The sequence below is a fragment of the Gavia stellata genome, chromosome 13 (genome assembly GCF_030936135.1).
Source record: "Gavia stellata isolate bGavSte3 chromosome 13, bGavSte3.hap2, whole genome shotgun sequence".
Lineage (NCBI taxonomy): Eukaryota > Metazoa > Chordata > Aves > Gaviiformes > Gaviidae > Gavia > Gavia stellata.
The window spans coordinates 5,956,872-6,533,587 of NC_082606.1; the positions used below are offsets into that span (position 1 = coordinate 5,956,872).

At 39.3% G+C, this 576,716-nt stretch overlaps 3 protein-coding genes across 3 annotated transcripts; all 3 read left to right on the forward strand.

Annotated features, from left to right (window-relative positions):
* Positions 1–55,288: 55,288 nt before the first annotated feature.
* Positions 55,289–429,334, forward strand: RORA (RAR related orphan receptor A). Its single transcript, XM_059823905.1, has 11 exons — positions 55,289–55,460; positions 317,682–317,711; positions 408,670–408,755; positions 417,115–417,256; positions 418,927–419,322; positions 422,592–422,713; positions 423,957–424,089; positions 424,782–424,889; positions 426,291–426,401; positions 427,743–427,855; positions 429,170–429,334. Exons 1-11 carry the CDS (start codon positions 55,289–55,291, stop codon positions 429,332–429,334), a joined length of 1,578 nt encoding a protein of 525 aa, XP_059679888.1.
* Positions 429,335–445,966: 16,632 nt separating this feature from the next.
* Positions 445,967–469,441, forward strand: ICE2 (interactor of little elongation complex ELL subunit 2). The gene is made up of 13 exons (XM_009818530.2): positions 445,967–446,123; positions 447,265–447,384; positions 449,007–449,141; positions 449,501–449,617; positions 451,160–451,319; positions 453,333–453,517; positions 454,023–454,980; positions 457,092–457,270; positions 458,720–458,849; positions 464,630–464,714; positions 464,815–464,865; positions 465,940–466,198; positions 468,693–469,441. Exons 1-13 carry the CDS (start codon positions 446,049–446,051, stop codon positions 468,882–468,884), a joined length of 2,646 nt encoding a protein of 881 aa, XP_009816832.2. The 5' UTR covers positions 445,967–446,048; the 3' UTR covers positions 468,885–469,441.
* A 15,940-nt stretch (positions 469,442–485,381) lies between these two features.
* ANXA2 (annexin A2) lies at positions 485,382–514,783 on the forward strand. Its single transcript, XM_059823864.1, has 13 exons — positions 485,382–485,417; positions 490,196–490,255; positions 494,404–494,503; positions 501,760–501,854; positions 505,029–505,142; positions 508,138–508,228; positions 509,587–509,666; positions 509,999–510,058; positions 510,696–510,789; positions 511,539–511,634; positions 512,622–512,680; positions 513,358–513,480; positions 514,403–514,783. Exons 2-13 carry the CDS (start codon positions 490,208–490,210, stop codon positions 514,460–514,462), a joined length of 1,020 nt encoding a protein of 339 aa, XP_059679847.1. The 5' UTR covers positions 485,382–485,417; positions 490,196–490,207; the 3' UTR covers positions 514,463–514,783.
* The last annotated feature ends 61,933 nt before the right edge of the window (positions 514,784–576,716 follow it).

Below are 576,716 nucleotides of genomic sequence, written 5' to 3' on the forward strand. Positions count from 1 at the left end.
GCACTGCTGAGCTATTGTGGCAGGACTATATCGTAGAAAATCCCTACATCCTGCAAAATTTTGTCTGCAGGAAAACCTGACGGTCTACTACATTAGCACACACTACAAGTATGTGGTGTTTGTTGTCATCTCTGGTCTGCCACCACAGTGCAGCAGTGTTGGGTTCTGTATTCCAGTGCAACAAGTTTAAGTGAGGAGCGACTCAAATCCTGCTTGTGTGTATGGTGGTAAGCTTGCCTCTTGGTAATGGTAAAAAGCACTGTATGTTTGTTTGTGGTGACAGGTCATATTTAGGATGGATGAACAATCTTGCAAGGATCTTTTCCAGAATTTGACAATATGCAGATATATGAATCTGCAGGCTCATGAATAAGTGAGGCGTGTTCATCAGCCAGGTTAGTTAGCTCTGCAGCAAGCCAAGGAAATTCCCATTTCCCTGGGCTTCCTCCTAGGAGAATGTAAACGATACGGAAGGAATTACTTTTAGATCTTTATTTCTAAACTTGCTGCTTTCTGTCCTTTTGCATGTGAGCAGCAATGGCAAGATTTAGAAGCTAGAGTCACGAGGAGCACTTGGAGGACTTCTGTTGAGTGTTGGAGACTGTTTTAATTTGATCTTAGTGGGGACTGCTTAAGATTTCTGTTAATTCTGGCAACTAGAAAGTTTAAACACAAGCTTTTAATTATTTAAATGCAAGCTGATGATTTTTAAGTAGTAATAGTCTGCATAAACAGGTGAATTTCAGTCAGTGCTTACTAGTTGTACTGTACGAGATGATTGATGTATTCTTAATACCAGAAACTAGCCTCGTATTGGGCATGTCAGTGTTAAAGCAGCTGCTAGTTCTACACTTCCATTTTTACCTGTTTAATGAAACATTCTGGCAGTTACAGTATGTGCCCTGCCAGTGGTTCTGTGGTGATTCAGTACTCTGCTTCTAAAAAAGTAAAGTTTTTGAAGTTCCATACTTGTTAAATTTGCTGGCATCTTCTTGACAAGATATTCTTGGTGTTAACTGCGCTTCTCAGGTACTGCAATTCTGGGAGCACGATTACAATGTTTAGTGTGATTCTGCCATCCATTATCACCAACACCACCTACTTTTGCAGAGCTGTAGCAGTGGGCGTGATGCTATCTGGTTCACATTATTGGCCTACAGTTCTGTACACAGGAAGAAAATAAATTTCAGCCTTGCAATAATGTGGATATACATTTTAATTTAGTTTTAGGATCAGTAGCCATATCGCTAACTCAGGAATGTTTTTTGCAAGGGGAATCTGCTTTCAGCTGCAGAAGTGCAACCCTTTCTTCCCAAGGCGTGTGTGGCTGCAGCAGAGTGGCAGCGTTTGGTCAGCAGGTAATGCTGTTCAGTGTGCCAAAACCTCCTTGCCTGGTCAAGGTACTGTAGAAGGTGGTGCTGTGTAGACATCTGGTTGTGTCACAGCCAGCTTAATTGCTGTGACCCTAATGAATCCTCTTTTCAGTTCAAGGCAAGGTGAACCAAATAGAATACGTGTGTCTTTCAGAATGACATAAGGGGGAAAAGCAGATGCTGTCCAAGTGCAAGAGCTTACCTTGTAATCTGGTTGGGATATGGTATAGAAAAATTATTGGCAGATCTTCTCGGGCGTAAAGCAATATTCATCAGTCCAATCATGCTACCATACAATGTTACCGTACACACCAGAGACGATGGCAAATTCTCTGTAACTGCTGCTAAAAGATGCAAATATTTGCTGTATTTTGTACACAGTGATGAAAAGTTGTGACAGCGACCAAAGACTCCTTTTATGATAGCAGCCATCTGGTAAAATAGAAAGACATAATATTTGTGCAGGATGGCTTACAACTTTAAGGTAGGCTAAAATGCTGCCAGACTTGCTCTTGTTGCTCCTTTCTGGTCAAGCAGGGTCCTGCACAGTTTTATCTACATACCAGAATGACTGATAACCAGCCTCGGGTCACATTTGATCTCATATTCATCAGCCAATGTTTATTTTCAATTAAACTATGAGCAGACTTTGTTGAAGCCATGTAAGGTACCGGAGTGTCTGCGTTGCAGGGTTTCATTTTGCTCGAACTAATACATATGTACTTGGTTTCTTCACCTCTTTATGACCTTTGGTGCTTTTAGAAGGGAGGAGGAGGAAGTTCCTGTCTCTCAGCTACTTCTTGTTCCCGAATTCTTCACAGCCCATTCAGCTTTCATCGTTCTTCCTCTGGAATCCCTGTGTGAGCCTTCCAGCCCCTCTGTCTCCGTTCACTATCGCTCCTCAATAGCACTTTGCAGCCTTCCTCTTCCATAGCCAGCCCAGCTTCCCTTGGTGGCACAGGTCCTTTGCTTGGCCCACAGGCAGGAGGCCACATGTGCACTGTCCTGGCTGGACTAAGTTTCTCTTAATGAGAGCATTTTTTCTGTGACAGGTGCATATATAATAGTTATTGCAGAGAAGAATTTAAATTACCAAACAACTTGAATTCCCTTACAGCTAACCTCGAAGGAGCATGAGCTTAAATAACCTTGGCTAGATTTTGAGCTGCATAATGTATAAATAACCTGCATAGCAATACATAAACACATGAAGCTTATATTCAAGTTCAAATAGCCTTATTTCTTGCACTGTGATTGAGGAGTGGTAAAAAGAACAGGATCTTCTAATTAGGCAATTAGTCCCTCTGGGGCGAGGGACTGTTTCTCCATGCAGGGACTAATGTGTTTACTGACTTTATGTTATATTCTGTCCATACTACCATAATACAAAGTAAGTGGTAGTTTCCTTTGACCTAGTAAAAGATGAGAATAAGATGCCCATGATGACTTAATTAGATCTGTCAGCTGTCCTTAATTCTATTAGGCATGGAACTTGGGATGGCTGGGTGGAAACAACAATTTTGGGCAAACTCTCTTATACTATGAGGTTGGGTATGGCACAGGAATCTTTCTACCTTTATTTCTATGAAGCACATCTGTGAAATTACTTGAAGTTGCTTTGAGATTCTGTGCTACTGATAGCTGATATTCAGCCATACAGAAACAAGATACCAGTGTCTTTTGAAAATTAGATTGGATATAAGATTGGACATGCTCAATTCTCAGCTAGGGCAGATAAAGTGCAGTAAAAATGGAGGAAAATGGAAGACAATGTTTGCGATAGTAGTCGTGTGTTGCCAATATCAACTGCTGCAGGGAGATTATTTCCTTAATTTTTGTCCTGTGAGTGTCTTTAAGCCAGGCTGGCTGTAGGACAATGACAGACCAGCTGTTACTTGAGAAGGGAAATCTTACAAAGCTTGGCTGGAGGCATGTGACCTTTTATTCTCAAATGTTAACATCATTTTGTGTTTTGTTACTTCATACTTTGATTGCAAAGACAGGTTTGACATGAGCTTACAGGCTGATACTCTTCTCAACTCTACCTTGGGAGTTCAGGGGCCATCTGATGGCCTGTTAGGAGAGGTCTCTGCACGATAGCTATAGCTCCAGAATTTCAAACTAGGCTAAACCAAAAAATCATGGGTAGGGTTAGCTTTGCCTGCGGAACATAGGATGACTCAAGATGACCAGCTCTGTCTTGAAAACGTTTTTCTTCAAGTACTTGCAGCCTGAGGAAAATGATTCCCACTGGAACTCCCATGGGGCCCCTGGAAGGGTTGTCAACAGGTTGTCCAGCTTAATACCTCCTCCAGACCCCATGTCACACCCTGCGCTTCACCCCCCAAAACCCAAACAGTGCCACTAAGGTTCTCTTGTCTTCCACTCCTTTATTCAACCTGCACAGAAACCTTGGAGTGAGTCAGCTCCCCCAGGCACGCACATACCGCAGCCTGTTCAGACAGTTGCCTCTCTGCAGCTGAGAGGACACGCAGTCCTGTTTATGGGGCTGGCACAGCACCTGCCCTCCCCTTCAGGCGGGGTTCAGCTTGCCTTTGCAAAAAGGATGAGGAGGCTGTCAAGACACTCGCCTAACACCTTGCCCTAGCCTGTAGGTTTTGGCCAATCTTGTCTCTTATCTCCGTTATCTCAAATTGTATGGTATGTTCTCAGTGTAGCAGCCAGATGTAGGGAACTTCTGGAGAGAAGAGGAAGGAGGGAAGGAGACTGGCGGTGGTAATGAGAGCTTCTAGTGTGCTGCCTTTCTTCCTCCTCTATCCCAGGTTTGTCTGAAAGCACAGGGAGAGGTGCTGTTTTCATAACTTTATGATCTGACTGGGTTTAGTATCGTCTGGCTTGTGTTTCACTTGAATGTGCAAATGTAAGGGCTGAAAATATGGCCATGAATGATGTTAAGTATTTAATGGTATATTAAAGTTTTGGGGAGATGCTGCAATAAATGGGTGAGTGCTGAGGAAGTCAGAATCAATGTACAGAACAGATGGGAAAAGCTGAAGGATGATTTCTAGTTATACAAGATACTGCATGGAAATTAATGGGATTGTGTGCGACGCATCAAATGCGTTCATTTTGTAAACAAATGTTGATTGGGAGATCTATTTCTGGTGGTCATTTGATATGTTATTGGTGTTCACAGTGGGAAGACTGGGAGATGTTTCTACTGTATCAGCCTTGTAGTCAGACTAGATAACAGAAGCTTCTGGTGCTGTTTGTATGGTCTTGATTATACTGACATAACCTGGCACATCGAAGCAAGCTTAAAAAGCCAGATACATTCAAAAGCTTTTTATAAATGTGAAGATCCTGGGCAAAGCTGCAAGGTGTTCAGATTTCATTGCATAGTTAATTTTCTAAACTAGAGTGAGAAAGGTGCTTTCCAGACGTCTTTATTTTCACTTTGGCTACTTGAACTGCAAAGACCAGCAGTAAAGAATATTTTGTAAGTCGCTTTCTTTACTTGGCTTTTACAAGAGAGAAAAGTGTCCATCTGTTGTGCTGTTTGTATCACCAATTTTTTTTACACTTAAAATTTTTTCAATAAAGTTTACTTCAGATACAAGACTTGCGTTAGTTAACATCAAAATGCAAGTCAAGTATTTGGAATCCCAAAAATAAGAGTAGTGTCATAACATAGGGCATTAACTAGGTAACTCTTGGGAGAAACCATATACTGTTTCAGTAGATATTTAGTGTCCTTGAAACTAGTTACAAGAAACAAAGAGATATGTTTAGTCCTAATTGCAAAATTAGCATGTGCTATGTGAAGTATTCATAATAAAATTCTAGTCAGAATTCAAAAAGGTTTTCAAATTAATTCACAAATGGACCTATGTTAACGGACACCTTTGCAGCAGTGCTGGTACATGAACTTTCTAGGAAAAGAATGAAATTAATGTCTTGTGAAATAGCCGGTTGTGGGTCTCAAAACAGTTCTATTTTCAAGTGCAAGTCTCTCATACCAGCCACAGAAGGAAAGCTAATGTATTTTGTAAATTCAAATTGCAATATGAGGTGTTTATTTTCAAGTAATGGCAAATAAGCAAAATAGGACCACTGCAAAAGCATGTGAAATGAATTGGTGTGTATTGCAGCAGTATCTCAAACAAAACTGAATTTTGCAGAGCTTTAATTACTAGTTAACTAGATTCAAGATGGATCTGTATATAAGCTAAACAATAGATACAAAAGAGCATTATGTGGAACATAACATGCCTCTAACCATTGTTTGTTCCACTTGATTTGAAGTTCCACATAACAAGATGCCATTTGGAGTGGAGATTTACTGCATGCCTTACCTTTAGCAGTTATGCAGAAATTTTTTAATCATTTATAGTCATTACTCCAATTAGAACATAACTACTCCTAAGCTTGATTTTTTTTTTCCTAGAAATCTTTTTGATATATATTTCATTATAGTAGACTGGAGCATAAACTTGCTGCTTTTGGTAGCTGGAACTGAATAACTGAAGTCACTTACTTTGAACACCTACATGCATTATTTACCTCTAATGATTTCAGACATAGCTGAAGCTATATCTGATTTATGTATATGCACACACATACATGTTTTGTAAGTATCTTACCTTCTATATGATCTTTGAGTTAGGCTGGCAGTGACTGGGTAGTAGGTGCATCTAAATCAATTGTAACTTCTTCGGGATGAGGACTTGAGTTGATTTTCAGTGTGACTTCTGCAGTGCTCAGGTAGAGGACTGTGCTTGAACACGTGGAAAGGAATACCCCTTTCAAGTTTTCCTCTTTGATATATGGCTTGGTAGGGTAAGGGGTGTGGAACAGCCTGGATGTTGGTATGCCGCATGTGGGAGGGAAGGTAAATCCCACTGGTCTGTCTTTCTGTCACCCCGTCAGTAAGAGGTTCCCAACTTCGGCACTGCAAAGACACTTTTTCTTCTAGCTTCTAGAGTATTTTGCCTGTTGTAGCAGTCAGGAGCACACCTAGGTTGGCAGTGGAGATATTGGTTTCATGTGTGATCTGTTGCTTACAAATAGGTAATCCAGGGCTGTTTCAGGGTGAGACATACTGCACAAATTCTCGCACCTGGGGAGAGCACTGTTGTCACTCTACTCAACAAGCTCACAACATGTGACTCTGGCAGGGTCCAAGTCATATGTAGGAAACATATTACTTGTAGGGATGTGAGTGAGAAACAGCAGTTCTCTGCAGCTGATGGGATCTTGGGGCAGCATCATGCAAGCTATTGCTGACAATTCCCAGATGTAGTGCGTTAATAAAGTGGAAACTTAAATAAGTCACAGCCTAGGCACCTTGTCCTTTCTTCAGAGTGTCCAGAACAAAGTAGATCTCGCAGTGTAGGTGTTGCGCAGACCACAATATGCTATCCAGTATTTTTCTGCTATTAAATAGTCTACTGAATTAATTCCATACTAAGATCCAGAGGATGCATTATTTTTATAATTAAGTAACTTCGGAGAAATGTGAGTTGTGTTTTTATCACTGTGCAAGCAATTGTAGCAATATAATAGAAGGTATGAAAGAGCCCTATTGCTTTCTGCAATCAGTGGGTGTTTATTTGTGGAACAAATGGCACTTACAGTTCATCAGAACATAAATTTGCAATCCACATTTGATATTCAGTAATGTTTTTCATCTGTACTTGCAAATATAAATTGCCCTCTTCAGAATGGCTCACATGAATTTCTGAAAACTGCCAAAGAAAATAGGTGCTAAGGCACATTTTTCAAGAAAGAAGGAAAAATGCTTCAAAAGAATCTGTCCCGTAATGCTACAGAGGAGCTGGAGCATTGCTGCTTCGATTCATTGTCCCAACTTCTTCCAGCTTTTCTCTCTTCTTTCCTCACTACCTCAACTTGCAGAGAAACAGCAGCAGCAGAGGTGAATGAGCAAGAAGGGACACAACAGGGAAGACAAAACAATCAGAGTGAGGGACTAGAAAAATTCGGTAGTGAGGCTTTCAGCCCTAGATAGGGATGCAAGAGACCTGCTAGGGAACTGTAAAGCTCCCATGGCTGCAGAGCAGGCTAGAAAGGACACTTGTACAATAATAAGGAAACAAGTAAGCTACTGGAGTACGTTAAAGGTGTAAGCTGCCACAAACCACTGCAGTAGCTGATTCTCTTCCTTGCTCCCCACATTTGTGTGTATCCTGTGATATTTCATCTCAGGTCTATGGTCAGTAACAGCAGCATGGAATAAATTTTCTTTCCTTGCTGAAATTTGTGGAATAGTGCAAGTTAGCAAGTTGTCTGTTGCTTTTTGTTCTGATACTGCTAGTGGGGCAGAATGAGCAGAGAAATGGCAAAATGCTTGCAGTTTTGTGCTTGTTTTAGCTTTTGTGCCCTGGTCCTTTGTCCAGTCCTAATGAGGATGGTTTGCTGGGTTTGGGACAGTCATTCAGCAACAGTAGCGCAAACCAGGGATCAGGAGCGTAAACTTCCACCTGCTCAAGTAGGAGTGCTGAGCCATGCGTTATTTCATTGTAACCTAAAAGGGGTTTACTTTCATAACAGAATAGAAAGTAAAACAGGTTGTTTAATTGAAAGTAATCCATAAACACTTACTATGTATAAATCCAGGAACAGCTGGGCTGTTACAAGAAAGATCAAAGAGTGATTTCTACATTCAGCATTGGATTCATTATAAAAATGCATGATTCATTACACTTTGAGTGTCATGTATCTACTGAATTTGCAAATTAAGCCGACATCAATACAAAAAAGATGTATTTTATTGACATCAAGTAGCAAGTTGTACCAAATTTAGAATACGAACTAAAAAAAAATCTCACACTTGGATCTGATGAAACTATAAATGTTAGGTGCATGTAAAATTACTTGGACAAATGGGTAAATAAGGGTCCCTGCTTTAAGTGCCTTGCTTTCTCAGATTCTAGTACAAGGAGAGGCAGCTCTTGTTCAGCAGGTGGGACTTGCATGGATGGTAAACCAGGTTGGTTCTATCGTCTCAATACTTGTTATGTGTTGGTACCTATATTGCATAAAAAGCTAGTTGTTTCAAGCCAGGTTGCAACCACTACACAGAGAGAGACTACACATCCGTGTAACTTTGAAGTCCTGACTACAATTTATTGGCCTAGAATAGGGAACAGACGTGATCATTTTCACTATCATAACAGTCTGGGAAAAAGTGATTAAAAAAAAATCTGCCATTTGCTTCATTCTTTATTGCCTGGCAAATGCTGTAAAGGGAAGGTTGGTGGATGCCCACCCATCAATACAAGAAGGTGATAATATGTCAGATCATGTTTTGTGCATATTTCCTTTGTAAACACTTTCTGTTGATGTTTGGTTTAAATTAGATGTACTGAAACACACAATTCCTCTCCCTCAGCTGCTTTCTGTGTGTCTTGAGAAATAAAAGCATAGAGTTTTATGATGAGATGTCTCTGTGGATGTACAACCCGAAGTGTATCAGCATGAAGGAAGGGAATGTTGTCCTGCTTGTAATCAGAGCAATTTTGGCAGGCTCTAAAGGCATAGCTGTGTACAGTTGCATTGACTTGAAGGAAAAAATGCGCTCTTAAGGGGTTTGGGAGAATTTCAGAGCGGCAATGGCTTGGTTTGGGGAAATGCAGTTTGAGGCAGATGTACCCCCTCCTCTAGGGCACTGTTGTGGGTGTTGGGGCTCCAGGCCCAGATCCCGGGCTTCAGCCCAGGGCAGCCTTCTGTGCCGCTTTGAGCTGCTGCTCGGTACTTGCTCTGTCACTGGCTTCAGGCTTCCTGGTGGACTGTGTGCCAGTACTGGATTTATTTAGCACAGATGTATCACCAACCACGTCATGTTCTTAATGCAGTCCTTATGCTGTGTACCTGGTGCTCCCGAGATAACCACGGTGTCTACTTGCCAACATAAATCCGTGGCAGTTTAATGCTGGACTGCAGTCCTGTCGTTCGACCTGAGGAGGGCAAAGGCAGCACCAGATGGAGCTTTCTGGCTGGTACAGCCAGATTTTTGGTGAGGTGGAAAGTAATACCCTTACTAGCAGCTGTTGATAAGAGGTCTGGAAGGAAATGTTAACTCTGGGTATAGCTCAATCCAGGAGGGAGAGAAGATGATTTTGGGAGCACCTTATGCAAGTAGCCTCCTGCATCTACAAATAGGTAGGGTAAGGTAACTTATCCTTTAATGGGTATGTTAACATGGTTGTGGGAAACTTTTTTAAACGGCACAGTGGGAAAGAGGAGTGTCACAAGTGACTCGAGACAAGACACCACAGACTGGGTTTCAAAGATAGGCAGTATTTAATTACTGTGCTGATATCAACATAATGACAGTATCCATCCAGTGCCCATGGAAAACAGTTCCATTTTTAAGTGTATTCAGGGAGGTCTGGATCAGGATACAGTCCACACCTGTGTTCAAGTTTGCTTAACTATTATTTTTGAGGTGTGACTAGATAACACTAAATATTTGCATAATGTCTCTTACCTGGAAAATTCATGTAACTACTGAAAATTAATTTAAGCTGATAACTGCTTTGACTGATCAAAAGCCCAGAAATGTCAAAAGCTGTGTGTGTTTCATTGTAAGTTGTTGTAAGGCATTCAGTTTCGGTGATGAATTTTTACCTTGAAAGGAAGCTCAGGCTGGTTGTTTAGGGTATCTCATTGCACTAGGTGACAGGGTGCTATAATGGACACGGGCACATAAAACATTGAGAGAGAGAGCAGGGTGTGTGTTACAGTGCATCAGCTACTCTGCAGTACTTGCCTGAGTGCATATTCTTACTCTGCAGAAACACTGATGTAGCAGGTTTCCTGCTGGGGGAGAGCCTGCACAAGTTACCTTCTCCAGTTACGCTGGGGAGGCCCATGTGCTCTAAGGTTAGCACCTCAGTTTACTTTGCAGTAGTTCATTTACATACTGCATCCCAATTTCTCGTATTTGCAACAGAAATACTCTGTGAATTTCAGAGGAAATAAATTTTGAAGGTATCCAGTTACTCTGGGGCAATGCTTTAAAAAAAATTATTTTTCAAAAGAATTAAGTGCTATATGAATTTGGGGACTGATCAGTCTGATAAATGTGCTGAAAAGTGTCCATAATATTATGGCATAGGCATGCTAATATACTTTGTCTTTATTTTTAATCTATTATCACTTTCCTTGCTGCTGTTAGACCCTTCCCTCCCCTCTCCACAGATAGGAGCTTTGGCGTGATTGCAATCAACGAAACTCAGAATCACAGAATCACTAAGGTTGGAAAAGACCTGTAAGATCATCAAGTCCAACCTTAAAAAAAAAAAAAACACCACAAAAACCAAACCACAACACACCAAAAACCAACCCACCCAACACCACACAGCACCATGCCCATCAAGCCACACCCCACAATGCCACATCCACACGCTCCTTGAATACCTCCAGGGAGGGTGACTCTACCACCTCCCTGGGCAGCCTATTCATTCTTGGAGAGAGGAAAACATATTTTCCTCTTGGGAAGGATAATCTCTTTTTATGCTGACCTTTCCGCTTGGGCCCTGAGAGATTACTGGAGGGTCCTGGAAGTGTAATGTCTCCAGCAGAGAACAAACTTTCAGACTCATAGCTACGGTCACTTACTAACTTCAATTGAGAAACCTACCTATTGAGGCAACATGTTGTCACGGTGCAGGTACAGTTATATGCCAAAGTTAGTAAAAATTTTTTTACATATTAGCAAATTGTTTTTAAACTTTATTCCAAGGCCGTTCTGCTATTTTAGTTTTGTGATGGAAATAAGCTGTCTAGTCCAGTCAGCATGAATTTCAAGGAACGCATTACGCTTTGCTCTTTACTATCATGAAGCCTGCAAGAACCTGCAGGACTTCTAGGGCATGTATTATGTCTAGAAAAGGCTTATTTGATGTAGATAAACTCATTGATGAGTTTGTTCATGCTTTCTCTTCTACTGGTAATCTGCTTCAATCACATAATGTGAACAAAAATTGTAAGACTGTTTCTTTCAGTTGAGGAAATTGCCAACCACTTTCTTTGAGCAGTTTTTAAGTTAAGGTTAGATGTAACAAAGAGGAACAGTTCTACTATCCAAATGGGACTTTATGCACAGCACATTCAGACACAAAACCAGTATTTTTCTGATCCCGTTCGGGGAAAAATGCTGGTCCTGGCTGACCTTACAACATAGCCATTGGCAGTCAAGTTGTAACTGATATGATGGTCCACGACTCTATTTGTTTTCTTTTTCTGCACGCTCTAATACTTCCCTTTCTATATTAGATATCTTCCCCCCCCAATTGTCAAAGTGTTTGTGCCTCTGAAGTAAACAGGTGACATAAACAACAGCACACAATTTAAAGGTATTATTAGGAAGAGGAAAAAGATAAACAGAAGTGTAGACAATTCCAAAGCAGCGAAACCAATATGTGCTGACCTTTGAGCAGAGAAGGTGCTGTTGATACAAATAACTGGTGGGATAACTGAACACTTGACGGACACCACCGATATTCTGCAGCCTTCCATGTTAGTTATGTTGGAAAGTAGAGTCATTGCTGTGGCTCCTCTGGCTGGCAGGATGACAGCTGCAACAGACTGTCGATATGATGTGCTCAGCTTTACTTTTTCCCCTTAGGGTACTGCATGTTTAGCTCAGCTGGTAAAACCCAGCACATCTGTACTTGATCTCCATTTGTCCTGATAACTACATGTGCTCAGTAGTATGCTTTTGGACTAGTGCTCTCTAGGTGTGTTACTCCTTTTAGTGCAAATACTGCTGCAGCCAGGAATGAATGTTTCATTCCAGTAGTTAGAAATAGTTTGGGAGAACACAGATTTTACTTAATTTTTCATCTTGGCTGCTTGCCAGCACCATGCCAATAGACATCATTGGGCTGTGATTCTCTCCGATTGCTCATATTTAATTTTGGGCTCTACCTGAGGGGAAAGGATTACTCTGTACTTACCAGACAGGGCCGCAGTGCTTGCTCTTCCCTAGTTATACTCACCATGTGTCCAGCTTGAATTATTTTAATCGTACTTTGTTTCTAATTCATAGGTGCATGCCAAGTTGAATCTTCATCTTTCGGTCCCTTTTTGTTGGTACCCTCATTTCTCCTAATGTTTCCCATGCCACATGATGTATTTTTGAGTTTTAGTGCTCTCTATTTCATATCACCACACTGCATCATTCTGTGTTATCCCGACTTCCTGTCCTGGCAACCTGCTCCTTGCATTACAGTGTGTGTGTTTGTATCTGCCGTTACTGTACATTGACCAACTGATTCTAGACTGTTTTTTCTTTATTCTTTTCAGTCCAGGTATGACCCTTTGATAAGGTTTAATAGGTAGTCCAGTGTTTTATTGTAATCCATAACTGATGGCCACCTTAAGTCAATGATACTACGTGAGAACATGCAGAATATTTAATTGTTGCTTGTCTTTCAAAGAAACTGTTGGTTTTTCCTCCGCTTCTTCCTATAACTATTGTTAGGTCTGCTCTGGATTTTGACCTGTGTAGCTAAAATAGCGTGCCTACTTTTTCAACCATGGGACAAAATATCTTAGCTTAAAATTGCATCAGATTTGTCCCTCTTATGTGGATAAGGCACTTGAAGGGTCAAAGACTCCTACACTTACTGCATGGATTGCGAATGCTCATGAGAACGTGTTTTCATTAATATTCATGGAACATTCTCATTCTGCAAACATTTGTGTGAACAGTATTTGTCAGAATGTACTTATTATACCTAAGCCTCCATAGAAGTTTAACATCCTAGGCCAGCATTTCTTTCAAGGCTGTAACAGGTTATTCATTTCATCAAGCAGGCTGTTTGCAACTTTGTGTTCAACTGCATGTCAGCCATAGGAAATCATGGATAAGCTACAAGATAGGGTTCTCTATGTGAATTTGTATCGGCTTGCACACAACTTCTTTAGCTAACTGTATTACTGTACAGTTATTATCAAGTAGATATACGTGTTGCTGACAGCTCCTGACAGGAGAATGTTTTATTACATAGAAGTTTGCAAAGAAAAAAACCTGAACGTTACAACATGACAATCTTTTATGCCCAGAAAGCTACATATTGGACAAAAATCCACATAATTAATATTAATTGTAATAAAGTGTGACAAGAAAGAGTAACAGGAGATTCTGCTTACAAGTCAAGACCTCAATAGAATGGAAGAAACAGAGCCAGCCAGAGATGGATGATGGAAGAACACTGGCACTGAATAATTCATGAAACAACACAGTATATTGCATGTGAGGTCTGGAGCCTTTTAAAGGCCTATGAATAGATGAAAATGTTCACTCAATTCAGGTAAGTAAGAGACGAGGAGGAGGATGTACATGTGATGTAGCATAAACTATTAATAAGAGTTAAAAGGTCATATACTTCCCATGTCAAACATGAATGATCAGGAACAAAAAAATGCCAAGATATATGTAGTATGTAACTTATAAGGAAACAAAAGCCAATATGACCTTTGTAACAGCTTTGATAATTTAAAGGCTTGTTAGCGGTATGTTTTTGCCATTTAAAAAAAAAAATAAACTACTCCATTTTGTGAACAATACGTGCAGAGGGTATTAAAACCAAGTATGGAGCATAAAATATGTGGAAGCAGTAGGTAATATACAGTATAATGAACAACAGTCTTGTATAGTTTGGGTTATAATAGGAGGTGAGTGTGAGAAGAGAAATTCTACTTGGTGTGTGAACATTATGATCTCATTTAATATTGCTTAAGTAAATTATGATCATGCTTTTCAAACAGATCTTAAAACTAGGAAGTAAGGTTATGGGGGATTGACTAGAAAAGATGTCTTGTGCTGAATGAGGATTCAGCCTCGGACATGAATGAGTATATTTCTGGGGGAAACATATTTCTGTTGAGAGATCATTTGACTTGAAAGAAAAATAAGATTGAGTTTTAAGGCCTGCCAACAGGATTTAATAATGAACCTTGAATTCTGCTAGCTTCCCGGAAGTCAATTAACTTTGACCATCAGCCTTGTCAGTGATCAGCCAGGCCCGTGCTCCCTTCTGGGGTTGTGAAGAGGCATAACTGGCATTTACAAGGGTCTGATGGATGTTTCTGGGCAGTCTCTTTTAATTTGCTCAAGCAGAAGAAATCAGATAATTACTGCAATATGTAAGTGGGAAACAAGATAGGTTTTGGTTATTGTTTTATCTATGCAGTTATCAGTCTGCGAATTTTCTTCTGGCCAGTGAATCTGTTGACTTTCTTCTTACCAAGAAGGTAGAAAGTAAGAAAAATCTTAGGTTAAATGTGAGAAAGGTTAAGCAAGTAAACTCTGGGCTGAAGTGCATGTCCCTGCAGTGGTGTGGAATAGCAGCCTTTGGGTTTGTAATCCACCCAGAGACGGTAGCTCACCTCGGATGGTGGGAGTGGGGCTGCAGTGGGTAAGCAGCTCTGAGGCTGGCAGCACTACCACTGCTTCCGGCTCTGCAGCATGGGGGCCTGTGCGAGTAACAGGCCTTTGGAGCCCTGTTTCTTTGAGATCATTGCAGGACAGTTACTTTCCAATGCAATTATTCAAGAGTGTCTGCCTCGGTGACGAAAGCCAAAAGTGTTTGAACCCATTCTAAGAAATAGTAAGCGCATGCAGTCTATGGTGACAGGTACAGCTCAGGCTTGGTGAGTGAGGTAATGTTGTACTGACAAAATTGGGGTTTTTTGGTACTGACTTGGTATTCTGCTGCAACTTTTCCTAGTATAATCATCAAGAGTTTTCATGAAGTCTGAAATTTACTGATGCGGTTATGATACGTCCTCTGTCAGATATTTGGATAGTAAACTGAGTTTATTTTACACTGTCCTCCCTTTCTTGTTTTTGATGTGACAGATTTGTGTTAATGTATATAGTTGCACAGTAGAGGTTGTCACAGGGAAGTGAGAAGTTCTGGCAGCTGAGTAAAGGGCATTTAGGAACAATCAGTGTTGGGAGTTGTGTGGGAAATAACTTGGAAGCTGGGTACGAGCATGTTTCTGCTTTCAACACTGAAGGAGAACAATATAGTTTCAACTTGCAATTCAACTGAAATGCATGGATAGTTCACACTCTGTATTACTATTGTTTTGACTTTCAACAAATCCAAGAAAGTTGTGTTGAATGGGTTCTCATATAATTAGTGTTTTCTTGATTATTTCTAACTACAAGAATTAAGGATAAAACTTTCTATTCTCTCATCTGGGGTTGTAGCTGAGTGGGAGCACTTGCCTGTTGGTCTGCCTGCTATAACACCTAGAAACAATACAGCAACAGGTTCCTTTTAGCAGGAGAGCTTATTTTTGCTGAAAGAGTGAAAATAAACATTGCCATTAACAACATGGAGTTACTTTACCTGTGTGCTGCACTATCTTGGATATATGGGCAGGGTGTTTAGAAGCTGGTTTGTTTTTTCAGCAAGCATTTCTATTTGAAAAGAGTTTAGGACAGGTAGTACATTCCTTTACTGCATTATAGTCAGCATTTTGCCGTGGTCATTTCTACTAAGGAGCTGAAACTTTGAAGTATACAGAAATAGCACATGTAAAAAACAGGGAATCAGTCCCTGTCTAGGGAGTTGGGAAGGCATCCATAATTACGGCAAGGTGATCACTGAAGACACTTACTTGCAGATGTGATTGTAAGAGCAGATGGGAAAAGGCACGTAGCTGAAGAAAATCTGTTACTGTAACTGAAGTCTGTTTCAGGAGCGTACATTAATCCTAGCTTTAGGTGGAGTTAAGCTTTTGAATAACCAATAAGAGTTCCTGGCAAGATGGTCTTTTACACGTGTATATGCTAATGTAAATGTCATAATGCAAATTTAAGCACTCAAGAACATTATGTGGAAATTTTAATTCCATAAGCAAAATATTATTTTGGCAGCACATGGCAGAAGTAATCCTGCTCCCAGATGTTTCAAACTATTGCAGTTGAGACTAGTTGCATGGTCTTCTTCAAGACAGCTCTAAAACAGCACAAAAGCTTCTTGGAGTATGAAGCTACTCAATCATACAATGAAGCAAAGAACCATATCTGGACTCTTAACATTGCACAGTCTTCTGGGGAAATAGCATGGGGAACAGAGTCTTCACCAAGTTTTTAAGTACGTCAGAGGGCAGAGTGGAAGAAAACTCTTGAAAGTGAAGAAGGGAGAGGTAGTCTTCTGTAGCATTTATATTGATGCCATGACATACTGTATGCATGCGTTCTCAGGCTGGGTGTTGACAACTGACTTGGCCACTCTGTAGCTGACATGGAGAAGTCTAGAGTATTCAGACTGTTTCTTGAGCACTAAGACTTCTGTATCCTTCTCAAAAGAAGAGAAGTGAAAAATAATCTTACTACACTTGGTTATATGCCTATTTTGTCAGCAAGTTCAAATGCAGTTATATTTTTATACCCCAAAAACTGGGTCTTAATGGAAATCACTAGGTGCTGAACAAAATACACAGAAATACTTGGGAATGTGCTGATGTATGATCGAGAGGGGTGGGCATTATCCATCGCTCTTTCTGTAGAAACTGTGGGGAATCTTCAGGTAGAGAAACACTTTTTAAAAGTAATAATTAAATTTAAATGTTTACTTTTATTGACCTAAGTTTCACTGTCATAAATTGAACCACATGAGAAGTGTTCATTGCTGTTCAAGATGATTCTTTACTGTTGCTTTAGTCATTAGAAACCAAGGTGTGTAGGTTTTATTAATCTAAAGCTGTATGGAGAGAGCCTTATCCTCTTTCCATCTAGAACGTGCAGGAAATGCTTTTCAGACTCATTCTGCTGCCTTTTATCAAGCTGTAGTAAAAGCTGTGATTGTTCCCTCAATGTACTTCAGGGGTGGCTTTGCAAATCCACCGCTGCTGCTGCGGAACACCACTGCCCTCCGGAGCGGGGGCAGAAGACAAAACGGACTTGGTAGGCAAATATGCCTGTCCTACTAAGTAAAGCCAAGCCATGCTGCAGTAGACCATCCCATGCTGCCAGGTCACGCCTGCACACAGCCCGTTTATGTGGAGATGTGCAAAGGACTGAATTTGACTTATTTTCCCAAGTAATTGGTAATTAATTACCAGGTACTTTGCAAACCAAACAGAAAAACGAGGCGCCAGCCAAACTGGGTCTTAAAAGCTCTAACAGTAAATTATCCGGGAATTCAATACCGGATTTTCAGTCCTCTGAAACGGTGTGTCGGTGGCCCTGGCCTGGCGCGGCCCCTCGCAGCCCTCGCGCCGGCCGGCGAGCGGTCGGGCCCGGCGGGAGCCCTCCCCACGGGTGCTCGGGTTGCCCTGAGCCCTCCTGGCCCAGCCCGGGTGCTCAGGACGGCGGCGGGGAGGCAGAGGGGCCGGCGGCCGCGGGGAGGCCCCCGGGGCCCGGCAGCCCCGGCCTCGCCGCCTCAGCGCCACCGGGCTGCGCTGTCGCGTGCCTGACCCGCTTCCCGCCTCCGAGCGGAGGGCGGGAACCCGGGCGGGCAGCCGAGCCCTTCGTCCTGCGCAGGCTGGCGGCTCGCTTCACCCGGGAGGTTGGTATCAGTTCAGTCACTGAGCCTTACGGGGGACCCCCGGGGTCAAGCGTGAACAACCGTGCGTCTTCCAGAGGAAGGCCCCGCGGCCCCCGGGGGGAGGGCGGGCCCGGGCCTGGCCGGTCTCCCCTGAGAGGAGAGGTGCCGCTGGCTCGGCCCTGCCTCTCGCCTGCCGTGAGGCCTGAGCCGGTGAACCCCCGCCGGCGCCAGGGTTTGATCCCTTCTGGGCTGAGGGAACAGCTCAAAACCTGTCCCTCAGCTGAGCCCCTCAGCTGCCTGACAGGACTGGTTTGTGGCTTCCTCCACTTAACAAGCTTCTCTTCTGGCATCTTGACTCTTTAACAGCAGCTCAGTTACTTCCATGATGTCGAAGTCCATCATCACCTTGCAAAGTACTTCTTTTATGATTGTTTTAATTTATGTAAGTGTAGAGGGCGAGTGGCTTCTTGACATGTACTGCTCAGAATTATGTGGCTTTTCATATTTGGTTGTGGCTCCTCTGTGCTTTCAGAAAGGTCCTGTTTAACAGCCTCATGACAATATGGCAGTTGTCCCAGGAAAATGGCAAAGTGTAACAAAGACAAAGGGAGAGATGTGTGCGCACGTGGTGGTGACACCAACTGTCACCTCGACTGTCAGCATCAGTGGCAGTCTTTAATTAGAGTCTTCTTGCTTACAGCTCTCTTAAGCTACTTGCATTCCTATAAACTATATTTTACAGTAAATACACTGTTGTTGTTTTTCCCTGCTGCAGGGTAAATCCTACCTGAAGTCAACTGTGCAAGGGCAAGAGTCTTGTTAAAGATGGAAATTCTCATTGTGGACCAATCTGTCCCACTTCTGTGAGGAGGTTTCTTTTGGAATGCTGAGGACTTCTGTATGGTGAGTACAGTTGTTACAAGCAAGATATAAAAGAGCAGGGTGTGGAAATAAAGCCACAGACTGGAAATAAGGAGATGTAAGAACTTTTTATAAATATTGTCTTATATAGCGTATATTTTCTGGTTTTGCTTTTCAGCAGTGTGTAATTCTAAGTATTGCAAATGCTAAAAATGATTCCATTACCCACTGGGTGGGGGAGAATGACACCTTCTTCACCCTGTAGTTTTATGGTACAAAGCTTAGGAAATTCACTGTCACATGCACCTTTTCTCCTCGTTCCTTCTGACCTGGAGTTACCCTTGTTTGTTCAATGTGTATGTCATACTGTAGTGCCTTGTACAAAAGCTTTGCTTGGCTGCCTACTTGAATGGGGGAGTGAAGGGAAGGAGGAGGATGTATTCCCCCTCCTGCGTCGCAGTGGAGAGTACTTGCTAGGTATGCTTTATTTTCTGGGGGGGTGGATCACAGTTTAGAGTTGTGGGATTAGCAGAGGCTTGAGAAGCACTTAATAAGGGTGTTCTGGCAGTACTGCTGATTTTAATGTCCTTTGCTGTTAGAATATAGAGAATATCCGATATCTAAGACTGAAGAGAACTTCTTATTTAGAATTTTAGAATAATCACTAGTAATAAAATGAAAATACAACTTGAGGGGGTAGATCCTCTATAAATTGATGTTTGGTCATACAGTAGTCACCATAAGGGAGGGCTGTATATAAGGATGTTAGAGTGGGGCTGCATCTATTCCAAACACTTTTTACACTCTTATGAAAAATTCAAGGAAATAGCATGTTGAGCATGTTCGAAATAATTACGAAGAAATATAAAATCAGATTGCCTGGCTGAAATCTCTTGGACTGTATCAATAACATTCCTTTCTGCATGTCTAATGCAGTGTGCAGTTAGATGGGTTTTATTTTAGGCAGAAGCAAGAAATTTCTAGATTTCTTTTTTTGAAACATTCTTAGATAAGAAACCTGGTTTGAGTTAATGACATGCTATAAGGCATTTTCTCCCATGCTGTAATGTTAAATGAAGGAAAAGAGGAAACACTTTATTTTTGTTCTTCTCTGTATGATCCTAGGGTACTCGGTAAACACTTCCCTTACTTCCAAGCTAACATGCCCAAGTTATATAAACAATGCTTTTACTCTGTCGTTAAGCCCCTCTTTAATTATGGTAAGACACTAGTCTGTCCTCAGAAATGGGACACTAACTCAAGATGTAAGCTTCACTTTTGACCTATGACAATACTTCACACTTCTGTAGAACTTTTCATGAGAGGATCTCCACATGCCTCACAATAATTAACAAATTTAACTTACCAGCTGTCTTGAGGTAGGTGAGTACTGTGTTAGTATATGCTGCTTCTGCAAATGGGGGAACTGAGAGACACGATTTCTGCTTTATTGCCTGAAAAAGCACTTTGCAGAACATACAGAAGCCATGCTTGCCTGGAGGAGATTACAGCATAAAGACAGACGTAACATAACAAATGGATACAAGAGAACAAAAGACACTGGAGTGAATGAAAAGAGGAGAAAGGCTGCAAGATCCTGTGGTCACTTTGGGAGTGATATGCAAATCTTAGTGCTATGGCTGTGGATTTTATTTTGTAAAACTTCAGATTTCTCGTGATGTCACATTTGTAGGATTAAAAACTGGGGACAGGTTTGAGAAGCATCATGGACACAGGTAAAATTATACTAAGCAGCATATAGTTCAAATTAGTAGGAAGAAAGCAGATTAAAAGTGGTTCATCTACCATAGACAAAAAAATAAAAAGGCTGGCATGCTAAGACTTCAGTGAGACTTGGCTGACTCAAACAGTGCTTGAGTTAAACTGTGGGAAAAGCCAGAAGTCTTTGCCTTCTGCGAGCATAGTGCTAGCTGCTTTGATCAGGCCAGCCCAGCAGTCTTGCCCCAAAAGCTCTGCCAACAGTTCACTGGAGAGTAGAAGCAACCAGATACAATACCTCTACTTCAAGCTGCCTTTTTCACATTTTCTGAGTAATCAGCCTTGGGTGATAGATATTTACTAGATGATTCTGAGGAAAAGGCAATGTGCTTTCTGTGAGATGATGTTAGAAAGATCTGTGGGTGTTTCTGTAACAATCCCAATTTCCAAACTGGGATTTGGTAATCCCAATCTATTTCCCAGTGTACCAAACTCAATTTGACTTTTGTTGTGAGCCTTCTATTTGTGATTGCATTAAATAGTTAATGAGTAATCTGTAAACATATAGTTATGGTGACTGCAAAGCTGGAAAAGGTTACCAAGGAGGTTCTCAGGAGTTACGAAAACTCCTTAAATTTAAAAAAGCCAAGAGGGATCCATTAAAATTTCCGTGAAAGTTGGAGGCACTGTAACTCGTGCTTTTTGGATGTAAAAGTATACCACTGTTACTTTTTGTTACATAAAGGAGTGTGAAATTTTGGATAACTATCTAAAATACTTGCTTTGCTGCTGCTAATGCTTTTGTAAGATATGTTTGGTCTTGCATTAGCAGTTGTCTCCTGTTTTGGTGCCAGCAGATACAACTGCAACCTATATTCAGCAGCTAAACAGCATTTCTACTCTTAGGCTATAAAAGTGGGCCCTTTCCACTGTGATTTTTGTTCTTACCTAGTTAAATGCACAACATTGTCTATTAGAAGATAGAAAGCTTTCAACACTGGAGAGGGGGCAGTGGCATCAATGTGCATTATTCAGGGCTCTAGAAATTGCTATTACTGTGTTTCATTTTCAACTGTAATATATTTCTGGATATAAAAATAAACAGATTGGTAGGCCTTCATCCGTAGGATCAGTTTTGTTAAAAGTTGCATGCAGAGAAGGGGAAAATACAGCTTGACTACTGTGTGCTAGAAACTATTGGCTATATTTTGATTAATATTTGTCACTAGCACCACTTAATGTCAAATGCTTATTCAGCTTATGATTTAAACTCATACAATGCACTGCATAATTGTAAGTAGGAGACATTTATGCATCTGGTGTTTAAATTGAGTATGGGTACTCTGCATTCCAGAGCATCCCTAAACACTGCTGTTAGAATTGTCATTTTAAAAATATGTTTTGTCCTGCTTTTAGAGCACATTTAATCTTTTCCCCATTAATCTGCTTTCCCTAAACCTTTCCCTAATTCTTCTGAAGGATCCCCCACCTGCTGTGCAGGCTACACAACACAGTGAATCTAATCATGTCTGGAATTATCATTTTTATCAGTTTAATCCATATTTTTCTGTTATTTGCTTTCCAAAGCCTTAGACAACATTTTATGCTCTGTGGTGAGTAATGGAGCAATTCTGGTGGTTAGCATCTTTCAAAAAAGCAGCGACAATACAGTTAAGATAATCAATTTAGATTATTTTCTGGAATGCAGCATTAGTGTTCCATTGAAGTTAAGCTTGATCCTTAGATTTATGGAATATATTTTAAACTCAAATTGTAGATGAGTTGAGAAACGTCCCCGTGTTAGAGCAACCGTTCTGAATTGTCCTGATTGTACACTCAGCATTCTGCTACCTCTCTGAATTTGTTCACGTACTTTTTTCATATGAAGTCTATGTTAGTATTTTCTGGAAAGCTTTTATGAAATGACTTACAACTAAGACAGCAACTATTTTCTTTATGCTACAATTTGCCATCTTGAAGTGCAGGTTCAAACATTTGAAGAGAGCACGAGCTTAATTCAAGAAGGCACTTTTGTGAAGCTCATCTGAATTTACAACGGTCTAAAGATGAGAATTTGGTTTGGTGTTTCATTCTCTTACTCCTATTACCTGTGCTACTTAGGGTCATTTGTCAGATGCTGGTACTGGCGAGGTCTTCATTTAACAGCAAGTAACTGCTAGCAATACCCTGTACTAATTTGGAGGAGGATGTTTTGCCACAGATAGATGAGATGCTTAGGAGCAAACTAGACGACCTCATCTAGATGCCATAAATGAATAGCTATGGAGGTGGCATCCTTTCAGGTTTCATCCTTCATATATATCAGAGCTGCTTCAGTCGGAGCTGCTTTTTCTCTTCTGCTCCTGTCCTTCACTTGTTTGGCTGGGAGGCTCTGGGATGCTTCGTAACAGCTAGCAGCTTATCTATGTAAAGGTCTAATACTGCTACATTGGTAAGGCTGTTCTGTAAAAATGTAATTTAGCAGAATTCTGCATAAACTATCAGACTGCAAAACATTTGCAGAGGGCTTTGGTTTGTACTATTTTCATTCAAAGCAGGACATTAAGGCTCCAGCCACATTTCATTATGCATTTGAATAACTTTTTTTCAATTTAAAGCGCTCTGTCTAACCATGAGCACTAAATTAATACTAGATTCTCTCTCTGCATAGTGGGAACACTAAATAGATAAATAAAAATCATTGCAAGATAATTGTAGGTGCTGTGGGCTGAAAGCCAAACCAGGCCGATTCAGCCTTTGAGCCCTGTCTGTCTGTCTGCTTTTCTTTTTCCTTGCCCATCATAATAGGGTATTCAATTATAATCTTTTCTCTGCGTGCACAGTGGAGGTTTGCATACAGTGGCCCAGAGGCATTATTAATCTCAATGCATTTGGAGAGTGAATGAAAAGACTAAAGGTTGGGGGGGGAATCTCTCCCCCTGTAGCTGTATTCATCACTTAGGGTTTTTGTCAAAAATGTACTTTCCTTTCTCCCTCCCCCCATTCCTTGGAGCATAAGCTGGAAATGACTCCAGAAGTTAAAGGACAATGGAAGCATTAGCACAGGGATTATGGATCTTCATGGGCAAGATGGGGGTTGCGGGAAGAAGGTAGAGGCCTGCTATTGGCAGAATGGAAATGTAAAATATGTGGTGAGACCAGTGCTTACCACTACTTAAGAAAGAAACAATAGTGCAATCTCTATTCACGTGAAGCTTTTCAGGCCACTGAAAAGAGTATACAAGGGCTGTTTCTACAGCTGGCAAATAAATAATTGGGTTGCAAGTTTAGCGTAGGGGTCTAAAGAAAATTTTTTAAGAGTATTGGCATGTATTTGGTTTTTTCCAATGGAAGAGTTGTCTTCCAGTAGCTTGTGACTTTCTGTAATTGATTAAATCAAAGACCTCTGGATAGGTTCTATGAATGATTCTTGACTGTCTTGTCTTTTTTTCCTGAGCACTTCCCTGTAATACTCACATGGGAACTTCAGTGTTTCAAGAAGCTGAATGTCATGGCTGCTATTGAAAGGGTTTTGGTTGAATTTAGCTGGGTATATAGATCCATAAACTTGAATCAGGTGTTTAATACAATAGGTGAAATTCAGCATGATTTTCAAGGCAATTTTCTGCAACATGAGTGGCTTCGATCAGCCATGGAACACGATAGAGCAATTAGCGAAGTCATGCAAGTCATAATCTCTATTTGATGTAGGTTAACCATTCATAAATTTTAGCAGTCCAAATTATCAAACCAGTAAATGTTGTTCCTTCCTGTGAAGACACTAGATTTTGGTGCTTTAACTTTGGCAGTCAAGCTGACTTGAAGCATTGCAAGATAAAGGAGCATTATAGCTTCCTGTGCTTCAATAAAATTGGTTCACCCCATCTGTAATTACACAAAATTACTTACAGAGGTTTTTCTTAGTCTTCCCATGCAGGTCTAGCAGATGCCCTTTGGTAACTGTAGTCTTTAAAACAAAAGTAGTATTCACTTTCTGATGTACTAGATCTTTTCCAAATGCTGAGGCACTAAAATATTGTTTGGAAAGGTTTTCAAACTCCCAGATTTACCTGGGCATATCTAAGTAGAAATTATAGAAACAAATGTATTATGTTGCCCAACTATATTCTCAGTGATGTTTATGAAAGCTGCCTTTCTTATATGCTACTGGCTTAAATAAACAAGATCAGAAATTATTTTAATGACAAATAAACAGTCCTCCCTTCCCCTGCTCACGCTGCCCTTTTGATAGAACTGCTGCGAGGACTACTCAAAAAGGGAAAAAAAAAATTCTAAATAATCTGTTAGGGTGTCTTTAAAAAAAACCCAAAAAACTGCCAAACAAACCAAGCCACTAAACTTGTAGAGTTCCTCAGTGGAAGACTTCACGCCTGCCTACTAGTGAACTGGTATTTTACGGAATCTGACTTAACCTGGATAATGCTTTAACAGTGTCTTCCAGCATAAAAGCTTTAAGATTTCACATCAGGACCTTGATTTACTTACCATCTGCTCAGAGGTCTGTCATCAACAGAGATGATTTCTAGCTCCCTTCAGATAACTGGCGTTTGGCAGAGTTATGCTAAACCATCTATAACCTTGAAGACAAGGAGTATATGATAACTCATGCATATCAGTTAACCTTTAAGTGGCTTAATAGTCTCTTTTCCTAAATGAAACTGCCAAATACTTCAGTGGTTCCTGGTTCTTCCTGACTTTTTTCCTCCTCCTTTAAGTCAGAAAAAGCCAATGAGACCTTGGAGGCAGTGAAAAAATTATCTTCTGTTTTATTTTTGTTCACCATTAACATGCTTAAAATTGCCTTTCCTTTTGTCTGTATTTTTTATGGCTTTTGCAATGGTGTTGCTATCAGAAGAGTTTGTCTGGAGATTAATGTATTTGTGGCAAAATAAAAAAAGCTATTTTTGCTATGTTATTCCATAAAGTCAAGAAAATTATTAGTATCAGTTTGTCAAAAGTCAGGCAGTCAAAACCCAGCTGACCTCAATTTTAGCTTTAATAGTAAGTTTGACATTTCAGGAGGCTAATAATACATTTCTTAGGCTGTCAAGTTAATGACAGAGTTGGTCGTTAAGTCTAAAGAGCAGAAGAATATTTCTGTAGAAGAATCTGCATGCTTAAGAGTTTGCTTAGACTTATGTTTAGATGTTGTTAAGACAAACTTACCAGTATTTGATTCAGACCTCAGCATGTAAGGAGTAGTTAGACCAGAGCTGCTTTTAGACAAAGTGGCCAAAAATTTCTGTAAAGTAAAAGCCTTTCTGTTAATTTAACAGATAGCTATAGAGGCTAGTGTGAAACTATATAATTCAAAATTACGACAGCACTTGAAGCAGTATGGGTTCTACTAACAAATAGTGTCATTTACCAGTGTGCACAGTAGAGTGGCCAGCTACCCGACGATGTCTCTTTCAATATATTGGATGAATTACAGGACACATGGGAGGTTTCTTTCTGTATGTTTTATTTTTACTCTTTCTTCAGAATCTGCTTTTTTCTACATGGCCCTTTTGACTGATTGGAGGAAGGATTTTTAGGATAAGCTGGCTAGTTGTTCTCTTCAGACAACTGGGAAGAGTGAGTGCTTCAGTTGGTCCAAAATCAACTAGAAAGAAGAGCTTGTGCTGTGACCAGAAGACTATATTCTACCTAGTTAAAATCCTTCTCTGGACTTTTGATATCATGGGGCCAATTTTGATTTGCTTACTCTTCCCGTTTGTAGCAATAATAAGAAATGTAAGTCTGGGGGAAGAATTTAATTCAGATGAGTTTGATATTTACTCTCCTACCTGATCTTTTAAACAGATTTCAACCTGTAATGCTCAAACCCCTTGGCCTCTGGAGGAACAGTTGCTAGAACCTTTATGTCTACTTAGAGGAATCCTTTTCAGCAAGACTTCCTCGTAACTTTTTAGCCTCATCTCATTAAAAACTGTCAAAAATAAGTCAACTTTGCTTCCTCCTGTCAAAAGAAGCACCAAGCAGTTATAGAAGACTGGTGTGTGAGCCACACTTATGAACAGGGAGATACATACTAGTAGGCATGCTGCATCCAGAACAAGGCTCAGTGTATTGCTCTATGGTTGCAGGCTTTCATTCAATATAATTTTTTTATTTGGGGAGGTAGGTGTACAGTTTAGGGTGGGGAGAAAAAGAAGTAAATTATTGGAATCCTTGCAAGCTTGCCTCACTTTACTTTTTTTCCAGCATTTTTTTTTAGCCTGGAATGTCTGTGTGGTTAATGGCTTCTTTACTATACTGTTAAGAAACAAATCAGAATGGAGGGTAGCTTTGAGGAAAAGGCAGTGCGCATACCGCTCTTAGGTTTGTATACTATGATGGAAGCAAGCTTCCATGTTTGCTTTGGTGTCCTTTTTTCTATATACATCTGGCAAGTTGGCAAGGAGTTTTCCATGACCCTTTGAATTTAACATCCCACCACGCTGGCTGGTAACTTTGTGCTGAAGTGAGTATCAAGCTGACGCAGTGAAGATCTGGTAGCAGATTACTACTTCCTTTTCTATGCATTTGACCAGTTCTATATTGGTTGTTGACTGTAACTGGACCTGCCAGGCGTGTTCAGTGTTTCAAGCAATTGAGTAAATCCCAGCGCTGTCAAAAGTGGTGATGAATCAGTAGACACCTAGCTGTTTTTGAACTGAGGAAAACGGACTCAAGCTCCTGTTGGACAGGTAACAGAAGAAAAGCATAAATAATTAAAAATCCATCTAGGTTCATGATACATGATTTTCAAAGGGAACATCAGACATCTCTCCTACACGAAGTGCTAGTAGATCCACAGAAGCTCGTCAAAAGGTCTTAACCATGTTTGCTTTATGGCTTTTACGTGGAGAACAGTAATGGAAGAAGGTGGCTGTGAGACTTGCTAATGTGATGCTGTATATGCACATGGAAAAGTAGGTGAAAGGATTAAGAACAAATTTGCTGAAGACACAAACTAGCTTTGCGTGTTAGCAGTTTCCAATAAACATATGTCAAAAGAAAGAGCTTAGTCTAAATAGGACTGCCATTACTGTTTTTCACATACAAAACACAGAGGTAGAGTAATTAGCTTAGTTATATAACAATGCCAATCTGCTTTTACGTCTTGGGAGGCCAGTCGGGAATTGAACCACGAACTATCCTTCAGTCTTTATTTCTAAAGCAGCTGAGTTGCAAAAGGAGACTTTTAATGCTTAATTCATCAAAACATTCTGCAATAATCTCTTGGATGACTTGGATATCAATTTTAATGGCATTATGCCTGATGTGCTTTGTTTTCTCTATTTAAGATGAAAAACTGAATTGCATAACTCTGAATGGTGTCCAGGTGCAGCAACACCTTCCTGTATTGCTTTTCGAATTCCTGACTATGCACTAGGACTGCAATTAATTTATAATAAGGTTTGGCACAAACCACCATAATTTGGCTCTGAAAGAGCCAAAATTAGCTTAGCCATGATTAGCCTATGAATGTTTCTGTACTGCTAGTGATTGACAGGAGTCCCATGGACTTTATACTACAAATAGGTATGTTTTATCTATTAATGAAAGTCACTTTGTTTACTGCTAGGCATGTTAAAATAAGAAAAGCCGCTCTGCAAATGCATTGTTCTTGAAACCTTTAAGCTTGTTGATTACTGCCCAGGCAGTATTTGCAAGCATCTGTTTGTATTGTGAACCACTGTCATCTCTGCCTATACACGTTCTTTTTCATTTGTGGATACGTATGAGAGCAGGTTATGAACACCTTTTATGTGCACAAGAAGTGGCCATTCGCTATGCATGAGATGAGTTTCTGTGCCCCAAAATGTCTTGTGACAGAGGTTAAACACAATGTGATTTTTCTGCCTGTAAGGTATTCCATCTAAATATTTATCAAAGAGCTAGAAAGATTATATACTTCTGCAGAAATTGTAGTTTTCTGTTCTGGCTCTATTGTAGAATGCATCAAGAATGTATTTTGACAAAGTCTGGTGTGTTCTTGGTGGGATTTTCAGAGGATTAAACATCTGTGTGGCACTGACCTACAATGGGTGAGCTTGAATGCTTAATTCTGAAAATCTATGTAAGCTTGGAGGAAGTTGGAAAGAAAACAGAATATACTGTGATCAAACCTGTTTCTCTTTAAGAGTAGTAGTTCATTGGTACTAGAATCTTGATTTTTATAATGTATTTTCAGCTAAATTTCTATCTTTGTTTCCTTCCACTGTTCAAATTTCTTCCTTTGTATCTACATTCCATACTCATTGCATTATCATGCTGTGAAAATCACAACTGTGTGACTCTTCACGCAATCTCTCTATCTTACTTTGACCTTCTGCAAGGTACCTTTTCTGTGTTTCAAAGCATCACATACACTAATACTTTAAATTGCTCTGACAGTCTTCAGAGCAAGGAACGTGTTATACTGAAACATCTGTAAATGTAAACCTCTTCAAGTGTTGTATTTAAAATAGAAAATCTCCCTTACGTTAAAGAATGAAGGCTTCTAGATGTAAGGCTGGATTAGTTACCATATTAATCAGCCCCTCTGAGCTGGTGAAGTAGCACCAATGAAGAGATTTTCATCTGCAAATGGCTAAGAGAAAGGAAGAAAGAATTGTGAGTGGACAGAAATCAATTTCTGCTTGCTGATCCTCCTCTGGCCTGTGATTCTTTAAGTCATTCATGGATGGCATAAATTAGAGCAACCTAAAGGAGCCCAGAATAAATTAGGGCAACCTGCCTCAGAAGTAAGGAGCTGTAACCAGGTATGTGACACCACTCCTTTTTCCCATTTCCATGCTGAGTGGAGCTCTGGCATAGGGGGAGGGTCTTCCGTGTTCTCTTATTTTGTTCTAATAATTTTAGGTGCCAGAGATACAACAGCATAATTATTTCTTCAGCACTTAATATTCTTTTGATACACTTTCTGTATTGAATTTTCTAAATAGCTCGTCTTTTTTATCAAATGTCCTGGGTATGTTTCCCTGATTTACTTTCTCATTTAAAACTCTAATGATCTCTGGAGCTGCCAGTAGCATTGGATGATTTTGTTAAACACTTGGAAACTGTCCCAGTTTCTGCCTCACCTTCAGAGGAGGTGATCTTCTGTTTCAAGTCCTCCATTGATCTTCTCTCTTTTAAAACTTCTCTAAAATGCATGAGAGCAGACTGAAAACGTAAATCAGGCTTATGGAAAATGTATTCTGGTATCCTTACTAAAAGTAGGTAAGTAGAAGGTAATGCAGTCTGGTCATGAACTACTGGCTAAATGAAAGGGACTAGATCTTCTGTCATCCTGTCTGTTACTCTGGATCCAAAATTTCACAGCTCTGCTCACAGCATGGTTTCTGTCTGAAGGTTTACTCTTGGAGCAAGCGTATATACTAAATTTGTGTTAATTGAATTTGGTTGGATTCTTTATTAATTAGATAGTCGTCTTTTCAAGTAATCCTTGCAGATCATAATCTTTTGCACTATTTTCAACTTCTGGGAAGCCATTTTCGTCTGACAAATATTTAAAGGTTTTTAATATTACACAAGTTTTGGGAAAACCATCTTCATTCAGGAAGTAGATTAAATTCTGCGAGATACTTTTTTGACTCAGAAGTGGGCCAATCTTCCTATGACTATGAATATTTTGATGGTTTTCCATGTTATTTTATATATTTCCAGTGTGATCAAAATGTAGCCAGAATAGCTGGTACCATCCTACCAAAAATCTACTCTTTAACAACATTTTGCATCAGGTATTTATACTATGGTGGTAAATGCAAGCCATGTCTTTCTCTTCAGAGAAAGATTAGGTAAGGGAATCTCTCCACTGCTGCTGGCTAAGAAACCTCAGTGCAAATCTCTGGGTGCCTTAGGGATGACAGGAGAAAATATTTCAAATAATGTTGGTTCTTGATCAAACGATTTTAATGAAAGTGTCTTTTAAAAAAAGAGTATGTAATTGACCTGTCTTTGTTCAGCCTACTGTGATTGAGAGGAGAATTAAATAATAACCGACAGAGACATCACTTTTTTTAAGCATACAGAAACAGCTACTGTCAAATATGCAAACACAGAAGGGAAGAAAAAGCCTCAAACTGTTCTTTAGTTTCAGCTGAGATGAATTACATCAATAGATCTCCAGCAATTCTGAATCTGTTTCAAAGAATGTTTTCAGTATAATAAAAATGTACTTTCTTACTACAATTCTGAATGTCAGGAGTGGCTGGGAACAACTCTGACTAGAATAACAAATTGTCACTAGTCAACTTTTTAGTGGGTGTCAGTGGGCACCAAGCCCATTATGCTGCAGGAAATTTTCACTGTAAATGTGTTAAGAGGCCCTTTGAGTCCTCCTGGCTTGCGGAGTCTCCCTTGCTACCCACACTACTGTGCTATACTTTACAAAAAGGACCCTGTCACACAGAACTGAAGATCTAAACAAGATGAAATAGAGGCTAAGGATTAAGAAAACAAATTTTCATGTAGATGTCTTGCTGGAATCATCTGTTTGTTGCTTTATCAAATATCGAAAAACATCGAGAACGTGTTATAATTATTTAGAAGGCATGCAGGCAGGAGAGTTCTGTTTGTAAAACAAGGAACCAGACCCAGAAAAAAAAGTTTTGGAGCACCTTGTGGGAAATGGCCTGGCATTCTGGGGACAAGAAGCTGCAAATAGGAACCAGTGCTGGAAAAAGTCTGTGGTGAAGTTGGAAAGGCTAACTGCTAATCACAGGTTCAGGCCTGCTGAAAATGAGGCGCAGTTCTGCTCTGCTAATTCAATGCAATGCTAAATCATTAGTTTTGATGTATATTCTCAATACAGTTAATATATAGGTCTAATATATGCATTTCCTAATTAGCCGTACAAATCTGGAGAAACAATGCCTTGTTGTGTTTAACAGAATGAATAAAAATGCCAAATAACTTGATAGCCAGAAGATGCTAACCACCTGTATAGGACAGCAAATTTTAGCTATAGATTCATTAGATGGAAACTGCTTGAGTTGAGCAATACTTAGTTTATAGCAGTAAATGAAGCATTAGCTGGATTATCAGGGTAAATGTGAAAGATAGTTTAGAACTATACAGGGTTGAATGAGCCTCCTTCTCTATTAAGTGCAATTGAGTATTTATCTTGGTAAACAATAGAGAGGTTAGAAAATAATTAAAATCCCGCAGTCTTAAGTGAATAGAGCAAGCAATCAAAACCATGGCAAATAAAACACAGAAATCAGTACTTCAAGTGAAATAGCCCACCATAAAATCAATTTTAACACCATGGGCTGCAAGATAAACCCTATTCATCCTGGGAAGTGTAGAGCGGTAGGTCTTAAGAGCTTGTAGCTGCCATATTTTGCTTCATGTAGCTTTCGTGCAATGCTGGGAAAAGAAAGGATGTGATCTATACTGCATAGTACAGAATTTCTGTAAGGATTCAACTAGTTAGTTCCAATTAAACATGCCACCTAAAAGGCAGTGACCATGACTTGTGCCATAAGTCAACAGAACAATTTTATAATCAATTTATTGACTTCGTTCCAACTGAGGTAAAGGCTTTACAATCAGCACAATATGTTCAAATTGCCCCTTTCTCTCAAAAAACAGAGCAGCAGGCTGTGCCTGTTGGTGACTGTGCAGAGCCCTGTTGTGCAAGCCAGTCAATAAAGAATTACAGTAATCTAATCCTGAAGAAAGACAAAAGTGTAACTAGCCTTTTAAAAGGGTTCCTGAGATGGAAATGACAACTACCTTTTCAAATGGTCCAGAGATGATGATGTAGTGGAGATGAAATACTTCTCTGTGGTCTAATATGATTCTCAAATGTTTCCATCTCCCAAAAGCACTTGATTGCAAACCGCAAAAATATGTGGTAGAAGAATATTCTCCTTTGAGCTTCACAGTTCAGAGGCAGCGTGACTGCCGTGTTCAAGGCAAGTTTGACACAGGGGATTGAACATCCACCAAAAATGCTACTGCAGATGTTATTTGGTCTGCGTCTGTAGGAATTATGTGAATTCTAGAGATGGACAAGCTTACATATTGCCTGCTCAGAGAATCGTTCCTCTTTGGGCCACAGGGTGACATATATACCCTGTCCCTAATGTGGAACTTTTTTGGCTGCTTTAGGGTGCAGGAGGGACTCGCTGAATCTTTTACAGTGAGCAAGATTAGGTTGCAGTCTTCGCTCCATACAGGGCTTTGAGTTGAACTTTTGGACAACTTAAACTCATCGTTGCTGGTTTTTAAAAGCCTTGAGATAGTTTCTTTTAATGTCGTCTTTGAAAAGATATTTTCCATTTCTTGCTCAATTTCTAGTAATGTAATGCTATCTGATAGAGCAATAAGGTCTTTTGCAAGCATAGGAAGAATTTGATGCTTTTAGTCCTCTGGAAGAGGAAACACACATTTTGAAGTTAAACTTTCTAATTTTTAATTGGTGCTCTCTGGGCTTTGATGAATTGCAGGAGAAAAAAACCTTTCTGTATCTTCCTTGTTGGCTTTTTTGAGAGGAAGTAAAAGGAGAGGAGCGTCTGACTTTAAGAATACACTGCTCCTTTTCAAAGGTTGCAGCAATCAAAATGGTGGGAAAAGGGTGCAGCTCAGATTATGCTAGATCTGTGACACAAACTCTATTGTGAAAATAAGACAACTGTTGAAACTTCAAGTTGAACCAGACATAGGAGATGGGGAATAAAGCTGAGATGGAGAAAATATTTCAGGAGAAATGCATTATATATAAGAAATGCATTAAAGATACAGCTGGAGAAGGAAGAGGACCAGTGAGAAATGGAGAGTGACAGAAGACATGAAAAAAATAGACTAAACCAGAGAGACCAAAAAGGAAGAAAACATGTATAGAGTCAAGTTAGTTTTCTTGAAAATAACTGAAGTAATTAAACTGTATTGAAATGTGGAAGCAGCAGGTTCTTAAGCATAAAGATTATCTAGAAAACAATTTCTAAATCCACAAATGCATTTTGGTGTTTGTTCTTAGTGCACTCTTCTGGTGCCTGTTTGCTTATATAGCTGTATGTGTTTATAGGAACGTGCTTATAAAACTACCATCTTAATTGAAGCAGACACTGAAAAAGAGCGTTGGTAATGTTGTAGAGACAATTGGTAAAACTATTTTAAAAAAATGCAAAAATAATGATTTTTTTAAAAGTTTGAATACTGCCTGGAATGTAAGGCAGGAATTACAGTCATTGCATGAAAAATACATACGTTTTTGTATGAGGGAAGAATGTCATGGAAGAATTAGTATGTTATTGTATAAACAAAGGCTACAATATTATCTCAAGAGAGAGTAAGAGTAAACTGATGTCTTTTTATTCTGATGTTTCTTTTTTTTTTTTTTGCAAACTGATTTTCTTACACTTTGGCTTGCTTGGTTTTTTGCTCAGTTTGGGTTTTGCTGGTGTTACTGCCCTATTTTTGTTACGAAAATATGGTATGGCATTTTGGTACAACTTAACATTCATATTTGACCTCAAGGTAAGCATTTGCTAAAACTGCATTTGACAAAATGAAATTTGGAAACTCCTTTTAAAATTCGTACTAGAGGAGCTGCTCTAAATGAGTTTCTTCGTAGCATTAGCAAACCAAATACTGAACTACTAAGGACTCTGGAAAGAATGCTGACTGTAAATTGTCACTGAAAATTTATTATTTTTCTGAAAACCAGTTCATCTGCCTCAGTTTGCTCAGAGTAGTTTAAGTAACACCAAGCAGTATGATTTCAATTATATAGGTATGCGTACAGTCATGTCATTGTGGCGTAATAAGCAAGTAAACCTAAAAACAACCCAAACCCTTATCTAAGTTTATGTTGATATAAAATCTGTGTCACGAGCATCTCTAAATAGTTAAGGTACATTTAAGAAATTTGATGCTTAAGAAAATCTGAAGAGTTTTAAAACAAAAAGGATGATTACAAGTATTAATGAAAACATTTTTATAGTTCAAGATTTTCTGGGCTTGCTGTGTATAGGCCTGAATTTGGAAGTCTTTATTCATTGGTATGATGACTGAGAAAAAATTCTTAGAAGTCTAATCAGTAAACAGTTCCTTTAGGGATTTTCTTGTCTATATTGTATGAAAATCACATGGAATTTAATTTTGCAACAGGGACTAGAAGATGAGGCTATGGTAACGTGGGGGGTAGGACAAATAAAGTTCTTGCTATGGGTGCTCCTTAAAAACCAGAACTGAGTATATCAGGGCTTGATCTAAAGCCAACTCTTACGTGAAGAGTCTGTTAAGTTTTGCAGTCTGTGAAAGTAATGATTTGGAAATCTTTTTTGCACAAGGAAAAAGAAACATTAATGCCTTGGGGTAAGAATGCAAGAAGTTTTGTCTCTTTCTAAAGTTCTTTGAAGAATGTTTTAGACAAGGTGTTGTGATGTTTGCACTTGAAAATGTTGCACTTCTGGAAAATATGGAAAACCTTAGTCCTTGCAGTGTATCTTTTAACTAGATGCACTCAAATAATTCAGTTTGGGATTACAGTTTTATCTCTTTAGAGTCACAAGCATTTGCATCCCAGTTTTCCCACAAAAGGACAGGATGAGCTGTCCAAATTATGCAATATGTAGAGATTCATCTGTTTGGCTTATTTATCTCTGGTTTCTGAAAGAAAAAGGAATTTAGCTTGCAGTTAAGGATAAATTAGAGGAGAACTGTCATGACCTCTGTTACTGCATATTGCAAGAGTTGCCTTAAAACACACCTGAATTTTGAGTCTGGTGCAGGAAAATGCCTTTTTTGCCATTAAAAAATTGTTCAATTCTGTAAGTACATAGTGCCTTTGTGTCCATTAATTTAATGATGGTTGAGAGTGTTTCCTTCCTTAAAGGCTTGGTCCTAGTCTCTTTTTCTACAACTGGACTGAATGCTTGCAATATATCAATTGAGAATAACACCTATACTATTTCTGCTTTCCTTACACTCTTAATTGTAGTAAGAGAATTGTGTATGAATATAGCAAGAGGTCTGGGAAGTATTTCTTCTGCATTCAGTCAGGATTTAAACAAAAAGACAAATAGGAAAACATTAAGTTGGGACCAGGTAATCTGTATCTTCCCTAGACAGAACATGCTGCGAGTGAATGCTGGAAAATACTGGTTAAAGTCAAATCTAAACAGAGATTTTTCCATATGAAAATGTGTTAAATGAGCTAACAAGCTTTGGAGAGGTAATAGGCTCATATCATAATAATTAACTGAAGAATTACCTACTGCATATGTCTAGCAAATGTTTTTACAGTAGAATATATTAAGGAAATTGAAATCTTCTTGTGAATAACTTGAAGACAAATCATAAATTCTCAGTTCTAATATTGCTGTACCTAGCTATGAAAATCAGGTATCTTTAGACTCCTGTATTTGGTATGTCCTGCAAGTTGCTTGGCAAAACGCAGATTCATTCCACTCATCTGCTAAACCCAGTTGTGGAATGAGCTCAGATGAGAAGATGCCAATATACTGTCACATAAAAATTAAAATGACGCATGTGAAATGACCAGCTCTTCAACGCAAGTGGCTTCCCATAGTGATAGTCTCCATGTAGAATTTCCAGAAACAAAAACAAGGGGAGGGGTGATATATAAGCTTTATGGCACACTGGCTTAAAAGAAGTGACATCTTTTGAAATGAGATTTCTCTTGGAACTTCTGGCTGGATTAATACTTTCTAGAGAGTGCAACTCACTGTTTAGTGATGGTTTTGCAATGTTGTTTGACCACTGTATAGATGATAGTCATCTAGAGCTAAACAAGCCTTTACAAATCTTAATGAACAGAACTGTGAACAAAGTCACATTTTATGTTTTTGGAATAATCAGTCAGACATATTTTCACGATCTGATGGTGTTTGTTAGTTTGTAGGTTGGTAACACAACTATTCCTGGAATAGCATTGCACAAAAATGCCAACAGGGCCATAACAAAAAGGTAAAACTCTCAGGGAAAGTTTAATAAAGGTGAGTTCTTGGTGAAAATATCTAGTCAAGAAGCAGAACTCCAGTATGGAATAAAATAAAGAAGCCTAAGGAATATGGGTGAAGGGGTGGGGAGAGTGAAATCTGTCAGGTGCATGAATGCAGCTAAATAATACGTTGCAACCATGTGTCATGACTGACAGCTCTGTAATTCATCCTGGTTGTGTGTGAAGAGGAGCCAAGTTTGGTTGCCTAGCTCACAGAAACAGACCAACCCTTTTTCACAATTCTGGAGTCAGTGGAAGTCTTAAGTTAGTAAGACAGGAGCTGGGGCAAGGCCTTCATATTTCTCAGTCTTTCCACCTAAAGCTTTAGGTTGAAACAATTGTGAAACACTGCCAAGGCTAATGTATTTCATATGAGAGTCTGGGTGAAAAGAATGAATTGCCTCTCTGCCCCAGGAGAAATACTCATGTGTCAGTGGTTCCTTCCAGAGCTTCAGCTTTGCCTAGGTACCTGTCTTTACAGACATGGTAAACTGCACTTTTGCGCGTGGTTTTCAGGTATATCAATATGCCTAGTTTCTAAGAAGTTAACCCTTTTAATTCTGTATTAGTTCAGAGAAAGGGAAAAGATATGCAGTCTCTGTCTATCACTGTTTCTCTTCTACCTTCCCCAATTTTGATTTGAAGTTTTTTCCAATATTTACAGTACTTGTAAAAATGTCTAGCAGCTGAGCTTTTCTCATCAAGCATCTGTTAGGGCCAGAACTCGATCAGATGAGAAACATCAATGTCGAAATCAGATGCACCAAACTCTTACTACCTTTGTTTCCTCCAGGCCTGAGAAATCTGCTTACATTTGCCTAAATACTGCTATGACACAGCCCACCTTCTTATTTTGACAAGAAACTTAAAACAAGTTTTAATTAAAAGACTACTTGATTTTTTTTAGAGTGCCTGTGATATTAATATTCTTTGTCTGACATTTCAAATACTTTTCTCATTGTAATTTCCTGAACTGGAAGAGGTTTAAAGCAGCAAAGAGTATAAATTATATCTTGTCTTACACTATAAACTTTGAGGTGTGAAAGTTCTCCCAAATGTACCTTTTAAAAAACCTCTTTTGTATGTGAAAAAGTAGCATTGTTACCTATTTTGAGTCAGATAAGTGTTGAATATTATACTCTTCAGCTTAATGGTTTTCATTATCAATGGTAAATGTTTAGACTTTTTAAAGTCACATACCACTTTTTGTGCATTCTCAAAAGAATTATTACAAGGAGTGTTTTCCAGTGCAACTGTATAAGACTAAGGAAACCAGGAAAAACCTGAAGACTTTCTAAGATACTGCTGTGTCTGTAATTCTTGTCTGAGCTTGGAGGTACACTACCTTTACAGCAATGACTGCATGGAGCACAGCCTGTTTCCCTTCTGCATATCTGTGGCAAATCTGTTGTCAAGCGGTGTCACTCAACTCAAAACTAAATGCAACAATTTAAATGCCAATTGCAAGTAAATTACAATCACAGCAACAGACATGGAAATGTTTACTGCACTGAGATTGTATACAACTTATGAGGAAGTAGACTAGAAATTTTGAGCATTTTTAGCAGCCTCATGACAGTTCCCCAAAAAAGAAGAGTAATGAGTTGAAGCTGGCCCATTTAATTTAAAAGTAGAGCTGAGTAATTAAACCAATTTAAGGCCACATCCATTAGATTTAAGCAAAATTTCATCCACTTATCATGGGCCTCTTGAGATAGATTGAGCTATGGTCAAATCAACACTGGTTAGGTGGGTAATGTTGGGAGGATAATTTGCATCTAAACCTGGGAAGTTTCCCTGCTCCATAGAGCTTGCCTCTGAAGGTTCCTAGCTGGGGTCAGTGCACAGTGGGGCTATCATCATGTTCCTCTCTGCACCTCTGCTTCCCCTGTGTATACTGCAGCTGATTTTGTGAAATGCTGTGATAAACAGTGTCTCCTGGCTTCTAGCTCCCACTGAATTTTAACTTCGACAGCAGCTGGGAATACAGAAGGATGTGGAGGCCATTGCCTATCATAAAGAAGCAAGTTGTTAATTTGTTTCTGAAGAGGCACTGGCTTCCTACTCAGTTTCTGCTTATTAAGAGTTCAGCAAGAGCTGGGAGCTCCAGGTACTCAAAGGTGTGATGGTGCCAATCAGCAAACTTGACTCTGGAAGCAATGGCTGCCCCGAGCCATTGTAGGCATGGAAACTGCAGCCTTATGCTGCTACAGGATGGACTTTTTTGGTGTTGGGGGGCTGGGAAGGAAAAGCCAAACTGTGACTGGTTACTGCAGCTCTCTGTATGTTCTGGATGCCTTTTCCCAGAAGGGCAGGTATTGGTGACAGTGATATTTGCACCTTAGTTCCTGCCACTTTAAGCCAGTTCACTACCTAATCAAGTCTGTTCACTGCTTTTATAATGGGAAACAGTTTGTAGGTATGTATCACACCAGTCTCTTTCCCTCTTGTCCTCTGGACAGAAGAGAGAGCTTCAACAACAGAAGTTTAAAGTCTATCTACCTTATGCTCCCCTGTGTAAAAGATATGGACCTCAGGTGGAAGAGGAATTAGAGGTGTCCTAAAACTTTTGAGAGCGCTCTAACTGCTGAACTATTAGATGAAGAAAGCGTTCTTCCTACAGCTATTTATAAAAGAAAGTTCAGAGAGTGGGGGCAGCTATCTCCCTGCAGTAAGGATTGCTCACCTCGTGTCTGCAGCCTTAAGACAGCTCTGTTACTCTGCGTGAACCTCATCTCTGTCTAACCCTCTTTCTGCAGAGAAACCCTGGGCACCTAACTGGGCTCTGGGGGTTGTTTTAAGTCTCATTTGACTGTGAGTTAGACATTATGAAGCTCAGTGTCACTGTACAGAAGCCTTTTTGTGAATTCTGTTCCAAAGCTTCATGAGTGCTTTTGAAAATAGTTAATTTTTTTCTAAGCCTGCTTTTCAAAGGTGATACAAGAGCCTCTACTGAAAAGGCACTTGAACTTCATGATCTACAGACCATCAGTACTATCCAAAAATAATTCTCAGGTTTTGCTCCGGTGTAACCACTCTTAGTATTATTATGTGATATTCTATCTTGATATGACCTCTGCAAGTAGTCTTTATTCTCATGTTCCCATTTCATAGATTGTACCAATGCCTTTGAGAAAAATCCAGATAAGCCAGTAGAAAAACATTTATTCTGAATAAATGAGACATAATTGAAATTTCAGAAAACTAAATGCTCAGAATATTCCCTTAAGAAACAAGAGTTTCAGGACATCTGTTGTTTTTTCTAGACTTGCATAAACTTGGGTGATATTTATGAAGATGTGTAGCTCTCCTTGAGTGAAAACCTGACTGAGAGTATCAAACCTCATTAGTATCTTTATGCAAACTTCGCCACACTGCTATTAAGGTATGACTTTCTAGATGCGTAACATAGCCCTTATTAAGTTGATGTAAGGTCATTGACTATAGTATATTTTCCTAAGTTGTCTTAGTATAGCTGAGATGGATGAAAAATAGATGTTTACAGCTACTTTTCTTTATGAAAAGTTATAAAAGTAAAAACTGAAAAAAGTAGAAAAATGAGTGGTTTATTAGGATTACCAGAATCCAGAAAATGGCATTTAGTTTTTTATCTATTTTTCAGTAAATCCCTTTCTCCTTTTATGAAGACAAAAACCTGCTATTTTTCCCCCTAGAGATCTTCCTAAGGTTCCAGTACAGAATGCAGTTCCATCTGCCTCTTCTGGCTTCTTTAATGGTGCATGGAATCTTTAAACCGGAGGTGATTATTTTTTTTTTCCTTTCTGGGAATACTCAACAGATTAACACCGGAGAAGAAAAGCATCTGAATCCTTTGTATGGAGAAGTAACTTGAGAAAGCTGTATTTTTAGCTTGTGCAGCATAATTAAACCCACTAATGAGTTAAAGCATAAATATAGAATCAAATAACATAGAAGGCTTTATACTCAGTATTGAAGCATCCATCAATCTATATGCCTATAGCCCTGTACTTTGTTAGAACCTCTTAAAGTCCAAGTGTGATTCAAAATTACCCTTGAAAGTCTGCAGCTGGAGCATCCTTCTCAGTGTATAAGAGGTGCTTCCACGATGTAGGAGGTGGTTGTAGCACACCAGTGGGATAATATCCCAGCTCAACAATTTTGCTTTGTCCCTCTAAGCACTTCAGAAGCACAGAACTTGGCAAATAGCGACTCGGACACAACCCAACCTCTTAGTACAAGTCCCCAGTGCAATTTCAGCTGGGCAAGCTGCAGTTCACAAGTTCTAGCTCCTCAACATCTTCAGCTTGATAACTCTGTACACAGCAGAAAAGTAATTCTAGCTGGGCTGTTCTTAAGATCTGAAAGCACTTTCTTAGCTTAATGTGAAAGACACTGGTCTGTGGGCCTGACAACAGCCAGCCTCCGATAAGGTCCTGCTGTTGTTCACAACTTGTTAGACAGCCTAGACTTGCTTCTCAGATGTGCTCTGTAAGTGCAGGTATCCAGATTGAAACTGTTTGCACATGTGAAAAGCCTGGTGTTTGAGAAGTCTCTTCAAGATGAACCCAGGTCTGGATTCCTACTCCTTTTCTCCATTTTCATGGGATCTCAAGTGTACCCAGTTTGGGGAACATTCAGGACATAATGCATATCTCAATTTTATTTCTGTGTTTTGAAAACTGTAAAATTGCAGTGAGTGGAAAAACTATTGGGACAACTTAATGTGCTCACTCCTGGGTTTGTGTTACATCACGTCTTGACTACTGTGTTTTCTGGGCATGAATTTTGCTGTTTGTTAATGAGTATCAGGATCCTTCCTATTTCGTGGATGCCGCTGAGCATCCATGAGTGCAGACACTATCTACAGAAGGAATTTACGAAGTATGGTCATGGAATGACATATGTTGGAATTGCCTCTCTCAGGAGCAAGTGGCCTGCAATTAATTTTGCCAAATGAATTACAGGGGCCAAATTAATTTTGGCTGTACTCAATAAACTACCTGATCACCAAAGCTGTAGTGGATAGAAGCTCTCTTGCAGCTATCCAAGGACTTGTGTGAGAGCCTGTGTTCCAGGGACTGGAGCAGTCAGTTGCTCAGAGCCTGCAGGTTTAAGGCTTGCATGTTGCTGATTCCAAAAGAATCCCACCTCATCCCACTAATCTGCAAGGCAGGGAGAAGATGGGGAAAAAAAATCTGTTCCAAAGGTATGCTGATAGTGGAAATGCGGTAACTCTTCATTTCTGAGGGTGTAGGGGGCAAAACCAAAACTGTCTGACACATGGTTTTGGAGTGGTGTGGTTCCTAGCTTGTTGCTGATTAGGCCTTCTCTGAGTAAAAAGTGGGAAGTCCTGCTTGCAGCACAACTGTGGAATTGCCCTCTCATAAGCAAGCCTGAGGGTGATAGAGGAGCAGTAATCCTTTTCTTCCTAATGAAGCTACAAAGGTGTGCATAAGTTAATTCATCCAAAAAATGATCTTTCTGAAGTTAAAGCAGGAAGGGAGATAATGCAGAGTTTGCAGATATTTCTTTTTGTCCTTTTTAGGAGTCTAGAAGTGTGGCGCTCAGTCCAGAATAAAAGAATTGTGAGAAACACTCTGGTAAATGATCAAATGTAAATGCACATCTTTGAATGGTGCCAGTAGTATTGTGGACCCATTTAGTAATCTACAAGCCTTCTTGGGGGGGAACTGCAGAAATTTACTAATTAGCTTCATCTTTTCAGTGTGTGGAGAACATACTGCTATTAATGGGTTTCATAGCACTCTCCAAACTGTGCTGCAATCTGATATTTTCTTCCTTTTGGAGAGCCAATTGCTTTAACTATTTTCTCCAGTATTTAGAGATTTTGTTTTTCAGAACGTTCGTCAATAGCTGCTACTGTAGTTAGGCACAGGCAGTACAAACACAAAACTCCCTAGTCTTGCTCGGCTGAGCTGGCATAGCAGTATATGAACTGCTTGCATTGGGAACCTGCTGGGATAAAGAAAGTAGCAGTGACCAAGCACTGAAATATCACAGTTTCTCCAGAGGCAGCGGCACTAAAATGGAAAGTATTGAGCACCATCTTGCTTAAATATAAAATAGCTGCATTGTAACCCATTCTATTTCTTGGGAATAATAATAATGCTGTTCCAATTCAGAATGAAATTAAAATCAAACAAAACAATTTCTCTGTAACCAAAAGTGAGTCTGTGGCAGGGATGAGTCAGGACTGAAGTCTTGAAACAATGGAGAGGGTTTCATGCAGGAGCCTCTCTCCCTTTCCCTGTTGCCAGGGAGGGTTCATAGGCAACAGACTTGACGGGTTAGGCAGACAACTTGTTGCTGAGTAAGTCATGAACAGCTGACACCTATTCTGCATCTTGGAAGGCTTGCACACTGTTTGGATGTTACACTAGCAGTAGCATGCTTTAAACTATTTTCCTAAAAATATTTTTTTCCATAGTTTTTACAAATTCGGGGTAAACCACTTGCTTATTTGAGTAACACACTCATTTTCTTCTTTCTGCTTTCTTATAGGTAAAGCACACTATTCTGTCAGCTAAAATTTTAGTTCCCTCCAACCCAAACCTTGGGTCAGATTCATTGAAAGGGATGACAGATGGATTTTGGGTATTGCATACTAATGAGTAGCTGGCTCTTATTCATTATTTATCTACCCCAGAAATTTAATGAATAGCTTGAAAGAAGCTAATTATTGAATTTCTGTATTTGTGGAGAACGGTGCTTCAGAAAGTGCAGATCACTGAATACCGCAGACAAGTTTCTGTGTGTATTCACTTAAACATGAAAATAAATTTACTTCAACCATGCATGTTCTCATTCATTTTTCTGTTTGCCTTTAATGGCTTTCTGCCACCATTTAAGCACTTTTGAAGGTGGGCACAGTGTGAATTCAAGACAGTCACAAACCAAGGAGCTTAAATAAATGTATTTGCAGTATCACACATCACCTTGACACAGCTGGGAAAGAATCAGGATTCTGAAAAAGCTGACTGGTATCATAGTTAAATGGCTCCTGATATGACTGACTCCTCTCCATGCACTGCTACAGCTGCTGGTCTTCAACAGTTCTGAGGTGGTTCTCCAAATTCTCCCAGCTGTAGGTCAAGTCCTACTTTTTGAAATCCTGAGCATGGAGATTTGAATAGCTGGAGCTATTCCCATTGGGAGTTTGTGGCTCAGGTGAATAGGCAGCTCTTTTAACTTGGGATGTTGTTTTTCAAGAGCAGAAATGGAGCAAAGGGAAAGAAGAAAGGGAGAAAAAAAATTGTTAGTGCAGTGGAGGGCTGTGAAGAACAGGTCTGTCATCCCTGAGGCTTGCCATTTCCTTCGTTTAACTTAGAAGCTCAAGCAGGTTGCTGCATCTGTGTCAGTCTGCCTGACAAGAACAGAGGGATATTATTTAACTATTTGTGGTCCTTTTGATCTCTTGCTTCCCTATACTGGTGAAACAAGTACTGTAACTTGGCTTAAGCTTCTTCGCAGCTAATACTGACATCATTAAATGATTCCACGTACATTTCCAGCAAGGGGCTTGTTTTCAACAACTGTGCTGTTTCTTCTGTGTTCCTGATGGTCCAGAAACTAAACCACCAAGCATATGCAGTTAGTGGTCTGATTACACAGTGTATAGAAACATATGTATATGGACATATACCATATCCCAGGATGAACATGCTGATCATGTAGAGGATTGTTTTTGTCGTGGCTTCTTCTAGCTCTCCTCTTGGTAATTCCATAGATGCTGTCAGGGGAACAGAAGTGGTATCATGTGACCAATCAAAAAAGGCAGCTCAGTTTTCCAACAGTGAAATAGTTCTATTGCAAAATAATATTATTTTGGGGAAAAAGAGCAAGGTGAAATGAAGTGCAGCTGACTGTCTTGGTGCTACTGAGTTTCTTGAGTTTGAATGAAAACTTTAAAAATAGGGGGTATTTAAGAAGAAAAAAGTAACAGACCTTATATTTTAATTTAGGCTTTTGTAATTCTCGGACGGAAGTGTCAATAATTTAAAAATATTGTGGTTTAATAGTCCATTTTCAAATACAGAACATTAAAGACCATATTCCTGGCATTTATGAGGTCCTAGTTCAGCAAAGTATTTAAGCATGTATCTTGTAAAGCATGTGATTAGTTTCACTCCTCGTTAGCTGTATGCTTTCCCAAACCTGCCTTCTCCAAAAGCTTACGTGTATTTATACTATTAAAAGATTAACTGCAGTGACACTGAGGTTTTTGCTTTCTGGATGTTTTGGTTGCCCATGAAGTCTGACGTATACGTTGTATTAATTGTGAGTAGCCAAAAGGGGCACACAGATGTCATTACCTGATACAGAAAACATTGAGCAAAAGTATAGTTGTCTTATGTCTGTGTATGCAGTTTAGAGGGTACACAATTTTGCTTATAAAAGAGTTGTAGAAGCATATGCAAGCATGGTCATTTAAACAAATATTCCATCTTTTAGTATTAAAAATAATTATGGGCTTTTAAAAAAAACATTTCTGGAAACATTTTATGACCAGTTTCAGAACTATACTCCCTCCCCCCCCCCAATCCCTTTACTCTTCGGGGGGGAAGCATTTGGAGAGTTGGACTCAAATCTCTCTTCCACAAACCAAAGTTCTGCAGAAAAACCTACTGTGGTAATCAGTACATTCATCTGGGAAAAAAACAGAGCTGAGCTATTTATTTATCTTTAGTTAAGTGGTTAAACAAGGAGAATAGACTTAAAGTTCCTACTGAACTTAAAGACTGTGATTTGTGCCAGCTAAAAATTAATTACTAAGGAATTTTTAATTCTAGCATCCTAGGCCAAGAATCTATTCCGTGATAAAGATGTCCCCATGGAATAGAGTTATGAGAACAGATTAGAAGGAACGTAAACTTTATATTGCATGAAGCTTGTTCTTTGAGCACCAATGCCCAGAGCGTGCCAAAAATAATTTTTTTTTTTGTTGTTGGAACATAAGCTCACAGCTGACCAGACAGGGGCTCAGCATGCTAAATGAAAGAACACAAGATCCCTGAATGTAACTGGAAGATTCTGAGGTAGAAAAGTATTAAGGGCTTTTTAATCCGAAGTAAGACATTGCTCTCCTGGATTTGTTTGTGAACCTGAAATGATAGAATAGCTAATACCATCCATTGTGGAAGATCATTAATGCTGCTTCTTCCCTCTTGTCTACTTGAAGCAGAGGGGCATGAAGCATTTGTGATAAAAGCCATATTAATTGTTTCTTATTATTTAAACCTCTTTCCCTTAATTCCATTAGATTTTGGCATTTTTTGAGGTGTGGATAGAAAGTGGGGAAGAATTAAAATTTCACGGTGAACAACAACGGTGAACAGTAGATATAAAATACTTAAGATATTTTTGTCAGAAATGGAAATCTTTCGGCTCTTAAAATCTAAACTCCGTCAATTTCAAACATTCTCCCCTCAGACAAAATTTGCAACACTAGGGAAAAAAGATAGGAGAATTTAAAGCTAGTATTTGTTATGAGTTCAGTTTTATGTTCAGATAATCGAAAATTCTTAAGTAGAGCTGCTACATTGTTTTTGTATGTTTGTACTGATTTATGAAAAGCCACAAACATTAGTAAAGAACATTAAAGTGAACCACTTCTTGTTACTTGGAGAATTCTTCGCTGAACTTGCTGTTCCTTATGGTAATTGAATGTCACCATAAAGGTCTTATAAAACTGGAAGTCTCAATGGAGGGGAGGCTCAGCAGTAGTTTTCATTGGTATAGATGCCAGGAAAATAGGGTGTTACAAAAATTGTAGATAATTTGAAGAAGAGTAAAATTGTATTAGAGTAAAGCTAGTGCTGTAAATATTAAATTATTTGCTTAATCTATTTAAATTGGAGGCAAATGATTGCCATCATGCTAAGGTGAGAAAAAGCGTACTGTTGCCAGTAAAAATTTGTGTTGATTACTTTGAGTGACTAATGGCAGGCCTGCAGAGATGAAACACGGTGGAAGCTGCAAAAAGAAACTGGGAAAAGTTGTGCAAACACTTCCTTAATGTGTCCATAGGGTAACATATTCATGAAGGATGTGGAAAAAATATATTGTTTTATTTAAGTTGATTTTTGTGTTAGTTATTCACCACCTAGGATTTTACTTTCATAGATTTTTTTTTTAATCTTTAGTAGTTTTGCCTGAGTTGCTGCTTCATGTTATTTTCAAATGGTGGTTACATTTCTACAATAGTAGCAAGGATTGCCGAGGTGATTTATGACAGAATCCCATGCATTATGGAAAGTAGTAAAGATAGAAAAAACCATAACATAAAATTTGCTATAAATGACAAGCTCAAATGGAGGAGTACTCTAAGATTCTATGGAGTTTGGCAGGTTTTATTTTTGCTTTAAATTCAACATAACTGTGTGGGTTATGAAGTCTCCCAGTCACACGATTCAAACCTCAACTAAAACAAACCTCTTGTAGCGAAGAGCTTCCTATTTTGACTATGAAACCTGTGAGGCAGTTATCTTTCTAAATGAGAGAATACAGCGTGTCTAAATACATTTGTGAGGATACTTTACATAGCCTGTTTTTGCTTTTAAATAAATAAGAGTTTTCTTTTAAAGAAAAGTAAAGAAACTTTCAAGAAGAAAAAGAGGAGAAATGCCTTACCTATCTCAGTTGATACTGCATTCATAGGCTTGGAAAGACTCAGAAATAGAGGGCTAGAATCTTGCATTGCTAGGCTTACTTAAGCTGAAATTTGCTATTTTTTGGTGGCGTTTGAATGAGAGGGAAAATACCTGACATTTTGATGTATAATTTGCATAATTCAAGATGTAAATAAAAACCTCTGGCAAAAGAGTTGAAGGTAGTAGCTATTTGGCTAACAACCCTGTCCAATTTATTTAAATTTAAGATGCTTGCAAATAAACAAAATATAAAAAAAATCCACCCTTGAAATACTTTTTCTTTAGACTGGATGCCTATTTTATATTTTCTCTCTTGACTTTACAGAGAGGGACCGAGTGTGTCAATGTGTGTTTCTTCCCCCCAGCATTATCTTTGACTTTTAATGGATAAAAGTTTTGAAAAATATTCTCTAATAGGTTCTTTATTTTGTTGTTTGTAGATTGGTTAGATTGTCTTGGTGGTTTGAGAGACAGAAGTTGCCGGGGTTTTTTTGTAATATATGGTGATGGACATTGCTGTAAGCAGCCGTTGGTCGTTCAGATTCATCCTGTGAGGGGAGTGCGACCATAGCCATGGAACAAGAAGGATGTTCAGCCAAAATGGCATGTGAAAATAGCTTGCCAATGGTCTAAGTCCTTGTCTTGGGAGAGCTTCTTATGGCCTAATACAGACATAGGCCTCACAACACTTGTGCTAGTCACAAACCTGAGTATGAAAGCCATTTTTAACGTTGAAGTAAGACCTAACTTTTTCATGTTGGTATGTAAATGGCTTTGAGGATAGTTGAGTCTCCTACTTTAAAACATACCAAGAGCTATTACTGAGTAGCCTTCTTTACATTATACGTGTACTCCTGTAGCTGAAATTGTGCAAGAACCACCATGTTGATTGTACAAAGAGCTATTAGTAGCTTTACCATATTCAAAATGGAGTGGCTTTTTTGGCTAGAAAAATCCATAGTTGGGTCAATTTAATGAACTCTATTTTGTGACTGATTTATTCAATTGAAGAAGAAACTGGAAAATACGCAAGACTTTGATGTTCCTTTTTAAACATGTTCAAAAGGGGTTTTGATTTTTTTTTTTAAAAGGAAAATATTTTACTTTGACGCATATCTGAACTTCACTTTTAACAAGTTAAAAAATCAAGGTGCAAAATGCATCTTTTAATTTCAGGTCTGATTAAATATTTTGTTTTATTAAAAGGTACTTTTCCCATCTTATTTTTCATCACAGGAAAAGAAGCTGAAAAATTGCAAAGCTTATTCTGGATATTGGTACTTCATAGAACATGAAGACAGCTCTAACAACAACCAAATTTTTTTTTTTACACTGTTAGAACTGTCAGTTGTGAAAGTTCAATAGTTCTGCCCTCTTCCCTCTCATCTCCAAACACAGGGAAAAATGGGTCTTTTCCTTCTTGCTATACCTTTATTCCATTAACACATTGGAATATATTCACTATGAAATCCTTCTTCCAAGGATTCTTTTTTCAGCATAATACTTGAAGCTTCATGTTCATCCTTCTAGTCTATATAAAATACACAAAATTTTGGACTTAACTGTTGTAAAAGACAGAGGCTGTCCTGTTCTACTGTGGAATGTTAGGTTCTCAAAGAGTTAAAGCAGACAGGAGAATACATGTTTTCTGTAATGCTGGGCATGCTAGTTGACCTTTGCATGCAGTAGAAGGCTTTCCATTTTTCCTTGAAATAAAAATATTTTACTAGATATAGTGTTTAAATAAATCAAATGAGGCTTCAAATTATGTAAAACCTGACTAATTATTTTAAATTAAATTGCAACTTCCAGTTCTGCCTTTCTGGCATAATTCAGTTTTAATGCTCATCTGAGCTGTAATGTCTCTGCTGTATATTTGGGCTGCTTGAATGAACTGATGGTTCATGTAATTTTTTGGTACATGTTCAATGAAGGCAATTTTTGTATTTCTAAGCTAGCTAGAAGATAAAGTTCTGTGACCTGGAGAAAAAGGAGCCAAACTGGAAAGTGTATAGGCACGGCTCCTTAGTGTTGCAATGGGGTACCTGAGAAAGCTTCCCACCACCTGTTCAGAATGTTTCCTTAGGTGGCTGGCATTGTGATGGAGTGGGAATGGGCAGATAGTTTCTACCCTATCTTCCCCACCTTTATGAAGGTACTGTGTTGGAAATTGTTGTGAGTTAATGCTGAGGTGAAGTACACTACTATGTAGCGTCAAGGCTGTTCAAAGGAAAGCGTGGTGCTGGTGTGATAGGTTTGTGTGAGCACTTCACTGTGATTAAGTGTCAGTGGGGGTATGCTGTTCACAGACCTCAGATTTACAGGTATTTTTTGGTCATCTTTCTTCCTAGAAAGAAAGAAAAAAAAAAAAAGAAAAGTTAATTGCAAAGAGTATTATTTGCCCATGTTTTAGATTCATGCAGATATGCACCTTTGTGTTTCAGCTTAACTATGTCCTCCTGTGCATGCGTTAAACGGTTTCTAGAAAGTATCTTATTAATTATGTGTCAATGCATAGTAATACAAGCTAACTTGTAGCTTTCCTATTAAGGGTGATTTGGAACTATGAACTTCTAGTCTGATACGCTTTTGCTTGGCTAGTGCAAACTTCCTTAATGATTTTGAGTGAAAGTTAACTTCCCAAATGCATTTGAACTCTAATATTTAGGATCTTGACAGTGAGACAGATAACTTAGAATAGTTCTGTCAGGTAAGGTATTTTGAAAGGGGTTACTGATGGAATCCACCAGGAGAGTGACAGAGATGTATGAAGGCATATGCACAGTGATAATCTAGACAAAAGTAACATTTTTTCTTAAGGAGAAGCTATTTTTTCTCCTTGCTTTAACCTGCTTTTAACCTATTGCCACTTGTAGAGAAAAACATTTTTTGCACAAAAAGTATGAGTTACCAGTTAGATCTCAAGGATGAATTCTATGATAAATGTGGTATTTAAGGGAGCAGCTATTGAGTAAAAACACAGTTAAGAAGGTGGTACTGAAGCATGAGTTAATTAAAAAAAAACAACCACTCCCACTTTGGACCAGGAGTGATCCAAGATTTCAGAAATGGTGTCTTACTTAGTGATCTTCACTAAAAGAGCTTCCATTTCCTTGAGATGAAAAAATGTTTCTTTGGATCAGATTTTTCTCTTCCCTGTTTCCCTTCAACTCTCCAGAGAATATGGGCAGGCTGAATTGTTTCTCTAATTCAATTAGCTTACCTTTGTGGGAGGAAGAGTTTGTCTGCAAGTGTATGGAATGGGAGAAAGGTGTTCATCTTGCTAAAGGAAAATATTCAGTGATTTTTTTTTAATCACCTGCAAGAAAACAGCAGCAAAGACAGCATGCTGGGAAAGACCGGTATCTCTGGGCCTTTTGCCTTATTTCATTCACAAAAAGTATTGAATTATTAAGAACTGGGCTGTGCTATTGCTGCTTACTCTTTATATCAGTAGATGCTGATTGTGGACATAGTGCTGTACGGATAAGCACAAAGGATTCATTACTTCATATGCTGTATGCTTGTCCACTTCAGTTCCTTTCAGAAATAGAAAATCCAGTAAGGAGTGAATCCAAATGGCAGGAGAGGAAAGTGGAAATAGAAGCTTAACAAACAATGAAAAGCAGCTTGTAGTTGACACTGAGTTTGCAGCAGGAAGAAGGAGATTCCACTGAATCTGTGCTGTGCTAACTAATTAACAAATGCTCCTCAGTCTTTAAAATAAACAAAATTGTATCTGAGAGTGTAAATTCCAGGTGAACTGTTTGATGAGCTTTCTACTTTGTTTAGAGATAAAGGCTATGGGAAAGGGTCCACTAAAACCGCATCCAGTCACAGTGCCTCCAGCACAGTTGTCTTATTTCTCTCCTATTAGTTCTTATTTTGTTTTCATCTAGAATAAGACAGAATGCTGTTAAAGTAGTATTTAATTTAATTACTGCCAAATACTCAGCTTCAGTATTTAGTTGAGGTTCTATACATGTAGTTTACCAGTCTGCCTGGTTTTGCTGAAGCTTAATGGGGTGCATAACTTTCTCAATATTGCTTTCAGGTATGAAAGACTGTATGTGTTTCAGATGGAAGCAGTTTCTTGTCCTACTGTAAAATATAATTAACTAAAGTTTTGTAAACTGTTAAAAGATATGCCGCAGAATATGGTCACAAAGAATAGATGCATATGATTTAAATTCTTCTTTCAAGATTGGTCTATAAGCATGAGTACCTCACAATTGTACTAGCTGACTCCACTGAGGACCTAGTGCATGTCCTACTACTTACATGACTCTGAAATTTGCTTTTCTGAATGTCCTCAACCTATGACCTTTTGCTTTCTCTTTTCCTGCAAAGACATCAAAACCACAGACAGGGGAATGGGTCCAATAGAAGCAAATGCGCCTTAGCCCTGGCAACTTGTCCAGGAGGAGCAGCTGTAACTGGAAGGATTTGGGGAAATGCCACAAGGGAACACCTAACACAGAAAATGCCACCAGCACCAAAATATCTCGCTAGTTCTTTTTGTGTGATACTATCCAAGCTTTGCCCTCATGATTATTCAGCTCTGCAGCAATATGTTTGCTACAATTGCTAGACTGAAGCTAACAAAGCTTCCCAGGCAGGTTTGACGGTCCCCTTTGACATGCGCATGGTATGGCCAGAGGTCACTGTAGCACAGAAGGGAACGTGGGCCATTATATACTTCCTGGGTTGGGAATGTGCTTTGGCATTCTTTTTTAGGTGGGGTATTTCAACAGCTGTATTAGTTGTGTACGTAGAAGACCATTATTGACTACCTCAAATTCAAAATATGCTTGCATATTAACGGACCATGAACACTGTGGCAAAATGGTGTTGTACTATTCTCTTGTGAACTATGGTTTTCTTCTGTGTGTGTGCGCTCTGGGTACCTTGCACCTGCCCCACGCGAGAGCGTGCTTTCTGTGGTGTTTGGCTGTGTGCATTATAGCTTCCCTGCCACTTACTCCATCACTGTGGTGGTGCTCTTGAAAAAGTGTCCGTATGATCTTGATATCATGTCTACTCCAGAATCACACAAGATTTGTGGGATTTTTTAAATTAAAATTTTTAAAATTATTAATTTTTGTATCTACATGGAATCAACAAAATTATCAGGAAATGTTTGGTGATACTTGTCCATTTTTCCATTACTGTTACTTCTGGTAGGATCTGTTGCAGGTACGATCTGCAGCAATTTCTAAAGCCCTTTTTAATCTAACCAAACATTTGTCCTCAAGTTTCTCAGCATACCTGTCTTTGCTGCTAATGCCATCTCACTTGTTTAAACAAGCTTAGTGATCAAAATTAATGGACCCTTTTGTATGTGTTGGAAGCTACAAATAAAAGTCCAAAGAACTAGGAAGACCTTTTCTGTGGCCAGGAAACGACTCAGCAGAGCAGCTTCACAGAGAGGGAGCTTGACAGAAGTCGTGATGGTTTTCCTCCATTATGTAAAGCTCAAGTGAACTATCACCCTACTCTTTTTTTCTCACAGTGCTTTCAGGTTTTCCAGGCACCCTCTCTTTTTGCAAAAGCACGAAGCGGCTTTGTCTCTTTGCTTGTGTAGGTGCTACAAAAACTCTTACTGCCTCTACAAACATGCTGCAAGTCTGTCCTGCTTCAGTTGGTTTCTTATTGCTAGTGACTTATGAGAGATGTTGTTAAACAACATAAAATTAGTTTTTCTTCTCTTTTGATTCAGATGTTTTAGGCATTTGGGTTTACTCCTCTGTCATTTCCCTCCCCTATAATTTCTTTTGAAAAACAAAGCTCTACTCTATGTTGTCATATTGTAGCCTTCAGTGTTTCCCTCTTCTTTCTCTTCTAGGAAAGTAAATTGGAAAATAGTTTAGTTTTAGAAAATGGGGGAAAAGATACACTAAATGACAAATGTATAGGTAAGGTAGGTATACTAAATCTCAGCAGCCTTTAACAGCTAAAAGGAGAAGAGGAGAAAAACACCCCATGCTCCCTGATAATTTGAAGTATCTGCAATACTAAAAGCAGTCCTTGAAAACACTCACGTGAATAATCCTTACTGTGGCAAGTAGTCCGATTGTTCCCAGTGGTGGTGAAAGGCAGTGGTTTGGCAGCTTTGAGGAACGAAGCCCTTTTTTTATTAGCTGGGCAAGTTTCCCAACACACACTGCCTGGTCAGCCTGCTTAAACCCTGATCTGAAGAGGGGAGGGATAAGCTTTCTCTCAGGATCACAGGCAGTTCAGTTTCCACAGCTCACATAATTCTTGCTTCTATTTGGAGGCTGCCAATTAGTGAAAAGTGAAGGGAGAGAGTTTGCAGGAAATCGCAGCTGTAATTCACCAAACTCGCATCAGAGAAGGACCACCTCGCTGCCCTCCACATATTCCGGCCGGACCATGCCAAAAGACTGTGAACCAATGTGTGCCAGCATGTGTTATGGTGTAGCAATGGGACACACCCCACAGCCTCAAGATAAGGCACTGTGAGCAAACTGTACTCCTGCCTCTCTCTTCCGTTTTCACTTGCTCCCCTTCCAAGTCTGCTGTCTAGGAACAGCTTCTATCAGGCTTGAAATGGTTTCACTTGTCAGGGTGCAAAACATGGTTGCCTTTTGTGTCCACGCCCCAGGGCTTCCAGGCCTGCCGTAACCAAATACTTAATTGTTAAGAACAAGGACTGGCTACTCAAGGGGCAAGGTCTCCAAGTCCAGCTCTGACCTCCTCAAATTTATTCGCGCTCTGAAAATAAATGCAGTGTCATTCTTAATGCTACTCTGTCTTCTGCAATTTCTGCCATCCCTCTCTGATGCAGGCAGCCAACAGATAATGAGAACTATTGTGGGTTGTTTTTTTCAGACACGGGTGATTGGAACTTCAGGACCTCCAAATCAACTGACCCAAGACTCTACCCTTCGGCTAACAGAACTGTCAGCAGTGCAAGATCTAATCCAATTTGTGGACAAGCTCCTGGGGCAAATAAGACTCATGGTACATTTCACAACTATTTGTGATAGAGCAGTGCACTACTGGTGATTAGACTGTAGAATGTGGATTTGTTCAGGGTTTACTCATGAGTTTCATCAGGTACCGGCACCAGCAGTGTTGAGAGCTGTAGCAGCAGTCCTGGCTGGCAGAAGGTGGCATATCAGCTGCTTGCACATGACCCAGTACCATTTGGAAAAAGCTTGTGCTGCTATCAGTACAAATATCATGCTCTACTCAGTCAGGCCGTGCTTCTAGTCAGAACAGTCAAAGCAGACAGCTTTAGCACCTTCTGGGCAGGAGGCAGGAGGGCAGCGTGTAACATGGCCTCTGTTATACAAGAGGGATGTGTTCTTCAGCACACTGTTCATGGCAGCTGTTACTTTATTTTAAAATTGGGTAATGGGCAAGGAGTTGACCATTACTGAGACGGTGAACTGCAGGCGAGTGCTTGCAGAAGTCAGACCACATCTGGAGGTTTTCCGGCAGCTTGCTAGTCGTCTTTTGTCCTAAGTCAAAGCGTGCTTCATTGAACGAGAGGTATTGTCTGAAATGTTGCCTTCTCCGGCTGCATGGCTGCTGAACGTGTGGGTCTTGAGACACTTAGTACCACGGGCATCTTCTGATGCGGCTTCAGCTGAAACAGTCATGGGGGAAAAGGCAGCCCTGCCGGGAAGCTCTTCCCACCAGCTACAGGAGCTAGAGATGGGAGCTCCCCGTGGGCCCGGTGACCTCCTCGGACGGGCCCCTCAAAGGCGTCGAGCCCTGGGGCCCGGCCCAGCCGGCGGTCGGGCCAGTGGCCCGCCCGCCCGCCCGGGGCGACGGCAGCGCCTTCTCCTCCCCGGCCCCGCTCGGGGGCTGCGGGGGCTCCGCGGCCGTGAGGCGCCTCGCAGGCCGCCCCCGCGGGCGCCCGCCCGCCTCGGCCCGCGGCCGCCCCGCGCCACGGCGGCCGGCCGGGGCCCGCGCGCTGGGGCCGCGCCGGAGGGCGGCGATGCCGGGCGCGGGGCGCGCGGCTGGCGGCGGAGCGCGGGGGGTGCGGGGGCGGGGGGGTGTGCAGCTCTCGCTAGCGCTGCTTGTGGTCACAGCCAGGCAAGCTCACATCCCATCTGGATCACGCTCGCGCTCTCCCTTCTGCTTTCCTACCATAGAGTTGCGCTGGAAACAGAAGATAGAGGGAGTGTAGGAGCTCGCCATCTCCAAGCGATCTACATTGGGAAAAACATGGAGTCCGCTCCGGCAGCCCCCGATCCAGCAGCCAGTGAGCCGGGCAGCAGCGTCTCCGAGGCGGCCGCCGGCGCCAGGGACACCCCGGCGAACCTGGAGCCTGCCCGGAAAAGCGATGCGCCGGCTCCCGTCCGCAGGCAGAGCTACTCCAGCAGCAGCAGCAGCAGAGGTAGGGAGACTTGGGGAAGGGGGAGGGGGCCGGGGGAGTGGGATCGGGGGGTGGGTGGGAATAGGAAGAGGGGGGTAAGAGAGAAGGGGGAAATGCAGCAATTTAATCCTCTGGTTTGTTGCTCGTGCTTGTCGAAGCCGCGCACGCAAACAAGGCACGCTTCTACCCCCCGCAAAACCGTGCAAACTTTTATAGCTTCTTTTAATTGCTGCAGCAGGAGGGGCGAATGCCGTGAAAATACTGAGCGGTCTTTGGTGCTTTCCTCTCTCGCTCGTCTATTGCCTGTGGTATCCGGATGGGTACCGTGCCCCTGAAATTACATAATTTTATAAATATATAAAGCAACAGCAGGAGTATTTGGATTCAAGGGAACAAACTTTTAAAGCTGCAGTGTCCTTCTCCCCCCCCCCCCCCCTTTCTTCTCCCCCTCGTCTGTCTCCTTTTGACAGTTTCTCAACTGGTGTGCTGTGGCTTGTTGTGAATGGGGGATCTGTGATGAAACAGATTTGCGGTTTGCGGGTGACTTATTCACTCTCTTGCGCGCTGTTTTCCCTTAATTCATTTAAGCGTGTCTCAGAAATGATTTCCTCGCGGAGCGGGCGATCTCGCAGCTGCTGTTGTTTCTTGAAGGCGCACAACTTTGCAGAGGGTCTCTCTGCTCCCGTGGGTTCTCCTTCGCTGCCCCCCCCGGCCCCCGGATAAACCGCTGCAAACAAACAAACGAGCCCCCTTTTCTGTCGCTAACCGCCAAGCCCCCTCCCGCCTCGGATTGCGTCTTCTAGTCGTGCGGGTCAGCTCTGAAGGTGCTGAGAGCAGTTGAAGTTTGGCGTCAGCTCGGGGGTGCCCGCGCCGCGCCGGCGGCGGGAGGGCTGCGCGGAGCGGAGCGCAGCGGGCAGGGCGCGCTCGCCCCGGCTCCCGCCGCGGGCATGGCGAGGGGCGCCGGCTTCGAACGCCGCCGGAGTTTGCCGAGACGTGCGAGAGGGAGGAGGCTGCCGCTTTAATTACTTGTAAATAATTTATGAAGCGTTGCTCCTACAAGAGGGGGAGCGCGCTAGAGAGGCTTCGTTCGGTAAAATCACTCGGTGATGGGTAAAAATTAATTAAATAACGCTATGTAATAATACACACGGCTGCTGGAAGAAACGACGGGCGGAGAAAAGTGCGTGCCCGGCGGGAGCGGCAGCCCCCTCGGCGGCCGCCGGCGGGGCTGGGGCGGCGGTGCCCGGCCGCCGGCGGCGCGGAGACCGTCTCTCCTCGGACGGAGGGATTTTTGGTTGTAGGTTGGAATATGGCTGATCATGTGTTGGCTTGTGTTTTACAGTATTTTTCCCCCTTTGGCCACACCCCCCTTCCCAGGCAGCTTCCCACTCGGGGAATCCGCGTACAGTAAAAGCCATCGAGATGACACACGCCGAAACATTTAATTAGAGGCGATTTGCGAGCAGGGAGCGCGCAGTTAGGCGGATGCCGAGGCGAGCAGGAGCGGGCTTGGCCGGAGGAGGCCGGGTGGCCACGGGCGTGTGTGCAGGGAGCTTTTGGCTGCGCGGGGTATATTTAGAGCTTGCGAGAGTGGATTTGGAATGCAAGCGCCTTATGTAACGAGGTTAATCAGAAACACTGGAGAAAATTTCCTTCGTTTGTCGGGGAGTTTTCTGGATGTTTGCGGAGCGGCCGTAGTTCGCGGGTGTTACACAACGCCGCCCCGGCTCTCCGGCCGAGGGCTCCGGCGGCGCGGGCAGATGGTGCCGCCGGGGAGCGGGGCGGGCGGCAGGGAGCCGGCAGCCGGCTCCGGCGGGCTCGGGGAGGGGGGGAACTTCGGGATCCCATAGATTATGTAACGCTGGGCTGTCGTTTCTGTATGGATACGAAAAGGGGGGGGCTGGGAAGACCAGGCAGCTCTGGTGGTTAGGGTGTTTTCTTGGCGGTCCCGAATGGCTTAGGCTTTGGTACTGCTAACCTGCTGACCCATATGTCCCTCCTCCCCCGGGATTAGGTGGGGAAGGGGGAGGGCGCCGGGCCTTCGCCGGCACTCGGGACGCCCGCACAGGCTGTCTCGCTCGCTGCGCGCCGGCAGCGCGGGGTTATGTAACAGGCTGAATGAAGACGCGAAGGTCAGTGATGGAGGAGGCATCCGTGTGCGACACAATAGCCAAAGCTCTTGGAGACTGGGGCTTTGCAGTCCTTAAAGTGAAATAAAGCTTACGGCAGTAACTGGCGTGTCGTTCTGAAGGGCTTGGGAAGGGAGAGGGGAGAAGGAAAAAGGAGAGTGGCAGGGATTTGGGAAAAAAAAAAAAAAGAGATGTTTGGGTTTTTTCGGGTGATGTAATAGAGTTGGCAGAAAATACAAGTCTACTCCTAGAGTGCAAACAGTAGGAGAATTGGAGCTGGCGTTCTGTGCTAATGTTGCATAAATTAGCATATTGGAAATAAATTGACCTACACGCTACGCACCAGCTGATTATGCCTTTCTAATAGTTAAAACCTGAAGATATAGAACTGTGCAGGAAAACAGGACAGTGTCAACATTTGTGGCCTCCTTGAAATCAGGACTTGATGGATTAGGTGTTAGGTGTCCCTCGAGACTTGTAGCTTTTTTTTTTTTAACAGCTGTTGAAATAGAACTTGATTTCTTGCCTTTTTTCATATGGTCCTTTATTTCTTATGGCAACAGTGTGACCTTAATGTGTGACCAGTATAGGTGAAATTATTTTTAGAACAGCTACTTTATAAGCTCGTACGTTCAGCTGTGTATTGAGTTCAAGAATTTATCTGTTTGGGTTGCGATTCTGCAATGTGCTGTACGCTGGCAGATCTGGACTCTTCTGCAATCTGTATGGAGGAGTGATACAGACATATAGATACTTAAGTATACATACACATGCACATACCTCTCCAACTGTAAAAATGCTTATTGTTTGACTTAGCAAACCTTTTAAAACACTAGAAACACGTGTTTCATATCCTTTATTTTCATAGCTGCACCTGCTGCAAAGCTGCTTTGACACTTGAGAGTTTATAATAGCCAGTTTACCTAGAAAATGAAGAAAACAAAATTGAAGAAAGTGCTGTTGATGAAGAAGTGGGTTAAGTTTGCTGTGGAATAAATTCTTAAGTGAAGCTTTTCTATTATAATGCTAGCATTTCAAAACTTCCTATTCCTTGATATACATACATGTTTGGAGCGCCAGATCCTTATATAACTTGATTTTCATTTTGCTGAGGTTATGCGGTTTGTGGTGTTGTATAGAATGCTTACTGAAAACATGAATTCAGGAGTTACCAAAAGCACCTTTCAAACGGAGAATCGTTACCTGAGTTATTTAGTGTACAGGAGCATGCATGCATACCTGCATGTTTTGGAAGATCACCTGCAGTCTGATATCAAAACTGATCATTAGAAAATTGACGCCATACATGGGAAGAGCAGGAAATGGATAAAAAGCCTGGTTTTCCCCCAAAAGGATATTTTTACTGCTGACACTAATTGTTAGGTTTTTTCCAAGAGCAGTCTCTGTCCAGCAGGTTGAATTTCAGTCCGTGTGTGTTCTGCAACAAGGGTTTGTGGTTTGCCATGGTTAGTAGAAGGAATGCTTCGCTCACTAGCTCTGGCCCTGGACCAAGACTGTTAAGTGCCGTTCATTTCACTTCGCAGGCTTTGACATCCGTGGAGTTCTCCCCATGCTGCAGTCTAAGGCTTAATGTTCCACTAGTCCCCTTAGAAACAATCGTAATTGAATAAACTATATTTTAATAGAGAACTATTGTCCCATTAAAAATGAAAAGTATATAAAAAAGCTTTTTAATCTGATAAAAAATGCTCTGTTTCTTTGGAACTGAGCTTTTGGTCTCAGTGGTAAGTCAATCGAGAGAATGTCTTGCCGAAGAAAATTTAAAAGCAGCTCTTACATCACTGGAAGATGCTGCGTGTAAATATTTTTATGATGCCTTGTGTTTAATAATAGAAAGCTGCAGCTATGTAGGTACTTGTTCTTGTTTTCTCACTGTTGAGGTACTGAGAGTATTTGCTATTTTCCAGAAGCCTTTGGAATTTATTATCATGTCATCTCTTCAGCCTGATGCTTTCTCTGCTGATAGACTGGGGGGGGGGGCAGGGCTTGCGTTTTGTGTTTTGTTTTAATTTGGGTGATGCTCCACAAGTAAGGATGTGACATCATTAATAATGACATCAGTAGTGTTCTTTAAAAAAAATCCTTTATTGCTAAATTTTGTCTATTTCTGGATTTAGACTGTTCTGCAGAACATAGCCACAGTACAAAATTTTGTGTTGTTTTCTGGAGGACTCTCTGAATTTTATAAATTTGGATGTTTTCTGCAGACTCTTTGGGTCGCCTTTCTCATCATTGCGGGCTATTCTGCATGCACCATTGATTTGGTTCTATTTTGGTAAATGATATGTGCTATGAATCCTTTAAAGGACAACATTGTTTTAAATGTTTGTGGCATAGGAGCAATAACAACAGCAGTATGCTGTTCTCTTAGGAACAATGCAGTTCTCTTATTTCAATAAACCGTAACCTATTCTCTTATTTTATTTGCTTGAGAAACATCTCAGGAGCTCATAAACCAGTATGTAAATGCTGTTATCGTTCAACCAAATGCTGTAATTTTACTAAATAAAGAACGTGTTTTGTAATGGAGATTAACGGGCTGTGTGACAATTTCAGTTTTGAGTACAGCACTGCATTTGAATGGAAAGGGCAATTTCAGCTTTGGGAGGTTGTCTGATTTTTTTTATTTTTATTTTTTTCCTCTGGTATTTGTTTTCTAAGTTAGAAAAATGTGTGCTGGGGAAAATCTGGAATGACTCAATTGATCTCGGTGGATTTAATCTGAGAGCTATCCCAGTGAAAAAGAGAGGGGGGAAACATCCAACCTGGTTTTAAATTACGGTGATACCTGTATCACTCTTGACATTAATTCATGAACAGGTGACCCATTCTCTGCTGAAATATTTTTTAAGAGCGTGTTTTCAGTGACACACAGTTGTAGGACCAGGTGTAAATAAATAAATAAAAATTCAACTTGGAGGGCTATCTAAATGCGGTGGCAAGTCAGGGTGCTGTGTAACTTAAGGATTGTTTACAGACTGCGTGCTTCCTTGCTTCTAAACATGACGCAAGGGGGCTTTAGTCAGAGGCAGCAGTAGCTGGTGTGCACAGTTGTGTAAGGCAGGGGAAGGGAAAGGGGAGTGCTGGGCCCAGATAGTTTACAGGGAGCTGTCAAAAGAGCACAATATGTTGGACTTCAGGCCTTCAATTTCTGTACTGTGAGGCAACTGTCACCTCCTCAGCCGTCTGTCCATCCTGGACCTTTCAGCTACAGGCAGCTGTGCTATCAAAGGTTTCCTGTCATCTCAGTTCCTTGGGGCAGGACGTTGTGGGAGGGAAGCAGTGGTTGCTTCTCAAGTGGAGCTGAATTTTTTTCTCTGTCACAGTATACTTACACCTGGACCTGAGCTCCCCAAGAAAATTCTGTAGTTCTCTGAATTTCTGTGGCTTTGGTAGAGGAGGAAGTTCCTACAGGTAAGGTGTGGGAGAAACTTTTGGATGTGTGGAGGCTTCCATACTTAAGAGGCAGATTTCTGCTGTCTTGTTTTCTCTTCCTCTCATTCTTTTTTTAAGTATCTTTCACCTATTGCTAACACGGTCTTTGGAGCCTTGATAATCACTTCTGGAAATGTATTTTACGAAGCTCTTAGTTTTAAGATTATATATACCCGTGGCTGGCAGACAATCCATGCCTCCTTACCTGCACAGATTCTTACAGATATGTGGAGAACGGCCCTGCAGAGCAGAGTCTAAGTCCTCTGCTGTCACTAGATCCATGTTACACAATTTGTGTCATAAACAGATCGAACTTCATTTTAAGGGTGGTTAGGTTTTTTGGCCCCAGTGTTCTGATAGGAGGCTTTCCTACAGCTTTGCTGTTCTGATGATTAGAAAGATCTTCTCACTTCTAACTAACTGTGTTTGTGGTCAGTTAGTTCACTTGCTTCTTTGAATGTTGGTTATAAAATCTCCTTGGACTGAGAATGAAGAAGAGGCTGGTACTGTATTTTGTGATAGCTGAACTAACATACTGAGCTTTGTTCTCTGACTCATGGTTTAGCGCTTCACCGTATCTGTTGTAGATGGTCTGTGCTGATAGAAACACGAGAATAGCTTGGGCTGTGTGTCATGAGGAGTTAATTGTCTAATTTCTTGAATGTAAAGGTTTTGAATTATTCTTCATACTCTTATCTGGAGTCTCATCTAGGTATGTTTCATTCTCGGCAGCAGCTGAGCTGTTCAGAGACTAAATGTATTAGGGTGTGTACTTTTATGAAGAAATTGTGGGGCTTATTTTCCAGCAGTTTAATCTTATAGTTTAGCCTCATTGCACTGTTCATTTGGAAGGATCCCCAGGTGTTTTAAACACTATCGGGAACCATTTTGCTTATTACTGAAATCCAGCCACTTCTTGTGTGGAATCTGACAGCTGTTTAATGGTGCTCAGCCATGCTAAGCAGATCAGAACAGAAAGTGAAGAATACCATACCTGATTGAAACACTCAGAGGGATTTTAGGTACAGATAATATAATTATCTGCATTGGAATTGGGTCAAACAGCTCTATTCCTGTAGAAAATTACTAGATATTTTCGGTGGCAGTGTATGGTCAAGAAATTGGTTTGAAATATCTTCCTGAAAATGATACCCCCAGCAGTGAGATAATCTAAGATCCTGCTGCTTACCCTATTGTGTTCACCAGTTGTGGTATGATCAGTGTTTTCTCCAGGTATTTCCAGATGTATTAATTGATTGGTCCCATGCTGGTATGTGAAATCTTACAAACTGGAGGGACAACTGGTATGTTGCAGGCATTGGTTTGTAAAGCAGATTCCTGTACAGTTGTGCTCTTTAAATAGTGAGTTGCGCTGCTGTGTGCGAGATGTGCTTATATTAAGAGAGGTTTTAAAAATGGTTGTAGGGGATCTGTTGACACTAAGCCAGTAGGGGATGGGGGAGGTGGGTGTCACTGTCTTGTCTTTTGAGGATATTGGGGAGTGTGGGGAAAACATATAGCTCTTCCCAGTTATCTTCGATTTCACTTCCCATATAATCTAGCAAAACGGAGTATAAACAGAAGTTCTGTGAAGGATGTAAAGGAACAAAAGTTAAAATTCATGATCTACTGAACATACACAAATGTTTCAGTAATCATGACCAACTGCGGAGTCTTTCATTTGTAATTTAATCTAATAATTTCCATGCACTTCTAAAGGAACACACTATGAAGCTGGCAACTTCTGAGAAATTGCTGTGCAGTTACAAACAGCATTTGAGCTGGCATTATAACAGCATGATAGATAGTGAGGTGGAGAACAAAGTTAGCAGTTGAAACTGAGCTGAGAGAAATCGCTAGCAGAATGTGAGAAAGCGGAGTTGGATTATGATAACCTCCCTTGTAGAATCAAATTAAACCTTTTTAAAGGTTTTATTGATTTTTAGTTTGTAGTTGTACTATGTATTTACCTCACATGGGTACATGAGATTAATGAGGCAGGTGTAGTGATCACAGAGTGAAAAACCGTGGTGTTGCTGTTCTTAAATGTTTCATTTTGTACAGACTGTGGGATATTTACAGCATTAATTGACAATATGTCTGTGTGCTTTGGTTCTGCAACTGTTCAAATGGATTGAAAGTGTTTAATATACAGCAGCGATGGAAATGAAAACTCCTGAACTCTTAGAAGGGGGTTGAACAGAGAGCCCCACATACCTTTTTTTTTTTATTACTTGCATAAAAATCCTTAAAAAGGGCGTGCTCGTCCAAAGATGCGGATTATGTGAAGAATGGTGACTATATGGCCAAGAAGGCTGCAGCTGGCTTTGAAAATATGGCTGAAAGAATATAAAATGAAGAAAAATCAAAAAACAGAGGTAGACCATTTGGCATAAGTGCTATCAAGTGTGCATCCAATAGCATTGCCAACTCATACATGAGAGGAATTTTTTTCCATAGTTATGTAGAAGTGTATGCCATACACTTCTGAAATACATATGCAAAACTGTAGACACCACAGGGAAGACTTAAATTATGTATTGGTAGAGCTTAACTTGACTGTTTGGCACTGAAGCAAGGTCTGTTAGATACAGTCAGGGATAAAACCAAGGCCAAGGCCTGTGAAATACAGGTTATAGATTTTATTTTCTTCCTGTCATGGAAGTGTGAGAATGCTTTAAAGTAGGATTTCCCTTCATAGTTTCTCTTCAAAGGTAGAGGTGGGGAAAAAAAAATGCATTTTTATGAACTGATGGATGACCTTGCCAAAGTCTGTACCAAATGTAAATCAGTTAGAGGGCTGTGCTGCATTACATCTGTTAACTAAGGGCAGAAAGGTAAGGTTTAAACTATTCCTTTGAAAGAAGTCTTGAAATTTGGTAAGACAGCCTAAAATATAGCTTTTGTTAATGCTTTACTTGAAATTGGTTGAGTTTACTTGAAAGTGGTTGAGTCACCATCCCCGGAGGTATTTAAAAGACGTGTGGCTGAGGCGCTTAGGGACGTGGTTTAGTGGTGGACTTGACAGTGTTAGGTTAATGCTTGGCCTTGATGATCTTAATGGTCTTTTCCAACCTAAATGATTCTATGATTCTGTGAAGTCAAAAACTGTCAGCATAAAGCATCTTCTAAATCATTTGTATGTTAAAAAATAAAATAAAATTAAACCAATCTCAAAGGAAACTAGGGCGTATCAAAAACCTCTTCTCTCTCTGTGTCATACTTATTTCTGTAATATTCAAGAGAAGTTTTGTAGTCATTTGTGATGTCATTAGAAGTTAGAAAGGGTCCTTTACTGCCTGGCTTGTTATAGAGAGGCCTTTTAAAAAAACCTAATGAAATATACTCTGAACTATTAACATCTGACGTTGAGTCATAGTGTTTCAGAGATAATACACGTAAAAGAAAGTCTGTTAGCAAAAGCACAAAAGCAACTCTTTCCAGGGTCGATGCTTGGAAGAATAATGGATGAAGAAACGTGTAGTGGCTTTGTACTTTCAGTCTCTAAGCATTTTTGCCTATCTGTCAATGGCCAGTTGGTTTTTACACTTTGAGAGCCTTGAAAAAACGAACTGGAAGACGTTTCTACAGATTTAATTACCATTCAACACTCTTGATGTTAGTAATAGTATATTATTTTCTACTAAAATCAGGTGTATTTTAAAAAGCTCAAGTAATCTGATTTTCATGAACGTGAATCTGCAAGAGATCAGATCAAGGTCAGTCATATGTTAACAGCATGAAAGCCACCCTTGGCTATTAGAAGAGTTCTGCTCTACTGGCAGAAGACTTGATCCTGTGACAGTTTATATGTGTGTTTAGTACTAAGCATTGTGAATGATTCTGTTGATGTCAGTGATACTACTTCACTCTACAGAGCTAGGGGTGTATGCCTAGTAAAGATCAAGGGAGAGTGCTGGTAATCAAGAACTGCACTGTGAAATTGTTTAAGAAAAATCTGAAATGCTAATACGAAGGAAAATTACTTTGGAAAAAAGACGAATTAACTGTTGTTTTCAAGATAGGTAGGGCTGGGTGAGTAGTTGTAATTACTTTTGCAGATACATTGTTACCCTGCAATAATTTTGCTTGCAGGGTCATACTGTGGCTCCGTGGCTGGAGAAGAATTTATATCCTTACTTAAGAACAGCTGTTAGAAGATGAGCAAGAATTTCCTCCTGTATAGAACCTGAGTTGCACTTGTCTGTTGCTGCATATGGAATGTGTTTGCTAAGATTACTAAAAGTTTTATTTTGTAATTGCTGAAATCCTAGCTCTATTCTTATAAAAATCAAAAAGTGTTTCCTGATGGAGAGAAGAAGGGGAGAAAAGGGGAACAAATTGTAGGGACTTACCTGCAGAAAATCTAGAAGGCTGACTGTTCAGGTGACCTGGCCTATTGGTATTTATCTCTCTAGATTTTGGCTAGTTGTCAAAATTTGTTTATGCTGTGTTGGCTGCTTCTAACAGGGTTTGACCATAACTGAATTATCTTCCCCCCCCTTTTTTTTTTTTTGTTTTCTGGGTAAATTACACTATACTACTTCACCTCTGTATAGAAATTCCTGGCTCCAGTTCGTGAGAAGTTGCAGCTGCAGAAGTTGCAATTTTTTTGACCTTAACACCCCACTGAAATGACCGTGCCAGGTCAGCAGTGTCCCAGAGATGCTCTAGTGTGACTAGTAGTGTAACATCCAAGGCTATGCAAAAGAATAAGGGAAGATAATTTTTTTCCAAGGGAAGCAAAATCCTTCTAAAATCCTAGCTAGTCATTAACTTCCCACAGCAGTGCTTGCATCTCTTAGAATTAGGCTCAAGGAGTTCTGTCACTAAAACCTTTGGTTTCAGTTCTCCAAAGAATGCTCCCATACAGCACTCACCTTAGAGGGGATGAGGACAAAAGATTCTGGACGAAGCCAGGATCAGCAGAGCAGCTAGGTTTATGGATAGCCGTGAGCTTCCATTCAGTAGGCTGTACTTGGTCCCAGTGTTGGGCTTCTCCGTTCTAGCCATGTGCTGAAATGGCTGACTGGCGATCCCAAGTCCTTCCTGTTGGTTTCAGCCTGGTTTAGAGACTGTGGAAATGGCTTGTCACAGATCTCTGCAATTGGCAAGTCTCCTCTGAATTTCTTCCACGTATCCTTTCTTTTCTTTGTCACAGCAGAGGTTCAAAGCAGAATGTCGCTAGGGATTTGAGAGCAAATGATCACAAGCGGCTAGGTGGGGGCTCGTGCCAATATACTGAAAATATTTTGTTGCATTGCTTTTCTCTGCACACAGCAGAACGCACACTGGAAGCAAACTCTGCTCTGGAAAGGCAGTAATAGAAAATGTAAAAACAAACCCAGAAAGGAAGTAAATGAAGCCAAGGGGGGAACAGGGTAGTTTTGGGTAATGAGCAGTAAAAGAAAGATGTGGCACTTAAGGAAGAAGTGTAATGAAATGGCACAAAGGAAAGATGACTGATTTGGAGAATGGCCTGGGAAAAAAAAAAAAAAAAAAATTGAAAAGGACTTGGAGTAGTGGGGGAAGCTACGGTGTCTATTGAGGGGAGGGGATTTTACTGCCTTATTGCCTCTGGTCAATTCATATATTAATATTCTGTGATCTTTCTTTACTGTGGAATGTAATGTATTTTAGTGCATGGTAGGGTCTCAAATAGTTGCCTCTCACAGATTTGCTTCACCACCCTATTGTTTCCAATGAGCTCTGACTAAATGCTTTCGCCATAGATGTTGTGCTAATGTGTTATATGAATTATTTGTCTTATCTCAGTGCTGCGAAATTAGAAGCCCTTTCCCACAGTGTGTTAAGCAGATTAAAATGAAAGCCTGTTTTTATGGTCCACGAACAGTGCAAATATAAAAAGAAAAAAAAAAGTTGTGATCTAACAGTAGGGTGCTGTGAGGAGGCTTTATGAAGCAAATGCGTTTTGTAACCTAAACAGTGATATAAGTTCCAAGCTTCCCTTGAAAAGGTTTATATTGTTTTCCCTGATGCCTTAAGTGAAGAGTAAGAGCTTGGGATTGGTAGTTTCTCCTAAGATACCTTTTGTTGTTGTTGTTCTTTGAAATTAACTTCCTAGGCAGCTGTGCAGTTCCTTCTTCAAAACCTTGTCAGTGACTAAAGAGCTACATTGACTTTCTGGTAGCAGTCCTGGGACAGATTTTGAGCTGTTCTGAAAAGCACTGAACATCATATTAGAGGCTACTGCCAGCTATTTTTTTTGTTTGTAATACAGAGAAATTGTTTTAAAAAGTAGTCAAGTGATGGCTTTGCAGAGGTACACATGAAATTCAGGATTCGTGTTACTCTGTCTCTTGAATTCCTGTCTTGTGTATCAGTCACTCCTCCCTTATGGGTAGAACATATTTTGGTTACATCAGTATTTTATTTCTACCGACTTACTCTAATCTTATTGTCATAATGTTCCAAAGACACTTTATATGATAACTACTTCTCTACCTGTGTGGTATTTGTCACATAAAAAGTCCAAAGCTGTCATGAAATTATTGCAGACATGACACATGCTTAAGATAAAAAGAGTGTCTTATTGTGTTTGAGCAATAGCTTAAGACATCCCATTTTATTGTAATATGTATTTGGGAGGGGACAGACTAATGGTATGATGTCAGAGTGAGCATTGTACTTCTTCTGGACTCGGTTCCTATTTCTGTAGCTTTCTCATTCATTTCTCTTATTTCCCTACATGGAAATAAGAAACAAGATTGTGTATTGCTTCATCAGTAATGTTGCGCCTTGGGGCCTCTTCAGATCATGATCAGGGTTGAGAAGTCATGAAATTGTTTATGGACTACACTGTATGGAGGTTTAAGCGGAGATGCATTGTTTCAAATCACAAGAACAGAAAAAGGCAGGAGATGCAAGAGAGTTGACCCATTATTTCCCTGTCCGTGGAGTAAGTTAGCAGCACCAGGCCACTGAAGTGCCATAGAAGGTACCTCAGGGTTTGACTTTTTAGGCATTTACTTCCTACAGAAGGAAGGGGTAGGCAGAAGTCTGGCATTTTCCCCTCTGTCAGTGTCAGAGGAGGAGGCAGCAGCTGTGCCTAAATGGTTTTCCTTCTTATTCTCCAGCATCTGCTCTAGGTGTCCTTTCAGAAGACAAGCTCTGTGCAGCCACGTGTCCCTGGGATACCTGTGTGTTTTGTTGGCACAGGAAATGAGAAATCCGCACTCTGTCATGGATATGCAGTCTAAACTGCTGGTCTGGATGCAGCTATGCCAGCATAAGGGAGCATTTATCAGTTCATCACGTGTTCAGGGGAAGAGTGTAGCAATGCCAGCATAGCTTTTGGTTTTTTGTGGTGTGTTTTTTTTTTTTTTAAGTTGTCCTCTGTCAGGCTATAGCTTGTCACGCTGGAGATAGTGAGGGCCGGGAAGGAGAGTGATGTGTATTTGTCGTAGCTGTGTTAGCAGAGGCTCTGCAGTGTAAAGAGTGCTTATCAATCTTTAGGAGATTGTAGGGATCTCTCTCTGGTTAGCCCTTATCAAGTGGCAATTATACCACTACTGGTCAGTGGAGTTAGATGGTTTAATTTATATGAAAGACTTCAGGTCCCGCTGCAAACTGTACACTACAGTTCTGTGGTGTTCTACAAAAAGATTTTGCAGTATGTTATGTATTAAAACTTCATAAGAAATAGATAAATGGCGGGGGTGGGGAAGCAGTATTCCTTCTTTTGGTATAAATTCTTACCTGTTGTGAGCATTTTTTCAGCATATCTTGGCCAGACCAGCATAGAGAAATTTGGTTTTAGTCTAACGCATGTAGTGTCTGGTTATTGCAACCACATTTAAGTGGAAATGTAAGCAGTTGAAGTTTTTGTGTAATGCTGACATTTCTACGTGATATTTCTCCAGAAAAGTAAATATTTCTACATTACTGTTTTCCAGTGTAATGTTTTCTCTGTAAACACATCACTTCTGATTTGCATTTCTCTTTCATATTTTTCCAATGCATCTTGTTTTAAGCAGAGGGGCCTGTAACTGTGGGACATTACTGAGGAAAAAAAGCTATAGACATAAACCAAGAACATATAGGCAATAATTAAGCTATCTTAATTTTAAGGCATTTGAAATTTTTAATACCTTTAAATAAGTTAATTTAAATTTAAAACATACTTTAGATTTAAGTCATATCATGAAGCCGTTCTGCATGACTTCCACTAGCCTTTATAAGGACTAAGCAGTCTACTTGCCTCCTTTTAGAGGTTGCACTTTTATTTGTAACTTGTCTTCTAACGTGCAGTTAATAGTAATATGGCAATCATTCAGTTTTGCAGAACCAGGTAGGCTTCTAGCACTGTGCAGAGATTTCTAATACAATGTAAAAACACGTTCTTCAAGGCACTGCCATAATAAGTTGCCTCTTCGCATTTTCCTTAAGGACAATTTGGAAGAAAAATAAATTCCTTTCAGTGGCATAGATGTGGTTATAAATTTGTTTTCGGTTGCGGGTGGTATTTGCGCATGAATATTCCAAATGGGAAGGTGTCAGTTCCTTCAAATTTGTTTAAAACTTCACATGGTGAAACTGGAAGGGATGTAGTGCAGATGGGATGTGCTTTCTTGAGTATCACATATGTTTGTCTGGATACAGGTGTCCACAGAGTTACTGTGGTCAAGAGCGGGACAGGGTTCTGAAACATTAATACTGTTATCTTTTTTGTACTGCAAGAAGCTAATTCAGTTCATTGTCTTATGTAGGAGTTCTTACTCTAGCCATTGAGTTATCAAGGGGGAAAAGTCTTGCAGGAGAACATAAAAGAAACAAGCACAAACTCTGCTTGAATTCCTTGGTAGCAGTGTTTCACATGTTTAGTCTACTTCGTCAAATCTGTACTTAGAAATTGAAAGAGATGATTGGGTTTTCAAATTCCCTTTCTCTAGAACTACCTTCTCCTTCGGACACGGGGAAAAACACCTATTTCTCTTCCCCACTCCGCTCGCCAAGTTCAGCTGTAGTATGTGTGAGGTGACTGCAGTCACCGTGTGACTGTGCCTGACATATTATAGCCAGGAGCAGGTATTAGCAAGAGTGAGTATCTCATGGCTTGGCAGCATTAGGGGACAAAAGAGCATTGGGAGGGCTGTGGTTTGGCCGCATCAAACACTACTGCAGGTTCTGAGCTTAAAATGCAAGTGTTTGCGCAACGTAAATCGATGATATCAACCATCAAAGACTGTTTAATGTGAACGGGAGTTTCAGATCCAGGATGTGAAAAGTATTGAAATACAGCATGTTATGTAACTTTAGGTTCCTAATATGTGGCTGTGTTACAGAGAAGGATTAAGGGCAAGTTTTATCCGAAGGCAATTTCAGGAGCTGGAGATATCCAAAATATTGTTAGTCATCCTTTCAGCTTTTTATTAACAGCATCTTGCTGAGGCAGGTAATTGTTAAAGTTGGTAAGGAAGGTTGCTTGGTAGCTAAAGTCCGAAGGTGTATTAAAGTGAACTTTCCAGCAAGGGGGAGATAGGTCACTGCCATTGGTTTTAGTCAGAGAAACATGACTGATAGCTGCTTTTTGGTTCATGTGTTCAGGGAGCACTGGAAAAAACCTGTGACAGACTTCAGAGTAAAAAGGAGTTTGAATACAACCAGTTAAAGTATTCTGACAAATGAAGTAACTAGTAAAACTGAGAAATGTGCTAGCACAGGGAAGAGAGAACCACAGAAGAAATGAGTGGCCCCTTGTGGATCTTCTCTTGTAGTGGGAAAATCTGGCAAATACGTTGTTACCAGTACATTTGGAATGGCATATTCTGGATGCAACAACAGCTTTACACATTTGGTGAGAAGGGAGAAAGTATCTTCCTACAAAAGAAGAGGGGCAGATTTGCTTGCAGCAATTGACGCAGTTGGATTCTCTTTCAGAGACCTAAGGCTGAGATTCTTCTGGGAGAACCAAGCTAGAAGTCTTCCCTCAGAGTGTAAGAGAACTGATAAAAATATTAAACCAAAATAAAACTGTACAGGTTTCTGCTGCCTCCTTCCTGGTTCTGAACTTAGCTAAGGTAAACAAATTTGGAATAGCGATAATGCAAGCGGTCTGCCTTGAGAAGGACAGGAGGTTTGTGTACCCTTCAGAAGCTGGAGAAGAGATGGAATCCCAACCATGAGTAGGCTATGGACTTTTCTCATATCAGAACCCAAAGCAGCAATTAACATAACTGAATATCGCACTGTGCATGGTGCACCACATATTCAAACACAGATCAAATTCAGCAGTAGGTATGAATTAGAGCTTTTCTTCCAGAAACCAGCCCAAATAACAAAAAAATTTAATCTTAGTATGAAGACCTCACATTGAGGTGTTACTCAAATCCTGTTAATAAGTAGTGAGAGTGTTATGTCAATTGATTTTCAGCTACCTGATTCATCATGATTTTGTCAGTTATATTAAAGACCCTTTTTATATTCAGCTATTAAAAAATGGTTTAGGTTTCTGTTGACTAATTTTTGTGTCTTTCCTGAGATCACTAATGTCCTGCAAGAAAATTCCCATTTTAGTAGTAGAAATATCTCTTGAAATTCTGTTTCCTTATCTCCTCAATATATACGTGTTGTCCTTTTGAAGTAGATTGTACTGCTTCCCAAGAGACTGGGGAAGCTTCTGCTCTTCTTTCTGTTTGAATCTTGCTAATGCAAGCGTTACCAAGATATTACGTGTTTGAATCTGCAGTGGAACAACACTGATTTCTTTCATTCTTTTCTGTATGGTGGAAGGAAGTAGAAGAGGTTTTGGTCTTAGCATTTATCACACCTAAGTGGGCATGGGAGTCACTTTTCTAACACAAGAATTTTTTCTAAAAATACTCTTATATTTATTCAGACTAGCAGCTTGTTTAAGCTTTCATTTCTGAGCTAAGCAGGTTTCTGAAGAGCTCTTTTTCCAACATGAAGACAGTGGGATCTGCTGGATATTAAAATTTAAGTGAAATATTTCTATTCCTAGAGGAAAGGTGCATCGTCAGAAAAAAAAAGTATCTGCTTAATTCATAATGACACATGTGCTGTATTTGCTTTCAGTGAACACTTGTGAAGATTCATCTCCCCTTACGGGTCTGCGTGATTTTAAAACTCTGAACCCTTTTGAATATAAGCTTTTTTATAAATGGGGACAGTGAGATTTTCTAAATTTGAGATTGAGTGTCGGTTAAGAAGATGGAGGTGCCAAGTTAGAATTATGATGTAATTAAGCAGCCAGTAAAACAGTCTGAATGTGAAGGTTTCATTCAAAGCATTTAACAAGAAGCTTATCAAGCAATTCTAAAATAGCAAAGGAAGGTTTTAGATAACTGCAAATGCAGGGGATGTGGTGTCCTATTAGCAGAGATCATCTCCCAGGCTGTTTTTTTAATTGACAAAATTATAACAAATGATGGACTGCTAGGATCAACATGTTGTAATGACCAATTAATGGAAACAAGGAGATGATTTTGTTTCAGAAAATTGACGGTGAACAACCAGAGCAGATGCAGGTATGCTCATAAATTGCTAAATGGATGCATTGAAGTACTGCTTCTGAAAGGTAAACAGCTGGGAAGGAGTTTGAGGAAGTGTTGATTTTTGTCTTGGTAAGATAAGTGCTGACAATCACACTAATAAAAATAATGTCCCAGTAGATTATTATTTTACTGGCTTGTATGCTTTGTGTGTTGAAAATGTAACGGAATTGAGGACGCCCTCCACTGAGAATTAATAAGCTGTGTTTCATTTGTGCCTTGTGTTGGAGTAACTTTGTTTTACTATTTTGCTTTTTTTCTTCTCTCTGCTGCTTGTGCTCCAGCCTTCTCAGTCTCTTGCCTGTAGGTATTTCTCACTTATTTATTCCTTATATATCTTATTCCTCATTTATAGCCAAGTGTTTTTCAGGGTGAGTAAACTTTGTGATAGCTTAATAAAATTTAGTTTTGCTCATTGCTGTCCTAACAGCCTTCCTTCTGGCTAGGTGAAATTAAGCTCCAGTCTCTTTGAAGACATTTTTGCATAGAGATTTGACAAGTAACTTTAGCTGATTGCTGAAAACAAGCTAAGATTATGGGCTGGCAGTAGTCACTACTAATTCTGAATATTAAAGAGGCAGTATCTAGTATTTTGCTGGGAAAAGAGCCCCTTTACAACTAGTACTCTGGTAAAGGGAGCTGCTAGCCCAGCCATGCTTTGAGAGGTACCATGACCAGAGTTTATTTTTTTTTTTTTGCCATGAGGCTGATTACTAATGCTTTTGTTTTGTTTTTCTTCTCTTTGTAAGACTCAGCCTGAGGGAAAGGAATGTTTTTTGTGAAATACTCTGAAACTTAATTCCTTAGGTTAGCTGCGAGCAGACCACAGAGCCCCGCAGGTGTAGTCTACATGTATGCCCTTGGCTCACTGGAAGTGGCAATAAACATATGCAGAGGTTTAAGTGGCTCATGGAAAGTTTCCTACATAACCCTTCACTTCTAAATCAATTTATTTAGAGTTTGTAAAAAGTAAAAGTAGTGCCAGCTTTTTTGTTTGCTTTCAACTCGGTGATGCTGGATATGTGATCAGTATTGCGTGGTATGAAATAGTCATGCAATGCAAATAACAGTCTTACCAAACAAGCAAAATCGAATTTGTGGGCTCCTAAAGGCAAGAAGAACAATATTCCTAAAATCAGTTGCTTGAAGAACAGCGTTGCTGCTATTGTCATTGCTATACTACACAATCAAAACTGTGGCATTGTAATGTATGTAAAAGGAATTTTTGGAGGGGGAGTACTTTGGCCATTATTTATTCACTTGCTTTGAATGATATGGTAATAGCTATAACTTAAGAAAAAAAAAAAATTGAACATAAGCTATGTTTCTTTTCCAGACAGACTAATGTACAGAATCCTGAGGAACTTGCACCTTCTATGGCAGATAAGGCTGCCAGTTTCTAACATAAAGAGTTCCTTTCTTTACAGGGATTAGCACTCTTGAATTTAGATTTGACAAGTAAGAGAGGGTATATTCTGATGCCTACATCAGATTTCCCCTTGATCCTTATGTGGAGGTTATGTGTGTGCCAATGACAGTAAAGAGTTCTGGCAGAAATTTGGAAAAATCCCAGTGGTATCCTGAGTAGGTATTGTCTTTGGAAGCATAAATCCTGAAGAGCAAGTGGAAATTGCTGTTTGGGCTGAGGAAAGGAGTATGAAAATACTCTTTGTGTGATAGCTGATTAATGGGCAAATTAAGAAAATGCATAATATGGACTGGGAAAGAGCACAAGATGGGAGAAACCTGTTCTCAGAGGCTTCTGATACCTGGAAACCAAATGAGTAATATACTCTTCAGGTTTTGAGATTGCTTCAAGTATTTAATGTTGATAATAGTTACTTTAAGCCGTGGTGGAATAATACGTGTGCTGACTCTCAACTGCGTTATTTTGTTGTGAGTCCAACAGTGTAAAGCGCCGTGGTGGAAAATGTTTGCCTAGTTTACTCGCAAAGTTGAGCTTGACAGCGGTTCTGATTCTCAGTTATTCTGCAGTGGCCATGAAGCTCCATCCGTTTTCCTTGCAAACAGGTGAGTAAGGTCTGTATTATCTGTTTTCATCTGGTTTCCCTTTCTTAGTTGTCTGAAAAGCATTAGAAGGGAAGGGGCAGGTCTCCAAGGCTGATAAGAAGTGTTATTGTATTTCACTTTCCACAGTGATAGCTACCACAGGGTGTTCTAATACTCCTTGTCTTCAGGTATGCAACATTGATACCTCTTTCTCATTCAAATTACAGAACATGGAGTAGTCATCTCATGTAGGATTCATTTAACAATACGTAGATGTTTGCACAGCAGATATGTACATCTAAGTTAGTTCTTCGAAATGCCCCTGTCTAACATAAAGAAGTGGGCATTTTTAGGGGATAATACAGGAGGGTAACTCTTCTGAAGATTGATGTCCAAGTTAAGTCAGGGAATCACCCTGAGTGTACATGTTTCTCTCCTTTAAACCATAAAAATTCTGTACAGCAAGCCCAGTGTGTTAGAGTACAGCAAATTCACATATCAATACCACGTGTGGTCGAAGCTAGGAATAGGAAAGGAATCCCTCTCACCAGCATGGTTTACAGGTAAGAATTAGAGGTGGGTAAGTTTATTTAGGGTGTACTTCCCCCACTTACAACTGCTAGGGCAAAGATAAATTGAGGCCAAACGATCTCTCTACTTTTTCCTTCTAGCCAAGATTTAAAAAATTAATTGTTGTGAGGTTGAGCATTGGATCTGTGTGTACTTAAATGGCATAATTTTCAAATTGCTGAGCGTGGCTGTCAACACAGTGAAGCTGAACATGATTTTACTGAGAGAGATGCAGCCCTGTGTACTTGTTAATGCAGGAAGAATCCTTCCTTTCTTATGACTGTTGCATTCTTTACAGGCTTAATGCAGCAATCCGAAAAGTCATACTCATAATTCATTATGAGCAAAAAAAAAAAAGTCGAAACTGTATGTTGAGAATAGGTGGCCCACTGCACTGCAGTTAGTCTGTTTCAGATCTAATGCAATTATTGTTATCAACTGAGACCTTTTCAAATTCCTTTTATTCAAGCACTATATAATATTCTTCTTTTTCAAGTAATTTATGTCTGCCACTGACTGGGAAATATTTCAGATTGAATGAAGTGGAAAGACACTTACAGCTCTATATGTGCAATAGCATTTAAATTTTTATGGCTGATTCTAGGGCCTAAATATGCTTCCATGTGCACGTACAAAGCTGCTGTCAGAATCTACACATTGCATAACGGAGGTAGAATTTGGCCCTTTATACCACTCTATTGTACTTAAAAAGAAAAAAAAAAAAACCAACAACAAACACAAACCAAACAGCCCCAAACCCAAAACCAGGAATCCTCATGAAATTGTCATAATACATACTACACTTTAATAGCTGAAAAATCTTTATTTAATTACAGTAATTTGAAATTTCACTTTTTGTTTACACAGATCTCCCCAGACATCCTCATTTTAGCTGCTTCTTTCTCTCTTAAGAATCAATGATTTTACTCCAGAAACATTCACGGATCAATAGACTTTGAAGATTAGCAGGTCATGACCAGGTACAAAATGCATGTTGTAAAACCCAGGCTCTTATATTTGCTTGAATCCTTCCTCAAAAAAATGAGAGAAGGGGTAGCTTTGAACAACAGACCTCTTTGAATGGATTAATTCCTTGTGTATTTCAAAGGGTTGAGAATATACCGAGGAAGCTACAAATGTGGAATTAATTTTCAGTGACTTGAGAATTCAGCTAGCTGACAAATAGTTTTCTTAGATAAGCCAGGATGCTGAGGATCAAAGTAAGACAGTGAAAAAGCCTGAAGAGGAGCACTGTACATTGCATTAAGTTTTTGTTTTTCCTGCCTTCCCACCTTCTACTGTAAATGGAGTTGCACAGAAATAGCTGCCTTACTACTTTGCCTTTTCAGTCATGTTTTCCTGATTTTAGGGCTTTGTTTTCTGTGTGAGACTCGACACTAAAAACTCTAACCACAAATGAAGATAAATAGGGCTAATTTGTGTCTGCTAAGAGTGCTCAATTAATCTTTAACTCTCCAGCAGTCAGCTACAGTCCCTGAAATGGTCTGTCTAGATTTTTTGGAGAAGCTTAACTAGATCCAAGTAGATTTTGAAGGTCTCTCTAATAATTGTATTCCACTGCTATGTTGCTTCACCTGCTTGTACATGAAAATGGTGAGGTTTAAAAAGGGTGGAAAAGGGTTGGAAGGTTTGAAGCGGCAGATGAGTTAACAGTATGAACACAGGTAGAATTTCAAGTTGCGTTCGTTTCTTGTCAATAAACTAATTGTAGCATGGTTTAATCCCTTTTCCTTTCTTACTCTCTTACCCTCAAGCTTGTCATCTTCATATTTCCTTTCATTCCTGTTCTTTCATGGGGATTTCAATTTTAGATACGTTTCCCCTCCCACCGCTATTTTTTAATCCATCAGTTTTGGTCATGTTTGACAGAAGGACAGATGTTTCAAAGATAATGGCACATCCGCAAGTTTTGTGAGAACAGGCATACAGAAGAGGCTTAATTGCATGCAATTAAAGTAAAGTACTTATTAGACACTAGAGAATCCATATAGAGGAGTGAATTTAAAAATGATTCTTCTGCAGAAAAAAATGCCAGTGGAGTTTGTAGTTGATCATGAGCATCAGACCCCTGTGAAATCTTATTTTAATAGTGCCAGGCTCCTTGCTATGAATGAGTCAGGCTACATTTATGATGGAGGCTCAGTAACGTTAGTGGTGAATCTGGTTCTTCATCCACTGGCTTACTGATGTAAAGTAGATTCAATTCTTTTACTGCTGCAGCTAGACCTGCAACAACCATTAGTCCTGTATATGCACTCCAATTAGTAAATTACCTGACCAGGCCTGACCCACAGTACTGTTGGGAATGGAAAGAAAATCTTCCCCGGGGCAATATTATCTGCTTTCTCCTCTTCTGGGATATTGCTGCTTTTTATTTTTACGCTGTGCTATAACATGGAAACCTGTATTTGGATCAGCATATCCATAGAAATTGATATTTCGGGGGCTTGCTCTGTGGATTTAATCTGTCGTGAAAATGTTTTTGTTTCATGGCATTGTTATCAAAGACATTTAGTGGGCTTTCCCTCATGCCTATCTTTAGGGAAAAGAGATTTGTCTCTGTAGTTGCAAGGTGCACGTTGAATTTTTGGGGCCATTGACAGTTTAATTCAGGAATGATCTAATTAAGGATCCAGAGAACTGGATTCAACATATCCTTAAGTATTGGCTGTCCTGAGACATGCTCTGGCAGATGGTTAGTTCAAAGTGAGTTTACCTTGGGCTCAGTTTCTTTAGACTGACAGCTTTTTTTACTCAATTAAATGAGACAACTGTCAAAAGAACAGACTCTGAGTTGATGCAAATAACTCTGTGGCACAGATAAAGCTTAAATGTGTTCCTTGAGTCAGCTGAAACTGTCAGGTGCTTTGAGTAACTAGTTCAGCCAGCCAGAAGGCACACTGGCAAGTAGAAGAAAAGGTTGGGAGGTGCCTAAAAATAAAACAACTTCCAGGTTTTTGTTATCTTTCTTCATTGGTTTTACTTTTTATCACATATCAGTATGGCATGTTGGGAACTGTTCTTTGGTGTCAGTCTTGTATTCATTTAAGTAAGGAATTCTGGTTATGTTTTAATTATCCTCAGAAGTATATTTGTTGTTAATGTGCCCGAAGTCCTTAGGCTATGAAAGCATGAAAATAATGAGCTATTATGGTGGAGCTGTCAGGCAGTCCCCAAACTAACTGTCCTTTGCTCTGAGTTTTCAGCTGTTTGCAAATAAATTAGTATGTTTTTTCCTGGCAATTTAGAAATCCATCTGTGATGCTTATAGCTAAAATCTATAGTGTGCCCTTCACCCTCTCTTGCCCTTCAAGAAGAACTAAAGTAGCTCTTCCTGGTGCTGATCTCACTGAGCAGGCAAGACCCTGCCTCTTTTTTGTTCTCTCTATTCAGTCCCTGCAGCTTCGGTTTTCTCATGAATTACCAGTTTTCATGAACTTCGGGGTAATAAGGAGGTTCTGCTGATGTTACACTGCCGTTTGGATGACGTCTTCTCTGCACCAGGCTTTGTCCAAGGTAAATTGGAATTGAAACTGGTGAGAAGTGGACAAAATATTCTCATGGGTGAAGCAGAAGCCACTTGTCTGCTGCTAACCTGAAAATGAGTTGGAGGCATCTTAAAAACCTGGATGTAACTGTGGAATAAGAACAGCAGACACTGAAGAAAAAAAGCCAAAACATGGGGTGCCTGTGGGGAAGGCTGTGATATGTGGGTACCTGCTGGTGCACTTTGAAATGCAGTGTGCTTGAATGAAAACTTGTTAAGACTAATACATATTTAGTTGAGAAGAGCAGGAGAGAATTTTTACCTTCTCCTTATGCTAGAAATTTCCCTATTCGAGGAGAGTGGGACAGGGCAGGGGAAGAGCAGTGTTCATCTCATGAAGAAGCAGATTAACAGCTCGTATCAAACTACACAGCTTTTATAATAGTTTTTGTATGCCCTCAAATACGGACTCATGGAAGACTCATAACTTCCCATAGTCTAAAATGATTAGAAATGTTAACAAACCTTTGTGATTTTAAATTCTTAAGAAGTGAGCAAAAAGTCTCTTGTGAGAACTAGGTTTGACTCTCAGTATCTAATACAAAGACAGGGCCCTCTGTTAGTATATTACTATAATCATGACCCAAGAAGCATTTTATCAATACGTTAGTAGACTTTGGCAACTTCCGTTGGTTGGCTGATTGAGCGCTTTAATTTTCATTCCTCAAATGTATCAGAAACATGAAGTTTTCAAGTCTTACTGATGAAACTTCTATGTTATTACTTAGGTGTGAACCCGGGAATCAGAAAGTCATGATTCTGTGGGCACGTCCTCCTTGGCAGCTTCATTGCCAGCTTCCTGAGCCGCTGCTTCCAATCATCCCTCCTATAAGTATATATTACCCTGTTTCTCCTAGTGTCATCAGAGTGTAAGTCATAGAGGAGTGTACAATACCAAGCTCACACAAAATAAATGTAACCAGTTCAACAGTAAGGGGGTGCATATTTAAAATTTCTTCCTCTCCCATTAGGATGGGCATTTTCAGGACTTACGGTATTTGCTTGGCATTTCAGCTTGATTCTGAAAGGAACATTGTGGTCTCAAGTAAAAAAAGCCCAGTCCAATGAGTTGCGTAGGGTTTTTGCGTTCAAAAAACATGTATATGTCACTTGTTACATTTTCATGAACTTACTTTAAAGTCTTTTTAAACTAGGAGCATTAAGCTCTAATTTCAGTCTCAATGAAAATGCTGACTATAATGGAAGTTAAAGAGAAGCGATGAGGACATCAAAGGCCTTGTTATGTCTATTAGGAAACAAGATACAGAACTGTCTACAAGCCTAGAGGGAAAAGGCAATGATGAAGCCAGGAGTAATTGGAAAGATGGGTGTGGCTTTTGGGTGTAATCAACAGGCATTGAATGTATGAGGAGTGTCTGGGTTGATATAATCTTGTAGGTGGGCAGAGCTTCTGATGCCAAGCTTGTATACAAAGGCTAACAGCTAGCTACTATCACTTTTTCTGGTTGAAAGATTGTATTTTAGTTCACTTGTTAATGGGAAAACTGCTGATTAATACTACAACTGGGGGATAAGTATTTAAAGCCAGTGCATTTATCTGGCACAGCTACTTGAAAGTAGTGCTGCAAAGGAACGATTCTGATAAAAGTATATAATTCTTCTAGCAGCTGTTGGTGGAAGAGATTCACATGTATCTTCCAGTAAACATAACTTACGGGTTGAAGAAATTGAAGAGTACTTGGTCAAACCTAATTCTGAGCTCTTTCCTCTATTGTTATCACTGAAGATTCACTTTTTCTATGTAGATACAAATTTTTGAACGGGGGAAACAGTGAAAGTGAAAATAAAGAAAGCACTATGTCATTCATTGCCTGTCTTAACCTTTGAATTTTCTTAGTACTCTGCAGTACTGTATAGCCAGGTCTGTGTCAAACAAGTTTTGAACCTGTAGGATTGGTTTGGCCCAAGCTGCGCCATCCACTAACTGCTGAAAAGCACTTTGACTGGCTGCTTTTATCTCTGGGGAAGAGATCTACAGATCTAGAATTCTATAGCGCCTAGATCTTTAGCCACTCATCAGGATGATTATTATGCGAGTTTATTACGTTTTATTTACAGAAGTTATGCCTTTGGGCAATTGATGGGGCTCTCAAATTTCTGGAGTTTCCTGAAGAAGAAGAAAAATTACATTTGTTGTGCAATGCATAAGCAGTGAACCTACTGGCGTGGGAGGGGTTGGACTTGGCCAGCCATGCACTGCATAGGTGATCTGGGCATGCTCAGTGGGATCCCTTTGAACGTTGGGCTGTCCAGCAGTGCAGTCAGAGCTACTTTCTTGGCTGGCTTGCAGTATGTCTAGAAATCCCTGGTAAGTTTTGTGAATCCTGCTTTTCAGCCCCAACAAGATTTGCAGTTGGAAGAAAGCGAACATGTCGTTTTCATAACCCCAATGGTACATGCCTGTTTATAAATGTACCAGATAGCATATGCTTTTTTGTTTGATTTTATAAAACTAGTGATTTTTCTTCACCAATCTCCCTTCTTTTTTCAGTTCTCATTCTATTGCAGTCTGTTGTACTTTGCTTATGAACAGAATTATTTTGGCGAGTTTCAAGAGACGTTCTAATGCGCTTGTCTTTTAAACGTATTAAAAGACCTGCGATGTCGTTTCAGTACACACTTCTGTCATGTCACAATCAGAATTTTAGCTTGCAGGGTTTCAGCATATTTGCTGTAAATGCTTTTCCTTTGGAATAAAATAATCTACAAAAAGCTTTGACACATTCTATCCCTAACCTGTGAACTGGAGGATAAATTGTCATCAGGAGGTAATCCAGTGGAAGTCAATGATATGATTTTCTTTCCCTCTGCAATGTCCTCATTCATTTAAGTTTGAAAACAAGTTTCTGTTTAGAAAAGTGAAACCTGTTCTAGCAATGACAGAAGTCATTTTTTACTCTCAAGTAAGTGCAAGCATTTCCCAGCGAAACCTTGAAGATATTTCCTAGACAGAAGTCAGAGCGACCTCTGGGCTCTGGCCCGGTCAGGAGATGGCACGGCTATGGTGGTAGAACAGGGGAAGAATCTGTGGTGGTAGAAGTGTCTCTTCACCTAAACGAAGCTCTTGAGCTGTGTGAAATACAAACAAAAAAAAGGCAACTTTGTGGTATTTCAAATTTATTAGAATGGTGTATGTAAAGGCCCTAAAATGAGACTATAATCAGGCTCAAGGAGGCTTTTCTAAGAAATACTTCAGTTCTGAGCTGTTCATGTGTTGCTACTCCTTTTCATGTTTGTTTTCAGATGTTAGTTGTTTGAGCTATGTTATTGTTACCTGACACTGTTCTGACATCAGTGCTTATTCACCAGTTTCAGCTAAAGGTAACTCAGTGACTTGCTTGTTGATAAATGGTAAAAGAAGGAAAACAGATTCACAGATTAATGTTAACTGGTAGTCATAGGGAAGCACTAATTGCAAGTGCTAAAACAGTTTCATAACAGTGCTAATAATACACCCTATTCTCATTATAAGGCTCCCTGTTACGATTTCATCACAGCACAAGCACATGCACTTTGGCTCCTTACTGCATTAAACCTTGGAGCTGTCTGTATTGCCAGTGCCTGCTGTCCGAATGCATGTGGAGGAGAAGGGCGCCAGCTTCGTCACTGAGCAGCTGTGCTTTCCTCAGGATTTGTTGTTCTTGAGTTTGCTATTACAGTGGCTGTTACCACCAGGTTTCTGTAACAGGCAGACTGGGGCCTTGAGGTGGGAGTGACCCATCTCATTGTTTCTGTGCAAGAAGAAAATGAAAAAGGGCCCTGTGTCTTTAAATTTCTGTTATTTCACATGGTCTGCCTGGCGATAGACCTCTGTCCTAAACCTGCAGAGTTAAATTTACCCAGAATGACAACTGTATACTCAGGGTTTAGTTACATAACGGCAGTTGCTGCGTTTCACATTGCACTAATCCAAACACAGTGATAAAGCAGGCCATGAAAAAGCTGTCTGTTTTTGGTATGTTACATAGACAGGAGGATAAAGAGCTTTTTAATTTTCTTTTCTACATTGCTGAAACTATTCTCTGACTTGAGTGTTCGGTGCTTTAACTGATGCGTTGGCAGATAATGTTGTTTGTTGCACAACTTTAAGTTATAAAGGTAGGTGAGAAGATGGTTGCATTTGTAAGTAACGTGCATACACCGTGCTGTGAGTTCAGATAATACTATTAAGGCTGGCATGTTGTAAGGTTCTACGGTGATTAAACACTGCTCAGCTTTCATGTACTGTTCTGAAACTGCTCTTACCACAGTTCCCCAGCAGCTCTTTCCAGCAGTACTCGGAGGAGAATCCTTGTGCTAGTGTAAAGCAATTACCTCTGCATGCTCACAAGTCCACAGTGGTCAGATCATCTATCACGTATCCTATCATTACTGTGTTATGGCTCAGCTTTTGAGCCCTGCTGAGAGCGTGCCCAAATGCACTGCTGAGTTTCCCTTTCTGAGTGTAGGCATTCAGTTCCCCATGGGAGTGTTTGCAGAGCTTTGTTAAGTAATGAAGACATTTCTCCAACTTTTCATGTGTTTAATCAAAATATGAACTCTCCCAGGAGGTAAGGAAAGGCAATGGGGAGGAAGGCAGAGGATGTTGAAGATCTGGATTCTTGCAAGGGCTTGGAGTTGGGAGACAGCTTGTCCTAGGCTCTATATTTCTTTGAAACTTCCTCCATGTCGTTGCCAAGCCCCTGTGCTTCTCCCTCATCCTTGTCTGTCTTTGGAGACCTTTGAAGCAGTAGTGGTTTCTGTGTATTCTATGCTAGCATTGTGCTTGCCATTCAGTAAATAAAAAAGACCCTCCATCCCACGTGCAGAGCCTGAAGGTTGGGTGTTTGTACCCCAGATGATCCCTGGAGGGGCTTGTATCTTTTTGCTGGCAAAACGCCTGCGGTCTGCAGTGGAGCCTGGCAAAGAGCCATTAAAATCTCTCATGCTTCACTGGGCAGCACACTGCTGGGCTAACTTCGTAAGGGAAGCTGCAGTGTGCAAAAGAGACCTGACCACAGCAGCGAGAGGGGCCGAGGGCAGAATTGCAGCAATAGTACCAGAGGGGATAACTGTCATGAAACTAGGGTGTAATCGTTAGGGGATTGGTTTTGGGTGTTGAGGAGAAGCCTTAGGAGTCTAAAAGGAAGAGCGTAAATGCAAGTTGTTGGAAGAATGGAGGTTACCATAAATCTTGCAGGGTGCTGCCAGTGGAGGGAGTTGACATGTTCATGTTCAGGCTCTTCAAACTCACTTGTTGTGCATTCAGAAACAGTGAATGTCACTGGTAGTCAGAGATACCAATTAAAAAAACCCCAAAGTTGCGACATGGGACTCAAATGCATGTTCAGAAGAGTTACCTCACTATTGGCAAATGCAGTTTACATACGTTATTCTTAGCCCTATAATTTATTTGGGTTTTCTTAACTGTAGTCTTCCTACTGATTTTTATGCACAGAACTGTTAAAAGATTATTTAAATAGCTATACGCTGGCCTTGGCAAGAGTACACTGAAATTATTTGCATAGATACATTACCGTTGATCTCTTGCACATCTGTCCTGAAATCTAGAGCTTTTACTACTTGGTCAAGAATTCAGAAAAATATAAAAATAATTTTCATAAGCCAAATCAGTGCTGCAGTCTGCAGTGTAAGAAATTAGTGCTTTAATAGGTGTCCAAGAGCAAAATGGTTTGTTTCTTTCTGCCTCAAGCAAAGCTTACAAGAGCTAATAAGGAGCCATAGTTAGATGATATTTGAGTGTTCAGAGATGGGGCTCAGTCTTTTGCTACAGGATGATCTGAAAAACCCCAGCATAATGGATTAAAATTTTTGTTGCGTATTTTTCATTTTGGACAGACAATCCATTTGGGAGTGTTCCCTAATATTTGTCTTTTATTTGAGAGCTAATGGGCTTATTTTTCTTTTCAATGAACACATGTACTGTTCATCCCAATTAGAATGAGGAAATACGAAACACTTTTTTTTAAATTTTTTTTTTCCTTCCTATTCAGCTCTCTTGTGTTTCATAATTTGTGTTCCATTTCTTGGACACTGTTATATGAATAGCCATTTCGGGATGAGAAGACTCAAGAGAGTGTGACAGTGAAAAATAATGACAAAGAAATACATGCTTCCTGTCTCTTTTGAACATGCTAGAAAAATCTCTTTAGTTGTGGTAAACAACGCTGTTTCCTAGCTTCATCTCTGTATAGTTAATTCCAAATTCTTAAAAAGCAGAAATGGATGTGCTAATGAGAGTCACTTCCATTTAAAAATTAAATCGGAGATGGTACAGTTGTAGTTTTGGAGTCCAAACTTGAGCTTTTAAAGCATTAATAACTGTAGAGTTGATGCATTAAGTTTTTGCTTTCAAAAAAAAAAAAAGAGACAAGGGGAAGGGCCGGGTCTTGACCTCTTTCAGTGTTAGATGAAACTGTTCTCGTAATAAAGACGGCACCATTTTCAGACAGGTTTTGTGTCCATCTTTCTACATCAGCAGCTCCAATGTGTGACTTCAGTTTCTTGAGCAGCACTGCCATGTAGTTTAAGTACTTTATGGACATCTGCAAAGTGGCGATGGTCAGTGGCTTTGATAGGTGCCTTATCTTTGGCTTTTTGAAAGCCTGAAAACTCTATTTGTCAGTAGGAATAATCTTCTATGTGTCAGAAGTTCTGGTTTGAGAGTAGTGTCATGAAGTTGCTGTGGGCTTTTTTTTTCCCTAATGGCCGGGGCAAGCAAAGCAATGGAAGGTTTTTGGGTTTTTTTTGCTGCTGCTGGTGACTTTCTTCTTTTAACAAGGTAATTGTTTTCACCTCCTCCTTATGAAAAGACAGAACGTGAAGCTGCTTGTCTTTCAGCTGCAACAACATTCATAAGAGGTTTTAATGCAACAAGGTCTGTCACTGGTGTTCTGAAGTTTTCCTGGAATTTCATGGGTGTCTGAATGCAAATGTACTCTCCCCCCTTTTTTTTCCCTCCTGTTTGAAGGTTAGTTTTCTTTAGGGTATCGCTTCATTCCTGCCAATCTGATAAAGCTAACTTAATTAAAAATATTACCATTAGATCATACAGTTCTCTTTATTAGTTTAGTCCATGGGGCTCCTTTTCCACTGGGAAATTATTTACTTCAGAACTTGCGAGAGTAGCCTTGGCTGCCTTTGTTTAATGCAGCTGCTTTAAAGCTTTCCATCAGATTAATGTTTTTCCAGGTCTTTTCTTGCAGGTACACTGTTATTCAGAGATAACTCTGATTGCTCACATCTGCGGCATTTGCTGCAGAGCAGTGCTCTGATTGGAGGGGTTTATGGCAAAGAAGACACGATGATTTGTTTTGGATGGTTGGTTATTTATCCCTTTTCTCTTTTCCTTTTCTTTCCCACTTCCCTGCCCCCTCCCCTTGTTTTTTCCATCCAAGTGAAAAAGTCACCTTTTGCTGTATGGACTGTTGAAAGTACTTATTTTCTGCTCCAAGGATTTTTTGGCTTTACTTGGTGGGGGAAGGGGGAGACTGCCAGAGAAATTATGTGACTATCTTCTATTTCTCACTAGCAGTTTTAAGCAATAACATTGGCAGCTTGTTAACTTGAGGTCTGGTCGGCAGGCTTTTATTTACACTTCCTATTCCTTGTATTGTGGAGGAGCCATACTGTAGTGGATGCTGGAAGCAACCTTAACGTCATGTGTCATTATGTCATCTACAGGTATAGGACAGAGGAGTAGAGCAGCGTGTAAATTCTGTGCTCTAAAACAAGTTGTGGTGTGACCTCACATAGGTGACTTCACCTCCATTCTCGTATTGCACTTTCCATCCTGTATCTGATGTTCCTTATGAGTATTCTCTTCCCATGTGTTTCTGTAAAGCCTAGCATGAGCCTCGATAGTTGTTTAGACCTCAGTACTCCTCTGGTGCAACTAATAAGTGGCAGTGAAACTACTATTACGCATTTGTTCAATATGCTCAATTCTTTCAGCACAGAGACATTTTTTTCTCTTTGCTTTCTATCAGTGCATCTAATCTAGAATTCAAGTTGTTTTTAACTGAATACTTTTAAAACCCTGATACAGACTGGATAAACTTACTTTAACATACCAGCCTATAGAAGCGAATTGGCAGTTGGCTACTGAATGCTGTGGCAGTATATGGCACTCCCAGCCCGGGTGGCTTCACAGTCTCGGCTAACACAATGGACTCTAGGAACAAGCTTGCAGGACTGAAGGCGTCACTGGACGCAGCTGTGCTTGAGACTTGTTTCTCATCCGTTCACTAGTGATCTTTTGTTTGAGGTGTTTGAGATGGCACTGTTGTTTCCAAACATCAGTCTTCTGAAGTATGTGACCTGATTACCTACGTGCCTGTATTAGTCTGTAGAAGAATTAGTGTGGCTGTGCCCATAACATTTTTTTAGGCTGATCTCTGAATGTTGAATCCATCCTTGAGGCCAAATCCTCTTCTCCTCAGACTAGCAATCCTACTGAAGCGAAAGTGAGTAGGCTTTGTCCCCCTCATCTTGCCTGTTTTGTTTTCATGGGAAGTGACTACTGTAGCTTAGGCCATGCTTAATGCTAACATGCGGGCGGCATTATTTTTCGAAACACTCCCTCCCTCATAATTAAAATTCATGAGCATTCCCCGGAGAGCCACCTGAGGTAACAGAGTCTTTTCAGTACGCCATTAATATACAGGAACACTGAATACAGGCATTTGGCTGTGTTCGCTCTTCCTCACTCTTCCCTGGCTGGTTGCCTGTATGTGTTGTGGAACAACAAAACTGAAATCTGGACAATTTATATTTCAGTAGTGATGGGATATTCTCTTTCCCTGTCACTTCACATTAAGAACCTGCCACTAATAAAACTAATTAATAACTCTTGGCTCCGCACAGAACACTTGGACTCCCTAGCGCTGGCGCCACGCCACTGTAGCTTTTCAAAGAAGTGCTTCATCTTAGTCAGGGACAGGATGAATATTTCTCCACAGTTCTAATTGGACAAAGTGCCTCGGCATTTCAAAGACAGCAGATTAGCAAGCTGTAGATACTCTAGGTAGGATCTCCTTTCTGTAGCCGCTGAGATGGTAAGCTGGGAGGGACTATAGCGTGTCTTGTTTTGGTGCCATGAAAGGAGCAGGATGAGGTTGAGCACTGCACGTAAGAGGTAGTCCATGTTGCGAGGCTTTGCCCTGCACAGAGAGGGCCCTTAGGGAAGATGCATGTAACACCTGCAAAAAGCAGGATGTGTAGGTAGCATAGTTCCATGCTCGAGAGAACAAGGAAGTACTGTCAAAGGCATGCCTTTGGCTGTTCTAACATCATCTGATTAAATGGTAGAAACTGTACTGACCAAATGACAGTCTTGCTGAAATGTTTCATCTCCATGGGAGGCTTTGTTGGCATTGTGATGCCACTTGTGGGTGTATTTGGGGTTTTTTCTTCTCGCTACTGACATAACTGTGCCAGTAAAATTTTGTAGTATAAGCTGGGCTGTGTTACATAAAAATATCTTTTTGCCTTCTACTCTCACCCCTCTCTTTTCCTTTAGAAATACTATTTGCTAGCACACTCTAGCTTCGAGACCCTTTCCACTGATACATTTCTGTTCAAGTCAAGGAAGTGGGCCTTGGTGATCTGGAATGTCATGGTATTTGAGTTTACTCACGAACAGATCATTATAAACAAGAATGTTCTGTCTGATGCCTGTGCAGTGCTCTCTATGTGCCTTAGTTCCTGCTCAGGCAGCTGCAGTTCTTCTTGACACCACCTTTCCTACACGCTTCATTAGAAGGGGTCAGTACAACAAGGAATATGGTTGAATGTGAAATTGGCCTGAGAATTTCTATCAAAGAAAACTTAATGAAAACCATTAATGTGACTGTATGTAAAGAAAACAAATTGCAAACAGCAAGCCCTTTTGGATTTTCTGACCTGGGAGAAGAGTATCTAACCCCTTACCACTATTTTCCTTGACTTTTTGAATGTGCCTCTGTATAATTGGTGATTATTTTTTAGGCTAAGTTATTTTTCAGTGCTTTAGGAAGGGAGAGGCTTCAAGCTTATTAAAACAGTAGCTGAGTAGATTCATAGCTGGAAATATCGAGCATTGATTTTAATATCCCACAGTGTATGAAGCAAATGAGCATCTCTTCTTCATCACACCCACCAGTTTACTGTCAATATAAGACACTAGTCATTTAACTACTCATTTATTGCTATTGCTTTGTTATGGCTGTGGATGTTGCTTTACTGACAAAGGTGGAGTCTCTGGCAGAACTTGCATAACAAGTTGAATGAAGCTGGAGGGGGTGGCAAATGCTGGGTTGGAGGTGGAGAAGGATGGCGCTGGCGAGAGCACCCACAAGCCTGGGTGCCTTGTAAGACTAAGGCTTTTCTAACTTTGTGCGTGTGCATGGTGGGCTAGTATTAAGCACACACTTGACAGATGTTTTTTCTATGTTCCCGCTGGCTCTCAGTGCTTACAGAGCCTTGGCAGTCAAGGCGATGGAGCTGCAGTAATTAATATGCACCAGGTGCTAGAAAAGGAAGGAGTGCTTCTGTTTAACAGTAGTAATGTGTCTGTTACTGGGAGGAATATATTGTCAAATATATATATGGAGTTGTTGCTTTTTCAAGTTCCGTGTCCTGTTCATTGTGGATGTGGTAGAAGATGTGAAGTGAGTCCAACTTGTTTATGATGATGTGAATCTGTAGTGCCACTGACTCCACTGTCGCTGCTTTGGAGTTACACCAGTGAAACTACAGAGGAGAATTTGCCTCCTGGTCTTGTTGCCAAGTAAACTTAAAAGTGTCAGTATTAAATTACTGAAGAGCAGCCCCTTGCTCCGCAGGTCCTGGAGAAGTATTAAAATCCATGTTGTACTGTCAGATGAAAGGAAGAGTCCCTAACTCCCAGCTATATGCTTTTCCTAGTCCCAACCTTCCAACAGTTCTCCTTGACATTACGCTTTAATCCCTTCCAGCAGAACAGCCAGTTGGCAATCTCTTGGTCTTAAAATATAATAGTCGCCTCTTCCCCCCCAGCATTAAAATGGGGGAAGGTTGGCCAGAATTATAACTGGTAACTTCAGTTCCCTCATTACTGAGAAAGCTTTCAACTACTGCCATCTCCTTGGATTTTTGTCTGGATGTCAAGAGTAAGAACGCAGCTGAGCAGAAGTGTGTTTCTCTCCAGCTCTGTTGCACTGAGTTGTTTTCAGTTACTTATTTGTGAAGTCAGAGGTGATCCGCCGGTGTAGGATCTGCGAGGCCTGACCCTCCGTTCTTCCTGGGATTTGCTGTTCCCTCTGTATCTGCTGCCACCCCCCCCGCCTTTGTGTCTCCGTTTGTGGATGATTTTTAGAAATAAAAAGGCTGCATTTTTCCTTTTGAACAACAGTTGCCCTCACAGAAATAGTTAAGCTGGGGCTGTCTTTCCCACCAGTGATTCTTTGTAATCAAATCCATGTTTTCTAGGCAAAAATCCCAAGTAGTTTGCTTCTTAGCTTAAAAGACTTTTTTTTTGAAGTGGTGTTTTATTTTTTTTAAAGGTGTAATCCACAACAGTGTGCTGTTGGAGGAAAGCAGATGCTGGGTTATTAAATTACCGCTATGCTGCAAATCACCATGTAGCAGAGGAAGGCAGGAGAATGCTGCTGGTGATCAGCAGTGTAGGAGAGCTGTCTTGGGGTGATTGTACTTGAGGATTAGGTGAGAGCATCAAAGGAACTATGGGTGACAAAATGAGCTGGGTCTTTAAGCAGCACCCAAGGAAGCTTGGTTACATAGATTACAGGAATGAGAAATTGGACTTTGGTAAGGCACAGGTACTGCTGAAAGCAAAGCTATTGTTGGATTGAGTTCTGCAGAGTTACTCTTGTAATGAGAGGGCTTTGTTGCAGGGTATTGAGCTATCGTGTCCTTTCTACTGCTGTTGAGAATGCTTTATTCCAAGGTTATTCCCTCTGTAACCACATTTTGAGACAATTATTTTCATTTAGAAGTGGTACTTTCAGTCAGAATCTAGGGTGTGGATGGCTGCTTGCTTGGAGTTTTTGTCGCTTTCCCAATATTTGGGCAAATTCTTTCTAAGGGAAGTATGACATGGGTGCAGCTTCAAAAGTGCCTTTAGGTACTCAGCTTTAACACGTAGAAAAAGGAAGTCCAAGTTTCACCACACAGTTAAATTCCTGGGTGCGTAGGGAACACAGTGCTACGTGCTGCTCTGATTCTTGGAGACTGATATAAGGCAATCAGAAGCCTGGAAGTATTTCTGCAGCTGATTTCTTAAGTGGGACTGCTGAGACATGATAATGCAATGCTTGTTTGTGGTTAGTAGTCAAAACGGCAGCACTTGATAGTCTTTGGAAGGTTCTCTAAAAATGTAGTCTCTACACAAAACCAACTGGCACATGTCAAATCAAAATGCAGGATCAAGTCCTGATTGCTGCAGTGTAGTACGCAGATTCTCACAGCTTACCTTTCCCTCCCGCTATGGGCAACGGCAGCTCTCTGCCTCCTTTGTACACAGGGGGTGACGTGGGCTGTTTAGGCAGTGTGCTTTGAGGAATACCTTCCACAGGTTCAAACCCCTTTGCTAGTAAGTGTGCTTAGGGGAATAGGGAAAAGAGAATTGGTTTGTTGATAGCAGCACAGTGAATCCTTTTTTACACAAGGAGTTGTTGAAAAGAAATGTAAAAATTGAGGAGGATGTTTCAATGAGTCGGAAGCTGAAATGGAAAAGAAAATTGAAATACTATGTAGTGCTCCAATTTGGCATACAGGAGATATTCTAAAATATCTTGTTGTGTTTGTTATTGCTGTAGCTTTATTTTGGAAGTTAGGAAAAAACAATAATTTAGATCTTAGTCTCCTCTAGGTATACCTGTTTAAAAGCTTACTTGTTCAGAGGGATGATTTGTTTGACTGGGTTTGGGTGTCTTTAGAGCATTGTTCAATGCTGAGCTTATTTGCCATTTAAACTTATGTTGAATTACAGTGTTTGGAGGGTGAATAGCATTTTGTATCTAACTCGTATTTTTTGCTGTTTACTCTCTAATGAAATAGCAGTGCAGACTTTGATTCCTATACATCTATTACCTATAAGAATCCCTCTCAGCTTTTGCTTCATTGTAAGATTCATTCATCAAAAAATAAAATAGTTCTTGGTTCTGTTAGTTTTGGTGATGATATAAATATACAGTGCTATCTGTATTGTCTAAACAAGTTGTGCCTGAAGAAAAATAACAGAGTTATAAATCAAGATGGGAGGTTTTTGGAAAGTCTTTACCTTGGGGATCATACCTCCTGTGTTGGGTTCATGCCATACACTTTATAGATAAAATACATAGTTTATTGATAACTATGAATACGTGTTGGATATAACTATTTCATTTGAAGTTGGAGGTCCTGATATGTTATGCTTTTAATGATACAGAAATTGAGACAATCACTTTAAAGTTGTGGGGTTTTGTACTTGCCAAAAAGTTCCTGCATTTCCTTTGTATTTTCCATTGACAGCTATTAGCGCTGGAAATTTCCCCTGTATTTTATGATCTGGACAACCTCTCAGTCTCTCTGATTTCTAGGTAATGTTCTACATGGCTATACAGACACAGAAAGTGTAATTTACCTGATGGGGCTGGATAGTTGCAGCACTGATCTGCCATTGGGTTTATCAGAACCTAGGTTTGTAAATGCTAGTACAGTTTGGCTTTGTGTTTTCTTACACAAGTTAATAAAATAAAGATTTATGACTTCTGATTTATTCCCAGAAGTGCTTCATATAAATAAAGTATGGGAATAATCTCTTGATAGCCTCTCTTGGTGGTGATGAAGGTTTTATGTAATATATATTTGCAAACAGAACAAGATCCAGCATGTTCATCTTTATGATGAACAAAACATGGGTAAGGCTGGCAGGTATATAGCTCAATTTGAAAATGGAGGGATTTCAGAAGAGAAGCTATGCAAAAGCAAAACTGCGGTGGTTATGGAAAACAGAGTCAGGCTAATTACAAATACATCAGTGTGGTATCTACCAGGTTATCATTGATGGCGATGGATGTACAGAATTGTTTGTGTGTAATTAGTTATTGCAACACTAAGAACAACGCAAAAAGATACTAGGTAATGTATGATACGTGTATGAACAATATAAAGCCTGCATATAAAACCTGCATAGCGATTTTATCTTAAACTACGTTTCAAGTGTTCATAATAACTCTCCTAATAATAAATAAAAATTGAATTTAAAACTAGCGGCAGATCTCATGTTATTTCCTTGACTAAAAACTGGTAGTCCAAGTATTGCCTGGTTAGGGAAGTCACGCGCCCACCGATGGCCAGATGCTGAGAAAGGACGCAGGGAAAAGGATAACTATATTTACGCCCCATTCTTTACACCCTGTATGTATTTGTGACTGAAAAACTTGCTAAATGGCTTCTTGCTATTCTCTTACATAGAATTGTTTTCAGAAATCCTCTCGCCTCAAATACTCTGGTATTCCAAATACTTTTTACAAAAGAGCACAAGATTCTGCTGCTGCAGCTAGGGAGTAACAAAATACCTTCCTGGTATATTGGTTGCTATAGTTTTTACCATCCTGTGACACACCTATTGTTCAGAGCATGCAGATACTCAGGAAAAGGATGTCTTGTCTTAAGACCCAAATGCTCAGTACTCAGTTTCACTGTCAGAAATTTGGACTTGGTGTCTTTCCTTTTATAGGTTTTTGCTCCTATCCATTTTTTTTGGGGGGGGGGGGGGGGGGAGGGGCGGAATGTTCAAATGTCTGCAGTATGTATTGTTCTTATAAGAGCCTACAGAGGCTAAATAGTCTCTTGTGTAAAGCTTAAAATCCTAATTTGCAGTTTTCCATAATATGCTAATGTGTTCATGCTTCTTTCAGACAGGTTTATATCTAAATACTTTATAGCAGTGCTGTAATCATAGATGAGATTCAGAATGTGTTAGGGAACTTCCTTCTTTTTTTCTCTTTTTTTTTTTTAATTTTTAAAAAAAGACATAAATTGGTTGCAGGGCACCATGCCTGGCTGTAAAAGGTATACGTCAGAGGACCTTGGATACAGCCACTTGTTTTCTTTCTGAAAGGCCCTACATTAAGGTAAAGATACTTCATGCAATTCCAGATAGAAATCTATGACACTAGAAAAGTTTTAGGAAAACAGTGGTGTCTTCAAAAATGCCACATACCCACAAATGACTTTGACCAGTGACTGTGTTATGTCAGTGGCTGATCTTTATTTTTCTTTTTTACTTCCTCATTTGTGCGATCATTTAAAGTAGAACTGGAATTTATTCACCAGTCTCAAAGTCTGACACAATCAGTCTAAGGTGAGGATTTATATTCATCAAAAAGAAGTTTCCAAGCTTTTTAATCAGTATGGAGTAATGTTCAGCTTTGCGTAGACTTTTTAAAGTTATTTCCTTGTGTAAGACTTTTTTTTTAAGTCGAACCTGCAATTACTTTGCAATGGTATTTTTATGCTTAATTTTTTTAAGCATCTGGTATTAAGCACTTGAAGGACTGCCTCGTTTTCCATTTTGCAGGCAAGTTCTTAAAATGCTTTTGCATGTGTTGAGGCTTTTGGCTGATTTGTTGTCTAGATTTTTAGAAATCTTTTCTAGTGAAAATATTGTGTAAGTCTGTTTTACTTTACCTTGAAGCTATCTATGTAGGCAGAGACATTTAGGATAGGACTGAAGCCCATTCTGTAACTCCTCCTTCCGTCCATCTATTATGTAAAAGGGATAAATAATGTAGTTATGTTCTTGTGTCTGCCTTATACATCAGGACATACATTACTGGTTGCTGGAATCCTGGCCGGTCTGCAGTGTAGAATTGCATCAGAATAACCTATTCCGCTGTTAGTGCACGCTGGTCCTGTCTGACAGAGACATTTCGACATCACACCTATTTTCGATGAAGACTTTTTGTCTTCACGGAATACAGACTGTGATGGCCTCTTTTCAACTTGCCAGTTTCCCACGGTGTGGAGGGGATGACTAAGGGACAGCTTAAATGGTGTAAAAGATACTTCTGTTACCATTTGCTGAACAGACAGTGTTTTTCAGGCTCGTATTATAACTGAGAAAAAGCAAAAGAAGGCACTGATGAAGTGTGGAGGGGAGGTAGAGACTGGGGAAGGAAAGGAAGGCTCCTTGCTGGCCATGCAAGCTCTAATCGCAGTGGAAAAAGATATTTAAAAGTTCACCATTTTTCTGTGAATTTTTTTTTTTTTGTCCAAACACTCCCTAACAATAGAGATACTGGGAAGAGAATACAAACGATTGCAATGTGCCATAGCACTAAGGCAGTGGTCTGTGCGGATATCTGGAGTTTCATGTGAGGTAAAGAATGAGAAAAGATCTGTCTTGGGGCCGTTACTAACAAATGCTGTGGGCTGTACGGTAACAGCAGTGTGTGTGTGTCTGCATTAAGCTTGGCAAGAATATTTTTTTCTGCTTTAGATAGAGGCTCTTTGAGCGCAATCCTAGAACTAGTTTTGCAGTGTTTACGTGAGTGATACAACTTGGCTGGAGCAGAGCTTTCATCTACCTCCCCCACCTGCCTACTTGCTTTCTCTAGTATCCTTTTTACCTCTTATCAACCCCTACAAACCTGTCTGTCTTCTAGGGTGCATGCTTTACAGTATATACTGCCTCCTCACCTATGTCAACCTAAGCTCAAAAGATAGCTGATCTTTTTTAGTATCATCTTGGAAACCTTCTTTTTCTGCAGTAAACTTAAGTATGTGTGTAAAAGAATACAGTGAGAAGATGATGCTGCATTATTGTATTGTGTTCTTGGCTTGATAATGGAATCTCTTCTTGACGTAACTGAATGAAATGGGAGGAGGTTCTGTCATTTGACACCAGTCGCTCAGCATTTTGAGGGTAACATCTGTGTACGCACTGTGGGTGCTGTGATTCCTTAATTGCACAGTATAGGGAATCTGAATTTGTTTGACACTTTAACCAGCTTCAGGGGCTCTAGAGCAGCAACGTGTTAGAGCCTGGCTGGAACTACAGTGTTTCTGCTCCCCCAGGACCAGCCGTACGAGGAAGCGGCGCCCTGTGCCTGTATGATGATAATAGCAGGCCCAGTCTCTTGCCTGGTGGTGAGTTCCAAGTACCTTCTTACTGAACAGCTTATTCTGGTGTACTGAGGCTTCATGCTCTGTCCCTTAGGAAGAGTTCCCTCCTTTCCCTAAAGACAACAGGATGAATGTTTCAAGTTGGTATAACTTAAGCTAGATGGGGATTATCTTGCTATGAAGCAAGTTAATTCTTAACTTAAAAGATATGCCAGTGATCATTTTTTGGCCCGAGTTCTTTGCCTTTAGTATCTTAACATTCACTGGAAGAGATTATATGCCTTTTCTAGAAGACACTTTCTGAGCATACAGAGTGATTCTGTCATATATTCAGCAGCTTTAAACATTTGCTTTAAAATTTTTCATATTTAATATATGGCTACGAATGTGAAAACATGGTATTTCAAAGTTTTGGGGGAAGTTTTAAGCACAGGCTTCTACATGTTAGATTTCCCTCTGCAGAGATGATGATTTGTTTTTTAAATTAAAAACAATCCCCATGAACTCTAAACTTTATATAACATCTAAGAACACATTTGTCTTTTCCTGCAGTGTAAGTGAGAACGTATATGCCTATATAAATATATACTGGCACATGTTTTTTTCCTTCAAAATGGCTTGTGGGCCATAACTGAACAGACTGCTCAGTTACTATGCTTAGATTGCTTATTTAATACCTCCAAATTTAAATATTTTGTATGTGTTGGTTTGTGGCAAAAAAATGCAGTCAAAAGTTTATTTTTCTGAAGGAGAATTACTCATTGGATGAAACATACAGTTCTCCAACAAACGGTCGTTTTCTCCTGTACCACAGATGTTCTTTTTCAGTGCTTATAACTTAAGTAGGAGCACTGAGGACATTCAATGGGAAATACCTTTATCTGTAGCATCTTGTTATAAGAAAATGAAATTCTGGTCTAGCAGAAAAATTTGATTATTTTTAAATGCGGAAGTGCAAATTAATGTGCATCATGTAGGCATGAGGTGAGCTGTTGCACTCAGTCAGGTACATTACATAGTCTCTTGCAGTTTCTCCAAGTTGGTACTGAAGTAATGTTTTATTAATGTAAATAAATAACATTCTCCAGTATTCCTGATCATCCCATAAGCTTTTCAGGCAATCAGCGTTCTTGATCTGAAAATACCCTCTCTGATAAGCTTTCATATGTTATATTAAGGTAGACCAGCTTCTGTCACAGGTCACCTCATTTGCTAATTACTCAGAATTCAGGTCAGGTATTTGCAGTGAAATTAGCATGCAGAAAGAGCATTTTTGAAGGTGTCTTCTGGTAGGAAAAAAAAAAAAAGGCAGAATTTAGAGTAACATTTAGAAATGTAAAATCATTCGTATTCCCATGGACTTGGTTGCTATAGGGAATATGGGAAAAGGGTGAATGATAATAATAAATAAAGTGGAAGTAGTATGCTTGGAGGTGGCCTGAAGTTATGGCCTCAGAGTTATGTGGAAGGTCTCTCCTTCCAAAGGCTAATAAAGGGAAGGAGCAGATTACGTCTCTCCATTTGGTGGAAGCAGAAAGATCAAGGATGGTGCAAGGAGTGTACGCATGGAGGTAGAAGAAATTAACAGTAGCTGGAAAAAAAGGAATTAAAAGGGTTATGAGTCTGGTGAGACTTATGGGGAATCTGTTCTTCGGATGATTTAGGCCCTTTAGTTGAGAGCCTGGGAGGGAGAGAGAAGAAACATTCCATGGGGTTTATCTGTTTTCTGCCATCTGGATGATGGCTGTTATCTCTCATGCTATTCCTTTGTGCTGGTTTGTTCGGTGTCGCAGATTGATCAGCTCATAGATAATTTCAAATTACGTCCCCAGCATTCACAACGTGTTTATTCTTATGTGATAATTTCTGGTGCAGAAGAAAAGGTTGTGAATTTTGTTTCTTTCCAGATGGAAGACGTTTCCAGATGTTTGTAGTGAAAATGCAGATGCTATCATCTTCCCATCTCCTCCCCCTACTACCTCAGCAAGGCAAAGTTCTGTTAGGTAAATTTTAAGTGAAGACAGATGAGATGATGTGGTGGGAAGAGGAGTGCACTTCGAAAAGATAACTTCTTACTCCCTTGCAAGTGTTTTGTCTTTCTCTTTCATGGTGCTGGTATGTAATTTGAATCTTGTTAGGACTGCCTGCATCTTGATTACCTACCTGGGCATAGGTGTCATACTATATGTATCAGATGATAGGTCTTACTCTTTGAATATACCTTTGTCCTCAAAGACTCCCACCTCTACCACTAGTAAGTGCGCTTTGGAGGAAAAGGAAGGCATGGATAAACATTCCAGCTGGTTTGCTGGAGTTCTGCTACGTAGTGACAAAGATCCATCATTCTGGTGTTCTTCATGTGATGCTCCTTGTCTTGATAAGATGCCAGTAGTCCCATTTGTCTCAATAGCTCTTTGTATAACAAGAGTTGTGATGTACCTAGTTACTGGCACCTTCAAGATGAAATTTGGGTTGACAAAGGAGCAGCATTGGAGACTGAGCTGTGAAATTGTTTCTGCTACGATGGTAGAATGGTAAGAGCTCTTAGCACTTCCGATTGAAGTAGCGGACAAGAGCTTTTGGAAATGCTAGAAAAGGAGAAACGTTTCAGAAAAAGATAAGGAAGCAAATTATTGTCTCCCTCCAAAATGCAGTGAAAATTTGCTAAACGCTGTGTACAGTTTTATGTCTTGGACTTGGTTTCTTTGGGAATAGGGCTTCAGGTCACCTGTGCAGCTGCTCAGAATCTGAAGGAGGATGGTGGCCCAGCAACAGGAGAGGGAACAAAGTGAGCACTGAAACTGTTCATCACTGTGGTACTTGTTAATGATTCTTCTGGGTAGTAGCAATAATGAGCAGTTGAAAGAAGTACTTTATGTACCCTAAATAAATTGCTTCCAAACCTCGTAATTGCCACAGTTCTGGCTTTCAGTAGACCTGGTAATGAATTTTTGAGTGGTGGCCACACGTTGTGCCTGTTACTGTACTTCCTTCCCATTTTGAGTGATCTCATCAAGGGATGGATGTTATTATCTGAATTGAATATACTTGTCCAATATTGGGAACAGTAATGATGACGAGATTGAAATAGCTCTGCAACTGACTACAAGTGATTGTTTTTTTTTTTCTGTAAGGCCACCTTTTCATGATTCTGCTATATTACTGATAGGTGTGTCATTTTTAGATGGTACTGCCTGCAAAACCCAGTGTATTGATTGCAAGAATGAAAGGATACTGCAGCCTCTTGAAGGGTACTTGTATACATGGGTGAAAATAGATGTCTGCTTGTCTTGGAAATGTAGACACCACTGAGGTGTTCTGAGTGCCAGAAAATGTCTTAGGTTCAGATGGGCATGATGAAGCTAAATGTCCCTTAAAGGCTCGTGGCATGTGCCTGCCGTCAGAATTTAACACAGTTCTCGCCTTCTGCTGACAAAATAAAAAGGAGAAGGAAGTGGCAGATATTTTATTTTTTTTGAAAGAGGAAAGTGGAGAAATCCAGAGAGACTTTACCTCACTTACATGAGCTCTTCCTATATGTATAATTTAACATGGCACCTTATATATAATTTAATGTGTGAAATAAACATAACATTTGAATTTCACAACTGGAACTCTTCTACTTACAGAAGTGGATTTTTTTCTCATATCTTAATTTAAAAATGCGGTTTCTTAAATGAAATGAACATGCATCATGACTTACAAACACTGACACCTAAGAGTAAAGATTGTTTGGCACCTTGCACCCTTCCTAGGACAGTGAGCTGAACCACTGTACAAGGTATATGTTGAATTGATGTCAGTGTTGTGACAGATAAATCACTTTCATCCTGCAACAGAGCCTTATTTATAAATAGCTCTTTAATAGAATGCCCTAAGTTTGCAATGATGCTTTTCAAACCCCTGAGAATACTGGCTCTTGCCTCGAAGAGCTTATAGTCTAAATTAAATAGATAACCAGGAAGAAAGGATCAAAGAAGAGAGGAGAAGTGGTGGCTAGAGGGGGAAGGGAGGTGGGCATAAATCTCAGGAGAGCAGGTCCTGTTTTTATATGCTTGTGTCGGCTTCTTATTTTTAGAAAGGATATTGTTCACTGTCGTTATAATTGAAATCAGATAATGTTTTGGAGCAGGGCTCACTGAACAGACTCGCCAGTCTTGATGAGTTTTCTAGAGGAAGAGAAGGGCGTTCTTTTGTGTGCGAGGAGAAGAAAGGTTGTCTTGGACATTAGGAGTAGCGTGAATATGCTGCTTGCAAGGGGATTTTACCGTAGGTGCACAACTAGTGTCAATAAGCTTTGCTTCATTGATTTTGATTCATTTCAGCTGAGGATATAACCCAGTGGGAGCAGTTAGGAGAAAGTAATAGAACTAGAGGAGAAAAGGACATTTTTTTTTACCTATCTTAAGCCTTTTGCCTTGCAATCTGAGTTGCACCTTTGCTCCAAAGCGAGTGCTTTGGCATGTTATGTGCAACAGAAGCGACTTAACTATGCTGGCCCTCTTGAAGAAGCAGAATAAGGGTTATTCATATGGTCTCTTCCCTGCCTTCTGACATGTAGGTGTTGGACAGACTGTAAAAATGGGATGCTACATTTATTTCAGGCTTGTTAGCAAAGAGGAAGAAATAGCCCAAAACGACACAATTGATTTAGTTTGGTGCACTTGCAATTAAATGGGCGCGCTGTGCTTTTTGTGTTTGGGGTTTTTTCATTCTGCAAAAAGTTTGCTTTTTATGGTGTTTGCTCATCAGAGTCTTTGAAATAAAAAATAAATAAATCTGAGAGTCACTAGGCATTAATCTGTGATATTTATTAGGCATAATAATAACCATAATAACCATTCACGTGCTGTCTGTCTTTTATTTTGACTACAAGGCAGTCTTCGCTTTGGTATTTGCCTAATAGAGCTGATACTATTTTTATTTGTCATCATCCTGAATCTGGTCTTGGCGGAATACCAGCAGTGGTGCAGTAAAATGAATACAGTACCTCGAGAAAGAAAGAGCGTTTAGAAACTGAAAGTTGAGCAGAACTGATGGATCAGCAGAAGGGGTTTAGGCGACCAAACACTAACGAATGTAATAGGTTTGGATAGGACCAGTCCTGATCTCCCTGTTCTCACTCAATTTCCAAATAGACTTAATGGAAAAACAGCAAAGTAGTTGCGTTGTATAGAGCTAAAACTAGTAGTTATGACTCAGTTCATAATTTTGACCCTTCTCCTCTTCCTCTTGTTAGTGTGTGTGGAAGGAAATGTACATATACACATATATAACAAAATTAAGCAAAACTGGGAAGCCGTTATAGAATCATAGAATGGCTTGGGCTGGAAGGGACTTTCAAAGATCATCCAGTCTAACCCTCCTGCCATGGGCAGGGACATCTCTCACTAGACCAGGTTGCTCACAGCCCCTTCTAGCCTGACCTTGAACACTTCCAATGATGGGGCATCCACCGCTTCTCTGGACAACCTGTTCCAGTGTCTTACCACCCTCGTCATAAAAAACAAACAAAACAAAAAAACCCCACCCACAAAAAAAAAAATCTTCCTTATATATACATGAGGAAGGGCATTGCTTCCATCTATTTGTATTATATATATTTCTCAGATATGGCGAAGTACCTGCAAAAGTTGTAACTTACACTTCTATTTGTAAAAGCAGAGTTTCACAGGGCCAGGCCTGACATGCAAAGCTGTGCCTACGTTTCTGGTTTTGTAGCCCTAGCCGCTGTCTTGTATTTGAATTTAAGCAGTTAGCCTTCCTGGGGAGAGAGGGTAAACTAAAACTTCTACTTGTTAGGTTTGACAGTGTGTGCTGCGTTTTAAATGTACACACACAAACACTGAGAGTTAATTCCAGGTTTGAATTTGCTGTCCTTTTCCCAAATTAGATATCATCTGGAAATCTTGAATCACGGTATGACAGAGACAGTAGAAACCAACTTCACAGAAGTTGTAGATGATTTCTTATTTACTATGATTTTATCTTTCATATTTAACATCCTGTCCACAGTGCGCTCTAGGAGATGCTACTGTGCTACTGTAGCTCTGGATATGATAGCTATGGAAGAAGTACAGTAACCAAATTTCTGGTGCAGTATGGTAAACTGGAGTGGGATTTCTTTTTTAAAATTCATTATTTCTATAGATATTCTTCTCTTAAATGTAAATAAATCTGCATGTTAGAAAGTAACTGGATGCACAGAAAATTCCAAGTGGTACTTCTGGCCAGTTCATATGCCCACTTCAGGTAAACAAATACAATATGATTTTACATTAGTTAACTTTGGGAGTAACAATCTAAAGGCTTTGTAATAGTACTTATTTTTATTACACTGCTGTTCTGTTCTGACTAAATTGATCATGCTCTGAAGCTGCACAGCTCAATTAAGAGGTTTGTTCCCCCCCGCCCCCGCTACTGCATTTGTTTCCCAGGTGTCTAGCAGACAAGGTGCTTACAACCTGGTTGAAACATTTCGTGTCCTGTCTCCGCCAGTGACTGTGTGTATCTCTTTAGGTTGGGGAGGATGAGAATGATGTTGTTGAGAAATGAAATCTTGGCAATCAACCTTGAGCATTGGTAGCAGATAACGGGGGGATGATGGAAATTGGGGGAAGTCTGTTACTTTTCAGATGGTCACCTGTGGAGGATGATGAAACAAGCTGCTGCTGCTGAGACTGGGTGGGAGTTTAGGGTCTGAAGGTATGGTGGTGCTGACTTGTTCCATATCCACTGGAAATGGAAAGCAAATGGAAACCCAGAGCTAGAGAATTGGAGCTTTTCAGTTTGTGGCAATTATTTTTAGAGCAGTAATGTCATTGCCATTCAGTTGGTCTCATAAAATGTTCAGAATTTGTTAACAACCTACAGTCTGGTTGTGGAAACTTTATAGACACTGGCGTTGTGGAAAACTTTGCCTTTCAGTCCATGAGCCATCAGTGATGGTTGTAAAATATTTCCAGTGCATGGAAAAGATTGCCAGTCCAAGAGAAGTTATCATATGTCAAACACAGCATCCCAGTACAACTCCTAAGATAAAGCAAACCAATAGAAACTTAAGTATGACCAATGAGTGTGTTTCCTTAAAAACAGTGCTAAACTCACAGCTTAAAAATGTATCTTGTGGAAGTGTGGGACTTGTATGCCATGGTCTGAAGTATAGAAAGTCTCTGTGCCTGTTTTCTTCAGTGCAAGGAATTTCAGTATTATAGAAGTGATGATCAAAATGCCTGATACCGCACCCGCTTGTTATTAGGAAAGATGAGTAAGATCATTTTAATTCATGTCTTATAAGCAGGCAGTTCTATAAGATTGGTAGTGCCCAGGCTGTGGATATGGTGCATATAGGTAAAATATTATGCGTTATTAAAAAGTAGTGAATTTGGAAATACAAAGTGTTGCTATTGCCGCTGTACAGTGGTCAAGTTCTTTACTGTGCCATGATAAAGCCATTCCACTTCTCATTTTCTCTTCAAAATGTGCTGGTTTTATTTTATTGCACAGCCATACCTACATTCTTGTTTCTTAACTTGAAGTTAGTGAAACATCTTGCTGATACTTTTCCATTAACCTTGCTTGGATGAAGGTAACAGTGGTGCAGCATAATTTTTTTTTATTGATTCGCTCCTTTCCTTCCCTGAATTGCTAAGTCAACACAGAGAGGAGTAAATAGCTATTTTAGAAATACCTGTTATGATTAAAAACTGTAGATAAAAGACACTGACAATTTTTCCCTTTTTCTGCTCTCTTGGTTGTCAGCTGTTATTGGAGCAATTTAACCTCCAGCTGGAAGGGTGGACAAGTAGCACCCTCTTGGATCTCTTTGCGGTGCAGGCCGTGAAAATAGCTTTGTGGATGGCTTTGTGCAGTGCCTCGAGTTAGCCAGTTTTCCAAAAGCAAATTGACCTTTGCTGTGTAACATTTTATGCCAAGTAAGAGATCAGACCTGCAGCCGCTTGTGCTGGAATTTCCTCTAAGTGCAGTATCAGATTTTCTGTCGTAATGGTGATACCAGCCATTATGCGAGTTGGTGTTTCCTCTGTTCCTCCTCCCGCTTTTTCCAATTCAGCCAGGGCTGCCTCTGAATCTGTCTGTAGAAATCCTTAGTGCAACTTGTAATGGCAGGGCAAGAAAGGGGAGCCCTGAGCATCTCGGCCTAAAAATACCCTCCCTGTGGAGCTTGCTCTGTGCAGGTGTAGCTAGCGGTAACATCTCCTCTGCCTCTTCTAGCGGCAGCTCCGCGTGCTGGGGCTTTCGCTGCAGGTTGGAGTAGCGGAGACAGGTGGGGTGTGGGCCCCAATCCCGGAGCCCTACAATCAGCAGTTTCTCTAGGGCCTTGAAACCGAACGAGAGAGTGGCTAAAACGTGTGCTGACTTACAAGATTCAAAGTGATACGTTTGTCTTCTGGGCCGCCTTCAAGCTGTGGAGGGAAAAATAGAACAAGCTTAGTTTTTTCCATAATTTTCCCCCCATAGCCCAAAGGAGACTACACAGCAGAGATGTCTTCTCTAATCTTCTCTTCCTACCCTGCATTATTTTCTTTCCCTCCTCCTTCCCTTCTGTCTCACAGCTCCCCTCCCCACACGCACACACGCAGACTTTTGACAGCACACCAGTTTTATTCTCCAGCTCTCTTTTAAGCCCGCATGGGTGTCTAGTCAGTGCCTTAGCCCCGGCTAATACACAAGAGTTTGAATAAATGTATAACAGCAGGTAGCAAGTGACTGTTGACAGCGTGACATATTGACTTAATATCTTGTGTAATGTGATATGAAGGATGTGCCTTTTGGTGTGTATTTTCATTTTAATTTTTTGTGTTTCTTAGGCAGACACTTGTAGGCAGTTTTGAGTAATTGTCTGAAATCATTAACATGTTTATTAAATAAGGAAGCAGAGTGCATTATCTAGCAAATCAATTATGTAAATGCACAAAAAGCATAAGAGATTAGTCTTTAACTGTTGCTGAACTGCATCCACTTACCTAAATTATAGATGAAAGTGGGGTTTTTTGTCACTGTGTGTATGTGTGGTGTTAGGCTCTACTTTGCGCTCTCAGAGCTTAAAGTAACAGCAATTAATTGGTGCTATTGTGCAAGAAGAGGGCACTCGTGATGTACACTAATGAACGCCAGTGTGCATACATCCTTTCTATACAGGGGAACCAGATGGTCTGTAGTGAAGAACAGAAGTAATCTCAAGTGGAGGGTCTGGATGACAAGATAAACTGACAGCAAAGCCCTAGCAATTTATTCTCTCATCTAGACACTGGGAAAAAAATCTCCAGGAAAATCTGTTAATCTCTAGCATTTTTAGCAGTATGTTTTCTTTCTGGTGACTTACGATCAAATGAGACGATGCCTCGACAGTTTTACCAATCCTCAACTTCAAGAGGAGGGGTGAATAGAGCTCATCACTCACTGCATGTGTGGAAAATTCACCCCTTTCAATTACAGCTGTATAAATGGTGTGTGCAGGGGACCATGTGGTAACAGCAGCACAAACTACACTGCTCCGTTTTCACCTGCTGCATTTTCAGTTGTGCTCAACTGGAAAGAGAATACTCTTCTGTGATTCAGGCAACTGTGACTTATCCACTGCTTTGAAGCATATTGCACAGAAGGAAGACTTGCATCTTATGTAAATGGTGGGTACATGTGCAAGAGTCAGAGAAAAGGTTATGGATTGGATACATTTTAAAAGTAAGTGAAGCTCATGGAAGCATTATCATTCTTCTGTATTAACTATGTGTTATGGTCTCAAGCTTCCAGTAGGAGCTGGGGCCTTCCAAGAGGTTATCACTGTGCAGCAGAGGAGGAGAACATCTGTTACACTAACTGGTTTTTTTGCCACACTATTATTTTGCTACCATGTCAGCTTCTGTGTATCTTCCACAGAGGCATACAGAGGTGTGCAGAGATGGGACCACTTTCAAATGCCCAGCACAGGGGATGCAGAATGTTGAAGTGACTAATTTCTGTTGGCTTGACAGATCACATCCTATTACCAAAACCCAAGGTCGCCTCCAAGGAATGGAGGCAAGGAACTTTTTCACCCTCTCCTCTGGTACTCGCTCTTGTCCCCTAGTCCTGGCAGGTAGCTTGATGAAGAAAGGCTTTGCAGTCTTACCTCTCTTTTGACAGACTGTGCACTACAGTGACAGCGTCATTACACGCTGTATTTCAGGAGTTAACTCGTCATAAAATCAGCGACTATGCTACAGAGCTTAATATAAAGAATACACACTGTTTTCCTGTATTCTGACCATGTTAGTTGGAGACAGCTATCAGAATGCAATTCAGTTCACCAGTGCAGTCACATATGTCTGAATTGGCTCTTTGCTGTCAGTTGAAGACTTTCTGGAGTGTGTTATTGCTGTGATGTTAGAAATGTGGAGATGTGTCGATTTAGCTGGAGACAGTAAATTATATTATTGTACCTGAAAGTAGGACTGGTTTAGTTTCTGATGAAATTTTCATTCATGAAAGTCTTGTTTAAAGACAATGCCTTCCCAGGAATTCTCATTGTTCAAGTAACAGGACATTAAGTGTGTCAAATTTATTAATTGTCAAAATTAGATCAATCATAACAGAGCTAACAGTTATGTCTGGTTGAGCTGAAAGATGAAGATGGAAGAGCTAGCGGATATCACCAAGGAGCTAAGAGATGCCAGGAGAGATGACAAAATGTGGCTGGATGAGCTGAAGGAGGATTGGAAAAATGCAGTCCCAGTCATTGCCTCAGGGAAGAAATAGTAAACCTTGTAGACACTGAAAAAATGTCTGAAGTGAGCAGGAATGGAGGGGGCTGTTTTGTGCAGTTGTCTCTGACTCTCACTTGCAGTGTCTGCCTCTTCCTCTTCATGAGAAGTTACTGTAGGGGAGTGAATGCTGCATAGCTGGGATTTGGAATTTTATTCAGATTTAGATTAAAAAGCAAACTGTAAAATAATATTGTGCTTGTGCTGACTCTTTCTGACCTTAGCAGTGTCCACGCTTCAGCACTTGTGGAGACTTGAGAATCTTTAGCCTGCAGTGTTAAAGATCTTTATCCTGCAGAGACTCACTTGGGAACAGATTCCCATACCTGGGCAGAGAGTAGGAATAAACTCAGGTTGAAAGGTCGGTGATCTAAGTCCAGCTCTCTGCTTTCCCAGAGACTTTGGGAAAGCAGATATACTGGTGTGATCTGTGTGATTATTTTTGGTTCTTCTCTGTGAATTGGGAAGAGCACTCTGGGGTAATGTAAGAAGGAATGCATTGGGGTTGGCAAAGTACCCAAGTTCCAGATTTGCAAAGTACTCAGGTGGCTCTGATAATACGGCCGGGGAACTGTTAGATAAAGAATGGAACCTATATCATTAAAGTATGTATTAACAAGAAAACAACATGAAATATGGCCTTTTGAATATATTCAAACGTGAACTATATTCCTTATTAAATACATCCTCTTACTTAAGGGATGTATTTATCTGGAATGTGCAGGTAGCTGTTGCACTGAGTTTAAGTGGCGATCACACAATACCCTTTTTTGTTATTTCCAGTATCTTAAAAGCTCATTAGGCTATAATAAAAAGAATAGTGGGAACACATAAATCATAGAATGGTTTAGGTTGGAAAAGACCTTTAAGATCATCAAGTTCAACCGTTAACCTAACCCTGCCAAGCCCACCACTAAACCATGTCCCTAAGTGCCTCACCCACACTTCTTTTAAATACCTCCAGGGATGGTGACTCAACCGCCTCCCTGGGCAGCCTGTTCCAACGCCTGACAACCCTTTCAGTGAAGAAGTTTTTCCTAATATCGAGTCTAAACCTCCCCTGGCACACCTTGGGGTCGTTTCCTCTTGTCCTATCACTTGTCACTTGGGAGAAGAGACCAACACCCACCTCTCTGCAACCCCCTTTCAGGTAATTGTAGAGAGCAATAAGGTCTCCCCTCAGCCTCCTCTTCTCCAGACTGAACAACCCCAGTTCCCTCAGCCGCTCCTCATCAGACTTGTGCTCCAGACCCCTCACCAGCTGCTTCGTCCTTCTCTGGACACACTCCAGCACCTCAGTGTCCATGAGGGGCCCAAAACTGAACACAGCATTCAAGGTGCGGCCTCACCAGTGCCAAGTACAGGGGCACGATCACCTCCCTGGTCCTGCTGGCCACACTGTTTCTGATACAGGCCAGGATGCTGTTGGCCGCCTTGGCCACCTGGGCACACTGCTGGCTCATCTTCAGCTGGCTGTCGATCACATCATACTGCATTTAGTGAAGTATCCCATCCTTTTACAAATGCTTGTTTTCCAAAACCTAGAATGAGAGCTAAATTCCTGAGTGGTGCCTTTTTAAAAGGAGGGCTCACAGAGCTTTTTCAAATAACGAAGAATGTACTTCATACAATGTTGCTGCATAGGTATGGCACTTCTATAAAAGTTGGTTCAGAAAGTCTGCACAACACCCCCTTGTTCATGCTATAAATACATCTTTGTGATGAAGCTCAAAATGTGATGAAAATATTTGGATATTATGTTTTTAACTTTTGATACATCTCTTGGCTTTAAAGATAAAAGGATTCACTCCTAGAATTTACACTCCTCTGATGTGATTAAAACCCGATAGGTGTACTGTAAATAAAGTATGCTCTGTATGGTGGTAGGTATGGTTAGTGGTTTTGAGCAGGAGGTTTCTTACTGTGGAAAAACAGCTTTTCTTGATGAGTTGCTTGTCACTGTTTTCAGCAGCACCTCCTTTCATCTATTATTCATTTTGGAAGACTTAATAGTATGGTTTGGGTGTGGGCTGGTACCAGACACCAGTGGAGTATAACCCCTGCAAAAATAAGAGATCCACAGAGCTATTGGGGATAGAGTAGAAAACAGTACAAATGCATCTTTGCTTTTGAAAAACAATTCCCCTATCCCAAAAAAGCCACAGTGTTACATGCTGTAAACTCTCTCCTGTAGCCCCCTGTCTAAATGCCTGATTGAGCAGACAAAAAGCCGAGTTTCTCTGCACCTTATGCCCGTGGAAGGTATGATGTGAGCCAAGACCCCTGTCCTCTAGTGAAAGAAGGAGGTCTGCCCCCATTGTCTGATAATGATTGGAACATGGAGCAGTATCTAGGAAGACTGCATCTAATATTTTTCTGTAGCCCATTAACACAAACTGGGGTGTTTGTGGAAGGTCTCCAGTTTCTTCCCCATGGTTTACTGTGAGGTCTGTAGGGCTGCAGTTTGGTGTGCATGTAATGACTGTGAAGTCCTATGTGACCGTGGATTTGTTGCAGTCGCTATGTGCATATAGATGGATGTATTTATAGAAGAATCACTGTGAATGTGAGAAATAAGCCTTTGAAGTGTCAAGCCAAATATTCTGGGGGGAAAAAAGAAGATTTCTTGTCTACATCAGAAGCTTGCATTTCATATAGACTTGTCTCATTTTACCCAAAATATCTCCCCACAGGTTAGGAGAGCTGAAAACAACAATAATAATAATAATGGGGAATGTAGGGAGAGGGAGTGTGTGTGTGTGAGAGAGGGAGAGAGAGAAGAGGGAAATAACAAGCACCTCTGAAATTTTTTTGTTCCTCCTTACTTTTGCCTTGTTTCTTTCCTGTAGCTTTTTCTCTTACTTTTTTTTCCTGTTCTGTCATAGAGCTGCCAGGGAGACAGAGCTGTGCTGCTCTCCCTTTGGTCAGAGCCCTGCAGGTGTCCTGCTGGCAAGGAACAAGTGATGGAGGACAGCTTCCAGTGTTCTTCAAGCAGGCTGGAGCCCCCCCCCAAAGCTCTCTGGTGTGTTGCTAAGTCAGGGTGATGGGAGGTATAAGATGGATGTGTGCCTCTCAGCTCCTAGCATGGCTGCCACCACAGAACTAGCCCAAGCCTGACGGGAAGCTTGTTCTTTTTTCTTTGCTTCCCTTTGGGAAAGAGAAAGCATACAGATACTCTAGAGTCACAAAAGAAGGGGTCCACTAGTCTTTCATTAAGCTGCTATTGTGATATGAAAAGAGTAGTCTGAGTGACTTTTGGATATGGATTAAAGCCAAGGAATGTTACTGAAAGGAGGCTTTTTGCAAAGCAAAATACAATACAGATGTTGTCAAAAATTAACTCTTCAGTTGATGGCAGTGGTTTTGTGCATTACTTGCATTCCCAAAATATGAAAGCAATCATTTTTATTGAGAACTGTTTCAGGTTGCAGTTCCAGGCTGGTAGGCATCTTTGCACATGCTGCCACTGGGACATCTCCAAACCTTCAGTTGGTGCTTTCAGTAAGAAATCCTTGCTCTCTGTTAACAGGTTTGAGAAGAGACTCTCTTCTTCCTTTGCTGTATCTTTATGGTTTGAATACAATATATCATCGTCCCAACTGAAATTTCTAAGTTTTACTCTAAAAGAAAAAAATCTTGAGAGGACCACGTACAGTGCCTGCGTAACCTTCAGAAACATAAGTTGCGAATAGTTTGTGGTGTTAAGAATGAGAATTCTTACTTTCTTGCTTGTAGGTAATCACTTATATAGCGCTCATTATTTCCGATACTATAGGTGATCTTTCCATTCCTTTTTCTTAGTATAATGTGTAGTACTGAAGCTGAAGAAAACGAAAGCGGCAAGAGGGCTGGCTTAGAAGTGGGATGAAAGATACTCTGTTTTTAAAATACCATATACTTTGTAGTATTAAGTCTTTTTCATGCGATGATGAAAGGTTGTGTGCTAACAGCATGCGCTGTTAAGAGGTCATTTCAGTCCTGAGCTACTAAATCCTTCCAAACAGTGTGATTTTTAAACAAGGTTTGTGAAATCTAGCCAAGCTATTCATTGTGCTCTGTGTTTGAAATCTATTATTTCATATTGTACGTTGGTGTGATCTGTGTGGTTGTTTTAGTTTTGTTCTTGGAGAGTGCTAGTAAAATAGCTGTGGCATTAATATTTATCTCAGTGTCCTGGAGACTTAAAAAAAAAAACAAACCACCAAAACAAAAACCCACTTACAGTTAAAGTAGAAATAGGTTGCTAGCTGCCAGCTTTAGTATGCATTTTGAGTAATTTTAGAGAGACCCAAAGTGAGTGAGAGTGTGGAATTAAGACTATGTTAAAATGTAGCTTCAAATATCTGTAAGTGTCAATAATTGCAAATGCTTTATCTTTTCATGGAAATATCTTGGTTGGACTGGGCCTGCACCTTGGCATTTGAATTGACTTGCACTGCTGTAGGTAAATGTTAACATGCAGCAAACACTGCAGGCAGATGAGCTGGCTGCCAAAAGAAGGGCATTTTTCAAATGCATCACTGTAGTGTTGAATAAGCAGCTGCGAATATGTTTTTTTTTGAGAGATGTAAAATATTAAAGAAGCCAGTAGCAATAAATGAAAGAGCACCCATTGGTTAACAGCATTTGGCTATATATCAAGACCATTTCTGGAAGTAAAAATTGTAACATAAATTACTGAATACTGAATTACTGCAATGTGTTAAGGATTCTTTTTAATTACAGGATGTTAAGGCTTCAAAAACAAAATTCTTCAAAGTTAATCATGGAGTAAAATAACTCCATATTTAGCTGAGCTTCAACTTCATTAAAACTGTTCAAACGGCTGATGGAGTCCTAATAAGTTTTGTTCAAAGACACGACATCTTTGAAAATTTTCTGCAAATCCAACTCTATTATCTTTGATACTCTCTAATTGGATATAGTGATCTCTATTCATGTTGTCTAGTGGATTGCATCTGTGATAAGGTGTTATAAATGTATCCTGTTGGCCTGAAATTAGTAAATCCAGGGATTTTTACAGTGCTATTTAAGCCCTTCAGGCAATGTTTTATCATAAGGCAAGTACAAAATACGTATTTTGCCATATATAAATATAAAACCACTTTGGGGAGTGGAAGGTGGGGGGAAAAAAATGGAGTAAGCAACATTCTGACAGTATCAAATCATTAATGAGGGCACGGGTTCCTAAATTATTTACAGTGTATTCCATGTGCTCATCTGTTTTAGAATTGTTAATATTGAATGTGTTGTTTGTTATATACAAATATTTTTCTCTTTCTTTTAGATTTTCTTTTTGGGATATAATTTAATTAGTGATGCTGTTTACTCTCTGGAGCAGTAAAGATTTTTTTTTTTTCTTCTGCAAAGTAAAATCAGTAACTAATTTAGTAGAGAGTATAATCTCACGAGAAGCTGTCGATACTGCGTAGATGATGGAGCAGCATAGGAACATAGTATTTATTTTCCCAAACTGAGGTAGACCAGATATGGACACGAAGGGGAGTGGATGCCGTATGGTGTCATCTCCAGGGGGAAGCCAGCTAGTTCTTCTTCTTTGTGTTCTCCGGTCTTGCCTCCATCCCTGTCGGGGCCGGGGAGCTGGGCGGCGTTCCAGTGCCCTCTCCTCTTTGGGAGCTGTTACTTTCAGGACCATCAGCTGTTCCTCCTCTCTTTGGTGTCCCTTAAAGCAGCTTGAACAGCAGATACAGAAGTAGCATTTTGCCCTCTGCTGGGAAACGGGGTTTGACAAATAAGTGGTGTGAACTGTTGTGACAAACATTCTGTTTAAAGAAACTGTGCAAGTCTGAAGAAATACTTACCAGGCTTGTAGAATTTTTTTTCTGTGCTTCATTTTCTCAGATGTTGTAGCAACAGCATAAGTTTGTGTTCTCTCATAAGTGTGTGATGTTTTTTCTCCTTTATGATACCTATTCCTTTTATGTCAGTGTTGTCATTAGAAATCATCTGTGGCTATTAGTCAGGCCTGGATGAAGTCCTTTGCCCCAGTCCCTTCTAATAATATGAGAGCACTGAGCTACTGTGTCCTACCCTGCCACTGTGTTTATGGATCTGATTTGCAGTGTGAAAAATCAAACACACAAAAAGTGGAAGTGGCCTGGTTTCTAGTTCTGGGTTGGAAGTAGGCAAAATGCTTCTTGCATTTCTAGTGTAATTTCAGCTAAAGTTGTTGGAAGGATAATAAAAGTAATTTTTTACTTTGATGTTCTGAAATTTAGTTAGGAACAAAGTTTTTTTACTGGCGTCTTGAGATGTTCCTCAAATGAGACCCTACTTCTTAAATAGTTGTAATTGTGGATATGACCACTTCTCCTTCATATTTATCTTGTTACCAATGACATAGACTTTTTCACTACAGTTATATGATGATTTCATTAACATGATGCTTTTCGTGACGTTTTGCTGGCCAAATACCTTCCTGCACCACACCAGCAATAACAAAGCCCGGTTTTCTGAAATAATACATATATCATCTTAAAAATATCTTCATAGTAGACAAAATTAATGCCTTTTCAGTGAAAAACATTGTTATGCTCAACTTTGAGCTATGCAAATGAGAAAATATAAAATAAGAGGTATTAGTAAGATGAGAAAATACTGTATAGCTTATTCCCTTGTACTCAGGATTCTCCATTTTACCATCAGTATTGCTATTTTATTGAACTTACTCTGAAGCAGAGAGGCTGACTAACACAAAGCCCTTGTGCTTTGTTCATGGAAATGTAATGTATTACTGTATTTTGGGGGGTGAAATATATTCCTGTCCCTGAAGTGCAAAGCAGCTTCACAAGACTTTTCGGACTCTTTCAGCCTTCTTTGATGTAGGGATATTTTTAACTGTGGTTTGAAACCCCTTCTCTGTTGAGGTGAATTTGATTATTTTACTGTATTTTTCTGAAGGAGCTTCTTTGCATTAGGAAAAATAGCTCAGGAGCAGGAAGCAAAATAAAGAATAGACCCATGTTATTTCCTTGATGGCTTGTGAAAATGCCAAATACGTGTTTTGTTTTTCTGTCCAGCTGAAAAGTTGTTTAGTTTTCAAAACCTGAATTCTCCTGTTATTCATCTTTATAATTTTAATTCATCTTAATTTATGAAGCTTGCTGATTTAAAAAAAACCCCACACACTTAGGAAGGTTGATTTAAATGCTGTATGAAAGCACTTTTCCTTGAGAGCTGTTACCGTGCTCTGTGTTACACACAAGTTGTACTTGTGGGATCAAGTTACATCATCTTTATATAACACTCTCCCACCCATGTACTCAGTCTATTTTTTGTTGTTGTTGTTCGTGTGTGGACACGTTTTCATGTGTATTATTAAATGAAACCTTGTTTAAAATTACCTGTCATCTAAGGCTCACAGTGAAGGGTTTGGGGTTTTTTAGTAACTCTTCTGCATTGTGCTTTTCCAGTTGTTTTTATACAATGTCCCACTTGAATAGAAGCGGCTTGTTTGATAGAGTGTGGAAAGATGTACTGTGCCAGGACGTTTGCAAACGGATGCATACGTATGCATGTGCACAACCCTGCCATAAGATTTGGTGAACACGTCTCTGGAGGTCTTCTCAACTTAGAGAAGAAGCGGGGAGCGAAAGTGAATTGATGGGGTACAGAGGCACTTCCCGAAGCTTTATGGAGCTCTACTGATTTATGAGAAGTATTGTTTTGTGGTTATGGCATGTATGTTGAAGCTGTTGGACGCTTTTCCCAGCTCTGTCGCAGAATTCTGATGCAGTCATGCACAAGTCGTTTGGTGTCTCAGTGCCTCAGTTGTTGGGTTCCTGAAGGTCCTTTGATAGCACCGCAGTACAAATGAAGGCAATGAGCTTATTGCAATAACGGCAGGTTTGTCAGGATTATTATACTAATATGTGTAAGAATATTGCTCTTTCCCATTATTAAGCTCGAAACTAAAGTGGAATAAATATAACCACAGGATTAATCATATTTTAGGGTTTTTATAATTTAAGTGTTTTTGCCATAACTCAGCTGCAAGAATTTTTGTGTTACTCTTTTTTGAATCTTGAAGATAACACTGATAACATTCTTACTTATTATGGGGTACTACGATGCATAATGTGGAGTGTCTTTATTTGTATCATTTTTCTTCACATCAGACAAATCCCATCCCTTGTAATCCTTAGCATTTCTCTGTCTCATCAGTGGTGTGCACTCACTTTCACTTGTTTGATAATTTGAGTGATGAAAATGTAATAATCTTTCTTTGTTGTTTTCTGAAGTAAATTTTCAGGTAATAGTGATACTAAATCTATTCAGTCATGAGATTCAGAGCTGGTTCTTTCTGCACAGAGCTATATTGCAGGCATTGCTGAACATAGATTTGAGACTGGAGAATCACAGTAGCTGTGAAACTAGCTCATAGATTTAAAATTTATTGCTGTTCAAAGACTACCTTTCTTTTTTCCTGAACGGGTGCTTTATGTGTATATTTACTGAATCTCAATAGTGACCTGATTTCTCACTTTTATCAGTGGATGGTGTCAACACAGCAGTGCCATACACAAACGTCTCCTCGTTGCTACATAACTTACCCAAGAATATAGGAAATAGATGGAAGCAGTTAAACGGGGTTAAATACCATCTGCACATACGTAGGGCAGAGGAATCAATTGTGGTAACTGGAAGAGAGCTATTTTTATGTTGCGGGACAGAGGCAGAAAGAGAGAAGGTAGCCAGCCTCCCCAGCTACCTTTTGCAAGTTAGTCAACAACTGTTGTCTTGATGAATAGCTCATGCTGAAACTGTCCTAGCAACAGTTATGTTTAACACTGCCGTCTGGTGCAGATTATGGATAGCAGTGCAGGAAGAGAATTTACAGAATGTCCTTTTACATAAACAAGCTGGAAAAAGGACTATTAAGATCCTACTTGAAAAAAAATTACTTGACTATATCAAGGGAGGGATTGTAAGTAAGGTGCAAATTAGTGTGTGAGCAGGAGATGACTTTACAAAAGTATAGGTAATGTTGAAGAGAAGTGATTGGTGAAAATAGAAATGGAGAGGACATGAGAGATGGGAATAGAGAACAAAGGAAGGTTAGGAGAAATATGAAGTAGAACCAAGATAAACTCTGGCTTTCAGAGTTAAAGATGACAGAAATTACAGTAGCTATTCATCTCTCTAGCTTGGCTGAATGTAGAGGAGTGTAAAAGTTAAGGTCCCGTTAAAGGGGAGGTCAGCAGTGTGACTTCATCATTCTGTGCTCCTACTGCAATACAAGGGCTTGAAAAAGGGAATGAGATGAACTGAAGGTACATTGGAACATAAAATCCTCCTTTTTCTTCTTTTTAGAAAGACATGATGATGATTTAGCATGAAATACAGGCAGTAATGTGCACTGCTTTGAACTGGATTTGTTTTGCTTATGTGTTTAAAACAGTTGCTGCATTAAAGGTGGATATCCCCAAAATTTAGGCTGTCTCCATCCAGACGAAAATTATGTAATTGAATCAGATCTCTGCCCTATTTAGTGTCTTTTTTATCTGACAATGCCCTGTGTTGGCTGCTGTGAAGGGAAGTGTATGAAAACCTGCAACGCCCAATTAGGGAGTCATGTGGCTGTATGTGATGTTTTTTCCATCTCAGCTGAAGACTGACTTCTGCTGTGAAGCATTTGGATTTCTATCCCTTCCACATTTACTGAATTCTGTTCAACGTAATACAGGATATTCTCGTTAGCTACATGAATCTCAAAACCTTTTAAAAAGCTGCAGCACCAATTATCTTGTGTATCTGGTTCTCCATTCTTCGGCTGTCTTCTGATATTAATTCATGTGGTGACAACCATCTTGAGTTGGTCCCTGGCACAACCATACTAAACATGATGAATATAAGCATAAGAGATAAAGGTAAGATTAAAAAAAGCAAAGAACTTTTTTTAATATACAAAGGTTCTAACGTACGTTGTCTTGCAGACTTCTGGCAGATTAGACTAAATTATCATAATAGTTTGTTCCTGTCATAATATCACAAATCTGTTAATTCCAACTTTTTCAGTTCAGAGGAAAAAAAACACCAACCCTTCATTCAAGGATCTGGTTTTAGGTCAGGTGCTTTTGTAACATCATAGGTAATTGGAATTCTCATTTTGCAAATATATTAGAGTCCTCACAGCACCTGCTGTCTTTCTAACATACATAAACACACAACATGTGGCAGTTTCCAACTCTGCTGGGAAGTTGTAGGTTTGCAAGTAAAAATCTTTCCATTAGGCTATCAGAAACCAGACTCTGGACTGAGATAGAGAGAAGCCAGTGTTCACACATACACCTGCGCTGAGACTATTCTCCGTGGAAGTGCCAAATGAAGTCTTGGTTCTTGTATGTGATTTCTCAGTCACACGAGTATTTAGAGGATGCTTTGTTTTCTTCTTGGTACTTGAAAAAATCTCAATATTTTGTCACTGATTTTTAAGCATTAAAAATTTTGCTCCTGCATTATCACTTTGATATTTCTAGTTGATATATTCCAAGGAGATGAACTGTATACCTCCTAGTGCCAGAGGATATCTCTTGATGTTGATATTCCATACTAGTTGGATTCTTTTTTTTAGTGTTGTCCTCCAATTGTTTCCTATTATAGTGCCCAAAGAGATGATATACCAGTATCTTAGCCCCCAGACACCACTGCGATTTGTCTGATAGCTGTCATTGAACTACAGGCAGTTTTAGAATGTCACATTTTTGTGTTAAAAGTTGGGTTTTTTCCTGTCAGAGTGTTTTAGGTACTCTTTTTTTCCTCTATCGCACTGACCTGAGACTGGAGTTCAAATATACCTCAAACATTTGCCTGATAATTAAAATTAGGGGAGGAGCATACAGCTCTTCTCTGTGGAGTGGGAGTTCAAAAGGAAAATAGGAGAAATGATAGTGAGACAAGTCAGACTTCCTCTGATTTACAAATGGTAAAGGGATTTTCTCTGAAATACTTAAGAGTAGAAACTAATTGGTTGAACTTTCATCCAGGTTTCCAGTTGTCTGGGTTACTAAATAAAATGGAAGTGGTGAAGTACAGAATTGTTCTCCAAATATAAGAAACCCTCAGCGTGCCTCAGGAGATCAGTAGTCAAGTAAAGAGGTTAAAACTTTGGTGAGAATCATTAATGGAAATTGAGCAAACAGCTTTTATCGCCAAGAGGGGAAAATTGTTTCATATGAGTGATGATGTGTATCCTAATAAAAGACATCTTTTCACACCCACCAGGAATAAGACATAGTCTGTACTTTTATATCCCATATTGTTTTGAGTAGGAAGAATGTCTCTTTTAAGAAAAATGTTTTGTTAGGAAAGAGAAAAGGAAAGAGGTTTTCCCACACGCAAAAGAAATTCATAAATCATTTCCCTCAGAGTATGTATAAAAGCAGAAGAGCATGCCATAAGAGAAAGAACAACTGGTATTTTTCAGTTGACCTTCAGCACGGACACAATTTGGTCATGCTCTAACTGATTTGTGACAAAGGAGTTGTCTTTAATGAAGGAAAAATAAAAAATTGTAATGAGGGAAAAATAAAAATCAGGGCCCCTTCATTGGCTGGAATACTAAATATATTGAAATATTTTCTGCTGAGTGTTCAAAAGCTGCAGTTAAAACTGCAATCGGAGACAACAGATCCAAGAGAGTTGATAAACAGGTCCCCACATCATACTACCTTGCTCTGTAGTCTTTAGTAGGAGTAATATTGCTGCTGGATGGAGGGTGTGTGTTCAGGTGAGGAAGCTCAGCCGAGAGAGGTACAGCCTGAGGCTGAGTCATACAGGCAAAATCCCATTTTGAAATGGGGGTAAGATGTGTGACACGAAAGGGGAAGAAGATGGAGTGTAGGGTTATTCTGGGAGGAACTTGGGGGATGCAAAATATTTCAAGAGGGTGTTGAAGTAGGTGGCAGGCACCCTTTCGTCTCCTCTCTTTCTTTCCTGGCATACTTTCTTCCTTCCCTGCTCCTGTCCTAGGACCTCTATCCCCACCCCATGAGCAGCAGCCTCCTTTTAGCCGCCTGTTGTCACTTCCCTCTGTTGGGCAGTTGCAAATCGGGAGAGAAGGGCACCACCTCGTATCAGAGGGAGAGACTAAGTGGAGCCGGGATGGGAAGCAAGAAGGCAGCTCCATGGGGAAAGCATTCTTTTGTGGTTCTCAGGGGGCACGTAGTAAGGGCTTTCTGCTCTCCAAACCCCAACCTGTTCACCTACATACAAGCAGGAGGAGAAGCTGTTGCAGCTGGAGTAGCTGCTGGCCGCTGTTCTTGGCAGCCATCTAGTCTTGACTGTGCCTTGAGGCAGTATCTATCTGGGGATAGATACTTGAACACAAGTTTGGGTCTCTTCCCGTGCTGCCAAGCTCTAGGTGGAGTGAAACTGCTGAGAAGAGGACAGTAGGTACCCACACCTTGGAACGGGACAAGAACACCATCTCTTTTGAAATGTAGTGTTTTGTATGAAGTCAGGTTCCAGTTTTACTGCTGGCTTAAGAGCTTCTTGCTTTCTAATTGACTATTATTAGAAGAAATAAATTGCTTGTTGTTTAATCTATTTCACAAAGTTATGTTCATCACTCCTCTTGTCCCTGACTTCAGAAGAGACCCAACTGATTGTACGCAAGGGAGTGTACTAGAGGGAAGGGAACGGAGGGGCGGATCTGCGCTTGTACCTGGCCAAAGAGCTAAGCAGAACTCTTTCCATAGATCTCAGAACAGAAGGACATACAAGTTGAGGGATGTGGGGGTCAGGTTGTGGTGAAGTATACCAGCTCTCCCAGGGGACTAGAATAGGAGCCACTTTATTGTCCTACAGATGGAGATATATTGGCAATACTACCTAACATCTGCACTGCTGGAAATATGAAACCTGGAGAAGGGAGGGTCTCCAGATGCAGCAAATAATTGAATGGGAACAGTTTCTGCAAGGCAAGAAGGCCTGAGAGGAGGCTGTTCCGAGTTATCACCAGCTAGAGACTGGTTTTATGGGCTCATCAGTGAGATTAGGGATTTCCCTAGGTAAATAAATGAAGGCTCAGTCAACAGTTACTGTGCTCTGGAATCTCTGAGGTAAGCAGAAGCTTGGGAACAAAACGGTACACTCTTCTTGTTTCCTGTCTTTGCAAATTGCTTGACAGCTGAGTGGGGGAGACAGCCAGGGATGGCTGAGGGAAAGGAAAAATCTGCGCGTTGTTCTAACCCCTTCGTTCGCTCTGTCTGGAACTTGCCCAGCTACTACCAACTTAGGTACCTTAAAAGAGGTTTCTTTTCCAAGGCCTTTCTGAGCTTAGTTGATACAATGTCGTCTGAACACTCTGCAGGGTAAAATGCTGTTTGCCAAATCTGCAGTTTTTATGAGAAGACTCCTCAACTTTATCCTATTTATGGCATAGTTAAGATAATACACCAATAAACCCCTTAATTTTAGCAGGAACTTTCAGGCAGGATTTTCCCTTGGTTTGACAAGTTCACATTAAGGTTTTGGGGGATGGTTTTTGTTTTAATGGATTACAGGGACTTTAAGAAGTGGTATTTACCCAATATTTTATTGTAAGAAGCAGGTTTACTTAGTCTTTCAGCAAATGGTACAATACACTGTCTTTTTCTTTTTAATGGTGTCCCAAGGAATGCATTAGTCTTTGAAGCTGAAATACTTTGACATCACACTGGTTGATGAGTTGCTATGGTTTCAAGGGCAGTGTTAATGCTGGAAAAAGACCGCATCCTTGAAATGTGCACACATGCAGTCCTGGGCTCCTATATATTTCATGACCAGAGCTTAGGAAGTAGCCTTCCACATCAGTGCCTTCATCACAGGGCATAAGGAGAATTTGAAGGAAGATGTGCAACTAGATTCCTATTCATTAATAGCCGTTTCATTCCATTTGAGTAGAACTTTTGTGTATGTGGCAGTTTTCAGCACTTGGATGGAAAGACAGAAAGCTTACCCCCAGTGCACTCTGCGTACGCAGGGGGAATTTCTGAGGCAGGCAGAAATCAGAGTGGGAGGGAGAGGATTCTTATTTTGATGGGGAAATGACTCTGAATGCAAGCCACTTGTTTAACGTCTTGAAATAAAGTTTTCAACCTGCAAAAAATGGCATCTTTTTATCAGGTGTCAATAACAACCTATACACAAAGTATATGTGTATATATACTTTGAAGAAGCAGCAATACAGCAGGGCTTCTTTAGAATATAAAATAATTTTTAATAATGAAAAAAAGGTATATTAGCCACCTTGCTTTACTTGTCATTTAAGTGTCTTTAACTAAAACTGGAGTCCTAATCAGTTTTCCCTTGAGTCCTTTAGCCTGCAAGTAAGAAATAGATAACTGCTGGATGTTTAAAACAATACATTACTTCTCAACGCACCGTAGAAATGTGAATTCCTCTGGGTTATGTTTAATGCATATATTTCTAGAAAAATATATAGTAGCTTCACTGTCGATATTGAAATGCATCTCTGAAAGAAAGAAAAAATTTCTTAAGACTTAATGATTGCCCTATTGATTTGTATTGAATAAACCCTCTTCTCTACAGACAATCTGTTTCTGGTAAAACAAGTACAGTTACTGTGATTGACTCTGTTATATTGTCCTCTAATATGTCCCTTCTTTCCTCAGTGTAGCCAAGGATGGTTTAGAATAACTGCTAACATTTAGAGCTGTGCTCGATTTCTCCCTATACTACACATATATTTCCCACTTCCCCCAGATAAAACAATGCAACCACTCATTAAGTCCTTTACAACCTTCAGAAATGGGTCCCAGCCAGGTAACCTGTCAGCTCCGGGCCTGGGATTCTCCTGCATATCAGGTGCTTTTGTAGAAGTTGAGAGGTTATTAGGACTTGGGGGGGGTCACAGAAGCAGTGAGGGGTCCCACAGTCCTCTTATCTTCCTTGAATTACTTGATTTGGGGGACGGGGGCTGTGGTGTGGTGTGTTGGGTCTTGATCTTTCTTTCTTCACCTCAGTTTTTCAGTCTAACTGGTAACATCTGACTTTTCTGTGAAAAGCTACCTGTAATTTTGGAAGTAATTATTGGATCCTTAATGAGTTTACTGATGTTTTGAGACCAGCAGGATGAAGGGAAACTGCTTTCAAATGAGCGGTGTTCAGCTAGAAATTCAGCATTCTCGCCAAAGCATTCAAAGGGAGGAAATGGTGCCAGAGGAGTTCCTAAGACTTCGAATTCTAAATCAGGGATTTCCAGCTCGGAACAGCTGTATGTACACTGAAGCTTTTCATTTGTCATCTATCTAACAAGCTTGTGGCACATATGTATATTTGCCTGTGTATTACAAGGAAATGTTTTGGAAGTCTATAGGGAATCCAGTTAATCAATTTGATTCATTGCAGTAGTTATTAGCCACGATGGCTGAGCCTCAAAAGGTTTGCCATTTTCTTTGGGTAAAGTTCACTGTGTTCTAAGCCAAAATTGTTGAAATTAATGTCTTAACTTTTATTACCCTATGAAACTGTCAGACCTCTAATGGTTTCAGATGGAGTAAGACCAACTTTTTTTTTTTTTTTAATCGATTCAGCTGAAATGCATTGTGCAGGCATACACAAATTGCAGGAGGGGGGAATCTGAATTAAGGTCTGGGTCCTGCCCAAATCTTGTGAGGCCATTTAGGTAATCTTTTTTTATTTTGTCTCTTCACCAACTGCTTCTTAACAGCTTGTAAAGATCTTTTGAAACTCTATTACTTTATGCATTAGAGATTTGCCTGCTTCCACCCTCCCCCTTTTAGGTTTCTGTGAGGCTTTTTCCTTGTATGCTGTGCCAACAGCAGATTTTGCCTGAGTATTCTTTTTCTCATTAACATCAGTTGAAGTGAGACATCAGAAATCCAGGACCATTGCAATGACAGGACAGTGCCAATGCTCTTCCTTTTATAACCCATAGGAATAAAACCGTGCAAAGCATCATTTCATTATTCACATTATGATAGCCTGCATAAATTACAAATCATAAGCTAGGGAAAAAATTTTCATGATGTCCTTTGTCAAATATCCAAAGTTTAAATTTTGAGAGGAAATATGAGGAAGAATAAAAAACCAAAAATAATATCACTAGTGGATTTTGGATGCGTCTGTTTTCCTTTGTTAACAATTTTATCATAATACCATGTTAGTCTACTTAGGCAAGTGAGGACGAATGCCAGACCATCTATTTCTTTGCTGGTTTAGAGCAGGTGTGTACTGAAAATGATGGTCATGTTTTTTGGTTGGTGGTTTGGTTTTTTTTGCTTATAATGGTGAAATATTGAAGACATGGAGTTGAAATCAGATCCTTTATACAGCCTTCTTTTGGTAATGGATTAGGTGAAATCCTCCAGCATATCATGCACCTAGGTCCTACTAAATTGAGCAAAATGCCCAGCACGTATTTTGCTGTGTCAGGACCCTTGTGCATGTCATAAAAAGGACATTCTTTTTTCTTGAACTGAGCAAGTCCCCCCTTGTACAATGGATTTTTAAAATCTAATTCTTTGTGGAGAAATAATTTAACACCTGTCTGTGGTTTAGTTTTAAAGCTCATGAAATTTTGGGGCTTTTTTCACTGTGTTTAGTTTTTATGTGAAGATCTCTGAAGAAAGCAAACACAAGCATACAGACTGTGATTATTGTGAACATTGGTCTTGTTTTCATTAGGTAAAATATTTTGGGTTAATTAATGAGGTAAAATGCAATTGAATTCAGTGGAGAGAAAGCCATGTTGTAGCTTACACTTAGAGTAACCATGCCCTTTTTTATTGGATTCTGCAGACTTTGGCCCATGGGAGCAGGATAAACCATTTTTCCTGAGGGGGACACAGCCAGAGCAGCCTCTCTCAGAGCTCAAAGCCATTCAGTTTTTCTGTACCTTCATGTTTCAATCTATTGCTCATGCTGGGATACAGCAGTAGCCGAGGGGTAGGGCAGCAGGCTGTGCTCTCGGATATACCCAGCCTGTAAGAACATGCTGATTAAGCAGGTGATAAATAAATTTCCTGGGTTAACATCTTGAGTCTTGCCACCTTTTCAAGCTACACAAATGGTCAGGTGTTTCTTTGGAGAACAAAATAGTAAGAAAAAAAAAAGGGCTATCAATCTTTAGGTATCCCTTCAGATCAGATGTTGCAGTTTCTTCTGTAAATAAGCATTTTGGTTTAGGGAAGGCTTTTGGAGGTAGAAGGGCACATCTTCATTATAAAGTAAGATATTTAGGAAAGTTAAGGATTTGCTTTAAATTTTGCTTTTAATTAAAGTTTAAAGCTAAAGTTCAACACTTGTTAGAATTTTGTTCAACCGACATTGCTAGAACTTCCTGACTTTGAGACTTGGTAAAAAAACAAAACAAAAAACCCCAACCCCCCAAAAAACCCAAACCTATGTGATTTTGCTAATTTTCCTAGTTGTCTGGATAAGGGATCCATGGAGCATGACAATCTTCAATCTGACTGGGGGAACAAGGGGCTTTTTTTGCTTTGTGGGTCATGAGAAGGGAAATCTGGGTTTTGCAAGGAGATAAACAGGGCAGATAAAAAGCCTCAGAGGCATTCATTCAAAGGTGTGATTTAATATGTATGTGTTTCCTTACTATTCCTAGGAAGAAAGAAGTTTTAAAATATAGCAGGAAACGGGTTAATTGTTGAGTTAATAAAAAGAAAAGGAAAAGTATCAGCATATTGGTTAAGGTGGGAGGGAACTCAGAAAAATAACCCTTTCCATCAAATTTGTTAAGATCTAAGGGAGTTTGACGTTGCTTCTTTTTTAGATTAATCAAACACACCGCATTTGCAAAGTGGCATTTCAGGGTGGTTGCAAGGCCAATTTAGCATGTTTAAGAGAAAAGGATTTCATCCCTTCCCGTGTGCAAATGTTCCAGAGTTGTGCTGTTCATAGATCCGTTTCTTTGTATCCCAGCTTCCTGGGACACAGGTTTCCGATGTGTCTGGAGCCAAGAGTCAATGAATGTGATAGGAATTAGAATGTACTACTTAATATCCTGTACCTATTAGTTTGTGCTTGTGCAGGATCAGCCAAGGTAATTTTTAGGAAGTGTTCAGGTTGTTTGGAGTGTCAACAAATCTCTTCAAGATAGAGGGAAATAAAGGACACTTATAACAGTCCCTTCACATAGTTGTTCTTGGATTGAAGTAAAGTTCAGTATTAAAGATTAAAACAAAGCCAAAACATAACCAGCGGCAGTGTTACTGTAACTCTAAATGTCATACATCCCTTACAGAAAGTATCTCTCAGATTAATTATGGAACTCCTGCATTTCAAGAAATCGGTTATGGAGGCAGGAGGGATGGCCCTCCAGGGAGAAATCTAAAGATGTTTCGTGCCAGCAATAAGAAATTGTTAAGGAAACTAATTGCTATGAAAAGCTTTTAAAAAATAAATAAAATAGAATACAGAGAAGTCATCAGCTTGAAGTTAAGGAGGGAAAATGAAAAGATGATTTGAACGCTATTTAAAGAATTAGTAGAAGAATAGAGAGGGCTTAGTATGGTTGTGTCTGAAATGGATGGCCGATTTCAAAGATCTTTATCAGTGCTCCTTTGGAGTTACTTCTGTAACTGCTTCAGAGGTTTGGTGCCTACAAAGGCAGCCCTTCCGAGCTCGCATCACAGGCATGCTTCAAACAAAACGTGTTGTGTTCTTTGTAATTTATTTGGCTGTAAATCTTTTTTGTGCTGTCAAATGTCATAAACTTCATTATTTATCACCCTGTGTGCCAGAGTGATATTATTATAATTTTTTGTGTGTGTGATTTTGGGTTTTTTGTTTGGGTGGGGCTTTTTTCCCTCTCTAACATAGCAGGAGTACCTTGTTGCTGATGTCTGATCTGCAAATAAGAGCAGGGCTGGATTACATTTTGTCTGCCTCCTGGTTTTTCTGCTGTCCAGCTTGAGCAGCCCAGCTGGCCTTTACCATTTCAGGTACCACAATTTTTTGGGGTCCGTGGAATATAAAACAATTGTCAAACTGTGGTGAGGTACAATCAGCATGGAAGCTAGTGTCTCTGAGATATATTCTGATATAAATGTAAGTTCAAGTTTGCAAAATGCTGCACATTAAAGTTACAAACGTTAGAATAGGTGCACCTCTGTCCTTTGCATTCTTGTTAAGGTACTGTTTTTTACTTGCATGATCATAATTATTTTAAAATACTGTGTCTGATCTTATTCTGTTCCTTTAAAATCCAGGAAAATCATGGACTTACCGTTTTCAAGAATGTACAAGCACATGACAATAGCTTTTTAGACTTGCACTGACTTATGCTTAGGCCCCTAGCAGGGTTCAGGTCTGTGCTATAGCTGGCTGCTGCCTGGGTTATGGAGGACCTTTAGTAGGCTTTTGCTGCCTGGGGACCAGCAATAGCAGGAGAAGGAAACACAGCAAGTTACCTTTTGGTAACAGAAATGTTGATCTACCAGATTTTCTGAAAATCTGGACTTGCTCTCTCATCAGATGCAAGAGGAGGAACGTTCTTTCCAGTCTGTCTGCTTCCACCTTGGACCAGTTCTGCAGTCAGGACATCCCTCCAGCCTTGCCCTGTTTCTAGAACCTCTCTTCTTTACTCCCTACACTCAAGTAGCTATGGGGCTTCCTTCTGCTTCTCCAGGGTACAAGGGTACTTGCTGTGAGAGGGCAAGAAGAGTCACCTCCTTGTTCTCACTTCTGCTGTGCCAGTGTAGTACAGTACTTCTAAGATCAGAGGGGAGGAGGTGTCAATTTTTCTATAGTTTTAGGATGGTGCATTTTAGCTCTGGAGACTGGACCTATTCAATGCTAGGGTGGATGCTAGAACTGTAAAGGCCCATCAAGTGTTAGCTTCTCCTCTGGTTTTGAGGTACTTAAAATCATGGTCAATTCATGTGAACTTCCGTCACGCTGTGAGAGAGGGTTATCTGTACCCCTAACCCTGAGGGTCATCCTTGACCCCATCTCCTTTTTTTTTCAGCAGCAGAGATCTGAGCTGCTGAAATGGGATTACAGACACGGTTTGAGCTATAAATGTAGCTGCCTGCTTCGGCAAGATGATTTTATGCCTGTTACCTTTGGCAGCTCATCAGGGCATCTTCTTTTCTCACTGCTTGTATTGTCAGGCACTTTTCTCTGCCTACACCTGTTTCTTTTTTTTCTTTCTTTTAATGCTAACTAGTTGCCACAAGAACTGCATCTATGTGTGTTACCACCACATGGAGAGAAGTATAGTTGTGTGGTAAGGCAGAAAGAAATAGAAAACAATAGTACTTATACGGGAGATCTTAGCGTTTATTGCCCAGGACTGATGGATGTGAAGATAAAGAGTAAATGACACTGAGGAAAATAGAGGAAGAGATCTGCGGAGCCAGAGCTGTGTAATGGCCTTGGTGTTACAGAAGAGTTGGAATATGCAATGCACAGCTTGAGGCAGGACTTAGTTTATTTTTGAGGAGGGCAGCTGAGGCCTCTGAGAAGTGCAAAACAGAAGGTCTCAGCTTTTGTGCCATTTACAAGAGGTTGCTGTGGCTTGCTGCATCCTCACGGTTGGCCAGGGTTCAGGAGTGTGCTCCATCCTGGATGGAAGGCTGTGGAAGAGGTCTGAAGACCTTGCCAAGTTGTTACAGGAATTGAGACCAAGACTTTTTTCAGTGTCTCTAAGCTGGTAATGGGCAAGGTGGTTCAGCCTGAGACTCAAGTCCTTGTTTTCCCAGGAGTTTTGGGGCAACAGCAGGCTTCACCAAAAATAGTTTGCCGGGAGTCAAGGATATTTGGATTTTACAGACTTGGTTTTTTGTTGTGCCAGGTTTCATGCTGGTGTAGGAATAAGATGTTTTTATTTAGCAAGAAAGCTTTACTGCATACTTCTGCGCTTCTCGTATGTTCTATCTCATCCTCTTAGTTTAAGCCAGTCTATTTTATCTTGAAATTTAATCTACCAGATATGAGAAAAAGCAGAAGAGCAATATTTGGACAACTGTTTACTGAAAGTGTTTCTGATTCCTGCTTCTCGACTGACTGGTGTATGTCACCTCGGTTAGCGTGTTTGCTAAGGAGCAGCCCTTATTTGCAAATTCGTGGCCGTCAACATGTCCTTCCTTTATTCCAGGTTTGAACCACTATCACTGCATGTTTCTTTTAACTAGATGCAGTAGGTTGTCTTGAGTAATCATCAGAAAGTACTGGTTTGTGACGATGCTCAAAGGCCTGAGTGTCATAAGGAAGTGCACTCCAAGAGCATCAGGAGTTAAAATGTACTGCAGTTGAGGGAACGTGATCTCATTCACAGGTTTAAATTTTAAATTGGTCACCAAATGGTGGAGAAAGTTAGAAGTTCAGAGACTCTTGGCCTTGCTTCCCTTGCTGCCCCAGTATAAAACATGGCGTGTCTGGCATGGAGCCTTGGAAGCATAGGATGTATTTCTCTCCCTCACCAGGTGCTGCATATGGATCAAGGCAGTTTACGGAGTTTGTGGAACAGTGGTTTGATACAGTCTGGCAAATTCTGGTTGTACTTTCTATTCCTGTTTACTGCCCTGTTCCTGTGGTCTCTGAGCGTTTGCGAACCCTACCCTACCATAGCAGAATACCTCCTTTCAGAAAAGGGAGGAGAGTTAGAGAGTTCTAAATCTCTAATTTTTGCAAAACATTGCAATGCAAAGCCACAAGTGATGGTTTCAGCAACATTTTGCGCATAACCTGGTTTACGGTTCTCAAATTGGTTTCTACAGGGCTTGGAATAAAAGGCCAGAAGAACTTTTTCAGCAAGTGTTCGTGAGCCTGATGTGCGGGGTTGACTGGAAAAGAAAAAAAAAAAAGATTTTGTATTTGAAATGGATGACAGGAAAAAAAAAAAGAGCAAGGCCTCGCAAGCCTCTCTACTGCAAAGAGAAATAAGGCATGTGGCGATTGACAGATTTATGTATCCTGATAAAATCTTCCACTTTTCCAAAAGCAAAACTTTCTCTTTATGCGGTGTTAGTTTCAAGGCTTCCAGCTCCTGCTGCGCCTAATGGCAGGTATGTTTCCAGCTACTTCCTTTTCTTGCCTGAAAATGGGATCGTTCTCAGGTCTCCTCATTGTCATCTGGTAGCTATTCCCTTTCACTAATTTCCCCAAATGGGTTGTGGCCCACTCTGAAGACTACAGGATTCATTAGAGTGAAGCATAATAAGAATGTCCTTGGTGTTTGAACAGGAAGAAAATATCCCAAAGGCTGCCCGAGATAAAGATCACCCACTGAAAGGATAAAAATGAACAATGCTTCTTGCAGGGAACCTAAAAATACAATGCTTGGTTCTCTCACACAGGGTTTAGTTATTGAAATAACTGGATCGTACAGTGCCAGGACTATTTTGGTCTCAAGAAAATATGAAGTCTTGCAAGTTTAAACCAAATGCATATCAGGGAAAACATGGTTTCAAGTCTAAACTGTACCCAGTGTTCTGGGGTGAGCAGGGGTTTATGTGCATGAAGGGTATGAGGCTGGAACTTGCAAGAATCCCGTTTCAGTACTAAACTCTTCAACAGACTTCTTGAATAGCTTTGGATTAGTTGCTTAAACTTTTCATGCCTGTTTTCTGTCGGCAGGTTTTTTTAAAGTGAAATGGGAATAACCACACTTCTCTGCTTGAGAAAGTGGGTTATAGGTGGGTTGATTGCCATGTTATTTAGAGTTCCCTGTGTCAATAAGACATAGTAAAAACAAGTTGAGTACACTGTGGAGTTTGTGACATTCGTCAAGCCGACTACTGTTGCTTTTAAACAGATTATTATGTGAACCTATGCTTAAGTCCCTTGCTGAGTGGTAGCTCTCCATTAATAATTAAATTTTCCTTTCTCTATTGTAAGATGAATGCGTATGCATAGTATGTGTACACGTATGTAGGAATGACATCTACCGAATGGATCCTACATACCATGGCCTAGCTTTTAAGACACAGCTCTGCAGATTTTATTTTACTGTGTATAAACACACACAGTCTCCTGTTGTGCCCATGTTTCAGAGTCCTGCTTCAGATCATAGAGCTGGAAGAGAAAGAAGGAAAGAGGTAGCTTTTACAGCTGCAGTCAGTGCAACTAATTGTTCCTACTAGGTAAGGATGCATCCCTTTTACTGACTCTCTGATGATGGCTTTTTGTTTCTAGCTACAAGCAAATCTAATTTGCAAATGAAAAATTTCATTATAGCCCAAGTTGCCTGCAAGGGAATTAAAGGAGGCACATTCAAAAGAATTCAGCAGAACGTACAATTGCTTCTTAAAGAATGGATTTACGATCCCAAGTCACAATTAAAATAACAATTGCTTTTAAGTGGTACCTATTATTTTCAAAAGGTTAGATATTCCAACAATAGAATTTTAAGGGAATAAGGCAGCTTGTGAGCAAAACATGTGGTAGGTAATTGGCAAAGCTCACTTAATATTTTTTGTTTGCTATCCAAGAGCTATTCACGATGCCACTGTAACAGTATGTTGTTGGTACAACAGAGCTGACAGTTTTCTGAGATGAAAAGGAAGAGAATGGAATTAATCACACAAACTTCATTATCCAGTCTGGCATAACTGAAAGTGAGTTCTGCTATACTTGAACTATTTTAAATAACTTCATGTTTTATTAATACAATTTTTTCTCTGTTAACCTCTTCTGTGCTTTCTGTCCAGAATCCCATTGTGACTTCTTGTTCTTTGAAAGGCTGCCCCTGATATATAGGCAGCCTTAGTATGTACTAGATGTAGTGTACAGTAAAGAGGAGTGCTGCAGCAGCCCGGGTACTGTACCATGTGCGTATGTCAGGTAACATAGGAGATGTCGAGGGGTGAAAATGGGTGAGTGCTAGCACAGGGAGTTCCAGACTGGTGTGGCGATGGTAGTGCTGCCCCTTCTGGGGAGGTCCCCCTCCGTGGCATATAGTATGCAAAACAGCTGGCTTTTTAGTATTACCCTGCAGTAGCTAGAATGATTGTGCTTTTTTTTTTTCTTTTTCCTCCTTTGTCCACAGAATAGCTAAGAGAAATAGAAAACCGTAACTGCTTTGTGCTGTGGTGCCTTCTTTAATCATTAGCTGCGGAGAGACTAAGTTACATGCAGAGAAGCCAGGTTATTAATGTACTGAGAAACATTTGTCATCTTAGAACTAATGTATGTTTTAGAAATTTCTTAAATTTAAGGTAAATGTGACTACACAAAAATAAACTTGTGGTTGTGAGTTTGAAGACACTGGCAGGGCCCTTGTTCAGAAGAGACAAAATAATTTTCAGGACGTTTTTCTTCAAGCCTGCTTAGCAGCCAAGTCTTCTGATACTGTCTGCTTTGACATTAGGCAGAAAGTGCCTAGCAGACCTCATGCGTCCTGTGTCCCTTGGGAGGGGAGAAAAGAGTACTAAGGGTCAAATTTTTCTTGGATTTTAACTCAGTCATTCATTATGGTTTTGCACCGTTTTTTTGCCTCTTCCATTATATCATTAGAGGTCATGTTTTGCGTCCACTGTTGGCATAATGTTTCCTCAGGTGAGGAATGGTGTCCTCTTTTTCTTTTTTTAATTTAATGAGATATCATTTGAACTGTATATTCCACAGTTTGGCAATATTTTGATACGTTGGCCTCTTTTAGAAAGAAAGCAAAGGGTTTGCAGAAAGATAGCATTGCTGGCTTCCAAGGAAACTGCCCTAGCTCAAATCTTTTATGTATTTAATATCAAGCTATGGATGTCTTTGTGCAGATGACACAAAATACTGGTCTTGAGTTAGCTAGTAAATCACACTTTCCTCAAAGGATCGCTTTGATTCCTTTCACTGTCTTTCCATTGAAGTTGCAAATTGCATCTACTGTGATGTAACCTTGGTATGTTGGATACTTGCCTTGAACCTATTATGAATTTATATTTCCATCTGGAGCTTGGATTTGCAATGTGAGACTGTGAAGGCTCTATGCAGCAGTTCAATGAAGCGGGAGCCCCGTAGGTAGTCAGCCAAAGAAGTGGAGGCACCGTGAAACCATATAGTCTTAGCTCATGGTGTTTGATGTGGAGGAGCCTTTCACAACTGTGGATTTCTCTGTTGTTCCGGGTTTTGACATTACTTCTGTGTCTCAGGAACATAAATTACATGCGGAAAGAGGAGGAAATGTGCGTTTGAAATATTCTATCAAGGAAGTCAAATGTGTAAAACACTCTGAAATCGTTCAGCTGCTGCACTTCTTTAAAACAGATGCCTATGTGTTCCTCTACATATGAGATGTAGTCTGTGATGAATGGATGACTTTGTGGTTACCATGTGCAAAATTTTACCATTGTTCTGAGAAGTTTTTAACTTCAGTTCACCTTTAACAGGTCAGGAAAAGAGCTCATTTTATAAAGGATGCAGATTTACATAAAGTGTTAGTTTGGTTAAAAATCCTATCCCTTTTTTTTAAGATATTTCTTTAAAGAAGAGAACATGGAGTTGTGATAAATTGTTCTAGGCCAGGAACTGTACTTTAATGTACATCACGTACACGTAGCCTGATAAAGAGCTTTCTGTAAAGACTGAGAGAAAAATACTGGTGCTTGACACTGTCCGAGAATGGTTAGTAGGTGAGACCTGATAGCACCTCTTGAAAAATCCCGATTTCACAAGGGCTGTGTTCTAGGTTAACACCGTATCTTGTTCAATGTGAAATCACAGTAACAAAGGCTTAAGAGACTACAGCAAGGAAAGCATAGTTGAATTGCGTGCGCTTATGATTAGCGCTCTGGCACTGCATGCTAACACCCGTTTTAATAAAAATAAGTATTCCTTATTCCCAGATTATGTTTCATAGACTGTAGTTTGTTTTTTTGGCAATGAGATTTCATTGTCTGTATGTGGTCTAAGGGACCTTGCTTTCAAGAAACAAGGAGAGATATTTAACCTGACCTGAAGTAAACTAGCTATGTGTCATAGGCACGATTATGTTCTGAAATGGTACAGCGAGCATTTTAAAAGAATGGTTGGAAAAACCTGACTGATTTTCAGGACACTGAAGTCTCCTTGGCATGGTCCTTTGCTGGAAAGCTGAATCTGACTTTCTTTCTCCCCTTGCCTTTGAGCTGCACTTCTCCAATAAGTAATTGCTCCTAGTGCTGCTGTCGCTTTAGTTTATTTCTCGACTGTCTTTTTATTCATCTATCTTATTATAGTGCTTTAAGTATGACTAGAGAATTTTCTTCTTTGTGATGTGGAAATGCTTTATCTTTGCTTTATAAACACTGACAGTGCTTTTTAGCACGGGGATTGCCAGCCAGGCTATTTTTTCAGACTCTTGGAGGCAGTGAAGTTTTGAAACAAAAGTTTTCTTTTTTCATAGGCTCTGAACTTTCAGATTACAAATCACTTTCTACATGCTAATAAGCTTAGATAAGCAGAGTGCATGTTAACACTGTTGTACAGATGGGGGAACCAAGATATGGGAACATTAAGAAACTTGCTTGAGGAAGTCTGTGGGAGCTGACCTTATTCTGCGAGAGACCCACGCACCATCCTTTTCCTTGTCAGATTCTTTCTTTTTACTTACTCAAGCCCCTCCCTCCAAGAAGTCGTTGGTACATAAAAAGATCTTTCAGATTCTATCTATGTATCTATATTTACCTAGAGCTATGATAATTTATTATACGGTATTTCATGTGGGACTGCGATCTTGAGTCAATCGCAAAGTGTTTTCTAGTTTTAACCAGCAAAGCAGCATTTGCTCTCTATCTGGCAAACTGCATTTCAGAGGCAACCGCACCAGGAAGCGAGTTCTGCAAAAGTACAGCGAGTGTGTGGCGTGGAGCTGACTTGCATAAAGAAAGTGTTCCTTCACCTCAAGTACCCCGCAGGTCGTGAGCCTGGCTATGCCGAGCTGCACACTCTGTCCTCAGTTTTAAATAAGAATCTCCAGTGTCGTTCGGTACGGTGGAGAAATCGGTGGTGTTCCTCTCCTGCAGGAGTGGACGTATGGAGTTAAACAGTATAGGGAACTAGACATTTACTATTACCATGGCAACTTCAGATGATGATTTATTAAGCTGTATTTTTTTCCGCATTCGAGACTATGCATTTTTGTTGGTCTGAGCTCTCCAGAGGCTGTTTCTTGCCACTCCCTAGTATGTCCTTTTCTCCCATGCAATTCTTTGCTTCTCCTCGCTGAAATTACAGAATAATGGAAATGTGTTTGCAGCAACTTTTATGTCAGGCCAAGAAGGCTTGGTACAGTTATTGCTTTATTAATAAATACACTACTGCTGATTTACCACCTTGGACTGGGATGCAATTCCGATGACTGGCGTAGCAATTGGGAGTAAAGGCAGCACTGGGGAGAGAGCGTCCTGAGTGCTAATAGAGCACAAGGCACTGCAGGAAGAAAGGGGGAGGTCTTCTGGCTTGGCTAGGCTCTGTCTTTTTATTGATCTTAAACTCTCCCTCTTGCTTTCATTCCTCTGTGACTGTCTCTTCCTGCTCTCGACCCTGCAATGGTTGTTTCCATAGTCACCCCTGGCTGCCGATTCTGTGCAGTTATTACTACAACAGTGCTGGAGCTCTTCTGAGTCGCAGTCCCCCTTTGGAGTCCACGGCCCGCTCTTCTCATGTAGCTTAGTGAGCTTGGCTAAATCTGTCCAGTTCTATAGTCGTGATGTATTTGCAAAGCTAGGATCTCAGTGACTTCGGTGGTCACAGTTACGTTTTCCAGCCCTTTTGTACGACTGTTTTGGAACAGGGACAGTGATGGCCTCTGTCGATGTCCGCACCCTAGCATATTGCAACCGTTCATGTAGTGCTTTGCATCACAGGCAAGCCTGCTTTGTTCAGTCCTTGGAATAACAGCTAGATATAGCCCCAAGTAAAGTCTCCAGATGCAAATACGGGGGACTTAATAAATTATTCATTTTCGAGCTGCGTAGACACAGTTTGAAAATCTTGAGGATGATGGTAACCAGGCCCAAGCAAACAAAACGAATGGAACAGTTACTGAATATAGAATTGTGAAATGAATCCTCAGAGCAGAAAAGATCTCTCTCAAAAATCTGGCATCTTTCTTACCATGCGTCTATCTTTAGGAGCAGACAGTGATCTTTACAGCTTTAATCTCTAGCAACATTAATCTGCACGTAAACACTACTTATTTAAAGTTTTGGTGTCAATACGTTTGTTTTTATTTGTTTTCATTCCCTAAAGCACAGGGATGTCCTCAGGATTCTTAAATGATATAGTTGTAATACATCTTGATGTGTAAACTAGTTGTCCCCCGCCAGTTTCTGCTGGTTACTTGCCTTGTCTCAGTAAGTTTTATTCATGTAGTGCAGTTTCATTATCATTTGGCCATATTTATCATATTCTTTTTTGACTTGATTAAATCATTCATTATGGACTTCCTAATGTGATAATTACATAATTATATGTGTGTTTATTTCAGTATTGATTGCATAAGAGTATAAATAGCTAATGTTATAGCATTGTTCTTCAGCTAAGGTACCCCTGAGTTAACTCCACCAGTAAGAGAATACATACCTGTGTGGGTACTTTCTGTAACTGCTTTCAGGTGATTTAAACTTGTTTTATGAGAGTGGGGCACACAGCCCTTCTCTGGGAGAACTTTCTACCTTTTTTTTTTTCTCCTGGGTAATCTGCACTGCACTATTCTAAGGCAGGGTTATTTTCCTGACTTTGTTTCTAAGCACATTATAAAATTAATAAAACATAAATATTAGGTGTAAAAGCAGTAATGAACAACATAGAACCCAGTTCTAAGCATGTGGATCAAAGCCTTGCTAATATTCCTCAGTGTAACAGCATAAGGAAATCTGCATCTAGGGGGTTTCTTGAAGTGTACCTACGTGATTACAGTAACAAGGAGTGGCTTTAGGTGTGAAGGACTGTCTGAAGTACAATGCTACTTCATTTTTGACAGCATCACTTTACATGGTACAAGTATTATCAGAACTTACATACTTGTATTTTTTAAATTGGAGACTTTGATGTGGAGGAGGAAACCACCATATTTTAAAAGTCTCAACTGTATCATGCTGTTCAGCAACCTTTTTGTATATAAATTTCACTACTATACCCCCCCAAAAAAAATTCTTCTGCTGTGCTGGGCAGAGTTTGTAGGAAACATCTGTCTATCTCAGCTAAAAGTGGCTCCTTGCTATTGTTTGTGATTGCAGCTTTCTGTCACCCGGTTCTGTTGTTTGACCTGTGCTGTTTTTCAAAACCCAGCTAAAATAATTCGTCTTTCAATGTTCATTGCCAAAAGACAGTCATATATCTCCCAGCCAGTACTTGTTAATTTGCCTGTGCCTTTTGGATTTTCACATACAACGCCAGTTTGCGAGTGTGTTTGTTAGCTATTACTGTTACCCCATAGAAATCAGTAGAAGAACTGAAATCTGATCGTAGACTGACATTGAAAATTCCTGTTGTTGTTCGGAAAGTCAACGCAGTATATTGCAGTGATGATATGAAAAACCACTTTGCCCGACTCACCAACTGCTGCAGGGACACCTTCTATAATCCAGTGCCTGTCGGGCACAAGAGAGATTTGATTGTGGCACCTGTTATACATCAGTATATATGTCTGATGAAAAAAATCTGTGCTAAAAGCGTGTAGGAAGATGGAGAAGCAGGGAAAGGGACAATTAATTTGCTGCCTCTGCCTTTTAGAATCCTTTTCTGCTTGACAATTTGAGTGAACTCCCTGGGCCTTTAAAAATAACGAAGGGAAATTAAAAAAAAAAAAAAAAAACTTTAATAAAAAAAGGAAAAGAAGAAGAAAAAAACAAACAAACCCAAATACCCTAGACTGTACAGGAGCCCCAGAGAATCACTGGCTGGATTTTGCAGCTGGGGAGCTGCAGTCCACCATTGTTATCGTATCAGAGCAATCACTGGGAATTGCTGCTGCAAATTCAGAGATGCTTGGGGAGAATTCAGCTAGCCAGGAAGAAGAAGAAGAAAAAAAAAAGGTGGTGGGGGAACGACACAGCCAAAAAACCCCCAAACCCAGTCGCATAAATAGATTGCTAAAACTAATGGCAGAAAACAAACAGTGCAAACACAAAAGGCTGTATTTTGCACTACTTGCATCTCTGATAGATTTCAGAAGGGACTGGAAGGAAACTTTTTAATTGTCTAATCTGACTTTGGTTTAACACCAGCCAGAAACTTGTGTGCTGTGTCAAGCCCATGGATTTTTATCCTCACCTTTGGGCCTTCCATGTGATTTGATGAAGTTGAAACTATTGCTGTAAGCAATACTTCTGACCACCATACTACCAGAAGCTGAACAGATAGTGAAGTTCTAGGAAGATGTGTTGCTTTAGCAATATTTCCATGAAACTGGAAAACCATTGAAAGGATTGAGTATAATCAAGGAAATTCACTGCAAAACTATATCCTACTGCAGAACTCATGCCTTCTGCTATAGGGATCTGGCTTTGGAAGCATCCTCAATTTTTCTGCCAACAAGTCTGTTCTTTGTGTTGAACATAATGTTTGCAGCAGGTAATACGTACAGGCTAACTCTCATCATACCTTTACTGTTCGTTTAGTGGCATAACAGCTGAACGGCATAAAGCTACCCATTTAAGTGAGGATGAAAAGAATAATTCAGAGGTGGAACAAATTCACTTTGCCTTGGTGACATAATGTGGGATTAGCAAACAAATATTGGTGACTGTCTCAGTCCCGTTTGCCAGGAAGGCATGCAGTGTGTGTTTACTTCTTCTAATGTGACTCCTCAGGCCCTTCCAAGGAATGACAGCCTTGGGAATGCTTGAAATTGTTGTGACCTGGAGAGGGAGACGTGTTCTGGAGCAAAGCAAGTCTTTACTGGCTTCCAGATAGAATGCATGGGGAGAAAGTGAGTTGGCATATACCTGCTAGCAATGGCCGGTTTCTCCAACATCATATATCTAGTTGTATGACAGGGATGCTTTTAAATCATGTAGATGAAAGGATGAAATTCATCACAAACAGTGAGAGTTTTTCCAGTGGTTGGAGGGGGACAAGGATTTTGCCCCAAACATTTATATTTTTTCCAGTGAGGGTTTGGTTTTTTTCAAGAACTGAGATCGAACTCAGTCATACTAGGATGAGAGCAATTCATGAAAGATAGGAAAGGATGATTATAACAAAAGAGAATTATTAATAGGAGAATAATTTACATCAAGGGGATAGTGGGAGTAAAGTGAATTTTGATGTTTTGAAGGTTGATTGGGTGGGTGGGCGTGTTGACAATAACAAGACAATCATGTCTCCTTCAGGAGCTTACTAAAAGGCTTCAAAGATTTAAAATAAAATGTATGAGTTCCATGGAAAGTACTCTGCAATAGTAGGAGCACGGTATAATTTTTTTTGTAAAAGACTGGAACGTAACTTCAGTTATATGCTGACCTTTCAGATCATGCTGTCACCAAAGTGTTTTCTTTTAAAGGAAATTTTCCTTTCAACATTTCTAGGGTTAAGCACTACAGTTCAATTTTATTTTATCTGTGTAACTTCAATATCTTCTAGAAACCTTCGGGATAATATTCCCAATTTCCAGAAAACATTTCCTTCTTGCAGAGACATGTTGTGGGATAAAGTCTTTGGTGTGTGTGATGATGCATTTCTGTAAAATGGTATCTGGGGAAAACGTAGATAAATCAATGGCATGGTTGTTTTCTTGTACAGTTAAAATGCAAGCTCAGATGATAGGTATTTTTCTACCCATTATGTAATCTGGAGCAAGTCCTCAAGTGGATCCCGGTTTTTGTCACCGTATTAGCACGCACAGTGGCACACCTGTTCCTGTACCAAGGCTGGTTCCTACTGACACGTAACCCAGGAAGCCGGCCTCATTGGAAAGCTCAGCAAACAAACAGATCCCGCGCCACTCAAATAGATGGTTTGATATTTAGCACTTTGGGGTTGGTTGCGTGTTCATAAAATTAGTGACTTGAAACGATGAAAAAGAAATAGTAGCAAAGGCACCTAGAGACAGTGTGTCTGGGAAAAAAATAGCAACAGGTCACTTAAAAATGAGCTAGCTGGAAGAAGGCATGAGAAGTGAGGAGTCTTGGATCCAAAGGACCTTCCCCCAAAACTTTAACCCCGATCTATGCAATTATATGTTGTACTACAGAAGCTGAGGGAGCAAAGTCTCCCTCTAGTACTAGTCTGTGCTAGGTCAATGAACTGAGAGCACGTTTTGCTCTCTGCTGTTACTGCATCCAGGTTTGTATTAGCATGTTTCTGGATGCTTGTAGAGGCTGGATAAGATGCAGACAGGGCAGTCGTAGCTTTGTGCAGAGAAAAGAAAATAAAGTTCCTGCAGTGTTAAATCCAAACTGATCAAATTAAATCCTAGATAGCTTCTGCATCTGAATCTTGTATTAAATTACTTGTTCCTAAACATTGAAAAGAAAAAAAAACCCAGGCAATTAAAGGTGTTGATGACTTGTTCTTGGCAGTTTTCTCCGTTTGCAAATTGCTAGTCTCTAGGCTCTTTTGTAGAGTATTAAAAAAAAAAAAAATTGTTTGCTATTTGCACACCATTTTGGTTTTCAGGTGATTTCAGTGCCAAGTTTAGCAGTGACTAAGCATAAATTGGGAGAGAGGGAAGCTTTATTGACATGTGTTGCCTTTGCTCTGATCCAGTGTACTGTGTCCAAATGCAGAGGCTGAGGAGGCATAAAATCAGATCAGTTTAACCACAGTGGGAGTTCAGCTTTAGAGAGCTGTTCCTTTGCTGTCCCTTCCGAGAATCCCTGGGGCTCAGCGAATCCGGTGGCTGAGGTGTGGAAGAAGTAGACAGATACCCACGGGCTGGTAACAACTGTATCACGTTACTTCAGTAGGTTTCCTAGTATAAGCCTTCATGATAGTAATTATCCATGTCTCTCTATTTTTGTTCTTAGGGGATGATTAAAAATAAAAAGCTGTATTCCCTAACATCTTACACAATATGCCTCTGTGTGGGTTTTTTTTCTCAGCATGTGGTAAAAGGAAGCAGAAGATGCTTTTCTAGAATGAGAAAGGAAGGACCTTTATTCAGATTCACTCTTTTGTTTTATCTCATACTTCCACTGCATCAGAAATTATTTATCTTTTAAATATATCTAGGTATTACAACCTCTGCTGTATTTCTGTCCAAGGCTTGCTTGTTGATTAGGCCATCTGAAGAACTGTCATGTCATCCAATAGTTTTGTTTTTCAGTATTATGACTTCTATATTGTTGTTGTTTGTTACATAGTTAAGAGTTGCAGGTCTTTCCAGGTACTAACCTGAAAGATATTAAAGATCAAGCCTGCAGGCACGTTTTTAAAGGTATGTATTGTGAACATGCAGGTATTAATCCATATGTATTTTTACAAAGATGTTCAAACACAGTAACTCAGCCCAGTGACTGCTGTGCCTGGGGAAACCTCACAAGATCTCTCAGCTCAGGGCGTTGTCACAAGTTCTCCAAATCTGGACAGGTGATCTGCACTGGAAGCTCTTGCTGTTCTAAGCACCCACAGAGAGGTAACGGGATAGTCATGTGAGTGTCTGGGTTACTGGCCTGATTTCCTGCCGGCAGTAGCAAATTTTACAAAATGCTCTTTGGTATAATGGTCCCTATAAGGATAAATAGAGCAGTCATGCATTCAAAAGCTCAAATAAATAACTGCTGGCACTCGCAGAAGACCAGTCCTCCATTTGGGAAATACCACTTGATGACAGAGTTGATGAAAAGTCCTCAGACATCAAACACATCAACTATATATAAAGAAAGGCATGCTATATATGGTCATTACTTTCTTTGGGAAGACATTCCTTCTGTTGTTCTCCTTCACTTATTTTAGTCACCCATTTCATACCTCCTCTTCAACACTTGACCCTTCAAGATAACCAATCTGTGGTGATGATCCATGTTTTCTTCAGAAAAATTGGGACCAAAAAGACTCTTATAACAGCGCTAGGAACTCCTGACTGTCTTAATTACTACTTTACATCAGCGCATCTTCACCTTTACGTTACAGATGTGATTCCTGCGTTTGAGAACTTCTGATCTTTAAACTCATTTGCAGCTCCTGTTATGACAGAGTTCTTCGTACAGTCATAGTGTGGGGTTCAATACACGTCGTTCACCAGGATTTAATCTGAAGTTCCTTCTTGCTTCTTCTTGCGAGTTCTGCTTTAGTTGCAGCAGTCTGTGCACTAAATGCAGCTCTGGCTAGCTGCCTTATCTCAGACACACATTCGTGGAGAATCAGTGTGAGCTGGTACAGGCATTCGACAAGGGTCAGGACTGGTTTCAACACTGTTCAATATTTCTGTCAATTACTTGGAAGAATCTGAATCACTGGTGCTTTATTTCCAGGTAGCACAAAGAGTAGCAGAATATGAGATAAAAAAATAGTAGGCACTTTACACAGAAAGCTCTGAACTGTTTTGCCCATTTAAGTAGAGGGTCTGTGTAAATCAACTCGCCTAAGAAAACTAAATGTTTCAGTGGGAGAGGGCTATGTCATGCCAAGCAGAGATGGTCCTCTCGGGTAACACCTGACCACAGGTTTCTAGTGGAAGAGAACTGTGATGCAATACTTGCTTGTGTAAATGGGAATGAGAGATGGGAGAGAAGTTTTGCCTGCTTATATGCCTGTGTATGTTGGCAAGACAATACTAGAAAAATTCCTGTCATTATAAGATCCACGTTTTAGGAGGACCATTGAAGTATTCGGTAAAGTTCAGAAAGTCACCACAAAATATTTGGGGTAGGAGAAAATGGTTAGTCTTGAAGCACTTTGGAGCATCATGTCTTAAATTTATCAGTGAGAAAACTGGTCATCTGTAGGATAACAGTGTTTAAGAGTCTTCAGAGAAAGAAAATACTGGGTACTAAAGGAGTCTCTGTAATGGAGAGAGGCGAAAAGGGAACTAGTGGCTGGAACACTGGAGAAGATTAATTCAAATTGGAGAGTAGGTAAAAATGCTCAACACTGAATGTGGTTAAACACTGGGATGGATTACTAGGAGGAACAGCTGCTGTACCATTTTCTGAAGTCTTCAGATTTGGCTTGGATGCTTTTCTGTAAGAAAAGCTTTAATCAAACACTGTTTATGGGGCTCAGTGCAGGGTTAATTGTGTGAAATGCAATGACCTATGATACGCACATCTTGGGGTATGCAATAGATCATCCCACTCATCTTTTTTTTATTTAAATTCTATGAATTGGTGGATGTCTGCTAGTGATACAGCCTGAATAACTCTTCGTACTTTGCCCTAATTCCACAAGTCTTTTTACAAATTTTTCTCATTATAATCTTAAAAATATCTTCCCTATTATTCTCTCAGTCTGTTAGCTACTATTAGCAACCCATGTGAATGCAGCCATTGGTGTTGTAAGAACTACTTGGGAAATAATTTCACTTTCTCATGCTGGATTTTGATAAGGTGGAAGTAATTTTGACTTTTACGTTCTTGAAGACAAATGTTATGAGTGATTCAACTTTTTTCATGAGAAAATTATAACAAGTCTCAGTGGTCAGAAAATATAACTCAGTGCTTGCGTGTTCAACAGCACAGAATCCAGTACCTACTAGTTCTTGAATTCTTTTGTTCTTTGAAGATCAGATGTTGGCCACTCTAAAAAGCCTGGCTACTGGCTGTGGACCATCAATCTGAACTCGGGTTTGTTGCGGTCTCACAATTTTCTGGTTTGTATTTAATGCCACTATTTTCTTTCTATTGCAGAATATGAAATATTAGATCTAGTGACTATTTTTTATTTCTAACATTTATGGGAAACAAGAACAGCTTGTGAGTGTCTTCACAGAATTCGTATGTGTGAAGTAGTATTTTTCTTCTGTGGTTTTTTAATGCGGTGTAACTTATTACTGGCATATACTTAACACTAAGCACACATGTAAATACTACAGCATTTTATAGGCTTCAGTAATGCTCCACTGTATTGATACGTGCTGGTACACTGCAAAATAGGGAGCCTAATGATTAGATGTTACTCTGTTTATACAGCACCCACAATATTGGATGCTGATCCTGGTTGGGGCTTGGAAACGCATACCACGTGGTGACAGCTTTTGCATTGTATCCAGTGGGGTAACTAACTAATATTGCTGGAGTATTTTGAAAAGAGTCGAAAGGAAATTTGCTCTCTTGAATTTGGAAATGTATCTACCTTTCTGAATATAAATTCTTTCAGCAGTATACTATTGTCCCCAAATAAATAACCATTCTAGCGTAACTTATTTTCTGAGTAACGGATTGGTATAGCTGATTATGTGTGCTGCATTTTGGTTTATATCTTGTGTGTTTGATTGTGAAACTGAAATGAAATACTGAAGTTTAAACAATGTGGTTTCTTTAATCTGTGACAAGTCTTTAGAAATAAAAAGTAAGAGGACTGAGTGAAGGAAGGGATAAGCTGAAAGATATTCTAACTCTGATAACGTTATACTTTGCCCTCCCAAATAGCTTCTCTAAAGCAGGGAAATATTTCTCTGTAGTACAGAGTAAGGAGTGTGTTAAGTCCAGTGATGTTGGCTTTATTCATTTAAGTTCTGGTACAGGCTGTGCAGTAATGCTAAAGATTTCTTGTGTATCTGTATTTGAATGCATGAACTCTTTCAAAAGATGCATGATGAGTGAGTTACACATGCCAAGTATTCATTGGAAAAGGAATTGCCACTTCACCGATGTCTTGGAATCATGCAATAGCAATATGATTGGAATGCTTTTGTTTCTGTGGACTTATGCTCTGGTACTTATCTTGTCAGTCTGACAATTCCTTGCTCTGAAGTTGGGAAATAAAAATACAAATGCAGCACAGAATCTCTCTTGATGTTATACAGTGACAGTAATTTCTGCTGATGGAATTGCAGGAAGAGTATTGCAGCTGAAGTGCAAGGTCTCTTGATCTTTGACACTAGCTGGTGGAGCCTTCCTGCTCCTCTAAACTTTATTTCAGATTAGCTGATAAAATAAATACATACATCTGAAAAAAAATACATTGAGCTCCACATAAAAAGACCTTCTTTAATAAAGTGATTTGATTAACATGCAAACAAAAATAGCTTCTTTTTCCTGCAGCCTTTAATTGACAGTTGTGAAAACTGAAAACCTTTCCATTCCCTCTTCGTTTCTTTTGCTTTCATTTATGCACGCTTCCATTCCTATTTGTCAAGATATTCTTGCAGTGATTTTGGTTAGCTCGGAAATATTTTATAGACTGTCAGAATACATCTGTCTGATACTCCCTTGGGAAATGTGACAGATAAATTATGTCTTCATGGCCAATAAGGACCTCTGAACGGGATTACACTGGTTCGGGTTGGTGCTGCTCAGACAGACGGAGTGGGGATTTGACCAGGACGTGGTTGCGCTGTGAAGCACCTTGTAGCAAGCAAGGTCCTTCGGACCATGGAGATGGCAGCAGTGAAGCGCCGCGTCAGGTACGAGATCTTCCTATAGCAGGCACTTCATCAGTGTTCTAACTGAGCAGGAAGAGCTGTGAAAAGAAGTGCTGTGTGGGGAGGCGGTCGGAGCTGACCCATGCCTCGCTTGGGCGGAGCAGCTGATTTACAGCCAGGTAGTGCTGGGAGTCTCGGAAGTACAGTTGATGATTTCTGCATAACTAATCTGCCTGAACATAATCATTTCAGGGCACCTGGAGCAGGGACAGGAAGTTTCCATCCTTTAGAAAGTCAATTGTGGTCCCCCGGGGTCAGTGAAGGAGAGGAAGAGACATCTTCAGGAGTGTGTTAGTTCTCAGGCAGGTGCTTTGTTTGTGGGGATTAGTACTGGCCTGTGTCTAGCGCTGACAACCTTTTCTATCACCAGCCATGGTATTGCAGGAAAAGCAATGTGGGTAGGAAGAAGTAGAGATCTTTTTTGCTCTTAATCAGTAGAAACAGGTTTATGATCTTCTGTAAATCACAAAGATGGTATGAAAGAGTGTGCATGGCGTTGTTTAAAAAAAAAAGTCAAATGCTATTTCTGAGCTCCAAGGGCTGACAGCTGTTCTAGTTTTGCTTGGGGACGTTTTCACAATGTGGATTAATCAATGTTATGAACTGGGTCCATGGGGTTTTGGGAATGTAATTGGTTTCAGATGACACTTTGCTAGTCAATCTGCGAAACAGCCGAATGTTGACACAGCTGAACAATTCCAGCTGTTTCCACTCACCCCTTCTTCCCTCCCTGGATGCACCAGCCTTTTCCCTCTCTCTTGTCTCCCTTTCTTATTGGGACTTTGTAGAACAAATTTGTGGTCTCAGTTTCTGTTGTCTCTGCTTTGGTTTTGCTTCTTCCCAGCATGCTTTCAAAATGCATTATTTTAGGTATGGTTTTTTGATGCCCATTTTTATCACTTTAGGCCTAATTTCATTTACAGATACTAACTTTTTTGAAGCGTATTTAGATGTTGCTTGAAGGTGCAGTTTTCAGATAATTTCAGAAGTTTGAAAATACTTTTACATTTGTTGTGACAAACTCACCTCTTCTCTCAAAAAAAGCTAACAAAGAAATGATGATTATGAAAGGCTGGGACAAACTGTGAGGACTCAGCGTGGAGATGTACTGTAGGACATGTTCCCCTGCTCTGAGGCAGGGCCACTGGTGCTTTGCCCTAGCTGATAGCCCAGCTTTGTAAGGTTGATGACACTTTGTGCTGTGCATCGAGACCTTAATGACTAGTAGAAATAACTCCCCAGAAGGAAGTGGCTCATAAATTGCGTATGCCATTTATACTTCTAAAATAAATTTTTAAAGTTACTTTTCTCTTACTTCCCCTTTTCTTTGCCCCATTGTATGATAAGCATAGGTAAGCCCCTCAGTATGTCATGCCACCTACATCTGGAGTTTTTAATACGGTGTCAGTGCTGTTCCCGATTCGTGGCAATAAAAGAGGCAAGTAGATGCAGCGCAAGACAATACTCATTCATTTTCCACGGCATTTTTCATGCTAACTGAGCTTCAGGATACTTTGCAGTAAGGACTACAGCATGGCCCAGCCAGTTGTTCCATTAAAACCCGTTTGCACAAACACCTGCACACAATTCACAAATATGGCATTTTAATGAGTAGGCCAAAACCACTGACGAGATGGTCTGGCAATGTTATGAGAGCCTTTGGTCACTATACCTCTTGTAATAGGCTCATGGTGAGTTTTTTAGTAGTAACTACAGCGGTGGTAATTTTCTGTCTTTAGCATTATTTTCCCATTATGAAGTCGGACAAATCTTGAAGGATGTATGCTCTCTCTTGTTTGTGTGACTCCTCCAATGGAGACTATTCTAATTTAAAACTGATGTGTAAAAAAAAAAAAAATTGCATAATCTGCTCTTTTTTGGGCAGCAGTTAGTTCTGCTAACTTTTTGAAGGAGCAGAAAGCACCCATTTGTGTTCAGCCAGTGTAAGTCATAACTATTGTATTAGAGTAGCATGTAATGGAATGACTGATGTACTTCCCACATATGATTGCTAATGCTTTACCTATAAATGAGTTTCTTTGACTACTATGTATGGCCTATTTAGAAAAGGAAAAATACATATTGAAAACGTAGTAGGAAAATGGCACCTCTGTGAGTATCTTGGAAGTATGTTGCTGACTGAGAAAACTGCAAATTTGTCCACTATGGTTTTCAGAGAAAGTCTTGATGTCATTAATTCCTGTTTGGTTTTTTTATTACCATGGTATTCAATAAGAATATACTGTCCTATATACTTTATGCTGGCAGTGGGCGCTAGGAGGTTTTGTGGATTACTTGTGGGGAGGGAGACTTGGAAGGCATAAATTCAGTACCTAGATCTACTCAGGTCTCTTGTGTGACTAGTAGCAAGCCACTTGGCTTCTCCTTGCCTCAGAGGCCCCATTTGTATGGCAGGATAGAACTTTTTTTACATTTTTCTAGCTTTTTCCATCTTTTCTTCATGCCCCAGAGATTTTGGATTCTTCAAACAGCCCGTAGAGGTTTTCCGTTGTACAATCTTTGACAAATCTTTCTTTGTATCCCTAGTTCTCTTTTGTTGTGCGGAACCACCAAAGGGACTAGGTTCTTGGAAAGACACAGGGAACGTACACAACCAGTACAGTGTGGAAGGCCTGTCTGTGCTGTTAATGTGGTTGAAATCATGCAATCTTAGAGCTGTCATAAGTCCAGATTTTCCCAGTATGTCTCTTGTCTCCTGCTGGAAATTTTGTGCAAGTAGAAAAGAAGGAATTTGGCTGTCACCTAGGATTTGCAGGCCTGCATATGCTGGATCAGTAGCACTATCTACAGCTCGGCTGCCTGATGCTGCCTCTGCTCGAGTCTGCTGTTCACACCTGTGGATCTAGTGTGGAAGTGCAGGGCATTCAGTCCCCTGCATGAACATGAAAGAACAGAGTGCAGTAGATGTCCTACTCAGAAACTTGAGCATTTGGCAACTTCCCTTTTTTGAAGTGGTTTATTGTTATCACACTGGAATTGAACCAATTTACTGGCTATTAGTCATTTTGTTGTATCTTCAGACACACTTGCAGAAGGAAATGCATCTTAGGCTACAGTATGTTGCTAAGCATTGTGCTTTGTCAGGTTAGTGTCACTAGCTGTAAAAATCCAGAAAGCTAAATTAACTATTTGTGTGTTTTGTGTTGCAGTCTCTGTCCTGCAATAGAAAAAGCAGGTTCATCAGCAGAACCTGCTCTGAGTGTACCTGCTATGAGCATATAAAAAACATCTTCCTACAGTGGAGTATCCCTGCATTATCCATTTTCATTTCTTTGTCCATCTCTTCCCACTACTTTATTTGGACATCAAAGCCTGGGTGCCCTCAAGAAGCTCCTCCAATAATACAATTTTCAGGAACAGGAAAGATTTCTGAAAAAATTTCTAATAATCAGTCCATGTCGAAGTTAGTCTTTGGTAATCCCAAATCACTGGTTACTTCAGAAATTTAGGTACAGCCATTACATCCCAAAGTACCAGAGGTAGATTTTGACTCTGTAGGCGGGGAGAGTAATTTCCCTTGCTGCATGTCTCTCCTGTTAAGTTGCTGATAGAGCTCTGGTTCTGAGGAGAGCAGCAACACCCTCCATCGATACCTGTCCAGAATTTGTATCCCTAGGATCTGGGCCTAGCCTGTAAAATGTTTCTGATGGGTCTGTGTTTTCCTTTGTGTCTTTATACGTCGGTCTGGTTCTGAGCAGGGGCCCTGGGGACTGTCACAGAAGTAATGGGGTAGAAGGCACCAATAATATATTTTGCTAGTGTGCACTCATTTGTGTATCTTCAGACATCAGGCTCTCAGAAGTGCAGGAGTGATGCGTGACAGTGTGGCACTGTCTAATCACGCGTTCACATTCCCGATAGCCATGTGCATCAAAGAGAAATCTTCATTTCTATTTCTTCCCTTCTTTTTTTTTTTTTGCAAAAGTAGAGGCTGTGGGGAGCAACACACTAATGTAATCCTCATGTCTTAGTTATTTTTGATACCTGTGCAATGTTACTATTTCAAAATAAGTTAGAAAGTGACCTTATATGTATTAAGGAAGCTGGTTTATGCTTTCACAAGCCTCATTTCAGTCTTCATTTCTGCTTTCTGGAAGAAGTATGGTGGCAACTGGCATATATTTGATGTCATGTTGCAGAAGTTTCTGCTTAAGCATTACTCTGTCTTCAGAAGCAGATCTCCGGTATTTCTCTCTCCTCCAGCATTTTGATGTCTGTCAATGCTTGATTAGACCCTGTTAGGGCCCTGAGTGCCCTAATTGCCCTGACCAGCCCCACCTCCGCCTGCACCCCTGCCCAAGGGCCACAGGGCTCCTTTGAAGCTCAGGTCTGGGCCACATCAGCAGGCCTCGTGTTTCCCTTTCTCTTAGAATTTAACAATGCAGTTACCTATAACAACTTAACAGCCCTTCCCCAAAGAGCGATAAGAAGAGATAACAGAACATTAACAAAATTTCCATCCTTGATCATATCATCCTGCGCTGGTAAGTTGTTGACATTGTGGTGTGCTACGCTGCTAAATTTTTGACTCATTGGAAACGCAGCTTGAGTCATAAACTCGTATATTCTGTTGCTTGTTATGTTTTGGGGCGGGTTTTTTTGTAGTAGCTCTTCCTCCAAAGAGGAAAGCTGAAAAAGCAGTTCTGAGGTGCAGATAGAGTCAGTTACAATTCCAGTTGTTGTGCAATAAAAAGAGGCAGAACTAGTGTAAAAGGTAGGAACCTTTGCAGGCATTTCAGTGTGTGATTCAGGAGGTAGGGTGAAAACAGGAGTCTGTGCTCTGCTGCTGGGAGTTTGTTGATTTTGCTTCAACACACGTAGTCAATACCTAGCTCATGCTATTAAGAAAGATGATTTTGAGAGTGTCATTGATTTCAAATTAAAACTTTTTCAGAAATATCGGAATTATGTATTGAATTAGGATAAAACCTGACAGTTTTGAGCTTAAACTTAACAGTTCAGATTTTTACTGCATGAAACCATACCCGATGTCTACTGTGGCACCACAGACTCTGAGAAAAATGATCATCAGAAAAATCTTTGCTGCACTGAAGTTATCGTTGATAGAGATGAAATCAAGGTCAAGATACCACAATGTGTGGGAGGAAGCTGGGTGAGAATTAGCAACTTCATTTAAGGCTTTATATCTCAGCTCGCTTCCAAGTTGTCTTTCTTCCTCCGTCTTGGTGACTGTGAAAGAGCCATGAGAAATTGTATCATATATAATTTTCCCCATTATGTGAGATGTCAGGATCTTTTTGAAGATAAGTTCAGATAGATTCAAGCTGATTCAGAAAAGAGGCCACTTAAGAATTGTCTACTTTTTCAAGTGGTTCACTTAATTTCACATGCTCTGGAGGGAGGTGGGGGATTGCTCCTGGCAGGCTGTGTAAGACGTCGTTTCGTGAAGGAAGTTCGGGCATGGTCGAGCTGGGATTGTTCTGTGTGAAGAAGTTGTGCATAACTTGAAGGCAGCAGCAAGTTCTCTCCTCCCTTCTTTTCTCTCCCCTCCCACCTCCACTTTCTGGCATGTTATTTTGCATCCTTAGAAAGCTGTAGAACTGCCATGGGTATTTGTAAGATACAAATTCCACCATCTCTGGGAGGCTGGGTTTGTACATTGGCACATAGGTAATTTGTCTGTTACGTCCTGATCTTGTTCCTCTCAGAAGTAATACCTCTCTGTCGTCAGTCCATCTGCCTTCTGGATCCCATATATTCCTGGGTGAAGTGTGATAAATGCGGACCGTCATTTCCTCGGTGCCCATGTGCAGACTTCTGCCGTTCAGAAAGTCAGAGTCTGTGACCCAAACCCTAGAACAAAATTTGGGGCTGCTCCCTGTTTTGTTGTTGACCACTCTAGCATGAAGTCATTCCTTAGGGAGCACCCTGCTTGTTAGAGGTTAGGGTTTTATAAACTTGATACGGTCATGTCAACTTTAGAAGTAGGGTATCACATTTCCTACTCTCCCACTTGCCTGTACAGACTGCTGTGGATATTCTGAGCTTCTCTTTATACTGTTCTGGCTGTGATTTTAGTTTTCTTTGTTTCTTTCCTTGGCCTAGTCTAGCCTTTTGGTAGCCTATTTCCCTAAATAAAGTACTGCAGTCGTTAGCAGAACGAGGCGCTAACTTCCCAGACAGGTGCCACACCTGGCAAATTCAACCTCTTTCTGTCTCAAAGTACAGTTTTCTTCATTGCTTAGTGCTGAAAGATGATGCAGATGGCCCCGGATTCCTCTGCTGTAGCTCTCAAGCAGAGCCAGGAGTACCAGCTCAGAATCCCTCTTAGCCGGCTGCCCTGGTCTCTGGTGCAGTGGCAGCAGAAAAGCCTTGCTGTAAAGCAGAGAGCCGAACACCAGTTCCAGCACCCAAACCGGAATGGCTTGTACAGCATGGAGGGAGCTGCAAGCCAGAAATTGGGCTAGCGTTTCTTCTTATGCCCAGAGCGAGGGTCAGGAGTGGATCTTATTAGGAGTGCTTTCAGGAGAGGCTCAATAACTCCAGCAAGACCCCAACCAAAACACCAGGAGAGCATTCAATGTGTGTGCTTAGGAAGAAGGGCAAGAGTAGTTGGTGTCCATTAATTCAGATGTTTCTGAGTTGTTAGACAGGTACTTACCTTTTTGTGCAGCCTTTTCAAAGGCTGCTGCTGCTTTTTTTTGTTGTTGTTTATTGCATAACTCCAATAGAAAGGAATTCCTAAGGCATGAATGCTAAAGAAGAAGGAAAGAATAAGTGGTGCCAGTTAAATTTTCATGTATTTATGCCTTATTATGGCCTGACAGTCAGAAATAATATTCTTTTCCTTTTATCCTGATTTTCTCTTTTGACTGTGTATTAAAAAACCACCAGCAGTAACAAAGTATAAAAGATTGAATTAAATCCTAGTTCGAATGACTTCATCTTAAATAGTGGAATATCTTAGATCTCTTTCTCTTCCTTTTTTCTTCCCCTCTGTCTAGTCTACAGAGACTTGGCAGTCTCAGATACCCTTGGGTGTTCAAAGGTAGATCAGTCTGCGGCAGGGCTTCCTTTGATGTTTTCACCTACAAAAATGTCACTTCACAACCTGCTCTGTTATTTCACATTGAATGTGAAAGATTCACTAAAAGGTTAATTTCAAGTCTTGTTGAATTTTATACCATTAAACTCAATGCCTTTTCAAGGATGCACCTAGAATGGTTTTGGAAGGATGAGAGGAGGGACTGGTTCTGAGTTTCTGCTGCAGCTACGCAAGCGCCCGATAACCGTGCGCGTAGGGCGCTTGTGGATCTCTAACCCCTCCGTGCGGGAATGTTTCACCCTCCACTCCCTATGGAGAAAGAAGATCAGGAATGGCTATAGATACTTTAAATTGTGCTACATCTACCAAAAATTCCTTAACCTATTTGTGCATGAGGCCCTAATTTGGTCTGTGTTCAGTCTTGTCAAAGGAAAAACTAAAGGGAGAGAACACTTCTATGCAAATCTTTTGTGGGAGATTTTGTAAGGGTAAGAATAATTCTGAATATCTGTTCTGATTTCTGGGGTTTAGGATTGATTTCTGGAGTGATTTGTGTGGTTACAAATTACTTGTATGATTACATATGAGTGATTACAAATACCTGGGTAAAATCCTTCTGAAACATTGTTTTTCTTGGTTCTTCGCCTCCCCATCAAAACTTGTGTTTTGAAGAAATGCTGTATGTTTGCGGTAAACAGGGGCTTTAATTTCTTTGTGGATGCAATAGTTTTCCCTTGGGAAGGCTAAATGTACTGGATTTCAAACATTACTTTGAAAAAAAAATAGTTTTTTCTAAAAGATTCTTCAAGTTGGAGAAAAATACCTGTTTATCATCATACCACAAATAGTGCACTTAAAAGATTTCTGAGTGGACAAATGCAAATAGGAGATACAGGTTACGTTTTGAATTTTATTTTTCAAAAAAAAAACATTGCCAAGTAAGTAATTATATTTTCTGTTTTCTCGTAGTACAATGAAATCTTCAGACTCAGCGAGGGGACTTTAGAAACGAAGGCGACCTCCCCCCTTTCTCCTTCTTCTAGCATAACTTGGATATGTCCTTTAATTGGTTATTGAGCTCAATGCCCTATGCCTTCTCCCCCCACCTCGCCCTCGAAATATTTTTTCCAAGTGATCAGTGAGAAGTCAGGTAACTCACTCTTGTGTCCTCCCATTGTGGCGTAGCAGAGGCTGGGATTACATGCTTTGTCAAGCTGTGTTCTTAAGAATGTGCCACATTTCCTACTGTTTTAACACAGGAGATGTCTCTGTCACCAGGCAGCTCTGCTTTTCTGTGCTTCCCCTAATTGTGTGTGAACTGAAGGTGCAGCTGGAGAGCAGTCTATATCTAATTGGTGTGTGAAAGCTGAGGGCAGAAAAAACAGTTAGGAAGTCATGAGGCAGAATTGAAATTAAAAATTGGATTGCTACTGAGCTGAAGTGAAAAGGATGTATAAAAGAAAGCTGTAAAAAGCAGAGCAGCTTAGGCTCTGAAGTTCCACTTTCTGTGGTGACTTGGGAAGTCTCCAAGTCCCTGGGAGGAGTGGGGATGTAGGGACCCAAGTGCCTCAGGCATACCTGACATGGACCTTAGCTTCCCAAGCCACTTGACATTTTTAAGAAATGTCCGTGGGTTACCATGGCTAAATTCAGCGTGTTACAGGATGTCTCTGGTTTTGGTCATCCCCCTCTTAATCAATTACAGTCTACTGATAGCCCTGGAACAAGGACTAACTGCTCCTTTCAGCTGCCAGGTTTTGTCTTCACTTTCCAGCAAATAAAGAAGTAGAGGTACTAGACGTACTCTTGAGTGCTATTTTAAATCCACTTAGTCAAGAGTTTGAAGTAATTCAACAAAGAAGTTCATTTTACTGTTCAAACTGTAACAGTTGCTGTGTACACTGAGTGATAATGAGCCCATTGAAAAATCCTTTTCTTGCCACTTCTAATAATTGGATGTAGGTTTTGTAAGAGTGTATTAAAATGTGTATCACAGCAGCTCATTGCCATTTTGCTGTTTGGCTGAACAGTAATAAACTCTGTCAGGTTCTAATTCTTAAAAGTCATGGTCTGACCTGTCACTTTTATTGTACCATATGTGGTAATGGCTGTCTTTTATCAGTGTCTTAACACTAATTGTACCAGTATAAACTTAGGTCATAGCTGTGCAAACAGGAAGGTAGTGTGTGTGATGAGCCTTTGTGTTAGAAGAACTTGTGAGTTGCTCAGTGAAGCCCGTACCTGAGAAGCGGTGATGTGCTGTCAGCGGGGAGAAGGTGCAGTCCTATCGTGCTGGTAGGAGCTGCAGGAGGTTTTCGGAACATACCAAGAGGAAACATAAGACAAAGAGCACACCAAGAACAATTCTGAGCAACTAGAAAGCAAGAAGTGCCTGATGTGTACTAGCCAGGAAGAGCTTTTGTTCTTGGTTTGTTTATTTTTCTTTCCCCATTATCTTGCTGTTGGAGATGACTCTATCCTGTTGTTTTGCCAGCCATTTGCATATTTAGGTGGTATGTCAATGTCTGCATAGGGGAAGTTGGGAACTAATGAATTAAAATTGTTATTTGGGGAAGAGGGGGGCAGCCTGTGCTGAGGGTGGCCTAGCTAGCTGGTGTGATGCCACTGTAATACTTTTCTTTCGATTAATTAGATCTTAAGTGATCGCCAGGTATACTTCTCCAGATTTCTGTGACCTTAGTCTCCTTCCCTAGAAATTTTCACCTCTTGCTTGAACTGTGGAAAAGAGTGGTTTGGGCAGTACTCGGGTTTCTATTGCCATGACATGGTGTGTCCTGTGCTGACGAACTATTGCGTTCCTACCACAGCCGGAGTGGTTTGTAATTTAGACGTGCGATTATAGATTTTGTGTGGTAATTTTTTCACGTGCATTCCTAATAGGGTTATTGCTCTACATTTTCTTGTAAGCTCATTTAGGATCTTTTTGGACAAAAGGAATATGCTAATATTTTCTTAACAAAGATGGTGGTTTTGATGGGCACTGTCCTCCAACTCGGAGGATTATTTATTCTCACAAAGTAGCTACTTCTTGTGTAAAAGACAGAAGCTCTGCAGCATGTAAGGAGAATAAACCGAGTCATAAATAGTTGATGAGATAATACCCACCTTCTGAAGTAGCTGGCAATACTACCCTGGTGATGTTAGCTTGGTCCTGCCTTGTTCTTGTTTGTCTGATTGCTATTTGCCCTGTGCATCTGTCTCGACGTCCCCCGCGTGCCCCCCCGCCCCGATTTCTGTGACACGCAAAGGCTATTTCTGTGGCTGCAAAGGCTGGAGGAGAGGGGCTGCCACCTCCTCTTTTTACCTTTTTGCTGCTTGCTGGTTAGTGAATTACGTAAACAGCTGCGTAGCAAGTCAAGGAACACTTTTGAGCATAGCTTTTTGCTGAGGCCTGTCTAGTCAGGCTTTCCTCCCTCTTCCTTTTCCTTTTCCTTCCTCCTGCTCGGGGCTGAGGACAGTACATTACAAATATCACTAGGTGGCATAGCCACCCTGGTGTACTACCCAGGTTAAACCGCATTTGTTGCAACTGAGGTTTTGATTATAGGTTGAAATAGTTCCTGTCTAAAAGACATGATGTCCTGGTCTTTTATAGCACACTCTTAGCACTTAATCACTGGACTGGATCATGAGGCAGAGAGGCGTGTGTGCTCAGGCTTCTGCAAGTCAGCTGTCGTGAGAAACCTGGACTGCTTCTGTTAAGGCAGTACAGGCAAAAACCTGAAGATTTTGCTTACTTGGGAGAAAAACCTTGAAATTATGTTTCCAAAGCTTCTTGAAATGTTGTTTTACCAGACACATACCTTAATTGTCCTGTCAAGTTACCCAGCTCCTGTGAAGGTCTGTTTCAGCCTTTTGGAATTTATTCCAAGAAATCCAGTATATAATCCCAAGTTTAAATAAAGCTTTTAGCAGTAGGTGCTTATGTTTTAAGCACATGCTTAAGTGTTTTCACTAGAGAAATGAAGACTAGTGATATAAAGCTTATGCTCAAAGTTGAGTATCAGTTAAGTGTGTTGTTGACCTGGGACTTCTCTGAGTATTTATTTACGAAACTAGTTGGGGGAACTCCGTTTAAAAGGTATATGATGGTTTCTGTATTCATTTCTCATTTGATAGAAATCAAAGTGTAGGATGGACTGTATGAGAGGTAGGTGGATCTAAGTCAAGTTTACTTTGATTTTTTTTTTTTTTAAATTAGAATGTCTTTAGGCCTGAGGACTCAGAAAATTCTCAGCAATTGATGAGTGCCTATTTTTAAAGTAAACTCACTGAACTGTGATGTGTCAATTCACCTCTCTAAACCAACAAGAGTTTTCAGGCATGCTGATTTGTTGGCAGTGATTTTAATTGGAGTGGTAGTGATGTGCCTAAGAATGGAATGTGAGTTTGGATTTACAACAAGGGGTTATGATTTAGAAGTTACGATTGAAAAGAACAACTGTTACTTGCTTAAGTATGTTATGTATGGGTTGTGATCATACTTAGCTGCTGCAATTGGGTGTTTTCAAGTGCAGTGACACTTAGTTATTTAAAAGATTGCTGCTGTTTGAAAATAAAGCATGGTCTCAACTTCATTTGTAAGGAAAGATACTATTAGAGAGTGTGGTGGTATTATTATTATTGCTATTAATGTGGCTTGATACCTGTTCTGGTCAGCTATCGAAAGCAAAATAAAAGTTTCTGCGAGGATCACTCATCAAAATACTCCTAGAATATCAGAATAGTCTGGTAAAATAGACCTCAGAGCTGTGAATTAAATATAGGGGGTTGGGGATGTCTTGCCTATAATGGGAAATGAAGATTTTTTTTTTTTTCCCCAAGGGCCCCCCGTTGTCAGAATGTTGCATAAATATCAGATTTATTTGTAACAGGAACATTTATGCTGAGACAGTGGACAACAGTGGTGATGCTAGAATAGCTTTAGGGAGCCTAACGTATACATCCCCATAGAATGTACCGTTCTTCATGTGGAGATCCCATGGAAGTATTTAAGATGGACACATTTGCATTTGCTCTGGGTTCAGTCCCATCCCTGCCTCTATGACAAATATTGCAAGAAAGAATGAGGATAATCTTGGGTCTTTGCTTAAAATAATGCTATAGGCTTCCCACACAGGAGAGAGTTAGTTGTTGAAGGGGATTTTTATGGCTCACACTGGGACTGACGTCAGGCTCGCCCACAGCTTGGGACTGGAGAAATTCTGAAGCCGTGCAGACAAGCAGTTCCTTCCTCTCGGGTAGAATAATCACAAGCAGGTTTTGGCTCCCTGGCTGTGATGTACTGGAGATTTTTGCAGGCAGAAAAGGAACTTTTTCTAAAATCACTGTGTGAAAATAAAAGCATCCTTAGTGGAGAACATAGCTCTTCCCTGTACATGTCCCTTGTCTATGTTGTTTTTCATTTTCGTCTTTTTCTTTTCTTGACATGTCTCGAAAGAGATGGTTTTCTGTGATCTGTCCATTTCCCTCTTCCTTATCACTTCTGGCCTAATTTTACTTCTAGATACTTACTTTTGTGTGTGCTGGTGGGTACATGCATGTAACTGTGTTGATCTGTACTAATCCTCGCTGTTGATGTGCCTTATATTTCTTTGCTTTGTTTCCCCTTTTGATTAGATACATAAAGCAACTTGACCAAAAGCATGCCACAGGTCAGCGAGAAAATGTAGGTGAAATCTCCAGGTTATTTTTTTCTTCCGTGCCCATTAAAAAATTGAAAGAGTTACAGTCCCTGAGATGCTTGCTCTAAAGTGTTCTTGAAATGAGAAGTTAAGAGACAGACTCAGGAGAATATATTTTCTGGATCTTGCTCAGCAGCCTAAAGTTAAGCCCTCTTTGCGTTAATCCTGCTGGAAAGAGAAGCATTTGCTTTAGAAATGCTGGTTTCCTCTTGACAGTGAATGCGATGTGAAGAAGACAGGCAACACCAAGCCCAGCCAGACATCCTCTCGTTCATTGGTGCAGCGTGGAGGAGGTGAGGGCAATGTCGAGGGCAAGCTTTCTTCTTTTCATTCTTGCAGTGGAGAGGTCAGGTTTAGGTACACCATCTGCTCCTGCCTTTTGCATTAAAAATTTCAGTGTAGCACAGAGCAAAACCCAGCCATGAGGAGTTCTTAGAGTGAAAAATTTGCATGGGTGGTGCCAGGAATTGTTCTCACTTGGGATGCAGAAGTGCTCACACAAGCAACTTCATAAATTCAGTGTTGGTACCTGTGCTGAATTCGGTTGCTCTTGCTTTGACTTCCCTGAGTTCCCTGAGGTTTAAGTTCAGCTAAATCTGATGCAGGTGGGAAAGACACCAACTAACTGTCATAGCAATCACCTTTCCATGTCTCCTTCCAGATTCTACTTTTGTAAAAAGTTTTCAACAGCTGAGTGCGTGAGGACTTCTTAAGTCCTATAGCTTAAAGCTGTAAAGTAGATTTTCCCTTTACTTTTTTCTTTGGTTTTGTGTGGGTATCTCTACCATATCTTGGCCTGCCAGAATCAGTTCTCTTGATGGTGTTGTGCAGTCTCCATAAAAATATCAGTTTTGAGCAAAACCAGTAGAATTTGAACTGGTGACAGTTTGATCAGGTGATACCATAGTTAACATCATAGCATATGGCAAATAGAATCTGAAGCTAAACTATTCTAAACTGTCTCTGTGAAAGCAAATGTGAGGTAAACATTGTTCACATTGCCCCTTTTATTTAAGGAAAGTATCTTGAGCGTCCCCTAATTTGCTACCTGACTCCCTGGGTACTCTGACAAGTCCTTTCCACTTCTGGGCCTGCAGGACAACTTGGAATTTTGAATTTCAGAGATGTCTTCATGCAGTTTTCTGAGCTGAAAAATACCGTGTGTTTGTGTGGAATATTGTGGACATGTAACTGGAGGCTTGTTCTGGAAAACTGACTTATCTATGCCGACATCAGTTTTGTCCTGCTAGGGCGATAAGAAGGACTAGGAGAAAATACAGTGCTTTGACAGACTCTTTTTGCTTTGGGTGTGCTGCTTTTTTTATTTTGTTCATCAACCAGGATGTTGGGCCACTCATCCCATGTCTTGGAGCTGTGCTATGTCATGTAGATAATAGGTATGCTCACAGCAGTGAAGTGCCTCTGCCAGTCGTCAGTGGGAAACCCCATGACCGTGGTTAGCCCTTTTAAACAGGTGCAAATTACATTCATGTTGGAATTAAGATAGTGGTTGATGCAGAAGGTCAGTATGTGATTGCTGACACTAGAAAAGCTGTTCTAGCTTGCGCTTTACAAACTTCAGCTGGTAATTATATGTGTAATCTCTAAAAGCTCTTAGATCTTACTAAATGTGTTTCTCATGCTTGGATTTTGTTAGTTACTTGCTTCCTATTCCACCTTTTGAGAAAAATGTAGGATTAGACCACAGAGTGATAAGAGAGAATCCGCTTGAGACCAAACAAAATAAAATGGCCAAACATTGGAGGAGCATCAGTGAACACTTAGTGTCCTAGATATCAAGGTCGATCAATACTGATGGTGGAAATCTCGACATAAATAAAGGCAGAGTTCCTTAACACGGGTGGTTCCAAAACTGCACAAGTGAATGTGGATGCATCCATGTGGTCTTTTCAAAATGAAGCCCTTCTGTTAGGTATCTTTAAAACCATTCAGGCAAAATCCCCTTTAATAGGAACCAAGACCCTCGGGCACTGAAAAGAGAAGCTCTTTCAGGAGAAATTCTCTGAGTTGGCCATAGAAGGATAACGTGCAGCGGGACAGGCGTGGGAAGAAAAGCTGTGCAAGAGCTGTATTATATGTTTCTAGCACCCATTATGGAGCTATCAATATGCCTTCCCAGCCCCTGAGAGGTACAAATTAATATCCTGTGGCTGACCATGCATTCTTTTGTCAAAAAAACAAGTTCTGGGAAATAGATGCTTTGAGGCTGCTGCCAACACCTTTTTTCCCCATTTACAAACTATAGCAAAGCTTTGAAGCTTCTGTTGTCCACAGGACGCTTGATTTTTGTCAGAAACAATCTGAAAATGGTCAACCCAGAAGCCTAAAAATAAGGGAACACTCAGAAACATTTTAGAAAGTTTTTGTTATACTGTAGATTGGCTTCATGCTAAAAAATTAGTTGAAAATGTCAGGAGTGCTCCTGGTGACAGCAGTGTTACAGTGTAAAAGTTGGGTCATGATTTTACAACCTGTGTTTGCTGTAGTCCACGTGAAAAATCATTAATTTACTTGTATACGCACAGTACGTTAGTAGGGGTTTCTGCATCTAAGTGGTTACTCAATTAAAAGCCAGAGAATTCAGGGACAACTTAATTTGTTAGTCAGCTGCTGGTTTTGCTCAATCTTGTGTTGGTGGTTTTAATTCTCTGTGTTGCAGTTATATTGCTTGTAGCATGAGGATAACAATGCTTGCCCAGCTCTGTAATGTGTTTGAAGAAGTGCTCTGAAGAAGTGCAGTCATAAACATTTAATGTTTAAAAAAAAACCCCACCCAAACAAAACAACAACCCTAGTAAACACAGATCTTGAACATAAGTGAACTGAGAAAAATGAAGGTGAAATTTATGAGGTGAATCCCAGAGTGGGGAATGGTGAGTGTTTCAGGAGGTGTATTTTTAAGAAAGTATAAGGGGAAAATATAAAGTTTCAATTACTTGAGGAAAAGCTGGGAATGACCTGTGAGAAGTCCCGGTGTTGAAGTTAGTTTGGTGAAAAGCAATCTGACACACAATCCTTCCTCTCTTCCTTCCCTTTCCCAGTTCATACTGGATTTAAACTGGGAGGAGGACCTCTGGGCTTGAAGGCCTCCAGGAAAAGTATGTAACCAAAACCATGAAAGCAATTATGTGGGAAGCAAAAATCAGCAGCTTCTTGCTAGGAAAGTGAGAGTATTTAGCCTAGGCGAGGCAGACTGTCAGGTACAGGTCAAAGCGCTCAGTAAGATGCAGAACCAAAAAATGGAACGCGGGGCTTGTGGAAGCTATTGGCAAAACGCTCGATGATTTGATGGGGCTGGAATTTCATTTACAGTGTGTTATGGTTTAGAGTTTCTCTCAATGCTAGTGACTTACCACCTTTTTAGGAATTTTTTAGCTTTTTTCTCCTTCTGTAACTGATTCTGAGCAGGCGTGGGGAAAACACTGGTACAGCGCGTCCTGTATGGCTGCAGGTGGCTGAGCTGACAGGGACTCTGTTTTCTGACTCGTGAAAAGCACTTGGTCACTATTAAGAGACAGCTTCTGTGATTTTTTTGGTTTATAGAAATAAAATTATTTTTTTGAGCGATTCCAGCAAGTTCAGTGCATGCACACACTGGCTTATCCTCCTTCTGGGTGTGAGCACTGTTTATGTAAATAGAGAAGGCCATATGTTACTGATGCCACAAGTGGATACTTGCAGGATTTAGACACAGGCTTTTTTAATGTTCTAATATCCAGGTTAAGTGAAATAAGATGCCATGTTACCATTTGCAGTGTCAGATATGTTTCTCTATAGTGAACTATGTAAGGAGACAACGGGAAGGGCTAGGGGAGGGGAGGTGATGAGATATGAATTTGTGGCAATATATCCGTGAGCAGAGAGAGAGAGTAGGATGGATGGAGACGGAGTTATGAAATCGGTAGAGCTGGTGGCTAAATTTATGTTGTGAATGAAATGACAAGTCCTGTGTAAGCCCATGGAAAGACGGGAAGTTTTCAAAAGAATATAAATGAGTTGTTGAAGAAGGAAGAAGCATGAGTGAAAAACAAACTTGGGAGCTAAAGGAAGGAAGCTATTGAAAGAAAAGGAGAGCACTTGGCTACACTGAAGATGGCTGGCAGGTTGAGGAGAGTAACTGCAAAGTATTGACTGTGAATTATGGGTCCAAGTCTGTGCTGATACCAGCCTTGGTCCATGGGAGAGATTGAGAGTTCATTTTACAGTTTGTGTACTGCACATGGACAAGAGTTCTTGGCAGTAAACCATCTGTGAGCTTAGAGAGGACATTAAGGTGATGGTGGTGAGTTAGGTCAGTATTTCAGATGTGGAAAAGATTAAGGCTTGACTTGTCTTGGAACGGAATCAATAGAGAAGATGAGATGAAGGAGTAGAAGTAGGCAGGAAGGAAAGATAGTGGGCACTAGAAAGATAAAGTGGTCAAGTGTTGCCATGGGGAAAATGGATGTATTGGAGGAAGAGAACAAGTTTAACATGTCCTTTATCTTTGGTAGAAAAGGAGGGTGACATTACGGATGCGTTAAATTGAAAGGAAGGGAGAGATTGTTACGCTCGACAGTGTTCTTTGAAGAAATCGTTAAAATCCTGTGCAGAAAAACAATGGAGGTGGACAGATAAGAGTCAAATGCAGTTAAAAGACAACCATGATGGTGATGCAGGATTCGGTGAAATCAGAGAAGTAATTGTTTTGCAGGGAAGCTAGCCAAACGGAAGGAGTGTTTATACTGGAAGAGGTCAGCTTCCGTTTTTTTTTGTCGTTCTGTTGGTGTTATAGTAGCAGAAGGGCATGGTGTGAAAGAGAGGGTGAGCCAGATCTGAGACTGAATCATCTCTGACTCTTCTGGTCTTCATTACAGTGACTCAGTGATATCAGTGAAAGATAGGAAAGGAAGGCCTGAGATCAGAAAAGACTTTCAGTGCTGGTACAGCATCTATTTTTTTGACTTGTTGCCATGACAGAATTATAATCACATGTGGGAGGAAGCTGCAAACAAACCTAAAGAACATTTCTTCATCTCTTAAAAAAACCCAAACAAACACCGCCCCCCCCACCCCCCCCAAAAAAAAAAAAAACCCAAACCCAAACAGCAAACAACCCCCCCACCAAACAAAACCCCCCAGCCTATAAACTGAAGCTATAGGTTATCTGTGGTGGAGAGGTTGCCGTAGCTGTGTTGGCTACATAGCCTGAGGGAAATGAGGGTTGCTATGAGTGGTAAAACCTTTCCAGATGCTCTAGCAGTCCTGGCTCCTGCAGACTGCGTGAACATGTATATAATTTCTCAAATCTTAAGGTTACAATAGTTGGTCAGAAGACTATGGTTTCTGTTTGTAGGTGTTAAGAGTTGCTGCAAATTTATCCCAGCTTCTGTCTGTGATGCGCATAGGCACCAGTGTGAATTCCAACATCTCCTCGGAGCCTGGCATAGCAAGAGACCTGGTGTAGAAATTGTTTCTAAATATCAAAACAGTCTCTCTTGACCTGACTGTTCGATAGAGGTGCTGTGGTGGGAGTGTGGCTCTTGGAGCCAATGACAGCTGGTTAGTGATGGCTGATGACAGGGATTGACTGAGAGCAACATTTTTGTCCTCACTGGGATTGCACTCAGGCGCTTGCTGGAGCAAGCGGTTGTGGCTGTCCAGTGTTGTGATCAGCATGCACTTCCCGGGCTGCTGTCGAGATGTTACTAGCAATCCAAGATGAAAAATACACTTACTGTTTCTACAGTGCTTTTTGCTTTCCATGGGTATGTAAGTTTGGCCAAGCTTGGCTTTTAATTAAAAGCTCTGTTGCAATGAAGATGGAAAGGTGTAAAAGAAGTGTAGAAGGAAGTTGTAGGTTATTCTTGTATGGCTGGCCATGTGCTAATTCATATAAAGTGTTCAGAACAGAGAAGTTTTTTTTCTTATATGTCTAAAATATGTCAGTTGATTCAGAAAATGTGGGAACTACCAAACTAAGCAACCTCCTTACAGTAAATAATTCTTTCCCTGCCAGAAGAGGAGTAGGGGGATTTACAAGCTGAAAAGAGGTGGTTCTGAAATTCTAAATGAAAAAGACCTCTTCTGCTTGTCTTCTAGTTCCCCAGATGAGCTCTTTGGACTGGAAGTAGAAGCAAACTCCTAGCTTAACAAAATTAACTCTTGTGTTTTGGTCCTTAATGGGATGTTTCTTACAGAGGCCACTACCTTGCCTAAGTTGTTTCTTTTCCCTGACAGCATAGCAAGTAGCCTATCATAGGCAACAAGACAGAGGAGGAATTCACTTCATTTGCCATTTCGGATGCTTAATTCATTGACTGCATTGCAGCTGGCCTAAACTCAGAGCTACAAAAGAAGTGGGCCTTGGAGTGACACATGAGTAAAGAAGTCCATGAAAAGCTGAAAGAAATGTAAGACTTGTGAGACACCAAGTCCTCATAAAACTTGTAGCCCTGGTTTTCATCGCTGTTCAGAGAATTCACTTTCCTGATTAAAAATGAGCATGGTAAGTGAGCTCTCCTTCACTGCCAAAGAACCGCTACTGTTGGCTTCTCGATACACTTTCTAGAGTCTAGATCTTCTAGTAGTATTGAAACTGGTGTAGCTCTGCTTGATTGCAGGACTGATTTACAGCCCATAATGATTTGAGTTGGGGCTGGCTGTATTTACCTTTAAGATGTATCCTAAGTCCTAGTTTGAATCTTAGCTTTGGCGTGAGACTTGAGGTTTAGCATCTGGATATGAATTTACATTTTATGAATATTTGCTATTGCGGTGAGTCAAACAAAAGCCTCAAGGGAGAGGACAACCAGCACTTGCAAGTTAAAAACCTAGGGTTGGGATCATCCATTTTTTTAATTGTTTAATTTTGTTCCCCCAGAGCCTCCTGATAGCCCACATTACCCACACAGTTGTCATTTGCTGCTCCCTGGGTTTGTTGGCTTCTCAGCTTAGAAACGGCTGCCATGTCATGTGAATGATATTTTGAAGTCCCGTGTTTGAGTTCTTGTGATAGCAATATGCAGAGAATTGGCAAGCTCTTGGAAACAAAATGGCATGCTTTATTTTGTCACTAGAAGTATGTTCAATCTGCTATTTGATTCTCTGTAGCGTTTTGATTAAGAGCTCCAGTGAAGTTATGTGAAAAGTGAAAATCCTCTTTGTTCTTGCTCTCCAAGAAAATGAGACACACAATATTGTCAAAATATTTGCCTAATCTTGCAGATTTGGATACTCATTGTAGTTCTTCTGACAGACCAAAACAATGGTCATTAAATGAGAAGCAGATGCAATAAGTATGCAAGCAAGCTTACTCGGATAGACTGAGAGGGAAGGGTGGGAAGCTGCCAACAGTACTTACTAAGCACTGGAGAATAAAGAAAAATAAAACCTTGCCTTGCTATTGTACCCCATAAATAATCGCTTTCCTTTAGTAATCTAGGCACCGTACTTTTCTGCGTTGGTGTTTTCATATGTTCTGGTGTGATGTTGACTTCAAATCCGGGTGCTCCTTTTGGCTTACTTGAATTTCTTCTTCGCCAGGAAAGGAAAATGCCAAAGAAATGCTTTAGCTTGGTTTTGTATGTGCTTGTTTTGAGGGGTTTTTTTGTTTGTTTGCGTTTTTGGTGGTTTACTTTTTTCTTTTTTTTTTTTCTTTTCTGGTTTCACTCACTGCAGCACTGTTATTATAGGACTAAAGGACATTGTCCAGGAAGAATCTGATTATGCTAAATTATGTTCACAGTTTTGTGTGACTGGGAATACAGAAACTGCTCAAAATAAAACCCTGAGTCTGACCTTGGGAGCTATTAAATTTCATATCAAGATGTGGAGTATGTTTCTTGAGCAGGTAGCTAGTAAAGGGCTGTTTTGTGGTTGCAGGCTGCTATGTGGACTCATCAGGACGTTGGTCCAAAATCTGCCTTAAATTATGGATAGAATTAGCGCTTTCCAGCTTTACTATTGCTCCAGTTGTTTACTCAACCCATAAGAATTAAAGATCTACCTTTAAGAAAGAGAACTGAATTACTCTTCAGTGATCTGTATATATTCAAGCTCATCTGCGTGATTACTGTTAGTGTTCATGTTTTCTTACGTGTCCTTAAGTTATCGGTGTTAGCTGGTGTGTGATAATTCTTGATCCTTGAGTAAAAAAGCAAACCCAAACATTGGCAATACGGTTGTGTAACGCTTTGCAATTCCAATTCTGTGTCTCCCTGCTTCCGCACCCTCCAAATCCTTACATCTGCTCTAGGATTGTGCGTAAATGCGTGTGAGCACAGGCACACATGTATGCATGCACGAGTCTCTTCAGCAAGAAAATGGTGGGTTTGGCATACATGGAAAAATGCACAATAAGGATAGGGATATCAAGGTCAAAACAATGTATTTCTTAGAAAATTAAATGTAATAGGTTGCCTCTAAGCCAAAGAAAGAGTAGTACTGCAATATATTGTGTTGCAGAAGTTCCTCATTTCTAGAGGAAAGACACTGCGGTCTGATGCCTGCGAATAAGCCCAGATTGACTTGGCTTGCAAAAACCTTTTCTGGGTCAGATGTCTCCTGGTTCTACACCAGTCCGTCAGTATGCAGTAACTCAGATCAGACGGCTATAAGGTCTGTCTGCAGACCTTACAGTTTTACATTTTTTAATATATGCTGAGTGTGCTCAGGACTTGGATTTAAATGGACTAACTGCAAGGCTTTGTTCGTGGGCTTACATCACACTGAATATGGCTTGAATTTATTTGCGTACGATGAGTTGTCACTAGAACTCACTTGTGAGGCTCAAGGAAATGTTCTTCCATTTGTCTTGTGTATTATACTGTATATCCCTGACTTGGCCCGCAGTCCTGTTCTCCCTGCCTTAGAAAAGGAGTGTGAGAACTGTTGTGCGGAGAAGTACAGCTGCTTGTAGAAAAGGTATCGTGTTAGGCAATGCCCCTGCTTGCATTTTGTTTTCTCAGACTTCGGGGCGGGGGGAAGAGGGGAGACCTTGCATTGCTGGGTCCTGATTGCAGACAGCGTCCTAATAGGTAGTGATTTTCTAAATCGTGTTTTGCCTTGATTTCAAGGGCGTTGAGTTCTTAGAGAGAATGTGATACTGTTAGTCCAAGGTTTATGAGATGCAGAGCGTATTAAATGCTTCTGTTGCTTATTCGCAGATTCAGTATTGCCAAGCTCTAGATACAGAATAGCTAAATGTGTCTGCTGTTGTATTTGACTTTTGGGTGTTGCTATAGTATTTGCTTTAGGTTCTTTTCCATTTCTTATTTTTGCCAGTTTATAAAGGGTTATGCACAATTGGTAAGATACGAAGCATTGTAGAGATTGTTGTCTGGATTCTACAGTTAGAGATATGTATTTCCCTAATTACTTCTTTAATTAATGATTCTTCTTGGATATGAGACACTTGAAGTCTGAGAACCTGTGTGATACTTGAAACAGTCTTATTTCATATATCTTTCTGGAAAAGAAAAAAAAAAAGGGTACTGCATAAGGTAAAGAGAAAAATTTGGAAGCAGCTAGTCAGATAATAATTCTCTTCCTGTGTAGCTCTGTGTCAGTGGAGAAGTGGCCAAAGCTTAAAAACAGTCGAATCAACCCAATACCCATGTTTAAACATCTGGAAAAAATATTTATAATTCTTGAGAGAAAAACAAAAATGTTGATCATTAACTGTGGTTAGAGAGACTTTATTCACACATATACAGCTCCACTGTGAATAGGTGATACTTCGCTGCATACAGCCTAGTGTAAATTTTGGATCTCTGTTAAGGCTTTGCATGTGTCTTTCACTCTGGGTCTCCTCCTGCTGACTAGCTGGGGCTGGAAGTACGATATGTTCAGAAACAAAGTTCTGCCTGCGAGTGACCCCACTCTACATCTTTTTTTTTCTTCCCCCCCCCCCCCCCCCCCCCCCCCGGATCTCTCTAAATATAGGTTGTTTTTTTCCCCAGTGTACTTTTAACGTGATGTAATGTCTCTCATCCTTCTGCTGCCTGAAATGCGTAACTCAGGTTTATTTTAGGCAGCACCCCTGAAGTCACTGACACAGGTAGCGCTGAGTCTTGAGGGACGCTGAGTGCCTGGTGGAGGAACTGTGGTCCACTGTAGAGCACTCCTCACAAAGCCCTTGAAACACAGCTTGGATGAAACAATGACCTTTGGAAACGGTCGGCTACATTTGATGGGAATGGAATTACGCTATTTTTCGCCTATTGACATTATAATATTACATTTATTTATTTTACCTAATAACTGTTATTTGTTTTAGCATCTGAATGTTTCTTGTACATAGTGATCCATTTTAATACCTTCAAAATATAAGGAGAAGTGATTGAAGCACCAGAAGTGATCTGAATTTCACTCTTGGCTTTTGAGGATTTGATAGTGTACCCTGAGTTGTCTGATGCTTCTGAAAATTAGACCACTGGTGTAAGTGCCTAAGCTTGAACTCCTGACTTAACTCTTCCTGGAGGGGTAACTTGTAAGAGAAAGTTCGTCTTGACAGAGCTGGGAATAGAAGCCTTATCTCTTCAAATGAGGACTGTAACCACTAAGAGCCTCCCATTCACCATCTTCTGATTAATTTCAAACTCAAGTTTAAAGCTAGTCATAAGTTAATATAAGAGATAAGAGGAATAAGCACTTCTCAGATGCTCAAAATATATTTTTCCGATTGTAGTTTCTCTGTACCAGCTTCAGCTAGCTTGTAAAGGGACTGTAGCAAAGCAAACTGACTTGTATTAATTTTTTTAATCAGTGAAATTAAGCTGAGGGCCAACTGGAAGACTTTGGTTCTACTGGAATAACATCTCTGATTAGCTTGGGGCTAAATTACTAATTCCAGTGAGGGATTTTGAATTTTTCATTGAGCTTAATGTGCAAAGCCCTTAAATATTCTGTCATATTTAGTAATCTGAAATACCAGGACCCTGGGAATCTGTGTCTAAAAGGCTAAACCCCACAAAAATAATGCTAAAGTTTTTGCTTTAATATTCTAAACAGATGTTGCCTTTATTGAAGTTTTCTGAATCACTACTGAGCAATAGTATATTATTTGAATATCTTTAATATGACGAGTTCTTCGGCGTTAAGATTTCAATGCATTTCGGTACACGCAAACTTGGAGCATTGACACCAATTAAATCTTACCAAAATCTTTAACATCTTCTGAATATTGTACTCTAATGATGGCAACTTGGTGAGATACATATCTAAACAGCAAACATGAAATAGCATCTACTGAAATGAATATAAACTGAGTTCTAGCTGATGATTAGTAATCTATACAGCTGTTAGCTTGAACTCTGTAAAATCTGGGGCTTTACGATTCAGTAGGGGGGAAAAGTGGACAATTTCAACAATGATAGAGGTGTTAGTGAGCAAAATTAAATGGCTGATGATAATTGTGATGGCTTACAAAGAATGATGTTATTTACAAAAGCTCCTTTTTGCATGGAATCTGATGTCTTCTCCCATGAGCTTGCTTATAATTCATATTCCACTTTAATATGCCTGCAAAATGTGCTTTCTTTCTGTATACGTATTATTTTTAGGATGTTATGTTTCCTTGGTGCATACACAATGAGCCTGAAATCCTGCAGGAATGTGTTTAATTTGAAAGTTTTATCCTCTGGGCCTGGTTAATTCAAATAGGAGGCTCAGAACAGCACTGCAGTGCCGGCAAGAATGCGGGAACGGCAAATCGTCTGCACAAAGGCAACAGAGAGCCGGTGCGGCTGCGATGCCTGTGCTGAAAGGTGCCAATTTCCTGAAGATCTCCTTTCTGAAGCTACTCTGCTCACTTCTTTCCTCTGACAGTCCTGTGCACTAATAAAATGAACATTTGGCCAGCTTTGCTTTCCTTTATATCCTTAACGTTGTTTCTAGGGATCTCATAATTACAGCCTTCCCAGATATTCCTTTATCCAGTGACACGCTACATAGCAGTGAATGGCTTGACTTCATTGCTGGTGATGCAGTGCCTAGACAGGATTTGAAGAGGGTTTGTTGGTGTCTTTTAAAGCTGGAAAAAATTGTACTGTGGCCAGTATTAACCCCCACCCTATTTTTTTGGATGATGGAAAGAATACACTTGCTGAGTTAGTCCTACTCTGAGAGCAGTAAACTACATTTGCGTCTGTAGGAATGTGAGAGCCGAGGAATTCCAGTGTGCAGCCTGCTGGAAAGCGCTGCTGGCTCATGGGCAGCAGAGGGGAAATGGGCCTTGTGTCGAGGGCTGCGGGGAGAGAAATGAAAGGCATTTTTTATAATACCCTGGGCAGCATACGCAGGATGTTATGTCTGGCTTGGACTGGGCTGACGTGGTGCCTCAGATTTTTTTCTCATAATGCTGGAAAAATAGATATAAGGGAAATACAGAGATAGAAATGGAGCAAAATTAAAATGAAAAGCAAGCTTTATGTTTCACAGTGAATAATTTGCAGCGTCTTACCTCGGAGAAATTGGGCTGCCACTACAGATAGGAAGCAAGTAGAACCAAATTTTCTGCTGATTTATAGTCCACTTGACTATCCAAATATTGCAGGCCTGTTCTGTGACTTGGGAAGAGGCATGGTTGTGGGCAGCTGTGGGGTAGGGTTTGGAGATGCCTCCAAGCAGCCCAGCTAAAGGAGAATTCCAGGTGTGTGTTAGAAAAGAGGAGACAGTAGGGTGAAGAAAAGGGATATGAGAACTCCTGGCTTGCAGTTGGCCAAGGAACATCTCTAGGCTTGTACATACTGAGGCAGGAAGGGAAGGTATTAGCTCCTTCCTTAAAAGGGGATATGCATTTACTGGAGAGTTGTGTGTCCTTTTCTCCAGGTACCTCTGGAGGGTGGAGTAGGTCTTACTACTTTTCCATAGCTGCTCATGAGCAACTAGAGTTCAAACTTACTTCCTCTCCAGGAAGGGGATGCGGTCAGATTTTTCTCCTGTCTCTCTGATGCTAGATCTGTCTTCAGTTCAAGTCAGTGCTCAGACTGGCACCCTTCTTGGAAAATAAGTCTGTCTTGCTTGGCTTCCATTTTGAACATGTAAGATGGGTTTCCTTTCTATTTGAAATCTACACATACAGACTCTATGCAGTCCTTGCTCTCCGTGGAATTCACCAGTCACACCCCAAAATGTAGCTTCTCTTTTTAGAAACAAAACTGTTTAAAGGCGAAGAAGTGTGTGTATATGGAGGAAATCCCATTCAGTGCTATATACCTGTTCAGCGACTGTAGGCTGTCAACTGCCTCATTTATTTCAGTATATTAATAATGCAAGTCCCTAAGGCTGATTATTGTCTCTGGAGTCCGCTATGTGCCAGTGCTTTTCTATTGCAATGAATTCAGTAATCAAAGTCCCATTGGCAGGGCCAGTGCCGAACAGCCCCTGGCTTAGAAAAGATGAGCCATGCTTTCCCCCCCGCCTTTATTTAGGCTAAGCCTTACCTTGCCTAGGAATTTTTGTGTCCCTACTCCTGACTTTCCTATACAGTCCAGATAACGAACGAAGGCTTTCTTTCATCATTTTAAATATTGAGGTAGAAGAGAATGAAACAGCCGTGCCATTGTATCTGCATCTCGCTTAAAAGGAAAGTGCTTTGTCTCAAAAAAGAACCCACAAAACATTGGAGTTCATTGCGTTCTTCAGCTTTCAGAAGTCACAGGGAGAGAGTTACTCCCCCTGCTTCCCTCAGAGTGTACACTGGGATTTCTAGCTCAAATTTATTTTGCTGAGACTTTGGAGTCAAGATTTTATATATAGTTTTTGATGTAGGACCTAATTAGGCCCTACACATCTTAATACTTTTTGCTACATCTGCATTAAAGATGGCATTGCATATATTTGCATACAATTTACATTTAAAAGTTAGCCATGCTGTGTGCAATAATCATTTTAACCAAGTACCATTGACAGTCAATATTGTGAATAAGCATACAAAATACCTGGGGTTTATGAGAATAAGCATACAAAAACTATGGGTGCATACAGTCTTCTTTCTCAAGCAGTCTTGAGAAATTTGGAGTTCTTTTTTAGCATAAGAAGTTTGTTGGGATATTTCCCACCAAGAAGTGAGCGAGAGGAGCTTAAAGATTAGAGCTTCCGCTTCAACTAGAACCTATGTGTGCAAGACCCTGTCAAACCGTTCCAATACTCACCAAAACTTTACCCCAAAGTTTGAGCATATACAGTCTGCTACGAGTACCATTGTCTGTCAGGGTGCTCAGATGTGGCTTTCATTTCTGGAACTTCAGCTTGGTCCCACTCGGAATTTAAATGGTAGCTAAAAAACAGATCTCTGCAAAGGTCTGAGGTTATCAGATTTTAGTTCTGGCACGTAAAAGATTGTTGGTTTACTAATTTGTTTTCAAAACTGCTGCTAATGGTCAACGGTGGAAAATCCTGAGGCCTTTTTGGTACTTTCCTGTGGAAGTGTACTGGGTTGTTCAATTTTTCATTTATCTCACATCAGAAAAGGAATCTACAAGTGGCAGGAAGTCAGCAAAAGAAACAAAGCGAGTTACCTTGCAGGGCAAAGAGTCTGTGTGTGTTGACACTTAGGCCAAGCATTCAGTCCAAGAGATGCAGGTTTTACATCTTGAATAGTCAATTTATAGAACAGGCCAGCAGAAGTGTCTGTTTTACTCAGCAAAACTCAGTCTGGTGGGGTTTGTGTTTTGTTGGGTTTTTTTTTTTGCTTAGGGGGATCGACACTTCTCATTTCATGATTATGATGATGTTAAAGCCTTTTCAGACTTTCTTAAAAAAAGCATGAAAAGAGCTTGGAGTCAGCTGGTACTTAGGCTAGTAAAGATCAGACAGATCTTTTTAGACAGACTTCAGATCTGATTCTCTGAGGTGGAAGCTAGGAGTTTGACTTTTGTGCTACAGATGAGTTGCACAAACCAGCAGAGTCAAATGTTAATTTATTTCTCGGCCGTTAAGTAATAGGAAAAATCAAGATGGATGAGTAAAATCATCTACAATCTCTCATCTGCAGGCAAATAATTTTACCTCATTGCATTTACTTATCTGACTGCTTTCATCTGTAGACATCACAGGCAGCTGAGGTTTGGCAAGTTGGCAAGCTGATGAATTAAGGATTTGATTTTGCAATATTGAAGTTAAGTGGAGCTTTTCCATTGTCTTGGTCAGATGCCTTAGAAACATGTGTTCCTCCGTTAGGTCGGGAACAGAATCTTCTGCAGTATTTCCAGATAAATGGAAAGGGGTTCTAAATCATGCAGCCTCTTAAACTTTGTGTCACTAGTTTCTTTAGTCTGCTTCGTCTACAAATTGAGCACAATTGAATTCACCTGAGAAGCTGTGAAGTGGCGTACTGTTTCTATAGCAGTGTGAAATCGGCTGAGCCAGTACAGCACCATGTCTGCCAGATGATGTGGCTTCATCAGCTGGAGCTGCTAACAACAGGTTAACCACTACAATACTGGTATAACTAACAGGGGATGAGGATTTCCGTGTTTCCCATGTAGCTGAATCGACTTTGATTCTGTCTGTACAGTGCCTTATAGAACCAAATACATTTCATGTTAATACTCACGATAATGTAGACGAAAGTACTTCGGATTGTCAACGATGTAAATGTTTACATCTCAACGAGCACGTGCGAGTAAAGATTTGCAGCGAGGTAAATACTTCAGCAATACTGAAGTTAAGTCAAGGATTTTGGCCTGTTGAGAACTTTGGTTCCTTCCTGCTCCCTCCTCTGCATTGCGCTTCAGTTACTCTGAAGACGATATAGGGCATGCATGAGGTATGCAATACCTGCTTTGCCTTTACAAGGCTAGGACAGCACACAGTTGTGAGACTTGACTCAGCTCCTGGATCTCTAATCTTCTTTTGTTGCTGTGGGAAAACTTGCTTGAAAGTAGCTGGGTTTGCTCCTGAAAAAAAAAAAAAGTACTGCATTGTGTTTAAGTAATTTAATTCTGTATTAACTTTGTGCTTCCTGACATTCACAATCTTTTTTATAACGTCATCTTGTCCAAGGCAATCAAAGAGCTTTTTCCATAGGGGCCCTTTTCAGACAAAAGGCTTTCAGAGCAGCTTCTCCGTAAGTGCATTCTACACCATATGAATTCTGTAAAAATAAGTTCTGAAAACGTTTTTCATATCTGCTTAATAAAATAGGAGCTTAGTTTCAAAACCCATGAACTCTGAAGTGTCCCCTCCTTGGAGAGTGCTCTTCTGAGGTAACATTTCTGCTTTTATATTTACAGACAGACATTCTAATTATCTGGATGATGATAATGATTGTGTTGCTTATAACCTATTATATGAGGGTTGAAAAAGCTGGAGGGTGATTGTAGATCCTGCTCGTCTCAAATGATGAGAAACTAAAACATAAGAGAAGAATGCAGAAAATAGAGCATAAAAAATTAATGTTTTACTAATGAAAATCTTCCAGATTAAGCACAAAAAGGAGAGGGAAAAGGAAAAGAAACTCCCACAGTAAACAAATGGTACTAAAACAAGTGAGATATTTGAATCCAACTCAGAATGCTCTATGTATAATTGATGATTAGAATTTATTTTGATTGTGCTGCTCTCTTTTTTCCTTTGTACTACCAAAGCTTAACTGCACTGTAAAATTTGTCAGGAAGGAAATGAGTGGCTTTTGGGTTTCTTTTTTTCAGTCTGTAAATACAAAATTGTTGTGGGTTTTGTCACATGGGGAGTTTTTTTGGACTGTTAGTTAACATGAGTTGGCTATAGCTGTTGATATCAAATGTAAATAATTAGTTACACTGGCATGTAAATTGTCATCCTTAAAGATCAATTTTAGCAACACCCTGAAATCAGTTAGACCCTTTGTGGTATGCAAATATTATTTTAGACTGTCAGCAAACTCAGGCAGGTGGCATGTATGAGTTGATACTTCCTTCGCATTTTTCTGTCCTTCACATGTTTAGTGCTGCAATGGGGCTGGGAGGATTAGAAGTCTAAACTTCAGACTTTGGTGTAGGATTTAAGAACTAGTAGTGAATCCCCCAGAAGAGAGGCTGGGTGATTCCCAGAAGCTGCCTGAAGACTTCAAAATTTTCGCCATTGTGTAGTGGACAAAATTAAGATCTTTTAAAGTCGTTCTATGGAAAGACAGAATGTATGGGAAAGGAGGAGAGATCCCTTCCAACCTCAACTATCAAGGGTTTCTGTGGCCATTAAGATGGTCAGGGGGCTGCAGCACTGGCACATGAGAAGAGGCTGGGTGAGCTGGGTGGGTTCAGCCTGCTCAGGAGAAAGCGAGGAGGTTATAGTGCAGGGTGGGATCTCATTGCATTCTTTGGCTTTCTTATGGAGGGCTGTAGAGAAAAGAGGCGAACTTTTCTCAGATACATGTACGGCAAAAGGACAATAGGCAGCAGTCTACACTTGCAGCAAGGGTGATTCCTGCTGGGTATGGGAGTGGTCAGGCATCGGGACAGGTTTCCCAGAGAGGGTGTCGGATCTCCTTCCCTAGAGACTTTCAAACTCAACTGGCTGTGGCCCTGAGCAACCTGAGCTAGCTTTGAATTTAGCCCAGTCTTTACTGGCCTATAATGAAATACAATTTTCTTTTTAGAATTATTATAAATGACATGTAGGTTTTTTTAATGTCACATGTCTCTTTGTGAACATAAACCACTGTTCCTACTGCAACCCACTTATTAGTGGGTTTTATTTGGATTTATCACTAAACAGCCTTTGGCATTTAATAGCAAAGAAATGTTGTTGCTGTAGCACATGTGCTCCCAAATGTTGGAAATATGGTGGCATACGTTCTTTTAGCGCATGTTTTAAGAATTACTATTAACTTTTATAAGGCGTTATTTTGGATTTGTGAGAAATTACACACAAAACCTCATCAATCTTTTGTATTAATTTCATGTACAACTTATCATTTGGAAATGATGCCATTATTTCATAACTGTACTGCTTGGCTGTTACTCATTTAAACAGAGAACTACATTTTTCCAAAACAGTTACTCTGACCTTTTGGGCAATTAACATATGGCTTGTCAAATAAGGTGTTCGGAAATCTTTGGCGTATGGTTTGGTGTGCACTTAATACTGGGTGAAAAATTAAATTTCTAGTGTATTCAGTCAATCTATCCAGCCTGCAGCTCTCCAAAAGCTGCTGATAAATGTGTTTGTGGAGGGGACTGCAAGACAGTGCATATAGTACAGCCGTAATGGAAATTTAGAGAAATCTCTACAATGCTTTGCTGTTAAATTTATGCTCTGAAACAATAGAAGCAGGCTAAGCTGGGAACTTGTGAAATACTTGGCGGCCTGCCCATTATAAGTCAGGCAGTATTTTAGAAGTCAGTTGAAATAGGGAGGTTTTACATAGCTGTTTTCTACGTCTAGCTGTTCTAATGCTCAAAATGGCTGTATGTTTAGTTAGGTAGATTTGGGTTCAAAACCAAATTGTTCTAAAATTTAACATCAAAAGGTAATGACTTACAAAATTGAGCTCAGGAAATGAGAGCGCTGTCAGTTTATTGCATCTGTTGGTCACTCAGGTAAAGCCTCAGAACATTTTTTTGGTTCATAGGACACAGTAGTTGCATACAGAGACATTCTTACTAAGAAGTTCCAAGGGAGACGAGCTGGCAGTGTTTGCAGTTCATGTGTTGATTAATCTGCCTGCTTTTATTTCTTTTCGATTGTGCAAATTAATAAACTAGTAAACTCTTCATCGTGGTCTGGTCTGGTATAGCTGTATCTTTCAAACCCTATCAGCAAGTGTATCAAAATGCAAAGTCGCACTGGCAAGGGGTGTTGGTGGGCTGGCTTCTGGGACTCTGACTGCACAGACAGGAAAGGCACATGTCCCCGTACTCTGACGTTGAAGGAACTTTGGTTTTTGTTATCAATTACACACCTTAACAGTGCATGCAACACATTTCGTCTGTTCCGTTTCTGTTGTTTAATGAAGAGGGCTTACGACCAGATTCTGCCCTGGCAGAACACAAATAGAATCAAGACAGAGGTGGATTCATTGGATCTTTTAAATGTACTTCTGTTCATCATGTCTTGGTATTCTGTATTTAGTCTTATGGCTCATATGGAGGCTTTGAGCTTTGAAAAAGGCCTTTTTATTGTAACTTTATCCTGTTATCTAAAAAAAGACAGAGAAATTGTGGCAAAGGGCATGGGCTTAGCCATGAATTGATTTATTATGCTACAGTCATGCATTCAAGTACGTTTACTGTAGTAACAGACTGGTACTAAGGTTGTACTTCTACACAGCTCATCAGGAAGCCATGGATTAAGAAGCTATACTAACTGTGTATAGCGTCGTTCAGAATTCAACAGTACGAGGCTTTTAGCACCACAGTTAACTAACTTGTGCTTTTTGCCCATGTTTTTGATGTGTGCATCAGTTTCATTAAGATCACTTTGGAGCTGGCTTAAAAGAACTCTGCTTGATCCTTGCACCTTGCATTGGCCTTAAGGCCTTTTTCAAACAAATGTCCTGACTGATGCTTGTTGAGGCATTTGCAGGTATCCAGGATTATGCAGAAGCATAAGTAGCCTTGAGGAGAGGAAAAGGTCACAAGCTTACTCTACAAAACAAGAAAAAAAATTTTTTTGCTTGTTAAAATAGTAGTATTTCTTTTGGCCTTCATATTTTCTTTGTTAGTGGATGTTGTATCTTCCATGTTTAACAGCAAATTAATCTTTTCTCTGTCAAGAAACACTGTCAATATGAGCATGAGTATAATAGGTAATTTACATAATGGAAGAAAATCTCAGAAATAGAGAAGGAAAAAAGGTTGTTTTCTTGTGTTATGAAGTGCGTGTCTGTGAGACATTCAGAAGGGTTGAAAAATTTCCACGTTTTGTCCTGTGACATCTGTGAAGCAGCATCCTGCAGGTCGGGGTTGTACAGAGTCTTGGGACATGGCCATACGCAAAGGATTCTGTGATCTGCATCCATTTAGAAAAGGCAGCATACAGACTTCATTGCCAGCTTAGATGGAACACTGCACAAATTGCCCAAAGGCAGAGTATGATAAAATATCACGAGCAAGTAAACGTTGTGCAGTAGGGGGAAATAGGAAAGGGAAATTCTGGTCAAGAGGAGGAAAATAAATTTGTCATACTTCCCTTACTAATCATCTGGTGTTCCCTCCTTCAAGTTAGTGTGGTGTTACAAAAACGCATCAGATCAGGTCACTGGTCCATCTGTTTGTCTCCGACAGCACCATTTCAGAAAAACATAGAAAGACCCTACATAGCAAACCAGTTCATCTCACCCTACTGACAAGGGGGTGTTTTAATTATCTATACAAAGTCCAAGGGTTTCTTCTCATCTCCTGGCCTTTGTGATAACCTATGGCAATGAGTTCTGCCAGCTGTTATGTATGCTTGGCTGGATTGCCTCATGTTCTTTCCCGTGTGAAAGGATAAGCAGTTATATATTCTGTACCTTTCATAAACTGCCAGTGTTTCTTATGTATCTCTGTCCTATCTGATAATTTCTTTTCAGAATTAAGGTGCCCAGATTTCTTAAGCATATGTGAAGTTTCCTACAGTGAAGTTTCATGACGCAACCATTATGAATTTTGGGGTTTGCTCCTACTTCAAGCAGAAACAACCCTTTGTAAACTTTTTTTTCTGAGTGACAAATCTTAGAATGAGGGAATATGTTCCTTAAAAGTGGTATCATGATACTTTGGGAGTTTTATAGTTAAAATGAAAATGTAAAAAGAGCACAGTAAGTACGAAATTTGTTCTGCTAGAGACTGGGGTTTTGCCTCTAGTTTCACTTCCCTCCTAGTGTCGGTGTTCTTCCTCCCTCCTCTCCTTCTCCTAGCTTGCTTTTCCTGCCCTCCCTCAAACCACGCTGCGCAGAATGCCAGAGTCATTTCATTCTGGTCAGCCCTTCTTAAGCAGACTATGCATCTGGACTTAAAGAACAAGGCTGGCTGTACCTGGAGGCCAGAATAGGTAAGGACTGTCTCTTTAGTTCAGAGAAAAATCCTGCTTACCAATGTCTCTTTTTTGTACTTGACAGCACCTTCTCAAAAACATTGTCTGCACAAAATTAGAAGCTAAGAGGAGTGGTGTTATATGACAAGGGAACAGGGGATGAAGGACTCGGAAATCCGGGCATCTGGTAATAGCTCTGTGTCCAGCTTGTTACGTGACTTTGTGAAAGGCTTGTAACGTGTCTCTGTCTCCTTTTCTGCTACTAGAAGATGTTTAAATAATACTTTTCTCACCGTGACTTCTGTGGCTTCATTGAGGCTTAATTAGTAGATGCCCACAAAGCACGGGGAAAAAAAAAAAATACTGTGTTTTTTAGTTAATTGCAGTGATGTGCTTAGTGATGCCAGAAGCCCATAAGCTCACCCTTCTGAGACACTGGTCTGTACTGGCTGCTGCCAAGTGTTTTCTTCAGGTCACAAATTTATGAAAACTCACAGCTGAATTTCTTATGTTAAATATCATGAAAGATTTAAACAAACTGCTTATCTCGTGATGTCTGTATATCTGAGAAGATTAATGGTTAATTCAGGATCTAGCAGACGTAGTCTTTTTTCTTCCATCCAGTAATATCCATTATCAAAGTTAATTTGCATTTCCTTCCAAAAGGACAATGGATCAGATCACCAACTTAGGTGGAACTCCTTATACTGTTGTGAGTTTGTTGCAGGGGTGTGTGTGTGTGTGCAGTTAATCAGCTTTGTTCATTAAATTTCCATTTTGAGAATGTCATTTTGGGTACATCTGTTCGTTGTCAGAAACTTGCCAGAGCTTGTCATCCTCACTGGTCTATAAATATGTCTTTGGGTCATCTACATCACCTCTGGAGGTTTTGGCTACGGGTGTCTAGATTCTATCTTGACAGTAGTACAGCAAGCAGGCAGGCGCTGTCAGTGGCCATGGCTGAGAATAGTGCAATGAGTGGCATTGACTTTTGCTCCTGTGTCAGGGCAGGTGTATGTGCAGGAAGAAATGTGCCTTTTTTCTAACCCTTCTCTTTGCTGTTGTTGAATGTTACTTTTCATCCCAAAGCATAATCCCATCTGCTCTTCACCTTGGCACACCCTGCCTTTCACACCACTTTCTGTTTCTGATTTGGGAGTGCTAGTCCAAGTGTTTGGAGCCCCACAGGTATTCAGGGATCAGCAGTTACCGCCTATATGAAGCAGAGGAAGTACCTATGTAAGTAATTAACACGGATGTTTACTAACTGTCTGTTTCCAAGTATCTCATCTTGGCTCTGCTTATAGAAAGCGTTGGAATGCGTTCAAGGTATACCCGTTTCCTTTGCTCTTACAGATACTTTCAGGGAGTGGCAGGTTTGTTGAATAGGCGAATAAAATAAAAAGAGGAGTGGGAGGGTTTGTCAAATGCTCCAGGGTGCTCTTCCAATACAAAAGTCAAGTAAGACACAAATTAATACAGTGGAGAAACCGGTGAAGCTTGCTGTAATCCTTGTGAAGTAATTTAAGAATAGTCCTTTGACTTTCAACCCGAAGACTTTGTCACTGGTAACAAAGGTTTGCCCCCTGAGGAGACTAGTGTGGTGATCACCGCTAACTTACAGCTGCTGTCTGAGGTGTGATGTGTATGAGACTGTTCTTGCTTTCCACATTCAAAGAAGGAGGAAGAATGGCATTGCTGATATTGGTCATGTGCTAATAGGGGTCGAAGTGGTGTCTTTTTATGGCAACCGCTATATAGGATTTCTCCATACTAAAAAAATGTAACAAGGGCTATACTAGGTCACATCAAGCCCAGTATCCTGTCTCAAACAGTAACCATATGTCTAAACCACTTAATATCAAATCAGACATAGTCATTTTACATTCAGTATGAGCATTCTGAGGAAATGGAAACTTCCTTCCTCTTTATGAAACCATTCCTCTAATTCCTTCTGTGTTCATTCTTTTAGCACATTCAGAGGCTCTCTGATGTTCAAGATGAAATTAACAGGATTCCCCCTGCTGTTTCTATTGAACTCAGTTAATATAATGAGTTGATTGTTAAATTAAACAAAATAAAGCCTGCCATGTGGCAGAAATACCACTGAGATCCCATAATTTCCACCTAATAACTAGTGTCTGTACTACAGGGTTATAACTTAAATGGTGGAGAGATGTGTCTGTCAGACACGTTAAATACTTTTTATGAAAACTTTGTTTGGACACATAATCAGTCATTAAATCAATGTGCCTGTGACACAGAAGCCAATAATTTTACCTCTAGTACAGTAAATTAATTTCCACGTGGCTTTCTTACTTTACCTGTGTATGCTTAAAATTTCTCAAGGTGTTTCCATGACTAACCAAATGCTTTTGAAGAGTTACATCTTCGACTGCTGGCTCAGTGAAATTATTCACTCTGATGTTCATGATAATACAAATGGGTTCTGGGAAGGGGTTGTGCCATACCTTCTGGCAGCACCAACCACTGCCATCCCTACTTGTTCAGCATTTGTATTTTTATGTTCTCTTCTACACCACAGCAGTTCCGTCATATATCGTAAGGAAGATTTGCCTTGTCATTTTAAATTAGCTTGTTTTGTTGTAGTGTTTTGTTACTTCTCTGCCTGTAATGCTCATTATCTGTATCCTCTCTATGTTTTTTATTTTGTGTGTGCATGTCTCCTTTTGTGGCCAAACGCAAAAGCTAGCTACAAACACAATATTTGCTTATTCTCATGTTAATTCACGTATCGGAGCCCTGAGATCCTAGGATGATATCCATCAGTGACTGCAGGATTTGTACTGAGTGAATGTCACTAACGGAGCATTATACTTGGATATTTCTTAATTTAATTTTACACACTCTTGTTCTTTTTTTCTGCTGTTTTCTGTGATGTGCCTGTAAGAACTGCGAAGATTTTTAGCCTTGAGGCTTGTCCAGACCTGGAAAAATGCAAGATTTAATTTTCCTGTTTGTTTTACTTGGTTCTGATCTCCAAATGAGACGGGCCTACTTGTGGGTTTGTAGACTTGCTTACATTTTGAGAGGATTGTAGGGCCTGGATTTTGGTCCATCACTAATTGAAATCCCATTAAATTTAATGCCTGCTTTTGATGAATTTAAACTGTTGTTTGCTTGCTAACTTAACTCTGAGACATGAGGCTTTGACACTTCAATAAATGCTTGCAAGGCACGCGCCTGTGTGGATCAAAACCCGAGATGATTGCATAAGCCCCTATGAAATGAAACTGCTGAGTTACTGCTGATGCTTGCTCTTAGATGAGAGTTTATTTAACGTTTGGAAACTAACGTGTAGCTAATGTCATTACCACTCTTTCAGGCTTTACTGTTATAAAATATTAAAAAAAAAAAACCACCACACCAAAACACTACTTCTGGAAAGTTATTTTTCTTTCCTGTAAAAGACCTCTACAGGTTAAATACATTTTACAATTTTCCATCAGTTGAGTGGCACAAACTATTAAATGTTAACACTAGAAGGTTGCTATTCCAGCTGCTAAACCATTTGAAACATTAAACGTGATACAGGAAGTTGCTTTTTCAGTCTCTTAAGTGTTTCTAAATGTTCGATAGAATTTTTTCTTCTTTTAAAATTCTTACCTCTCTTGCCCTCCCCAGAAATCCATCTGCAGCTCAGCTGCTCACAACGGTCTTTGCAATCGAGGCCTGTTTAGATTTTGCTCATGAAACCAAGTGTGAAATCTGTGGCCACAAGCCAATCCCTGTCCCATAAGGCTGAGATTGCTGAAGTCTTCTCAGAAGCTGAAAGAAAATGAAAGAGGAGAACAAGCCTGTATATTTATAAAAGTAGTTATCTGCAAGAATCATTTCTATTTAAGCATGGATTATTTGCAGCTCATCTCCAAGTGATTCAAATCCTCCTGTAAGGTTCTCGTCTCCTCTTGACAGGTTCAGTGCTGCTGAGAGAGAGGAGTGTGCAGAGTCAGGTCACCAGGGCTTGCTTCTCTTGGTGACTTGGTCACTGACCTGCTGGGTGGCCATGGGTGAATCATCTTACCTCCATTTGTCCCAGTCCCTACATGTAATTGGGGTAATATTTTGTAATCTGATTATGTGAACACCGCTTGTTGGGAGAAGTAGTTACAAGTTGGCTTGTGTTACGGTGATTTGGAGTGTAAGGTTAAAATCACAAGTGCATGATAAATTGCAGTGACCCATAGAAATTCGTTATGTGGCATCCTCAAAGGAGCTTGGACTCCATTTGAAATACTAAATGTTCTGTCTGTAAAGAAGTATTGTGAATTCTTTGAGGCAGACATTCATTTACCTTACACTGGTACAGTGACTGGCTCAAGTGCAGCCTCGGCTTGTTACCATTAGTAAGTTTTTCTGGTGTTGGTAAACAGGATAGGTAATACAGAGAATTTTATGCTATCTTAGTGCTGAGAGATTCAATTGTTTTTTATTTTTCTCAAAAACTTTCTCACCAGACCAAGCCTATCAAGCAGCCTTGCCAAATTCCTTGCTATTGCTATGGAAATCATACTGGTTTGTTGCCTGAAAATAGCATACTCCATTATGCATGGTGTGACGATACAAGCATTTACATGGGAAACCACAGTGCCGTCTCGGAACAGAAGGAAGGTTTGAATAGGGAATGTTTCACAGGAGATCTCGGAGCATGGATGCCTGCCCCCGACCTGCTGAGAATACCTGTAGTTCTATACATGCAGCTGCTTCCATCTCTTGGTGAAGTTTTGACCCTTAAAAAGACCCACCTCCTTGGCCCACGTGGTTGGTCAGAAGTGGTCAAGAGGCCCATAGCTCTGTTTCCTCTTCGAGAGGAAATGTCAGGTCCTTTCCTTTCTCTCAGGATTTAAGAAGTTTTATGCTTTTTTTTTTTTTTTTGGCCCTTGGTCCTTATTCATTCCTTCTATATTTTTCTTCTCTCTTTCAAGCCTTCTTCCTCAGCCCCTTGACAAGGATTGCTCTATGTGTCTCCTTTTACTGTGGAATTAGGAAAGGAGCCAAAGACGGTGTTTTTACTTTGTAAGGCTTTGAAGGCAGGGGTGGGTGAACAGTACTACTATAGCTGTTGTTTTCTTTTTTCATTTTCTCTGTGGGTTTTTCGTGTTTGTTTTTCTTCCTGTTTAGGGGAAAAAAAAGTAGTAGGTGGAGCAGCATCAGCAGGTGAAATACTTCTCTGAGGGAGAAAACAGCCATGGTGAATGTTGTGACTGGAAAGGGAAGCAGGCCTAGGGTACTGCATGGACTCTTCTCTGCACGCCGTTCCCTGATAAGAGGTCGTTAGCTCAAATGAGGGTACACAGACAAGAGCTTCCGAGCGAAACAAGGACTTCTGGCGAACACCAGACCAGGCTGAAAATACCACTTCGAGTTAGAGACAGTGATACAGCTGGAGGTGTGACAACCCACACAGATCAGTTCGAGCAACTGTGCTGGGGAAAGTGTTGGTTTTATCTACTCTTAAATAAGACAACATGTCTAGCTCTAAGACAGGAGAAAGGATGGAGTTGGTATGAGGAGCAGAGGGCATGAAGAAGAAGAAAATCCTCCTCCAAGGTCACCTTTTACCATAGGGATGGGAGATTGAAGAGAACTTACTTGCTGCTTTTGATGGCTAAGGGCTGCTGCAATGCTGGCAAGTCTCTCAGGAATGGTTTGGGAAGATCTGCTGCCATACCTGAGGCAGACACTCATTTATCTGAGACGCTGTGCTCTGACTGCTAACAACCAGCTCAAATTGGCTTATTTTTTCACATTTGTCACAGAGCCAGCTGCATTGTCTCAGCTGTGCCTCTCTGAACAGAGAAGTACAGACCCAGAAAAAGTTTTGGAGTCATTATTCTTATGCATTTCTTTCCCCTCATCCTTTTTCTTCTTTTTTTTTTTTTTTTTTTTCTTCAGCTATGTTTATAACCCTCCTTGCCTTTGTTATTTTGAAATCCTGGGATTTTTTCCAATCTCTGCTCCTGCAGGTAGATGCTCTGTCCTGACAGCATCTTGATGTAATATCCACTGATAAAAACCTGAAATTACCTAACTCTTGCATACTCTAAATCCCCCTGGAGTATCTGCCCTTGTTAAAGTCTAATACCCTTATGGCACCAAAGAGGGTTCTCTGCTGCAGTTGGAGGGGGGAATAAGTTAAATGGCTGATGAATCACTCCCTATTGAGGTGGTGACGTTTGAGTTTTGTCTCATGAGCTCCTAGCCCTCTTCTTCCCCCAAAGGGATTTCTGTCAGGGCCTCCACAGGGAAAATTTCTACCAGGAATGTCGATGAACCCCTGCTTGACCTGTGTGGGAATAATATCAAAAAGGACCAACACTGCTGCTGTGATCTGACACCTTCCCCTGCCATGTACTGTGTTGTCTCCTAGGTCTCGGATTGGTATGTCAAATGGCTTCTGGTTTGCACCAGAAGAGTGCTTTTGTCACTGCAAGGCATGTATCTAGCACGTGATGCTACCAGGTGGGACAGTTGTAGGTGTTTGCACATCACTTCATGATGGGTACAGGTGTTCTCAAAGACATCTTCAAGTTAGGTGACTTGTCCCAGGTCACCCAGCAGGTCAGTGACAAAGCCAGGAATACTACAGAAAATTTTCTGGGCCCCAGACCAAATGCTTCTGGGCATTATCTATTTCAGCTCATTTTCCAGGGATCAGCAAGTAGCAGTCACAAGAGTTAATAGATAAGAAACATTATTTTATACTAGATAGCATTTAGGAGCTGTAATTCCTCTAGTGGTGCTGCAGTTAGGAGTGCATTGTTTTTTCACCTCCTTCGTAGTTCGTTAGGATTTAGCTTACCTCTACTTGGATTGCTGAATGTTTTCACTTGTGAATACTGTCACTGAGACCTGGAATGTCTACTGATGTCTTAAATGTTTTTTGTCGATGCTGTTTGGCTTGTTTCAGCTGTGGGCAAACTAACTGTATTGGTTGTCCATAAGATCATTATGGAGCAAGCCACAGAACCTGTCTGTATTTGTAGTATCAATAATAATTTCTCAAGGAAGGATTTTAAATGCAAAATCTGTATCACTTTGTGCTCTGGTTATATTTCCAGCCCCCAAATAAGTAGGGTCGACTGGGTTGCTGCTTAGGTTGAAGACATTTTCCAGGTTGTACTTTCTCCTTTTTCCCTCTCCAATAAATTTGTGTATCCATGCCCTAGTGATGAGACAAGAGCCACTGCATTGCTGCAGAAACCCTTTTCAGAGGAAAAGTCAAATGAAAAATATACATAAGAAAAAAAAAATTTGGGTTGTTTCTGTTCATAACAGTCAACAATTTCTCCACTTTTAGGCAAGATTTGCGCAGTTTCTGATGAGAGGTGCAGACGCGTTTGCATCAGTTGCTCCAAAATGGGGAACTAACTATTTGGGGTTTGGTGGTAAAAGAGAAAGTTCCTACTCGCCTCTGTGGCTGTAGTCAGAAATTTCTAACAGATCTTTTGGAAAGAAATGTTATCCTGCTTCAAAGCAGTAACATTTCCTATGCTGTAGTAGCTGGTGAGTGAGGTAGTGGTACAACTAACAGAATGATCATACTGGTCACGTTTCGAGACAGCAGCTGTACAGCTGGAAGAGCTGCGAAGATGAAACTACTAAACTACATCATTTGTAGCAGCAAGTATATTCATGTGCTTAGGAGCATTTGCCATGGTAGATTTGTGCTGCATGTAGTATAGTACTTAGTTACAGGTGCTGCAACTCAAATGTCACTTAGTCGTACTGTCAAGCCCCAGTATTGACATCATGTTGAACGGTCTTTAGAAAGCTGTGTTATAATGACAGTTGGTAACAGAAGTTGCTCCGTGTGGAATGCACTGTAAATGTAGGTACCTGGAGCTCAAGATTTATTGGTAAAGTGACTCTAACTATAGAGGAAAAGTAGTAAGAGATGCTATTGTGTTTCTTCTCGGATTATTTCCATCACAGTTGTGCCTCAGCAGCATTGATGTGCTTCAAATGCCACTCTTCTGTCCTTGAAAGCACCTAACACTTTTCTTCTACAGTTTCTAGTGGCTATTTTGGTTTCTTAGTCCCAAACTCTTCTAAGTAAACCTTTTATACTTTATACAGATAAACTTAGACCAAGCACAAATGAAATGTGCCATTGTTAAAAACATTAAAAAAAAAAAAAAAATTAGGTAACTTTAAGATGTACACACGCACACACTGTCTGTTAGGTAATAAGCAATTACATTTTTTGTCACAGTAGTAGTTATGTAGGGGAATGGCTCCTAGGTGATGTTTTTAGTGACAAAAGTCCTAAAAGCATAATGTTTCAACCTAAACGACTTAGGAGTTGTGAAATACAACTCAGTGTTGTTGGATGCACTCAATAGCCAACAGTTTTCTAGTAAAGATCTCTGTTAAGTTATGGGATTTTTTTGATTTTTGTTTTTGTGTGGTTAAGTGGTTAATGAGATGATCCTTCTAGGACATTTCATATTTACAGCTAAAAATTCTTATTCTACACAATTACAAAATTGGTAATGAATGCTTACATTTAAAGAGGAAAAAAAATTTTGATTTCTTCAGTAAAGTCAAATTCTTCTTTGAGAGATTGTATTTTAAACAATCTTCTCTTCTAATTAAGGTCATCCTGAAAGCTGTTAATTTTCTGAATGACCATGTATTAGTCAGGAAGGATATCATCCTGGAGTTATTCCCACTCCTAAGTATATGCTTGGCAGTCTAATTTGTGTTTTAGTTTCTTTGCTATTTTTATAACTTGTTGCTAGAACGTTGCACTAGTGGAAAATCACTCATTTACTGGCTATTAGTGATTAAATTATTAGCCAGCCAGAACACACAATGAATATAATATGAAATTGAAAGCAATTGTTAACAGAAATTATGAAACATACTGTAATACCAAGGTAATAAAGGAACCTGTTGTATCACATAAGTAAATGAAAGTTGACTTAAAATGTAAATGAACAATGGCTTGGAATGTCTGTGGGAGAACACATGCTTGTGAAGTTTTCATGTTTAAGGGAAGGTCTTGACAGTAGCATTTGCAGAGTTGCAGTGAGCTCTGGCGGTATCTGGTAGGCACCCCTCCTTTGCTTCCCTTCGGGATCCTGCTGTCTGCTGGGTGGGGGCGTGGGACCACGCAAACAAGAAGTGCTTCTGTCAGGTCCTTGTGCAGGGCAAAGGGATGTGCATAGCTGGGTTTGGATCAGGTCTCCCAAAGGCAGGTGTTTTGCTCTTTTTATAGTGCCTTGAAGAGAACACCCTGTTCTTATTACAGCCCTAATTATTGGCAAGGATGTGTACCAGGTGCTGGGGGAATTACTTGTCTAGATCCCTTTGAAAAAATCAATTTAAGTCTGTTCCCCATGAAGTCTGATTTTGTTGTTGTCCCTGTTATGATTTCTGGCAAAGGAAATCAGTGCCATTTAAGATTCAGTACAAGGGAACGACAGAGATGAGAAAGATGTAAAAAGTGATGTGGAAACACTGAACAAGTCTGTGCAGCTAGCAATGCAGGCGAATACTATGTATGAGCAATGTACACACGTGGTAAGGAGCAAAACACCATGGAAACAGAACTTTGGGAACTCCTTACCAATTGACTCATTTCCAAACTCCTAATAATGTTATAATAGCTTCTGTTCAAGCTGGCCTTATAAGGGATTGGTAGAGAAAAACGTAATTACCGCAGATCTATAATCGTTCTGCATATTGTAGGCCTCTGAATACAGGTGACAGAAGCATGACCCTTGTGTTAACTGCTGTTCAACAGGAATCATAGAATCATTTAGGTTGGAAAAGACCTTTAAGATCATCAAGTTCAACCGTTAACCTAACCCTGCCAAGTCCACCACTAAACCATGTCCCTAAGTGCCTCACCCACACTTCTTTTAAATACCTCCAGGGATGGTGACTCAACTGCCTCCCTGGGCAGCCTGTTCCAACGCCTGACAACCCTTTCAGTGAAGAAGTTTTTCCTAATATCCAATCTAAACCTCCCCTGGCACACCTTGAGGCCATGTCCTCTTGTCTTGTCACTTGGGAGAAGAGACCAGCACCCACCTCGCTAAAACCCCCTTTCAGGTAGTTGTAGAAAGCGGTAAGGTCTCCCCTCAGCCTCCTCTTCTCCAGACTGAACAACCCCAGCTCCCTCAGCCGCTCCTCATCAGACTTGTGTTCCAGACCCCTCACCAGCTTCGTCGCCCTTCTCTGGACACGCTCCAGCACCTCAATGTCCTTCTTGTAGTGAGGGGCCCAAAACTGAACACAGGATTCGAGGTGCGGCCTCACCAGCACCGAGTACAGGGGCACGATCACCTCCCTGCTCCTGCTGGCCACACCGTTTCTGATACAGGCCAGGATGCCGTTGGCCGCCTTGGCCACCTGGGCACACTGCTGGCTCATATTCAGCCAGCTGTCAGTCAACACCCCCAGACATGGCACCTTTCTCAAATGTCATTTCTGGTTGTGTACACGCAGCCTGGAACAGATAGGGTCAACTGACTGTTGCAGAACATAATCAAAACACAGGGCTCATAATGAGGTGGAGGCATGCTGGGCTGGAGAGCTTCTTCAGGCCAAACTCCTGCCCACCAGGAAAGCTGTGACTCTAAGGTGACTGATGAAATCCATTTTGTTCATATTATTTTGATCACTTCAGGTGTGGTGGCATCAGATAGCACCTTAGAATTGATAGTGACTCTTCAAACTTTCTCGTGGGACGTCTGCACTGACCAGGTGGCTGAAACCATAAAAGCTGAAGTAGTGTCAGCTGGGCTTGCTGTATTACTCAGCAGTGTAGAAGGGTCCCTGAAATTCAGGCATTGTTTGCTTGAATGGTGGAGTCCACTTTCTTCTTCCACTTTTTTCTGTTGTGTTGGGATGTACAGGGTTCTCATCATTACGAGAAATTGCTTTCTTTGGTGGGAAATGGATATAGTGAAAGTTACAATAGAGTAACACCAATTATGCTACAAAGACCTTTAAAATTTAGCTCTTGCACAAACTAAGAACTATCAAATAAAAGGAATTATTTCTAATGTGTCTGCTTTTAGTAGCACCTGGTTTATGCACAAAGAAAGCATAAAATCTGCTTTTATTTATAGTGTCACCTATACTCCCCTGGAAGTAACAAGGCTGTTTGATTACAGGGTGAAAGACTGTGCTTGATGGAACAGTGTTTTCTGTTTTCTTAAACATGTAAAATCTGGAGAAAAAACTTGAAGTGCTGTAGTCTAGTCATCTGACACAGGAATAGACTAAAGACTTCTGGAAGTCTGGCTGTGAATAGGATTATTTACCCTTTCCTACCTCAGAGGATGGAGTTCTTTTCAGAGCCTTTGAGGATGTCGTGTCTTAAATAGATACTGAATTGTTATAGTAAATAATGTGGAACTGTGTCACAATAAATATTATATAAGGAATGTGACCTTGAACTGCCTTTGAGAATGTAGCATTCTGTGGGAAAAGCTTTTCCTTTTTCTTCTGAAATTAAAAATAATTTGTGTAGTGGAGCTATCCTGTGGAATTGTTCATGCTGACATTCCAGCGTGTGGATTCTTCAAGCACATGCTTTCACCAAACACATGGGAAATGAACATTTACAGCAAAAAGTAAGCGTAGTGAATATTTTTCTCCAGCTTCTCTTTCAGAAAATAGATTCTGACAAACAGCATGCAACTCTGTATAATCCCACTGTCCTGTGGTCAGGATGCCAGCTGGAACAGTGGCAGAAGGGAACTTTAAAGTCTTGGTGGCGTTTGCGAGACAGTCTTTTTGGAAGATTATTTAGATGTTATTTGCTCATCATTGAGAAGAAGTTATGTGACTGATTTATGAATTGTTTTGTTTATTGACTTTAGCCAACCTAAGCAGTAAAGTTTTATTTAGTAATATCACACAAAATGTGAGTTTCAAAAGCATTCAGATATGCAGTTGGCCTTTCAGTTCTAAAGGTATGGTGGGCTTGGTTTGTCTTTAACCATAAAAATAAAGATTGTTCTGCAGTGTAACGAATAATGCGGATTTATAGAAATACTCCTAATGGCAAGACTCTTAAGTGCTCAACCAGCACAGCCCGACTCTCGCCTTCCCCTGCTTATGCGTAGGTATCAAAGGTCTTCTCTGCAGAGAAACTTGCATTAAAAGCTTTCTTAACCTCACCTAACCAAGTTTATAAAGACGTCTTATATTTTTATAGTAACGCTTTTTCTCCTCTAAAATTGGATTTGGATCTAAAATTTGCACTATTTCTGTAGAAACAGAACAGATCTCACTTGCTCTGCGTGTACAACATTGGAAGGACTTCCAAGGTGAAACGAAACAGTTGCTAGATAGTAACAGGGTGTTCGCATGCAGATTAGGAGTTTTTTCACATTACAAATTTCTATAAATTACTAAACTCAATGTGTATTTTTATTATGGTTACACAAAACAGCTGTAGAAATGCAAAACTTTCTGTAAACTTATGCTGTAGGATGTTGATTTCTGGTATGCTTGTTTGTTGTGGTTTTATATATAAATATATCAGCAAGAAAGAAGTATTAAGAGATCACAGAAAGGTTGCCACTGTAGAGGTTGAGTTACTATAGTTAGTTTGAATGTAGTATTTACCATAATTTTTGTCTTTTAAAAGTACATCAGTTTTGTGAACACTCTTAAAAGTCTCTTGTGCATTTGGACTAGTATCATGGATGCTATCTACTGAAACTGGAATATTGTTCCTTTCACGTTTCAATCTTCATTTCTTAAATATAGGAACTGTAGCCCACTTCTTTTCATTTTAAAAACATAGACAATACAGTAGTCCCATAATTGTTTAAATACACTAAATCTTGAAATAACTAAAATATAGTTAATGGCTTGACATTCAAATAAAGATTGTAGTTGAGCTTCTAGAAGCCAGTTGTTCTGTTATCTTTTCTGATCTTGGGAAGCAGTGATACTTTACCATCCAGTAAATTCAAATGAGACCTTTCCAAATGACCAATGTTAGAAGTGTAACCAAAAAAAGAGAATTCTGTATGACTTCTCTTTAACCTAATCGGTGTTTTATGACTTGATACATTCAATACAGTAAGCAAGCAAAGTAACTACTGAACTCAAATGCAAAAATAAGAGATTCCTCTGAATCTCCTGTTATAATTTAGAAGATGGTTTTAATATGTTCTGTGATTCATAAGTATGTGAAAGATGCTTTGAGAGAAACAGATAATATCCAGCAAAGTGCTTGTAAAATTTACCCCAGATACTTCCTACCTTATGGGTTATTCTACCTATGGGTTATTCCCTGTTCCTTGAGGCTGAGGGCTAAGGGACCCCTCTGTTTCCAAAGAAGTTTGTGTCAATGGTTTCTTAGTGATACTTTTACACACGCTTCTCACGCACTGTTTTCAAACCTCTTTCATGGTGTCATTCAGAGCAAAAGGTGGATCTTGCCTGTAGTCTGGAGGGATCGTGCACTTCAACCCTGGTCTGCCATTGCAGATGCTGTTGTGGAGGAACAGATGAGTCTCCTGACCTTCTCTGCAGTTCAAGAATTATTTTTGAGGTACCTGCTGAACAGAGGGCTTCAAAATATGTTTGAATTAAACCTTGATTTAGATGATTGTTCAGGATGCCTTTAGAAGTCAGCTTTGGCCTTGATAAGAAAGGGTGAAGAAAATGAATGGGAAGAATCTCTTACTCTGTTTCTAACAGTCAGAATGTTTGTTTTAGCAAACCCAAGCCTGATTTATGTCAATGGCTGACACTGGGGGGGATCCCCATGAAGTTTCTGTAATATAAAAAGAATACAAGGTGCATAGATTTTATACAGATGAAAAAAACATGCCTATAACCCCTGCCTTGAAAATAATCTGCATCCATTTAAAAAACTAAAGTCCCATGATTCTCAGCCCATGTGAAATCAGAGCAGACTGAGGGGCTACAGAGCTAGGAGGGATGGGCTATAAGGAATCAGGGGGATCAGTATTACAAGAGGAGGAGCAGTGGAAGGGAAGATAGAGAGCATCATGGTATCCACATGTGCTGGTGGCCTGCAGAGCTGCTGAATATCAGGGGCTTTTTACTTTTGTTTTTTCAGATAATCTATGGGCTTCAGAACTGAAAATATCCTCACTATGAATGACAAAGCTAGTTTACATCAGATGCAGAGATTTCTTAAGTGGATTTCTCTTTCTTTATGCAGAACTGTTGGTAATTAAAATGTTTATTTTTCAAAGGGAAACATGCTTACTAATCAGACTTAATAATTATGCAATATTAAGTAAAATATTATTTTCAAATAGCATTAAATAACCAAGGTACAGCTTAACATTGGCTGTTTATGACAGTAGTAATTTATTCTCATGTGACTGCCTAAGCAGCTACGTCTATTTCCCCGGTTGGAGAGGAGGGTGGTTTGAAGACATTTAATGCTGTTACTTTGAAATCTGTAGTGCAACCACATCTTTTATTTCCGAAAGCATGGGTGATCACTTGTGACTGAATCCAGTTGTAATCTGAGTATTTACTGGAATATAAAGTCATTAGCAAGCTGATTCTTTTGTAAGCTAACGTTCGGGGATGAAAGTGTTTGTTTACATCTTGGTTTATATTTGATGTTACAACATTTGCAATGTGTGGAAGTATCACGCTAATTTTTTCCATTTCCCCCCTTGGGTTACTCATGGTAAAGTGCCATTTGGACTCTGGAAATACAGGACTCGGATTCCTGTGGCTGTGTATTGGTTCATCGGCACTTAATTAAGGAAGGTGTAAAGGAGTGTGTAGCTCTGAGTGGCTGGGAGCTGGCGGGGCCTGACTCCCTACCTCCTCCTGCCAGTGCTGGGCTAGTGCGAGTCCCAGCAGACAGAGAGCCTGCAACTGCAGCGGGAGAGGGGCCCGTCAGCTCCTGAAGGCCCCCCTGTCGCTACAGTCGCCCCCCGCGCTCCCCTCCCCGGTTAATCCAGCCCTGTGCCTGCATGCTCAGCAAGGGGGATTACTTTAAGTCTGCATATTTTCATCTTTCCTGGGTCCAGGTCAATTTACTGGCTGGGCACAGTGAGCAAGAAACAGATCGGTGTGGTGTGGTGCAGAAGCAGCCAGCTGAACTTTCATAAAAGGCAAGGCATCAATTTGAGATGTTACTATGTTTACAGGTTCTCCTGCCAGATAAATCACAGGAAACCCAGGCAAAATAAACAGCCAATTTTTCTTTTTTTTCCCTTCCTTGTGGTAAGGTGATTATATTTAAGAGAAGTGGAGGAATTTCCATCTTTCCAGTGACACCATATGAGAACCCGCTTAGCACTGAATAGTGACAGCAAATGCTAAAGTGGAAAAAATATTTTCATCCATCTGCACTAATCTTCTTTCACTCCAAGATTTAGCAGGGGGGGAGGGTATGAGAGAGAGGAATCAGAAAAATCTTAAAAGCTTGGCTTAAGCTTTTAGCTTTGCCAGCTCATTCCCTAGTCAACGAGGAAAGCGCCAGACTTCTGCATTTGTGGTGGGGATATTGGGATTTTATTAATTTTGAGCAGTGGTGCCTGCAGACTTTATTACCGAAAATAAATAACTCAATAATGGCCTCCAAATATAAACAGAGAAAGGAAAAAGCCATAGCTGAATGGAACTGATTCTTTTTTAAAAACAGACTGGAATACCCAGTGTACAACTGGAAAAAGCATAAATTAGTAACTTGCTGTTGACAAACTGTAAAAGTATCCTGGCTATTTCTGCTGCTACGTAATTTATGTCTTGTTATGCCATCAAATCTGTGATCACCCATGTTATTCTGAACTGCAGAGATCTCTGCCTTCGGAGCCCTGCCGAACTGATAACAAATATGGAAGGATTTAAATGTTGTGACTTAGTCTGTCTTTGCTTTTACCGTGTTAGATGTCACGTTTTCAAGGACTTTTTCGAATAGGAAAACCTAGCATATTCTACTCCTTTTTAGCATTGACTCAGATCTGAAAGTCGCATGCTTGCTTACTCAGTGATACTCATCCTTGCAGCCGTAAGGAAGTGCTGCGTTTTACAGTGGTGCGTGCAAATCTTCTCTCAAAGATGCGACTTCCCATTCAGAATCTTCAGCAAAGGAGCAAAAATTGGAAAATAATTCTTAGAAAATCTGCTGATACCTAAGAAGGATCTTGTTGCTGTGATAGGTAATGAATGGATAACAAAAATGCTGAGGGGAAAAAAAAATGAGAATGGACAACTTTGCAGAAGTCAGTCTCTTTTCCCTCAGGGTGGGTCAGCTAAAAATATTGCCACATTTTTCTACTTAAAGGAAGGCCCAGGCAAAGAACCAGAGGTAGGACAACAGGAACAAAAATATCCTTTTGAATTAATCTTTGGCAAAATAAGCCACCACTCCATATAATATATTTTAAATGTTGTTTTAGTTTGGATTTTTTCCTCTTTCCACATTTCTGCTCCTTTATTAATGTTAGCTCTGAGGGATTTTTCTGCATTCCACTCTCTATCACGTGTATTTTACTGGATATTTCTGCCTCCTTTTTCCTTCTGGGGAGGAACACAAAAAGACTTACCTTGAAATTCAGCTTTATGACCTTAGGAGAGGTCATATTTGAAAAACCTGTTACTGCATGTTATTCAGTTTAGTTGGAATCTTCAAGTAAAATAAGAACATTATTTTAATCATTAATATAATGTGCGTTTTAACTCAGGCTGCTTTGGTACAAGGCAAAATAATTTTAAATAAGTTACGTACTAATAAAGTGGACTGATCTCAGCTCCTGAATTCCCAGGAGTATGAGACTTTGCTGTGTGATGACAACCCATTAAAAATGGGATGCTTCTATGCTGCCGTGCCTGTTGGCAAAACAGAGCCCTGGGACCTGGTCAGTTTTACTATACTGGCTACCGGTTTGAGAATTTGCCTTGCGCCACTACTAAGATACACAGTTTCAGGGCACAAAGGAAATTTCTTTTCTGGTTCTTTCTGTGCGGTTGGAGATATATAAGGAAACGTTTCTCTTCTCGCTTTCATGCAATAATACCTGGTGTTTAATTTACCTTGGCTTTAAAAGTGTCAATATTTAAAGTGCTGTTAGCATTGTGACCCACAGTTGGTGGGCCACATTTTCCTACTGTGTATTTTCATATTGTTTGCTGCAGTAAAAATCGTATCGAACATAGGATATAGAATTACCCACTGTTTCCCTTCAACTCACTGCTTAGTTAATCAACTGGTCCTACCGGACTATTGTTTTCTAAGAATGTTAAAAATTACATTTGCTATGGCTATTGGCTCCTTGGGACAGGGATGTTGATTTTCCTGCTTGTTTTTGTTGCCCAGGGAAGTGGGGTTGCCATTCTGACAAGACCCCTGCAATGCAAATACCTGCAGTAGAAGTTCATTTGGTCATTCAGAGACTACATCTTACTGCTACTTCAGATATCACTTATGCCATCACCCCAGCCTACCATCATTGTCTACCCTCATTTGAGTGCCCCTCGGAGCAAAAACATTGTCATACATTTAGGATTTCAAGATCTGGTTCTGCAATAAGTGTAATTGCATTTGGCAGAATTTGTGTTCAGGACATAAACAGAGGGGGAAATTTGGTGGTGTTTTTTTGTTTTTTTTTTTTTTATTCCAAACCTACGGGAGGTGAAATAACTATTGGGGGTGGGGAGGGGGTGCGATATCAGCCAGGGAAAATAATCTTGCTAGTAATTGCCATGTTGTCTTCTGTTAAATCACTGTTTTCAATATTTGTTTGCTTTTTCTAAAAGCTTTGTGAACCTCTATTCTGATTTCTTTTTGTTCTAATCTGAGTCTTTGTGCTTTTCGGACAAGTAGTCTGAAGGTTGATGTTTTGCCAAAATGAACACTAGAGCACTTCCAAAACGAATTAAAATGAGAACTAACGAAAGCCACTTTGCTTCTGAATGAGGAGTCTTTCAAAGAATTTAATGATCTTTAATACACAGTAATTTTCACTTTAGTTAATTTGATTTAACTTGACTTGAATGAAGCTGTGCAGACAAGCACCAAGTCCCATTGATTTTCTGTGGGACTCGAGCTCTTAAAAAAGTACTTGCGAAAGTGATAAGGGTGCATTTGAAAATGTTGACTGCTCTTGTCCTTGGCGTAAGAAGTACTTCAAAAATACCGTATTTGGTTTTCATAGCACCTTTGGTAGTTAAGCAGAATTTAACAAATCCATGTCTATTTTAAGATCTTGTTTCTCATCATGATGGGCACATCATGGTCACTCAGAAGCTGATGATGCCACCGGCTTGGAATTCAGTTCCAAAAGCTGTAGCCCCCGCATATCAAAAGAAGTTATGTTCATATGCATAACATAATTAAGTTACTGGAAGAAAGAATGTAGGGAAGCCGTAGTACAACAATTTCATTCCTTGTGCTTGTAAAAATCAGCTGGGTTCTGGTTTGTTTACACCACGGATGGGGATACTTCTCAGCTGAAAAATTAATTTCCTATCTACTACCTGGAGGTCCTGTCTGCTTTACATTTGCATGGCTTGTAGGTGTATGGAAACTTTTTTCACTGCTGTGTTACTGTTAACAATTATTTTAGTGTTTATAATAGTCTTTGTGGTGAATTGCACTGGAGTAGAAATTTACAGAGCTACTACTGCTGCGTGATAGAGTCAGGAGGAAACAACGAAGAAATAAGTATTATAGCAAATGAAGTTTGTGGTACTGTGTCTACTAAGACAGGAAATACAGTTAGCTAACATTTGGCCATGGATAATTGAATAGTTGGTCCTGCACACGGCTGGAATACCGTGCTGTTAATTACCAATTTCTTTCCAAGATACAGAGCATCTGCTTGCTTTGTTTAGTTTTAATAGTCAGTGGTTGAGAGAACACCTTCTGGGTTTTTTGTTTTGATCCCTGAGATACTTCTCAAAGTCATTTCTATTCTAATAAGCCATGTACCTGGATGCAGCGACCTGAGGATTATTTGTAGGTTATTACTCTTTCTAGTGTTCTTTTCTGTGGCAAACGCAAAAGGTAATAGTGAATAGGGTTGGGAGGTACCTTCAGAGGTCATCTTAGCCATTCCTGTGCCTGATGGTAGGAGCTTTATCTGGAAAGCTATCCTGACGGACCGAAGTGTGCCCACCTTAACTCCAAAGATGGACATTCTATAATTGCTCAGGGAATCCATGTCAGGTATTTGTGACGTCTGATCTAAATCTGGTTTGTTGCAGTTTAAGCTCAATACTTTCACTGCTATCCTCAGGAGTCAGGGAGAAAAATGTGACGACTCCTCTCTTTAGCAAGCTTTCAGTTATTCGGAGACTCCTGTAGTATCTCTTTAGTCTTCTGGTGTGTAGACCATAAATCAAATAGTTTTTTCAATGTTTCCTTACATCCATATTACCCACTCCTCTTCTCTAAGCTCTTCCCAGCCGAGTAGCATCTTTCTTTCAGATGCTTAGAAGCGTCAGATCCTCCCCAAAGAGTTCCCACCCAGTCCTTTCCCCGTGTTTTGTACAGTCGCTTACACCACCCAAGCTGAGTGTTTCGCCTTCATCCCTGCTGAATTACGGTTTGTTTCGTATTGCTTTCCAATTTGAGATCACTTGAATTCTCATCTTCATTCACGCTGCTTGTGACCCCACCTTTAGACTGTTTGCAGACAAAGTATTTTCCTTATTGTGAAATACTGCTATTAAATACTGCTAGCAAGTGGCTGTTTCCTGAAACAATACCAATAGAAGACTTGGTCCAGCTGGCAAAACCACAGCCTCCTAGCATGCCAACATTTCTTTCTTCCCCAGAGAATTGTCCTCCTAATATGCTCAGGCTTAGATAGTTGGAATCTGATCCTTGTGACCTTTCCATGGGTTTAGCTGTATATGTTTGTTAGTGGTCTAACTGGAACTAATGAAGGCTCTTCTTTGCTTAAATAGCCCTATAAGCCAGTATAGAACTGGAACATAATTAATGTGCAAGGGGCTGTATGTCTGGTTTTGGTATAACTTTACTTTTTTCTACTGATAATGTTAGGATTGATCAGTGGTATAAATCTGTCCAGGGCTAAGCTAGGTTAAGTCATTTGACCTCAGAGTGTCTCCTCAAAATAAAACGAGGCCTGTCAGGCCTTTTTTGCCCATTCTCTTCAAGGGACTCCTCAGTCTTCAATTCTGGGAGCCCTGACCCATGCTTGTCCCCTCTATCACTGCACTCGTTATATTGCCAATAGTCCTTAGGGTAGCATATCTGTGTGTTGCTTCTCAAGACTCGTTGTTTAAATATGTTCCTCTGCTCCCTTTTTTTTCTCCTGCTTGGTACCCTAGATGTCATTTAAGGAAAATACGACTTTTTCCTTCCTTCACAGTCTAGGGAAATTATCTTCAGAAAATCACTTTCAGTACATTGTTTGAGCAGAGAAATCTTTCACAGATGATTACTCATTAGAAGAACTTAGCGTTTAGTCTTAATATTGGCATCATCATCCATAAATCAGAAGAACTGAAAAATACATGATGTAAGTTAGCTAGAAGCACTCCTTTTGGGGAATAAGGCTCTTGCCCTCAATGAGAATTGAGATGGGCTCCTTAACTGTAAAACACAAAGGTGAGAAAAATCAAATGGGCTTTAATACCACACTTTCACTATGTGCTTGTATGTCACTTGTAAGCTTTTACTATGTGACATTTGCACTTGTAAATGCCACATTACTAAATGAGTGTGAGTCTTCATACTTTCAATTTCTAAGCAATTGTTTTTTTCAGTAATGCCGGGGAAAAATTCAGGGAGTGCTTCTTTTACCACCATAAGCATTGTTCCCTGCCAGAACAGAGTTCTTCCTTGATCAGATTGCAATAAGCTCAGACAAGCAGAGTCTGCAGGGGACTAGGTACTCCCCCAGCTCTCTACAAGACATCACTGAGAGTAAGAAAAGAGAAGATTTAGGTGTCTTCAGTTAACACTGGACTGATGAGATGGCTAGAAGAAAGCAAGTGACCATGACTTAGTTCTGTGCTTCATGAAAGAGATGGATTAGTAAGCAAATACCTGAGGGTGGTCTTTGATTATCATCAGTTGGGAGAGAAAAGGGAAAAAAAACCCCACCCCAAAACCTTGAGCTGAAGTATTCATTTAGACAATCTTAAAAGCAAAACCAAATTCAAATAATTTCATGATGTGATTGTGAGATTAGACTAAGTTGTTACCTGGGAAAAGCATGTTTAATAGATGTTAAATGAGACAATAAAATAATTGAAAACACCCCTCATAAAGTTAATTTCTTAATTTAAAATAATGATCTAAATTGCTTATATAAAAAGTATACAAAAATCTATTGCAGTCTTCAAATCATTAAAAATGTAAATACAATCAAGAAAGTAATAATGCCCAGGTTTTAGCAGTGGCTTAAGATGGGTTGGTTTTGCAATATTTAGTATTTTTCGAGCCTTTATAGTATTCATTTGCCTGAGCACTTTAGTTATAGCAAAACTCTGTAGATTCCAGACCTTTTTATGTTTTTTTTCAAATTATAGTAAATGAGCAGTTATGATTAGTAAGTGGCTTTTTGGAATTGCGGCACAGCTTTCTACAGTAGCTGTGATTTATAGATGAGGCCTGTGAATATGGGAATGGACACAGTCTCAAATGTGTTGTTGTAATTGGTCTTCAGAAGTGAACATGCAGCATATCCCAAATCAGTACTTTTTGCCTGTCTTGCTTTCTTCTTTTGTCTTCCTGGTGATTGAAAGAGGCCCAGGTAAAATGAGGTAGAGTATAGAGCACACTGTATGTACGTAGTGTGTAGCATGTATCCAGATTGTTACAAAACCAAACGAAGCATCAAGTCCAACTCCCTGGCCTTGCTGTCACTTACAAATAAGACATTGACGGTAGGGCACAGGGCATCTTACTTGATTACTGGCAGCTTGTAATTGTACAGAAACACACATCCATCTTCTTTCTGAAGGTGGATGATATATTTGAAAAAAAGATATATTTGAAACTCACAGCTGATAGTTCTTACATTCAAGAAGTAATTAGCATAGCAGCTGATAGGTTTTCCCACAGCTGTATATAGGTTACTGATCACAGATGTTTGGGTATTGATGGCATGACTAATGGATCCTGTCTGTCATCAAACTTTGGATGGGGTTAATAGTATTACAAAGAGAAAAATAACATATTCTAATGTAGTAATTCTATTAGTAATTAGATGGGAATTAAGTTGTTAAACAGTTAGTAAAAATTCATAGAAATATCTGCCAGCTCTGCTAGCATCATGTATGGGGAATCAGGCCTCCAGTACTGTAAGGAATAATTTGTGATCTCCTGCATATATATATCATCACACTCTCAATTTAGTAGCTTCCCTTACTCAAATTGAGTAAGCTCCCTTACGGTACTACGAACCAGTTTAGTGTTCTCTTGAGGCCTTTTTGGATATGACGGCTGTACAAAATGCAGTCTCTAAGAACAGAGAGGGATTCTTCTTGCTTGGAGGAAGGTCTGCCTTCTTCAGACTGCACAAAGTTGAACTAGGAGTGGAACTGCAAGAGAGAAAATCTATAGGGCAATTTAATGGTAAATGCTGACTTGAAGCAGCATCAACATTATCACTTAGAACTGGAGGATGGTCTCCAGAAAATCTTCCATCCTGCTGTTATAAATTCACCGTAATGGACAGCAAACAAAAGGTTGCAAAGGATGGTTGTGACTGATTGCTGACAAAGTTGTGGTGTACTGCAGCTGGCAAGGCTCCTGCTGGCAAAAGACATAGTATGTATTGCTACAGGTCAGATAATGGTAAATGAACACTTAACTGCCTCTGTGGCAAGTGGATTGATTGTTGTGTCCAGCTCCAAACAGGTCTGGCTTTGTTGCACAAGTAAATGTATTTGCCCCTGCTGTGTTGAAGTCAGAAGATGAGTTCAAATACACAGACCTCAAAGCAAAGACGATAGTGATGTGTACAGGAGCTAGTTTCAGCTTTTACAAAATTACCTGTCTGTATATATAAATAAATGACTATGTATAAATATACATTATTTTTTCTTGCAAGTGTGATTTTGTTTTTCACAGGTCAATGTACCTAGAATGTTATTCTAAGATAACAGACAATATTTCAGTGCCAGGCACTGACTTTACATCATAACCTGTGATCTGGTAAAAAGGTCCCTGTTGGTAAATACCATTTAGCTGTCTTAATATATTCTTAATACATTTTAGCTTTCTTAGTACACTTGAGAATATTACAGGTGCAAGAAAGCCCACTTCAAAAGTTTTTCAGTTTGGAGCCTGAGGTGCCGATCTTGTCTTAACTAAAATGCCACATCCATGCCTAAAATGGGAATTTGAGTATTTTCACAAGGAATATTCACCGCTGAGGAACCAGAAAGGAAGGAAGGATCCTGTCACCTGTGAAGGATGGCCAGTGAGATTTCTGGGGTGTGGGATACACAGGTGTGCTTAAATCAGCACAAGCTCTGATACCTCTCAGTCTCATGTTGGGGATATCCCGTTTGAAATAACGATTAATCGTTCGGTGGGCCAAATATATGTGACAATTGACTCTCTAGCTTTTAGCCATTAGAGAACTCATTTTGGATGCGGGATGGTGAAGATCAAGTCCTAGTTCTGCCTGATTTGGCACCCTTGTCTCAGGTAACTGCTTAAGCTACTAGACTCTTAACTGTTCTAAGATAGCGCTTTTGCAAAATTCTCAAGGCTTTCATCTTTCTTCCAGTACAGAATGGAAAGTATTTTCCAACTCTTCGTGAAATACAGTTCTTGTTTTCGTGCCAGCTACAACCGTAACTTCTGGCAAGAGTCAGTTTGGACTCCAGTCAGCACCATGATCAGGGAAAACAGAAAAGTGGCCTAAAGCTAGTTCTGCCACCCACCTCCAGAGCTGTGTCAAGCATGCTGAGACCTAAGCCCTGCATGTGTTGTGCATGTGCTCCCCTTAATTATGTTTGACAGCGGGCTGAGAGATACTATGTTTTGATGGAAAAGATTTTCCTAGAACACTGATTGGGGTTTTTTTCGGTTAAAGGCAATTCATTTATTCATATCTGTATATACATATACTTAATGCGTATCCTGCAAATCCAGGTATATTTGCAGAGATTGAGTCTTTGAGCTGTCTGCAATGAGGGCTTTTTTTTTTTGCTTTCTCTAGAACTCAGGATCCTACATCATGTTCTCATATGCTAACATGGGGCGTATTTGCCATGCGCAAGTATTGCTTGGACTGAGGTGAAAACAGCCTAGCACTGAATTATCAGGGGTGTATAAGCAGCTGATGCCCTTGTTGTGTCACTGGAAAGCAATTTTTCCCCAGAAACTCTGTCTGCCAAGTGATTTTTAAATTGTATTAGGCAAGAACTATGAGCTACATCCAAACATCTTGGATTTAATTGCTTTAAAAAGTATTTCTAATGAGGAACAACTCCTGGAGTATCTGACTTGTAGGAAACTGGTAGTAAATGATGTGAGGGAGTGGAGACTCGAACAGACCAGGGCGACCTTCAGAACAAAGCAAAACAAAACAAATGCTTGCCTGGATCTGTGTCAGTGGGAGGCCACTGTGACCCTACAGCAGTTCATTTGTTTAGCATGTTGCTGCTGTTATGCTAATTAGGTAGTTCTTGAACCAAGAGAGTGTCAGTTCCATGTTTCAAAACTTCTTTCTTTTTCTTAAGAAAAAAAAAGTCAGATGAAAGTTTCTTGAAAGTGTACAGTTCCAGGCTGCCTGTGTTTTTTTTTTTCCTGCGCTTGGCTTTTACAGCCACTACAAAGCTCATTTTCTTTTTTATGAAAAATGCTGTGGTAGCACTAGGTCAACCTCAAAAGCACAAAATTAACAGAACTGTATTAAATAATAAGGTTTTTAATGCTTAAAAGACCTTGACAGTTTTGATGAGGAAGGGCCTCTGCTTGCAAGCTGCGTACTCTAAAGGGGACCCTTCAGAGAGGTGGAAGAATGGGGGGAATGGTAGAGCCCACTGACCTTTCAAACCCGTAGGGTAATAGGTTAGGTTGATGAAGTCCTAAACTGATTCCTGGTGTCAGCGTGACTTTGAGGATTGGGGGAGATACCAACTGTGATTTGCCATAGAAGCCGAAGTGTGTCTATTCAAAGAGCAGGATGATACTTGTGTATGTATGTAACAGACTTGTTTACTAGTTATGAATAGGCAGCATTCTGTGCACGTAAACTGTAATTTTTAACTCACTTTTGAGTTTTAACAGGTAGGGAAGCACATTATTCAGAGAAATTGGTAAAATCTGTGTGATCCATCCGTAGCAATTCAGTTTCCAGAGACCAAATAATTAGCTCTGTGCTCAGAAATAATCTCAAGAAATATGACTGTCAAGCTTGCCTTAAATAGGTTCTTTCTCCTTGGCAAAACATTATTTGGTCAGTCCAAAGACCAAGGAGTAAAATGCTTTGGTCTTGTTACTTCTTTTCAGCAAATAATTCTTTTATATCAGGGTCATTTTTAGTTTGTTTTTTGATGTTCTACTGTTGAGCCTTCTGCTTCTCCTTCTGTATCACACTTAGAAAACTGGCAGTCACGTATCACTCCAATATGACAGTTTGGAGTTTTTTTCAATTAGTACTCTAAAATGGAATTACTTTCAAACTACACTTAGACCCAGTGTTGGTAGAATTGGGCCGGTTTGCATCCAGAATCTCGAACTACAGTTGTTGGCAATGACAAATCCTCGTGACTGGTTCAGACCCTATAGGCAGCCTGCCCTCTTGCAGGCGTCAAATTCAGGTGCAGGCTGAATTTGCCCTCGTTTTTGCATACCGAAAATTTCCAGTTTGGATCTGTGAGTCTCTGTTTCAGGCCTGTAATGTTGCACTTTGTGTTTGTCAAGGAAGACAGTTATGCTTTGTGTAATGCCATAGTGGTGTAAATCTGGAGCAATGTAATTGTTTTAGCTTTTTACCCCAGCGTAGACTCTATCTGCTTTTCTGAGTCTTACTGTTTTAGGGAATCTCCTCTTACTCAGTGTACTGTCTTACAGTGCTGCCTTATGAATCCAAAAATGGTTTTAGTAGCTTCATATCTAGTTGGGCTCTGTAAGAACAGCCTTTGAGCTGGTGAATCTTAATTGATGTAAAGGACTTGGCCATGAGAAAAATTCCCTCCATAAAATTTACTGGCAGCCGTCAGTTGCCCTACCTATGGAGGCAAGTGTGAGGCAAAAATGCGGCTAAGTAAGACTGCAGTAGTAGCAATTAGCTAGGTGGTTGTTTAACCATGCAGCAAGTAATGAAGTCAGGGACTGTAATGTCACTTCAACTACATTACCTCATTTTCTTCTTTTGCAGACACAGGGAGGTTAAAAATAATGAGCCTGTCTGCCTCTCCCCATACCCCTGAGCACATTGAATCACAAGCACCTTCTTTCTAAAACAAATTTATTTCTTGCTGCCTCCTTCCCAACAAAGACTTGCCTGTGATGAATACCAGACTTCACAGCATATTTGTCAAAGTGGTGCACCTGTGAGGGTTCCAGCACAAGATAAATTTTGGCAGACTGAGGGAGTAGAGGGAGGTACTAGGCGAGGAATAAATCTTTGTGTGTTACGCCAGACTGCGAATGAGCGTTCTCCTCCTAAGAATCGCCCCTCTGACAAGTTATGATAAATTACACTCTTTGTTGACACCTTCATCGTGTTATTTATGGCTCATTAATTGAACCGAAAAGGAGACTTGTAGCACAGCAGGGGTATTGTACAATGCTTTCCTAGTAGGCTGGAACTCAAACCAAAGAACAAAAAAGGGGAAGAAAAAGGTAAAGTAGTATATGCATGTGTGTAGTCTTCACTGAAAAGAACTAGCTGTTGTGAGATAACCAGTCCAGAATTGTGGCAAGTGCTCTTAGTCCTCTCAGAAACATTCATTTTGGTCCTCCTGGATGCCCCACTAGGAATATGTATGTTTGTCTTGTGCTTTCATCTCCAATTCTTACATCTGTGCTGCTCTGTGCATTGCTGAAGCGTGGGATTATCAATCCCATATGAAGGCAAGCGTCCACCCTGTCTTTCTGGACTTGACCGTCCTTCACTTCCCTAACAGCAGTCTTCCCTGCTCTTTCCTAGTACCCTGTTGCCCAGAGTGAGATTCTGACATGATAGTGGGTGAAAAGGAAGGATGCTGATGTGATACTGAAGAAGTGTAACACTTCTATACCAACACAAAATGCTGTTCTTTTTGGGCAATATATGCTTAATTCAGAGATGCACTCATTTGGGGAACCTTTGCTTGTGATCCTAGCTCTCTGCCACTGCTAAAGGCTAGGTCTTTTGGCCAAACATCCTATTGCGGCAGTATGGGCGGGCATTTTCTCTGAGAAGAAGTAGTGTAAACAGGAAAGGGAGAGGTACAGGATCTGTGCGGGTGGCTGTCTACACTTGTTATGCAAGAGGTGTCCGCAGGAAATGTAGCTGAAACTCATTGTGGGGGATGATAAAAGAAAGAACAAAATCTTTTTCAGCAGACAAATGCTAAGGCAGACGAGCTTGCTTCTATGAGGAATTGTAGGTTTGATGCTCAGCTGTGTAAAATCTGAAATTGTTATAACAAGCTATGTCCTAAAAGGAAATTAAGTAAACTAGCTCCTGAGACTGTTTATCATGCGTGAGTATTTTGAGACAGGAGTACCTGTAAAGCCTGGCCAAGAAAGGAGCATGTTTTCCTATCAAAGGATTCTGAGATAACCATTCAGCTTCTTCCTGGAGAATACAACCTGAAATTCTCACATTTCCATAGCAGTATGAGCCGCATTACTCACGAGCTTCCTCTTTGGGCTTCTCCCTTTCAAAGGAGCCAGCTCCTTCTGTAGTGGCAAGCTTGGGAGTTTCTTAAATCAGTCAGTGAGTGACAGGTCTCTTGGCAGTATGGTCCAAAAAAGGGAGTAGTCGGGCTGGGTGTCAAGAGATCCGAGTTTCGCTCTGACATGGCCGCTTAATCAGCTTTGTAGGCACGATCAAACTTCTTGAGCTTTATAGCTTTGGTGTGTCTCTTTTTTCAGGTGTGAAATAAAGCTTTACTCTTCCTTTAGCTAGAGATTGAGCAAGCAGCTCTGCAGGGAGAGAATTTAATCAGGTAACACCAGCCATGAAAATGAATTCCTCTTCTGACAGCTTTCCAGCCTCCTAAGTGCAATACAGGTGCAGTTCCTTTATGTTCCCCATTAAGGGTTTCCTGGGCATAGGGGCCACCTCTCCTGGGTGGAGGGTGTCATCCTGTCAGTAGGGAAGACACCGTGTTTTGCCAAACTCTTGGTAGGTGATACACAGTTCCTATGCACACAGCTCCCCACTGCTGCTCGTTGGAAGACTGCTTATGTCCCTGAATTGCGAAGCGGCCTTTGAGACTGAAACTACAATAGCAGTCTCCATCATTTCTTTTCTAACGGCTATGCTTGGTGTGCAGCCGGTAAGTGCAGTTACTGAATGGTGACTGTTCTGCAACCGCCGCTGTTGCTTGCAAGGCTTTACCGTAACACCCGGGTGCTGTAACTCTGCGCGGTAGTTAGGCCGCCACTCCCCCCAGGGTGCTGTGACTTTGGAGCTAGCACGGAAACACGATGGTGGACCAGAGCGGGGCAAGGCCCCCAGCCCGCTCCCAGCTGGCCTTTCTGTTCCCCGCGGAGCCTGCTCTTGGCTCAAAGGCTGCGCAGTAATTCCCTGGGCTGTTCACGAGAACAGCGTCAGCATTGCCCCTGTCAGTTCTGTTCGCCTCTCTGCTGTTATGCGGGATGTTAACGAAGAGTTAACGCGCTGTAGTAGCACCGTGAGCGTGGAGGCAGTGGGCATACTCCATAGCGCTGCTCTCGGTTATCTCCCAGGGAATTTTCGCCCGCATACGGCGGACGAAATCTGGAAGTACAAGCCCGGTGCGGGCGTGGCGAGGCTGTGCCTGCCTTCCCGCTCCGGCCCTGCACCCCTGGCTCTGCCGGGAGCAGGGCCGCGGCCCTCCCCGGGAAATGGCCGTCAGCTGCAGCTGCTGCTGCGGGGGCGGGGGGGGGGCGCGCGCCCGCCGCGCTGCTGGCCCCCGCGGCAAACCGGCGCGCGAGCTGGCCTTCCCGCCATCGAGAGCGGCCAGCCAATCAGCGGCGCCGCCGCCTCGCCCGCCCGGAGGCCGTGCTGAGGCGAGGCCCTGAGGGGACAGGCCGTCAAGGCGGGTGCGCCCGGCCCGGCCCTGCTCCTCCCCGGCGGCCGCTCCTGTACGTGAGGGGCTTGCCTCTTGCCCGCGCTGCATCGTGTTGTGCACGGAGCCTCTTTAGCTTCCCCCCGCCAGCAGCAGCGTGGCCAGCAAATGGTGGAGCAGTGCAGCTTCTCTGAGTGGTTAATTCCTATCTATAGGTCTGCCTGGTAATGGATGCTGCTGTTTCATTTCCCCTGTAGGTTTTTCATTCTTTTTTATTCACGTTTATGTAAAAACAATGTAATTGGGGCAGTAATCATAACAAAGATGAACTTCTAGTGCTTTTTTGTTGTTGTTTTGATCTAGAGAATAGGGTAATTAAGAGCAAGGGAGAATTGGAGCCAAAAATATAAGTGCCTTTGCTTTGTTTTGAATGGCAGCCCAACCCTATGATAAGTGGCAGCAGTCTCTGTTGGTTACTCTTTTATGGCTAATTCCTCAGATAGGAACTTGGTGCCCTCAATAAGGATGTGATAGCCAGCATAACACCTGGACCAAGAGGGTTTCAGTTCATCAGTTGATCGGTTACCAGGGTCCTTCCCCTACCCCATTCCCCAAACCACTCCCCAGCAAGGTAAAACCCTGAGGGAAAAGCGGCATGCACCAATTTGCTTGGGTTTGCCATCTTCTAGAGCAGTAGTTCCACACTAGATAGGTTTAATGTTTAAATACTGAAGAATGTTTTTGCATTCTGTTCTGAGCTGAAATGTAATCTGGAGGCCTGGTAAACTGGTTGCTCAAGGATCTGTCCAGTGCTGGAAAGCATCCTGCCACATTCTTGCTCACCCTCCCCCTTTTCTTCTTCCTTTGTGCAGTAATTTAAATGTCAATGTTGCCTATAGGCCTTTTTCTATCCTTCACACCCTAGGCTGAATTGCCAAAATACTAGCAGCTACTTCTGGAGCCAGGAAGTGGAACCTTGCAGGCTGAGTGTGAGCAAGGAGAAGGAAAACACACAGGTAGGAAAAGTCGGAGAGTAATAAAGCAAGCAGGGAAAAAAGTTAGCTGCGGGCAACTTTAAACCATCAGTTTTGAAACCAGCTGTAACTAGCATCCAGTTCTACTGAACTAGGGTAGAATCACCTGCAGCACAGCATCTTGCTTCTCTATCTCCATCCTTTGACTGGGAGCTCGGTGCTTAGCGAGATCTCTTTTGTTTTGTCATCTTATAATTGCGTCCTTCCTTTAGCATTTTCTTCACAGACAGCTGGCTTTCTTTTTCAGTTACAAGGGTATGTGACTTACTTTTTTTTATAATACTAAACAAATTGAGCATTACAGTATTTTTTAAAGTATTCACTGACAGATAATCTTTCCCACTTACTAATTTTTGATTGAAAACTATTTGCAATAACGTGGGCCACATTATTAGCACAAGAAACAGATCCATGAATGAGGCGCTTTGACTGAAATAGCCTTGAGGAGCTGCTGCTTCCTCATCACTCCTTCAGTCTTCCCTGGCTGTCAGTTTTCCAGGATTTTGACTAAGTACACTTAACAAAATTTGGCTCGCTGGCTGCAACCATTGGTATACATTTGCAGCATGTCATGGTGAGTATGGTAGAATATCTGTACGTGATGAGGAGCTGTAGTGAAGTAATTCTAGTTTAATACTGCATTCAAGTTCGTTTATGCCAACTTTTTTTTTCTTCATTGTTGATGGGACTGAAAGTTCCCACATCGGATCGTGTCTCTGTTCCTAATAGGCATGATCTGAAAATACTTTTTTGTTGGTTGTCATGCATTTTCTTGTTCAATCTTTCAGTGCCTTGATATAGTTATAAACTTTCCCATTTTTATTTATTTTTATTGATCATATTATTGGGACATTTGAATTGATACTCTGCATATTTGCATGTGCCCATTGCTTCATTTCCAGATGTTGATACAAAGGCTTAACCATCACAGCATGCGAAGACAGCACCATCTCTTGGGCTTCAAATACTGTAACCATGTGAGTAGGCTTCCCTGAATTAATTCTCTTAAATGAGACCATGAACTGAAGATAACTCAGAGAAAACAGTTTACAGAATTTACATAGCTTTAACAGGCCTTTAATTCCTGGACCACTTGTAAATAAATGAGGCAGATACAGCTACCGACATGTTCACGATCTCAAATATTGAGATGTTTTTCACAGGCTTATGCAGCTACGGCTGCACAAGTAGAAACCATGTACTGTGTAGTAATGAATATACCAAAAAGAAGAGTAGTGGCACTGGTGTCTGTCTTTGTATTGAGCTATTAAGGTTTAAAATAAAAATATTTTTTTATCTACTGAAATTCTTCGGTGGAGGGGTAACATTTGAAAACTTGTGTCATCCTTGATAACAAATAGGAGCAGGCAGAGTCAGCAACTCTAACCAGCTCATGGGAGGTAAGTGCCACCCACACCAAAAAATATTGGCTTCAGTCTCCAGCTTTCTGCACTTTTGTTCTTTGTCGATCGCAAAGCTAAAGGAGGAGGGAGAAACAAGCTCCAAGTCAGTCTTATATAATACTTTGTTTTGCAAGGGTTCTACTAATCATGTCAGTACTGAGCCTCTAGTTTTTGGTAATTACATTGGAAATGCCCAGTTTGTACGTAGTAATTCCAACTATAATTACCATGAAATTATATAACTACAAATTACCCTGTCATGTGGATGGCCTAAATAAGCATGTACAGTACCTGCTCTGTGATAACAAATTAGAATTACATGGTTGGTTAACTAGCGGTAATAGGAGATTTTTGAAGTGGCCAACCAAGCTGCCTAGTTATGTGGGGAGAAAGTGTGGGGTTTTTTTTTTTCCTGATGCTTGGTTTAGATTTTCAAATAATAGATTATTTCTTTCCTGATACTTCCTTATAGGGAAAAAAAAAAATTCTGACTTGGGTTTTTTTTTAATGGACAACTATATTGTATTGAATCATTTGCTTGGTCACTGCCAGCTGCTATGCTTTTTTGCCTGGGTGCCTGCTACTGCTTGTGGGACGCTGCTTGTTTGATTTGGTTTTTATTTAGTTATTTTTAACTGAATGTGTTAGAAAAAGATTGCTTTGCTTCTTTTATCAAAGAGCATTTTGTCCGTTTGCAGCAAAAGTAGTTGATGGAGAAAAGAGCTGGAGAGATTCTATACAGGTACAACCTTTTCCTTTCATTAGTTTTTATTTGAGGAAGGAAAGAGTCATGTCTGAAAGTCCCATACATCACAAAACAGGCCGTTGCTGTGTCAGAATCCCCTTTCAAGACATCTGTACTGTAATTCTTTCTTACGGACAAGATAGAAATAATAGTGATTTTTCTCACTTGCTCTTAATCTCTAACATTGACACGATGGGGAAGAAAGGCACACCTCAAGAACAGAAATGGTCATACTGGGTCATTCGAAGCCTAGCTGGTCTAGAACTGCAGCGTCTCGGAAGACAACCTAACTATGAAAGTGGAGTCATGCTCCCTGTATGGAGGAAGGCTAGCATTGCTAGTCGTCTTCCTTTATCGTGAGAGCAGAGGTGCAACCTTGATAAGTACAAAGCTGGTGATAATGCAGTTTTCTCTGCCAGGAGTAGTGGTGTACTTTTTGTAGTCATGCAGAAACAAAGATACGACTGAAAATGGCTTCTGCATCTCAGTAGACAAAGTATGGGGGAGGGAAGTGAGAGAACAAAACCTCCAGGTTAGTGTGGAACTCTCCAGTCCCGGGGGAAACGGGATGGAAAATCCCGATCCCCGGGTTGCATTTTTCCTGCACGTGGCTGGTGTTGCCACTGAAGTCCACCAGGTGGCAGCATGAAGAAGTTGTAGTTCTATGCCGGGCCCTTTCTCTTGAAGTTGCATTTGGGGGGCGATTTGCCGTGGAAAAAAATGAATTGCTGCCATCAGGACATGTTGAATGCGGATTTTATTGTCTGACTGGACCTGTTTTTGAAACTGGCGTGTGAGAAGACTTAATCCATCTCTCTAATACGCTTGTTTTGTTTTTATTTTGTTGGGTTTAATCTCAGAGTATATAGTCATCTGATCATGAAAAACACTGTGTCACTCAGTTCTCTTATTGAAGCTTAGAACTTCCTCCTCTTCCAGTGGTAATTGAATCTTCATGCAAAGGTCCTGGCAACTGTTCTTTTCATCTGCAAGAGTCACCACAGAGATATGTGTAATTGAGAATAAAATGTTGGTTGGTTTTCACCCTAAGCCATACTACTTGTGAAACTTGAGCTTTCTCCAGTTGACTTTAATTTTCATGCCTTGATTTGTGGTTTCTTTGCCCTACCTCTAAATAAATTAAGTAGCCGCCTACATGAGAGGGAAGATTCTCAAAGAGGTTTACAATTTCAGTTCTTTGTTTTTATCTAAGTTTTTCTTCTGTGTTTCTTGCAGAATCTCTTCCTTATCTAGCGTCCTCTCTTCTGAGGGATACATGTTGATAGAAGCAAGTAGTTCCAGCTAAATTGCCTTGTTTACATGCAATTGCCATTCTAAATGCATGGCTTCAATTCACAATAATTTATTTCTGACAGCCTCATTTGTTAGTCAGTAGCAGTGACAGCTGAAAACTGGTAGTAACAGGGTTAACCAGTATCCCCACAGGTTAGTAGTGGGCCTTAGACTGGTCTTTGGAAATGGTCATCTTTGCTGTCCAAATCCAGAGTTTGATAGACATTCCTTTGAGTTGGTGTTTCAGTTACTTATGCACTGTTCTTTTTGTTTCAAGCAGATGTGAATTATGCTATATGCAAACATATATCTATGTTAAAAAAAAGATTAACACAGGAATTCTTAGCCTGGAAATTATTCAGTTATTTTTTTCTTGTTTGCTGTCTATCTTCTGCTTTTCTCATAGCTAGGCCCATCATGTCTTTTTTGTTTGTCATTCAAGTAAATACTGTGCAAAGCAGTAGAAACTCAGATTCAGAGATTGATGCTGGGAATATGTTTTAAACAAATATTCTTTCAGGTGTGAATAAACATGATGATTGAGTATATTCCAAATTGCATAGGGACTCTAGCCTAGCATGCAGCATTTATGAGCATGAATATTTGTAATGAAAAGTTTTCTATTCTCAAATTATCCTTTTTCTCTTCTTTGTGTCATCTCTGAAGAATCCATCTTTCAGAAGGTGCTGGGTGGGAACTTACTAGCAAAGCAGTTTCTCATAACTGTTGTTTAGTAATTGGAACAACTCAGGAAGCTTCTGTGAGAGTTTGTGGTAATTTTGGTTGCAGTGAATGAAGATAGTTCAACAATGAGCCAGGTTTGTTTAGCTGGCTAGGTGCTTAAACTCAGTAGGTCAAGGATTGAATTTAGGTATTATCAGCTTGAAAAAAATTTGCATAGTTATTTAGATTATTTAAGCTATCAGAAAAATGTTTTCAGACAGCCAGTTTTATTGTAGAGAATTTGTTTGATTACCTGAGCTATACTCAAAGCTGTTAAGCGATGTGGTAAAAACGTAATTGATTAATGGGTTTTTAATCTGGAAGAGGGTGTGATTTTTTTTTTTTTTTAAATGGATTGTTAGTTTGTTTTGAATTTTTTGTACACAAATAACTGTCAATTTAGATATCTGCTGATGTGACATATTTGTGTAAAAAGCACAAGAATATTTCTTCTACAAAACCAGTTGCATTCCTCTTACAAGCAGAGGATTTCTGTGCAAATATATCTTTGTTCACTGAATATGTTTTTAGGACACATGCTCTTAGTCACATTTGCTCAAACTCAAAGACTTAGTTATTAGTGCTCCTGAAATCAAGAAAAGTCCTTCTGAGAGAATCAAGTTGCTTGTTTAAGACTACAAGATTTTGTGTGATCATCATCTGAAGGTTTTTGAACTCTCTGTTCAGTCTTCATTACTCTTTCAAACTGGTAGCACAGAGTTTCCCCTCCACAAAGTTAATATTCTAGTATCTGGGGGTACTTTACGTTTACTTGCTATCCCGAAACTTTACCCATACAGTTTAATAGAAAGCTTCTTAAATCATGGGACTGTGTAAGTAACTGCACAAAACATCCATGTTTTAATAATCCCAAAGTAAGCCAAGGACATAAAACGTATTTCCCACTGAATGCAGCACTTTCCCATTCCAGATGTATTCAGCGTGGTCTAGTAGTTCTTTCCATAGCTTTAGTGCATCAGTAATCCCATTAACACAAATAAATTTGTTCATATTTAACTTAGTTTCTTCTTACTTTGAGCCTAAATATCGCCAAAACTAGAAAGTTACCTGGTCCATTTGAAATTTGATAAACTGAGATAATAAAATTGTAGAATATATGAACAGGGAACCTAGTAAATGAGAACGAAATAGAAACAATGATACCTCAGAACACTTCCAGTTGGTGTGTATCAGAGGACTGGTTCTGTGCAGCCTCCTGTGGAATGGGATGGTTTGTCTGATAGAAGTATTTATGTTCCTTGACAATTTTGCACTGTATACTGTGCCAAAACCATGAATCACTCACTTATTTTCATGCTGGATGAGATGACTCCAAACAGCAAGCAACTGGCATTCTTTATTCACTTTGCAAATTGGTATAGAGTCTGAAGGTTACTGTCTGACAGAACTCTTGTAAACAGCTTAACAAATAGCAAAATACATGAAATTTTCACGGGAAGAGTAACCAGTATCTGGCAATACTTACATTTTTTCTACAGTGCTGATACTTTTCTTGCTCCTCATTTGTTGCTGTTTTAGACCAACAATGATACTCTGTATTTGTTCTTCTAACAGTTAAATTTTTCTGGTTGTGGCTCTATCATTTTGATATTCCACTGTGTTTTCAAAAACGGGTGAAAGAGTTAAGAATGTGTCTACAAATAACAGTCATCTGCTATTGCTTTAGCATAGTATATCTGTGGTGTGAAGGCTGGCATGACTAGGTTCGTAGCCTCGATCTATAATGAGTAATGCTTTTCCCAGCTGAGAAGCTTTATAAATGCACTCAAGAGTTCTTGCTCAGTATACAACCTTGTTGTTTCAAAACTCAGTAATGATTTGGATGTATTCAAGGATTTTATTGAGATTCTTCTCAATAAAAGAGATGAGGATTCATGTAGGACTGATCTGTTGAATATCTTGAAATTATTTGAAATTCTTAGTTTCTTATGATATGGTTTCACTTTGAATTTGTCTGCATTCTTATTTGGGTTCTTTTCTAATCCCCATTCTTTCTATGCACACAATTCTCTCTGCTGATCGCTGCTTGCAACCGGATCTAACTACAACTACCAGTACCCTGAGCTAGCCTGCTGGTTGAGTTAGGGAAGAAATGCCACTTCTATTCTGGCAAGTAACTAGACCACTTTTCAAAGAGTGTGCAGCCTGTGTCATACAAGCACATTGCCTAAGCTGGCGAGAAAAGAGGTCTCAGCTTGCTGTAACACTATGAGATGTACTCTTGGAAGTCATAGTATGACAAAAGGCTTGCCAGCTCCTAGACACAGGAACCTGAGGGAGTTTTCTGAGGTGACTGGTGTACCTAATCCAAGGTAGGTCTGTGTTTAGGGAAAGATACCAATCATCCGGGCTAAGTCTGTAATGAAAGTATGCTTTAGAGGGGCTGGAAACTGAATAGCTGCCTACTGAATGAAAACAGGATTGTACACATTTAAAGCTTGACTGTGCTTCACTAACTCACTATGTATCACAAGATGTTTCATTTAAAAACTGGGACAGTGGGTTTTTCCTCTTCAAAGTCTGTGTTAGGGAAGATGTAATTCTTAATGCTTCAGAAAATTATTTATCAAATGTTCTGAAATGTATGTTAACTTAGTGATGAATCAGAAAAATATCTGAAGTTCATGATTTATTCTGCAGACTTAGAATCAGCTTGTGGCCTTACATGAAGGAGAAGTCTCTGTTGGTTTCATGTTTTTAAGGTAGTTTTAGAATAACCAAGGAATTGTCACTGTTTCAAGGAATGCTAATGAGTCTTTTACAGTTCAGATAAGTCAACCAACCAGTTACTTTTAGGGCTGTGTGTTGTGTTGGCAAGTGTGCAAGATGAGGTTTTTACATATATGGTATTTTGAAGTATCATCTCAAGGAATCATGTGCTTCAGAAGAACTCTAGCTTCTGAATCTAAGATTAGGCAACTGGTACGGTTCCTCAATGAAGTATTTTATTAGCAGAGATTTTGAAGAGAAAATGTCTGAACAGTTAGAACGTGGAACTTCTAACTGGCTAAAATGTATGTTGTCAACATCTTTAACCAGTAATTGTAAGCATTTTAAGTTGATTTCCCTTAGGGATGCCTGAAGGAAAACACGTCTTAGTACGGAGTAGCATATAACACTTCAAATGTACGGTATGAATGGAAGTAGCTAGGGAATGTGCGTTGCATCTAGTGGGGTCTCTTTGAGGCTTGGCATTCAGCTTTACAGTTAGAACACGACTATAGTGTAGTTGACAGTTTTGCATTCCTGTTGATTACTCTTGACTAGAGAAGAATGCTTATAACTCATCAGCTTAGAATGTACTCGTTTGTTTTTTCGTTGCATCTATTGGAAAATTCACAGTAAGTTTAAGGATTACAGCTGTAGAATTTTGGCTGCAAAAAGAATTAGCCTGTAACAGTATATATTGATTATAATTTCTTTCAAAAGTTCGGTTGACTTATTAATGAATAATAGATCATAAAACATTTTATAAAGGATGATACATAAATGGAACAGCTCATGCAAAATCTTTACAATTTGTATTAAAATAAATACTTAGGCAGTAGTACAAAGAGTTCTTTAAAATAAGCAGATTAAGGCAGTAACTTGTGCAAATTCTTCAGATTTCTGATTTTTCTTTTCCAGTAGGTGTTCAAGCGTATGGGTTGGTGGAGCAGCCAAGATCCTAAAGAAATGTCTGTTCCCATTTTAGAGATTCCATAAAAATGTTGCCAGTGCTTCTGGTAGCTGCATTAGGCTATGTGTAGGTTTTTGTATGTACAGTCTGTCAGACAGGAGGAATGGGTTTATGCAGTGTAATATGTTTCTGATTCTATCATACCTATGTAACAGTGACACTGACCATTTGGAGACTCCTGTTTTGTTGATGGAGTCTCTTGTCAGTCAGTAGCCTGTTGAGCTTGTCTTCCCAAGATCTCCAGAAGCAAGTTTTTTTCAAGGGAGAGTATGTATGATTCATGTTCATACAAGCTGTTAAAAAACAGAAGCCACAATGTCTGAAGTTTTTAATTTGGTTCTTCCTGTTAACCAGATTTTGGTATTGTATGCATCAGTATTTGTACCAGCAGTATTTGCATGTGATTAAAGAATGTCTTTTATATGGTTCGTCAGTTCCAAAATTGCTAAGCAAGCCAACTAATTACCAGTGTCGAACTTGGTGACCTGTTCATGATCAACCCATAGATTTTCTTTTTAATAACAAAAAGAAATAGCAAGAGGTTACTTTTGTTAACTTGGTTACATTTATAAGTTATTTTTATTTCTATATTGACCTCTACATTTGAAAGGTTCTGCATTGCGGTTTGGACTCTTTAGAGCATTCTGCAATGTTAATGGTAAAAGTAGATTGCATGAGATGTTCAGGGAAAAAAAACAGCGTAAACTTAACGTTTGGATCATTCAGTCAGCTAAATCTATTAGACGCATGCATTTGCTTGATTTGCTGAATCAGGGTATGACAGCATCTACAAGTTTATGGTTTTTACAGGTAGCTGAAGATTGGTACAAAAAGACAACACAAGTAGTTGTACGGCTACTTTATATGGTACGCTGCTTTACAAGTAAGTGATACAGTGCAACAGTGCACTGGTAGGCTAGCTACCTGCAGTGGATAGAGACTTTCCATGTACAATAGCTAGTCTTACACCATTTCAAGATGAGATTTCCCTTTTTACATAGGAAATACTGCCAATTCTGTGATAAAGAAAAAGGCTCCAATTCAGTGAACAGCCACCTCTTTTTTTTTTTTTTTTTCCCCTTAATGGCCCACTTGTGACATAGAAACAAAACTGTTGTTTGCTTTTAGGCTACACCAACTATTCATTAATAGTTGTGATAGTGCATAATTTGCCAACCTAAAGCTTTTATATATTCAGTTCTGAAGAGGAATTGCTGTGATGAAAAGAAAATTGAGTGCTGGAAACTGTTTGGACAGTATTTGAAAAACATAAACATGGGCAAATAAGGGGGTCCATTCATAAGCTAAACAGTAAGTGGTTTTCTGTCTTGCTGTTGATTAGTGCTAAGGGCATACAGTCCAGAGAAGCGTTTTGGAAAAGCATGCTTATTGTTCCAGTCCAGGAGGTGAATGTGAGTGTGATCATGCTGGCACATACCACTGGTCCATTCTCTGTGTATGGAGAAAATCCTGTATTGTTTCTAATGCTTATCGATTGCCATTATTTACTTCACAGTAGCTCAGAGTGAGACAGATGCTGCATTCTGTTAGTGATGTAAGCTCAAGTGACAAGTCAAAATAAAAGACTTGTCCAAATTACTTTAAGACAATAAACATGATGGCTTCTCATTGACAGTATGTTAAATATTAATTTCTCAAGCTGTGAATTTAAAAGGCTTTGACATGTGTCAAGATTCTGACTATTTAAAACCAATCTTCCACAAAATTTTCTTATAGACTGAAAGAGCAAATGTTGACTGCTATGACAAGCAAATAAGACTCTGTAGTCTGTATTTAAAAAAAAAAAAAAAAGAAATCTAACTCTCAGTGTATTCCCGAGACATAATGTGGGCTATTATTTGAAAATATGTAGCTAGCTCAAAGCTTGTTAATTGCCTTTCATTCATGCTAGGCAAACGTTCCTAAAGGTACTGTCCTAGCCAATAATAATATCAGTGAAATGAGAAAGGAATCAATGTTGTTGCTTTAAGAGCTGCTAAATGCTGTATTTGCTGTGAAAAGTAGAGTTTGTATAAAAACAAAAGGGAAGAAATAGAGTCTGTGCTTCTGAAGAAGGCAGCGCTATTCAGATAACCCTTCTGAGAGGGAGGAAAGTATATTTTCTAAGATCTTCTGATACTAAAACCCTTTTACTGCTGTTGAGAAAAATCTCTCTGACAGAGGATTTAGCTTCTGCTAATCCTTAAGGGACTTGTTTTGACAGAGTCTTTACAGAAGATTTTCTCAGTAACTTCTGATTTGTTATAAAAGAGCAATTACTGATTTGTCTTCAAGCACCTTTTTGATGCATGTTAGTTAATGAAGTTCATGTACGTACAGGAATGAGGAAGAAAAGCCAGTCAGAATTGTTTACTGTGAAAAAACAGGAAGATTTGGATTTTCCTGGATCTCCACTTTTCTTTCTAGCCCACAGGGTACTTAGAGTCTGGATTTCATTTATTGTGTGTTATGTGGCCTGCTCAGCAGTTTGTGGAAATGCATCCTGCTTTTTCTTTACAGTGGACTATGTATTTTTGTTGCCCTTTCTAAGCATGAAGACATTTCCTTATGTTCAGAGTAATGCTCACTGTTATATTTCAACCCATTTTCTAGTAATTTGCACAGGTAACCAGAAAGTTCTCATTTTCCAGTGGTTATGCTAGTTAAGGGGAATAAACCAGCTTTCTTGAAATGCCTTTGTGTTGCTTGTTCCTTTTTTATGAAGAACTCAAATGTCCCACTCTATGTCTCTTTTCAAAATTAAAGACTACTGAGAATCCACAGAGAATAGCTTAGCTCTGTCAGTTTTCCAGATCTTACCTTATAGGCTCTCTGGCTCTGCACATGTCCTCAGCTTACAGAATAAACTAGGAAAATAGGGCTGCATTACCAATACTCTCTGGGTCTAATAAAAAGGTGTCGTGCTGTTTAGCTAAGAAGATCTTGGATCACATTCACATGATTTCCCATCGTTCTCCTGCCAAACTGTCTCATCCCTGATCTAGAGGAACTGTCTATGTAGTTGATGCTGTAGTTAATTCATCTGTTGGCTTTGCTTCAGAAAACAAATATGGCTGTTAACCAGTGTTAATAAAGTAATTTTTTTCCTTCTGATCTAAATAAAACCAAAATTGTAGAGCATACTGGAGTGATATGAAAACTATGTTTCAAAGGCAAGTCTGGCCTCTAAACCTCTTTAATTTATTCCAAATACTTGTTTTTAAATATTTTCCTTAATTCTAATGAACATACTTAGTCTAAATCAACACAGTTTGTGCTTGCTGCACAGACTATCCAAACGATTTCAGTGGCATATCGCACTACCTTCTATCAAACACAATAACGTAATGTTTGTTTCCTTGGAGCATAGTGTAATTTTTGCCGTAATAGTAGAGACATGCTGAAGAAATGCATACTTCTCTCTAGTTAAGTTCCTCTAAAATGTAAGAAAAAAATACCCAGTTTGGGGGAAATTCAGAATGACTGCCATTAAGTAGCCCAGATCTCACTCACAACTTGGGTTTGTCAGTGACTCAACAGATGATCACTGCAACAATTAATGTCCTGTTTGAATTTCAGGTCTGGAGAGCAAACAGTTCTGTTTCTTTTGGCAAAGAATGTGGATTAAATTTGCAAAAAAATGTGGTAATTTATTTATAACGAAGGATAGTTTCAGTGATAAAGACTTCCTGACATAGCGATCTAAGGCCAAGGAACCAATAAAGGAACTATTCTGCCCTTTGTTACCATTATTTGTATTCTGTCCTGACTTTCTGCTTTTGGAGAAATAATGGTTTCTGTTACTTTGAGTAATAAACCTTATGAGAAACAGCTTGCAGAGCTCATTCTGATAAAGTTGTCTAGAAATCTCTTGAGGAAATGAGCTTCTGGTAAAATACCAGGTATTTTTCACTTCTGGCAGTTCTGGAAACATTCTGAAAAAAGCTGTTCCCAGAGGAGTATGGCAAATAACTGTGGTGGAGCTGGAACACAGATATGCAAATACCTACTTTTGAGTAAAAAGTGAAAAAGTAACTATGAAGAAAAACTGGCATTTTAGAATCTTCAGGATTTACAATCAAGAAGGATTCTCTAATTCCTATGAGGATTTTAATAATGGCAAAGGGAGGGGGAGAAGTAGCCTCTGTTTTTCTTTCCAGATGTACTTGCTTTTAAAATGAGGAAAACTACCCTCACACAAAGGCCTATGGAAGTGCCCACGAGTGGATTTAGTGGAAAAGAGCTAGCACATTGTGTGTGCATATTGCACACTAGCTTTGTACAGAAGCAGGTGGTAATAGCTTGCTCTGTTAGCTGTGCATTCCATATCTACCATTTTAATAAAAAGCAATTGCTGAATGGAGAAGATGAGAAGAAATACATAGCCTGTCCCTACTGGGTGGAATCTACCATTTTAGGAATAAAGCAGGGCCCCAGTCCCACAAGGCATGGACTATACTATCTCTCAGCTCCACTTGACAAGAATTAGGATGAAATGTAAGAAGAGCAGCAGATGTGTTACCAGCTGTTTCTGTAAAATAAACTCTGGTGTGAATAATGTGGTAGACTTCAACTTAGCCATGGTAACTTCCAGTGATACTAATTAATCTGGACCCATTTGTTTTAATTTTACCTAAAAGTCACATATGGTTGTCTAATATCTTAAGAAAGGAAGAGTTGAAGAGAGTGAAGCCTACCTTTGTCTAGTTATATTGGTAAAATGTGAAATCATATTTTTAAATAAGGGAAAAATTGTGGAAATTTATGGGGAAAAAGTGTCGGGCATATTACTGCCTCTGCAAACAGAGCCATGTACAGAATGCCAGTGAGCTGGTTGCAGCATCACAGCTGGAATATATCAGTTCCTTGCACAGTCAAGATGGACTAACAGGGGATACTCTAAATTCATATAATTGAGAGCTGTGATTGATGATCATGAGCATTGGCTTTACTACTCGCAGAATCCTTGCAAAGAAACAATGGAATATGTTTTTGTTCCACGTTGCTCCAGATTATGTGACTCTCGGTAGTCTTGGAGTCTAGCTTAGCCTGACTGCTTTGATTCCTGTACTCTTGGTTTTACGCTTCAAACTATTTTGCTACACTAACACAGGACATGGGGATATACAGTAAATCTATACTAGTTTCAGTTTATGATGGGTGCTTTATTGCTCTTACAATAACCCCAGATCTACTCCAAATACTTCACGTTCAGAGCCCTTGATACTGTGTATAGTGTTCTCATTATAAATTTGTAGTACAGTGGTTCTGAAAGTCAGTCTGTCTGATTTCCTCCTCTGGGTACTAATTGCCACCTCTGTACCATTATTACAGTGTTTTTTCTATAATAGAACCTAAATCATAACAGATATTTATTACTGCACAGAGGCATTTCTTAAGTGGTTTAACAGTTGCTTGATAGTCCAGCCACCCACGATGAACAGCCACAGATATTTTGCCTTCATGCTGGCTTTCATCCTTAGCCGAAGTTTGCACGAACCTAGCTTTCAGACTTTTCAATTGTATTTTTTAAATTAATTTTCTTTCTGTGTAGGAGACAAAAATTCTTCGTAGGTGTGCCCAGTGCTCAGTGAGACCATGGGAGTCTAACTGTTAATTATTTTCCTGTATAGTTCTGTCCCGAGAATGAAACCTGGCTTCCTGACTCCATGGGTTGGTCTGCATTACCAGTTTGCCCTTCTGAGAGTAAAGAAAGTGGTCCTCAGGGGTTGAGGTCTTGCCTTACCTTCTCCTGGCCATGAGAGTCAGCTCCCATGGGTTTACAGTTTTCTGCTCCCTCCTTCCTCTCCCAGTGCTGGGCTTCTCTAGTGTCTGGTTATGGTCAGACCTTTGATCCTGAACTGTATAAAGAACCCTACAGTATAATGGTATTATATACAGGATATATATTACATATACATGTTATATACAGGATAACTATTAAAAAGCACAAAAAAAATGTTTTTGCATATCATAATTTTAATCTAAACCAAAGAGTAGTTTGGGAGATTACCAAAGAAGCAATGGCCTAAGCACAAAGCTTTATGCAGGTGGTTGATACTGCACTTCTGTTACAAGCAAGATACCTTCGTGTTCATCAAGGTGGGTACTTGTAAGCAACAGGAAGCTGTGAAGACTGCTAAACCCCAAGACTTTAAACTGTCAAAGGATTGATTAGCCTAAGAAAAAAGCTGGAGTTTTGGTACAATAGAATTCTTCAAAATACTGACATTCTCTACTGAAGATAATTCAGTAGGTTCTCTTTGAAGAATTCCTTTGGGAAGTGAAGCTTGATGTTTTTACAGCTATTTTTCTATTCCCTGTGTTGGCCATGTGAAAATGGCAAGATCCTATTACCAAAATATTAATTATTTCTTAGCTGTTTCCTAAAACTATTTTTAGGGGATATTGTGAAATGTCTTGATTTTTTTTAACATAATGTACAGAGTATTGGACTCATTTACACACCTGTTTGGTCTTAGTTTGTACTACCACCTACAGTTGTCTCGGCAAAGATCACTCCCACTGATGAATGACTGAGAGAAGAGATCCTTGAAGGCAGGTTTTTCCAGTTTGCCCTATGGAGCTTTGGATTAGTCAAACTTCGTTAAAAAATCCTTATGTTCTAGCAAATAATTCTCTCTTACCATACAGCCAAGAAACATAAAGTTTGTATCTATAGATTCTGCTTTAAGAAATTTCTTTTGTCTCTGAAATAGTTGGGCCAATGGCAGGTGATCACATGTGGGTTTTTTTAAAGAGTAAGGGAAAGAAGAGCGTTTAGGGCACTGCAAAAATAATGCACTCATCTTTCAATTCCATAGCTCCCCACACTCCTCAGAATGAAAGAAAGGCAATCTATTAATCTAGTGTTGATGATAGGGCACTTAAAGGACCATGATGTGAAACACAGAAGACAAGAATCAAGAGAGACCAGTTTTGTGGCTTGAAAGAATTAATGTGTAAGTTGAGATGTTTTTTAAATAGTCTACAAAAGTAATGTTCAGAGGAAGAATTTAACTTCCCTGAATATAGAAAAGACTCTAAATCTTTTCTTATTAGCAATATAAGAGGCTATATCTTGGATGACGTACTCCCTGACAGATGACAAGGTATAAGATGGGTTCTCACTATAGTAGGTCATTTTGGTTTGCTTTGCTTTTTCTTTGTTGTGTTGACATAGTTGATAGTAGTTAGGGACGCCTGTACACATGGTTGTGTATTTCCCTGAAAAAGTCTGCAAGCGAGGTAGGTTGTATAATGAACTTATGCCTACCTACAGTATTTTTTGTGGGAAAAATTTATTCTTCTTTCCTGTGCAATACTTGGTAACATAAAGCTGATATCCTAAACATGACTTGTCTGCAAAATTTGAGGTAAATATTTCACACCACGTATGAAGCAAAATGCTGAGAGAGTTCTTAGTTTATGTATTGCTCAGGTGGGACAGAGACATTTCTCTGATTAACTTGCTTCCGTATCAAATTCTTGTGACCTCATATTAGGAAATTATTTCTCATACTGGAAAAGATGCCCTTGCCCAGAAATGAGAGCTATCGGAGATCATGAGAACAAATTCAGACATTTAGGATGATGTAGTTTTAGTCTCAAAACTTGCTTAGACACCTGCAGCATTAAACAGCTCACTGTAATGGGGGAAGACTTGTGTTCTTCTTAGTCCTTGATACAAAAGAAGTTCCCCAGTGAGGGACAGGTGAATAAAAATATGAAGGTTCCTTTTCAATGGCTGTTTTAGTTCATATCACATTATTCAGTACTGAGATTATTGACTGGATGTTACTTTATACATCAGTTCATTCATCAAAATATATAAGAATTAGACAGAATTGTGAATAAATCTTTCAAAGGCTTCCTTCACATAGTCCTCTGTTTTCAAAATTGAGCAGACCAATTTCATTGATAGTCTTACTGTTTCTTCTTTTGCCCTATTCATTCAGAAACTCCCTTACCCTGACTAGAGCAAAGCAAGAAAAAAAATTACTTTTGCTGTCTTTATGATGATTGCCTATCAAGTCATAGTGATGAACTCTTAAAATGCCTGCTTTCATATAATATTCCCTTCTATATGTATCTATATGCTTCTTTAAACTCATTGTTAGAGGCTCAGGTGTTTATTCTTTAGACAGAACCACTGTAGGATACCAGTGTGTCAAGTAAGCATCCTTTTTTATTCATTTAAGAATAAATATTTGATTGTCTTTATGTTTTGAGGGGGCCTCAAATATCCAGTCATCAGATGTAAAATGAATAAGTCTTACTGTCCTGTGAATTAAAAGAATAAAAGGAGAAATATGATTTAGCTCATTAGTCTACGCCATTCATAGCTTCTGTTGGAAATGACAAAATCTGTCCTTAATCTCTAGTGGAACAGACAATTAGTTTATTTTGTAGATGTAAGGTTACATGAGATCAAGGCAAAAGCACTGGAGACAAACCGTAATGTTACATTTGTTTAGAGATCATTTCTCACTTTACAAGCAATTACTTTCCAGTTCACTGAGTCAGTCCATAAACTACTAATTACACAGAACATAGAAAGGCTGATAACATTGAACAGAGATTGTAATTGGGCCCTATTGGGGAAGTAATGGGAGTTAAGGGGAAAGTCTTCAGTGACAGAAAACACTGTAGGTTTGTATCTTGCACAACATTTTCTTTTTTTTTTACCTTGTTTTGTCTAAGAATCGTATCTAGGTGAAAAAGAGTTGGAAGACTTGAAAAATGTCTTTGTGAGGTGTAGTTGATAAATGGTATTGTGCATAGTTTGGATGGCGGTGCTCTCTTAAAGAAAGTAGTGTTCATAAAGCATTTAATATATCATGTAGATCCAGCCTTCAAGTACTATGGACTTTGTATTGTGAAGTGAATAACAGCTACAGCTTGCTAGGGCAGCAGTTCAATGCAGGTCATGTATTTAGAGCACATTGCACTTGAGAGCTGAACTCAAAAGCTTAGCAGCAGACTTCCTGAAATCTGCTTGAGTGGCCTTGAACAATATTGAATCAAAACTCAGAGCTCTTAGTTTCAAAAAACTTTTTTACCCTACAAGAGCTCTATGCTTCTGAAAATAGAATGGAGCCAAAATCATCAAGATATTTATTGAATTGCCATACATCCTAAATTGTTCCATCCCTACAAGTTACTGCTCCTGGAAGCATCATTAGAAGGATAGTCAGTATTCCAACAGCTAAGGTATTGTATCTGATGTTTTCTGGCAAAGTCATTCAAAACGTACAACTACACAGGACGTAAATTATTACAAATTCTACCAGTGGAACATTAGAGGTCTGGAACTGCCATGTAGTTCTTTATCCATTTGTTTTATTTTTGATTCATCAGTTTATGGCGGTGTACCAGTCATTCTAGCTTTGCTTTGGTTAATATAACTTGAATTGCAGGAAATGACTGCTTCTACAGAGTTAATTTCACAGGAAATGTCTAGTCTTGTATTTTTTTAATTATAGTTTCAAGACTGAAAAGAGTGTCTGCATGCTTATCATTTCCCTTGTCTAATCACATAATTACCTTGGTCTAGTTTTGAAGGTGGCCGACTGTAGTGGGAGAAAAGAAAATTTCAGAGTGTATATCGCTAGTTCTGAGGACAGTCCTACTGTTTTGATTTTAAAGACTAAAATACATAGTGTTTGCTTATCAATCTGTATGACTGCACTTAGTTTTTATAATGTAAAATTACTTGGCAGCAACGAAGTTTGGTTAGTAAAGCTACTAAATTAAAAGAGAAATTAACATAAATGTTCTGTTCTTATTCAAAGTCCTGGTCACATAGCTGTCCAGCCTTTTTGTGATGGTAGCTCTGAAAATTAGGAACAAAACCCAAGAAAACCCAAATGAAACCTAATAATATTCAAGCTTGCTTTGTCAGTATCATAGAATTTATGTACTTTAAATAGTAACAGCAAATACATTACTTGATAATTAATTTGGTGTTTTCTGTCTGTTTTAGTATACTTCATCGTTTCTGAGGGCTGAAGGGTATATCCGAGTAGATTTTATAAGAAAAGGTAATTTCATGGTAGTTCAGAATATAAATATGTGTTTCTCCCTGCACAAATAAAACCTGCTTTTCTAAAGGATAAAAATAATTCAGTTACTTGAAAAAGGTAGGAACCAAAACAAGGAGTAAGTCGATGCTCACTGAACATTTGAAATGTACTCCTAAAATGAGTCTGGAGAGTGTTCTTGAGTAATTAGCCAAAGTAACAAGTTAGGACAAACAAGTGACAACATATTGCAAATGGGGTATAATTTTATTATTGTTGCACAATAATATGATTTACAACATAGATAAATTCTGATGTTCTTCTGCAAATTGTGTGTTGTAATGTGTGCCACACTTGACATGGTATATACATGCAAAATAACCTGTTCATAAAAGAGACATGTGTGCCATGACTGGGGGAAAGGGTTCATGGTCTGTAGTATGATGTTATATGATGCTCCAGGTGGAATGTTTTTCTGGCTTGTTAAAAAAGTTTTTGTTTACGTATCTGTAGTCTTCTCATCCAGGATATACAGTATGACCAGATTTCAGCTGAAGATCTTAAAAATATATTGATTAGCTATGCCCTACAATATCTTTTAAATTTCATTTGTGTACATTAGAGAAATGCTACACAATGCAGCACTATGAGATGGAGCCAGGTAACTGAAATTTGTATGTATGCGTTTGGACTTTTCAGACAAAGACTTTTCCTGTTTTAATAATTTTTTTTTGTTTCAGTTTAAATCATGCTATGAGCATTGCTGATCTGAATGCATTCTTTCCAAACCTGCATGTTTCTAGAGTGGGTCTGCATAACTCATCTTTAAAATAATTAAATAGCAGCAATGCCATTGGGGATGCTTTGCTTGAATAATCCAGGTAGTAATAACTGAGCTTGAGAGGAAGAAAGATTATGCATGAGGCTTGTATAGTAGATAATTTCTTCATGTACGTATGGTGCAAGAAATTGAACAGCCCAAAAGCAAGGAAATTCTGTGGACACTTGCTCTGGTTTTTTGTGTTTTCGATGACAGTTTATTATAATTGCTGTTGTTAGTGAGTTTACCTGCTAAGAATCAAACCAAATGAGAGTTTGCTACTGTTGTCATTTGTAGAGCAAAGTTCTGATCCTGCATTTGGTTGTATCTAGACAGACTGCCTCAATCCTTCTGAGCCCCACAGTCTTCTGCCTGAGATAAACTGCAGTGTGCAGTCTTGGTGCTTTTAAAGTGTGCTCTTCCAAAAGGCTGAATTTCATTAAATAGTAATAAAACTTGGCCTACTTAAATCAAAGGCATAGCTCCTTTTTTCTTTAAGCAAACACCTGCTTTCAGGAGGATGTATGATGAATATAAAATTGTTACAAAGCTCAAATACAACTTCAGCTTTTCTTTTATTTTTGTCATCTTACCTGCTATGGCTGAGGGAATACTGGTTGTTGCACTGGCTGACCCAATAGTCAGCAGGTTTAATACAGTTACAGAACATAGGTTTGTCATATGGGTTGTTACAAGTATGTTAAAATCAGCTGACTTTGTTAAAACAGGAGCTTTATAGGCTGTTGATAGAGAACATTGAATACTACTCATTAAGTAAAATCTAACTTGGGAGGGTTAGTTCATTTGGAAAATTAGTCACAGCAGCACATGCAGCATACTGTTATATTGTTTGGCTCCCGAGGATGACAATGTAAAGCAGATGCCAAAGGACATCTCATTATTGTGAAGCAGTGGGCTGCTGATTATGGGCTCGCTGCCTTTTTCACTGCAAGCAGTAAGGAGATGAGCCATCAGAAGTCTTACTCAGTTGTAATGTGAAGTGATTAAATATTCCCTGCTGGTTGTTAGTTTCCTGGCTAAATAAGTATGCTGGGCTCATTTTTTATTTCTTCTCAACTAGCCATACATCCATTTCCACCTTCCTGAAACCTTTTACAGGTCCAGGGACAAATAAATCACTTTTAGTATATTCCCAGGACAGTCTCTACTAAAAAAAGCATATCAACATGAAGGACAATTGCAGTGTTGAGCTGTCATCCATTCCCCACAGGTACCGTGAAAAATTACAGCCAATAAAATAACATTTTTCAAAATGTGACACTACTCTTAAATTTATCTTCTGCATAAATGGGTTCTAGAGAGAATTTCTGTCCACTTGAGTACAAACTATTCTTCAAGCATTCAATAATATATTATAGATTAACTGTATTATTAATTTGTAATAGAGTAAATATTTTGCTTCAGCAGTCACTTCCAGGAGCTCAGACAGTAATTTTCTCTCCTTTGTTATCGTCTTAAAGGTATTTCTCATAACAAAAAACAAAAAAGAAAAAAGTTCAGGGTTGAGCTAAAGCTGTCCAAAGCCATGAAATCTGGTGTTAAAACAGAAATAGAAATCTTATTTCAGCCTGTTATGCTCTAGTGAATGGTCAGTGTATGCAAATCGTCCGTTGTCTGAATGTTCCTTAGAGAGGACCACAGCACTTAAAAAACTGTGATTGTGAGTGCCAGCCTAATGATTAAAAGGCAAGTTCATCTTTATCCCAATTTTCTAGATCTTGATCATAATATTAACATAGATTTAGTATGAGTGTTTTGTGATGTTGCTTTTAAAACTGATTCAAAACAAATGCAAGCAAAGTGTATATCTGCAGTTCCTAGAATTTGAACATGACTGTTATTTATACGCTATTTATGCATGTGTCTCCCCTGACAATGTGAACCAAGAGTATCATTGAATTAAAGGGATTTGTATTCCCACATGGAGAGCTGACAAGACTGTTCTGTGAGGACCTACTGCATAAATATGTTGACAGCAACTGGGGAGATTTTTTGGTCCTACTATATCTTATGTTTTTCTTAATGGACTCCAACGGACAGACTGTCAATCATTTATATCTTTGTATTTTAGATGTAGTAAATCAGCTGCTAAAAACTTTCTTGAAGAGGCATTTGGAAAGAAACGGGTGACTCCTGTGATAGTGGTACAGCCCTTCATGTTGAGGATATTCTACCATTGTTTACAGTGGGTATTGCGAACAGAGCCAGTCACTGTAGCTCTTACTGCTAAACAAATGCCCAATTCTTAAAACCAGAAATGGACAGAAATCAGCATAGAGAAAAAAATTCTGAATTATTAATGTGCAGCTTAAGGTCTTCATGTAATGGAGTAGCTGGCTCTATATCCAGTATAATATGTCTGAGTTAAGAGGAAACACATTGGTGCCACTGGTGTGCTACTGAGTTCATAAGTAAACAGCTGTATTTCAGGTATGACAATTATAACTACTAAATAGATGCTGATGGTAACCCTTTACAGCTAATCTCTCCTTCATTGGTGAGAGGCAGTAACAACCAAAACAAAGTGTAGAAGGAAAGCAAAGCCTGGAAGAATGAGATGTGATGTTGAGCTGAGCACTAAAACATACTGTATTGTTCAGCAAAATGGGAATGTACCTTGGGATGATTAATGCCTACAAACTGAGCAGTCTGAGCACCTTTACAGAAAAAAGCATTTACAGCATTTCAGAAGCATACAAATAGTTTCAGTTGTTTTAAGGAATCTAGAGACATTTTCTATCTCTTCTCCCTGCTCCCATCTTTCATCTGTAGTTCTTTTTTCTGAGTTTTTTCTACTCAGAGCAGAAAATGCAATGGTTGGATGGAGGGGTTTTTTTGGTTTTTTTTATAGCTATTTTTATTATTTTAGCCATATAAACTAGTTATGCTGCTGTTATAAAGGAAATGTGATGTGTGACTAAACGACAGTTTGGGGTTTTTCCTTATGTGGTGCTGTGAGACATTCACCCATTTGTAAAGGTGAATAATATAAGGGGGTCTTAGGATAATAGACTTCTGTTGTGATCGAAGGTAAAAACTAGTTTCATAGGACCCTCATGCAGTGTCTGTGTTCGCTTCAGCTGTCTCTTGTCCCTGACAAGTTGAGCTATTAATCCAAAATTCACTGAGTTTGGAGCTCTGAGATAGGATGCGCTTTAAGCTATTGAGGACTCCTGTGTTGTGTTTCTTGGGAGTTTGGCTTAATGCTGTGAAGAGATAACAACACGCGTGTACACCCAGGAATGTGCCAGAGAGGTCTAGGAAATACGTGTGTTTTGCAACATCTTTGGATTAAGGGCAGTTTAAGAATTTGTGCTACCAGTGTTGTCAGAGCCAGATGTTTATTCAGTGCAGGTAAAGAACTAAATATCTTTGTAAATGATTACAAGGAACTGCGGTAAAAGCAAATTGGTGAAAAAGATGATGACTTTTTGCAAGACCCTTATATCGAGGCCCTTTGAATTTCTCACTTGTTGCTGTGGAGTGTCATTTCTTCACACAATGTAACTTACATAGGCAAACACAGGAGGTCACATTTTAACAAATCTCAGACAAGTCTGAAGGCAAACTAATAGCACTGAAGCAAGTCATCACAATGTGGTGAAATATAGGACTGTAAGACATGTGGAAAACAAAATAACGTTTTTGTTTCTGTTGGTAGAAAGAAGTGAAACAGACATCCCAATAGTTATTGCCAAGACCTTGTTGTATGTTACAGTATATTGCTTCATACCTGCCCTTATATGCATGAGAACTATTCCTTTTGAATTACTTTACCATCAACTTGTTTCTAAGTGGTATCCATTCTAGTTCTGCTTTTAAGTGTAAGTTAGTTTTACTGTAAATGTCATCACATTTCAGCCTATTGTACTGCATAAACTGTTGGTTGGACTGGGTCTCCTGTTTTCTGTTTCCCAAGCTGTATTCAGAGGGCAATGTCTGTTTTCTATTTGGCTGAACTGCTGTATATTTTCATGCTGAAATGATGTCACTGTTTCTATTAGAAATAAATAGCGATAGTACAAGGCAAATAAAATAATACATGTCAATACTGAGACCTAGTAAAGTGCTTGTCAGAATTGAAAGTCATGCTTATTTCCTTGTCTTTGAAAATATTGTAGCAGAACGTTGACCAACATGTGGTATGGATGCAAGCTGACTCAGGAAGACAATTCTAGTAAATGTCCAAGGTTTTACCCTGGCACCTGGCACCCATTTTGCTGAATAGATGTGATTTCACTTTAAGTTACCATGTGTGCAGGATTTAGGAGGAATGCTAGTCTTTTGTTCACACCTGTGGTGGATTAAGGTTGCAGTATGGGCAAAGTAACCTCTCAGCATTTTTAGTGGAGAAACCAGCTACAGACAAACTGATCAGAAGTTATGTGGCCTTCAGCATGTCCTTTATAAGTATACACCTCAGTTGGAAGAAAAATCAGATTTGCTTTAGTCTTTTGTATTAAAAATCTCTTAAACATGTTTGCGAGAGGTTGTGCGCATGCTCAAAGACACTTCCCACAGGTAAGCTGATGTGCAAAGATGCGTTTGTGTGCCAGAACCCTCAGTTCCCAGTCAAAGTGCAAACTAATGAAATACCATCAAGAAGTTTATTGGTGTAGAGATCTCCATCCATTCCCCTCAATGGGTGAAAGACAGGGCAGAAATGAAAGCTAGTTGAAGATTCTGCAGTTAAATGCATCTGGATGAAAGCCAAATCATGCTGTGCATTTCTTGTAATGCTATAAACAATCTGAACATAATGTTATCACCACTTGTTTCAGGCAGTGTTATTTTGTGTGTGATGAAAATATTCTGGAGGACTCTCATTAAGGAATAAGAAGCATGTTGAGTTTACAAGGCAAGCCTATTAAGTGGATAAACTGAGGGAACCCAGGTTATTGTTGAATAGAGTAGATTCCTTTAGAAGCCTTGGAAATTCTTTCATGAAAATTGTTCCTGTTGAGTGACTGAGTGGAAGTGTGTTGGGACATGTGGTTGAAGGCTCTTTGAAATGGCTTCAAGTCATGCTGCAGCCAGTCTTCAGAAGAGAAGAGCATGCCAACAGAACTGTAATACTTGATTTCAATTGTAGCACTTTTTTTTGCTGTGGAAAAGCTAGACACTGTTTTAACAAAGGACCTTCTCAATAATGGGTTTGGTTGTTCCTGTATTAGAAATGCACAGTGATGGAAAGCAAAAGAAATACCGCTGAGGACTGGTGACTGTCCTTGTACCTGTACCCTGAGTACAAGTCATTCAACTCTAGTGAGAAGCACTATGAATTTCTGAAAGCTGGGAGACAAGAAATGCTGACTTACAGTATATTAGTTCAAGTGGGCTGCTGTGGTGAGCCTAAACATGGTTTAGACACTGTTAAGGATGTGAGGAACCACAGTGACTGGTGATTTATTTTTTTTCCCTGCCTCTGATTGTTTAGAAAATTAAACCAAATAGTTAAGTAATTAGGTAATGAAGACACACACTTGTCCCTTTATTAAATCATAAATGTCATAGTAAATTTCTTTATATAAGTATATTGATACAGTCACCTTGAGTATGGAAATGCTTTTAGCTTGACAGTTGATGTTTTCCCCAATGACTCTATCACATATCAGCTTGGAAAACGGAAGAGCATAGTGCGTGTGCACATAATGCATTTGGTAACCTGTTACTGTTTCCCAATACAGTAACTTAATGGAAAGTCATGGAAGGACTCATTAAAATAATGCTGAGTGACCTTTGAGAATTGACATAGTCTACTTTATATGTTTATCTTTGTAAGATGTTCATACATGACACAGCTTTATCTAAAATATATAGATACGCATATATTTTCGTGCTCAGACTATTGCAGTTGAATATTTTGAATAGCTGAAAAATTTTGTAAAACCTCAGGTTTTTAATTCATATTTCCCATTGGGGAAAAAAAACAGTGAAAAATTAAAATGAGCCATTTGGTTTTATTTTCCTGTGATATTGTTGTGAAATTTTCTGGTAATAGTCTGCATGTAAGGTTAAGTTTTCTGAATTTTCATTTGCCGCTGTTTTGTGACACAAATATATATGTGTGTGTTAAATACAGTTACTGTGCCTGTGCAATAACCATTGGCTTTGGGGAGCTGCTCTTCATCTCCTCAGATAGCGTGAAAGGAGAAAGGGGAGTTCATAAAGCATTGTTGTTTTCCTTTGATACAACTTGCTCCAGGGAGTAGAGAGGAATGTGAAAAACAGGTGTCTCACAGATTTCACCAGACATTCTCGTTACATTCTTTTGGCTCAACAGATGAGTTCCAGATATCCATAAAGCTTAACTCTGTTCGGCTGTGATCTAGCTCAGAAAGACCATTGCACTGAGTAAGACAACATTATTCTATGCAGAATGAGTCTGAACATAATAGTATTAGAAGATGTTTAGAAATACTGGTTTTCTTCTTGTGTTGGAAGGCTTAAATATTCCAGTCCTCGGTAGCTTTTTGTTTAATAGTTTGTTATATGTGTAGCCTACTCTTGATGAGGGGAAAAAAATAATCTATTGAGGGAAACTATTGTGGTAGTAGTTTGATTTTTAAGCTACACTTTGTAAAACTAAAGTCTTGTGCGGGTTTTTCATGCATGACATAAAGGGAATGGGTGTAGTGGACGAGAAGATGGGCTCCTTTGAAAAAAATAGAGGGTTTCTCTGGGAATTGCTTTCTATATGGACCTCAGAGTTCCTTAAATCTTGAAATAGAGTTTCTTCAATCTTTTTATTATACCACAGCGTAAACTGAATCTATATGAAGCATACAATCCTCATACACCATAGGGAGACTGGAAACAAATCAGTAGCAGAAATGTCAGCTCATTGCCAGTCCGTCAGGGTCTTTTGAGTTTTGGGTTGGGTTGGAAAAAATCTATTTTGTTCCTTGGATATGAGACCGAAATTTGTATCTCCAGTCCAAACTGAGTAATATATAGTACAATTGTTCTTGTGTTTATTGTGTTTTTACTACAAGTATGGAATGCATAAGGACCTCACAAGACTGTTGTTTCAGCATAGGTACAATTGTTATCTTGGCCAACCAGTACGTAAAAATGAATCATGTACACAACCCCTGTGGATATTGCAAGTCACAGAGCATGGAGCCTACTTTGAGCAGTTCTCTTCCAATAAAATAGTGTGGTCCCTTGAGGGCTGCAGTTTGGAGCACAGTAAACTGCTTATTTTCAGCGTGCTGCTGAGGAGGGATCTGGTTTACACTTCCAGTCAGACCTGATGCAACAGTTGTTCCCCATTTTCAATGCATGCCCTTTAATGAAGGGGATATAAACACATGCTTAAAAGCTGTAAGGAACCACCGCACTTACCAAAATTCTACCATGACCAATTACTATGTAAAACACCAATATCCAGCAACATGCTATTGAATAAAATGCTACCAGATACAATGGAAAAAACAGCAAATCAGTGCTGTCAGAATCCTGTATATCTGTCTTCCGTGTTTGATTTTGTCCATCTTTGCCAAATTATAATATATTTTTGATTTGATTATTCAGAAAAGTTTATCAGACTTCACTTCTGGTTAGTCTGATGTTTCACTTCAAAGGTTACTGCTCCCCACATCACCAATTTTGGGTTACGCATTTAATGATTAAACATTTATTTAATAGTACTGTTATATGTTCCATGAATTACTTTTGGGAGAAAGTGTTTGTGGGTGTGAGAAGTATGTGGGTGCTTCCATGTGTGAGGTCAAGATTGCTACTGAGATTACTTACATCTACTGCATATGGATGTCGTTCATGCAAAGCTGAAATGTGGGGGTGTGTGACCGTTAAAAATCTGTCTGCTTTCAGAGACTGATAGCTGCACTTAGCAAAAACCACTGGTTTCTGGTTCTCTGGGCAGCGTGGAAATTGCATCTGAGCTTAGTTTTCCATGGGTTTATTTCTTTATTTGAGACTTAGATTAACTCCAAAATTCTAATGTACCTCAAGACAGCCATAGTTTTGTTCATGCAATACTCAAAGCTTTGCATGATTTCTGTAAATCAGCTCAAAATCATTAAAAGCTCGACTCTAGTTCATTCAGGTTGATGTATATCTGTGACTTCAGCTTTATGATGATGCGTACAAGCAAGAAAAGTAGTATAGTTATGGATGCCGTAGAGTATCACTAAATTCCAGATTTGAGTTCATTTAAATTAATTGCCATTCTATACTTGCAACACAACTTTATCCTGTACTTGATTCTTATTAGGGCTTTATAGAGGGGGGAACTTTGAAGCTTACCGTAGATAAAGAACCGGAGTCCGACAGATTGATTCACGTTGAAAATACATACTCAACTCCTGAAACTGAAATACTGCAGAGGCAACTGCAGATCATAGCGCACTGCCACCAGGACGCCAGCTCAACACTAACAGTCAAGGAAATGAATGGTTAGTGGCCTTAAATGTCTTACCAGAGTCCCTTTTCTTCTACTAGTTACTTCAAACGTGATTATAATTTTATTTTTATTCATTATTACTGAGCATCTGGTGTAAATATTACAAGGAAATTTGTTGTAGCTGGTTGTAACTCATCCAGTTAGACTTGTAGGCTTTTGTAGAGTGTGAAAATGTCTCATTTTATATTGTGTGACTTTGCTTTATGGAAACCAAAGAAACCGAAGTGAAAAGGTTGGAGTCATGCCATATCTTAAGATTATTGACTTTACATTGAGTGTGCCTAGACTGCTTTAGGTATCAGAGCTGCAGTAAGTTCTGAGTGTGGCTGAAAGCACCTAATCTTCAGAGCTGAAGCTAATGGCCAAGGTGGTGGTATAGTGACCTTTTGGTCTAAAGTGGGTTGCAGTCATTTGTTCTGGGTGATACGATTTGGGCTTTTTATTCTTAGCCATGTTTGTTGTTTTGGTTTGAGTTTGTTTTAACTGGCAAGAGTATATTTTGGGAATCACTTTCACTCCTAACTTCAGTTACTGTGCTAGTAATGTGAAAATGTCTGAGAGCATTGATGTTATAAATGAGTTTGCTGCCAAGATGGTTGCACACCTTTATATCTGCCCTTGTCGCAGGTATATGGAAATAAATACTTGGTTTGGAAATAAATACTTGACTTAATCATCAGCAGTTACTATAACACATGAGCCTCAGTTGTGCGACTCTTACACTTTTTCTGAGATGTAAGCTTAAATGAAGGGCAGATTGATTTTATTATCAGATACATTGTCTATTCAGATTATCATTTGCTTTTGCCTTTTTGAGGTTTTAGCCTTCTCTACTGTTTTCCAGATTTTGTTGTACTTTGAATTTTTAAACCCACAGATTATCCAGTACTCATCAACCTTGTTACTTTGCCACAACTCCCTGCTCCACCCTCCCCCCTGCCCCGGAAAAAAAAAAAATCTAGACCATTTTTGTTCTGGTGATTAGTTTCAGGCTTATAGATAAATATATGTAGTAAGAAAAATAATGAATAGGACGTAGCTGATTTTTAAAAATGCTTTTTCATGCTTTATGAAATAAATAATGATCTATAAGAAAGCCAGAGTTGATATGATACAGAATTGCAAATCTGACCATGTGTAGTATGGCTGGAGGACCGGAGTTCATTTTCCTCCAAGGCATTTGATGCAAACCTCTGTAACAGATGACACCAGAGAGAATTGCTCATAGAAACATAGCTAAACAAACATGTAGTATTTCTATCTTTCTGCTGAAAGAAAGGTCAAATCTTATCTCATGTGGTAAGAGCCATGTTTGTGCTACTAGATCATCACGTGCTGTCCTGTGTCCCTGCACCTTTTTTACCTTGCTGACTACTAGTTTTTAATGACAGCTTTTTCCTAGATGTTCATACCAGTTTATTGCGTCACAACAGAATCTGAAAACTTTCCTAAAAATGAGAACTTTTGAAATTCTGGCAAACGCTGACTTAGCATTTTTTTTCTACAGTTCAGTGTTTCTTCCAGTCTATCAATTTCTTCAGCCAAATGGCAGAATGATCTGAGTAGCTGATTTTAGTGTTCATGTAGCAGATTGTGATTCTGCAACTAGCTCTTTGAAGGCTTGTGGTGCTTGAGGAGGCGTAAGAGAAAGAAATGCCTCTTACAATGCATCTGTATTGTAATCTGAGAATCTTCGTCATGACAGAAACAAGGCTGATGTGAGAGCTGTAAAAGTAAGGAGCAGGCAGTGGGGGGGATTCATTTCATGGACCTTTAGATGCTGGCATTGAAAACATTTACATTTGAACTACTTATATAGGTTTTCTTTGTAGTCGGCAGAAACAAGTAGGCATTTCTAGACCGTAATTCATTTCTTCCACTGGTAGACATTTCAAATAAATTAGTATGTTGTGTTCTAGAAGCCCCCATGTTACTGGACCTAGATCAGATTAAGCCTTGAAGACTGATAAATGAAAGCATTGTCAATTTCAGACCTTAGTTTGTCTGTATTTACTTCTGCAAAACAGTTTTGCAAAATGCTAGAACTGTGTTCTGTAGCAAAACTGGAAGCTCCCTTACAGTTTGGTACAGGCACACTATAAATGCTTATGGCAAAGAGAGATTCCCGATCTGTGTTACGGATTGTTTGCTGGCATAGCTTTGCCACCGAACCCATCTGGGATAAACCCCCTTTACGCAAAAAAAGAGTGCTTTTGATGATGCAGCTTCTGTCAGTTCCCTGCATACAGTAAGCTACAGAATTGAGAACGCTAACAGTAGTATAACTGCCTCTGTGCTACAGTTTTTGCTGGTATAGTACTGTTGCAAAATAAAAAGGAAAAAATCACACCTCTAACCAGCAGTGCTATACTGGCAAAAGTTTCTCAAGTAGGCCTGGACTCATTCGGGAATAGGTGTAATAGAAGCCTCACAGTATTAGTCATTCTTCAGCTCTTTCAACCTAAATTGAATAACGTGAAAGTAACTAAATGTATTTCCACTAGTCATGGTCTAAATCTAGCTGGAACAACTTATGATAATTTTACATCATACACACAGAGATCTTTGGTCAAATCAAAACATAAATCCTTTTCCTCATTTCCAAACTCACCTACACCACATCTAGCTTCAGCCCTCTTGCAAGCCTCTTTTAGTTTAAATATATGTGTCTTTTCCTGCTATCCTTAAAAGGGAATCAGAGGGTTCCACATGAACTATATAACCCTGAATATTTGCTCATACTGCTGCATGCTATCCACAGAGTGCTAATGACCCTTCCAATATTGCTTTGATACTGCATGGTTCAGGTTAGTTGTGGGTGGCAGTTTTTATGACAGAGCCTTATAACAATTATAGCTATGGGAGTTTTGTTTTGTGGTTGTGGGAAGAGAACTATTGGAAGGGATGACTGTTTCAAAACCGTCATAATTGATTGATATGTTTTTCTCCCTTTATCTGTTCTGTTATCATTGCAAACTGATTCATAAAAGACCCCAACTCAGAGGTACTGACAAAAGACCCCATCTAGATTTTCTGAAGTGCTTAGCAGCTAGCAAGTGGCACAGACACAATCTCGGTTATATTTTCAATAGTACATGAGTAGATCACATTAAAGTGCTTGCTTCCAAAAATTTGGCCTTTTACTTGAAGCTGAGAATTTTCGTCTGAAAGCAAATACCTACCTAAAGTGATACTACTGATATCGACAAAATGTTACTTAACTATTTAACCGAAAATTTCTACTGGTTTGTTTCAGCTGAGTTCTCACTGCCCATACATGACTATAATAAAGATGGTGTTCTACTGTTTTCTGAGCCTGCCTGGTTCCTTCAATTACACTTAAATGCTATCTGGTCAGCTTTTCAGCCGCAAACAGTTCAATAAAATATTAACTTTATGGTGTGTACAGTACAGTAATGTATACTTCATGAGAGACAATCACGCTTTCTCTGAAAGTTGTCAGTCATAGCTACATGGGAATTTCAACTGCAGCAGAAACAAGATTTAAACAGTCTTATTTTAACATTAAGCAGTCTTATTTTAACATGTCAAATGAATAAAAATGGCTAAGTTTAAAATGAGTTTTTTCAGGGTGCTTGCTTTTACCATGTTATGACATGATGCAGATGCAGCTCATTGATCTTATCAGTGTTGCAGAGTCCTGCAATCAGTTGTACAGTCCTGCAGAATAGCATTGCACTCTTAAGCATTGTTTTATTTGTGTTGGAAGACACTCTTGGGGTGCAGGGCAAGGAACACTTCTTTTTTCCCCACTACTTGGCAGCTATCCGATGCCAATATCATTGTGCGAGAAATCTGGTAGAAACAGCTAAGCTTTCACAAAGATGTTTCTCAAAAAAATGTTTATCTGACCATATTGTTATCAATTTCATTATGACATTTGGTTTGTGGTTTTAGGGTCTCATACCAAAAAGCTAGTAAAGGAGCTTTGCATTTTTTCTTGTATTCAAATTCAGCAGCTGCAAAATCTGTTGTCACACTTAGAAATTTCCTCAAAGGCCAAAAAAAGGAGGGAAAAAAAAAAAAAAGAAAAAACAGCAGTAGAGAAATTAGAAGTTAACATTCCTCACAATTAACTTACACAATAAACATTTTAAACTCAATTTTAAGTATTCCTTTAGTTTTATCAAAGGAATGCCTATCCTTTAATTTAGTAATCTGACTAGCTAGAGTTGGAAGTACCTTGTGTTTGTGCCTGTTTATGTGTATTTTGGCATTTCAGTGGAAGTGTAGAGAAGTGTAAACCTAAACCACTCACTTCGTCTTCAGTGCAGTTTACATACTGGAGATGAATCTGATACTTTAATCACCAGTTGCTTAGGATGTAATGGAGGTTAAATGGTGACAACATGCAAAAGTTCAGAAAACTCAGAAAGCTTGTGTAGGAATCAAAAATGCTACTGTTTTTTCCCAGATACAAATAATCCTCACAGTTATGTGTAATTGTTACATGAACAGTTTGAAGAAGCATTCCGATATTCCCATCAGACTAGCCCTGCGTGAAAGACAGTGAAGCTGCGTTACTGAAGGTAAGAGCCAAGTCTGTTGGTTCATTTTCAGAGTAGTCTTAGGTCTCATGTCAATCCTAACAACACTACCAGGAGGTTTTGTGAGGTAATGATTTAACATTTGAAGAAAACAAAACAGTCTCAATTAGCAATTTGCCTCCTCCCACACACAAAGTCAGTAGAAAAGCAAGATTTAAGCCCTCCAGCTTTCCCAAACACACTCCACCTTTGCTTTCCCTCCCCTCAACTGCTCAGTCTTACAGAAAGTCACCTGCATTCTTCCTCAAGCAGTAAAGAAAGTCAACAGTAGTTGGACTATTTACTGTGCCTTAAAAATTTCCTTAGAACATATAATGTTTCGCAAAAGCGGTTTGTTTCTGAGTTGCAATTTTGCTTCCATCTAACGTATTCTGCTTTTATTATTTATATATCAAGACCAAGCTTGTAGTGTGGTAAGCACTACCGGCAAACAAAAAAGGGAGCTCCTGTTTTATAGAAATCACTATTAAATATGCTAGCAGCTTGGAAAAGACAGTAACTTTGTCCCAGCCTGAAGGAAGGGAAGTAGCAGGAAAAAAACCTTGTATTCATATGCTGACTTACTTGGATGGTGATACCTCTGTGATGATTGCATTGATGTTCATATATTTTATCCATTGAATCATACATGAAAAATAACTATCCCATCCTCAGTCCCTAAATTATAGCCTATTTTAAAGTTGATAAAATATGTATTGAATGACAGCTGATTTATGCACATATGGGGAAAACCAATCTTCTGGGTGGTGGGTTTGTTTTTTGGGTTTTGTTTTAGGGTTTTGTTGGTTGGGTTTCTTGTTGGTTTTTTTTTTAATTTTTGCATTAATATCAGTTGACCCTAGACTTCTTGTAATAATGGTAATTCAAAGGTTAGTGAAAGTTTCCCATCCTTTTTTGAGACATATGTGGTATCGGGCTCTTTGGTTTTGTTTATGAAGGTAAAAGTGTTAAAGAAGCTATGACGTTTACCCTGTTTCTTGAACAGATGTGTATCCTAGCAAATCACAGTAAGCCCACAACACAAGAAAAAATGTCAATGAGCTGACATTTCAGTGCCATTAGTGTTATTTAATTCCACTTTTAGAGTCAATTTGGGGGTAACAGAATTTTGGCAGCTTGGCAGTAGTTGTTTGTTTCTAGTTAAAAACAGTTACAAGGAACTCGGTCGTATGCTTCTGTTCTGTTTTTTCTTCTACTGCTGTGTAAAACCCAAAAGATGCAACAATTCTCAAATGTTCTGGTCAGCAAATAATCTCACAGTTACACTGGAAGTAATTTGTCTTATGATTTTTGTAGTATTTCTTGATGATAGCCAACACATCGGGAAGCAGGCAGATACCTGAAAATGAGTAAGTGGGCCATCCTATTTTAATTTTTAAGGTCTTTATTTGTTTTTCAAATTTATTTGTAGAGCTGAATGAAGTCTTTTTGTCAATTCTAATTTTACCGGAACATGTTTTTCACTGTTTGTCACGGTGAAAAATGAAAGTTAACATTTCTTTTCAAAGATGGCAGTATTACAAAGGCTGTGACTGGGATCTGTTGACTAAGGATGAATTAAGGGAATTAGACCGTAAGTTCAGGGCTCACAGCCCTGGCTAGAAATATTTTTAATTGTGAGGATGACAAGCAAAGGATCTGAGTTAAGGAAGAAGTCAAATGCTCAAAGGTCACACTGTATGGAGTGTAGTCTCAAGTATCCATTTCTAGTAGCCTTTGGTCCCATGGAAAGTTTTTGATGACTCTTTTGTGTAATCTTTGAAAACTTTTTAAGGGCAACAGGAAACAGTAAAACTTAAACACCCATGTGTTTAAAAAAATTAGGATTTCTAATGTTTTTGTGGTTTTGAAGCTTTAGATTTACGTTTTAAGATACTTTTATGTAACGAGGTAAGAATATGAAACTTAGTATGTGGTAAGATAGCATAAAAATTTCATTAGCAGTCATAAACCATATCTGCTTTTCCCAACTGAAACTAACCGACCTGCTCCCTCATATCTTGGCAGCAAATATCTAAAGGTAATATGGGAATTGATGAGTTATTCCTCTGTGTTGCCCTGCCAGAGAGGAAATATAAATGCTTTTCACCTGTCTCCTGGTGTTCTTTAAACTGCCAGCAGCTCTTAAAGTCTATTCTGCATTTAAGGCAGAAGCAAAGCCATAAAAGCTGCTGGCTATTTTTTCATTATGCATATCACATATATATGAGTGGATAAGTTTTGTTTTTTTCTCTCTCTCTCTCTTCATAGTTTTGGCTTGTGATCCCAGACTGCTTTTCAAACACAAAAAAGCCAACAGTAGGTTGTTAGGTTTCTTTTAGTACTATAGTACAGCACTAGGAAGCAAACTCAAATACCTGTGCAGGGTGGAGAAATGAGTAAACTCTGTCAAAGCTTGAAATGGGCTTTGCAGTGCCATAGAGACACACAAATTAGCGACTTTTTCCTTCACTATCTGCAAAGAGTAAGACGCGTAATGAATGAATCACTTCACATTTGGTAAGCTCCTTTCCTCCCCAGTTATTTTGGGGTATTAATCCTTCTTTGGTTTTCTTTGAATTTTTGGCCCTGTTGCAAGTTCTGGTTGGGTGGGTTCAGGTTTTTTTGGGAGGGGGGGAGTTTGGATTGGATGATACTATAAAGATATGTCTCTTCGGACTTAGAAAATGTAACGAGATAAATGTAAACTTGTAAAAACAACACCTCTCCCTCCCCCTTTTAGGAATTGTTTTTAATACTTACTACACGTATTGGATAGTTTTCTGAATTAGGCGATCTTGCATTCTACAGTTTCTTCTTAGATGATGGATTGCATGTTTTCTTTTATGTTTGTTCGCTGCCTGGCACTATGGATACAAATACTAGTCAGCTGAAAACAATTTAAAAATGGAATAATGTCATGCATTTAAGAAAGTGTCTGAAAGGGAGGAAAGACAACCTGCTTTTAATTCAGTACAGTAAAGTACCTTCTAAAATGTCTGTCTTGATGCTGTACAGTAGCCCACTCTGAAGAGGGAGTCTGTCATGGTTAACCCTGCCAGAACTGTGGGCTGCTGACAAGGAGAACATGTCGCAGTGGCAACTCTGTCATCTAGCAAGAATAAAATATGCTCACTTTCTGTCCTCATGGTTGGCTTTATGCCTGTGTCTTGGACAGCTTTTCTAAATCTGTGGAGAAGTCTTGTTGCTTACTTGGAATTTCTGATGAAAATTTGTGACTGGTTCCACTAGGGTAGGTAGATTGTGGACGAGAGCAAGGATTTCTTTGACCTGTTTGTTCATTAAGCTATCAAGAAGTCCCTAAAATTCTAAAGCAATCTAGTGTTATGTTGACTATGAGATCCAGCCCTAGGCAATACGCTTCCAGCCACACGATTTCCATATACTGTCCAGCACATACTGAGAATGAGGGAAGCTACTTGCACTTTCTTTCTGTCCCCCTTATTCTTAAGCATTTTGGCTCTAAATCTGCTGAGTAACTTATTAGTTAAATAGTAACTCCAGGATTCAGCTCTGTGTGTTTGAAAGCCTGGGCTTCATTTTCAAGGTATTAATATAAATTGAAAGCTCTTCCATAAACTCAAAGATACATTCCATACTTTTCAGTCTATGAGTGATTCCTGAATTTGACCTACATGGGTTTTTTTAGTAACTGTTTGTTTAACTAGGCTTCTTAGAAGTATTCTGTAATCTTAATGCAGTTTGACACCTAGAAAAGTTATTCTTCTAGTGGGATAATGGATGGAACTTGATTTGTTATCACAATTGAAATTCCTAATTCAATATATTCAGGATCAAATGTGCTGTGCTTTTGTGGCTCTTTACTTTAGCTAGTTGAGATTTATTAGCCAGCATCTGGAGATGCAGAAAGGCCATTGCAGTTGTAGCCTCTGCACAGCTTTGTTGTCGTTTTTTTTAGCTCATTTATGTTTTTATATTACAAATTGAGGATTGTGAGATGACTTTTAAGGTCAATTAAGCAATAAGTGCCATTCCATCTTCAGCTCTTAAAACTGAGTGCATGACTAGTTCCTTGAATTCAGTGGGGCTGTTTATAATTGTTTTGCATAAATGCTTTAATGGTTGAAGCCAGGTAGCCCAGATCTTGTAGTAATGAACCCCTAGGCTTTGGGTTTTCTAGCCTGGGCTTGGTTCTGTTTGCATTCACGCTGGCATGACTCCTCTGAAAAAAGCAGAATTGTATAGGAATCAGACCAACCTGTCCCCTCCCCCCCAGCTTTCATCCCAACTACCTCTCATCTGTACTATTAATAAGAAGTCAGTATTATTCTTTTTATAATGGGTGAATGACTCAGTTGTGCTAAATCACTGTGGGCTGAAAAATCCACATCCAAAATCTAATTAAATATTTTATGTCTGATTCTGATTGTACTTACATGATGTGAATCTGACTCCATGGAGATGTGTTAACTTATTCTGGTTTTATGAGGCCAGAGACTGTGGCCCACTGTTTGAGAGAGTGGAATGATGGTTATAAAGAGAACCTGTACTTCCAGATTCATTGGGTGTTGGTACTGGCCAAGCCACTGGCATGTTGTCTGGTATTGGGGAGTCACTTAATTGCTTTTCCATTATAAAGCAAGGATGATGGTATAGTAAAACCTGAGAGAATTGCAGGCTGTAATGAACTAATCTGTAATGAATGCTGTTTGATCTGTGGATCAAAAGCATTGTAAGAGTTAAACGACTTACATGCAAGTGAAGAGTAATGCCTACGCTTGCAGTATAATGTGAAGAAAAGATGACATTGTTTTTTTTAAAAGTTACCATCTCCAAGCCAGGAAAGTATCAGCCACTTTTCAATAAATTACACCCTTCTCAATGGGGAGCAGGAGTAAGGGAAAGAGAAAAATCCTACTCTGTGTTAACTCTCCCTTTGGCATTTATATCAAATGAGGTTTAGTATCAAGGGTTGTTAAAAATAGAAGCCAATTTTTTTTCCTTTCAATGTAATGCAACAAAAAAACCTGTTTTGGAACATGTAGCTGGTTCAGGGTTTAGAAAACCTGCGTGCTGATCGTGTCCAGGTCAGAATTGTCAGAGATAACGAACCAGAGCCCTCACTAATCTGGGTTGTAATTTTGCACCACTATAGCCGGGAGTTTGCGCTACTTAGCCTCCTAATACAAGTCTAGAGAGAATTCCTTTCCTAGCTTTCCTCTTGAGAGCTTGGGGAGGGGAGAGGAATTAAACAAATCTCCAGGTAGTCCTGATGTGATGATCAGTATTCTGCTGTTATTTCTACTTGTCAGGCACTATTTGAGTTGCACAATTTGGAATGTTAAGAATCTGCTTTGTAAGTGTTTAGGCATCAGAATCATTACAGATTTGTTTATGGAGATAAATTCTGCCTCTTCAGATTTGCGTGTGAATTGAGGGGCAGGCAGGAGTTTATACTTTCTGTAAGAATTCTAGGAACACCTTTAAGAGTAAGTAAGCAATACAAAGTAATAAGAAAATAAAGGGATAAATACAGTATTTAGGTAACTCCAGGAAAAAACCTACTCATTTGCTAAATTATGTTTAGTGAACAGAAGTCTTAAAAGTTCATCAGAATCACTATTTGTTGTTTTTCTACAAAATAATCAAATAGGATTGGTGCCATTACATTTCCTCACTGATTATTTGTATTTCAATAATCCAGCTATGATAATATCTGATATAATAATAAAAATAATTGTACAATGTCTTCATTAGATCATACTCGCTGAGATATGTTTTTTACAGGTACGATTTTTAAAGTTTGGGTTTTTTTTAAATTGTAGTGATATGTATAAGTTTCAAGTTTAACATTTTATGCATATTAATATGGGAGTAGAGTAACCAGTAACTTCTTCAGTACATACAGTAAGATGAGCTTTGCTTTGATCCTGCTTTGGTGTATATGGAAGACGTAGGCTAGTTACTTTTTGAAGTACTAGTGTTGTGTGCAAAGGTATGCATGAAGAAACATGCACCAAAGTTTGCAGGAAGAGCCTTCTCTTTCTAGACTTAACACCAGATTTGGATGGTGTCTTGACATCTGATGGTCATGTCTTTAAATACAGGAAAAGAATGGGTTTGTCCCTCTCTGAAGCTCTTTTAGTGTGAATAGATAGTTCTGACTCTGTTAATCTGCGAGTAATGTACAAAATTCTGCATTTCATCTGAATGCGGAATGGATTTCTTTTTATGAGTTCACTATCTGGTTGCCAAAGCCATTCACGTTCAAGGCCCAGCCCTGCTTCAATGAGATTAGGGATTAGAACCATGTGTTTTAGCAGTCGGGGGAACCCTGGACCAACAGGCAACTGGCTGTTCTGCATTAGAGCCTTCTCAGGCTGCCTCAGTGCAGCTCTTCCACTCTGTGTAAATAATTAATCACTGGACTAGAGCCTTTTATATACCAGTCTTGAATCACTCTCTTTTCCAAATGGGCATGTTTCAGTTTGTGTGTTTAATCAGTCACCATTTTATAGAAATTGTAGTACTTGTCTTGCATGCATTTCTGAAAATCTTGTCCCCTGTACATTACTAGGCTGGGATAGTATTGTTGTTCTGCTTTATGCTGAAGTCCCTTTAGTGCTTTTCTTAATCAGAGAGATCAAGCTGTGTGGTACTGTTAAGTGCAGTATAGTCTATTTGTAGGGAGATGCTTTTGTGTGGTTTTGCACAAATTGCTGGGTGCCAGAGTTCCTCATTGCAATTTCAGTAGGGACACGATAAGTAGGAAGCTCTATATAATATGAGAAAATCAGAAGTTCGTCAGACAGTTTACCATAAATGCAAGCTGCAGGAAGACTGTAATATGTTAATGCAATTTGTCAAACTGCGGGAAACCAAAATATGGTGATTTGCTATTATATGCAAGCTTTTCTGTATGTTCCATGGAATTGTGTGCTTTTACAGTGCTCAGGAGAACCTGGCATATTTTTTATCTTCCACGTTAACATATCACTGGTATAAACTATTGCAAAGGCAGGATGCTGGTGGTGTTTGCTTGTATTAACAGAACTCCCCTCCTTTGGTTGTTAGGCAGGGTTTCCTGAATGCTCATTCTAATTCTCAGCCAAGTTAAACTGGCTTCTATAAAAATGGCTTAACGCTCATTGCACACACTTGGATCTTAACAGCTTCTTTAGCTCATCAGTCTCTCACCAAATGCTATGGAAAGGGACGATGCAGACAGCTAAGAGAAGAAATAGAGTCAAGAAAATAGGGAGACTTCGTGTTATTCTTAATCTCAGTCTGCATGCAAAGTCAGTTCCTATGTGAACTGCGGTAAAGAGTGTGATCAAGCAGTGGAAGAAAACAGTTGCTTTGACCGTAGCTTTGAATTTGACATTAAATAAAATCAAGTCACTTAAGTTTGTGTCTTGAATAAATTATTATTTATCAGATTATTATTCCTTTGGAAGGCTAAATATAAGATTTTGTAATTCCATCACTTCCTGAAGCTCACCATCCTTTGAGGTGTTCAGAATTAAATTAAAAATTAAGTGTCTCCCCAGCTGGGGCATCTGTATCCAGCAGAGAGTACAAACTGACAAGGAGGTCTTATAGAATAGTATAGAACCACAGAAGACAAAGTCAGTGACTTAAGAAAATGCCTCTGTGCCAGGACATTCTGTAAATTTCTCTGGAGAAATCCTACAACCCATCAAGAAAGTTGACCTCATTTGCATGTTTTGATTAGATTGCTGTCAGGCTTGTTCTGACTTCCTATAAAGAAGAGAAAAGCAGTTTTCCGAACAAGTCTCAGGAACTTCTTCATATCAGAATACATTCCGTATAAATAACTTTATAACTGAAGAGTAAGATTTGTGTGTACTGTGTCTAAGTCTCTAGGGGAAACATATCCAGACAATGTTTTACCATAAGGAGGAATGCTCTCCATCTATATTTTATATTCCAGTTTAATGAAGGGATCATCAATATCCAAGTAAATTCCTGAAGCGTTTATTAGTTACTAAACCTCTGATATTGTCACAGCTGGGAAACTATTTCTTTAAAGGTCCATAAGTGAAAGCATAACTCAGACATGCGTTTCATAGAGATACAAAACTGTATGACAACTATGCAACACACAAGTACGTGCTGGAGAATCTTTAAAAAGTGGGGGGAAAGAAAGAAAGAAAGAAAAAATATTGTGCCCCCAAGTGAGGGGAAATTCTAGAGGTAGAAAAATGAAGTGTGAAACCACTAATATATTTAGGTACAGGATAACGATCCACACAGCAGAATTTAGCCATTGTGAAGACTGCAGTGTTCACTGCCCTTTAATAGGTGTCATGAGTGTCTTGAATAAGGATTAGGAGAGTGTGTGCATGAAAATATTTAATACGTACACAAGCCCAAACAGCAAAAGGACAGACTGTACTCCAAACTATACTGTCTCAATTACAGCAGCCTTTCTTCTGGATACTTTTATTCATAATACTAGGGTCTCCATCACAGCAATGACAATAAATAATGATCTTAAAAGACTTGCAACTGTAGTAATGGAAGTCAGATGAGTGACCTAACCACAATCTAGTGTCTAGGAGGAAATGGGAAGTTTAACAGCTCTCAACGCTGTTTGCATTTCTGCATGCTATCTCGAAATAAGTAACAGATGACAACTTCTCTCCAGATTAAACCATGGAACCATAAGTAGAATGCAGGAGGAATGGAAGTAAAGAGGGGACAGGCTGTATAACTATTATGTAACTTTAATATCTAATCTGTTTTCTTACTTCCAGACTGTTTGCGTATTGCGTTTAACAGAGGCATGCAGCTGGTATTGTAGTTATTACACATTACCTAAGTAATTCCAGTGAATGCTTAATACAGCTATATAAATGAACATATTAACAAATAATTTTTCACTTAAATACTATATCTGCTTTCAAAAAAAAGTATTGACATGTGCCCTTTTTAGTATTAGCAATGTAGGTTTAGTCAACATTGACTTAGGTGCATTTTTTTCTTTCTTTACTGAATTTTATTTCATACATCTGTATTTTCTAAAATGCAGCATTGAGACACTATGATAAATACAAGACAGCTCTCATAGTGTTAATTAAATGCAATAGCAGGAAAAAGGAATATTAAATATGAGATGTAAAATTAGCTGAATTCATGCTTCCCCCTTTATATTGAAAGGTAACCAAAATTCTTGGCCACTAGATTTAATGTGTTGAGCTTTTTTTATACAGAAATACAGAAGAAATTGATCTTACTAAATTTTAGTGATACATTTCTCTTAAACTTTAAAAATTGACTCATTTGATTTTTCAAGAAATAGGGCTATATAGAATAATGGAGAAGTTCTAATATTCTCTCTTGCCATGGTAGTATTGCTCTTCTGAAGCTACTGGGCAGTAAGAGCATTGCTTGGTTTGTAGCTCAGGTTGATGTATTGCAGATAAAGCTTTATCACTAATTAGTCAGTTGGCATTTTCCATTAGAGAAGCAGTGATCTCGGTTACTTCTGACTTTACTGAAATCAGTACAAACAGGGAGGGGTTTTTCCATTTTTTCCTTGCTTCGTTTCTTTTATTTTCAGTCAAAACTCTTCAGCTCTTCGTCAAGACATGACTTCAGAGCTAAGCATAGAGGAATGATTTTACCCTATTCAGACATTCTAGTCATCATTTCTTTGAAAACTCTTGACTACTAAGGTCTACAAAATTGGTGCACTGATTGACCTTTCGCCATCACTGTAAAAATGTAACTAAATTGTTTGTAAAACTGAATGGGGTTTAGACAATATTTTTCACATTTCTTAATTTTTCGTTACTTGAAATTGCAATTTGAAAATATTCTGTTAACGTGGAAAGTCGTGTGTGTTTGCTTCTGGTCACTTGCATTATTTTGGTTAGAGAACATGAACTTCTAAAAACATACAATGAGTTAGGCACTATTTTCAACTTGATGTTGGGTGTTTCCTTTTCTTAAGTGTCTTAAAAATAGAGAAAGAAAGAGCAGAAAATTTAGACTTCTGACAGCTTTGACTTTTCTAAGAAAAAGGGAAGTATTCCAAGCAATATTTCACCCACCCAAATGCATATTAAAGATGCATTGGCTTTATCCCAGGCTTTTTGGAGATGGGCCATAAAGCTCATAGGTGAAATACTTGGGCAAGTGAAGGTAAATGAAATATGCTGCTTTCCACTCTCAGTATTAGAAGATGCTATGGTTGGTTTTGACCTTCTACCATGAAAAGGTGGAAATCGTATGGAATATAGAATTATTTTGTCTTCTACTTCCTAAGTTGCTTACTCTTCTACTTTAGTATTACACAGGTTTTTTTGGGGGGTTATGTTTTTTTTGTTTGGTTGGTTGTTTTTTTTTAACAGGGGAGAGTCTGCATTTACTTTTACAAGCTGTAATACTGAGTGTTGGATTGGGCTAACAAAAAGCTGGTCACTTACAATTGAAGATCCTATTGCTTACTTTGGGAGTGAGGTTGGGAGTTGTCAGTGTAACTCTGAGCAATGAAGTAATTCATGTGGTGGCGGATGTTCCCTTGGCTGTTGGAGGTAGAGTTTAATTATATTAGGATAAATCAGTAGGTCTGAATCTTGTGAGCTGGACAGTCTCACTTTCATGTTAGGCTGTAGATTATGTTAAAGTAATCATAATTTGGATGAAATCACAATTCGAGCCATGTCTTCGTTTTCACAGCCAGGCAAAAAGTATTTTCTGCCAAAATCATATACTTGACTGCAAGGAGTCTCCTCCTGCTCCCACCTGTCCCCAAAATACATACACAGATGAAAACTCACAGAGAAACTCAAATGGCAGGGGAGAAGGGCATTGCTGGTCAGTTTTACTACTTCTGGCAATTAGAGAATAATTTAAGCCCCAAGTTTTCCTAAAGTGTTGGAAGATTTGACTCTTCAGTCTCATCTCAGTTTTACCAATGTGAAAGCAGCAGTGAGAAAAGTGCAAGGCATCACGTGGCTAGTCATTACTAAGAACAAATGGAGCCAGGGGTGTTCCAGAGCTGCAGAACACATTCCTAATGACTCAGACCAGCTTTTAAGAGGGTCATATCCTATGTTGTCCTTTTTCAGTTTGAGGTAGAACTGTCTATGCCATGCATTCAGTCATGCATACTATACATTCAGAGCTGCAGTCTCAGTTGACTGTCAGTTGGAAAGAAGTATCAAATCACAAAAAAAATCTTACTGAAGTGAGTCAGGCTATAGCAGTATATAGCTTCCTTTCCACTCCTAGAGGTTCAGGGAGCAGAGGTTGAATTTCTGTCCTTGTGTAGTTTTGTAAGTATGCAGAAAGGTATTTTGAAGCATCAAGTCAGGGATACCTTTAAAACATTAGGTGTTGGTTGGAGCAAAAAAGTGATAAATTTCCAGCGATGCACATCACTGCATTCAGAAGTAAATTGTATTGGTCTCCTCTGGAAGGGATGAAGAAAGAATGGTTAAATGATGTAGTTGTTAAAGACAAATTTTTTTACTTCACTGCTATTAAAACAATGACAACCGATTGCCTTGGTTTTCTACTAACCTCAGTGATGACCTTTCCATTCAGCAAAATAAAACCAACAATGTTCAGGGCAACAGGCAATGGAATACCAGGAATTTTATAAAGATAGCATGCAATAGGTCCAAGAGCTATGGGCTGTTCTGTTCTTTTGTAACTTTAAAGCTGAATTACACCACCGGAAGTCTTTATCTGTCTTCATTCCTTATGCCCTTTCAAATGGCAACTCTCTGCAGTAGTAAACAAGCAAGGACATCCTGAAAGATTTTCTGTCTCTTTCTTTTTTTATCAACAGAAGTGTTTGTTGTAGTAGGGTTTTTTTTTTTTTATTTCTTTTTTTATCAGCTGCCGGTGAATGGTTCTTTAAATTTTAATGGCTGGGGGAAGACGCTGGCATGTTGCAACAAGTTCTCCTATTCCACTGGGGGTATTGACTTGTATGTGCCTGTTGGTCACCTGTTCCTCTAAAATCCTGTATGTTATGGAGAAAAGTTGGCAAGGATTTTAGAAATCTTACCTATTTCTAACACATGCAGTGGGCTCAGTTGCATGAAGGAGCAATTTTAGATTCTTTTTATAAGATTTCTATGAATGGTTATCATCATTTCCAGTCAGCCCAAGTATAGAAGTAAACTATAAGAAACGAAACACAAGACCTTTAAACGAGTTGAGAATAAGGACATTTAAGGTCAGTCTGTTTCACATCTTTATGCCATTAGTCTTTAGAGACATCTGTAATTCAGACAGTCCTAATATCCTTTCTGTTTTTCAGTTTTACATTTTGGCATCATGTTCAGAGCAATTTTCCAGAATGTTTAAAGAGAGGAAAATAAGACGTTTGGAAACAGTACTACAGTTTTGCTGAATTCCAGGTTCGCATTTGCTTTGAGAAATATTTAAGCAGCTAAAATTTGCTTCCTCTTCTAATGGCCTAATTCAGTTTTAGAACAAGCTAATGAGACTTTTTTCTTCTTGCAATTTGTATAACATTCAGAAATTCAACACCCATCGGTTAACAGGAAGCCACTGACTTTAGTTGTTCATTATGTATGTAGCGGAGTATGTCAACACAAGATTGTTAGAAATTAAAAAGCAAATCTTCTGTTTTTCTTTCATTAACTTCACACGGCCTTAAATGAGACCATTTCTGTCCTCAGAACCTAAGAAATTTTAGGAGTTGAGATTGTGTGTAACATGTGGAAGGTTTTTTTCAAAAGCGGTGATCATCACCTACTATATAACGAAAATTTATTCCTTCTATTTATCTAAACTACTGAATCTAGCTAATATATTGCTTCTGTTCTGGGTTTTTTTTTTTGGCCATTAAATCCACTATGTTTTTGTCAAAGAATTTTAATTTCTTGTTAAAATGCCAAAAATAAAAGGAGCTGCATTTCTAAAGAACTAGCTTGTCTTTCAGCAACTCTGCAAAGGCAGTTCATTCATTAGATTGCAATCCTAAAGGCCTAGCAAGCAGTGAGGTTTACATACAAAATCTTTTCAACATGGATTTAACGAATTAAAGCTTTTACTGAAAGTGTCATCTGTTGTTTTTTTTTTTGTACCCTGAGCAATTATGAGTGTACCTACAATCCAAAAAAGTTGAGTTTGCATTATGTGCTTTTATATAGAACCTACTGTATCCTGACACTCAGTCTCATGAATTCTTTCCTCTCTCTCTTAGAACACTGTGTGTATCACAGGTAGACTTGTCAGTTTAGTCAGCAATGGGCTGGAGCCTCACTGTAAAAGGAGAATGGTAAAAGATCCCATCTTAAATGTACCTTGAGCTGCAGCTCTGTCCTGACCCCATTTGTAGCTCTCAAAGCTGAACAAAAGTTTTAGCTTAGTTTCCTGACCCTCTATCCTGTTTGCAGCAGAGTACAAGGAATCTCCTTCCGGCTCCAAATGTGCATTTGTTGAGCTATACCATTAACCTGACCCCAGTTGTCATCATACCTCTCTAGGCTGAGCAGGACAACAGAAGAATTCCAGCTTTGAAGGCTTTCAATTCACTAACCCTAGCACGTACAAAAAGGGTGTGTGCTAATATTCAAAGGCTAATGTTCTTCCTAGAGAGGCTAAAAGCTCACTGATAGTTACAGTGGCTACAGTCTTCGGAAAGACTTGTGATCCTTGCTGGAGATTCCAAGGTATCCAGGCTAGAGAGTCCAACCCATCAGACAGATCATCACATTGATCTTGCTTTCTGGCAGTTGTGTTCTCATATGACATTCAAAATTTATCAGATCCATTAATATTATTTAAAAGTTTACAGTATACCACACAGAAGGGTCAATTTACTTGTCAGCACAGACAGCTCCAGCTCAACTAATTTTTAGATACTGTAAACTTCTTTAACTGATAACAGTCATATTTAATGATAACTATCTAAACATCAAAAGAAACAATGGAGAAGGGAGGTTTCTTTGCCAAACATAAATACGGAGATGTTGTATACACAGAATGTTAGAGAAGAAAAAAAGCCATGTTTCCTTTATGAATATTTCTTGAATTTCATGAATATTTCTTCTTCTAAAAAAGGCTGACTTCTAGCCATGAAGAGTTAACATTCATGAGGAACGTGTGGAAACCTTACGTAACTTGTTCAGTCTCATCTCATGGGTGTTTCTCTGTACACTCTGCCAGAACTAATTTCACGGTTTTAAAACAACTCATGGTACAAAAAGAATACGTAATGAGTTGCCGTGAGATATGATTGTTTCCCATTTGAGAGATAGAGAGACCTGTAGCTCTCCAGGACTTATTAAGAATCATTTCTCAATTAAGCATGGGATGTATAGCTTAACAAAGGCTATGTGGTTCCTCTTGAATACATCAGGGTTTGGCATACCTATTGCAATAATTTGAGATACTCTTCCCTCTCCTATCCCCCAGCATCTTTTCCTCTACTAGTTTATAAATTCAAAGAGACCGTAAGCTTGTGTAGACAAAACCACTGACCTGGCATGGTCTGTCTTATCCTGCATTCTGAGTCCCTGTCATATCTTAGAGTTTGAAAACAGACAAAGCTTTCTGGTGCTGTCAAAAAAGTCATCTTTGAGAAAGGAAGCAGCATACAAACTGTCAAGACCAATACTTGCTCCCTCTCAGCCAGTGACGTTTCACTCCTGAAGCCTGCATAGCAATAAACTACTTATTTGAGTTATCAAAAGACATAGTCTACACAAAATGCTGGCAAAAGCAGAGTGCAGGGAAAGAAAGTTGGATGGAATGGGGTGATGAAAAGGAATCTGTTCATTTTAAGATGAAATATTTATGGATATGTAAGTTAGGTTCCCCCATTCTGGGAAAGGCAGAAAATAACGTTACACAAAAACGTTATACAAAATGGGGGAATGCTGTAGAAAATGTGCCTCAGGTGCAAGCCAACAGTTCATGGCACATCTCGTCTTGGTTTGAAAAACAGCTTTTTGGCTAGTGAAACAAACAAACAAAAAAGAGGTTTGATTAGTTTGCTGTTGCAGAGACAGTGCAATGTGGACTATAACACAACTCTTCCCATCTCTGCATTTCAGGCTGATTTGAAGCAGAATTAAAGTTCAGTTTGATAGTCCTGGCAAGGCCTTGTATCAGTTTTTGAGGCAGGAATTCAAAGGGGAATTAACCGGCTAATATTTGCCTGGATTTTTCCAAGCCGTAAAGCAAGATTTATTTCAAAGTGTCAGAGCCACTTCAGTTCAAATGAGTTAGTGCAGCCTTAGATGCTAAGACAAATTTATGAGGATCTTTGGACCTCCAAAATACTTCAGTAAAGCAGCTGGGATTACTAGTAAAATTTCACTGCTGTAAAAGCTTGATTTAAAACAGAAACATGAATGGATTGAGAGGGATCTCCTCCAATATAGTACATGGTATTACTGTGCAGCTGTGAGACCTATCATTTCAGTCAGCGGTATTGAATGGAAAATTCGGTGTGATGACTCACTGTTTTCTGCATCTTTATGTGCTAGAAAGATAGAAACAAGGCAAAGATTCCTTGATCTATCCCCTTACTTGCCCTGCTGTTCTCTAGGGAGAGGCGTTATGGATATCCCTTTTGTGGCTTGAAAAGAGAGGAGGGATTGATGAGATGGTGCATGAATGCATCATTTCTGTATCGCCAGGTACCCATCTCAGGCACAAGATGAGGCTTAAGTTGCAAGGAAGATTTATACCGTTCTGTCCGCTGAGCAGAAGTGGTGATATGACAGGTGATGTTGGTGGCAGGATGCATGAAGTAATTTAGATTAACCTCTCAAATTCTCTGTAACATCAGTGCTGGAAGTCCTGCAAGTTCTTGGAAGAACTCCAAGAGCAAATTTCCATGCTTCTTATCCCAAATACACTAATGATGAAGGAAATTTTACTTCAGTAAAAATAATTTACGTCCCAATAGGAAGTAGTACCTTTTTATAGGAAAATTGGTTTTTTCACCTGCAAAACCTGTCATTTTTAATGTGGGGAAGAACCAGATGATGTGAGGAACAAACACACATTTATTCTCTTTTTAGAAAACCAGTGAGAATAGCAATGCAAATTAGTTCACTGTACAGATCTAATTAATCAGCCTCTCTTCTCTTTTCTTTTTTCCAGTTACCTTGAATTAGAAGTCATGTTATCCTTTGGGCTCCGACTGACTTAATGTTTTAGAAAACTGCCTGCTAGTAATCTGACAAGGAAGTCAGAAAGGGTCAATACTCTTTGTATTGTAGTTACCCCGAAACAATGACTGATTTTAGTTAGAATGGTATTTGGGGGCTATTTTGCTTCTCGTATTTCAAAGCATAGCTGAAAATAAAGTGAGTATGCCTTGAGACACTAACTGTAACATATGTTGAAGGAATGTTCTATAAGGATAAACCAAACAATTTGCCAGTATTTTCTGAAGACAGAATCTAGATTTTATTATGATTTTTGACCCTTCCAAGATTTAGAGATGTCTGAGCCTGAGGTTTTTTTGATGGTCTATTTTTCAGGGAAAGGAGGAGAAGGAAAGATTGGGGTAGAGTAAGCAGAAAATTATTCAGCAGTTCCCTGTTATGTTCATTAAAAAGGCAGGGTTAGGCACTGAACTGTTATTTCAGTCAAATCTTCATTTCATTTATGTCAGTATTTTGTAAATAATTAATATGACATTTTAAGTTGACTTGTTTCCCAAAATAGCTGGAATATAATAATAAACTGCACTGCAGTCAAGAGAAGTAGCTATAATACCATGTCCTGTTTTGAAATGATTTTTCACTTACCAGTTAAGCTGAATATTAGTGCTTCTAGGTAGGAGGTTATTAACTATATTTGTTCTTTGAAGAGAAAAGAGCTCCTCATAAAGGTGATTTCACAGTAGAGAAACACTTCACAGCAGTAGCCAATTTCCTCAGGGAAGAATTCCATGATTGCCCAGTCCAGTGTACATTTACTCTTGTACCCACTTGGAGGTAGGGGCAGGGAAGCACAGGAGGCCATCGAGAGAGGAACAGGGAAAATTTTAAATGTCATAGAGACTTTTAACTGTATTAATGCCAACAGCAGTTTTTCTGGACAGAGCAGCCAGAAGACCATGCAGCTGATTGGGGCCTAAATCTTAGCTCTTCAGCAAATCACTCAAGAAAGCTCTTGAAGTTTTATGAAATCTTTTTCAGGGTTTTTCCTTCAGGAGAGGAACACTGAACATTAGCTATTCAGTTCTCCTCTAGGACCTGTAAGTTTTCTTCCTTGCCTGCTTACGTGGGAGCTGCTTGTGCTGATGATCTCATATACTTTTGTGAGCAGAAACCTTCTTAGTACAGCAAAGTCATTGCTTAATGTTTAGAATGGCTGAGGAACTGGGAAAAAAGCATTAAAAGATCACTCTTACACTCAATGGCACTAGCTCCAAGATTTAAAAGATTACATTAACCTACAGGCAGAAGTGGAAAAGCACTAGTTTATTAATTTTGCTCATTTGCTAGATCTCTGTGAGATTTTTGCAATGCAGCCCAGTTGGACTTGCCTAATTTTTTGTTCTAACTTCAAACCGGAAACTAGATAAAGCCCGAAGGAGGATGTGTATTGTAGCGCTTAAATGGTGTGCAATTCATAATTAGCATTAGTGAAGAATTTACTTTGGCCACTTGAACGGAAGGCAGGATATTTTTATTTTTGGAGCTGAGGTCTTTGCCTGACTACTGTGGTGCAACATTCTGGAAAAGCTGGGAGTGATCTACATGGCCAGCTTTTATGTGTTCAGATTAACTCAGATGAACACTTACTCTTCTGCGTACTGTGGGTCCCAGATGCTTTTAAATAGCACTGAAGGGTCACCACTAGACTCTAAATAAAATCCCAGGCTCCCAGAATTTTTCTTCTATATTTTTATTCATATACTAGAATTCCAGGGTCTTTCATACATCCTACCTTCAAATTTGACTTTCGGCCCTGGCCCACAAAAAGAGGACTGCTCAGCTAAATTTAGTGCAGTGAAGAGAGCGGGAAAATCTTTCAAGATGTCTTCTCTAACACAGTCATCGTGTCCCTCCCTCCTGCCTCCTTTTTCCTTTTCTTTCTAAGTCATGAGAAATGTTGCCATAACCTCTAACTTTTCTTGGCCAATCAAAGAATAAGTTTTAATTTTAATACCCCTCTCAAGCTATAACGTTTAAGGAAATACTGGTTACAGAAAAAGTTTGGTTTTTTTTCTAGTGCTGACAGGGGAAAGTAATTGCTCATTCTCCCCCCCCCCCCACCTTTTTTCACTTTGGGATACCAGTCTTGCAAATCAATATTTCATTTTGAAGGAGCCATGTTTGATGCCAGTTCTACTTATTTGCTTTGCAGTCACTGCAGTAATGCTTTGTAGCTCTGTCAGTATGTAAATTAAACCAAGCATAGATAGCTTTGTGTTGCTTAATGTTCAGCTGATAAAAATTAATGTGGTGTGAAATGAGCATTTTATCTGACTGCAGATACAGTGCCGGAGTTAATTAGACTGGCAGAGCAAAATGTTATTAAGCATACAGGCCCCTGATCATCAAGAGCTGGGTGAACCTCAAAAATGTGGGTTTGGGTGGGCAGTGTAATGTAAATTGACTGAGGCAGGCTCAAAGCAAACATACTGAGAATGGTGCACTACTTCAGCAATAAGACATGACAGACTGAGCAGTAGTGCTGATGAATGCATGCCCTGGGTGCACAGTGTAAGGTACAAGGCAAGCCAAATGCTTCCAGCACGCTTGGGAAGTGCATTAATCAGCAGTAACACATGATCTACAGTGTCTTATTGTCATTAAACATTGCCCCTTCTTAAGTTTAGAATTTGGTGACAGTTTGGTGACAGATTGGTAAGCCAAATCAAATAAGGCGGCAAAACATTTAATTTAAGCATAAGTTACTTCAGTAAAGGTATTTTCATACATTTGGTTAGTTCTCTTGGTAGATTGCCTTGCAGCACTGGTGTAGTAAATTGCTATTTTCTCTAATTAAAATGAAAAAGCACTAATAATGGTATCTTTTATCCTATAAACTAAATGTATTCCATAAATATTGGCTCACTTCTGTTGTCTGAATATGGACCCTATTTTCGTATTCCCTATTCTCTGATAAATTTATGAAGAGAATCAGATACATTAGAATATTGACATGAAAAGCTGTGGTGGATACAACTAAACATGCCTCTCTACTTTTGATGCTGTGGATAGGTGAGTTTGAGAGACTAGTATCCAACTTCCCCAGTATTACTGCCTAGACAAGATGCAATGAGTCTAATGGTTTTAGCCAGTGAACCCACAATATTTTATGTTTTTTGGAGCACAACATTTGTTAACACATAATTGAAGACTTCAGGCTGTGGTGTTTATATTCAGAGGTGGGAACCTGTAAGTCATGTTTAAACATACAAGCCAACACCCAGAATTCCAGGTGTCTCTGTAGATGCTTAGGCAATCAAGTTTAAAGGACTCTGTAGAGGCAGAACAGAAGATCACCTGAGAGAAACATGTGTTGAAAAGTTTTCTGAAAGGGCCAGCTGGCATTGGGGGCTGAGATACGCAGAGGATGTTGCTGGGCAGTGAGGGCTCAGAGCATGCTTTTCTGCCTCCTTGTATCCTGTGAGCCCTAGAATACTGCTGAACAAACTCAGTTTTACTTCCTAGCAACCTTCCTCTTAAATAACCTCTCTTGGTAAGCCTAGGAGTCTAACGTATTTTTACCTAGGGCTTTGTCCTCGCAGTACTCTGATAAATAGTATTTCCATAAATCTGATCTTTATCTGTAATCCAGGTGATCAATTTTGTGCACTTTATCTACTTATATTTTACTGCTTTTTACTTTGCTTTTGACAGTACTAGGTAGGTTTATGCTCCAGTACTTAGCTTTAAAAGAACAGGCCTTTTGTTTTCCAGTTATTAGTTCATTTGTCTTAATGCTGCTCTGATGTCCAAATACTCCTCCAAGTTGATGGTACTGTTTACCTCTCAGCCCTGTCATACTGCAAATCACTTTCCTGGGGCTTGCAAGCTCATTTAGTATGGTGTACTGCCATGTTATTGTTGTGGTTGTCTGCAGCAGGTAAGATGGGTGAACTCTACTTGTGAGTGTTTTTAGAAAAAGCCCCTCATGCTTTTGCATTACATATTACTAGTCGTTGAGAGTCCTACTATGCTGCTTCTGAGTAGTTCTGAACAGCGCAGGCAGGTGAGACAAAATATTAGGAGCAGACAGCAGGACCTCAGTGGCCATTCACAAAACTATTAAAAAGGAGCAGAGGGTGGTCAGTTCTTACATGGATGCACAAATTCATGTCCCCTATTAACTGCGTAATTTGCTTGACACTAACTGGAACTTCCAGGCAGAATTGAAGAATTTAAGCTTTTTGGCTCAATCTCAAAGGATTTGTGACGGTGACCAAGGAATCCTCTGAATGTTACTACAGAAACCTCCCAATAGAAGGACTCAGGATGCTTCTTTCACTATACGTGCCTGTTTGTTACATCTAGGTGTGTTTGTGAGAAAGAGAGAGAGAGGATGATATAAGACTGTCTCAGTATTTGCATGCACTGCTTTGGCTTCTTTATGCCTTAGTGATTTTCAGATAAAATCCAAATCTCCACTCCATTTACTTATTCATTTATTTTAAGTATTTACCACTTGAAAGAAACACTGTAAATTCCCTTCCTATTTTCAACAGACTTGAAATAGTCAGGAAGCTGAAAGATTGTATTGGTTTCAAAACCCACGCCGTTGCCCTCTCCTCTTTAAATGTCGTAACTTAGTGTTGCACATCTATTAGATCCTTTAAAGAGATGCACATTGCTTGTTAGCTTCTTACATGCATGCAGCTGAAGACAAACAGTTTACTACTGGTTCAGAATTTCAGGTTTGCTCTCTAAAATTCCTCCATGCTCTCACATATACAGAAGTATAACAAGAACAGTATTAATTACTGTCCTAACCATGAATTAAGTGATTTGCAGAATTGGCAACATCTGCATGCTAATCTGGAGTCATCTATATGCCAGATCCTATCAAGTTGCTCCATTCCATTTTGCACCGTATTGAGAGGTACTCAGTTCTTTATGGAGCTGCATTTTACTTAGTACTGTTTTCTTTATGATTCATTCTGTCCTGTGCAGGGTCTTCAGTGCATCTAGGAAGACATCCAGTTGTTCAGAACTGGTTTTGTCATCTAACCTAAGAGATCAAACCTCTATCCTTAAAGCTACTGTGTGACTTCTTCTGTTCTCAATGTTTCCTTACCAGAAGATAAAAATTAGCCCATTTCCTCTATAGTGATCTGTATTTGCTGCCTTTTACTACTGTGATGTCCCAGGCCCAATTTTCAGGTATGCTGGTTTTTGCATATTTATTCCTTTTCATACAGCTGTCCAGACTTTTAACTGGCACAAGTTACGAGTTACTAGGGCCTCAGTTAGTTTGGAATTTTGAAAAGTGATCAAAAAATGGAGAAGCTCATCTTTTTTGGACTGGAATTCTCTATTGACAACATTTTTTTACAGATTTTCCAGACTTCTCTTTATCTAGAATTAGACAAAACAAAAAACCCCCAAACCAACCAACCAACCAAAAGCCAAAAAAATAACCAACCAACCAACCACACCAGCCCCCAAAAGAAGGTAACTTCCCATGGTCTTCACAGTGCCTGTTTCTGGTTTCAGTCAAGAGAGATGCGAAGTAAAATAAGTTACCTCTTCTACTTCAGCTTTAAAGGTCAGATTTAATAATGGACTGAGGTTAAGATTTGAGGGTTTTTTACTTAAAATTATTAAGATAGCTCATTTCTGGGATTTGCAGCTAAGATCACTGTTAAATAAAATAATGATATTGAAGGTTTTGACCACCACCTAATTGGCAGAAAAAATATCTCTCCTCTAATTAAATTAGTTGCTATATATTTTTCATTTAGTTACCTAACAGTATCCATACCTTTGCTGAATTAAAAAGATGGAATGTTTTGCCCTGTTATGAAATTGTATTTATTTTTGTAGTTTCCAAAACAATAGAAATGAGTGTAGTGGACCAAGCCATTGTCAGTGTTTTGCAAAGCTATTTATAAAGCTCCTACCTCCAGGAAAACATTTTAATTTTTAGACTTCTTCATCCTTTTGATTCCATAGAAGAATCTCCAATCTTTCCCTTTCCGAAGTCTGAGTAAGGCCCAACAGAAGTAATTTGGGTACAAGGAACAGATTACGAGATGCCAGATTTTTGATGTACTGATTTTCCTTCCCCTTGTCCACTCCTTCTTTTCTTACAGTTACTTAAGTAGCAACCCAGATTAGTAGTGACAGAATTTTGTTACACTGCAAACTATCTGTGGTATGAAATAAATTACTTAAATTTAGCATTTAGGTAGCACTACGAAAATCCCTACCATCTGAGGAAGTTTTGGGAAGAGATAGTAAGGAGTAATTTAATTCTCATTTTTGTTATTTTTGGACTGTTTTGGTGTCAAGGATTCATAGGGCCAGATCTCAAACTGGAATAAATTAATAGGATTCTGCTTGCAGCAGTTCACTTTTACTAGCTCATGACTTTGTCCAATAACAGAATTTGAGGGTGTGTCTGGGCAAAATAGTGTTTGGTGGGGTCATCTGAGAGACGTTTGGTCATCTGTTACGTGTTGCTATCCTTCTTGAAGTGATTGGTGTACTGTAGCAAAAAACTACCATAGTGATAGAAATAAAGCTATCATTTAATTTCATTTATTCAATCATGTTAGAGACTCTAGTTGAAAGACTTGAATGGTAATTCAAGGCTTTCATCAGTGATATAGATGTCAGTGACTTGGTTTTGCAACAATCCTTTAATTTATACATGCCTGCTCGTTAAGTTTAGTTGAGGAAAGGAGATAATAGTACTCAGTATCATTTGTCTTTAGAATGCAGCCTAAAGTGTATATGCAAGTGGTTGAGATTAATTCCCTTCATTGCTTTCTCTAAATGTGTAGATTCAAACTATGCAATGTTCTACCCTGGGGGAAAAAAAGAAACAAACTTACACAAAATCTACAGTCCGTTAGAAGATTAGAAAGTCTGGTTTTGTAGTATTCGGAACCATAACGCTTTTGAAATGTGGGTTCCTGCTTCTTTTTGCCTTTGTGCACTCGCCTCCCAGCTCTGGGGAGGCGTTCAGCTCAGCGGGTTATATAACTGAGACTTGACACTGCAGCCAAGTTACCAGTAGCTCTGGAGTTCAGCTTACTGAACTGTAGCAAAGTGTGAATTCTCCTTAGTACACTTGGCAGTGGTGCTAACTGCATGAAGAAGCACACTTAGAGGATAAATGGATGACCCAGTGTTAGAGAGCAGCTGTATTTAATGCACTAAGCTGTCAGTTACTGACTTCATGCCGTTTGAGTATTGGTAAACGTGCTGAGCAGAGTACAGAACCTGATAAGTAAAATTAATCGCTCTGTTTTGCCACAGTGTATCTCGGCCTTGCCACATTAACTTGGAGTTACTGTAGTCAGTATTCAGCTCATGGATGCAGCAGTCTTTTCCAACAACGAAATAGCCAACAGCATGTAGCCACACAGTGACCGGATTGCAGACTGAGTTTTTGTTTTGTTTTACTTGTTATTCCAAAGCCTTAAATCTTAAACTCCAGAGTTGTTTAGATGAACCTCATTCAACTGAATTGCTCTAAATGGAAGTGATTTGTACAGGCAGGATTGCGGCACATGTGTATGTACGTGGATAAATCTGAAGTAAATGTTAGCAGTGGTATATTTTTGTAGGTATTCGGTGAGTAGTTAGTATTTGCTAATATTTGAAAAGCTTAATTTGAAAATAAGGGCTGTGGCTTGTATAAGAAAGGATTACGCCCATTTTCATAAGTATCCCTAGGTATCTGTGAAAGACCCTTAACTACACTATACTTCACTTAACTTTTCCTATCTGGAACATTACGACTTATTTTTCTGTACAATTTTGTAGTTAAATACATATGTGAAAACTGCCTTTTTAGAAATATAGTTAACCTAAATATTAGGCCTCATCAACTTTATCAAGCCAGTCTAATTAGAAAACACTTCAGTTTACAGGAAAAACTGCTTAAAAGAAAAAATCAGCAGATATGGGAAAGGTAAGTAGGTCTGTGTTTCAATAGTTCAGTGTTCCTTTAACTGTCAGTCATAACCCAGAGCGTTGCAGAAGTTGAGAAGAGACCATGAAGTTTGTACTAGCTAGGGTTCAGCTAACTTCATTTCATTTCCAGCAGTGGCTCAGCTCCTCCAGTATTCGCATGGGCACCTGATAAACTTAGCGTGCATGGCTTGCTGTCACTCCTTGTTCGTGCAGAAAGTGTCAGTCACCATGAGCAGCCAGAAGTAGCTCTGTGGTCCACATGGAAATGCTCACAGAAAGTCATTTCAGGTGGGCACAGACTAATGGGCCCAAAAAGGGCCATGTCTGCAAAAATCTCAAGTACCACGTAAGTCTGTGTCTGAAAGTTCTCCAACCCGTTGCCATGGAGAGGGCACTTCCTGCATTTTGTATGGATCTAAATATCTCCAGAAGTCATACAGTGCTAAATACAGTAAGGGTGGAGAGCAAAACTAAAGGCTTTGCTCATTGCAGTGCAGCTCCCCTCCGCCTCTGACATATATTTGTTGAAATTAGAGATGGGGTAAGTGACAGCATTTGACAGCAGTGCAAAACCAAATGTGTGTGTGAGTTTACATCTCAGTATTAGCGTGAGTAATCATTTGTGTATCTAACAATTGCATGTGAAGATTCTGGTGTTAGATTAGCATTCTTTTTGTGTTGTTTTCTTTACCATTTTCTGTAAAAATACACTAAATGAAATCCAGAAAAAATGTTGAGGACATCTATCCATCACAAATATTCCTTACACTTTCATTCCCGAACACTTTTCAATAGTTGTTTAGTTCACGTGCACAAAATTATTGTACTAGGTACGGAACAGTGCAAAATCAGACTAGATCAGTTTTGATCATTTTTTTCAGATAGTGAAAGATGGCTTAGGGAATTTATGTGAGAGTTCTAACTTGAGCCACTTATGAAGTCTTCCTGCAAAATTATTTCCTATCAGAAAATCCTTATTTGCTAAAGCCAAAGCTTTTTGTGTAATCAGATGTACCGCTTTGTGCAGAGAGGCAATTTCCAGTCAAGACCTTAGAGCCAGACCCCTGACTGGCTAGCTACTGCTACTAAGCAAGATTCAGAACAGAACTAGAACTTCAGTCTTTCATATCCCGGATGAGTAGATACGGGCTAGGTGTGTCCTAGTGTCTCTTCAGTTGGAGCTGGTTTACGTTATAGAAATAATTAATGATTCAAAACATTGGGAAACATATGCTCTAATTCTGCCTTAACAAGCAGTGAGTGATCTGATGGAGCCCTAATGTTACGAGCTGCAAAGTATCCTTTTGTCCTTTTAATTTCACCTAGGGATAAGGCTTCTTAGAACACCAAGTATGCACCAGAAATTTCAGGATAAGATACAGATTCTGAAAATATGGGTTCAATTAGGATAAGCCCCTGAGTATTTAGATGCTGATCTGAGATTGGATCTGCAAGCCAAAACTATAAAACTTGAAAGCACGAGCTTTATCATCAGATTTCCAGTACCACCTTCTTTGATTCACACTAAGATGTTGTAAACAAGCTTTAGTATGGCCTTCTTTTGTTCTCCAGCTTGAAGCCTAGTCAAATTCCAGAAATGCAAAGACAGGCAACATGAGGTGTCCAGTTTCAATAATATGGCTGTGGCTTTTTTTTTTGGTTAGTTGTCACCCTCATCTGAAGATACAGCTTAGAGTTTATGCAGAAGGAATCCACCCTATTTTTCACTAATGCAAACTTGTAGTCATTTCTATGTTTTTTCAGAGGATTGCCAGCTGTGAGAACACATCACTTTTAGCAGTCCCAAAACAATGATGTACATGTCTGTAACTGTACTGGGTCTGTATATTTCTCAAAACCGTGGTATTCTGCAATGCTAACTTAGGAGTTAGATTTCTTTAAAGATGACAGCAAACAGGAAAAACACTCCTTGCTTGGTTTGCTCAAGTGAAATAAAGGATTCACCTGAGGCTTGGCATGTTTAAACTGTGCAGCAGAGTTTAGTGCAGAGATCCATCAACTAGCCCTGACCGATCTAACTCTAGAACCAGAAGCTATGTATTTTCATCAGCATGACCCTGGAAACCAGCTAATTGGATGACCTCAGAAGCAGATTATCAGTCTGGCTGCAACTATTTCTTTTGTGACTGAGCTAGCATTTCTGCAGGCTTCTGTGCTATCAAAACGTTCGGGCAAGAGGCTGCTGGGGAGGTTTTTTCCTGCACCATGCTCCAATTGAGTCCATTCTTCTCTCTCTTATCAAAGCACTAGACAGGCTGATCTCAGGTGGTATTGAGGATTTAATGAGTATAATAGGTAGAATAAGCTTGTTAACAAGTTGGTGATGTACTTGGAGTGGCTCCACCTTCTTTAGGAAATGTGTGCCATCATTTCAAGGGTATCTGAGGTTCTGTTTTGTCCATTTTGGAAGAAATTTTTTATCACTTTCCCTCACATGAAATGCCCACTTCAGTCTTCTGAACAGCTTGTGGATTAACTGTATCAACCAATAAGTTTCACCGTTTGCCAGCCTGGGTTTTTTTGTTTGGTTGTTTGTGGGTTTTTTTTTTCAAATGTCCGTTCTGTGGTCCTTTTTATTGCCACCATTTGTGGTAAACAGCAGAATTTACCATTTGTTTCTCACAAGGGCTAAAGACAAGCATGAAGCTGTGGCTCATAGGCTGTTTTCTAGAGAAGAAATGGCCCTTGACATTTTTGAAGTTTATATACCCCATCAGGTGAGTTTTTGATCCTCTTTTCTCAGTTTGAAGCAAGACATTTATAATGAATTAAACTAGATTAAGCTAAATTAAAGGCCCCTGCACCTGGGGCGGAATAACCCCATGTATCAGTACAGGTTAGGGGCTGACCTGTGGAAAGGGACCTGGGAGTCCTGGTCGACAACAGGATGACCATGAGCCAGCAATGTGCCCTTGGGGCCAAGAAGGCCAGTGGCATCCTTCGGTGCATCAAGAGTGTGGCTAGCAGGTTGAGGGAGGTTATCCTCCCCCTCTACTCTGCCCTGGTGAGGCCGCATCTGGAGTACTGTGTCCAGTTCTGGGCTCCCCGGTTCAAGGACAGGGAACTGCTGGAGAGGGTACAGCAAAGGGCTACAAAGATGATTAGAGGACTGGAACATCTTTCTTATGAGGAAAGGCTGAGGGACTTGGGTCTTTTTAGTCTGGAGAAGAGAAGACTCAGGGGGGATCTTATCAATGCTTACAAATACTTAAGGGTGGGTGCCAGGAGGTCTTTTTTCAGTGGTGCCCGGTGACAGGACGAGGGGTGACGGGCGTGAAATTGGTCATAGGAAGTTCCATCTAATCATGAGGAGGAGCTTCTTTACTTTGAGGGTGGCAGTGCACTGGAACAGGCTGCCCAGAGATGTTGTGGAGTCTCTTTCTCTGGAGATATTCAGAACTCGCCTGGACACATTCCTGTGCAATCTGCTGTAGGTGAACCTGCTCTGGCAGGGGGGTTGGACTAGATGTTCTCCAGAGGTCCCTTCCAACCCCTATCATTCTGTGATTCTGTGAAAAAATACTATGCTACTGGATGACATGACTGATGTGGTTGGCATGACAGGTAATCACTCCATTGAAATGTTGAAGATGGCTTTTAAATTAATGAAGCTGACGTGATATGAAGGTTGTAGCCTGCAAATTCTGTGGATCTGTCTGGTATCCTACATTCTTCAGCTTCTTTCGCCTCCCTATAACTCTGGGGATAGCAAAATTTGGAAATTATGTACATTGTACATTTGTTATGAATTCTGTAGGGCAGAGTTCCATGTCAGAAGCGTTAGAGTATACTTTTAGTCTTTTTTTCCTGGGTCGGTTTTTCCTTTTTAGTTGCCATCTCTACTAGCTAATTCTGATATCAGTTCTAGAAAAATGCAAGGTGCAAATGCATGTCTGCAGCTAGATGACTGTGTACTGTCAGCTTTGTGAAATTAGATGCAATTTTGCAAAGTCACAGATCTGTTTTTTAATTAGTACTTGGAAAAATTCGTCAATGCAGATTAAAAGAAGCATTGTTTGAATGAAGTTGGTTATAGCCAGTTATATCCTGTGCAACTAATAAAGGACAAAGAGATGGAGCGACTTTTCTTTGTGTTTGGGAAAGTGTAGCTTTTCTGGTTGCATTTTGAAAAGGCTTTCCTGGAAAAAAAAAAACAATCAAACAAACCCTCCCCAAAACAAAACCAAAACCACCCATGGAGCATAATCCTGTCTGTTACAGAAATTTTGAGACATGCCCAAGTTAACAAGCCCGTATTAGTCAAGCTGTAAAATAGATTAAAAAAAAATCCTTGAGAAATCTGGATTGATCTCTGGATTACATTTGTTCCCACAAAATGCACTCCTTGATAATTGTTTCGCACTGAAGGAACAAACTCCTGTGATATCCATCAATATAGCTTTGCGGTGCAGCATGCATGTTTGTGTTAGGCACCCCTTGCTGGAGGCTATACTCGAGCTCTGTGTCAATAGAGTTTCCACAACAGAAGCTTGTATTGACTCTTGGATTAAATTTAAGTCACTTTCTATTTCTGAGCTCACATTCAAAAATGTGGAAGACTGACGTGACACTCCAGGTGTGCTTTTGTTAGATTGTCTTTAGCTGTTCCTGTTTTAACACTTTTAAAGCCAGATAGAGATTTGTGGTATATTTGTGTATTTTGTGCACATGAGATTGCAGTTTGAGTTCTGCTCCTCCGAACTATTTTAAAAGAATACACAGAGAGATGAGCCTCCGGAATTTGCACCCTACTTGTTTTCCCTTTATTTCTAGGGAAAAGTCTGTCTGTTCAGCAAAGGAAAGTAGTGTTTACGAAAGGATTGTTAACCCTTGCCAGCTTGAGTAGCAATGGATAAACAGTTGTTGAGTTTCTGGTTTATACAGATTTTACTGCACAGCGTTTTTGGATTTTGGTGATCACTGCTTGTTTTCCAGAGTGGATTAAAAACACTGCTCTATATAATGCTCATTGTATATTGCAAGTTTTAGTCGCTAGCTGAAACTAAGAGTATTCATTAAATAAATATGTCTGAACTTGCAATAAGCTTTATGTGGGGCCTGAAGCTTATTGACATTAGTGGGCTCAGGAAATGAGTCCGCCTGCATGAGGTCAAATGAGCTCCAAATGTAATTTATTGCGGTTTTTTAAAATTTATTAAAACTCTGTGTTCAAGCTAAGCTTTTTTTTTTTTAAGTCAAACTGAGCCAGTTTATCTTTAATTCAGGTAAAACAAGACATAACTTTTAAAATCCTCATTCCAATGCAAAAGAATCAAACTCAGTAAAGGCACAAGAATTCGTTATAAAATTAAATTTCATTTTTCATGTCTGTGTTGCCACAGTGAATAAGGTTTGAAAGGGTAGGAAGTGGCGCTCAATTCACTGAAGTGTGACAATTCTTCCATGTCAGTGATTTCAAGCCTAAAGGGGATGACATCCCATAAGCACATTCATCCATTTGTGTTTATTAAATTAAAGCCTACGTGAATTTGCTACAACAGACTGTTCATTAACAGGAAAAGAGACTATTGCTTTTCTCTTGGGACTGTTTTGGCTTAGATCCATTGATCCATTCTTGCATTGACATAAATATTAGGCGTTTGTTTGTTTTGTTTTCCTCCTGTGAAAGATAAGACAATAAACAGCAGAAAATTATCTTGTGCTGGTCATGTTCATGGCTACCATATATCATAACTAGCAAAATTAGTTATAAAGTATAATAAAATAAATAGCACACAATGCATTACGCTGAGGGGAAAAAAGAATCCTGATTTTTCTTCTCAAGATATCTCTGCTAGAATTGTGCAATAGTTTGCTTGATATACAGGTGTTGGGGGAAGGAAAAAAGAAGTAAACACTAACAAGACAATGTTATGTGATGTATTGTTTAACGCATATGTTTCAATAGCACCCAAAGATTCCCAGGCAAAAGCAGTATCTTTATCGTGCAGCACCCTGAACAGAAACATGAAGATAACAGCTGTACCTCAAAGGGTGTACTATGACACTAAATGTCAGACAAAGGCAGCGAGTTAATCTAAGTTGCAGTTTTTCAAAAGCTCCCCAGTTCCCTTCTCCCTCTTTTAACAGTAATACATATTTCAAATAATTGGGAAAGATCTGTGTTGTCAAGTCATTATCTGTCTCTGTACAACAGGGCAGAGGATTACTGGAAAAGGGTTGCAGTCTTTCTGACCAGTTGATGAACTTCCTGAGAAGGGGTAGAAAGGAGAAAGCATTCAGATGTTTTTGCAAGAAGCTACAAACAGTTATGCAGAACAGGATAATAGGTACAGGGATCCCAAGGACTGGATACTTCAGTTCAGCAGAGAATCCAATATAGGTGAAAGATGAAGGTATAATTTGAGGGATACAGAAATGATTGCTCTAGTTCTTCAGGGTGAAAAAAATGTCTGAGTTGTAGCAGAAGTAGGAGAGCAAAGACTGGTTTTGGAATACAAATTTTTGTAGTGAGAATAAAACAATGAATCCAAAGGAGAGAGAGAAATGAAGTGACAGAGCAATCATGCGCAAGGGGTTTTTTTTAGGGTGTTGGAAGTATCACCTGGAACTGGCTTACACTGAAGAGCAGGTGTGGTGTTCTGTATGGGAGGGTCAGATAGAAATCAGTATTTTGCGAAGGTAAAAAATGGATACAACATGGTAATAGGCTGATTATTGAAGTTGAAGCTGCAGAGAATGAGTGTGTGGGATTATATGACTGTATAGCCAGCAATGAGTCAGAGAAGAAGGCAGAGCCAACAGAAAACAAAAGCCACATGAAAAGGAGGGTGTGTCAAGCTATAGAAAGCATAGTTTGGTCAAGTTAATGGGGCTTCCTGGCTGTGGTTAGTATTAGAGGACCTCCTGGGTAGTTTAATGTAAATTGAAAAAAACACCAGAAGTCCGTCAACATCAGGAAACATTTCTGCTAGCACTGAAACTAGCATATCGAAAATGGGTCGTTAAAAATTTTTTAAAGACCAAGGTAATGCGACATAACATTGAGAATTCAGTCTGGGTGAACTAAACGGAATACTCCCAAACTGAATATTAACCTGTCTTTTTCTAGCTCTCCTTTTCATAAGTACAGGTAAGAGTAAGTTTCAATTTTAAATCTGAATTCTGTACCTTCTAGTTAAAACTCAAATTGAACCAAGATATGTGCTGGAGAAGAAGGGTTTGAAGTACAGTAAAGTTTGTCAGATTATGCCTACCCATCCTTTCTTGGTTTTGGCTTTAAATAGAAGTTAAAGTATTGAGGCAGTTTGAAAAACATCACTCAGCTATGAAAAAAAGGAAAATAAACACAGAAAATTGTATTGATCCAAGATGCTTCTCAATTATAACTGTTATTTATACTGCTCAAATATAGCCATTCCCAAATGTGAAATTGGGAGCCTGAAATCTGTAACAGCTGTGGTTTTGTAAGACTGTCTTTCATACTATTTTTCGCAAGTCTTCTGGATTTTTTTTTCCTCTGTTATGTAAGGAGGAGTCACGAACGGTGCTCACTGTATACCAGGATTCAACCTCAGATGTACACAAGGTCTGAATTGCTCTCTGGAGGTCCCTTCATCAGTTGTAGAGGCAGCTAAGATGACTGATGCAGGTTTGAAATGGCCGACAGCATGTAGGGGTCGGGTGCCTGTGTCTCTCCTGTGAGCTATGCAGGGAGCTAAGGAAATGTTTTGATGTGAGTATCTTGATGATACTCATCATGGCTGATGTTTGGGGGAGGCAGCGTGTATAAATCTGGGCCATGTCTCTTCTATTATGAGTGAAAGGCAATGTATTCTGGCAGTACTGTATTTGTGCAGCTTTTTTTGCTATTGACTATTAGGCTAAAGCCCAGTTAGGTCAGCAGGCTCTGCAGTGAGCAAGAGGACAGCACACAGTCCATCCAAAGATCTGTAAGCTGTTGAGTGAGATGGAAGTTCATATGCTGAGACCTGGGAATTTCCCAGTGAAGAAATGATTTGTTGCAGGTTTTTCAGCCTAAATAAAAAAAGGTAGCAAAAGCCTTGTGCCTGGCTCTTGGTGATGAGCTGATAGTGAAGCTTGCCTTTCTGCCTCCTAAGAAAATTATGTAACTTAGCTTATTACAAAGAAATTCTAGGGGTTAATAAAAGGGAGCATCTTCAATATACAAAGGCTGTGCCCAAAACAGGAAGCTAATGGTAATTACAAGAACAAGTGGCTGGTCTCAGATTTGAAATTGTAAGGCCTTGAACTTCATCTGTCAGCTATCAGCCTTTTTCCCAACCAGCCTTGCTGAGTTACTTGTCCTGAGTTTTGTAACACATTTGCCCTAGGTACGGAACAGCTGAATCGCTCTAAGGACACCAGTAGCACTTTGTTGTTTAGTGACCTCTCTTTCACGATGCTAGGCCGAAAAGTCAGGGAGCTAGAAATCCTAACTTTATTCTTCTTTAGTGTTCATGTAACCTCCTCTCTGGTTTAAAAAGAGGGGAGGGAACAAAAAAAAAAAGATAAAAAGACTTTTCCTTTGAGGTGGTGGTGATGTGTATCCCACAGTTATCTCATTCTTTTGAGGTAAGCTTGGCTTTCCAGTACCATTATTAGCTAATTGTTTTAAAAGTGATGTATCTTTGGACATACGCTGTAATGCTGTGTGTTAAACCCTATAGTTATTCAGGTTTTTGGCTCCTCTATAATTGCATTTCTTTTTTCTTAATTATAAATGTTAATGTCAGTTTACATAATGCTTATTTACAAGCTCTAGTAAGAATACCTTTCTTCATGGCTGTTTTTCTAACATGTTGAATTTGCATGATTGGCAATGACTTTATTTTTGCAATCTATATGTCAAATAAAATAAGCATGATGATTTTGCAGTCATTTTTATTGCTAACTCACAAAGCAGTGTCAAAAGTAATGTATAAAAATTAGGCTTTCTTAATAACTTCCTTAGACTTTCATAATAAACGGAGAGTTTACGTTATCAGAGCTAAGGAAGTTAATATTTCACTGTTCTTACTGGCTTTCTTCAAAGTGTTAAAGAAGTTGGTTTCGCTGTTAAAGGGCCTTTTTATAAAATGGGACTGTGGTTCACATTCCAGACCTCCCCCAAAACTTCAGAAAGGCTTGGATATGGGATTTTAGATTTAAGTGTATTCATAAACCATGGTTTCACGTGAAAAGAGGAGAACTATGTGGGTTAAAGACAGAAGTGTGGATACCTTGAGTATTTAAGGACACACAACAAGGAACTCTAGTATAAATAAGTCAATTTAGGTATTTGTGATCGCTGAGAAAAGGAAAGCAGATTTTTTTTTTACAGGTCAGAAAAGCTTTTGGGGACCCTCTCAACGTTGGTGACCTACAGTAGCTTTTGATGTGGGTCGGGTATGAATGTGTTTTCTCTGGGAAAGAACTGACTTACTAAAATGGGGAAAGGATGAAAGAGAATGTGCAACAAAAATACCATTTCATTTTATTGGGTTTTTCCCTTTCTTTCCAAGATGGGCTGAGGCTTTGCAATTACCACTTAGAAACAATAACACGCAACCTGGAAAAAATAAGGTTCATTCTAAATGTGTTTGTGTTGGTGTTAGATAGCTGACTGTTTTTATCCCAGGGCCTATAGTAAGGCACACTGCTACCCAGTCAAACCATGAAAACAAAATTGATGCTGTGTCAGCATCTTGGCTGCAAATAACACTCAAAACAGATTATAGGACATACTAGGAATACAAAATAAGGTTAGAAATAATGCTTCAGCTGTGAGTTCTTCAGGCTGTGGAAATAATAGAGTGTAATTTAGTAGAAGAGGAACTAGGCAGTCAGCATACACAGGAAAAAAATGAAAGGAGCAAGAAAAATGAAGGGAAATGGAAATAGATGTAGGGGAAGTTTGGCAAGTCCTGTCAGTAGTAAATTATTATGCTGACTGTATGGGAGGACCAGAAGGGATTTAAAGAAGAGCTAGAAGTCGTTCTCAAATAAAGAGGGCAGTGATCGATCTTCATGAGAGCTGCACTGGAAGTCCTGAAGAAGATACGAAAATATACGTAGAATCTGAGTATATTTGTTAGCAACTTACAAATGAGCCCAGAACAGTTGCAGGCAAGTGCTACAAACTATTTACAAGCTGTCCCTCCCTTTTGTCTGTGCTTTGAGAGCAGAGAGGCCTGCAGTCCCTCATGAAATCACATATTCTTTTTCAGCAAAGGTCTGTTGTCAGTCTTGATTTATCATTACCCATAAAATACTTAGTAATGCTAAAAAAAATAACTTTGAATGCTTATTTAATTAAATTGTGCTTGGTTTTTATAGTTCATTTGATGTATTAAAGATACTTTCCTCACTGTGACCCTCTTGAGTACTGTGGGAGGCTATATCGTGAACTAGCATAGCACTGTATATACTGTAGAAGTGCTGGCTTTCCAGCTGTCATGGCCCTCATTTCTACATATTAGGTGAGATTTGAACCCATTGTTTCAGACAACATTTTGTTTCAGAAAGGTGCTGTAAAACTGTGCAGCACAGCATAGCAACTGGGAACTAGTCATCATTCATGATGAAGCACAGTTTAGGCTTTCTGTGGCTATTCTCTCTGCACTCCTCTGCTCAGTGTATAAATGTCTTCTCTTGTGAACTGAAAACAGCACATTCAGTGAGGTAGATAAGTACATATTTGACTTTATGCCACTTGTTGAAATGTCATAATGAAGAATGAAACTGAAAACATAAAGTGGAACAGAATAATGACAACTCTAACTACTGCTTTGAAAAACTGTTACTGGAAGTCTGGGTGTTTAGTGTCTGTCTTCACCATCTTATCTGAGCTTTTGTACTATATGTTTCTCCACGACCAAAACAACTGTCCCAGCATCTTTCCTCTGTTTAGAGCACTGTGGGGATAGGAATTTTTAACAACAGATTATAGCTTCGTATTAAAGCAAATGTAAGTTGAACTATATTTTCAAGAAGCTTTAAAGATGAGGCCGTGTATCCAAAGCCCAACCCTTTCTTCATTACAGGTTTCTGATCTGAGGAGCATTTAGCACTTCAGTTCTAGTCCTGCCAATAGTGAAATAGAGAAGACAAACAAATTGAAAGAGAGATGTAAACTCAGCCTTCAAACAATGCAATCTCTCCGCAACCATCATGTTAAGTTTAGAATACCTAAAATCAGTAAGAAGCCTGGTGGGAGCACTGACATTTCTGAATAGGGTTCAGTCTGTGAGGAGCAGGGTCTTGCAGTCTATTAAACAACGTGTTACAATAGTCAAGTCTAGATATCACAAAGGGAGGGATTAATGTACACACATCCACACAGGAATCTTTGATGCTTTTCGTCATCTGAAAACCAGTCAGCAGGCATTGCCTACAAATTTCACAGCAGTCTACCTATCTGGGCATTTCAGTATGACGGTAGGAAGCCTTTTGAAATGATAGTGAGACATCTCAGTGTAGCTTGCATTCAAAGTTCTAATATCTATGGTTTGGAGTTTGTTTATGTGGGCATATATATGTGTACATACATCTATAGGCACTGAGCTGATCAAGCCAAAGCTAGCTAGTTTAGGATCAAATGTTGAACTTTAATGTCACAAGCAAATAATGTGGCCAAAATCTCCGTAGTAGTTTGTATAATAATATTCTCTAGCAATAACTGCATAATAGAAAGAGGAATTGATACATTCATAGGTAGTAACGACGACAAAACTACAAGAACATTTTTAAAATGCAAAAAAATTCTGATTGTGTAACTGCTGTCCAGCTTTTTCTTTCAAAGGATGTTTAATCAATTTTCTGGATGCAGAAGATTTAAACTTGGATTCCCTACCCAGCATCTATCACTAGCATGAGGAATAGTGATCTAATTCTGTTTGATTTTTATCTTTAGGATTTAGTACGGACTAAGAAATAGAGAATGCATGAGCCTAAGGTAAACACTAACCAAAATACGACTGCAAAATAGTTGGGCTTATCAACGTAGTCTTGCAGTTGTTCAAATAAGGGGTAAAGTGAAAGGTAAAGTGTGTTTAATTTCATCCTCATTCTATTCTTTCCCATTAAGAAACATTCACCCCTTTTGCTGCAGCAGTGGCGCAGAAAGTTTTAAGCATGCCTGCCCAAATTAAGTTAATTATTATTCTTTTGTACTCTTTCCTGAGCATTAAATTTATTCAAATAGGAAGGAATATGAAAATGTCCATTAAAATCAGTAAGGATTTCCTTATATGTAAGGCAAACATGCATTGGTCCTTAAATGAGGTGTGATATTGATCCAAATCCATCCATGTAATGATTAACTGACAATTTCACTACACTATTTAATTGGCATATAGCTGGAAAACCTTTAAATGCATGCGGCAAGAGAAATCTTTCTTGATCCCCTTTCTTGATGGCTTTGATCCTATGGTAGAGGAGACCTTGTTGGTATCTTTGCATGTGACCTACTGATATCGTGAGTGCAATACACCAGCTGTCATCTTGTGGTTCTGGTAGTTCACTGTATTACTGCTACTCCATTAGTAAAATATAAAATTGTAGGCATAAAGTGTAAATTGTTAAAGTGAACTGTGAGAATATAAAATGTAAAATATCCTGGTTTAAAGAGCATCAGGTAGAAAAATAGGAGATATAATAGAAGTAGGAAAAGGCAAAAGTGTAACAAACAGCGATACTGGCAAATACAATGTGATTGGAAGTCAAGAGGTGGTTCATTTCAGAATGAGCATCTGCAGAGCTGTGTTGAGTGAATGACTCTCCCTGTGTGCAGTATAAGTAAATGAATTAATAATCAAGGGAAAGTCTTTTAAAAATATGTTTCAGATGATAGCGTTAAGTGAGTTTGATCTCTTTTAGCCAGTGAAGTCTGGTCTCTAATTAGGTTTCTATTCTTACAGTGATGGATATGAAGTACTTTCTGAATCTATTTGACCTTCTCAGCCTGGGGAGCAAAATTATTTCCATGCTCCTTAATTTCACAGGAGTTTTGCATTTGTTGCCACAGAGAACTCTCACAAATGGAGAAGGAAGTTTAAATGGTTGAGAGACCTGCTTAACTCTGTGCACTAGGCACGGGCTTGTTTGCCTGTGGAGTTGTTCTCCACCCTGTACATTTGTTTCAGTATGCGTGTTACTCTTTGAATTGGGCTTGGTGGTTACTCACAGGGAGCCTCTGTACTTGCATCTATCTTCTGCATTTCTTAATTTCTTTTGGAAATACTCTATTCTCTCATCTTATTAATGTTAAAACAAAAAAAGAAGGGGATTGTATTGCTAAAGGCAGCAGAATAGTGAACTTCTTGGTGGAGTACTGTGTCTTCCCCTGCGAGTGAAAGCTAAATTAGTTCTGAGGTGCTTTCACTCAGTGGAAGCGTAATGAGAGACGCCAGCCACCTCTTCATTAATAACATGCCAGTCACATTGGGAGCAGCGTACAAAGCCTGCTGGGAGAGCAGTACCACTGTCAGAAGCAGGTAGGAAGCAAAAAATAGGCTTAAGAGAAAGGCAACACAGGTGGAGATCAGGGCTTTAATGTTACAGGGTGTAAAGTCATTTCTGTCTGATGAGCAAGAGTGACTCAGCCTGGCTGGAAGGGCGAAGCCAATGCTAATTTACAAATTGCCACTGCTGTAACATTACAACAACACTACTGCTACTGCTTAAGAAGAATTTGCAACAGTTTAGGACACAGAGTAATTTTTCTACATGTCTGTTTATTTTTATTGCCTGTTCACTGTTTATTAAGTGGTTTATTTCCTTAACAAAACTGGGATGGTTCTGAGTTCTGCAGCCCAGTTCCAGAGGTTTGTGTGTGATACTGCTGTATTTGTCAAACCTGAGGTGCTGGAAGAACCTGAGCATGATCTCTGCTTTTATGAGATTCCCATAGTATTTCTGCTTCCTTACTATCCTGAATTTATTCTTACATTGAACTCTTGAGGGTTAAGTTTTACATAGCAGCCAGGTAAGAGCACAGGTGGTTGGTTCCTGCACTTTCTTCTTTCCACCTCTCCAAACCAGACAAGCAGCAGAGTGAAAATCTCATAGCCACAACTGTAATATTAATATTTAGGCTTGTATGTTAAACTCCAAGGAGCTGTGGACGTGGCTGAGGTAACCCTGATGTTCTGTTGAACTACAGCGAAAAAAGAGGAGGTCAAAGTGCTCCTGCTGGTACAGGAGCAGGAATAGACTTCATATTCTGTTGGTCCTCCTGAAACATCTGCTGCTATTAGCCGGCAAGAAGTCTCATGGCTTCTTAACCAAAGGTGTCACTCCTTTGCAATGGGAAGCTAGCTCTAGTTTTCCATCTGTTTTTCTCGTTTTCTAGTTTCTGGGTTTATCTGTTTCCATAGAAAAATGACTGCATTAGATCTTTGAAGAAAAGAGTAAGCTGGATCAGTTTACAGATGCAGACTCTGCCATAGAAGATTACCTTTCACTTCTGTTTCCCCATGCCTCCACAGATATTTCTGAATCTGTGTCATCAATCTTCAAACTCTGTGACTGGTCCTAAAATTTTTGGATTTCTAGGTTAGTTGTCCAGTGTTACATACACAGGTTGAAAAAATTGGGTAAATTCAAGAGAGAACTGTTTTTCAGATTCTGTGGTCCAGAAACTCAGAGAAAACTCTGTTTTTCCTCAAAATCAGATGTATCAAAATGGCTGCTATGGCCCCTGTGGATGTGGATTATTTGTTACAGGGTGTATTTTTCTAAACCATTCTTTGACTCTCTGAAGGTTTAAATACTTAAAACACAAGAAGCGGAGACCACAACTTAATAAAATGTCTGTACATACAGTTAGGCATGGCTGTGTCCTTCAAGAATCAGGTAGTGACAATTCTAATCGGCAAAACAGCATCTTGAATGTAATTTTCTGAACTCATTAGACCATGTCTAGCAGAGAGAGAAGAAATAGCCATGGTTTATAACCCTTTACTGTTTTCTTTTTTGGAGACATAATCTGGGGTTAGCTCCTACAGAAATTGCAGAGACTGAGGAATGAAGTAGGTTTATTATTATAAACAGCAGAGGCATCAGATAAACTGACATTCATTAGATTCATTTGGCTCCTGCTGTCTGAGGAAATAAATACATGGTTCCTTGCACTGGCAAGTACATGTACACATTAAAGGATCCGTGTTGCCTGTCTGCTCAGGCAAACCCCGATGTCAATAGGGATTTGTGTTGGGTATCATCAGTGTTCGGGAGCAAAACCCCTGAATGGGCAAGTTGCTGAGCAGGTAGTTTATAATGTAGTTCTGCTTTATTTCTACTAGAAATATTCCTAAAATCACAAGTCTAATAAAATAATACCCTCTTTTTGAGTGTTTTTTATTGTGCACAATCCTTAGCCCTACTGTAGTCAAAAGAAGTTTGAGTAGCATGAAGATTCAGGCATGTAAATAGTTTGTTTATAAAAGCTCTGCCTCTTTCAGTCAGGTGTCTAAATTATGCCAATCTCATGTTACTTTTGGTGCTATCTGTGATACTTGATAAAATGCTTTCAAATGGTGGAAGTAGTGGTATATATTTTATGATTTCTGCATTAGCTTCTAATGACTTAAGAACACATTAGAGACATAAATTGCATATTACAGCACAGTGCCCTCAGCTGTCACCTTAAAGTACTATCATCCATCTTACATAGGAGTCTGAGGCTGGAGTTTCTCCTATGCAGAAATTCAAAACGAGAAAGGCTATAACTCAGCATTGTCTTCTGCTTATAAATCAGAAAGAGTAAATATATACTATTACAGTGGTTACTACTAAGGAGTTGATCACTAAATGCAGGCTGGAGTATCTCGAATGCAGGCCTAATGAAAATACTGCTCAAAGTACCTTCTTGAAATCTCTGGCATTTTAGTTAAGCTTAACCATCCATATGACCCTACAGAATTCTCTGCAATAGAATCTATTCTTCTCCTCCTTCCTCTACTCCCTCCCCTCCACTTCCCTCCCCCCCAAAAAAACCCCAATACACGGAGGCATGATCTCTGCTTCCGTTTGTGGTGTGAAACAATAGGAAGGTTTAAAGTTTGTGACAGAAGTGGTAGTGCTCTGGATTCGTAGATCTTTGTCTATATTTAAAATTGTCTTCACAGCTACTAGAATTAACTCTTCAGTCCATGATAAAGCAATATAGATAACCATCCTAAAACGGCCTTTCTGCCTGATTGCTTGCTTTTTATCTTGCACAGCTGTTTGTCATAGATTTCATGGCTATTGTCATAGATTAGACTGTATATGCTGGCTTACATGCAAAGAGATGAGTTATGAAAGCTTCTTATGACTTGATTGCATCAGTATCAGCCAGCTGTAGCTGATACTGTGAACCCCAAGTTTTAAAAATAATTAATATTTGGCTCAGGAAGGGTTTTGGGTTGAGAGCTCTGGCAGATTAACTGCAGCAGTTTAACCAGAATTGTTCAAGATATTACCACTTCCTGCTATCCACTCTCCAGACAAAAGTCACAAACCAGAACTGGTGGTGTCTGAACCACTGCTGCTCTTTTCAGCCCAGCCTACCAAAGAAGACAGAGTCTAGTTTTCAGTTTCTAGTACTGTACTAAGCTGAGAAGTATGGCAGTTTGGGAACTGGTTTATGAGTAGATTAGGTATCCCTGCCTAAATTTCCATGATCTTTAGAGGAAGAATGGAACAGTAGCATGCAGATACAGAAGTCCCGTTTGAATCCATCCCTGAGTCTGTCAGAGCCCTGAAAAAAACCAGGGTTTTGATTTAGGATATCAAGGCAATTAGTAAGTTTAGTCTGTGAACTTAAATGATATATAGTGCTGCTGAGAGTGTTCATGACATATCCATGGGAGTAGCAACTGCTACAAATTTGGGGAAGAAGGGACCCTTCCTTTTGTAGTATTGTGTTAATTGCTAGAGGTAGCATCAGGCTTGACGTAAGAGTAGACTTGGGGCAAGGCCTTTTGCTGGTAGCATTGATAGTAGTAGTGTGAGGATCAAAAGACTGCAGTGTAGTGTCCTCTTGACATTGAAAAAGTAACAGTGTTTCATCAGCATATGGGAGGAATATGGTGCGCTGTTGAAGGTGAAGTCGGAGGAATTTGTAAATTCTGCAGACCAAATTGTTCTGTAGCACGAAACTTAATAATTTTGTAGAGGATTCTTCAGCCTGATTAGTAGTTTTTGGTACTTTGATTATAGGGTGCCCAAGCAGGGGCAGAGAGTAAATTTATAGAATTTTAAGTGTCTGTCTTTCTGAATTATTAATCATTTGGCACTGGTTAGATATCCACCACTGCAGGCATGGAAATATAACATGTTCTGTTAAGAGAACCTTGGTGACAGATCAGTCCAAGTAGCATCTTGGCTGTGATTCAGATGTGAATACTTCATTGACAGCACTGAAGACTGCATTGACTTAGGCAATTTATGAATACTACAATCCCTCCTCCACTCTCCCCCCAGAAAAGTACATTTCATCTTATACGGAGAAATTATGTAAGAGGAGTGTCTTTAGGGCAATATTAAAGATAGAAAAATACCAAGTAGTCAGAATGGAGGAAACCTAAAGTATGTCTTGTCTTTTTTTTCCTTTTCCACATCATGCTTTGTGCTGTTGTTTTTTTTCATATGCATATCTTGCATATAGAGAGCAGTGTAGAACAGTATGTGCGGTGTTGAGGGAGTCAACATTAGGATATCCAAAGTTTCTAATATTTAATGTTTTCTCCTTTACGTATGCAATGTAACGTCTGTGAGCGGACTGAACATCTAATAAAGGTGACCACAGGTTAGACTTCTGTAATCCAGTAACATGATGGGTAAGTTTCATGATTATATGGTTAAAGGAACAAAGTAATGTGTTTCTTATTATGTGTAAATCAGATTAATATTAACAAGTTGTCTTAGTTATGTAGAAATTACAGACATGGGGAAAGGAAAAGCACAACAAATTACAGTATGCCTGTGCATTCATACTTGCATTTCATCAGAGCATTATAATGTTGATAGAGAAGAAAAACAAACAGGAAGGAGCCGGAAAAGTAGGTTTAGATGATACTTCCAGCATGACTACTTTATGTTGTGTTTACGACACTTCAGGAAAGAACTGCATAGTACTTGCCTTTGTCTGATCTTCATCATTTTTCACCATGATCTCTGGCAAAATTTTTATATGGAGAGTTTCTGTCATTTCATATGCTCTAGAAACAAGAAAAAGCCTCTCTTTTTACCTTGGTGAAGAAAGAGACTAAATGCATCAATGTATTGTGCTGCACACCCGATTATTAAATATAGTAAGTAGGTGCCATACCAGACAACTTCTAGCAATGCAGAATTATTTTGAGAGCTGAATGTATGTATGACCGTACCTGTATTGGAGGAGGCTGAATTTAATGACATTGGAAATCTACATGTTTAACATTGTAAATCTAATGTAAAGCTTAATATACGATGGAGTTGTTAATAGAGCACAAAGAAAAAATGAAATAACTAATGGTGTTAGGCCTAGATTTACTTGTCATGTTAAAATGTAACATTGAGAGTTTAGATAACTTCTTAAAATACTGCCTTTTTTCAAAGTGCAAGAAGTGTCATTGTCTTGGTACAGCCTGCAACAGTGGCATGCAAATGCACACCACTCCTAGTTACTGTGCTTACCTCAGCTTCTGAAGCTGGCAAAGCACAAAGGATGCTGCTATGGCATGTCAAGGTGTAAAACTGAAGCTGTTGTTAAACCAGAAGTTGTTATGTTAATTTATCTCCATTAAAATATTTGGGATGGAAAGTAGGTATCTGCATTGGAAGGATGAAAAGACAAACAGATAGCAAAAGGAGTCATTTAGATGTTTCTGAGAAGTTGGACCCAGGCCCAAATTTTATTTATCCAGCCCGTTGAAGAAGCATCTGTTTTTCCAAAGGAATAGTAAATGTACTGTGGGTGCCTTGTACATAAAGGGTTAGCAGCGATCACAAACGAGCTGTGCCAGCTGCGCAGTGGTAAACCTGGTTAATGGTTGCTCTCCTGTGCCAAGCCAACTATCAACAATATAAATCTGCTAGTTACAGACACAGTCTTTGTACGCCTATCAGAAGACTGTCTTGAGTGCTAAAAAATTGTGTGAATATAACCCTGTAACCATCTCAGCATCCCAGCAGTAGGAAATTGTACAGGAAGCGAGAGAGGAACCATCCAGTTACTGAATGCCAGAGAACTGAGATGAATAATGTCAGGCCTCTTGGACTGTACATAGATGGGCTTATTCAATGCCCCCACCTTGGTTTAAAGTAGCAGGAACTTAGTACTTTTATTACTGTTGGCATTAAGCCATCCTCTAACAGAAAATCAAACTCCAAATAAGTCTGTACTCCATGTTTTTTGGAAAAGTATTCCCAAAATGCCTGTTTCTACTGGAAGACTGTGTGCAATGTGGTTTTACTTGCTGTCCTCTGTCAGCTTTCAGATGGCGATAGGTGTGTTTAGGAAGCTGATTCACCTTGATGGCTCTTTTTACAGAACATGCTATAAACGGCTTGCTTTGTTTGCAGTCTCTCTCACTCTCGTTTACAAGGTCAGGGCTGATGTTTTGGTTGTTTTCCCAGCAGTGTTCTACTGACCCATTTTGCCTTAATCCCCTGATGTCACTGAAATAAACTGGGGAGGGGGAGATTTCAGAACTTGAAACAATTTCCTCTGCTGTTGTGCTCTGCTGCAAATTAATTTGATACTATTATGTAAGCGTAATCATCTACTCTAATCACATCACAAGATTGGGAACAGACAGAAATAAAAGAAGGGAACATTCTGGATAGTGAAAGGGAGTCAGTGGAATAGGCTGTTGGTCAGGACCTGAGCTGGAACACTTCTGAGATTTGGTGTGAACAATACTCACTTGTGCCAGTTGTCTCTTCTCCCACTGTTGATGACATTGTAGCTGTCTAAGGGTTGGAGCCTTTTGCTCACTGCAGTCTACTAATACTATTCATGAGTTTTATGTTTCTGTTTTGGGCAGAAAGCTGCAAAGTGCTGGTTTTTCTAGTGGAAGTTGGTAGAAAAAAACCCCAGCATTGTTTGATCTCGTTCTTCGTATATTTATCTGCATTTGTATGAATTGAATGCGAGATCTCACACTAACACTCTGTATCCCAGTGATCGTCCTTCTCGGAGAGTAAACAAATTCATAAATGTGAGTAAATAGGCATACGGGCCTAAACTCCTCTCTCTAAAATGTCTCTTTGATTAATGTCACTATCAGGAGCTTACTGGCAGATGTTTCATTAAATCTTTTTTGAGTGCAGTTAGCTCCATCTGAAATGTAACCTCCACATTTTTCATTCAAGTGGAGATCAGAGAAAAGATAGCATTTTTCCTTGCGGTTGAGTTTGACATTTATAGGTTTTTCTTCTGCCAGTGATACTCAGCTGTGTGTAAGGTTTCCTTTTTGCAGCCTATAGCAGAACCATCCAGTGTGAATTGCTCAGGCAGTATTTGGGGAATTTTTACAGGGAGCTTTGTGTGTACAAAGTGCGCAGACTTGGAACCCCACTTCAGTGGTTGTCTCTTTTTGGATTAGATGTAACAAAAGTTCATGTTGTGTCAATGCAATGCAATCTGCATTCCAGCTTGGCCTCAAAATGAGTGAACGCAGATGTTCTCTGCAGCGTGCTTTGACCTCCTTAGCATAATTTCCTCTGGAAAAGGAAATGGAAAAGGGGGGATTACAAAACACGACAATATGTTTGAAGTTGAGCTGTGAGGCCTTTGCATTTGTTCTTGATATTGATTAGTACTGTAGCATCACATAACCTACCTCACTGACTTCTTTGGTTTTTTGATCCTCATATGCAATCATCCCCATCACCCCCAGGCCGTTGAAAATTAAGCCCCTGAAAACCCATGGAGTTTCTCAAATGTTTAAGAGCAGATTCTGGCTCGGAGACTGGATTCCAAACCTTTCTACTTCTGACCTCTTTGCTAGAGCTGACTGAACACCATTTACCTTGCCAAGTCATTGTGGCAGAGTCTAAACAACGTTTTGGAGTCACTTATACTCCACTTTTTGCTTCATGTGATTTTTCTTTTTTTTTTTTCTTTTTTTTTTTTTAATTAGGATTAGGAGTATGGTAGTGCACAGAAAAAAGAAAGCACAGGTGCTTAGCGTTACATGAGATTTTATTGGTATTTTTAAGAGCCAAGCTGTGTATTAGAGCAGGAAGATTTCTGTTGCATTAAGCAGTGTAATGTATCATGGGGTGCATAGGTAAAGAGTTACAAATGTAATTGTCTAGGATGCTGCCCAATTTAATGCCCAAAAAATCATTACTGCCTAATGGTGGCCTAGTTTCTTTCAGGCATGAATCAGTGATGGAAAAACAATGTCTTTTAGAAGATTTAACCATGAACTGATCTTGCAAACACCTGCTATTAAATCTGAAAGAAAAGAGCTTTCTGGAAGAGGCAGAGCATGGCAAGGAGAAGATGACAGATGACCTTATTACCATACACAAATTGCCCAGACTTTCTTTGCATGTGCAAGAACGTGATATTTGAGTGAGATGTTGAAAACAGATGTGCTTGATGGACAAAGGAAGAGCTTCCTTGTGAATCAGTATCTTGTCAAGTCCGAACAGGATTAGCAAACATTGGCTACCTTGTGAGTAGCCTTCAAAATAGAAGCAGGGGAGGCTGAAGGGACGTAGTGGAGCTAACTTGAAAATAGAGCTGTTTGAACAGATACCTCTATTTTCCCTAAGAATATCAATTTCTGTGCAACAAGGTTCTTCATTTACTAGGTTTCCGCTATACAGTGAGGGACATTACCATTTCAAAGGCCCAAGTAAGCTTCTGGCTAGCAGAACCACCAGTGTTATTTCATTACAGTCTGTTTGCTGAAATTGAGTCTTCCTGCCGTGGTTTTGACTTCTACTCTGCATAAGTATAAAAGGCTTTATTTCTGGCATGCAGTCTAACAAAGCAATTACTGTTATTTACCTCTGTTCACTCAGAGAGAACCATTTCACAGAGGCTGTGCTGCATTTGACAAAGCCTAACAATATTGTTACTGCTGCCTTTAATGATTTCTCAGGCTCCGGTTCGCATCAAGGAATATGAATGGCTTTTACAGACAAAACTGTAAGTCTTGACAGAGTGAGAGTTTTGCATTTTAAATGGACAGTCAGAGTTCTTGCACAAGATCAGTTTTTACTTTACATGCCCCTGAAACTATTTTATTTTATTAGTCGACTTTTTGTGTAAGATTATTCCACTTTTGAATTTATAGTTTATGTGTTGTGGTTTCTACTTCTACTGGGAAGTTAAGCGTTTAGCATTATTGAGAGTGTTCAGTGATCGTTGTTTGAAAGCCTGATGGTAATTTATAAAATAGACCCTACAGAATGGAGTACTTGCATGATCTCAGGTGTTTCCCTACCCAAAAAAGCCTGTGGGGACAGTAATTGATTCTCTCTTTTTTACTTTTTTTTTCTTTTTCCATCTTAACCTTTTTTCCTCAGAGTTTCACTTTCAGATCTATGTTTTGACTGGATGATCAGTATACTCAGAATACTCAGGAATAAATTACACCTACCTGTGGAAGAACATACCTAATGTCAGTGCAGTGTAACTGAAGGCAAAAACACTGAAAGAAGGCAGTCACATGGAGATCATGGGCTTGAAAATGAGGCAACTGGTTTCTCTTTACCCAAATATGTGAAAATCTCATCAACTGACCAACAGAACATGCTATAAAGCTTATACCCATTTGTGGAAATCATTTTGAATGAGTGCTTTAAAGCAACAAAGGGCATGGGGAATACTCCTGAAGATTACAGTCATTGCAGATACAGCCTCGTGGTTAACTTCTAACAAAACAGATGATGAGCAGAGGATGACTTGAGATTAGGCAACCAAAGAGACAACGCAGACTATGCAAGTGAAGAATTACATCACAGTGGGACTTCTCTTGAATATCTAAGCACATACAATGCCGAGTAGATGAGTACAAGTCCTGCAGGATGATTTGGTATGCAGCCTGTCTGTCAAATGAAACCTGTGTGGGAGAAATGGGGCAAACATTGACTTCCTGTGTTTATGTTGAAGCTCAAGGGGCGGAGGTGTTTAACTTCTCTCATTCTGCCTCTTGGGGGGGCTGTGTTCCTGGTAGCTTGTGTTAATCTTTCACTGTAAAAGCGTTGAGAAACAGGGAATAACTGGGCTTGTCTGGGAACCATTAGGTAGTGCAAGAGAGGAACAGTGAAATAGACTATTCAAATGAATTGACTTCTTGCATTATTTTGAAAAGTACACGGCTTTTGAAATTATTTTGGCCAGGAATTTTAATTTTTTTTTTGTCAATTCTTTTTCCAACAAATCCCTGAAATGCTTTTACTTTTTTTTATATTCTCATCGTATTAGATAAGTGATTGAGAAGTTGGTGAAGAGGAAGTAAGTTACCAGACACAATTAACAAGCCTTGGTCCCAGGCTTAGCTCTAGTGGGTTTCCTGTTTGCTATGAACATTAAGAGTAGTAAGAGGATATGGAGTATGTTTTATAAGCAGCCTGAGTAGGCTTGAGCCTCACTCCCAAATTGTTAAATAATCTCCAGGTGGGACAAGTACCACACCACTCAAAGCCAGAATTTGGCTAGGTAAATGATTGCACTTGAGGAGGCTGGCTGTCCCCTGAATGTAGGAGATCACGCACCCTCTGCATTCACTTTAAAACTGGCTCTGGTGTGGATTAAAATGGGCTCAGTCTTTTCCAGTGGTTAAATTTCAGTCATTTTGTAAAAGTCTCTAATCCAGCTGGTGAATATCATTGTTAACTTAATACTATATTTATTCCTAAAAGAACCGAGGATCCTCAGCCATCAGCTCTGTCCTTCAGTGTTTCTTTTTAATTGCAAACGTACATGTAACCAATCAGGGAGCAGGACCAGTCCCTCATGATTAAATAACCAAGTACGTGGCTGTGATCTGTGAGACTGGATCCTGACTGAGTGATGGCAATGGTTTGCTAATTTACTTTTTCTTCTGAAAAGGTAAAATTCTTTTATGAATTCACTTGTGATTTAGAAGTCAAAGCCTGTTCATAACTAGGAAAAAGGGAGAGTTTGCCACAAAGATTATTCTCTGTGAATAGTTCACTCAGGTCTACTTTGCATATTACAGAGTCTGTGGCTGAAATTCTTTTCCTCCTATCCAGAGAGATTTTGATGAGTCTCAGTTGTCTGTAGCTCACACTGATTTGCTTCTGTAAAAGGAGTGGCTGAAGAGCATGCCTGATGACATTAAGTAGCTCTGTTCTTCAAATCTAGCAATGCTACTTAGAAGTTACTGAAGCTGAAGTCAGGTCTGAAACCATCTCCAAAAGCAAATGAGCCAATTACAGCAGGATCAGAAGAAAATCAGCTGAAACTGGAAATGCATGAAAACAGTTTAGTCATCTGCAGGTAGCACGCTGGGAAAAAAATGTGTTTATGGGTGTTCAGTTGCTCCCAAGGCAACTGCATCATAGGCTTAGGCTGCCTTTAGCTTACCTTTTTATGGCCCATGGGGATATGGCATGTGTGAGTATTTTTATTAGTTATCCACTGCCCTTATCTGCCTTGAGTATCTTTTAGACAGAGAAACCTAGACAGAAAGTGCAGTGTCAATTACTTATTGCTAATCTCATTTAACTTTCCTTGGAATATTCACCAATTAGTATCTTTCTGTCTTCCTGCCTGTCTTTCTCCCTTGCCAATTTTTGAGTAGTTATGTCACGGGATTGCCAATGAAATGTAAATCTGCCCTCTGTCTTGCAGTGTCATTTGTATGAGTTCAGAACTTTTTCTAAACAGGGAAAAACGTTTCAGCTATACTAACAAAACCTGCATTTTCACAGGCCCACGTTTTGAGCACGCACTAACCAAGACAGTATTTACGAGTTCATGCGTAGGGGTGGAGGTCTTTGCAGGAAAGAAGAGAGTCTTCTGTATGGGCCCTTGTCTGTCTTGGTGTGAGCATAGCAGTGTGCTCAGAGAAGAGAGAAGCAGAATGGTCTCAAAAAAATATATAAATCCTCTGAGCTTTGATAGTCTTGCACTGAGCTGGGAAGAGTGTCTTATGCAGTTTCTTTGGGTTTTTGTCCCTTGAACAACTTCAGGACAAATTTACTAAACTGAGATTCTGTGAAAAGTAAGTTTGTTCGCTGGGCAAAAAGTAAATGAACTGTAGTTCAGTGGTTAAAAAACGCCACAAACCTTAGAAGTTAAATTTGATTGCAAAGCAGCTTTATATCGGGGTAATTCCATTATCAACCTATCGGTAGTCCAGGTAACAGGCTTGCTTAGCTTTGGATAGCCAATAACAAAGCAAAGGGAGCTGCGGTGAGCCTATGCGTAGGTTGCCTAACATTTTAGATTAGATTTTTGCAGGCTTTTTTTTTTTTTCTCCTTAGAATAACACCTCCGTTGTTTGCAGAATGCCTTCGGAATTCAGCAGGGAGAAAACTCATGTAAAGAAATGTTTCATCTGTATTCTGTTCTGTTTTATTTGAGTTAAAGTGTTAAAATCATTGCTTCCCTTTTTTATTTTGTGCTGTGCAGGAAGGAGTTGGGAGCCTGCTTATTTAAAGAAATGAGTGAAAGAAGAATTGGGTTCTAGCTGCCATCAGCATTCAGTACATACTGTAGGTTGCAGAAGAACCACCAGGGAGCTGCCATAGTGTCTGGAAAGATCAGTACACCATCTCAATAGTGCCTGAAGATGTGACTCCCGCCATGCATGGTTCTTGGGGAAGAAACAGAAAAGGGGTTCTGTATGTTTTCTGAAAGAGGAAGAGAAAAACAAAAAGTTAACGTACCTACGAATCTTCCACCTCTGATTTCTAGGCTAACATTTTTTATTGAGGTTCCTTCATACCCTTAGCATAAATTTAGCCTATATTTAGCTGACTAGCCTATATTTAGCTGACTAGTATTTCAGGCTTATTTATCAGACAGTTCCTGACTCCGTGAGCCATATTGTAAAAATTTCTTTTGCCTTGAACTAGAAGATCTATATTGCGCACCTTTGGAAGCTGAGGAAGGACAAGATTTGGAAACAAATAGTCCCTGAGCAGGAGGTAACATCATCCTACAAGAACCCTGTTGCTGGGTTCTTGTAGCATTGCAGGGCAACCCAGCAGCAGTAGCCTCGAGAATCATTAGCTGTTTAAGAACATTTCAAAAAAAGAGTACTTTTTTTCCACATCAGCCAGCCCATCTCTGTATGGTGGAACTTAATTGTACAGTGGAGTCAGCATAATTCTTTTCTTAAAGGGTAGCCATTTAATTGAGCAAGCAGTTATTTATACAAAAAGAGAAAAAATTATCTGATAACTCATTTCAGTTTTGTTTCTTATGCAAATTGGTGTTCTAACATTGTTATTTTCTAGTTATTACCAGATGTATTTATATTTTTCAAATTCTCTAACTGGAATTGATACCTGTCCATTATGATGGAGGTACTTTTCTGGTAGCTGTGATTTTGATGGAGATACTTTCATTACGGAATGTACTCTAACTGGAATTGATACCTATTCATTGTGATGGAGGTACTTTTTTGGTAGCTATGACTAAAAAAAAGAAAAATAGAAAAAATCAATAGCAGGTAGTGTCTGTTGGTGGCTATTGCCCTTTCTAGGTATTCTTGTTACATTCATAAAAGTAATAGCTGAAAGCAGGTGAAATAATCTTTATTTGGTTCTGTCAGTCACAGCAAAATATTTCAGTGTTGGGCTTTTGGCAATATAAGAGGGCTCTATTTAGCCATAGTGGCAGAAAATTCCTTGATACTTAGTCTGACTGCAGAGTATGCAACTGCTTAAGCAGGCACAGCCCTGAGTTATCCAGGGCAAAAGCGTGCTGCAAAGTGGTAACGTAACCGCTCAACTTTTAATATGGAAGACTTTGAACGTCGCTAGTTGCATGCTGTGAGTGCACGGCTTGGGTGGGCATAACAGGGCATCCTTGCTCAACATTCAAAGCTGACCTAAAGTTCATTTACAAGATGGCAATTTTTGCCATTTCCTGATGTTTCCAAGTGTTAGCTGTTTACTATGTTTGCTCTTAATTATTTGTTCAATTATGAAGAGAAGAAGGCATTAGGAATGACAGGTCACTAAGGAGATGATTCTGTGCTTCATTTCACTACTGTCTGCATTACTACCTTGTAAGATAAACTAGCAAAAAGGAAAAAACACTGACGAGTGTGGCAATTTCCGATGACAAAATCACTACAGCTGCAGTCAGTATTTCTGAGTAAGAGAGAGGAGGCGATACTTTAAATAATAATTGTTCTCTAATTTCGTATCTCCAATTTCAGCTGCCTGATGGTACAGGCTGCAATAGAAGCTTAAACTGGCTTCAAGTTTAGTTTTTAGTATTATCTGAGGAGAGCAACCATCAATTCAAATGATTCAGTGGCTATATTAAATATTATCACACTGAAAATAATAGGAATAGGAGAATATTGAATGCCTTAGGGTGATGCGGCTTTTGTATTATTAAATATTGATTGAGAACATGCATTTACGTTAAGACAGGGTTTCAAAAGGAACAAAAAAGGACTGAGATTTTCAGACAGGCCTACTCACATTTCAGGATGTTCTGTTCTCACTCATTTTCCAGGGAGGTAGCATTCCACTTTCCCAAATTCTTATGCAGATATCTTAACTGATACAGGAGGAAATCCTGACATTATTTGCTTTCTGCAAACTGATACCATGCCTAGACAAAATTTCTTGATGCAGGACTAAAGTCTATTATTTAAGAAGTGAAGTTTGGGGTTTGCCTTTTAATCAGGGTTAAATTCTTGCTTTGGAGATAATACTTTCTTTGGTTAATCAGATGGAAATTAGTGTTAATCACATAGATTGCCTTTTGGTTTTTTCTGTTCTTCCGTTTTCTCCAGAGGAGTAATGTGTTTGTCCGAAGAGTACATGCTGCTGACCACACAGTGTGGTCTCCAGATTTCTGTGAAGTTGATGTTTCCCATACTGTGTAAGCCAAAACCCTCAGGCCCTACCTTTCTGAAGTAAAGTTATTGTTAAAATATTCAAAAACATGTTTTCTCCCACAACCCATCCTATGGAGGAAGGCTTAGAGACTACCGTCCTGAGATTCGCCCTGACTTGGGAATAATGCCCTCCAAACGTTAATTATCTGAGAATCTAGTGACCATTAAGAACTAATTAGCAAGGTGCCTTACAGATACATGAAGGAAGTATAGAAAACAAGAGGATAACTTCATATCACACTAAAAAAATAACATTAGAAGTAATTTTTGTTGTTATGTATGCTTATACATCTGAAGCTAAGTGGGGAGGATGTCTGCTTTTATATCTGCAGAGAGTACGTATGGCTAGGATGTATGCAAAAGATAGAGGAAAAAAGTAAGTGATGTCTGTAGATGCCTGCCTTTGAGGGTAAACTTCAGACAGGCTTATTTCTGCATCTTTTTGTTCCTCCACATTAGTTGTAGAGTCCACTTTTTATACATTCTCACTGCCAGATTTTCGTATGAAACCATTGCAAGTGTCAACATCTCAGGTTAGTTTGGGAATGAATTTTGGCTACAGACATAAAAAACTAGCCTTCATCCAAGGGAAAACATGTTCTTTTGGGGCTTGCTTATTTTCTGTAGCTTGGCAAAAACTCAGGCTTGTTTGTAAGTCATTAGAAATATTATAGCAATGTGTGCCCAGTTGCCCAAGAATGTACGTGAGCCTGAGCAGGGGTCTGCTATGGAATGAAGGTATGTTGAGAATTTAGTTTGCTGGCTGCAATAATATCCCACATTTATTAAATGAAATATGAAATACAGATGGAAGTCATCACAAAGACGTATGGCCAAGTTTGACTGCTGAAGTGGGTGCAACACACTAATTTATATCAGAAATTAATTTCACTCCTAAACTAAAGAGACTTTTGGGGAAAGAAAAAGAGGGTACCACCCAGCACTGTCAGAATGAAAGAAAACCAATGTGGGAATCAGAATGACTGATGACAAAATAATTCAAATATCTAAATATTTTGTCTTATTTCTTTATAAATGGAAGTTAAACTGCTATGTAAAAAGTAGCTACTAAAACTAAAATAGCTGTTCAAGAAAGACCGGCAAGAATTAGCAATCAAATCATTGTACATGTGAAAGTTATTACAGCTAAAATAAAAAAAAAAATTTAGATCAGGGTTAATTATAAGATGATGCAGTAGTATAATTAGTATTCTTCCTATGGAGGATTATGGGTCCTTCTAAATGCCCTTTTTGATTGCCTTCTTCCCTTTTTTAATTTCCTCCTTGTCCTTTTTGATTATCTACCCCATGACCCTCAGGGCTCCTAAATGTAATACAATTGAAATAACATTTTTGTTAGAGGTGTTTTTTTATATAGGCTATTAACCTCTTGCTTACCAAGCACTAAGAAATTCTTTTCTGTGAGAGCTCCACTAAGCACAGAGGGGACTCTCTAGTATCCCTGGGTTTTTCATGTAGTGCAGCTTTTTGCCTGTCCTGAAGCAGTCTCTAAGGATCTGTCAGGAACCAACTTGCATGCGAATGAGCAGAGAGAGAAAAGAGAACTTCCTTGGAGTGTAATTTACAGCTTGGCAAGATAAGATCTAGTGGATCTTTGATATTTCCAAGACTGCTTCAGTGGTCTAGCTATGAGCATTAGGGTTTAATATAAAAGACTATTGTCAATTATCCTTTAATATGATTCTCAGAATATTCTTTTTTTGATTATTGTTACCTTTAAGAGCAATAGGCTGAGATTTTTTTTCCAGAGAGTACGTGGGATTCAGTTACTCACTTTTTTGGAATCCTTAAGAGGACAGCAGGACCTTACACTTTAGTCCATTTTGGATCCCATGAGAAACAAGGATTATTTCCTTGTTACTTTTCCTCCAAATGAACTAATAAATTGTATTTTGCTGCTCAACAAACATACCTATTTTGAATGTTTCTCTTGGGGCTAAAATTTTTTTGTAAGTTCACTCTGTTGGGAAGGAACATTATTCGCACCTGGGCAATCAGATGTTGTTAACTTCCTGAGATGCCTTTCAGTTAATATTCTTCAGCGTATAGTGTAAAACCGGTATGTGAGGGTACCTCAAAATATGGAGTGCTGGATGTTAATTAAACTAGGTACATCTTCTTGCTTGTTTCCATTTAATGTCCTTTAGTAAGGTCTAGCAAAGAGACATCCATCTCTGTTTATAAATTCATGTCCATTTCAGGCATGAGTTTTGGACTAGAGCTGTGGTAGTTTGAGATATTGTTTAAGATACTACCCATTGTCTATTTTTCCAAGCTTGAATAAACTTGCATTGCATTTCAGGCATGCAAGAAGAGTAAGGTCTTGTTTTTACCTGGCCAATAACTGATCATAACCTTTCTGTGCAAACCTGAATGCATAAACAACGAAAGCGCAATGTGCTCTGTTTAAAATCACCTCGTTTGTAACCAATAGGCTCCAGTATTGATAATTCCTTGTCTGCACTTGGGGTTTGCATGAGACTTGTTGTAAGTGAAGGTTCCTATCTTCTCAGACAATATCCCTTCCTCTAAGTAGTCTGTTGAACAAAAGCATCATGTGCATATCTTTCGCTTCAGTCTCTTTGCATGGCTAAAAAGATAACAATATCATTGTTTTCTCTTTAGGATGATTAGCATTTTAATGCTCAATGGACAGGTTACTGTTTTTCGCTCTGCCAGTAATGCAAGTGAACTGAATTACACTAGTTCTCAATGCATCCCAAATGGGGTATTACAGCTGATGGGAGATTTGTAAACAGGTGAAATATTTAGACTCTCTTTGTAACAAAGACTGTATTAAGACTTTCACTGAAACATTTTGATGCAGTTTTTGTATAAAGGCAGTTCCTGTTGTGTTTCTATGCAGGTGTTTTGCCAAACAGATTCATCTGAGTGGTCACACAGGTGGCATTTTAGTGCAGTAGTGCTAATATGGTGACATTAAAACAGGTGCATCATTAGCGTTGGTAGAGAATATGGTGAATCAGATAGAACTTTTAAGAAGAGAGAGTGTTCTACTCTGTGTTAGCTTGTGTCAAATATTGGTTAAAAACTTCCTTGCCTATTGTAATTTTAAAAAGTGAGACTCAAAAGGAATTAGATGTGAAAACACAGTTAAGTAACAGTAAACAAAGTCTGCTTGCTTTATCATCTTCTGCAGTGCTTGTTTTAACTAAGCAAGTACAAACGTTAGCATGGAATTGAGTGTGCACTACATCATGGATAGCGGGAACTGAGCTATATGGTGAAAGTGGGAAGGGATTCTTTGTTTTCTGAAGTAAGGGTACTGTTATGTTCCATGTTTTTCAGTGATGCTGAGGTCTGTATGCTTTTCATTGTTGGTAGAGAAAAATATCGAGCAGATACTGGGAAAGTCATATGTTATTAGACATAAGGGTGGGACCAGGAGAGGAGAAACTAAAATCCAGTTAAAAAGCACCAATTGTTTTCTGTGTTCAGAGAGCTGGCTGCAAGAATACATCATCACTGCCTATTTTATCCCAATGTGAAGGAGTTCATACAAGCTCATCTGAAGAAGAAAAACCTGCAAAAAACAGCTCTTAAAATCTTCTGTACAAAAGTAGTATTAGGTGAGGTGTTGGTGTTGAATGGTTCTGAAGAAAGCAGTCCTAGCCAGAGAGAAGAAGCGGTACAGAGTTACTTTTCTGCATGGAAAAAGACGCTGATGATATTTTAGAAAAAGTGTGAGAAGTTAAAATTACTACTTTTTGGAATGAGAGTAGGTGCATGCTACTGTCTCTTTTGATATTTGATAAATTTTTTTTTTGAGAAGGAAATTGCTTCCTTTTTTTTTTTTTTAAGCCGAGAACTTTCATGCCAGTACAATATTTGTGTCTCATTGCTCTGAGAATGACAACACACATTTGGTATAAGTCATTGGATGCCACACTAAAACATTCTTGTGTGTCTGTACTCATTTTGAAGTGTTGTAGAGTGAAAAGACCAGTTTTTCAGGCCATCAAACCTCGAAGTCTAGGTAGGAAGACTGCTGGGAAGTTTTCTAGTGCTGCATCTCAGCAGAGATCTGGGGAGCACTGAAAATTATTAGCTTGGAAATGGTACTGGTAGGCTATAAAACCTCTCTATTGGCACTTCACAGTTAGAGAGAGTTGAACCATGAAGTTCTGGGTCACTATTTACCTACAGTCCAAGTTCAGTTCTATCACTCATCCTATCCTCTCCCTGATTCTGTATCAGAATGATGTAGTACGTTTGGTTGGTTTGCATTATGTTTCTGAAACTGAAAGAAGGAAAAGGAACAAACTGCGTGTTGTTCCTGGAATACACTGGCAACTTGCTTTTGAGATGAAACAGCTGTGTGTGCAGCTTGTGTTTCTTGGGACAAGGATGCTCTTGCCTTGCTTTACTGGATTCTCTCCTTGATTCCGAAATAAGTGATTGCCATTTCCATTTTTCCTGCTTATAAAAACCACCTACAGCAAAAGAGCAAGAAAAAAGAAAATATGGAAATAAAAGCACTACTTAAATTCTGCATTTTTCTTAGCACAAACAGGGAAACAGTGGATATTCCCATCATTTTAAGACTTTCTTCTTTTTATTCTCTGTCAACCAGAACCCTAAGTTTTATTTTCCTCTCAAGATTGTGGATCAATAGAGGCTTTCTTGGTCTGAAATAGAGTTACATGTTATCATGGAAATCTGACAGAATTAAAGGTTAGGTCTAGCCTATGCACATACTGCCTTTGTTAGCCAAGGCTGACCGGGGCTTTAAGTTTGCCACATGGATTGCATCCATGATGCCTGGAAAAGGGGTGAGGGTGGGAGGCTACGTTCCAGCCAGTCACCTTCTGTGGCTGAATTTTTGGGTTTGGCAAGTGAAATAACTGAACCAAGACTTGAACGGGAGTGTTTGGTAGTGGGGGTGATTGAGGGGCTAACTTGAAAATGTAGGTGTAAGAGACCCACCTGAACTGTCTGCCGAGGCAGCTCTGCAACCTGATTTTGCCTTTCGCACTGTGTTCTAAGGCCTGATATCCTGTGTCAGCTGATGTCTTGCCAACCTCTGATTCAGTAAGAAATTGGCCTTTTGCTGTTCTTTGAGAAGATGCTCACAAAGAAAATTAATTAAACCATTTTTTAAAGCTTGGGGCTTTGGTTTAGTTTTCTGGTTTTGTGGTTTTGGTTTGGTTTGTGGGGTTTTCTGTGTTCGTTTGTGTTATTTTTTCAACTGAATCGTTTAAAACCCCCATGTTCTGGACTTGAAAGAGTTGTGAAAATGTGATGGTGATTGGCCTATATTCCTTAAAATCTGTACTTTTAATTTCTTTCCTAGTATGCTGGTATAACTCAAATGTTTTTTGTGCTTTCTAGTTTGTTGTTAAATAAGCAACGTGTAGTGGAGCTTTATGAGGCTTGAGGAGTATTGGGAGGGAACGCATACATAGTCGTTCATCTTCTAAGATGTAGTTCAAAAGAAAGATCAGCATTTCATAGGAAAACAGGTCCTTCCCTGTGTCTTATCTTCAGTAATCTGGGCATAGGGCATGAAGTTAGGGCAGGCTAGGCCAAGTTTCCTTGTGACCTGTACTGACACTGCCCATTTTTCAGGGGTTATGCAGCAGAGGAGCTAAGTTACAGCTTGCAAGGGAGATGAGGATCAGGTCTTCAAAGGCCTAAGTCAACTGCTTGTTGTGTATCTAAGAGAAAGGATTTAATGTATGCCAGGACTGAAAATTAATACCAAGTGTTCCTTTTGGCAGGGACACTCCAGAGTGTGTGCTTTTGAAAAGAAAAGCCTTTCTCGGGGGGTGGGGGGGTGGGGGGCGGGAATGGTGTTTCCTGTTGTTTGGTACCTGTCTTCATGGTTCAGTCTCAGAATTTGAAAGATAGTTCCATTCCCGCATGCTTTGCTTGACCAACGCAGGCAGATAATGTTTCTGATACCTGGGCTGTTTGCAGCCTTATCAAAACAAAAAAGTCTCAGTCACTGTGTTTGGTGGTGTACTTGTTATCTACACTATAGTTAGGACCCAGAAGGTGTTAACTTGACACGAAATGGGAAAAAAATATTGTATAAAAGACAATTTTCCCCAAATTGAAACTCACAAAAGATAAGGAACGCTGCTTAAAACAGAAACCACAAAAGCTGGGAAATTACAAATTACAGCTATTAGTCATTCTTTACTGGCAAGAAGAGGCAATAAAAACCCCCACATGTTCAAATATGGTGTGGCAAATAAAGAGACTTTTCTTAATAGAGGAGGCAGTAGTGCTAGGATCTTTCATCTCGAAAATGTTGTATACAATGAGCAGACAGAAACGGACTGCCATTTTGAGAAGGTTTTGGCATGCACAACATTCTTTTATTCCTTTGATAATAACTTATTATACCTGTAGAGTTGCTCTCCTCCTCCAAATTTGCTTTGGCTACACCCTGGGTATGAGAAACAGTCTGTCTTTGTGGCTTTCAAATATTCCAGACCTTAATTACAATAACATTGTTACCCATAAGAGAAAGCTGGGTAAACCTTGAGGTCTGCCCAATTTAACAGAAGATGAGACATTTTAGCAAGATTTGTTTGTACGCTGGGTATAATGAGGAATAGTATTCCCCTGAATGAGGTTAAGTTACTGTACTGTTTAAACAATTTAAAAAAATTATTAAAAGCCTTGATAAGCAGAATTACCTTGTTCAGTGTACGGAAGCATTCCAGACAGAAAGAAAGGTAGGTGGCTGCTAGATGAATCTCTTGACAAGCTGATTTTTCAGAGATTTTTTTTTGTGCACCAAAGAACATGAAAGTCATGTTTAAAAATTTAAAGCCTTGATATGTTCCAGTTCTGTGGAGCAGCAGAAGGAAGAAGCTTTTTACAGTGCTGTAATTCGCTATCCAGCAGCTCTTTAAATTAAGATGTTTATGACAGCTGCTTGTACTTAATGGAATGTGCATAGACTTGGTCATTAATTATTGCTTTTTTTTCCCAGTTATTATTTGTATTCAGTGGATCAGGTGGTTATGATCCTGCTGTTGTCGGTGCAGTAAATGCACTTTAACTTAAAAAAAAAAGTAACCCTTCCCTCTCCCTATTTATCTTTCCAGTGGCTGAGAATTTTGTAGGAAAAATATTCAACAACAGTGAGTTATGGAGCTTTTTTTGTAATGCAGTCATTTAACAGCTTCAAGTTGGCAGTGATCCCATCCACCTTAATCCTCTTCACAGTTTGTAAGCAGTCAGCCGAGAGCAAGAGTGCACTAGGACTTAATAGACTCTAGTGCTTGAACTATGGCATTTGCGTTTAGCTTCCAGAACTGGTCTTAAGTGGCTAGTAAAACCCTACAGCTTTCCTTTCATTAATTAGAGGCTCCCTTCCACTGATTTGTGGAAAACACTGGCCAACATGTTCTTTCAGCGCAGTAAATATTTATACAACTCATGTATGATTTTTAGTAATGAATACTGCTCACTTTCAGTGCATCCAAAAGAGGCTCTTTCCATATATTAACAAATTCCTTGTCTGACCCCTGCTGAGCATGGCCATTCAGGTTAGGAAAAGGTAAATTTAAATTTTGACGGTTTTTGAAGGTTTTTTCTGAACTCTGTTTTCCCATGTAATCATTTTTCATCATATTTGCCAGGAGTTCGACTGGAAAATGGAGAAAACCCCCAGTGGATAGCAATTACTAATTTAAACCAACTGGCCAATACTGTCTTTGAGTATCTCTCAGATAATTGAATGTTGGGTTGTGATGATATTAGTTAGGAACCTATCAGGATATATTTATATGAGCTTTCTGGGATGTATTAGCACCTTTCAAACTTAATCCTATTTATCCTCACCCATAGAATTGCTGTGAGGCAATATTATCCCTGTAATGCAGATGGGAACACAGATTGAATACCTGGCTCAAGGACACATTCAAAATCCTTGCCTTAGATGTATTGACAAAATTGCCCATCTGTATGGGAATATACATATCCAGATATTCACATGTACACATTTAGCTGCATATGCAAATATCTATTTTCTGTGCGCACAAATGAGCCTGGGCACCGAAGCATTTAATTCCTTTGTGGAAACATCACAGGACCTGCTTGGAGAATTTCTCCGGTGTTTTTGATTAGTTGTTAGTGGATTCTTATTTTCAAAATTCCCCCAAAATACTTCTTTTCTTCGTTCAGTTGTCTCTTCTGTGTCCTTTTCTTACCTTTTGATTCAAGTACTACTCTTGGTTGCATTTATGCAGTGCTACTGATGTTACAAAGCAATGTGTTATTTTTATGGGAAGTGTCTTAGGCAGAGGTTTTCCTAGGTTTCTCATTCTTTAATGTACATGGTTCAGAGAAATAAGAAAACAAAAATATGTTAGCTGTTCAAGGATTGATGGAACACTGGGTACACGTCTTTCTGGGGATACTTGGGTTAGCATAAATATTTGGATCACAAGAGAATGCTAAACTAACTCTGTCCTGTTTTCTGTGTTGTGGTGAGAGAGATGTAGTAATGTCTCTTAACAAGTCATTTCTAACGTAACAAACTCTCATGTTTAAGACCGTAGAACACAAGAGCCATGTGGAGACATCCCATCATTTTTTAATGCTTACAATAACCTTGATATAACTCTAATGGGCATGAGTAACTCCTTTCTTTTTAGTGGAGCTCATCCTACAGTTTTTTGTTTGGTTTATTACATGTGTTAACTAGCAGAGACATCTACCCAGAAGTGTCTGTTACCGGCAGGCTGTATTATCTCAAAAGTGAGCCTGATAAACCATGCTGTCTGGCTTAAGGCACATGCCAAATTACACAGTTCTTGCCCAGCAGGTCAAGGTACAGTATTCCATCCCATACCGGTCATGTTGAAGTTAATGTGGAGTGTGTGGTGGCCCCACAGGACCTTGGAATGCCTCAACTGTAAAGTCCTCTTTGAAAGCAGTTAAAAAAAAAAAAACCCACCTATTTAATTAGCTGGTGCCAAATCTGAGAGCAGGCAAGTTTAAAAGAGGGAAGAATGCTAGATTGGTTGTAGTAAGCATGCACAGTAGTGGCAACTTAAATTTTCTCAGAAACAAATATAGGATGGAAAGTGAATCTTCAGCTATTATCAATTAGTTGATGTACAGAGGGAGCATTCACACTTTCTGTCTGCGTGGAATTGTGGTCTCTAAATGTAAGTTTATAGGAACTCTAGGCACCTTAATTAGATGCCTAAAGTTAAAGTAAGTTGCAATTCCTTTCTTTATGTGCCAAGGCAGTGCTGTAGCAGCTGTGGATTAGTTGATGCGGATGAGCGTGGCTGATTTCCATACTGTGGAGATCAGATCCAGTCTGGGAATCGGCAGTGCTCAGCTACCCCAGCTGATGACCCAACCGAGAGCTGCTAGGGGATTCTCCTGCTGTGAGGATCTGGCTGTGATTTGGCAATCCTGTCCTTGATCTCCAGCTAAGGATCGCATCTCAGCCAATCTGACTTTTGTGGTTTAGTTGCTAAGTTTTCTGTATTCTGCAAAGGATCGTAAATCCACCTGTAAGGATGATCATCTGTAATTTCAGATTTTTAAAACTAAACGCTTTTTTTCTTAAATTACATTCTTTCTATATTTTGTGTTTTTAGGAATAATTCTTTGAGTATCACTGCTGTCTAGGGATATTTATATAGATGTGTGGCATGCAAATACAGTAATAAATTCAATGCAAAAAGTATAATGATATACAAAAAGTTTACAAACACTATTCAGTATCATTTTCAAGAGGAACAGCTTTGTTGAAATTGGCTACTATTAGGCAATATCTTAAATAAACTCAGTGGTTTAGTGCAGGCAATCTGAGAAATCTTCTGAAGCAGATGTCATTTTCTTAATGGTTTTTTACCTGTGTATCAAACCCCATTCAGAGCTTTTGTTGACTATAGTTGGCAGTCATCTTGTCCCTTTCAGCAGAGACCAATACTTCACTGCTTAAAATGTAGGAAGTCATTTAAGCACTTCATATATTTGGATGAGAGTTTTCTTGAAATCAGTGAGACAGCTTGTGGGTTAAAAGTAAGTTTTCTTGATGAATGAGCCTGAAGAGCTAAGCTCCCTCTCACCCCCCCTTTAGATCTAGTTCATCCTACTGTGAAGTAAAGAGCAGTGGCAGAAGAGACATTTGCCCTGCTGCAGCTTGTTGGATTAAAGAGAACCCTTTGGTATCAAGTGTTGTCAATGCAGCAACTTTTGCGAGCACTAAATTTACTTATAAAAAGTTCTTTTTTTAATTGCCCCAGGACAAACCTTTGCATGTCATGCTTTTGCCTGGAGAAAGTTTTTATATGGAAATGTGTTTGGGTTTTTTTTTTTTTTTGAAGATAGTGTAGAGGATGTCTAGAGTTTGTCAAGCCAATTGATCCTCCAGGGAATGTGCTGACTTTCAGTACGTATGGAGGATTTTTAAAGCAGCTGAGTGAAATCCCTTCTCAGAGAAGATGCTTTCTATTTTGTCAGTTAAGAGCATCCTCAAATCGAAATAGCTCAAACATAATCACATCTCCCTTCCTCAATCCCTTGCCTTCTCCTCCCAGCCCGCTACACAAGCCATGCCCAAAAGGATAATCTTGGCAGTGATGTCATTAGAATGAATTTACAGACTAGTGCTCAATTTGCTTGTCTTGAGCTTCAATTGCTAATGCTGTAAATTTGAGCTGTGTATGTAAAGGAGTCAGGTTATGCCTTTTTCCCACCCTTGTTTAATTTCCCTGGAGCCCTGAGAATAACTAATGTGGGATTATTTGGATATTTTCATGCCTCCTTTTTTTTTTTTTTTTTTTATTTCCCTGCTACACAGCTTCATATTGCTTCCAAGCATTCGTAAAAGCTCTTGCTGTATTCCTGAGGGAACCATTGTCTTCAGGGAGCAGAAAGTTTAAGGAAAGAACTTTGCTGGCTAAATGTGGTTAAAGATAGTTACAGTTTCTGGTAGGTGTTGTGGATGGTGATATAAAGTACAGAATAGCTGAAAAATCATTTGTTATAACCAAATTTCTCTGTTTTCCAAAATAAAACCTTTTCATTGTGATGATCCTCAGTGATTTTCCCCTCTAGAGAATATTTTTAATAGTTAAGAAGCGCCAATGAATAAAGTTGATCCAAACTTACATCAAGAATCAGGACCCATCTTAAAAAGATTATCAGATGAACTGACTAGTCAAAGAGAGAAAGAAACAGGCTGAATTTGCCTATTTTGTTGGTAGGAGATTGTAATACATGAAAATTATGTGAATTTTGCACAGTCATTGCAGGAATCGATGGCAAAACCAGAAAGTGAGTACAGGTCCCTCAAGTCTTAGTGCACACTGTTGAAATCTTAACCACATAACTTCAGCCTGGCAGGTTCAACCATGCTGTGTGAATCATATCAGCTCACTGAAGGAATAAAAACGGGTCTCTTCCCGCAGGCTTATGTATAAGAAGAGAGATACATGACACTGATAGCTTCCATGAGTTCAGAGCACAGAGGGGAAAAAAAGGCTAAAGTCAGTCTGAAATGTGTGTTGGAAGCAGGATTTTTGCTTGGGGCTTATATCTAAAATTAACTTTCTTTTTTTTGGGCCAAGTTGATGTACATATTGGAAGTGGTAAATACTTGTTTGAAGTACTCTGCTGCATTTCAAGTTTAATGTATAATAAACAAGAAACCTTTCAGATCTGAAAGAATGAATGGACAAGACTAACCCAGCTAGGATAATTTCAGAGTTGGTAGGCAGTAGACTGCTTTGCAAATCACATTCCACAAATCTATGGGTGAAGCCCATGTGCATTGCAGTACGAGGTTTTAGAATGGTGGATGCAACACACAGGTTTGCTGTCATATGCTGTAAACAGGAACATGCATTTGCCTATTACAGAGCTGCCAGAAGACTGGGGTAACAAGTGCAGAGTCTCAACTGTACTTTTCAGGTGATTATAGCTGTGGTGTGATCATTGTTTTTGTATACGGTACACATATCTACACAGTGTTCTAGGACACTTCTTAACATAACATGATCTTTCCTCCCCTTCTTCATCCACAGCAGGTATTTTCCTACTTTTGAGTAGAGCTTTTAAGGGAAACTCTTTGATCTCCTAATGGAAGATCTTTCCTACTTAATGGAAAGGTGCTCCTAGGTCCAGGATCATGGGAAACATACTAACCTTGCCATACAATCACAGGCATGACAGAGCCCTAATGTGAGTGAAAAATATATTGGGGTGGTATCTGTGCTCTATAATTGAATAGTTAAAGCAAACAAAACCTTCTCTTAAGATAATAAAAAGGGCATTTGTACTGCAAAGTAACTATGTCAATTTTGGGGCATTGATTCACCATGGCCTTTTTGACTTACCTTCCTGAGATGGTAAATACCACTTTTTAGTATATGTTATAAAAAGCAAATGGACTAATTTTTAGGTGTTTTATGGCTTTATTTAGTGTAATTCAGATATCTCATAAGCATTTTTGTTATAGACATTCTAGAACATATGATAGGTCAAGGGGATATTAACAACTTATTCTGTTTCTTAAAACATACAAATATATTATGAGCTGCATTTGAATTCTGGAACATAATAATCTCTTAAGATTTTGCACTGGTCCCTGAGTACAGGGATCTGCCGAGATTTTCACTGTACTGTGCATCACCAACCATCAGAGCAGTGCAGTGAGCACTGCAAAACAGCTGGCATCCTAAACACATGGAAGTGAAAACAGCAATGGTCTTCAGTAAGCAGGAGAAGAGAAAAACTCTGAAAAGTGAGTGTCCAACCAAATTTGGGGTGTAATTGTGCTAGATGAATGCAGTTAGATGAAAAATAAATGTCACTAATTCTGTTTAGATTTCTAGCACATACGAGACAAGACAGCCAGCCCCTGTCTTTAGTAGAAAATGCATAATGTTACGGAGTTTTTATTTGAGATCTTACTCCTAGAATTGCATGGTTATATCCAAATTAGCTACAGAAAATTTTCCACAATGTTTGAGACAAACAGATTAAAATCCCAAGGATTTGACCTTATTTTACTGAGATAGATGACCTTTTTAGCTCTTGCAACTCAGACTGGCTTCCTGATTCCCAGAGTGACTTGCTGCATCACCTAGGCATTTTATGACTTCATTTTTCAGTAGCTGACAGCCTCCCCTGCCCAATACCCCTTAAAATGATAGTAACACCTGTGAAAACATGAATACAAATGACTAATTCTTTCTTTCAAAGTTAGAGTATTCATAAGAGAGGAAACACCACTATCATGAGTTTTTTGTCATCTGTACAATTCTCAGTTAAAAGAATGCCCTGTTCTTTCTAGATTTTTCTCAAATAAAAAATTCTTAACAGACCCCAAACTGATTTCAAACCTCTGATGCCAAAACTGCTCCAAAAGAAACAAGAATTTAAGAAACAAATTCAAGATCCAAGCGTTCATGTTTAAGGCTGAGATAACGATACTGTTGTTGTTATAGATGCACTTACTGTTCTAGACCAATATTAAAATACTAACTTCTTATTTGTGATTAATATTGAACAAACCATTTCCCCAAATACAATTCTGGACAACTGACCACATGCAACTCCTTGTTTCAAATCTTCCTATAAACAATCTGTTCCTAGCTGAATGAAAACCTTAGATTAATACTCATTTGATGCTGAAGAGTCATCTTTTTATGTGTGGATCTCTCACACACAAATAGTTACTAGGTACTGGCATCGTATGTGGCTGCTGGAACAGAGTGCTGACTGTTTTTCTCTGATGCGAGATTAAATACTGCACAAATCTGGGAAAACTACAAACAAAACTCTTAATTGTAAAGATGATGATCTTTAACCACTTCATTCTTGTACAACCTTACTGAAGGTCTCTCTGAGCTTTAACGTTTCTTTTGTCCTCACAAATAAACAATGTCTTAGATTAGGAGAAATAAAATGAAGAAACTTCATTAAATAGCTATTATGTTCTTATGTGACAAATGTCACCACAGAACATATGGCCAGAGAACAGGCTAAACACTCGTCCCACATTTGTACTGTATTTCACACATTAAAAGTCAAAGGTAGTTCAGAACTGCATGTAAGAGTGTATTTCCAGCAGGAGTCTTTATAGGAAAACCATGAATTAGCTTTGTTTTAACAACTGTTAGTTACACAAGTGACTGAGCAAATCACAAAATAGAGATTTCAAAATAGTCTTGCAGAGCAACACAGTTACATTGACAGAATCCAGCCAAACATACAAAGTTGCATAAATCCAAGCAAGCCCCTACAGTTCTTGAGATAGACTACAAAGTGTAAGGAAAACCAACATTTCTGAAAAATGTCGCAGACTTTCTTAGTATTGTGTATTTACTTAAACTGTGAGCTTTACTGCAAGTCACCGTTTTACATCGTTTTAACAGTGACAGGAGAACATTGCCACGAGTATGGCAGAGACGACCATTGTCAGCACTATACTTTTTCCTCCCCATGACATTCAAAGAACAGAGTCTCCTTCAGCTGAAGTCTCTGTCCTATCAGCACACTAATGGGAAAAATTCGTTTAACTTGCACTAGATATACAGGCAAGAAGCTCTGTAATGTGTGTAGTTTCCTGAGGGGAATCAATCCTCACAGCTAGCCCTCCCTACCATTTGATTCACTGACTACAGTTCTACCTTCTTTCTACTTAGTGTGATCTTGGACGAAGAAAATATCCCAGCAGATGTGAACAATTAAATGAGTGGCACCATTTTTTCAAAATCCCTGCTTGTTGATATTAGGAAGAGTCAAACAGCACCATTTGTAAAAGCAGCAAGTTTGGCATGTGCATGTGCACACACGTATGTGTGCTGGGCACCCCATAGTCCATACTATTGTACAGGTGGTACTACAGCTTTCATCCTCCATTTTGAAGCACCTCCCAGACCTACCATATCAGGCACCTCATCCCAAGGATACTTTTGAAGTAATTTCAAAGCAACTTTTTACTTAAACACCACACTCTCCATTCTGACACAAGCCTTTCATCAGACTGCCTTGTTCTAGACTACTGACAATTTAACGTTTAAAAGCATGAGCCAGGCCTCAAAGAGTTCGTGGCATTTTCATAAAATCCAGAAAACTATCAAACTACAAATAAAAATTGAGGGTGGGAGCGATCTTCCTGTACGTTAACTCAGGCGAACCTTTTTCAGTCATTTCTCCAGGTGCATGGAAATCTAACTGTCCTTAGAGCAAAACCAAAATTCTTAGAGGGGCCCAGGAGCTGAGGCATTGGCTGAGATAGCAACCACAAGGCTGCAGCGGTCGTGATTACACTAGTTCTCACCTAGAGACAGTCCTTCAAGAGGGGAGATAAAAGAAGCCTCAATGCCCCAATTCTGTGCCTTCAGGTAGCTAGGACTAGGATGTGAACATTTTCACACAGGCTGCCAAAGCTCTTTCACATATGTAAACCAAACCAAAATGAAACAAACCCAAACAACAATCAAATGCATAGCTGTAGTCCTTGTTAGTTACATTTTGTGCAATAGCAACTCTTTATTTAAGAATATTGCAAAGTTAAATACATTGGATCATGACTTAAAATGATCTGATGAATATCCGTGTGTCAGAGAAGGGAAAATAATGGGTTTCTATTTAGAACACATTATAAGATATCATTGTAGATTATTTTTCTTCTTATTCTACCCTATAATATCTTTCAGTAAAATCTGTTGTATTTAAGAACGTATCCAATTATCTTCTATGCGCTCACTGACACTACAGGAGACAACAAATGAAATCCACTCAGTATGTCTATGACCAGAAAAAAACCTGTTCCTGAGTTGTCCATAAGCAGAATATGATCATAAAACTCTGGCAGTTGTATACATTCATAAAATACAACAAAACAAACCCCAAAAAAGAAATATATTTCCTTAATTCATGAGTTACTGATGCACTCAGTTTTCTGAAACCACGTCCAGTGAATGTTAGTGCTGCAGTGGGCTACCTGCTTCTACATATAGCATTTGCATCTACAAAATTAATCATTTAAGATATAGGCCTCCAGCATTCAGTAGTACCAGTAATGAATATTTACCAATCACAGTACCCAGCCTTGCTCAGCACTAGGCCATTCATAGCATACTGCACCATACAGAATCACAGAACCACTAAGGTTGGAAAAGACCTGTAAGATCATCAAGTCCAACCATCAACCCAACACCACCATGCCCATTAAACCATGTCCCACAATGCCTCGTCCACACATTCCTTGAACACCTTCAGGGATGGTGACTCCACCACCTCCCTGGGCAGCTCATTCCAGTGTCTCACCACTATGTCAGTAAAGAAATTTTTCCTAATATCGAGTCTAAACCTCCCCTGGCACAACTTGAGGCCATTTCCTCTTGTCCTGTCGCTAGTCACTTGGGAGAAGAGACCAACACCCACCTCTCTGCAACCCCCTTTCAGGTAATTGTAGAGGGTGGTAAGGTCTCCCCTCAGCCTCCTCTTCTCCAGGCTGAACAACCCCAGTTCCCTCAGCCGCTCCTCATCAGACTTGTGCTCCAGACCCCTCACCAGCTTTGTCGCCCTTCTCTGGACACGCTCCAGCACCTCAATGTCCTTCTTGTAGTGAGGGGCCCAAAACTGAACACAGTATTCGAGGTGCAGCCTCACCAGCGCCGAGTACAGGGGCATGATCACTTCCCTGGTCCTGCTGGCCACACTGTTTCTGATACAGGCCAGGATGCTGTTGGCCTTCTTCTGTTTGATATGGCAGAAAATAACATTAATATGCCACATAAGATATTCTAAATTTTAAAGAATGCAAGTACATTCTGCAAAACTGTCTCCTGCACTAGCTACACACTTCTCACCCAGCTGCCCTTTCTGTAGCTTATGTTCTAGTCTAATTAAAATTATTAAAAGTCATCACTCACAGATATCTGTACACACCCTGGAAGTATCTTTGTCCAGTTCTGTCTCATACAACTACGTAGCATTTCTTTGTACTTCTTTTGGAGAAGTATCAGCAGTTGCAATGTCAATTCTTTCCATCACCCAGATTTCCAGTTAGTGTAACTATTTGCATTAAAACCATTTAATATTACATCACTTGAGATGGGAATGACTTGTCAGCATCAGGTGGGCTCTCTGTGTGTCAGTTTGACACCAAACCCCAAGGATTCTTCAGGTGAAAGGAAACAAATGATATAGCATCATGTTCTGAAGTATACTTTCACAGGAATACATGATTTTAAATGATTGTATGTATGTACCGCTTTCTTTAAAATTAAAACATAATAAAAAAAAAGGAAAGGACAGAATTGTTTTGGACTTCAGGAACTTCAAATCTACATCTATACATCTATCCTCTTTTTTGCAAGAGCTTAAAATCAAAGCTGGCATCCAAAATACTTGGGTTAGTAGGTATGCTGCAACATGCCCTGCTGGTTAGTGACATCCAAGTATTCTCCCTCCTTTTGATCTTAGTCAAATATGTTCACGTCTCTTGAAATAAAGAGATCATCAAGACTGCTGTCATTTCAAAAATTCAATAACTCATTACCAATTCAAATGTCAGTCTTAACCGCCTGGTTCTCAGGAATAACCATGAAGAGAGACAATGTTCACAGATGTGTTCTTTCAAATAAGCAAAATTTACCTAATTAAAAAGTATATATAACAATTCTTCTAACACCCTTCTATGAAAAGTTAAATTTGTACGCTCATCAGTGAAAGAGATAACCACCTACAATTTCTTCATGTTTTCAAAGCAGAGTAATTCTTTTGCATGGCCAAATAAAAATGCTGCTTGTTTTTGTCCCTGGAAGCCAGTGGTGATTGTACATGGCAGGCAATTTCTGGCAAATGGAAGTCCTCACGGAAACCCAGTATTAGAGCATTAAGTATGCTCTTAATTCACATCAAAATTTCAGCTTCATGGAGTTTTCACTGCTGGATAAAGCGAGGACAATGGACAAAGATTATTATTAGTATCGCAAAGATGCCAATGAGAAGAGCACCTTGCTACTAAGTTTTGCCTGTGCCACGTTCCAATGCCTTTAAGCAGTTCCTCCTATTGTCCTACTACAAATACTGCTTGGTCAACTCTGTGACAATGGTCACTTCTGATAAAGAACAGATGCATCCATGGACTATTCAAAAACAACTCTGACGGCAGTGGAAAGGAGCTGGTCAGGTTGTAAAATTGGGATGAAAAAGGATATAGGAAAGTTACAAAATAATTGGAACTTGCTATATATTTTATCTGGAAAATGGCATTTTGACTAGCACAATCCCCCGATACAACACAGATACGGCTTCTCTGCTGAGCTGGAAGAAATGGCGTGGGGGAAGGACACTATCAAGTGATTTATCAACCCCATTTGGTCTGACATACAAGTCACTCTGGGAGCTCGCCAATCCAAATATAGCCACAATAAAGTCCAGGTTAACTTTTGAGAACAAGCAGGAATATCATACAAGGTGATACGCTTGCTACAAGCACCTTTTTTTTTTTTTGTCAATTCCTTCTCTAACTTACAGTCAGCCGGTGTGATTGCACTTTACTGCGTAACTTTTGTGACTAACTATAGGTAGAGTTGTAAAGTTTGCAAAGATGTGAGAAATTTAGTAAAAAAAATATGACTGGCAAACCCAAAAATGCTATCCCACACCAAGAAGCAGGCAACTCTACCATGGGTACTTTTTGTGTTTTCCTTGGTGCTACTGGGTAGGCTTTTTTGCAGCACTTCACATCATCAAGTTAGTGCTTGTATATCCTCAAAAACCAAACACTATCTGCAGTTTACAGACAAAGAACCAGAAACTAAGTAGTTACGTAACTACAAGTCAGGTCTTTATAAACTGGGTTGCCTGGCTCATAGCAGCAATCTTAATTCAAAAACTCTCCAAGCAAGGATTTTCTCACTGAATCTTTCACAATCAGTTCATTACTTCATCAAGATGACCGAGATATCAGAAGATAAGCAGTATAACGTGTCTGAGGACCAGAATTTTAATGCTGCATCTCATACTGTAACCTACATATATTTTAGAAATGAAATTTGGGCCTCCATTCCAAAAGCCGTTCATGTAACAATGTGCTAAGCTCACATTATTATATGTATATGTACTAAGATCTCATCGTGACTACACAGAAAATAAATGTTTCCTAAAGGATTTTCAAAACATCCTGTAGTATTGAATAGATAATTCCACACTGACCGCAGAGAATTCAGTGCTGTTTTGTAGATTTCTACAGGATTTAAAATGACAGCTGTCTCATAAGGTAGTTATTTCTCTGGCATGCAAGCCCTTTCAAAATCATGAAGGAAATTTATTAGGCTGACTGAATTCCTTAGTTCATCCCAATGACTTTCATCTACTTAACACCTTGGATGAGTTTGGCCCATTGTGCATCAAATGAAGCCAACTTTGGACATCAGGTTCTTACTATAACTGGAGGATTATTTTAAGTTTAATTGAAAGGTCATCGATATTTTTAATAAGGAGTATATTTTCTTTCCACAGTTGTTCTGAGAAGTATTTATAAGGTAGTATTTTTGATCCAGAAAAATTGATTCCTTACACATTTCTTTATCTATCCCAACTGAATACTTGAGCTGCAATGTGCTTGTACATTTGCCTTTCAGTATTCTTCTGAGACTGACTGTTGCAAAAATTACACATTTTTCAAACAGTCTCCTTTCATGGTAACATTTTCTTTTTCTAATTTCAAAATATACTGAGGTTGAATCTCAACTTTTCATTGCTTTTCTCTCCTGAGGAAAAGAAATAAGATTCTATTATGTCGTCTTCATCAGCTTCGATGAATGAGGGGAAAATAGGGAGAGGGAAGGATTTGTGCTAGAAGTTCATGTAAAATTTGAGACTTGAATATAGCACAAGTAGCACTTCAACACTTCAGACTTCTTCAGCACTGACCCCTGGAGAGTTGAGTTTAAATCACTAAACTTATTTCAGGAAAGGGGAGAACACTCTGGAGAAAAGTCTGTCGACTCCAGCAAAATTAATAAACTGGTTGCTCCTGATGTGAACTACATTTCTTGACAGGAGTTTGACAAATTTCTAATTCCCTCTTAGCTAGCTTGTGAATACTGCACTTGTTGCTGCTTTTTAACAGTTATTTAATACTACAGCACAATAGAAGGGATAAAAATTGCTAAGTTTCACTCACCTTGCACTTTCAGTGCCAGTTATAAGCGATAAAGGAAAACTATGACCTTCCTTGATGTCTGTCAAAAAGAGCAGCCTACTCTTCCCTCATTTAAAATGTTCATGTTCAGAAAAAGAACGTTTAATGCCCATTAGATAATTTTTGTTTAAAGAAAGCAACACCTCAAAAATGAAGCTCTGAATAAATGCTCTGATAGAATTTAGGTATAAGAAATAGCTGTGAATCTTAGGGGAGAGCAAGGTTGGGGTTTTTTCAGTACTGAGGTATTTACGTCAGTCTTGATTCCTGGGACTTTGGTATAAGCCTATGGACTTGCAAACAAAAGAATTATGTAGACCTGGTGAAAACCCCTTGTTTTGCATGGTGAGCTGTTTCTTTTTCAGTAAAAGCTGCGAACAAGTCTGGGAAAAACTGGAATATTATATTAAAAAAGTACAGTCATCATATTTGAAGGTTTTTAAAAAAAAAAATTGCTTTTTTTCCTGTTTTTTTTCTTTTTTTTTTTTTTTTCATAATTATGGGAAGTTTCCTTGTTCTTACATGCCTAGTGGATGTTGTCCTTGATCCTTGCTACCCTAGCACATAATTTATTTCTCTTTTGCGTGAACTATAAGCATTAGTGTCCACTGACAATTTTTGAAACAAAATACAAAACTTACTTGGAGCACTTTCAGTAATGTTTGCTGATAGTCATTAGCAGCTCTTCTGTCCTAGACAAGGACACTGTTTTGCAACATCATTTTGTTTGGTTAAATTCACTGAAGTTGTATTTACAGTACTTATATATGTTATTTCTACCTTGATCACTGTAAACAATGGCCTACAAAGATCACAGAATTCCTTCAAGCCAGAGATCCTTACAGACTTTAATATAAACCATTATTAAAAGTTTCTAAAAGAATGAACTCCTTTCTGAATACACTCGAATCTATTATTCTGCTTTGGTAGGTTCTCTGCACATGCCCGAGTGTTACATATAATCTTCCGCCTTAATTGCTAGCTTTGTGTAGTGGCAGAGTGAAAAAGAAGTGGAGTGACAGGATGAAACACAGTGGGATCCAAGCTTGTGGTACATTTTCTTTCTGATATTACACAATATGTCAGGCGGGAAGCTTAGAGTTTAAAATTTTAACTTTTTTTTTCCCCAAGATTTCCAATCTATCATAAAATGACTAAGTTCCAAAACATGCTAAAGCCATAATGCTGGCTTGAGGGGAGGGTAGAAGAAAGTAAAAAAATACCTGTATTGATACACACCCCCGCATGAGCAAAGCATCATATACGTATAACATCAACACAGATATACTGATCAGGCCAATGTCAGTCACCTGATTTTGGCACAAAAAGCAAAGCAAAGGAAACACAATAGTGCTTAACAGAAGTCCTGGAGATTAGTTACAAGCTTTGCCAGTGACGCATGTGTTTATCCGTACAAACTTCTGAGGAAGAGTTTTCTTGGAGGTTTAAGAAAATTGCGCTCGAGAATATCCTCCTTTGATATTTTGCAGAGTAATGTATTCTGCCAGACAGGGGACTTTTTACTTATCTTTCTGTACATCAAAGTATGTTTTCCCCTTGAAATATGGGAAGTTGACAACTGTACAACAGCAGCAGGCATCTGGGTTCACAGAGTAAGCAGTGTTTCATTATGCTTCTTTATTTGGATGGGCAACTGTGAGAAATAGCTTATGATGTATAAAATATCTGAGTCTCTTTTTGTACTTGAAGACATTGTTATCTCTATTTGAAGTTGGCTGGTGAAGGTCAGTCAGGCTAACCGCTTGCAAAAGAATATCCTGTCTCTGTTGGTAGATACTCTTTTCAAAGTTCATTGCATCCAGAAAGCTATTTTTGTAAATACCACCCATCACGGCAAATTACATATTGTTAGTGGGAGGGGGAAAGGGAATGGTATATGAATTCTTTTCATTTAAAAATATTGATTGTTGTTGCAAAGAGCATTGCATAGCAACAATGAAAAGTCTAAGAAGTTAATTTGTTTAAGATTTGGCGTTGATCAGGAATGTCAAATTGCACTGCTGAAGTGATAAATTCTGTGATAACTGTAATACTGAAACTTTCACTCACTGATAACCATGGCAGTGATATATTGCGGTATTTTCATGACATTTCCTTTGCTTTACTTTGAAGTCTGGTTGGTTAAGTCAGGAAGTCTTTCTGTATTAGCAACACTGAAGTTAGGGTTGTTTCTTCCTCTCTTTTTTTTAATTTGTTAAATAAGAATGGAAAGCCGGCTGCTAATAGTGGCAAGCGGTCATGTATTACTCCAGTCTATCACATTTTGAAATGAAGCCCACTAAAAAATGGGATTTTTACATAAGGAAACATTTTGAAAGGGATAGGTTGGTTCTTTATGCTCTACTTAATAAAATTAAATAAATCTTTGTCTTTCAGTGGTGTGTTAGGTTTAGGTTTTATTATATAGTCTCTACTCAAATCTACGTAAACTGATGGTCCAGACCCAGAAATATTTACAAATGAGAGCAATCCCAGTAAATCATACCTAATCTTGTGAAGAAAATTACTGATGTGTCTTGGACTTGCAGATTTAGTTTCTCAAGAGATCCTGTTGATTTCAAAGGAACTGATGGGTTGTCTGTGTAAGACTTCTGGGATACGGCTCATAGGAAAGGCATTCAAATATATATATGCAAGTGGGAGTTAGTACTGGCCCAAAGAAAGCCAATGATCATGTAACTCCCCTTTTTTCCATTAAGTAGTTTTCAGACTGATTTTTTTTTTTCATAACACACTCATTTCTAGGAGATGATTATACTTCTTGAATGGTCTGAATAGCAGAGTCATTGGCTTCCTGCATTAAAACTAAAACTGATTGCAATGATGTAGGAATGTGTTGCATACTTAATATTTATATTTAAAGCACTACTTATAATGTAACTAACCTAAGTAACTGTTTGGATATGCTGGTACATCTTTTGCTCAGTTTTTCTAGTCACGGTTACTGGTATGAAAGGGAAGGCTTCTTCAAAATTCACAGCTCATTTTAATGTAAGTAAGGATTCCTGATTAATTTATATCTAATCCTGTTGAACTCACTAGCAACATTTATCCTTGTTCCACTAGATTGCAGTTAGTCACTGTAAAACCACAGTTCAAAGCAAAATACTTTGGTTTCACTGCAACTACCAGTGTATTATGAAGACGATGCAGAAAAAGCCTACCTCTAAGCTGTTGTTTTAAAAGGTTATCTAAAAATATCTGCATAAAATAGCTAAAGGGCCTTACCAGATGGTAATCGGTAATTATTATGGAAACATCTGATTGGAAAAACCCACCACTCATCTCATATAAAAAAAAATTAAGTAGAAAAATATAAGCACTAATATTTCCATCACTGTTTCATGTATCAGGGGAAAGTAGGCCCTCAGTCAGCGAATACAGCTAAGTCTGGTTTGTGCTGTGGCAAATCCCATTGTGAAGAGGCTGTGAGTAATCAGAAGTGACAGCATAAGCACTTTCTGTTCAAAGTGATTTTACAGAAAGCATTATTTTCTGAGAAAAGTACACATATGGCTTCGATAATGCTGAAAGAGCACTGATGTATCCAGTTGTTAGCAGTAGTGTTGGGAGAAGAAGTTTTTGCAAATGGTGTTCAGACTGAAGACCTTTTTCTCTGCATTTCCCATTCCGTAAAATCCTTAAAATCGTAGGAGCTGGCCAGATAGTCAAGGGCAAGGTGAGTACTTCTGCCAAGGGAATGTTAGGACAGTTTGTGATGATGAAGAGTCTGTCAGGAGCTGTACATGCTGTTCAGTGGTCACTCAAGAAGTCAAACAGCAGCAAAAATGCTCTTCCTTGGTGAAAGAATAAATGTTCTAATGACAGCTGTAATTTCAAATTCAAAGTGTAAGGCAAACCTTTTCAGAAACCTAGAGAGAGGTTTTTTTGCACTCATGCCAAAGAGCGCACAAGATATTGTGCGTGCATTTTGACATAGGTATTTCAGATCTCTCTGCTTCTTCTCACTCTGCCCCTCTTCTTGCCCTAAGCTATCGTTCCTATAATAATGCTCACCTCCTTGACACACGCAGCTGTCCTGTCCACCTACTCTGAGCCAGCCTGAAATGATTGGACTGGAATGAAAATCTGAGAAAGCTGGCTCTTGCAAACTGTGAATTTAAAGGATGAATTTGCCCCCTGTAGTAGCAGGTTATGTAACTAAAAAGTTTTATTTTTGTTATGCTTGTTTTCCTTTTGTTCTTATTGCTTACCCTGGCTCTACAGTTTGAGGCTACAACCATAATTCCTAGCATGCGGAACGTGCAGATTTGACCAGGACCTTTCAATTTAAGTCAGTGCACATCCATAATGAAGTTCTAGTATTCTGATTTTTTAAAGTTGCTTACCAGTGTCTCACATTTACAGAATTACTCAAAGGAACTGCTCAGAACTTACCTTCCCAAAGCCTGGAGCCTCTTACCTTTTCTTTTTGGGGAAGAGAAAGGTTCCAGTGCTCACACTTGTAGAACTCAGTGGTTCAATACCAAAAGGCCAACAGCAACACAAGTGCAATAAAAAAAAAAATCCTCATAACATTTATGTCAAGCTCGATAGCTGCATATTTGGGGTTGGCATTGTGGATTTACGCATCTACCAAAAACATGAATAGTTTGAAAACCGTTGGCTTTGGAAGTTAGCTCTAAATTTGCAAATCAGATATCTATATTTTTCTGAATTGTTATAACCTACTGCCTCCCCAAGATGTTCCACAACAAATAAGCCTGAAATAAAAGCCTATTTTTTCCATAGTAATTTGTTTTTGGATGAGGTGGTTAAAGGAATAGCAGGGAGGTGAAGAGATTCAGGTCTCTCTGTCTTTCATGAATAGTAAGCCAAACAATTCCAATTCCTAAATTTCATTACAGGCCTTAATCACAAATGAAGTGTTTCAAATACTTGTACTGCTTCCAGTAACCTCTTTCACTTCTCATAAAATTCCCCCCAAGGAGAGTGAAGCTTAAATACTGAGGGGTCTGAGTACAGCACCAGTTATCTGCTAAAGTGGAGACAATACTGTTTGTATTCAAGCATGAATTCCAATGACATTTAGCAGAGTTAATTTTATCTTTATTTGGTATTATGAATTTTGCCTTGTTCTGTTCACTCTGTCGCTTTCTTTAAAATGCTTCTCAAATTTCACTGGCACTGGACCATCGTTGGTGATTGCCACCACATGCCTGTCTAGCATAGAAATGTCTTTATTACTTCAGAAGGTATGTCTTTAACAGCTTGGAGGTATTTGCATCTGGCTTGGAATTATGGCAAGTAATACTCGTATTGCGAGAGCTGTTAATTTGGTTTTAATGAGCATAAGCTACAGCTTGCAGTCAAGGAACTATTTGAACTTAATAACATAGCAAATGAATTGTTGTACTGCTCAAATCTGTTCTGTCTGGGTAGTTTGATGTGCACTAGTTAATATGAGTGTGGGAAAAATTTTAACCATGGAAAATAAAAGGGGGCTTCCATAGTGGTGTTGGTACCTTCTGTTTGCATCAGCTTCAGTTTTAAAACAGCAGCATTAGATATGCATTCCAACAACAAAACTTAAGCAATACATGTTGAAACATTTATTGATGAGACGTAAGGAGAGAATATACCATTAAAGTCTGCATGCAAAGGGAGATCCTTCCACCTCTCACATTAAAATTATTGCAGTTTCCATTCCTCTTTTACAGTGGCCGCTGTGTGTCTGAAATAAAATAGTTCAATGATTAAATGCATGTCAAAATAATTTACTCAGTGGTTGCTTTGCTAACACTGGTATCATTTCTTCCCTACAGGTATTTCTGTAACAAAGAAGACTCATACATGTAAGTAATATCTTTTGATTTGGCCTTCTCTTACAAATGGAATTCATGTTAGGCTGTGCTGTGGTGCTCAGACTATTTAGCTGTCGGTCTGGTCTGAGAAGGCTCCATTTTAAAAATTCTGGTGGGTTTTCCGCTTTAAAGCGGTTCCACTCTTCACCTGAAATGTTGTCTAAATGAATATACAATGCATGTGTGTGTGTGTGCATACACGTATGTGTTAAGTCAGAGTGCAGAAAAAGTAAGTTTTGAAGAAAGGCAGAATTCCTTATGGCAGTATGTATACCTTACAGCTAGCTGATAAGTAACGTATCCAGAAAATACAGGTGAGGAGAATGGTTATGTTTTTATATGTCTGTTATATATGCAGTATGATTCAAATAAAAATAAATTATTTAACTGAAAGTCTTCTGTCCCTTCCTATGCATTAATCTGTAAGGTAAATCATTCTGTGCTTGTGCTTAGGGAGCTCTTGATGAAAATGAGGAGGTTATTGTTTTCCTCTCAACCATATAAGCAAACAGTCCTTATAAATGGCAACCTTGGAAATGGATGTGGATGCGTGCATTTACTTATCTATACATTTATTCCGAATCTTCTTCAAAGACATCATTATTGGGGATCAACTCTCATCTACTCTGCAGTGAGTTAAAAGCACAATTCCAAGGAAACGTTACGATTTGTAGCCGAAGGAGATATGTTGAGATTCTTCGGATACTGTGGAGGTTTGGAAATCTGGTAGTGCAGGAATTGTACTTGCCCAGGATCTGAAACAGAGTAGGCTAAAGCTGAGGCTATTAGTCTCATAAAAGCCTTCTAACAAAACAGGTGGTAGGCTGCACAAAATTTACCAACATATATGTATTTTAACAGGGTTATGCATTTGAAGTATGTTCACCGTATGTTCTAGGGTTAAAGTGGTGTCATAAAGTGTCTTACATTAATTTCATTCTTCTTTCATTTCTGGTTTTAAAATATTCACATAATGAAAAATCTGACTTGAGATTATGAATTCTCACTGTATAGAGTTACAAAATAGAGTTGCTTTATTTAAGAATTTCAAATGAGAAGCTGATTTGTATGAGTTTCGAAGCAAATGTTAAATGTCACAAACTTTTAGAGCATGATGATCCCCCTCTGCTTAGGTGGGCTTGCTGCTTAACGCATTCTTAGGGTCAGATCCTCTTTGGCTGAATGCATATATGGTTTCCATTGCATTATTACCATTGCAGCTCTCAATGGGAGCTACAGATAGGCATCTGAGGGCAGAATTTGACCCTTACATTTTTGATGAATATTTGAGCTCATGCTGACTGGGATTGACAGTACAGGAGACTGAAGTCCTCTGTATATCCGCAGGCCAGGCATTGTACAGACAGCTTCCTTGCACAGCCTTGCCCATGAGCTCAACCCTGTCCTGGAGCGACCACCCTCTCTAGAGGTGGTAAGTAGTTTGGTATTTATGCTAGCTCAGTCTTGGGCCTCTCTTGTATAGAGGCTAATGACTGTACATGGTGGTTTGTAACGCTCCACCTGGAAATCAGCTGAAATCACCCTACCTGTTTTGTGTACAGCAGTGCCATGTACTGACCTGCTAGAAGAGGCACATCTCCAGTTCCAATATTCGATACTTTTTGCTGGGAGGGTTAAATATAATGACAGACCTAAAGAGACTAGGAAATATGCTCTTAAGCCATGCCAGACTGATAAAGTGTTGTCATCATGTGTATCTCAGTGGATACTCTGTTTGAGACCTATGAGGAAAGAAAGATGTATTCATCAACTGTGTTAGATGATTAGCTACTGTTCACCGTACATGGCCTTTAATCTAGTTAAGACAGAAATTAGGGTACCAGTGTCTTCTGTGTTGAGAAGTCTGTTTGTGCTATTCTAAGAGAACTGTCAAAGAGTAGTTCCCTGATTTGTTAATCAGTTGTCATGCAATTGCTGAAGCATGAACAAAAAAGTTCCCTGAATAATAGGAAGATAAGCTTGCCCATTAAGGAAGGATTAAAATAGAAGGAGCAATATGCTGTAACTGACATGATGAAAATGCAGGCTATGTTTGCTAGCAAATATGTATGAGGTTTCATTCAGTTTTGGTTGAAGTTGTTCTAGAATTCATTCATGTTATGACAAATTCTCATAGAGCAGGAATTAATGTAAATTGTGCATCCTTGGCATTTAGGCATCTTATTGCCTAGATTTTTTTAATTATTATTTGAATAGAAGAAGTAGACATCAAAAGTCTCAGTTTTGTAATGACTTGGGGAAAAAAAATAATTTTATATAAACACCTAAATGCAAAAATTACAACTCAAATCTGAGTTGTTAACAACTACAAATGACAAGGAGAGAGTTTTTGCGTATCAAGTTGATCTAGAATTTGCCTGTCACTCTGTATCAGTATGTATAACAGCCAAATTAAGTTACATAGAGTAGGATTTCTGCAAAGAAATTTCAAAAAACATTCTCACAAACACTTTGTGAAAGGTATAGACATTGTCTGCACTACTGTTTAGAAATACGGATGAAGTCGTCTTTTTCCAAGTTTACAATGTACGGCATATGAGGGTGTTGACTGACTGTGAACTAGCACTTCTTTCTAATGACCTTTTGACTTAATTATTGGAGTATAACACCAGAAAGCTTGGTACATTATGCATTTGAAACATCAGATTAATCCTTTTCAGAGTACATCCTAATAACCGTTTTAATTGTGCATGTTTTTAAATCGGTGGTGGTCTGTCTCCACTCGTTAGTTCTTCCTGGTTTTATTGTTTGAGATTTTGGGTATATTTTACCCCCTTCTTGGTATTAGTCTGTGACAAAAGTGTTCTGTCATCTGAAATTGAACTACTGTGCTGATGACAGATGCTTAGGTCATTTCTGATCTAAAGGGTGGTTCAGTATTCGTACACATGCAATATAGTGCTGAAGAAATATAGGTCTTTCATAATGTAACTAGCTAAATAAAACCTGAGAGATTTTCACTCTTCTTTTTTTTTGGATTTTATCCAAGTATTCTGTTTCATTAGCTGCTTCTCTGCATCCTCTCTTTATCAGAGTCTGAGCATTACAAAACCTGCCATTTTAAAACAAGGAGTGTAATACTCTTCCAAGCAGCACTAAGGGAATAAATTTTGTCCACCCCAAAATGCAGTTTTTCCCTCAGTAGATTAAACAGGCTTTTGAAGTAAAAATTCATGCCTTCTGTCTATCTATAGAACGGTTCTCTCTTGGGCTCACATGGTGATTTGTTAGGTTAACCATCACCTTATATAACCTTTATTCTAGCTAAGTCAGATGGTACAGGCTAAGTCCTATCTCATCTTCCATACAAAGTGGGACTTTTGGTGTTTCAGTTCTTTTTTGACTTTGGAAAGATTTGACTGACACTTAGATTCTTTTCTGATCATTTAATTTGCAATACAACCCTCCTCCTCTCATGTTTCATGCTCTGAATAGAAAAGTACTCAAAGTGAATGGTGGCTTTGATGCACAGCTTCGGCCTTTTTGCAAATTCAGACAGGTGTCATTATATCAGTGATAATAAAGATCTGAAATTCTATGACCAGTCCTGAAGTATGTAGGATTTAATTTCTGGCATCTTAAATGTAAATCTTGCCATACTTCATGCAATGAGTTTGATGGCCTCTACCGGACCACTTGTGACTCAGAACTATCACACAAATAAATCACCTTAATTTTCTCCAGACCATTTTTATATCCTGGGCACTGACTTTTCTTAAATGAATTTGACTTGACTGCCTATCAAAGTAAGGGGTGGTTTCCTGTGGATGCACCCGCAAGGCTACTCCTGTAATGAATCCGCAATGTAATGGAACCTTCTTTCTCTCACTATTTGAATTGCAATGAACCACAGTCAGAAGCTTCAAAGGAGTAGATATGAAGCTGGAGTTCATATCTACACAGAGGTCCAGGTACATTCTGATATTTGCTTACCTGACATTTTTAAGATAGAAAAAAACCACATCGATTTTGCAAGCCTTCCTTTCACACAATTTTCTGTCTGTGTCTCCAGAAAGACATGTAAGAGCTCTTACCATCCATCGGTACGTTGTTCCGCAGCAGAAAAGAATCAGGAGCCCTAGCTCCTAGGGACACATACTCATCCGTGCAGAGGCAGGGACCTGTGGGGGTGCTCTTACCTGGACTAGATTAACCCAGGTGCTACTTCAAACTAGGGGCTGCTCATTGGGTTTAACTTTCCAGTGACAGTGTACCTACAGATCACTCTCAACACACAGTGTGGATGATGGCCCTTTGTGAGCTGAGTCCCAAACTGTTTGACAACTGCCTCCTTCATGCACTTAGACTAAATTATCGCCATTTGGAGAGAGAGCGCGCATGTTTGTTTGGGCAGTCCCAGTGATGGATAGCCAAGTACCTCAGTTACGGTACCTGGACCAGCTCACTTCTCAGGGAAATTTAAGATTAAGACCTACCAGCCCAGTCTGTTCTCTCATGCCTTTATGATAAGGATTTCCCTTATTGGTAATGGAACTTTTTAGTTGTGCTACTTTGCCGCTATTCTTCCCTAAATCTCTCACTCAGGACAGCCAGGCATTAAAGGCCACTGCAAAGCGATGTTCAAAATGTGTGCCTCATTCTCCGTTCACAGCAGTCTGATCAGTTAAGCTGTTGGGAAGTTCAGCTTCATCTCAAACATACATGTATGGAATACGTTACATTGCTTCCTGAGGTAGAATTAGGCCAGGGCAGCTATACTTTCTCAGTACCTGCACAGGTTTGGTGTGGACTGTCACATTTCAGCATGTTACCACTTGTTACCTACTCCTTGAACTACCACAGGTTTTGACATTTGCTTCTTTACTCTGTGTCACTGCCTGGTAACGCGCGATACTGGCAGAAACAGTGTCTGGCGATTGTGCTTTGTAGATTTATTGTGGTAGGTGCAACAGTGAGAAAGCCACTATTAGTGATCTGTGGATTAATTTTGTTCATCCGTTATTATCTGTGTTTGCTTGTAATGCAAATGGATATACTTGGGTATTGCATTCATTACTGTATGTTTTATATTTTCATAACTCAAGATATATCCAGATTTAACAGGAAATACTTATACCAAAACCCGCTATAGATTAAGACTCTTTTGTAACTCTAAGGTTTTTGCCCTTTCTTTCAGACTTGGGACTTCTCTGTTTTCCGTGATTTACCAAAATAGTTATCCTAGAGCAATTTTTCGTAAACAGTTGTTTCAGTAGGCATCTCTGTATGAATTCCTTAATTTTGGATTAAATATTCTTTACTTACACTGAAATTATTCTTTCAGTTAATTTCTGGCAGACAAGAAATGTTTCCAAAGCTAGGTGCTGATTTTAATGATGTGAGCTCCTGCTGGAAAATTAAGTGGGGACTGTGTGCTTTTAATTTTTATCACTAAATAAAAGCTTTTTCATGAAGCTGGAAGCTTTGTTGGCAAAGGCTGGAAGTAAGCCCATCCCTTCTGCTGAGATCCCACACCAAGCACCTATCCCAACCCCTTCCCTCACTCCCACATCAAGCTCTGGGACTATTCCTACACTCATCTCGTAGTAGCTGTTGGCCTAGAGAAGTATCTTGACTCTGTGTACTTCAGGGAGACTTACCTTCAGGCTAAGTGTTCAATTCACGTTTCAAGTTTACACTGCAGTTGGAAGGTTTGATTATACCATAGGGAGATCAACTTGATTGTATACTGCCTACTATATGTAACAAGACCTCAGAAGTTGGAGTTACAAAGTTCGGGTGTGTCAACAGATACCCATTATCCTATAGCCCCTATCCAAAAGCCCCTAAGCCTTTGACTGGAGCTTGGAGTGCTGTATCTTCATTGCTGCTGTAGTACAACTAGCCAAAAAAGGGAGTGTCTTGTTCTTTAGGCATAGGCATGCTCTTAATATTATCCTGAGCAGAGATCCATTGCTAAATCATGTCCTTCGTATCTTTGGCTCTAAGCAGTTGCTAAGAAAAGGACATCACTTGTTAGAAACTGAGAGGCTGATTTGGGGCAGGAGACAGCTCTCCAGCTTCTCAGATGTCCAAATATCCTAGAACTGTTGTTCACCAAAGTTCTACAAGCATATTAAGGTTTGCAGCTTAATTGAACCCAAGACCTGGATATCTCTCTTTCTCTGATTTTACTTTCCACTTTATAGCCACTGCTAAAGAAGTCTTGAAGTTTGTTAGTTATTTTGCTTAACTGCATTAAAGGGAAAATAACTGTGGGTTTTTGGGTTTTTTTCTGATTTCATTTATAAATTACTTAGTACGTCTACTGTGCATTGTACTGTCTACTTCACTTCATGTGTTTCATGTGCCAGCTAAAGTAAGTAAACGATACTTTTCCACTCACAAAATAGGAGCCTGCAGAAAACTGATGGTTAACAGGATCTGCTGTTGGCACCAAGGCCTGCAGAGAACAGGTGAAAACTAAACCCTGTCCCCTGAGGCCAATAAAATAGCTGTTTGGTCCCCTGTGTGTAACCTCCTAATAACTTTACTGGGCAGCCTTAAGATCCCTTGGGGGCTTCTCTGCAAGAGCACTCCCTCTCTTTGTTCAGATTGCTTATTAAAAATGATTTTATAATGAAGTTGCCTCAAATAGCAGCTACTTTCCTACTTGTCCTTGAAGCACTGTTTGCCCTGGTGAAGAATCCGATGACAACTATCTAGGGCTTTTCTCTTGTTCAAAACTTTTACTGAACTACTGCTACACTTGATTATTATTTTTTCTTTATTCCTGTGAGCCAAAGAAAACCTCTTCATTAGCAGCTAGATATTTAATTTCACTTTGAAGCCATCCCTGTAAAATGTTTGGTTTGGGTGCCGGCATCATCAGTCCATCAGGTTTATTCTCTGCCCCACGAAACACTATGTCAGTGACTTGTTTGTTGCCTGAGAGAGAATGAATGTTGCCTTCTTGTTGTGCTGGCCAAGTTACTGAGTACAGGGGCAAAGATGAAGGCATTGTCAAATAATGAGGAGAGGAGGGAATATTTTTAAGATCAGAAGATGTTTCTGGCTGGCTTTGGAGAAAGAATACGTGGAGTGACAGTGTTGTGTGTGAACTTGCATGACGTGGATGTAGGTGGAAATGTGTGAATGCTCTGGTTCTTCATGGTAGGTCTATAGCAGTGAAACATTTTCTCTGTGAAAGGTCTGATATTTGTGAGAGAGATGGCCCTTAGCCCATGTGGAAGCAGCTGTGGGTAAAGCGTCAGGAGAACTTTTTATTAATGCATGTGTTATGCCCTCACAGAATAACTGGTCAGAGGTGAGACAAATCTGGTGCCTCTAATCTTCTGTTAGCTACCCAAAAGCTTGGCTTCTGCCTGGGCCCCAACCCTTTAGCACAGTTGGAAGGAACATTTCGTTTTCTCCAAGGCTGATAGAATAGGCAATTAAATGCACTGCCCTGCGAGTCCCATGGGGAACTCCATCTATTAGCTGCACTTGAAGCTAATGTCAGGTCTCTTCTCTGGTTCTGTTCTGAGTATATGGAGCAGCTTCTATCTACATGGGATTTTTGGCTCAAACCATTAATTATGGACTTACTTTACTGTGAGTTTTCTGGTAAATACCTTAAGATAGGTTTTTCTGTGCCTTTACAGCAAAGTAGCATGCAAACTACAGCAAGGTAAAAAGCTGCAAACAGATGAATATTAATTTTGGCAAATGAAGACTGATAAGCATTTGCAAAATGTTAATCATCCAGTATTAAAATGTGTGTGTGTGCGCGCAGTGGGTAATAGTTCAGATATTTCTAAATTACTGCTACCTAGCAAACTCAATTAGACAAGGCAGAAGAAAGGAAGCTGTCCTAAATTTTGCAGGTCTTTATCTGGGGGTAAGTCCTGACCCTTTCCATGCCTCTAATACATATTAATAGAGATTACAAATCAATAAATTCCAGTTCTGCTCACACTTCATTTCTTTTTCTGGTCTGTCCTGTGGAAGCGTACAAGATGGGCAGAGACATTCGCTTTCATGTTTAAAAAATTATTGGGAGGCCCATGTTTTAAGGAATGATGAAGTGTTGGGAGAGCATTAGGAAGTTTCTGACATTAGACACCTAAATTCTGTCAGTGTGGTTGATGGATATTAAGAGATTGTGGATGTGACTCAAAACCAAATTTAAACTGTTTGTGGACATAGGCAGTAAATACATTGGAAACATCTGCAGTGTTCTCTTACACCCAAGTCTTGCCTTATAATTCCCTAGAAAGTTGTTCTTACACCTTTTGTAACCCTTCTCTTTTCTATTAATTCCTAAGGCCATTTGTCTGATGTTAGAAATGCTGAATTAAAGTCATAAACACCCCTTGTGCAAAGCACTGTAACAGAGAAAGTGTAGGACTGATCTGAATCCTATTGCAGCTGCTTTAAGGATTCCTATTGGCTAAAACATGCTTTGGTCAACCCTTAAAACATATTCTCTGTTTTTGTTGTTGTTTTTAAAGTCTCCTGTCTTTAGAACTCTCACAGCTGTTACATGAAGTTAATGTTTCCAGCTTGATAAGAACAGCCGTCCACAATTTTGGTATGGTCATTGGTTACAGAAGAGAGCTGTGTTATGGGCTGAATGTAAGTTTCAAAATATGGGATACTCTCCACACTCTAAGACTTTAATCCAACTCTGAGAGCAGTAGAAGTTACTCTTGGCAAAGTCATGAAGTTAAATTTTTTTTGCAGTTTTTGAGTGGCTTGGGCACCAGAAAACTGACAGATGAGACTTCTCCAAATCTGCTTTTGCATTCTGGATATTTTTCAGTACAAACAATGTGAAAACAAATAGGAAGTGTTACTGCTCACGACTTTCTTCTTTAATATGTGGGTCGCATATTTTGGCTCTGAATAGTCTTGAGTCTAGGCAGCTCTAATTATACATACAGAGAAATACTAATACACTGGAAGCCTTTTGACTACATCCTTTGCAGTAGTTTCCTAAGAGATAATTGTACTTACTGAACAAGACTTGTGGAAGACTGTGTCAGTTTGATTTGAACAGTTCCTTAAAGTTACCTCGGTCTTTATAGAAAGATAAGTCTTTGTCTCTGTGAATGGATTGCTACCAAATACAGCAAAGTGTTGGGGTTAAATTAGGATTAAAATTAGGATTAAAACATGATCTTTAGGCCTGATTGCCCATTTGTTCAAAGATCAAAAGTCAAAGTGTTTTCCCAAAGCAGGTGGTTTATTCCCATGGACATATCACTGCTACCTTTTTCACACATTGAGAAGAATTTGTCCTTAGAGCTTTCCGCTCACATTCATTTCACTTCATGACATTGTTTCTTGTAACACAATATTGCATTTTTGTTGTGGTAAGGATGAATTCTAATGATTCTAAAGCAAGCTCAGTCATATAGACTTCTCCAAGGTTAGTATCTGAACCAAAAAAAGTACATTTTATTATCTGAATTTTGAAACCAGGGACTGATTCCATCATTCCTAATAGACTCATTTACTTGACAGTGCATTGCTAGACTTTTGTGCAGTTGCCTTTCTGAAACAACTATTGAACCTGAAAAGGGCTTTTTAATGTATGTTGATGGCTAACCTTGTTAGGACTGTAAAAATATTGCAAGTTTTTGCAGCCTTTCTCTGAGAACATCAATTTGACCCCAGCTGGGAACACGTTTTCATGCAGACAACATATAAGGCAGCTCCTTATGGCAGATCAGGTAGTCACTCTAACTCAAATTTAATAGCTTGTTCTTAATCTTACGACCAAATTATGATTATATTTGTAAAGCTCTTATTTTAAAAACAGTTTTGCTGGTCAGAGTTTTTCTCCCTTTATGTCTCCTAACATGATGAAGTACAGTAATTAATGCTCACCTAAAAAGGACAAAAAGCCTCAAAGGACAGTGTGGGGCAGTCTGAAGAACTAAAATTTGCAGTTGAAAAGTAGGAACAGAATTAAAAGTAAATAGAATCCCAATGGAATTTGGGATACAGACTTTTTAAAATTCAACTTTGTTTTTCTTTCTTCGTAGCAGTTGAATAGTTTTGAGGTACATTGACAAAATGTCGTGTCTTTGTGTATATTGGTTAATTGGGGCGGGCGGGGAGCAGGCAGGGAGAACAGTGCAGACAGCTTTTCGGAAATTTTGCCGGATATGAATTATCGCTAAGTAGGAGTACAGGTCATTCGTGGGTTTTATATGGATCAAAAGGTAGTGACAGATACGTTGGTTCGAGTTTCTGAGTACATAAATGCTACCTGCATTTGCATTTGTAATTTGCACGAGGGGTAGGAAAATGGTCATCTGCTTACCTGAACTGTGCTCACATACAAATTGCTTATGCAAAATTCTTCATTAAACTGGAAGACTCAGAAAACATGGTGCCTGGTGTTAATTTTAGTGTAGGGGAGTAGTTGAATTTCCTGTTGCATTTTAATAGTTGTGTTTCAGTTTAAAACAGGAGAAGAAATATAGCACTTTCATGATATGACAAAACAACACAATTTTTCTGTAATGCCATAATGATTTCCTTTCAATCAACTGTATGTGCACTATAAAGGCATAGTTAAAATATGCATGATTTGGCATATACAGATGTGCTTATTAGCGCATATTGAAATAAGCATCACAATATTGAAATAACTTTTTTCTAAATATGTTTTATACACAGAGAGAGAGAGACAGAGAGGGAAAGAGTCAGTAAGTACCAAAATTACATCCTCCAGTCTGAATACTTTTGAATTCCAGTGTGAATATCCTTTGCTACTTTATCTCTTGCTATTATAAGACACTATAGTTGTAGAACCTAGATTTGGTCTTTAACCCCAATGCAGTCACCTTGCCTTAAATTACTGTATTGTCTGGTTTTGGATTCACTGTTCACTTTATCAAAGGAATAGATCTCACCTAAACAGAAGTTACAGTTTTAAGGGATTGCAGCTGGGTCTTCAGGAAGCTTCCTGTCTTAACCTTACTGCCATTAATAGTAAAATCCTTGACTTGAATGGAAATAGAACTGAACCTTCAATGAGTTTTTGTACAAAATATAAACAGTAAATTAAAAACAGGAAGCCTCCACAAAGAGGATGATGACTTTGCTGCAAAAACTAAGACTGTTGTGAGACCTTTTTGCTATCTGGCTTAGCCTCCCCTGTGTGTATGATAGGTTCTTGTTTAAGGTTAACGTAAACTATCAGTTGTGAGTTGTAACAGTGTGACTTGCTGAACAACAGACTAGGCACACCCTCAAAGCAATTTCCTCTCTTTTTTTTTTTTTTTTTTTTTGAGGTGTTTACCACCGACTTCAAAAGCCAGTTCACAACAGCGGTGGTGTTCTTGCAGTTTTCTGGAAATTCAAGTTAGGCTGTATTTAATCTCTATGCAACAGGAGTAGGGAAACCTCTGGTTTCAGAAAGCCAGTATATGACCAAAGCCATTTAGTGATTTCCTTTTAGATATAGTCATCAGTTGATAACCATTCTTCCCACCAATGTTTGTCTGAAGAACTGTTCCCTTATCTTTGTTACTGTTACCTAACTGATATGTAGGTGTGATACTTGCTGGCTGCAAAGACAACTTTTACAGATAAGGCAAGTTTCCTGTTTAAACTCTTTAACATTTCTTTCACTCTGACCCGTTTTTCCTTTTCTCTCCCTGTATTGCTGGCTTACTCCAGAGTTACAGTCCTTGAAGTAAAAGTGGAAGTAAAGGGGTCATGTAAAAAGATGATTTTACATGCTGCTTGAAAATAATTTTCCTGTTAAACAGAGCTTTAGATATTTCAAAAAATATTTCACTGAAGTAGTCTTAGGTTTTTTCTGCAGTTTTCAGGAGGAAGGTAGGGAAACCCCTTGTTAACTCAGAACAGGGTGAATAGTCCTTCACTTGGGATGGTGGTGACATGACACTAAGAGCTGGCCTAGACAAAAGGCAGTTCAGGTACTTCAACCTTAAATTCCCATGTCCTGTTCACCACCTCATTGCTACTTGTTTTGAGAGTAGTTTTTGGTATGAAATCCCATCCGTGATGAAGCGGTAATGTGTATTCCTCTGGAATATTTAATCTTTGACAAGCAAGCAATGTTGTCACCAAAAAATCCCCAGCCATTTCTAACAGGGAACCTTAGAAAAGAGACACAGAGAACCTTGACTTGGGAACAAATAGTTTGTGAACTTATTAATATTCTTTGTCCAACTAATACCTGGCAATCGCAGTTTGCCAAGAAAATTCCCCTTACTGCATGTTAATTTGCTGCTTTTCACTGACGTTGGATGGGAGGTTGTATGATAGTCACTCCAGGGAGGAACCTATCACTTGTTTTGCAAATAGGCTGCTTTCCTCACTCCGGGGTTAAATCTGCAGTTAGACTGCAGGTCCAGCCTAGTAAGTGGTATTGTATTCTGATAAGTGCAAAAATGAGAAGGCTTACGTGTAGCTACTTATTTTCTTGACTCAAGGTATTGAGTTGAAATCACGAAGCTAAGCATATGGATGTGATTGACACTTTACTATATATTCTGGATAAGCAACGAAAGACTATCTACATATCTATTTCTAATGTATTGTGGGTGGGTATAGGTTGTTCAGTAAATCTTATGTGTTCTGTTGTGTCAGATTTGGCTTGCATATACAAAATGACTTAATGGCACTGGCATAGTAAGCCTCCATGATGCTTCTCTCCAAATCAAACTTGATAGTGCTCTTTTTGACAACCAAAATGTCTATTCAGCAGTTATAAATTGAATGTGTTAGTGTTAGTTTGACATGGACCCATCCTGCTGGTGGGATTTGGGCAATTGTTGAGAGACTTTAATATCCACTACAAAAGTTTGTAGTACCTGTATCATTCTCCCTCTTCCCTTTCCTGTCCCTTTGCTAATACCCACACAAAATCTTTCTTCTAGGCACTTGTCATTAAAATGGCTCTATTTCTAAATAGATAAATTACCAAAGTGCAAATATAATTTGCCCAAAGCCAAAAAAAAAAAAAATTAATTCAGTACGCTAGTTCTGAGTGACATACCCAAAAATAACGGTTCCCTTTATTAGGTTAGTTCATTGCTGGATAATAAATTCAGAAAAAGTTTTTAATTGACTATTTAAGTAGTTTTAGCTCAAGTTAGTCTTTTCTGCTTTTAGCTTCTGTTGTTTTCCAGTTTGCAATCGCTGAACACAGTTAAATGGACAGCCCCTCCAAATAGTTTTGAGGTTATATTTCTATTATGATTGTTGTTATTCTTCAAGCTTTAGAGAGACAGAAGGAAAAGGAAAGGAGAAGCAAAAAGAAAGGGGAAAGGATGTAGTTACTATTTACCTAGAAGTTGTGTGCCAATTAGATATATTTGCACCTGTCAGATAAGAAGAGAAACAGAAGCTTCAGCTGAAGTAGGTGATCAAATAGTGCATAAAGGAATGGCAACAGGAACTAAGTGATGGCAAATTTTGTATTTGATCCATTAAAGCTCTTAAACTTCTGTTTCCTTCCAGTGAGATCATAACTCGTCACACCACTACCTACATGCATCAATCTAAGCATGCCCAGATTACAAGATTAGAGCAAAAGTGCCTTAGCCTCTTTCAAAAAAGCACTTCTAGGATACTTTCCATAGGAATCTGCATGTAACAGCAACTACTAATTTAAATCTGACGCTGTCTATACTCTGAACATATCATGTTCATAAAAACCATCCTTTTTCTTTAAAGGCTTCACTTTCTACTTGAAGCCTTCCCTTCTTGAATTGTTGCACTCTTGGTTTTCCTCATGAGACTTTTCCCATCAGAGAAAAGAGATGATCAAAGACAGGTGCAGTGACATAAAGAAAAGAGGAAAGTTGTGTGCCTTTTGGAATCAGCAGAAAAATTGCCCTTGGTTTTAGAGCCAGAAGGTCCTGTTCATTGCAAAGTGGTATAGCTTCTCCTTTATGCCCACAGTGGTACAACATACTGCATTCAGTTGTTTTTCACTCTATTATACAGGTATTAACTTCAGTACAGAAAGAAACTAGGGTCTTATCAGACTCTTTGCAAATAGGGTAATACAGTTCTCCCAAACAGCCCCATCCATGTGTGTTAGCTCTCTCTACTTTGTGTTATCAAATGCAGCACTCGTGTCCTTTGGTGCTTTTAAATGAATTTCCAAAAACATCTTTATTCCAAATTTTAAAAGAGGTAAAAATAATTCTAGTAGCTGTTGTATTTGATCCTTCACTGATTATTTAATATAAATGTGAATCCTAACCTTCTTGATTTTTAGTTTGTGTTTGACAGATATTTTGTGTGTGTGTGTGCTTAGTGTTGAGAGAAGTATTTCATTTCTATCCATGTGTTTTCATGGAAGCAAACCATTTATAACACATTGTATTTCTATGAAAACACAAGCTTATTAAATGTCAAACAGTTTATGTTTTCATAGCAGTCATCTTGAAATTGGCACATTCACTGTGTCAGTGTTTTATGATGTAAACTTAAAACTGTCAGATTGTCAATGTTCAGACATGAAAAGGTCTGAAGTCTCACACATGGAGGAGGAAAAATTAGGCTCTTGTCAATTAACAGGTGGTGGTAATTTAGGCGTGTTTGTTTGAGGCTTGTATTAAGATAATAGAAACTCCTTAGTCTGAGTATCCTCAAATATTTAAGCTGATAAAGAGGTGGCGTCAGTGTCGATGTCAGTCATTTGCGCTTGCTAAGGGCTGACTATGAATATCAGGGTTGCTGGTGGAGCTTAAAGTGTCTTTGCACATTTAACTTTATCACACAGCTCATGCATTGCAGAAATTGCTTTAAAAAGCATGGGAGCTGGAAGAAATGGCTCCACACAACTGTATGTACCCTAGGCTACTGGAGCTGACAGATCTTAAGCACTGTAGCAAGGGTTTTGGCACTGCCTAACCATTTGGGAATTGTAACTGCAGATTCATGGGTCACATTGTAACAGGCTGAAAAATAACTTTCAAAGCAGACTGGCTCCTGGAAGAGAGAGCAGAGCCTACTGGGTAAGCTTATAGCAAGAAAGTCCTGTGTCAGTAAGGTAGGGCATGTTGAACGAGCTGTAGTTAATCAGTAAGTGATCCTTGTTACATGGAAACCGCACTCACATCATAGTCTGTCATTGCTCTACTGACAGGTGTGGTGGGCATCAAGCTGCTAAAGAAAAGATTAAGAAAGTATGTGATGCATATGGAACAAAGACAATGCAAAGGTCATAGTAAAGAGAATTTTATCTTCACTGACTAAGATAGGAAGCACTTGTACAAGAAAAGCCCTTTTAGCTCTCCCGTCCCTGTCATTCTTACGCTTTAAAAAAAACACTACACTATCGCCCTATTGATCTTGACATTTCCAGTATATACGGGTTAAAAGGCAGTAAAATCAATTTTGCTTCTATCATGCTATGCTATATTTTATAGTATAAACTAATGTTGATCATATGGTTTAATTGAATATGACTCTACTTAGAAATGGCTCATTCTTCATGTGCAAAAATTTTCAGGCATAATTTGCAGGTATGAGTGCAGTTGCATATATTACCCTATCATATTATGCAAATTATTAGGAAAAAAATAGCTACTTAGTTTATTTATTATCTCTATAGAGAAAATGTACACATATTTTACCTGCACATTTCAACTATATTTTCTCTTCTTACGATTGTAGAAAAGCCTTGAATCCATTTCTCAACAATGAATTTTAAGTTTCGCAGTGGAATTAACTAAATGGTTTGGTTTGTTTTGAACCCTAATGGATGGGATTTAAATCCAGTTTTCACATCCCACAGGAAATGTCTTTCAATATCTTTTTGACTCTATTCTGCACTTGTCTCTTCTGTGCAGCAAAACCAAAGACAATTTCCCACTGTTGGAAAAAGTTGTAGCATTTGACTGAAAGTAGTATGAATGCTCTACACAGAGTTTGCCTAGCACCTGCTCATCTTTCAAACTGTCTCTGAGGGTTATTTGTCCATGCTTGTGCCTATGCAGAGTCTCATGGGGAGCTGTGAGAAAACCCAGTTTCCTAGTCAGCCCTCCATGGCTGCTGGGATATCTGTGTAAGACCACGGCTCTTTCCTTCACGGATCAAATTGCAGAACTTGATTCTTTTGTGAGCATCACTTACACATAACTTCCTCAATTCTGTCCTTACGCGTATCTGTAGCAGCTCAAGCTATAGTTAATGACAGACATCCACCTGGTGACAAGTTTAATGATTCGTGAAATCCTAGCCTTCAGGGCACATGCTGGTTATTTATTGTTATGCACAATACACAAAGCAGACAGTAAATTTTTCATTTTCAGATTTAGGTGGCTGGAATGGGTGTTTGATTATCTGAAAGAGGTAGTGAATGTTTACAGACATTTGCATAACAGCCATTTTTTATTTCATCTTACCTCTAGACACAGTGGATATGCGAGACTGGCTATAATTCTGCTGCAATTGCCAATATTTTTTTTGAGTCTTGAGCTGTGTGTGTAATTGTCATAGGTATTGTACCACATATCAGAATACAAGTGTGTTGGTATGAAGCTGTCATGTAATTTTAAAGGAAGGATGAAAACTATGTAAGTGGTGCTGAGCCATGATGCCATAAATTTTGTACTGCTTATAATCTGTATTTGTACTGTGATTTTTCACCACATAGTAGCAGAATAATTTTCTGATTTTTCCCCAAAATAGGTTTTCTCTCTGTGTTATCTCTTACATTAACAGTGTAACAGAAGGAAATCATAAATTCTTATCCTTACCCACAAGCCAGAGGAAGACTTATTGGAGATGTATCAATACCTGTTTTTATTAACATTGATACACTTTGTGCAAACTTCTCAGTACATGTTTATAATTTTTTCATAGCTGAACTTGGGATAGACCAAGCTTAAAGATTCCAGTCTGGAACACTAAAGGCACATCTCCTTTACCAAGTCGTGCAGATGAAAGGGAGCAGCTCTATACAGCAAAGCACTTGACACAGAGGATCTGACATCCACAATATACCTGTTTCAGGGTTGGTCTGTTTGTTGACTTTAGACTAGATCTAGTCTGGTCCCATTAAGCCAATTGCAGCTGGAGTGAATTACATATTGTCTGGGAGTGCATCTTTCAGTTTAGTTTCATCGGAAAGGAATCCTGTTCGTGCACTCTGAGGCCACTCTGATGCAAACGAAAACATAGTGAAGTGATGGGGAGAGCTGCTTCCAAAGTACGCTCCTGATCTGAACTAAAATGCAATTGGAGACTAAAAAGCTGTAAGTGCAGTTTCTGAATGGGACTAGAAATTTCCTAGCAAAGTAGTGTTTGCAGTCCCAACTCTGCTAAACTGCCTGTGGCGAGTTTCCTTGCTTTCCTCTAGCCTTTATGTTCTCTCTGAAGTGGTCCTCACGACTGCTGCCCATTTCAGTCACATCATGGGGACAGCTGACTCCTCCACTTCTTCAGAAGCCACGCGTATGCACAGATGCTTTGTAAAGTGAACAGGTTTGTGAAAGGACATGGTTTTCTATAAATATGAAATGTTCCTTCATTACACTGTATAATAACTGCTGAAGGTTAATCATAATAATCTTTTAGCATTGCCCCTGTTCAGTATTAACTGATGGTCGGAGAATGCTTTTTATATTGTTCTTCAGTTTGTAAAGGAAAGTCAGATTGATCTTCCATTTTTTCTGTTTCTGTTGTATAGCATATCCAGTATAAGATCCTGGAGTTCACTCCAGTAGGTAAGGAAGTGCTGGAATTCAGTATCAGTAGTATTATCATATACAGAGAAAACATTTATTGGGGTAGAGGGGAAAGAGGATGTTGTGTCCCCTACACATCATGAAAAGGATCACGGAAATGCAGCTTTTAATGCTCTTCTGTATTATTTTTGTATGGATTTCAGGCCTAAAAGCTACATTGCTCATTATGGTGTATATTGCTTCCATTGCTCGTAGCATTGGAGATCCATGAAGAAAAGAGGAAAACAAGGGGGTATTCCATAAAGAAAAGTTTCCAACAGAGAACCCAATTCTTTTGCAGGTGTACAGATGCAACCTTTTTCTTGTCATTATCTGTGTGCATATAGTCTCTGATTCAGAATTTTTTTGGCAGTTTAGTTTACTGGGGTAAAACTTTCTCTGCCTTCACTTACTCATTCGAAATTAGCCCTTGTAAATACTGACTTGGTGTGGTTTGTTACAGTGCTGACAATGTGTTGCTTAGCTGAGTAACTTATAAAAAGACCGTGATAATTAGCTCCTACAAGATAACATTTTCTTTTACATTTTAATATATGGATTGTCATTTGCTGCCGGGCTCTGCATAAGTGTATCAGTAGTTCCTCGCAGTTGTCTCTCTGGTACTCTGAACAGCTCAGCAATCTCTAGTGCCTTCATCCATTTGCATGTTCATGGTGTGCTAAAAAAGCATGTTCCTACCCTTCTTTTTTTATAGTGTTACATAGAAATGGGGCTCCAGAAACTCCTCAGATTCTAAGAGGACACATTTTCCTCTGAGTCACTGTTTTTGTTCTGTGTCAGTGCCAGTTAATTCTCTACAGTCAGTCAACTCTGTTTCTTCATGCCAAGAGTATCTAATAGTATTAGGCATTGGTTATTTATGTTTAGGTCATCATAACTTTGGCGTTTCTTTTGAAGGTTTAATCTAAACATTGCTGTCCTTTTCTGTCATTACTTTAATAGTTCTATTTGATGGCCCTGGTAATTGTTTCCTTTTCCTCCAAGTAATCATTCTCAGTGGAAAGGGGAAGCCCAAGCAGAGAATGCATAATTTTTTTCTCAGAATTTCAATATATTCTATTTATCTAGCTTTCATCTTGTTTTTCCATGCACTTTTGCAGACATGTTGTTATTAATGTGAATGAGAGGGAGTCATGGACAATGACCCTATTGTGGCTCATGTGTAAATGTGGTAGTCTGTGGTTTTGTTTCTTTACAGTTGCATTTTTTTATTTTATACTTCTTTTTTGTTTAAAAATATATTTTAAAGAATTTAAAAATTAAAAAAACCCTCACACTGGAAATGTGATTATTTGGCTGGGTAGGCACTTACAATGATGGTTGGTGCAACCAAGAATTTTGTTTTTCAGTCCTTCACTTACACAAGCCAGTACCAACAGGCCTTTAATTTACGTTGCTAGCATAGAGATGTAGCCACAAGAACTGCTCTGTAATATCCTTTTAAACAGTCTTTTTCGTCCACTTATAATGAAAGGTGTCTGGTTTATATTGCTGCCTATTCATCATTCCTCAGACACCTGCTGCCTCAGTCAGTTACTTTTTAAATCTGAGTTAACCTTCTAATGTGATCCTGCTCTCCTTTCTTCCTTGCTCAAACCTATTATTCTATAAACCAAGCTGTCCAACATGAGTCCAGTCACCTGTGAGCACATGGTGTAGGATTTTAACATCTACCGCTTATGCTTGCTGTTCCTTGGAGCAGTGGATTTTCACCACATCTTTATGAACAGAAGAGTAAAGTACCTAACTAACCTGAACCATTAATTATGTGCTCGTGGGTTTGCTTTATGTTTTCCTTCCCTTGCTTAGGACTGCACATTGTTCTCTAATTCATTCTTCAGTCAAGAATGGAACAATTAGCCACAAACTCTCAAGCTCTGGCAGATGATTAATCAAAAAAAAAATTAACTTTGGCTGATAATGCTACTCTATGAATTATGAGCTGGCTGTAAGCCAGGGAATACTCCTATTGTCCCCTGCACAGACAGCCCATCCTTCCTTGACTCAAGTGCACCAGAAACAGTAAGATTTTTTTATCTAATAGAATTTTAACCATTATGTTATTACAGTTTTTAACTCCTTAGTACAGGGTTTCTGAATCTCTTTTAGCCAGCTACCATGTAATCCTTCGGGGAAAAAAAATCCAGAATTTCTTTGTATTTCAGTATAATTTGGCGGTTGAAGTGGAAGGTGGTAAATAAAATTTAAAGCATTTAGGTAAACAGCAGCATTGCAAAATCTTATTGTTATAATTACAAAGATTTTAATTAAAAATGCTGGCCACAAAAAAGTCCTTTGTAGGCCACTGCCAGTGATTGCGAATCAGTTCCCAACTGTGCTTTGGTACTGACACATACCCAAGTTTCTGTGAAGTGTATATTTATGTTACTTTCACTATTAGTACTCTTTTTTTGGTAATGTTTTCATAGGCCACTCTCCTGTGCCTTACCATGGTCCCCATCCAGCAGGCTGAGTAACAGTTGGGTGATGGGGTTTTTTTGGTTATAGAATACTAGTGATTCCAAAAGAACTTGAATGACATTAACAATTGCCTGCTGCAAGTGTATTTATTTCTGGGGGAAAGAATCCCAGCTTTGCTTACGAAACACAGTCTGGTTTACTTACTAGTAAATATTATAAACCACCACTCTGAACTTGGATCTGTCAGCTCAGATCTCTAAAAGTCTTTCTGAATGACAAAGCAAATCTGTAGTTCTAGCTGGAAACAAGTATGATTTCCATGATGAGCCTAGATAGAATTTTTTTGCCCTGAAAAACACTGTAATGAAACCCATGCTACATAAAACCTGTTTTCATTCTGAGGAGGAACATTACTGTGTCTGCTTCTAATAATTACTTAGCTGTACTGGCACGCATATGCAATTGTTTTTCATCCATCAGTGAAAGGATTGCTAGAAAAGTGCTCTACCCCCAGTATAGGTGTGAAAAAGCAGAGGCATTACACAGGGGCAAGAGCCTGGGTCTGACTTGTATGCTTTTCAAGTCTTTACTGGATGATTGTTGATTCCAAGATTGTAATTCTCAAATTAAATCTTTAAAAAATAAAAATAAAAATTGCTATTACAGGCAAATGGAAAAATAATCAAGACATGCAGTGAATCTCTGGGGCACTGATAATTAAAGTTGTTGCCAAGACTTTTCATAGTGTTTGGAAATTTTCATTAATATTTTATTTCATTCCTGATCAGCACATGGTGTTTAGCCCATTTCAAAACTGATTTGGTGGGCTTCCAATACAGGAGCTTAGATGAGTACTCATTGTGAAGAGGTTCATGTAGGTCCCACTTAGTGTTTAAATTGACTTTCCAACTCGTACTTCACATTAACAATTGAAAGGATTAATTTAAAGGACTCAATACAGACTATCGGGGGGAAAAAAAAGTAGTAAAATTAAGTATAAATGAAAAGATATTTTGTAGTAACTTGATGAATCTTGGCATCAGCTTAGCTGTTGTTATCTGCAGCTAAGCTAGGGTAACTGATGACGGGGTTTTCCAAACATGACCTTTCATGCACATTTCTTAGCACACAGAAACCAATCACATTTAAAAAAAAAAAAAGTCCATAAACCACAGTGTCTCAAAGGGGACATACCTGTCAGTAAGGATCAGTCTGTCTTTTGGGAGCATGTTGGTTGCACAAGTTCATCTGAAAAATCATAAATGCCAAATTTTGAGCAGAATCTGTCCATCTGTGTAATCATATCTAGGGTTGCCCTTATTACCATCAGAGCCAAGTACTTACCAGTTTTTAATATCTCAAAATCTGAACAAGGCAGAGAAGCACTCTCATCTATAGAAGGCGAACCAAGACATACCGAAACTGAAGTGATACAAATCCTTTTCCAGCTCCCAGCTGTGATAGAGTGTGAATGTTCCCTAGCCCCCTTCTGGCAAAATCAGCCCAATTAGCCCTGGTCAGCAATTCTGACTGCTTAATTTTTTTCCATTGTAGATTAGGGATTGGTTACTTAAACTGCCTCAGAACCTGTCCTAAAACCAGAAATTGAGTGTTGCGTTACTGCTGTGTGCTGCTGATCTGAGGGTAAGCATAGATCCGTGGCCTCAGAGCTAATCTGCATCTACTGCTCTAGCACTTGCTGTCCCGCAGTCCAAGTGGCATGTGAGCTTTTCCTCCTACGCAGTTAAGCTGAGAAGGCCAAGCAAACTCTGTCAGCTGCCACTGGAAGCAGTTTTCCTCTTTCTTTAAACTACTGGTCTAGTGCTGTTTAGCAGTCCAAGTAATACCCCAGTTTCAGCCAACACCGTGTATTCAGAACAGAACTTCCCCTGTCTCCTGGTTATGTGATAGTCCTCTATGCTGTGTATCCCTCCTCTAAGAGATGACTTTCCAATTGTTACGTAGACCAACTGAGTAGTACCTTTTTCCTGATTATGTGCCTTATTTTTCACTTTTGCTGCTGGCAACATCTGTAAATAGGGAAACTTTAGGCACTGTCAGCTAACTGAAATTTCTGTGGGACAACGTAGCCCCTGCTGACACTTCAACGTAACTGCTTTGCTTTCTATTAGCAAGTTTTTATTGCGTAGATATCCAGGCTCTAACAAATGTACTGCTTTTAGATAGAGCTTTAATTCAGGCTGCTTTAAGTGGGAATGAGTAATGTTGACTGATGCTGCTGCTTAACATTTTTTTTGTTAATGCTAATAATTCCCAATCAGAAAATGTTTTTCGACTGCATTGCTCATGTTTTGCAAGTTCATTTCTCTCTCCCTTGCTATAGAACTTATTCAGATACATATTAAATGTGATCCCCTCCACTCTGTCCTTCTCTCATGAAATCCAGGCTTGTCCTTAGTAATGGCTGCTTCATGAGACATAAAAATTAGTTTGGAAAACGTCTCTTCCTATTCTTCCGCATTTGAAAGCCTTTTACATTATTCTTTATATAGAAAAACATATAATTATTTATAATAATTATTGAGAAAAATATTTTCCGTGCAGAAGGCCAGGCCCTACCAGTGCCAGAAGAAGCACTCTCTGGTATTTAGGAAGGAGTCTCAGGGGTAGGTAAGACCATGCTTTGTAACGAAATAAAAAATCAAGTATCTGAAACAGGCACTGCTGCAAAGGAGACCTTTGTCAAGTTATTGAAAACTTTCTGAATTGGGATTGCTTATCGCTTCGTGAAAGTTGCCCCCTGAACTTTTAAAAACTAGTGATATGTGTCCTTTATCTTAGACTGCTCCATCTTTGCTTACCCTTGCCCCGCCACCTTCCTTAGTGGTAGGCTGCGTTGGGCCATTATGATTCACCACTGAATGCCACCAGTGGCATTCTTTAATTACTAACAAGGAAACTACTCGAGGAATACTAAAATAAAGTATAACAATTGCCGTATTCTCAGCCAAGATTTTATCATGGGCTTAGAAACTTTGCATTATAATAAAAACCGACTAGCATAGGTAATGATAGTAGCAACTTCACAACAGCATAAGCTTAGTATGTTCCAGCAATCAGATCAGTGGCCTTACCTATGCACTTCGACCACTGGTAAATACTGTGCTACCATATCTTTACTGCTATTTTAAATCATGTTACTTCAATGCGTGATAACATGTGCTAAAGTTTTAGTGAACGAGATCTGAAGACTGTGATTTACCATTGATAACTGAACTGACCTTCTGAATAGAGAACACACAGAGTGGCCATACTGTATTTATCCATCCGGAAGGGAGAGCTGTCAGTATAGAGCCTCTGAAATCTGTGAGTGTCCCATCAAAATCTGCTTTGGCAATACAAAACTTTTAGAGTATAAATAAAGTATATCACTTTCTTTAAATCCAGGCTTTCTTTATGCAGTACCAAGGGGCAAAATAGGCCTGACTGTTTTTTTCATTTTATTTTTTTTGAAACTTCAGCAGTCACCTTTAAGAATCTGACCCTTATTCTTTCTGCTAGGGAGATAATTACTCACTCTCAATTGCTATCCCTAGAACCAGTTAATGAATGCTATATAATAAACAGAAGTAGGGCAGCTGGATGAGAACAATGCACAGGTGGATAAGAAGACTTCATTTGGTGAGGAGATAATGAGCATAAGAACTTGTGATTTGTCTAAATACCACCCTCGCCTCCTCTTCAGATAGCTCCTGCATTGTTACTGTTTTTCCTCAATCAGTTTTTCTCCTTGTTAAGTGGCAAGAGGAAGATGGTTACAAAAGGAAGAGTGGTTTCCTCAGTGGAAAGAGATTCAAGCCGAAGAGGATCTTCCCTCTCTCCCAGACCCATCCTAAACATTATTTACTTTCTTATGTGCTATTGTGCACCTTCCCAGAGGAGGCTGATTCTGCAGGCAGAATAATCCCTGCTTTGCTGTTCCTGGTTTTATTATCTCTCTGCAAGACTTATCCCTTCCTTCTTTAATAAAACTACCAAATCTAACCTTTGGAGGTGAAGACAGGATTGATTCTTGATACATCAGTTTATATGATGTTAGCGCTGAGAGGGAAAGCAACTGTCCTAGCCCTAGCACTGCTAGTCTTGCTATCTGTGTTGAAGAGCTGCATTTTCTAGCCAAGTTTTACTGTGTACCTCAGTAATATGAATCTGTTGCCATGAAGTTTAATGGCCAGTACACACACAGAAAAGGTAAGTAACACCGCTATCCAACTGAAGAATATCGGTGTATAATACAAGTATTTCCTTTGTCTGACAGCCTCTCCATAACTGCCGTTTCAGAGACGTAGTGCATCTGTATTTTTTAAGCCAGCGCTAGGTCATTATGAGATTGGTGTTGTGTAAATTCATAGCAGTAGAGGCAAATGACTCAGTGACAGGAACTATTGAAGACGAACAGAGAGTCAGGCAATACATTCTTTCTATTCTGTGTTTTGTTAACCTGGCTGACACACACAAAGGAAATGGGGTCTGAAGGTTTCTGGCTTGTTAACCAAAGCACTAATCACTTAGAAATCACAAAATTTAAGTTAGTAATGTGGGTTTTGATATTCCGAACATGACTTGACTTTTTGTAATGTCCTGTTTGAACTGGAACCAAAATTAATTAAGGTAGAATTTCAGAAGCTAAACTCCACTGACTTCCATTATCATCTGAGCACCTGTCTTCCTTACACTGTTCTGAAAATTTCCACCTTAATCTTTCAAAGGCATGTTTAATACTCAAAATGGCAAAAGTCATAGCCAGAACAGCTTCCAGCTAGAGATGTGGTAGGAACATTGTGCACACCATTTGCTAATACAGGCATGTACAGGCCAGCAATAGTTCCAGTATCTATGCCAGAAAGCTAATGAGAACATATTTGGCCATAAACTTTCCTCTGACTTGGGCAAGGGCATATCTAAATTCCAGTTGTCTCATGTCCACTAGCTGTAAAATGGAGGTATCAAAGCAACAGTGCCAGAATAAAGTGTGATTTCTTAAGGGTTTGCAGTGAGAGACCGAGATATGATAATTAGAGAAACCTGCCATGGGCTGTATTTGCATAGGCGGGTATATATTTTTCTTGAGTACTTGGGCTGGTTGCGTGTGCCAAGAGCTCGCCACGTGTGCGATAGGCCAATGAGGAAACGCAGCTCTGTACGTTCCATTCAGAGCATGTTTGGACCGGAAAAACTCAACGCAAAGTGCTATCTTTTCTGTAATAGTCCAGGGAAATGTGGAGAAATGCTGTCACACCCAAACCCTCAAAACACAGTGAACCTGTCAAAGGGTGCACCTCCACTGTGCTCGTGGCCCTTGTTCATCCAAAATTAGAAACCTTTTTTCTTGCATAGCATCCTTTTGCCCTAGGCAAGTGATGGAATTAGAATGGGAGTTAATTTTATCTCACTAACGATCTTGGAAAAGCATGCCTCTTTCCTGATGCTCTCCTGACTTGTGATCTATCTGACCTTGACCCATGAAGATAGGGAGCCAAAATGAGAGGTGTTGTTCAAGAACTCCCTGAATGGGGAAAACCTGCTCTTGTGCTTTTGAGCTCTAACTCCCTTCCTTCCCAGGCCCTTTGCCGATGTATTTTAAGATGACCTTTAGAACGTGTGTTTCAACTCTGGTATATCTCCACCAGGAGTCAGCATTGCCAGATTAAATGTTGCAGGACATATAACTACTCTGTAAAAATCAAAATGCAGTATGTAGTGATGATCAGCTATTAAAGGCCTCCTTACAGTATGCCTGCTCGCCTGTGGAGTATATTATCCAGGCCCATGCTACCTGGGAGACAAGAGGCACTCCAGAATTAATGGTGCCTGGAGTTCTTTCCCAGCTGAAATGTAGGTCTCTTAAACTGCCAGAGCTTCTCTGCATTGCCTGGGTGCACACCCAAAGCGGCTGCTAGAGCAAAAAGGAGAGAATGGCCATTGCTTTTCTGCTATGAAGAAACCATTATCTCCTGCAGCTTAACAGCTGCACAAGGGACAAAGCAGAAGTTTTGGTGATGCACACTTACAAGGCCAATGTTTCCAGAAAGCTGACAGGCAGCATAAAATAATATTGTCCATTAGACTGATTACAGAAATACTGTAGCAGCTGGAAGGGTTTGCTTTCGTTCTTGATACAGTATGCCCAAAAGATGCTTTCTGCCAGCTTTACTGCCGTATGTCCCATGGCTGACAGGAGAGATAAGAAAGGAGACTTTTTCATAAAACCTTCAGATCATAATGATTGGTTCTTTAGAAGAATTACATTTAGAAAGATGTAAATATAAAGATTGGAAAGATTAAAATGTAGAACTACCCTGCTTCATGCACAAGCAACTTTGTCATCCTCTTATTCTCCCTACCATATTGCTTGTTAGTTTTCTCGGTAAATGACTGAGTCATTCAGCTTAAAGGGGAAACTCTGCAGGTCAGGGATGTTTTTTTCATTTGCAGCATACCTAAATCTCTGGAAAGACTTCCATCAACTGCCATAAGACTAAGTAAAGTTTTGATGAGCAGAATGTGGAACTATAGATGTACCAGAGCAAAATGCTCTCTTCTGATAACGCCAGTCTCCCAGTCAGCTGAAACTACTCAGTAGGTTTCAATTATCTGCTTTTTGAATTAAAACTACAGGTATATCTAAATGGCACCATTCAGTGCTGTGTAGAAATAGCTGTACGGCTAGTTTTGGGTACCGAAACTAGTGTAATTGTATTCACATGTTATTGCATGTGCTTTGGAGTAGTCAAAGGATTTGAAAAGTTACCATTTTCACCTATTGTTTGCTGACCCTTAGCTAGATGTGGTTACTGGCGTGCAAGGGCGCCTGTATGTACCTGACCTGTTTTGTCTGTCACTGAAATGGACAAGTCACCTTCCTAGTGCAGCAATCATAGGTTTCTCACACTCAGTGTGTCACAGCATCTTTGACTGTTTTCTTGGTGTTCCAGATGAAACCTTGCTGATAAATGGGCTAGAGATGCTATTTGTATTGTATGTATAAGCAAGTTTAGAGCTTGCCTGAATATTCATACATTATACTGGCTTTTAAGTTCTGCATGGACTTAGTTGGTTGGAGGTGTTTGAAGAATTGTAAACTTGGATTTATAGGAATTGTTATTACGTTCTTCCCCTCCATTGGTGTTTGATTTATATCTGTAAGAGTCGTTCCCAGAAGGAATTCAACTAGATTTCTCTCCCAGATTTTTAATTTAATTGATGATTGTTTACACGAGTATCCTTGCCAAAGTGAGGTGATTTGGCAGTCCTCTGGAATGCAAAGATTAAGTATATTGATTTAATTTTTTCCCAGAGGAACTGTTCTTTCTGTGGCAAAGTACCACCGGTTTTGTTCTTGTGTCTGCAACTTTGTTTACATGGGTTTAATTGAATTTTGTCTATACAGTACTGTAAGTGGGAGATGGCAATTTCATATGGTTCTTCCTTCCTGGAGTACAGATTTTTGGACTCTCAGTTTGTTAATGAATCCTGAATTTACCTGAACAGTAATTCTTCAGTGCTTTCAATGTGGTAAGTACTGAAAATAGGGAGAATCTGTTCTGCCATTACATGCACAGTTAATAGGAGCTATTCATAGTGATGGTAGGATCTTACACCCTTATCTTCATGTGATTAGTACTATACTTAGCTTACAAATAAGCATGTCTGAATTTTTAGCTTACAAACAATGTATATAAACCATATTTATTTTAACATACGGCACAAACTTGTTACAGTCTCAGCTTTAAAATTATACGTTCCTGGAGTAATGTGAATATAAAACCAGAATCAGTAACTCTGTTTTCAGAAATCATATATGTAATTTTTTTTTCCCCACTTATGCAATAAGTTTGTTGGATTTTGGACCTGTAATTTTTGAGGAAGGTGTTTGTCACCACTTGGGAAATGAACAGCAATTGGAACACCGTGGCTGAAGTATTCTTTCATCTGTTTTAGTGTGGATAGGCCTTGATCAGAACAGCAGGTCTGGATGGATCATTGAGCTGCTGAATAGCTTGCTGAGGATCTAAACTTCACAGCTCCTTCTGATGTGTATGATGACCCTGCCAGTAGGCTGGAGCCAAGTACACCCCACAGAGATGATTTTGTAATTGCAAATGAAACTGGTGATATGAATCTATCCATTTCTTTTTCTGGTCACATCTTTTATTGGTTATTGTTTTTCCACTTTCTTTAAATTCATCAACAGTTTTTCTCAGTGATCCTTTTTGTGATCCAGATTCAGACAAAGTGATCCATTTTGTGGAGCAAAGGAATGACAGCTGTATTCCAGTTCTGCATAGTAGTTTATCTCCCTTCTGTCCATTCTGCTGGTCTTCGTTGGTAAAAAGATGATAACGAAGCCGGTGCCCGTCCCTGGGCTTCTAATCATGTGCCCGCAGAATCAGATTCTGATCTGATGGTTCAGAGGCAAAGTAACTCCTACTGTAAAGTGCAGTTATAATGGACATAAATCAGGAGTGAATGTGATCCTCGTAAACTTAAGTTAAAAATACCCTCTGCTATTTCTTCTCCTAGCAAAATGCTTCTTCCTGATACATGTACCCAACACATCGACTCAGTGCTAACAAATGAGGCTTCTTTCTAGCTATTTCTCATTCCTTATCATGTCAAAGTTAGCAACAGATTTCCTGTTATTTGGTTTTTCTTTTCCATCATTCCTGCAGGACTCAGTCTTAACTCAAGGATTTCTTTTGATCCATATAGACCTTTAGTAAATTAATTTCAAATATTTGATGTTCCAAATATTTTGTGACTCCTAAGAGTATATTGTTGGACATACTGTTGATAGTCAAAAAAGCCAAGATCCATCAGCCACAGAAATTTATGCCTGTTATGGAAAATCTAGCATGATTTCTTTGGTATGGCAATACCAAAAAGTCTGCTGGCATACCCAACTAAAGTACTTATAACCATATAAAGGGAATGCCTTTTAGGAATTGAATTAAAACACAGACATAATATTTTCCATCAATTAGATGTTGAGCAATCCCAGACATACAGTGCTGCAAGTGAAATTAGATACCTTGGGAAACCTATTCCAAATGGAAATCTAATATGTGGGATCCTGACTCAGTCACCACTCCCTCAGTTTTTTACCCTCCCAAAAATATATTTGAATACACTAGTAATGTAGATATAGTAACATTATACCCAGTAAATATGCACAGATTGGATCATGCCAGCTGCACTAAATGTAGCCATAGACAAACTACAAACTTGCCTATAGGTATTTTAAAAACCTGCCAATAATGGAGATTTACCTATTTTCTTATGTTCCTGCAGATGTGCAGTACTACTGTTTGTGGAATCCTTTCAGCAAACTGTGTATTATTTATAAATGGAAAATGACAGAGTTTATGGTGAGCCTTCTGTCACAGTTGTTTGGCATATGGGAATTACAAGTGGGACTGGGTAATCATTGATGTGCTATGCTTTTGGCATTGTGGTCATTTCTGACCCAAAGAAAAGCCACAGGAGATAAGTATATGAAGGTCCCTACTAGCTTTTTTGTGTGTAGAAATAGTTTGTGTTTTGGTTCACTCCCTGCTTAAGCTGCAAGCTAAATGGAGTATTTTTATCATAATCCTCTACATGCTCCCACAGCACGGCTCTTGTCAAAACAGTTTGCCTCTAAGTGTTCTGGGCAGCTCTTTGTTAGAGTAGTAAAACTAGCACGTAATTATCAGTACTGCTTGCTAAATGCCTTTGAGAGTCCTCCTCCAGAATATCCAGGTGAAGACTGAACACCCAAAGTTTTAGGCCTGTGGTGCAGCTTGTTTTAGATGTAATCTGAAATAACTGCTTCTGAGTGCACGATGAAGTCTTCTGCAAATCATATGCAAGAGGAAGTGGTTTCTGAACTACATGGACAGCTTGCAGGCTTGGTTTGCAGTAGTACCAGGTACAAAATGGTGGTCCAAAAGGTACTATTTACTTTCTCCTGGCCTAGTGAGGGTGGGAAAGAATTACTAACGTTACTGAAGGAGCCATTATTCTCTTTGACAACTCAAAGTGCAACATTTTTGTTTTCCTAATTTAATTGATTCAATTTGAAAGTAATTCTGATTCTTTTTCTAACTTTTTTAACATGATCTGTGATCTAGTTACATCCAGTTCTGCCTTTCCTTTGACTTCTGCTGTTTTCAATGATAACTGGTTTCTTCATTTGAATTTAGTTGGCAGCTCTATTGATTGATGTTCTCGGTAGAATAGAATCCAGCTGTCTTCACTTAACAGTATTACAATGCAGGACAAACACTTTAGTCTGTGTCATCCATGTAAACAGGCTGTGATTCTAAAGCTGCGTAAATTCATCAAGAAAATGCCAGTCCGTGCTTCTTCTTTGCTATGCTTACAAAAGATGGACAAAAGATGGCTCTGGTTTTTTTTTCCCTAAATCATTGCAATAAGCTAGCAGGGTGATATGCCAGTTAATACTTTAATGAAGTATACATCAAGGTCGCCAAATAAACAGCTTTTGAGGTGTACGCATATTATTATTGTGGGAAGTGTTTCTACTGGTATATTAGATAATAGGTGCAATTTGAAGAAGGAACATGTAGTTCTGTTCATCTCCACTCCCTGTGCATCCTTTGGGTGTGGGCATATAATATTGAAATGCATAGCTCAGTACATTTTCAATTCACCTGGTTGACAAGAAGTTGCAAAGTAGCATAGATTTTCTTTTGCTTTCCATCTAGTTCTGGTGAACAGACCCAATAGATTGTTTTTCTTAAGTGGGCTTTTTTTTTCCTCCTCCTTCTTCATAAAAGGCTTATTTTAACACTGTACTTACAGGTAGTGCACCTTTGTTACCTTGTAACTACTGAACCTTTTTCATGAAGCTGTTTTTGCAGATACAGAGAATAAAGGAAATTAATGCCTTCCAGGTGTGTGCATGGAAACATGTTTCAGATATATAAACAGTGTTATTAGCCGAGGAGTGGAGTGTTTAGTTAGTGAGAGCCCATGTATCCATATTCTGATGCACCAGGATTTGAAATATTGGATAGAACATAGGAGTTTAATCTGTAAGTTTTGTTTTCTCAGAGGTAAAAGGCTTCTTGCTTTGTGATTATTTCCTGAGCTTGCATCAGGTCTGTACCACTTCACAGCAGAGTTTTTACTTTCCATGTCCAACGGCTGATCCAGACATTCCTAGGTGGACCTGATTTTTTTTTTAGTCTCTATAATGTTGTTTCCAGCACTTCTCTATAGGGAGGTCAGCTAGACAAATGATGAGTAGAGCTTACAATTGCCTGTGATGAGTGAAAAACCACTCTAAATGGCTAAGTCTTTTTAAAAATCTGCTTTAATGAAATATTCTCCAGCCAGGGAAATGCATATAGAGGAGGAGTGTAACAGCTTGCTCTTTATCGCTAAAAACTGCAGTCTTCAAGATAGGATACCAGACATTGCTTTTGTTCAACAGGGATTTTTATCTTCCTATCCAATCACCCCCTACCACCAGGCTTTAAAATTCTTGTTTCCCTGGTCAGAAAGCTGGTTCAGACACCATACCTGTGGTTTCCCTTGTATTCTGGATCTTTTCACAGAACTTGGTTTCCATAGTAAACGCTTTTCAAAAAAAGCTATGGTTCAATAAAAGCACTCTGTAATCCTTCATTTTTATAAAGGAGTGCTCTCATTAACTCACTGTTGAATAACTCTTACAACCTCGGGTCTGTTTGAATTCTCCTTCAAACGTTCCATTACAGGCCATTTGACACCTCATGAAACACATTATAAGCCCCATTGCTGAGTTTCTGATCTCAAGTCTTAGTCCTCAAACTATTTTATCGTACTTATATTTGAACAAAATATGCTAACTGAGACAGCAAACGAGGGTCCATATTTAGCTGCACAGTCTAGAAACCAGGAGAAAGGTTCAGGAAATATGTACTGTTCAAAAAACTAGTGTTTTCCAAACTTTCTGGAAAAATGTGATGTGAAGCTTTTGTTTTCTCTGCATGCCTCTTTTAATTCTGAAAAGCTTCCTGTTTTGTTGAGACACCACCACATTTGTTATCAGAATTAGAGAGGGGGAGACGTGCACACCACACTGATTCAGGGAGACCTCCATTCCTGTCTATCTAGCCTAAACATGAACCTTTAGACAGACAGCATGGGGTTGATTTCACAGATATGGAGGGAAACTCCCCTAACCCAGTAACCCCAGTTTAGAAACGCTAACTCCGTTAGTGGGAGACCTGAAGAAATAAGGCATTGTCAGTGACAATCCTGTCCCTCATTTGTCATGTGCCTTCTGAGTAGTGATCTTGAACATCGCTTCCCTGCAAACCCCACGGCTACAAATACGGCTCTCAGAGGAGTGTAGCTGACATGCGCAAGTAGGAGTGCTGTGCAGACAGTACGGTGTCACATCCTGCAGCACATATTTGCAACATTGCCTAGTTCCAATGGGAGGAACTACAACACACCGTTCCCACTGGTGCCCTTTAGCAAAACTCAGAATTGCCATAAAGGAATAACAATATCCATATTAATATTGCTTGGTCCTAGTGATAAGGGAAAAAATCATAACCTGGAAGTAAGCTAATATTACCTTTTAAAGAGGCAAGATAATGCTTTCAAATGTGACCTAGTTGTGTGTGGCTTGACTTTTTTATAATAGTAGTGTGAACACCAAAATACTGCAGTATTGCTGTATCCCTGATCTTAACTCTCATAAACCCTCGGTACACCATCTGTAGTACTGTGTTGCCTTTGCCAGTCAGTCCTTTCCTGTTTATTTCTTTATCTTCATCAGCTTGGAAGACAATTAGGCCTATCTCCAGTGAGATTTTTCACCTTATTTAGCAGAGTGAGAAGCGTACAGGCATTCAGCTGCTCATGCCACCAGTATCTTTTAAGTTTGTTTTTATGTCTTTGCTGGATTTTGGATCACATCAGTAATCTGTCACATCTCCAGCAACAAGCACATGAAATGTGGCAGAACATTATCTCACAATTTTGGATGGTTGTCTCCTACTCAGCATCATGGTACATGAAATAATTGCCAACTGAGAAACTACTGTGGTATTGGTAGGGATCAACTGATGCCAAGCTGGTGCTTCCTTAGGTTGCCCTTATATTTTTATGAGAAAATGAAAGTAAAAAGGAGCTAGATGGCTGGGTGTGAAATAACTTGAATCAGCACTGCAAGTAGTGAGAACAAGTATTTGAGCCTTTAAAGAAGTATTTGTAATGAACAGACTGAAAGTTTTCACCTGACATAAGATCTCTACAAACATAGTGATTTTTGCCCTTGCTGTATGGTCATCAATGCTCACAAAGTATTTGTGATACACCTCTAAAGTTATATCAGACCTGAGGATTTGGTATAGCAGTACAAAACATATTCCGATTTTCTCCTGACAAAGATAGCATCTTTCTCACTCAGGAAAATGACAGACCTGCCTACTGTTACTGTGCTGGCTGAAACCCCAGTGTGAAGCCCAGCTGCTGCCTCTTTCATACAGGTAGACCACTGATCCTGCATGGATCTTTGGGGCCAGACTTGGGATTTAGTTCTTCTGTCAGGGAGTCTGGGTCTTTTTTTATAGGCTTTATAAATTTTTCCTTTCAACTTCATCATACAAAAATTCAGCGTATTTCTTCCTCCTTAATGCTGTTAAATGTTTTGCAGGCTTAATTTAAATGATTGCTTGAAAACATTTGTTTTCTTGTTTGGTTGACAAAACCAATGAAGCATTTCTATTGCAATGTCTTGGCATGTTTTCAGTTTGGGATCACTAGACAACTAAAGAGGAAGGGCTAGAGTTTGTGAAGGCAAAAATAATGCACTCATTTCCCCTTATGAAACTATGCATATTGCTCTTTGCAGAGTACCAGCCTTAAATGGAAAAGAAGTCTAACATAGAATAAATGCTTTTGTGTAGCTTTGAATGCTTTATAGCAAGGCTAACATCTATATAGATGAAACAAAAGAGAAGGCAAGATTAGGTAGAAAGAAGTAAAATGTCTAGGGCTTTGGAATGGTGTATATTTACTGTAACAGGTCAGTACACATCTGAAAGCTTGCTGTGGGTTGGGAAGGGCCATGGGGCTCCCCTCGGAGGCTGTTTCAAGGAGATCATGCCTTCTGAACAAAGTGACTTGCAGCCCCGAGGAACACAAGGCACTGAATCCCCAGGAGCAGTTACTCCTCCCTTCTCTTAACCATTCTTCTCGGAAATGTTTAGGAGTTTCTAGAGGCTAGTTTATACGTGTAATTTCTCTCCTGTTCCCAGGGGTCTTCAAGACCCTGACTGTGTAAGCATGCAAAGATACTGAGGACCCAGAATTACCTCAGTTTTTCCCTCCCATATTGCGGAAAAATGCCCAGTTCCAAAATCAAATACAGTTACTGTCACTTAATAGGCTGGCCCTAACAGCAAGGTTTGGGGACCCTTCCTTATTGGATCTAGAGCATCCTGCAGAATGGTAGCAGACTGTCTTTACCGCAGGCACTGATACATTCCTAACTTTGAGGGCAACTGCGTATGCTTGCTGCTTTTTGGAAATGTCTCTTCTGTCCTGTGTATTGGTGAGCGTTCCTGTAGTGTGCTTGATTTTGAGTACAGAGCTTTCAAGGTTCTGTTAGCAGCAGCTCCCATGTGCTACTTGTCTCCTTTTCACTTCAATACTGGATGAAGATACAACAGATGTATCGTAGATACTGAGGAGAGTCAAGAAACTGTCACAGAGAATGCTGTGTTCTCTCATTCTCTCAAAACTGAGGCTCAGAAAGCATTGTCTAGTGTTTTATATTGTTTGAAAACATGCTACAGGAAAATGTAATCTTTAAATAATTGCTTCTGTCAGAATACCCTTTGATTTTTACCATACATCTCTTCTGTGTGATTTTTCAAAATGATTAAGCAGAAGATTGTGAAGAAAAAATGATGATGATTTTCTGGGTACAAATAGCATGAGTCCTCTCCCTTTTTCCCATTGATGTAGGTTGCCCTACCTTAGCAATTTCACATTGGTAGTTCTCCTCCTATTTGATAGCAACTTCTGTTCATTTTGTGTTGTATTAACAATCTTTAGCAGTACTTCAGAGGCTTCCTCCCTCAGCATTTTGGTGCGGATCTCATCAATACCTCTGAATTTCAGTTCTTCACCTCCTTTTGAAGTTTTCTTCAGTTCTTCTGTTAGAAGGGATGCAGATTCCATTCATTTCAGATTTGTTAAAAAATGGTGTCATCTGTTCATTCAGCATGTTGCAGCCATTTAGTCATCTGCACAAGAGCTCGTTTCCATCCCTCATCTGGCTTTACCTCAGCAGTGGGCAGTCTGTCACTTTGATCAGTGAATTGTAGAGGTTCTTCTTGCTGCTGTAATTCTGGTGATGACATAGAGAAACTTAACATACCTTGATCTTGTACAGCCTTTTTCATCTTTCACTTTTTATTGATATACCTCCTATTTCTTTTAGTAATTATTGTCTCGAGTTTTTTACTCTTTGGCATGTATCTCATTTTTCATTGTTTCATACCCCAGCTCATGCGCCTCTCAGTTTCACTTGACAATTACTCATCTGTCCACAGAAGAGCAGTGTTCCAACATACCGGATCAGTGCTGTTTGCCCCAAAAGTGTGAGCAACCCCACTGGTTTCAGCAGCACTGCTCAGATGTGTACAGCAGGCAAGGTTAGGCTCGTTATAGGCGGTATCTTACCTGTAGCTGTCATGCAACTTTTTGTGGATTGTGTAATTGTAATAGGCTTGTTGAACAGATGTAAAGTATAACAGCTCTGATGATGCACTTTAACTGAAAATACAAATCAATTTCAGTTGTTCACGCTGGACAGCAGATAAATGACTCTTAAAATAGCGAAAATACTATTTTGGGGGAGCAGTTTCTAGTCAGTAAAAAAAAAAATACTCTTTGTCCTTCAGCTAAAAATGAATAGAATGATTAAAAGCAGCAGATACCTTTTGAAATTGTTGGACACTTAAAAAAACCCAACCACCCGTATTGAAATTCAAGGGTCTCTGCTCATTGTAGCTTGTAAAGTACATGCTTGCAATACATTTGCTTTGGAGTCAAGGAGTTTGTGTTTTAGTAACTGGGGGGGTATGTGTTAGAACCTGACTACAGATGTGTGCTGAAGAACAGCTGCCATGTGCTAGAGCTAACCTTCCCAACTATAGCAGCCTTAAAGTAAAGATTAACGGTGTCTTAAATTAGCCTTGATTCTATTAGAAATGTCCCTCATATTTCATGCTCTGGAAAGGGATATGGAGAAAGAATGTCATAATGTTTCCCTGTTCTTTGACAAGCCTTTCAGTAGCCCTGTCAAAGATCCTTTAAAATTGAATTGAAATAATCAGAAATGATGTGCCTATGTGAAAAAAGCTTGGCGGATTCTTTTCTGTAAGATGGGTGTATGCTAATGAGTTTTAAATTATGAGTTTAAAATGATTCTTATCAAGCAAGTGGTAGTAGCTCAGATTAAATTACTAAAATAGAAAATGAGAAGGTTTCTAAATCCTTTACCTGTTTTGCCTTCTAAATAGGATAAAAAAAATGCTGTCTGAGCTAAATTAATACAAATGCAGGTTGTAAAAACAGGGTTTTTTATGAAGTAATAGATCATTCCCTGTAGGTGGTCTGCCCTATATGCTCTGTTTTGTAATCAAATTCATCACCTTAGAATACTGGTCTCCCCTCTTTTAAAGTAAAAGATGGTACTGTGCAGGTGTTCTCCTCTGAACTTGGTGATTATTAGTAAAACAATGCTCTCGAATTATCTTCATTTGTGAGTGAATCATCTTCTTATATTGCTTCTACTGAGGTCTAATATCCTTCAACAGTGTCACTTTATCATGTCTGATATTCAGAATTGTGCAAAGGAATTATCTGTATGGATTTCATGCCCAGGAACTGTATCATCACTTATTTATCACTCTAAGTAGGTATGCAGTGTTTTGTTTGCTTGAAGTACAATAGTTGAGACTGTATTGACTTTTGAAAATAGATCATTAAAGTTTACGTTATCGTTGAAGCCCTAAAAGCCATAAGCAGCTGCCATTTTTCACTAAGAGCGTCAGAAGTAATGGATTTTCTTTGATAATTTTAAGAATGTAATGGCGCCATGGAGGAGGATATCAGGAGTGAAGGCTGCTGGAGTGGCTCTTAAGTTTCATGAGAACAATAGCATTTGATCTGGAAAGAAGAGTTTGCCAGCTACCATCAGAATACCAAGAAGTGAGAAATGGGAGAAATTAAGAGTGATCTACTAGTACGTGATCATAGGGTATGTTAGACTTGCCAGTATTTCTGTTCTGGAGCTCGGTATTAACCTGAGGAGGAACTGGAGAAAATACGACATGCACAGTATTTAAGACCTGTCTGTTAATTACTGTGCTGGAAAAGAGGGAGTCAGACAGGCTTAGAGGCCCATGTAAGCTGTGGCTTGAAGACTCATTCTGGAGAGAGGCCTAACACGGAACTTTAATTGTCTTAGAAAGCATGTGTGGTTCTAAGCTTGTATTTTGCATTGAGTCATAGAAAATGTGCCAGATACTAAATTTTTTCTCATAATAGCACAAATACTCTCCAGTGCAAAGCTGTATAAATAATGTATATGCTTACAGGAGCAGGAAATATGCTGCTGATCAGACAATGTCAACTTAGATGAATCCTGTCCTGAAAGCTGTACTTTAAATGTGAGCAATAAAGCTACTATTGACATGTGGCACTACTGACTGAAATGTCAATAGTTATAAAAAGAGTATTTCATAATGCAGAACCATTGCTTGGTTTGCTTGACTGGACAGATGCTTCTATTTTCCATGGAAGGAAAATAATTTCCATATTAGTTCTCTGAATGCCCAGCACAGCTTATTTGCCCCACTAAAGCTCACATTCTTAATCTGAATCACATTCTTGAAGATAGGAAAAATGTGCTAGCTGGTCTTGTATAGCGTAAGAGGGAGTTTTGACACTGGGCATGACCTGAAACAATTTAAATGTTGGCATACTTACAGTTTCGCTCAGGTTAATTTTGCTCAATGGGGAAGTGGGTGCAGGGCAAATTCAATACACAAAGCATCCTCATCCTTACCCCTTAGCTCTGTATGTGAGACTGCTTCACTTGTTTTCTGGCTACTATGACTTAGCCATAGTTTCCAGATTTTATAGGCAGAAGGGACAATTTTGTTTGGCTGTCTGTAGACTGCAGACTATTGTATTTCTCTAGTTATTCTTAAGCATAGTTAAAGCATTCTGTTTGTCAACAGATTAGAGCACGTGCCATAAGCAGAGAGGAAATAGAAGAGGCTAAAGTGCTATTAATGCCCTAGGCACATGGAGTGGCAGAGGATCCACTGGGGTATGCCCGTATCATCTTGACTGTCGAACCATTCATCAGGAAAAGGCCAGAAAACCACTAGGTTCCTTCCTGACACTGCGTCTGGCCAGACACATTTGTGAGGAAGATTCTGAGAAAGAAATCTGTCTCGCTTCATCTCATGCACTGCTCGCTACTACCCTTTCTCCTGCCTTGGCCATCCCTGATGATTCAAAAGAAGGCAGAAAGAGAAACCCAAGGATTAAAGAAACAAAACACCACCATTTGATCAATATGCCTCAGGAAAAAAACTGTTAGTTATCCCTGGTGCGTAACTGGCTAAAGACCTGAAGCCAGTGGTCAGGTCAGTCATAAATTTGCTGGGGGAAGCAAGGAGGCTTGGAGCATTCTTACTAGTACTCATTTTCCTTTCCTGTGGCAATGCATGAAAACAGGGCATCCCTGTGAGCATTGCAATTCTGCAAATGGCTATGCACTGAAATTTGGGAACTGGACCCAATACTTTGTGAAACTCAGCTGTTGCCCATAAAACTGACTAAAAAGGGTACATGCTAAAGGCTTTTTAGACAAGCAAGAATTTTTCCAATACTACTAAGGTATTTTGTGGAAGGGGACCAAAGCGCTTACACAGTTCTGTCTACTCTGAACAGGCCTCCAAAAGGCACCAGCACCTGTACAGTTGACAGCCAGTATCTCTGCATCCAGGCATTTGTTTTCATTTGTCACCAGCAGGATGTTCAGTTGTTAACTGAGCAACTTCACAAGGGCTGTTTCTGTGCTACTGAAGCCCAAGCATCAAGCTAATAAGGAGCAAAAGGAAGATTATAAAGATACTTGAAGATTCCAAAATATGTTGAAGATATTTCACTACAACCAACATGAATCTCTTTGAGTAGGTTTACAGGGAAAGGCGGTTCTTCGGAGAGCCTGTTTATGCCAAAAAATTATTACATGATGATGACCCTTCAACAAGGGTCTAACAGTTGCTTCTTTGAGGGTAACCAGTGTCTTGCTGTTCTTCGTGCTACTGACAGTTGTCTCAACAGTATGTTTTACACCATCCATTGACTTTTCCCCACCAAAAGGGATATACTGAACAATACACAGCTGCAGTTTTTGGCAAGCAACACTGGCCAAAAATAGCCAGGTAGGATTATCCATGAAAAAGAGAGCTCTAACAGCTTTCAAACAACTCCTGCTTTTTGGCAGGATTAATCTTAGGACATTGTAGAAAGATTTGATAATGCGATCTAGGACAACTTCAAAACTGTATAGACGAGAATCTCTCCGAGATCCAAGAGGGACTCAGCAGTGGCAGCGTGATCAGTAATCCAATGCTGGTCACTTCAAAACACCATTTTGGACTACTAAGTCCAGTTTGATCTATTTCTTGACAACCTTGTAATTTTTTCATGGACCTGCTCGCAGTTGGTGGCAGATGATTAATTAGCCATAACATTATCTTTCTAATCACTTTAATTCCAAAGCGTACTGCTGTTACCTTACATTTTGAAAAGCAGCAAATATGATATCCTTTCAAGGGATTTCAAGGTCAGAAGAAACTGGGTGACAATCCAGTTGACTAGATCTTTAAAATCTTTTACTGCCATCAGCACACCTAGATGATGATAATGACTTTGGACTTACCTTTCACCCAGATGAACCCCAAAACATTTTGTGAACTCGTACTTTGTTTCACCAGGTGCAGAACTGTAGCAGCTGTCGGGCAAAACACAGCAACCAGTTCAACAGTTGTGGATAGCAAGGTACTTAATTGGAAGTTGTGGGGTAGTTTATAAAATGGCTTGATTAAGACGTATAGCTGCAGGCCCACACTGCACAAAAGCACACCTCCTCAGCCAGAATTTAGGAAGGTATTTTGTCTGAAGCAAAATGGTATGATCGCAGGGTCAGCATAGTAGCAGTTTTAAATAGATGAAAAAGAGGCAACTTAATGAGGACAACCTCAGTTAGATTCATCTTTGACAGTGTGCTACTTGGAGGGCTAGAAATAAATGAAGATTAAAATACCACTAAATCTAGAGGGGGAAATGTGTTAAGGAACAATTTTTTTTTGGGGGGGGGGTGTTGCGTATACCAGTTAGAAACCCCTTGAAAAGTGATTGTCAATAGGGTGGACAGAATTGTGATTTGTTTTTTAAGGATTGTTTAGAGCTGCAGTTTTCCTACACTTTGTTTTGGATGTATTTGGTAAGCAAGGCTGTTGTGACTGCTGCACCTGTGTGGTTTCACATATGATTACCGTTGTGTAAGAAGCCAAAAAGACAACAGCGCAGCTTTCCGACGCTTGGAACTGGAGGTGTGTTTTAAACTCTTGTTGCATCTGGAGCTGCATCCCTAATATGAGCTGGGAGCTGAACACTTCACCTGCCGTTAGGACGTGTGATTGTGTTGCAATTGGAGAAAGGCTTCGCTTTCAGTATCACCTGCTTTTTCCCATTTACCAGGTAGCTGCTGTCACCTTCTCTGGGCAGGGTTTAACTTCAGAGGAGCTATTTAAACGTTGGTAAGAAATGAATTTTCTATAGGTGTTTGAAGTACTGAAAAATACTTGAACCTTTTTAAATGTTATTGCTATCTGTTTGAATCAATACAAGATTTCCTAAACATTTTAAAGAACTTCTTTCATTAAAAGCATATGAAGACTTCAGAAAAACAATTAAAAATATGGATGATGATGTAAATTTTTACTGAGAGTCCAAGTTTCCCCCCCTTTTTTTTAAGCAAAAACATATGTGGAAAACTTAGCTCTAGGTCATTTTAACGAAGAAGCTCTCTCTGCTAAAACTGAAAATATGGAGGCCCTGGACAATTTATTGAAATGTTTTTATATCACATTTCTTTTCCAGTAAGTAGAGTTTTCATCTCCATGGGAGTATGCAGCATGCAGTCATTTCCCTGCAAGAGGATTTGCATGCAGTTGTGTATGTGACAGTGATAGAGCAGTGGGTAAATGCTGTACCTCATAGTGGTTTGACAGCTTCAGCTTCACAACAACCCTGTGTGGTTATACCTCCTTCAGACAGGCGGTTATTACATGACACATTTTCTTCTTTTAAGAGCATTTTTTCCTCTATGCTGTATAGGGAAGGAAGGTGGTGGTTACATCCTATGTTTATTATTCAAATCTTAAGTTTTAGTGATAAGGAGGTATTAAAATTCTTCCTGAATTAAGCCTAACCATGCAGCTTCACTTCGGCAAGAATGCAAAACATGACCCAAGAGTCTGCGGAAATGCTCTCCGCTCATGTTCCAAGTTAGGACAACGTAAACATCCTTCTTTAATTGGTCGCATTTAAACTACTTCTGTTTGGGGATGTCTTTGAAGGAGTAGTTAGGAGTAGTTACTGGTTCCTCTTGGAAGCTGAATTTATTACTTTGCTCAGCAGGTTTAAAAAGAGGTGGAGGAGGAGAGCTTTTCACTATTTTCTGTCCTGTGCTTAGAATACTCAGTTAAATACTGGCTCCCCGATTACGAGTGTTAAGAGGTGTTTTCCCTTTCTCTGTTAGCTATTTAACACCTTTTTTTCTGCCGAGCAGAGCCTGAAAATGTTGCTAGAAACAGTTCTTTCCCTCGGATTGTTGTGGAGGCTGGCGGTTGGGCTAACAAGTTGAGCACCTTTTATACCGGTCCAGCACGGAACAGTGCCTGATGAGGTTCCCCAGTGCGTTAACACCTTTAACCTAGCAATCTAACGTTTATGGTTCCTGGATGTTTGAGGGGGGTCAGGATTCAGGCTCGCGCCGCGGCAGGCCCTCGGTGCTCTCGGCTCCCCGCAGTGGGGCGGGCGCTGGGCCCGGCGCCGCAAGCGAGGGGGCAGCGCCGCCGCCTTGCCTCGGCCTTGGGGCTGCGGGAGGGCGAGCGCGCCTCGCAGCCTGCGGGCCCCCCGCGCGGCGCCGGCGGCTCGGGGAGCCGAGCACCGCAAGGAGGAGCGCGCCGCGCCTCCCGCTCGGGCCGCGGCCGCGGGGGCGCCGGGCGCTGCGCCCTGGCGGCGGGGGCCGGGCAGCCCGCTCGCCGCCGGCCCCGGGGCTGGGACGCAGATCCCCAGCTCGTCAAAACGGCCACGTGCTGGGGCCGCGGGCAGGCTGCACTGCGGTCGTGGAACCACCCACGCCGGGGGGCACGTTCGTAACCGGGCGACGGCTGTGCTCCCTGCAAAGGGAGCGGAGGAGGTGGCTCGGATGTTGAGTGCAGGCCCAGCCGCCCCCTGGGGCCGACTGCTGGCTTTTCTGAAGAAGCGGTGGCGCACGGGATGACTGCACGCTGTGGCCGGGGTCTACTTCGCAGGCCGCTCGTTAGTCTGAACCGTTAATGCATAGATGTGACATCTTCAGGAGGTCTTTGGGTGCAGAAATCGAGGACAGAATGGCGTGTAACCTGAGGTGTAGTTTCTCCCTCCTGTGAAGAGCGTGCAGCCTTGCGGTGTTCTACAGGTATTTACCAGATGCTCAAGTAACAAGCGCAAGAGAGTACAAGCTTCCGGAAAATAGGAAGCATTCATATAAGTCAAATGAAACCCTGCTGTACAAACCAGTGAGAGCAACTGCGTGACGAGTAAATGGCAATACTGAGCTAAGTATTACCCGACTGGCACATTGTCTTCGTGTTGTCATTGATACGGTCTGAACTCGAGTGAGACTTTCAGTATTGCAATAGTTTGGGAAATCAGGAGGAAACAGCTTTTGAATTGAATTTTCATAATGAGGTCAAACCAAGACAGAAAACTACAGTGCGAACGGATGTGTTTATACATCCAAAAGTCAGTTAGCAGATGGCTTTAGATGGGATATTGATAACAAATAATAGACTATTTTAAGTATGCTCTTCTCACTTAAAATGTCTGATGACCAATCTTCTATAATTTTATGAAGCAACCGTTGTCAGGCATTTGTAAGAGTGCAAAATCTGTGTCGCCTGCTTATTATTAAAGCCGTTTAGCACATCAGATGTCATTCCAGATTACCAGTTGCATTTCAGTTGGACTGGAAACAAATACAGATCGGTAATAATGTAATGCTGTGTACCTTAAGGTTAAATGTCTGACAAGACAACTAGCGCTAATGGACTGTGACATTTTTCAAGCCATAGGTCTGACATTACTTGCTGTGTCAGAGCGAAATGTTTACAACGATCTAACTCCACGTTACAATATATTAAGACATCATTCTTCTCTTATGCGTGCTGCAAGTTTTCTGACTGCACCTAAATTCCGCAGCAGCAGCAGCTGGCCCACGTGTAAAAGCAGCGCTTTCCAGGTTCTGAACAGCTCTGAAGAGCACTGTTAGTGGTGGTTGATTCGGTCCAGGATGTCCTGTGTTAGGTTTGCTGTTCAGTACGTTGGAACTTCAAAACGTGTGCTGCGGATAAAACTCCATGAACACAAACCCATCAGGGACCAGGTCTGCCACTGTAACTCTTCCGAGCAGTATCTCACGATACGTGTAGTGCTGGTGGTAGGCATGGCTTGGTGCAAGGAGGGGTGACAAACCCAGGTCAAAAACTGTGTGCCAAAGATACCTGCTACATTTACGCTACTGCACCAGATTAGCTCTTGGAATTTTTTTAAATAAGGAAGTTTTTTAAAACAGTATTTTGCATTAATGGGACTTGAATGACTAGACTGATAAACGGAAGTACACCTGGATAGCTTCTGATCGTGTTTAAATAATACCATACTGTATTAAGAACTCATTAAAGAAATAGGTAAGAATTAGCCATTTAGTAACAGATTGTTTCAGTGTCCTCATCTCATAAAGGCACCTTCTAAATACAGGGCTTTGTTTCCAATATTAAGATGCTTCCCCTGGCTTCTGTTTATCTATTTTCCCTTATTTTCATTAAATGCTTGTACTTCTGATGACATCATGATGAAATGTTATATTCTGTCCCCTATTAGATAGCTTGTCATGCATCAATGCTTTCCTGCAGGTTTATATTTTGTGACACTCTCTTCCAGTGGCTAAGACAGGAATTGGAAAAAATACTGGTTTTCGTTAATGCAATTTTCACCAAAGTGGGGTGGGGTTTTTTCATAGGTTGGATTTTTTTTTCTCTGTTCAGCCTTGTGCTGTCCCTCTTGTAGCGTGGATGTGTGTATATCAATGATGCAAAACTTCATCTTGCAAACTGACAGTATGGTGACAGCTGATGCTACAGAGTAGAGGAAAATGACTCCAGCAGCGGTATAATGCTTCATACGTTCCAAGTAAATCCTGAGAGAGTATGAACCCATCACCAGACCCATTTAAAATGTAAATGCTCTTCTGCTTGATCATCAAGTCAACGACTCTTAAGTGTATAGTCGTGTTATGCCAAGATGCAGCTTCAATACGGTTATTTTTTACTTGGGGAGACACTTGCAAATCCTGCAGGGGAAAGAAGGAAAAGGTGAACTTCAGCAGGGGACGGGGAAAAGGGAAGCAAGCGGGTGGTGCTACCGGGGCTTTCAGCAGCGCTGATCGTTATCGCCCGCTCCCTTACGCGTCTGGCGACCAGGCCTGACACCACCGCCCGGCCCCTCTATTCCGTTCGCCTGCCCTGCGTTCCGCCACACCCGCGTAACCGCGCCATCACCTTCCCAAGCGGCCAGCAACGGCCGCCCCAGGGCGGGCTGCGGGGCCCTTCCCCCGCGGACGGCGCCGGCGGTCCTCGCGGGCCGCAGCCGGGGCCGCGCGGCGCGGGCCGCGCCCGGGGCCGCGGCGGGCCTCCCGCTGACAGCGGGCTGCGGCGGGGCGCGGCGCTCCCGCCGAGCGCAAGGCCTCGGGGCGGGGGCCGGCGGCGCGCCCGGCGGGAGGCCCCGCGCCGGCGGGGGCGGCGCTGCCGGGCTGGGCTGGCCCCGCGACCGCCCGCCCGCGCCGCCCCTCGGCGCCGGCAGGGGAGGGGACGGAGCGCGCGGTGTAAACAAGGCGGGGGGCCGGGGCTGGCTTGATGTCAGCGGGTCACATGGAGCCTCATATGGGCCGGGGGATGGCGGCGCGGCGCGGCTCTCCGCTGGCAGGCGGCGGCTGCTGCTGAGGCGGCGGCGGTTCACGCCGAGGGCCCGGCCCGCCTCCCCTCCCCGCCTCCCCGCACGCCGCGCTCCGCTCCCCGCCGCTTCGCCCCTGACAAATGATGTGTTTTGTGCTCGCCGCGATGAAAGGTAGGCGCAGCCCGCGGGAGCCGCCGCGCCGCGCCGCGCCGCGGGAAGGGGGGGAGCCCGGCCCGGGAGCGGCGGGGCCGGCTGGAGTTACAGTGCTCCGTGGCCTCCCCTCCCCGTCCGCCGGTGCCACCGCTCGGCGTCCCGCTGATGCGGGGCGGCCCCGCTCGTCCCCGGGCGGCCTGCGGGAGCCCCGGGCCGGGGGGCGGCGCTGCCGGTGCCTGCCCCGCGAGCCGCCGGCCGTGCGGGGACCCGGCCGGGTGGCCCCTGGAGCAGGGGGAGGCTTTTAGGGGCTCTCGGAGGGATGGGGCGGCTCAGTCCTTCCTGTGAGCGCCGGGCAGCGGCCGCGAGTGCCGCCGCTGCGCTGCCGCGGTGTTTCGGTGCAGGCGGCCGCGCCGCGCAGGGAGAGGAGCGGAGCGGAGCGGTAACCCCGCGGAACCGCCGCACTTTACACTGTCGCGTACAAGTTAGAGGGCAAAAGATAGCTTATCTGCCAGCACGGCTTTTCGGAGGGAGAGGTTATGATTAACGTGCTTGGAGTCGCATACGGCGGAGACGAGCTGGTGGATCTTTCTACAAACCCTTGTAGAAAATACGTGCTGTAAAACCTGTCTCTACCAAAGGGAAAAGAACGTACCGGTTCCTGTAGGTAGCTGATGGCGATAAAACGTTATCTTAAGAGAGAGGTGCTCATTTTTAAAAGGCTTTGGAATAACAGGAAAAATCAGAGCTATTTAGTAATCTTTTTTTTTTTTAAACCTGAAGTTTTTTCTGCTTGCCGGTCCGAGTCCTTGATGAGGGGCAGTGTCAGATTGAGGAGAGTCAAACGAAGTTTTTGATGAGAAATCAAAAGTTTAGAGGTATGTTTTAAGTCTGCCCTGTTTCTTAATAAAATGAGGTCCACAGAAGAACTTTGCATTGCGGCATTTTTAAAGTCATAGTTGTTTTTTTTTTTAAAAAAAAAAAACCTAAAACCAATAACCATCTTATTTAATTAACAGCACTATTTTTTCATAGTAATCTAAAGAGTATCGCTGTTGATACTTGAGTTTAATGTCCCCACTAAAATACTAAATCTGTACCCTTTAAATTTTTTCATGGATTTTGTAGGTAAAGTTTCACTTTTTAAAAAAATTATTTGGAAAAAGGCTATTGAATCCTGCTTCAGCTAGAGACTTTCCTTTTTTTTTTTTCTATTTTGCAAGAGTGGTAGGTAATGCACACCAATAGCACCATGGGGTTTGAGGCACGGTAATTTTCAATTACTAGGCTTCCTTTTCTTCTTGGAGAGAAGCCTGTGTGAATAAAAAGAAAAGCACTATATTCATTAATCACTAGCCATGCTGAATGTATTTGGCAAGAAAATGTAATCGGGTTGATGCAAATACTTGCATCTCTAACAAAAGGAAAAGCATTTTTTTTAAGTGCTAACTACATGAATATTTTAGCAGTCCCTTAGAATTCTACGTATTCTGACAAGAGTTTTTCAGCATATCCCTCACAAGCCTGTTAGAACCATGAAATCAAATAAACAAATTTAAAAAAAAATAGGAGGAGGAAAGTACGCAAATTAAAAAAATTTGGAGGATGTAATTACCTTGTATGCTTCTGAACAGAGACTTAAGGTGTGTTGTAAAAGAGCGGGCAGATGATTTTCAGCAACTCAGCTTTGAAATATTTTTTTTACTGTCTTGGGAGTTTCATTTAAACCAGTTTCCACACTGATGTAAAATCTTGGCGGAGCCCAGCTTTTGGGTTTTAAAGTATAATTTCTAATGGCTTTATTATGAAAATACTTAGGCCTTTGTACTTTTAACAGAATACTTCTATGGTACGTTTCGTTCATGTTTCATACTACTTAGTTTTCTAGTGCACTGAAAGACTTTTTTGGTTTCTTATCCTTTCTTTAATTTGCTGGACAGGGTTCAGCTGGAGGTAATGTGTTGTCATTTATCTTAAAGTGACCTCTGACTACCATGAAATAATAGATCTGCAATCCAATATTGTGATTTGAGAGAAGTAGACTGGTAGCGTGGGGAATGCGTTTTTATATAAGCTCAAAGGTACAAGGAAAAAATGTGAAACGTGTAGGTGAATTGAGTATTTTATTTATTCTCAGTGCTGTAATGGCATCTTTTGGTGCTTCTGATCTTTTATAATTCTGAATTAAAGTGCAGAAAATTATGGTCTGCAGGAGAATATGGGATGTTACAGGTGTACATATTGGATTTTTTTTTTTAAGTGAACAGTAAGAGTATTAATTCCTTTCCTATTGCTGTTCAGATAGCCCAAATTGGTACCATGTGAAAATACTTTGCAAGTCGTATTTTTCATGCAACATAATGTTCTGGCAAATGTGTTTTCTTTCGTTTTGAAAAAGCCCTCAGGCTTCCAGACCATACATATACAGGTTTGAATGAGTAAAGATTTTGGCTAGCTGTCAGCACATTGATAGCTGTGTTAGTACGCTTAAAGAGCTGGAAAACAGACTAGTCCAATGAAGAGGCTGGACATGTCCTTAAGACAGGCTGCGGGTAACTTTCTGGTTTCAAGCAGAGAGGAAAGAGGGGGTTTTTTTCTTATCTATTTCTAAGAAAATAGGCAGTGGTGAAGCATCAAAATTCATAATGACTGAGTAAGTATTCTGTAGGTTGATAGACTTTTAAAAATTATTTATCAACTGTTGCGAGTCTGTGTAAAGGGTTCGGGAAGCCTTGCATTCTTAGTTTATAACATATGCAGGCCAGTTAACTGGCTGATCGCTTTAAGGGAGAGTGCAACTTCACGTGCTTACCGGTAAAAGTTTGCAAAGAAATCAGATAATTTTGCCAGTATGTTCGTTGGTACAGATATTATTCCTGCGAGAGTCTTCACTGGCAGAAGCTTCAAGGTTGACTTCAAGGAGAATAGTGCTAAGTGCTATGAGTTGGTGAGCAAACACTCTGCGCTGAAGTAGAAACGTGGATTCAGCTGTATGCTAGTACATAACTGGAGGTGAGCCCAAGGCAGAGGGAGCTAGATTCAAAAGTGTGGTATTTTACCATCTTTTGGTACCTACTTTGTAAAGAGACGGGGGTGAATCAGGCTCAGTGTTGATGAGAGCTGAAGTACTTGTTTTGTACTATCATCAGGCCCAGACAGAAGGGTTCAGTCTACTGATGAGTTTATAAAGTATGAAAATGAACCTAGCAATAGTTTTACTATCCTTCATATGGACGTTGCTAAATAGAGATTCATGGGAAAGTAGATGTAAATTATCCAAGCTTTTTCTACCCGGGTGTATTTACTGTGAAGGTAGAATTTGAGGTACTAATCCTGACTTCTGGTGTGTGGATGTGAGCAAAGTTGAATCTGTTGCTGTTTTGTGGAGGATAGACCAGATGAGTAGATTCAGTTGTTACTTGGTTGTAAGGAAAACTGTTTCACTTTGGGGGTCTGTGCTTGAATCGTTGGAAGTATAACTAGTTTTCTGACTGACACTGTCTCTGAATGAAAATTCAATCATTGATAAATGCCTGTTTAAGGAAATAGACTCTGATTTTTGGATCTTACTGTATTTTTTTCTGACCGCCCAAACTGCGGTTGGGCAGATAAGCAGGATTTCCCTTGCTGCCTGGCTGTAGCGTTGAAGGGGGAGCGTGCTTTACTTGCAGCGACCTCCACGCTCTGGACTCGGCAGAGCTAGGTTGCTCGGAGGCCGTCCGTCCAGGGATTTATGCAGTACTGCTTACTGCGGGTGAGCTTTTCTGAGTCTGTCAACCCTGACCTTTTGACGTGGTTTTTGTCATGCTTCTTGGCACCAACCTGCCAGCACATTGGTAATTACTCTGTGTTTTTCACCAGTAAACAACTGCCTATGGAAAAATATCTTGCCATAGGTTTAAAGAAAAGTTGCTTTACAAATTGAAGTATGTTTGAATTTGCCTTCACTGTGGCACTATTTAAAGTTAAATCCAATTTAGCAAATACCCTGGTACAGAACTTCTGTTGACTAAATATTAACAGACTCTGGCCTTTGGAATTGCTAGCTGAGAGGCTGTTTTCTTGCTGCTTTAATTTCATACAACTGATCTGAATGACTTACTTGTACCTAAGACATTTGTTGCATCACATTCGCAGGTTAAGATTGGTTTGAGGTTTATTGCTGAAATGTAATTTTCAGGCCCTTCGAAAGACTTTCAAGATTTGCAAGTAGAAGAAGAGGAAATCTGTCTTTATGTCTCACTCTGTGATAATCAAAGGCAGTTGCATGCTCTGTACAAGTCTCAGATGGGGACACTCCTTTCAAGTATGGAGAATCTGTACGTCCTGTTTAAGTCAGCGAAAACTGTAGGTGCTGAACGTCTCGCTAGATCAAGCTCTTTAAACTTATGTACAGCTCTTGCCTAGCTAAAATGGTGAGCCTGTTCCAACTGGCTGGCTATACAATCTTAAAAATAATTTTTCTAGGATAATTCTGAATAATCGGGGCAAAACTGAAGTGGTCAATGGACACAACGCAAGTACTTCTGTACCCTTTTTAAAAAAAAAAAAAAATCCCTGGAGGGATGAGGCTGTGGAGGTGGGTAGTTAGGAACCACTGGTGTTTGGGGTGTGGCTCTGCACAAATATGAAATGTCATCCCGTTTTGTCCAGTGAGCTGACGCGGGGGGTCGGGGGGGAGGTGGCAGATGGTTCAGCATGTGATGCAGGGTGATGGCCTGCAGCTTTGCAGCTTGGCTCTGCAGTGAGGAGGTGAATGTTTGTATTGGCATTTATTAGTTCGGGGAGTAGTGTCTAGAGACCTTGGTCAAGAACTGAGTCTTCTTTATATCGAGTACTTCCCTAACATGTATGAAAAAGACTGATTTCTTCACTCATTCCCCATTATAGAGAGCCTTGCATGTTTGGGGTTTTTTCTAGGATGATGTAGCACTCAATTTTAACCTTAAGGGGTTTTAAATCTTTATTCTTGCTTCTCTTGCCTACAGTACAGTATAGAAACGATCACTATCATGTACTAATTACTGGCAGGGTTGTTAGTATTTAATCTTCACAGCAGAATTCTGAATTGGTATATTTGTTTCTAAACTATATGTATTAAATCAAAACTGTCACATCTATCTGTCTCTCCTGAGTAGATACGTGCAACTTTGTCTGACTTTGCAATTCTCTATCTAGTGTTAGAGGAAGTTGAGATGCAGCATGTTCTTTCTTTTTTTTTTGCATTCTCATGAGATAAGTTTTTGTAGTGTGCAAAATAACTGCATATGACAAGAATTAGTTATTACACTCAGACTTGATACATTTTAGAATGTTAGTCTTTTTTTTTTCATTTGCAATGAGAAAAAAAAAATTAACCTTTCTTGTATTTATCTGTGAGCTGTAATTTGCAATTATAGCTGATAACTCCTGAGATCAAGCAAGCAGTAGTTCTTTCCTTTTGTGATTTGTCTTTTCCTTGAGGACTGATATCTAAGGGATATGCACATAACTAATGGTGCAGAAACTGCCTTCTAAACCTCTCATTCATTTTTGAAGATTTTTTTTTTCTTTTTTGCAATAAACATTAACAGGAGAGGGGAGGATTCTGTCCTCCAAGAATAGTGATGTTGTGAGAAAAAGGTGACTCTGTGCAGTGCAAGACCTCTCTGCTTGTTGGATGAAAAAAAAACAACACAGACTGAAAAGTTGAAGCAGAAAGCCTGGCTAGGGAATCTGGCAGATGGACTTTCTTCTTATGCTTCATACTGTTTTAAAGGGAGCCTTGCCTGTGGTTAACAAAGTCTTTAGTTTGCCCAGGTTTTTTTTTTTTTACTTTTCTTGCTAGAGGCATTTAGCCTAAGAAGTTCTGCAAAATACAGGTTGGCAAGCTCAGTGCAGTTTCAGGCTGCTTCCCAGTTGCCTGCACCTTATGTTGAGAACACCAGGGAGTGATTCAGGGCGGTAGTGACTCACGGGGTGTCGTGCTGTTCCCCTCTTCAGAGTGGGGGTTAGCTGCAGTAGGGAGCTTGCTGACAGACTTCGCAAAGTCAGTGCGCTGGAGAGAGCCCCTTGCAGTACCAGCACTCTACACTGAGATCGTCTGTCTGCGCAGGTTCGCACGCAGATTCCCATTTTTGTGAAAAAATGTAATTAAATTAGCATTTGCTTCCCTTTTCCTTTTTGGTGTCGGGGAAGGTGAAGCCTTCGAGCTGACAGGAGCAAATGGATATCCACGAAAATCTGAGTCCAGCGTTGTGAACGTTAGGGCATCTCTCTTACATCCTACCACCACTCGCTTTGTGCGTGCGCACTGTCCGCTCAGAAGCACAAAGCTGAAGCTGGTATTAGCCATGCAGTTGCAGTCTCTGAGATGGCTAATGCTCCTTGCGCTCTTTGGATGCAGCCTAATATGAATCTCTTGACATTTAAAGCTCTCACAAGTGCTAGAGTCTCCCCAAAGAAGTCTGGGGGTTACACAGCACTGTTGGGGGGGGGGGGGGAAGCCTGCTGCCCTCACCATCAAATATAGCCCATTTATTCAGTGCTGTCGGTGAATGCAGCTGGGTGCAGTTCATGTTAGTGGGAAGTTGCAGCGGTCAGCAGCACCCACTGCTGCTGTCCTTTAACGTACAGCCTGGCTCCACTACGCTTAAGCAGTTGACTTCGGTAAGGTCACAATTTCACTGCATTTTTTGTTTTCTTTCCTGTGTGGCGGAGAGTGATGCAGGATAGCTTGTGGGTCTTCTGTTTGTGCGATTCCAGCCTTTGGGCCTTTTGTCATGCTACATACATAGTCATCTAGGCTAAAATCAATGTCGAGAGAGGTATAATCATCCCAGCTTTCATTTTAAGAGCATTTATCTCAAAGCTTAATTAAAGTTACTTGGATGTAAATAAGTCTAACCTCTTCACTTCTGAACAATGCAAATAGAATAGTCAGCATACTTACAGGATATCAGCCATGTAATTATTGTGTAATGTTTGTGTTCTTTGAAATACTGTGCTATTTATTGCCATTGAATCCTGGGACAAGGTGCTTCATAAAACCAACTGCATGACTCTTTATTTGTGCACTTTAGAAGAAGTTGATCATTCTCAAACAAGGGAAAGTGACATTAAATCTTTACATAGACAGTTGCACTGTGGCAAAGGGTTTGTCAGAGTATTTCTTTCAAACTGAAGTGACCGCAAACTGGAGTCTTGTCTGGTTGACAGAGTACCATGGGCCATGTTCCTCCGTGCCAGGATTGCTTTTCAGTGGCTCTAGGTGGTGCTGGTCAGAGGCGCTGCGAGCATCTGCGCTGGCGGGGTGTGCTTGGGCCTCCTGCCGCCTCTGCAAGCACCTGGGATATTGAGAATACTTCCTGCACTGTTGAGTAAAAGTAAGGAAAAGGTCTCGTCACCATTTGCACATGCTGTTTTCTGTAATGTGCTGTTTGTTTACTCTTCTTGAAGTACTAAAGACTTTGTTATTCTTGCTGTTGTTAACTGCACGAAACAGAAACCTGGGGAAGGATGCAGTATGTCCATGGCTTCTGCTTCCAGGTCTCAAAGATACCCAGAGCTGATGTATTTGGTTCTGCTGGTGCATCGACCTCTCTGCCCCAGAGGCAAAGGGGGAGGCATCTGGGGCATTGAGGTTTCCTATATACCAAGTTGCACAAGTGAAGTAGGGTGGTATTTTGAACTGCTTTGGTTAAATAATCTTAAAAGGCTGGGTGGCATGCAGTGAAATGCAGTTGAAAGCTGTGTTTGTTTCAGCTGGCTTTTATTTTGGACAGAATTGTCTTCGTTTTAAATACTAATTTCAGAATAGGTGAATCGGAACAGTAGGAATAGGGTTGTATGCAGGGCCTCAGGTTTTCAGTCTCCACTGCAGTTTGAAAGGGGACAAGGCCGTGCTCAGGCATGTGTTTGTGGTACTGAATATCTACCTCTTTCTCCAGAACACCAGGGAAGTCGGGATTGGCTCAGCAGTTCATACTGCTGAGAATGATACTTCATCCAAGTATCATTTGCTGTTTAATACCTAGTACAATTTACAGGATCCAATTAGAAATCAAGTTCTCATTGCATGTGGCACTTAATTGGCACCTCTTGTGAGACTGCCAGGGGTCTTGGGAATTGATACTGTGCCATGGGTTAAGCGTGCCTAAAACTTAAATGAGCTGATGTTTACCTGACTCAATTCTGAGAAGAGAAGCGCTCTCTTGTCCAGCCTCCTCTACTTGGCCCTGTGCCCAATGGGACATGATTGGAAGTGTCATTTATCTTCTTCGCAGCCCAAAAGAGGGTTAAGTTCTCTCTAAGCCCCAGGTGCTCTTTGCCTAAAGCCCTTAGTCTAGGTAGAGTGTAGAAAGCTGTTAAAAAGTGATCCCTGGTCATCAGAACATTTGGAGCTTCCTTTCTGCACATAGGCATTTGCATGCTTTAATTCTGACTTACATTTGAATGGTATAAATTGCTCTACTACTTGACAGGAGCAGCAGTAGCTGCTCTCTTCCTGTATCAATTGTAATGTTACTTATAATGGGTGCATTTTTCCATTCAGCTAAATTAATTAGCTCATCTTTGTCTGTGTTTGATTTGGCAGAGTAGTTATTGTGGGAAAACGCACATTTTCTAATAAATTTATTGTGATTGCTTGAAGCTCAATTTGGGAATTAATAAATCCATCTTCTGCACTGCAGAAAACTGCTTGTTGTAGGTCGCCACTGTTTTTTCCCCTCCTTGGACTAGCTCCTTCTAGGTTCCTGTAGTAATAATGTTTGCATGCTTGGGTGGTATATTACTAACCAATGTTGGAGAACATAAATATAAGTGAAGCTACCATTTGGTGCTAGGCCTCATACATCAGGCTGGAGCACTCTAGGATTTTGGAGGTGTGTTTACAGCTATTGCTGCAGGGTCATGCTCCGCCATGCAGAGAGGGGCAGATTGTTAGTGATCGTCTGGAGTAGCTGAGCTTACCTTCAGTGGTGTTTTCCTTCAAAGGGACACTCCCTGCAATTGTTAGATTGAGAGATGTATTGTGTTAAGCTTTGGATAGAGTTTTTCTTGTACCGTGGCTGCGTTACTGAATTAAAAGAAGTATTTGCTTAAAATATGAGTCCAGAAAGACGTTTATAACTGCTGGATAGATCCTTGTATCAACAGATAATAAAAAAAGCCAGACAGGTTAATTAAAGAGCCAGAGCTGTTTCATTTGAGAAGCCTCATATGCATAGGCGCCTTCTAAATGGCTGAGGAAAACAGGCCCAGAGCGTTCCACCCTCCCCAGACGCTCCCCAGTGACAGCAGGAAGAGCAGCAGTGGTTGGCAGCACCTGTGGCAGCCAGAAGTGTGGAAAGGCACTGGGCTGGTGCTGAGGCGGAGGGGCTGGAGTGGGGCCAGCCGAGGGAGCTGAAGGAATTTATTTCCCTTTTGTTCTCCTCAAGGAGGATCAAAATTCTCTCTCCTGCCTCCTGCACGGGCTGCTTTGATGGAAATGCGATGTGAAATGTCTCAGTAACACAAGCAATATTTCACCCTTGCGTTTTTCTTGGTGGCTAACTTTCCTGCACGTGATAGAATCTGGGTCAGCGCTGGGAACTAACTTTTGCCTGGACCTGAAAAGGCCCTGAAAATGTGATGTTTCCAGTGTTGCTATGGCTGGCTCTATTTAAACGGATTTCTTAAACATCTACTAGTATCGCTGGGAATAGCTGAGCAGTTTCCAGCCAGAAAGGTGGAGTGCAGCACCTGACTGCCTGGCATGGCCAGCGCTAGAGTGCTCGCTCCTTTGAAGATGTCTAGCTCTGAACAAGCACTTCTCGTTACTGTGCTGCTAGATATTTTTGAAAAAAAGGAATCAGTATCTGTAACAAATTTGTTTCATTTTAGATTCCTTTTTCTCTCTTACTAAAAATGACTAAGCTATAGTATGGTTTCCTTACTTTGAACATTTCAATTTCAAGTTAAAATGTTCAAAGTAGTGCATTTCTTTGGCCGGTACACTGATGATGTGTCTTTAAACTAGCTGGCTTGGAGTGGGGCGTCAGTAGCAGTACTGATTTTGTTGTAGAAACCTAGAGCTCAGTATGGGGAAGTGTTCCCTCCTTGCTGTCACTGTTCCAAAATATTCTAATTTTCTTCTGATGTTTTCCCTCTCAACCACAGTGTTTATACTTACAGAAGGGAAAAATAGCCAAACCTAAAGGTCACTCTAAAGCAGAGACCTTTTGAATGGCAAAATCTCACTCCAAAGAATTTCTGCTCTTAGGATTAATTTAAAAGCCCTCGCAAAAGTGCCTCAGAATGGAAACTCTTTTGTATGTCTCACACTGGCAGCTCTAGCATGTACTGGTGGTAAATTTACACTTCATGACATGTTATTCCTGCCAGTGTTGCTTACTGTTTTGTCACAGAAGTAACTAACTTTGGAATTTAATCTGCCTTGGTGTTGTCAGTCTTAAATTTTACGTATATGCTCTGCGTTACAAGAAACTGTACTGCAGAGGCTACCTCTGGCTCTGGAAGTCCCTGAGCTGTAAACTGCTGGAGACTGGCAGAGGAGCTGGAGAGGTACCACTACGTACTTGCCTTGGCTTCACACTGTTCCCAGTGCAACTACTCCTGGTCACTGCTCAGAGTCCAGCCACCAGCCCAAATTGTCTAAAAGAAACTGAGGAAATGCATACTCGACTAGGTAATTATACTTTATGTTAAATACATTCAGCTATATTAGCTAATGCTTGTATTAATCTGTAACACTCAAAAAACCTGATTGGATCTGGGTTTTTAATTGAGTTATCATTCCAGAAGAGTAGCACAGTTCTTGTGGAAATTCCGAAAACAAGTTACTAAGAAATCCGACTCATAAAGCCAGTGCCTCATGAAATTTGAATGTTTAGAAGGGAAAATGACTGGCAGCTCCTCTTGTAAGCACGCTAGTTGCAATGAAGTATGAAAGTTCAACATCAAAGAGATCACTGCTTAGTCTGTGGCATATTTGTACATCAAAGAACAAATACAGGACAAAAGGAACTGTATAGAGATACAGTTCAGCCTTGCAGACAGGTCCCCGTGGAATGCTAGAGAGAGCTGCTTTCATAATGTGGAAATTATCTCTGGCACATCTTCATTTCTGATTTGAGGAATAGGTAAGATTAAGAATTAAAAGCAGCATCTCAGAATCCAGTCTTGCCCATATACTAGGTAAGAGTGTCTGAACTTACATGATGTCAGCAGCGCTCTTTCTGTGTGTGGTGTGACTCAAATGCATAAACATGGGTGACAGGTAGGAAGTACGTATGCAATACTGCCGTTTCACTGGGTGGGCAAGGATGGGCAAAAGGTACATAAAATGCATAAATGAAAGCTAAATGTCTACTTTTGGATTACTTTTTTATATATATTATTATGCCTGTGGTCACATACTGTGTAATGTGGCCCAAAGAGGTTGTGGAGTCTCCATTCTTGGAGATATTAAAACCTCGACTGGACACAACCCTGAGCTGTAGTTGACCCTGCTTTGAGCAGGGGCTGCACCAAGCCATCTCCAGAGGTTTCTTCCAACATCAACTCTTCTCTGATTCTATGAGAATAACACTTACAGTAAGGCAGCTGTCTACTTATATTTCTAGTTATGACCCCTCCTAATACAAGATACAATTTGGCCAAAAATGTAACCAGCTCCAGCACAGTGGAAGTCCACCAAACTGATTTTTTTACTCCTTTTTCTAAGCTTTCGTAGTGTGGAAGCTGGATGTATTTTGGCAACTTTGGGCTTTTGGTATTTTGTTGTGGTTTTATTGTGTTGTTTGTTTTGGGGTTTTTTATCCTGAAATCTCTCTTAAATTAATGAGAAAGTTTGTGGATGTCTGCCTTAGAACTAAAGAAAAGTAAACTTGGGTATCTAGAGCACATGTCCTCTTCCAAAACAAGGCAGGACGTGAGAAATTGATCACAGGAAATTGTTGGACTGCTGTTGACCGATTGGTGGTAGCACTGTGTTGAAGGCAGTGGAGACTTTGCTATTAATTTGAATGTATCTGTTTTAATATTAAAAGGTAAAATAGGTCACATCAGTTCTTCAGTTCCAGTCTTCTTCATTTGTATTTCTTGTGCTGACTGCTTATGCGGCATATAAAAATGTTAATCATAAAATCCAGACCAAATCTGAATTCTCCAAAGTTCAAGTGTGTTTGGATCAATGGTTTTAATACCAGTTTTGCCTTTTATGGAGATAGTATTGTCAGCAGGCTCTCATTTCTTTCATTGCAGAACTAAAAATAGTCACAATCTCATGGAATCATTAAGAAATACAACGGGTTTCTGTTAAAAACCCTAGGGAAACCTGATTAGGCATACTGCTGTATAATTAATTGATGTGCTACTACACTTAGAGAAGTAGTGCATCAGTAAACAGAAGTCAGAATGTAAGAGGCTAAGAAGAACTGCAGGGAATTGTGAAAAGACATCAAGGCTTGCAAATAACAATTTGGGCACCTCAGGAGAGACCAGGATTTGCATTCGATGGAAGGACAGAAAGCTCTTCAGAAGGCCAGGACAGGGGGAACTGTGAAGGCTCAGGCTTGTGCTTAGCGCTTCCTTTTGCCAATGAAACAGCTGTAAACACCTTTGATATTACTGGTTGCAGTATTCCAACCTTCAAGTTGATGTTCTGATGGTTCCCTAGACTGTACTCTTACAACAGTGTCAGGTTAAGTGTTGTTAAAATGTTCCTTTTGTTAATACTGTGCTTTAAATACATTCGTTCTAATAATTAAGTTGTTGCTTGAGATGTGAAATGGATTACTCATTTGTGCCATTGATTGTCTTGTTTGCTTTGAGACCTAGAAATAATTGTCAGCAAGTAGTCTGTACTTACCTCTTTGGAAAAGTCAGGGTCTTCTATAACATCACTGTAAAGAGATGCTGTAGTTGTGTGTGTAGAGATCAGGGTGGATATGATGACACATTAATTAATTATTCTTCCAGACATATGTTTAAAACTTGTATCAAATCCTTTGCTGCTACCCCATTGCAATAGCATTACCTGGAGAAAGAATTCCATCCTGGGACAGTACCTGTACCGTGAAGAGTCCCTGGGGCCAAGGAGGAAGGAGCTATTACCACAAGCTTCTGGCATTTCAAAAGCATTAATTCTTGGCGATTTTGAGGAAGACGTTGCAGGGAAAATAGATTCATATTTTTCTGTTCAGAGGAAAATACAGCACAGCTATTTTTAAGGAGGCCTATTTCTGTATCTGTTGCCTCGCCCTGTTGATGGGGAGAAATGAGCTGTACTTGAAGAGCTTTACTGACTAAGTGGCTTTACCTGGATCTTGTAACATGCTTGAGTCCTTCCAATAGCGCTGCTCGCTTCTGCACACAAGGACATTGGAGAGAGTTGAGGATGCTCAACACACTGAAAATCAAGCCTTTTCTCAGGAAATTATAGTAATTGGTTGTAAACAGTGACTATTGCTCTCAAGTAAATGTAATGGCTGTTTGTACCTTGCTATGAGGAATTAACAGCAGACGTGTCTGTACTGTGCTGTTAAAAGAAGGTGGAGGTTTCCTACTGGAGTATGTCAAGTCCTGGCCTGCTAGCTGGCATAGAGTGTGTTTGGAAGAGACAAGAGCTTTACATTTTAGAAAGACTAATCAAATGAATTCAATTTATATGCTAAACTGAAGGAACTTTTGAAAGAGTTTAGTTTTGAATTAAAAAAAAACAAACTCACTCTGTAGAGACTGTTTTTCCCACCTTTAAAATACCTGAACTGTCAAGTTAATAGCTTGTTATTTTGGAGGGGGTGTGTACACGCGTGCACAGGGAGAGTTGCCAGCAGCTTGTAAAATCAAAATCCCAGAATGAAATCTTTCAATACCTTGGGGGTTTTTCCCCCTCATTGATTTAAATTGACAAATTTCCTAGGGAGGTGCCAACAAAAAATAATGTGGGGTTGTGTAGCTTAAATTCTTTTCTTGGATTATTGCTGCATTATTAGCAATTTGGTAACTATGCTAAATTCAAATTTTGTATTAGCAGTGGGTGGGGTCTCTTTACATGTGAATGAATATTCTGAATGGGCAACATGCACAGATGTCCAGCTTGTCTCCTTGGAGCCTAAAATTAAAGTTCTAGGAGCATGTCCAAAGCTGGTATAAAGCTATGTATCTCACATGAGAAGCACTGCTGTGCACTGGCTAAGGCATTATTTCTAAGGTTGAGTAAGTTTTTGTTAGCCAAGCATATTTTCATTGGTGGAAGTTTTACAGTTTCTGAGGACTCTTATCTACTTCTAGTGTAAAAGCACCTTAATAATTGAAATTACATAGCATGACTTCGAATGTAATCACCAAATATAATGTGGGAGAAGAATTAAATTTAATTATAATTAATTCCAGTTTTCAGAAAATGCTTTCAAAGTTGTATTAAGCTGGATACCAAAATTGTTACCACTTCGGAAAATGTTCCAAGTCTTCAAACATCTCAGTGAAGTGTCTGTTTCACAAAGGACTACTTTGATCCAGCTATCTAAGAGATTTATCCAAGGAGACAAAACCCAGATTGCTTGTTGCTAATCCAGTGCTTTACAAACAAGATTTTAATTTTTATTCCCTTACTTGTTTTTCAAAAATTCAGGCAGATATACAATGGGATGGTTTCTTCCCGTAAATAATTAAGCCCATTGTAAACAATGTCAGTAGAAGTAGTCTTGAGATTCATTTAGTTTTAAGTACCTACTCATTTTTTCCTTTTGAAAACAATGTCATGTCCCAAGCAGTTTGAATGCTCATAAATCATGTTAGTGGAATGGGAGAAATTATTCCAAACCTACTCTCTGTTAGGCTTTCCTATTTCTTCTCAAAACTTGTTTGTGGTCCCAAGGACTATCTAAAGGAAGAAGTTGTCCTTTAGCTGGATTCATAGCAGGTGGCCGTAAGGTTGCTGTAGCAGATCCTGTTTGTATTTCTCTTCGCAGCAGTGGTGTTGCTTGTGTGCATCAAACGTGGAAGTGGTTCCTCTCACCGAGTGCAAGCAGGCTGAGCTGCTTCTGTGCAATACCATTCCGATAACATTGCAGAACTCTTCCCTCCTTTAATATATGACCAGTAAGGAAATTAGGTCTCTCAGTGAAGCTGTGCTTATTACTACTACTCAAAATTACATGCTTTTCATGATGAGATCGGGTATTTTAACAACCTAATCAAAGACGATTTAGCATGGCCTGGAAGAATAAAAAGCATTCCCATCCAAAAAAAAGCTGAGTGTAAATACCAGGGTGTTTTTCAGGGAAGACAGCGTATAGTACACATACAAATAGAACACAAGAAGAAACCGAAGGACTGTATTCTTAAAGAGAAAATACCTGTAGCACCAAAGGAATGAAAATAAGCACGAATTAACCTATCTGCTAATGCCATCACGGTAGTTCCAGGTACATTGTTCAGTTGAATTAAAGAACCCACCTAAATATTTTAAGGCATTGTTTATTCGCAATAACTGGTTTTAATGTCAGAGAGGGTAAGTTACTTTGGTTACACAATTCATCAGACGCTGCTAAATGTTGTGGATGTTACTAGTTACTAAGTAACCAACAGTTAAGTCTGGCAATTTATTAAATCTCGGGACATTGCATATATAGTCCTAGATGAGAAAAATAATGTCCAGTTTAGAAGGTGAGTATCCAGTCTGATGCTGTGGACAGATGTCCTGCTGCCATCTGAAATGGGGCTGTGCCAGGCAGCCGTGCGCGATGAATGTGTTGGTAAAACTTCACCCTGCCCTCTACAAAAAGCAGCAGAAACAGGCTTTGTGGATGGAGTTAAAAGGAACAAAGTGAGCTGGGGTTTACCCCAGAGCAGTGGGCACAGGACGAATCACCGAGTGCTCTTCAGACTCCTGAAGAGCCTGTAACTGTCACAAGTTATGTCTTTCATGTTCTTTCCAAATGATCTGATATTAAGCTGGTAAAGGGATTAAATATGTCAAAAGTTAGACCTGTATTAACTGTCTGCTCGCAGCTGGCTGCCTGAGCTGAGGCTTTCTCTGCTGCTGGGCAGACTTTGCCTTGACCTGCCCGTTCCCTCTGCAAGGCCCAGCTGGTGCACCTTCTTCCCATAGACACTGCTGGAGAGCCGCAGCTCCTGAGTACCGTGCTGATTGCAGGGCTCTTCTTGCCTTTGCCAGCGAAAGGTGGCTTTGCCCTTTGGTGTTGCGATAAAGGTAGCGTTTCACTTGCGGGGTTCGGGAAGCTATCCGTGTTTTCTTTATGAAACTGAAGAGCACCTCAGAGTTAACATGAGCAATTGGTAAATCTGTATAAATTCTCACTTCTCTTTCCTACTGACTGCCTTAAACAAATCTTCATTTAGTTTTTTTTAATGAAAACATTTTTTTTTCTGTAGTGAATCTGTCGGACAAAGTAAATTGACGTGTCATGTAATGGCTTTGTGGTTTGCAGGTTTTTTTCTTTGTTTTCAGTTGATGCAGAAGGCGTATTTTGATGCTGTTACACTGTGATGGATGACAAACTGCACTGACTTTTATCCAGGACAGGGAAACGAGTTGTTTTCTTTCAAGGGCCGTAGATCAATTGGTGTCTTACAGAAGTAATACCATGAAAGTGGGGAAGAACTCCTCTTTGATACTCGAGTCTTTCTATTTCAGTTGATACAATAATGGGCTTTTGAATTAAAGGTTTGTTAAAGCTTGTATCTATTTCAGAGTATTGACAGCCGAAGCAGACTCGCTGAGCCAAAATTTATATGTTTATCCAAGCCTGTTAAAATCAGAATTTATGTTGACTGTACTAATGTCTAAGCTTTAATACCGCTTTTATATAGAAGGCTGCTATTTGAATTTTCAGTGAAGTAAATTTCTTTACAATATGCCTTTGAGTTACGATTTATAACTGGATTCATATAAATAAATGCTTTCAGCCAAATGCTGTTGAACTAATTCCATTTTGAAGTCATTAATTATATTTAGCTCATTGAAAAAAGGAGAGGGAAAGGCATCAACTAACCCTATATAAAAGTGACAACAGAATTGTTTTGTGAAAAGGCTTTTGGGCCTCTTAAGCTATGAAGAGCAAGTGGTTTGTTGGGTTGGTTGTTTTTTTAATCAAAGAAGTGTGAACAGAAGCTAGATAATGCATTGCTATACTGCAAAGACAATTCATTTTGAACAGGCATTAATACACTTAATGCTTTTTGCTTTTATCATGTTAAGGTCTTTGGCTTTGCAATAAGATCTGGCTATGCAGTGAGTCTCCTAGTTTGTGCAGGGGAAAAAAAACAACCTTGTTTTTTGATAGTAAATCCATTAACTCTTGTCAGATTGGTAAATTTTCAAGGTAAATTTCTTCTGATGCATGTTCAATTGAATAATTGGTTTGCTACATTCAAACAACGTAAGAAAGAGATGTTACAGCTTTGACTTCTTATAATATATATAGTGTGAAACTTACAATAAAGTGCTAACCAATCATCAAAACTGAAATCTAGATGCAACCAAAACACAGTGGATTTTAATGTAATTTTTGTGAGCCTGCTCATTACACTTTATTAATAGGATTCCTTTTTGTCTTTTCAGGAGCTTGAGAGAGAAAATAATAAACCTAAGCATTGCTGATTGCAGTTTCCCGAAGACAGATTGGGAAATAAGTAGTGTATATACTTTTAGACTGGAGCATGGTACTTTGGCCATTTCCATCCATTTTGGCTATTTCATTTAGGTGGATATAAGAATTTTCCTGCTTGGAATTCACATCGCCCTGGGAGGGCATAGGCTGCATGCGGAACTGTCACCTCGCTGAAGTGCTGTGTAATTGCCTGATCCTCTTTTCCTTTGCTGTCTAGTTTCTCATTTCTTTCATTTCGTGACTTTCATTTCTTCTCCTTCATGTTAACATTCTTCATCTCTAATTCACTTTCTTGTGTTCTTCTTTCACCCTCTTTTGAAAGCAAACTGCCAGTGCCTTATTTAATCTCTTCATCAGTGTAGTGAGGGGTAACAACACAACTATAGGTTTTAGGCCCTTTATAGCCAACTGTTTCAGATCATCATGAAAGAATGAAAGATAGAGCTCTCTAGGGTACCTCTGTGCTTTACGTTTCTAACACTGCACGCTCGGTTCTTCAAGAGATCTTTGTTCCTTTAGTAGCCTTCTGGAATAGTTCGAAGCGCACCAGAGAGTTGTGACAACTGGAAGAAGCTGTCTCCCCAGATGGGCTTTAATTGTCTTTCCATCTGCCAAAATTCACGTCTGGTCTCTAAAGCCATGCTCCCCGCCCCCACCCCTGAAACATTTCTGACTTTATTACCACCTTTTGGCAGCCTGTGCCAGGGACACCAGCAGACGCTCATTGGCATGCTCAGGAAACTTAATTTGTTCTTGCTTGTTGTTTTACTTGGAGAGAAACTGCTGCTCTCAGATTCTCAATGTTGGAGGAAGGAGATGTGGAATTACCATGCCAAGCTGCTGCAGTATCTAAAGTGTTTAATTTTGTATCATGAGCTCCCTAAACACGCACAAACTGTTCTGGTTACCAGCGTGATTATTAATAAATCAACTGCAGGTTAGAGTTTAGGAAGGTGTTGATGAAACCTCTGCCTTGCTCGTAGATTGCCTAGTAAATTTGACTTTATTAAAGTGAACTAGCATGAAGCAAGAAAGCTGTATGGAATTACTCTTAAACAAATTGTTTGACAAAACACAGCAGTCATTGTCAAAATCACATATGAGGTATACAAAACCAGAATTACAGTGAAGTGAGCTGGTCAACAAGTTTTGGAACTAAATAGTAGGGAGCAAGGAAAACGCAAAAGAACATACAGTTTTGTATTTCCATTGAAGATCCTTGGGACAGGGCCCATCTTTTTATCTGCGTTTATACATACCGGTTTTTGTGTATATGAGGTCCTCATCCAAAACTATAGTTCCTCAGCTCTGCTGTATTGACAGTGGTGAACAAGCTATCTATCTGTCCTTCCCTTTTATTTTTAAGTGGTTTTCAAAACTTCTAACTTTATCTTCAAGAGGAGAACCTAATGCTGGTATGTTTGTTAACACAGGTAGCCAGTAGACAATATTTCTTGCATATCAGGTTTCTTAGAACAGGGGTCTCCAAACTTTTTTGATCGTGCACCCCTATCATTTAAAAAAAAAAAAAATTTGAGCATGCACCCCCAATGTATGTATATTTATTTATAAATTATGTATGTGTACTACTGTAGTAGTATTATGTACATTATAAAACATGCACAAAAATAGAAATTTAAAAAGAATGAGAGAGATCTGATGATTTTTGAGGTCCATATGCTAGAAGCATGGATCAACTGGACTGTGTGTAGTAAGATGTACCTTTATATTCACTACCTAACTCTTCCTGTAAGAGTGAATGGAAGTTGAGGTGGGGGAGTTCCCATGGGTAGCTAGTGGGCTATAAAATGACTACATCTAATAAAAATCTACTCGATAAATTAATCGACCGTGAACGTTTTGAACAGTTTTGGAAGACGTTCTTTCCAATTTTCATTAATTCGTTCCAGTTTCTTGACAAATCACTGACTCATGATAACATGTATTTTCCACTCATCCAGGAGAAGCGTAATTCATATTGGAAAATGCCTTTTTTTTTTTTTTAAACACACTTTATAGTGTGTTTCCATTTTCTGCCCTCCCCTGTCCCTTTGCCCAGCTCTGGCTTTTGGAAACAGATGGATATAGCTGATTCTTAGATACCATTTAAAAATACACCTGGTGTTTTTACTTATGGTTATAGCTTGGAAAAATATTGTGATTCCATGCATGTAACCCATGGCTTACCTAGTTTCTGAAACAAAGGAATCTCCAGCCTCGATTCAGAAACTACCTGTGAGTAATACCAGGGAAAGCATATCCTGCAAACTGCATCATTCATTGCTTTATACTTCCTTGCCATTCTAATAGCTTCATCATTTCCCCCCCTCACAGAACTGCCCTGTGAAGTGTGTACACCACCAGGCAGTTCATATTTAGCTATCATGTCTCTCATGATTCAAAGCTATATCGGAAGTCAAAGTGCGAATATAGCTTCTTTCAATGCTAATTAAAACTAAAAGGAGCATCTGCTTGCACAGTGATCACACTCTATGGAAATATGTTTCTTTGTCACTAGCTGGTATGTGAAACCTGAGCGGGCTGCTTATAGAAACCTGTCACAGTTTTTTATGCTTGATGACTACTTCCCCAGAGCCTCACTGCTAATCAAGTGAATGTTTCCATTCAGACAATTCTTTGGCCTCTCTCCTCTTCCCTCCGTTTCTGTTTCCAGAAGACCTTCAGGAAGAGCTTTGCCATGAACTATTGAAGCCATTTGCTACCTGATACAGTTAACTGGTTTTGTATTGGTATCTTGCTTCAGTTGAATGTGGTGATTATGGAGTGCTTCTATCTATTGCCTTTTACACCTGGAATTACCAAAGATAAACTAAAAACCAAATAGAACAGCTCAGACTTACTTGTTAAAAATCTTACAACTTTCTGTGTCCATATGTATGCTTGCTTCTTTCTTGTTTTGTACTTTTTTTTTATTAAATACTCGAGGGTTGGCAGTGCTGTGAAGCAGAACGGTGAAACATAAATATTAACTGTGGTGGGAATATTGTCTAGAATCTCATCTTTGTTTTACTTGAAAATAATACTCAATTGTCTTGGCCATGTTGGAACAAAGACAAGACCTAAGGGATGTGCATTTGTTTGGCTGCAATTTTATTAACACATTTGGGAACAGTGCCCGGCAATAAATCACATCGTGTGAGTCATTGCTTATTCCTTGATCGTTCCTACCTCTTTGGGAGAGCTGCTGTCAGCCTCCCCACTCCCAGCCTGGCACCTTCTTATTGCAGGGCCACCACAGCTTTCTTGTGTATTAGGGCTAGGTGGAGGTTGGTGAAAGGGAAGGTCGTTTCCCCACTGCACCAGATGGTAGCAGCCACGACTGCTTTTTCACAGCTTTCTCAGAGAACCACTGCTGGCCTTGCTTGGTTTATTTTTCCTCTCTGGCACTGAGAAAAACCGTGGGAATGTATTTAAGACGGGTACCACCTAGGAGTGGCAAGCCCTGTACCTTCCCACTGCTCTTCCTGGGTAACACCTAATTTCAGAGGATCACTGACATCAGATAAGGGGCTGGTAATCCTTTGTTTGCATAGGCTCCATTAAACTGCTCTCTTCAGTTTTGGGAAGATTTTAAATTTTAAGGGCAAAGATGAAAATTACAGCTCAGTTTGGTAATGCTTGTTTTCCAACTCCTCTCGGACAGGCAGTGACACACATAAGAAATCTGTCTGCCCTGTTATTCTGGATTGTGACTGTAGTTTCTGCCTGGAATAGGTATTTGGTTCTTTTCTGCTGCCTCTACTTGCAGTGTAAAAGTATATTGGTCAAAAAATTCCCCATCGTTAAGCTCACCGAGACAAGTGCAAAATAGCTGAATGGTTTGAAAGGTTAGTATTGTTGCCTTACTGTGAGGATTCAGAGCTGCACCATCGCTAGTAAAATACTACTTTAGTGCCCTAATAGTGTACATTCCAAAAATGGATAGTCTGATTTAGCAGTGGCGTGTCTAGTTTCTTATGGCAAGGAGCACTTCTCCCCACTCCGACATAAAAAAGTGGTTCCAAATGCTTAAAAGTTGCAGTATTGTAATGGTTGTATTTCCTCTGGAATAACTTACGGTCTTTTCTGTGTAAAGATTATAAACTACACTCGATGGGACTAAGATGTAAGTAGGCCGGAGCTACACTGAAGCGTAGCGATGGCAAAGACCCAGCCGTAGGACTGTATGAAGGCATGGGGGAAGCCCTGGTCATGTTTTAGCTCCGTATTGTCTGTTCTGGGATGGAAGTGCGAAGGAGCAGACGGTCCCTCCTCCCTTATGTAACACTGTGCACAACGTAGAGTTGAATATATGTTTTAGAAAAGTAATGGTGTTGATTAGTTGGTCATGAAATCATAGGCAATTTATTTTTTTAAATAAACTTAATAACAATTTTTGTGCATGCTGATTTTCAGTGTCATTAATGTTGCAACAGAGCTTTTGGTGGATTAATTACATCACCTGTGAGCAAACACAAGACAAACAAAGATGAAGTTCACCTGAGCTTTGACTGAGAAACTCAAAAATTATAGTTTGTTACCTGTGTTCTGAGGATTGTCATCAGCTGCTCTTACTGCTCAGATATTTGCCTTATAGTGAGACGGTAATGTTGTTACATTTGAAATGAAGCAAGTGAATTCACTGGTGTGCAACAACAGTGACAAATCCTTTTTCCAGTACTGGATTATGGTCTTAAAATCAAAGGCAGAAATTATTATTTAGTTCCTGTAGTCAGTAAGCTGCTATGTTTCAAAGAAAACTAGAAATATTTGGTATGTGGGCTAGGCAGAAACTTCTGTCATAAGTTCCGTTGTTGTTTGAAAGTATATTTCAGCTCCTACTTGTACAGTCACTTTTCAGTGGCTCCTGAAAACCATAATTGCAGACTTAGTAAAAACTTCGTCTTGTTTGTGTCTTTCAGTATTGACTATTTGAATTGATGTGTATTTGAAAATGAGATGAGCTTAAAAGCTTTGATACTTTTAGGTTAAGTAAATCGTGTGATAGTGAAGACCATAGATCTGTCAAGTTATATTCTATACCATTTAAAGAAAAGGAGCAAAAAAAAAGCTAAGATTTGTGGTTTAGTCTCTTCTTGTTTTAGCCTCTTTTGTCAGTGTAGGCAGAACAAGGATTAGTAATGTTTGATGCTCTTTCTAGTCTATTTCTGGTCATCCTAGTATGAAAACTGGTTTATTTAATTTTTGTATTAGAGTTTTGTGCTTAGATGTTGTACTGGTGTATGAAAACTAGAAAACAAAGTTGAGGACTTTATTCCATGTTCTAAGCACAAGCCAGATACTAGGCACTATATACACACAGGAAAAGTATATTATCTACCCTGTTGAGCTTAGGTCTGAAAATATGTGATAATCAGCATGGCTTTTGTAGAACTGTCTTTGCATTCTTCAGCAACTTGTGAATGTGTATTTGTGGAAAACAGGGTGTCCAGTGTTAAACTCTTTGTTCCAAGCTTCCTAAATGTTTCAGAATTTCTCCAGTAAAATTTTGTCAAGATAATACGAATAAATTGTGCTGAAAAGTGATGGTGGCATCTCATTCCAAATAAAACTAAATGTAGGAGATGCCCGACATTGTATGAAAACCTTACGGTATATTACCAAGAAGTACACATTCTTAAAAAATAACTTTGTGAAATGCAGTAAACTTGGTTTTCTGGAATTGTATGCAGATTCTATCATCACTTCTGGAATGCGCTCTTTCCCTGGGCCAGGGCTGCCAGACAGCCCTCTGACAATCTCTTTATCTATAGGGTTGTCTATAATGTTAATTAGTGAACTCTTTGAAAAACCAGCTTCCACAAGTTAATTTATGCGTAAAACATCACTGAGGGATGTGTTTTACCTGTTTCACAAGTAGGGGACTGAAGTATAGCTTAAGAGACTTGGCTTGGGCCACACAAGAAGCCTGTGTCATAGCCAGGAATCAACAGATTCACATTTCATTGCCTAACCACAAGACTTCAGAAAAAAAAAAAAAAGTTGAACAAAAGCAGATGCAGTGCTGAGGATTTGAGTCTTGGGTACAATTTACAGAGTGCTTAACTCTCTGCCCATAAAACTGGAAGGATCTGCTTTGGAAGGCCAATAATGCTTATGCATTCCGAGCAATTTAATTGTAAACTGCCAGACTGGCTGCAGAAATTTCAGCCTGCCTTGTACTTCGGTGGTCTTCAGTGCAAATCCAGATAGCACAGGATTTTTGCTTTCTACTGATGCTTTTTTTGGTTTTTAACCCACTGATACAACTTGTAATAATGATTATTTAGGGCTGATCCCCTGGCCCAGAGGACCGAGGAAAGGGAATTTCAGTGTTACCCCTTCCCAGGGTTTTTTAGAATGGTCAGCCCAATGTCTCAAAATCGTAAGGCAGGAGCTAAAATCCTGAGGTTGGTATTTCAACTTTAAAGCTTACTTTGGTGGATTCTTATTTTCCTTATGTTTGTGTTTGTTTTTTGAATATGTGCTCTCTAATCTAGCAAGGACATAATAAGCTCTTGAGACATAATAAGCTCAGTAAGACTTGAAGCGCTATTTACCTATTTAAGTATTTATGTGGCTTCTATTCCTATTGATGTATCCAAGCACAATACGGTATTTAATGGATCCTCACAGATAGGAAGCCTCCAATCCTAATGTTCTACAGGTATAAACTGAATTACAGAAAGGCATGAGCCCAGCTCCATCAAGCTATTTAATCATTTAATTCCTGGTGTTTTCAGTGATACCTACACGTCTTACAGAAGTTAGATACACACATAACTCTCTGATAGTTAATGTGACTTGCCCTGGCTCACACATGCAACCCTTGTCACAGCACAGGGACTTGAAGTCAGATCTTCTCAATCCTGTAGTAGCAATCCTGCATTAGCCTGAGAGGAAGAAATGTTTCCCATATTCCTCTGAAAGAAGGCAGGAAAATTCAGGCTAGAAGGAAAGAATAGGTTTTAACTGTGAGGAAAGCAAGCTGTTGGAACAACTTGTTCTAGAATTGGGTTTTTCTATTGCTTGATAGCTCTATGTGCATAATAATGGCATTTTAAATAGAAGTGCCTTCTAGTATCACTGGTGTGTATGGGCATCATACAAAACTCGCTGGGTGATATTCCATCATTTCTATCACACGGAAGGTGAGATTTGAATCTAATGTTACCTGCCACCCTTATGTTTGTGTAATCTTTTCCTTAAACTGACCCCATCATTCTGATGCTGGAAGCAGTTCACAGAATTTCTTTTAGTCCTAATCCTATGATATTTTGTATCATGCAGTTGTATCTCTTATGGTCAGAAATTTTGGAATTGGGAATATGAGGAAGGAGAATGGAATACAGTCCATCCCTAAATGTTGTACAGCTAAATTAACACATTGGTCAGCTATCCTTCCACAGTGCAATTATTTCTGCACATACAGAAGACACCTCCCTGTAAATTCCTTGTGACATAAGGTTTCTGGCTAAAATTAGGTCATAGCTATTTAATTGTTCAGGTGTCCACCCACAAGGGAGCTACAGAAAGGTCTTTCAATTCCCTGCAATCAAGTAAGTAGCAGTTACTCTCATTTATCCTCTAAGGAAATAGTCCCCGAAAAATAATACGTTGATTCCTTAGTCCCTCCCTGTCACTAATCACTCCACTCTTGCAGCTACGTACTGACTTGGCCCTCAGCACCAGAGTGTCCAAGTACCTCAGTCATTAATTTTCAACTTACAACACTTTGGTGATGTAAGAAAGCGTTGTCCTCATTTCACAGCTGAGGAATTGACACACCAAATAAGCGACTTGCTTAAAGTTTCACAGCAATACTGGACATAGAAACCGATGACTTATTCATAGACTATTCTGCTTCTTAGAAAACCAGCCCTGTGTTCCTTGTCCTTCTGCCTGCTACCCCAGATCTCCTCTTACCGATTTAGCAGACGAACAGTTCAGTTGTGTGAGAATTTTAACCTCCGGTAAGCTGGCATTGCCAAACAAATGCACCCCTCCCTTGTGTGAGCACAAGCAGCATCTCCGCAGTCACGTGGGGAATTAAGTCAGGAAACTGATTCAGGTTAAAGTTAATCCCCCAAAGAACAGTTTCAGCCTGAGTTGTTCCCTCATTTGGCTCTCGCAGGGCAGCTGTAGAAGCACCAGTGGGGAGAGGGGAGGCCAGCTCTGTTCAGTGACTGGAGATTTCTGCTGGCTAAAATGCTTGTGGAGTTAGTGGGGTCGCGTTCTGTACTCTTCTTTCCCTGTTGGGCATGTCAACAAAATCAAAACCTTAACCAAAATGAGTTCTAGTTTCTTTTTTGTTTCAAGTGCAGATTGCCTACTTTGAATTCTCCCCATGTCTGCGGAGCCCACCCAAAGCACGGTGATGGGGCAGCTGAGAAGTCCAGAGTGCGGGGGAAGCTTTGGATGAGTTCTTACTGAGGTGGCATTTTAGACCTTCCCTGCGTGGCAAGTTTTTCTTGTGTGGCTGCTATCAATAAAAATGTTTGACCCTATATAAGCTTTTTCTGTTTGAAATCAAACTGTTTTTGAGGAGTTAGTTACAAATGCAACCAGAGAAGAGCACTATTACCAGGATAAGTACATTTATAAAAGGAATCACATAATTTAAGTGTTGCAGCTTAATGCCGCATCTCGCCTTGCACCACTTTGTCCTGTGAGAGCCCACATTACTTTGCCTTTCTGCCTTGAGTGGTTCTGTAGAAAACAAGGCAAACTGGAATTGCGTGCATGTTTTTTAGTCTCTAGCTGGAGTATTATCTCCAGGAGCTTTCTGCTGTGGCTTTCACGTAGGAGCCATAGATACGGGGAGAACCCCCTGTTTTGCTGATCCCTCTCTCAAAAGTGGAGTTTGGGGAGCTTCCAAATTGCTGCGCTGAGGCGTGCTTTCAGCTTTCAAAACGGAGTATGTATTAAGTCCTGCTGCTTCACTTGAAGGACTGCAACATAGGAGAACCTGTAAGTGTGGAATGATGCCCTCATCCTGACTACATCAGAGGTCCAGAAAACTAAGTAGGGACCCTGGCATGCTCATAACTTGGTTGTTGATGGCTAAGGCAGGAAGAAGGGGTGCCAATGACATTTAAAAGGAGACTGAAAGAAGGAGTTCTCATACTTAAGAAATTGCTGCAGAGGAGAACAAAACTCTTTTTTTAACAACTGCTGTTAACATTTTTTACATGGGGATGATATCTTTTCACCTGAACTGCCCCTAGGGCCCCCTGAAAATCTCTTTTGCTTTCTTTGTGGCTGAACCCTCTCCCCCCACTTTTCTGCTTTTTTGTCTTCTGGCTGGAGCGTGAGGCCTTGCTGGGAGAGTGAGAGGGTGCTGCAGATGGTTCAGTGCCATAAAATTCTGTTGCAAAAAAACTCTGGCCTGTGTCAGCTGCAGCCACAGTCCCTGTTCCAACCCAGACATCTCAGAAGCCTCAGAAGAAACGTGTGTGGGATTGTTGTATTTGGTTTTTTGTTCAGGCCTTGCTCAAAGGCTCAAGATTGGGACGTGAATCAGTTTGGTTTTCTTACTCCACTGAATACAGATCGTAACGTTACAGCACAGCCACTTTGTGTAGTAGGAACCTAACAAAAACCAGATTTTAACATAGTCACTAGTTCCTTTGAAGGAGGCAGTGTTAGCAATTATGATCTAGACTAGACATTGGTAAGAACTTACCAAATAATTACAGGCTTCCTATAGTAGTAGAGGTTGAGTAATTGCAGGTTTAAAAATGTTATTATGAGGAGTAGTTTATACCGAAACTTCATCCTGCTCTTTGAAACCAGAATCCATAACTCTCATCATGCCACAGCAAATGCTTGTCCTTCTCCACAGAAGAATGTAGACTTGCTTTATTGTACAGCAAATGTTCTGTGGTACATTATTTAAATTAGCATATAATAGAAACCTAATTGCCCACTAGGGCCCAAAGCATTAGCTGGTGGAGATCAATGTGCTTCCACTGAAGTCAGTGTAGCAATGTTGATTTTCACCCCTTGAGGATCTGGCTCAGCAGCTTGTTTCTATTCCAGGCATTGTTAAAGGAGATAGTGCGTTTAGAATATTAAACCATGCCATTGTCAGAGATAGTCAACTCAATTTATGTGCAAGTGAAGAGAAATAAAGCGGTAAAACCATTATTTTTATCTGAGGATTTCAATTTACATTGTCGATTATTCATATTGACTGATCTGGTACAACAGGGAAATCATGAGCGTGGGGTCATCTTGTTGTGGTTTTAATTTCCTACATCTGTAGTTATCTAATCCTCTCAGTGTGAGCAAGCATGATTAGTATTTATTTCTATTCTGTGTGCCAGTGCCCTGGGCCAGGTTCTGTGCTAAATCCAAAGTGACTCTCCTACTTAATTGGCATTAACTTGTGCTGCAATAATATAAATAAAAACTTCTACTTTCTGTGTAAAGCATCCGCAACTCCCCAAACAGATTTCTTCTACGTGGATGTTCTGCCCTGATGTTAAGGCTTGTGATATATCTGCTTGTATTTTTTATTCGGTTTGGAACTTCTTCTAGCAATGTTTTCCAAATAATACTTCGGGAAACACAGATTTGGAAAGAATCTGGCTGCTTGTTAACCATTGAGACGCTACCAGGAACGTTGTTACAGCTGTACCACTGGTTAATAAATTGCTACAGTAAGAACAGCTAGTTGTTTCTCTGGAGAGTCAGGTACCAAAATGAACAATAATTCTTCACTTTGTCAAAAGGTTTTTACAATCATTTGGAATGCTTGCTTAGAGAAGCTTATTTTACTTATGAATGCTCCATTCAGGGGTAGGGAAACTTCAGGGCTGAGCTGAGCCAACAGTTCTTCTTTGTGGAGTTTGTTTCCTCTCCTTTCACTTCCATTGTTCTCAGAAGACCTCTGGCTGCTGCCCCACTTATCTCTGCTTCCATTTGTCCCCTGGGAGATTTGGATAATCAAAGTTACGCTGCAAGTATTCTTCTGAGAGTAGGAATGGGGGAGTTCTGGTTAAATGTTTTGGGTCTTTATCAAGGACAGTATAGTAACTGACTCTGTGTGTGAGCCTTTTAAAATAGCACACTGTTAAAACGGTACTAATTTGGAGTTGCCTGGCATTCGTTCTTTATTTTCTGATGTGTGCAGAACACAAGCATAGAAAGAAACATCAGCAAGAGTGATGGGTAAAGACGGTCTTGAAAGGGTTGAGAGATTATGTTTGTCATTCTCGGTAAGTTATTGTATGGCTTTATTCAGCTCTGATTACAAGGTTGTTTTCTTGTCCTGACAGAGTGATAAAGCTTAGCTCGTTAAATGGTTAAATGATTAAATGATTACAATAATACAGGTGCAGTTTCTGTTATTTTCTTCTAACTTTTATCAAGCATCCTTTATTTGAGGAAACACAAATCTAATTACAGTCACTACTTGCCAGCTTCCACCTTTTGGGGTGATTTGGCCTTTAGAACCTAGTGTTAACCAGGTGAAGCAAGTCGAGTTTTTTCCTTTTAATCTGTCAAATGCATTTGGCAACAGTTCACTCAATCGTTTTATTCTGTAATCTCCTGTTTGTCCTCATATTCTACCCAATGCATGTATTCTCCCTGGTTTTGTGGGACATAGGATTGTCGTCTCCTTATTGTATTTTCAGACTTGTTTGAAAAAAATGTCAGTATTCTCTGTTTGGGGTTTTTTGGTGGCCGTTTTGTAATTTTGTGATTTTTATAAACGAAAGTAATAAAGTATTACGGCATTCATATAAATGTTGATGGTAAGTCAGCACATCATCAAGTTCCTTTGTTTTCAGCTTCGGGGGGGGGGGGGGGAGGGCGTTCAGTTAAAAACATGGGGACACATTGAACATGTGTGGCCAGAGACTTCCGTAACATGACTCATCCCATGTTGAGGTAAGGAAGCCATCTTAGAGCTTCGTGCCCAAGACCAGCATTGTGGTGTCTCCATTGCAAAGACAACAAACATTAAAATTTTAGAGTCTGATTGCCAAATGGCACAACACCAAACATGATAGCTTTTCTTTTCCCTGAGTGGTAAATCGCATTAGATCATTCATGATGCAAACTGCTGTTATTTCTAGAATATGTGAGCCTCTGATGGAATAGCAGATTTTCTTACCTCTATAGGTTAGATGAAAAACTTGAACAACTTTGGGAGCAGCAAAATATGCCAGTAGCTACACTGCAGTAGATCAGCTGATACTTCTTTGCTTGTATCATTTTACTCCCCAGTGTGGTCAGAGTGGTACAGGTCTTACGCGTTCTGCTTTTTGCCTTTTTGTTAGGAAGAAGCAGGGTTGCAAAGATAATGGGTGAAGGCACTGGAGCATTCATGGCAATAATTTCTAAGAGTTGGAGATAAATAAGCAGGTAAAGTTGAAGACTAATCTGGGTGGGGATATTAGCATTTTGAATACTCTCTGCACAGATGCAGTTATCACTTAATTGACTTTACCCTAGGGAACACTAGAAAATCACTTCGCAGCTGTAAAGAAAAAACTTCTGCACATAGTCCGTAATGGCTCTGTTCTGCTGTACAAGAAACCAAGGCTGTTTTACTACTGGTGTCACAGTGGGGAAGGAGAAAGGCTACCTCAGGTCTGCCGCTATGCAAGTTTGGTTGTGACAGTCAGGATCTTGCCCTTCCTTTACATGTATTCTTGTGATTACCTTCATTAGCTTGAATCACAGCTGCCACCTCGCCTCTCTCTTGATACAAGGAGAGAGTCACCACCAAGCTGAGGGAGTGGGGCCTGTGGTCTCTAGAGGCTGGTTGCTCCCAGACTAGTCCTTTCCTCAGAGGGGCAGCGGCTGCTGTCGCTGCCGTTTCGGCGCAAGGCCCAGCTCATCACCCACAAGGTCAAGTTGCAGCAGTTGGTCTGTAGGTCTGTCTGCCATGTACACCCCTCCTGTCTGAGAGCCGGGGCCTGCTCCGCTGCCCTTTCTGTGAGTTTCGAAGCCAGCGGGGTATTCTGCATTCGGGGCTGCAGCGATTTGTGCTGCAGATGGGACTGTAATTGATGGCTTCCCTGAGAGGCAAGCGCGAAGTGCAGTGTGCCCATTTACCCGCTGCACGCGCGGCTGCTGACAAGCCTCCCAGCTGCCAGTCTGTCCCGCTTGTGCCGTCCGCCTGGAGCGGGGCGGGGGAGGCACGACTCATTGATCAGGTGGAGAGGGCAGGGACATAGCCACCTTTTTTCCTGTCCCGTTCTCTGTGTCATCTGTGGAGGCGAAGGAGCAATGTAGGAACCAGAAGACCAATTTGTTCACTTTGTTTCTAAACTTGCTTTTCAGTCTCCTGCCAGAAACAAAGAGGGTTGCTTTGAATTTTAAAGGATTTTTGTGGAAAAAGAACTGATTGCATAATATTTAGAGAGGCTGCAGTCAGACCTGTCATTTGCCTTATTTTGCAAAGAGCGGTCTGGTCTCTTGCAAACAATACTGTGCCTACATGAATCCAGAGAGTGAATTCTCACTGAGTCCCTTATTAGGCTGAGATGGGTGTTTGGTGCCTGAGCACCTTTGGTTTCTCATCCTGCCGATCTGCTGAAGACGGCCACTATTGTCAGGGTTGTGCAGCTGATGTCATTGACACCTTCAACTCAATGGGGTCTTTTCCTATGGAATAGTTACTTGGTTTGCTCTTAGGCATTATTTTAAAATTTGCTATCTAAGCATGTTAGGGGTTTATTGGTATTACTCCTTCAACAGCAATATTGGTTACTTCAGGCATTGTTTAAAAGCTTCTTTTTTTGCATTTCTTAAAGAGAGATTTGGCTTAGAGCGAAACCAGTAAGGGGAAAAGAATTAGGAAATCAAACCCTTCCTTTCCCTTTTTGAACCTCTCGGTTTTCCAACCTCAAATAAGTATGTGAAAGGGGTTTAACAACTTTAAATTGGATTTTGGAATGTCAGATGACTCTAATAGCCTTTGTACACAAATAACAACAGAAGAGCTGATTATTGTTTCTGGGCTCTGCGATGCACTTATGTAATCATTAATCTTGGCACTTCTTTATCTCCAGCAGATTAGGAGGCCACTGTCATTTTGAAGACTGCCATTAAGTAGACTTTGTTAGTGTTTAAATATGTGAAGCTTAACTTTAAGCTTCCTTAATATATGCAATAGAGGTATCCTGTGCATAGAGCATTGCAGTAGGGCTGTTGTATTAAGTTTCAGTCACATATCTGCTGCCACAGTCTGACCTCAAACATGGTTTTATGTACAACGTTTGTTAATCAGCATCTGAAGACACTTTGAAAGCTTTTTAAGCATAAAGCATTGATATATCTGTTTGAAACAGCAAGCAAACTTGCTTTATCTACTACCTTTCAGTTGGTTTAATCGCTGAGAGGCAGGAAATTAAATGCAATGAAATGAGTAGGCAAAAGAAAGGGTATTAATGAAGGTCATAACACCTAATCTGATTGTGGCAAAGGAAGAGCTTTTGCTAGACCTTTTCTTTTCACGAGCTTGTAATTTTCTAAAACATTTTTGTGGGCAACTACTTTTTTTTTCTTTCATGGTCCTTGTCATGAAATGAAGATGGTTTTCAAACACTTAGCATATACAGACATCATGAGGATATAGAGACATCATGAGGATATAGAGAAGCACAGAAACAGAGCCAAGTCCAAGGAGATGGTGTGAGCATGGTTGGTGGGGGACAACACTGTAATACATGGTTTGAAGAACATGTTGGGAGAAAAACTTTCTCTCTGGCAGGAGTGTTTTTTGAGACTGTTTTGATAGACTGATGATGGTTTTATTTTGTTCTAAGCCAGAGCCTGTAAAATTTCCATCTCCTCTGATACCATTCTGCATGTTCTCCCTCCTGGTGCAGTTTTTGGGGAGAGGTCATAGCGTTTTCCTCCTGTGCCCTTCTACAAGAGAACATCTGAGGGAGGAGAAAAATGCATGCCTGGCTGCAGACAGGCAGAGCTGGCTGCCCTCCCGTGGCTTCCCCCTGGTCCCTGGCCAGCCAGGCAACCCCAGCCCACTTCGTAAAGACAAAGGACCGTCGTGTAACTTCATTCAAGTCAATAAAGTACCACTAAGATTACAAAGAAAAAAGTTCTATCACCGTGAAACTGGAGTGATGCAGTCAATGGTCAAGAGAAGGGGAAGGGTGTCAGTATGAAGTACGACAGAAATGCCTTGTAAAGCCCGTTCTAGGTGACGGGAGGCTCTGGTACAAAAGCTGCGGGTAGGTGAAAATCGTCATTAGCAAGAAGCATGTGTGGCCATACTTAGTGCAGCGTGTGCAGGTGTCTGTTTCTATAGACCTGTGAGGCAGCAGGGTCTGGTGGGTCTGGTGAGTCTGCATGCAGCCGATCCGGGTTGTCTTGAGCGAAGGGTCAATGTGTGGGGGAGTGTGTAAGTCACCTCCTCAAAGCAGTATAATTAGGTGTTTAGATAAGTTGTACAGGTGTTAGGGAAGAGCGATGGCAAAATTATACTCTGCATCAGTTTTTCACTGTCCAGGCTGTCTTTTAGGCAGTTGTTGTAGAAGTGATGTAGGTTTCCTCTTGATCCCACATACATGCTAATATTACTCGCTCTGAGATGGGGCGGGGCTGAAAGAAGCATCTTTCTTGGAGAGGAAAACATGGTTATTTGTTCAGCAGAGATTTGACCCTGTATCACAAAAAAGGCTGTAAGCTCTTGATAATGTCTGTGCTTTCTAGTATCTTCAATATGTATCAGGAAACGCGTATCAGCTGTGAATGAATGATTGTTTTTGGACTTCAGTGATATTTTCTTTTAAATGGAGGAAACAAAGGTATAATTAATCTATTTTGTGCTCGCCCCTTCAAGACCTAGGGGAGTAGCTGAAGCTACATTGGCTGAGGATGCAGCTTCCTATGGAGCATCCCTCGATTTTATTAATCCTCTAATGATCTCTGAAGAGGAGCTGTGACAAAACAACACATACACACTAGAAACAGTGGCAGTGGAAGGCATCTTTGGTTAAGAAAAGTGACCCCGTGTCAGCTAGAAAGATGCAGGATACAGACTTTAGAAGAACCTCTTTTGTGAGGTCTGAGGGAATCTGGTTGTGGTTTGCTTCTAATAGCTGTATATCACAGAAGGGGTTGCAGAATTCATGCTCGGTGTTGACTGCCATGTGAATCCAGAAAGGAGGTGTTGGAGGGAGTTAAAAATTAGTGCAGCTAAAAGGCTTTTTACTGTTTGGAGTTCTGAAGTTGGTTTTGGTTGTTATTGTTCATCTCTTAGATGAATCATCTGAAAATGAAAATTTAAACTAGACATTTAGAGCACACCTTTGTGAGAAACTAATGATTCTGCTTGGCATACAGCATCAAAGGAAGCCTTTTTAATGACATCAAATTCATGTACAGCCAAAAAGAAAAAGAAAATATCTTAAAAATGCAGATGTAGTCACTTCAGAATGATGGAGTTTCTAGTCTGGGTGAAATACTTTTTTTTTTTTTTTTTTTTTTTTCCCCCCCTGCAGCTTTTTCTCCTAGAAGTAAATTCAGGTTTTGAGAGTTTCTTCATCAAAGTGCAGTAAGGAAGTGGCTTCTGCACCAGCCATGTTTGCCTGGCTTTAACTTAATCATACAAAGTCCCATTTCTCAATATACACAGTGATACATCCTGCAATTTCTGCAGAGGCCAAACCCTTAATAAAACTTGTGCAGCCTGGCAAAATGGCAAGACAAAGCTGAATCATGACAAACACTTTGTTTAAAGGGACACTTACCTTATTGGGTTCCCCCCTGCTTTGTTACCTCTTCTGCATTCGTTCCGTGTTCCTTTTTTCCAAACTGACTGTTGCTATCTCTGGGGAACTAACTATTAAAGTGGAACTTGACTTGGCCAAATAGTAAGTATAAAGGAAAGTGTGTGCATTGTGATAGAGAACATGTGGTGGTGATGGGTTGCTAATCAGAGACAACCTTCTAAGTATCAGGAATTATTAATGCTTGATCTGAAAGCTATGTGCATGTGAATAGAAGGAATGAAATTGCAGCATTACCCACAGTTAGCTGGTGCTGTAGTCTCACTGACCTTATGTCCCTGTAATGATTCAGGAGTTTGTCACTTTGTTAATGAATTTAGTTGAAATTGTTAATAATTTTGACACTATGTTGCAAGGGATTGGCCTTCCCAGGTGGTTGGTTTTTTTTTACTGTAGTCACTGATGGTGTCCTTTGATTTGTGCTAATAGATAGCCTAATGAGACCTTGGTACTAAGGTCTAATTTTGCAAATGGATAGCACAAACGTACGTAGCTTCGTAACAAAATCAAATGACTGCAGTTTCATATTGTATAAAAGGAGGTCTAAGACACTCTAAGTACCCTTTGACCACTGTTCTAAAAAGCTGGTAAAAGATCCTTCCTTAATGAACGCTAGTGTAATTTAGCCATCAGGTAAGTTACTCTCATAATCCCGCATACAGTAACTATACACTTTGTAATACGGACTAAAATGAATGCCTTTGAAGTGTTGATCATTTAAGACTGTTTGCAACCTATGAAAAATAATGCAAGTAAATGTTGTTCTGCTGTGATGCTTCTAGTTGACTTGCTGAAGTGGTGCTTAAAATTGACGAGTGGTTGCTAAGTTCTTCTTTGTTTTCCTACTGCAAGCAAATAAACAGAAATGTTGAGATGCTGCCCTAAGCCAGTACACTTGATTAGGGAAAAGAAGGTGGCAGGGCAGTGTTGGAGTTAACAAATTCCAGTCTTCAGAAGTCCAGGTCCAGCACTTGAGAGTAGGAAATGTCATATAAAATGGGGGCTCTGTGCATTAATCTGTGAAGCAAATGTCAGAGGTAATTTAGATTTTCGCTCCAACACGCTACATTATTAAAAGACTTTCTTTATTGAAATCAAGTCTGTATTAGTTTCTTCCAGAGAATTGGGAAATTGGACAGAAGTACACATACATTTAAGCTTTTTGGTACAGGTTTCTTTTTGGTGGGAAGGGGGACATTGCATTTAGTAATGTCCAGATAGCTCCAGCAAATAAATGTACTCTGAATTACGTTCTCCTGCAAATCTCACTTTCTGTTTTCCTCTCCATTAATACTACAAAATGGAAGACCAACATACAGACACCAGGAAGGAGAAATGGGTATAGAACAGCTTTTCGCAATGTAAGAGAAAAATAAGTTGCAAAGACTATGAGAAACCTCAGTGTGATTGAGTGTATAAGGGCACTTTCCCTGCCTCAAGGTGCATATGCATCTTGGCTTACCAGCTCACTTCTTTGGTTTTTTTTTATTTGACAGACAATATGCATTGGTTCGTTCTAGCAGCACAGCGGCGTGGTATAGATTGTATCATAGCAGAACTGTGCTTATGCCCCTCCTGCAGGTGTTCCTCTTCACACATGCCCAAGGTTATTGGTTATCTGTAGGAAGAAATTAGGGATGTCAAAACCTGAGTGAACTCTAGAATCTTATAAAAATGTACAGTGTGGACTGTCGTAAGCGCTAGCTTGCTGCTTACTGAATAAATGCAGCAGCAAATCGGAGCAGAAAAAGGCAGTGTTGGCAGTTGCTGTGGTAATAGCTCACACCTATGTTGCTTCTAAGACTTGTATTTTGTGTAATTTTGTGAAGACTAATGTTTTGTAGCTGTGTAATTCAACCTGTAAGCTTTGATTTTAAAAGTTAAAAAAGGAAACTAATAAAAATCAGACAACTAGCAGTCCTATTGTATAGTTTTGTGGCAACTTTTATCTAAGCAATGCAGAATGCTGGAGATGTGTTTGTCTGGAGGTCTGCTCACTAGTTTGTTCGGTCATAAGACCAAGACCCAAGATTTGGCAGTAAGTACAAGTCACCTAAGATAGCTACAGATAGAGGTAAAGAACGATTATCCTGATTACGTAGATAGAGAAAATGAGACACCAGCTAGCATCCCCATTCACACAGCAGATCAGCACTAGAATGAGGATTAGAGTATCTATTTCTTGACATGCAGTTGAGGGTTTTGATTAAAACTATATTATATTTCATTGAAGAGAGTCACATGATTGCAGTCAGTGTGTTTTGTTTTCTTGTGAAAAACTGGTTTTCTGAATTGCTTTATTTAACAAGAATTACGTTTAGCCTAGTCTTCAAATTAATCATACTCCAAACTGTGTTCATCATAGCCGGTATAACTACTGTTAATTTTCATCCAGAGAAGAAGAGGGGAATAAAATGGCTAAATGTTTATTCATAAGCACCTGAGCCACCAAGAAAGAAAATGAGAAGTCAAGATATTACGGGACAAAACTGGTGTTTTATGAAATTTGGAGGTCTCTTCTGACCATATTGAAATAATCAAATTAGTCTTCAAATGCTTTGGTTTTGAAATGCATAGGACATTGCATAGCAACGCTTTTCCCTTCATTCTTTCCCCATTCGTGTTCTTTGCCACTAAGTTTGCTTACTCTGTCTTGTTACTGTGCCTCTGTGTTGTGTCTAGTGAATGAATCTTCTCCTCCACTATAGAAAGATAGAATTTGTATTCAGAGTTGGTGGTTCGGGTTTTCTTGGTTTTATCTTCTCCTCAAAAAAGTTAGTGTCATTATTCTCTATCTTGCCACAGTGTATGCTTCAGCTATCTTCATGATTCGTGTTCATGAAAGTAGTAACAAAGCTGGAGCTTTCGGAACTCCCTAGACTTCACAAACTGGGAGGATGTTAGTTGTATGCCCTGGGAAGTAACGAGAGATTGATTCTCCAAAGAACTACTTTTCTGTGCTTCTGGACAACTGAACACATCTGGATGCAGCAGTCCTGATTATTTTGAGCCTAGACTTGTAGTTCAGTAATACAGTTTGGTCTGTGGTGTGGTTTCATAATGTGGCCGGAGTCCCGAGCTTAGAGTTGTCTCTGCCTATCGTTCCTTCAACAAGGAAAATCGAATCATCTCCTTTTTAGCTGCAAACTAGATTGCTGGTCTTTTCCTCAAAAGTACAAGGAAAAACAGGTCTTCAGTTGCTTGGTGATACAGATGTTGAGATACCAAGTTGCATTGCTGGGTCAAAAAAGAATGAGAATATTTCTGGATGGATAAAGCCAAGATAGTGGAGAGATATAAGACACTTCTACAAAAGGAAAATAAAAATCATTTAGTGTTGCACACATCACTGAGAGGGAGCAAATATCATCTCCCTGCGTTCCTCTGAAAACCCTAAATCAATTTTTAGCTTGTTTGTGCTCCTAAACACTTGCAGAAGTCCTAGATTGTTTGTGTTGGGATTTCTTTTCATTTTAATTTTTCTTTATAAGAATTAAGACTATTATGATGGTCTGTTAAGGTTTTCCAGCAATTTTCTATTTGAATATAACATTAAAAATACACATAGAGACCTCACCACAACAACTTCACAGAAATAGGTTTGCCTATTAAGAGAATCCAAACCATTTTCCATATAGCCTTCTTTCATTGGGCATTCAAGTGTCTTCATTGAAGCCAGTGCTTCACGTAATAGGAAGGCTTTAGTTCTTTAAATTAAAATCTGTGTAAAATTTCTTGGCTTAAAATAAAACAAGCATAAACATCAGTGTTCCTTGCATGAGAATATGAGCTCTTACTGCACTGTTCCCTTCGACATGTCCAAATCAGTAACAGAGGTTGAAAAAATTTAGTATTTATTCCTAAAAGTCAGTCTTGCAAGCCCCAAAAGTGCTTGGGTTGTTCTGTAGTATTTATTGTGCATCTCCTTTACTGCTCTTTGAAGCCAAATGTTTTTAGTGTTATGGAGTGCTGCAGAGTGTCAAGTGACCTACTAAGAGGGACCCAGCTGTGTTCAGGCCCAAAGATCTAGTCTTGGCATTGCAGTATTTCTACCTTGTGTGTTTGAGGTGTTGCTCATACCTTACTTTTAATTAATACTTCGGTGGCCGCGTTCGTTTCTACTCCACCCATCACACCCACAGACTTCAAAGGATTTGTACTAGCATAACCTCAGTATTTATTTTATTTTATTACTAGTGTGATTTCCTAAGGAAACAAGGCTTGGAGAGGTTGTTTGTGTTTGTCTGGTTTTCTGCCCATCACCCCAGCCCTCCTCATTTCCAAAACCATCTCAACCAAGCTCGAGAGCATCAACAGTCTCAAAGATGTGTTCCTACATGTTTCATGAAAATTGAAAAACATACCCAGAAAGACACCTAACTAATATTCCACTGAGGGATAGTGTGCAGCCTGAGCCCAGCTATAGGTAGGAGAATCTGTAAAGGAGAGGAAGGCACAAGGAATTTCCCATGTGCTGGGAAGGCTTCTGCTGGAATTTCAACCTTACTGGACCCCAGAAAATCCAACTGTGAGACACAGATCTCTAGGATACCGGGCTTGGTTAGTTCTTCTCGGGAGCTACATCTACTAGCTATATCACTGCACTCTCCAGTGAGCCTGCTTGTGGCCAGAATGCCATTATGGTGGGGATTGTATATAGAATAAACAAACCTTTCACAGAAGGAGTGGGCAGGTAAATTCCAGCAGCTCTTGATCAAAACACTTACTGTGTGTTCTAAAAATGCCTCAGACAACTACCAACCAGCTGTCATCCTTAGAAGTACATGAGGTTTAAGTATTTTAATATATATGAGTGGACAGATGGTCACTTAGCACAGTATATTAATGGAATGGGCAGAGCTGTGCTGCCACTAGCTTTCAGTTTAGTAGAATTGCAGCATTTGTAAGCTGCAGGTGTTCGGAGGCAAGTAATTTGCAGGCAGCTCAAATTACTTAGGGTACATGACAGAGCAAATTATTTAGGTAATGAAGCTGAAAATGCAGGAAGATTAGAATATTATATAGTAAAATCATTCCTTGTTAATTCAGTTTGTGATCAGATATTATGTTGCTTTAAATACCACATTACATGCAGTACCCTTGTTTGAGTCAATGAATATGTATGAATATGTCAGTGAATATGTATGCTTCCTAATTTAATCAATATACTTACAAACAGCGCTAGCAGTGATGTCTGGCAGGAACTGCATCCCTTTAGAAGCAGGTTAGCCCAATTTGTGTATGTATCATATTTATTTCAAAGCCCTTCTGACTTAGCTGCAAAATTGTACATATCCTGTGAAGTGGGGGACAGGTGAGCCACATTCAGAGAAGGACTTTAAACCTTTCTTGCAGTCAAAGAAGGGATAACTTCTTAAGCCGTACCCTGAGACCCAGGAGATCCCAGCTGTAGTCCTGGCTGTTGTACACACGCCACATCTCGCCTCAAGGAAAGTCCTCAGTTCAGCTGGCAATTTTGGTTAGGGTGCTTTCCCCAGAAAGCCAGTGGATCGGAGAAGGATGCTCAGTGCCCGTTGGGGTTTTAAGAAATAGAGACCGGTCTGGCAAACTACCCAATATGTGCTGAAGTCCATCTTTACTGAGTGAACAAGGAATGTGTATCCCTGGGATTTCTTGATATTGCAGCCCTGAGAGCTCAAGGGTGGGAGTTGTGCTGGGGAACTCCATAGAGATGCTCTTACCTCAATGGTGCCAGCGCGCACAGGCGACCGTGACCCTGTGTACCACGGGAGCGGAAGGGAACACTTCCTACACAGGTTTTCTTTTCCAGAAAATGCGAATTTTTCAATTCAGAAATAGTAAGAGGCAGTAGGATTCACCTGACTTTCACCTTCTAAAAGTTAGGCTTGTAATTAAGGCGTCATTAAATTCCTTCTGTGGTGAGTGAAGAGGAGGCATCTCCACTCAGGGGTTCATCTCGCTTGTCTTGAACAAGATGAATTGTGCCCCTTCTCCCTTTTTCCTTCTTGCTTTCTCTTCCTCCCTCCCTTTCTTTTTCTCTCGCTTTCTTCCTCCCTTCCTCATGACTCTAGAAGTATCAACTTCACCTAATCAATCAACTTCACCTAATTAGCCAACTTTCAAGATAGCTCAGGTCAGCTAGGTGAATCTCGCCTAAAAGGCAGGAATGGCGACCAATTTTTGCTTCCATTGAAGAGCCCTTCCCAGGATGCAAAATCTGACGTTTCGTACGTGTTGTAAACTGGGAAAAAAAAGGCGATCTGTGTGAATGTACGATTTTAAAATAACAGTGTGAAAGTAGGAGGAGGAATGGGAAAATCCTTCTTCTATCCCAAGACAATTAATTCACTACAAACCAACATTTCATTCAGACACACTAATGGGCAGGAAAACACTTCTGTCTTTGGAAAACAATTTTTTCTTTTGAAAAATGTTTTCTTTGGGATGGACTGGTAATACGCTTTCCTGTGTTGAGGCTCAGTGTGTTTCTACCTAAATGGCAGAACTGGGGAGGAAGATGCCCCATGCTTTACTTGGCTATACGGGCTCTTGTCCTGATCAGAGTCTGCCCAAGGAGTTAGAAAGGAAGAAACTAAAGATTATGATGAGCTTGTACAGAGCATTTCCTTACAAATACAGGATTCGATTTCTTTCCTCCTGTACTGCTCAAAGCAGACAAGGAATAAAGCAGTGTTTCATGATGCGGGAATTAATAAAGAGGGAGAGGCTGTCTGGAGGGGTTAGTTGGGGGAGGGAGCTTGGAAAAGGCAGGCAAGCCCAGGGAAAAACTGTTCCAGATTTGGGGAAAGAAGTGAAGCCTGGAGTAGGAGGGAATAAGGCATATTCTTCAGTTCCGGATGCCAGCGAAAGATGTCGTTTGTTGCTCTCTCTGGTTGTCTGGTAGGCATGTTCGCTAGGAATTAGGTGGAGGCAATCATGTAATTTAGGCATACCAGAGCTACTTCAGACAACTGCCAAGTGAAGACACAGTGGATGGAGGAAGAAGGGTTCAGGGGAAAAACACAGGCTTTCTTTCCCTGTAATACTTGGGCTCAAGTTCCTGTTCTGTCTGATTTTGAGCAAATCAGAGTCTGCACTCAACTTTCCTGCTGTAAAATGAAGATCATATGACATTACAGCAGAAGGAAGATTACCAGACATTCCAGGATTAGCTACCTGTTGAAGTCACATATACTGAGAGATCTCTGTGGATGTCAGATGCCCTTTTCTATAGAGACGAGTTTGCCTTGTGTTTGACATCAGTTCGTAATGATTACTACCTCCGGTCCTTAACGGTCACTTCTCTCTCTCAGGAGCCGTTTCTGTATAGCAACTTGTTTGATGCTTGCGGTGGGTCTCTGTGCTTGAGCTTGCATTTGTTGCTCTTGGTGGTTTGTTCAGGCTTTTATTCCTATTTGTTGCTGTCTTTGGCACAGGACATCCTTGGTAGTATTCTGGAGCACTGTTATTTCAGGGTGTGAAAGATTCTTAGGCCTTTAATCTGGGAATACAAACTACATCTGTCACCTGGGTATCTGCAGTGGTTTCTAAGCAACCACAAGAGTTTATTTTTTTCTGCAATTCATATTTAAGAAGTAATTTGCACATGCATGAACCAGAATCAGCCTGAGCACCACCCCAGGAGACAGAAATTGTAAACTGTAATTTAGGCTAATTCTAGTCTAAAGCATGAATTAGAGTATTTTATGTAATCTTGGAAAATATACCATATAAATATATGTAAGCACAGAACAGGTACAATTAATGTGAGCACAGTAGGAAGCTTTAACTAACACTGGGAATGTGAGAAACCAAGTCGGAACATATTCTTGACATGTAAAAATATTTCCCACCTGCCTTGTTTGCATAAGAACAAGGTTTTAGCAAGTACATATTTGCATGTCAAAGTTAAAAGTGGGGAAAATATTTTCACCCTAGTAAGAAAAATGCGTAATCTTGGCCCAGGCAATTTGCATGTAGTAAGTTTAAAGTATCTAAGTCCTTTCATGCTATGTGGAAAGTGTATGAACTTGTGACAGGGATTCCATTTCAATGAGTTGATTTGCACAGGCAACCACGTGGAGCAGTAATTGATCTGATGTCTTTCCGTGCGTTAATTTGTAATACAGTTGGTTGTGGCAGTCCCAAGTGATTATGCTTCTGAGTGTCATCCCACTGTCCTGTGTCTCAGAGTGAAACGATGAGTTGAAGTTTGAAATGCTGCCTGCTTAATTGAAAGTAAGTGCCTTGAAGATGTAGTAAATTCAAGGAAATCTGGAATTCTAAAATTGTACCTGATTTGGTGCCACTGCTAATACACACAATGGTCGGCAAATGCTGGCACAGCTGGAGCCTCTGAATCTGTGGAGATTCTCTTCTAACAGTAAAGCACCCTGGAAGATGTGTTTGGGACTAATTATGGCACCTTTTAGACTATTAGTAACCTAGCTTTAGGCCATCACTTTGAAGGCATGTTACATTCCTTCAGAAACACTCTGCAAATGTCCTGTTGCTTAAGAAATAAGGATTGCATAGACAGGCTTCATGGGTGATTTAACTAATGTGCTGGAGAGTGTAGATAAACAGCATCCAATTATATCATACCTATTCAAAATAAGGCAGTAATTATGTATATAAAAGTGAAATGTAAAAAGTACATTGCTGTGTAGCTGTTGAGATAAGCCTTGTCACTGCCCTGTCAAAGGAGTTGGAGAAGGCTGCTGATTCACTGTAGCAGAGTAGAAAAATAATCATATATTGAAAAGGCACAACTGGGAATCTGTAGATCTGTTCTGGAATTTGCCCACAGGATTGATCTCTGAGCTTGAACTTCACGTTATACAAATTTTGAGTTTCTGTGAATTCCATTCAATTGTTCAATTTGTTGATGTAAAGTGGGGTTATGCTACCCTTTCTGCTTGAAGCTTTGTTCGTAAACGTACGATGCTCTAGTAATAATGTAACACATTAATAAAATAGCATACACTTTTATTTTTCCCTTTTATTAGTTCACTTCCTGCTCCATCGTGCTTGATGTGTTAGCTGAGAGCAAAGTGAAATCAAAACAGTTTTTGGAGGACTGCAGGGAAGAAGTATTCCCTTCCTTAAGTGCCCTAATTAGACCTTTTAATTTCAGCCTATCATTTTGTTGCTGCAGGGAAGGTGGGGGATTAAAGGTCAAGAATGCAAAGATCCGTATGATGGAAGCAGATGCAAGTGGTGTCCTGCTGTATGCAAATACTTTGAAAGCTGCTGATAGGGAACTGTCAGGAAAACAGCAATGTACTCCCGTAGCTGCTGGGCACTGCTTTCCTCAGCAGAGCATTTTAGCTGCTGTTAGGTTCCTGGGAGCAAATGGGTGCTATTTGGGTGCTACTCCACTGCACCGATCATTGCATTTGATGTCGTCTGGAGAATATTTTGAAGGAGTATTTTAGCACAGTCAGTGCTGTGCTAGAAGTCTTCTGGTCTTCTAGTTTATAGTTATCTTACAGTTTTGGCCTGATCCTGAGCTATGATGTTGGGCTGCAATGAAGTGGAGTACACAGTAGCACTGGGAGATGATTCTTGCTTAACGATAAGCAGTCGGTTAGAGATTTAATGGCATGTAAAATGCAGCGTTTGTAAGAGTGGACGTGGCTTTTTGAAAACAGTGTTAAGCATACAACTAAAGTTAAGCTCATGTATTGTAAGACAGTATTAGATGCGATTTTATGTGTTGTCACAGCCTGGATAGCCATAGACTGGATGAAATAAAAGCTCTCTGAAACAATCGGGCATCTTGTGAATGGACTTCAGTTCCTCACAGGAAATTATCAGCACTTTGGATTGTTAATATATCACAGTTAGAGACACAGCAAGAGTTGCATTTGTACTCCTGTTCGGTCTAAGCTGGTTCAGGAGAACTAATGTAGCCTGATCCAAACAGCATTGTGGCAGAGAAAGTGTTTTCTTGGGATTTTTTGGTTATCTACCTAACGCGTACAGTCTGTGTTTGTGTGAGCACATGCAAGCACATGTAAAATGTGGACTGCTGGTCTTTGATACTGTAAAGCACTGCCTCAGCACAGTCCTATCCAAAAAGACTTGCTAGCAAAATGACTGCAGCCATATAGCCCAAAAGCAGTTGAAGCGGTATTCCTGAGCATCCAGGAGTCCCTTCTGAAATCCATGTATTCAGATGGGAAGGTGGTGTGATTTAGAGAGAGATGCAGAGAGTTTTGTCACACACCAAACTGAATTCAGTAGGTGTGTTTTATATGTATATGAAGTTCAATTTAAAAAATCGGGGCTTTCATATCACCTATCTCTATGGCATTTTCCAGACTGCGCCAACTCCTTTGGTTTTGTAACTAGAATACTGCTGTATTTTCGTCCCTCGTTTATTCTGTGGTAGCTAATACACAAATATGTACTGATAATTCACTTTCAGTTCAGATACGTGAATTTTGGATTTCTCGTGTAAAATGTAGTTGCTATTTACCTTGTTACTTCTCTTCTGGATTGGCCAGTCATGTGAATTGGATGGCATGATGGTGACCCCTTTGGTAAAGGTGTTGCGTTCACTTTCAGGCAGGGCAAACTCTAAAATTACCGTTTATGGTCTCACAGGAATAAGATTGGAAGAAACCTTTCTAGCGTCGTCTTAGGTCTTCGGCCAAAATCTGAACTCTCCTTTTTGGCTTTGAAACGCTGATTCTAGCCTTCTTGTGGGTTCTTAAACACCTTCTCAAATGACCCATTTTAATAACCCAAAAGCTATTATATAACGAGCAGCCATAATTTAGTCCAAAGCTCTAGGGGACCCTTGCAGTTCAGCAATGAATAGTTAATGCAGTATAATGTTTAGCAGGTTATTAGTTTTCACTGTACAAATGCTGATCAGGGAATGCTTTTATAAGGTGTTTAAAAGAAAATGTAATTAACTGGTTGCGTGCTTCTGTTGCAGCTCAAATTGAAATTATTCCATGCAAGATCTGTGGAGACAAATCATCAGGAATCCATTATGGTGTCATTACATGTGAAGGCTGCAAGGTAAGCTTCTAAAATGTTAAGTCTTAAAACAGCATTTAGCCTTTTGATAGTGATTATTTTCCTTCCTTTTTTAAAGGGCAAGCATTGCACCGAAGTTGGATCGGTGGACTCCGTTTCAAAGAATATGAAATCAGTTGGGGATTCTGAAGTACTGGTTTTATTTGGGTTTTAAATAGGGCATTTTTGTCACACAGACACACATATCAGGACAGCCTTCAAAAATCCTGCAGTTGTGCTGTGTGTGCCGTAAATGGTCTCTCTGTGAATAAGCAGAAGAGGTACAGAAAGATGATCTGCTTCTAGCATACCACAAAGAATCTGTTCTGTGGATTCACTTGGGAGGGAGTTTGTGGCTTTCTTCAATCTCCCTCTCCATTTTTGCTTTGTAAATTGCTAAGAAGCTGTATTGAAATAAGTGAGAGCTCTCTGACTTCTCCGTTTTCTTTTGTAATCTGCTACAGTTACAAATCTATTCTGTTTGGTATGGAAGATGATGTTGCACAAATAGCACATGCTATTGGTGCTAAGCATACTCGCGTCTTCCTGGAGGCAGTGCCTATTGCTTGCAATGCCACCATTGCTGTGTAAGGTTTAGGCTTTGGATTTTTTCCTGGATTTGTACCTTCAGTAACTCTAGTGAACAAGGATTACACTAGAAGTATTTATATTTTGTTTAGTTTGTCTCTCTCAACCAAGAATTAAATCAGACAATGCTAATACTAGGCCAGAGTGCTGTGAAGCTAATCATTCCTTTTTATCACTAGTACAGAATGAGAGCACTAGCTTGAGAATGATACAGTGTGCACAGCTGTGCTCTGGCTTGTTGCTTTCTTCATGTACGTACGTGTTGCAATCCCATGCTGATAGGTTTTCCACTGTTAATCTACACTTTAGGTGTGAAGAATTTGTGTTTACGACAGTTTTTAGTCTGCTCTCCTGACATGCGTGACACTACTACCTGTCTTCAAAAAGTAACTTCCTTGCTTTCACATTATAGAGATTTCTTTTGTGTTTTTCCAAGGAAGATTTTTGTGTTTTCATTAACACATTCTCTCAGTCTCATGGAAGTATTGGTAAGAAGGAAGGAAAAAAAATAATCTAAGAATGTTAGAATGATACGGGACAGCACCTTCTGCCCTTTAATTGCTGTTGCTATGAAAATGCAAGAAGTGTACTAAAAATGCATTGATAATAAAGTGGTTACTTTTTTTTCAGCTGTATTGTAGTTAAGCAGCTTTACTGTAGTTAAGCAGCACTTACCAAATTTCAGCCATGTGAAGTGGCAGGTATTTGCAGTGAGAATTCTGCTGTATGACTATCTTGTCAAAGAGTATCAAGTTATGTTCAAGGTATGAGACCTCTTTAATCCTTAAATGGTCTGGGACCAGTATACCTGAGAGGCTTCCTCAAGATCCATGATGAACATCGTTGTCAACAGACTGAGGTTAGCATAATGCTAACGCTCGTCTATGCAGAAAACAGGCCTTTCTCAATGTGGCTTGTTGCAGAACAGGAGCAGGCTGTCAGAGGAAAGGAAAGTTGCCAGCTGTATTATCTTTTGCTTCATCTTCATGCAGGTCTTTGTCCTTGCCTTCTCCAAAGTCCTGTATGTGAGAAAAGCCCCCACCAAAAGCAGCAGCACGGCTGCATGCAGAAGGAAGCAACAGAGTGCACCGTTCTCCCAGTCACATTAGTCAGTAGGTAGCAGGTAGGCACTTAGGACTGCGGGTAAGAGAGAGAAATATCCATGGAGCATTCCTCCATCAGAGTGACTGTACTTTCCCGGGAATACATGCAAACGTGAGTTATTAGAAGAGTCCTTAGTGTACCTCCAGCAGTCAGAACAACAGATGCTGGCCTGATAGTGAGAAATGCATGTGCAGTTCCTTATGTTTTAGAACAAATGGTTTTCCTTCGACTGGTGTATAAATTGAGTTCTCTGGGAGCTCTGTGCAATCCTCCGTCTGCTTCTGAGAATCCCACCAGAACGGTCAGCTGGTGGGAAAGGGCAGAAGGGAAGGCAAGCAGGCAGGTATGTTCATCACACTGAAACCCATTTGAACCTTGAAAGCAGAGTGTGCATGAATAGGTAAGACAGTGGCCCTGTGAATGACGTTAGGCATTTTCTCCTTCTCTTGGAGTAGCAGAATAAAGTTTTCTAGCCGTACAATTTCAGGCAGAATTTTAAAGTCAATGAATATCAACTTAGTTAACGAAGTTATTTCCCTTTCAGGAGGGAAATAACTCTGAAGGTTACTCTTCTTTAATGCCAGAGCCCAGATGTCCTGCAAGTAGTGACAGATAGGGGAGTGCTAATGGGCACAACTCACAGGAAGAGTTTAAATAATCACGGCCTAGACAGTGTTTAAAATGCCCCACTGTAGCAGATGGATTTTGTTTGTGCTACGCTCTTCCACAGTAATGTCAACAAAGTCTCACCCAACAGAACTATTTTGGCTGGTGAAAAAGTTGGCATAACTTGGCTTCTGCCAAATGAGCCAGGTGTGTATTGGTATGGTGTTTTTTCTCAGCTTTTCTGTGGCTATGAGCTCTGCAGGTTTGAGCATGCTTACATTGCTCTTCATGTTACGCTAAATGTTCTTTTGTAAAAAGTACTTTGCTGTGAAAACCTAGTTCCCAGACCTGCACTCTTGATTCCTGGAGCCTATGTCCTGCACCAACAGACAGTCCCAGAGAAGTCAGTGAGGTTCCGCACAGGTGCTACAAACCCATCCATGTGCATCAGATTGCAGGATCAGGGCCTTAGTCAGCAGAAGTGAACAGATGTGCCGCTGCCCTCTCAAGCCAGGGCTGTCAAGAATGATCTACAGGCAGCAGCAGCAGCAGCAGACTGGGATGTTCTCAGCTCTTACTGTTTTTCACTCCAGTGTGGTGTGAAACTGTAATGTTAACTTAAGTGGTACTGTGTAAATGCTAATAACCACCAGAAATGTAGTTTATTTAAAACCTAAAGTGAAGTTTCAGTTGCAAAGATCTACTTTGCAATCTTAATCTGCATCGTGTACGAAATCACAAACAAACTCTTGTCAGATTGACTTTTGCTGATCCTGTTGCTCTTCTACAGGTCTGTGACCCTCGCATTTCACATAATTGAAAGTCTTCTGACCAGTTTTTGTTGTTACATTGCGTTTCACATAACTGGAATTGAAGATTTGTAATGAAGCCAGTTAGCGTTTCTTGAGTTTTCATTTCCTACCTTGCCATGATGTTACTGGCTGCTTTTATGAAGTTAGTGGCTGTGTTTTCCATGAACATCATTGAGTACGCCCAACCCATCAACATATTAAGCTGAATTTGAATCTGCCTTTAAAAAATAAAATTTAAGATCCCCCTCCTCTTTTTCACCCCCTAGTGGGGGGGAAAAAAAAAAGTTTTTAGCCAGGCTCTGTCTTATACTTTATCTAGGAGGGCTCCTGTGGCTTCTTATAAATAAAATAAATTTTAAGAGAGGGTTCTTTCCAATCCGACAATTGCTGATACCCAGTATGCAACACATAATGGGGGGAAAAGGGAAGGTCAAGATTAATCATGTAAGACTTTTACTCAGAAGCGTGGATGACGAGTGACACAAAGACTGTACCATGACTCAGAAATAGAAGTTTATTCTCCTGTGTAAGATTGGAAATACTACTATTGTAGTAGCACTACTGAAAAAACTAGTATCTGTATGGAGCACTTCTTCAACTGTTAGTTATGGGAACCCATTAACAACCTTTTGCTCTAGATTAGGGACCATGCTGAGAAAGGAGACTGGTTTATACGTGTCCATACTCTTTTCTCATAGCTGAAAGTTGAATCCAGTTCAGGATTGTCACAAAATACCTGAACGCTTCAAAAGGACATAGCAAAGCATTGAGTTTGAAGTGACATTTTTGTTAATGAAGTATGTCTTTTAATTTGCAGATGCAGTTACTTGCTTTTGCTGTCAATAGTTCACGCCCAACTGACTCACAAATGCATTAGTGGGATCCCTTTCTTTACTTGACTGTACGCAGTTGGTCTCATAAAACCATCCATGCAGGGCGTTTCTGGGCATTTCTCCTATTTTCAAAGATTTATAGGTGCTGGCTATTTTGTCTCTTCTGTCTTTTAAGACCTAAGATGGTCTTGTTCACTGTAACTACAAGGAATGTCCATGTTTGTTACTTCAGAAAACAATACCTGGTGTATTGTCACTTCCCATGTTGCATTACTTTTGTTGATTTTTTTCATTCATTCACTTTCTTTACTAGCCAATTTTTCATTATTCTGTTGAACACGGAGTGTCATATTGGCACTGCAAACATTTACCTTGAATTCATGCTTTTGAAGTTTTTCCTTTTTTAGTTTTTTGCCTAGCCAATTTCAAGCAAAACATGTTAGAAAAGAGATGAGCCATGTTATAGAAAGGGCTAGTCAGAAGCCTTGTATAACCTGCTAAATCCGATCTCACTCCTGTCTTTATTACATATGTAAAACTGAACATTTTTTCTGCTTTGTGTGGCACTGTAACTTTGTTATCAAATCCTTTATTAATTAAGCTTATTAAACAATATTGTCGCAGCACTCTCCTCCCTTTACAACTAAAATATGTGCTCATTGTCATAAAAGGGGTAAAAATCCAGTTTGAATGTTCACCTGTCTTTCATATGACAGTATATTTTTGTGATGTTTCTTTGAAGAAAATTTGCAATAGTTTGCTTTAGAAAACAGTGAAAGAATGAACGCCCCCCAACTAATTGTTAATTGCTCAGAATATTGCAAAACTTAATGATACGTGGAAGTCTTTAAGTATTAGCCATAAATCATGGGATTATGAATAAGCCTTTGTTGTCACAGGCTTGCATACAGTCATTCCAAAATGTTTGCCATTAGGATGCAGCAAGACAGCTGTCAGCTGTTTTCTTGTAATTAAACAGCCAATGAGCAGCTAATTAAGACATATGTGTATACAGAAGTGGAAGTGGGTATGTTAATGAACTGTAGGAATCAATTCATTAAATGAAAATTTGTCAAAAGACCAAACATGAGATCAGCGTTTCGACGCGTGCTGCAGCGGAGGGGGAGTCTGTGCTGTGCCGTTTGGGACATGAGGGAAGCACAACTGGCTTCTCCCCTGCTAAGGAGCAAGCTTAGACACAAACACCTGTAATAATGAGCCACTGAGCAGTGAAGTTAGTGAAACTATTAATAGACTTTGTGAAAACTGCTATTTACATTTCAAAGTTCTTTTTTAACAAGTTGTTATTCAAACTGACTTGCAGATGAAAAGTTCTTGCGCCCTTTTTTCCCAAACTTGATTTCTTGGCAGCATATGAAAAACCGTATATTGTGTTGTATATAAATAGGAGTCTGAAATGCAGAGATGAAGCTATGGCTTGTAATCTGCTCTGCTCTTCTTCTGGCACTGTGTTAATACATCTACATAAAAAGGGAGACATGCAAAGCTCAATGACGCCTCATCAAAATCAGCTGGATCTTTATACTGACATCAGGAGGAGGCAGGGCTCCATGCTCTCACAGGAGCATTCGCTACCAGAGACCTTGATTCAGACCATGCCATCAGTCAGAGTGGTGTAACACAGAGACCTTTTTTAGTGCAGGAGTAGTTTCGTTCGTGTGTTTGATCAAGAGGGGTCCACTCTGCCTGTGGCCCATTAGGCAATCGTCTGAATGTGAAATAATGGTTGTGAACAGGCATGCCATTCAGAGCATGTGGCCTGGCGTTGGTTTGCATAATGCTTGAATGTATACACGTGTACCGTGCATGCATCCACCTCCTCCTTCCTGGGGGAAAAAAATTATAGCTAGCTCTGTGCCTCTGGCAAAAGAGAAGAAATAGAACAACAGAATATAGCATCTCTCCTTCTCTTCTTCTAATAAAAGGGGGGAAAAACCCAACCTAGGAAGAAATGATGTTTACTTACAGAAGGCTCCTGAAATAGGGGCTTCCCCGTATGTCTTATAATGATATGAGAGCCCAAGGACCACCAAAAGGTTAGAAAACTCACAAATAGATGACAATATAGAAGAACTTTGAGAGTAAAAAACCCTCAGTTTAACTTCATTGTCAGTTCAGTCCCAAATCTCAGATATGTCCATTTCTGAACTCTGGACAAGTTTAGTTTCATTTCTGAAGTTTGAGGCAAGGTGGGTTTTTTGCTTTAGCTCCTGCTGATGTTTTCAGCATGCCCACATAACATGGTAGGGTTTGTTTTTAAAAGCACTCTACTACATCTCTGGTTTGTAAAGTGCAAGTGCTTTTAAAGGCCACAGTTTCAGGCAGTTCTGGTCTATTGAAAATTTAGCTTCAAGCTGTAACTTAGCTGATATATTGTACACTAAAATGTATTAAGCAGCTGTGACTCTAGGGAAAATCTGGAAAAGCAAACAGCTCAGTATTTTTTCCATTATAATACTAAAAATAATCCTCAGCTTGAGAAGAACACCCTTAATAAAGAGAAACGTGCCGAACTGGCAATACAGACTCAGTATACATCCCAGCTAAAGGAAAACTTACAGATCTTTGGGGTTATTGGGCCAGGTTCATTTTATATATTGATTAAGCTGACTTTCAGAATCTCAGTGGTGGCAGAAGATTTCATACAGTTCTTATGTGAGCATGTCATTCAGTGCAACGGTTAAAGTGTTTGGAGAACTGAAATTTTAAAGGACTGATAATGTGGAGATGCAGAACCTTGATCAGTAAGTCACCCGTCAGGTCGATACCGAATCCTGTTTTTCTAGTGAATCGCATTGCACTTGCATGTGTACTTGCACTGGAGTGACAGGCTCCACTAAGAGTGCTAACAGAACTGGAAATTAAGCTATCTACTTATCTAAGAGTTGGTTCCTCTAGAGGGATCAGTCATGATGTTGGAATGGTACAAATTTCCATGGTATTTCAGGTTTTCTTAAGGGTGAAATGCACTCAATCGGAGCTCGATGCGTGCAATACTTTTAGTCTCAGGGGCGATCATCTCACTATTGACAAACATTAAAAAACAGTTGAAAGTTCAATCATACAGAAACGAAGACCAGAAAAAATGGGTGAGAAACATTGTACAGCAAAACAGGATTAAAGACAGTCATCTTCAGTTTCCTCATTTTTTTTATACTTCATGTTTCCCCATTAAAGCTTTGATAAAAGGGGCATAATGGACAAAGACTGGTGCCCTCCTTCTAAGATGGAGCAGGAGGCTTTATCTCAGTGTTCTGTCCTGATTCTGTCTGCAGAAGTTTGCTAGCAAGTCTCTTACTTGCCATGCAGAAGTCCTTTCTGTTGCTTATTTCACCACGTGTCTGGACAGGGTGTGCATGTGCCGAGGGACTCCAGAGTGTGGCCTTCGAATAAATAAAAAATTGGTAAAAGTCCAACTTTAATTAAAAGGTGCCCAGCCTTTCTGAGGAAGTATTTTCTTTGCAGCACTGTCAATTAGTCCATTATGTGGCAAAATAAAACTAAAATACTGTGTTCACTGATCTCAAATGCCTCTTTAGAATGACTACATCTTTGCAGAATCCTTGTGAAGTAGGTATTACACACGCACCAGCTTATGTGGACAGTCTGCGGCAAAAGGATGACATGAACTTCAAAGCAAACAGCTGGCATAGTGGTTAATAACATGCACCACTCTGATGGAGAGAAATAAGTTGTAACTGCTGCGTAATCTTCCAGCACTAACTTTCTTTGGAGATGGGTCTACCCATGGCAGTTGACTCAGAAAAGAGATAATACATAAAATGTTTCAGCTTCCCCCCCTCCTTAAAAATCTAAATCCTGCACCAAGTTGAACAAAACCTCAGTTGTCAGCGTCAAACTAATTAAGAAAAAATATTTTTAAAAATTGTTCTTTGTAGAAGGAATTGCTCAGTATCATGCTTTGTATTTTTAAACACATACATACATTGGTGAGGCTGCACATTGGAGCCTGCTATTGCTATCTCCAAAGAGCAGAACAGGGTGGCAGCTGTTGAACTAACTAGCTGTTGAATCCTCCCTATTTTGGAGATCTATGCTGACCCAGGAAAGATAGGAAATCAAGGAAATCTGGGTCTGTAATTAGTTTTATCGCATTTGAAAAGAACTGGTGTACCATATGTAGTAGGGGATCTATAAAATCAGTGAAAAAATGTGCAATTCCTTTATGTGTCATAACACTTTTTTATTAACTGTTTCCTACTAGTTCGCTGGTTTTTATTCATTTCTAGGAGAGGAAAAGAACCAACCTCTTAACTTCCTTTAGTTGACTATAGTGCACTTGACCTTCATTTTCTGTTAGGTAGGCTACCTTTCACAGTCTTTATTTGCTCCACCAGTTAACAGCTTCTTGACTTGTATTTTGCAATTCCATTACAGGGCTTTTTCAGGAGGAGTCAGCAAAGCAATGCTACATACTCCTGTCCTCGTCAGAAGAACTGTTTGATTGACCGAACTAGTAGAAACCGCTGCCAACACTGTCGATTACAGAAATGCCTTGCTGTGGGGATGTCTCGAGATGGTAAGCTCTGCCAACACATAGCTCAATTGCAAAAGGTAAAATAATGTTTAGGATAGTGTCTGTTCAACTAAAACAGCATAGGATTTAAAAGTTAATTGTGCATCAGGCTGATAGTTGAGATCATGGAGCGGTTTTTATATGTTGCTATATATTCACATAAATATATACAAATCACGGCATGTATGAAGTTCTTGGATTTTTTTTTTTTTTTCCTACTCATCTATTGTAGTTCCCAGTTAAGAGCTTTGCCTCTGGTCACTTCTTGAAGATGCAGGTTTTAGTCTAACGTTAATACTTTCTCTGTGTTTTCATTCCAATTTCAGTGACATATTATAGTTGCAAGTAACACTCTGATTGTCATATTGGTACAGATCAGAACTGTTTCACAATATATAGAGAAGTTTAAATGTGAGTATAATGAATAATGGGAAAAATGCAAAGAGAAGAGAGTGTGGTGTTTTTTCAAAGATAGAATTCTGAAGAAAATGTGTTCCAGTGCTGATAATATTAAGCTCAAAATTACACCTAGTGTAATGACAAAAACCCACCTCTGTAAAATGGAAGGTTATGTAACTCAATTAGAACTGGATTTGCAGCTGATATTTGCACACCTCCCCCACAGATGTAATGAAGCTGCCACCGCTTCCCCAATTTGCAAATCTAAGTCTTTTCCCCTGCAATAGTGACAGCAACGCTACATGTTCTACAAATACATATGTATTACTCTGTGTTCATGAGGCCCGATTAAGGAGATCGTTTTCAGATTACATTTGCTTCTTGAATTACAATGTCTTAATTTTTTTATTGGCCATGAAACCAAAAATCTGAAACGGTTGATCGTGTAATGACTAGTCCCTCTGAGATGTTTGCTTTCTTGTAGAAAAGTACAAGGTGGTAGCCGTCTTCCTAAATGATGAGGCTTTTAGAGCTGATACGGGTCCCAGAAATCCCATACCGTGTTCTTAGGAATTCCCTGAATATGCCAAACCAGTTGCTTCTGGCTTATGCTTAATAGTAATACTTCTCAGAATAGTAATAATTTTGTGGAGAGTTACACATGTGTGCCTGCACGTGCACACATACATATAGTTTTAACAGTAACTCATCAGGTAAACATTTTTGCTTGTCACAGTAAGCTGCACTGAAAGCAGGTTCTGTCATTCTTCCCCTGTGCCTCGGTCCTAATATCAATGAAGCTTCTTGCTTTTGATGCTCCTTGAGATAGACCCCACGTGTTTATACCTAACTCTAGGTTCGCTCTGTAGTATGAGTATACAGGTAGTAGGAATGGGACAGTTCATCTCTGGCCAGTATATTCTGTTCTAGCGTCTACTTTTCCAGGATAGGATTTGAATGCTGAAGAGATGCATCTGTCAGCTTCGGTGGATATATAAGGGAAAATCCTTTCAGTATAGAAATGGAAAGTTAATGAATTAAGCTAAAACAGTGACTTCTAATGGTCCATTTAAGTAGCATGTTAAAACGGTCTTTTAAAGGGTAGATGCTGCAGCCATGTTACCTGTAACGGACAGAAGTGATTCTTAGGTCTGCCCATCCTGCTGATTTGCCTTTTATACTGTGTCCTTACATGTAGTAGTTAAAGACCCAAGACAATTAAAATGCAGTAGTGGATTTGGAGAAATGTAATATATTGTGTGTCTGTATTTCAGCTGTAAAGTTTGGTCGAATGTCAAAAAAGCAGAGGGACAGCCTGTATGCGGAGGTGCAGAAACATCGAATGCAGCAGCAGCAGCGAGATCACCAGCAGCAACCAGGAGAGGCAGAACCACTAACACCAACATACAATATCACCACCAATGGGTTAACAGAGCTACATGATGACCTCAGTAATTACATTGATGGGCATACCCCTGAAGGTAGCAAAGCAGACTCTGCAGTTAGCAGCTTCTACTTAGACATACAGCCTTCTCCAGATCAGTCGGGTCTTGATATTAATGGAATCAAACCAGAACCAATATGTGACTACACACCAGCATCGGGCTTCTTCCCTTATTGTTCTTTTACAAATGGGGAGACCTCTCCAACTGTGTCCATGGCAGAATTAGGTAATGAGAGAGAAAAACTTCCATTGTAATTGTCTTAATAGTACCCTGTGGATTAAAGTGACACATTTAGCTAGCTGATAGTGAGAATGCTGCTTCAGTACAGCTGTGGGCATGTATGGGCATTCTTCTGTGAAGTGCACAATACCCTGATCGGGGGACACGGTGAACACCTTGCGGAACTGGACTAAAAATCCCAGGAGCTTGAGGCTGATCAGCTCTCGTAGTGTTGCTTTTGGTCTCAGTCCTTGTAATAGAACCCTTTGAATACTGATTAACAAGCTAATTTTTAGTGCTGAGCAAACAGACAGAATATTTCTTTATTTTCAGATGATTTTTTAACATTTTACCTTCTTTTTCATTACCTCAGTACTCCTATTTTCTAACAAAAAGTGATGAGGCTGATTTTCTTCTGCTCTTTACCTGTACCTGGGAAATATGAAACCAAAGCACCAGTCTAATTTGAGAGCAGTTTTTCTCGCCCTGGTTGAAGAGGATCTGGCCCCACATACTTCAGAAATTTTTTGAATGCAGCAAGTTTTGATAATTTTCCTAAGAGCCTTATAAGGACCACATTTAATGAGCACGTTTTACTTTAAACTGTTCCCTGAATGATTACAGTAGGGCTGAATTCCACAACTACGACTTGGCAACATCTGAGGCTCGAGTTAGAGCGTGCTGTGTGAACTGGTTATAAGCAAACTGGAACAGCACATTAGAGAAGTGGCTTTAAGATGCTCTTAGTTATGTAAGCAGTCAGGCATTTAAAACTGTGATTTTGCTTGTTTAAGCAATGTTTTTGCTAATTGTTCCATTATGAAAACCTAAAAATAGTTCAAAAAATCAGGTATTCCAAGTTAAATTTTTCTCTTTTTTGCTGTTTTTTTTTTTTTTTTTTTAATTAGAGGCAAGTACATTATATGAAATTTTGCTTATTTTAGTTTATCTTTTGAGAAATTTTGCAGAGAGGAGGGGACAAGAAGGCTTATTTTTTTATGTCTTTACGTGGCAGAATGCAGTTCTCTGCAATATAATTTGTTGTGACAGCCAAAATATCGTGTCTGGCTTGAGTTCAAATAACTTCAGTTACAGATAAGTAAAAATGAGAAGAAAAAAATAGGATAAAGACTATGCTACCAGCTTTGCCTCAATCAAATGGTTGTTAATATTCTCATGGGAGTTACTAAAAGATCTACATTAAACCCACAGAAAAAAGAAAGGGCTTTTCCTTCCTAGGCCAGGTGTTGAGCTTGGAATACCGGCCTAAAATAAGTTTGTCATGTCGCTTACCTTTATTTACATAGTGCTTGCATTTAAACCCTATAGAGCATGATTTGGGTGCCCAGCACTGACATTGCCAAACAATGTTTGAAGAATGTTTGTCTTCCAGACTAAGGTTTCAATTTAGAAAGGTGTGGCTGTTGAATGAAAGTATTTAGGTGTGTGCTGAAATACAGTCCAGAACTGAAGCCGGGGTTTGTGAACAACACAGTAATGTTTCATCTTCCATATTCTGCAAGGGCACAGGTATAATGCTGTCAGTTGCTGCTAGTGAAAGCAAGTTTTAAGTACACACCTGTTAATAAAAAAAAAAAAAAAAGGAAATTGCTCTGAAATACATGAAAGCTATGATGACAACCGAAGTATAAACTACCTTATATTCTACATTATTGATTGCTCAGGTAGCACATACAATCTGATTTTACCTCAGCTGTATGCTAAAGACACTTCAGGTAGTATCTTACATCAAACTATTAATGCAGTAAGTATGGTATGAAATGGACTGATTGGTCCAGCAGTTCGATTTGTAAAGAGCTGGGTTTGGTCGACATTAAACAAAGCAAGTTTCACAGAAGACTCAACGTTCGAGTCCTTCAGAATACCCCCGTGTTGTTAATGACCACTGTTCTTGTTCATTTTAAGCCTTCCTTTTCAGTGGCCTAACCTGCAAAAGCAGCAACTGCAGAATTGTGTGAGACAAGTCACCAGGCCTCTACTTGTCACGTGCTAAAATAGGAGAACAGACGCACGTGAAGAACCAGGGTAGAAAAGCGAAAGACAAAGTAGAAGTGGAATTCAGATGTTTACATGCTGTTTGTGCTTTTGAAGGTGTTCCTAAAGGTTTATGGAATCAAGTTTTGTTAATAAATGTAAAACTGCCTTCCGGGTCTTTTAACCAAGTACAGCAGCAGAAAAGCTTATTTTGGAATTAAAAAGTTGCATGGGAATTTCAAATTGTGCAGTTAACTAAGCGACTACTCTAAAGCTAAGGAAAAAACCCCTTGAGTCTTTAGTGCATCATATTCATTATCTGGATTCTCTAATAAGTGTATTTTCCTAAGATTTTTTTTTTAATGATGAGAGAGTAGAAAAGAAAAGAAACTTTTCCCTCACAGGCAGCTGCATGCGACAGTGTCCTGCTTGCCAGAACACTAGACAGGTGGTAACTATCTGTATTTCTTTATTAGAAAGCTTCTCTTGTATAAAACGCAAATGAATTTCGCTTCTGAAGATCTACTGCCTGGCTGACAGTGCTGTTACATTCCCTATACGTGACACGTAGTGCCCTGTATTCAGCAAGGCTGTCCCCAGGGAGATTCTTGTACCCTAGCTTGAGGGGTCCATCACCTCGCCCGTTCGGGTTTTTTTCTACGGCTGTACTCAACAGTGCAATTCTCCGCCCGGGTGTCAAAGCTGACTTCTCTTACGGAAGGCCGCCGGGCCACTTGCTGAATTCGCAATGGTTTGGACGCTCCCAGGTGTCACCACGTTTGCCTTTATTTTGCTTGAGCTGTTTGATCTCGCAAGCGTTCTTTCGCGCCCGCTGCTGTGCCAGAAAGACGCCGGGCCCCACGGACGTTTGTTTACTCGAACACAAACCCGCGTCCGCCCAGCGGGCGGGGCCGCCCGCCGCTACCCCGGAGCTGCCGGGCCGAGGGCGAGCGGCCCTGCCTGCGCGTGCGCGGAGTGCCCTCTGCCGGGCCGCGGCGGAGCCGGCCCGCCTCCGCCCGGAGCCGCCTGGGCCGCCCGGAGCCGCCTGGGCCGCCCGGAGCCGCCTGGGCCGCCCGCTCCCCCAGCCTCAGCGGCTGGCGGCACGCCTGCTCCTTTCCCCGGAGCAAAATCCAAGGGGATCTGAAATCAAGGCGCTTTTTTCCCAACGTGTAGGCCTCTCCCCGCGCCCCCCCCTTGCCACTGGAATACGTTAGCTTTCTCCTGTCTGACGGTACCGCTTTGCATTCTTAACCTGTGTCGCTTTCTGGTCTTTCTTTTAGAACATCTTGCACAGAATATTTCCAAGTCGCACATGGAGACTTGCCAGTACTTGAGAGAGGAGCTACAGCAGATAACATGGCAGACTTTCCTGCAGGAAGAAATTGAGAACTATCAGAACAAGGTATAAAAGCACGCCAGACTATGGCATGCCTTTGTTAAAGCATGGTATTTCCATAACACACTGCAAAATTCACTTTTGCACTGCTTTCTGTTTACTATCAGGAATGTATATTTCTGTGTGTTTTCAAAAGAACAATACGCCAGAATTAAAAGCAGCAAGACGGTTAGGGTATCCTTTGCATTTGTGATTTCTACAGGTACAGGAAAAGGTAAAGCCGTACTCCTAAAATTTCTCTGACTGTGATTGATAAACAAGGGTAAGAAGCTAGAGAAACTTCTTCAATCCTAAATGGCGTGTTGGTTTCCTTTCTTAATTTGTAATCTCCTGGATCAACACCACCACCAAAAAAGCTGAAGCCACCACGTTTTGCAATTCTACATGGTGTGTTTTGGTTTGAGCTTATAAACACAGAACTCTATCAGGTTTCCAGCCTTTGATGCCTGGTTGAATCCTGATTTATTCTACAGTTGCTGCTCAGTGTTTCAGTTTTACCTATAGAACAGCAGCACACACTGCTGCCATACCACCAGTGGGTACTGTAAGGTTTAATCGATGTTTATATTTCCGATATGCCTTCCATCCACAAACTACTACCACATGCCTACTTTTGGAAAACTCTTGGGAAGCACTATTAGAGCACTCTGTTCTTTGAACATGTTTTTCATTTCCACAAAAAAATACCTAACCTTTAAGAATATCTTTTTTCCCACTCATCAGGTAATTTCATTCTGAATTATTACCAGCACATGAAAAAATGACTACTTGCATGCCTTCTTTATGTTGTTAACAAGATGATCTTCATATATGTATATCTTTGTACATATCTTTATCAAGACGAGCTAGTTAGATAATTTACTTTCAGTACAAAACGCAGAAGTTGATAGGAAAAATGAAATGATGCACTGCTAGTGTAAATTGGCATTTTCTTTTGATGCAGTGAATAAAATTCCCACTGAAATCACCAGAATCATTATACTTCGACATTTTTGGCTTAGGAAGTAGAAAAACTCCAACCTGGCTCTCTTCTGACAACACTGAAAAGTTTAACATGTTTGCATTGTCACTCGTCCACGTGAGGCTTTGACTTTGAGGTTAATTCCCCTTGTCTTATAAGCAGACTGTGGCCAGGAGTGCTGGAGAGAATTCACTCCACTTTTTTTTTTTCAGCTCAGTTTTACTTTATGAAAATGGGCTTTCCAAACCTTGATTAGTAATTTTTCAATTTTTCTTCTCTCTCAAACAGCAAAGGGAGGTAATGTGGCAGTTATGCGCAGTCAAAATAACAGAAGCTATACAGTATGTAGTGGAATTTGCCAAACGCATTGATGGCTTTATGGAACTGTGTCAAAACGATCAAATTGTGCTTTTAAAAGCAGGTATGTGGGTCAGTTTTATGGTCTGCTTCTATTAGTTTTGACTGAGGAAGATGTTACCTGTATACAGTGATTGTATACACATACATACATATGTTGTACAATGATCATTTAAAATAATACAGGGGAAAAAACCTTACAAATTGTCTGTGTCTTTGTTTGAAGTACTATACCTTCTTAGTTACTCTGGGTAGAACGAGTTCAAGTCTACGTGTGAAATTTTCATTATGAACAAAGGGAGCAATGAGTGTGTAAAGAGGGAAAAGTTGGACTCAGATTTTTTTATTCTGGCTTACTAATAGTGAATAACATATTTCAAGGTAAAAATCCAGATTGTTGGGTGCAAGATGTTGTAGAAGTAATGCAGTTTACAAATACTGGACAAAGTTGTCAAAGTTTCGTGAACATAAATCTAAAGGAGCTGCTTTGACATTGGAGACTTCATTACTCTAATAAAAAATTATTAGAGTTTATTAGCATTAACTAAGTTGCTTTAGCAAAAACTTCTGAAGGGGTTTATGGGAATTCTTTTAACGCTACTAGCAAATCAAACTATGCTCTGTTACACCACAGAAACCTACTACCCTGCTCGATTGATACTTAATGCAGAGCATAGGAAATTTTTAAATCCTCACTTGCTCTTTGCAACTGAAGTCTCTACTTAAATAGTCAAACATACATTGTTTCTGTTTTAGGGTCTTTAGAGGTTGTGTTCATCAGAATGTGCCGTGCCTTTGACTCCCAGAACAACACAGTCTACTTTGATGGCAAGTATGCTAGCCCAGAGGTTTTCAAGTCCTTAGGTAAGGAAACATCAAGTGTTGTATCTTAAAAAAACAGAATAAAAATAATAAGGTGGAAAAGCAAGGGGACAGCTGCTTTGAAAAATTCAGGCTATAGTATTCAAACAAAAAGAGTTCCAAAGCTCAGACTGCTTATTTTGTAAGCAGTCACGCTGACTCTGTTTGAGGCCAAGCTGATTTCAGGAGTTAAAACAGCTTAACTCCATGCAGTAAAGGACTGTTGGTCCACTTAGATCAGGGTAGAGCAGTTTAGACACACTTGTTAAGAACAGCAGCCCAGATGTCATATCTAGCATAACTTTTTATATATCCTCTTGGAAAAGGCAGCAGATTTGAAGCTAATTTTGGATATACTGATGTTATTGCTTTGAAGATGTTAGTAGTGGTTTGTAGTACGCAAAGTCTAGTTATTTGCAGGTAGACGACTGTAAATCATTTTTTTTATTAACCCACAGTTTGTAATTTTTAAATTTTTCCTGTATATTTTCGCTAATTTTAAAAGGATGCATTTCACTGGGTATAGATTTGGGATGTAAGCCATTTTGGGGAGCAGTGAAAATACAGCAGTGGAGAATGCTGTACAATTACTGAATTATTCTCTGCCTTTCTAAAACACCTCAAGGTACAAGGTCTGAGTGCAAATGATTCCGGGAATGCAGTATCAGATGTGGGTTCCAATGAAACGTAACTTTCATCTGTTAGCAACTACATCCAGAAATTTAGGCTGGGTTGGGGCTGAGATCTGCAGAGGAGAGCCCTCTTCCATCAGGCTGCAATCCCCTTCAAAGCAGGGCTCCGCTTCCGCAAACTGCGTAACAGCATGTGTAACAGCAGCAGTAACCTGACTTACACCTGTGTGAGCAAGAGAATGGATGAAAGGAGGCAGAGTTCCTTTTCTGCATGAAAAGCTTTCAGACCTTGGCTTCTCCCTTTGCTCCTGCATGTACCTTGTATGCCTCTCTACCCTCCCTCTTCTGTGTGCTCAATAGTCTTAAAATCAGCACTTCTCAAGTACGCATTTCAACCAACCTCCAGTCCACAGTGACAGGAGAAAGTTCCATTTAGAACAGAAACAAAGCTAAACCAATTTTAAGCTTGAAAATGGCTTGGGTTTTATCCATATTTATCCCAAAAGAACTAAATGTGGAAAAGATACAGCGTGCAAAACCTTCAAAATACTGGCTGCCAGGGTGTGGGAGCTGGCAACTTGTGGGAATGGGGTAATAAGCTCAAGCATGAGTGAGATCTCACTGCCATCACTCCACAGTCCTGGAGGAGAAGACCATTCACCTATGAAGGATTTTACATGCATTTTTCACCTCCATCAAAATAAATCAACAACTCTGTAGCTCTGAAGTAGTTTTAAACAATGTGGCATGAGCTGTATCTTCTTTTTGGCAGGTTGTGAAGACTTCATTAGTTTTGTGTTTGAATTCGGAAAAAGTTTATGTTCTATGCACCTGACAGAAGATGAGATAGCTTTGTTTTCTGCATTTGTTTTGATGTCGGCAGGTAAGAGATAAAGGTTTGCTCTAGGTTTATTTGGTAGAGGTTGTTTTTATTTTGAAGTCTTTTTAATGATGATGCTAGGACTATTGGACAGTGTGAAGTCTCGTCATCTTTTTCAGTGTCTCCTTGACAAAAAATTTTAATAAACACATTAAAACTATGAATTTACGAATAAATTTGTTAAGTTGGAAATCCTCATCTAAGCCCTTGTCTTCCAAATTTTCACCTTGTTGAGGACTCAGCTTCTTTGCAAAAGCTCAAATGCATGTGAGTGAGACCACTAGATCAGTGTAGGTGACACAGGCAGAAGGTAGCCCCTGCATTTATTTAGTCAACTTTCAATGTATGTGAGCTTGCAGCTGTAGCAGAATTATCTCAAGCACATGACAGAAACCTTCCAGTGTCACCTCAGGTCTGTTAAGCGGGGTTGCCGTTTTACTGTGGTACAAAGGTACCGAGGTAGCTTGGGTATCTGTCCCCATTGTGAAGTTGGGTACGCTGCGAATTACGATGCCAGACATACAAGTCACCCCGAGAGTCAGCCTGGGTCTACCATACCCATGACTAAAATAACTTCATAATCTCAAGTAGATATGCACAGCACTCCAGGTTCTGGGAACGGTTATTAGGTGGGGTGAAACAAGATACTGGTGCAGAAAGTCAGTTCGTGTCTGGTGTAACAACCAAGGAAACAAATGCTCTGTTTTTAGACTGCAGCATAGTGGACTTGGGAGTGGTGGTGGAAAAGTCTGTTTGCAACAGTGGGTTTATTGAGACTATCGTAAATACATTGTCATGCTGTTTGCCAGATCGGAAGTATGTTAGCCCTGTGTCTTAGTATGTAAGCCACAGAATCCCACAGTTCTGCCACACAGAGGATGTAGCAGCTAAAACTACTTTTCTACTAGGAAGTTTAGGAGCTTTTTTTTTTTTTAATAGCTCAATATTTGCTTCTGATTTTTCTGTGTGTTGCTATAGATCTTAGTAAGAAGATCCACTCCAACTACTTGTTCATTATGTGATCTATTTGTGTCCCACTAAAAAGTAGCTAGCTTCATTTTGTAAATACCCTGCATTTTACAGACCTTGTTAGCGAACGGGTAGTAAATCTTAGTCAGATATGTTGCATTCTTCTAATTAAGGGCTTTGTAAAAGTAATTTTAAGTGCACATAATAAATATACTCCAAAACTTGTTAATTTTGAAACTCATTTTCTATACAAGAGAATATAAGAAGTGGAAGGAAGGTTGCAAAGAAAGATGAATCTGTAACAGACTTAGTACTTCCTGGTGCACTATGATTGATGTGTGCAGTACTAGAGGTGTTAACTCCATTTATATTTAGATCGCTCGTGGCTTCAGGAGAAAGTAAAAATTGAGAAACTCCAACAGAAGATCCAGCTAGCACTTCAGCATGTCCTACAGAAGAACCACCGAGAAGATGGAATTCTAACAAAGGTAAGACTCATACTGTGCCGCATCACGTGACTGTGAAAGTTCTTATGAACAGTATCCTAATGATGGTGTAAAAGCTTTTACACAGTTCATTTGTTATTTATAAACCTAGAATTCTTTGTTCTTTGTTCAAAATCGAAGTGCTTAACTGAAACTATTTACTAAAAACTAGATGATGATATACCAGGGAACAAGGTTGATAATGGTCTGAAAAGAAGTATTTTAATGTTGAACTTCATGAAAGGCGATGAAGGTTTTTATCCTATTTCTCCTACACAACATTTCTGCTACACAGAATACTATTTTAGTTCTACAACATGCATGCCTTAATCCTCGTGAAATCTCTGCCTGCATGACAATTAAGTTGTTGCAACATGCAATACCCAAACTAACCTTGTTTTTTGGTCTTCCATGAGAAATTCCCCACATAGCCTTTTTCTCAGCAGTTCTTCCAAAATTGATGCCTAGGGAAGAGAAAAGAGATACTACGTACTATAATGCTAATCTAAAGTATCTTCACTTCATTTTTCAAAAATGGAGAAGTGGCGTGATGTTAAAAAAACAAATCTGAAGAACTGGGGAAGGATAGGCACTTCCTTACAGAGGTGGTTCCTTTTAGAACTCTACACAGCCAGAAAGCTTATGCTTAGTTTCATACCATGGAATTAATTACAATAGAAACAGAATGGTCCAGCCCAGGCTTTGCAGATTGTCCTCATTTCAAATCCCAGGTCATAGAATTCTTTTCCCAGCATATACTTTGGATACCTTTGTTGGAATAAAGATTCTTCCATGTGCTTTGATAAAATAATTTACTCAGTAAGTTCAGGGAGTACCCTAGTGATATATTTGAAGTACAGATTTTTCTGGTCTGTTCCTTTTCACCTTATTTGCATAAATTAAAAAAGCCTAATCTACTGCATTGCCAGTTCCCTCCATAATATTCACAGTGGGTTTAAAAGTAGTCAGGGCTGCCTTCTTCCAAGATAATTACTAAGTTGCATGATTAAGATCCAGCCATTAAATACTTCTGTATCAATCCAGTGCTTGGTAGGCAAGTGAGGAAACCTAATGATACATTTTCCTAGGAACTTGAAGAAAAGATTATTTCACAAACAGCATTAATCCATTACTTAAATAGCTTTTTAGTGGCTTCCTTTTTTTTTTTTTTTTTAAAAATACCTAACATAACAAACATCCATGACTCATCCATGACAACTGAAGTGAACTCAAAGTGTTTGAGAGGGCTTTAATCCTAAGAGCAAGACTGGGAGGCCTGGTTCCGTGTATGACCGACTTCTGTTCATTTTTTTACAGTTAATATGCAAAGTGTCTACTTTAAGAGCACTGTGTGGACGACATACAGAAAAGCTTATGGCATTTAAAGCAATATACCCAGACATTGTACGACTTCATTTTCCTCCACTTTACAAGGAGTTGTTCACTTCAGAATTTGAGCCAGCGATGCAAATTGATGGGTAAACGTATCACCTGAGCACTTCTAGAATGTCCGAAGTACAAACATTAAAACAAAAGAAAGGAAAATAAAAAAAAATTAAAAAAAAAAAAAGAAAGAAAACCAAGACACTTTATATGGCCCTGCACAGACCTAGGGAGCCAACACACTGCACGTCTCTTGGCGGTCGGGGTCAGGCGAAGGATGGGAAACAATGAAACAAAGTTGAACTTGTTTTTCTCATGCATATGATTTCCATTATGCCTACAAATATGGACCCTTTTTCTGTCTCAACTTCTCAATCCTTGACCTCTGTTTACACAGACTGAGGGTACTAAGTCAGAAGGTTGTTTTCTCTTGTAGTTCACTGCCCAGACTTTTGACAGAACAATCAATTTGTTGATCAGAACAGAGAGTCCACCTAGTAATCAGCGACTGGTGTGCATTGCAGAGATTTCGGCATCAGTTTGCACAACTTGCTCATTGTTTCATGAAGGACGATTTTTTTCACCTACCACTGTTTGCCAGTAGACAGAACGGCATGAAAAGGGTCCATAGCAATAGCAACAATAGCATTATAATATATTACAGGGTAAATGGGCATGAAGACTATATATAGCAAAAGAGATATTGTTTATATATTGTTTTAATTAATATAAAACGTAGTTACTGGTATAGCTTTTCTTGTTGAATTGATAAGGCACTTTCATTTTGCACCTTTTTCTTTAAATTAAATGCTAGCGTGTTCATTGTTGTGTTGCATGTGCACCAGAAATTCAAGTTTAACTGAAAAAGGTTTGGCAGGTACTGGTACATTGGGAGGTATTTATGCTGCTGTTTTCCATGTTACTTTTAAAGAGAGGCTGGTCATATCCTGAAATGGTTACACAGATTTTTTTAAAGACTTGAAAATAATGACAATTTTCTAAATTAAAATCAGCTTTTCAGCTGTTAATTTAAAAGGTACTTTTATTTTCCAATCTTTCAAACCTGGATGTTTGAATTCAAATTACATGCCTAAATTCAGATTTCGGCACACAAGTGAAAAGCCTCATTTTCAAAGGTGCTGGGTTTCCGTGTTCAAAGTTAAACTAAGCAATTTCAGATCATTTACAAATGAGTGACACAGCATCCTTGAAAATCAGGCTATTAAATAAAATGTATTTCTGCTCACCGTAAATCCAGGTTTGAAGGTATTTACTCAAGTCTGTATCTACAGTAACATATGTGTGTATGACATGTATGTGGAAAAGTAATTTTTATACATAATATTACACACTTTTGTACTCCATATCGTAAACAATGCCCTCAAACTCCAAAAAACTATCAAAAACCATAGGAGGTTTGTTTTTGACTTCAGTGAGGTGAGACGCTGACCCATGTTCTTCCAGCATCCAGCAGTTTAATTTCAGGTAGCTGAACAGAGAAGTCCATTGCTCTCCTTATTTAAAAAGATGCACTTTAAAGTTTATCGGATGAGGACAGACTAACAAAGTAAAGGCACACTGTTGCTAGAAAGCGTTGTTTTGTACTCTCTATAATGCCGGGAAATTATTACTATCATAAATCTGCATTCTGTAATTCTGAAATGGTGATTCCCATGTTGCACAACCAACCAATAAGCCAAATCTTGCAGTCATTATTAATTACCATTTCCTTTAGGACGAATACTGTCTCTGAGCAAATCTGGCAAGTAAACCTAGTTCTGAAGGAAGTAGATTCACAATAAACATCATCACAAAATAAACTGTGGCTGTTTGAGCCAGAGGTGCATAATTGGTTTGGATGAGATGAGGATGTGTAACTGGATGCCTTGCAGGCCTACACAACTGAAGTTTCTGATGAAGTACGTAAGAAAAAGCCAGGAACTTTAAAAAAGAAAAAGGAGTGAGACAGAATGTGTTCCACCGCTTTAATTTCCAAGGATAAACAATCTTTCACATATATTACAGTAATTGAGAAGTAACAGAAGTGACTAGAAGCACACTGAAGCCTAACTATTTTAAAAAGGAGAATTAGGTCAGTGGGTTATTGTAAGCAAAATAGAGGTTTATTCTATGATTTGAACGTGTTTCCTTTGGGTGGTCAAATTGACACATTTAGCTATGACACCTATTAAACATCTTAGAGTCTGCCACATCAGGGAAGCTTACAGCTATCACTCATCTCTATGGTTTGAAAGCACGGGGAGATGAACATCCTGTGTTTCCCCTTCAAAGCAGTATGCCCCTGAAGCACGGGACAGGAACACCTGCACCTCCGTGAGCACTGGGATGGAGGCATGAGAGGGCTTTTGGAAAAAGTCTGTAGAGCCATCCTTTTACTGCTCCATCCTTCCTGCTCCGGAAGAGGCAGCTCACAGCCCAGCACATGCTCTCTACAGTCTCACTGAAACACTTTTCCTAGAATCATTGTTTACTTTATTGGAGTAACTGGCCTGATATGGTACTTTCATTCTAATGTGTGTTCCTATTTTTAAAGCAACCCTTTCAACTAACAAATGTTTTCTGAATGTGACCAGCCTTAGGTGCTAGTCCTGTAAAGATCAACTAAACTTAATTTCAGTGTCAACTAATGAATAATGAAGTAAGACCTGTACTTTTTTAGAAAAAGAGTGGGATACAACTCCTACTTCTGACAATAAGTAGACTACCAGGCAAAATATTTTGGGATTAATTTTCAGTCACGTCCTTTTCTTGCCTTTTCCTGATGAATATTAGTACTTTTCCAGGCATCTAGGTGCCAATGGTTTTGTTTCGTATCTAGTTCAGCATATTTACACCCGTAAGTCATTGACAACATAAGATTTTTGGAGCATTTACTAATAAAATACATAACCATAAAAAGGTTCCAGATAGGGCCTTAGCTGAAAGTCCTCTGCATCTTGAAGATCACATCACAAGGTATTTTCCAGGGTGGAAAGTGATGTCATTTTTGTCCATGGGAGCTCCTGTGTACTGGCACATCGTTAAGTCAGGCTGTGCATACATACCCCAAGTAACTTTGCTTTCCTGACCACAGTTAACAGCCACTTGGCAACAGAGTATTATTTTTGTTTTGCTCTTCATAGACAGGGGAAAAAAAGGGATACAGCATGGCAGACGTACTGATAAGACTTCTGTTGCCAAGGAGGCTTTTATGAAGGGGGACATAAAATAATGTCAGAGTGGCTGGTCAGAGTGACAGCCATGTAAGAACCCAACGCAGCAGAGGAAATGCACTCTGCAGAACCTCTGGGACTATGGCCTGGTATCAGATCATCAACCGCATATTCAGTTAAAAAACGTACTTGGGGTCACATGAGCATTTTCATAATCTGCCCAGTTCACTATGAACAACAACATGAGGATAGCTGAAGATAAAGGAGTAATATATTGATTTTGACTGATCTGTTCCTTAAAGTCTGCAGAGAGATTTTCATTGGGTGTTATACCTAGCCTCAGAGATGTTTTCTGGCCTTCTAGGAAAGACATACCGTACTATACTGTCATTTGAACCACCCTAATATACTTCAACATCTCCAACATTGTTTGATGTTTTAAAAACTATGGGATTAGGTGAAAAGGGAGGCTGTTTTTAAGTTTGGTTGTTCTTTATTAAAGCTTATCTATCTTAGTATGGATACCAAGATATCTGTGTGTATATGTGCACCTGTGTGTGTGAGAGAGTACATTTGTGTGCGCACACGAATATATGCGTGGGTACGTGTGAGTGGCTGCTTCTAGGCTGTTAAGTGTCAATGGAATAAAGAAAATGTATTCAAAATACTTAGGTCAAAAATAGAAGGTGGAAAAAAGATTTATTCTATACAAAGCCTTGTCTGGACCACTTTAGAGAGACTTCTATTTTTTTAACCCTTCTATAAATGTTTGATGGCACTTGAAATATTCCTGCAATAAAATGTGATTTGTGTAAACATTAAAAAAAAAAGATTTTGTAATGTGAAACAATGAAAGAAAGTAATGTAATTTTTCTAAAAAACAAAAAAAAAAACAAATGAACGAACTTTGTATTATTTTCTTGATGGAATTTGTCTATTTGTCTTTGGAAAACTTTTTATTTCATTGAATGTGCCATAGTAGAAGTGTGTTTTTCTTTTTCTTTTTTTTTTTGTTTTTGTTTCTTACATTTTAGATTAAAGGAATAGCTGTGTTCCGACATTCCAAAATGCAAGATGACATAGCAGTCATGATTAAAAGGTTTGATTAGTAAGCTTCAATCATTGTTGCTTTTTTTGCACATGTTGTTCATTCCTCTACAGTGCAATATGTACATAGAGCACTTGCGGGTGTAACCTTGATCCCTCAGGGAAAAATACATATTTGTACAGGATTTTCCTTTTTTTTTGCCTTTTTTTCCTCTTTTTTTTTTTTTTTTTTTTTTTTTTTTGCTAAGGAATGTCAATTGAATCACTTGTCTGTTGTTGAGGGGCAGCCAGATAATAATCCTAAACCACTGTCACAAAACATTGATTGTTTAAATTTTGTGCCCTTTTATTATTTAAGAAAGAAAAATAAAAGTTATTTTCTGACAGTTCTTTGTGCTGATTGGTGAAAAAAAGGGTAAATAGATAAGCACCTTATGATTGACTTAACTGTGAATGACAATCCATCTCGTTATCAACAACACAAGCCCTATCATTTTGGAGCTGGGGTTAACAGTCAGAAACTAATGTGCTCAGGGATCTTCTAAAACTCTTCAACAGGGTGGCCAGTACTACTGGTGGAACAAATTACTTTTAAAAAAATATGCTAGTATTTCTTCCCTTCCCCCTCCCCCCCAGGCACAAGAGAACTGGATATTTTTTTTAACTAAATGTTCTATGTGTGCCTCATTCTCTTACTCAGTTTTGCAGTATAGCTGCTCTTTGGTCTTTATTTTGTTCAAAACAAAAGAACCCCAAACAGCGCAATGGTTTTGCAGTTAGTGGTATTTTAGAAAATAAATGTATGCTGACCCATTAAATAAATGAATTTCAGTACCCTCTGGACATTTTTGTAATGATAGGACTATTTTTCCAGTTGAATTTCAGTGTTTTGCAATAGAAAATGGGTTTTAAGTATTTAAATTATTGTCAAAGAAAACAAATCAGTTTATGATAGTACCGTAAGAATGAAAAGGTAATGATTAGGTTTTGGCAATGAAGTCACATAGAAAGGAACGTAGATCTGCAGCAATACAAGAACAATTCAGATGATGTCTGTGATTGTTGCATGTGCTTCATGGTAAAGCAAAAACCTGACTGGAAACAAGCACTGAGACTGAAGGCATTTTTGTATCTAGTACACCAAATACAGCAATTCCAAGTGATTACAATGGCGCCAAAAAAACAGCAGTGTCTAGGAAGTCTCCAAGTGCCAAACTGTAGGATTCTGGCAGCCCCTCCCAATTAGCCTTGTTTTATGGCTTCACATTCTTTTGAAAATGCAAGTAGAAAAGTAAATAAGCAACTACAAACAATATGAGCAAGATTTCAAGACTTTGTTTAGACTGGGAAGAGACTGAATTTCTCCATCAAACATGTCTGTCTGCTTGCAAAAAGCATCAGTTCTCCAGGTTATTCAGGGTTTTTTTCCACTGGGTATATGGCTTCCAGTTGTTTACTTTAGGTTGCTTAATAAATAGGGAAACCTTTCTTACAGTTTCACAGGCTGACGGTCGAGTTTAGCTTGGAATGGCCTTCCAAGTCAGACAACTGCTTAGCAAGTATGACCTCTTGATTAGTTTGTGTTCTGGCATCTTCAGCAGAAGAAAATTCCTATTGCTGATTCCCAATAGAACCCATTATTTACAAACCTGCAGATCAATTAAACATACTGTTAATATGTACAATCTATAATAAGTTTTAACTATATAGTGGGGTGATCCAAACATTGTAGTTACCTTTTTTTGGATTGGCATAGACATTCCCCAGTCAGTACTTGATGAACAAAACAAGTTGCACAGTATAAGCTGTACAAACAATGTCTATTTTTTTTCTCTACGCATTCCTAAACTCCCCAATGTAGATAAACTTATTAATATAAATGTCAGAAAGGGCATTTACTATCCAATATCCAAAAATAATAAGCAATTTTCTCTTCAGTATTGAGTATATGAAATTCTACCTGTGCTAGGTGACTCAGATTGCACAGAAGAAACATCTTTGTTTTCCTTAGCTGGAGAAATATAACTATTAGAATTATTTTTTCATTATTAATAGTAATATTTATTACTTGAAAAGTTTCATCCATGAATATATTTGAGTATTAGTCTCCTATTTTCTTTATGCTTAAATATTCCTGTCAGTAAATCATTTGGTGGAAATGAGGGCAAATGCATACAGATACCAAATACAACAACAGAAAGAGAAGTTTTAAAATTTAAATGAGTATTTATTTAAAAATCATTGCAGTATGTGCTTTAATCCTAGTACTGTGATAATAGCTTGCTAAATAATGCTAAGTTACCGGACTTGAGGGGAAAAATACGTAACATTTAGGATAATATACAGTCTATCTTTTGGAACTTTATTCAGGTACTAAACAGAATTTTAACATCAAAATAAAAGCTGTATTCTACCTTTTTCATATGTAATGTTGCTGTTTATCTTTTTTTTTTGCCTTTATCATTGGTAGAATATAGCAATAACTTTATAGCAATAAGTAGGCTATCCAAATAAGAAACAAAACATGATAAAGGCTTCAGATCAATACTCATTGGTTCGTTTCTTCTGCCACAATATTCACTTGTATGTCTTCCCTCATAATCTCATTACTTCTTCAAGCTGAACTTCACAATCAAGTTGTTCAACTTGATGTGTGACATCACACCTTTTTGTTAACATCTGCATGTTTTTGGTGTTCATATGTCCTTTGTGTACTTGTTTTCCTTTAAGTCAGTGTTTCTCAAGCTTTCTGAAAGCACAATCCCTCTGGGCTATATTTCTTCACAGGGCTCTCTGTGGTGGAATTAACTTACTTTTTCTGGGGCAGGGAGTGCAAACCAGCTGTCATTACTGGCAGCATTTCCTAACTGAAGGAACTAAGCTGCTGCTAGTACTTAGTAACTCCATGGCTACTGCAAATGCTTGCAGCCAACAGCCAGCTCTTTCAGCTCCTCTACACTGCGGGGGCTGAGGTGGATCCTGTAAGTGGGACAAGTTCCCTGGCCAGCGTGCTCATCTGCAGCCAGCACAACCACACGCTCTGCACTGGAGAGCCGAGCTGCTACGCTTCACGGAGAACCGAGCTACGTTTGCCTGACATAGTGTTTTGATAAAAATCTAAACACTTTGGCAACTTTCAAATGGTTGTGACTTTCGGTTTGAGAAACACTACCCTAAATTACCCCCCAAAGTCTTAATGTAGATGCACAAACTTTACAGGAACTTGCAATCTGTAATTCTATCTATATCTAATGCAGAGAATTCATAAGCAATACAGTGAATTTTATTTCACAAAAAGGCATACGTACTGTACACCTTTCTAAATCCAAAATGTTCCTCATTTCTACATTGATTTAGAAACAAGTTACAGAACAGTGGTGAATATTTGAACTATTAGGACATTAACTGGCTGCTTCTTTATATGTAATTGTATTGTCTGCCTGCTCCTTTTCTGGAGATGTGTTTTTGTATTGGATGTTTGGGCCAATGGGAGGCTTCAAGCTACAATGTATTTTCCCAGATTAAATATATTTAACATATGACAAACCCCAGACAAGGCTTTTTAAAATGTATAAAGAACTGCAGTGTTAGGTGGTTTATTTGCAAACTGTTTTCAATGTTGTCCATTTTTATGGCACCTTTAACAATATTCTTGTTTCCAAAGTACAAAAAAAAGGTTAAAAATACTCTAGCCATAACTGAATGTCAAGCAATAAAAACAAATGACTTTTTGTGCATAGATTTAAAAGAAATACAAGTTTTAGACATCTGCATGTAAATGCAATCTCTTGTTTACTGCTTTCTTAAACTTGAGCAACTGATTCCTTATTTTACTACTAATTTAAGGACTTGTAATGGCCTGTAAACATTTTATCTTGCTCTATTCTTTCAACTCTAACTTCGTCTCTGCTTTGGAGTCATAATATTTAATGTTGTTCTGCTCACCTCTATACAGTTAACTTTTTGCTTTCATTCTGTATAGATAAAGTTATACTATAAACAGCCTACACAGTGCAAATATTTATCTGTTTATCAAATACCACATTATGCTGTATTATATCTGTTTTACTATATAATCTATTTTAGACATAGCTGTTTAGAACTAGAGTGTGCTATTTTTGTGTTTTTCTGATGTGTGGTGCTAGATAAGTTACTTTTGTGAACAAAAGCAAACAAACCCCTTTTATTCCTAGACAATACCACCTTTGGGTCTTGTTAATTTCACTGAGTATAACTATATATAAATATATATATATTTGTATATATATATATACACACCAACATATGCCCAACAAGTACCTGTATCAGAGTACAAGATTTGGGACATGGTTTTCTCTTTAAATGCATAGTGTCATTATATAAATTATTCTATAGTATATTTAATAAGGAGAAAATTACTTCACCGGTACAGATACTTGATATCAAATGTAGAAATTTTTTCTACATTATTAACATTATTAATTATTAACATTATTAAAAATGTTCTGTCCAGCTTGTTATCCTTTCGGTTACTAAAACAGTCTGCCTGTATTGTATCAGAAAAAAGAAAAACATCAAATCTGCCAGTATAAAGTAATTACAATATGCTGTCTGTCTGAAAGGGAGGTAGTTATTTGGCTTCTTGGGAGAGTTCTATTCTGTCATTGCATCTGATATTTATAGATGTTATTCTGCTGGGTGCCTTCCTCCCTCTTCACTTTAAATAGGATCTGTACACACTCAAACTGCGGATGTTACTAGGCCATGCCTACACACTTAACTCCGGTTACTGTAAATAGGAATTTTCTGTAAATCTTCCATGATAGATGGATGGCTAAATTCAGTCCTTGGATATGCTTTATAAATCATGCATACATATCCAAGGACAGCCATTACCAACTAAAGCTAATTAAGAAGTGGAATTTGCAATGTTTTGTCAGGTCTGGGGGTTTTGTTTTTACTTTTCGTGTATACCTTAATTTACGTAGTCACGTACCCTTAGAAGTATTCCTATCCCCTGTTCCTTTTATTCTAGGTATTGTTTTCATGTTAATTCTTAAAACTGATGGATATCAAATATCTAACTAAGGAGGTAATTAACCTTTTAAATATTTATTAGAATTTTTCTGTAATATTGCTGAATTTATAAGATCTTTAGCAAAGATTTTTGAGCAATTTATTAAATACAATGTTTCTGTTTACTGCACTTTTTGATAATAGAAGGTAGTGAATTTTAAAGCCATGATTCTTGGCTTCCATGCACTGCTTTTATACCCTCAATCCAAGGAATATATATATATAAATAATTTTTTTTTTAAACAGCAAACATACTGTTGTCCTAAAAATAAATACAAACTTTACTGCACCGTGGGTATATTTTCATAAGTGGAATGTTTAATTGCAAACACTATCAGGACAATTATAAAAACCTCTTGAAACTACAATCTTATTTAAATATAAGCCATGACAATATTATTTTCCCACATTGATTTAAGTCACCTTTTGATATTTTCAAAGAGAAAAGGAGTCACTCTTAAATTTGTATGTACTAACCTATACACAATGCTAGGAACATGTTCTCCCTATTGTTTTAATAGCTTCATATATTTATGCAAAACCATTTGGTTAACATATATTCTCCCTGTTTACTAAATGTTCAACATAACAAGACCAGAATAAATGCTGATTACAAATATACATCAGTTTGAAGATTAAGCACATGGGCTTCAAAAACCTCGTTGAGTGATAGGCTCAAATTTCTGTAAATACACACAAGTTTAAATGCAATTATACTGTACATGTACATATATGCTGTCTGTTATGTGTACAGTATGTGTAAATTCCTTTTCTAGCCACAATAAAATGCAAGCCATCAAGAGGAATACTAAAGTGGTATTGTACTAAACCTTTGCTAATGATCTTTACCCAGTCACTTAACTTTTCACTTTCATGAACCTTTCCAACTCACTCTTACGATAGCCTGCTTATATTCAAGTTTGTTATTTTACTGTCCCGAAAAAAGTATTTTGATTCATTTTGTAAATATGACTGTAAAAATAAGAGATTTAATGTTGTCTTTTAAATACTCCAATTTTCATTCTAATATGAATGTTGTTATATTGTACTTAGAAACTGTACCTTTAATATTACATTACCTTTATTAAGTGCATTGAACACATCGATTTTAGATGTGCTTTATGTACTGTTATCCTGTAATAAAACTTCAGCTTCTAATGGAAAAATCTGTCTTAATTTTTTGTCAGTAGCATCTTGTTTGTTTTTCTGAATTGTGGTTTATTAGGTTTATTCCTTAAGGAAACCACTGTTACAAAATTAGGCTGTGCTTCCAAGCACGTATATTAGAGCTATTTAGCACATACACCAAGTAATGTTTGGCAGCAGGGAAACAAGACGACTCCCAAGCACGTTGTAAGCTCCCCTTTTGGCCAACAAGAGCTTTAAACCCCCTCAGAATGAATGTGGGTTAATCTAGTTTCCCTCTCCTTGACTGTGTCGTCTTGTTTGAAATCACAGTTCATTGCATCAAGGGCAAGATAAAAGAAATCTGACTTAAGGCCTTTCCAGTGACGTTGGAAATACCACTTCGGGCTAGATCTTAAATGAGGATTTGGGTATCAAAACTGAGGTTTTAATACAATTTAGGCATCAAAGTTGCAACTCCCCTCTGCTCTGCTAACTTTGGGAACGCCTGAATGTCAGCAGCACGCATTGTCTTAAGGCTTCAGGAATGTAAAATTCTACTTCTGCACCTACCCAGAAATGCCTCAGTCTTGACAGAGCTTTAATAGCTCAGTATTTATATGCCTGACCATGATCAAGAAATAGGTGACCACGATCCAGAAATAGGTATTAGCGTTCACCTTTGAAGCACTACATCTGGAAGCAGCCTTTACCTACAGATCAAGACTACCACAAAAAAGTAGTGGAAGCCATCACTTTCTTACAACTGTAGCACTAAATAGTGCCATTTGTTCTACAGCAGCCCCATAACTAAAGCCGTCTTCAAGACATTGAAAATCCAGATTTTATTTTCTCATCCTCGGGACACGATTCTTGCCCAATCTTCCCACTCACAGGAGAGTTCCTAACCACCAAGATACAGGTTAGGCAACAATTATATAAACAACTATATATGTTCAATATAAAACACAGGAATTTTTCTGAAGCAAGAGACAAACCGAGGACTCCCATGCCCCCCCATAAGGAAAGCTAAACTGTGGGTCAGGAGGTGGTGGTTTTGATCCCTGACTATTCCACAGAATCACAGAATAGTTGTGGTTGGAAGGGACCTCCAGAGGTCACAAGCAGGGCCACCTAGATAGAGCCGGTTGCCCAGGACCATGTCCAGACAGCTTTTGACAATCTCCAAGGATGGAGACTCCATAACTGCCCTGGGCAACCTGTGCCAGTGCTCCATCACCCTCACACTGAAAAAGTGTTTCCTGATGTTCATGTTTATGTCATGGAAGTAGAAAGATCACATGTAGGAAGTAGCACCATTTAAAAAAAAACAGACACTGCTGGTTTTGGAAAGATGCAGACTGAAGTAGGATTTAACGTGCCACATTCACAGTCTGGGGTAAGTCTTCTAATCATTTGGCTATGTCACTGTTACCATACCTGGGTTTTGAAGTAAGATTACTCCTTACAAGGCTATCTTCAGAACTGGGCTCTGGGTGGATCCAGTAGGGAGATAAGAAACCTTTCCGCTTCTCTGAGATACACAAACCAGAAAAGGGCAAAATTAAAATCAAACAATGTCCTTAAAACTGATCTGCAACCAAATTAAAGAGAATCCTTTGTTGGTGGGTTTGGACATCATACTGAATCATCTCAGTATTTTTATGTATTTGTGTATAGTGCCCAGAGTTTCAGTTACAGGACTAGGTGCTGTGAACGCTTTGCTTGCTTCATGCCACAATCCTCACTTCCCTCTTCATTTCTCCATCTGTAGAGCTGTGAAGGGGATCACCTTTTCTTATACCACCACAAGCAAATGAGTTTCCATCACCTAGACCTACAGGTACTGAGAATTTTTGTTCCACGTGTTACCACACTGATCATCAGAAAAGAGGGTTTGTGGCTCTGCCCACGTGTTAACAAGTGGGAAGTGAGCCGGGGAAACTGGAATCCCAGGAGAGGAGGGAAGCCGATAAATGCAACAACATCCACGCGCACCTCAGCCCTCACGCACGGTCCCAACGCCCCTCAGGGAGGAGCCGCCCGGCAGAGCCCGGCCCAGCCACCTCTGCACACCCGGGGCGGGAACTGTCCTCGAGGCACCCAACATCTGGTCAGGGCCACACCTTAGTGAAGAACGGGGAGTCGGAGTGAACCACAGCGCGGAGAGACCTCAGGCACTTTTCAGCTCCCGGCGAGGCGCGAAGGGGCCGGCAGTGGCACGGGCACGGGCAGCAGCTCACCCTCCGCCCCGCCACCCGACAGCACTGCCGCCTGCCACAAGATGGCCGCCGCAGCCCCTCCAGCAGCCGCTCGAGCCCATGTGCCATTGGCTGGCTCAGAACACCTGATCCCGCGCGCCGGACGCTCTGCTACGCTGATTGGCCAATGCCGTGAGGCAGTCTCACGCGGCAGAGACGAGGAACCGGCGAATACGCTTCCCCGGAGGGCCCGTCAAGATGGCGGCCAAAGGGCAGCTGCTGGCCTGGTGAGTACGTTTACCCCTCTCCCCCTGACCTAGCGCGGCGCGTCTGAAGAGCGGGGGGCGGGAAGACGTCCCCTCGCTCGGCGCTGCCCCGCTGAGAGAAAAACGCGCCGCCCAACCCACCGCGCGGCGGGGACCCGCATGCGCCCGGGGGCCGCGGGGCGGGCCTGGGTTCCCGCGCCCGCCTGGCTCCTCCCCGTCGCTGAGGGAGGGAGGGAGGGAGGGGCGGCCTCCCCGTGGGAGAGGGGAGGAGTGCGTGCGCGCGCTTTCCCTGAGGAGGAGAGTGGCACGGTACGTTCAGAAGTGAGGAACAGTCAAGTAGCGTACGTCCACGATGTGGCTTTGGGACAGTGACGTTGTTCTTGTTTTTAGTATGAAAAGCCCTTTTACAAGAAGTAATTCGGCTTTTTGAGAGGAGGGGTGAGTTGGTTTTGAGTTGGTTTATTTGTGAGGAAGACGGAAATTAATCTTTTCTCATGCCTTTCAAAATAGCATGGGAAGATTGGCATTGGATAAAGCCTGTACACTGGAAGGGCTATATTGAAAAAAACAATAGTTTAGAAGTTAAGGTCTGTGTAGACAAAACATCTCTTCTGGAACATTAAAAACAAGATTGTTGAATTTTTCTCAAAATTACAGCAAGTTCAACCCAATGTTTGGTTTTGATTAATGAACATCTGAAAGCATGTAGTCCATCAGAATTTTGCCGTCTCTAGAATCTATACCCTGTGTTAATGAAGCTGTTCTTTCTGGACTGTGAAGAACATGTATTTTAGTATTGAAAACCAGTGGGGAATTAGACAGTATATGATAACTTCCATAAAGAGACAATGTGGAAACACCGTGCAGATAGCATCTTTTTTTTTTTTTAAATAGATAATCCTGTTCTTTGTTTCTCAGGGGCAGATGCAGACTTTAATTTTTTGTGTATTGCAATGTTCTTGTTTTGTTTTTGTTTTTTTATTATCAGGGATATTTCACCAAAAAATGGCAGTGAAGTATTTTTCTCACGCAAAATTTATGAAAAATATTCGTTGGCTCCAAGCCTCTCTGAACTATGGCATTTATCAAACAGGTATATTCTGTTATGTTATAATTTTGTGCTGTTTGTCATCATCCTATTGATACATACCCGTACTGTTTTGGGGGAAAGCTGTATGTTGTCTGGTATGCAAGGATTTGTTACTGACTCCTTGGTCCAGCAGTCGGTCTGTGCTTTACCTATTGTGAAACCTCGGAACGCAGGAAGAGTCTAGGCTGGGACCTCTGCTCTTCCATGTCTTTTGGAGGGTGGGGTGGTGTCTTGGGAGTTTGGGGAGGGGGTTTGGGTTATTTTGGGGGGGCAGTGCTTGCTGCTTTTTTGCTTTCTCTTATGTACCAAAAGGGATGAAGTTTGACCCGCACTCTCAACTGGTCATGGTAAGGATCCTGTAACCTATGAACCAGACCTAATTCTTTTTGCAAATTAATGTCTTGCTGTCTGTCCATGCTTTCTCACTTTGTAGAAGGCTGATGATAGTGTTCCTTGAAATCCTTTTTACTTGTAACTTTTGGAAGTAGCCAACACTGTTTACATAGATCCAATAGTGTCTTAGGCCCAGTGGAGACACAATTAATTCCTTAAGTAATGGAGAAACTGTATAGTGTTAGCTGAAGAAGGGGAAATAAAATTATGTGAACACAGGTGGTACAGGTAGTATTGGTTGTGCAGTTCTGATGTCTTTTTTTATTTTCATAAGTTGAGGAAGTAGAATCAACATTTGTTTCGCATAGTGAAAAGCATAGCTCATGCTGCTGGGTTTCAGTCATTGGAGGTCCGTATTTAGGCTATTGGTTTTCTTAAGAAGTCATTAAGCTGGTAGGGAGGTACAAGTGACAAGTGTCTCACGGTGGATGAACATTCACACCACAAAGAATGTGGATGGGAGACCAAGGTAGCTACTGTGCTCTAAGTGGGGAGTTCAGCATGTGGAGAAATAATTTGTTGTAACGGGGAATTACTGTATTTTTATGAACTGACACTGAGAATGCACATTTGAGGGTAATACCGGTCTACATGACATGACTATATCCCACATCTTTAGCTAGAGAAGATTTTTCTGGTCCGTCTCTGTTGGAGCAACTTTCCTTGAACTGGCAGAGATGAACACAGCCCTCACAGCTTGCTACTGGGTACGCTGGGTATTACTGTAGGATTCTTTCTTTAGATGATGTAGAAAAAGGGTTTCTGGAGTAGACTTGACTGCACTCAAGAGTGGGATTGTGTTCAGTTGTGTATGGTAGAAGTGGGTTTATAGCCAGAAGAGAGATTGCAACCAGAAAAATTCAGAAATTGATGGAACTGGGTTAAGTAGAAGCTGGAGGAAAATTGTTGGGTTTTATATTGGGGTTTCTGATAGTTATTTACTAAAGTGTATGTTCTCTCACCACAGAAGTTGGGAAGGCAGGTTGCTGATAAAATGAAGGAGAAAAATTTAAGCCGTCAGCTCAAATAAAGTATAATGCTGTAAATATGGACAGAAAAGCTCTGTCAGATTATTTTGGTTTGCACCCTGATGAAGACTGTGACAGCACTGCATACTGAAATGATCTTGATGTGCTGCCATTTCATTCAGTGCTGAATATAGCCAATTTAAGCTGCTAGAATTTCTTGATGTTCCTACATTGGCATATCTGAGTCAGCATCTTGTCGCTGCTGCAGCTTAATTAAATTTGCCAGTTTGTGCCGCGAGGATGGACACATTCTCATATTCAGAGAGACAGCTGTGAAGTATTATTAAGAACTGTGGACGTGGTACTGCTGGGTTTGAATAGCACTTGAAATGTTTTCTACTGCTGAAATAGTATCTTAAAAATATGCTTTTTCCAAGCTCAGCAGTAAATGTTCATTTTGTTAACCTTAAATATTTTCTCTCTTAATAACAGTTATTTTAAATAGAGCAGGGCTAAGATGGCCTTCATATACTGGACTTGTTTTAAGAAGCAGCTTTATAATGTTACTACTTTGTTGTTAGGGTAGGTAGCTACGCCCCTTGCCTTAGCTCGATATTGTTTTTGGCAACTGATTTCAGCATTTTTTAGAGTAGAAAATGAAACTCTTGAATTGTGTACTCTGTTTTTAGGAATTTTTTCATTGAAATCTGGAATTTCTATTGTTACAATTCAGTAGTTTTAATTTACTTCTTTTACAGTGAAGGAAAGGCTTTTTCTAGTTAAGTCTTCCTCCTTTACCATCATAACTGATTTGTAAGTTAGACCTTTCTGAGTGCAAACTGCTTCTGAACACCAACCATCAGTGAATGATGAAATGTTGAGACTTTTCATCTTTTCATTAATAATGGGTGTTTCCAGAACAAAGAATCAGACTTTAATACTTAGCTTGTCACCTCAATATTGAGTATACAGACTACACTACTTCGTTTAAAAAAAATTTTTTTTTTTTTTCATCATTAAACCAGTGGCAAACCTGCTGTTGCTACTAAGGGTTAGTCTGATTGTCCAGGTGAAGTTTCAGAATAAGAAAATTCCTATGACATAGACAAGGAATTGGACTACTACAGTGTCTCACAGTGCATTTTATGGATTTGAAGTTCATCCTTGCATGCTTCTTGTTAATTGAAGTTGAAGTTCAGTCAATTGAAGTTGAAGTTCATCCTTGCTGCTTCTGTTAATTCTGACAAATATTAATATTTCTGTGAAAAGTGTAAGTCCTTTCATTTATTGCTTTTCTTTCAGAGAGGCAAAGAAAAATGTGGAAGCATTGGCAAACTCTTCAGAAAACAGACAGACTTGTAGCATGCAGGCTGCAGATCCAGTTGAGGTGGAGGCTAAAAGCACAACTGATGATCAGCCTTTTCCAGAACCTAGACTCCCGTATCCATTTACCTCTTGTTTGACTGAGAAGGAGCAGAAAACATACTTATATCTGATGACTAAGTACTCAAAAAAAAAAAAAAATTTTCAAGTTAATGCAGCAAGTCAAAGAGAATTATTCACATATCTGGTAAGTATGCATATATGTACATACGGGCGTCATACAATTTTTTGTTACAAAAAGTCAAGGAAAACGTAGCAAAAATGTTTTAAAATTTAATTTGTCATAATTTCCTTTTAGCATAGTATTATGAATGGTAGTAAAGGTTTAAGGTATTCAGGATAACATTTTTAATATAAATTGAAAGTGTATTTTGTTATTTCATTGAAAGTGGGTGGGGGTTTTGTGGATTTGTTTTGTTTTGTTTTTTAGTAGTAGTCTGAACAACTGATGGTAAGTGTTGATCTTTGACAGCTGGTCAAACACCCACCCATTCCTAAAAAAGCCCACATTTTTTTATGAGAAGGAAGTTAAGAGTTAACCTTACTGTGCCTTTAGCATTTCATAATGGTATGTAGCAGTCTTGTATGATGTTAGGAGTTGGATGCATTTTGATGCGATCTTTGACAGCACCCTGTAATGGGAACTTTCTTCGTTAGCATGTGAGGGGACCTGCGCGATGGCCTTTTATGCTTGCCACATCAGTGCTTATGGGAGTAGAAAGGCACAAGTTCACACTTGCTGCTTAGTCTCAGCAATGTTGTTTAAGTAGTGAAAGGGTATGTCTCATGTTGGTTGGAAGTATCATTTTAGTTGAATCCTGTGTAATGTAATTAATAAGCAAATGTTTTTGAGCCATTGCATTTGGTTTCCCATGCTTCCTTGTTAATGCTAATTCCTTTATTTTATGCTGTAACAATGGGAATGTCATTCCCAGACAAATCAGTACCTCCCGTGTTGTTGTTACTTATAATGTAATTGCTTATGAAGTCAGAGCTCAGGTATCTTTGTGGCTCTGTCATGTAAACTTGTTCCAACAATGTCTTGTAACCTTTCTTTTTATAAACCACCAGTGTATGATCAAAAGAAGCTTGCTGTTTGTTGGGGGGTGGTGTTTTGTTATGTTGGGATTTTTTTTTAAGCAAATGGGCCTTGCAAAAAATTTTTTTACTTAAGTGAAATGCTGAACATATGCAACTACTTGCCAAATGGAACAGCAAGTGGAATCTGTGCCCTCCTTCATACCATCACCTGTATTACCTCTCTGGAAATTTTGCTGGCCTACAGGATTCCATTCTGTCTTAAAAAATAGATTTTTCCTTCCCCCCAGCAAATGAAAGAAGTAGTAAACAACGAAATTGCAGAATTTATGAAATTTGCCCAAAACGCTGCTAAAAGCTGCGCCCAAGATTATGATGCCATCTCTGAAGATGCATTACGCTATACTGAGGTAATCACCAATACTGTGTTTAATTCCTTCTCTTCTTAAATAATCATATTGGAATCGCAATTAAGATACGTAGGCACTGCTCATGGGATCTGATGTTCCCTGAACTTCTGCTGATTCCATGTTGGGATGAGACACGAGAAGTCACCATTTCCCTTATTCTGTGCAGCGTGGTTGGGCCCACAGTTTATTGTAGCCAATAAGATACGATGTAAGTGAGATCACTGAGTACAATACTGTACAAAGATTTAGTTATCAATTAAGTAAATTACATCTTTATGTTTAGGAAAGGAGAAATTGCATTTTAAGTGTGCATTTACGTTAACAAGCTGCTCCTAAATATACGCTACTGGACAGAATGTTAAGCTTTCCTCCACAGTAGCATGTTACAAAGTCACTTTAATCAGAGGTTACTCAGGCTTTAATGAAAATCAGCTGAAAGTTCATGCTGTGTTAAATATCCACTTTGGTGATTCTAAAATCAAGCATGAATGCAACTTTATATATAATTCTTAGTTTAAGAGCACATTTTGGGAAAAGAATTCCAGAATATAGGTTCATTAAACTTCCCCATCAGTTTGTTGACTTGCTCTTGCTTGTTTTCCTCATAGTGTCTTGCCTTAATTGAAATGGCCTACTTGTATACTTTTTGCTAAAATTTCAGTCTTTTCTATTAAGTGCGCACCACTTCCCTTTACAAAATAAAACAGAAAAATAAATGTGTTTACTAGAGAGTAGAGTGTTTAGTTACGTTCAGAAGGATTGCTTAACAGTTTTTATTACGTGCTTTTTCATGCACAAGATAAATCTGTTTTCCCTTTAACAAATCGTTTGGGCACATGTGAGGACAAAAATTGTGCTTTGTTTTCTAAAAATTGGGATTGGGTTTGTAATTTGGTATCTTACACTTGTGTCTGTTTTTCTAAGTGATCTTGTTATCTGGTCACAAAATGTGTCTCCAAACTTGAAGGCCTATTTATAGCTAAGTTGATATCCTGAGTTAAAAATGAAACAGAGGCATATATTTAGTTTTAAACAATACTTGCAGAAATAACTCATTCTAGTTACTAAATAAAACCTAAATGTCTTAAATACATAATTCAGATATCAGAAAAATTTATCTTAGGATCTAGAGTTGACGTGAAAGCATGTTTCAACACATACAGAATCTTCCTATGTCTTTACCTTTGTGACTTTTACCTAGACCTAGTGTAAATACTAGTCCATCTAAAAGCCAAGATGAATAAACTGAAAAGAAAATAATTACCTGTTTTAGCACAGTTCAAACTGTGCTAAGCTTTTTTTTTTTTTATGATTGGTCTGGGCCTGTGAGCATACATTGTTAGCCTTGCATATGAAGTGTTGAGGAGAATTCAGAACATGTTTCAGTTCTGATACCAGTGATTGTAAGATTATTATACAGTTGTACTGGTGTATCTAAGTTTTTAAATACTGTCTCTAACTGGAAAAGTTGAACAAGTGTGTTAGCAGTAATCTGCTAAATATATCTCTATGCTCTACAGAAACTATATGCAAATGCAACTTGCAGTTGCAGAAAAATATTTTTTAAATTAAGTTCTTATGAAAGATACAAGTGCATAAACTGTTTTTTCTTTTTATGTTAGGAATTATTATGTGCTTGTATTGGACACATGCAAAAGTATCCTGAGTTTTACACGCTCCAAGAGATCATGAGTATCATGGGAGGAAAGTTTCATACGCAGTTGACCTTTAGGCTGGAAAAAAATCTTCTTGCAATGGTAATACCTTATGTATATTATTTTGGTGTTATTTTCAAATAAGTAGAATTACATCTGGATTGTGTTATGCAAGGATTCAGGTTTTTTACAAGTATTATTCAGTGCTTGGGTTAGGGGGTATAATTTATAATTAAAATTGTTAATGAAAACATTAATGAAATTATTTTGGTAATAAGACTGTTAACACCCTTCACTGTTTGCAATAAAAAGATTACATTAATAGTATATTTTTTTTACGTAACACTAACTTTATAATGCATCTGCATAAAATTTTAATATTTTTCATTATAAGAAGTGCAGTGTTGGGTTAGCATGATTTCAGTTAAAGCTGTTTTCTGATACTGCTTGATTTCTTCAAGGGTACGGCAAGACGTGGTAAAACAGATTTCCCTACCATGCCTGTTCAACTGCCCACAGACTATAAAACTGTTACATCTATTATAACTCCAGAAAAAAAGGCTTCTATCATGCACAATGTAAGTAACTTTTTTATTGCCATTTTTAAGGCATATTTTTTAGAGAAGAGCAATTTGGTCCTTTTTATGTAGCAGCATTAAGTTTCTTCTTTTTTTTTTTCCTTCCCCCTCATCTCACACATCTTGTAGCACAGGAACATATACTGTATCATTATTTGTTCAGTATTTCATTTATAGCGATCACAGTGCCTGTTTCAAAAGTTGGGTTATTACCTTTTGGACCTTGTGCCTCTTGAAGGGACTTTCTCTGTTCCCTCAGTGAAACATTAGCAAGGTCCTTAAATTGGAACACATTGTCTATGAAATCTAGATAGAATTGTTTGTTACAGTGTTGTTCCTTTTAGACTTTGCTTTGCAATTTCTAAGATGGCCTCTGTGTGTGTGTATACACACCTATGAATGCATGTGGGTGTAAAGGCTTCTGATTTAAGAAAGAAATCCTGGGGGTAAGAAGAAATACTTCAGGCTGTCTAATTTTCTGAAAAGCTGATTAGGTTAGCTTACCCTGGGAATTTCTTTTGCTAAACAGCATAAACTCCATTTCTGAGTTGAACAATATTTAGATTCCATTCCACCTTACCGTTAAATATCCAATGTTTCTGTTTGTGTTCTTCCACAGAGAAAAATCAATGAGCTTTTCATTCTGTAGAACTCGTTTTTTGTGACTGTTTATTCCAGATAATTTGTTATCCACTAATTTAGGGAGTTTGTTCACATATCAAAAACCAAACTTCCAACAGTGACACTGTGATTCCAAAGACGCTTTTGCCTAAGAAAGTAGCAGAGGTGACACAGGAGAATGACATATGCCTCGAGATGTTATAGCTATAAACAGAGACTATTTCTGATGATGTCTCAGGTGGCAGAAAAAAGAACATAGCTAGATTTTTCTTCTCTCTCATGATCCTCAGTGCTCCTGGGCTTCCGTTATCTTCTTAGTCTTTGATGTTCTCCTCCCACCTCATGAGCATTCCCAGCCTTCTCTCTTCATGGAAATCTCTACTCAAAATGTTTAATAATTTCAATTCTGAATTTGTATTCTTCATGTTTTTATGTTTGTTTTAAGATTCTTTATATGTAATCTGTATTCAAACAACTGTGCAGTTTTAACCATACTTTAATGTTAGATGTCTTTATTGTGCTATTACTTAAGTCATAAGATGATTTGTAATACATGTGTGAATGAATCTGTTTGGGTGTGTTTTTTTTTTTTCTTCTGCAATGCACTCCCATATTTCATGATCATCCAAATTCTTATTCAACCTAGTAATTCAAATTAATAGGAATGAACTGAAAGGTACAAGTTAAGAAGATACATTTTCTCATGCTGCAAGGTGGATGCATAAGATTCAGCCAAAAACCTTCAGGGGAATTTTTTGCTTTTTCATTTGATTCTGAAGCCTGGCACTGTGGTGGTATTTGGGCTTGGGGTGGGGGAGGGGTTAATCCATGTTTGTTTGGGTTTGGGATTTTTCTTAGGAATTTAAATTTATGTGTGTATTTCCTAAAAAAAAACTTAAATTTTAACTTTTTTCTGTTTAGGATATTAGTTCAGATTCAAATGCAGAAAAACTTGCTTTGAAATACTGTCCTCAAGTTGTTCTAAGTAATCAATCATTATTTACTTTACTGAATAATCATGGACTAAACTACAAGGAACAATGGGAAATTCCAGTTTGCATTAAAATGATTCCTGTTGCAGGTATAGTATGTTTTTGTTATAACAATTAGGTTTTTGTCCATGAAGACCTTTATATATTCTCATAGTCCTTTTCGAGCAGACTGAATAACAGGAAATTAGAAAATCCAGTAGAACCAACTGTGGGAAGGTGAAAGGTAGTCTGGTTTAGTTCAGATGATAATAGAATAGTTTAATTTTGGTTTTATTTTAAAAAGAAAGAAGCTCTAAGGTTAATGAAAATAATAACTGTAATTATAAGCTCAGATTTTTACCTTTTCTGAAGAAGCAGCACTCTAGAATGCAGCTATAAGAAAATAGTTTCTCTTAGGTACTTCCGTGTTTTTAATTTAAGGAATCAAACAAAGTAATAAAATTTGACTTACTTAGTTCACACATCTTAAAGGGCAAAAATCTGAAGTTAATAGTTTTCAGGTGTCGTCTGGTAAGGAGTCAGAGACCTTTGCGTTGTAAAGAAAAATGTTCAGTTTAATCGAAGTTATTGTGAAAAATGAACTTTAAAAAATCCATTGCTGTAGTTTGTCCTCTGTTTTCAAGGAGGAAAGCTGATAGCAAGGTCATTTCATAGTTTTCCACACCTTGTTCCACCTTGTTACTGAGAATAGTAACAACCTCTAGGGGTATCACCATTAACATTGAATTTGGACATACAACTATTTTCCACTTGGAAAAAAAAAAATCAGTTAAATGTCCTTTTGCTTTTCAAAACTGTAAGCTGTGCTCCTTGGAAAGAAAACAACTGTTAAAATCATCAAGTGAACTGATTTCAATAAGCTAAAAAAGAGAAGTGCTGAAGTTTTATGAAAAACAAAGAGCAAACATTTTCTGGAATTAAAAGGACCTATTTACATCATAGAATAATGAAAAAATACTGAATGTCCATGGAGATCACTTTTCCGAATTGCGGCAAGAAATGGTTTGAATAAACTGATTAACTCATCCAAATGCTGTATTTTAGATGTCAAGCACTCCATCAGTAATCTGAATATAGATTTCCTCTTGTTACCTTTTTTTTTTTTGTTGTTTAAGAATACAGTAGGAGTTTTTTTCATGAGTATTTATAATGGTTGTTGTCTTGGAATGTCCATGTTGTGTGCATTTCACACAAATTTGTATAGCAGACTTCTGGATAATAGTGAATAAGCTGTCAAATATCTGCAAATCTTACAAATTTTGCACTTTTCTACATGAAATTAAATTACTTTATCTGTAAAGTTATGCCTGACTCCTGGTATATCAGCTTTACGGTTTTTAAACTTAATTTTTAGATCCAAAGTTAACACCTAAAGGGCATTCAGAATATGTTAGCCGTATATAGTGTTTCTTGGAGGGTTTCTCCTCTCTTTCCTTTTCTACCTTCCCTGTAACTTACCTCTTGCTTTAATTATGTTGTTTTAATCCACAGATTTTTTTTTTTCTAAAACTGGTACTATGTTCACCATGTGCCGTTGCTTTCTGTATAATATTGGGCAGGGTATTGCAGTTATTTTTGGATGAATCTATGAATGATACATATGTAAGCGTGTTAAGGTGTAAACAAAAGAGTGGGGCAGCAGAACCTGGACGTACTTACTGATTAGAAGAAATATAAACTGCAGCCATCGCTTTTGGGCAATGAGACTTTAAAAAAAAAATAAAGAAATTTGAGATTCATCAAAGAAAAAGAAAAGATCTTTTTGGAAAACAGAATAGATTTGATGATATAATGTAGTATAAGGAATGATGAATCATAAATTCTTATTTTACAAATTCTCTATTTAGAACTACATTTAAAATAGGATTGACTGTTAATGTGGTGTGTATTGCTGTTGCAGGATCCTAATAATTCCCACTGTATCTGGACATACTTTTATTCCTGTTGTTAATGAATGAGAGGATAGTTTTTCATTTCTTCTAGTGTGAATGTGGAATGAATTTGACCAAAACTGGAAGTTGAAAGATGTATTATTTAAACTATACAACAATCTTTTCTCCTTTCGTTTAATATCTACTCAGTCCCTTTCTGTTCTTGAAAAGGTAGCAAAACAGCTAAAGTGGTTTATGTTGATTCACCTCTGCTGAGAAAGGAAATGACAGTAAGAGAGAGGAACCAAATCTTCCATGAAATTCCAATGGACTTCCTAGCAACGAAAACGTCTTACGTTTCGATTTCTGATGTATCACTGGACAAACCAGCTGAGGACAATCTGTTTCAGTGGGACGTATGTAGCTTCACCTCTTAAAAACGAACAAACAAAACCAAAAACCTATGTTACAGTTCCTAAGTTACTTGTTCTGTGATAATAAAGGAAAATTTAGGTTTCCTGTTGGTAGTTTTTCTACTGCTGATTTACGGACTCTATGTTTTAAAATGTCTGTCTAGTTCCTTTAAATGCTTCTATTACATTGGCATCTCAGCTTTAATGTTTCCTTCATTAACGTGTATTTTGATCAGTTTATTTAAGTGGGAAGAAGGTCTATGAAATTTATTTCTCTTTTGAAAGGCCTTTCAACTCCTAGGACTTAAGATACTCCACGTTAAACACGGGAAATTTTTTTTTATTTTAGTTACTGCCTCTCTCTCCCTATTATCTCTCTGGATAATAGAACATTTTTCATGTTTTCAATTTGACAATATCTCGTTTGTGATTAACACATTCTATTTCTTGGGTGGGTTGGTTGGTTGGTTATTTTTTAATATTATTATTTTTTCCTCCCTGTGTTAAGATGTCTTCTGATACCTACCAGTACAGGAAGATTCCTCTTCCACATGACACAGGGATGGACTTCGATGATGATGTTACAGAATTGGAAACTTTTGGAGCAACTGTCGAGCTCTCAAGAACTTCTAAAACGGAAAGTACTTTTCCTACAGTTAGTAACACTGCTAAAGTTTTAGCACATGGCCTAAAAATGGGAAAAAAAAGTACATCCACCATAAACAGTGGAGATGAAGAAGGGAAAAACACCATTTCTGAGCAAGGAGTTCCAGCATGTGTGAGCACACAGCTTCCATCATTAGATGGTGTTCTATGCTTCAGCCCTGAAGAAAATTCATCTCATAAGAGCTTTAATTCAGAGGAGGTAGGACTGAACAAAGCACAACATGTCATGACTAAAGAAGTATCGGACAGCGAAACAAAATCAAATACGCTATCTAATGCTGTTAGTTACAAAAAAGAGTCTGATGCTGCACAAAAAAATGAGATTTACACTTTTTTGTGCAGTAGTGACACGGATGAAGAGCGTTTGATTATTGATACAGAATGTAAAAACACTGATGGCTGCAAAACAACTGTACCAAACCCTGTTTCTTACACCTCAGCAGAGACTGCCAAATCACCCTCCCCCACCCAGATTCCATTAGCAAGCATGACTGAATGTTCAGATATCATGGATCAGGGAAAGAATGCTTCCAGAAAGCCTACAAGAAAGTTGTCTAAAGAATTTGATCCTGTCGGACAGATCTTGAAAATGCAAACTGAACTTCTCAAGTCCCCTTCCCAAAAAGCTCATGAGCAGCCAGTGGTGAACTGTGATAATTCTAATGCTACACCAGCCCATGTGCCTCAATCTCCAAAACCATTGGTGACCTCTAGCACAGAGGCTGTACCAGCCCCCGCCTCAAATCCTAACGGCTCGTCTAGAAATACGTGGACTTGGCTTTTTCAGGGAGTGCCAAAGAGTAAGTAATTGTGTTCATTGTGTAAGGAGTAAAATTTCAGGGGTTTTTTTGGTAAAATTTAACGGAAAAACATTTTAACTTCTTCATCTGAAGAACATCCTAATAGTACCTCTGTTATGTTTATTTAGATGTGTGACTTAATTTTGTTTTTTTAACAATACCTTCTTTGTGTGAGAATTACTGTCTTGGATGTCTAAGGGAGCATTTGGGGAGCTGTTTGTCCACAGGGGTGAATGTGAAATACTGTTTTACTTTAGAGAAACAAAAAGTTGTTATACACAAGGTTATTCATCAAGGAAAATGAGTGAAATGAGTTACTTTTCTTCAGAAATTCAAATATTTGAGTAGTCTGGTCTGCAGAAATAGTTTCTTGTCAGTCAAAAATGGAATCTTTTTACATTTTCTGTAGAAGAAAAATGTAATCAAATTATGCAATTAAAACTGGAAAGAAAACTTGACATTTGAGTGTCTAAGTTCTGAGACCCCTAGTTCAGTTGGTGTTTCTTAGCTCCTAGCAATCTGTTCCAGAAGACTAATGAGGACTCACTACAAACCACCTCTCCAAGTTTTCAGGCATTTAGCTGGAAATTGAACCTATGCTACACCCAGACCTCAGCCAAGAACTGCAAGTCTTGAAGATCCTAGGGACCATGAACTTTGAGGTTTTTCGCACATGCCTGAGTTGCTTCTGAGCTCTGTACAACTGATGTTAGAAGCACTTTATTGTGTTAGGTAGATAGTCAGCAAACCAGGCAGGTTGCATCAGGACAGATACTCTTTTTCTGAAGTATTTAATTCCAATGAATCAATGCTTTTAGGTGGGAAAACATGTTTCACTGCTATTTTCTGACTAGCTGTGCATTTGCTCACATAGGGATTAATCTTAGTTAATTACTTAACCTGTAATGGAAAGAGTTAACATAACTAATTCTGTTTTAGTTGAAATTGTGTTATCACGTCCTACATTTTTATGGATTTAACTAAATTTTAGTAGTCACTAAAAGACCATGTCTCCTCCCTCAGTTTGAAGGGTTGAGCAGCATGATAGTCTTTCTATTTCTCCTTCTCTTAAAAAAACAGAGTATGGAATTCAGGTGTTTGATAATAGAATTTTTTTTTTTTAATGGAGGTAGTGAAACCAATATTGCTAGGATGCTGAAGTGTGACTACGAAAGAATAGAAAGCATAATTCTACAAATTGAAATTTCTATACCAAGCTGATGAACCTCTATGCATGTCTTTTTTGCAGAAAGCCGGAACTAAGTTAAATATTTTACTAACAGATGATTATTTCCGGTCACTTGTATGATAATATCTCACACAGTATACATTTATTTGAAGATGCACATAAACTCTAAATTTAATGTTAAATGTATTTATTCATAGCACTACAGCAATACCTATTTGTAGTTGTAGTTTTGACACATATTTCCACATATCTGCAGGACAAAAAACAGAACTGGATAAGTTTTCAATAAATAATCTTAAACAAGTTGGAGTTTATTTTTGTTTGTTTTAAATGTTTTGTTAAAATATCTCTAAGGGATGCAGGGATGTTTGTTAACTGATCTCAAAGCTGCACTTGGAGATCTAATAAGTGTTTCTTTTGAATATGCTGGTATTGAAGTTGAAGCAAACTAATTTTGGAACTGAAGCTGATGCTACCATCCAAACCTGAGGCTTGAGTTATTTTAGTAACTGATAAATGGATGGTGGCTTTTAGGAGGCATTCACTGTAAATAAAATTTTTGTCTCCTTTGTGCTGAGTGACTGTGGCTTAAAAACAGCCTTTGAACTCTTTGTATAAGAATGGAGTCTCACAGCTCTGTGTAAGAAATCTAATGATTAGGATAAAATATCTGGAAATATTTAAAAATACACTCTTTAAAAGTTATAGGGGACATTTTCCAAATTTAATTTTTTTTAAATACATAAGTGACTTCTTGTGCCTAATGAGATGGTTTTCACCCCAAAATCTTAGGAAACAAAACAGATCCTGTTTAAAATAAAAAAAAAAAACCCCACAACCTGCTGCAAGAGAGAAAAGCTAATTAACTTCATGGTAGAGAATGTGTAAGCTTGTCATTTTCTGTTTTACTTATTTTCTATAGGAAAGCTGCCAAATGAACTTCAGATGCTTGAAGAAGACGCTTCAGAGTATAAAGCACCTGAGGATGGCAACCTTGTGTATAAGCTATTCAGTTTGAATGATCTGTTGTTACTTGTGCGTTGCAGTGTGCAAAAAGTGAAGTCATTGCCACGATACCATAAAAAGAAAAAAGCCCAAAAGGTACAGATTTTGCTGTTAGCTGTTTTGTTTTGGTTTTTTAAACAGTTGTGCTCGACTGGCATCTCTGGGATTCCCAATCCTTCATACCATTTGTGTTTTCACTTGGACAATTAGTACACTTAATTGTAACTCTACAGTGTGTGTCGTCTTTAAGTAAATATTTGCTGTAGGAAGAGAGGGAAGAATAACTTGTGTTTTCTTTAAACCTACTTGATTAGAAGATAAGCAAGAGTGATTCTGCATTTCTTACTACAACTGCATTACCGTAATACGCATGGGTAATTATGCTCATGTAAACTAATGTCAGTTTGAACTATTCTTGAAAGTTACTGCAGTAATTAGGTTTTTGGCCCAAGCCCTTTAGAATGTTCATGATCATAAATACTTTCAAGCAGGATTCAGTCTTGCTATTATGCCTGGTTAAGCAGAGAAATAGGAAATAGAATAAACAACAGAGGACACATTTAAAGATAAAAAGAATTCCTATTCATTCTTCTTGAAAAGGCTATGGTATACATCTTAGCAAATCGTTTGTCTTAAGGAATAAAATGTTTTAAATGCAAGTGTAATCCAGATATTCCTTGTAACATCAGGAGAAGGAAAGCTTATTCTGGAATCCTCAGGAATTTATTATTTTGTCAAGAGTCCTCTAAATCATTCAGCAAATTAGATGTGGTATCTCGCTCCCCAGAATACCAGAATTATGGTAGGCAGGCATTTTGTGAGGTGTTTATGCTTTGTTGAAATGGAAATAGATCTTTGTAACTCTGATTAGTTGTTAAGATTCCGTGCTCAGAATCTTATTCTGAAGAAATACTATCTCTTTGCTATTGATCCACTGCTTATAAATGCCTGTGAATAGCTGCTTAGTTTGTTAATCAGAAACTGAGCACTGTTGTTTATTTTTTAAAATTCCTGCTGAAATTTTACCTGTGATTCGTCAGTGAAAAGAGGGTTATATTTTTCTCTGTTAGTCTTAACGCGCAAAGGCTAGCCTCTGATTTCAAATGAGAGTCCAAGCGTTAGGTTCTAATTTCAAGTGAGATTCTGACAAGGGGAATAAATGGCAGGATTCCACTAAGCAAATCAGAAATATAATAATGTTTTTTTCTTAAATTCCTCCAGGGGGCAGTAGAGCACAGAAGTGTAAACTTCAAATTAATTTAGTAGCATGGAAAAATTACTTAGCAGCAAAATTTTATTATTTGTAAAAACTTGCCTAGGCTTTTTTTTTGTCATTTTCACCTTCCTCTATATAGAGTCTCTGCAGTCTGAAGTTTGTGCTGTGTGTTTCTTAGAATGTGAGCTATCACACAAAATCTCTGAAGTGTCTTTGTTGCTTCAGCTGTAGTGGAAGACTGTGATGATTATCAACTACAAGATGTAGTTAAATTGTGGACTTTTTTTGGACAGTGAGTGCTGTTTTTTCTTGTATCTTCACTTTTATAGCTTACTCCAATATTCCTGTTGCCAAAACTAGAATACCAAGCCTATTATGGTGTTGAAGCTCTTACAGAAAGTGAAGTCTGTCAGTTGTGGACAGAGAGTATGTTGCATTCTGAATGCTTATTTTACATTGGTAAGTTCATGTGTTGATTTTTGCTTAAGAAACATGTATGCTGAATATAATAATGGAAGAGAAAAATATTTATTAAAGGTATATTCCATATGTCCGTATTTGTTTTAACTTTCTAATTTTGGTTTTCACTTTTATCTTGAATAAGCGCTTTGTCTAAAATCTCTGTTGGGTGGTGAATGAGGATATTTCAACTTTGGTTTTAGATTAATAACATCCAGTAATCTTTGTTTTCAAGAACTGCATTTATTTGCCTTTCAAAGACAAATGTATCTGTAACTGTGAATTTAGTTCTTTGAAGTTAGTAATCTTCTTGACTTAGTCTTTTTGGGTTTTGGGGGGAGTTTTTTGTTGGTTTTTTTTAATGAGTCATATACAGCATGAATTATGGCAGGAGTGGTAAAAATATTTCTTGATTAAATGTGAGCTATAAATATATCTTGTCATTTTGTGAAATAATTTTAAATAAATTTGGTATTACATATCAAAATAGAAGACAAACAGAGGCTCAGGTGCGTGGCTCACAGGATACTGATTCCTTGGCCTTTGAGCTTGCAGTATGGGAAAAGGTCAAATGTTACCTATTTTTCTTCGAAAACAGGCAATAATGTTCATATTTCTACACTGATAGCATGTAGACAGATAAGATACAAGAGAATGAGGAAAGACAAGCAAAATAGGGCTAAACCAAGTTCTGTCATTCAGAAATAAGAGAAATTATATGCTTTGACAATGTACATGTGTCTCATATCTAAGGTACTGGAAATAATTTTCTGGCTTTGCAGAAATGAAATTCCTAACAGGAAGAAGAAAAATACGTAGCCTAAGTTTATTGAAAACTTTTTTCCATAGCTATGATATGGAAAACTCTTCATGAGTTCTGAAGACTGGATGATGTTACTTAAACACATTTTCCAGGTTTTCCATTGTCCATATCTAATGGATCCATGAAATTTAATTTTCTAATATGTGATATGACTTGAAACATCCCTGTCAAAGGGATGGTCTTAATATTCCTTGTCCTGTATCTCGCAGCAGGTGGAAACAGGAGATACCGTAATAGAATCTATGAATGAGAAGTAACGTACATTCAGTGAGAATGAAACAGGAAACTTCAAATCTTGTGTAGAAGAGATGACAGCTGTAATTCAGAGCACAGAAAATAAAAAGACAATAAAGCAGGGATAAAAAGCATGGAAATTCTTCGCTATGAGGGTGGTGAGGCACTAGAACAGGTTGTCCAGAGAAGCTGTGGACGCCCCAGCTCTGGAAGTGTTCAAGGCCAAGCTGGATGGGGCTTTGAGCAATCTGGTCTAGTGGAAGGTGTCCCTGCCCATGGCCGGGGGGTTGGAACTAGATGGTCTTTAAGGTCCCTTCCAAACCAAACCATTCTATGAGTCTATGGAATGTTAACAGAAAGGTATCTTACTTGCAAAGGCCGTTTATCCAAAATCACATAAACCAAGCACACTAGGAATGCAGTGTTGTAAGGAAAGTCTCACTAACAAATGTCCTGTAGAAAATGCGGTTTTCATGTTTGTACAATGACATTTTAAACGTCAGTAAAGTTTTTATATCTATTGGGATACATATGTTCTGTAGAGAAATGAAAATTATGCATATAAAGAATGTGGCCAGATTAATTTAACAAGCCATTTAATGTATGGAGAGCTCTCTGAATGCCAATTATCTTTTAATTAATAAGGTTTTAAAAAGGAAAATCTGCAATAAAAGGGTTAGTCAAAATGCATTTTAGAATATGTTTGGCACTTGCTACGGAGTGAGGGCAATCCTGTTTGTGCAGTGAACGAATGTTCTGCAGTGGGGACTGCCTCACTTTCCTGTTGTAGAAAAAATTCTCTGTTTTTTATGGTTGTTATGGCAGCAGTTGTGGCCTGTGGTTGCCTAACCTTTCCACTTGTGCACTGAATTATACTTTTGCTGTTGGTGGCTCACATCAGAATACTATTTTAGAAATGCTGAGTTCTCTCTTTCCTAATTTTTACATGCAAGCTTTGCATCCTATCATAGAATTATAAGGGTTATTTGAAATCTAATAGATTTAAGGTGATAGTTTTGCCGACTTCATCTATCTTTGTCTGCTGTCCATATTTAATGGAAATTATGTTTCTGATTTTAAAAGCAATATTTGCTGTGGTTTTTCCCTTCTCTAAAAAAACAAAAATCCTCACAAAGAGATAATTATGCACACAGTTGTCCATTTCTAATTATATCTTCATGTACAGTACTGAAGCGTTTCTTTTTTTTTTCCTTGGTTTTTAACAAGCTTAACAGTATACTGAATTGCACTGAAATTTAGCCCACTGTAGAAAATTTTATTAACGTTTCCAGAGTCACAAGTGGTGCGAGGAAATAGTGAAACTGTAGAGAGAGGGCTAATCTGCTTACAAAGTACACAAACTGAAAGAATGCACATTAGTTACAGGATACTTAATTTATGGCTTGGGCGCAGAAGTTTGCAGACAGTTCATCCAGCCAACACCCCTTTTTATAGAGGCTCTCAGGAGTGTAGGAGAAAGGAGGCTGCGCGTTGCAGGAGTTGTTCTGGCACAAGCAGCCATCCTCTTCTGATACAGAGGTTCCTCAGAAACAGTTGCGGAGCCCTAGGCCGGCAGGCTTCAGTGGCCTGGCCTCCAACATGCTCTCTCTGTTTGTGTGCTTGGGAGAAAAAGTGGTTGGGATTGAGAAACACTGGTTATTCCAGCGATATTTGTTTGTAAGCTCGTGGATGCGCTTCCTCCAGCAGCAAGCCCTGGGGTCCACAAGGGTTCTCCTTTTGTGTGCTCTGAGGAAGCACAGGATTACTGTGGGTTGTCACTGTCCTGCACAGTAAATGAGTACTCCCAGCATGTGGGGCCGGCCCTCTCCCACAGCTATTTAAAAAAAAAAAGTCTGCTACAAATACAGAGTTGGACTCTTAGGATGTCACAAACTTTTGATACTGACAGAATATGTGATTTATTCAGGTAGGCCAGTTGGGGACTGCAGATTTTTGATACCGCCATGTAGTTTCCAGTAGAGGTAGGTAAAAAGACATACATGGGAGTAAATGATCCACTTTATGAAAGAGCATCTACCACAGCTTTTAATAGGAAACTGTTACCATATTCTACTTAAGGATTCTTTCTGCTGTCATTCAGAAATATTGCAAGGTAGCTGTGAAATTCTGCCTTTCAGTTTGTATTTCTGGGGAGCTGTGAAAAATACAATGTCATTGCAAGTGTTACGATTTAGTTAGACGGCTCTTTGCAACAGAAAGCTTTGTCCTGAAACTCCAGGGACAATTCTCTATCCCTGCATTATGGACAATTTAAAATGGGGTGAATATCTCATTCTTTTTCATTAATCTTATACCTGAAAGTAGGACTACTGCTATCATGTGTTTGGTGTAAGCGGGCAGACAAACTTGACTTCTCAGTTTGTGCAACAATTCGAATTATTTTAAGTGAACTATCATGTCCTATAATAAAGGAATTTTTAAATCAGACATAGTAGAGCCATAGACTTACTGCTCTTTTTAAATTTACCCCACAGTATGAGCGTGAAAGCATGGAACAACTGTTTGAAAGTTGTGATCTTACTATTACTAACATAGTACCTACAACTTGTATTCTTGTTCAGACAGTTCTGAGGCTGTATAGATCTTAAGTGAAGCCTCTAAAATTGAAGTTTTGAGCATGTAGCAGACCTCAGTGTTAAATTGCTTAGGAGTTCTTGGATCCTGAAAAAACTTAATTCACTGTCTCAACAGTCTTTTTTTTTATTGCTAAGTAAGTATGGATGGAAACTTCTCTGGGCCTTGGTCTGTGCCTCATAATTGTCCGGCATTGTTCTTCAGTGTTGTATTGCTCTGTGTGGCTGAGGGAGGAATCTCATAGCTCAGCGCAGTGACTCAGCAGTGCTGCCAGCTGAGGAGATGAGAAGGAAAACGGAAGTGTAACTATGGCCTCCTGCAGCAATTGCGAAGTGTGCTATTAAGTTGAATTTTTAAAATTTGTATATTCTCAAAGAAGGTAGTGATTGTTTGCACAGAAGCAGAGATACTATCATCAAACAAACTTAAGAGTGCTGTCCTTCTCTTACTGGTAGAGCACCTTGCTTGGTTGTTGATTTAAGTCTCCTTGCTACTTAGATAGGAAATCCTGCATCCGCAAAGGGAGTAATCTCTGTGACATGTTTCCCGAATAAGATACTTGTACTTGATCTGAGCAGTAAATAAAGTTGTGATAAGCTTTGCTGATTAATGGGAACATTTTACCCCGACCATTATTCACTTATTTGCCTTAAGTGCCTAAGCAAAACTTAGTGCGAAAAGAATAGTTTACCTTCACTTGAATAGGATAATATTGGCCTTTAAAGATTATTTGAAAAATGGGTACTTACTGTATGGGTAACTTACTGAATGTCAAGTGTTTTTAATCAGTCACTTCTCAAATATAAGACACAGTAACAGAAATTAAGTATGAGTAGTTCATAGATTATTTTTTTTTATTATTATTATTATTTTTTCCCCAGTGCTGCTGTCAGTCATTTTAGAAATTGAGAAGTTTCTGATTTGAGGAGAGGCTGATAAGGAATGGAGAACACAAACAGATTTGATTTTTTTTTTTTCTTTTTTTATAGTGGCTTGAAGTTTCTTTTCCTCTAGTCAGTGATGCAGAATATTAAACCTAGCTGCTTAGTCTTGCACAAAATACTGATATCAAGAAAAGTAACGAATGTATGGTGTTGAAAAGAAATTAGTTGTCCTGGTGCTTTTTTTTTTTTAATTTGTTAAACTAAGAGTTCTTACTTGGTCTTCTTACACACCACAAAACAAATTGCTAGTAATGTTTAGCTTGGAATGTGAAATGCTTTGGTTTAGCAGTTTTAACTGTACAATTGAAGCATTTACACTTCCTACAAGAGCAGATTTGTAGTAAGGCAGTAAATTCCACTGAGTAGGTCCTATTTTATTATGCTGCCTTTCCCTCCTCCTCTTTGTGGGAGCTGGAATAGAACAGATTTCTGGGAAAACCACAGCATGTGAGAGAATCTGAAGGTAAGGCACGGTCACCACATCAGTGTACAAGCTATGCTAATGACCTTTATTGCTTATCGAGTGAAAACATGGGCTAAACTGTTCTTGTCAGCCTTTATTTTAAAAAATGTGATGAGGAGAGCTTTGAATTTTTGCTCCTAGCTATGTCAAAGACAAATAGTCTTTAGTGATTTGCCATGAACAAGGCCTGAATTGTAAATTGTAATTTTTCAGGTGAGGGAAAAAAATCAAGAGGCGAAGGTACAGAATCCCCAGAAAATCAAGTAACACAATTGTTCGTATAACGTGTCACAATAGAAAAACAAGTATATTAAACTCAAAAGTACATTCGTTGTAAAAGACAAACTTTCATTATCTGTCCAGCGAGGAAGCATAGTGATAAGGATCAAAAGAACTTGGGAAGATACAAACTAACTGATGAGATTAAGGCCATGGCCAAATGAGGTTGTATATCCCAGACATCACCCAAGATGTGAGATTTGCTAGAATCATGCGCATCTCCCTGATTTAGAAAGACAGCCCAAATATGGATGTCTGTATTTAAAGTAGCTATACATTTTACTTTCCATTATTGTGCAACATTGATAAAGACTTTTCACTGTTCTATGCTGTAAAAGAGCAAAATTTTTTATTCCTTTTAAAATGTATGAGGTCTGCAAATTATGCTTTTGCATTTGTTCTTTTTTATTTTTAGTTTATTAATTGAATTAATATTTTTCAGGACATATTGATGCTTTTACATCAAAGCTTATTATGCTAGAAAAAATTTCTCCAGAAATTTTAAGAGAAAAACTTGGATTGATTAAGTGAGTATTTTTAGTAGAGTTTTTTTTAGCAATGAATTTGAAACCCTAACAAGCCTTGCGAGTTACTGCTTTTGTAATTATTTTTTTTTCTTTTTCACAGGCCTGCAAATTCATTAAATATACTTCATCACATTTTGAAGAAAGTGTCTGAGTAAGTGATCCATTCTTGTTCATTGTATTTATTGGCAACATTATCCAGCTCATCGTGTTTCTTCTGTAGAATGCCTGTCTACTCTCTGATTTTTATTTCTTCAGATACATGAAATACTTTACAGATTCTTTTAGGTCTACCATAGCATAATGCAGTACTACATAAAGATGTGCTTAGAATTACAGGTTTTGTAGAAATGATGCAAAAGAATAAGAAATTGATTTTTATGAACCACTTATTCAAGAGAGGAGGCTGGACACTCTTGAGCTGATTAAACAGTTCACAGGAGTGAGTTGTAATATTATGTACGTAGGCTGACATTTAAAATTTGGACTTCTGTTTGTTTTTAGTCTTTTTGCTTAATCTGTAGAAATAATACTGTTTGTGTTCCTTCTGCTTAGCGTGACTTACAACAGTGTATGTCTTTCTCTGTACAGCGTTTCAACCTTTTTCTTGCTCCTTCCTTTTCTTTATTTATTTAGCTCCTTCAAGGCTTTTGGTCTGCAAGTGTCTTTCAGTTTTTTGTGTAGCAGGTTTCTTGCACTGTGTGTGAAGCCTCTTCATTTGAATTACAGAAGAGTTTTCCTGCACTTCATAATTTCTGTAGCTTCGTGATTTGTGGCTAAGATTTTTGATATGGGCAGCTGGTTGACATTTATCGTCCTGAAAACCTGCTTAGTCCTGCATGTATTTAAAGCATGTCTGTTCTTTGTGTCTGTGTCCATATATGCATTATGCTTTGTAAGGTGCTGGTTAAAGAACTATAGTTTGCCAAATATGGATGGTTTTCAGTGTATGCTTAGATGTTTTGTTGAATATCATGACAATCTGTACATCGATGATAAATTAGTACGTTATGAATATACGTTATAAACACATTAATTAGTATGCGTTTATCAATACAGTTTAATTCATGCTTTTTTGTCCATAGACTTTTTATAAAACAGGGACTGATAAGTAAATATCTGAAGATGTTTTGCTTTTGCATTAAGAGCTTAGTAGCTATCCTGATCAAATGAAAGAAAACAAAAACATTTAAGTAATATTTTTTCATTTTGAACTTGATCTTTTTAGTTTGCAGGAGGGTTCTTATTTGTTGACTCATGCTGCAGGAGATTCGTCAGTTGCAATCTACAAGAGTTCTCTTGACAAGACAACGAGAGCATCATATAACTTACATAAAGCTCATTGTGATCTACCTACTGTACCTGCCACTCTTTCAGTCCCGTGGGTGCCACTAGATCCCAGCCTCCCTTTGCCCTATCACATGAGTCACGGAAGAGTTCCATGCACCTTTCCACCTGCACCCCAGGAAGCCATGTGGAAACAGAAGGTCAGTATCACACTTGATGGAAAAGCAGATTAGCAGCTTTGAAATAATCTGTTTCAGTCACTTGGATATATAGCTAGTATATTTATCTGTCATCTTTGGGGGTCAGAGAGACCCTTTAGAGTTCTGGTCCACTACCAAGAATAGGAATGCTTTTTTCCTGAGCAATATTTCAGGTGAGATTCATCTCACCTAGCTTTAAACATTACAGTATGGAAAATCAACGTTTAAGCTCGTTGTGCTGTCAACAGAGGGAAATGGAATATTTTCTAAGATGCATCTCCACACCAGAGATGGACCTCTTAAATAAATTGTAGCACTCATGCTGTAGACTATTCATTTTCTCTCTAATGACTACAGGAGTAAAGATGATTAGTACAACTGTAGACGGGTAAAACCAGGTAAGGTGAATTCTACTGTCAGGGTCTATTCCATTGAGCTCTTATTGCAGTTTGCTGTGATATATTAAGTATTTTGGTTTTTTTTTTAAATACACCTGTTTGTTTTTTTTTCTCTCCCCGTTTGATGGCAAAATTCTTTCAAAATGAAGTTTTGCATCTCTAATGTGAACTAATAATACTTCTGGACAGCAAAAAGAATGTAGCATTTGGCTTAATTAAAAGCTTTGTAATTTATAGGCTTGCAGTACAGCTGAAACAGATGCAATATTTGCATTTATAAGGATTTTCTAATTTTGCCTCTGTGGTAGTGGTTTTTGTTGATTGTACTTTTTCTTCAAACAATTTCAGGAGGGACCTTTTAACCCACTTTCCTGTTATTTCAGTCCCACCTTCATCTCTATTTGTCCCTCTGTCTTTCCCCAGGATCTCAAAATCTTGAACTTGTTGGGCTGTTTCAACAGAAACTGGCATGTCTTGGAGGCCTAAGATACTAAATTCTAACCAGCTTAGTGAAAATAAGTAGCCAGGTAGAGGAGTGGGATCCAGATTAGTGCTTCCTCTGTGGAGAAGGCAATAAGCACTCAACTGTAATATTTGATACCCGAAATCTCATGTAGACAAGAGAGGTTGTTAGCAAATTGGCTACACAAAAAAATCAATAATTGACAGAGCTTTTACATTGCTAGGTGTGGGATAATCGTATAGCAAGACGGAAAACCAAACAACCTTACTTCTTCACTGGAAGTTGAAGTACTTTCCTCAGTCCCCTCATGACACTCTTGAAATCTTTCATGTCTTCATTTATTGATTCCTGATTTCAGCGGCTAGGGTGGAGCATCTTGGGTCTGTTCTTGGTTGTTTGCAATTTTAAACAAAGTTCATGTAGGGGTAACAGTGATTCTCTGCAGCAAAAATAAGGTTTCCTTTTGGCCCTCTAAAGTATGTTAGCTCAGTCAGAAAAATTACCGTCGATCACCTGTCTGCTTGCTCTGAACTCTTGTCACCTTTGAGGAAACTTTCACTGCAATATCAGGTGGCTTCCCTAGCATACAGAAACTTAAGTTCTCATGGGTATACTGTTCCCTATAGGGTGAAGCATTCGTAACAATATGTATGCAATACTGTTTCTAAAATAAGAGTAATGTGTTATTTTGTATAGAGGCACATATACTTGTCTAGAGGCATGGGAGTACCTTAATTTAGGAAAACATAGCTTTTATGTCTCAGACAAAAATATAACACTGTGTGTGGATGGCTTGCTCATTTTTACTGAAAATTAACAACCTTACACAGCATTTATATTCTGCATTTCTTCAGGGTGCAGTTAAATCTAAAGAAATAAAATGTTTTAGATGTTTGAATGTGATCTTCCCATTAGGATAAGTAAAAATTAATATAGCCGAAAAGTCACTAACATCTGTTTTATGTTGCTGTTGTTTTTAAAATAGAATAGAATTTATTTATGAGAAGAAGGACTAATTGTCTGCATCTAAAGAAACTTTTTATAGAAATTGTGGAGATTTTTTAGGAATCCAACCTGCTCTGTCATTTATGCTAGTGAATAAGTGATGCATATCATGCTTAAGAAATTTCCCAAAGATCCCACTCTCAGCTCTAATGTTTTGAACAGATAGTATCACACTTCAAAAGTAAGAAACTTTTCAAGCGTTATTTTTCTTCAGCATAGACTTACTCATTTGTGTAAAAGCCACATGCTAACTATGCCTAGCTTAGTGGACTGTGGGATGCTTTTTAGGCCCAGTTATATGTTTTAGCCCCATCGTGACTTCATATGAGGGCAAAATAGAGTTGTGCATCAGTTCCTAATTACCTCATGCAGTTCGGTTTCTGCCAGAAGGAAATCCAGGCATGTAGGCAAGAAAAGAGGCAGGGCTGGTCAGATCCCACTGGTAGCAGGAAGACCAGCTATGCCTGTTGCCCAGTCCGGATGTGGCCTCTGCGTCTGGCTGGAATGACAAGTAGAAGGTAGTTCTCTGAAGGTGCTTGTATATGTTTGTGCTTAATACAGATTTAAGAATAATAATTCTAGTTTGGTTTGGGGTTGTTTTTTTTATTCTCTCCCCATATATGTCTAGGTGACTGGGGCGAAAGGACAATCGGACACACCCTATGAGCGAAAGCCAGTAGCTATGGAAACAAAAGGCAATCCAGCTAAGCCTGTTAGAAATGAAGGTGTGGCTACAAAGGAGCTGAAGAAGAATTACTGCAAACAAAGAATGATGAAGAAAAAGTGGAAAATGAAGTACAACAAAATGCAACTGAAGTAGGAATAGCTGAACCATGCTGTGATAAGTATGTCCTGGAGAAGGACAAGACAAAACAAAAAATTCGAGGCTTTCTTGCAGCTTCAAAGGAGCCAGAACAAGCTGGCAGGGGAAATGGGTCCACAGCTGAAACATTCTATAAACCTTTAACCCTTTCTTACCTCAGTGGATGCATTTCAAGTGAAAAATCTTAAATTCAGTCAGAGGGAAAAAGCAAGTGTATGTGGCTGAGGTTAGGGGATGAAAGTATCTTCTGTCGGTCTCGTGATTTTTGTAGAAAAACTACAGCGTGAAGAATGAAGCAGCGGTCAACAGCAATATCTGATATCACCTAACAACAAGAAAAATAACTTTTCAGCTTTCTTAATTCTTCCAGAATCACTACAGATTTTTATTCTGACATATTTTAAAATTATATTTTACTTTGTGTAGTGTGCACAAGGGAAACAACTTGGATTTAACTACTTAATCCTTTTAACATCCAGTGTCTACCAGTTTTTAAGTTACTTATAAAAATACATTTTGTTTTTAGGGCAGTGTAACAAATGAGGTTTGGGGAACAAAAGCTGTGTTTATTTGAATAGTGTGTGCTATAAATTTGCACTAGGAAACTTACAAGTACAGCTAAAGGGTTAAAATACATATTTTTATGCTTCCCCAAGACAATTTCCATGGCATGTCTTCAAAAATGAATGTTGCAGTTATTTACTGTATTACTGAATGGCTGCAGTTATTTACTGTAATACTGAATGGTTACAGCCTAAATCTCATATCACATTGCACACTGATATGCAGTAGTGCTTACCTGAGATATTAAGGTTTGCCTGGAGGAACAAGTGATAGGATCAAGGCCTTAGTCATTGTTCCGAAAACCCAACCAGACTATGCTGTACCCCAGCAGTTTGCTTGAAATTTAGAGCCAAGCTGACAGAGTGAAGTTAGGAAAAGAGAATACTTACTGCCTATGAAAGGCCAAGCAATGTGATGACATGCGGTTTCCTAGTGAATGAGAGTTGTGTGGAAAAATTAAAGTTGTTTTCAGCATTAGTATATAAATGTATAGTATTCTGTGATGTGTTTGTAACTAACACGATTGCTTGGGAGGGAAGATTCCTCTGCATTACAGCTGTTTTATGGTACATACTTTCAGTGTTTCGTCAAACAGAATTTCAACAGAAACAGTCCTTGAAACTGAGGCTCAGAAATTATATTCTCTATCATCACTTTCATTTTCTGTTTTCTGGATTTCTGCGTATATTTTGTTTTATTAAGAGTATTGTTTTTGGAAGAGCGCGTGAATTCTTGAAAGCCACAAGAATGAGTCCAATAAATTCTTTCCCATTTTTGCCTTTTAAACAACAGAAACAACTGTTTTAAAATGTCTGAGCCAATTTTTGTTTGGATGATGTTCTGGAGAGCTGTTTGTGTGCATGCTTAAACTGCTAACACAAAAATCAAAGGCCTTAAAGATGTTCTTCCAGGTCTTTTTTTTGGACTAAGGAAGTTACCAACTACACACATCTGATCAAGCGTTCTTCTCCTCACTGGGGCTTGATGTGACACATTTTAATGTCATGAAGGTAAAAATAAAATATTTAAATTGTTTACTGGCTTATACCTGTTATAAAATCCTGAAGACAGGGTTTTTTTAGTTTGTTTATAGTAGTATTCAGTTTATTCTTTTTTTGGCCACTGCTTCTTTTAGCTGCAGTGATACGCTAATGACAAGCTGAACTGGCGTAGAGCTGTTCACAAATTACAAGTAGTTCTGATTCGAAATCCTAAATGCACTTAGTGACCTCTCATAATAGGAATATTTTAGCTGTGAGTCATTTTTACCAGATAACTAACTCTGTGTGGGGATTCAAAGCAGTTTTTGGTTTGTATATATAAAAACTTTTGCCAGGCGTGTATGGAATTTAGTTTATCAATGCAGTTTCATGTGTTAGAAATGTATGGTCTCTTTGCCCATATATCTATATGCCTAGAAGATTTGCATGTTTCTCTTAACAGTATACTATTACACCATGCTAGTATACTACTACTGATAGTATACTAATTGTAGTTTCTTACCTGTTTAGAATAGGTAGGGAATCTGGAGTTAGTATACAACATATGAGGTGGCTTTTTAATTCACTGTTATGTTTTATTTGATTTTTCTCTTTTGGATTAAGTGGACTGAAGTAATTTGCTCCCCCCAAGATGAGTTAGTTGTTTGAAAGACTCCAGCTTTGTTCACATATCATGGGCGGGAGGACCTAAGTATATACTCCATTTATATTTGCATCTAAAATAAAATGCTATTTAAAGGAGTTTGAGAAGAGGAGAAGGGAAAAGGGATAGCATGTTTATTTCAGGCAGTGACATGTGAAATTTGAAACAAAGAAAATGTCTAAACAAAGTAATTGGTAAAAAAGATTTCAGTAAAGCCAGAAAATGTGCTGGATATTAGTTGCTGGATCACTGGTTCTATACAGACTATTCCTGAAGTGACCGTTACCTATGGAGGAGAAAGAAGGAATACAGGGGAGCCTGAGTGTTGTGATGCCACCAAAGTATAAATTCCTAAATGTAACACAGATTGTAAAGCTGAGGGAAGCAGGAAGCTACAGCTGAAGAAGAGTGAGTGGGCCTGGATCTTACTCTCCAGGTAGCTGTTGCTCTACAGCTAACTAATGTTGATCTTTTTTTATGGCCTCAACCCACTGAGTTTAGGTAAAAAATTCCACAGATCTCACAATCCTGTCCTGTAGTTTCAGTCTTCAGCTCTGTGTTTGGAACGGATTGTGTGTGTTTATGTTGCAATTTATATGGCTTGTTTTTAAATGTAATTACTACTTTTTGTCATTCTGTATTGTAAGAATATCTTTTACATATGCATTTGGAGTGCGTGGTTAGATGTAACTTATCCAGTCTAAGAATCTTGTGGTTATATTTTTCCCTCGTTAGATTTTTTTTTTCCTTTATGTAGATTTACTTGGTTGTAAAGGGGGAAGTATGTGCTGTCCTCTTTCAGAACGCGAATCTCTAAGTGCTGGAGAATTGGTCAAACTGATTTCACAGGGATCTCTGTATTCAGTTCTCTCTTAGCTTTTCAGTGCGGATGTTTGTAGTCCAGTGCTAACGGAGCAGACTGTGCTGCTGCTTGGGATTATTTCATTCTGGGTGCAGGACTTTATCTTTGCTAAGTCTCGTGCAATTCTTGTTGGCCCAATCATGCAGCCTGTCCAAGTCTTTCTGAATAGTGGCTTATCTGTCCACTCTTAACTACCTCTTCTCCCCATTTGGTGTCATCTGCAAACTTTGTGAAAATTGATTCCATCATGTTATCCAGATGACTTATAAGAATACTGAGTAGTACTGGCCCCAGTATCAGCCCCTGAGAAGTTCTGTTCGTGACCAGCTCAACTGCTGGTTCAGCTTTGAGCCACTAACCACTTCACTAAAAATGGAAGAAGCCCTCTGAGAACATAAGGTTGTCCATGCTGTATACGATCACTGATATTAAGTGTGGTTCTTTCCATTCACTGGTGTTTGTTACAAGATTAAATTGATAGCTTTGTATCGCTTTCAGGCAGTTTGAAGTTAGTTTTGGAGGACTGGAGGGGGAACTCTTACCTGGCATTTGAGATTACTGGTTGACATACATGCAAAACCATGGAACTTTATCAGTTCTTTATATTAGCATGAATAACTGCAATCAATTATTGGTTGTGAAATCTAAGTTTTCTTTATTTCTGCAATAATAAGTGTTTTCAAACTTTATTTGCACTATGCACTAATGAATCACTTACTGCTTTCATTCCCATACGTGACTGGCTAAACCTCTTCACCTTCTCTGTTTGACTGCAAAACCTTCTACAGATGTAATAGACACTGTCTATGTAAAACATTGTAGGAATAGATTTACTATGTTTTTTCTGTCTTCTAACATAGCCTAGCAGCTGGAAGCACAGAGAAGTGGCACCAAATGACCAGACACCCATTCCTGTGCTGGCAGGTGGGAGCTGCCAACAGCAGGTGACTGTCCAACCCCAGGCAGTGAAGTTCAGTAGCAGACATTGAACCATTTGAAGAGGTACTTCTTTTGCTTCTGATTTGCTTGCCCTGTAATTTAAATAGCAGCTTGTCTCCAAAAGAATATAAAAATCAGTTCAGACGTGGTCTTTCAGAGTGTTTAGTGCTGACCTCCATTTAAACTGCTTTTATTTCTACTAGTAGAAGGAATTGGGGCATTTTCAGTCTCTCCCCCTGTCTAAGTCTGACTGGATGTATAACTTTCTCAGATGTTTCTCTGAGAAGTTACATAACTAAGCTCCTTCTTTCTTAGCAAAATACAGCCTTTCTTGCAAGTGCGGGCGGGTGCAGTCCTTCCCAGAAGCACTGTCATTGCTTGATACATTATATTTCTAGAAATATGTTTGCTTTTTTTTAGTTGCTGTATTTTTCTGCAGAGATTCTTAAGTTTTGTTTGCAAGTTCAAATTCCATTACTCTATGCCAAAATTATTATATTAAAATGTTTTCAAAGATACATTGCTGTATTATGTATCCCAAATTGAATTTCCTTCTCAATGCCAGAAAATAACTTAGGTGGCCAGCTGACAGTCTATTTAAGCACAGCGTTTGATTTATGCCCTATGTAGCTTGTAGGTGGAGGATTGTCACTGACAAAGAGGCCATTCTGAGCCTTATGAAGGACTTGTGTAGATAATCTCAAGGCTGCTCTTACTAAAGGCTATGTCTTGAAGGCAAGCCAGTCCCCATCTAGCTGTAAGACTGAGAAGACACCATTGTCCTATATGTTGCAGAGGGATTTTTTGTTGTTGTTTTCATGGAACTGCAACAATACACTGCCAATTTCTAAATTGTTTCTAGAATAATTTAGTGTAATGTTTATTAAACAATACCAGTCCTAGTGCAGACTTCAGGGCATTCCTCAGTATCGGTACTTAACTCTTCTGTGGGGTAGGATGCTTACCCAGTGAGCAAAAAAAAGAAAGCTATGAAAGCCCCGTTCTTCTACAAGACATCACGATGGTTTTGTACGAAGTGTAACAGTAGAGGTAATACAGAGGAAACAATCTTTCTTGTTATTATTTGTGATTAAAAGATTTCAATAAATATTAAAAGAATATTGTCACTTTTAACTCAATATTAGAAAGAAAAAAAGTGAATAGTAGTAACTACAGGGGGGGAGGAAGGGGCTATTACAGAACCTATTGACATATTCCCTGATTCTTTAAAAGAAATACAGCAGCCACATCGTTCTTTTTATTCACAGCATATTTTTACAAGTGTACATTTCCTATTTTTGATTGCCTTGATAGAGGAAAACTTTTTCAATGAGCAATGTCCTTGTTCAGAAGAGCCAAATGGAAAAGTATACTAATATTGTTGACCAAAGCTATATAATCCAATCAGCCAAGCCATTTTCCTTCAGCTTGACGGTGGTAGTTCATGTTACAGTTATATAGATCTATTTAGAGCCAACTTTTCCAAAAGGTACATGAATACATCTCAGTTTCACTGAAACTTACTCAGCAGTACTTAGCTAAATAGTTTTCCACACGTGCATGAGATTCCTCTGTTGTAAGATAGCACGTATGGCTAGGAATGTGACGTTACCTGCCTGTGCCTCAAGAATAAGCACGTACCCCATCAGTGCCTCTCATTTCTTAGTTGCTGCCAAATGAATATAATTTGTGAAGAAAGAAAAAGAGCAAGCTCTACCATGCCAGATATTGGCAGAATTCTTTGCACAAAGGTAATGATCCTGACTCTTAGAAATCTAGAGTTTTAAAATAATTGTGAGTTTTAATAAACCTTGACATACTTTTGAGAGCCTTTTGAATGTTTCAAGGGTGTTTCAAGCCTTTTGATACTCAAGAACATGTGACATGGATTATATTTTTGAAATTTTACCTTGAAGTGAGAGCTATAGACTCCCCTTCCATTCCCCACCACTGCCTTTTTCAGGGAATCCTGAATTCTGAATTTCAGAAAAACAGGAAACATGAGACTCTCATGCTAGCGATACTGATAATGTTGTGTAAATGCAGTCAGTCATTTGCCAGCAATGACCTGTGTGAGCACTGTGAGAATAGTTAGATTTGTATGCTTGGGTAGAAAAGGAGCTGAAGAATTTGTCAACAAAACAACATCAATAAAGTGAAGCCAAATGAAGACTGTTCCCTATCTATTCAACGTGCACTAAAAGTGTTCCTGGAGAGGTCACAGTGGTATAACTACCCATCCTCTGCACAAATATAGTCAGAAAGTTTGGGCGTTTCCTTATAAAGATATTTTGTGATCTCATAGTAAACTTCCAGAGTTTATACACAGGTTCTTATACAGGTATCTTTAGATAATCAACTGTGAAAAAAGAAAGATAAGAGTTTTGAGCAGTCTAGTTTTTTCAGACCTGAATCTGAAGTAAAAAGTGGAAAACTCTGTACATCTGGGCACAGAATCAGCTGTTCGGAGCAGTTACTCTCAATTAGAGTTTACCTTTCTGTTTCTAGGTTAATTTTCTGACTTGAGGACACATCTGTAAACCTGAGAGCCTGACTATTTTCCCAAATAAATCTAACAGAAAGTCTTGCCCAAGACTATTAATCTTGCCTCTCCTAAAGTTTGCTGCTACCACAGCCGCTGCTGTAGTGCATTCATGCTGTGGTTTTAAAGGAATGATGCAGCATAGCTGGTCTCACTGAAATTCCCTAGCTCTTCTCATGTCAATTCTCCCTTCTGGTATGCTTCTAGTGTAGAAAGAAGAACGTAAGGATTTTCTGTAAATAAATTTGTAAATATCCGTGTTAATAATCAGTGTAGCCAAATTCACTCTTGAGATCAATGCTTCTAGTGTAGTTTTCAGAAACTATTTAAAAGCATCTATGAATAAAATGAGAATATTTGTTTAGAACTTCATTTCATCTCTGAAAACCTGATTTGGAGTAATGATGTGGCCCTGAAAATAATTCAGGTCTGTTCATGGCTCTTACCTTAATGCAGACTTTAATTTTATTTTTTTTATCCCGTAGTTGAGTGAACAGCAGGAGTGCCATCCTGTGCCAGGCCTGCTGCAGTTGATGTTTCACTACATTCAAAAGCTCCACCTACCAAATCTTTGCGCAAGCAATTCAAAATAAAAAACCAGGAAGAATGCAAAAAAATTCCTACTGAAACAAGTCACTCGTCAGTCTGTCTAGTGTGGGCTATACTGCCTGGCTGGCAGACAGAGCACTTCAAGAAATATTTTAATAGTCTGGTTAAATTTGAGCTTAAAAAAGGGGGAAGGAAGTAGCTGTCAGAACCCTATTGCTTCTTATCCCCTCTGCTGAGCAGGTCATGTAGCCACGTTAAAAGCTACCTCAGAGGTCAAAACCCATTTATTTCAGAACCATGTAGTTAACACATCCAGCACTGCAGTTGTGCAGTTCTGTTCCCTTGATTGACAGGAGGACAGTAGTCTTGTGCAATTCTCTGGATATTCTTTGTTAATAGCAAGAAAGGAGGTGTAATTACTACATAGTTGCACATGCTACTTTGAACAGATTTCCAAATTAACAAGTGCTCACGTCACAGTTGAAATTATTTGGCTTCTTTATGGGTAACCTAAGCAGAAAGCACAGTAAGGTTGATTAGACTGACTTGTTTAACCAAAAGCAGCACATCTAGGTTAAGAAACCTAGAGAGACTATTGTACTGACACTGTCATAATCTCTGGAGAAAAGGAAACTCATGGGTCAATAGACCTGTCACTACAGTCTTGGGATTTTTTTTTAATACAAGAAGTAAATTTGTATGCAGGTGCATGAATAAATAAGTTTGTTCCCTGCCTTCTCCAGGGAAGATACTTCACACGACATCATATTTATCAAAAGAATGCATGATCTTCCATTTATAGGTTTTGTACCAGTGCAAATAGACGAACTGAGAAGATAAAATATTGTACACATTTCTTTGGCTTGTAAGTGTCTGTGGCTTCATGCTAGTGTCTGTGTGTGCACGCATGTGTCAGGCTGTGGCTTAAATTTTGTGCTCTAGCCTTCTATACTGGCAAAACCCTCCTGAAGGCTTTCTCTGGTACAGCCTCTGTCTCCACCGGAGGGACAACAGCCATCTGTCTTTCTGTGTCTGTTGTCATTGATCAGTCAGCTAAGGCTCCCACTCCTTTCCTCTGCTGTTTTGAACTCAGTTATTCTATACACACTGTGATGGCTGCTTGTTACTGTATTAATGACTTCCTGGATGATAGTAGCATTAGGAGAATAAACCTTAGTGTTGAGGACCTGTTTGAAAATTATCTGTAGTTGTGCCTTTTGTTTCATCTCCTTAATGGTTAAAGATCCGTTCCCTGTGTGAGCACTAGCTACTAGCACGCAGGACACAGCAGTGAAAGTTATCCAGCTCAAGTAGAAATGTTTACTGAAGACTTATTTGAAAGGAAGTGTTAATGAAAACATTCAGTATTACATGTACTCCTTCGTGCTAAAACAATAGGTTTTTAATATATTTTTCTGATTCATTAAAGGAAGAGATCTTCAGTTTTAGAATTCAAACCTGTGCTTTTGACCTGGAAAAGCAAGTCTTAGTCTGCCTGGCAGAAACAAATCTCTTCCTAACAGCCATTGCCTTTCACTCAATCAACAGCTTTTCTGAAGTCAAGTTACTTTGCCTTAAATTTTATCTAAAGCTATAAGATGCCACTTGAAAGAGCAAAAAAGACATCAGTGTCGGCAGTCATATTTAATCAAGAATTTGTGACATTCTTTTGAGTTGCAAGGCATCATCTGTGCCCAGCTAGCATCTCAGCTGAGCTTAATTAGATAATGAAGTTCAGATCATGTAAGAACTTACTCAAAATCATAAATGATTTATGTTATTTTGTACTAAAACAGGGTTGATAGTTTTAAAACAAACAAAAAACCAAAAACTTTTCCTGCTGTTTCACAGAATCACTGATTTTAATTGAAATTTTACAGCTGTGTTCCAGATTGCTGTAGTAATAGTACACTGATTTCTGTCAGTGAACTTTAATCTGTAAGTGATTTTTAAATTCTTTTTCATGGGCCATTTCAGAGATGGCATGACGTTAAATAAAAAAGAGATACTTTCTGCAGTATGCAGTTACCAGCCTGCAGATTTGTCATAGGAACCTGTTGTTTAAGGATTTTTAGAGTAAGATTAGATGGTGCTTAATTAGATTCCTTGAAACTTTCAGAATTATTCCCCAAGATTCTCAGGGACATATTTAAGGTGTGGGAGCCTCCCCTGTGCTTTGGCAGAGGCCAGGAGATTAATCCAAACCATGGGACTGTTTGTGTTCTGAGTCACTAAAGTGGAAAAAGCTTATAATTATGGGAAACAATGAAGCAGAACAGACTTGGTCTTTCATGAAACCTTTTAACACTATTCCTAGGAAAAATTCCCTGAGGACTTTTGGCTGCTTCCAACTTTTATAGCTGTTTCTGGCCTTTGGCAAGACAGACCAACTCTGTAGTGATTATTCATGCTGGTCTGTTCTGGATGATGTCAGGGGCTCCTACGTGCACTGGTAATATTTCCTACAGTGTTTTCCAGTGTGGTGGCAGTCTGGGGAACATTGTTGTAGAGCTGGCAGCTGTGATTGTTTTAAGCACTGTGTCATCTAAATGGGTTCAAAATCTCTCTTAATGCTGTAATATCCACTGGTAGTCCGTTTATGCTAGCAGCGTTGTGCTGATATTGCCGGGAAAGCTGAACTCATCATAGTGGTTTTGAGATGTGTCTTTTTAACCTGATAATGTATATAGGACCAAAGATAGCATGATATCTAGATTCAGATGGAATTGCAACTCTCCAGCCCTAAGTAGATTAAACTGTGCTTAAAGGTATTCATGATAACCTGAGAACAGAAAGTAAAGTTACCTTCTTTAATGTCTGACTATGCTTTACAGCCCTTGTTTTGTCTGATATTGCATGATCTTAGGATAAAAAGGCAGCTGGCTCTCAAGCAGGGCATCAGGAAGTCCCCGAGGGACTGAGGAAGTTCACTGAAACATGGTTACCCACATAGTGACTGTTTGTTCATATATCCTGTGACTGTTTCATTCAGCATAAAGACGCTGAGTTTGTTCATGCCACCAATACCAGTAGAAGGAATTTGGCAAGTCTGTTTCATTTCTGTTTATGTATGTATCTAGGCAACGTCTCCTAGTCACACACTAGATGATTACTTCCATGAGGCACACTGGCAAACCAAAATGCTAGTGATCCACATTGTAGTTTAGAAATCAAACTGAACTCCAGACCCTGTTAATACTCATGATGAATGTATGCCAGAGGAGTTACTTTTCTGTTCCTTGGTACATATGTATATGAATTGCTGGTTTACCATTTGTTCATGATGCATATTCCTCACTGAATCTCTGCATCGCTTGAATATGTATACCTCTCTGACTTACTCTAGGTAGCATGCCAAACAGAAGGAAAGAAGATGCAATACTGAGTCATGAGGGAAAGAAGCCTACTGCACCTTTGAAGTTGCTGGCCCATGTTGTTACCTGTGTCAGCTAGGGGAGAGGAACAGCATAGATGATTCCATGTTGTTTTCTGTTAACAGTGGACAGCCAGTGCAATGGGATTCCACCACGGTGACTCAAACTTTATGGGTTTTGGCAATTGGTAGTGACTTTAGTTAGCTATCTCAGGGCACATATACAGCCTTTCTTTATTATTAGGTTTTGTGCATAGTTAAAGGAGTTTCTTTCTGCCTGACTCCTGTAACTATAGTCTTAGCTAATATTTTGCTTTGTTATTGCCTTGTCTTGATTTGGATCCTAGGTCATCCAGGCATCTAGTTCTTTGTGGAGGTAAGCTCCTTGTGCCCATAGGCTTAGAGTGAAAGGATCCACTGAGATTGTGAGATAAAAGGATGAGGATGATGGTGTTATTTACACTGGTGATGAGGAAAATCTTGGAAAAGAAATCAGAGTTCAAACTAAGGTTATGGTCAGACATGCATGAAAGTGGCAGAGGAGGGATACTGAACAGCAGACAGAAATTCATTTGTAAATATGGAGTTGAGAAGTAGCTGAAGACAAAGCAATGATAAAACAGTATCAGGATATAAGAGGAGACTTCTGGAAGTCATATGCAAGATGCAGCCAACTTGTGGGAGAGAGAGGTAGATGTTTTACTAGCCATGAAAAGTATTTGCTGTCAGGTTCTAATGTAATGTGTGAAGCACTTTGAGATTCTGCATGGGAAGTAACTGTAGAACATACTGCCTGTCACATCTTCGTCAGTTAAAATGATTGCTAAAATATATCCTTTAAACAAGGTTCCATGGTTTCATGTAATATAGACTTTGTATGAAACAGCTGAAGATAAACTGGAAACAATTTGGTGAATCTAATTTATTCCTGTGTGTTGAAGAAGTAATTTATGTTGTTTAGCATTTTCTTTAGCAGATGAAATACTTAGTCTTTGCCTTGAAGAGTTAACAGTCAAAAGACAGAACCTGATCAGTGAGAAGGCAGCTATCTAAGATCACACAGCAAACCATAGCACTGCCACGCATACAGTCCAGGTGTCCAATTTCTAACCTGGATGTCCTATTCATAAGCATACTGTCTTTCTGTATCCAGACTGAACTAGCAAATGCCACCTACCTTACCTATTATAATGCTTCATTTGTAAAATACACATGTAACAAAATATTAGAGATCTGGCTAACACACAAGATCATTCCAGAGATAAGTCTAGCTCTTTAAAAGGGGTTATTTCAAGTAAATGAAATTCTGAGTGGAGAATAATATTTGTGCAGGAATGTGCATGTAGTACAGGAATGAGATTGCACAGAATAGAATTGATCCGAGGGCTTACGTTGTTAGGTGGAGCACCCAACAAGATGTCTGGTTCTCTGGTGTTGTATAAGATAAAAGATGACATTGGTATTCAATCTATTTTTCAAAAACATACTTTGGAATTACAAATTACAGTTCTGTAAGATTTATTGTAAATCGTTATGGATGTTAACAAAAACCGTTGCATTCCCCCCCTCCCCGCAAAAAGGAAAACCAAACCCAAAACAAGTTAAACACTTTCAGTGTTTAGAGTTTTACTAATGCAGTCTAGGTGTGCTTTCAGGAGTCCTTCCTCCTTTCCTCTATAGCCATAGACATAGTTACTTGCCAAGCTGTTATCCTGGGAACCCAACTAGCATAACTTTTAAGTTATACTTAACTTTCTTTGTAACCTGTGATTACTCTAAGTGCTAATAACAAACCTACGAGTATTTGTATCATGGCAGTTCCCAAATTAGACCAAATAATCAAGGGGCAAAAATAACACCCAGAGGTCTGCCTGATCCATATGTTAATCAGAATGGAATTTATGTTATCCTCTTGCAACATAACACATTCAGGGAAGCAACACTACATAGAGGCTCAGCCACACCTAAACCAGAAAGTCCTTTGTCCTGATCCTTTTTTTTTTTTTTAAGAAAAAAGTTTAAGTAGACAACACATATTGACAGAATTGTGGCCTTTGTAACTCTAGTGTTAATGCATCTTTGATTCTTTGTAGACAGCATCCTGAAAGTGTGAGCAAGATCTGTGTAGATGAAGGAGCCAAACAATCAGGGACAGAAGCGAGAGAAAAATCTGTTGAGAGCTGGAGTGATCCCATATGCAGTAATGTTATTGCAAAGATAAAGTTTGGGTCAGAGGGGAACTTAAATTGAATATTAAAGTTAAGCACATCAAGCCTCCAGTATTATAAGAAGAAGATAATGACAAGAAAAATCAAAGGTGTTGGTGAGGTGGAAGACAATGGTATATTGAATTGAAAGAGGGCGGGAAAAAAAGATAAAATTAGTATCAAACAGCATTAAGTAGTAATGAAACAATAGGAGAGTTAGCAATGGTAATGTCACTGAGTCTGAGAGGGTGGAATAAATGGATCTACAGCATGTCCAGAGTAGAGGATGAACCACAGTCACAGCGAGCTGTAGGAAAGGAAGAATGAGAAGTTAGCACGATTACAGTTGGTTTTCCATCCACAGGACTCTGGGGAGCTCCAGGCAACAGAAGTGCCCTCTCTGTGATTTCTGTGATCAGCATGCAGGAAGCCGGAGATCACAAACAGGTAATTGCAGCTGAAGCAGCTGGCAGTTATCTGAAATACGACCTTCTATGCAGATATTTTAAGTGGGTGTGGGGACTAAGCAGAGTGAAAACAAATTGAAAACCTTTCTTGGCACTGCCTTACTTGCAGGCTAGTTGAAGCGTGTTTCTTCCAGCAAATCATCTGTGAAGCAGGCACAGAGAGACACTGGGCTTGTGGTAAGTGCAGTCCTCGTCTCAGCCTTTTATCCAGCCTAATGCTGACAGTAGTTGCTTTAATGTAGTGCTCCAGAGCAGTGGTCATGGACCAGAACCCCTTGTGATAGGTGCTGTACAAACCCTCCAAGCTTTGGGTAAATCTTCAGAAATAACCGTGGGACTTACAAGCTTATGTCTCATTTTAAAAAGTGATGCAGGCACTTGGCTGCTGTTCTCCCATTGAATTAATTTCCTTTCCCTGTTTGGCAGATAACAGAAGTCTTTCCTATTTGCACAGTCTGACTGCTGCCTTCTTCAGCTCACTGGTTTTGCAGAGTTTTTTCTTAAAGGTATGAAGAATGTATGATATTTCCATGGGCAGGATCACCAGGCTTTGGTATTCAGGGATGGTTGGTTGTTCTGCCAAAAGTGTTAATGTGTTTTCTGCTGTTCGTACTACGTAGATTCCCCAGCTGGTACAAGTGCCTTTGATGTCAGTTGACCTACATAAGCGGAGAGCAATTGAGGGAATTCATAATATGTTTGAATATAATGTTCGTATCTTCGTGACTCTGAATATGGTTGCTCTTTTTTTTTCCTATTGTCAGTCTGGTTTCTTTTGAAATCACTTCAACAGTCCCTGCAGCTTCTGTAAGTTCAGAGGGGCTGCTGTCTATTTTAAACTGAGGTGAATGTGTGATTCTGAAATTGAATAATTGATGATTAAGTTGAATATTCAAGACAACATCTCTGTTCCCTTTCTGAAGCTGTTGGAATCGCTGGAAAATCTTTTTGTGCTGCACTTAATGTGACTATAATGATAATAGTTCACTTGATAGCAAAGCTTTTGCAGACTGTTCATATGAAGATCTAGTTAACCAAAATTAATGGTGGTATATGAGTGACGTGAAATTTTAAGAAGTATTGAGTTATTAAAAAGAGAACTATTTTCTGAGGAAATGGGAATAGTAGTTCATTGGAACAGGCTGCAGTAGAGACCTGAAAGGTAAATGGACCTTCAGTTAAGAGAATGAATGTGTTCATCTCTGAATTAGTTCATTAATATGTGACTCAGCGGATTTTATACAAGAATGCAACATGTGTGTTGGATGTTGGGAAATACATTACGTATGTGAAAACACTTTTTTCAGCTGAGGCTGTTGTGGTTATACTTTTCTGCTTTTGCTTTAAGAATGTTTGACAAGAGATGGGGGTAAAAAAACTGTCCCTGAGGGATTGTGCATCCATTAGTAGGCAAATTGGCTGTCTGGCTTCTGCTCAGCTGTTTGTCCCTATTTAAAGCCCCTAATGAATACTGCAGTACAGAATGGCTGTTACTTCTAGGACTGTAAGTATTTTTGATCTGTGAATCACCTTGCCAAGTCGCCAGTGATTTTTTTTTTTTTCTAAGAAACCTGAAACGCAGGGGGAAATCATCTGTTTAACTGTTAGTGACAGACACTGGTTGAAGTGGGATACCCAGGAATTAATTTTTAAAGACAGGTTCATTAATACACAGAGGAATAACCCCAGTGGCCTTGCCAAAGAGAAAGCTAACGTGTCAAACTAATGCAAAACCGTCACTGATGTTCTTCTCTGACAAAATGCTGTTGCATGATAGGCCTTTTCCTGTGGCTGTCCCCTTCATGTCAGTTTTGTTTATTCAGAAAAGGGCTACTAACATTATTTCACCTTCTGCAACGACCAGTTCACCCATCCACTCTTGCCTCTGTGTTCGAAGTCTAGTGTAGTATTTCTTAATATTTCTCCCTTTTTGTATGTCTGATCTCGTTTCATCCCAGCAGTTACTTTATCTCTCAGCCCATGTTCTTGTCTCTTTTGTGCTTGCCTGCTTTTGCCACCACTGTTCTTAAGCACCTGGTCAAGCCTAAAACTTTTTTACCCTCTTGTCTGCCAGAAGACATCTCTGTCTATGCCTACAAAAACCCCTTATAGCAGAGGCAAATATCTCTTTGCAGAATCAAAACCACTCTGTGACAACATACTCTTGAAAGGACTACCTGAGGGTATTCACCTGCAGGGGATTAGAAAAACCACACATAAATTACAGGAATAACTGCATATATTGGGAATGGGGAGTGCTTGCTTTTTTCCTGAAGTATTTGAGATTGATCACCACTAAATTGGCCACGCTGTTGTGGTGAAACAGTACTCTAAAGGGATCCAACTGAAGATCTTTTGCAAATACTGTTTAACTGTATCTTGCTTTTGTTACCAGTGTAATATCTCTGAACTTCAGTCCTTTATTTTTCACTAGTCAGACTGGCAGAAGTTTTGATTCCCCCCACACACACACACTTCTGGGCGTGGTATGCCTGTTCGGGTTATCGGACCATGACTCGGTGAGCCTCAGCGCAGAGCTCGTGCCTTGGTCGTGTAGCGTTTATTGCTCCTCGCAGACGTCATTTAGACTTCTCACAGCTGAGATGCACGCTGAACTCTGAGCACTGATCATTAAATACTGCTGGTGCCACGCAGGCTTGGCTGTGCCTGCAACCTGTAGGGAACCCTGTTTGCCGTGTGTGAGCCCAGAGCAGGAGGCTGCAGTTCTGACTCGGTGGCAGCGAGCGCCCAGCTTGGCGGGGCGGGGGGGTTCGGGGTCCGGGCCGCAGCGCTGCAGCGTGGGCTGTCCCCTGGCTGCCGGGGCGTGAGGTGCGGTGCCCTGCCCGAGAGCCCGAGCACCGTCACAGCCGCGCTGCTTTGGGGAACCCAAAGCACAGGCTGCCACGACAACCTGCTTGTCCCGGTAAGGCAGGGGCGAGGGCAGGGGCTTGGGGGCCGCCTTCCCTGGGGGCACCGGGCAGCGCCGCGGGCCCCACTTGCCTCCCATCTGAAAGCTGCTGCGGCGCTCCGTGGAGAGCGGGGCTGGGGGGCGAGGGCAGAGCCCCGACCCCCGCACGCCAGGGCGCCGGTCTCGGCGCCTTCTCCGCAAACCTCAGGAGCCCCCTGGGCGGCCCGCGGGGGCGGGGACACGGCCCTGCGGGACAGGGATGCGGAGGGAGAGGCCGCTTCTGCCCTACCCGTGCCCACCCCGTCCCTCTCCCCTTCCTGCTGCGGGAAGGGCGCGGCCGGGTGAGTCAGCGCCGAGCCGGGGGGGCGCCGGGGCGGGGAGGGCCCGCCCGGCCCTACAAAACCCCGCCCGGGCCGCTGCCGGCCCCAGCCGCCGTCAGAGCCGTCGCCAGAGCCGTCCTGCCCGCCCCGGCCAGGTGAGCCCTCTCCGGGCGCCCCGGCCCCGCCAGCGCGGCATGCCCCCCCCAGCGGGGGGAGGCGGCAGCCCCGCGGGGCCGGGCGGGGGGGTGCGGGCGGGTGTAGGGCCGCGGTAGCCGCTTCCCGGGCGGGAGCGGAGCGGGCGCTGCGCGGCCGCGGAGCGGGGCGGTGGCTGGGTGCGGCAGCCGCCGCCTTCCTGCGCCCCGCGCTTCTCTCCTCTTCCTTCGGCATTACCCGCCCGTTACTTTTCTGCCCTCGGCTTCATGTTGAAACGGCGGCCTCTGAGGGCGAGGCTGCCCCCGGAGAGCGTCGTGCGCCCCGCAGCAACGCTGGGTGTGGCGGCCGCGCTCGGAAAAGAGGAACTGGTCCCGGACTTCGTCAAACTTCCCCAAATAGTCCTTTCTTCTCCTCGTTAAGGTACAGAAAGGCTCAGCTGGATTAGCGATCATACTGTAAATGCACTTCCCAGCCCGGAGCCTGGCAGAGGCGCGGGCTGTGCCAGCCAGCCTCGCCGGCCGCTGAAGGCGGCCTCCGTTCAGCTGTAGCGGGGCTGGAGTTACTCCTGCAGGCGCGGCGGCGCCCTGAGCCCGCCCGAGCCGCCGCGCCGGGCTCGGCCTGGGGCAGCGGCCCCTTCCCTTCTCCCCCGGGGTGTGGCCGCGGCTGCTGGCCCCGCGGCAGATGCAGCCGCTGCCACGGGCAGAAGAGAAGCTCTTGTAGAGGGACTGTCCCGGGTAGCTAGTGCTTGCCCGAGGTTTGCCTTTGCTCTCACCCGCGGCGTGCCAGGGAGCCCTGTGCGGTTCCTTGCTCAGCCAGGCTTGGGCACGGCTCTCCCACCCTGCCCCGGCCACCAGTGGAATTGCTGAGATCTTGCTGCTGCCTTTTAGATGGTGAGTCAGCTTGGACAGCACTTCCTTCTCCCCGAGCCAGGAGGAGAGGTAGGGCAAAGGAACGTTGCCATGTATTTTAACTGGAAGAAAAGTGAAATGATTTCAGGATAGTCATTGAGAAGTGAGTTGTGTTCTTATACATGGCAGCTTTAATTCCGTTTAATGTTAGTTGTTCTTACGTTCATATTCCAATGCTGTATCTGCAAAGATGTGGAGACCCCAACATACAGGTCAAGAGTGAAAGAATCTTTTGGAACCCCTGTGCCCTTGAGTGATCTATCCCTGTGTGGGCCTTCGGTTGGTGGATCTAGTTGTGATAAGCAGCCCTAGTGAGCATAGTTTATATTAGCTAATGTATGGTGTGGTTTGCCTCGATTAAAAAAAAAAAAAAAAAAATATTTACCTGTAAAGTCTCAGAAGAGAGAATAGCTTGAATTCGAAGAAATAGAAGTCCTTAATTTTGTATGTGCATAGTATCTTCCTGGTATGGAACATCTCCCTGGGTTATTAGCAGTGTCTGTGGAAGAGAACGGTTGAAGTATGTTTGTGGTAGTGTGGTTTAAAGGGTTTTGAAATCCTCTTCTTTAAAGCTAGTTTTTTCTCTGAGTAGTGGCTTTAAATGATCTGCTAAACCTCATTGGGTGATTTGGGGAGATACAGACTGGCTCATTTGTACTTGCGGTTAGCACCGTATATAAATGAATGATTTTGAGTCCTTATTTCATTTACAGCAGATAGCGCGGATCTTCATCGCTCTCCCTCATCTTCTCTGTTGCCAGGCCTTGCCCTAGTTTTTGGACACCTGACACAAACGTGCTCTGAGTGAAAGAGTTTCCATTTTCTCATTCCGGGGATGCCGTTTCTTTGGCTCAGATGTCTGGAAACACCCTTTGCTCAATATCTGTCTACAAGAGTATAATAAGTGCTTTTTAAAATGCTAACTCTGCTTATTGAGCAATGTAGTTGTTTGTGCATGCCTGACACTTTTTTCCATGGATCACATGGGTTTTTTCTGCTGTAATGTACGTGGGCTGCCCCTGGGAATCAAGGTATGGGGCTGCTTTTAAACACACGCTCTTCTGTCACCAAACAGTTATGGGGATAAGGAACTGAATATAGACTCGGCCCAATATAATAACAGACTTGCAAACCAGTGATTGCTTTGGGGGTCGAGGTCAAAACAGATGGTATCTCTTCTAGTAGAATAACATTATGATTCAGGATTACATAATGTGGATTTAGGAGGAAAACCAGTTGTAGAAACTTGCCTTGAGGTATTGAAGTATTAGTTTACAGCTGGAAGGTAGAAGTTGATTCTTTTCCAGTGCAAGGAAGAACAAGTTAGTGCAAGTATTTTCTATTTACATGTTCAACCCCCCCCAGTACTTGCCAAAACTACATCAGATAAAATCAGTCCCACCAGAGAACAGTGAGTCTCAAATATGAGTGCCTTACAAAGCAGGGTGTGACAAGAGTTGCTTTTTTTCTCTGAGTAAAGATCTTTCTCTGCAAAGATTCTTGCAAAGCCTCCCTTTTTTTTCTTTTGCCAGCTTGCTGCTGATGGGCGGTCGGTTGCTATAGCGTTGTTGTGTGCTGATGATAGGAACCTCCCAGTTCCAGCTCTACGTGAGGGTGTGTTAGTTCTGTTCCTGGATTCTGTTCAAGTTTTTTGTTCCAACAAGCCTGATTCAATGTGGGTTTTAATTGATTTAGAAACAGGAGTCTTGAAAAAAGCTGTTCAGTGATTGTTTTGTGAAAGGCTATACTGTAATTGCTTTGCTTCAGCTTTCGCTGGTGTTTTTTTAGTTATTTGTGACAAGCAAGACTAAAGGACTTAAGTTGCTCATCTTTTGGTATTGGCTGTAATACTGTCAGAGTACAAAGGTCTCATTGTTAGGCACTTCATTTTATTAAGAGTAAACATTAAGAATTTCATAACTCAGTAATATATCATCCCCGTCTAACCAGCATGGTTAATAGTGCCAATAGCAGGTAGCAGCTTATTACAACTTCTGCAGCCTATCTTTAAAGAGCTAGGTTGGATTTATTTTCAAATAAGTTGATGCATGACTCTGATTTTCATTCTCATTTTTCCTCCCCCGAGATCTTAGTTTTTCCTTGAAGTAAAGTTGCTTTCGTTACTTAAACCTAGGTTGCTTCAGAAGATGAAAGAAGTTCTTTCTGTATTCTAAGTGAAGAAAGGTGTGATTACAGCAGTTACGCTACAAAAGCCATGTAATTGTGTTTCTGTATTTTATTCTCATAACACTTGCTATATCTGCTAAAAGTAAGGATTTCTCTGCTTTTCTCTTGATGTACAGGAGGCTTACAGGAGCTAGAACAAAAACCAAAACCCACTCATTCTAGAGTTTTAACCAGATTTCCCTTATTAAGAAACTATTTCAAGCTTCTTGCAGGTTCTCTGAGTTCTTGGTTTCAAATTGATCATTGAGTGCAGAGGAGTTTGGTTCGTCTGGGAAATTTGCCTGGGCGGCTAGTACTGCTTGCCTGAGAAAGCCCCGATACCATCAGATAAGTGGCTTGATGGAGGATAAAAAAAGAATCTGAAAACCGGTTGAAAGGACATACCCAGGACTGGCTGCACAATAGCTGGGAGTTGGCTTGGAGGACGTGGTATCTGGGAGCTGGATTGGGAAATCATTGACAGCGTGGAATTGAAGGGAGTGGCACCCAGTGAGGCTGAAAATAGTGCAATTTTGGTTCCAGGCTCAGTTATCAGTTAGTCGAATGTCACTATTCTTGAAGTGTTGCTGTCGTTTCTCTCCTACCTCTCATCAAGCCAACTCTTTTCCCTGTTTGGTAATGCTATCTCTACAGCTTGATTGTAGAGTTCCTGAGAAACAAGCTTTAATTTCAACAGGCAAAATGATGTTTGCTGCAGGTGCCAACCTGAATGACTAGAAGGTAATATGAGTGGCGATGTCTGTCCTTTCAGTAGAGGAATTTGAGAGCAGAGTTTTGGGAATGCATCAAGCCTCTTAAATATTGCCTCTGGCTTACAACCTTTGGAAAAAAATTCCTCCTTAGTTGAGAGACCCTTCCAGTAAAACAGTAATACAGCTCTGGTAAACTTCCCTGTTCATTTCTGCAATGTGTATGATCTGTCTCAGGCTTGGGTTTTTTCCCTATTTTTCTTTATATATGTTAGCTGGATGTTATGCAGGTTCTGGCAATGGAGCAATGCATATTAATTATCTTGCCTCGATGGCTCTTACTTTTGAAGCTGTCATTTTAAGACAGTCCCTGTTACCTAGTATCTGACAATCATGTTACTAACTGGTGTTTGTAGCTTGTCCTGTGATTCTTACTACTGGGGAGCCACTACAAAACCATATGATATTAGAGGCGTTTGTGGTCTGTGTCCAGGATTAAAGATGGAACAGCATTATGATTTTATAAAATGCCTGCATGAATATAAATAGTTTCAGTGTATTCCATGAGTACTTGAGGTATTGAGCATCTGATTTAAATGCTACTACTTATTGCCGCTTTTTGGCTTTGGCTGGACCAGGCTGCAATGTTTCCGCACAGTTTTCCTGGTACTGAGCTGTAGGCTTAGCTGATTCTGTTTCTAAGGTAGAGATTCTCCAGTTCCTAAGTTTAAGTGTTTCAAAGGCAGAAGAAATGTCTTTTTGAGGAGTAAAGATAAATTTTTATTGTGCAATAGAATGAAGACCTCTCACTGTTGCGTTGTTAATGGTGGCATGCCTTGGAAACTTCTAGATCTGCTTTCTTGCTTGGGATTAGCAGATTCATTGGACTATGTCACTTTCAGTGCTGTGCTGTTTCAGGACTATATAACACATTGATGTAATTGTAAATATATTTACAAGTCTACTTGTTTTGTGTTTTTTTTTCTCTTCCTCCAGCATTCTTTCAAGATGTCTACTGTCCATGAAATTTTAAGCAAGCTCAGCCTTGAAGGAGATGTAAGTAGTACTATCTAAACAAGAAAAGTTTGATTTACTTAAATGCCACATCTTGTTTCTTTTACAGGACTCCATACCAACAATTGTACTGAGCTGTACAGTTTACAAGATTCCATACAACTCTTCTACTTAAACTTACATTGACTAAAAACCTAGTCAGCAGTGATCAGTTTTCAGCCACAAAGCAGCTGTAAACCATAGGACAATTCTATGAGGTGACTAGGTTTAATGACAGTTCTTCTAACTGGCCAGCAGCATGAGCAGTATTCATGTGCTGGGCCATATGAAAGAGATCACTGGACAAACTGAATGGCTAGTTCACATCTGTGGTCCCCCTTTCTTCCAAAGGAAAAAGTGAGTTAAGGATGATGAGAGAAGATGGAAATGTGTTCAGTTTTGCTGATGCCTTTCGAGTTTTCTTTTCTTTTTTCTTTTTTCTTTTTTTAATTAAAAATTGAGAGCATTACTTACTGGGAATTAAAATATCGGGGATCTTATTTCTGTAATGGTTGTCACCAAAACCAAACTACCTCTTGAAAAAACTTATTTTCTCATTTTCTGTTTTGAAAAGCGTAAAGAATCTTGGTTTTGATTGTGTATTTTCCACGACATCTGCACTTGCTTGATAGTTTTATTGAAATACCAGAAAGCCACACTCTCTTTGTTTGATTTCTTATGTTGCAACATTAGATGGTAGGGTTAGCAGTGTAGTGTCAGGATATTGTGCCATGAATTTGTGGTTCTGTGATTGTCACTGAAGAGGAAGTGAATCCTATCAACGCATGATTTCATTATGTTGCTTATAAACTTGCTATACTTCTAAATTTTATAGCCCGTAACTCCAGATCTGAGCTCAGTACAAGCAAACCTTTTCCAATTTTTGTTACTTGTTGCCAAATAAATTGTACCATATGATCTTTGTGAAAGAGCTGTTGCAAAGAACTGGCTAGTGCACTGTAGGTAAGTAGCAAAGCTGGTTTTGTACTGCGGAAGTCAACTCTTCAGATTTCTTGGATGTGTTCATTTCAGTGGAGAATTACTTTTGAGATAATATTTGAGCAATCTGTTATCAAAGGCAGAAATGTTTCTTCCATGATGCTTGTGAGTAGTTGCGAAAGTCAAATTTGACTACTGTCCCATGCCAGCATTTTCATCAGAAATGCTGCCATAGAGTGCAAGAAATATCAGGCAGCTGGTTTGTTCTGTAGATCCTAAGTTGCAAGCCAGGATTGTTGAGTAGCTAGCTTGCGTAAAGGATTTGCCCAGTTCCCCTAAGCAAGTTAACTGATGTTAAACACAGTATTTCAACCACCCATTTTTCTCAAAAAAATGTTTCTAACCTTGAGGGTATAGAATGGTCACAGCTGACCCCAAGTCCTGTCTCGTGCAATAAGGTATTTGTGCGTTCTGCATTGGTGGCATAGCGATTGATGTGTTTCAAAATGAAGAAACTGCCTTTATTAACTGGTTTGCTTGCTTCAGTCTGGTATTATCTTCGCCTTCCTTTAAGGAAAGGAGGGAGTTGGCCTGAAGTTAATCTATGCTTGCAGTTTCTGCATCTATCCACAAGAGAGTATAGAAAGATTCTGTAACAAAGATCTTGCTGTTATGCTTCATCATGTGCTCCATCTTTCCACTAGGAATTGGAAGCCTATATTTTAGTCAAGACTTTATCGGTTACTTGCTGGATGATGTCAAATAACTCAGTTTTCAAACATGACTAATGATTTTTTTGAGGACAGGGTATACAGAGATGTAGATATCTTGAAAGGATCCTGTGTTTTTTTGGAAGAAATTAAGCCTTTTCAGCTTTCCTGTTAGAGATATATGCTTCTCCCTCATGTTCTGCTTTTCCCAATAGGTTTGAATTCATCAAGCTCATAGGAAGTAAACCAGTTGAAGGACCTCTGAAGCACGCTAGATATGTGGCGAGAAAAAAACTTCTTTCTCTGCTTTCGTCTGGCCCAGACTGCTTGTGCAGTTACACACTAGTTGGACTTTTACTGCCACATCCTTGAAAATTTTGTGTTGAACTAAATGGAAAGTCAGTTGGAAAAACTCTCTTGTCTGAAAACGTAACAGTACCAGTACTGTGGTACAGTAGCGTGACAGAGTAATTTGAGACCATATAGTCTGGAATTTAAATGGCTGTTTTTCATAGGCAGAATAATCACCCTGGTAAGACCTGTGTCTACTCCACTGAAGTACTCAAGACAGTCACCTGAGAGAGTAAAGCATAATCTTTGTGGATACTGAGTTTGAAGACTGTCCATTTACTGGTAGAGTAGCCAGCAGAAGGTTTCTGTCTTTCCTGGGTATACATACGTACATGGCACTTCCTGGGTCTTTTGACCAGTGTTAGGGGATCTGAATCCAACTTGTTGCATGCATTGGGTGGAAGGACAAAGGAAAAGATGGCTCCCAAATTGCAAATATGCTATGTATTTTCTCAGTGTATGGTATCATCTTACAGTAAAATACTTTGTCCAAATGACTCAGAAAATACTTAGAGCTGGGTGGAAGGAGAGGTACCCAACTCTGCTAAGCTCACCAGGCGACTTGCTTCAGATTATCCATCAGTGCTGTTTAGTTAGGTAGAAATGCCACATGATTGTGTATACTAATGGGCTTTGGTTTAGGAATCTTTCAGGCACACAGATTTCTCTGAGGCCACATTGCACATCTCCGTTTAGTGTTTCTGCAAGTTGATCTGCTAACAGGAAAGGCTGTGTTTTGTGGTGTGGCTGTGGGCCAAACTGGGGCCACTTTGCTAGATTGAGCTGATGGTAAGAGACAAAGGAAAGAATCGTTCAGTTAATTGGTGCTTTTTTGACTTCCCATCTCCACAGCGTAACACAGACATTTCAAGAAGGCACAGTGGTTGCTGCCAGAGGAATCTGTTCAGGACAGTGTGACCTCTACAGGACAGAGTCAAATGTAGTCAAAAACCGTGGAATTTTTTAGTAAAAATTTGTCCTCCTTTTAACAATTTGCATGTAAAAAGATCCTCCAGGGATATTAAGATAGCTTAGTCCTGTTTATGAACCTGGCTTTCTGTTGGAGTTAGGGACTGAAACAAAAGTTTCCAGGGATCTTTACCAAGAAAGCTTAGTCATTCATTCACTTAAGAAACAGTTATGGCAGTTTCAGGTGTTAGTCACTATGCCTTTCTGCTGGAGGTTTAGGTCTCTAAATTGAACTCAGCAGAGCAGGATTTGTGAGTATTTCTCAGCTATTTATATGAAAATCTGTGGTTCAGTTTAACCTGCCCGTGGGAGGTGATACAAGCTAAACTGTTAGCTTGCACTGAAGGAGCTGAGAAGAGTTGATTCTCTATTCTGGTGACCTCCTGTTTGAAACTATAATCCTCAGGAAAGGACAGTAATAAACAGCTGATAAAATCTGGTGACTTCTAAAATGTTGCAACTGCTTGCTAAGTGAACTTGCCTGGAAGTCCTCTTATTCTTAGCAAAGGTTATTTGAAATGTCAGTTGGTTTTATTAGCCTCGTGCTGCTTAAACCAAGTATCTGCAGGCATAGAGTTTCAAAGGGAGATTGCGAGTAACTTCTGCTTTCTAGAACTATAGGCTTAAAAAGATTTTTTTGGTGTTATCTTTAAAGTCCATGGGATAGGGCACAAAACTTGTTCTGACTTACTGATTGTTAATCTTCCATCTCCCTCTACTTTTTTTTTCAATTGTAGCCTATAATCCAAAGTAAAGTATTGTCTTCAAATCTAAAATACTTCAGACTTTCACAGCAGATAGTTAAACTTTCTTTGAATTAGCTTTCTGTAGTCAGTTTCCTTCAGATCTAGCCAGAAAACTCCAGATTTTAGACAATTGAGGTTTAGTGATTAAACTTGGAATGTGTTAGGTTTTTGCTGCAATAATATATAATATTTATTTGTATATATTCTTTGTTACAATAAGTATGGCTGTGGGTGGATTTCTGGACAATACACGTTAGGAGAAGAGAGTTTGGTGGCTCTTAGCAGAATTCTATTTTCACAGATACCCAATGGTAGTTCTTGTATTTAAGAATTTTGCTAAATACCAGTTAACTAAGAGGCACGTGTTTTCTTAACTGCAGCAAGGACAGGATTACATGATTTAACTTTGAGGTTGTTTTTCTTCTTTTTCTTCTAGCATTCTCTCCCACCAAGTGCATATGCCACAGTTAAGGCCTACTCAAATTTTGATGCTGACCGGGATGCTGCAGCCCTGGAAACAGCCATTAAGACCAAAGGTGAGGAACATGGGCTGTGGCTTTTATTCTACTTGTAAGATAGAATGATGGTGTGCAAAAAAAAAAAAAAAAAAAAAAAAAGTACTGTGTCTCAAGACCAGCGTTTTGATATCCTTAGTCTAAGATACCTGTTTTAGGAGGTGTTGGATTTCTCAGACCTTACTGATGAAATCTTGACCGAGTTAGATTTTGACCTCTGTAAGTGCATGCTTTGAATATGCTTTTGAAGTTTGTAGCCAAGAGTTACCGAGGTTGTCACTGAAAATGTCTACTTTTTTTCTCTTGACTCATCAGTACAAATTGTACTACTTTTCTGCCACTGAGAATGAAGTGTCAACTTCTGTGGCCATGATTTTTGGACCAAGCTCTGAATCATGGATTTCTACTGGATTATTGCATTGGACATTTCTTCTTTCTTTCAGCTCTCCAGACAGCTGAATAGGGATGGTTTGAACATTTTCTCCTGGGTTTTGAACTAAATGCTTATGTATCTTATATTAATTTAGGGTCAAAGAAAGTCCTAGAAACAACAGAATCTAGTTCCTGAAATGATGTTGCAGTATTTCAGGGGCAGGGTTATGTGAGAGTCCTCTGCTTCTCTGAGCCAGGCTCGCAGGTAGGTTTCCATCTCTTTATATCAGTGCCAGGATCCACCACTTCCACTGACTGGTAGGAGGCCATGACAGAGCAGGGGAGAGATGCAGCTGGATGGAAAAGCCTGGTATGCTGAAACAATCAGGAGCACAGGGAGTATGAACTACAACTCTGGAGTAATACCTTGGTGGTGCTCCCACGGCAGTGATCCTCTGTCCTTATCCTGCTCTGTAACAAAGAAAGGGTGTGCCACATTTTCCAGACTTTCTCCAGGCCAGAGAAGCAACAGCTGGGTGTAGCTGCAGCTGCCAAGTCTTTTTGCCTACATGTCAGGAGAGGGAGAAAGTTAAAAGCCAAACATTTTCTCATCAGAAAGAAATGCAGAGTCTCCCATCAGTGCCAACAAAGCACATGTTTGACTTGCTATAAAATGTAAAATATTGCCCCTCCCTAACAAGCATGAGTCTTCCTTTCACAAGATTTCTTAATTTAAGTGGAGAAATCCCTTGTCTGCTAGTTAAAGTAGGTTCAGTTCTGATTTTGAACAATTTTATGGATTGTTTTTATTTTAAAAAATCTTCTTGCAAGAGAGGAGTAAATGTCATTGTGTTTGGCAGAAGGCGCTTTGTGTGTATGTAGAGTTTGTCTAGACTTAATAATTTTTTACAGCTCTGATTATAGGGCAAATCTAAACATGTCAAGTACACCATCAGACTTTCAGGATAGGTAAAAATTTACACATTTTAACACTCAAGCTGTTAGTTAATGCAAAAGGAAATTGCAATATGCCAGGCAGTACAAAAGCTTTTCCAGTCAGGAAAGTCAAGCTCATGTAGTTTTTTCACTTTCTTCCAGCAAACATAAGCAGTTTGCTGAGCAGTTTGGTTTTGAGATATATGGAAACATTTCTTTAGAGAGATGATTCCCAACCCTTTGAACAAATAATAGGGAAACTTTTTCATAGACCTGCATGTTTGTAGGATTGACCTTACCTCTGCTTATTAGCTTGTTATCCAGGAGCTTTTTTGGGAAGGTGGCTTTAAAGGGGAGAATCTCTTTATGGTTTTAATACTGAATCTTCCACCATAAAGACTCTCTCAAAGGAAGTATTACTGGTGGAAATAAAGAACAAGAGTGTTAGGATCCTTTTTCCAGGTACTGTTTCCTTGCACTTTGAATGCTTGGTTACAGGATATTTTCATCTGCTAATTCAGAACATTTGCAAAAATGTGAACTCTCTAAAAAATACGGGGTTTTTTTCCAAATGAAAATTCTGAATCATCCAGACAAGAATTGGTTTTCTACAAACAGTGGTGTAAACAGCTACACAGGGAAATTCTTCTGCAAGATGACATTTTAAAATATTTCTGGGAAATGTCTTCATAGTTTTTGAGCTAAAAATATAACACTCATAATGAACAAACAGTACATAGCCACAGCAGCTACCTTTTTCCTAGTAAGTATCACTGATTCTCTAGCAATTAGTTTGCATTGTATGCGGAAGATAGAAATAAGCAATGTAAGTTATCATAGAATTGTTAAGAGTAATATGACTTGTTCATCTTGTTTTAAGACAGTGAGAGAGATATCAGTTAATAAATACTATACTCAAGCTCTTTTTGTGGGTGAGGTGGTCAGTTTCAAAAAAACACAGACATAAGAACTGAGCATTTTGGGGGCTTTACTCTATACAGGATAAAGGACTTCTGGTATCTGAAACCTACGCCTCTTCTTTGTTTCAAAAATCTGTGTCTTTACATGCTATAATGGGCCTCTATTTTGCAATTATCAAAATAGTCTTTCAAATTGTATCCTTTATAGCAGTACTATGGAAATGATACCCTGTAGAATCTTACCTCTGGGAAAAATCATTTGGGTATACCTTCCACATTTTTATATAAACAATATGCAAGTGTGGTATTTGTGGTCAGGCTGGGCCAGTTTTGAAAAGTTACCATCAAATTAATTATCCAGCTGTTTCCCAGTAATGCAAACTCCCTGAATCAGAGTCATGAATCTCCGTTTTGGTGATTGTGTGTAAAATGGGTAAAACTTATTTTAATGGCTAAACAACAGCCATATATTTGTTTTAGGGCAAAGATCTAGGGTAGAGTGTCTGACTGTTCTGCTCTATATAATATCTAAATATTACAGCATTCATTCACACTCTTCAGATTAATGCCTCAGAGGTTAGCCATCTATTTATCTGTTGTGGGATCCCTGAGAAATACTGTGATGTGTTTATTGGGGCTTAGATCTATCTGCAAAAACTACACTGCACAAATATATTGCCCAGCCCTTTGCTGGGCTTTGAGTGGAGTTGAATTAAATGCAGGGGTTTTACATATATCCAACAGCCTAGAAAGGGAGATGTGCAAAAATGGCTCTAGATGGTATAAAACCAGTTTGTAGTTAGCAACAGTTCAACCTAGAGTTTGCGTAATGCAAATAACTTGTTACAGTTCTGGCTTGTTCCTTTTGTAATAAATGTCATTGCTATGCTAGTTTCATTTTTATGCTATTGAGTTTTTCTGTAGTGAGTTCATCTAGTGCCTTAGCATGTCCTTTGTAAATGTTGGCTTTTTGCTGTATAGGACAAGAGGCTGTTTAATTTCTGTATAATGCTCCATTGTGCCCTGTGTATAGATGAGCTCAAGTGTATAAGCCTAAATAGAAGAAACTAACTAACTAGAAGAGTACTAACAGAGCCTATGTTAGGTTTCCTTTTAATTCTTTATAGGAAAGAAGACTTCTGAAGTGTCTCTCCTTCGGTTTCAAAGTTATTCCCTAGCATTGTGACTTTGTGTGTCCCAAATACTTTGTGAAATAATTTTATTGTCAGACTAGTTGTGAATAGTTAATTACTTGCAACCTAAACTGCAACCTTTTATTGAGGTCTCATGGTATACTTTTTTAATTTCATGACTGGCAGAATTAAAACGCAGGTTTGTTGTAGGAAAGTGCTTAGAACATACATCTATAATAAATTTATTACATCCAGAAATCGGTAAAGCAATGTTGAGGAGTAAACCATGACATGGGTCTTCTGTAAGATTGAATTCACTGTTTGTATAGTATAGCCAACATGCCCATACCTTTTAACAGAGTTTTTAATGCTATAAAGTAAAAGTTTAGAGGAAGTCTGCTGGCATACTGATAGGGGAGGATAGTGCTTGAAATCCACCAAACTGCATCAGTCACATATTCAGAGTATTAATAGTATCAGTAAAGAAATAGCTCATTGCAACATGGTTTGGGTTTGGTGAAATCTTGCTAAGCAAAATAGCAGAGCTGAAATTACGGTCTTATTTTATCTAAATTTTTCCCTTTGACTCCAGTGGGATCAGGGTTTTATCCAAGGAAAATAAGACATTGCAGATCATGAGCTCAAATAGTCCTAGGGCTGCATTGGTACCAGATACACAGTAGTGTTGAGGTCTCACAAGGGCTAATAACGTACATTTCCCACTAATAATTTGAGGCCAGCTACAATGCCATTTCGTTCTTTAATGTAGATGGATAATCTCTGTAGTACCTAGATGCTGTTAGGACAGAAATAGCTTCTGGTATTCTGTTCATGCTGTCTTTGAAAATGAAATTTAAGAGAACAGATTTGTGGTAAATGAGCTGAATGAATGTATGCCAGATCTTGCAAAAGGAAAGTATGTTAGCTTTGTTATCACCTTGTCCTAGAAAGTTAAATGACTGTCCATATCATCCATTTTGTTCAGAACCATGGTGCTGCTGTTGTTTTGGCCCAAATACATTTCCATCTGCAAGGAGTTTTCTTGTTTTAAAAAAAATTGCGAGCCACAATGTCTAATTTTCAGTTGCCCATTGATAGAAATGCACTGATAAAATCTGCCCAGCCAGAATGAATTTGGAAATAAACTTTGGTTTCATTATCCTGAAACTTCCAGAAATTTTAGTGAACAGCAAAGAAAAATGTTTGAGCTGCTCTCCTGCTCCACCCCACCTCAGCAGATGTGAGTCAGCATCCTGTCCATGCAGCATGATTCCCAAGTGTGAAGTACGCACTTTCCACTAAATGCCAGAGCAATGAGTTAACTTCATATTTCCATCCACAAACATACAAATAAGAAACTTGCATGCAGTCATTTGTGGGTTTTTAATCTATTGCAATTGTGATAGAACTTGAAAATGTCATTTGCTGCTTTTGAATGCCAAGAGTGGTTTAAATCTAGAATTTATTAAAAAGCTTAAGACGTTGGCTTATGCTGTGGCCCTGCAACAGCTGAAAGGCCCAATGTCTCTGTGTCTGCCTGTGTGTGGCCGTTTCTGGACTGGGAGAATTCGTTTCCTTTTTTAAAATGGGAACACTTTAAAATGTCCAGGAGTAGATTATGGCTGAAATGTGCAGTCAGCATGTTTTCAAATCAAAATTTGTAACTAAGACTTACGATGCTTTCCAGGGCCTTTTGACTTTTGCAGGACCAGCTTGTGTGAGTAAGAGCACTGATGTAGGTCTGCCTCAGCATGAGCTAAGGACATGAGGCTATCAAGTACAGTATTTCATCATGAAAAATGTGCTGAAGAGGGAGAAAATAATTTTGGCTTTGACTTACCTTTTTAGATTCTGTAGCTAGGGGCTAAAAGGTCTTTTGCAACATTCACACTTTATGTGATTAATTTCATAGTATCTGTTGCAGTCCTTTGTTTCAAGTTGCTGTGAGGTTGCACGTGTACAATCATGTACATGAAATACAAATGGACATTTTACCTAGGGGCTGAATTCAGTGATACGGACACAAATGTGCATTGGAGAATTGGGGAAAGGGACTCAAATTCTTTCACTTGGATCTTTTTACAAAGCATTCTAAGAAAACCATTATAATTGTCCTACAAAAATGTAGTTGTGTTTGCCATTTTAAACAGAGTAAGAAAATCAAAATGAGATTTTACTTGAGCAAGCTAGTGTGTCCTCACCTAAGCCTTTTGAAATTTCAACCACCTACCATTTGATTAGGTACAACTGGGCTGAACTTTTCAGTTCTGTTCAGATACATTCAGTGTCACAGTGTGCCATGCTGTTTTTCTTATTTGTTACTCCAACTCTTCCCCCCCCACTCCCCACCAGCTGCTCTGTATCTGTTGCTAACAGTTCTTTTGTTTTACCTTGTGGCAGGGGGACTTGCATTTCTAAACATTTTCCTTTGAGTAGTGGAGACTGGCTTCTTGCAAGGGCAGTTTCCATAAGCTCTCATAGTAAGAGAAAGTATTTAATATAAATTTAATGCTTAGTTAAGGGAATATAAATACAACTTGTTTGGTGTTTTTCTGTTGATGTGAATAAACAAAGGGTAGCTATCCTTGCAGAGAGTGCTTTGAGACACATGGATGGTTGCAGGGCGTGGTAATTGTATGTCCATTGGGTTAGAGCCCTATCACATGATACAGAGATAAGTCAAATGCTCTAGGTTCATCTCAAGAGGGTCTAGAGCCTCCAGTCCAGTCAGGCTCTGGGATATCTTTTGAGTTGCCAAGACCAAGCTGCAGATGAGAATTGTGGTCAGAGGAAGAACTGTGCCAGTCCAAAGAATGCAAGTTCAGGAGAATTTGAAAGCAAGTGAAGTGGGGAAAACGAGAGGGAATCTGAAGTGCAAGTTAGTAGCAGTAGGTAGGAGCAAGTGGAGGAGTCACAAAATGCTGCCTGCATTGCAAAGAACATAGAATAGCAAGTAGCTGTATCTAGGAGACAACATCTGGAAATCCTGCTTCCTGTACAACATAAAAGCTTTTTCTCTATATGCATTGACCTGCACTGATGACCCCTACAGGACCTAAAGTTGTGGTGTCCATTAGGTTCTATTGACAGCCAGAGTATCTAACCCTAGATGCAAGCTTTGGCTTTTAACTTACAATAAATCTTAATGATCTACTTGCATTCAGTCTGCAGTTGCATTTAAGTGCATGGATTTGGAAAACTTCACTTAAAACTAAACCTTTACTGATACTTAGTTCACTTCCTTAAAAGATAGGTTGGGAGTTTGAGCATCCAAGTCCTCTAGGCATCCTAGTTAAAACTCAGCATGGATCTTCGAGTGATGATTTTTTAAAAAGTAGCACATATGTACTTCTTCCAGTGTCAAAAAACCCTTCTGTCTTCTGAGCCTCTGAGCTGCTGAGAGAATTAAATACACTGTTTTATTTTCCCATTTTTATGTTTGGAGTAAAAGTTAAATGACTATGGGTTAAATAGAAAATATAACTGCTTTATTAAGAAGCCTTAACTGAAAACACTCTACCAGAATGACAGGGCAGGCTTTAGTAAGTACAAGTTCATGTCAGTTTTAAAGCCTGTGTTCTTGAGCAGTTTTCTTTGCAGAATGCTGAGTGACTGAACACAAGTACACAGACACAAGTGAAGCAGAAAATGGAAGCAGCAAAGCTGGTCACAAACTAGACTTCGTTGATGTGTATACATACCTGTGTACCTGAAGACCTGCATCATATCAAAAATTTGGGCTGTAATTAGTTGCCCGTTCTCCAAGTCCAGGGCATGACATATACTAACTAATGAGAGCTGTTGAGCTCTGCTCCAGGCAGCACATGTGCTATGTTTTGAGTGTTGGAGAACATACTAATACAAAGAGATCAATAACAAGAAAGCTTCTTTAACTCTTTGTCTTATGTCTTTGTAGGTGTGGATGAGGTCACCATCATCAACGTCCTGACAAACCGCAGCAATGAACAGAGGCAGGACATTGCTTTTGCCTATCAGAGGAGAACCAAAAAGGTAGCAAAATATGAAGAAAGACCAAGTATTGAATATTTTTCTTGCAGAGAGTTAGATTTTTCAGGGCTTGCATGTTTCACAGTTAACTGGGTGTAAACTGGAGATAAGTATTATTTGGTTTATCTTTTCACTGAAATTAAAGATGCGTCTACTTTGTCCATGCTGTCACAGTTAGGACTGGTGGGACTTCCAAATTTGTTGAGTACGCACAGCTGGGACTGAAATCTGTTGGAGGCGGTGGTTTCCTAGCACCTCCAGAAATCACAATGGGTGACGTATTAGGCAGCCAGCCACAGGATTCCCTGGTGAAATACGCTAAACAATGGTGAAAAGCCATTGACGTGAAATGCCTCAGTTAGAAGGAAAAGATGAAAGGGAGCTGCTTTAGGGGACTGAGTTTTATTTTTTTTCTTTTTTAAAACAACTCAGCATAAGGAAAGTATTCTGTTTCTGTTCACAGAGCTAGCTTAAATGAGAAAAGACTGCAGTCAGTTATGCTACGAACACTGCAGATGTGGAACGCAGTCGTATAATGAGTTGAACTATAACTCGATACTATCCTGTCAGAAAAAATACCTTAGGTACTGATCTACTAATGCGGAGAAATCTCTAAAATGTGTGGAGAATACTGCATAATGAGTCTTGCTATCTGGAAGGCAAGAGCTGTTCTCTTGACTTTTGAGAATCTTGCCATAGTTGAAGTTTTATGCCCATGAAGAGGAAACTTGTGTAGAGTTAGGATTATGATGAATGTATCTCTTTCAGGTTTGCCAGACCCCAAATGGTAGCCCTCCAATAGCAGCCCAGAATGCTCATCTGAAACCAAATGTAAATCTAGAGTTAAATCTTGGAAATCCACCAACTTTTATGCATGGTTGATACAGGCACATGCAGAAGCACGCACAAGTTGGACACATGCATGTGTGCACACGTCTGCACCCTGGCAGTCACGCCCTGTGGGCACTGGGAGAATCGTGCATATAAGTGGACCCTAGTAGTGAAATGTGTCACTTAAAGCTTTGTTAAATGTTTTGCATGACCACAAAAATGCACAGTCAAGAAAATCTGCAACTTTTTTCATCTAAGTGTTTCTCTCTGACCTTTTTTTCCTTGCTGCAATGCAAGAGCAAACGGAATTTATCAAGTTTAACAAGTGCCAAAGAATAAAACAGTCTGTAGAAACAGTGGAAATTTGCAGTAGAAACCACTCAGTGAAATAAACAAGTGAATGGCAAGAGAGGAGGAAGTGGGATATGAAAAGACATTTAGGTCTACCTTCTAGGGACAGTCTCATGATTTTCTTTGGCCACAGGCTGTGCAGATTTCTTTGGCAATGTGTTGTGTTATACTAGGTTGCTCGTCTTATGTGTTGCAGGATTTCTCAATAGATCATTATAATTTTAAAAAGTTGCAGATCTGCCTTTATTTTCACTCCGTTGAGTTGTGTCTAATGGAAACTACTGGTAATCTTGAGGAGCGGTGTTTGATCTATGCAATCTTTCCCCATCACCAGCATTAATGGAGCTACCAGTAAATACTGGGGGTTCTGCATGTGTGTCTCTGTATGTGTCTGGTCAGTCCTAACTGCCGCCAATAAACTCTAACTTTGAAGTGAACTGCTAATATCCAGACGCTCATTTGGAACACTTAGTAAAACCTTTTCCCTTTGCTACTTGTAAGTTAATGATATCTGTCAGTTACCTGCTTCCCACTTCTTTCTTAGAGCCCTCCTAGCCATGGCAGAGAATGGCGGAGTGGAGACCTTGCTTTCCTAGCAGGCAAAGACGACCTTGTTTCTCCAGAAGCCTGCTAATATGAGGGCAGGTGCTTGGTTCAGTTTGAGGTGTTTTATTGCAGTTAGTTTGGTAAATCCTACTGCAGTGATTTGTATTTCCTTCAGCCTTCACACCAAAGTGCAAAGATTGCAAAAACTTCACTCGGCTAATTGGAATTCATGGCATTGTCTTAAAATTTATAATAAAGATATGCGATATCTTTGCTGTTTCAGCTGATGTCTGAAGAACCTGTTTTCACACAAATAAATGATGGAACGTGGTATCCAAAATTTAGTTACTGTACTAAAATGTTTCTTAGACTAAAGCAGCTAGATGCCCAAAACCCCCATTCCCTATCTTGGTCAATCCATGCAGTAAGTGCATACAGTATTAGCACATATTAGTGCCCTGGATTAAATGAGTGACTCTGGAAACAAACTAAGTGCCTTGGCTCTTTATCTCTCTGGTGCAAACTTCTCTGCAATTTTGCTGAGCTCACGGTCTCTACCCCCTTTTCCCCTGCCCCTCAAGCTCACAAATTGTTACTGTAGAAACCAGCAGTTGAAATGCAGCAATTCTCTTCTGAATGCTACAGACTTAGCTTCAGCTTAGGGAATACATGGAACCCCAGACTTGATACGAGGGGTTTCAGCTTTGTAACTACACTACAATGAAGATGATAATTAGCATTATTCAAGTTGCATCTGAAACCCATAAAAGAGGACGTGCCTCTGACTTTATTTGCTACAGATTTGCATGCATCCTGTGAAGTGAACATACCTGAGTGTTTCTTTCTCTAGGATTGACTGACAATTAACAATAGAGACTTTGGCTGCACTCTTCTAATAGTTCCCTTGAAGACAGGGATAATTTTTCTGTGCTCGGGGATGACCTTTTTCTCTTCAGCTAGCTGTTTGGGAACTGGGTCTATACAGTGAAATAACTGTGTAGTCAATTTTCCGATGTCTCGGCTAGTAAAGGGCTGGGATAATAGGAAAAACACAAATAATACAGTGCTACTGGGAAAACTGGGGGAGTATGATGGAGAAGCACTTGACCACAGGGAGTCAAACTCAGATCTGTGCTTGTTAGCTCCAACAAAGCGTCAGTGCTTCAAGACTGGAGCGGGGCTGTTCAGATATGTCTGCACCATGCATCCCAGCACTTTGTCAGCCACCAGTGGGTTTCTTCTTATTTTCAAAGGATGAGAAAAAATTCCTTTGCCCTAACTTCTTTCTTAGGCTTTCACAAAAGAAAAGCTCTTTGTGTTCTGTTTCCTTGTCAATTATGTTAGAAACACTGTTGCAGGCTTGGAGACTTAAAGCACTACAGGCTAAATTCTCTGGAGATCAGAAGTGAGCTTTAATTTTTTTCTTCTATCATCCTTCCTTTTTTACAGGAACTTTCTGCAGCGCTCAAGTCTGCTCTGTCGGGTCATTTGGAGGCAGTGATCTTGGGCTTGCTGAAGACACCAGCACAGTATGATGCCTCTGAATTGAAAGCTGCCATGAAGGTAAATGAGCTTTGAAATTTAAGTATGTTAGCCTGATGTCGCTGTCTCAGGAATGAGTATGGACTTCATATCCACAGCCACAGTTTTCAAACATGTCGACTGATTATTATTTTTTTTTGCTACTGCAGTAGTAGTATCTAGCTGCAAGGCATCCAAAATGAGAGAAATTCTGGAACCATGTGATTTTTAAACTACTGTTCATTAAATCCTCTCTTTAAGGAAGAAAATAATTTTCATCAGGTCAGGAATAACTGATAGGCTGCTCTGGCTGGTTGCTGCTTTGCTGACTGCTCTTAAAAGCAATATACAGGTTCATAGTACAAAAAAACATTCAGAGAGCAGCTGTTAGCTGGAGCCATTAAATCCTCTGCTAGCACTTATAGTAGAAACAGTAGTTTCAGTTACTGGGTCATATCACTGATTTTGAAAGAACATCCTGTACCAGACCTGCCTCTGTGTAGAACACAAGGAGGAGGAGGAGGGGGCCTCACAAGCAGGTCTTTGGAGAAACAGCACAGCAGTGAGTCACTGTGTTTAGTCCCCTACAACCACAGGCAAGCGTGGAATAGATTGCTAGTTCAGAAATACCTGCTCTGCAGGCCACTGAAACAAGATTTTGAGAGGTGCACATGCCACTGCATTCACCTTTCTAAGCAAACTAAGGTTTGGGAATTTGTATTTGTGATCATCACTTAAATTCTGAATGTTCTTGATCAGGTTAAATTTTCTTTATTAATTAAAAAAACAAGTATTAAAATATATCTGTTGAAATTCCAAACAAGACTAAAGAAATTAATTAATTTCTTCAGACTGTGAAAAAGGAGTTAAAAAAACAAACAAGCAAACAAAACCACCTCTCCCCCCAGAAGAAACCCAAACCCAAAAAACCAACCCAGTATGCAGATGGTAACTGTTTAATGATGGGCCAAATCCCTTCTTTGAGTGATCAGATGCTGCCCTCTTCTGGTTTAAGTAGAGGCTATCCGTAATTTACTGTGAATCAGGGTAGCTTGGGTTTAGGTTTTCTGTTTTATTTTTTCTTTTTTTTTTAAATGTCTTCGATCTGATATGTTATATTTAGGATGACCGTATACTTACATAGCATTTATGCTGTATTTACAGCCCAAAGACCAAGCCATTATCTCAGAGTAGCCACAAATGTAGAATATTCTATTCTCTCCATAGGTCAGCTATTCCCAACTCCCAAGCACCTAGTCTAATGTTCTGAATTTGCCTGAGCTTAAGTTTGACTTGATACATAGAGCATAATAAACTGTGACATGGGACTCAAAAGTTGGGCAAAGCAAAGTTATCATTGAGGAGTTAATTATTTTTCTGGTACGCATTCTTACGAAATACTTAAAAAAATATTTAGAAAATCTTAAATTTTGTTAGCCTTCATTTCTTCCTCAGATACCTATTTAGAAGCACTGTGGGAAAGCTTTCATAATTGTATTAGCTGTGAGCCATTTTTACAAAATTGCTTGGGTTTAGTAGTCTTTTTTTGTTTTCTTTTTTCCCCCCTCCTCTTCAGTAGGGACACTTTTTCCAAGAGGGTATTTTTCCACATAATTACCTCCATTTTCCACATGTAAAAAACTGCAGCATGAGAAATTTCCCCAAGACTTCTCTTGGAGACCTGTGCAAGCCATGCCCATTTTTGCCACTTACCAAATGACGTTCTGTTACAGAGGGGCTTAACAAACAGCGTCCTAACAGGAGGCATGAGTGTTTTTTCTGTCTGTTGGTGATGCTGGAAGATGAGGCTAATGAGATTAACATGAACATGATTCATTGGTAGGCAAGAAACAAAACAGAATGAAAAAATCGCCAGTGGAGTCTCTTTTTTTAAAAAGTTTCTTTTCAAAATACTGAGGAATCTGGCTGCCAGGTGAATTTACCATCTAGTAACCCAGATATCCTCAGCGGTCACAGGAGAGAGAAGCATCTTCAGCTCATCCAAGTTAGGTTCCTGTTCTGAGCCTGTCCTTTAGTTTCCTCTTGTTCTCCAGGAACAAAAATATTGCAGTGTTGTTAGCAATTTTTTAATTTTTTTCTGTAATATGGCTGTTTATCTATATAAAATAATTGAACGAGGTTTACAGCCCATTGATCAAGCCACATTATAGTAACTCAGATACTCCAAAATAATGTTTAATTGATAGCTGGTACATTTTGATACGGTTTGTAATTTTGTCAGTGCTAATACCTATATTACTTTTTAAACAGTAGTAATGCAGCTTAGTTCAAAGTACTGATTTTTCATTGACCTCGATCAAAAAAGTGGCTTTGAAATATTATATAAGATCTCTCAATTTATTCAGCTTGTTCAAAAAATATAAAATATGACTACTTAGTTTATTATACTAACTACACTTTTATTTCTTAATATAGCTAACAGTAATACTGTTTTATCTGTATTTGTGCATTTTGAGGTACATGGAAAATAAGGACAACTCAAGAGGAGCTATTTGTTAGCTAGAAATTCAGAACATGCTTAAATCTTTGCTGACTTGGAGACAAGGCCAAAGCTAATGATGGTGTCATCCTTGGCTTTGCATTTATAGTGGAGAAGTTGTAAGAGGGCAGGTGGGGAAGAAAAGCAGGGAAGAACAAATTGATTGCTGCCATTTGCATGCTAAGAATCGGATTTTCTTCCTGTGCTTTCAACAGACAGAAAACAATTCCACATGGACCATGATAAGTTGACCTCATCCAGTTATGCTGGTGTGGAGACCACTGGTTGTTACAGACACTCACAGCAAATGCACATTGCCCAGATATAGTATCTACAGGATCTGAAAGCTATTGGACTAGTATTTGGCAACTAAAAATGTTCCATCTGGAGTTTCTCAGGCGCAGTTAGCAAAAAATATCCCTGAATGGTTGTGAAACTGTTAGAGTGGGAGAAGGGAGATGTCTGTAAAACATTTTTAAACCATTCAAGCATGCCTGTTCATTTCTAGCACCTAACTGAACCACATATGTGTTGCAGGGTCTGGGAACTGACGAAGACACGCTCATTGAAATCATCTGCTCACGAACAAATCAGGAGCTTAGTGAAATTAACAGAGTCTACAGGGAAAGTAAGTTTACTTTGAAACTTTCAATGTACTGTGTTTTTACGCTAAGTTACTTGGATAAGTTCACCTCAGTGCGAATTTGATTATTAGAGTCACTTACACAACATCTGCTTTGATTCTCTGGCAGTTGGACATAAGGTACTCTTTTGTACTGGTGTCCTGGATATTTCTGTGTGTTTACGTAGTTTCATCTTGTTGCTTAGTAGCAAACAAATTGGAGAACATTTACTACTCATGTAAGTTGTATCTAAATTGTTGGGGTTTTTTTTGCAAGCTACATGCATTCTGTGCATAGTGACAGAATTAATGATGTTAGATTTATGGATTCTAGGATCAATTACGTAATAAGTAGGTGAATCCAGAATCTGCTGAAGCATGCTTGTAGGTTTATTTGGTAGACCTGCCAGAAAAGACATGAAATAAAGCTTCATAAAAGCATATATTCTGTTTTACAACTTTTCTAAAGCATATTGTCTGATTGAAGCTATAATTCTTAGTTGCTTTTAAGTAGATACAAGAGTGATTCTAAGGGCCATCCTCAAAAAATATTACTTTCCTTTAATATTCCTTATATTTTTACATTGGTCATTCTGATTGGGTTTATCGCAATTCAGTAGTGCAGCTGTCTAGTGCCTGTTTGTTTCTGTGAGCTTCAGAGTTGAGCTTCACCACAAATAGACTGAAATGTAGAAAATTGCTGTGTGCTAATGCTTAATACTTGTCAAGCAATTCTGGTAAGGTGCTGGCTAAGTCAGAACCACAAGCAAAACCAATTGAGTCTTAATGGCTGGTATTAAAATATGTATCAGCAGAGTGTTGCTGCTGTAGATTAGGTTGCTGTTGAAAAGAAGAGAGAATGCAATTTTTTAGCAATTTAGAGTATTACCAGTTGGAAAGCAATGAAAATGTTTAGACACCAGACGCGAATCACACACAGCATTCCTTTGATTTATCATAAGAGCTTTTGTCTTTTGCATTAAACTTGTACTTGCAGTTGTCCAGTTATAAATCCATGGGTGGAGAAGGCCTAAATGCTATCTTTATCGAACAAGCAAGCATTCATTGGTAGCTAAGAATGATCTAACAGGATATTGAGCTAAAAACAGTATTCTCTTCTCAGGCTTTCCTGTTATCTTTCCTTGACAGACTTTGATTGCATGGGAACTCTCATGACTAGCTGGTAGCAATGTTGGTTTTGTTGTATGCAAGCATGCGCTTGTTTTCATTGTCTTCCACATATGACTTAGATTGTAGCTGTTCATTAATGTGCATAAAACACAGTAATTAGCAGCTGTTCTTCTTGTAAAGAATTATTTGGACAAAGGACACCATTTACTTGAAAAGAATTTTTTGTTTTCTAGTGTACAAGACAGAACTGGAAAAGGACATTATATCAGACACATCTGGTGACTTCCGCAAGCTAATGGTTGCCTTGGCCAAGGTAGGTCTGTTCATATTTTTCCACTTTTCCTCGATGTGCCTGCCCTTTGGTAACTGACTGATGGCTGCCAGTAAAACAATTGGGTTTCTGACTCACTTTTAGATTTCCTTGTATTTTCACTGTCTTTTGGGGGGAAAAAAACATTCAGATGTTGAAGGGCAAAGTATTTTGACAGAAATGCAGCATTCACAGCAGCAGCTTCGTAATGGGGATGGAGCATACTGTTACTTATTTAGCAAATTCAGATTAAAAAAATCAAATAGAAAAGAATATGCATATAGCAAACTGCTTACTGTCTATGAAGCCTTAAATACTGCTATCCTTGTTTGAAGGGCAAAAGGTGTGAAGATACTTCTGTGATTGATTATGAGCTGATTGACCAAGATGCGAGGGTAAGTGCTGGTAATGACCATTAAATGTCTTAAGTTGATCAAGCTTTTGGGGATATTGAAAGTACAAATGCTATGAGAGCGAGCAGCATTTATGAAAGGAGGTGTGTGTATTTCAGATTGTCTTGCACAGTAATGTGTGCATGCAATCAAGGTATCTGCCGCTTGCAATCTTGATACCATCAGTTATCAGTTTTCACAGGCTACTTACCCGCTAGGACCTATACAGAAGCTCTCTGGTTTTTCCCTGAGGTATATTTAGAAAGAGAGCCTTTAACAAAAGGAAACACATATGTTCTGAAGAGTGGTTGCAACCAAGTAATTGTGTAAGATTGAGAGAAGTATCATTGAACTTAGTGGCTGGTAATGTTTGTTTATTACATCTATATCTGTCGAGAGCAGGCCTAAATATAAAGTAAAATCTGTAGATACAGGTAAATACAAAGCAATTAGTCTTAGTTTCAGATTAGATCCATAGGTCTTGTCCTTGGTGGTGTGCCCACCCATGTGTCCTTTTGTGTTTCTCTGACTGACACAGTTCCAGTAGTACTTGTTTTCCAGTAAGGAAATTGTATACATTTGCCATGTCTTCTTGTGTAACTCCTGATTTGCATGATTTTGCTTTTCATTCTAACCCCAGGAGCTCTATGATGCTGGTGTGAAGAGAAAGGGAACTGATGTCCCCAAGTGGATCAACATTATGACTGAAAGAAGTGTCCCCCACCTCCAGAAAGGTACTATTCAAGAGACAGATTTTTTTTTTTTTTCCTGTAAGAGAAAACTATACCGAAGTGGTAACTATTTTGTCCCAGATATGATTGAAATGAGTGTGAAAAGCATTCATAAGACATAGGAGATCTCATAAATCTTAATTCATGTCCAAGCTGTTAATTTTATTCAAAAAATATAGTTATTTCTGTGGATGTGTTAATCTCACAGTTTGAATGTGTGTAGAGCTCTTTTTACACAGGTGTAACAACGCTCAGTTGTATGTCACATACAACTGAGAACAAAAATATTATAAAATTTAGAAAACGTGGCTGCAGGAGACCTTGAGAAGTCCTTTAGCTTTTCCCTCTGTCCCAGGGGTAGCTTAGCTATATCATGTGTCTAAATCTGACAGTGAAGACTCTCAAAACCAGCTCTGATACTGCCGTAAGAAGCACGTGAGAAAGCCATTTGAAGACTTTTCTTTTCAGGGCCTATATCACTGTTGTTTCAAAAAATACTAGTACAGGATTAAGATGGTATTTTACCATATTATGGAGGTGTTCAGGGAAAACAAAAAGGCCATAGCATGGGAACTTCACTATCAGCTGACTAACTTAGGCTGGAGTTAAGATCAAGTTCTCAGAAGGACTTGGACAGATACTTTTTAATCATATGTCTCTGCATTGCGCTCTCTGTGGTTTTTGATTTGGGTGGTTACTTTTACCAGTTCTTGGTCTGGTTTCGATTTCACCTGTTTTCTTTCGTGTGATAGTGTTTGACAGGTACAAGAGCTACAGCCCATATGATATGTTGGAGAGCATCAAGAAGGAGGTTAAGGGAGATTTGGAGAATGCCTTCCTTAATCTTGGTGAGTTACCCTGAAGTAAAGAGTTATCTTTAGATAGGATCTTTTCAGTGCTCTTGCACTGTATGGTGATAAGGATAGGGCCCAGCTTCCTCTGTGTTGCCGGACGAGAAAGAAACTGGAAGTGCTGGCATTATTAGATTCTCTAGTGTGTTTAGGATATTACAGATATTGAGAAGTAGCGTACTTTTGCCCTCTGGAAAATATAAAACTTGCTTTCCAGATGAAAATAAAAATGCATGTGTTTTTTGTGATCTGTTGTTAGTTCCACTTTTGTCTGATACAGAGGCTTAATGTTTGTTTCCCCAAACAAACAAATGGGTTGGACCTATAGCTGAACACATTAAGTATTCAATCTAGACATAGGCTGGAGAGCCAACAGTGTGTGTGTGAGAGAAGACAGGCAGCGGAGGATGCTAGAGGCTAATAAAAGAGCTGATTTGGCACTGAATTCTCTGAAATGGGGAGGCAGGGTATAAAGCTGGTACTGTGGTATGAGATGAAAATGACAATAATGTCACCGAGTTTAAGACGAAATTCTTTAAGAGGAAAATCCATTTCAGACTAAGGGTGAACTGAGAGCTCTGTAATGCAAAGAGAGAATAAACAGAGATCAACCTTGAAAGGGAGGCTTCTCATGGATTAGCATACAGGGAGAGTTTTCAGAAAAAAGGTTGCTTATAGAAGTGGAAGAATGAATTGTGGTGGGTGTGTGTGTGGAGGAGGGCTAGCATTCTGAAATGATACTAGCGATGGAGGGAAATACTTTCTCAGATTCTAAGCATTTGTCGTTCAATCACAAGCTTAGCCAAAAAACTTCTAAGTAACAACTCGGGTAAAAATAACTTATCTATGTCACCTTTTGGAGAAACTTTTGCTGAAAACCTTATTTTCAGTACTCATTATGTCCTTAAAAATGACTCCAAGATTCTGTGTTCTGCTATTCCATGTATGGGCAGGATGTTTAACTATTCTTATGTCTGTCTTCAGTCCAGTGCATTCAGAACAAGCAGCTATATTTTGCGGACAGACTGTATGATTCCATGAAGGTAGGGAAGACTGTTCTTTCTTTCTACTAATTTTTTTTTCTTGCCATTATTTCATCAAATTTTGATTCTTTAGGCACTTTTATTCATATGATATGTGACTGGCATGTGAATAAATTAACAATGACTTAGTATTGTGCAAAAGCATTCTTTAACAGTTACGAGTCTAGACCATCTATTCAGAGGCATCTGGTATAGGGAAATACAGGGAAGGGTCTCATAATAATGTTCTGTATTAGATCAGTTGATTATAATTAGCAAAGTTAGACACACCTTTTGCAGGTAACCAAGAGCTGATAGCAGAAAAAGCTTTTTATTGAAGTGCCAAAATAAGACACTAAATTTGCCTAAAAACATTTTCCCCAGAAAAGGGGTGAAAGAGAAATGCCTGGTGACAGGCATTAGGCAATACCAGGAAGACCTCTTGGTGAACCAGAACTGCTGCTTACAGTCTAAGTAGCTAGATTTGTGACTGGAAGTTGGTCAAACACTGCTGATGAGAAAGGTTATGTTCATGCTCAAATTCCTGGATCATAATAACGACCTTAGTTAGAAGGTTTAATTCTTTGTATCTTTCATTGCTACATCTCAGTTGCCTGTAGTTTGCTGTCTTACCATTAGGTAAGGTGGCCTTATACTCATTTCAGCTCTTACAGTTCTAAATGTGTATTTGCTTGTAGGGCAAGGGAACCCGCGACAAGGTGCTGATCAGGATTATGGTCTCCCGCTGTGAGGTTGACATGCTGAAAATTAAGAGTGAATTCAAGAGGAAATATGGAAAATCTCTCTATTATTTCATCCAGGTAAGTTGGTTTTTTTTTTTCAGCTTTCTTTTTATACCAGTTGTATGGAGCTTTGCAGCAGTCTTCATTGGATTAATCGTACCATTAGAATTCATGGGAGGTGTTTTAGAGGCTGCAGTGAGAATAATACGTTATTATCCATGCGCTATTGAAAAGCCACCTTTAACTTTATAGTCTACAGCTGATACAACTCCTGGCAGGTGCCTGACAGTGTATGTAGGCTTTGTGCAGTCGGCTGATGTGTTACGAAGGAAAATTCTGCTCACCTGTCCCTATCCTCAGACCAAAAGAAAACTAAAAACAGAATTGCTCTGTGATTGCTGAATGAAAATAGAGCATCTAAATTGTTGCTTGCTTTCATTTCAGTGCCCAAGGAGTAGGCTTTTTAGCTAGAATTATTTTTGTCAATTTTTGTGATTGGGCAGGAGCTATAGGTGCTAGGTTTTATTGAACTTGGGGCACAGGCAAAGAGCCTGTGCATCTATTTAAAAACTAGTCTTCTACCCACCCTCGCAACAGCATATGATACATTCTTGCATGTGTAGATGAAGTTGTGTCAAAATCTTAAGCCAAAATCTCTTCCTGAAGATGTCAATTTTAGATTATAAGCAAATTTTCAAAATAGTGAACTTGATGTATGGTTTTTTGCAGTGATCAGTGAGAAGGAACAGAATCGAGTCCTTACCAGCTTTCCTTTGTTGTGTTACTCTCTTTCATACCAAAATTTCTCTCCCTTCTTGGCCTTGCATAATTTCAATTCACACATAAGTAAAACTCAGTCTAGATAGTCTCCTCCAGGCTGACAAGGCTTCAACTGCGAAACATAGTCTGTCCCACAGGTTTAGGATATAATGCGTATACTTTCATATTTTGTGACTGTTTCCTCATACGTATTTTGTATTTTTCTTCCCTTGCTTTACAGCAAGACACAAAAGGGGATTACCAGAGGGCGCTGCTGAACCTGTGTGGTGGAGAGGACTGAAAACTGTGAGGGAAGAAACCCGAATCCAGAGACATGTCTTTTTTGCTCTTTGTTTTACTGTAATCCTAGAAAAAATTGACTTGCCTAGCTAACCTTGCCTTTGTATCTGCAAGACCACTGAAGTAGTATGCTTTCTGGTGCTGCGTGCGCTTGTCTCGGCAGCAGTGCTCTGCTTGGCTCTGCCGAAGGTCCTAACGGCGTATAGCCAGAGAAACTAACCTTCCCGAGATAAACGAGGTTACAAGTGCTTGTGAAAGACTCTGCCTCTCTGTGCGAAGTTTCTAATAAAACATAAATAAAACTGAAGTTTTACTTTAAGACGACGGGTCTCTTTCAGACCTTTAATTTGAAAACTGCGTGAACAACGGATAGGTATTTAGCCTTCCCCGTCCGTTTTCTGTGTTGGTTTTTTTCCTCCTCAGGTTCACAACTTGTGCCTGAAACCTTGTCTTCCTTCCTCAAAGCCCTTCCCCTGTTTAATGATTCCATTTCTCAGCAGAAGCAAAACCATTCTCTTGATATTTTTTCCTTTTTCCCCACAAATAAGTGACACTAAAAACAGGAGCCCCATCTTTCTCTGCCTGTGCGCGAGGGGCGAACACTTGTGAATCCCTCTTCAACATTTCAGCATTTTCCGTGCCTGTGTGTGAGGGGTGAATAGTTTTGAACCCCTCTTAAACGTTTAAAACAGCCCGTCTGTAACAAAAGCGTTTCCTTCGGAAGACCCGGTGCTAGGGCATCCTGCGTGGGGGTGTCGGACCAGGCCGGGAAGCAAGGAGGAACGAAGAGGGTGCCGCTTGTTTTGGCGGAGGGAGTTTCCCGCCTTTCTTCTTCCCGCCCTCCCCGCTGCCCTGAGAGCGGCGGGGGTGCGGAGGCGGGGGCTGTCGTTGCCCCCTGCCGGGCCAGCAGAGGCCGGAGCCAGAGGCAGGCCGGGGCGGGGGTTCTCCCCAGCCGCGGCCCTCGGCGGCTGCCTGAGGCGGGGCTGCGGTGTCCTGCGGGGAGCGCTGGCCTCCCGCCGCGCCGCTTCGATCAGCGTCCGCGCGTCTCGGGGGCGGTGCGGGCTGGCGCCCGGCTGAGGGGACTTCGGACCGTCCGCGACGCAGCAAAGAGCCGCTAGCGCGGGTTGCAGGCGCTCGCCCTGCCCCTGCGACCGCGCTGGGCGCTCGGGGTCCCGTTTCCCCCGTGTGGCCACAGGTATTTCAGTCTTTAGTTGTAGCCGCGGTGAAGTAGGCTCACGCGGTAGAATGCGCTTTTCTTGTCTTAGCGTGACCTTATCTCCTACTGCTGTATGAAAGTCATATCCAAATGCTAGGAAAAAGGTGGAAAGAGCAAAACTTTCACCCCCGCTGTGAGTGTTGCATTTGGCCCCTCGCGCTTGAAGGCTGAGGGGAGCCGCCATCTTGGTGCAAGGACCAAGCCTGGGTGCTCCTCTGGTGCTTGTGTAGCCACATGCTGCCAAGCACAGAGGCCTCGGGTACAGCTGTAATATAAATATTAAATAATTGTCATAAGAAAAAATAATTTCCTCCTTTCCCAGCTGCCTGCAACTATCAGCTGTTTTCCCTTAGGCATTACCTGGTTTGTAGCCCAGTTCCAAAGGCCGATACACTCCTCAGAGATAATTTTGAGGCTTTTTAAATCAACCTTTCAGAAAAGACGTGAGAAGCACACAGTAGCCTATTTCATGCTGCTATGAAAAGGGTGAGAGATCTTGCTGAAATATCATTAGCTGTACACCTCAAGGAATATTTGGTGCAAAAACACTGCAGTTGATAAAATATTGGTAACTTAAATGCACAAATGATACTATTTTTCAGGAGCAGCTCCAATTTAATGCCTGATGGAGCAGTGTCATTCACACCTGTTTACAAAATGCCTCTCTGTTTAGGTTTGTACGTTTAAAAACTGTTGCTGAGATAGCAAATCACTCTTTGAATCTAATTAGGTAAGTCATCTCTATAAACTTTGCTTGCTCAAATGTGGCCCTATAAAAGAAATCAAACAGCAGGCATTTTTCCAGTCAGTGGAATGAACAACTAGAATTTGATGGCTAGCATGCTCTGCCTTACTGCTACAGGATGTTCGAAACCGCAGGCAGTCTTTCTTGGGGAGCAAGGCAATGTTAAATAAACCGGCATGATTTCAAAGGCCAGGACCATCTTCACTGACTGTAGACTAGAAAGCAAATTAGTCTCCTGTGAGATCTAGAAGCTTTCCAGAATGTAATTAAAGTTGTTTGGTGGTGGTGTTGGTGATTTTTTTTTTAACTTCCTCTTTTTTTCTATTACTGGCTTTCTGATATTCCAGATAGGGACAAATTTGCAAGCTCTGGTGTTGATCCTGTCATTTGGTTGCAGGCTCAGTAATATGCAAGGTAGGTCCCTGTCCATGGAGATGTATTGCAAAAAATCAAGTCTTTGAAAGTCAGGAATACCTTGAAGAATGGTGCTTGGCAGTGTTGCACCGTTTTACTAATAATTCCCCACCCGGCAAATTGAACACATGACTAAAAAAAAAAAATATATCAAACTTTCAGCTGCTGATGATATAGTTTAGACTGTTACTCTAGCTAAGATCTATCTACCTTCAGAAGAAAAAAAAAATACTTAAAATTTGCCTCTCCAGATCTTTGCTGTCGCAAAAATGTGTGAAGAAAGGGTCTAATTTCTTTTTTTTTTTTTTTTAGGTCAGATCTTGATTTAGTTTATTGTGTTTGCTCTTTGGAGTTCCTATTCCAATAATGCATGCAGGAACAAAAGGTTTTTCCTTGGTATTTTACACTTCATTGGCACTGTTTCTTTGACTATCTTGAATTACACAATAAATTGCAGTAGTGGGATTTAATTGGATTTGTACTAGTCTTTTATCAGACCTGCAGTGTAACACAGACATTGGAATATAGGGCTAAAGAAGTGTACTTTTAGGCAGGCGAGTATCAACTTAGACACCTACTAAGAAAGTAATGATGTTTCTAGCATGGCTGTAGGTGGTTTCCTTGGTGTGGTTTCCAGCTGTATGCATAAGGGTGAAATTTACTGTTCCTTATACAGAATTATCTTCCTCAGATTTCAGACGAATTCATCTAAGTCAGATCCTAAACAGTCTAATTCAGAGTAAGATAAAGTCACTAAATGCTTGTAAATGTGCAATAGCTGTCAGGCCTGTAGGCTGTGCTAGTTCCTTGGTGCAAAAATCCTTATTTTTGCAATTTGTAACTCCATTTGCACAGCATCTGAACATCTTATAAAAACGAGCAGTTTATTATTGTGGTGCATTGATAAGGTGTAATAGATGCTTTACAAGTGAGAAACAGATTTAGAATCGTTTAATCAAAATAAATTGTAGTTCAGTCAAAACTTAAGCTAACGTTTACATCCTGGTAAAAGAAAAGGTTCCTTGCAAGATAGAAGCTTTCTTTAAGTGTTTGCTTTTAAAATAAATACCTATTTCATTAGTATTAAAAAGGTATGTATCATTTTACCTCTAAAATGGGTAATGCTTGTTCTCTGAACACTGCTGTGACTGTTCATAAAGACTGATTCTCAGGTGTAATTTTTTTCTCACTGCAATGAGGGGTGGTGAGCTCTTCAGAAGCACTGCATAGAGAAGCAGATTTGGGGGTTTGGTTGGGGGGTGGGGTGTCTTTCTGTTTATATCCTGTTCCTTCTAGGAAAAGATGACTATGTACGGATAATATATTTAGAACCAAACATTTTTATTTGCAAGGTCCTTTGGGGCATGATGCATTAAGAAAGAAGTAACTTAATTTGAAATTGCAACTCATACGTTATTCGAGTCCTGCTGGTGGTGATGCTTTTGGTGCAGTGTCAGCAACTGCTCACGAGAGGGAGCTCGGAGAAAGCTTCAAGTATTCTTACAGTCGAACCAAACCAAACCAAAACAAAAAATCTTAATATATCTCCCTATGTATTATGAACTCTGCTCTGTCCAAACATTTACATTCCCTGACTCAAAGCCTTCATGTCAAACACTCAGTTTCGTCTTCCAGTATTTTTCTGTATCTAGAAATTGGCTATGTTCTCTGGAATACTTAACCAAATTTTATAATTGCTCTCTTTTAGGTGTAGGCAACCCAAATGATTGCTTACATTCTAATCATGTTTCGAATTTTCAAAACTGAAAGGTGTTCTATAAATAACCTTTCAAAGAGTCGATTAATTATGACAATAACTGTAAAGGAATTTTCTCCCCTTTCTTTAACAGGAAGTGGTTCTGATCTTGAAATTACCTGCTGCTTCCTGATTTAAAACAGGTACTCATTCTTATTTTCTCTGTAGAAAATTAAATACATCACCGTATCTTTTGCTATGGTCATATTAGCACTTTAGAATTTAATTGCTAGCAATTGCACACTCTTTGTATTTTCACTATCCTTGCTACTAATAAAATACATGTGCCGTTATAGTAGCTTTTCTAAAGGAGATATTTCTATTTATTCACTTGTATTAATCTTCCTTTCCTTCTCACTCTGACTGAGTGTTCACAACAGGGAATATTTTTAAAATTTTAATACAGAAATAATTTGTTCAGTTGTGTGAGGTGACTTTGTTTATGTTCAGCTTATGCATTTTTAGTGTCTTAAGAAGATATTCATTGAACTTCTTTTTTAGTATGGCTTATTTAAGGTCCTGTTTAATGCTTAATAGAAAAAAAAATCATATCTTGCTATTTAAGAAGGTTGATTGGAAGGAATATATGCATGTATGATAATTGTGGAACAGAGTATATTGCTTGTGAATTCCTGATTGAATAGCTACTAAGTAATTTGGCCAATATTCTTCTCTCCTCTGCTAAGTGTCCTTATCTGGCTGGTTTATACCTGCTTATTTTCAGGAAATGGTTTACTTGTAAGCTAAAAACAAGCTTTGAGACTTGTGGAGGCTATTTCTAAGCATACACAGAACATCTGAAAATCTGCTTTTATTATTATTATTAAAAGAATACTCATTAAATCTATTTTATCACTTACGTGTAGAAATCAGGATGAATTATCTGATCCAAAATGGTCATCTTATGAAATGTTGAATTTATTAAATGTTTTGAAATTATGTTCCATGAAAGAGAAAGGTTTATTTAAAGTAGCTTTAGTACTATTTGATTTTAAAATAAATGCAACAAAAAAATTCTTTCTAAAATCGTTTAGATTTATGAAGCACTAAAGATGGGTCAATATTTTGGAAAATACTTTTTAAAAGATTTTGTAATAAAAACATAAAATGAGTATTACTTTGTAGGTTTTCTATGATTATATAGTAAATTAAATTTTGTTTCTGAGACTGTACTGCAATTAACTCATTACAAATATATTAACAATGATGTACTTAAATACATCAGTAAAGCAACAGTTGGCATTGTGCAATAAATATGTTAATAATAGGGGATCTAAATTCTCTCCCACTTCCATTTTTTCTCCCCATTCAAAAAAAAAAAAAAAATGGTGTTAGGAGCTCTTTAGGTGTGTTTTAGGTTTTACTGTGAACTCTTAGTTCTGAATTTCCTTCTTCACTGTAGGAAGGTTTTTCCCTGTAAGTAGGAAAGCAGAAAACAGATTGTACTATATAGTGGTTCTGGACTGTGACTACGTCATAATGCTATTATTGCAAATGGTGGATTACAGGAGGATTTTTTTTCTGGTCTCTTGCAAATTTGTGTATTGCAAATGCATTCAACATTTCAAGATTTTAATAGTTTGTTTTTAAATCCTTTATATTAAAGGATTTTATTTAGCAAATCTTCAGGGTAAATCAAGGTGAGAAGAGGCTGATGTAAGTTATAATTACATCTGGGACAGTGGCAGACACTGTTTTTCCCTTTTCTTTTTTTAATGGAGAAAGTCCTACTGAAGCAACTGCTGTTTATTTTCTGATTACGTTCAGGTCTCACATGCTACATGTTTGTAGGTGGGACAATTTTTCCTCCTTTTCCTGTTGTTGTTCTCTCTTGGGCTAACTTACTTTACTTTGAGAGAAGGGGGTTGGCCTGTCAGTTCTAAACGTGCCTGGATATGAACTGTATTAGTTTGTGTGTGTCATGTAGAAGAAAATAAAAAACTAATAAGGTGGGATTTGACATTTTCAGTTATTTCCTCCCTCTGCCATTTATTGCCATACACAGAAGACAGGATTGTGGAGAGAAATCAGAAGTGCAGTTATTTCAGAAATAAGCTGCGGTATCTGTAGTTGGTGATGATTCTAATGCAGTGTTTTAAAACAAGTAATTGGAACTGGCTAGGAGCCAAAAGGCTCAAAATAATGAAATTCAGTAAGGTAACTGATAAACTGACAAAATATTCAGAGGCTGACCATGTGTGCATGAGTTGAGCTCAGACTCAGCAGCACAGAACCTAGGAAGAGAAGCTGCAATCTATTTCTCTCTCTCTTTTGTTTTAATGAATTGTGTTGCATATATTTTGGATTAGTGTAGGTCATAGCTCAGAAAACACCTTGACGTTAGATGAATAAGCTGCACAGATGCCTCTCTTGGTTCTGTGTGTAAGAAATGTATTTTAAAAGGACATGAAGTTGGGTGAGTAGCAGATAATTCATGTATACAGATTGATTTGCTCTGATTAAATATTAGAAAGAAAAGAAGGGGATGTTGTGCGTAATTTATGAAACGAAACCGGTGAGAATGGAAAGTAATACTGTGATCCCTGGTGTGATGTGTCTGTTAAGCTGTAAGAGCCAGCCTGAGCTGTCCAAGTAAGTGAAATGCTTGGCTTGAGTCTTGAGTCATCTGTAAATTCAGGTCTGTATCGTCAGTCTTCAGTGCAGAGTATTAGGCACTCCAATGTCTTTGAAGATCTAGACATGTCATTTTTAGCAATGGGAATTAGGTGTCTACATACTTTTCAGTGTCTGAGTCTCATATTGTATGACTCCCTCCTAATATCAGGTATTTACCAGGTTTTGAAGCGTTGCAGGCCCTTCAGCCGGGACAGTGCTCCACTGACCTTGTTCGGAGTTTCTCCTAAACAGGGCAGATACTGGGCTTGCAGACACCCTGGCTGTTTGATCCCAGATTTTCTTTGTCTCTTAGCTTAATCTTCATCATCACATATTCTTATGCCACTAGAAAATCTCATTGTTTTGGAAAAAATCATAACTGAAAGAATCATAGGAGTCATCACCAATTATAAATAGACATAAATTGGGTGGTGAAAATGCTCTTGATTCAGGATTAGTACAATAGTTAATGTGTTTTAGAAGTATAGCTGTCCTTTTCTCCCCCCAAACAAGATGCTAGCTAATATTTTCTACGTTTTTGCAGTGTAATCGTGCCTGCATGTTTTAAAACAGTCTTACTAAGGTATACTGTTCTCTTTTTAATTAGTCTGGCAGCAGTTTGGACTCATTGATAGAAGAAAAAAGGAAACACCATGTGGGACAGAATTATCTGATTGTGGTTCCCCTGTTGTTCTTCATCTATTGTGTGACATTATCCAAGTTATTTAGCTTATCTGTGCCTCAGTTTTCCTTTTAAATTAGGTATTAATTTCTTCTTTTTTAAATAAAAAAATATTCTTAAGTAATTCCTGATATAGCAAACCTACTACAACAGGCGATGAGCTGTTTTCATTAATATTTTCATTTCCCAGGTTCAGTTCTTCAGGACTGATGACCATAATGATTGTGTTTCAGCTCAAATGCTGCCTGGGAAATGTGTTTTGAAGCTTTGATCCAGTTTTCATAGCATATGTATCTGAGCTTATTTTCCCAGGTGGGCAAGTACTTTCACAGTTGTCTGAGCTGCAGGTCTTCGTCTTACATTGCACTAGGACAATCGCGAATCTCTGACAACTTGGGACCGGGCATCAGAGATGAGAATGCACAGTTCAATATACAGTGCTTTGTGGAATAAACAGAAGAGCTGGTGACTGAGTGAACCCTTTAGACTGAAACATTTGGGGAAAGTTTGTGTTGTGATAGGAGAACACTTCTGTCTGTCCTGCAATGTCTGTCCTGCCAGTGTTCTTTGTCCTATCTTCAGTCTTTTGGGAGTCTGCTGATCAGTGGTTCTGAGTGGGTTTTTTTTCCGTATCCAATTCAAAATGACTGCATGCTTTGCCATTCTCTCCAAAATCAATGGACCATAAAATGCGTATAGTTTTTCAGACCCACTTCCCGCTCTGCCTGTCTTTCGTGCACATATAGTCCAGGTAAATGGAGTACTTAGCTTTGCAGCAGATTAAAGATTTAGTCTGCTCCCTTCCTGATCCTTCTGAAGTCCCTTCATCTCTCTTCTTATTTTTTTTCCCCTACAATTCTTTTAATTTTCCCTTCTCAACTCATGTGGAAAAAAAACCAGGACAAGTCTAGAGCCTTGATCTAAAGCTCAGGGAGATCAGCTAAGGCGGCTGATACTGATTTTGGTATTTGGGGATGTTCAAAAAGGCAGGTTGAGGGAAGGAATTTTACTTTCTACAGTAAATACTATAGCAGATCATTGGAAAAGAGCTCAGCTTTGTATTAGTGTATAGATTTGTCATTAAATCATTAAGAGGGTCATTAGACTGATTCAAATTCAGTGTCAGATTTTCCAGATGGGCTTTCTTTGTATTAGTGGCGCTAGTATATTTAGAGTGAATTGCAGGAAGAGTGTCAAACAACTGTCAGGATAGCTGGTGCTAAAACCTCTGCTTGGCTCAACTTGGAATTTATTGTCATTTAGTGAAAATATTGGTGAGAACATAACCTTTTGTAATGTTTAATGTTTTATTGGCTATAAAAGATAAAATATAGAGTAAAAGGAAGTAAAATAGTATTTTGTTAGGTCAGGAGCTAGATTTATGCTTCTACTTACTGATAGAATAATCAGTGGGTCATAAAGATCAGACCGCCTGCCTCCTATCTCTTGCTTTTTTTATGTGTGTATTCAACAATCGTTTCTTTGTGATAGTTAGGCCCATGGGAGCTTACCAAAACACCAGGCTCCTTTTGTCCAAGGGTATTAAATTAGCTGTTTAGATCAAGAAGAATGTAGTGGATGCTTCTGTTTCAGACATTAAGCAGTTGGGATAGGACTAAATAGACTAGGGTGGTTGGCATGTGCAAATGGAGCACTTGCTCACAAGGGACGCTCAGCTGTGTTGTGAGCTAATTCAGCACTCAAAAACTAGGCATTAAATAAATTGTGTGTTAACATTTGGTGGGGAGTAATAAGCAAAGAGATCTCAACTCTTCAGCTTAAAAGGAGTGATAGTGCATGTTTCACACTGTTTCACAATATGTCTAGTGTGCTCTTATTCAAATAGATTAATAGTGGAAATAGCATTTGAAGGCTTCTCTGAAAAATGGCAATACATTGAGACTTTTCATTACATTGATAATCCCTATGCTGTGATGAAATTGATAAGATCTCATGATCAGTCTCAGAGGAAGCAAAGACTGAGCACCATGAGGGAATTCTCTTTGGTAAAGCAGGGTGCTGTGGCAGAGGAGTGTGAGGGTAGCATCTTTATCAGAGTGTAATTGTCCAGTAGAGGTAGAAAGAATTTCATACTCTATGCAAATGACAGAAGGCTGCTTTTTTATTTTTTTCCCCCCTCATAAGTAGCAGACTGAGGTGGGCTTGTAGCTGTGAGTTTCTGTAAAAACTTTGGTAATTCCATTAGTGCCTTTTGGAAGGGGCTGCTCAGGACACATGATGTTTTGTTGGATTAAGACTTCATTCACAGTTGTCCTGTTAAACCAGCTTTCTCAGAGGGTAAGATTAATCCCAAAATTTATTCCAGATAACTTAATTTAGTAAAGCCTGCAAGAAAATGCTAGTCTTAGTAATGTCTAATGTAGATAGTGCTTGGTATCAGTGCTATGCGTTTTGTTTTGTTAATTTTATGAAGTTTGCAAGAACCATGAACCTGCTTTTCCTCTTGAAACAAGGGGTTCGGTTTTGCTTCTGATCACTTTTCCCCTCATCCTTTTTCTACTTATCCCCTTCTTTCTACCCCTCAGTGGGAAAAACAAAAAAATATTATCTCTTTTCCCCCTACAAAATGCCTAGTGTTGTGCAATTCAAAATATGAAGTGAGAAAACCTGGAACACGTGTGTCATTCTTTCCATATGTATATGGTAGTGTGTTCTTACATTCCTAGGAATGCAGAAATATGTTTTTTATTCAAGTCTTACACTCCTGCTTACCTGAACTGAAATAATCCCTTCAAGGAAAAACAGTTGAAATCCTTGCAGTAGCAGGACAATACTGGTTATGCACCTTTAACTAAATCCTTTATGCTCTGAAGGGAAGTCTAGCTGAGTTCTCAGCCACTAGTGTGGACAGTGACACAGATTCGGGATCACACTTGATCTGGGCTGTGAAATGTGACTGTTCTTCAGGGCTTTCCTTCAAAATCAAGGAATGCCCTGTGTGCATAGCTCACAAGACTGGCAGTATGGGGAAAATCTATGAAGAGCAATACTTTACACATTTCTATTCTGGCTTTTATCCCAAGAGATCCCAGAGAGCTTTAATAACTACTGCGGAACCTGCCTTTAATGAAGAGGAGTGACAGGCCTCAATTGTTTCAGCGCATTTCCATAAAGGTTTTTTCCCCTCATACAGTGATTCATTTTTCTGTCTCTGATGGCAAGGTGGGGGGAAGATAGCTGTGTTTGGGGAGGTTTGTATCTTTGGAAATCTGCTGGTATCCCCATGAGACAGAAGTAAAGGATTTTTTGCCTGTAGCTTCAGGATAGTAGCACACCAGAAGCATGCTTGCTATGGCTGTGCTGTTCTGAAAGGACTTTATCTCTGCAAAACTTCCTTACTTCTGCGGGGGTGATGTGACCTGCTGCTGCTCTTAGAGTGAAGTTCATTTGCTCCTGGTGTACTGAATTGTCTTTAATAGTTCATGCAGACATACACTCTGCTGAAATTCAGTCGTCAGCATAGTGGAACAAAGCACCCTATGCATCATAGTGGAAGGGGGAAAATGAAGTTCTCTTTATACGTGTGGTTTGATGGGGCAGGCAACCTAAATGCCCATCTCTCCCTGTCACTAACTGCCACCTGTCTGTTTGCTTCTAAATAAAATATAAAGAGATTTTTCTCTACTAGTCTTCCTAGGCCAGGTCAATTACGGGTTTCCCTGCAGCATTAACTCCCTGGCTTGTGGAGCATCTTGACTCTAATCTACTTAGAAACTGAACTGGTTAAATGAGAACTTGGGTCACAGGAAAGAAAAGAGATCTTAGAATAGCCAAGTGCTGCTCTGTTTGGCTCTCAACGCTTCCAGTTGCTGCTAAGAAGCACAATATCCTTTTTAAAGCCCAGTTCTACTAATTAAATATGACACTTTTATTAAATATGTAAAACCACCCAGTTGTCAAGTACATACAATGTACAGCAAGGACAGCTGAGCAGTACTGCTTGGCTGCAGGCAGGGATTTGCAAAGTCTGCAAAAAAATCCCGCAAGGACTGGTGACAGTCTGCATTGCAATACACCAACTCCTGCAGAAGTGTACTGTACTTTTCATCTTCCTTCATTGTACCTACATGAAAGGATCATCTGGAGGGGCAGATGTTGGCCTCACACCAGTTCTAAATAATGGATGGTACCAGCATTTGTATTCTCCTTTTGTAGAGCCAGTTTACGTGTCGTTTTACTGGCTCCTAGAGCCCAAGGAAATATGATTTGGAGCCAACTCTGGTTCCATGGATCTGGTTTTCCTAGCTCAGGAAAAAGCCAGGGCTGTTTCTTATAGGCCATCTGGCTCTCTTGAATGGGCTTATTAGTAATAGTGGAGGTGGGTCTATTAGCTTGGGACAGGAACTCAGAAACAGATGCTTTGTTTATGTGTAAAATATGGCTTCAAGCCAAAGCGCTAATCATGATTGCCTCTGAAGTGGTTCTAATCATCTGTATGAGACTGCATCGGCTCTTGTGTTGTTTGTACAAGCTGGTAGTTTAGAGGTATTGTGTACAAGATATTTGTAGTCATAATTTCTCCAAACAGGTTAAGGCAAACATTATGAGAATCAGCATATTAATGTGCTGTGTTTCAAATTAGAATTATAAACACACTTTCCTCATTGGAGGCCTAATCTGCTAGGAAGAAGCCAGATGTTTACTGATGACACCATTATTTAGAAGGACCTATCAAACTAAAACAAATTATTGTTGTTTAACTGGAGGAAAGCCTAGTTTTATGTATCAACCTAGTAAAACAGCTCTGTGCTGAGACTGGCTGAAGCAGTTTTTGTTCTTCAGGCAGCAGGCCAAACATGAATCCTAGCAGATTTGCAGGTTCCCCTTCTGGCCTTAGGAAAGCAAAACAAGGTGTGCCTACATTTTGATAGCCTACGTGAAATAAGTGAAAATAGGAAATGAATGGTCCTGGCTTATTTTGACCAGAAAATGATTCTGAGGCTGAGCAACAGACTAAATTACTTTTTAAGATCTAAGTTAGCATTAAAATAGAGTAAAATAAAGGTAGAAAAATTTGTGAAAAATGGAAAATTTAGACATGTTCTGTTTAATTCTCCTTTTTTTTCCCTGTTTCTAATTTGGATGCATTTCTGAGAAAGGGAAATTATAACTGGCTAATGTGCACGAATGGTTAAGATCAAGGTTTTATTCATAAATTCTTTCATGTGTTTTGAAATGGTATTTTGTGATAAAAAAGTGACAGTTGTTTCAGGCAGGGTGGCTTTATCCATTCTTTTTTTATCTCCTTTCAAATGTCTAATTCCATACCTGCTTTCCTCAAAGAAATTTGAAATAAAGGCAACTATCTGAATCTGTCTCATGATCTTCTGTAAATTTTTGCTTCAATTAGTCTCTTGATAGAGTATATTCTCATCTTGTATAGCTTTGCATCAAAGCAGCTTTGCTTTTTTCTTTCATTAGTCTTTCCCGTTTCGATAAGCTGAAAAAAGTGACACGCTATGTCAGTCTTGCCTGTAACACCAGATTCTAAAAAGTCATGTAAGCACATGCTTATAATACTATGCTTTTATATTATCATGAAGTTTACTTTTTTGCTAAAGCATCTGAGCTTCAGAATATGCTTGAAACTTAAGCCAAAATGTTGCTATGCCAAATGAAGAAAGTAAGGTAATACGTGGATTGCCTCATGATCCTAGTCTTCTAAAGATGAGCTGGAATATTTAAGAGAGGTGCCATACTTGTATAATTTCTATCATACTGTCTGTGGATACATAAATTGATACCTTTGGTGTAGTCTGGTGGACTTACAGAACTATCAAATGAAAACTACCTTTGTTGAATCCTGTGTGTATGTATGTGACTTTGAATTGTCAATCTACAAAGTGGGGTATTCATAATACTGGGAAATACAGACTCAAAATTAGTTTACTCCATTGTTTCCTGAACTGATTATTTCCTGAAGCAACTGGATGATAGAAGTACCCAAAATACCACGGTTATTTGCATGTAGAACAGATATAAACAATGCCTTTGATTTTTTTTAAAAAAAAAAGTGGTAATCTGAAAGCTCTGTTTTAGCTATAGATATTAACAGACCGTGAGTTGTAGCTTCTTGGGATGCTAGGTGGCACATAGGAGAAAATAGTAGGTTTGCAGCGGAACAAAATCTGGCACCATCTAGCTGTATCTGTTGTTAATTAAGCCTTGTAATCTTTTTTTTTTTTTGGGTTTTCTTCTTGATTGCGAAAGTGTAAAGGTTGGGTAGGTAAAAGCACTCCTATCATCCTTTTGATAGTATTATAGAACTGAGAATTCTCAGTTCTCTCGCTGAAATCTTCTTAGAGGTTTGGACTTGCAGGAAAGCGTGACAGCTCTGAGCAAAGCCTGTAACATTGCTCTTAATGTAGCCCTTTTGTGGCTAGACGCTGCAGCCCATGATATGTGCAAAAATAACTCATGGTTCAAAAAACACCTCTACCCCCCCAGAGTGTAGACGCTTAATTGGTAGAAATCCCTGCTGGACCTATTACTCTCCTATCTGTAATCTTACTGGGCATGGTTCTCAAAGCATGGAGACAAAATGAAAAGTTGTTTAATTTCTCTTCTCTGCGTCAGAACTTCCTGAGTGCACATAAGACCATAAAATAAACTCATTCCTTTTTTAATTAGCCAGTTCCTCATTTTTGCAGCTACTTTCTTTGACAAGTGCATCATTGGTTTCCCTTGATTTTCAAACTGAGGACAATGATACAAAGGTATCAAAGTGGGGATCTTTTGCATGCACCAAGAGGCAGCTTTCGTGTTCCTGGCATTGTCTAGACTGTGAGTGCTGTGGTTTGTATGAGGCGTTTTATTAATAGCTATGTGGAGTTCTCTATGTATTAGGTGTATTAATGGCTGCAGTGAGTTCTCTGTGTATTCGGTTCATAAAGAGTTCAATGACATTTATGTCTCCATAATGAAATGAGGATGTAAAATATTCCTTTGCTTAGCAATAGCATCAAACAGGAGATAGTTGAAAAATTAAGAATATAATTGAGGCCTTTATTAATTTATTACTTCAAAGCTGTGCATTCTTAAATAGCATGTGCTATTTAGTTAGGTATTTGGTTACGTGGTGTATCTTTTGTTCAGGAGTGAAGAGAATATCAGGAAGTAACTGTGAGGCCAGATTCAATGGTCCTTCCCAGAGAAAAGCTCCCACTGATTCATGTTCAATAGAGACCACAGAATTTGTTGGAGAAGGAAGGAATTTTACCTTCGTAGGCTGAAAATGTCTAATTAAGGGCCCAAGTGGGTTTTCTTTGAAGTCAGTTGGGGCTACTAATGGAGGGAGCAACTGTTCAGCATAAGTAAAGGTGTCTGGCCCAAAAAACTTTTAACAAATGTTGCACTGTGTTAAAATAATCTGAGAATCAAACAGAACAAATGTAACGTTTCAGTTAATGAGTCTATTATGCCATGTTTCCCTAGGAAACTTGTAATTATAATTAATTACCTCAAATCTGCTGCTAATCCATTTGAGCTTAGAAAAGACATGAATTTTAAAAAAGTTAATTTTCTGCTGCTGTGTTCCTGTCTTTGAACATTTGAATATTTGAAAGTAACATTACAACTGAATGACTTTGATTCTACGTATATCTTCAAATTCTCCTCAAGCTCTCCCAATTCTACATTTGGCTGCTGTTGAGCAAATGCTTATAAAAATATATTGGGGGCGCGAAGAAATAGGGAGAGTGTGTATTTGCATTAGCTCAAAAATAATACTTGTAATTATATTTTCACACTGTATTAAACAGTGATAAAGTTTTTGCATTTTTATATACTGAAGGGGCATATGGAAGTGAAAATGGTACCACTTCACCAATTCTTGAACAAGATATTTTTGGACTGAATTTTAGAACCTCCAGCTGTCATGTCAGTTTTCTACACAACTTCTTGCTTGCAGGTATAGGTGAGATAATGTTTTTAAGAGCACTTGATAGAAAAAGGAATATTATAGCAAACAAATTATTATACAAAATCCAGGATGAGTGTAAATCTGTGTGACTACAGAGCATATTGATTTACATTAGCTGGAAAAATGTCCATTATGGTATAACAGCATGACCAATTACTTGACTTGCTTTCATTGGGAAGTGTGGTATCTAGTTTAGGAACTGGTATTTAAAAGGTATAAGAGAGTTGACCAATCCTAGCAATTACAAGCTGAACAGGAAGAAATCTATTCAGTATTGAAAACATAGGGGAACGAACTGACTGAGATTAGCCTGAACAGAGAGTTATCATAAAACTTAACTTTGTTGTGTATGCTCTTTTGTAGCTAATGTAGTTAGTGTAGCTTTCTAGCAACTTTTTCAAAAGGATCTTTAATGATTAAGAAGCTGTAGTTCCATTTTCAGAAAGACTCTGAAAAAAAGAATTAGTATTTCTGAAGGTATACCCTATGACATATAACTGACTGCAATGGTACTCACCAGCTCCATTTTCAAAGAAGAGTTAAATTTTATAGTTGATTGTTTTGCATAGTTTCCTGTAGCTGCTAAAATACTGATTGCCTTAATCACTGCATGTTGCCCCTGGCCAGGAGGGGTGAAATAATTGTTCTCTTCCTTGAAGGACTGGCTGGAAAAGCCGCCACCGTGACACCCATGGGAAACCAAAGCAGGTATTGCCTATACAGTCTTTCAAGACCTATGTTCTCCTGCAGCTTCTTCTTTAGCTCAGATTTCCTGGAAAGGAAGCAATCCACTGATAAAGGTCTGGGCTATAGAATCAACTGTTCTGAAAGTTAACCATATAGTAAATGGAAACAAAACCAGTGAGATCTCATTATTACACCTATACACTCTGGCTTGTTTTAATTTATAGTGAGAACTAGGTTACTTGCAACTGAGCCAGATTGCCTTTAAATATTGTCTGTTTTGTGACAGTGTATTTCCAAGGGTATGGCTTATGGCACTTTTGCAATTTTACCATCTGGCACTCTGATCTATTCTTTATCCTAAACGAATGCTAAGTATTTGTGGAGCAGGTGTTATGTATGTGTGCTCTTTGCTTATCTTTTTCCTGCAGAACAGCCTGACGTGAGACTTGAATATTCTTGTTGAAGATTCACCGCTGAATTTTTTTTCTCTGCTATTTAAAATGAGTCTTTTAATACCTGGAAAGTCATAATACTTATGAAATGGATGCAGTAAGAATAGAGCTTAGACCTTTCCCAGATGACCTAGAAGATACTTTGAAGTAATTTCATAGGTTTAAAAAATAGTTATTATAATGATGTGAATTTTAGTTTTGCTGCTCTTGAATGCATTGTAGAATTGCAAAGTAGTGCCCTTGTTAGATTTTAATATCTACCTTGCCCTCCAACTAGTTATAGGAGCTACAGGCCATGTACTGCACTTCTAGCAACTGCTATCCTGAAGACAGGAAATACACTAGGGGAATCCAGTCTGGACACCCATGCGGGACACCGATTCTGTGGAGCTTCTAAGAGAGAACAGGCTAATTTTAGTACTATATTAATGTGCAATGTGAGAAATGCCACTATGAGAAGAAATGTGATGGTGTATAAATAGGTGGGGAAAAGCTTGAGCTGGTCGAAATTTCTAAGCTGTTCTGCTGCAGTTTCTCATCCTCTTGCATACATGCAACTGCCAGCCTTTAACACTTTGTGCAACGGGCAATAACAGGCAATGGAAAGTCAGAGAAGGTAGCTCTGCTGCTTTACTTGCTACCAGCTGATGTATCACACAGCAGAATTCTCATCTTATGTTGACATCAATATTCGTGGCAGTACTAATATTTCTCTGCATATAGGAAAGCATGGAAATTGTGTGCTGGGCTGTGAATACCTATGACTTTCATTTCAACGGATCTCTGAGTATTTGATGGTGCTTTTCTTTCTTTTTTTCAACTTCTGTCCCATGTGGATCAGTGATTTTGAGAGGCTCTTTGGGGTTTTGTTTGGTTGGGGGGAGGGGGTATTTTTAATACACTCTTTCAGAACTCCTATTGTAGAGAAAAACTTGAAAAATGTGGCCTAATACTCTATTAAACCCCAAAATCCAAAATGCAGCTAAAAAGAAACTAATATATTTGGTTTTGAAAAAAAAGTCAAACTGATTTGGGGTTTGGCTTGCTTACCTCTACTGCTCTAGCTTTTGAATTGTAGTGCATGCCTTGTTCTTCAACAGATCCTGTTTTTCACTGCAGTAATCTCTGTTTTCATATTTGATAATTTACTCCAAGTTTGCTGCAGTTATACTGTGGCCTTTAATTTTAATCTGTATTTTGTTATTTTTAAGGGTAAGATCTAGCTCTGAAAATTTGGGATTGCCACGTATGTGCAAAGTTTATATATTAAAATAAAGCTCGTATTCTGTTCATATGTTGTAGAGAGATAGCAATGTATGGTAAGCCACATACTAAAGTAAAATCTAGTGTATCAAATGCAGAGACTGTTTAGTGTGATACTTTTAATTTGGGGTAGTTCCTGAAGGGGGCGAGAGCTGGGCATAATTGCTTCAGATTCTCTGTGTGCATTATTTATGTCTATTTACGTCTGAAAAATAATTGTGTACAGAGAAAGCACAAGGAAAATGGTTTGTATACCCTCTAGAACTGAAAAAATCAAGGCACACTAGCTCAGTGGGTTGAACCAAAAGACTAAAACTAAAAGCATAACTGTTCTTATTGTCTAGATAATTAGCACACTCTTTGTACTTAAAGGCATTGTATATATTAGGAAAGAAAGTGTATTTGGCCTCTAGAAGCTGATTTTTCCAACTTGCTGTAAGTATTTTGAAAGTGCAATATTCTCCTTCAGATGTAGCAAGAGCCATTAACAACTCACTTGAAACAGGGGGTGGGGTTTAATCAATTTTGTACCTATCTATCTAGTACCATTTAGCTCAAATGTGAAAGCCATTGCCAGTGTGACTAGTACTGTGATTTCATTATGTATGCAGTGTTTGCACCACTATGGTGCAAGTGGAGACGTGTTCTAGATGTCACAAAGTGGTCAACACTCATGAAACTTGCACTTGAACTGCAGGATTTCTAAATCCATGCAAAATGTTAACAGCATGGGTAAAGATATTACATTCAGATTCCACTTTAACAAATTTAAATTCCTCACTTTCTTTGGAAAATATTTATAAATAAATTAATGGAATATGAATTTGCTAATGTAGAATGTGGATACGACTAGGTCTGATGGTTTCTATGAAGTGTTTAATTTCTGATGCTACTGATAAATGTTTGGGAAAATTGGTTACATCCACAGCCATTCTTTTTAAACCAAACAAATCACAGGTTAAAAGCTTTAGGCTCAGGACTTCGATTTTTAATTGCTGAAACATATTTTGGCTTTGTATGTTACTTTTTGCTAAGTACCATTCTGTAGCATGCTGTCTCATGGTATGTTATGAGAGATTTTTTGTTTGTCTTTTGGCAGTTGAGCAGTGTTTCGGGTCTAGCTAAGATGGTTGTTGATAATATTCATTAGATCAAGAACCAATTATGGTACACGTTATCTTCTGTTGAAGTCAAGAAGAGTTTTTTAAGAGCTATTCAGTATGGGTAATGGACGAGAATCAGGACCTTAGGGTCTTTGGGCTGTGTATTGTGGAACGAAATTCTGCTATCTTTATTCAGATTTAATAGCACCTTGATTTGCCAGAGTACTCCTATGCCATTATAGGTGACAGCTTTTTGCATTAAAAGTTGCTTTTGTGAGGAAGTATGGCAAAATCATGTCTAAAAGTAGCTCTGTATTAGATTAAAGCAAGTGTGTGTGTGAAAATGGGTTATACGGCAGGAGAAGCAATTAGCAGCTAATTAGCTGGTAATTCTTGCTACTCAAGAAAAGTACTGAATGTATACACTGTCTCCATAGCATCGTGTATGTCACATACAGATTCTCAATAAAAGGTTAACTTTAACTTAAATATGTTTGTATTAATTGTGGTTTTCCTGAGAGCATTTCTAAAAGTAATTTCTGTCATCATTATGTTGACATTATGTGATCCGTTAATTCCAGTGTTGTATCTGTAGAAGACAAGCACTGTGATTAGGGATTGACTGTACTGGAATCTTACCCCCTAGCAGTGGCATTTCTGCAGTATTTCCAAATAGTAGGTATTAATGGTGAGTTGATGCATAATGTACCCACCATAGTGGCTTTATACCTGTGTCATTGGATTATTTTTTTTCCTATCACCAAACTGTAGTTAAGGTACAAGACTGCTGGGAAAGTAATCTACCCTGTTTTGCAGGCTGGCTACTCAATCATCCTTGGTTCCTGTGTGCAGAGAAGTCGTGTTGTATTAAGATATAGACAGAAACAACATGGATGCCAATCTGAAGTTCTTGTGCCAAGTTGCTGTCCGTGAAGTTTCTTTAATAAGGATATTTGGAAATTCCATTATGTATAAAATGTCTTTTTTTAAAGAAAGAAATTCTTGAATGGGAGTTTTTTCCCCTCCACAAAGTTTTGTGATTATTTTTTTTGAGTAGTTACTTGGATCTTTTTCGGAGTTTCCGTATTTTGCTTCGCTCCCTGATGTGTTCTTGTGGAAAAAAAATCAGACTCCAAATGCCTTCTCTGCCTCGGGTGGCCTTGGATATGCAAATCTGTCTTGAATAGCAGAGGAGTTGATAACTCTGGCCTACAGCTCTCACACAAAGGAGACAGATTTGTCTTCTTTACCCCCTGTTTGTCTCCTCAGGAACTCTGTTCTTGGTTGACAATATAAAGCAAAATGAAGAAAAAAATGAACAGCCTGCTCTAAGCAAAGTAAGAGAAAGGGGAGCAGGGAAAGAAAAAGCACTGCTTGTGTTTCAACCAAATAAATTGCTTACTGCAATTTTTTGATACGTGTCTCTCTTACTGTTTTATTCTCATTAGTAGAAACGAGGAGTAAAGTATTTCTGTCAGATTTCCCACATTTCCGCATTATCATTGGATTTGTCACAATATGTCACTTTGCAGAACAAATGCTCCAGAGGGCCCCTGAACCACTGTTACTGGAAAAAGGTATGAATTGTGTTGTCTACAATAAACTGGATATGTTAAAGAAAAAGGGAAACACTTCTGTGGATGTCGTTGGAAGGAAAGGTGACTATTACAAATGTGTAAGAAGAAAAACAAATCCATCTTGTTTATCAGAGGTATTTTATCAATGGCGGCTTTCTATTAGTCATTTAGAGTTAGTTTGCTATTTAAAGCTTTAAATGTTCAATTAGTGGGTTAATCCTTGTAGGTTTTTACCCTTCATTTGTTGGTAATTGAGGTATTTGTTTATCTTAATTTTCTTAAAGTATGTGGTTAAAAGAAACGAGTATTAACGCTTTGAATAGCAATTGAATATCAAAGCTTTTACACGGTGGTTTGTCACAGAAGGTACTATAATACACATTTCACAGCAATATACCTAGAAACAATTTGCTAAGCTGGTTACTGACCGGCTATTGCACACCTTTTATGTATCACTCGCTAAGTGCAGTAACTGGTAAAAACAGTACTACCAACAGTTGTAAATTACTACTTTTTGGGGGGGGGGGGTTTATCTGATCAGGTTTACAGTACAAATGAGAACTGCAATACCATAATTAGGAAACTGTGAAATCGGAAAGGACTGGTGCTTGTCTAACACAAAAACCTCTACAAAAGTTCAGCAGAGGGAATTTTTGATGTAGCAGGAGTGTTAACAGCTGCACTAAATTAGAAGCTGCCTATGGAATCCATAATAAAACAGACAGTGAAGCTTCAAACAGAATTTCCATGGCTGACTATGCCTATGTTCCAGACCCATCTCTGTTTTTTTGCTTTATAACCTTCACTCTTTCCAATTTCCTTTTTCTGAGTTTGTGTTTTAATAAACAATAATGCAAGAAAAGAGTTCTCTGATGTTAATGATGTATATGCATTGCTCAACAACAAGGGCTTTTTAAAATTAATTAATAGCTTAGTAGAAAAAGTGATTTAATTGCTGCAGCAGGAGGCCAGTGAGTCTGTAGGAGTTTTGGACTTACCCAGAAAATTGATGAATTGTGAGCAGCAGAAATAAAGTTTCATTATGCTGCCCTACATAGGTGCTTCAGAAGTGATTCCAGGGAGTGCCCAGTGGACAGAATGTACCTCATTTTGTTCCAGTAGCTCTTTTGTATCTAAAAAGCAATTCTCTGGGCTTAAAGAAAATGTTCAGACTGAAGTTTCCATTTTGTATGTGTGTTAGTTCAGCATTTCCTATTTGTGTAGAGACCTTGTCACCAGGGTCCATACACTCCATTTTCACAGTCTCTTCCTTTTGGTGCTTGTTTTGGTGTCTTTCACCAGACTCCTGCCAACTGTTTGTCAGAAGTCTATTGTCTTTGATCCAGGCCAGATGTGGCTGGAGTGTTATTTTTATTTCTGTAAAATTTATCCCTAGGGACTGCGATTTTCTTTACTTCATTGGATGTCACCTCCCTTGCTGCTTATCTCATTGGTGTGTACCTGTTCAGCAGAGGCATGTGCATTCCTTATTGATGTATAAATAAGGATGTAATACACAAACTCCTTTTCCGTCCAAGTTACTGTTGTGAGAGCCTCAACTCAGCTGCTACCAATGCCACAGCCAGTTTTCCACTTGCTGCCTCCTTCTTAGAGTTTCAGAGTATCCTTATATTAAATAATACAATCAGGCAATCCCAAGAACAGCAACAGGAGCCCAGCCCTGCTGCCTATAGAAACCAGTTGCCTGGGAGCCTGTCTGCACTGAAGGATGGAATATGGTAGAAAGAGACTTCCTCTGTGCCCCAGAGTCAGGAGCAGCAGAACTGTGAAGGGTGATGTGCTGTCACCAAGCAAATGAGGCTCTAAGAACAATTTCTTGAAAGGCTGGAGATTTCTTCTTGAAAATTTCTTGAATCTTTTCAAGAAAAAGATTGCCATTCAAAGGTTTGGTGCTGTGACTTCAGACATAGGGAGAACAGCATTGCTCAGAAAAATTGAGGCAAGCAGACAGGAGCTTTAATTGTCTTCAACATGTATTTCACTTGGATTTAATAGGATGTGTATTTTATGTTAGCCGAATGCTAATTTTTTAGATAAACATTTATTGCTGTTTAACAGCTTTGTAATAGATATGTGAGTATCTAACAGAGATGTGTTACATAGCTGTTATTTCTTAATAAATATATTTTAGGTAATCAATGAGTAGTTAATGTGCAATTACTGTCTTATTAAATCTAAATTAAATGTGCGGTTTAGGAAATGGAGAGCTGGCTCCTCCAGTCACATATGTCTGCATATTTTGCTGCAGATGCTATAAAGCTAAGTTCACCAACGGTGACTTGCCAGGAAATTAATGATTTCAAAAAAGCCACTTCATTTCCCCACTGAAGCTTGCCATGAGTTTCTTGCTCTGTCTGTAGTTACTAGTGAGAGTTTGATTAAATGTTCTAGGTAGTCAGATGCAAAGAAATGCTATTGTCTTGGTAGAATGGGAAATTCCAATGTGATGATTAATGGGCACTCTTGCAAAAATGTCACTGCTTTGCTGGAATGTTGAAGGCAGGTAATAACTCCTGACAGCTGGGACAAGGAGAAAAGTTAAATGCTTTTTGTGGTGGTGTGTGGGAGTTTGCTTATGTGATTCTTCCTTCCTTCCCTCCCCGCCCCTCGCTTCTTTAAGGCATAGTGTTTTTACAGGAAAGGCTATGTACCAAGGAGAGAGATTGAACAAGTTTTGTTTATGGAAATATTTCAGGATAAGGTCATTGTGATAATGTTATTTTAAATTTGTTGTCCTACTAGATGTGTTGTTGAACATAGTGAATAAAGCTGTAAGATGCAGATGAGTTTGGTTAACAAGCTCTAGAACTTCCTTGAAAAGACAGTGAAGATCCCCTAAAGGCTTCCTACGGTGTGTGAACTTCCCATGGATGCCTTTAGTGAGCTGCAAACTCTTTTTGAGCATATAGAAATTATGGTTTCTGTCTTCAAGCTTTAGATAAAGTGAAGACCAAGCAGCTGGGATGGGTGTGAATCTAACACTGAAAAAACATTAAATAGGAATGGCTATCTATTCAAACACAAAACACTTGGAAAAGCAGCTGACTCCTATTTAACAAAGGCACTTCCTGCTTTCACAGGATAGTGCCTTATTAAGGACCTTCCTGATAAAAGCAGTGGCAAGTTGTAAAAATACATGAGATCTGTAAGTTTATTTCATAAATGGAAGTTGGACTTGTGGATCCTCCTAGGGAAAAGCAACCTAGGATAAATGGTTGCTTCCAGGTAATTATTTTTTCTAAAGATTTATTATTTCTTATGTTTAAAAATTGGGGCAAGGGTGAGGTGAGTGGAAACTCATAAAAAGCTCATTTGTAAACCAAAAGCTTGTGACTGAGATTTTGTGAGGGATTGTTGTGAGCTAGGAAGGGAGCCTAAAGACTCAAGTCAGGAGAGCTGGGCTGCGAGTTCATACTGCACTATAGTAGGGTGCCTCAGAACGCCAAAAGAGGGGTTTTTTTAATGCTTTTGTCTCTATCTGGGCTGCAGAGATTTAAAATAGTGGATAGATTCAGGTAGCAGTGTGGTGAATGGCTAGCGGACTACTGAGGTACACTATAAAATCGATGTGCAGTATGCTACAATGGCTAGGAAGGTAAGGCTGACTTGTTCCAAGATATATGACTATTTTGGTTAATTACTACTCTCTGACTGTATTGTGCTTATCTTCTTTTACTGTACTATCTCCCTATTAATTCTGGTTTCATAATTATGTTGCTGCCTACTCTTATATGTTCAGATTAAAGCTCTCATGTAGTGTAGTATCATTCTTGACCTTTTAAATGACCTCTTTTAACAATTTGGCAGTGAATGAGTAAACAGTAATGAGTTTACTGTGCTTCTTTCCTTGCACTCAACTTCATCTGATGCACTGTGGCATAGTCAAGAAGGCCAATTATTTTTGAAATCATGCTAATTAGTAAAAAGGCCATGCCCTCATGGCTAGTGAGCTGAGTCAGGTACTGTTCCTCATCACTCCATGCACTGCCCTCTTGCTAGAGATGTGAGATATATCATGAATACTGGGGTAAGCATGTTCCTGGTAGAATTACACTGAGGTCATTGGGGTGGCAGTTGAGATTAATGTGTCCTGCTATGTTTCCAGATGACGAAGATATATGAATAAAATTGAGCAGAGGTAACTCTTCTGGTGGACAGTGACATTGTAAATACATGCACATCACTGAGTAATGACACAGCTGTTTAGCTAGCTAGACAAAGGTCCATAACTCCTCCAGGAACTAGGTACCTCAGACCCTTGTAACTGTTGAAATGACACAAGTGGGAATTTTGAAATGGGTCATTTTGATCCTTGAACAGAAATATTTTCATTTGGAAGATGTATAATTGAGGTGCTTCACCTGTTTCTAAGCTCTATGGACTTCTCAATGCTTAAGTTGTTCCTGATCCTGTTGGATCAGGTTAGCATGGTTGTGATAGAAAAAGTATGTTATTGAAAATGAATTGGTATTTTTTATCTTCCACTATATGTAGGGGAGTCAACAGAGAGAATTTGAAAGGCTGAATTAGGTAGCCGTAACGTTTCAAAGGCACAAATCTTTAAAATACATTGGAGATAAAGCCAGTTTGTTTCTGACAGATTTGCAAACAATGAGTTAAGTGAACCAGATTTCAAAGGAAGGTTCTGTTTGACCTTCATGCAACACTGGCTTACATATCCCAATAGAGAATGTGCCCTCTGTGGGTAGACCATCCACAGTAGCATTCTTCTCTTTGTGCAATGTACAGTAAATCGAAGCAGCACAATGCTGGTGTAAAGGCAAAACTGCTGAGTCCCAGAGACAGTACTATGACTTTCCTGTCATCTCAGGTGGGATAACCTGAGCTATAAGGGTAACAGAAAACCTAGTCTAGGCTGAGGTAGTTGAAATTTTACCCATCATTTCTTCTTCCAACAAAAGACATGCAAGGGGGTGTGTGTTAGCAAAATCAGCTGAGATAGACCCTGCCCATTTCCTTTCATAGCACAGAGGAATCTTTCACAAGAAGGAAAATGTCTGCAGTTACACTAAGAAAGTGGGTCCTTTGTTGCTGCTGTTAAGAAGGACTATTCCAGTCTTTCCAGAAAGACTATTCCAGTCTACAGAAGTTGTTATGGATAATGTGAATTTATTAACAAAAAATGGTTTTTTTCAGTCTGTCTAGAATTATATAGAGAGCCTACAGAGTTGCTACAGGTTTTAACTCATCTTAATTTGTCACTGGTGTCTGTTTTATTGATTTATAAAGCTCAGATGCTTTTCTCAGCAATGCGTAAACTGGTTGGTGGTAACTTGTGTATTCTGCCACACCCACTGCGATGACATGTCTGTACATAGATCAATTACTCTAGATTGTAAGCGTAGCCTGTCTTTACTGAGTGGGATAGCTGGTCTTCAGTGCTCTGAAGGAAATAAATGAATCGGTTGTGTCCTTATTGCCTTTTATGTAAGATTTTGGTTACCCTGTATGCTGAACTAGCTATGCTAGTTCTGTGTCGCTGCTTTTTAAAGGGTTGTCTTGTGCATGTGTGATTAAAAAAAAATAAAGGCTAGTAGAGTAGTGGATTTGCCACTGTAACAGTTGTTTTAAAATGTTACCACTTAATGTATTTTTCCTTCTGCTTCATTGTTTCCATTTTGTTCACACTTTAAATACAGTTTTGAAGGTGTCTTGAAAGTGTTAGCCTGCTAATATAAAAATAGTTTGTTCCTAGCGTCTATGACTATTCCAGTCTATGAAAGTGAGGTGACAGAAAGTCCATTTTTGTTAAAAATAGAATAAAATAGTTTTTGTTCCCTTTCATTATTTACAGGTACACTTTCCATAGCAGTTGCAGATAGAGAAATTGGACAAGTGTAGTCCACTAGATTCACTTTCAAGGGACATGTCAACTGTCTACCCAGGTGAGTCTGTCAGCAGTTCTGATGTACACAGGTTGGCATCTTGTGGCTTCTGAACCCTGGAACTGTTATGTCATGGGAATAAATACCAGTAAGGGAACTCTCAAGAAAGAGGATCCCATGTCAGTTCCTCCAATTTAGAAAGTTCATGACAGTGTCTTGCTCAAACTCTGTATTGGATGATTCTGTACTTGGTTATTCCTGCCTCAAAATGCCCCTGTAACTTTCTTGAGATACAGTATTTGTTATTATTGCTTCCTGCCTTAAGCAACTTGCTGTGTGCAGTCAAACAGCTTCGTGATTCTTCTCAGGAGGTGGTAGCTTATGAGATTCCTGTATCTCTTTTGACTAGACAGGCCTCTCAAAATGTGAGGCAAGGTTGTAGTGTTAGTCAGCCTCAAGAAGGGACCAGTGAAGAGGCTTATCTTTCTGCAACTAGCTGGTTGGTTGGACTAGCATGGACTCCTTCCTCTCGTTTTCCTTCCTGCCCACTTGCTTGTCCTGGGCAGGTGACCCCTACCCTTTCCAGCAGTCAGTCATATAATGTAAGCAAGGCAGAACAGAGGGACAAAGAAGGCCTTGTTTTCTTTTAGTCCCCTGTGTGATTAAGAAAAATCTATGACAGTCTAGCCCCAAGCACCTATTGTTTGTCAAGCACTCAGAGATGCAGCAAAGCTCCACAGCAGGCAAATCCAGCTCATGGTCCTACTGTAAGCCCATTTTGCTGTTTGTCTGAAGGCATTTCCCACATTTGTGTGTTTTAAATACCAGTAAAGGCCCCAAATTGAAACACTAAGCTGGAATTGTTTGTTGGGTCAGTCTTATCCCTTGTTCTAGATTCCTCCTGAATTGAAGTTCAATGACCTAGAAGTTATATTGCTCACAACCTCTCATCATTCCAGCTTTAAAATGTTATTCAAGTTTTGTGGTGTATGTTATACCTTGATGCAGCAGTCAGGAGATAAAACAGATGCTTCTTAGGACATGCTGAAATGTAAATGAACAGGAGTATGGGGGGGATCTAAGTTCTTGCCTCTTTAAATTTTTATTATTTCCCATCCAAGCTTACTGTTTTTGTTTAATCTTGCCATTCCTTTTCTTCTTCATTGTGTGCTCTTGTTCTTAGGGATATGCAAACTTTATTAGTCAGCTCAGCTTTCAAGCTCTGTGCGCTTTTGTGTTTGAGAATTGGGAATCAGGTACTTTTACAGTTAGCCTAAGGGGAGAGCTGGGCAGGAGGAGCCTTTATGAATAATCAGGGTTGACATCTCCAACGTTGTTCCTTCATTATAAATATTGTTAAAGGAGCTGTGACCACCATGGGCTCAAACAGAACAGAGCATGGAGGGGAAGAAAAAGACAGCCTTTGATATCTGCTCTTTACTAGTTATCACTCCACTGATGACACTGGCATTGACAGGTCTCTTAGATTTGGCTGCCTTTTTTTTTTGGAAAGTTTTTATTCCATTAGCATAATTATTCTGTCTGTTAAAGGCTGAGTTCATTGTACAAATTGTAAAGGCTGGGAACACTAGTTAATGTTGGTGCTTGTAAATTTTCTTAAATGTTGTAGGCCTAATAGATGCATAGAGCATTCTGATTGCATCAACTGTTTTTGGCTGCCTTCCTTAACTGGATTTACTGAATACCCCTACCATTAATAAATTGTGTGCTGTTTATGAGATATATAATCTAAATGATTGTTTTACTTCCCTCTTGCAAGTATACATTTTTTCACTAATATGGAAGTATGCAACGCTATTTAAGTAGAACCTTGCTCTAAGCTTTATTCTCTGTCTTTTTGATTTAATTGTGCAGGAAAACAGTTGCTCAAGCCTGGACTTTTTCGGTGTTTTTTCTCTTTTAGGAAACTAAAATGTATTTTTGCTATCACAATCAAGCTCTCTACTGTATTAAATATTACTGAGAGGGAAAATTCTGTTTAGTGGGATGATTAGTTCTCCAAAGGCTTAGCATAGCTTCATGGGACATGTAGCATAAATTTTCTGTTCGTAAAATGCTTTGAAGTTTTAATGGGTATAAAAGTTAAAAAAACAATCAGATTATATATTCAGAATGATCTTGCTTTTGGAATATAATACAAAATGCTTGCTAGTATGAGCATAGTAATTGCTTTATCAGATTCCTTCATTCTGGCACATATATTTTCCTTTCTTAAATCATGGACAGCTGGAACACTTGCTGTAATATTTGAAGTGCCCTGGGCATTTGTGCAGAAGAGTTTTTCTGCTCTACTCGCACATCTGCATCTGGCCTGGGTGTCTTCCTGGAAAAATGTCTGAAAAATTACTTCCATAGATGAACTGAGAATTTTCTTCCATGCTCAGCATTGCTGCGAGAGCATGAGCAGAGGAGATAGAGAATGCTGAGAAGAGACTGTGGTTTTTCAGCTGAGCTGGGGAGGAGGTGAGAGGAGATACAGATACTGAGATGGCCTCAAGCACTTCTTTAATCAGAATACCCTTCCAGATAGCAATGTATGTATCTTGGGGGCTGGAAGGGGATGGGAAGAAAGTACACCGCGTCCTAGCCAAGTATGTCATCAGTCAATCAATATGACAATTGCAGAGAAAATGGTGATGAACTGAAGTTCATATTTTGCAGCATGAGGTTTATATACTTGTTGGAGTCTATGGATTTACCTCTAAATAGGCTCAAAAGGTAACCAAGAGAATCAAGTCTATCATGAGAAAACTTAAATCCTCTTTATAAGGATCTGTTCTTACTCTGAAAAATGTTTGGGGATCTACATATTGTAAAAGAATGTGTGTGCCCTTTATTTGTACACAGGTGACTTTGCTTTGCATCCTGATTCAGCACTTTCTACATGTGGGGAAAATCCTGGCCTGGTCACAGGGATGATGGGGGCATTATTCACTGCTTGCTTGGGATAGTTTGTTGGCAACATTCTGCAGAATTTTTTTATTTCCTTCGGCATTTTTATAGCAACCTTTTTCAACTGGCAGCTAAAACTGATGTGTGGGAAGGGAATGGGCTATCTAAGTAGGCTGGAAAAGAAAAATTGCTGGAGAATACTTAGAGTAGCCTGGGTAGCAATCTGTTATCGCTTATTATAACAGATAATTACCTCTTTCTGTGACATGGGGAACAGATAAGGTGACTCTGCAAATCTCTCCCATCTGAAAGTAATATGAAATGGCATAGAACCTTCACTGGAAATCAGCAACAGTTCCATGTGCTTACATTTCTTTAGTCTTTAACTGTACTCTTGGAAATGACTGAACATAGCTCACTACTTATTCATAAACACATACACATATTCTGGGGTAAATGGGTACAGCTCCATTGAAGTATTGCACCCATACCTTCATGTCAAATAAGATTTTGGACCCTAAGCACTGGAATAGCTAGCACTAGTTGAGTGTAGCATACAATGTTGTAGGTGTCATTAAACAAGTCTGACCATGAGGAGTACAAAATGAATTACATTTTCTTTCATAAAACTCTTGGCACATGTTGAAAAGTATTTTCCTGTTAAGGAAAATGGAACATCAATTTGGGCTTTTGCTTTGCATGTCAATGAGATGTTGTTAAGTGTGATGAGATTCCATGAACTCTATTCAAACTGTATATGCTGTGACTGTGTACAAGTTAAACTGGATGAATTTTCTTTTATCCTTGTCTTACAATGCAATATAGAGCCAAACTCATATGATGCAATTCTATGCTGGCTTTGTATTGATGTGAATGTAAAAACAAGAGAAAATGTAATAAGGAGCAAAACTGTACATCAAGCAAATTTACTTAATGAATCTGGATAGCTATGTGAACCTGTAAAATACATATATATACAGACAGATTTCTCCCAGAATGGTGTGGATGCAATTTCAACAGTATTACTGACCTTGTTGGTGTTTGAAATACTGTCCAAAATCCAAATGCCACACTTCCAAGTTTTCATTTCCATTTTTCTTTAGCCTTCGCCCTGCCACAAGCAATCTGATGTTCGGTAACTCTTCGTAGCTCCTGTATTTATTTTTATTGATGTTGGATTCTGTCCTGCAGATTCATGCAAGAAAGCACTTTATTTTACTAATTTGAAGGCATCTATTACGTTCTTAATGCAGTATACATGGTAGAAAGTATTATGCATGTTTTCATTCTCTTTATTAACTTTTAATGGAAAAGTGCTTTTGAATTATCAGTAGCTCCGCTTTTATCATGCTCTGTGGGAAGAACTAGTATGCGTTTGCTTTTAATAAAAATGATTCAGTTAGGTACATACAATTATTTTATCAGATTATGGACAATTTTAATACATACTCTTTGTTCCTTTTACATAGATAAAAATCAAAATTGCAGTATTGTGTACAGAGGAGTAATGAGAGTCTTACAAAAATACAGGTATTTACTTTTCTTCTAGTAAATTACTGAAGGCGGCAGGACCCAGTATAGATGCGTTTAAAGCTTGTTACATAGTGTTCACTTTCTGTAGGTCCTGAGTTTTTGCTTGAAAAACAGACTGAACATGGAGAAGCTGGAAGTGGAAGTTTGTTTGGTTTGGTTTTTTTTTAATCTTGATCAGGCTGTTTTTTTAGCTGTTGTGTGATTCTGAATGTAACTATTGTCTTTTTTTACTCTTGGTGAGGTTGGAGGAGAGACATAAAACGACTGGTGGTCTGGCAATTCTTTTTGTATGAGAAAACACTTATAGACATGGGATCCTAAAGAGGCTTTAGTAGCTCTTACATAATTATTTATGTCGTCTGTATTCTCAGTTTTGAAGTTATAGACAACCTCTCCCCTGAATTTTACAATAATTTTTTATTTATGAGACCAAGTGGTTGGATACTTTCATAATTTCTTTTCTTATTGTCTGAAGATAAATAAATGTAAATGTAGGAGCTTGGATTTGCTAAAAGAAAGTTATTGGGAGTTCTAGGTTTTGTTTTGAACTACTTGGAGCAAGAGTACATGAAAGGTAATGCTCCTTGAAATTTTGGGTTTTGAAGTGCTAGATTGTCTTGTGCTCTTTACAGGGAAAGTCTCTGGTATGATTTGTGAGGGACTTGTGGGTTGGATTTTCACCTATGTTTACCTGTTCATTAATTAGTGTACTTGCACCCATGAATCTTAGGAGACCAGTATCATGTTAGATGGGTAAAGGGGAAATGCTTTCCCCTGCTCCAGAATTTTAAAAATACTGCTGTTGCTGTATGAACTGGGATTTCTGGGTTGCATTTTCTAATGTCAGTATATTATTTGCTGTGCTAAGGATCTGTAAAAACAGCACCAAACGTAGGTGTTTTGCCTTATTGTCTGTTTTTCTTTCCTGGCTTGAAGAGTTTGCCTTATCCTCATTTGTAAAACAGGGAGCTGTGACTAAGGGACTAGTTATATCATAGCTTGATAAACCTTTGTAAAGCAACGTGCTGTTGCGAGTAATGGCCTCCATTCATTATTAGCCCAGTTGATTTTCATTTACACTTGGCTCTAACAATTAGCTTGAGCAGGTGTGAAGGTGATGGAGGGCCAGGGACGCACAGAGGTCAGCCACTGCTCTGTGTGATAAATTAACCATTATTATCTGCAGTGAAAGTGGCTCTTTACGCTTGTCAGCAGCAAACAAAGGGACAACATATCTCACATAAAGTGGAATCAGGGCCACTACTGCAAATGTGATGTGTCTGTAATTTTGGCTGGTAAATAAAGGCAAATCCTTTTGAAGTGTCACACCTGTGCATTTCACTTCAAGGAGGTAAACCTACCCTATCTTAGAGATGTATATATATAAATTTATGGATATTGAGTTTCAAAGCTTTAGTAAGTGGCATTTTATATTAATACATTCTAATCTGTGTTAGAAACTAACCAAAAAAACTATTAGTTAAGGATTTGAAACATGGAGATTTTCAGCAGGCTGTAATAAGGAAATTATTTGAGACTACTGACTTCCAAATTCCTGTTACTACTTTAAAAACACTCATGATTTGTCTTCATTGCATTGGCTTTCCTCTAACATTTACCTATGTTTATCCTTCAAATGGACTGTAATCTTCCCCAAATCTAAAAGATGTCCTCTTCTAAAATGTGTGGAATTTGGGAGTAGATCATGTACAGTACCTCTCCCAACCCTGCTACGGGATACTGATGGGTTGCAGACTCAACAGTTCTGCTTGTGCTTGGGCAACTGCAAGTGTAGTACTGCTGCTCTACTATTATGAACTATTTGGTCAACTGAACTGCCAATCTTTTATTTGTCATGAATAAGTTATAAAGGATCTGCAGGCCTTGACCCTGTGTGGAACTGAGAGAAAGTATAAAAAGGAGAATGTGGATACTTTCCTGCCCAATGAAAGTAGGGAGTACAGTGGACTTGAATGCTTAAATTGTCTGTTCTACTCAACTCCCCCCACCCCCCTCATTTGTTCTGTTCTTGGAAGGAAAGGTCTTACAGGATGAATGCCCGAAGATATGTTTTTCATTCTTTGGCTAGTAAAATAGTCCACCAATTTACAATGTTTAAAGTGTGTGAACTCCACACACACAGTCTGTTTTACAAATCAATAGGAAGAATATACAGATTTTTTATTACTTTAAGTTCTAACCACTGTAGTCTTTATAAAAAAAAATTCAAAGGAACTCAAAGCTTTGTTTCGATGTTAGCTTTGATTATCTGTAATGGGAGCAAACACTTCCTTGTTTAGTTTGGTTGACAGAAGAATTGTACCATAGCACTCCTCCTGGCACTTGTATTTGTTGCTCACGATATCTGCATTGTTAGCTCAAGAACCAGTCCATAAGCTTGATCCCAGTGGGCCATATTGTTTTGATTTGAAGTGGCATTTAATTTGCTATTGAGACTCTTTTGTTTGTGTCTAGGGCGATGGTGGGTTTTCTTGAAAAGCCATTGTTTCCAAACATGGAACACTTGCACAACTCGTTTGCAGAATACGTTTATTTACTGAAGCACCACTGACTTGGAATCCAAGTACTCTAGCTGACCTAGCAGTCAAATGGCTGCTTGAGCTAATCATCTTCTTTGTCAGAAAGCTAAAGAATTAGTAACTAGTCTTATGGAAACTTGAACTGAAATAAAGAAAAACATACTGGGGTATGAGCAGGAAGTTCTGTCATTAACCTTCCATTGTACTACTTAGGCAGGAACCTCTGAGGCTGCTTATGCTGCCTGCTGTCTGTGGTGTGGAATCTGCAGAGATGCCTTCTCTAGTAAGGTAAGGCCTTTCCAATGTTAATGGTTTCTTTTGTGCTATGGTTTTACTACATATGTGATAATTACTTCTCAGCCTTCCCTGGGTGTAGTTAGGGATACCTGCATAATCCTCAAAATGCTGGTATAACTTCCTCATGAGCAATCAGTTGTCCATCTGCTGCTGCATAGAAGTTACCTTGCTGAATGAACGGTAATGCTCTCCCCATAGGAAGCAGAACACTGTCTGTTTAGACCCACTGCTTATCAGAGCATGAGTGAAAGGGGAAAAGAGGGAAAAAAAAAAAAAAATGGACATTTGGTTGTTTTTAAGAAAGCAATGTGTATATAATAAAAAGCAAAGCTTGTGCAACTAAGCGGCAGCAGTTCAGCATTGCATAGAGTCTTGTTACAAGTTAAGTATATGTTTAATCATTTGATTTGTCAAAAGGGAGGGTTGAACTCTTGGGAATAAATACAATACACATGGGTTTAATTACCATGAATGGGTAGGCAAAAACAAAGTATGTAAAACAGTACATTTACTCTTCACATATGTGTGTATATAATTAGTTGGGCAGAAAATGCATTTTTTTCCTGCCACCCACACTTTCCTTGGTTTTTTAATCAAAATAAATATTTTGATAGGAGAGCATGCACCAACTCTGCCATATATAGCAATTGCTTGTCATAGACAAAGATAAAATAATCTTTTAAGTTAAACTCAAAGCAAAGACAGCTAATTTTACTCATTAGAAATACATAATACCCTAATTGGGAAGGGCATAGAAAGGAACACAACTGTTTGCTGCATCTGTATGGTAGAGAGATAAACATACTTTAGACAAATACATCTCGAGTTTCACTTGGTGGCTTATAGCACATCTTCAACATACAGGGATCAGTAAGATACAAAGATACTTTTTGGTAATTCAGCCAAGACTGTGTTGTAAATCAGTGTCAGGGTGGACAATACTTTTGGGCTTCTACTCTTATGGGAGCTAGAAAGCGGTTGTCCCATCTGTTATGTATCCCATAAAAGGTGGTGTTTGTTGTTGGGGTTTTTTTGTATTTGAGCAACTCATGAAGATTAAATAAAAATATAATTTTTGTCTGAGATGTAAATGAATAGGAATGGTACTGCACAAATTAGGGAAGATAACAAATGTACTTTCCAATTCCCTCGGAAATGGGAACAAACAAAAAGTGTGATGCAGTAGGAAGTTAGATGTTTGCTGTCTTGAGAGGATGTTCAGATAGCAAAAGGTCAATATAAAACTGTTAAAATGTGCTTGTCTCTTTGATCTGTGTTTATAAGGACCATTTTTTCAGTTAACACGCAGAGGTTCAATGAATTAAAACAGCCCGCTAAGGCTGAAGATTTATCCTCTTCCCAATATCTTTGCACAGGGAAGCATTAGTTTGGAAGTTTATGATTTGGAGATGATACATAAGTTAGACTGGGCATGATGCCAAATTTGGTCTGCTGCAGATTCATCACAAGCTGAGAATGTAAAGAGGGTACAGACTGCTAATGCTCAGTGATGTGCAAACATCTAGAAGTTCAGCTCAGGTACCATTCCTGTAGCATGAAGCTATTTCTAAATCTCTGTACTCTGGTCCCTAGTCAGAAGATCTTGCTGTGCGGTTTGTTGTGGTGGTGTTTTTTTTTTTTTTTCCTCTTGCTGAAGAAAAGTAAGAAGTACAAAACCAATTGGTAAGAAAAAGGATTGGGTCAGGTGGGTTGGTTTGTTTGCTTTGTTTGTTGTAACTTGTCATGCTGAACTGGATTTCACTGAGTGGGTTTTAGTAAATCTGAAATTTCACAAGTTACTTAGTCTAGTTAACATCACAGGACAAACATTTCCTTTAAAACAATTCCTGACATGATCTGGAATACATTTTCACATGAAGAACGTTATCTGCACTTAAAGCTTTATGTGTGATGTAGGCAACTCTACGTGTAAACACAGTGTACTTTCCTGGAGCAGGCAGACATTCATGATGAGGTCATTCATATCTCTTAATATTCAGAATCTGTCTTCAAACCTGGAAGCTTTTAGCATGTTATCTCTATTCAACCAAAAGAAAAAAATTTTTATTTTGACCCACCAAAACCTTCACATACTTGCTTGGAGTCAGTGAAACTTTAACACATAAGTGTAAACTTTAGCATACATTCAAGTCCTATGTTGAAACCCTGCCTAAAGGCAGGGGTGCACATACACAATGACAGTCAGTAAAGCATCCCAAAATTTTGCCAGATGGCTCACAGAGCTGACCAATTGTGTATGTTTTGTGTGGTTTTTATTTTAATGCATGTGGTTTTTAACATGACAAAAGTTTGTATTATTTTCTATGAAGTTCCTTAAAGTTCCTTTCTATGTAGTACCTTAAAAATGTTGAAAGCTACTGTATACTGTTGAGAAGCAAGTTGTATTTGTTCAATTTTAAAAAAAAAAAAAGCTACGCTCTCAAACCTTGAATGAGCTAATTATGTAATGCTGGTGTGAAGTAAAACTTCTGACTGGCATTTTTAAAACTGGCACAAAAAGGCGTCGTGTGTTCTTTCCTCAGCATTAGAGAATGCAAGTGCAAAAGTACAAATGCTATAGGTGAAAGCTAGCCTCCCCTGAAGCTGGTGTAAGTTCTGCCTTAGAAAGTATAAAGAATAAATTTTACTGTGTTTTGAAACATAAACAAGAAAAGGAAATGCGTAAGGACATTGATAGTTTTAGTTATTCTGAAACTATCTGTTAAAGAAATGATGCAGCATTTAAAGTACTCAGACTTTATTGCTCTGAGGAGAGTGAATTTAAATTTTTCTGAAATTATCGGATTTGATAATTATCATACATGCTGAATTCATAATTAGTTTTTTTTAATGTGGTTTTAGGGTTTTTTTCCCCTCCTTTTTCCCTATTTATGTAAGTTTTAGGGTAATTAATCATGTCTCCCTTTCAGAAATTTACTAAGGCAAATGTGTAGCTTTAAGTACGTCAACAGCATCAGCTGGTGATTACCTGTGTCTTTAAAGTCAGCCACATGCTGAAATTCCATAGTGGACTGCACCATTGGAGTGATGTAAAGGAAATCCCGTGGTTTCCTTTTGTTTGGGTATCTAAATATTCTAGTTCAAGGCCTGGTGCTTTAAAGTTTTTGGTGATTGTTCTTAAGGATGCAAACTGCTTTTAAATTGCCTCAATGGTTAATGCACTTTCTGATTATATATAGTCATTATACATTTATATTTATACACTGCAAATTGTTATATATGCTTTGTGTATGACGTATGCATAGTTTTACTGATGCTTTTAGGCCAAATTGAGGTTGCAAAGCTGTGTCTCTGAAAGCTTATTTTTAAAGTGAGTTTTTTTCATTTTTCTCACTTAAGCAAAATTCTATTGCTGCAAAGTAAAAATTCTATTGCTGTAAAGTAATTGTATGAGTGAGTGCCCCTGTTTAAGTGAACAGTTTATGGTTACTATATTAAAGCGAATGTTTCAACTTGACTAACACAACCACTGAATAAACACATATTGATATTATAGAACAAAATAATATATTAGTGCATTGCTCATTTGTGCTCTGATAGTCACCCTGATACTATTAGTCATGCGGGGAGTGACAAACACAATTACACTCGAGTGCTAATAGAGTGGAAGGGCAAAACTGCCTGACCTCGGCATCCTGGGTCGATTTAAATGTTTGATGTCTCATTGAATTAGTATCACAGTGTGAAAGACAAAGCTCAAACTAATGGAAATGAGCCTGGACATGCAATACTGCTGATTGGGCTGACATAATTAGAATAATATTCTTCACACAGCTAATAACAAGCAGAAGAAATAAATAACCAAGAGATAACTTAATGACTGCATGCTAAAATGCTCCTTTGAATATGCTAAGGTTAGCATTTTCTATTTACTTACAGAGCACTGGGGGAATTTTTTTCTCTGTGTAATCATTAGCTGTGGTGATCAGTTCCATACTGGTCACTAAGGCCATGTGAAACTATGCAGGTTGACCTAACTTTTCCCCCCCTCAACATCATTATTTAACCCTCAGGGCACTGTTACAAATATCTGCCTCTCTAGAAGACCTGCCCAATCCCTCACAAAAAGAGAGAAGGGGGAAAAAAAAAAAAGCTGACCTTGTATATTCTCATACTCACGCCCTTGAACTCTGAGGTACAGGGTCATGAAGTATAAGTGTGTGTACAGGGCATTTGAAGAATGTATATTTCTGTGGGCGTGAAGTGGGATTTTTATATGTTTGCTACAAAATACAGGACAATTTTTAGAACGCTTTCCATAGTAGCTTATCTTAAATTTTATCTTTGGCAATTTCTCATGTACTTTCTCAGCTTGAGGTGAGGTGATACAGACATAGACTTAGGAAAGATGTAGGTGAGACATGAACATGCAGAAAGCCACTTGGCATTACTCATCAGTTCCATTTTGACCTCTTTCTTCATCAGTTGTTCCTGATAATGATACATGCAGCAGAAATCCAATGCAACAAAGCACATATGCTTAATTTTAGGTGGATGAGTCTTTGCCATCAGTGGAACTAGTCACATGTTCAACCATAAGCATGTGCTTTTAGGATTTTGTAGGAGATAGACTTTTGATTCTTAACCAGGACCTACGGAAATCAAAACCAAAGATATTTGCTGCCCAGGTATCAAGGAGTGTGTATCTGAGACCCAGATAAAAAATTCATTCAATGGATTGAGTTGGTGAAAAGCTTTTTTCTTTTCCTTCCTACTTACAAAAGTTCACAACCGCAATTTCAAGATTTTTCTTATGTGAATAATTCCTTGGACTAAAAAAAGAGAAAGCAACAGCTGCCTGGAGAGGCTGAGGATTATTTTCAACTAAAATTAGTTACATGTCTTTGGAAGGTATCAGCAAACAAGATACTTTTACCATATTAACCTTAAAGTTAACTTTGTCTTAGAATTTGCTAAGAGATTTCTTTTGGGCCAAGTCTTCAAGAGAGCAGATCCTCATCAGGTTTCAGTCAAGTCTCAGGTCAGGAAGTTTTGTAGTGTCTTTGAAAGCTGGTGCAGGAGAATTCTATTTCTTAATGCAGGGTCTGGCTGTGAACTTCACTGTACTTCTGAAGCTATGGCCTCATTCACAAGAGGATATCACTGCAACAAGAAATTGTTGATAAGATCTGATTAATTTAAATTGTGCTTGTTAGCGATAACTAAAACTTTCCATTCTTAAAACATCTAAGACAATGTATGTGGTTTTTTTATGCCCGGCTGGCCCATAAATTTGTATAATGACAAGCCTTCTGTTATGAATGCACTGAAGTAGAAACCATAGTCTTAAATGAGTAAGATGTTGCATGTTGCAAACTTGAAGGTAGAGGAGTCCCAACAGAGCATTTTAGCTTCGACTAGTGCGAGGCAATGAAATGCCGTTCATTTGTTATGTTCTCATAAGCTGACCTACATCTGTTACTTCTTTTCAAATAATAGTAATAAAAAGAAGGCCCAGCATTTTCAGCAAATCACATTATTTCACTTCATTAAGGGTTAAGGGTTTTATGTCAGTCTATTACCAATTCAGACTGAGGTAGCACTGCTGAGCCAGCATATGCCACAGAATCAAGGGCTGGTGCAGAGGTAGATCTCTCCTCTGCTGTCAGCACAATTGCCCTCAGTACCGTGGGGGTCTGTTCAAATGAAGGCTTAGGAAAGGGCTTAGTGTTTATGTTGTAAACCAGCATCATTAGTAAGCACAGTTGGCATGCAGGTAGTAAGAAATACATAACTGATTCCGTGCCCCAAATTTATGATTCTTGGAGTAAGTGACCCAAAATGGTGCCCTCCTCACCCAAAAACCTCTGCCTTCTGAATGCTATTGGATCATTTACCTTGGCAGTTCCACAGGGTCTGAAGAGCTGACAAATGTTGATGTTGTGATTGCCTGCTCTGGGCTGATTCCACATCCTCATGGAAGAAGTCCTGGCTCCCTTTAGTAACAAATTCAGTATCATGTAAAAGGAGCAGGAATAACTCTCTTTCTCCATAATGTGGAGAAGACAGAAGCAATAAATAAAAGAAGCTAATTCCTATTCCCTGTGATTATGCAGAGACGTTACCTGTGGGTAACTCTTCTTTTTTGTCAATCCTCCTCTTTGCGAGAATCATAAACCAGTGAGATTAACTATCGGATGACAGGTTGACTCTTGAGGTAGTTTGAATTTAAAGGTGAGGGATTATTTTCTCTCTCTCTGTTAAGCTCATCTAAATTTATGCTGCTGAGCCACTACAACCCCTCCACTAGATCTGTTTAGATAACCTTCCAGAGCTTCTGTGCAAAATGACTGCTTTAAAATAGGAAACAGAGATAACAGTGGCCACTAAAAACAAAAGGTGAATATACAAGCAGACGAAAGATGCTCTTGTTTTTTGCAGGGAGCTTTCTTTAAGCCCATCCTTTGGCTTTTGCTTAGCCTAGATACACATTTTTGGTAATTTAACTGAACATTTTGAGGTTGGAGTCTGAGGCCTGCAAGTAGTTACTGCAATAGAGCTGATATTAACAATAGCTTGAGTGATTCTGGGAGCCTGAGAGAACAGGAATTCCTCCCCTCCCCAAGTGGTTTCAAAGCTGAATGTATTGAGTAACTCACAGCTTTTCTTAATGTTAACCAGTGGGGAAAATATGTTTTGTCGTTCACATGGTTTTATGCTTTTTCTGTGTTCATCATGTTGATGGTATTATTTTTTTGGTGGCAGACCTATTTTCCCAGTATATGTAAGTGGTTCTGTTAGTATGCCTGTGTTCTCAGCTGCTAAAAACCCAGAAGTGTCAGCATGGGAAATATTTATTATTTTGTTTAGTTTTCTGCTAAGTAAGAATTTAAATGTAAAGAATAACTATGGGATTAGTTAAACCTTTCTTTAGAAGGGACTCTTCTAACAAGTTAAGCTTAATTGGTTAAAAGTAAAACTACTCTTTGGCACCCACTAGTGTGTCATTATCGAATGCCTTGTATGCTGAAGGGTCATTTTTATATGGTGGAAAAAGGTTAGAAAATGTCACTGTGCTTATTTCTGTTCTCATCCACAACTGGTCAGCTTTTTTTGTGTTCTAATTTTTTAAAAAGTTCTTGTCCCGTGATCTTAAAAGATCTGAATCAAGGCTGTTGAGGTAAACTGAAATACTTTGATTAAATTTAAAGTAGTTTTGGATTTGAACCAGAATGTTGCTAGTAAGCAACTGAGCGTATCAGTTGGTCCATTATTAAGGAATAAAAAAAAAAGTAAGGGTGTTTTTCAGTAATTCTTAGTGCTCATGGACTAGTTAATGCCCTGAGCTAGGAGATCTGTTTTCTTCCAAAATTTGCTAGTTGGATGTTGTTATATTCTATTCTCTCTTTTTTTTTTTTTTAATCCCCCTCCAGTGGCCTTAGTCTTGATGATATCTTGTGACAGTCAGTTCCACAGACTAGTACGGCATATTTTCAAAGCAGTAATTCTCTAATGAAAGAAGATTGCTTCACTCACAATACTATGCATCCATTTTGAACAGCAAACCCAGATACCTGTCAGGACAGGTATCACTGGTGTTATTTACTAATAACGCTCAAGCTGGCATTTGAGGTAGGGCACTTGCGGTGTTCTTACGCAACACATTGGCAAACTTTCTGGACCACAGAACTGTAGCCTTTGCACTTCATTCAGAAAAGACAGAAACTTGAATAATAATTTGAAATTAAGTCCTTTGTGTGTTCAACTCTCCTGGTACAAACCTTTCACTAGCAAGGAATGTACTGAAAGTGGTGGTATTCCAGTACTAGTTGAACAAAAACAGCCTTTGGCAATCTGGGCTAATAAGAACGAAGAATACTCGCAGACAAAAAAACCCAAGATTTTGTTTTGTTTTGAGCAAATGTAGAAATATCACATGTAGCTGCAGACTTGATTTACTTTCATGCCGTTTGACAGTCTGATAATTTTTACAAAGATATACTTAAAATGCTGTTTCATGCAAAGTTCACTTTTTTCCTTGTTTAAAAAACACTACATCTTTAATTTGCAAGGCTGTGTATTAATTTTGCTGAGAGCACCGTTTATTTCCCTTTCCTTCTACTTTGTTTAAAGTCAGTTGTTGACAACTCTCAGGCGTGTCAAACTCTCACCGCTAATAATTGCTTAAGGATCCCTAACTTCTATAAATGTTGGTTCCAGCTAAAAACCCCATGCAATAGTCCTGTTTGAGGGAACGGGGGGGGGGGGGGGGGGGGAAGGGGTGGAGAAAAAAAGAGGGGAGAAAAAAAAAACCTGAGAACTTCTTCTGATGAATTTTTGATTTTCCTTCTTAACAAAGAAATGTCTGTGATTCAAAGAAATAGCTTAAAGTGATATTATAAAATAGAATATGGAGTGCACTGTTCTGAATGACTCTTTGCTTTTAATGTGAGGCTGAAAAATTGTCAGTGCCTTTTTTGATTAGATGAGATTTTTTTTTTTTTTGTTCTTGATCTAAGAATTGAGGAGAAAAACATGCTACTTGCATTTGAATATGGTATGAGCTAGATGTAATGTGTTGAAGATAAAGCAATACCAGTACTGCCTCAAGGCGGCACCTGTATCTGTGGGTCAATGCCATTTCTCTTTAGATCGCTGCTGAGTCCCTCTCTTGGCTGCTGCTTTATTAGGCCTAATTAGGCAGGCTGTCACTTTTATTGGTGATGGAAAAGGAAGATAAGTAGATTACTTGTGTCATCTATCTCTATCCGGACTTGTCTAAAAAGTCTAAAGTGATTGCTGTGGGCCACAAATATATTTCACAAGAGGGAGAAAAAGAAAAAAAAACTCAGAAATGTATTAAACCTCTAGAAATGACTTACCTTTGGCACTACTGTGTGTAATTTCAAACCCACAGAGAAAAGAGTTACAATACATACGTAAAGTCCTTTTGTTCAGAGGGAGAAGGTTGTCTGTAATGGTTTTTGTGATATCAAAATAATAAAAAAGCTGTTTTCTATTTAAAATTCTAGTAGTGGTTATAGTTTTTTTTTTTTAAGTTAATCCAAGTTATAATAAGAGTGCAGCATCTGTGGCTGGTGGAGTGGGCTATTTTGATGACAGGCTTGCTGACATGTTCCTCTGATAGACTTACTGTTTGGATCATCGCTTGGGGCATCTCCAGTTTATGCAGCATGTGTATATTTTTTATGATTGTTTATAAGAATAATTAATTATTTTATAAATGAAGTATCAGATACCTTCTTAGATAAATTAATTCTTGACAAATAGTATTATCAACAGCCAATCAGCACTTGCAATTTCTGAGACATCTTCTACTTCAGAAGATGGTATTCCCCAGAATGTTCCTCAACAGGAAAAGCTTATTAGCTATAGCATTGTGGTAGGAAAATGAAACTACCTCTATATGGACTGTTATGAAAATGAAATATGATATTCATTTAAGGGTGTTCACAGGGTCAGATACTAATCCTCACAAAACTTTAAGCTCAAGGAAAAAAACAAAGAAGGTTTTACATTTTTTTAAATTCTTAAAGCTACCAAATCACAACCAGGTAGGTCATAAAATGCTTTTAGAAATATAGATCTTTTCTTTTGGATATGTGCTCTTACCTCAACTGTTGGTGCATGCAGTCATGTGGGTTACAAATACTGATCTAGCAAAATCTGATTGCGGCCACAGCACAATAGCAGAGTGTTAGCATAGGCACATATAATGAATATGCCAAAGATGTCTGTGTGAAGATTCTTAAAATCTAATGGGCTAGTGTCTTTAACTATTAGTTAGAAGAATAAATTTATAGGTATCAGTAACACTACTTGTAGACTTAAAATCAAACTCGGTCACATCACAAGGGCAAGAGGAAAAGTTTTTCTTGGTGAGGTTTTTTACTAGAGGTAGATTAAGGAGCAGGAGGGCTGATGTTCACTAATAACAACTCACTGAGTCACTAGGGCCCTATTCAGCATTCCTGATCCAGGAACACTCCTTGTAAGGCTTGAGCAATATAATTTCAATAGACTTCTCTGTGTGTAATGAGTGCTGCTATCTTTAAATGATAGATTCTGACTGCTGCAGCAATGGCATATTTATTGAAGATTCTGCTTTCCACAGGCAGTCAGCCATTCTATTTGCTTGGAAGCTTCAAAACTTCTCATTCATTATTCAATTCAGGCTGTTTAGGGTTTATTTTCTTTGCCTTGAAGACCCTTCTTCACAGATGTTGCCTGATTGTATCCATACATATTGAGATGGCTGGAAGTACAGTCTTGTGAAAATCCACCATTAGGACACACAATTTCATAGCCTGTTGTATGAGCCTTTTTGTGTAAGCAGGATTTTTTTGAGCCATATTATGCTAGAAAAAATTCTAAATATAGGACAGAGAAGCACCTACTGCCAGGAACTTTCAAATGAGTTTGTCTTGAAGAACTTGCAGATCATTATTAAGCTCAAGAAATTCAGAAATCTGATGCTAGTACATCATTCAACCTTTTAATATTAGTCTTCAGGGTTTTTTTTCTGCCTGCTACTGTAAGCTATAACTTTTACTCAATACCCAGTTCTTGATTATTTATCTTAATTACAGTATCTACTCGGAGTGGGAGTCTTTTCAGCTCAAGATTTGAGGTGTAAAGGTCTCTGAATTACTAAGGAAATATTTTTATGTGTGATAAATGTTTGTTTTCTAAAGTTCAAAAGTTGAAACTGCTTTCCTCCATACTAGGCCACAGTGAACCTTAATGTATAAAAAAAAGTGTCTAGTTATCTATATGGTAGAAGCTCCCTTTGGAAACTGAGTGCTGCTGTTGGTCAGGGGCTCAACAGCAGCCTCGCAGGAGGTGATCTTTTCTCAGGAACTTGGTGCAGCTTTTGAGGAGCCCAGCGAATTGCCTGAGAAACAAAACCTTTTTACTATATAGCAGCGCTGTAGTCCAGTTCATTTATTTGGAATGGGTAGCTGCGTTTATAGCTACATTCTCCATGATTAAACCTTAGTAAACACTGGAGGAGTCACTTTGCAGTGGGCTACTAAGAGCAGCATCATCCATCCTTCCTGCTTGACTGGATACTGCTCACAGCCTGGGGATGTGGCACACCTTTCCTGAACTTTGGCTTGTGTTCTAATTCTTGTTTCTGACTGTGTCTTCTGGTTTTAGACCTCAGCTTTAAGCATGGGACAGTACTATCCATGCCTACCTATTCATAAGCAGGCTTACCCTCAAACAATAACAGAATAGAGCTACTGATCCCAGCTGTTCGTCACATGGAGAGCCATACCGCAGCCTATCAAACGTGGCTGATTGGTCATTTTCATCCAGCGGTTGCTAGAAGGTCACAGGTGGGGAAAACTGAGGGCTGAACTCAGCAAGTGTGATAGTTACTTGCTGCCACTGTGTCTCCTAGCAGGAAAGGACCAAGGTCTGATCTCCTTTGAGAGATATTTGATTCTATAAGTTTCCCTTAATAAGTTAAGAAAAAGCCAGTCTCTATATAAACATTTTTACCATCACATTGTTTTCTGGGTGTGTCCATGTTTTGTAGTTTCTTGATGGTATTCAAGGCCTTCGTACTGTAGCAGGCATAGTATATATGAGTGATAAAAATGGAGTTTCTAAGAAGGTTCTTCATCTTTGTAATGGTTTTGAAATATTTAGAAAAAAAAATCTCCAGCTACAAGGCAATTCTGTGCTTTCAATATTAACATACCTGATTCCATTATTTCCTCACAGCACCTAAAGTTCACTAGCTTTTGGCTCATCCAACTCAATCTACTCTATAAAATCAGAAACTAGGTCCCTCACTTGAAAGATACAGAACAAACGTGTCCTTGCTTATGGGAATGGAAAAAAAGACCTTTGCTTTTCCTCTTTTTTTCCTCCTTCCCCAGAAACATGCAAACTCTCTCCATGTCTATTCTCATGCAATGTAATACCTATTAATAACTCAAATTGTTGTATTTCTAATTCACTTGATCAGAAAAAGACCAGGAGCAAAGACAGCATCCTGATTTCAAAACTACACCTCTGAGAATATCATCGCAAAGCTGCTGTTGTGCACCTTTTTAAAAGTTTAAAGGCGCCACAGGTTGACTATAGCTTATTAGAGTAGAAGTGTTTTCAGAATGTAAAGGTATAATTAGGTTTTTGGTTATATGAACGGATGTGTCAATCTTAATGAGAAATAAGGGATGGTGGTACTTTGATAAGAAATGCAAAATATAAACTTTTATTTTTATTTTGGAATTTTTTTAGAAGGTGCTCGCTCTTTGCAATGCGTGATGCTTGCTTGTTTCATGGATGTGTCAGAGTAAAAGCCTTTTAGAACATTTTTACTTCCAATTTGCTTCCTAGTCAGTTAGGCCTTGCATATTGATATTACCCCAAGTTCATATGATCACATACTGCTGCAGAAAAGTGTATTGATCAGTGGAAGAAAAAATCAGTAGTCTTGTACAAACTTTTTCCCTTTTTAAGTTTGCATTCTTGCAGGGAATACATGTGTGGTTTTTTGTATTCCATGTGCATTTATCTAGGCAAGATTGACCCTATAATTATTGCAATCTTTTAAATTAATAAATGTAGCCCAGTTAGGCTCCTGTAACTCAAAAGCACTGGACTAGCTAGCTGGATCCAATTCACTTTTAAGGGATATTCAAGATTCAAAGAGGTTCTTGATTTCAAAAGACAGCTTGCTTTTCTCTAATGTTTGTTCCTTCTCTTCAGGCATCGAACCAATTAAACACCAAGAAGTACAACCTAAAAAGCCAAAGTTCAGTCCACAAAATTCTTACAGAGCTAGTTGAGATCAGTTTTAAAGAGTCTTCAAATTTTTCAATTAAAAGCACCATGTTTATCCTTTTCCTATTTCTGTGTTTCCTATAAAGGCAGAGCCAAACTCTGCCACCTACACTGGGCTTTGGTGGAATAGTTATCTTCCATATTTATTTCTGATTACTTCATTTTTGTCTTTTGATATATTAATATACCTTTTTTCTTTTATTTCAAACTGATGGCAATGACAGCTGTGTTGGCAATGTAGGGATATTTGTGAGCAGAGTCAGGTGACAAAGATGATTTTACTGAATAACTGCAGATATGTAACAGCTCTGTTTGTGGCCTTTGCACACCTGTGTTGATCAGGCAGGAGTAGTTAGGAATTTCCTGCATTTTGCGTAGCACTTTCTTACACAGTACTTTGATACATCTTCCACTTTGCAAGGCCATCTGGCAAAGTCCAGCACGGAACCCAATGCATAGGTGGACCCCTAGTGTGGCAGTACCATGAAGGGCCATGTTTAGTCCTAGTTGCATTAATGTTTTTCCTTGTTTCTATCAAATCTCATCAGCATTAGTTTTTGCTTTTAGAACATAAAAAGCCAGTACTAAAGTGCACAAATATTATTGTTTTGTATTAATGACTTCTATATCCAATTAGTGAAGATCATTATTGCAATATGTTATGACTTGCATTGCACACAAGAGACAATAAACAAGATTCCCAGGAAGCAACTTTATAAGTAGCTTCTCTGCAGCATTCTTTGACTATGCCAGGTCCGTTGGCCTGTCATTTTGCCATACAGCAGACTGAGTTGAATGGCACTAGTGACAAGCATTTGTCACAGGGTGAAGATTTTATCTGAGTCAGAATAGAGTGCAGGAAGTACCAGCTTTCCCTGCTACCTATCTAGGTTTCTTGTAGGATGAGAGTATTTCAGGTTTGTGGCTGAAACAATTCACATTTCATTGCAGGTGATATAACCTGTTTGTTAAGCACATTTTAAGGAGAGATACTGTATTTTAATGGACATTTAGTAGCTGGCTATCAACAGTCTATGCTCCCTGCCTGGGGATGGTATGCAAGGTTTATTAAATATTAAGAAGCTGTTCATTACTTTATGGAACTATGACAACAGAACATCTGCATATTTAGAAAACAGTAAGTTAACATTCTTTAGAATAGCTGCTTCAGTTAGGGAAAAGGACTAATGTTTGTCTGACTAAAGATGCATAAAAATGTGGTGTCTTCTTTGAAGTTTGCTCTTTGCTCCTGCTACTTGAGAATGTTGAAATTAACCTACGCTGCTTAATTTAGAATACAAATGAAAGCACGATCTCCTCCTAGAGAATGCAGAAAATCAGGCATCTCAGATAAACACTGGTTTTGCAATGTCTTTAAAAATTCCAATAATGTAACAAAATCCATAGAGGTGTATTCTTTAAAGGTTTGTCTGTCACCAGTAATTTGGAGAGGTGACATTTATCCTTGTATGTGGCATACAGAGGCTATTCAAATTCCATTGCAAATCTCAAGGAAAAGATTAGGTCTTTGCTAAGAGACTGTACTTACTGACAAAAAGTCCACAGACTTTTTGGAAGAACTTCCTTCACTTCAACCAGAGTTTGAGGCAAGGTGAAAGCTCTTGGTGTATGGACTATTTAAAAACAGAGAGGCTCTTCAACACGGATGAAGCCAATTACATATTGTGAGTATTTGTACTCACTCTTGCTTATATGGGGTGAATCAGAAAAGAAGAAAAAAAACAAACCAGAGCTCTCTTTGGTCCTGATCTTGCCAGTCATGCTGAGTGAGCAGAGTCTTGTTTCCATGTGGAGTAGTTTGCAGCAAAATTCCCTCAGTGGTTACTATGGGACACAAGAACTTTTTAAGTAGTATAGCAGGACAGGCAGCAGAATTACTTAGCATTAGACATGATGTTATCTTAAATGTATATAGTTCCAAGGGTCCCAAATGTATTACCACTCAGTGATGTGAGCTAATATTTTAAAAGGTTGGGGGGGGCGGGGGTGGGGTGGGGGTGGAACCACAACAACTTTTAGTTTCCTATGGGCTGTAAAAGTGTTTTTCCAGGCTTTTAGAGTATGGAACTAGGGGACCTATTCGTATGTTTTTCCAGTTCAGCACTAAAAATACTGACAAAGAGAAACAACATTAGATGGCAATAAACTTCTAACAACTATGATGTCTGAAAATTATTATGTATTGGTCCTGAGATACATACTTGGCCAGGTACTGTGCTGAGTGCAAGAATAATAGAAGGCAAGAATGGACTGAGGTATCCTTAAGTCATCTTCCTGCCTGGTACACCAAGCCAGATCCTGACTCTGACTCATTTGTGCTATTGTGGCAGTGGATAGACTGAGCAGTGGATAGAGACTGGAGTGGGACGTACAATGTAGCTCACTGATTAGATTGGTAGAATAGACCAGAATACATATGTGGAGACTGAAGACATTTTAGGAGGCTATAGGATTATTTTGCCACAGAAGACACTACAGGCTAAAGAATGGTTCGCAAAACAGTGAAAAGCGCTTAAACAGCCATAAGGAGTGTGTATGAAAGCCAATAAAATTACCCTCATTTAACTGGAATGTCTAATTTGATCAACAGCACTGTAGTTAGTACTGATAGCAACTGAGATTGAACCGAGACTGGCCTTTAAATCCAAAGGTTAGGGATGTTAGAGGAAATTTATTTTATTTTTAAGATGGTCCTGCTGTCCTGGCTTTCAGTATGCACTCCTTATGGCTGTTTAAGCACTTTTCTCATTTGTGTTGGCTGTTCTTTTTATCTTTTAAAACTCATCTCCTTTTTCTTTCCTAAATCCCCATATTCCTCCCTTACAAACATTTTCTTTGTTCCTTTCGGATCTCTTTGGCCTTACCATTTCTGTTTGATTCCACTCTCATCCCTTATCACCAGGCATTGCTTTTCTTCTCTCTCTTGTCTATCTGTCTTTCCCAATTAATATTCTTGCCTTTTCCATACCTTGCAAGTGTACTTGTAGTTCAGTGTTGAGTCCAGGAGGAATGCCACCAGGCTGCCATCACTACTGAATTATATCCTACATTATCTGCTCTTCTACCACTGCCTGGATTTGGCCCAATTTGTGCCAGCATATATGAAAAAGTTGTAGCTGAAGTTGATGTGGCTGTGAAGTTTTAAACACAGTCCATAAGTTGCTTTCTTTTAATGCTACTTTGTCAAAATCCTAAACAAACTGGTAGAAAGCAAGATGTGGATCTTCCCTTTTTAAATTTAACTGTAAATCTTAAAGAAAGATAGCAAAACGTAGGGGTTCCTAGAGATTTTAGTAGTGCTTGGAAGCTTCTTGTCCTTTTTCAAGCTGCTCAATATCTCTCTCTCTTTTGTTCCTTTCCTTCTCCCTTCCCCACAAACTCCTGCCTTTGGTGTTTAGGTAAAAGATGGAATTCAACACTTGTAAGTCTTAGCATTTAACTTTGAAATCCATTCTGATTTAAACTTGAATGAACTTGCTTGGGAGGAAAAGAAAAATCCTGTAGACATCTCTTTCTGTAAATTCTGTTCATTAGGTTCCTTTTGGTGGGATATTCCAAAGGGAAGAGGAACTTTCTGCAGGTCCTGAAAAAGCCTGATTTTTAACTGCAGTGAAATCTTTCCAAGAGATTACAGCCCATTTAATTCATGATGTTCCATTATAACCTCACACTTACTATTATTTGTATTATGGCAGAGCCTAAACAACTTGAGCTGATTGATGAAGAAGAGTAACTGAGCTAGTCACTTGACAAATATTCTATGAGACAGTCTCTACTTGAAGAGATCACCACCTCTGGCTCACTTTCAGTAAGTGGCAGCAGCAGTGGTGGCTGCTGTTACTGATTTTGGTACAAATCTGTTTCATGGGAAGCTGTAACTCCCTGACTGCAAACTAGTACTATCAAAGCACAAGTGGTGTTTTTATAGAGCAGTTTAGATGTGCTACCTAACATTGTACGGCAAAGCCATGAGCTGAATTTGAACTATCAGACTTTTGTCCCAGAGCTGTAACACAAGCACAGCTCATTTCAGTACTTCCTTCTGGGTGATTATTCTGCTCTTCCATTAGTATTTCTGTTCTCTTGGTTCACCTGAACTGGGAAGTTGTGCTCATGTCTCTTGTTAAGCATGGGTATAAGGAGGTCTCCTTCCACTGGATTTGCACCTGTGTTTTCTTTCCTGTCTTTCTGTTCTTCTCCTCTGTTCATCAGATCTTCTATTTGCTCTCTTCCCCCACAGACACTTCTCTTCACTCGCTCTGCCAGCAACTTTAATTGTTCTTGGCCTAGACATCTTTCTTAAAAACTTCTTGCACCCTTTCACTGTCCTCTGCATTCAGCTTCATCTGCATTCCAAACCCTGTCTTTCTGAGATCCCTGGCTTTTCATGGCTGTTTCTACTCTGGCTGTGTATCTAGCATCTTTGGCTCTCTGGAGGATTAGAGCTCTCAGTGTCTTCCCTTGAATCAGGGAAGGGTGAGGACCAAGTCCAGGGCACAAAATACCTGACAATGAGAAGAGTCAGAGTGTGTGTGAGCTCTTGTCTTACTAACTCGCCACTCCGCAGCCAGTGCATGAAGACTGAGCACACATTAATTTGAATGAGTACTGGCTGTGCTAACAGATTTCCATGGTTTGATAATAGGAAAATTTTCATTAAGGTTGCTCTAATGGGATTTCTGGCAACTGTGGGTTCTTTTTAATTTGACACTTCCATCAACAGGTTGCAAAGCTTGTCAGTTAGGGAAGGGCAGAAGTAAGTCTACCCAATCAGCCAGAAGAAGCAAGGGAAGGCTATTTTATTTCTTTCATTTGCTGCATTTAACGAAGAAACTGGTGTATGAGTGTTGTAGGGAAACGGACTAGAAAAGGGTAAGAAAAACCTCTGTGGGGAGCCGGATTTCTCATTAAATGCTTTAAGAGTAACTGGGGGGGTGGGGGGGAACCCTAGAAATTTTTTAAAAAGCAAGACCTACGATGGTGCAAACTGAGGCAAAATTCTGCTTTTTCAAGTCTCCTTGAACTCAGATTTTTCTCATCTGTGTGTGAAGTAAAGTTTAGAGCATTTTCTGTTTTTCTGATCCTGCTTTCTACTAAGTTTGCAAGTCTCCAACTTCTTTCTGAGCCTTTACAGTGTTCTTCTCTAGTGAGAACCATCCCTTGGGTTCTTCCCTCACAAACAGCTCTTTGGTTTATAAAGGAAGCATTTTTATTTTGTTTTTGTTGCCGCCATCCAAGACTGACAAATGGGTTTAGTCCCAGGCTCTTCCTTCAATTATTAATGAAAAATATTTTATTACCTGAGGCTAACCCAACGCTACGTTCCATTTCCAAGCCTTTGGCAACCAGCAATCTCATTGCTGTCTAGAATGCAAAGAAAATCTTTCGCCTGTTCCTTTTTCCTCCTCTGCTTCTGCCTCCCCTCCTTTCCTTCAGAAATACTTTACTGCATGAATTGCAGGATGAGTCCAATGAGTTTGCTAAGAAAGCGTTGTGATTAATAAAAGTGAACATCATGCAGTCTGATTGTCACTTGTTTAGCATTTAAAGTATCGATTTCTGAACATTATAGAGATTTAGACATGGGTTAATTAAACATTTACATACATGTGTAGAACAATATATTGTATGGTGCAATAATATGCACTTTAATCAGGATCTGTGGGTGTTGTGTGTTTGCTTGTTCCATGTTAATTGGTATCGTGCTGGCTCCTAGCTTAGGTCTTTGGCTAGATGGAACAGAATAGACATGGTGTTTTAAATATTTTAATTAGGACCAGCAGTTCCCGGCTTGCTCATTTCTCATTGGATTGTTTTTCATGCATGAATAAATTAGCTAGCATGGAAGTACTTTGCGGAAAGTAGTTGCCCTCTAGCCATAAAATGAGTCCTGTTCATTAATACTTTAATGAAATTAGCTGTGAGCAAAATATCATTCCTTTTAACTGTGTTCTAATTTCTTAATTTTAATTAGGCACATAATTGTAGTATACTGAAATTATCTTAATGTACAGCAAGAAAAGTTCTATCACCATGGGCCTGTGGCTGAAACTTGAGCATACTTGCAGCATATTTCAGCTTGCAATTTTTCTCTTCAACTTTTCCTAGCTAATCAAAATCTTTTCCTTACCTCGTGTTATTGCAACATGATATCAGGAACTGAATAATGCTTTTGAATACTTGGAAAATTAAAAGAATCACTGATGCAACATTCATTTGACAACCCCAATTTTAGGGTCCAATGTAACCCAGGAGCATTTCTAGGAAGCATAGAATACACAGAACATATTTGTTATTTTGACTTTTCCCCTGAGATTTTCCATGTTTTGCTAACCTCAAGTTGCTACGTTTACTTTATAATTTTACAAACTGAGATATGAAGCGGTGAGAATATATGAAAGCCAAGAAATTTGGATTTTGGCAGCTCTAGCATAAGTCGTCCTTAGTATAAAGTTTAACTAGTATAAATTAGTCTGGGTCACTTTATAGGTGCAGCTTGTTTCCACTTTGGCAGATACTGTTCTGCTGGATGCAATTTCTTTACTGGAAAGACAAATTTATTCTGGCAAAAACATTAGTTACTCTATCTGACAATAAGTTTGACATGATTATTTTGAGCGAATGTCCTTATACTGATAGAGAACTGGGGGTAGAAACACTAAACTAGCTAAATTTTTTTTAGGAGAGCTAAGCATCTTCAATCCAAATTTATGTCAGTGGGGATTTAAAATTCAGCCTTTACTACTTTGCTCAAAACTGCAGAAAACTGGGGTAAGAAGCCAGGAATTAATCTTGACAGTTTTAAAATACTGAAAAAGGGGCATGTAAGTATTTAGCCCTAGAGTTTTTGCATCCAAATCCATTGAAAACTATGTTTTGTATTTATCATATTCTTAAGCAAAGAGAATTTCAAACAGTAATGACTATAGAGATACGAAATGTAGACTTTGCCCTAACTAATTTTAAGATCAAATAAGAGTACACTAGCATCTTGAACCTAGTGGTTTTAGGTAGTGATCTCTTTCTCCTGTACAGTGCCATATAAACCTGTTCTGCAGAAGTCTGCAGCTGTGTCTGTAATATGGCTCTCCAGAACTCCTGTAAAATCCATAGTGCAGAATGCAGGTGAGCTCCAAGTTAGCCTCCCTTCCCCCATGGAGGTGATATGCATTAGTGCTGTTACCCATTTTACCAGAGTGATGGGGACCTTTGTCTTTGCTGAAATTGAATTTCTAATTGAAATCCTTTTTGGAGGCATATTTCACTGCCTGCTGTAATTGGCACCTGCTCTAAATAATATTGATATTTCTTATTTAAATAATATATTATGGCTAATTGTAATACTTCATTATGCCCACAATTAAGTGAACTGAGGTTAGTTTACAATTAATACTAATACTAGTTGATGTGCAATTTGAATGTAATTTGCTGCTGTTAGCAGATTGCCAGTGGAAAGAAGAAAGCTAAGGGATTTCTTGTTTCCAGTGGCAATCTTGTTTTTCTAGACAAACAATTTTAAATAAAATGTGACTTATATTCAGATAACCAAGAAAGTAATTAGACTAAGCATTCTGCTTTTATTTCTGATCGATCATTGTCATTCTTCTGTTGGTAAAGTCACACTCAAACCCTCCCTTTGGAGACCTACTTCCAATTATCATGTGTTAAAGATCAGTAAAATTAATGCAACACATCTTTAATTGTTTCATGTTGTGGGGGACACAAGATAAGTTCAGAAAACTCAGGCTTCACATGAGGCCATTTTCAGTATGATGCATTTGTTTCAGAATGATTAGCCTGTGTTTGATTACAGATTGCTCTAATAGTGATAACAGGCTCTAAAAAGAAAAAGGGGGTGGGCTGGAAGTGTGGTGTGGAACTTCAGCTACTGATAACAAATGCTACAGAGAGTGATTATTCTGAAGAAAGGAAATCCCAAGGTACTACTTTCTTGTAGTAAAATCTGTTTGGGTGTAAGTATTCAATGGCTTCCAAGTTACCTGTGCCTTGAAAATTATTTGCTATAGAGGCAAATGACCTAGGCAGATGGACAGTAGTTGGTTTGGTCTACTTCACCAGTTGAAATTCTTCAAGTTCTTCCAGCATCCGCAAGCGTCTATAAAATGTGCCTGAGCAGCAAATTCAAAATGCATCATCACCATGCTCAGTTTGCTGACTTGAAACAATCGCAGTAGAAAAATGACCTATCTGTACTTCTTATAGATTCCTCTGTAATAAGACTTAAAGAGAAGTTAAATTTAAAATTGCTTCAGTCTTTTGTTTATATGATCAGATAAGACACCTTTGAATCAGAGCTGAACTGATGTTATGTAAACTTAGGAATCTCAATCTGAAACATGCAGGGAGGCTGAAGTAAAAACCAAAACAAAAAAAAAAAAAAAAAAAAGGGTAAGCCCTGAGGGAATTTGAGTAATGAGCAACATAAAAGGGTGGATCAAAAGCCTGTTGCAACATCCAAGTGCTCATACAGTTGTAATTGGGTCCCTTTCTCATTTCTGTGACAGTACAGTTACTTATTCTGCATTTTGGAGTAAGGTAGTAGACACTAATATGGTATTCAGCTACCAAAAAGGGAATTTAGGCAGTTGGAATTAAATTACTTTTTTATACATATATATATATATATATGTAGGTTGAGGAAAGAAGAAATACATAAATGAGGCAGGGAGTTCACACTGTGACATTATGATATGCTACCTTTTTCTCGCACAATTAAAAAGTGTGTGTCTGTGAACAAACATAGAGTGAGGTTCATTTCCCGTGACCATGGCCTGAATAAAACAGCTTAGGACATAAGGAAGGGAGAATGACATGTTCAGTGTCTCTTGGAAGCAGGACATGGGGTGGAACCACCACAGCAGACCATGCACATGTCTCAGTGTTTTGTGATCTTAGCCTTTTGTTTTGTAGCTGTGGTGTTCAGTCCCTCGTTTTCAAACTAGCAACTTAATGGATAAGTTTGTTTTGTTTTTTTCTACCCCATTAGTTTACAGAGGACTTAAGTTTGGATTAAACATGGTCTCTTAAAATTTTAAGTCGTATCTGTTTTAAAGTTTAGTTGCTAGTATTCTTTAAAACATGGAATCTAGACCTACAAAGGGCCAGAACTACAAAAATGTTGATTTCTTTGGAAGTTTACACTACAATGTTGCTAGTTCTAGTGATCTTTTTGCCACGTAATTCTAGTCTAGGTTTTTGTTTGGTTTCTTTTGTTTGCCTGGTTTTTTAAAGAATGCTACAACTTCTTAAATTGTCACCGGTCACTACTCACTTAAAAAAGATGGGGGGAAAAAAAAAAAAAATCATTAGATACCCGGAATGAGGAGAGATGCTGGGAGTTGTGAAAGCCCTACTTAAATCAGGACCAATTAAAAAAAAAATTAAAAAGCCTTCCCTACCATTTTTAACTTAATCTTATGATTTCCAGATCAGGCAGAAGCTACCTGAGATGTATGTGTTTCTTTTTCTAGAGGACCAAAAGCTAATTTGGGAGAAATTAGATTTCCTTTACCAGGTCAGAAAACAACCCAGAAATTTCAGGTGATCTTGACAGAAGATGTGGTTGGAGTGATAGACAAAACGATTTAATAATGTAAATCCGTTATTGAATTATTTTTCCTTCATCCATGAGACTTCTTAGACAAAGAATTAAGAGATTCTGTGTCAAAAAAACTCCACCCCAATCTTGTTTCTGTGTATCTTTCTAAGTAGCTGTATGTCATAGGATTTAATTATCAACTATAACATTAGCATTAAAAATCCTTTTAGGGTCCCTGTTGTTATTCCAAGAATGCAATTTTTAAGGCACCAATCACTCTCTTCAGATTGCATCTGCCTTCAATCAGTGGCGCATCTGATTTCATTATAATTATGTTATCATTTAGATTAATCAGTATTTTTGCAGTTTCAGTTGATTAGAAAATTACAAGTTGAACACAGTATTCATAATAAAAATACAAACTAGATGGTAAGTAAAAGAGTGCTGGAGAACAGTGGATGTTTAACAGCCTGTCTCTAATTTTAAAGTCCAAAAATTGCAGCTTACTGTTGCCACAACTTAGAAAAATCCTTGATAATAATAGAGCATCAATGTGTCAGAAGCTAACAGCTTCTGCGGATGCTGTTCATTTATACAGTTACGGAAAATTTCCTTTTACACTTGCAGAAATCCTAGCTCTACCAGTGAACCAGCTGCTTTGAAATTCTGTATCTCTTCTCACCATAGCATTTTTCTTGGAAATTCAGAAAAACATTAAGCCTTCCCTAATGTTTTCTGATGTGGCTAGCAGTTCTGACTTATTCTTTTTTGCAGTCAGTTTTGTACACTTTGAGGTGACTTGTATTTCAAACAGTACTGAACACCCTTTCAGCATGCAAAGTATGGAATTGTTTAATAGAATCAGAGAAGCATGTTACGGAGTTAGGCCCGGTGAGTCATGTGGCAGAGGATCAAAGACTTTAACTGCTCATTGCCATTCCTTCTTTAATATTGGTGTTAATCCTTCCTTTATAAAAGGAAATAGCAAATATTAATATTTCTAATAACATAAGTGTTGGACTTGTTGGAATGCCTCTGCTATAAATAGTTTTTATAAGTAAGAGGACAAGGTGTCTGTGCTACAGGTTAGACGTATTTAGCGTATGCAATGAGCATAATTAGATAATCAAATGGTTTAGGACAAAATGGATCAAACTGCTGGCTGTGCTACTCCATTTGCACCTTTATCATCTGTGGTCTAAGTGGTTATCTCCTGTTCCAAAAAAGCTGATGTGGAATTGTTCTTTTTCTTCCTGCTTGTGCATCCTCTTTCAAAATGTTTCCTGCAATCTTTCATGAAGAGTTACTGTATTTTCTGAAAGAAGAAAGCATCAGTCATACTTTCTGCAAGCTCTGAGTTCTCTATGACCTTCTCCTTTATTTCCATCCAAGCACATAAACAATCCTGTGCTGTTATATATCTGTTACGGAATCTACTTCTAATGCCAAAGGGCTGACTGTGACACTTGGCATCAAATGCTTGGAAAAGAAGTCTAGCTCATAGATAACTTTCTAGTAACTTAACTCAGTTCAAGCAGATAATACAAGGATCCAGTGCTGAGAAATTAAATAAAACCAAGGAGAATATTCTTCTGTTTCGTATTTTTGCCAAAACGCAAAAGGTGGCATCAGGGAAAGATATTTGACAAATTTGCATCCTGGGATCTAGCTTTCCTTTTAAATACATCGAATTTTAAAAGGTGTTTTCCTTTTTTATAGTAAAAACATTGGTTCCTTTAGTACCTTTTCTACAGAAAAAGTTGCAGAATATACATTTTAGAAGGCAACACAATTCATGATTCTGGAGGGGGAAATGATGTGAGCTTCCATTGGCCTTTTAACGTCCAGCCTTATAAAATATGAGAGCAATGTCTGTGTTACCTCTCTCTGAAGGGTAGCTACGTTTCTCTTGTAGTCATGAATATACCTAGTTGTTTTGTGTATCTCATGTTAGTGAGATAATCCCATCAGTATTTTTCTAGCAAATATTGTCAGACTTCACAAGAGAGATAGTGGCATGAGTGTGCAACCACAATACCACCGTATTAAAGTACTCATTAAATTTATGCAGATGGTAGTTTCTTCCTGAGGAAGATGTATTGATGTTTACCATTATGAATATGAAATTGTTAATTGTAGATTTTGAAACTTCAGGAGGTATTTTGAGTATGCAATTTATCTTACGACAAAATTTATCCTAATAGAGTTGTGTTGAGCTCTCAAAATGACAAAACCAGCAGGGCAGTCAGGCAGACTGTCCCTGGGGGAAAAAGAACTGTTTTGACATCTGTCTGAATACAGTATTTCTGCTGTTTTTTTCCCGGACTGATAGTAAAGATGCTTTGTTTGGAGCTATTAAGGGCATGATGCTGCAAGCTGGTGACTGTAAGGGGGCTCCAGCTCTGTGAAGAACATAAGCTATATGTATTAAAAATTAGTTGTTGTTGATGTTATTTAGAAGTGTAGAGATTCCTGATGTCTGAGTTATCCCTTCAAATTAGGCCTCCTTAGGTTAATATTCTGCAGCTCAGCTTTCCCAGGTAAAGTGGGTATGTGTTCTGATGCGAGTGTTGTGCTCATGCCTCATATCCCAGCCAGCAGAAGGAATGGCAGCATGAGCCCCCTTGAGGAAGCACCAACAGCCACCTCCCCTGGAAGGAGGTCGACTGTTGTCTCTCTGCTATGAAAAGGGTGGTTTTGTGGCTAGTGATAAACTGGTCTCTTGATGGTGGCTGATTTCAGTTTTGTTTGATCAGTCTCTTGCTGAGGTCAGTCTCCTGTCTTCCTGATCTGCTGTCCCCAAGTAACTAGTTCTTGCCATACTACAATACAAGGCGCACACAACAAAACTTGTTTGCTCATGACATATAATCTGTTTCTATTGTGGTTCCAGAGGTATGTGGCTTGCTGCCTGGAGGAAAAATGCTCATGAGGCAATGACTCGATGTAGAAGGGAAGATTAGGCTGATGGGAGAAAGAGTTGAAGGTTGTATTTTGATGGAGGAAGGTGTGTAAAGTTAGGGAGAGATCTTGTCTGGAGAAAGACAAAATTCCTGTGTGGGGGGGAAAGAATCTGAGGGGAGAGTTCAGATGCAGAACTTCACAAAGGGATGGAAGCCCTGCTTTTCACAGCTCCTAGGGATGCAGCTGTGTTCAAAAGGGGGTATAAATGAACACTTTCAAACACCTGGATGGAATTAACCCTATCTTTTGTAAAATTAGCGGATGTGGATGGCTAGCTTCACTGCTTCAAAACTTCAGTCAAAGGGGGAAACAGAAAAATGAAGGATTTAAAGCAATATTAACTCAGTTGTATGCAGAATTTAATTTACTTTTCCATTTTTACTTTAAAGGTTACCTCTCTAAGATTGTCTGCAATGTTTTGGGGTCTTGAGATTTAGATTAATGTTAACTTTTTTACATTTTATATAAATTCCAAATTTTTAACTACAACTTTTCAGGATTGGGGATGTTCTCTACCTTTTTTAATCTTCTTATCTTACGATGATGGAAGAGAAAAATGTAAACTTTTTGAGTACCTGTTGAAAGAAGTACTGTCATTATGACAAAGATCACCAGGTGGTGCTGTTTCACATAGACTTCCAAATTGTTTTTCTGCTGTGCGAGTTGATGTTCAGTTGTGGGAAGATGTACAACACTGTTATTTTTTGCTGTGAAGTCTCTGAAACTGAGCAACAAAAGTTTGCATGCAGCCTTATGCTTTGACTTGAGCAAATGTTTGAGGCAAGGCTGCTCTGTGTGAACAGGCACTACTAATGAACAAGTTCGCAGAAAAAATGCTGCCCACATAACTATCTGTATTGTATAGCTAAAACTGTATAAAGAAAATGTGGAGTTGAAGAACCTGTACTAGCTTGTCAGAATGCTATATATGAAACACTTCCCCCCCCCCCCCCCCCCCCAAATAGAGATCTTGAGTATTTCCTCTATTTTAATCAAGAGCACTGGATGACTTACTGCGTATATGAAGTATTATTTTGGACTGAAGTGGTTGAGTGCTTCTATCTATTTAATTTTTTTGAAAAGTCCCTAAGAGATCCACTTAGTTCCTACACTCATTGAAGTAAGACCAGACGTGTACCGAGGGCTTTTTTTTCTGCTTTACGTGACTGCTTTTTTACATTATTAGTCAATTCATTGAAAGAGGAAATTAAGCCAAAATAAATAACACATAGGTTTAATACCGTAGTTAACCATGGGAATAAAGTCTGTAATTCAATCTTTTCCAAGGAGTGTATAAAAATTCAGCATTGGACAGAGTTAAATACAATATATAGCTTACAAAGTTTGGCAATAGCCACAATTCATGAGGTGTCCTAGCTTCACCACACAACTGAATGAGAAGAGCATGCACTGCATGCTCATTTCCCCACCTTTCTCATTGAAATTGCTGACAAAAACCTAGAGATTGCTATTTCACTGTCACATCCTGCTCCCTTTTTCAGATGCTGGTTGTTAGTATATGAAGATGCATGTTGTGCTCAGCTGTTCCTAGCAGGTGCAAAAGAGAAGGGTGGCATGGAGGATCCTAGCCTCTCCTCCTTAGAAAGCTAGTCAGAGATTAGGTTCACACTGATTCTGAGAGCACTTTAAAATTAACATCTTTTTCACATGCATAGCATTTTGTGGCAGATCATTCTCTTAATAAGAATCAATTACCTGTTCTTTTTTTTTCTTTGAGAATCCAGTTGCATGGAACAAGTCTCAGGGGAAGTGTAAGATTATGTTTTTAAACCATTAATTTCTTCTGATTATCATACTGCTTTCTTCATGCTAATGGCTAAACCCTATGGGATCTCACTAACATGAGATACAGCCAGGAACAGACAACAAAATCAGAAGACAGCAGAGGTGGTGATTTGAACCCCCACTCCTAGGCTCATGACATAGCACTTAGAAATGGAAAAGACCAGTCCATCTCTCTTCCAGCTCCATATTGTCCCCACAGCACATTGTGAATGTATGTCATCTCCCGTGTTTTATGTCTTTCAGATGATGTAGGGAGTTTCCACATGCTTCCCTGAAGAGATTGTTCCATAAACTTGTGCAATTTATTGTGAGAGGCTTTGCTGGTGTTCTACTGTAATTTCCTCATTACTGAGATATAATTATCAGTAATGTAATTATACATACTGTAAGGGATTTCTTTTTTCTCTGTAGTATTTACACCTTCTTTTAGAATCATAACCATGTTTCTTTGCAACCCTTTTAGCTAATTACATGCATTTATAGTGTATTCTTTATATGGTTCGGTATTCTTTAATCAACCTTTTTTCCTTCTATGAAAAAAATTAATGAATCATGGTAACATGTGACTTGGTTTGAATGAAAGACTTGCAGCTGGCCAAAACCTTGCCATCAAAAAGGTTTTTTAAAGAAGAAAAAAAAAAGTTCTCTGAAAATGCTTGCTTCCCTCCAAATCATCATTTTTTGTTGTTGTTGAAGAATGGGAAATTCCCTAATTACTGAAAGGTCAATAGTAAGTATACCTACAAATTTATTTCTTGGAAATATTTACATATAGGTGCTCATTGTTAGGTGTTATGAATACTGTATTATGCAAGTGAAAATACATATTCAGAGGGACTATCATTCACTTGCTGCTTTTAGGGTAGTCATGCTTTGCTATTCCACTTGGTGCTGGGAATCTTCTCTGAGGATACGGATACTTGGATGCTGTGAATCTCTCTTTTGTCCTCACTCTCCTGCCCCTGTCTACAGTAGTATATGTGCTTGTTTATATTACTAGCTTTTAAAGCTCTTTTTACTTTACTAATGAGAAAAGTGCTCCTTTCTTTTGTGGAGGTCATCATGTGATTTTCCAGCAAAATGCAATTGACAAAACAAAAGTTTTGCTCTGATTTGGAGTGCTGCAAGTGGAGGATATTAGTGTAAAGAACTGCAGGCTTGATGTAATGAAAGAGAGAGTATTCCTGCAGGATTTGTTCATCAGGGAAGGGAATTCAGTGTCTGTTGCCAAGAAACTGTCACACTTGCCTTAATTATGATTAACAACATACACATGTACCTGAGAAGATTTTTTTTTTTTTCTCATTGACTTTTGTAGAATGCCCATGTCATTGCTAAATATTATTTCACTGACATCTGCTATTGTAGTTTTTGTTGTATGAGCTGGTCTCTGGTGCATCATCCATCTATGCAGAAAAATTATTTGCAGTGCCTGCATCTATTGCCAGTTTCAAATGTCTTTCTCAGCAGATTTCTGTTTTAGGTAGCACCAAACTGCATTTATTTGTATAGCTCTGGG

Excerpts from the sequence above, each read along its gene's own strand:
- RORA (XM_059823905.1), top strand. The coding sequence starts at position 55,289 with ATGGAGTCCGCTCCGGCAGCCCCCGATCCAGCAGCCAGTGAGCCGGGC. Across the intron at positions 55,461-317,681 it reads CAGCAGCAGCAGCAGCAGAG|GTATTTCTGTAACAAAGAAG; the intron begins GTAGGGAGACTT and ends TCTTCCCTACAG. Across the intron at positions 422,714-423,956 it reads TTGAGAACTATCAGAACAAG|CAAAGGGAGGTAATGTGGCA; the intron begins GTATAAAAGCAC and ends TCTCTCAAACAG.
- ICE2 (XM_009818530.2), top strand. The coding sequence starts at position 446,049 with ATGACTAAGTACTCAAAAAAAAAAAAAAATTTTCAAGTTAATGCAGCA. Across the intron at positions 464,715-464,814 it reads GAAAAACTTGGATTGATTAA|GCCTGCAAATTCATTAAATA; the intron begins GTGAGTATTTTT and ends TCTTTTTCACAG. Across the intron at positions 466,199-468,692 it reads AAGCCATGTGGAAACAGAAG|GTGACTGGGGCGAAAGGACA; the intron begins GTCAGTATCACA and ends ATATATGTCTAG.
- ANXA2 (XM_059823864.1), top strand. The coding sequence starts at position 490,208 with ATGTCTACTGTCCATGAAATTTTAAGCAAGCTCAGCCTTGAAGGAGAT. Across the intron at positions 490,256-494,403 it reads AGCTCAGCCTTGAAGGAGAT|CATTCTCTCCCACCAAGTGC; the intron begins GTAAGTAGTACT and ends TTTTTCTTCTAG. Across the intron at positions 510,790-511,538 it reads TGTCCCCCACCTCCAGAAAG|TGTTTGACAGGTACAAGAGC; the intron begins GTACTATTCAAG and ends TTCGTGTGATAG.